Below are 508,206 nucleotides of genomic sequence, written 5' to 3'. Positions count from 1 at the left end.
TGCAGTATTCCACCCAGAGCAATAACGTTTTCCCTAAATGTCACCTCATGTGTGTTTTACCAAACGCCATACATCCTGCTGTGGCCCCACTATTCATAGCACCTTGTCTTGCTATTTTCTTTCTCTTTATTGTGAAAAAGGCTTCCCCCTTTTCTCAACAGAAATGTCCGCATAGTTCTGATGTGGATACGATTGAGGATTTAGAACTTCTGTCTTTGTCTTGACTGCAGTCCAAGGACTGGTTAACGTGACTCTCAGGAGCAAAAGAATAAAATAATCCTATTTTGTGAGGACTGTTTGTTCTGTGAAACCACTTCATCTGGAGCACATTTTGTTGCTTCCTGGACCTCCTTGGTATGTGGTCCTACATGACCGTGAGAAAGGGGCAATGAAATGATAGTTCATTTTGCTCCTCAGTGGTTCTGATGACAGTGCCCTACAACTATAACGTGGTTGCCTTCAGATTGCTGTTGGAGATGCTCTGTTTTTCTGTTCTAAAGAAGATTTTGCCATTTAAAATGAATTAATGAAAAAAATTTTATTCATATTGAGAAAAGTGAATTTCCCATGCAAAATTGAATCTTCATTAACGCTTTTCTTTTTATTTAGACTTCTAACTGTATTGGGTAATGTAAGATATTAAAGGACTTTGCTAGGTAAGAAACTCAACTCTTCTTTTGGCCATAAACAGTACATTATTTTAAATAGTACCTAATGTTTCTCTGCTGTGTGGAGCTTTTACCAGCGGATTACACACACTGAGACAGGGAGAGGAGGCTGTGAATTGTGTTGTGCGTCACACATCTGTTACTGCCTCCTAATGGGGTCTCGTTCTGTCCTGGGCGACTGTGGCTTGTGGTTAGGTGGTTGTATGTGCACCATGTTACGGGTCACAGTGATGCAGACGTGATAACATTGTACAGTTTTGGTTTGTACTACTCTTAATACCGGTCCATTTAACCTGAGATCTTAAATGTCTTGCAGTCTTAAATACATTTCCAGAATGTACTATTACACACATATCACTTATGTTCCCACGTAAACACTGCCTGCACGGTCATCTTGTTTCCCTCAAGCAATATGGTCATGAAAGTGCGTGTGAAAATGTTTTTTAGAGAGTAAATTTCTTTAATTAAATTATAATACAGTTGGATTTTCCCCCTCAATAAGCCCCATACTCATTTTTAGAGCAGTTCTTTGGATTTCAGTTATTCCATTCTGCTATGTTCTTAGAAATAGACAGTTGTTAATGGTTTTTTCCCCCAATATTAAGTACTTTTTTTTTTTTTTTTTTGCCATTCCTGAGAATAACATATTTGAAAATGATACCACTATAACAAAATCTTACAGATTAGAATTTGATGTCCAGAACAGGTTAACTGTGTCAGTCTGAGTAGAAACACTTAAAATGGTGTCTCAGTTTGTACTTCCCCCCACCTCGTTACTTAGAAGCTAGATCTTAGAGAGGTACTGCAAGTAAATTGCTGTTACTACCTGAAAATGATACTGGACAAGAGAAAGTTCTTAATATCTGGACACATAATGTCCTAATTCATTACTGAGTTAAACAGTCCATGAATTTAGGCCTTTTGAGAAGAAAAGAACGAAAGAGAAACCAAGATTTAATCTGTGAATAAAGTGTATATTAGGAATAGAACCAGAGGGGCCCACAGACCCTGTGGGTATACCATTGGAGGTCCCTGTTTTTGTTGAATGAAGCAGATGTAGATCCTGCCGGGGTCCAGAGGAAGAGCAGTCGGCTCCGGGAATAAATAAAGGACCAGGTCCTTTATTCTGTCTGGGTCTCAGTTTATTTGTAAAATGACGGCTTTGCCTTGGATTTTTGATTGTGGAATTTCAAATTAAGTATGGTTAATATTATACTTAAGAGACTTTGTATTAAATTTTTGCAGATTTATGTTTGCATCCATATGATTTATTTAGCAACATGTTTTTTTGGAGAGTGGAGTGATCTCTCCTAAGATAGCCTGAACATAAAGGGCATTAGACCTAGTTTTGTGAATCCTGTTACTGTTAGATAATCCCATGGAAATTCATTATCACAAAACCTAAACCACAGATCTTCATTTCATATTTTCTCTGTGCCAGAGAGCTACTGCGAACTATGGTAGTTAGGAAGAGAAAGTAAAAGATGAAGTTAGGGTTCCAAAGGTTACAATTATGAGGGTGAACAAGATATACTTGTAAGGATATTGAATTCCTGAGGAGCACTAGGGAACGTATCCATGATAGTTTAAAGCAGAGATGGTGGATACTTGGAAATCGTCTGATAGTCTGTTAAGATCTAGTGTAGTCTTCATAGACGTCATAGACTTCAGCCACCACCTGTAGTTTATTTAGATTCCTGTAATCTTGACATTGCTCATGACTCTGTAGCAAGTGGTCAGGAGCCGTTACAGGTTAGTTTAATGGTTCCATTTTGGTGGCATCCCTGCTCACCTGTGGGTTCCAGACCAACTTGTAACAGTGCTTAGAGGGGCAGCTAGCGCTGGTGAGTCAGAGGCGATACCAAACCATGGAACCACATGCAACTAAGGTAACCGCTTCTAGGTTGTGTGATGTGCATGGAACACATAAGATCCAGTATATTGCGTCAACCACTGAGCATTTATTTCATAGCAGTTGGTCACCAGTGTGCTGTTCATAGCCCTGTGTGCGAGATTCAAGTTTTCCATTTTGATTATGTCTGTGCTTCTAAGCTGCTGTCAGCAGGTGGCAGTAGTGTGCAGCCCCAGGCTTCAGTTGCTCTTTTTTGTTTATACAACTGTAAATATACTGTACCTCTTTATCGGAAATTCTTGGGGATTTAGGATCCAGAATTTTCTTTAAAAAAATGTGCCATGGGACTTCCCAGGAAGTCCAGTGGTTAGGACTCAACACTTCCAATGCAGAGGGCACAGGTTTGATCGCTGCTCAGGGGACAAAGATCGTGCATGCAGGGCCGAAAGTACAAAAGACTTTTGGGGTCTCAGAGTTGCTGATGAGGGATTGCAGGTCTGTAATAAAAGTAATGGCAGATCTACTGTTTTCATTCAATGAAACACCTAGTATTTTTTTTCTCTTGTGTTGCTCAGTTGGATAGAGGTAATGGAAAGCTTTCTGTAAAATTTGCCTATTGAAAATGGCAGGGAACAGGCATAAATACAGTGGGAGTTGTAGAACCATCATTGAATTCTGAAGCTTAAGAACAACTGCTTTTATTTTCCTTTTTCCTCAGAAATTGTAGCATGACTGTTCTGCTCAAAAGCCTTTTTTGAGTGGCTCATGTTATGTCCCAGAGCTGTTTATTCATCCAGCACACACACTCAAGTGACTATTATTCTCTCAGGTGCCCTAAGCAAGGTGCTGGGAACACAGTACCTCTCCTCAAAAGATGTCTACCTGGGGAGAAGGGAAAGTGTGATGGAATACCAGAATAAGATGGAGCCATGGGCCTTACTGAACACGACCACCTGTATTAAACAATAAAATTTAATAGACAGGTCAAGTAATTTATACAGACTGCTCTTAGCCCAGCTTTCTGACCCTGACTGTAGGCCAGGCCAGGTCTCTACTGTGCTATTGGCTTCCCAGCTGCCAGCCGTGGTTGTGGCCCCCCAGGTTCCCGAGGGAGCCGCGGGGCAGGGGCAGGTGTCTCACCAGAGATAAGGTCACAGGCAGAGGTGAGTGTGCATCCCGGCTCCACCCCCAGCACCTAGAAAAACCCTGCACAGGGAAGGTGTTCATAAACATTTGTTGAGTGAATTATTGATTGTAAGCACTTTTAAAGTCAAGCACCTAGAATGTGACCTGTGGGAAGGATGACCCACCATCCATGAAATAGCACCTGCTTTGGGTAAGTAGCACCTGCTTTGGGTTCACCTCTGAACGCTGGTCTGCATCTCCAGGAGTCAGTCTGATTGGCCCTGTGTTCATTCTCTGGAGCTGCTGGTTGCCCGTGACCATCCGTCTATGAGGGCTGAGGGAGTTGAGATGTAGGTCTTGGTGGTTCATAGTTATGTTCAAAATAGAAATACTTAGACGTCACTAGTGAAGCGTAAAAGGCAGATTTCTGATCTGTCTCCAGGAGGTTGATTTAGTAGATTCAGAGTGGGTCCCAGAGAGCTGCATTTTTTACACCTGGGTTCAAAACCCAAGACCTACAGTCACAAAGACCTCACTAACATTTCCTTTAGAAGAGATGGAAGAGAAGCCAATACAGGCATTTTTCTTATGAAAATTGTTTTGTACTTGTGTATTGGAACATATGCTTTTCAAAGTTTGAAAGCGTCCCTTTGGGAAGCCAAGAGGAAGCCTACGTTTGTGGAAGGACTCGTTAACTGGAGTCTCCGGTTCACTTAGTCGAGCTCCAGAGAACTGTGAACTATTGCAGACACAGCTTTTACCTATTGCCGTAACCAAGGGGCATGTGGCTCATTTGAGATGGGCCTTTTCTCTGCCTGTTTCCATAACTTTGAGGATATTGTTTCTCAAGAGTGGCCGTGGGGATGAGCTGAATAGTCACTGGCCTCCTTTCTGTGGGGAAGCACATAGAGTGGTGTTGACACCAGCTCAGTAAGGGGTGCAGCTGGGCCCCTTTAGGTCTTGTGGGCAGTGTGCCCCTTCACCCCTGCTGGTCCCTTCTGGTCTACCCCAGTCATCTGGGAGCTGCTGCTGTTGCTAGAACAAGTATTTTGTGAGCAGATACCCGGGCAGGAGTAAAGACAGCTGCGGAACATTCGAAGGTGGGGAGACAGACGGGGCCACAAACAGCCCCCATCCCCCCCTCCCCCACTGCTCTATCCACTCACTGTTTCCATTTCCAGACCTTTTCCTCTCACATCTCTTATACTTTCCCCCATTCTTAAACTCAGAGGTCAGCAAACCCATGTAAATAGGACCAGAGGGTCAATATCTCAGGCAATGTGGAGCATAGTGTGTAGGTACTTAGGAGAAAATTTTCCACACATTTTTTACTGACAAAATTCAAAATATAATTGAGAACAAGATTTCCTAACAGCTACAATGAGGGGGATGGAAGGTTTTGGGGGAGTGCCCACCTTGCTTAGTTGGGTTTCAAAGTCAGTGGTTCACTATCATCAAAGTTGATTGCAAAATTCATCTGTTAGGTTTCATGTATTTTATTTTGGGGGTAAGTGCTCTTAAAAAAAAAATCTGGCTGTGCTGGGTCATAGTTGCAGTATGTGGGATTCAGTTCCCCAACCAGGAGTTGAACCTGGGCCCCCGACATTGGGAATGTGGAGTCACAGCCACTGGACTTCCAGAGAAGTCCCCTAGGCTTTGTGAGCCTCTTAATAGTTTTGGTGCATGTTCTTTTTTTTTTCAACCTTTTAAAAACGTAAAGCCATTCTTAGCCCACAGGGTATATAGACGCAGGCTGTGGACCAGATCCAGGCTGTGGGTTGCTTTATGGCCCTCTCTATGAGCAACTGTAGGGTAGCTGTGTTATTACTTCACTTTTCAGATGGAGAAGCTGATGAACAAAGGCCCAATAACTTAGCGAGCTCAGCACCCAGGAGGTGACAGAACCAGGGTTCCCATGGGCAGCTCCAGACACCACGTCACTCTACTATGGTGTCCAGACGCCGAACCTATCCAACAGAGCTAGTGATTTATGCCCCAGCATCTCAGTTGGAGGAGCAAGGTAGCCTGAAGATAGGGTGTAGGAGTGACCCCACAGACTTAGAGCCCTCCAGGCTCCTCTGTCCATGGAATATTCCAGGCAGGGATACTGCAGTGGGTTGCCATTCCCTTCTCCAAGGGATCTTCCTGACCTGGGGATCGAACCCAGGTCGCCAGCACTGTGGACAGATCCTTTACCATCTGAGCCACCAGGGATGCCCCGGTATGTGGTTTAAGAGTCTGTAAAAGAAGCCATTCCCCTGCAGTGCACTTTCCCCACACCCATGGGGTCTGGAGGTTTAGGGGAGGGTGAGACCCAGGGCCTCAGGCACCATGTGTGACAGGTGGAGGCTGGAGGGAGACCTGGTCTGGTGCCCAGAAGGCTAGAGGGCAGGCTAGCCCAGGATGGGAGGCAGAGATCCCAGTGTGCACCGTGAGCTGTCCCTGAACCTGGCAGGAGCCTCCACTTGTGTCTGCAGCCTGCTGTCAGGTGTCTTCTCATTCTAGAGCAAGGATGGAAGCTTTCAACAGGGAAGATGGACATCAGAATAAAAGGAAGGTGGAAGGAGAAACTGCAGTGGAAGACGAAGAAAACTGGAAGTGATGTTCAAGGAAAGATAAACACACAGTAAACAGAGGCTATGGAAAAGGAATGTAAGACAAGAAAAGAAAAATATTGGAAATATCAAGTAAATAACAAGTTTGAGAAGATTTTCATAAAGTCCTGTAAGAAGATGAAGAAAGGCAAAGAGAAGAAAACTCAAGGTTCAGGAGGTGCAACGTGAAACAGGCAGACTTCCAGAAAGAATAAAATGCAGGGGAGGAAGAAGGAGCAGGTCACCCCGGGTGAAAGGGCCCCCAGCCCACAGAGTGATTACTTCAGGGACTCAGACCAAGACACAATGCTGGGAAAAAATCTGCATGTGAAGAAAAGGTTCTAAAGGGTTCGCCAGAGGCAGAATAAAAAAAAAAAAAAGCTAGGGAGTGCGAGTGTCATCAGGCTTTTTAACAGCAGTGCTGCGAGTTAGAAAACGATACCCCAGTGCCTTTAAGATTCCAACAAAAAAATGATTATTCCAGTTTGGAATTCGTTATCTCAAACTACCAGGATGTGTTCAGATATAAAAGTTCTCAGAGAGTTTACCTCTTAGGTGCATTTGTCAAGGAGTGACTCTTCCCAAAGTGAGGTGACTGAAGGAAAGGGAGACATGGGTCCAGGGACAGGACGGGAGGGAGCATTGAATGGAGGTGGAGGATCAGGACCGGGTGATCTCTGCCGGGAAATTTCGGACCCGCACCCTTCCCTTTGCGATATCGCTGTGGGGCCTGGCGGAGGGAGAGGAGGGAAGGGGCTGGCGCCTCTTAAATTTAAGGCTTCAGGCCACCAGGGTTCTAGGGAACCTCAGTGTTGGCCCCTAACCCACCGCTGTCCCCAGCAGACCACGGGCGCACCAGGTCCACCCGGGTGGGATGGGCAGTCTCCCTCCATCCTGGCGACAGCAGCTGGTCCCCACCACCCCCACTCCCCCCATGGTTGCATACTTAAGAGTCATCTTTTATGGCATCCTACTCCAGTATTCCTGCCTGGAGAAGCCCATGGATAGAGGAGCCCGGCGGGCTAGTTTGTGGGGTCTCAAAAGAGTAGGACAGGAGTGAGCGACTCAGCACACATGCACTTGAGCCTCAGCTGGAGCGTGAATATTAATTCGCTGTTTTTCGTGCGAAGTCAAGGTGCGCCCCTTCCTCACCTGGGTCGTGATTTCGCCCCAGAGAGGAACCAGGTGTGTCCGGGGTTGCTCGTGGGTCCCAGCCGCCCGTCCCCCAACCAGGGCGCACCTGGGGCTGCAGGGGGCGGGGGTGCACAGCAGTCCTCGCGGAGTCCCCGCGGTCACACAGGACTGACTGCAGAGAGACAGATGGATGGGGAAGGAGAGGGACCGGGGCGCGGGGCAAGTCTGCAGTCAGGGACTCCTGTCTCGTGCTCAGTGGGCGGGGGGAGGGCGTACGCCTTTCTCCCGCGGTTCCGCAGACCCCCGAGCCCGAGTCTGGCTGAGCGGTGGACAAAGCGCTGTGTTCGGGGGCCGAGGCTCCAACAGCGTGATCCCGGGTAGAGTCACCATCTGGGAGGCGCTAGGCGGCCGGCGAGGGGGTGGTTTGCGCCGGGGGTGGGGCTGCTTTTGCGCCAAAGAGCCGGCGTGAGGTCCTCGGATGCTGGGGGTCCCGGATGCGCGGGGTGCCCAGATCCGCGGGTCCCTGGATGCTGGGGTCCCGGATGCGCGAGGCTCCTGGATACAACGAATGCTGGGGATCTCAAACGCTGGGGGTCCCGGATGCCCGGGGTCCTGGGTACGCGGAGCACCTTGCTCTGGTGTGGCCCGGATTGGCCACAGAGCTCACTGGTTCCTCAGAGCAGGCCGCGAGGGGCGGGCTGAGCGCGCTGCTGGCACGGTTTCCACACAATCTTTTTAAAACATCTGATTGCTCGTTTTTTAACGGGGTTGCTGACCCAGAAGTGGCAGCGACTCGAGAGGCCTGGATGGAGTACCAGCCACTCTGAGGTCCGCCGGGGAGGCCTTGGTTTGTACCCAGTCGGCAGACAGAGGATCCTCTAGAGGCGACAGGGCATCCGTGCCGTGTCGCTTCTCCCGGGGGTTTCCCACCAGATGGCTCAGGTCAGCCGCACCTGCTGCCCCTTCTGCAAAGTCCATCTTTCTCCGCCTGGTTCCGTTCTGGTCGTGTTTTGTGCCTGTAGACTGCGCCCCCGCCCCCATCACAGGCGGGCCGGCCCCCACTTCCCACCCCAGTACAGAGGAGGGGCTAGCCTTGCAGCCACGCTTGGGCACAGTGGGTGCTGAAGGGCGGCCCTTGTTACTATTATTACAGGATGTCGACTGACAAAATTCATACAAAATTTCAGTTGACAAGCTGCAGAAGGAAAATCATGCCCTTTCCCCAGAACTTGAAAGAAAGAAAGAAAAAAAAATCTGTATTAAAGTACTAGCTGTTGTCTGGGGACCTGTCTAGGTACACTTGAGCTCACTCCTTTGGGTGAAAAAACTGTGTTCTGACAACCTGGTAGCTGGTGAAGCAGCTCCAGGCCCCACAGTTTGGAAGTCTTGTGTTTGTTGGTTGGGCACATTCACACACGCACACACACACACATGACCTGGTGTGCCAGAAGGGACCAGGTTTACCCGCTGGCAACATGGGGGACATTTCCAGTGACACGGGGGAGTATGAGTCAGGAAAGAAGCAGGTCACCTTTGTAACTGAAGTCAGCTTTGTGGTAGATTATGTGGGTCCCTGCTAAGTCGTGTCCAACTCTTTGCTTCCCCACGGACTGTAGCCCAGTAGGCTCTCGGTCCATGACATTTCCCAGGCAAGAATACTGGAGTGTGTTGCCATTTCCTTCTCCAGGGGTCTTCCTGACCCAGGGATAGAACCTGAGTCTTCTGTATTGGCAGCTGGATTCTTTACTACTAGCACCACCAGGACAGATTATAGAAGCTCTCAAATCTAGATATTTGTGAAAAAGCAAACCTTCTGAAATAAGAGGTGTTTATTTAAATCCCCGTTTGTCTTTCTCCTTCTCCCCTAGCCTAGTGATGTGGCCCAGAACTCCACTTTGTTGAACTGAATCTCTGAAATAATCATGTGGTCAAACTTTCAGTCAGCATGCAACCGAAGGCCACAGCCACTCAGTGACCCTGTGGGGAGAGGCTGACGGATGCACTCGGTAACACTCAGGAAACAGGGGAGGAGGCAAAGAAGATTCTAGAGAGCTTTTTAGAGGTGGTAGAAAGTGACTACATTTTGGAATTAGGATGTGTAAGTAATGGCTTTCTGGACAATTCTCATTCTTTTTGGTAAATATTCTGCTTTAGACTTGAAAAAATATTTTGGGCCAGATTATTTTGTGGAAAGAATAAATAATACTAAATTTTTCCCATAAGGGGGAAACATCTTAATACAACAAATATATCTGAAAGTTCATCCTCTTGGAGTATTCACATTCTGCCCACCTGGTCCTTACCTGTATGCGCACATAACTGGTATATAAATACAATTACATTCATACTCCACTTTTGCACCAATAGAGCATAAGTATTTTTTACGTAGTTTCTCTGAGAATTGTTGATTACATAAACTATTTCTGTAGTTTACTATGACTTCTTAAAATTTTTTAAGCATAAGGTCATTGGGAAAAGGCCTCCCTTGTACTTTACTCATTGCTGCTGATTATTTTAAGATTAAGACTCACCTGTAAAATACGTGTCTGTGCCAGTCTTAAAAGAGAACAAAACAAAACCTCAGCCCCCAAACACAAAGGATCTTCTCCCCAGGAATGGTAGAAACAGCACTATTCCCTCACCCACGCTTCTTCACATGGTCAGTATTGATTGGCATCAGCAGTGGACAAGACAACTCAGAGGACACATGGTCACAGAGCAATCAGGGAGCCTGGATACCGGCAGGCACACCTGCACCTTTGGATGACACGTGACCCAGGGGATGAGAAGGCTGCAAACTCAGGGCTGTGGTGCAAGGAGGCTGAAGGAGCTGTCGTCCACCTCGGTGGTGTGGGGAGATGTCTGGAGGGGTTGGACTTGAAATTGGGATGGAGAATGGTTTGGGAAAGACAGAAGACATTCAACTCTCAGAGACTAAGAGGAGCAGTTCCTGAGGAAGGACCTGCACTGGGAGAACAGTGGGTACTGTGGGTGGTCTCCCTCAGTGCAGGTGCAGAGTCCACGCAGGAAAACGGTGCCCCAAAAAGCCAGTAGCAGCTGGAGCTGGATCATGCGGCCTCAAAGCTTTATTTATTTATTTATTTTTTTCGAAGCTTTATTTAAATGGGACTCACAGATGGTTTGTAAGTAGGTGTGTGACTTTAAAATAGAGCTTTAAAATATAAATCTGAATGGTTTTGTTCCAGATGGGCTGAACAGGGCCCAGCCTGCAGGCAGAGAACACAGTTGAATGGCCAGGGAGCAGGTGGCAGAAACAAATGTGAGACTTGCCAGCAGAGAAATGGGCTGAAGAGGGGACACGATTTGGGATAGAGGGAAAGGGAGGTGGTGGTCGTTTTGAGGTTTTGAAGGAGGCCCATCAGGAACAGCGTCCAGCCCTGGCCAACCCTCTGTCAGATTTGGCTGTGTTCTGTCTGGGATCCAGGTGGGGCCCTGAAGACTGGGGGCACCTCCTTGATCACAGATCAGACTAGGTGTGGACAGGCTATCAGAAAACTCTAAAGGGAGGAGAGAAAAGGACAGGGACTCTGGGAATGGCCACATGTAATGGGAAGAGAGAGAAGGACCAACAGGCCATGTCTAGGAGCTAGACCACGGGGCTGCAGGGGTCCATCTCTGCATATCAGCGGAATTTCCTTTGCCTCCACCCTCAAATCCCTACACCAGCTGACATGGGACAGCCTAACTCCAAATGTCAAATGCCAAGCCTAGTGACAGATTCAAAGAATCTCAGGGCTGGAGGGGACCCTGGAGGTGACAGTCAGGTGAGCACCAAGGGAAGCTGCTGCCTGCCAGCTAGGTCATTCCCTGGATCTCTGGGGAACTGGGATGGTTTCTGGCGCTCAGGCCACAGGGGCTCAGAGTCTGCCTGCCTTCAAGCAGTGGCGAAAGAACTGAGCAGTGCCACCAGAGACTGTCTGGCTTGAAACATCTAAAATATTAACTATCCATCCCTTCACAGGAGATTGGAGGAACCCTGGCAGATACAGCTGGCTACCTAGCTAGCTGTGCTCCTATTGTGAACAGTCAGAACTTTCTCTTTTGACCTGGGCAGATTGCGATGCTTTAAAAAAGCACCAGGAATGCTTTTTGGGAATCAGAGTTTTCCATCATGTGACTTGGCCAGATTCCAGGGAATTTATTCATCGACAGAGGAGTTGGATAGAGGACAAGCATAAACACAACCCTCAGACCTCACTTTTGTCCCTGCTCATCTCTTGTCCTTTGAGCCAGCACAATGAAAGTGCTTCAATAAGCAGGGTCAAGTAGGATGGACCAGAGAGAATGTGAAAGCGAGATTACGGCTGTGATTAGAGGCTGAATGCCCTTGGTCACGCGGCGTGAACTAAGACCACCTTTATTATAAACAGCAGCCTGACTCTTGGAGGCATAGAATAGATGACGACTGCATTTTAAACTGTTTTGTTCAAATGAATGAAGCACAGTCATTTTGGAAAACAGGGAGGCAAAATTTTGAAAGAGCTGAAAAGGTTTTCAAATGCTTGTTATTTTTAACATTCCTGAGGGACTTGGGTCACTTGCCTAGGGAATCCCGTGGACAGAGGAGCCTGGTGGGCTATAGTCCACGAGGTCGCAAAGAGTCGGACACGACTGAGTGACTTCACTTTCTTTTCTTTCTTTCTGGGTCACTTTAGTCCCCACGCAGTGTAGGAACTGATGCCCTTTTACTAGTTTAGAAGCATTGGATTGTTTGGCTTTGGATCCATGTGTATGTGAGAGTTGGTCGATTTAGGAAGTGTGTCCACCAAGCTGTTTGGAATTCACTGGAGTGACCTTGGGTGGGAAGGTGTCCTCCCATGGGAGTGCTGGTCTCTTTGGGAAGCAGAGGGACAGATACATCACAACTCTCAGTGCAGTTTGTGTCTTTTGATCAGTAATTCCATTTCTACAAATGTGTCCTAATGAAACAGGGATGTGGAAGAGATTTATGAACAACATACATTATTTAAAATAGTCAAAAACTGGAAATAATTTACAGGTCCAACATATAGATTCTGCTTAAACAAATTATCATATATTTATATGGTAGAAAGTCAAGAAGCCTTTAAAATTATGAATTTGAAGAAAATGTATTAACCTGAAAAAATGTTCATAATATAGTAGGAAAAAATATCAGAATAAATATGATCACTTAGAAAATATCTATAAAAAATAAAAATGTTAGCAAAGATTTATCTCTGGGTGGGATTTTAAATGTCCTGCACATTTTTCTTCCTGCTTTGGTCTTTGTACTTTCAGTATCACGTGTCTTGGTATAGATTTTTTTCCTTTGACTTGAGCTTTATTGGGCTTTTGAAGCTTTGGGTTGGATCTTTGATTAATCCTGGCAAATTCTCAGCTGTGTCTTTTCAAATATTGTCTCTGCTCCTCTCTGTTCCCTGTCCTCCTGGTTACTGATTAGGCATGCCTGGGACCCTCCGTCTCTGTCCTCATGACATGGAACTTCTTTTTCATGCGTCCCATTTCTGTGACTCTCTGAGCAGCATTCTAGTCATCCCTTCAACTGTACCTTTAGTATTTCTTCAGCTGTGTGTTAAATCTATTCATTGTCTTAAATTTCAACTATTATTTTTTAAAATTTCTAGATCTTCTGTTTGGTCATTAGTTTTATAATTTCTTGTTCTCTGCACTTACTATTAACCTTGCCTTTTAATTCTTTAGACATAGTAGGCATAATTCAATTATACTCTGATAAGTCTAGAATCTGAATTCCTTGTAGGTCTATTTCTGCTTTCTGTTGTTTCTGTTTAATCTCACTCATGGAGCCTCATTTCATTTCTTTTTTAAACTTTTATTTATTTATTTATTTGCCACGCAGCTTGTGGGATCTTAGTTCCCTGACCAGGGATTGAACCTGCATCCCCTGCCATGGAAGTGTGGAGCCCTGGGGTGAGGACCTGAAGGAGAGGTGACCAGAGGGGCACAGGAGCCCATGGATGAGGGGTTTAGCCCCAGAGCTGGTGGCACTTTGACCCACTCAGGGGAAACTCGAAGTCTGTCTCAGTAGAGCTGGTTTTACAGAAGGAATCCCCCAGCCTGGCCAGGAGAGAGTGTCTCTGAAACCATACCCTCCCCTGCTCCAACCTGCGTCAGAGGAAGTTCAGACGGTTCGAGCAGAACCCAAGCTGGACCCAGCCCATTTGAAGTGCAGGGGTGGGGATGAGGGGGTGCCCCTTCCAGGTGGCCCTGCCTGTCCTGCCCATCCCTCAATCCATGGGGGACCTGGCAAGACAGAGGCTGGGCGGGACAGTCTCAGGGTGTCCATTCCTGGCCCTTGGGCCTCCTGCGGTCCCACCCCCCTCCATACAGAGGCCACGGATCACTTCTCATCAGGGATAGTGTCTCAAGGCAAAGCTTAGATGGTGAGTGGAGAAAATCTTGAGTCCTGGAACACAGGGGAACAGGGAAGGACTGTTCCAGCTTCAGCTAGGTTTGCCAAATGGGTCAACTCCAAAATGTGAGGGTTCCTGGTGGCTGTTTTGTGTCTCATCCAGACTAAATCATCTGAGTATGGAGGCGGTCTCGGAGACCTGGCTGTGCAGACATGCCAGATGGAGATTCTCCTGTTGTGTTAATGGTTAAAGAGCTAGTTTCTTAACCATGCCTTCAGCGAGGCTGAGAAGGGATGTGCCTTCCAAGCAGGCACTACCAGCCAGCTCCACACAGTCATCCTTTCATCATATTGTCAGTGGGTCACTGTTTATGATATAAAACACAGTCTGCCGTGGAGTGTGGCCGCACATACATCATCAGGAAGGTAAAGTTATTCGTAAAAAATGAACCAGGTGGGACAAGGTACAGTTTTGGGGACAAGGACTGATGAGATGCAGGGGAGGTGCGAGGTGAGGTGTGACAAGCACCAGGCTCAGCATCACCACCGTTCACTAGCTTGTAAACAAGGAGCCACTGGGACCCTGTGCTGTCGTCCAGCCACGGGTGCACAGAACCTGCCTCTGCAGTCAGTGTAGCAACAGTGTGGACACCTTAAGGCCCTGTCCCAACCAGTACCCATGTATGCAACCACGACACTGTCACTCACACCTCCAAAAGCAAACAGGCTACCCACAAAGAATGGTTAGGAGACTTGAGGAGTTTTATTTTGTACTGTTAAAAAAATGTAGGTCATGGATTCATCTGTATAAATAAGTTTTCTGGCAACAGTAGTTAACTTTTAACCTCCCATTCAAAAACTTCACAACTTCAAGCATTTGAACTGCACTTAGAGATTTTCCAACGCTGGCTTCAGTTGTATATGGTACATTTTCACAGTAATTAACTGACTCATAAAGTCGAAGAATTTCTTTTAAAGTTCAAATCTTTACTAGTATGCAAAAGACAAATTTGCACTCTTTTGATCAGTATCCATTTTAATAGGACTATTTGCTTCATTTTTCCTGAAAGATAGTAAATGGGGAAAAATAGGCATATCTGTACAATTCATATCAAAGCACAAAATGCCATTTAAAAAATAAATACCTAAGGCATACTTGTCACACTTTTACTCAGTTTCCTTGGCCATTCAAACTTATCTAAAGGGTCCGCCTCTTGCAGGCTCTCCTGCCTGCCCGCCACATCTCTGCCCCTGGAGGGTGGCTGCTCCTCAGTTGTCATGAAGGGTGTGGTTTGATGTCCTGGGCTTCAGAGACCTGTCAGAAACTCAGTGACTGTATGGAATCTTTTTTTAGTACTGTTTGGCAAATATCCCAAATGAAATTCAACTCTAAGTTAAAGTCTCAAACAGAGATAAGACTAAGAGCTTCTAGACTTGCTGGGCGGTCCAAAGCCTCGGGGGGCATAGGGCTGGAAAACCGTTGACCCCAACCTGAAGTGACACAGACCCTCTGCCTTCCCACAGCAGACACCACAGCCCCCACCGGGCCGCAGCATCTCCGGGAAGGCCTCCGGGCTCCGGGCGCGCAGGCTGCTGGGACAATCTTTGGAGGCCCCCGGCCCCTGTGCCCCCTCCCGTCTCGGATGCGCCCCTCACTACCTCACAGCGCTAGGAACAGCAAGCACTGACACACGGACCCGACCCTCGCTCGCCCCCTCCACCCGCTCCAGCCCCTCCCGCCTCCAGGCCGCCCCCCGCCGGTGAGCGCCCTGGGCCTGGACGCTGGGCCGCTGCTAGATGGCCAAGTCGCCGGCCCTGGCCCGGCCGCCGCTGGACTTACTGGCCTTGCTGGACCGGCCGGGGTCTGCGGGGGGCTCGGGGGGCGCGTGCAGCTCCACGGCCGTCACCGCCCCCTCCCCGTCGCTGTCGCCCGAGCTCCCCGCCGCGCCCTCCGGCAGGGACTGCTGGGGGCCACCCCCGGGGCTCTCGGCTGCAGGCGGCGTCGGCGCGGGCGGGGAGGCCTTCCTGGAAGAAGTCTGCGGCTCGGCCTCACGGTTGGCCCAGTTCTGCGCCCGGGCGCGCAGGCCCTGGTTGCCGCCGCCGCCGGGGGTGCCGGGGGTCCCGGGCAGGGCCGCGGGCGGGGGAGGCTCGGGGTAGCCCGGGGCAGACGCCTGCCCCAGGGAGGAGGCAGAGGGCGCGTAGTAGGGCGGGAACCCGATGGTGACGGCGGGCGGGGCGGAGTTGGGGGGCAGGAGGAGGGGGCTCCCCCCCACCGGCTTTACGGATCCCGCCCTGGAACCAGGGGTGTCCGGGCGGAAGGGGCTGGTCATCCCCTGTTTCAGCTTCTTCCAGCCCAGGTGGTAGATCTCCAGCACGTTGAGGAGCAGGGACACGCAGGCCACGGCCAGCATGAAGAGGATGAAGATGGTCTTCTCCGTGGGCCGTGAGATGAAGCAGTCCACCGTGTTGGGGCAGGGCCAGCGGTCGCAGCGGTATAGCGGCTTCAGCTGGAAGCCGTACAGGAAGTACTGCCCGGCGATGAAGCCCACCTCGAACAGCGTCTTGAAGATGATGTTGAAGACGTAGGTGCGGAGCAGGGCGCCGGCGATGCGCACCTTGCCGCGGTCGTCGCGCACGGGGGCCGGGTCCTGGTGCCCCTCTGGGCCAGCGGCCTTCGGCGGCTCCTCCTCACGCTCCTTCCGCTTCTCTTCCATGCGCACCAGGTGCAGCACGTGGCCCAGGTAGATGAGCGTGGGCGTGGACACGAAAATGATCTGCAGCACCCAGAATCGCACATGCGAGATGGGGAAGGCGCGGTCGTAGCACACGTTCTCGCAGCCGGGCTGCTGCGTGTTGCAGGTGAAGTCCGACTGCTCGTCCCCCCACACCTCTTCGGCCGCGGCCCCCAGCACCAGAATCCTGAAGATGAACAGCACCGTCAGCCAGACCTTGCCGATGACAGTGGAGTGCTCCTGGGCGTTCTCTAGGAGTCTCCCCAGGAAGCTCCAGTCGCCCATCGCTTCAGACTGCTAACCTGCAGGGGAACAGGCTCGTTACTAGGCCTAGGCCGGCCAGGCGAGCCGAGGGCACGGCCCCCGGGCAGCCCTGGGCCCCGATGTGCGTGGGATATGCTGTCATGGGGAGCTGTGCTCACCCTCCCCAGCGGGAACCCTCCAGGGAAGGTTGTGAGTGTCCATGCGGGTATGCAGGAGCAGGTGTGTATGTACATGCACAGGTGTGTGTACATGTCCAGCTGTGCATGTACATGTACACGTGTGTGTGCAGGCACAGGTGTGTGTATACATATACAGGTGTGTATGTACATGTGAAGCACAGGAGTGTGTGTGCATGTACAGCTGCGTGTATGCACACATACAGGTGTGTATGCACACGTGCAAGAGCAGGTCTGTATGTGCATGTACAGATGTGTGTACATGCACAGGTGTGTGCGCATGTACAGCTGTGTGTGTACATGTACAGGTGTGTGTATGTGCATGTACAGGTGTGTATATGCACATGTGCATGTACAGGTGTGTGTATGTGTGCAGCACAGGTGTGTTTGTATGTGCATGTCCAGGTGTGTGCACATGCACAGGTGTATGTTCATGCAAAGTGTACATGTACAGATGTGCATGTGTGTGTATGTGTGCAGACACAGGTGTGTGTATACATGTACAGCTGTGTGTATGTACATGTGAAGTCACAGGTGTATGTATGTGCATATACATGTGTGTGCACACATGTATAGGTCTGTGTGTACATTATGGGGGTGTGTGTGTACATGTATAGGTGTATGTGTATGTGTGCAGGCACAGGTGTGTTTGTATGTACATGTCCAGGTGTGTGTATGTATATGTATGGGTGCAAGTACAGGTGTGTGTGTGTGTGCACCGATGCAGGCACAGTTGTGAGCATGCCTGTGTCTCTCCCTGAGGAGGGTTTGGTAACTGTCCCCAGCACCTGTGGCCCTGAGCAGAGGTCATGCTGCACAGGTGCCAGCAGGAGGGAGGCAACCGCAGGCCACGAGGAGGACTGCCTGAGAGAAGCCCCAGCCCACTCCCGGCCTCCTCGCTCTGCACACAGCTGGGCCGATTCCTAACCTGACAGCTGGTGTCGTTCAGAAAGAAGGGCCTCGTGAGGTCTCGGGTGACTGCCGAAGGCCGGCGGGTGATAGGAGGGTCGATGGGTGGCGGGGAGGACAGAAAAGAACACGTCGTGAAAATGAAACAGAGCAGGACTGGTGTGCGTGCAGACGCAGGGAGGACGGGCCCTGGGCGCGGGGCCCTAGCCTGTCCTTCCCGAAGGAAGGGGCCTGTGTCCCGCGCCTGTTGGGCTGGACTTCGGGCTGCAGTGCTGGGGCGGGGCAGCCGCATGGCCCTGTGTCCTGCGGAAGGACCGGTTGGAGGGAGACCAGCTGGAGAGGTCTCCCAGCCGGGAGGGTACTGGGGGGTCCAACTACGGGGGGAGGGCCAGGGCTGAGCCTGGACGGAGGCAGGGCCCTGGGTGGGGGCCGCGCGTGCTCCAGGGAGCGTATGCTCTGAAATCTTGTTTATCTGTTATCTGTATTACTATTTTCCCCTGAGTCTTCTGGGAAAAGTGACTTCTAGGAAATTCTAACCTTAGGGGTACAGAGTCAAACAGCAGCCCCAGCTTCCCCAGACCAGACCCCGTGGGGCAGCAGGTGCGGGGGAGGGGGTGGCGCACCTTTGAGGGCCCCCCCAGAGGCCGGAGGCCAGAGAATGGCCCGAGGGGCTGGACCCGCGGAGGTGGGGACGCTGGCGGGCTTCGGGGGAGCCGGTGACTAAGGCGTCCACTCCGGGAGAAGCAGCAGAGAAGAGGCCCTTTGATCTCACGACGAGGAGGCCACGGACGCCCTTCCAGTGACCCGGCCGCGGGCCAGGCCCGGGGAGCACGTGGGGCGGGTTGGAGACCCGAGGGTGAGGGGGACCTGTCAACCTGTTCCCCGGAGGAGGATGGGCGGTGGAGGCTCATGTCGCCCGGAGGAGGGAGGGGGCGGGGGCGATGGGGGAGGGGCGGGGCAGCTGCAGGGAGATGAGACTCCTCTCCCGAGTCAAGAGGGCGTCTTTCAGGCAAGGACAGGCCCTGAGCTGCAGAAGAAGAGTTTGCAATGTGGGAACATAGCAGTCGAGCCGGGGTGCCCTGGAGAAGCCGGGAGCTGGGGGTGGAGGAGGCGGGGCTTAAGGAGAACCCGGGCATAACAAGGCTCTCAGAGGGGAGCAAGCCTGCTGGGCAGGGCAAATGAGGACTGAGCAGAGGAGACCCCAGTGGGGAGGGGGAGGGGGGTGGGAGGTAGAGGTGAGGAGGGGAGTGGGTGTCGGGTGGGGGGAGGGGGTGGAGGGTGGGGGTGAGACTGGTGGAGCAGGTCAGAGATCTGGTGAAGGGGAGGCAGGTGGACCACAATGGTCAGTGACCAGAACCTGGGCTCTGACTCCAGGTGAGTTGGGAAGATACTGGGTGGGGGGAGGGGGTTGAACAGCTGTGATACAATCCCATGTCTTCCAGTGGTACTGGTGCTGAGAACTATCTCCAGGGCAAGGGTGAAAGCAGAGGGTCACAGGGTGGAGGGTGAGGGGCGGGGGCAGAGGACGATCAGTTTTATTTAGGAACGTTCAGCCTGAAATGTCTATTAGACACGCATTAGAGGTCAAGTCATCACGGACCTCCTCAGTGCCCTGAGACAGCACTGAGGAAGTCCTCTAAGGACTGGGATGGGGACGGACGGGGGCGGGGGTGGGGGTGGGGAGGGCAGTGCAGAGGGGCTGGAGATCAAGCCAGGTGCTCCAGCATCCAGAGGACCATAAGCTGGCCATCTGAAAATGCCAGTTTTAGTTGAGACTCTAGAATGAACAAGAGCAAAATGTACAATTTGCATTGCACTAGATTCCCTTTTGTAACAGACTGACACTAGAAACACTCCTACTTGGTTTATAAATTGGAGGCAATAGAATGACCAGGCATATTCATTCCGTGTTTTCTTGTGATTTTCTGGAACACCACAAGTAGGATCTGGATACTGACGTACAGGCTAAACCAGAGAGTTCTATGTTTAACTAGTAACGTTTGCCAGGGTTTGCCAGGGTTTGGCATGGGCAGTGGTGGCCCTAATGCTATTTTTTTGCAATCCCTGACTTGGTACAAAGCTAAAAGGACTTGGTAGGCCATGAAAAGTGGGCTTGGTATAGTGAAAAGTGGGCTTATCTGGTTATCTTTTTAGCCATTGGAAAGACTGTTTCTTTCGCTTTTTTTTTTTCATATTTTACATGCCTGTTTCCAGCTCTCACACTTAAGACAGTAATTTCTAGATGCCAAGAAACCTAGACTATGGTATTATGTACCTGCATGCATATTGACACAATGGACATCACCGACTCAATGAACTTCAGTTTAAGCAAACTCCAGGAGATGGTGAAGGACAGGGAAGCCTGGGGTGCTGCAGTCCATGGGGTCACAAAGAGTCAGACATGACTGAGCAACTGAACAACAATGCATGCTATGTCGCTTCAGTCGTGTCCAACTGTTTGTGACCCTATGGACCATAGCCTGCCGGGCTCCTGTGTCCATGGGATTCTCCAGGCAAGAACACTAGAGTGGGTTGCCATGCCCTCCTCCAGGGGATCTTCCCAACCCAGGACTGAGCTTGCATCTCTTATGTCTCCTGCATTGGCAGGCGGATTCTTTACCTCTCAGTTCAGTTCAGTTCAGTCGATCAGTCGTGTCCGACTCTTTGCGACCCCATGAATTGCAGCACGCCAGGCCTCCCTGTCCATCACCAACTCCCGGAGTTCACTCTGACTCACGTCCATCGAGTCAGTGATGCCATCCAGCCATCTCATCCTCTGTCGTCCCCTTCTCCTCCTTTCCCCAATCCCTCCCAGCATCAGAGTCTTTTCCAATGAGTCAACTCTTCACATGAGGTGGCCAAAGTACTGGAGTTTCAGCTTTAGCATCATTTCTTCCCAAGAAATCCCAGGGCTGATCTCCTTCAGAATGGACTGGTTGGATCTCCTTGCAGTCCAAGGGACTCTCGAGTCTTCTCCAACACCACAGTTCAAAAGCATCAATTCTTCGGCGCTCAGCTTTCTTCACAGTCCAACTCTCACATTCATACGTGACCACTGGAAAAACCATAGCCTTGACTAGAAGGACCTTCGTTGGCAAAGGAATGTCTCTGCTTTTCAATATGCTATCTAGGTTGGTCATAACTTTTCGTCCAAGGAGTAAGTGTCTTTTAATTTCATGGCTGCAGTCACCATCTGCGGTGATTTTGGAGCCCCCAAAAATAAAGTCTGACGCTGTTTCCACTGTTTCCCCATCTATTTCCCATGAAGTGATGGGACCAGATGCCATGATCTTAGTTTTCTGAATGTTGAACTTTAAGCCAACTTTTTCACTCTCCTCTTTCACTTTTATCAAGAGGCTTTTTACGTCCTCTTCACTTTACCTCTAGCACCACCTTTATCATACTTATCACACCTTTTTATAATTTTGGTCTGACTCTTTAAAGAGGAAATAGAACTGAAAATAAGTTTCTTAAAATAACAAAAGATTCATTCTTCTTCTGCTCTTTGGAGATGACCCCAACACATAGCTTTGGAATCCCAAGAGCAAGATGGAAGCCAGGCCTGTAAGAGCCTGCACAGAAAAGATCAACCACAGAGACAAGCATGAAAGAGGAAAAAGCCAAACCTCCAAAGTTTCACACTGACTAACGGGACACTTGTTCTCCAGAAGAAAGGGACTGACCACAGCAAGAGGCAGGACACCCAGTGGTAGTGGCTGCAGACACACTTCACGCTTCAAAAGACAAGTCCTCCAGCTTCATTCTTCATATTTGTCACAACAATTTATTTTTATTTCTTGCATATGAAGTTTAGGCAGAACTTGTCAAGTTCCACAAAAATCTGAGACACAGTTTTGATTGGAATTGCATGGAATTCACAGATGAATCAAATTTACCTCTGTACAATCTAGTGCTCCCACTGCTGAGCACTACTGCTCCATAGATGAAGGGCATCTTTATGCCATTAGGATGCTGTCCCAAAAGGTCTTACACACCTTTTGTTAGACTTATTCTGAGATAACTTTGTAGTTGTTCTAATTCTTCATTCTAAATAGTTGTCTTCATTATAATTTCTGAGTAGTTGTTATCGGTACCTAGGAACCTTATTCCGAGAAAGCAATGGTAACCCAGTCCAGTACTCTTGCTTGAAAAATTCCAGGGACAGAGGAGCCTGGAGGGCTGCCATCTATGGGGTTGCACAGAGTCGGACACGACTGAAGTGACTTAGCAGCAGCAGCAGCAGCAGGAACCTTATTTCTGTATATTGATCTTGTATTCAGCAACCTGGCAGAAAGCCCCTCCTAGATGGACCAGTCAGGAGATTCCTTTGGATTTTCTGTGAAAGACGCAGAATCCTATCCTCTTAAGGAGAGATGTGTCTCTTCCTCTTCTAATTTGAATCCCTGTTTTTTCTTTTTCTTGTCTTCTTGCATTGGCTTGGACTTCTGGTACAATGTTGAATGGTGACATTTTCCCTGGTTTCAATCTGAAAATGATGCTTCTGAAGTTTTATCATTGAGTGTGATGTTTCAACTTGTATCAGGTGGAGAAATTTTCCTTCAGTCTTTGCTTTGTTTTCTAAATCATGAATGAATATTGGATTTGGTGGAATACTTTTTTCTCTGCATCTATGGTGACTTTTAGATGGTGAAGCATCTTTTGGGTCATGACTTTAATATATGATCAAATTAAACTGGCTACAACTTTATTTTAGATTATGGTTTGTTCATACTTGAGATTGATCTTATTGTTTTTTTGTACTGTCATTGGATTTTGAAAAGAAAGTTATTTTAAAATTCTCTGTGTAAAAAGCTTGTATAAAAATGTCCAATAGGCTGCACTCACCCTCTGTGATGGCCCACACTCTGTCTCTGGAGTGTGCTTCTCTCTGAATCTGAATAAATCTACTTCTTATCTAAAAAAAAAAAAAAAGAATGTCCCATGAAAGCTCTTGGGCCTAAAGTCTTTTTGTTTATTTTGAGTGGTTGGGAGGACTAGATCACAAATTCAATCTCATTAACTGTTATTAACAGAAGTAGGTTTGCTAAAGACATTTTTGATCATTTATATCTTTTAGAGAATTTTCCATTTCATTCAAGTTTCTAATTTATTGGCATAAAATTATTAATGGTATTTTCTTATGATGCGAAGACTCCATGATATCTGTAGTTAGATTCCTTTGTTTGGTTCCAAATATTGTTTGAGGCTGTTAAAGTATTAGTCTTGCTAGAAGTGTTTCTTTTAATAAAGAATCAATTTTGATATGCTTGAAAAAAGTGAGAGTTTGTTATTTTTTCCAATGTCTTATCATGTATACCGTATTCACAATAAATAGAATACATCTACCAAAAACTCCTAAGGATCTTTTAAATAGATAATGAAGATTTTAGTGTTTACTGATGACTTTGTAAATGACACATATGCAATTTAAGAGTATCCTTGACCTTAGTGTAAAATTATTTCTTATTATATCCAGGGGTTTCCCTTCCTAATTTTAAATGGAAATTTAACTTTTCAATAATCTGAAGCTCTGGCAGGAAATATCACTCTCATCCAGAACTGACTGATTTAGTGGAATTATAAAACACTAACTTTCCAGCTTCTTTATTAGTAATTCTAAAGCATTTCTAGGATTGTATATTTTACTGTCAAATAAAAAATCTCCAGAAACATGAAACTGTTTTAAATTCATATTTTAATTTCATTATCTTATTTATTCATTAAGAATATATGAAAACATTTATAATAGTTCCTGCCATCCATGTATTACTATTATTATTCTCACATCTTCTCTTTCACAGAATTTAATTACTTATGAATATGCAAAAAATCATGCTCCTAAATCTTTATTTGGTGAAGGTAAATATGGGTGACACTTTGATTTTTAGTCAAAGGGAAGGACTCACTAGTCTTTGTTTTTGACCTTCTGTAACATACAAACTTAGTGAGAGCTAATTTTAAGTCAAAAGCAATTTAAACAACTATGTTAAAGAACAAATGTCTTCAAGCTTGTATATTCAGGAATGGCAAAATTAAAAGTACACTTAAGGTTTTAGCCATAGTATTTTTTCTTAAAATACTTGAATAAAATAAATATTCCCTCCAGATAGGAGTATCACATAACAGTTCCACAATTAGAATTCTAATATTAAGCTAGAAAGTTACCAGCTGGTCGTGCTTCAGTTCAGTTGACAGAAAACGTAGATAGTCTGCAGTGAAATTAGAAACATGACTGTCTTCCAAGGCTATTCATGCCACGCTGGGCACCCTCTCCAAGCCCTTCAAACAGTCCCCTGCCCACTGCCTCGTCAGCTCCTCCCGTCCTTTATTAAACCATGTTGCACATTTCTAGAATGAACTCTGCGAAAGACCTAAGAACACCATTAGTGATTTTCACTCACTCAAACATTTTATTTAGACATTTTAGTGATGTGTTCGGAGAAGGCAATGGCACGCCACTAAGCACTCTTGCCTAGAAAATCCCATGGACGGAGGAGCCTGGTAGGCTGCAGTCCATGAGGTCGCTAAGAGTCAGACACGACTGAGCGACTTCACTTTCATTTTTCACTTTCATGCATTGGAGAAGGAAATGGCAACCCACTCCAGTGGGCTGCTGTCTATGGGGTCGCACAGAGTCGGACACGACTGAAGCGACTTAGCAGCAGCAGCAGCAGTAATGATGTGTTACTTTTAATGTACTTCAACATTAGCCCTCACGGTTTTAATAACTGAATAGTGGGAAAAAAAGTTGTCTCCCTCATGGCAGTGCACAACCTTCTGAAGGCTGGTTTGGGCCAAGAGTAAATAACAATCAAGGAAACTATGGGGTGTGACGGCTTCCTGTGTTCTGAGCAGCTCATCATGCCTGAAACACAAGGTCAGCATGTCTCAATAGTACACCAGACAGTGACCTCATGAATGCAGTTAAAAGGTAATTTCCCTATGTAAATCCCAGTGACACCTTTCAGGAATCTTATTCATAATCCATGAAAGGAACATGGAATCGCAGCATCTTAGAGCTGGAAGGACCTTAGAAGTGGCCCTACTGTCATCCTCACTTTACAGATCAGAAAATGGATGCCCAGAGAGGTTCTGTGATTTCCCTGAGGTTGCATAGCATGCAGGGCTGAAGTTGGCACAAGAACTCCTGACTTTCTGCTCTGGGTCCCCGTCCACGTGACCTCATGGGATTAAGCACCAGGCACATGGTCCAGATGACAACAGGTGCCTTTTGAGCTGTTTCTACCACACTTTAAAAGAAATGTGTAGAAACATGGGTTAGAGTATGTTTTAGGCTTTGCTCTTTTCTTCCAGTCCAGAATGTCTAAAATTGTCAAATATTTTTTATTGCTAACAACAGCCAGCTACCTCATCATATAAATTGGAATTGTCATTTTAAAGCAAATTCAGGTATTATCTTTATTCTTGCTTAGTGAACAAAACGCACAGCCTTATAATTATGGCATTTTATTGTTCCATTTATATTACAGACACAAATTACATCTGTCAAAATGTTTTATATGTTCTGCAGAAATAATAATTTATATAGTATAAATAGAATCTGAATTTTCTTATTTGAATCTATTTCTATTAGTACAAAGCAGAACTCTCTTCTCTGTTCTAGAATAAAAGATTCATTATAAAACTAAGAGGAAATGGAGTTTCATGAACAGATGAGCATTCAGGAGCTAATCATGTGATCTGAATGAAAAAAATTAAGTGATTTTTACATTAAGCATCATTTATCAATAGTCTGTTAACAGGAAACTTAAAGCAAGCCACAAACTTCAAATTAAAGAAAATGTAAGAATGCAGAAACCTTACATGAACCGTTAGTGTCACACTTTTGAAGACGCAGAGATCCCAAAAAGCAAGCTGCTGCTGCTGCTGCTGCTAAGTTGCTTCAGTCGTGTCCGACTCTGTGCGACCCCATAGATGGCAGCCCACTGGAGTGGGTTGCCATTTCCTTCTCCATTGCGTGAAAGTGAAGTCGCTCAGTCCTGTCAGACTCTTAGCAACCCCATGGACTGTGGCCCACCAGGCTCCTCCGTCCATGGGATTTTCCAGGCAAGAGTGCTGAGTGGGGTGCCATTGCCTTCTTCGAAAAAGCAAGCATCATAGTACTAATCTAGGTCTCAAGATAAATTTTCCACCAGTGTAGGAATGAAAAGTAACATGAAAATCTATTGCTATTTTATTGCTTTTAAGAATTACATTGAAATTGCAAAAACATAGTGTTTTTAGAGACGTGTATGCTATTTAGGGACGCAGGTATTGGATTTTTTGCCCTCTTTAAGGTAGTAAATATTTATCAAATGCTTATTACATGTGTGGGACTGTGCTACACATGGAGTGACCAAAATAATCCAGATCCAGTCCACCCTCTCAGACAGCAGGAAAGGCATGCTTGTCACACTGCTCAAAAGGTAGCACCACACGTGTTACACAGCCCTGGGCTTGGCCTTGGAGGGTGGGGAGACCTGACACAGTACAGGGAGAAAGAGGGAGTACACTAAGATGGCAACTGAGTTTGGCTGAATTTTTTCCCATACGGACCCTGGGCAACCTCAAAGGCCTTCACACTGTCTAGAATGTTCTGGGAATATTTTAGTACATTACAAAGACTATGTGCTTATTGATATATTTATGTGCTGTACTGAGGTAAAGTCCTAAAGACATGTATGTCCTATTTATTCTGTGTTAGATGTGTGTTCAAGTAATGGTAACAAGTGAGCGGCAAATTAGATTTAAATTCTTGACTCATGTGAGACTGTGTAAAATGGCTGTGACTATAATTATTTTAAAGTTTCAAATGTGCAGGGTAAAAGTTATCTTAGTTAAGAAAATGAACACAAAATGTAAGAACATTCAAAGAAATTATGTCAAAATTCTCTTTCTCGTTAGCCAACAATGAAATCCTGTTACACGCCATTATTATAAGGCAGCTTTAAGCCAGTTAGCATTTGCTGGTTGACACGAACAGCATTGTCTAATCTGTTACAGTTGTAAAGTTTCTGTGAATTACTTTTCACTACAAAACACGTGCACTGCCCTCAACAGATGCTTATCTCGGCAAGAACCAAACTGCTGAACCAGTGGAATCGGCGCCAGATTAGCTGAGGTTTACTTTGAATACACTGACCTTCGGGAAATAAGTCCGTTTTCCACTCTAATCTTTTAATGTCTGATTTGCAATACATTTCCCAGCACCCGGAAGGCCTGCCAGCGAAGTGAAGCACATGTCATAAACCATCATTTTGAATTCTTGGGTGATTAAAAACCAAAGCACCATCCACTCCCCTGCTGTTGGCATATGAACATTTTTAAATGGCACATTTGGGCGAAACCTTGATTAAGCAAACCCTGGCGGACTGCCCTGGTCGCTGAAGTCCGTGTCGCAGCTGCTCTGGACCGAGGGGTCTGCCCACCGGGATGAAAGGGTCTCACCCGGCCGGACAGCGAGCACGTGCCCGCGTCCGCAGCCCCAGAGCGCTGCCCGAAGAGCGCAGACGCGGGACCAGCCCACTCTCCGCAAATTCTGCTGAAACCCGCGGCAACAAACGAGGCCGAGGCGCTCAGAGCCAGTCTGTCTTTAAAAAAACTTTCAGAGAGTTTCTTAAAGGAGCGCAGGCGAGCCAAGACCTTGGGGAAGAGCGGCGCGCGCCCCGCGGGAGTGCCGGCGCCACAGGGGCGCAGCCCAGGGAAAGGTCTGATGCCATCGCCGGCCACCCCCCACACCCCGAAAAAGCCATCGCCGCGCCAAGCTCCAGAGTTCCCCAGGGAGTGCCCAAGTCGCGCCGACCTGCCCGCTGCTCCCAAACTTGCCAGGACCCTGAGGGGCAGCCCGCAGCCCACGCTTACCCGCCGCGCCGACCCGGTCGCTTCTCCCGCGGGCAGGGCTCGGGCCGCTCTGCTGGACACCCCGTCTCCGTGCGCTCGGCTCGACGCGTGCGCCCGGCCACCCGGGCTCCCCGCCCCGGCGCCATCCCCGCGCCCCGCGCTGCGCCCCGCGCCCGGGCCCCGCGCCCCGCCCAGCGCCCCGCCCCATCCCCCGCCCACACCCCACATCCCACACTCGCACCCCCCATCCTACACCGAGCGCCAGGGCCCCGCGCCCCGCCCCGCCCGGCCCCGCGCACATCACACATCACACATCCCACTCTGGCACCCCGCATCCTACACCCGCATCCCGCTTCCCGCCACTAGTTCACACGCCGAACTCCCGCATTCCACACCCGCATCCGCCTGCTTCTCCCCGGCCAAGTTGTGGCTCCACGTCCCCCACCCCCCACCCCGCACCTCCCGCCCGCTTGCTTAGGGCAGTAGGGGTGCGGGTGTGGGACTTGAATGCGGGGTGCAGGTTCCACGCCGGGTGCGTGTTGCCTAGTCGCAGCGGCCCACGCTGTCGCGGGGGCGGTAGTGGTGCCCTGGCCGGGGGCTATAAATAGCGCAGCGAGCCTGGCTCGCGTCAGACACACTTAATTCAGTCCAGGGCACTGGGATTCCTGTTGGTTTTTTTTTTAAGAACAACCGAGTCTCTGGTTGCTTCCAGGGTTGCTTGATTAGCGCTCAGATCTGACGAGCAAGCTGCGCACCCCGCAGAGTTTACCTGTTCAGGTGGGATCTGAACTTGAGGGCAACCCAGGGGGAAAGAAAGCTAAGCTGCTAAAGGCTCGTCTAAAACACCTTCCCTTGTAGAACTCGGACGTGTGTGTGTGTGTGTGTGTGTGTGTGTGTGTGTGTGTATTTAGTAGGTGGTGGTTACCTGGACCTAGGTTTTTTTGGTTGTTAGGGGGGTTTTTTTGTTTTTAGGTTTTGTTTTTAAATTGAGAAATATTACTATAGAAGTCTTCCCTGGTGGCTCATACAGTAAAGAATCTGCCTGCAATGCATAATACCAGAGTTCCATCCCTGGGCCAGAAAGATCCCCTGCAGGAGGGCATGGCAACCCACTCCAGTATTCTTGCCTGGAGAATCCCAAGGACAGAGGAGCCTGGCAGGCAACAATCCATAGGGTCACAAACAGTCAGACACGATTGAATGACCAACACACACACACACACACACAATAGGTCTTCAGGTATTTTCTCACTTTTTAATTCTCTCTGAGAAGTACAAGAATGGTTTTATTTTTTCTTGATCATAGAAGAACTAAAATTTCTTAGTATTTATAGTCTCTTTGCGGGACACTCATTGGTATTCCAAGGCTAAAACGTGTAAATACAACATTGCAATGATTTAAAAACTTTTCATTAAAAATGCAGATTTAAAATGATGTTGTGTCACTCAAATACTTGCACACCATGTCATAGCAACCTGATTCACAATCGCCAAAAGGTAGGGACAACTCCATGAATGGCTTAAAAAATGTGCTTCTATGTAGAATGAAATATTATCCACCCTAAAAAGGGGAGGAGATTCTGACACAGGCTGCCACACAGATGACTCTTGAGGACATGATGTTAAGTGAAGTCAACAGTCACAAAATACTGTATAATTCCACTTATGAAGTATCTAAAGTTGTCAGAAAGTAGGGTGGTGGATGCAGCGGCAGGGCTGGATGGGAGTTAGTGTTTAGTTAGTGTTAGTTTCAGTTTGAGAAGATGAAGTTACGATGGTGGTTGCAGAGCAGTTCGAATGTACTAACACAGAGAACTGAATGATTAAAGTGGCTAAAATGGTAAATTTTATATTATGTAGGTTTTATTACAATGAAAAGTTTCAGGGACATTGTGTAAAGACTACCAAAATTAGGAAACAGTGGTTTCTTTGCACGTATACTCTCTAGGTAGACAACTAAGATGTTAATCATATGGTTTCGGTTTTAGATGTGAAGACTCCCCATTTGGTTTCAAGAGAGATTGTGCTTAGGATAATTTCAGGGGAAAATACATATATATACATATACATACGCATATGCTAACCTGCTGAGAGCTGAATCCTCAAACGATAGACCCCATTTCCACATGCTATTAATATGTGTATCTGAAAAAAGCGTGCAGTGAAGACAGCCCGGAGACCCCAGCTCGTGGTCCCGCGAAGGCATCGCCCTCTCTGGTCTTTCCCGGAGACCGCGAAGATGCGCTCGCCTCTGCTGCCCTCTGGCGGTCAAAGACGGAACTAACCTTCAGGGCCTGTGTTGAACCTGGGTGCATCTGCGCTTTGTATACAAAGAGAAGTTCAACAAATATTCAAATATTCGTTCAATATAGATGCCCTTCCTGGACACGATGACCCAGAGTAAACACAGTGACCCTGCCATAATCGTGTTCAGTAGAATTTAATGGTGTGGCTCAGACGATAAAGGGTCTGTCCGCAATGCGGGAGACCCGGGTTCAATTCCTGGGTCGGGAAGATCACCTGGAGAAGGAAATGGCAATCCACTCCAGCACTCTTGCCTGGAAAATCCCATGATGGAGGAGCCTGATAGGCTACAGTCAGTCCATGGGGTCCCAAAGAGTCGGACACGACTGAGCGACTTACTTCATTTTCACTTTTCTTTAAATAGCCAGATTTAAGGTTCATAAAAAGTTGTTACTTGGTTTTTTCCTTTTAGTTTAAAATTCATTACATACTTATACTAATAGGTGATGCGTGGTATTTTAGTTACTCGTGAGGTATACATATCTTCTACTGTACTTTTGAAAATTAATTTAATTACTATTTTTATAAAACATCTGCTCATTCAAGGCCGTGGATGAGTGCTGGAAGAGGTGTGATGATCCCCACTTTCTCCACTCAAAGAATTTCTAGTGCTGAGCTCTGGGCCCTATCCTGCCCACTGGAGCAATTTGCAGCCTATTCTGACTTGCTGTTGTTGTTTTGTCGCTAAGTCATGTCTGACTCTGTGACCTCATGGACTGTAGCCCTCCAGGCTCCTCTGTCCATGGGATTCTCCAGGTAAGAATACTGGAGCGGTTGGCCACGTCCTCCTCCAGGGGATCTTCCCGAAGCAGGGATTGAAGCCGTGTCTCCTGCATTGGCAGGTGGATTCTTTACCACTGAAAGAACCGGGGAAGCCATGGAAAACAGTATGGAAGTTCTTAAAAAAATTTAAAAAAAAAATAGACTTACCATACAATTCAGCAATCCCACTTTTGGGAATTACCAAAAAAATTGAAAGCAAGGTCTCAAAGAGATGTTTGTCCAGTGGTGTTCACAGCAGTGATAGTCACAGTGGCTTTAAGGCAGAGGGAAGCCAGTGTCCATAGACAGATGAATGGATTAGCAAAATGCAGTCCATGCATACAGTGGAACATAATTCATAATTCAAAATGTGGTCCATGCATATAGTGGAGCATAACTCAGAATTCAAAAGGGAGGAAATTCTGATGCAGGCTGCACGTGGATGAATTTTGAGAACATTACCCTAAGTGAAATAAGCCGGTCACAAAAAGACAAATACTGAGTGATTCCTCGTAAAGGAGGCCCCTAGATTAGTCAGATTCAAGGAGACAGAAGGTAGGATGGGTGAGGGCAGGGAGGGAGGTGGGGAGCTGGTGCTTAAATGGGGGGCAGAGCTTCAGTTTTGCAAGATGGACAGAATTCTGGGGACAGATGGTGGTGGTAATTGCACAACATTTTGAATGTATTAAAACCATTTAACTGCATACTTAGAAATGTTTACAATGGTACATTTTATGTTATGTGTATTTTACCACAATAAAAAAGTGGAAAAAGCCCTCACACTTACTGTATGACCCTAAAAGAAACGTGAACAGAGAGGTTAACAGGGAGGTGATCCCGGCGGCCGAATTCCATCTCCTCAAATTGAAGAGTGTGATTTCTAAAGCAAGTAGAACACAGCTGATAAAACAAGCATGTGGGAGGCCCTGCTTGCTGGGTTATCACCCCAGAGCACAGGCCTCTTCCTGGCGTTTCATGCTTTTCAGAAATAAAGACCGTTTGGGTTGAAAATGATCTTCCCTCCGACAATAACAATGCAACTGCCCACAGCTGCTCGGTGGTTTTTAACTTTTAGTTTTCAAGCTGCTTGATCAGACCTGAGCCTCACAACACAGGTGTGAGGGCAGGGGCACTTCCTCGTGTTCTGGAGAAAGAAGCCGAGTTGCAGGGAAGCGACCTTTACCACTGCTGGTAAACAACTCAGCAGCTAACACTTTGGACTATGAATCTATTCATAGTACTTTTTGTGTAACACCTCAAGACTTGTGAGGCTGATGAGGAGAACTTTGTCGTTTATGAATGAGGAAAGTCCTGTAACACCAGGGAAGGGTCAGGCCGTGGGTTGTGATGCTGGGCTGGTGTTTCTGGGGTCCTCACGCACTTCCATCTCTCACTGTCTGCAGAAGCTTTATCCTCTGTCATTGCCTGGGGAGATGTTATGTTATTTTGTCTATTTGAGAACTGGGGAAACTAAGACAGTGCTGTGAAATGAAAAGATGCTTGCCTGCTCCTTGGAAGGAAAGTTATGACAAACCTAGACAGCATATTAAAAAGCAGAGACATTACTTTGCCAACAAAGGTCTGTCTAGTCAAAGCTATGGTTTTTCCAGTAGTCGTGTATGGATATGAGAGTTGGACTATACAGAAAGCTGAGCACTGAAGAGTTGATGCTTTTGAACTGTGGTGTTGGAGAAGACTCTTGAGAGTTACTTGGACTGCATGAAGATCACACCAGTCTATCCTAAAGGAAATCAGTCCTGAATATTCATTAGAAGAACTGATGCTGAAGCTGAAACACTCCAATACTTTGGCCACGTGATGGGAAGAGCTGACTCATTGGAAAAGACCCTGATGCTGGGAAAGATTGAGGGCAGGAGGAGAGGGGGATGACAGAGGATGAGATGGTTGGATGGCATCATGGACTCAATGGACATGAGTTTGAGCAAACTCTGGGAGATAATGAAGGACAGGCAAGCTTGGTGTGCTACAGTACATGGGGTAGCAAAGAGTTGGACATGACTTAGTAACTGAACAACAAAGACAGTACATGTGTACTAAGTCACTTCAGTTGTGTCCAACTCTTTGAAACCCAAAGGACTGTAGCCTGCCAGGCTCCTCTGTTTATGGGGTTCTCCAGGCAAGAATATTGAGTGATTTGATTCTTCTCTATTTTTATCTTGATGAGTCTGGCTAAAGGCTTGTCAATTTTGTTTATCTTCTCAAAGAACCAGCTTTTATTGATCTTTATTATTGTTTCTTTCATTTCTCTTTCATTTATTTCTGCTCGGATCTTTATTATTTCTTTCCTTCTACTAATTTTTTTTTCTAATCAACAAAACTAGAAATGAAAAAGGAGAGGTTACAACAGACAATGCAGAAATACAAAGGACTATAAGAGACTATTATGAACAACTAAATGGCAATAAAATGGATAACCTGGAAGAAATAGACAGATTCTTAGAAAAGTTCAATCTTCCAAGATGGAACCAGGAAGAAATAGAAATTATGAACAGCCCAATTACAAGCACTGAAATAGAAGCTATGATCAAAAATCTCCCAAAAAACAAAAGCCCAGGACCAGATGGCTTCACAGGAGAATTCTATCAAACATTTAGAGAAGAGCTAATGCCTATCCTAAAACTCTGTCAAAAAATTACAGAGGAAGAAACACTTCCAAACTCATTCTATGAGGCCACCATCACCCTGATATCAAAACCAGACAAAGACAACACAAAAAAGGAAAACTACAGGCCAGTATCACTGAGGAACATAGATGCAAAAATCCTCAACAAAATTTTAGCAAACAGAATTCAGCAACACATCAAAAAGCTCATATACCATGATCAAGTTGGTTTTATTCCACGAATGCAAGGATTCTTCAATATATGCAAATCAGTCAATGTGATATACCATATTAACAAATTGAAAGATAAAAGCCATATGATAATCTTATTAGATGCAGAAAAAGCCTTTGACAAAATTCAGCACCCATCTATGATTAAAACTCTTCTAAAAATGGGCATAGAAGGAACCTACCTCAACATAGTAAAGGCCATATATGATAAACCTATAGCAAACATTATTCTCAATTATGAGAAACTAAAAGCATTCTCTCTAAGATTAGGAGCAAGACAAGGGTGTCTACTCTTACCACTATTATTCAACATAGTTCTGGAAGTCCTAGCTACAGCAATCAGAGAAGAAAAAGAAATAAAAGGAATTCAGATCAGAAAAGAAGTAAAGCTTTCACTGTTTGCAGATGACATGATATTGTACATAGAAATCCCCAAATATAGTATTAGAAAATTACTAGAGCTAACCAGTGAATTTTGCAAAGTTGCAGGATACAAAGTCAATACACAAAAATCACTTGCATTTCTATATACTAACAATGAAAAATCAGAAAGAGAAATTAAGGAATCAATCCCATTTACCATTGCAACAAAAAGAATTAAATATCTAGGAATAAACTTACCTAAGGAGACAAAAGAACTGTACACAGAAAATTATAAGACACTGATGACAGAAATCAAAGGTGACATAAACAGATGGAGAGATATTCCATGTTTCTGGGTAGGAAGAATCAATATTATGAGTTTAGTTCAGTTCAGTCACTCAGTCGTGTCCAACTCTTTGCAACCCCTTGAATCCCAGCACTCCAGGCCTCCCTGTCCATCACCAACTCCCAGAGTTCACCCAGACTCATGTCCATCGAGTCAGTGATGCCATCCAGCCATCTTATCCTCTGTCATCCCCTTCTCCTCCTGCCCTCAATCCCTCCCAGCATCAGAGTCTTTTCCAATGAGTCAACTCTTCGCATGAGGTGGCCAAAGTATTGGAGTTTCAGCTTCAGCCAGAGAAGGCAATGGCACCCCACTCCAGTACTTGCTTGGAAAATCCCATGGACGGAGGAGCCTGCTAGGCTGAAATCCATGGGGTCTCGAAGAGTCGGACACGACTGAGCGACTTCACTTTAACTTTCATGCATTGGAGAAGGAAATGGCAACCCACTCCAGTGTTCTTGCCTGGAGAATCCCAGGGATGGGGGAGCCTGGTGGGCTGCCATCTACGGGGTCGCACAGAGTTGGACACGACTGAAGTGACTTAGCGTAGCATAGCATTCAGCTTCAGCATCATTCCTTCCAAAGAAATCCCAGGGCTGATCTCCTTCAGAATGGACTGGTTGGATCTCCTTGCAGTCCAAGGGACTCTCAAGAGTCTTCTCCAACACCACAGTTCAAAAGCATCAATTCTTCGGTGCTCAGCCTTCTCCACAGTCCAACTCTCACATCCATACATGACCACTGGAAAAACCATAGCCTTGACTAGACGGACCTTTGTTGGCAAAGTAATGTCTCTGCTTTTGAATATGCTATCTAGGTTAGTCATAACTTTCCTTCCAAGGAGTAAAATGACTATATTTCCAAATGCAATCTACAGATTCAATGTGATCCCTATCAAATTACCAATGGCATTTTTCACAGAACTACAACAAAAAATTTCACAATTCATATGAAAGCACAAAAGACCCTGAATAGCCAAAGCAGTCTTGAGAAAGAAGAGTGGAGCTGGAGGAATCAAGCTTCCTGACTTCAGATTATACTACAACGCTACAGTCACCAAGACAGTATGGTACCGGCACAAAAACAGAAATATACACCAGTGGAACAAGATAGAGAGTCCAGAGATGCACCCATGCACCTATGGGTACCCTATTTTTGACAAAGGAGGAGAGAACATACAAAGGGGCAAAGACAGCCTCTTCAGTAAATGGTGCTGGGAAAACTGGACAGCTACATGTAAAAGAATGAAATGAGAATACCTCTAACACCATACACAAAGATAAACTCAAAAAGGATTAAAGGCCTAAATGTAAGACCAGAAACTATAAAACTCTTAGAGGAAAACATAGGCAGAACACTTGATGACATAAATCAAAGCAAGATCCTCTATGACCTACCTCCTAGAGTAATAGAAATAAAAACAAAAGTAGAGTGAGACCTGATTAAACTTAAAAGCTTTCGCACAGCAAAGGAAACTATAAGCAAGGTGAAAAGACAACCCTCGGAATGGGAGAAACTAATAGCAAATGAAACAACTGACAAAGGATTAATTTCCAAAATATACAAGCAGTTCATACAACTCAATACCAGAAAAACAAACAACCTAATTAAAAAGTGGGAAAAAGACCTAAACAGACATCTCTCCAAAGAAGACATACAGATGGCTAACAAACACATGAAAAGATGCTCAACATCGCTCATTATTGCTGCTGCTGCTGCTGCTAAGTCGCTTCAGTCGTGTCCGACTCTGCGACCCCATAGATGGCAGCCCACCAGGCTCCCCCATCCCTGGGATTCTCCAGGCAAGAACACTGGAGTGGGTTGCCATTTCCTTCTCGACCCCACGAACCATAGGCCTCCCTGTCTATCACCAACTCACGAACCATAGGCCTCCCTGTCTATCACCAACTCCCGGAGTTCACCCAGACTCACGTCCATTGAGTCAGTGATGCCATCCAGCCATCTCATCCTCTCTTCTCCTCCTGCCCCCAATCCCTCCCAGCATCAGAGTCTTTTCCAATGAGTCAACTCTTCCCATGAGGTGGCCAAAGTACTGGAGTTTCAGCTTCAGCATCATTCCTTCCAAAGCACACCCAGGGCTGATGTCCTTTAGAATGGACTGGTTGGATCTCCTTGCAGTCCAAAGGACTCTCAAGAGTCTTCTCCAACACCACAGTTCAAAAGCATCAGTTCTTCAGTGCTCAGCTTTCTTTATAGTCCAACTCTCACATCCATACATGACCACAGGAAAAACCATAGCCTTGACTAGACAGACCTTTGTTGGCAAAGTAATGTCTCTGCTTTTTAATATGCCGTCTAGGTTAGTCATAACTTTCCTTCCAAGGAGTAAGCGTCTTTTAATTTCATGGCTGCAATCACCATCTGCAGTGATTTTGGAGCCCAGAAAAATAAAGTCAGCCACTGTTTCCCCATCTATTTGCCATGAAGTGATGGGGCCAGATGCCATGATCTTAGTTTTCTGAATGTTGAGCTTTAAGCTAACTTTTTCACTTGCCTTTTTCACCTTAATCAAGAGGCTCTTTAGTTCTTCTTCACTTTCTGCCATAAGGGTGGTGTCATCGGCATATCTGAGGTTATTGATATTTCTCCTGGCAATCTTGGTTCTAGCTTGTGCTTCTTCCAGCCCAGCGTTTCTCATGGTGTACTCTGCATAGAAGTTATATAGGCAGGGTGACAATATACAGCCTTGACGTACTCCTTTTTCTACTTGGAACCGTGAAACAGATAGCCGACAGGAATTTGCTGGTATTACTCAGGAAACTCAAACAGGGACTCTGTATCAACCTAGAGAGGTGGGATGGGAAGGGAGATGGGGAGGGAGGTTCAAAAAGGAGCGGATATATGTATACTTATGGCTGATTCATGTTGAGGTTTGACAGAAAACAACAAAATTCTATAAAGCAATTATTCTTCAATTAAAAAAAAAAAAAAAGACTACTGGAGTGGGTTGCCATGCCATCCTCCAGGGGATCTTCCTAACCCAGGAATTGAACCTGGTCTCCTGTGTCTTCTGCATTGTAGGCAGATTCTTTACTGTCTGAGCCACCAAGGAAAGAGAATGGCTTTTGCTTCAATCCATCACAGGTGCCTGGAGTCCTCTAGAAGGGGGTGGTTCCCGCTGCTGGAAGCCCTGCAGGGTCAGGTTGGGGGGCAGGAAGGACGCAGTGAAAGGTGCCAGGACTGCACCTGTGGAGAGGTGAGGAGGCCAGCCTTCCACAAGGGAGGAATGAGTTCAGATCCCATCAAGGCTGGATACCAGCTCGGTGTGTCAGTGCATTAAATAAAACCTACTAGGTGCCCCAGCTGATCTTGGACATTTGTCAGAAGGACATCTGAGCCATCTTGTGTAAGGGCAGGAGGTGGGGGGCTTCCTCATCCGCTGGGAGCCTGGGGTCCTCTGAGACCGAGCGTCCAGGGCACAGAGCGAGAGGGGCCAGAAGAGCACTGGCCGCCCTGGGCCCCCTGAGATGGCTCCTGATGCAGCCTCTGCCCTGGGGTGCGTAATGGGGACAGCCGTGTCTGAGGCTCGGCTCCACCGCAGCCTGGCTCTTGATTAACTGGACTTTTTTCACTGATCACCTGTTTCAACTGCTTTCTACTTGTTTCCTTCTTGACTTCTACCGGTTACATTTTCTTCTTCATCACCTTCTCATTTTAATTTTACTTTTGCCTAACGTGTCATTCTTGTTTTCCTCCCCTGACTCCTCGGGGTGGACGGCTCCCCCTCCACACCCCACACCTACACCTGTGATGGGAATGAGCAGAGGTGGGTGGGCAAGCCCCCCTCCCCCCGATAACTCCTGCTTACAGAGTCCCTGCCCTCAGCAGCGATGATCAGACAAGAGCTAAGTATGTTCTTCAGATAACTGAGAGGATGTCTAAGCTCAAATCATAGACCTGACCCTTATTGTCTCCCCATTCATTAAGGTTCGCTTGCCCAAAATAGCACGAAATAGAGAGCATCTACGTAGTCTGTAGTTTTCTTTAAGAGGTCAGATTTTTTTCCCTTAATTAATTTATTTATTTGGCTGCCTTGCATCTTAGTTGCAGCATGGGCTCAGTAGTTGTGGTGCACAGGCTTGTTGTCCCATGGCATGTGGAGCCTTCCCAGACGAGGGATTGAACCCGTGTCCCCTGCACTGGGAGGCGGATTCTCTGTGTCACCAGGGAAATCCCGTGGGATGGTTTTGAAGATGAATCCAGGTGGCCCGGGTATGAAATAGTCTAATACAGTACACAGCTGCCGCCCCCAAGTGGCTCTTATTACTGGTACTTGGAAACTTTTCCAGCAACTTATCATCAATGCTGTGACATTTATATTGTAACTTACAAGAGTATCGGTCCCCAAGAGATGAGGGGGAAAAACAATCTTTCACTGCAGACAGTCTGAGAAACACTGGTCTGCACGTCATGATTCCTGTTCTTGGGGAAAGTTCTCTAGAGTGGCCAGAGGTGCATCTATAGTTAGTAAAGTCCTCAGAAAATTGCTGAAAGAAGCAATTGGGGACTAAATGTCACAGGTCAGTTCTGAGTGAACAGGCAGACACAGGACACCCTATTACATCCTCTTTCTCCTTTCTGTTCCTCCACGGCCCCCTGGGGGCCAGCAGGGCAGAGGCAGAAGGGATGCTGGGCACCTGGCCTGAGCCCCTGCCCTGTGCATGCACACCGAGGCACCCAGACCAGGAGCCCCGTGTCCCCACACACGGGGACAGACTTACTTTTCTGCGTGTTCCAGATTCATTTCACTTGATGCATGGGAACGTGTTTGTAAGTGGCTTGCAGCTGCTGGGAGTATGCAGATGTGTCATTGTCTTCACATCGCCGACCCTCTGGGGAAGAAAAAAAAACTGACACTGCTTTCAAGTGATTCCCGTGTAACGTCCCCGAGGCAGAGAGTGTTGCCACAAGGGTGACAGGAAAGATCATGTGTGCAGGTTTCAGGAAGCAGCACTCTCTTTCCAGAGGCCGGGCTGGCCTTTGGCCAAAGAAGAGAACACACAGGCCGTGTGCACTCTTGCCAGCACTTGTCCCTCGAGAAGAATGAGGCATGTTTAATCCTTTCCTTTCTCTCAATGAGCACAGGCCTGTTGGGGGTAGACGCTCTCCATCCAGCTTGAACGCCATTAACTCAGCAAGTGCCTAGTGCAGGCAACGCCGTCGCAGGGAATCTGAGCTCTGCTGGAAGCGGCGAGGACTGTCTGCTCCCTGTGAAGGATCCGCCACCCATCTGCCAGGAGCCCGGCAAGGCATCCACCAGGCTAGGGGCGAGGCCGCGGGCTGAGCCGGTCACTGCGTCCTGGAAAGTCGCAGTCCAACGTGATGGCCACCAAACAGTCACCTTCCCAGCACACACGCTGAGCTCCGTTGACTCCAATGCACAGCCGATGGTAAATGGTCACGAAGGCAGGTCTTTAGTAAAAGCAAAGCCATGTAAAGTGAAGTTTTGAGAGGCAGGGATCCCTCTGCTTTGTTCCACTAGAATAAAGGCTCGGTCATGATGCTGAGATGTCGTCAGTGGTAGGACACAGCTCTCTGCTTCAGGGATGGTCAAATGCGAAAGAACCAAGGAACTGTTTGTCTTAGAATCTGCAAGTGAGCGCCATTCCCTCCCCAGTGCCATCCTCTCTGACTGAAGGGCTCCGAGGCCTGGCCAGCCCACTGCTGCCTCTATCCTGGGGGCACCGCTCGCCTGCTCCCTCCGGCGCTGTCCCTGGCTGTGAGGAGGTGAGCAGTCCTCTCTCCTGCAAGGAGAGCTGTGTGGGGCCAGCCTGGACGAGTCTAGAACTGTTCCTTCTTCATCCCTGGGGTCAGCTGCTTTTCCTCACCGGCCTCTGGGCTTTCCTGCGCATGAAAGTCCAAGTGCTGAACATCTACCCGTTCAGGTCTCTTCTCCTTCCAACCGGACCACGTGTCCACCCTCTGCTCTGAGCTCTGGTGGAGCAGTGCACGCAGTCTGGACAGTGACCCGGGAGTTGGGACAGAGAAGCTGAGGACTTGAGGGTCCTGGAGGACAAACTGGGAGGATGGGTTGACGCAGGTGCAGAAAGAAGCATGGGGAGGAGAGGCAGGACCTGGGTGCCCTTCATTAGGGTCTGGGGGTAAGGCAGGGCTGGTCAATTCAAACAAAAGACTGGGATTTTGTTCAGTTCCTTAGGGTCTCATCTCAGGGCACACGGGAGGCTTGGGCGGGTCAGGACAGAAAGATCACGGGGGCTCTGCCCCTGCTGTCCAGGGTCTGAGTGCATGAAGGGCTAGGGTCCCCCTACGCCACCACCTCCCACGCCCCCAGCCTCCTGGCCGCTCAGAATGGCGCTGAGGCAGCAAACACGCAGCAGCTCAGCTCTGCCTCACCACCTCAGGCAATAAACAGAAGGACTTTCCTGTCCTGACAAGACAGAGACAAATCACTTTTCAAAAAAGGACGACAACCACAGAGGTGTCCATTTTCTGCTTCTTGTAAAGATGATGGCTCTCTTTGCTGTTCTGGGAGCTTTGTGTACGTTTTCAGAAATGCAAAGGTAGTCATGATGCTTGAGAACAAAAAGCCCATCAAAATGCTTTTTGTGAGTAAAAGCTGTGCTGACTGTCAGGAGCAAACTCTTCCCCTACATGTTTCTGGACTTGTGTGAGTGTCACAGGCGCTTCTGTGTCTGTCTAGGGCAGAAGTGAAGCCCAGGCCGTCACTGCAGGGATGCAGTGCTGCAGTGCTCCACCTCTGGGGGCCCGGGATGTGCGTGAGCTCTCACAACCTGGCCATGGGCATTTCCTCTGCCTTTCATCTCTATCCTGAGAGTACCTCTGTTTGCAATGTTCTCCTGACACAGGCGGCAGAGACCACGGTGAGCACTTCTGAGGTGAGGAAAAGTCCCTCCAGTGTCTGAACATGGGCTTCTTCTCTGGATGACCTGACCGCACTTGAAAAGGAGTGTTCTCTGTGGGGCAGGAAGGCTCCAGGCTCAGACTTGTGTTTGCGTCATGTTTACAGTTAATCTACGGGCTTAGGGAGTTATTTGGGGGCATTATAGCACTAATAAACTGGTTTGGAGACGTTCGTAGTGTTTGAGGTATGTCTGAGCCCAGAACTCTTCTTAGTGCTTATGGTCACCAGCAGTGTCTTGTGTGAAGACAATCCATTGTCTCTTGTGTTGAGAAAAGACATCTTAAAAAATTACAGTAAAATATACATGACATAAAATTCACCGTATTAGCTATTTTGTGTGTGCACTTTGAAGCACACTCACATCACTGTGAGACCATCCCCAGCACCAGCTCCAGAAGCTTTTCATCCTCCCAAGCTGAGACCCTCTGCCCATTAGTTATGCCCCGTCCCCCGGCCCGAGACCATGGAAGCCATCCTTCTATCTCCGTGAATGTGACTAATCTGGGGACCCCAAGGAAGTGGAATCTTACAGCCTTTGTCCTTTTGTGTTTGATTTATTTCACTGAGCATAATGTCAGGTTTCACCCATATGGTAGCCTGTGTCATAATTTCCTTTTTTTTTTTCAGGCTGAGTAATATTTTATTGTGTATGTGAGCCACATTTAAAAAAATCTGTTCATCTGTTGATGGACACCTGTAGTGCTTCTAGTTTTTGGCAAGTGTGAATAAAGCTGCTACGAACACAGGCAAACACATATCTGTTAACACTGAGATCTGTTTCTTTTGGAAAAGGTAGGGCAAATGAGAAAAATTAATGCTTTATTGAGTTCTTGTGAGTCACAATTGCCCAAAACCATTTTTAATGTCTTGTAAATATTAATTGTGTAAATATCACAATTAATAAAGTGCCTGAAAATTTTGAGTGGAATGTTATTAGGTGATTTTCCCATCTATAACAGAATTAAGACCAAATAACACTGAATATTTAGAGCTGCTGTGTTAATATTAGATGATGGTTTAAAAAACATTTTAAATACGAGACTTTCCTGCCCCATAGATGAGTCCTGAATAAGAAATAATCTCAGCAGAGCATTTACGGCCCTGGATGGTAAGATTTCAAAATACTGGACTCCCCAGAAACCGGCCAGCCAGTCGTATCACCAAGTGGTAGAAAGAGGCCTTGATAAGTCATGCAGCATCTCAAAGAAAAGGAAGAATGCCAGGCTGAACACTGTCTCCCTTCCTGGCCAAAGGCTGCATCTTCCTTGGTTTACTTTGTGCTCCTTTTGGCCCCAAAGAAACCATTTCCAGCCCAGTTCTCTCCTGTGGTGCTTGGCGTGCCCATCACCCCCAGCATATTTCTGTTCTGTTTGGACACACCTGCCCTCCACACCATGACTGCTTCTGGAATCATCTGTGTTTATCAGTACCCCCCACCTGCGGGGACCTCGGTGAGTGTGTCCTTGGAGAGGATACCAGATTCGTAAACGCACTCAGGCTGTTCGCCCAGTCTGTCATAATATCCTTACTCTTAAGAAGAAAACGTGGGAACCAGAGACAGCTAAATACATTTACCTGGAAAACTCCAAACTCAAATCCTGCTGGTAAATGAACTGTGGTGGAGCGCAAAGGAAGAGTCTGGAGGCATTCCACGGTCAACACTTATACTGGCTGAAATGGCCTTAGGCGCGTTAAACTGACAGGTGACATGAAGTTGGAAGGAATTGCTTCCAACATATTCATATAAACTGAATATGCGGCCTGCTGCTGCTAAGTTGCTTCAGTTGTGTCCGACTCTGTGCGACCCCATAGACGGCAGCCCACCAGGCTCCCCCGTCCCTAGGATTCTCCAGGCAAGAACACTGGAGTGGGTTGCATTTCTTTCTCCAATGCATGAAAGTGAAAAGTGAAAGTGAAGTCGCTCTGTCGTGCCCGACTCTTAGCAACCCCATGGACTGCAGCCTACCAGGCTCCTCCGTCCATGGGATTTTCCAGGCAAGAGTACTGTAGTGGGGTGCCATTGCCTTCTCCATGGAGGGTCTAATGAAGCCGAGGCATAGGCCAAGGTCAGCAGGTTGGAATCCACTTGGGAAAACGCAAAGCCCTGAGTTAGGCTTGAAAATCCACATGGTGCTTGCTACAAAGGGAAGTGTAGTTTTCAAGGAGATGGAGGTGCCAGGGAGCAGGGAAAGGGGGTTGCTCTTTGTGAAAAACTGGTAACAGTGTGACAGCTAGGCACTAACAAGCCACAATTGCCGCTCTGAACATTCAGTTCAGTTCAGTCACTCAGTCATGTCCAACTCTTTGCCACCCCATGAATCGCAGCACGCCAGGCCTCCCTGTCCATCACAAACTCCCAGAGTCACCCAGACTCACGTCCATCGAGTCAGTGATGCCATCCAGCCATCTCATCCTCTCTTCTCCTCCTGACCCCAATCCCTCCCAGCATCAGAGTCTTTTCCAATGAGTCAACTCTTCGCATGAGGTGGCCAAAGTACTGGAGTTTCAGCTTCAGCATCATTCCTTCCAAAGCACACCCAGGGCTGATCTCCTTTAGAATGGACTGGTTGGATCTCCTTGCAGTCCAAGGGACTCTCAAGAGTCTTCTCCAACACCACAGTTCAAAAGCATCAATTCTTCGGCACTCAGCCTTCTTCACAGTCCAACCCTCACATCCATACATGACCACTTGGAAAACCATAGCCTTAACTAGACGGACCTTTGTTGGCAAAGTAATGTCTCTGCTTTTGAATATGCTATCTAGGTTGGTCATAACTTTTCTTCCAAGGAGTAAGCGTCTTTTAATTTCATGGCTGCAGTCACCATCTGCAGTGATTGCGGAGCCCAGAAAAATAAAGTCTGACACTATTTCCACTGTTTCCCCATCTATTTCCCATGAAGTGATGGGACCAGATGCCATGATCTTTGTTTTCTGAATGTTGAGCTTTAAGCCAACTTTTTCACCCTCCACTTTCACTTTCATCAAGAGGCTTTTGAGTTCCTCTTCACTTTCTGCCCTAAGGGTGGTGTCATCTGCATATCTGGGGTTATTGATATTTCCCCCCGCAATCTTGATTCCAGCTTGTGTTTCTTCCAGTCCAGCGTTTCTCATGATGTACTCTGCATAAAAGTTAAATAAGCAGGGTGACAATATACAGCCTTGACGTACTCCTTTTCCTGTTTGGAACCAGTCTCTTGTTCCATGTCCAGTTCTAACTGTTGCTTCCTGACCTGCATACAAATTTCTCAAGAGGCAGGTCAGGTGGTCTGGTATTCCCATCTCTTTCAGAATTTCCACAGTTTATTGTGATCCACACAGTCAAAGGTTTTGGCATAGTCAATAAAGCAGAAATAGATGTTTTTCTGGAACTCTCTTGCTTTTTCCATGATCCAGCGGATGTTGGCAATTTGATCTCTGGTTCCTCTGCCTTTTCTAAAACCAGCTTGAACATCAGGAAGTTCACGGTTCACATATGGCTGAAGCCTGGCTTGGAGAATCTTGAGCATTACTTTACTAGCGTGTGAGATGAGTGCAATTGTGCGGTAGTTTGAGCATTCTTTGGCATTGCCTTTCTTAGGGATTGGAATGAAAACTGACCTTTTCCAATCCTGTGGCCACTGCTGAGTTTTCCAAATTTGCTGGCATATTGAGTGCAACACTTTTACAGCATCATCTTTCAGGATTTGAAATAGCTGAACTGGAATTCCATCACCTCCACTAGCTTTGTTCGTAGTGGTGCTTTCTATTTAACTAAGATGACCATTATATCTACTACTGCGGGCAGGAATCCCTCAGGAGAAATGGAGTAGCCATCATGGTCAACAAAAGAGTCCAAAATGCAGTACTTGGATGCAATCTTAAAAATGACAGAATGATCTCTGTTCGTTTCCAAGGCAAACCATTCAATATCACAGTCATCCAAGTCTATGCCCCAATCAGTAACGCTGAAGAAGCTGAAGTTGAACGGTTCTATGAAGACCTACAAGACCTCTTAGAACTAACACCCCAAAAAGATGTCCTTTTCATTATAGGGGACTGAAATGCAAAAGTAGGAAGTCAAGAAACACCTAGAGTAACAGGCAAATTTGGCCTTGGAATACGGAATGAAGCAGGGCAAAATAGAGTTTTGCCAAGAAAATGCACTGGTCATAGCAAATACCCTCTTCCAACAACACAAGAGAAGACTCTACACATGGACATCACCAGATGGTCAACACTGAAATCATATTGATTATGTTCTTTGCAGCCAAAGATGGAGAAGCTCTATATAGTAAACAAAAACAAGACCAGGAGCTGACTGTGGCTCAGATCATGAACTCCTTATTGCCAAATTCAGACTTAAATTGAAGAAAGTAGGGAAAACCACTAGACCATTCAGGTATGACCTAAATCAAATCCCTTATGATTATACAGTGGAAGTGAGAAATAGATTTAAGGGCCTAGATCTGATAGAGTGCCTGATGAACTATGGAATGAGGTTCGTGACATTGTACAGGAGACAGGGATCAAGACCATCCCCATGGAAAAGAAATGCAAAAAAGCAAAATGGCTGTCTGGGGAGGCCTTACAAATAGCTGTGAAAAGAAGAGAAGCGAAAAGCAAAGGAGAAAAGGAAAGATATAAGCATGTGAATGCAGAGTTCCAAAGAATAGCAAGAAGAGATAAGAAAGCCTTCTTCAGCAATCAATACAAAGAAATAGAGGAAAACAACAGAATGGGAAAGACTAGAGATCTCTTCAAGAAAATTAGAGACACCAAGGGAATATTTCATGCAAAGATGGGCTTGATAAAGGACAGAAATGGTATGGACCTAACAGAAGCAGAAGATATTAAGAAGAGGTGGCAAGAATGCACAGAAGAACTGTACAAAAAAGATCTTCACGACCCAGATAATCACAATGGTGTGATCACTGACCTAGAGCCAGACATCCTGGAATGTGAAGTCAAGTGGGCCTTAGGAAGCATCACTACGAACAAAGTTAGTGGAGGTGATGGAAAAGGAGGAGCTACACACAGACCTGGAGAGAGTTCTGGGGCGTATTACTGAGTGAGACACCATCACAGAGAAAATGACCTAAGAAAAGCAGACCGACATGGCCGTGTGTGTCTGTGCGGGTTTGTGTGTGAATATCTGCAGTGCAGGACCTCTGGGGCAGGTTTGCATCCACGGGTTAATACGGACATTGAGTAAGGCTGCAGAGGAGACCTGCACCTGGACTTGCTTCCGTATTTAATCTCAAAGCCAATGTACTTCTATATTAATTTCACAATCTCATACATCACATCACTGGCCTTTTTGATTGATCATGAGGAAAGATGGGGCGGCTGTTAAAAAGCAAACTCGAGATCCCACTGCTTTAGCCACAGGCCGCGTCCATCTGTGGCCGGGCTATCTGTGCTCAGAGGACTGGGAAGAGCCCCTGCTGCTGGACCTGGGCGGGGACTAACCGGGGCTCCACGGCAGAGGACAGGGCGAGGCCTGTCTTGTTCCTTCTCTTCCTGGACCTGGTGGATCCGGACACAGGAGCTGTTTCATCGTGATGAATAAACGAGTCAGAGTCTGCTAACGGGAACGCAGACCCATGTGGCTGGAGAATGAAGTCAGGGTTGAACTTGGACATGTTCTTGGTGACGGGAGGTTCCTGAGAGGCAGACAGACTCCTCTGGGTCCAGCAGAGGGCAGGATAGATGCTGGAAGCAGGTGTCCTGGAGGAGGCGTCACCCCAGCCCAGAGGCCTCCCCTTGGGCATGCTGTACCGCCTGGCCCCTGGCACCACTTCTTTCCCGCTTATTTCTCTCCAGTGCACTCATCTTCAGGTATTTGTTGGTATTTTGTTTGCTCCCAGTCCTGTTGCCCAACAGTTCCTGGTGCTCAGTGGGCGCTCTGTAAATCTTGGCTGAGTAGATAAATAATTAGCGACAGGCAGGAACGGAAGGCGGTGTCACCAGAGCGGGCCCCTCAGCCCTGCCGGTGCAGGGTGAAAAGGCTGCCAGCTTCCGGAAGTAACTCCCCAGCTCCAGAATTGCACGCCCCCCACCGCCCCTGCCCTGAGCTGCGCCCCCCACACGGAGGAGGCGTGGCCACCCCAGCTCAGGAGCACTTGGTAACTCGGAAGGAGGTGTGAAGTGACCCTAACAATGTGAATCAAAGCTTTTTTCTTTCGAGATCTTTCTCCAGGTGCAGGGTAACAGAGCCTCTCCTCCCCTTCTTGGTGGTCTCAGCCACTCCACCCCCTGCCCCCCCAAATTGTACTTATTTCAGGCTTTGAGTAAATGGACGCTTTCCCCAAGCTTTGGGAGGGTCATTCCTTCTAGAACCCCATCCATCCACCCCCCAGCCTGGGATCCACCTGATGGAAAACAGAGACAAGTGTAATCACTTAGCGCTTTGCTGCGTGGACACTTTGATGTAAATTATCTTATTGGGTTTCTGTGACCCTCAGATACTGTTCAGCTGGCGCTTTAAGATGAGGAACCAAGTCTGACAAGTGAGTGAGCTCCCTGTACCCACGACAGACCCCTCAGCACCCTACCTCTCCTCAGGCTCTTCCCTGAGGTCAGGGACAGCGTGAGGGACCGCTCAGGCCCTGGCCACCCCCAGATTCCCACCTTCGTCTTCCTGATTCAACCCAGATTTACCTGCCCACAGCTGCCCATGCATGGAAGGGTTGAGGTGTCCTAATAAACCCTGAACAAGAAAGCCTTAGCAGCTGGGCTGTTCCCACTGCCTCTTACGGGCTTGCTGTGGCCAACCTGACACAGGGAACTTGGGTGGACTCTCCACAAATAACACAAAAGTAGAGCTTTTTTTCACCTACAACAAATTAGAAATGAGTGGCTTGAGATATATATTAGGATGATCGTTTTTAGAGTTCAAGCTCTAATTTTCAGGCATGAGGCCAAACCTGTCTATAAACTCTTAAAAGCGGTCAGTAGTCGTCTGTAATTATTTTGACCCAGTCTTTTAATACCCAAGAGTCATAATCTTCATAGCTTGTGAGTGCATCTATTTAAAAAGTCACATGTTCCTGTAACAGGCTGTGTGGAGGGCAGCCTGGAAGGTGGCCAGGGACCATTTCTTACCCCTTCTCTATCATCTGGAGGAAAAGTGACTGCTTTCTGTCCTTCTAAACCCATCTACAAATATGGGCTTCCCAGGTGGCTCAGTGGTAAAGAATCTGCCTGCTAACGGGCAGGAGATGTGGGTTCAATCCCTGGGTCGGGAAGATCCCCAGGAGAAGGAAATGGCCACCCGCTCCAGTATTTTTGCCTGGAGAACCTCACGGACAGAGGAGCCTGGCAGGCTACATTCCAGGGGGTCACAAAGAGTTGGACATGACTCAGAGGCTAAACAGCAACAAAGGAGCGTATGGTTCCTCATAAACACACTTGTAATTACCAATGTGTAAAGCGCTTTCAGGTCCCTGGATGAGATCTCTGACCACCTTGGGTGTTTCTGGCATCCCAGGAGTGCGCTGGGCAGCAGGCCACACACACGGACTGGAAAGTGCTCCCGGAACAGAAGGCAGGTGATAAGACCAATTTGGTTGCACACAAATGGACATGAAACCCCATAGAAAACCCCATAGAAAAGACACCTGATGGAATTTTTCTCATGGCTCAGCCAGCCTTGACTGTAAATAACATTTTAACATCTTTAAATGATTCTTCTAGGAGCCAGCCTGGTCACATGACCCCAGCTTAGCATCCTCCAAGCAGCAAAGCCTGTCCACACCCACACTGTGCGTATTTCTCAGGAACCCACTAGTGGTGAGCATAGGGCAGGAATAACCCTTTTGTCTCCTTCCCCAACTATCTTTCTGGTGACACAGGCTTTTCTGTAACTCGGGCAGAAGGATCCCAGAGTCTCAGACAGACACAGTGGTAACTTACCCATTTAGTGTTATGAAATTTTTCATATACTTTTACAAAACCAGCTATAGATGAAATTAGAAGCTACTATTCTATTCTATTCAAAGGGCTTCCCAGGTGGTGCTAGTGGTAAAGAACCTGCTGGCCAATACAGGAGACATGAGATTCAAGCAGCACATCCCTGGGTTGGAAAGATCCCTGGAGGAGTGGCAACCCTCCACTATTCTTGCCTAGAGAATCCCATGGACAGAGGATCTTGGAGGGCTACAGTCCATGGGGTTGCAAAGAGTTGGACGTGATTGAAGCTACTTAGCACACATTCTGTAATAGATTTTAAATAACCATTATATGAATCAATTATATTTTAATATTTAAATGATATATGAGATGTTACAAAATTATTTTAATTACAAGTATGTAATTTAAACTATTATGTATTATTACAAAATGTTTTTATAAACTATTCTTGGCAACAGTAAAGTATTTACTCTCATTGAAGTATACTGAGTACCATTTTTTTGAAACCATGTCAAGCATCATGAAAATATTAGGATTCTGTCTGTCCTATAGAACTGCTAAATAGTTATCTAAACCCTAGTTTCTACTTTTAAAAAAATGTCTATTAAATCTATTTTCACTTTAAAAGCCTGGATGCTGAAAAGGGAAGTGAACAAACCTTTGAAGTAGATGAAACTCATTTTTAATTGTCAGAATTTAGAGTCTAGTTTTTACACCTCTTTTTTAGAAACAGTTACTGCCCCTTCCCCCGCAGTTTTCCATTTTCTTCTGCACCATTAAATCATACTGTGGCAATAAAATAGTCCCAAGCAATCTCTGTAAGTCAGCATTCTACCCGTGGGAGTGGAAAAGGCACCATGGTAAGGAAGCTCAGGGTGTCTTGAACCACCCCACCATTGGTAGTAACTCATGGTATATAAAGTCTTCATTCCTCATGCAAAATCACATCTAAGCTTTTGAAACGAGGCTGTTTGCTATTAGAAGCCATCGCCAACTATTAGAAGCCCTAGTCTGTTTCATTGAGGGAAGCTGAAATGCGTTCCTGTAGCATACACCACATGTCACACAATGGACAGCCTCTTGGGGGCAGTGTAAACCACTCACACCTGAAAGGCCATAGTTAAATTCAACAAGAGCATCTAATTATACCCCGTTTACATATCATAATCTGAGCCTTTGAAAATAAGAGGAACCTATAATGAATGGTTCCTTGCAGATCAAAAGAACACGTCATATTTTAAATTTTCACTTAAAAAACGTGTAACAGAGTTTGAAGCATTAGGGACCGCGTCCACTGTTGAGGACTGAAACGTCAAAGCAAATAAAAGAACCAAGATTCTCTGTGTTCACCTTTAATGCAGGGGAAATGGCAAAGAGAGCCCTAAGTGGATCAACCAGACCCTGTGCTCTTCAGGCCCTGGCGTTTCTCTCCTTTCCTCAAAGAAACGGAGACAAATGCCATGTCCTTTGCCTAAGTAGGCATGGCCACCAGGGCCAGCTTTGCCCCACGAGGACTGGTTTTAGAGAAAAGTGGCAGAGGCTCTGAGTCTGCCTTCAATGTGACACTTTCAGGGGTGGGGTAGGGGGCACAGCCTCTAGGGGCATCTGGGGTTGCATGTGCGATCTACTGGGGAGGGGGTCAAAGGTGGCCCTGAAGCCGAGCTGTACCCGGGGTGGGGTGGGGGGTACCACCGGCTGACTGTGCCCCACGGCCGAGCACAGATCGCACTCCTCTTCTATCTAAACACGACGACCACTATAGTTACACTGGTTTTTTGGACTTTCCGGAACAAAATCGAATCAGCAAGTAACACAGCTCAGTGACATTGAGCAGGATGCAAATTCCAGACACTGCGATCATGAAGACTGTGAAGACGGTCTTCTCTGTGGGCCTGGACACGAAGCAGTCCACCGTGTTGGGGCAGGGCCAGGCATTGCACTTCACCAGGCGCTGCATGGCGAAGCCATCATACATCACGTAGAAGACATACATGAAGGCAGCCTCGAAGATGACGCGGAAGAAGATGCTGCCCGTGTAGGTCCACCACAGAGAACCCTCGATCCGGACCTTTTGCTTCTTGATCTCTTCAATGTCCTTGAACTCGGTCTTTATCTCTCCCCTGATGAACTTGCGCTTCTTCTCGTGCCTGTAGTAGGCCACGTGCATGGCCACCAGCAGGGCAGGTGTGGACACAAAGATGAGCTGCAGCGCCCAGAGCCGGATGTGCGAGATGGGGAAGTAGTGGTCGTAGCACACGTTCTTGCACCCAGGCTGCAGGGTGTTGCACACGAAGTCGGCCTGCTCGTCCCCCCACACCTCCTTGGCGGCCACCACCAAGATCATGATTCGGAAGATGAAGAGGACGGTCAGCCAGATCTTGCCGATGCTGGTGGAGTGCTTGTTCACACCCCCCAGGATCGTGTGCAGTCCACCCCAGTCCATCGTCTCGTTTGGGCGGCTTGTGCTGGAAAAGAGAGCGACACAGCGCAACACGGGGTAAGCATGTGGGACCAGCTTGGGGAGGCTCAGAGAGGCTGGCCCATGAGCACCAGCCATCTCAAAGGGCCAGTTCTTACACAGCCTCCCTCAACAAGGGGAAACAAGAGCAACCAGGCTTGCCATGGGGTTTGCAGTGCAGCAGGCAGTCGACCGTGGACGCGTTCTCTGTTCTCTAGTAAAGAGGGGTGTACTCACCCCAGTAACGCACCCAGCCTTCAGCACAATGAACTCGTGGGGTGGGGAGGGAGCACCCCAGCAAATGTGCCCACTGACCCAGGGCCCTGGGTGTGCTGACCAAACCCTCAGCAGACACCCCGTTTGGGTCTCCCTGACCCTCCAGCAGCATTCAGCACTCCCAAGTGTTTGCTGGCCTCCAGCTCTGGATGGTACTCTGGGCTCGTGCCTGCTGGGGCCAACCTCGCCTTCAAGGCCAAGAGGCCATGTCTCCACACAGCACCTCCTTCCTTAAGTTATTTCAGTTTTCTGGACATGGGATGCAGTGGCGAAATGACTGTCCCCAAGGGTAAAATTCATGTTTAACATTTCCCAATGGGTTTCACTTCCTTTCCCTGTACAAAAGGGAGCCAGTTAGAAACGGTCCTTCCTCAGGGAAGAGCCAGTGTGTGCCTGGGTTTCTGTGTGCGCTCTGTGTGAGGGCTGGGGTTCTCGTTGTCCTGCTGGGACTGACCAGTCAGTCAGTACTCAGGTTTGAAAACTGTTCAGATGGTGCATTTTTATTGTGGCTATGGTTTTAATTTAGACGTGCTTCTAAAGAGGTGCATCGTAAGAAAATAAATAAAAGCTTAACTCAGTGAGTCCCCAGGGACTGGCCGTTGCAGGCACCCTCACGGTATTGAGGGTCAATGTGGACGCTGGGAGGTGACATGCTGCTCACTGGAGAGGACCTGGGGAGCCCGGGCATTCGCCTCCAGGAGCTGGTGGCCTTCTCATCGCAGGGTATGAACTGTCTTCATTTACGTGCAGTCACACCCGTCTGTCTCAATCAAGCCTCTTATAACAAGGCTCCACCCTCCACACAATCTGATGAGTAATCTGTGTCTACACCTTCCGAACTGGTTCTCAGTGCTTCTTCTTGCTTAAAAGCTTAGTGTTCTCCTTATTCTGAGCAAGTCGGGTCCTGTTTCCCGCTGGACTTCCCGAGTAGCCAGGGTAGGGGGGGTGTGCAGTCTGATCACCCAGCCGCCTATGGGGCACTGCTTGGGGCACCCAGGCCTGGCTGAACCATCCATGGCCACTCCTTCAGAGGAGGCAGCCCAGACACGAGAAAGTCAGGACAGGAGAGCTATGAGCACTGAGACACTTGGGCAGCTTGGCTTGAAAGAGGGAAATGTCACCTGGAAAAGGCTCAGCCCTGACCCTGAACACAGATGGCCTGGAGGCCTTGAGTTCCTCTAAGCTGGCCCGTCCTGGCCGGCAGCGTGACCACCATCCCTGTGAAATCAGACCCTCCACTTCTCGGCCTCATTTACTAAGGGCCAACAGGACACTCTCTGAATTAGCCCGTGTGACTTGTATCAGTGCATCTGGCTAAAGATTCGGGGTGGGTGGATGCCAGCTCAGGACCCGCATTCCTTTAACCAGTCAACCAGTGGCTGATGTTCAGAAAACAAAGTGGAAAGTAAACCCTCCATCCTTGTCCTTTTGTAAAAGCTCTTGGTTGGGCGGCAGCTTCCTGTCCAAAGATCCCTGAGGCAGAGGAGCTAATTAAAGTTTGACCCCATGGGACAGGGTGACAGGAGAGGAGGGCTGGCTTGGTGACCAGGCCGGACAAAAGCATTCTCAACATTCATCCTGGCACTGACCCCTGCCCTTCCTGACCTGTCCACACCACCTGCTCGGTGGGCGGAGGGGCGACCTTGTCGGGGGGTGGGGGGGTTGCTGCTGGGTGAGGCGCAGGTTGTATAAAGGTCACCAGGAGTCCTTCACCCGTTAATTCCTCAACCCTCACTTTTTGGGTGGTGGCCCTTGTCTCCACAGACTCCGCCCCCGACTCAAAGAGGGGATGGGGACGCGGCTGTCACCGCATCTAGAGACGGGGGGCGCGGGGTCAGCTCTCAGGATGCGGGAGGACGGTGAGGCCTGGGCCCCGGCAGGCGGGGGAGCCCCGAAGCACGGCTCCCCGTGTGTAACCGGCGCCCCGAAAGCCGCCCCCACGACTGCGCTTGGAAGCCCAGCTAGGAACTCGAGCTCGGCGAGGGAAAGAGGCCATGCCGGCCGCTGGGCTCCCGCTCGGCCGCGGAAGGTCAGCTTCCTGCAGGTTGAGCTTCCGCTTCAAGCCCGAGACCGCGTTTTCTTTCTGAGCGAAACCTCCGGCGACCGGAGGCTCCGGGTGAAGAGCCCGGCGGCCGCGCCAGCCTTGCCGGAGGAGCCGCGAACACCCCGGGCGAGTCCGCGCACCTGTCCGCTCCCGGCCCTGCTCCCGCTCGACCGCGCGCTGCGCACCAGACTCGGCCCGAGGAGCTCCGGCCACAGGTTCGCGATCGCCTCCCGCCCGGAGCCCAGAGCCGCTGTGGCCACTGGCCCGGGCGCGGGGCCTCGGTGCGCGCCGGGTGCAGCCTGGGGACCCGGGTCCCTCCCCGCGGGGTTCCAGAGCCCCTGGAGGTCCCGGGGTCCCTCTCCGAGGGGCTCCACAGTCCCTGGTGGTCCCAGGCTCCCTCTCTGAGGTCCCTCTCCCCAAGGGGTCCCACAGCCCCCTGCCTTTCTGGGCAGCCGAGAGTGGTCGCCGGCCTTACCGGTGGGAGCGGGGCGCACGGGCGGAACGCGCGGCGGCTGCGAGGGAGTTGCGGGGATCGCGGGGGTCGCGGGGGTGTCTGAGTCCGGAGAGCGCGGCGCGCGGGGCGCTCAGGCCTTCGACACCTGTTGGACCGGCGGCGCCTTTTAACCGCGCCCCGCACCCCGCCTCCTCCCGAGAGGTGTTGAGAAAGTTCGGAGGGGGCGGCTCCTCGGCGTCCGGCCGCCCCCAGCGCCGAGGGGCGGGGCGCGCCGCCGGGGGTCCGCGGCGCTTCCCCCGGCCCGAGCGCGGTGAGGCTGGGGTTCCCAGCGTCTCGGGCGCAGGGTTGGGGGGTGTGTGTGTGTGAAGTGAAAGGTTTGGTGCCGTTGCTGTTACTGTGGTTTCTGCCTGGACGGGTCCTAGAGTGCTGTGGTGGTCAAAGCTCGGATTTAATTAATTAATTACTGCAAAATAGTTGAAGAGAGTGTTCAGGCGCGGAGGGCCGTTACTTCCGAGGCTCTGCGGGCGCGCGGGTGCCCGGGCCGCTTCCCTCCTGGGAATGTGGGTTCGCGGTGGGCGAGGAGGGGCAGCGCTGCGCTTGGCCGAGTGCCTGCTTGTTTCTCCCCCAAACCTCACAGGCAGACTCACAGGCAAACGTCTCCTTGAGTTTCCTGTGTGACTCCATCCCTCAACTATGCGCCGAGGGCCGGGGCTGGCGGTGGTGGGGAGACCCTGCGGGCGCACCCAGGCCTGCGCCCCAGCGAGGGTGCTCGGGGCCCTGCCGGTGTACTCCGCCTCCCACGGCCGAGAAATCGCGAGGACGTTACCCAACTCGGGGTCGGGGGGCCGCCACGAATGAAGTCCCCAGACCCCTGCCCTGCACACTCGCCGGGAAGGGGAGCTCGACTGGGGTTTCTGGAGACGATCCTGGGGAGCCAGCTCCTCTCCCGGAAGCCTGGTCTCGGATTACAGGGTTCATTGTTCCCCTGTGGTTGGGTATTCTGAGGTCCACAGACAGCGGATGGAGAATTAAAATCGCAAGACTGGGCCGGGTCTGGGAACCTGTGTCTAGCATGAGGGGTGGGAGTGGGGGCCAGGATCTGGCTCCAGGATTCCCTCAAAGAGGGCCGCCGCGAGGTGCGGGCGTACTCTCTCCCACCTCCGCTTTACTTGAGTCGTCTTTAAGTTGAGCAGAGATGATTCACCCTGACAGGGCAGATCTGGCCTTACAAATGAGTTTCCCATGAGTGCCAACACTGGCGTAAAGATATTGACTTTTCCTTGTAAAATTTGTACCCCATCGTCACGGGCCAGCTTGGACCTTTCTTGCCTGGAGAACCTGACTTTGTCCCGCGGTCACTACCCGACCTTGCTGCCCAAGGTCTTAGTTCGGCAGGGAGTGTTCACAAACAGAGGAAGTCCAGGAAGGCCCATCTGAAAGATGTGCTGAATCGGCAGGTTGGAAATGACGGCAAAGGCGGGTGGCTGGGGGAGAGCTCGCTGCCCACCCGCAGCCTGGGGCCACCCTTCAGGTGGTCAGGGGCAGCGCTCTATGGGGGGTCTCACATTGGAGTGAAGGAAGGATCTGGCATCTTTGTAGAAAGCCAGCTGATAAAGATGGCTTGCAGATTGAAAGTTGATTCGCTTTCTCCCACTGACAAATTTCTCCTGGCTTTTTGTGTCTATAGCAAGATTGCAGGTTGCTGTTCAGCTTCTCTTTCCTGTTTTCCCTGACTTATTCTCCTGATTTGCATAATGACTGCCGGGTTGTTGGCTAATTGTATATCTAGCCACTCTGCGTTTTGGGTTTTATAGTTAGAATGCCTACAGCTCTTAACTCTTAATTACAACTCAGCACTTGATTTCCTTCTGTTTGTTGTGACTTTTGTTATTTTCTGTGTGGGTGCTTTCTTCCCAACCAGACTTGGATTCCAGTGGAGCAGGAAATCCCCTGGAGGTATTTCTGTGTCCTCCAGAGCAGAGAAGGGGAAGAGGAAGTGATTGAACAGGGTCTCAGGTCTGGACACGTGGAGTCACCATCACATGATCTTAGATGGGTATGCACTTAGCAGATCACACCAGGGGTTAATCATTTTTCTTTATAAATCCTGTAATCATGTTGTGAACAGTACACTCATGTTGCTGCATTATTTTTGGTTAAAAGCATTACTGTGTTATACGTAAACATTGAAAATAAGCCTTCATCCTGTGACCCTGGGTTCAGGTCTTCATTTTGAATATAACAGCCCCCGGAGAAGGCTGCCTACCCCCACCCTGACCTCAGCTCCAGCCTCCCCAGCCTGATGGGCACACCTCTCTGGCCTTGTCTACTGGGCGCCGAACACAAGAGAGGATAGGTTTGGAGTCTGATGGAAGAGCTTGGTGTCTCCGGGGTAGGGCTCAAATGAAGCTGATATGGAGGACTGGCCCTTTCCAGGGATGGCCAGGCCCTTCCTTGCTAAGTCACTTCAGTCGTGTCTGACTCTGCGACCCCATAGACGGCAGCCCACCAGGCTGCCCCGTCCCTAGGATTCTCCAGGCAAGAACACTGGAGTGGGTTGCCACTTCCTTCTCCAATGCATGAAAGTGAAAAGTGAAAGTGAAGTCGCTCAGTCGTGTCTAACCCTCAGCAACCCCATGGACTGCAGCCTACCAGGCTCCTCCGTCCATGGGATTTTCCAGGCAAGAGTACTGGAGTGGGGTGCCATTGCCTTCTCTGAGGCCCTTCCTTACTGAGTAACTATTAATGACTAACTGGTGCGCACCTGTCACTTCACAGTGTCAGCGCTGCGTTGATGAAGCATGCTTTGTAGCAAGCAGTCAAATCCCAGGTGTTCACAATTGAGCTGAACCTTTGTGCAATTGTCGGGCTGTAAAGGGAAATGCTAATGTAAAAAGCTATTTGATATTTTAATTTGACAGTTGTTTTTATCAGTAAACCAAAAAAGTTGCTATTGAGCAAGAAATCAGTGTGAGACAAATACGTATTTCTTAACATATTGTAATGAATGATTGCCTGCCAGCTGCCTGATGGGGCAGCCCCCGGAACTTCCCTTGGGGAGGATGCTCTGAATGCATGTAAAGAACGTGTCAGTGAAATTTCTGACTCACAAATCCTATGTAGGTGATATCAGAAATGCTCCAGACAAGAAGGGACTTGTGAGAGGTGGGCGCCCTGCCTTAACTCTTGGCAGCTTGGGGGTCACTGGATGTCTCTGAGCTATTGGTTATAAGCCATTAGCTACTGGTCTGCATGCACTTTCTTGACTTTGCTGTTGAAATATTAATCATATTAATAATTGACAAAAAGGGAAAATTCAACCCTCAGATGGGCAGATATTAAGAAGCCCTGGAGTCTCTGTGTAATTAGTTAATAATGACTTACATATGATAATATCATTTTAAAGCAGGAATGGCCCTGGTGTGATCCTTTCACAGTCTTGTGGAAAATTATCCCAGGAGAACAGCATCACACTGAGATTTATCCCTGCACCATATTTAGCAACCCACACCCTCACTTGTACACCCTGAAAATTGTTAATGTCAAATAATTTTGGGGAAAAAGACAAACTGTTCCATTCCAAGTAAGTAGAACAGAAAAAGACTTCAGATATGACTATTTAATTGTTTTCTTCACTTTCAAATTAAAGTCATAAAAATTCCAACTTCTGAGTTGTGACTGAAACTGTTAAAGGCCTTTCCGTTTTCCTCATACTATTTTTGGGGGCAAGGGGTGCCCCCCACCACATGGCTTGTGTGATCTTAATTCCCTGACCAGGGATCAAACCCAGGCCCTTGGCAGTGAGAACGCAGAGTCCCAACCACTGGACCAGGAGGGAATTCCCCTCACTCTATTCTTATGTTCATACATAAACTATTTGGGGGAAGTTTGAATTGTTGGATGTGTTGGTGGCAAGGAAGTGGTAAACAAGTTGATTTCCTTGGCCTTACTGGATGGGTACATGCTCCTACTGGCAAATGCATTGTGTAGTTCTTGTTTGCAAACTGTGGAGAAAATACAAAGATGTTTCCAGATGTATTTGTATCAAGAGCTTGTGTTGGTCAGAAGTGAATCAGATCAGATCAGATCAGATCAGTCGCTCAGTTGTGTCCGACTCTTTGCAATCCCATGAATCGCAGCATGCCAGGCCTCCCTGTCCATCACCAACTCCCGGAGTTCACCCAGACTCACGTCCATCGAGTCAGTGATGCCATCCAGCCATCTCATCCTCTGTCGTCCCCTTCTCCTCTTGCCCCCTCCCAGCATCAGAGTCTTTTCCAATGAGTCAACTCTTCGCATGAGGTGGCCAAAGTACTGGAGTTTCAGCTTCAGCATCATTCCCTCCAAAGAAATCCCAGGGCTGATCTCCTTCAGAATGGACTGGTTGGATCTCCTTGCAGTCCAAGGGACTCTCAAGAGTCTTCTCCAACACCACAGTTCAAAAGCATCAATTCTTCGGCACTCAGCCTTCCTCACAGTCCAACTCTCACATCCATACATGACCACAGGAAAAACCATAGCCTTGACTAGATGAACCTTTGTTGGCAAAGTAGTGTCTCTGCTTTTGAATATGCTATCTAGGTTGGTCATAACTTTCCTTCCAAGGAGTAAGCGTCTTTTAATTTCATGGCTGCAGTCACCATCTGCAGTGATTGTGGAGCCCCCAAAAATAAAGTCTGACACTGTTTCCATTGTCTCCCCATCTATTTCCCATGAAGTGATGGGACCAGATGCCATGATCTTCATTTTCTGAATGTTGAGCTTTAAGCCAACTTTTTCACCCTCCACTTTCACTTTCATCAAGAGGCTTTTGAGTTCCTCTTCACTTTCTGCCATAAGGGTGGTGGCATCTGCATATCTGAGTTATTGATATTTCTCCCCGCAATCTTGATTCCAGCTTGTGTTTCTTCCAGTCCAGCGTTTCTCATGATGCATAAAAGTTAAATAAACAGGGTGACAATATACAGCCTTGACGTACTCCTTTTCCTATTTGGAACCAGTCTGTTGTTCCATGTCCAGTTCTAACTGTTGCTTCCTGACCTGCATACAGATTTCTCAAGAGGCAGGTCAGGTGGTCTGGTATTCCCATCTCTTTCAGAATTTTCCACAGTTTATTGTGATCCACACAGTCAAAGGTTTTGGCATAGTCAATAAAGCAGAAATAGATGTTTTTCTGGAACTCGCTTGTTTTTCCATGATCCAGCAGATGTTCGCAATTTGATCTCTGGTTCCTCTGCCTTTTCTAAAACCAGCTTGAACAGCAGGAAGTGAATACAAAGCTGTAACTCCCCAGGCAAACTGGTAGGGAGAACTGACTTCTATTAAATATAAAAATTAAATTCTGTAAGCTCTGGTGAGCTGGTCAAATGGAAACTCTGCACAACTCATAAAGGAACAAAAGAGAGTTGTACATTTTAGTTGTGTTAGGACAATATTGTGTTATATATCATCTTGAAGAGGTCCCTAACTTAGAATAAGTTAGGATCTAGTAAATACACTGGCTTTCCTGGTGGTGCTAGTAGTAAAGAACCCATCTACCAATGCAGGAGACCCAAGAGATGCAGGTTCGATCCCTGGGTCAGGAAGATCCCCTGGAGGAGGGGATGGCAACTATTCTTGTCTGGGAAATCCCATGACCAGAGGAGCCTGGCGGCTGTGGTCCATAGGGTCCCAAAGAGTCAAACACGACTGAAGTGACTTAGCACACAGCACACACACAGCACCCTGGTGGCTCAGTGCAGGCCACCTAGTTCGATCCCTGGGTCAGGAAGAACTCCTAGAGAAGGGCATGGCAACCCACTGCAGTATTCTTGCCTGGGAAATTCCATGGACAGAGGAGCCTGCTGGGCTACAGTCCATGGGGTCTCAAAGAGTTGGATAAAATTGAGCAACTAACACTTTATATGGATTGCTTTAGTAAAAAAAAAAGAGAGAGACATAGGTTTGATAAAGGGCAGCAGAGCAATGAGTCCTGGTGTGAACTGAGTTTGCTGGACCCTGGCAGATTTTTGTGCAATGCTCGTGTGGACTGTTCTGGTTTAAATCTGATACTATCTGGAGTCCACTGTTCCAGGTCAGTCTTGCACCAGGCGGCTATCTGTTCTCTGGTTGAAAGCCCTCTTTGGGAAATGGACATGGAGTCTTTGATATTAGAACTGAGAGCTGGGTTTGTCCATTAGCCACCCACCTAAACCTCTCCTTGAACTGTTTCAGAACCTTTCTACTTTGGGGGAAGAAGTACATAGTGGTGTATTGAGTTCTTTGATTTCATCTCATTTTTGCAAAATCACTTTCATGCATTGGAGAAGGTAATGGCAAACCCATTCCAGTGTTCTTGCCTGGAGAATCCCAGGGACCGCGGAGCCTGGTGGGCTGCTGTCTCTAGGGTCGCACAGAGTCGGACACGACTGAGGTGACTTAGCAGCCCCAGTGCTGGGAAAAAGGCACTTGTAACACCCAGAGTACCCAGTAGATGGCACTAGGAGGACTCGACCAGGGGACACCGGGAGGATCCAGGGCCAAAGAGTATCTTTAAGTCCTAGCATTACTGTGAACAGCTCCTCAACAGACTGGGAAACAAATGTCTTTCTTTCATTCACAATGGAATGAAATAGAATAGGAAAAATCAGAACATGGTGCTCTTAATAAGAGTTAAGTCATGTTTCAGGCAGTGTTTGTTTCATGAGTGTTTTCATCTTCACGTGGGTGCTGGCTCCAGGGTAAAATGTACCTGCTGCTATAGATTTGTCATTCCCAGGGTGACAAGATAGTCCCTGTGGCCTCAGGGGAAGCGGTGTCACAGCAGGAGAGAACCCCGGCCCCGAGCTCGGCCGCCTGCTCTCCTGGGCCTCCTCCAAGCTTGGCTCCCAGGTGCTGCAGACCCTTCTCAGGCTGGCAGCGGACCGCCTCCATTAGACTTGTTTCTCCAGGACTCTTCTTTGGTCTGAGGACGTAGGTTCCAGGGGTGGAGGAGAAGCAGCAGCACCATTTGATTGAATCTTTTACAAACTTAATAAAATTATTTGTCTAAAAAAGGAGCCACGTATAATGGTCTGGTATCCAGCATACTCAGGAGTCATGGGTCAGCTGTTTCAGTGGATCACGTATTTAATGTCAAAAGTGTGGGTTGGACTACTGTGCTGTGGGAAATAGGAGAGATAAATATACAGCCTTTCATTGTTTCTTTGTGGCCTTTGATCCGTGGTGGTGGCGCTTGGACCCCCTCTCCTTAGTGATGCTCCATCTGTTCAGTGGGTGGTAGGTGGAGATGCTGTGGGTCAGCCTGGAGGATCTGAGCATCATCTGGTGGGAAACATCCATCTTTCCTCACAGGCTCCATGACATTGCACACGAGGTTATTAGGTTGCTAGGCTTTGGAACAACATAGTCCCTGCCTACAGTTTACCAAAGGAAAAGATAGACTGTTGCAGAGGTAATGGATCTGAATGACTAACTAGGTTGTGTGACTGACATACAGAACGCACAGACACAAAGGAAGGACTCCCTGGGTATATCCAGTGCGAACGGGTGAGCCACTGACACGTGGCTGGATTTCCTGAACTGTGCTCAGTGCTTTAGATTTACCTCATCACACAACTCCAAGAGGGTATTTCTAGTCCAGCCTAGCACCCGGCTTGCAGGAGAAGCTAGAGAAATTAGAGTCCTCCTGGGTTTAAAGGGATTCGATTTGATAAAGGAGGGAATAAGTGTTGGGGAAGAGACAGCTGTGGGAGACATCTGCCTCCATCCTCGAGGGAAGATGTGGTCCAGACATCCACTGTGGTTGAAACCGCGGGCCCAGGCTCACCTGCCACCAGGCCCCGGCTCTGGACCTGCCAGAGCTGCAGCCCCCTGACCCAGGGCAAACTAGGACAACGGGCTGTCACCGCATGATGGACTTGGCTCCTGACCTCCTGCCTATGTCGGGGAAGATAAGGAGAACCCTTTGAAAGGGAGGAGAAAGCAGATAGCAGTCAGAGAACAAAGCAAAGGAGCTGGCAGGAAAGGGCGGCTGAGGTCTGGTTCCGAGGAATGAAGAAGGACGGCAGGTCCCCAAGAGCGCTTCTCAGCAGCTTTAGTGCGGTTTCATCTATGCAGAGAGTGAGGGCCCGGCCGCCCGCAGGGTATGTGCTGAGTGACCACACCGGACGCCCTCCCAGGGCAGAGACAGGACAGCCAAGACACTCCCCACAAGTGGGACTGGCTGCTTAAGCCGCTGGGAGGACAGACTCATCTTCTGTCCATGGGGCTGCAAAGGGAAGAGTCAGGCCCTCGGGTAGGTGCAGGTTTTATCATCCTGCGTGCCAGGGTCTCAGAGGTATGGGATACAATTGTTTTTGAAATTGTTCCTGCCTGAAATTCCACGTGTCTGTGAGTCTAGCATGAGGCTCCCCATGCAGGGGAGATGGGAATGTAGGACCCCCCACCCTGGGCTGGCTGAACTTGACCCTGGAGTGACCCTGGGACAGGTGCTATGAATGACACTGAGATCTGACTGCTCTGTGGGAAGGTGGAACCAGGCTGGCCATGTAAAAACCAGCTCAAGAGCTTGTTAAACATGCAGATTCCCGGGCTGTGGGGCCGGAGAGGCTGTCCCAGTAGAGGTGGGAACCGTGGTCTGTGATCCACGTTAGTTTGTCCTCATGGTTTTGTGACTGAACTTGGCGTTGTCTTGACAGACGTGCTTCAGAGAAACTCGGATCCTGACCCTACGATGTCCACTCTGCCTGCACAGTGTCTGCCTCCTGTTTGGATCGGAACCATGGCGTCCAAGGCAAAGGCGCAATGGGATAAAGCCCCAGACCCCAGCGTCTGGTGAGGAGGAGCCTGGCAGGTGGCCAGGATCATCTCTGTGGTGTGAGCACTGAACACAGATGTTGGCTCCTGACGACTGCTGGGCGCCCCTGCCCCTGGCCTCCAGAACAGAATCCAGGCCGTTCCAGGTCCTTTCGGGGCTGAAGTTCATCCAGAGAAAACCAATTCCCTTCTTGACTTAGGTCTTCCTCTTTCTGAATGTCAACACTGTCTCGGGTTGTATTCATGTTTTGGGTAGAAACTAATCTCTTAGCTAATGAGGTGAGTAAGGGTAACCGCATACAAAGAAACCTCACTTACAGCTGAGTGCTAACTACATTTTAAACCACCTTAACCCCAAATCCAGGTATGATAGCAGAAAAGCTAGAAATAAATTATTTTCGTGTCTGTCTAATAAATCACACCCAGAAATGATTTAGGTTAACAAGAAGCTTCACATTTCTGAGGTTGATTAATGATGGAGTCTATGAGGTCTGCAATGTCATCTTTACAAAGACTCTTGGCTTTGGTTTCACCGTTAACTTTAGTTCCTCACGGTGGAGAGTTTCCTGTTGTGCTCTTACATCTGAATGGCTCCAAGGCATTCTGTCACTTCTCCTATGTCCCCTCTGACAGTGACCTGAAAAGGCCTTGGGCAGCCGTGTCTGCAGATAGGTGTCCTGGGTGCTGAGGCTGTCTGCAGATAGGTGTCCTGGGTGCTGAGGCAGCCTCGGCTGGGAGGTCTTCTCTGAGACCTTAGTCCCCCTTGGGAGGGTGGGGGATAAGCTTCCCACAGCCCTGGCCCCCAAGCTGGGGAGAGAGGGTTGTGAGCAAGACCCCAGCGGATTGCACACACACCCCCACCGGTGCTCGTGCTCAGTGCTAGTGCTCGTGCTTGGTACTCGGTGCTTGTGCTTATTGCTTGGTGCCTGGTGCTCATGCTCAGTGCTCAGTGCCCAGTGCCAGTGCTTGTGGTGTGAAGGACTGTGTCTTGGGGGTACAGGGAGCAGGGTTGGCTCTGCCCTGCACAGAGCCCCCACCCTAGTGGAGAAGCAAGGACCCTGGAGCACAAAGCCCACAGTGACCCTGTGGTGGGGGTGTCCTGGGAAGGAGGAGGACAGATGGGAGGAGGGAGCTGGCATGATGCCCGGGAGGTGGGGGGTGGAGGGGGGTGAGGGGTGGGGGGTGGAGGGTGAGGGGTGGGGGTGGAGGGGGCTGAGGGAAGGATGAGGAGTGGAGGGGGGTGGGGGCTGGGGGGCTGATGGAGGGGTGGGGTGGCATAAATGGCCCTCAGGAATGCTCCATACGGGAGCACCGAGACACCAGTAAGAGAGACTCTGGAATAATCCCAGTGTCACATCGACTCTTGGTTTATATTGTAGAAAACACGAGGATGGAAGACCATGTACACCACCATGAATATGCAAGCCACAAAGTCCAGCCTGTGAGAAACTCTGGGAGACAAATGACCCAGATTCTGAGGAAAAAAAACTCGCAGGAAAACAGAAGGGGAGGGTAATGAGCAGCATAAAGAGGCGCAGGAACAAGTTGCTGCCCGGGCTTCAGTGACCTCGGGTTGGCTGCTGTTTCAAAAGGGAATTTTCACTTCCAGGAAGGTGCTTGATGTACTTTTCCAATTCTTCTAGCCAAGTAAAACTTAAATCCTGGAAATCAGATAAAAAATAAATGTACTTTACTCCAAAAAAAAAGCAATAGCTGTAAATGCTGGATAGAAGTCCAGGCAGGCCCTGGCCTGTGGTCCTGGGGAGGGCAGGTGACAGCCTGGCTGAGGGTGGGTCAATGTGAAGTGTTCTGGTGGCTCAGCTGGGGCCTGGCCTGGGGTGATGAGGGCAGGGGGGGTGGGTGTGAGGGCAGGGGGGCACTGGCCGGGCAAGTGACAGCCTGAGGGAGGAGGTTGCAGGAGTGGGAGAGGGTTTGGGGTTGGTCAGTGGCTCATGAAAAGTGCACATCACAGAAGAGTTGTCTGCTGTCTCTAGGAATTCCCCAGCCCTGGGAGGGGCCATCTCCCCAGAGTTAGGGAGGCCACAGGCACCAAAACATCAGAAGGAAAAGGTGGGCTTAATACAGGGCCACTGAAAAATCTCAGAACATTTAAAATAATTGAAACGGTAGTGTGTTCTCTGATCACAGTGGAATCAAAGTGTAAATCAACAATTATTAATCAATAAAAAATGGAAAGAAAGAAAACAGAAAAATCTCTGAACACTTGGAAACTAAAACACTCTTCTAAATAAACCATGGGTTGATACAGTGTATTGAATGAAAATTAAAAATTGATTGTATCAAAATTTTGGGGATACAGTACAAGTGTGTTGAGAGGAGATTAATGCAAACAGGAGTGAAGAAGGAAAGACTCAACCATCTATGCTCCCATTTCAATAAATGGAAAAGTGAAAAATAAGCCCAAGGAAAATGAAAGAAAATAATAAAGGAAAGAGCAGAAATCAATTAAACAGAAAAAGAATAGAGCAAATTGAATAAACAAAGAGCCAGAAATATCAATAGAATTGATGAACTAGCAAGACTGACAAAGGGGGAAAGAGAGAGAAGACAAATTACCAGTAACAGGCATCAAGAGGGCACATCAGTATAGACCATAAGGACATGAAAAGGATAACAAGGAGTACTGTAAACAATTCTATACTTATAGACTTGCAAGTTAGATGAACTGGGTCATTCTCTCAAAAAACACTCACCAAATATGAAATAGATTATATGAAGATCCTTTTAACTATTAAGGATTTTGAATGTGTAATCTTAATTACATTTCTTGAGAGTTTCTTAAAACTCTCAAGAAATGTCCAGACCCAGATAGTTTTACTGGGAAATTCCACCAAACGTTTAAAGAAGGATCACACCTGTTCTGCATGACCTCTTTGCGAAGACAGAAGAGGCGAGAACATTCCCAGTTCGTTTTGTATTGCTGGTGTTACCTGGACACCAAACCAGACAATGACAGAAAAAAAAGGGAGGGGGAAGCTACAGACAAGTATCCCCCACAAATGTTGATGTAAAAAGGCTTAATAAAATATTAGCAAATGAATTTTTCATTGAATATATAAAGAGGATCACACACCGTGACCAAAGAGGTTCATTTCAAGGATGCAAGGTTGTTTCTGTATGAAGATAAGGTAATCCATCATGTTAATGGGCTAAAGAAAAAGTCACACAATCATATCATGCAGTGCAAAAGTTTTTTCCACAAAATTCCACACCTATTCATGATACAAACTCTCAGAAAAATAGGAACAGAGGAGAACTCTCTCAACTTGATAGCAAGCATCAACAAAAACCCTACAGTTAACATCATACTTAGTGGTGAAAGAATGAACCTTCCCCCTTGAGATCAGGAGCAAGAATTTCTGCTTTTACCATTCCTATTCAACACAGTGCCTGAGGTTCTAGCCAGGGCTACATGGCAAGAAAAATTAATATAAGATACACAAACCATAATGGAAGAGATAAAACTATCTCGAGGACTTCCCTGGTGGATGAGAATCCACCTGCCAACGCAAGGGACGTGCGTTCCATCCCTGGTCCAGGAAGATCCTACGTGCTGCTGCTGCTGCTGCTGCTGCTGCGTCGCTTCAGTCGTGTCCGACTCTGTGCGACCCCATAGACGGCAGCCCACCAGGCTTCCCCGTCCCTGGGATTCTCCAGGCAAGAACACTGGAGTGGGTTGCCATTTCCTTCTCCAATGCATGAAAGTGAAAAGTGAAAGTGAAGTCACTCAGTTGTGTCCAACTCTTCGTGACTATGTGCTATGGGGCAACAAAGCCTATTCACCAGAACTACGGAAGCCCCGGCACCCAGAGCTTGTGCTCTGCAACAAGAGAAGCCTCTGCAGCAAGAAGCCCGCCCACCACAATGAAGAGTAACCCCTACTCTCCGCAACTAGAGAAGGCCCACGCCCAGCAGCAAAGACTCAGCGCAGCCAAAATAAAAACAAAAACACAAACTACCCCTATTTGCAGATGATATGACTGTCTATACATAAATCCTGGGGAAACTGTAAAACTCCAGAACTGATACATGAATTCAGCAAGATCACAGGATACAGCAAATAAACCAAGAAGTACATTTATTTCTATATACCGGCAATGAACATGTGAACACTGAGATTATAATGCTATTCACGATCACTCAAAGAAAATGAAATACTTAAAAGTAAATCTTTTTACTTTTTACATAAAATAAAATGTTTGTGACTCCTATGCTGAAAACTATGAGATGCTGATGAAAGAAATCAAAGATGATGTAAATAAACAAACATGCTGTGTTTACGGATAAGATTTGACAAAATAAAGATGTCAATTCTCTCCAAATTGATATACAAGTTTAATGTTTTTTAATAAAAAAACACAGCAATAAAAAATGCAGCAAATTTTTTTGTAAATACAGACAAAATTATTATAAAGTTTATATGGAAAGACAAAGGAAATAGAATAGCTGAGAAAGTTTGAAAAAGGAGAATAGAGAGGGAGGAATCGCTCTGGCATTCATGACTTATTTATGTAGCACAAGAATCTGGTCCGTGGTGCTGGTGAGAGAACAGGGGTCAGAGGAACAGAGAACCGAGAAGTAGCCCCACACAAAAAGTGCCCTGTTGATTTTTAACAAAATGCAAAAGCCACTCAATAGGGGAAGAGCACCTTTCATCACGTAATGCTGGGCAGCTGGATGCCGGCAGGCTACAAATGAACCTCATTTGTTAAAAAGTCTCAGACCTTTTATAAAAATTAACAAAAAAATGACCACAGACTTCAATGTAGAGCATAAAACTAGACGGCTTTTAGCAAAATCATAGGAAAAAACTTTGGACTCTAGGACTAGGCAAAGAGTTCTTAGACTTGACACCAAAGCCACAACCCATAAAGTGAAAAGAACTTTCAACTTCATTAAAACGAAAATCTGTTGCTTTTCAGAAGACCCTATTAAAAAGACAAAAAGAAAAGTCACAGAGTGAAAAATATTTACAAACCACTATCTCTGTCCAAGGACTCATATTTACAGTATATCAGTTCAGTTCAGTCGCTCAGTCGTGTCTGACTCTTTGTGACCCCATGAATCGCGGCATGCCAGGCCTCCCTGTCCATCACCAACTCCCGGAGTTCACCCAGACTCATGTCCATCGAGTCAGTGATGCCATCCAGTCATCTCATCCTCTGTCGTCCCCTTCTCCTCCTGTCCCCAATCCCTCTCAGCATCAGAGTCTTTTCCAATGAGTCAGCTCTTTGCATGAGGTGGCCAAAGTACTGGAGTTTCAGCTTTAGCATCATTCCTTCCAAAGAAATCCCAGGGCTGATCTTCAGAATGGACTGGTTGGATCTCCTTGCAGCCAAGGGACTCTCAAGAGTCTTCTCCAACACCACAGTTCAAAAGCATCAATTCTTCGGTGCTCAGCCTTCTTCACAGTCCAAATCTCTCAAAACTTCAACAGTAGAAAAACAACCCAGTTAGAGAATGAGTGAAAGACATGAAGAGGACAGAGAGATGGCAAATAAACACCAAAATGTGGTCAAGTTCAATAGCCATTTAGGAAATGCACATGAAACATGCCTATCACAATGACAAAATGACATGGAAGCTATATTCAGTGTCTTGTAATAACCTATAATGTGAAGCAATCTGATAAAGAATATACATATATTCAGTTTATATATATAAACTGAATCACTTTGCTGTTCACCTGAAGCTAACTAACACATCACTGTAAATTAACTGTTAACTATACTTCAATTAGAAAAATGGTTACTAAAAAAAAGGCTAAATGAAATATAAATGGAACGTAGTGACCACACCAAATGCTAAAGAAGCTCAAGAAAGACCTGGTGACTCAGATGTTGCTGGTGGGGATGTGTAATGATGCAGTTACTCTGGAAAACATCTTGGTGATTTTTAAAAACTGAAATGTGCAACCACCATGCAGTCCAGCCATGGGGACAAGCTCTTGGTGTCAGGCCCGTGTAAACCTCCAGAGAATAACACTGAGGAAAAAAAGTCCAGTCCCAGTCCTTGCACACTGCATGATTCCTTCCATGCAACTTTTGGAATGATGAAATCAGAGAAATGGTGAGCAGATTAGTGGTTTCTAGGAGTGGGTGGGATCGGAAGAGGGGGTTACTGGGTGTGGGTATAAAAGGGCCACGGGCTTCCCCACTGGTTCAGTGGTAAAGAATCCGCCTGCAGTACAGGAGATGCAGGCTCCATTCCTGGGTGGGGAAGATCCCCTGGAGGAGGAAATGGCAACCCACTCCAGCATTCTTGCCTGGGAAATCCCCTGGACAGAGGAGCCTGGCAGGCTACAGTCCACAGGATTGCAAAGAGTCAGACATGACTGAACACTCAGGAAAGGAGCACACCAGTTGTGTCTGACTCTTTGAGACCCCATGGATGTAGCCCACCAGGCTCCTCTGTCCATGGGATTTTCCAGGTAAGAATACTGGTGTGGGTTGCCTTTCCCTTCTCCAGGGGATTTTCCTGACCCAGGGATTGAACTGGGGTCTCCTGCATTGTAGGCAGATTCTTTACCACTGAGCCACCAGGGAAGCCCTATGTCTACATGTGAGTCTATAATTACCTCAAAATAATAAGTTTAATTTAAAAAAGAAAAGAGCATCAATAGGACAATTTGGGAATTATGAACATAGACTGGCTTTTTAGTGTGAAGGTGGCATTGTGTTTTTGTTTTAAAAGTTTAGTCTATGCTCCTTAAAGATCCATACAAAAATATCTCCAGATGAAATCATCTGTCTGGGATTTGCTTTAGAGTCATCCAGGTGGTTGCTGGAGCCAGGTGGGAGGGGATGGCCTCGTGGTGTCATGGTCCCCAAGCAAGGAGCTTTGGGAGCCCGCAGTGAGGGCACCGACCCCAGACACCGTCAGCCTGCTTTGAACCTTGGCTCTGCTGCTTATTAGCTGGGTGAGCTTGGACAAGTTATTTGACCTCTCTGACCGCAGTGGCCTCATCTGTCAAGTGGGGATAACATCTCATAAGGAAGGGTGCAGGAAGGGAAGGAAAGGTCTCCCTCAGAGGAGGGGAGGAGCCAGTGCAGGGTTGGGGCAGTGCCTCAAGGAGAAGCCACTGCGCTGGTGTCAGAGCGTCACAGGCCCTCCGGGCTGGGGGGAGGCGCTGGGAGGTGGGGGGCGGGGGGAGGTAGGCAGTGTAACCACCGCCTCAGACCCTGATGGGTGGCCAGAGACGGCTCTGGGAGCAGGAGCATTGAGGATGGTGAAGGAGCAGAGAAGAGATGGAAAATGGAAGAGGCAGGGGCCGGCTGAGAGCCCCGAGAGGAAATACCTCTCCCACGCGGAGGGGGTGCCACCAGGGCCGTCTCACCCACCTCCCAATGCTCCCCCTTCCTGTCTGTGGGCTTTTCCGGAGACCTGTGCAAACAGCCGTTTATCCAGAAAAACCGTCACCGGGATTACGGATGCCGGCTGGATTTTGCACGTGGAGATTGTAGTTTTGCTTTTATTGGCTGTGCCATGTGGCCTGTGGGATCTTAGCTCCCCAATCCAGGATCTAACCCAAGTCCCCTGCAGCGGAAGCTCAGAGTGCTGACCACTGGACTGCCAGGGAAGTCCTTGTGGCTTTGTTTTTATAGGTTAGATCTTGATTTTTGTGGATCACTACTTAAATATTTATGGATGAGAGAGTATGTCTGAAATTCAGACTCTGAAGGAAATGAGACTTACCGTTTTGTTTTTCTGGGGTCTACTCCAGGGTCTGGAACCCTGGAGACCATCCCTTGCTTTCTAGGTGTCTCTACACTTAGCCCGTGTGCCAACTGCATGCTTTCACAGGGGTGGCCCTAGTGTGCGACATCTGCGGAGTGACCGGTCCTGGGTGGTGCCCCAATGCCCTCACTAAGAGCATCTGTGTCCACCCATGAACCCCAATACCACCTGTGGGCATAGAGCTGGGTGCTTGCTGGTCACCATGGACCGAAGGGGCCCCTCCCCCAACAGAAGGGTGTAACCTCCCCATCCGCCTCCGTCAAGGCTGGGCTGACCCTGAGGACACTTTCCTTGTCCTGGAGCAACTGACCCTAACCCTCCCCTCCTCAAGGGACGTGAAGAGAGAGCAGGAGTCCATGGACTCCAGCCACTCCGGCCTCAAGCCCGCAGCCTCCCCGGCAACTGCTCCAACCCACTGATCAGGTCGCCAGGGATGTGACACCCCAGATGGAACAGAAACCCTGAGCCAGATGGCTTCAGCAACGGACTCATCTTTATTGAGAGTGTATTCTTGCATCAGCTGTTCATAAGGATTGCAAATCACCCATTTGAAAAGCTTCCCCCTTCCATATAGCTCTGGCCATGCCCAGAAAGCAGTGAAAATACATTGTACAGCAAACACTTTCCACCCTAACAGCCACGACAGCTCACGACAATGCAGATATCTACAACAGGACAGAGTAAGTTCAAATATTAGACACTTATGGGATGATTCGAAAACTAACTGTGTTTTTCCAGGTAAAGAAGACCAGTCATTATAAAAATACTTTATATAAATTCAGAACTAAAACATTCAATCCTATAAAAATATCTTCTCCTAATAAAAGTATCGATTTCTAGATGAATGTCCTTTATCGACATCAGTTATGTCCTTAAGTTTTCAGGAAATACCCCCATGTCAGACTGTCCATTGAAACCCACATGTAAAGTCACACCATGGCCTGGTTGTCAAGAACGGACCACATGGTCCCGTCCCGGTTATTCTACAGGAAGTTAACTCAGGTGTCTATGAATTAGGAAAGCCAGTTATGCGGTGCCTTCCACTGTTTAACTGGGAAACCCGGTGATGGCGTTCTGCCCGCCCTCGGAAATCAGCTCGTTCATCTCGTTCTGTTTACTCTCCTTGAGGGCGTGGTTGGGGGGTGCTTTCTGCGTCTGCGCTCGCTTGGACCTCCTGAAACACACTTTGAGCAGCAGGTAGCACAGCTCGGCCACGTTGAGCAGCATGCAGATGACGGATGCGGAGATCATGAAGATGGTGAAGACCGTCTTCTCGGTGGGCCGGGAGATGAAGCAATCCACCAGGTTGGGGCAGGGTTGAATGCCGCACTTCAGCACCCAGGGCAGGTGGTACCCATTGTACAGGAAGTAGAAGACATACATGAAAGCAGCCTCGAAGACGATGCGGAAGAAGATGCTGCTGGTGTAGGTCCACCACAGCGAGCCCTCGATCCGGACCTTCTGCCGCTTGATGTCCTCCAGGTCCTTGAACTCACTCCTCGTCTCGCCCCGCCTGAATCGCCGGGCAGCCTCGTGCCTGTAGTAGGCCACGTGCATGGCCACCAGCAGGGCAGGCGTGGACACGAAGATGAGCTGCAGCGCCCAGAGCCGGATGTGCGAGACGGGGAAGAAGTGGTCGTAGCACACGTTCCTGCACCCGGGCTGCAGGGTGTTGCACACGAAGTCCTCCTGCTCGTCCCCCCAGACCTCCTGGGCGGCCACCACCAGGATCATGACGCGGAAGACAAAGAGGACGGTGACCCACACCTTCCCGATGCTGGTGGAGTGCTTGTTCACGCCCCCGACGAACGTGTGCAGAGTGCCCCAGTCCATGCTGCCGCTTCACCCTGCTCAGGTGAGAACAAAGCGTTGTGAGTGGGGTGGTCCCTCCGTGTAAAACAGCTCTAATGTCACAGACGGGAGCCTTTCTCTTGACATCACCCTCTTGCCTGCGAGTAGGCAGGTCTCTGGTGGCGGGGAATACCCACCCTGAGAACACTCTCAAGTTCTCATAAGGGTTTAGGATCATCTTTTTTAAAAAAAAAGGAATATAATTGCTTTACAATGCTGTGTTAGTTTCTGCTGTACAACAAAGTGAATCAGCTATATGTATACATAAATCCCTTCTCTCCCACCCTCCATTCTACCTGTCTAGTCATCACAGAGCAGAGCTGAGTGCTCCGTGTTATACAATAGCTGCCTGCTAGCTATTAATATCTATTTTACACATGGTAGTGTATAGACATCTGGAGAAGGCGATGGCACCCCACTCCAGTACTTTTGCCTGGAAAATCCCATGGACAGAGGAGCCTGGTAGGCTGCAGTCCATGGGGTCGATAGAGTCGGACACAACTGAGCAACTTCACTTTCACTTTTCACTTTCATGCATTGGAGAAGGAAATGGCAACCCACTCCAGTGTTCTTGCCTGGAGAATCCCAGGGACAGGGAAGCCTGGTGGGCTGCCGTCTCACAGAGTCGGACACGACTCAAGCGACCTAGCAGCAGCAGCAGCAGTATATAGACGTCAATTCTAATCTCCAAGTTCGTCCCTCCCTCTCTTCCTACTCTGTGTCCACAAATCCGTTCTCTACGTCTGTGTCTCTATTGCCGCCCTGGAAATAGGTTCATCTGTACCATTTTTCTAGATTCCACATACATGCATTAACACAGGATATTTTTGTTTTTCTCCTTCTGACTTCATCTTGATTCAGCTGAAGTCGAATTATAAGTTAGGTTGCTGCCTGACACTGACCCAGGAACACAGGCAAACACATTCGTTTATAAGCTCCCTTTTAATTCTCGTTTCACTCTGGTCAAGGGATCACAGGTTTCTCAGTAGATTTTATGCATTAAATGGCTTATCCGAGGGGAAAAAAATCATTCATTTTACCCAGCAAACTAAGAAGGGACTCGAACAACATTATTTGTCATAATCACGTGCTCTCAGGAAGCCTAGTACCATAGCTACTCCAAGACCCTCTTCCAGAAGAGAACCACAGGCTTCTACAAACAGGCTGACTTTGCTCTCCCGTCACTGGAAGTGCCGGTCCATGCTGATGGGCTCCAAGTTCACACCGAGAGCTACAAGTGGAGGGCCAGCCCCTCCTGCAGTGGGGTTCCCCCCGACAACACCCTGATCCAGTATCCTGAGGTAGAGCCTCCACTGTGAACCTGCACAGTTCACATGGTGGATGCCTCCGCACCGCCAAAAGCAGACCTGAGAGCTGGTCAGCATCTACTCAGAACAGAGGAGAATGGACCCTTTGAGAATCTTCTAAAAGGGAAAGACCATCTCCTCAGAAAAAACATGCTCACCAGGTTCTCATGCCCATTTACAGGGAGATGCCCCCAAAAACCTTTTGTCCACCACCCCAGGAGACTTTCTTGCACTTGAATGTGGGTCAGGCTCCTCTCTTTCAGGCTGACTCCCCACAGTCTCTTTAGGGTCCCCCACTCTGTCCACCACCTGCTTCCTTGGCATCATACTGGCTAATACTAGGAGGCAACTGGGGAGGTGGAGGTGGTGCCCAGTTGCACTCAGGTGAGCCCAGGTGAGTCCAAGTGTATCCAGTTGAGCCCAGGTATACCCAGGTGTGTTCAGAAGCCAGCTCTCTCACATCCTATACTGTGAAAGGATGCCCCCATTTTGGTTGGCAGTCTGAGAAATTCGTCTTTTGCCCTTGGTTTGACTTTTAGAGCACATGTTCTTGGGAAGACTCAAGGTCTCAGGAGGCCGTGCCTCCATCCACGTCACCCTGCATGGGACCCTCCTCTACTGTCTGGTGGGGGTGAGATGGGCGCTCACTGGGCAGGGGGATGGAGCACAGAGTGCTGGAAGCATCCTCTTCTGTCTTTTTCTTTGTCCAGAACAGTCAGAGCCAAGTACAGGGAAAGCCCTCCCTCCCTCCCTTCCGTCACCAGGGCCAACCAAACGACAGACCCTAAGCGCTGGTCAGCACTCATTGAGCATCTGCTGGATGCAGACATCAGCCATCACCCTTTAATCCCCGGGCCCAGCAGGGTCCCGGCCAAGGGGGCTCTCACACTGTGAGAAGCTGGCTGTGTGTCCAGGGTGTGCCAACTGCTGCAGCCAGTGTTCTCGTGTCCCTCATGAGGGACACCCGCATGACAAGGTGTTGGGAAGGTTCGAGAGCTCAGGCTGGTGAGGACAGTGGAGCCCAGTTTCCCCAGGCAGCTCTTCACTCATGTTCCCGGAAAGACCTGTACGCAGAGGGGCATCGACCTGGAGGTGGGGCAGAGCTGGAAGGAGCCCCGTGGGTGCTCGCAGCCAGAGGCTTGACTCCTATGTGGATCCAGGACAGGACCCAAAGGCAGATCTGCAGTCAGAAAGCCAGGTTTTTGCTTTTTTGAAAAAAAGAGCTGAGGAAAAACAAGCACACCTCTTTAAAAGCACACTCTTTAAAGTTGCAGTTTCTACTCTTTAAAGTTGCAGTTTCTGGTCCTTAAAGTTTTGATTGGAGTCGGTATGAGTGCCCAGAGGGTGGGGACATGGGGACCTTGGTGGGGAACACTGGTCCCAGGCTCAGACCACTGACCCCATGGGCTGATGAATTTCCAAGTCCACGGTAATGAGTCTTTGATCTAAAAGCCTTGTTGGAGACGATGTGGACTGTAGGATTGACTCAGCTCCTGGTGAAAGTTGTCAGAATAAATCCTCCCAGCCATCATCCTCGCCCTCTGGAAGCACTGGGATACGCCCAGTGGGAGGAAGAAACGTGGTCGTCTGATGTCTGGACATACTTCACGGTGGCCGCTCACCCGGAAAGTCCCTTCTGTCTGTTCACAAGGTGGAGATGTTCTCCGGTTAACCAGAAGACCTCTCCCACAAAAGTGGGGTGGACTCAATGCCCAACCAGCAAGCTTTTGATTGATCAAATAAAGGTCACAGTTTCTCAAACTCTTCGAAGTGTAGAGAATTTAAACTCTCCCACTGGTAAGAAGGCTCTTTCCTCCCTGAGTTCTCTCTTCACAGCTGCCTGAGAAAGGCACAGCCCCCACCCACCCCCCAACCCAAGAGCCAGAGGCCACACTGGTTAGGAGGGATTCAGAGAGGCTGACGTCAAGGGAGAGGTCAGGAGGTCACCCCCCAAGTAAGGACCCCACTTTCTAGAGCAGATTCCTTCACTCCTGCCCCTGGAGCATCTCCTTAAAAAACAGGGACAATTATCCTGGCGGCAGCTTTATTTCTTTCAACTTCTCTGGGGACTTTGACTAAAATCAGCAATTTGCCTTTAAATAAAGAAAGAGTATCTTCCTAGGCTGTCCGCACCCTTCCTGGTGTCTGTCATCCTGGAGGCTTCTGTACTAGGAGCACTAGGGGACTAGCTGGGGGTGTGGACCCAGCAGCTGGGCAGTAGCTGCTGCCCCCAGGCCTCTTCCACGCCAGGACCGAGGGCAGCCCCCCATCCCCTGAAGGAGAGCCAGGGCTGAGCCTGTTGGAAACATTTTGGTTGCAGGAGACCTGCAGGGGAAATTACTTTCCATAATAACTGCCTGCCTCGGAACCACCACAATTAGTATTAAACAAAGTGCCTCTTTCCTTTCAGGCTTCAAGCAGGCTGCAGCCAACGGGAGGAGCTTTTTCAATAAAAAGTACAATATTAACTCTTTCCTTGTGGCCCAGATTGGTTTCTTTCAACTGGCGCCTTCCTGACTCTCCTTTAAGGAAAGAGTAGGTTTGCTTGGCCCCAGTCTCCAGCTGTAGGAAGATGGTGACGCTCAACCTCCTGGAGGCAAAGACCACTGGGCTGTGTGGTGTCTGTATTCACTGGACACATGGCTGCAGCCCAAGTGCTTTGCTCTGAAAATAGGGAACCAGGGACCTGACTTATGAAGAGACAGTGCTAGGAAGAGAGACTGTGCTTCCCTCTTACAATTCAAATAGTTTAGGTCCATTAACATTCCGCCTCAGCAATAGTTTTTTGTTTTAAAACTTATTTATTCACAACTAGTTTGGCTGACAAAGCTGTTCCAGTGTCACTGGTAACAGAAGCTAAACTAAAGGCCCAGGAACGACCGCATCCTTCAGCACCCGCCTCCAGGCGAAGATTTCCTAGGGCAGGACTCCCTCCAATGACTCATCCCCGAGTCTCTGATGGACCTGAGGACAGGACACTCCTCACTGCGTCTGCATCAGCTCTGGATGATGGAAAAGCCTGTGCTGATAAGAGGCAATCAGGCCAATGCAAAACCAGCACCCTGGGCTCCGGTCAAGGACTCACGGCTCTTCGGCCAGAGAGGACTCCAGGTGAGGGTCCCTCTTCCAGGCCATTGTTTTCCTGCACCATCAATTACCGATCACCCATCACCCCGCCTCCAGTGGCACTCAGCATCCCCCAGGAACAGGAACCCAGTGCACCTTTCGAGGGCAATGAGTATGTGACCCAAGAGGGAGAAAGAGTAGCTGTGCACAGCCCTTCGGCTCCTCCCTGGGTGTCCACTGCACGACCCTGGTGTGCCAGTTTTCCTTCATCCCCAGAACTGTTATGGGGGTTGTCTAGCCCCTGCCAGTTTCCTGATGCTGCGTACTTCAAATACACAATAAAATAAAAATAAAATTTTTAGTGTGGATTCTTTTGCTTATCAAAATAATAATAACAAAAAAACAATAATGATAAGAATGCCCAATGCTGAACCTCAAGCCCATTCCCTTCTTTAAGAAAAAGAAGATGGAATTTGAGGAATCAAATATACTCCCTCAGCCCCAGGTCAGCAGCCTGAAAAAAAAAACAACCTTAAACTCTCTCCTTAATCAAAAAGAGTCTTTTCCTTTTGTCTCTAGAAATCTCAAGTCATCCAAGGGGACAATGTGATAGCTGATTTTTAAATTTTAGTACTCAAAAATTCATCAACTGTCCATTCAAAGTAATGACCAGTAAAAATAAAATGGATATCATGTATGAAACGAGATGCCAGTCCAGGTTCAGTGCACGATGCTGGATGCTTGGGGCTGGTGCGCTGGGAAGGCCCAGGGGGATGGTATGGGGAGGTTGGGAGGGAGGAGGGTTCAGGATGGGGAGCATGTGTATATCTGAAATTAAAAAAAAAAAAAAAAATCAAAAAAATAAAAAATAAAATGGATTTAGGACTCATATACTTCTTCAAAATTAACTCAGTAAAAATGAAAAAAAAAAAATCCAGTCTATGGAGTCTAAATATAAAAGTGGATACTTCATAGAATTATATGTACTTCTTAATCCATTTAAGAATTCAAAGAGTTAAAAAAAAAATTTTTTTTTTCCCATTTAGCCGTTTCTGTTCATTCAAGCAAACCTGTGTGCCTTCCAAACATTTAGGTCCAGCTGGAGTTAAATGATCCTGGGAATAAAAACAGAAAAAGCCCTCAGGGACCCAGTTTCATTCTCACGGATCAAGTGTGTCAAACAGAAATCTTAACATGACAATGGAGTCACCTTTGCAGACTTGGAACCCTGGGCTGGAAATTATTTTCCCACAATTTCATTCTAACATTTTAACAAAAGTATACAAACCACTCACAGCTCCTGGGACACTGAGAACTAGCTGGGGAGTGTGGTGAGTCTCCTCACACCCTATTGAAATTGTTCAGTCAGAACCTCTGCTGGTTCTTTTCCTTCTTAAAGCTCTCATAATTCAGAAAAGTCAGAAAAGGAGAATGAAGTGCCCGTTTCCGGTATCAGACTTTGTTTTCATACAGTGGAGCAGCTGAACCGACTGGCATCTTCCGGGTTGGGTCAACGGGGTGACGGCAAGTGGGACCCCCCCAGTTATGTCGCAGGCTCCTCTCTTCATAACCCATCTCCCCTGCCTGGCAGGGTTCCCATGTCACCCCAGAGTCTCCGGACGAGCAGCACACAAGGCTCTGTGAGTCCTGCAATTCTAAGGAGCCTGGCTGGGGCAGGAGTCTCTTCTAGAACACTGGCCAGAGCTGGGGCAAGAAAAGGCTTCTGTGGCATCAAGTCTGCCTGAGAAAGAGAGCAAGGGCGCCTGGATGAATTCAACCAGGCACTCAACTGACAGTGAAATGCCACCTGGGGAGGCGATGCCAGGGTCGCTGGCCCCTGCCTGTGTGGTTGCAGGCCCCCAGCCCCTCGGGGTCCACAGATGTGTCCAGCTCACACTCATCTTACACTCCGTCCGCACTCACCTCACACTCTGTCCACTCTCCAGGAAGGGCGGCCAAACCGGTCACAACCACACACCTGTGCCAGGTGATACCCGGCCCGTCTCCCCCACCAGAGGGAAGAGGTCTTTGGTGCCTCTGCCTTTTAACTGAGATGTGTCACCAGTGACACTTAATTACTGTTGTCCAGTGACTGTTTTCTTGTCACGTGTGGCCCACAGGCGCTCCGGCTGACATCACGGGCCACTCCCGCCAGTTCTCCCTGGGCTTGTTGGTTAGTCCCGCGGCCCCAAACGCGAGCCCGACCTTGCCAGTGACCCGTGAAAGCCAAGACACACCAAACCGCAGCAGAGGAAGTGGGGAAAAGGGGCCCTTGAACACACTCGGCGTGAGGCTTCTATAAAACCTGCTGTGCAAGTCCGGGGGGACCCGGGGAAAAGTCAAACCAGTCCATCCTCGTTCCTGCGAGCAAGCCGGCGGCGGGCGGGAGGATGCGGGGCGCAGGAGGATCTGGCCGACTGTACGCCGGAACAGGGTCGCCGACAGGGGCGCGGAGGGGGGTTGCTGAGGGCCAGGGGACCGCGGGCGCCGACCTACCTGCTCCGGCTTCTGGATGCAATTTCTGCGGCCGAGATGGATGGCGCGCCCCGCTCCCGCCGCTCGCCTACTGCGCGCGCTCTGGGCGCGGGGTCCCAGGGCGGCGCCCCCGCCTCGGTCGCAGCCGGACTGGCAGGAAGGGCCGGGCGCCGCGGGCTCGGCGGTATGGGGCGTCTGCAGGGCCCTCCGCCCGCTCCTCTTGGGGATGGCCCGGCTCCCACCTGCAGCGCCTTTTAACCGCGCCCCACCCCGCCTCTGTCCTGACGCTTCTCTGGCGGGAGGCGAGAGGCCAGCGCGCGGGGATCAGAGAGCGCCCGCCCCGGGGCACACGGGGGTTGGGGGCGCGGGGCTCACGGGGATGCACGGGGGTGCGGGGCTCACGAGGGCGCATGGAGGTGCGGGGCTCACGGGGTGTGGGGCGCACGGGGGTGCGGGGCTCGGGGTGCGGGGCAGGCCTCCTCTTCTTCCTCCATTTGGGGTCGCGGGGCGCGCGGCCTGGCTCAGTCTGGTCCCGGACTAGTGAAGCGGCTCAGGTCTCCCCGCAACACCGGGGACTGGGGGGCCAGAGCCCGCCCTGGGGCAGGGCGGCTTCTCGACTGAGAACCTGGGGGCCTGACTGGGGTCCCCCAGGGACCTCCCGGGCTGGTGGGCCCGCAGCGAGGCTTCCGAGGCCGAACGGGTTGCGCTCAGCGTGAGGGAGGCGGTGTCTTTGCCCGACGCACCCCCGCTTTGCCAGGTGCCTGCAGGGCCCTCTCTCCGAGAGCAGCCTGGAGGCACAGAGACTGTGGGTCTTCATTCATTACTGAGGGCTTGTTAGAATTATACAGGATGCTTGGGGCTGGTGCACTGGGATGATCCAGAGGGATGGTATGGGGAGGGATGTGGGAGAGGGGTTCAGGATGGGGAACACGTGTACACCCGTGGCGGATTCATGTTGATGTATGGCAAAACCAATAAAATATTGTAAAGTGATTAGCCTCCAATTAAAAAAAAAAAGAATTAAAGCGGTTGTTTTACTGGTCACTTCCACCCTTTGCCACCTCCTCCGGAGGAAGCAGAGAGGGCCTTCTCCGCCACCCCCGCACCACCTCCAGCAGGTCACCTTGGAGCCCCAGGGGCGCCCCAGGTAGTGGCCACAGGGTCCAGTGCGGTGGGAATGGTGGAAGCCACTTAGAGACCAGGCTTTACAGGTTCAAACCTGTCCCACTGCAGACAGGGGACATGTCTTGCTTATTTCAATGAACTGGTAACTGAGTCCTACCCTCTTCCCCAAACCAGGGGCTGTCATCTGCACTTCTCCAAGGCAGAGGGTTGGTGGTGAGGCCTGAGATGTCTCTCTGGGGTGGTGGAAGCTGAACCAAGACTCTATATTAAAAACCCTTCTTTCTAAATACTGTATTTGAAGAGAAGGAAGTTCTCTGAAAATTGCTTTGGAGACAGAGAGAGAACACAGTTGGGCCCCTGGAATGTCTTGTAGGTAGGGGTGGAGAGAGATAAAAATCTGTTCCAGGGCTTTTCCAGGAGACAGACCTGCTGCCATCATGCGTTTGTGGCTTTGAAGGTTTGGCGGGTCCTCTATCACCCTCCACCCTCCTCCAACAGGCCCTTTTCCAGTCTCCTTCCCCGCCTCCCCACCAGACAAATGTTCCAGCCAGGCACAGCATTAGTGTAGTAAAATACCTCAACTTTATAAGCAGGCTGTAAACATCTTTGGGGATTATAAGCATTTCAAGACCTTTTCTGGGCTTCCCTGGTGGCTCATCTAGTAAAGAGTCTGCCTGCAATTCAGGAGACTTTCGTTTGATCCCTGGGTCAGGAAGGTCCCCTGGAGAAGGGCATGGCAACCCACTGCAGTATTCTTGCCTGGAGAATCCCGTGGACAGAGAAGTCTGCAGGCTACAGTTCATGGGGTCACAGAGTCAGACACGACTGAGCGACAAGCGGGCAAGACCTTTTCTAATTTCCACAGCACCAGGCAGGGTGCTTCCCACTCAGCAGATGAGGCTCCATCAGGGCTTGCATCTTGATTGATTTGTCTCTCGACACAACAGCTGATCCTAGAAACGGCTTTTGCTCTTGAAGAAGGACTGCTTACGTTCCCACTCCAACATGGGATCCACGCAATGCCGCCTGAGCAGTTTTGCTCTGGAGTGATGGCAGCTGTTCCAGGACCATCGAGGAAAGAACCTTCCAGAGCAGCCACGAGATTGTGTTGCATTTGCTCGGGTGACCAAAATGGGCCAGCTCAATGCCAGACAAAAAGCATCTCTTTCTCCTGTTCTTGTGATCTGTACCAGCCCCATGGTGCTGACTTTTTTCCTGTTATTTGTTTCTTAACGTTTCAATGCTTTCTCCTAAGATCAGGAACAAGGCCGCACCATGTCCATCAACATCCTACTGGAGGTGCCATTTAATGTAACAACACAAGAAGAGGAAATGCAAACTCTTACAGATATGGAAGGAAGTGGAATTAACAAAACTGTCTTATTTTATACATGACAAAAAAGAATCAATAAAAATTCTCTTGGAGCTAATAAACAATTATAGGAAAGTTACAGGATACAGGATTAATATGCAAAAGTCAATTGCTTCCCTATATGTCAGCAATGAACAACTGGAATTTGAAATTGTAAACACTGTAAGCTTGTAATAGCACCAAAAAATTAAATGTGTATTATGTGTGTGTGTTACAGAGAAGGAAATGGCAACCCACTCCAGTATTCTTGCCTGGAAAATCCCATGGACAGAGGAGCCTGACAGGCTATAGTCCACGGGGCTGCAAAGAGTTGGACACGACTTAGCGACTAAACCACCACCGTGTGTGCATTAGCCACTTGCAACCCCATGGACTGTATCCTGCCTCTGTCCATGGGATTCTCCTGGCAAGAATACTCAGTGGGTTGCCATTTCCTTCTCTAGGGGATCTTTCCAACTCAGGGATTGAACCTGGGTGTCCTGCATTACAGGCAGATTCTCTACCATCTGAACCACCAGGAAAGCTACCTCCCCTGCCCCATCCTGGCCTTCAAAAAAAAAAAATTAAATGCTTAAATATAAACCTAACTAATGTGCACTATATGGAAAAAAAAAAAAAACCTCTGGTGAAATAGATAGCACATCTAAATAAACAGAGATAGTTCATGTTTGAACTAGATTTTTAGTGCTGCTGTAAACAAGCTATCAGAAACCAAGTGAACAAAACAACAGAATTTTTTCTCTCACAGTTCTGGAGTCTAGAAGTTCTGTGCAAAGTTAGGGCCAGGCTGTGCTCCCTCTGAAGACTGCAGGAGCCGCTCCCTCATCTGTCGAGCTTCGGGTGGTGGCCTCCCTCCTGTCTCTACCTCCGGTGTCACACGGCCTCCCTGGCTGTCTGTGTCTCCCCTGCGGTCACTGTTCATTCCTCTTGAGAAGGCCATGGTCATGTTGAGCTTCAAGGCCACCCTAATCCAGTGCAGCCTCATCCTCACTAATCACACCTGGAAATCTCTCTTTTCAAAGAAGTTCACATTCACGAGTCCTGGGGCGTAGGACTTCAGCATATCATCTGGGGACCCAATTCAACCCACAGTAGTGTTCTTGCACAGGGTGACTCAACCTTACCAAGATGTCTGCTTCTCGCAACTTGGTCTCTAGATATAGAGCTGTCTCCATCTAAATCTCAGGGAGATATTTGTGGATACATTAACAAGCAAGCTGATTATAAAACTTATACCAGAAAAAGAGCAGTGGGGCAAAAGTCCCAGAATAGACAGCAAAATACTGAAGAAGAACAAAGTTGGAGGATGTTTGCCATCCAGCTTGAAAAGTTACTCTAAAGCTACAGGAATCAGGATAGTGTGGTGCTGGTTAAAGAATGGAAAAACAGATCAATGGAGGAGAACAGAGAGCTGGAGACAGACTCAGGTAAATAAAGTGAACTGAATTTTGATGAAGGAGCAAAGGGAATTCAATGGAGAAAAGATAGTCTTTTCAATAAATGGTTCTGAAACACCTGGACTTTCACATGCAAAAAAAAAAAAAAAAGTGAAAAAGGAAGAAAGAAGAAAGAAGGAAGGAAAAACAAGGAATCTAGACACAGACCTTTCACAGAAATAAATTCAAAATGGATCACAGCTCTAAATGTAAAATACAAAACTGTAAAACTTTAGAAGACAGCCTAAGAGATGAGATCTAAAGGTGACCTTAGGTTTGATAATGACTTTTTAGCTACAACACCAGAAGGATGGTCCATGAAAGAAATCATGGCTAGGCTTATTGTTGTTTAGTCACTAAAGTGTGTCCAACTCTTTGTGAACCCCATGACTGTAGCCTCCCAGGCTCCTCTGTCCATGGGATTCTCCAGGCAAGAATACTGGAGTGGGTTACCATCCCTTCTCCAGGGGCATCTTCCTGACCCAGGGATTGAAGCTGTATCTCCTGCATTAGCAGGCGGATTCTTTACTGCTAAGCAACACGCTAGTAAAGTAATGCTCAAAATTCTCCAAGCCAGGCTTCACCAATATGTGAACCGTGAACTTCTGATGTTCAAGCTGGTTTTAGAAAAGGCAGAGGAACCAGAGATCAAATTGCCAACATCTGCTGGATCATGGAAAAAGCAAGAGAGTTCCAGAAAAACATCTTTTTCTGCTTTATTGACTATGCCAAAACCTTTGACTGTGTGGATCACAATAAACTGTGGAAATTCTGAAAGAGACGGGAGTAGCAGACCACCTGACCTGCCTCTTGAGAAATTTGTATGCAGGTCAGGAAGCAACAGTTAGAACTGGACATGAAACAACAGGCTGGTTCCAAATAGGAAAAGGAGTACGTCAAGGCTGTATATTGTCACCCTGTTTATTTAACTTATATGCAGAGTACATCATGAGAAACGCTGGACTGGAAGAAACACAAGCTGGAATCAAGATTGCCGGGAGAAATATCAATAACCTCAGATATGCAGATGACACCACCCTATGGCAGAAAGTGAAGAGGAACTCAAAAGCCTCTTGATGAAAGTGAAAGTGGAGAGTGAAAAAGTTGGCTTAAAGCTCAACATTCAGAAAACGAAGATCATGGCATCCGGTCCCATCTCTTCATGGGAAATAGATGGGGAAACAGTGGAAGCAGTGTCAGACTTTATTTTTCTGGGCTCCAAAATCACTGCAGATGGTGACTGCAGCCATGAAATTAAAAGATGCTTACTCCTTGGAAGGAAAGTTATGACCAACCTAGATAGCATATTCAAAAGCAGAGACATTACTTTGCCAACAAAGGTTCATCTAGTCAAGGCTATGGTTTTTCCTGTGGTCATGTATGGATGTGAGAGTTGGACTGTGAGGAAGGCTGAGCGCTGAAGAATTGATGCTTTTGAACTGTGGTGTTGGAGAAGACTCTGAGAGTCCCTTGGACTGCAAGGAGATCCAACCAGTCCATTCTGAAGGAGATCAGCCCTGGGTGTTCTTTGGAAGGAATGATGCTAAAGCTGAAACTCCAGTACTTTGGCCACCTCATGCAAAGAGCTGACTCATTGGAAAAGACTGTGATGCTGGGAGGGATTGGGGGCAGGAGGAGAAGGGGACGACAGAGGATGAGATGGCTGGATGGCATCACTGACTTGATGGACATGAGTCTGGGTAAACTCTGGGAGTTTGTGATGGACAGGGAGGCCTGGTATGCTGCGATTCATGGGGTCACAAAGAGTTGGACACGACTGAGCGACTGATCTGATCTGATCGATCTGAAGCAACCAGGGAGGCCCATTGCTAGGTTGGGGCTACGTTAAAATTAAAAATATCTGCTCTGCGAAAGAGCTGTTAAGGGAAGGAAAGGACAGGCCACAGACCTTAACTGCTGCTGCTGCTAAGTCACTTCAGTCGTGTCCAATTTTGTGCAACCCCATAGACAGCAGCCCACCAGGCTCCCCCATCCCTGGGATTCTCCAGGCAAGAACACTAGAGTGGGTTGCCATTTCCTTCTCCAGTGCATGAAAGTGAAAAGTGAAAGTGAAGTCACTCAGTCGTGTCCGACTCTTTGCAACCCCATGGACTGCAGCCTACCAGGCTCCTCCGTCCATGGGATTTTCCAGGCAAGAGTACTGGAGTGGAGTGCCATCGCCTTCTCCGACAGACCTTACCAGACCTCACCAAAGGAGACACACAGACGGCAAATAAGCACATGAAGAGATGTTCCACATTGTATATCACCAGGGAAATGCAAAGGAAAACAGCAGCAAGATCCCACTACACACCTATGAAAACGTCTGAAAATCCATTGAAGTCCAAATGCTGTGCGGCAACAGGAACCCTCGCTCCCTGCTGGTGGGAATTCAAAACTTATAGCCACTTTGGAAGATGGTTTGGCAGTTTCTTACAAGTCTCACCACAGGAATCCAGCAACTGTGCTTGTGGCATTTACCCAAAGGAGCTGGAAACTTATGTCCACATGAACATAAAAACCTGCACACAAATGTTTGTAGCACTTTTATTCATAATGGTCAAAACTTGGAAGCAACCAAGATGTCCTTCAGTAGGTGATGGATAAATAAACTGTGGTGCATCCAAACAATGAAATATTATTTAGATATGAGCTGTGAAGCCATGAAAAGACATGGAGGAAACTTATGTGCACACAACTAAATGAAAGAAGCCGATCTGAAAAGGCCAAACACTGTATGATTCCATCTACATGACATTCTGGGAAAGGCAAAACTATGGAGACAGTAAAAAGATAAGTGGTTTCAGGGTTTGAGGGAGGGAGGGATGAACAGGTGGAGCACAGAGGAATTCCAGGGAGGCTTGCTTTGTATGAGATGATGATGGTGGATACACGTCATTGTCCATGTATCCAAACCCGTAGCAAGTCCAATGCAAGAGTGACCCCCCAGTGTAGACCACGGACTCTGGGCAACGATGACATGTCAATGTGGGTTCGTCCACGGTATTAATAACAAGGGTACCATGTGTTTGGAGGATGTTGAAATTGGGAGAAACTGTGTAGGGGAGAGGTGGTATATGGGAGCCCTCTACACTTTCTGCTCAGCTTTTTTATAAGCCTAAACCTAGAAAAATAAAGTCTGCTCATTAAGAAAATCAATAAAGGAAAGCCCTGGGCTCTTTAGCTTAAGGTCTGGCATTAATTCACAGAAGAGTGTTCATTAACTAATAGCATTTGCTCACAAAAAATTTCAACAAAACATTGAAATGTTGAAACAGCTTGTTCTAATAGACGTGTCTGTATCACACTGATCCCCACAGATTTTCTTTTCCATTTGCTCAGCAAATAGGTGAGGACTCGCCATGTTCCAGTCCTCACACAGGGCCCAGCACGTGTGGAGCGAGGGTGGGGACCCTGCTGTGGCCCCCAACCCTCTCCCCTCTGGCCCCTCGGCCTCCTCTCACCTTCCTGTCTGTCAGAGGTGCCCTGGCCTCCGCACTCAGGATCCCTCCTTTGCAGGATCTGTGTGGTGGCCGCTTGGAAGGTTTCAGTTCAGTTCAGTTCAGTCGCTCAGTCGTGTCCGACTCTTTGCAACCCTATGAATCGCAGCGCGCCAGGCCTCCCTGTCCATCACAAACTCCCGGAGTTCACTCAGACTCACATCCATCGAATCAGTGATGCCATCCAGCCATCTCATCCTCTGTCGTCCCATTCTCCTCCTGCCCCCAATCCCTCCCAGCATCACAGTCTCTTCCAATGAGTCAACTCTTTGCATGAGGTGGCCAAAGTACTGGAGTTTCAGCTTCAGCATCATTCCTTCCAAAGAACACCCAGGGCTGATCTCCTTCAGAATGGACTGGTTGGATCTCCTTGCAGTCCAAGGGACTCTCAAGAGTCTTCTCCAACACCACAGTTCAAAAGCATCAATTCTTCGGCGCTCAGCTTTCTTCACAGTCCAACTCTCACATCCATACATGACCACAGGAAAAACCATAGCCTTGACTAGATGAACCTTTGTTGGCAAAGTAATGTCTCTGCTTTTGAATATGCTATCTAGGTTGGTCATAACTTTCCTTCCAAGGAGTAAGCGTCTTTTAATTTCATGGCTGCAGTCACCATCTGCAGTGATTTTGGAGCCCAGAAAAATGAAGTCTGACACTGTTTCCCCATCTATTTCCCATGAAGAGATGGGACCGGATGCCATGATCTTCGTTTTCTGAATGTTGAGCTTTAAGCCAACTTTTTCACTCTCCACTTTCACTTTCATCAAGAGGCTTTTGAGTTCCTCTTCACTTTCTGCCATAGGGTGGTGTCATCTGCATATCTGAGGTTATTGATATTTCTCCCGGCAATGTTGATTCCAGCTTGTGTTTCTTCCAGTCCAGCATTTCTCATGATGTACTCTGCATATAAGTTAAATAAACAGGGTGACAATATACAGCCTTGACGTACTCCTTTTCCTATTTGGAACCAGTCTCTTGTTCCATATCCAGTTCTAACTGTTGCTTCCTGACCTGCATACAAATTTCTCAAGAGGCAGGTCAGGTGGTCTGGTATTCCCATCTCTTTCAGAATTTCCACAGTTTATTGTGATCCACACAGTCAAAGGTTTTGGCATAGACAATAAAGCAGAAATAGATGTTTTTCTGGAACTCTCTTGCTTTTTCCATGATCCAGCAGATGTTTGCAATTTGATCTCTGGTTCCTCTGCCTTTTCTAAAACCAGCTTGAACATCAGGAAGTTCACGGTTCACATATTGGTGAAGCCTGGCTTGGAGAATTTTGAGCATTACTTTACTAGCATGTGAGATGAGTGCAATTGTGCAGTAGTTTGAGCATTCTTTGGCATTGCCTTTCTTTGGGATTGAAACGAAAACTGACCTTTTCCAGTCCTGTGGCCACTGCTGAGTTTTCCAAATTTGCTGGGATATTGAGTGCAGCACTTTCACAGCATCATCTTACAGGATTTGAAATAGCTCAACTGGAATTCCATCACCTCCACTAGCTTTGTTCATAGTGATGTTTTCTAAGGCCCACTTGACTTCACATTCCAGGATGTCTGGCTCTAGGTCAGTGATCACACCATCGTGATTATCTGGGTCGTGAAGATCTTTTTTGTACAGTTCTTCTGTGTATTCTTGCCACCTCTTCTTAATATCTTCTGATTCTGTTAGGTCCATACCATTTCTGTCCTTTATCGAGCCCATTTTTGCATGAAATGTTCCCTTGGTATCTCTAATTTTCTTGAAGAGATCTCTAGTCTTTCCCATTCTGTTGTTTTCCTCTATTTCTTTGCACTGATCGCTGAGGAAGGCTTTCTTATCTCTTCTAGCTATTCTTTGGAACTCTGCATTCAGATGCTTTTATCTTTCCTTTTCTCCTTTGCTTTTCCCTTCTCTTCTTTTCACAGCTATTTGTAAGGCCTCCCCAGATAGCCATTTTGCTTTTTTTGCATTTCTTTTCCATGGGAATGGTCTTGATCCCTGTCTCCTGTACAATGTCATTCCATATGGAATGATGAACCTCATTCCATAGTTCATCAGGCACTCTATCTATCAGATCTAGGCCCTTAAATCTATTTCTCACTTCCACTGAATAATCATAAGGGATTTGATTTAGGTCATACCTGAATGGTCTAATGGTTTTCCCTACTTTCTTCAATTTGAGTCTGAATTTGGTAATAAGGAGTTCATGATCTGAGCTACAGTCAGCTCCTGGTCTTGTTTTTGTTGACTGTATAGAGCTTCTCCATCTTTGGCTGCAAAGAATATAATCAATCTGATTTCAGTGTTGACCATCTGGTGATGTCCATGTGTAGAGTCTTCTCTTGTGTTGTTGGAAGAGGGTGTTTGTTATGACCAGTGCATTTTCTTGGAAGGTTTAGGGGCTTCTAATAACCTCAGATATGCAGATGACACCACCCTTATGGCAGAAAGTGAAGAGGAACTCAAAAGCCTCTTGATGAAAGTCAAAGAGGAAAGTGAAAAAGTTGGCTTGAAACTCAACATTCAGAAAACGAAGATCATGGCATCCAGTCCCATCACTTCATGGGAAATAGATGGGGAAACAGTGGAAACAGTGTCAGACTTTATTTTTTGGGGTTCCAAAATCACTGCAGATGGTGATTGCAGCCATGAAATTAAAAGACGCTTACTCCTTGGAAGGAAAGTTATGACCAACCTAGATAAGCATATTTAAAAGCAGAGACATTACTTTACCAATAAAGGTCCATCTAGTCAAGGCTATGGTTTTTCCTGTGGTCATGTATGGATGTGAGCGTTGGACTGTGAAGAAAGCTGAGCGCCGAAGAATTGATGCTTTTGAACTGTGGTGTTGGAGAAGACTCTTGAGCGTCCCTTGGACTGCAAGGAGATCCATTTAGTCCATCCTAAAGGAGATCAGTCCTGGGTGTTCATTGGAAGGACTGATGCTAAAGCTGAAACTCCAGTACTTTGGCCACCTCATGTGAAGAGTTGACTCATTGGAAAAGACCCTGATGCTGGGAGGGATTGGGGGCAGGAGGAGAAGGGGATGACAGAGGATGAGATGGCTGGATGGTATCACCGACTTGATGGACATGAGTTTGCGTAAACTCCAGGAGTTGGTGATGGACAGGGAGGCCTGGTGTGCTGCGATTCATGGGGTTGCAAAGAGTCGGACAGGATTGAGCAACAGAACTGAACTGAACTGAACTTTACAGCAAACCAACACAACAGGAAGGGAGCAGACCAACGTCACAGGTCTGGGTTCTCAAAGCATTATTATCTGAGATGCAAAGAGGGTTCAGACAGTTACTCATCTACACCCTGGGGCTGTTTGCAGAACCTGAGGGCACTTCAGCAGCTGCGCTGTCGGAGCCCATGCAGGACTTGGACCCAGAGCTGCAGCTGTTTCACTCCAGAGGCTCCCCCATCAGTTCACAGCTCAGGCCATCCAGGTAGACAACCGTCAGTCTCTCCTGGGAACAAGGCTGTGCCCACTGCTGCTCTGTTTCGTCTTTGATGAAAACCTCTGCACGGCTCCGAGGAGAGTCAGGCATGTTGCCCAGCAGCATCTGGAGGCCTGGCATCTGACTGTCTCACAGCCGATGACTGGTCACGTCCTGGCATTGATGTCCCACTGGGCCTGGAGCCTCTGGGGCCCCAGCCTCCCCAGGCCTCAGCCTCCTCCTGGTGGCCCCAGCCTCCCCAGGACCCCTCATCCCAGGGGTCCAGCCTCCCCTCACTGGCTTCAGGGTATCCCTGGGCCCTCCTCTCCCTGGGGGCAGCACGTTGATCTTGCCTGTGGTTTCTCTGTTCTCACCTGTCTGCCGACGGCATTCAGGTCCTCGTCACCTTTTCATTGGCTGATTCTTCTGTTCACTTTGCCTGTTTGAGGGTTCATGCATGGGGGGGTGCGGGGCCCTGGGGACACTGGGGCCTGGACCCTCTGTCCAGGGCTGTACTTTCTGGTGCCAAGGGGCCTCTGGAGGCTAGCGGCTGTCGGCCCCGGGGCTGGGTGTTCACGTGGGCATCTCAGGGAGAGTTTCCAGCAGCAGAGCTGCTCCTGAGGGGGCCCCACCATGTTCCCACTGTATCCCCACCCCACCCCACCCATCCACCCCCTTGACCTCCCACTGGACCTACCCCACTGGCCACGGGAACACCTGTGGGGGATGGCCCTCTCTGCACTTGGCATCTCTGGGTGGGGCTGTTCCTGCGGTCTGGGTTTCGCTTTCTTCATCTGGGAAACTCACTCCTGCTCTCAGGGCTCAGTTGCTTTTCTTGGTTCTAGGAGTGATTGTCATTTCCCTCTGACTGTTCTGTGTGTTGTTCACACAATTACTCTGCATTGAGATCATTTGGTGATATGGGATGCCGAGAGTTTACTTACCTGTTTTTAGGGGAAAAGACCCCTGAGGACAGAAATATCACTGCCTCTTCTAGTGCCCAGTATCCAGCACTCAGTACCCAGCACCTAGCACCCAGCACCAGCACCCAGCACCAGCCTCTGGCAGGGCAAGTGCCTTGCCCACAGCAGGTTTTCAGAGAATTTTGTTCAGTGAGTGCCCACTTCTCTAACCCGAGTACTAATTTTAGACTCTTCCTTTATTAAGAAAAGTTCTCTGCAGAGTTACCATCTATGGGTGGTATGTTGCTGCAAATTTTCATGCAAATTTTCTTGCATGTAACTAACATCTTGTGTCCTGTGATAGCTGACACCCAGGTCCATGGAGTTCAGTATGGTATAAGGAGTGACCCTGATGTGGTTTTTACCCTGAGCCGGGGGGACGCGGTTCGGCCCCGCAGAGGTGACGCTAACATAAATAGGCAGGTGTGGTTGAAAGGTGGACCTTTGTGGGCCTCAAATGCTGCATGGGCTCAGGTGACATCGAGGCAAAGCCTGGGTCACCCCTGCAGGTGTGACGGCCAACTCCGCTGGCAGCCCCGTGGCCCGCTGGCAGGGAGCCCCACAATGTGATTTCTCAGGGTCCTCAGCAGTGGAGGGGGGCCATGCGCACACACCACCCGCTGTCTTTGCCAATGGATTCTGCAGCGCCTTCACACATGGGAGCTCACTGCAAAACAATTCCCAGATGAGGTCAATGTTTGCCCTTACACAGAAGGAAGCTCAGGGTTCAGAGACAGTCATTCATTTCTTCATTTCATAAGCATTTATTGGATGGCTGAGCCAGACACACAGGCAGGCACTTGCCCAGACAGGGGATGTGTCAGAACCCAGACTCCTCCTGATTCCCGACCTGAGCTCTTCCCACTACCTCATATGCCTGGAATGAAACGCCTGAAGAAATGGGGGTGGCAGGAATTCTCCCTTCTGTGAGGAGTAGAGATGAGATACCGGGAACGGAGGTGACCAGGAGAACGCGGACATGGACCAGACGTCTGTTGCCTTTGCAGGAGCCCCTGGGAGACTCTGGTTGTATGAGCTCAGCCCTTCTTCCAGTTTTTCACAGAATCAGGGCCTCTCTCTTCTTGGTCCAGCTCATCTATGACATTGTTTCATCAGCTCCCTCACTTGAGAGGTGCCCAGAAGGACGGCCACCTGCTCACCCTTCATTTCTGTCCTTTACAACCATCCCCACAGAACTGTCTGGGCAGGGCCCTGGGGGTCCCCAGCCCTGATTCCTCCAGGTATGGTGTTTGTCTCTGACTTGCTCATGTTTGTGGCGGCCTGTGTCCAGCAGTGACCTGGAAACCTGGTCTTTCAGCTGAACCAGCACTTTCTTAGGACTTGCAGATGAGTGTCACCCATGTGTTGTTCAGGCATCGCTTTCACAGGTGTTTGTGTGCAGATAATGCACTAGCAGGTGAATCTTCTCAACTGATTTTAAGCCTCACTACAATCCTTGAGATGCAATGTGATCCCCAGTCTGTGGTCGAGGGTTAAGTGGTGTGACCACAGCTCATAAACGGCAGAGCAGAACATGAGCTCCTATCTCCCGGCCTCGGAGCAGGACCCCAGGCATCACGTGGAAGATTCTTAGTCTGGAGCCCACGCTCTGCCAGCAAAGCCACAAGGATGGACTTCTGGTCCCTAAGCTCCATGTGAACATACACAAAGCTTGTGGTCACATGTGTCTTTCTCAGGAAGACTTTGTAGCTTTAACTAGACTCTCAGAGAGACCCACAGCTGCAGGGGAATGGGTAGCGGGTCGTGACGCCAGGTCTGCATGACTGCTCTTCTTGTCTGCCCACTGAGCTCCTGGGGAAGACCAGCTCTTTCCTGCCTAAGTTTCAGGCCTTTTGAGGTCTTGGAAACGTAGCATCAGGTTTCATTTACCACGTGAGTAATTCCGCCCAAACTCCAGGAGACGGTGGCGGAGCCTGGTGTCCTTCAGTGCTTGGGGTCGCAAAGAGTTGGACATGACTTAGCGACTGAACAACAACTCTGCCCAAACAATCAACTTCTATGAGGTTGGTCATAAATACTTCTAGTGACAACCAGTTTTCCTCTGTCATCTGTGATGCAGTGTGGACCCAGACTCAGGTGAAGGGGATGTAGTAATGTTTGGGGGTAAATGTTGTAGCCATGAAAGATTGTCCCTCTTGGAGGCTTTTTACATCCTCTCCTTGGAAAGCTGACCCTTGATTCTGCTTCCTAAGATGAGCGGCCGCGGTCAGCGTGAAGCCCACCTCTGGTCTCCATCTCTTCCAGTCACCCCGTTCCCCCACCGCCCCACCGTCCTCTGGGTGCTGCTCACGAGACCAGCTCTGACCTCCCTGTCAGGAAAATGAGAGGCGTGTGGCCCAGGGTCACTGCCCCAGCTCTTGATCACAAAGCTGTGCTGGGCAGGCAGCATCTGGGTGCTGATCCCCTGAGGAACACCGGGGAGGTGGCCAGCTCAGGAAGAGTGACAGGTTCGTGGATGGTCCGAGGGTGACTGGGCAGGGGAAGGACCAGCCCCCTATGCAGACCTGCTTGAAGCCTGGCTGTAACGCCGGGCCTGGTGCCTCCACCCCTCACCCCGGGCAAAGCACCTGGGCCTGGCAGCCCCCTGCTTCTCTGGGGTGACACGGACCTGGCTCACATCTCCGGGGCTGTTTGCCCTGCTTTTCTGTAGTATGTGGAGTGACTATGTCAGTGGATATTTGAATTTTAAAAGGAGAAATTAAAAAGAGTAAAAATCTGAATTTTATTTCTAACAAGCCAACGGTGTGGGCCCTGGGGGAGGGCTGGGGAGGTGGCTGAGCTGGTGGGTTTGGATGACCCTGGTGCCTGGCAGGTGCCCATGTGCCTCCCTGCCGCTCCATCTTCCCACCCTAGGACAGAGGCTCTGTTCATGGATGTGAACCCAGAGGCATTTAGTCATTCAGTGACGACTTCCTCTTCAGAGTGGTCTGTGGAAGGAATAGAGCTTTGTCAAGGATGGAAACGTCTTTAGAACTTCTATTAGCGTTATTTCTAAAGTTATACGTCCTGAGTAGCAAACTCGCCAAATCTTGGTGGCTTAAACATCCATTGGTTTTTTATTTCTTGTGATTCTGTAGGTTCTGGGCTTCCCTGATGGCTCAGTGATAAAGAATCTGCCTGCACTGCAGGAGACACCAGAGATGCGGGTTTGAACCCTGGGTCGGGAAGATCCCTCTGGAGAAGGGAATGGCAACTCACACCAGTATTCCTATAGGGAAATCCCATGGATAGAGGACCCTGGTGGGCTATGGTCCATGATGTCACAGAGTCGGACACGACTGAAATGACTGAGCACACTGTGGGTTCCATCCATCTCACGTGGGGTGTCCTGTGCAGCTTGTCCAGTGGGAGCTGAGCTGGGGCCGACCTGCCCAGGCAGCCTCCTCCCCTGTGGGGCTCTCTCCTTGTGGGGTTCATTCTGAGCCCCGTCAGGGCCCCCGGATGCCCAGGCCCGGTTGTTGGTTCTGCTGGACTTGCCTGGTGTGGCCACGGCCCCGCCTTCAGTCTACCGTGGGTCTCTGTCTCCGGAGCCATGCTGTTGCTGGTGGACAGGGCACAGAGCCCGTCTACACAGTCATCCTGTGCTATTTACACCTGAGGACCCCTATCTGAGACCAGGACAGGGGTGAGCCCCACATCCCTTCAGGAGTAAGAGAGGACCCTGAACTCGCCCTTCTGACCTGGGCCCCGTGGCCACGGAAGCAGCTCCCGGAAGAACCTTCACCAGCAACGGACCTAGGTCTTGAAAATGTCTGAAGGTGTCTCTGCATCCAGGCTGCTCGCACAGAAGTGGCTGAGCTGGAGAGGCACCAACTGGTCCAGTGAGGAATTACGTCCCCGCGTGGCTCAGAGACGCCGCCGAGTGGACATGGACGCGAGTGTGGCCCGAGCGGGTGTGCAAGTCCCCAGTCGCGGCCCCAGGTCCCTTCATGAGAACAATGGTCTGGGGATCCCCTCTGGGCCCTGATGCGGTCACCAGCTCCCTGTGGGTAAATTCTGCTCCCCCGTTCTTGTTTCTGGTCAAGCTCTGTTCAGAAAGATGCTGGGAAGAGGGAAGCTTCGAAATGAAAACTTTTTATCTTTAAATTTTTTCTCCCTGAACGAGTCTCCCCAGTTTTTCTTTCATTTCCCTCTCACCTTGTTCTCCCCATTAAACACCGTCACCCCCACCATAGAAGTGAGTCGTTTCCTTAAATCTGATCCATTTATTCAGTTCCTTTTTCTGCGCTTTCACAGCGGGCAGGTCACCTCTCCCTGGGTGACTCTCAGGATTTTCCTTCTTTTTCACGCACAGAGTTTGACATTCATTCTCGTGAAGAGAGTGCTTTCACAGGGCTGAGCTCAGCCTCTCACTTTCACGAGATCAGGGATTTTAAAAACATTTTCTTGGAGCCTCAAAATGTTCTGTGCATTTTTCACAGCAGTGACGTATCTGTAGGATTAAACATTTTGCCCTTTGTTTCTTTCCCTGGAGAGTTTGTTTTTGTTGCTTCAGTTTTTTTTTTTCTGTTTTTTTTTTGTTTTTTTTTTTGAGGTGTAGTTAACATCTAACATCATATAGGTAACAGGCATACAATATAGTGATTCTATATTTGTACATTCTGTGGAATGATCATCCCAGTTAGTCTAACGAACATTGATCAGCATCCATATTACAGAATTTTGTTTTTTTCCTCATGAGGAGCACTTTTAGGGTCTATTCTTAGCAGCTTTCACATATGCATACAGAATTATTACCTACAGCCGCCATGCTGTATGTGGTATTCTAATGATTTATTTATTATATAACTACAAGTTTGCAGCCTTTGACTCCCTTTCGCCCACGCCCCGACCCCTGCCACCTGCTCTAGCCACCATCCGTCTGTATTCTATGTCTATGAGCTCGGTGCCTGTCTGCTGTTTGCAGTGAGGTCACTCAGTGTTTGTCTTTGTCTGACTTACTTCACTGAGCAAAATGCCCTTGGGGTCCACCCGCGTGTTGCAAACAGCAGGATCTCATTCTTTGTGGCTGAACAAATACTGTCCCATTGTGTGGGGAGCACATCTTTATCCATTCAAACACTGATGGACATTTACGTCGTTTCCAGATCTTGGCTGTTGTAAATAATTCTGTGGTGAATGTGAGGGTGAAGATCTTTTCAAGTTACTGCTGTGTTTTCTTCCGATAAATATCCAGAAACGGACTTGGAGAATTTTTTATAAGTGTGCTGACCATTCATTCATTAACTCAGGAACAAGGATTTACCAGGTCATCTCTGTTGGCTCAGATGGTAAAGAATCTGCCTGCAATGCAGGAGACGCAGGTTCGATCCCTGGGTCAGGAAGATCCTGGAGAAGGGAATGGCAACCCACTCCAGTGTTCTTGCCTGGAGAATCCCATGGACAGAGGAGCCTGGCAGGCTACAGTCCTTAGCGTCACAAAGAGTTGGACACAACTGACACTTCCTGTCTCCTGCACACAGGGTTATAGTAGTGACTAGATAGATGAAGCCCATGGAACTCAGTATTTTGTATTCCAAAGTGGTGAGTAACCGTTGCCTGAAATCTTATGGTTTCTCAGTTTTCTGACAATTGTGTAGATGTGGCTGGCAGTTCCTGTCCGTTTTGCTCTAAGTTGGTGTCCTGAGCCACAACCAGGAATGATGAAGTTTTAGACAATGAAAAACAATGGGTCCCTGGGAACCCCAGGCAGGTGTGTGAGGAAGGGTCAGCAGTTTAGTTAAACGACAGTGTTTTAAGTGAATGCTCCGTAACTGCTTCCTCACCACCTCCACTTAGAGCCAGACGTCCTCTCGTTCAGTAGATGGACAGCAGGGTGATGGTGGGTGACGGGACAGAGAGCCAGCAGTGGCAGGAAGAGTTGGGATGAGTGGCCACAGTCACTACGGCCAGTCTACTAGCCCTGCCTGCTTCCTGAGGTTTTTGCCTGACGGTTCCAGCAGAAAATCACCCCAGCCCCCACCCCCTTCTCCTCAGGCACCTTCTCAAGCTGCCGGCTCTGTCGGTTCACAGCGTCCTCGGTGAGTCACAAACCCTTCGGGACGCGAATCCTTGTTCTCTCTCTGCGCCTGTGACCACGTCCGATGCTTGCCGGGGTTCATTCAGCCCAGGATTCCACCAGCCCCTGGGAAATGTATCATCGCATTGTCTGGACACCAAGAATTGCCCTAAGTGATGGCCTTCGGGGATGCTGGTAACCACGGGCTCTCGGGTGGGGCTCAAAGTCTTAAATTTCATTCAGTTGTTCCTATGGGGACAGGATGCTGCTGTGTGAATAAGGAAGATGTGAATTGCCACCACGGAGGAATTTGGGATAATCCCAAATTCATAGGGACAAGAGCTCCGCACAAAGTCTTCCTGGTTTCCCCAAACCCCTTGTTTTAGGGCCCGTAGGTGGGGAAAAGGGGGGAGGGAGAAAATGGCCTGAGCAGTGTAGACAGCTGACCTGCGTGTTTCAGGTCAGAAACCATCCCTTCTTCTTAAGTTTCCCTAAATTCCTAAATGTTGGCTTAAAACTCAACATCCAGAAAACTAACATCATGGCATCCAGTCCCATTACTTCATGGCAAATAGATGGGGAAACAGTGGAAACGGTGTCAGACTTTATTTTTGGGGGCTCCAAAATCACTGCAGATGGTGACTGCAGCCATGAAATTAAAAGACGCTTGTTCCTTGAAAGAAAAGTATGACCAACCTAGATAGCATATTAAAAAGCAGAGACATTACTTTACTAACAAAAGCCCGTCTAGTCAAAGCTATGGTTTTTCCTGTGGTCATGTATGGATGTGAGCGTTGGACTGTGAAGAAAGCTGAGCGCCGAAGAATTGATGCTTTTGAACTGTGGTGTTGGAGAAAACTCTTGAGAGTCCCTTGGACAGCAAGGAGATCCAACCAGTCCATCCTAAAGGAAATCAGTCCTGAATATTCATTGGACAGACTGATGCTGAAGCTGAAACTCCAATACTTTGGCCACCTGATGTGAAGAGGTGACTCATTGGAAAAGACCCAGATGCTGGGAAAGATTGAAGGCAGGAGGAGAAGGGGATGACAGAGGGTGAGATGGTTGGATGGCATCACCGACATGATGGACATGAGTTTGAGTAAACTCCGGGAGTTGGTGATGGACAGGGAGGCCTGGTGTGCTGCAGTCTGTGGGGTCTCGAAGAGTCGGACACAAATGAGCGACTGAACTGAACTGAATTGAAAATTCCTCTCCATCATGAAAACAGGTTAAAGGTGTTTGTCAGAGGTCTTGTGTTTCAAACCCGTTATTAAGTCAGAAGCCATCAGCAGTGACCCCACTCCTCACTCCTTGGGGGCTGTGGTGGGCGGGACTGTGTGCCTGGGAGGTCCTGCTTCCCAGGTCTTTCTCATTTGGGACCAGACCCTTGCCAAGTGTCCTAGTAAATCTACATCCATTATTAAATTTGTAAAATACAGGGTTTAACTGTATTTCACACTGTTTAACTAAATTCTGACCAAAGTACTATTTTGGAAATTTTATCTAAATAATAAGTGTACATAGTTTAAGGTCTCAAGTGGAATTAAAAGGCTTTCAAGGAAATAGTTCAGTCTTCCCCCACCTTTCTACTCACGGCAGCACTGCACCCCGCGGCAAGCAAAGCCCTCATTTCTGACAGTGACCCCCCCACCTCACTCCCACCCCTGCTCTGATCTCTAAACAATGTGCTTCTTCTGCTGTTTCCTGATCTGGGTCTTCTGCCTGCTTCTGTAGTATTTGGAGGGCTGGCTTCTCCTTATACCGGCGGCTCCCACCCAGCACCCACCCCTTCCTCCGTCCTCATAACAAATCCACATCTCATATTTTGGTAAAATAAATGCTGGTTCCACAGGGACTTCCCTGGAAATTCAGTGGTGAAGGCTCCGTGCTTCTACTGCAGGGAGGCAAGGGTTCCATCCCTGACTAAGATCCCACAGGCCTCTCGGCAAAAACAAAAACAACAAGACAACAAAACTGGTTCTTATGTTAACTACAGAGAAAATCACTTCTGGACGGAGTGTGCTGTTTACAGTCCTTCTCCTGCCACCACCCACCCTCAAAGGCACAGGGCCCGCACTTCCTTTCGCCGGGTTCTCTGTGTGTCTATTGTTCAGTTTTCCTTGCTCTTCCACGCGCCTGTCACATGCTCGGAAATAGCCGTTGGAGCGGACGTGGTTCTGACCCCTCTGCTCCATTGGCTGCTTGCTCCCCACCCCCATCTGGACGGTCCCGCAGGCCTGCCTGCTGCCCCTCCTATATTGGGCTCCTGCTTCCTGGAGTCTTGTCTCGTATCTTCTTTGCTTCACCCCCTCATTTTGCTGGAGTGCGTCCTCCAGCAGATTCTTGAGAACAGGGCTGGGGGGCTCCTCAGCCTGACCTGTCGGCTGTCACCCCGTCCTGCTTGCTTTGTTCTCTGTCACGGAACTGGCCTTGAGTGTGGCTGAGGAGCTGAGCTCTCACCTAGGCACGTGTGTGTCAGGACTCCATCCTCTGGGCCGTGACCCCAAGTGTTTGTTGGGGGCGGGGGTGAGGCTGCCTGGGAACGTGGACACTCGGCGCCTCTGGGAGGTAATGCAACAGGAGTCTGGGCTTAAGTGACTATTGATGATCAGAACCTGGAAACCAAGTCTGAATTGGACTGTCCGCTCCACCAGCCAATACCGCAGCATCTCCAAACAGACAGACTAGATCCAGGGCTGTGGGGTGACTAGGACAGGCTTTGGGGGAGAGGTGAGGACAGGCAGGTGGTGAAGAGAAGGGGAGTATGGTTCCAGGTAGTGGTCACGGCTGCAGGTGACGGTGACAGAGACGTGGAGAAGCAGCAGGTGGAGCAGCGGGGGTGGGGGAGGGTGACGATCAGGTTCCCTGCAGGTGCAGGCAGCCCCTCCCCCACTCCCTCTGACCTCAGTCCATCACCCTCCTGAGAAAGGTTGCTGGGCTGAGAGAAGCATCTTCAAAGTGCTATTTGGAGGATTCAGTGATTTATTACAAATGAGCAAAGCCCTTGTGTGTGTGTGTATGTGTGTGTGGTCAGTCTTGTCTGACTCTTTGCGACCCCATGGATTGTACCCGCCCGGCTCCTCTGTCCATGAGGATTCTCTAGGCAAGAATACTAGAGTGGGTTGCCATTTCCTCCTCCAGGGGATCTTCCTGACTCAGGGATCAAACTCACGTCTCTTGTGTCTCCTGCATTAGCAGGCGGGTTCTCTACCACTGCACCACCTGGGAAGCCCAAGCAAAGCCCTTAATAAATACAATTCTTTTCAGTCTAGAAAAATCAACTGTGATTGCAAAAGACCTTTAATGCTGATCTGAGGAACACTGTTTACAGGCAAAGCGGGAATGGAAGGTCCTTCTTCTGGGGGAGTTGCAGGTGGTCCCAGGACAGAGCCGACCTCCTGGCCTCTGTGGCCGGGCCTACCCAGTGGCCAGCAGATCCTGCTGCATTTGCGCTGGGCCCTGTCAGTTCCCAGTAAGAGAGGAGATAGATGGGCTCCAGATTGGAAATTTACAATAAACCAGCCTCCTCTTTGCATTCCCTGAGATAAGAGGTAGATAGGCTCTAGTTGAGGAAGTAATAGCCAACAAAAACAGGTAAATAGCCAATCTTTGTCTCTTGTTAAACACCTCCAGGGGAGTAATCACGGCAAGAACAAAGAAAGGAAAAAATCCTGTCTGATAAAGGAGACACGACACATGCCCAGAAAGGCTCTTTTGAGTCAGAAGTCAGAGGATAATTCCAGGCCATAACAAGTCTTGCTCCTCCCTGAAGCCTTCACTTCAAGATCCATCATGGTGAGGGTGTGCATGTGCATCCCAGGGAAGGGTCCTGAGACAGTGGGGACAGCAAGGTAATTGGCTTGAGGGAAGACACAGACCCAGAAAACTGACCCTTTATATAGGATTTAAACTTCCCAAAGGCACGACTCTCTCTCTGAACTCACCCATGCATCTTTTGGCAAGTACAGTTCTTTCCAATAAACTTCTTTCTTTACTCTGTACCTTCTGCCTCGTTGACTGAGTTCATTCTTGACTAGGCAGACAAGACTAGGGACCCTAGCCCTAACTGCTGGCACCTGCGGTCCAGTGGTTAGGACTCCTGGTCTAAGAGACTAAGACCCTGCTTCTAGCTACCGCTTGCTGTTGCTAGCTGCAAGCTGCCACTTACTGCTGCGTGCCTCCAAAATCACCAGGAGGGAGCCCAGTGGAAAATTTTGAGCTGCAGTGAGAAATCGTGTATGGGCTTGGAAACTGAAGATGTTCCTTTAAAAGAAAAAAATCAGTGCTTTCTAAAGTCAAGTGACAGCATTGACCATTATCTGCTCTTCTCTCCTGCCAGCTCTCAAGTTTTCTTGGGATGTTATCAGGGCAAGGATCAGAACAATGCTTGCTTCTGTTTTGTTTTTAACCTGAATCATGAATGACCAATCGGTAGATGTAGGCCGAGCAAGGAGGCTTCTCTGACGCTGGACTTTTGCAAAAATGTAGAGGCTGGCCGGTGTCCACTGTATTTCCTCGTCTTTCCCCAGGGAAGGTCCTTTCTGCGTTTGGTTGTTGAGGGCTACTGAAGATTGTTTGGGAACTTGACCGCTGTGGCCACATCCTGGCAGAATTTCTTGCCGACTGTTATTTATTATTCTACAAAAATCAAGCAAGCGAAAGCTGTCTCTCTCCAAAACAAACCCCCAAACCCAAACACACACACGTGACCCACAAACACACACACAAAGAAACCCACAAACACCCACAACTCTGCTATGATTGGTGCTGAGGAGGATGTGTCTTAAACGGCAAGCACAGCCTTCACTGGACTGTGGGACCATTGATACATTTCTCTTCTTGAAAGAGGGACTCCAATTAACAATGAACATTTTGGGGGTCCCCTTTTACCCAGTTTAGTGTTCAGGGGTCTGGCGGGGTCGTCCAGGGACTGGCTCCCGTCTTCACTGTGTAGAGCTCACGCCCCCTTCCCCTTTGACCTTGCACCTGCTTCCTGGCGATTCATGACCCTCTGGTCCCCACTGGGGGCTGCTAGGGGCCAGGCCGCATGGTCTTCAGCTTTCTGCCGAGGTTGAGGAGCCTGAGTCCATCAATGGGAGACCACCTGCACTATGAAGACCAGTGGAGAAGCATGAACCTACTGTGGGCAGAGTGGGTCACAACAAGTGGATGACACCTGACATTTATCCAATGTCTGCCATGTTTGGGCTGAAGCCTTGTTCATCTTTGTCTTGTTTAACCCTCAGCAATCCCCTGGTGGCTCAGATGGTAAAGCATCTGCCTACAGTGCAAGAGACCTGAGTTCGATCCTTGGGTCAGGAAGATCCCTGGAGAAAAAATGGCAACCCACTCCAGTACACTTGCCTGGAAAATCCCATGGACTGAGGAGCCTGGTACTGTTGCAAAGAGTTGGACACGACTGAAGCGACTTAGCACAACCTTGTAAAATATATCCTGATTCCTCACTTTACAGATAAAGTGAGGATTAGAGTCTCAACAACCTGCCCAAGATCACATGACCCAAAAGTTAGGGAGCCACTACTTTTTAAAAAAACTTTCAGGGACTACCCTGGTGGTCCAGTGGTTAAGACTTTGCTTTCCAATGCTAGGGGTACAGGTTCGGTTCCTGGTCAGGGAACTAAGGTCCCATATGCTTTGTGGCTGAAAAATCAAAGCATAAAACAGAAGCAACTTCATGCTGATGTTTTTGGCAGAAACCAACACAATACTGTAAAGCAATTATCCTTCAGTGAAAAATAAATAAATTGAAAAAAGAAGCAACATTGTAACAGATTCAATAAAGACTTAAAAGAATGATCCACATCAAAAGTATCTTTTAAAAAATTCCAACTAAGTAGACATTTTTAACCATAATATTGTATAGTCTTCCTGGTGAGACCCACATCTATGGATTCTCCTGTGTTAGCTTCCATTCCATGGATAGTTGGATGAAAAAGGCTGTCATTCTCATTCTCACACATAAGAACTCTAAACTGTGCCTTTAAGAGGGTGTGTGATGGCATTTAGTTACAGTCTTGTATTTAACACAGATCTTTTCCTCTTTTGCACTTTTCTGACCTCTCTGATGACTGTTTTGCTTAGAGAAGCTCTGAGTCAGCAGCATTTCCGGGGACCTGCAGGATGAACTCCGGCTGGAGTGGGAAAAGGAGGACTTGCAAGCCTGCTCCTTGCCTGAGCTCGCCATTCCGCATCAGCACAGCGAGGAGACCAGCACTTCTGCAGGAAACAGCCATCAGGGCTGCTCATCCCAATTCAGGAGCCACTGGCCACAGTGGTTGAGTTACATTTAAATTCGTAAAATAAAATAGAAACCCAGTTCTCAGCCCCACCAACCACACGGCGAGGCCTGATCCCCCACGTGACCGGAGGTGCCGCATGGGCAGCTTTGGTGTGGAATGTCCACCTGACAGAGTCCACTGGATGCCTGCCCATGCCAGCTGCCCCGCACCAGGCCCCACAGCCATGGCCACGGCCACAGCCGCTTACAGAGCCGGGGCAGGCCCAGCTTCCGACGCCTGGAGTTCGTATTCCTAGAGATGAGTCTACACAACTTCATATAAAGGAATGAGACATGGTCTTTTTTTTCAGGGTGGAGAATCAATTAGCAAGATAGACATGAAACTGGGACAACAACAGGTGATTTTTATTAATCGCCATAACCATTTCTTCAATTTATTTATTTCTCGGAATTTTATGTAATGCAAGTTATTTTAGATTTGTGTTTAATGAATGTGATTAATTTCTTACAGAGGATCTGTTTTTTGCTCCATTTTGTGAGCTCTGTGAATCACTGCTTACACTTTAAGTTTCAAAGGTAGATTGTTGCTTTTCTGTATCTAATGTTTTTGCTAAAGGAAAACCTTCCTTCCAGTAGGAACACAGAATGACCAGGTCCGGATGCTGAGAGACTTGGCTCATTAAACACGGGAGGGGTCTGCAGCTGGCAAGCCTGGTCTCTCCACTTTCACGAAGTCTGTGCCCAGGGCCCCCATGTGCTCTGCAGTGACCTGAGGTGGGAACCCCAGAAGGTGCATGGGGGCTGTCTCCAGTTGCGGCGAGTGGGGTACTCTTCACCACACGCGCTCCTCCCTGGTTGAGTTTCACCGAGATGAATCCACACGCTGGCTACGCAGCTTTTTTAAACAATAAAGAGAAGAAAAGTGCGGCCCAGGTTTGTGGGTCACTGATGGGAAGTCAGTGGCAGGGCCGGGCCTGGACCTGCACAGACTCAGAAGGATAGGGAACCAGCTGGACAGGAGGACACGGTCGCCCAGGCCAGGAGGTGAGGGGGCAGGCCCCATTCTGAGCCCCAGACGCCTACCAGTCTAGGTGGCTGCTCGTAGGAGGCAGTGTAGCCATGGAGAAGGAAGTGGGCTGATCCAAGGAGGGGAGGTAGGCGGAGGGTCCTGGGAGAACAGAGGGCTCCTGGAGCATATCTGCCCACTGCAGGCAAGAGGGCACCTCTGTCACCAGCCCCTGTGGCTGTCAGGCTGGGGAGCAGGGGGTACGGGCAGCTGCTGGGCAAGGGAGGCCGGGGGTCACGGGCCTGAGCAGAGTCCTGATGGTTCAGGGGGAGGGTGGAGAGGGAGCCCTCCCTAAGAAAGGGCTGCTGGGAACTCTTAGCTCGGTTCCTTAAGCTGCAGGACTGCGTGTACCTCTCCTCCTGTGACTCTCGGCAACCTGTGGTGGGATGAGAAAAGGGAGAGGATGAATCAGACCAAGGCCGCCTGAGCTCAGGCTGGAGGTGCAGGGAGCAGGACGGGGCAGAGTGGGGCTGGTGCTGCTGAGAGAGCTGCAGAAACGGGGCTTCTCGGGATCTGGGCCGGGGAGATGAGGAAGGGCAGCAGGGCCCCTGAAGGGAGGGGCATGCAGCGGAGCAGTGGACATGCAGGGAGGAGAGGGATGTGGTCAGAGGTGGAGTGTGGACAGTTACGGGAGCTGGGAAGTGTGGGTGATGCAAAGCGGCCCCACTCGCCACGATTAGAGAAAGCTGCGTGCAGCAGCAAAGACCCAGGGAGGGCAGCAAAAAGTAAGTGAACGGTATAGTGTTTGCACACAACCCCTGTATACACCCCTGCACACTGTGAGTCATCTCTGCATTACTTACAAGCTTAATACAATGTACAGGTTTTGTGGACAGTTGCTGGAGCACAGAAAATTCAAGTTTTGCTTTTTGGAAATTTCTGGAATTTGGGGGGGATATTTATGATTCAGTTGGTCGAATTCAATGATGGGGAACCAATAGATATGAGCACCAACTGCATATTAACACCACTGAACTATATACTTAAAAATGGTGAAGATGGTCAATTTTGTTTTGTGTGGATTTTTTTTCACCACACACACAGACCCAAAAAAAAACAAAAACAAAAATTCTCAGAGAGATCTAAGAAGAATATCCCACGATCTTGAGCAGAAAACACAATATGATAAAGGTTTCACTTCTCCCCAGAGGAACACAATGCAAGCCCAACACAGTTTTTCACGGAAGTTGAAAGGCTGGTTCTAAAATGTATATGGGAATGCAAAGCGTCAAGAATAACCAGGATCCTCCTGAGGAAGCCACAATTGTGTAAGACATTATAGATTGCTGTATGTATGCCCTCTCAATTAATCCTTATGGCAAAAGAGTCATTCCCTGTTTTACATATGAGAACACTGAGGTTTGCAGAGGTTAGTGACTCACCCGGGGCACACAGCAGGGGCAGGTGGCACTTGAACACCCTGGTGAGTTCCATATGTCTCACTCACATACACACACACACACACACACAACACACTCACACACAACACACTCACACATACACTCACACACACACGGAGATGGGGGGCACCAGCTCACACCCGTTGGGGCTTGTGTGCTGTGCTTAGTTGCTCAGTCATGTCTGACTCTTTGCAACCCCATGGACTGTATCCCTCCAGGTTCCTCTGTCCATGGGATTCTTCAGGCAAGAATACTAGAGTGAGTTTCCTTGCCCTCCTCCAAGGGATCTCTCTGACCCAGAGATTGAACCCAGATCTCCTGCACTGTAGGCGGATTCTTTAACATCTGAGCCACCAGGGAACCCCTTGAGCCGAAGCAGGTCTGAACCAACCTTGGGGCAGATTTGAGCCTCTAGCCCGGCGTCGGTCCTGGTTCAGTGGGTCTCTGGGGGCTGTCGAGGTCTCAGAGTGATGTGGTCTGCATCCTCCTTGGTCTCTCATCGCTTTTCTGATGAATTTTGTTGTGGTCAAGTTCCTTTAACTGCTTTGCCCTTCAATTTCTGTAAAATGGAAAGAATCATCCCTAACCCCACGGGTGGTTTGAAGATTAAATTAAATAACACTCAGATCACAGTCAGAGAAGGCAATGGCACCCCACTCCAGTACTCTTGCCTGGCAAATCCCATGGATGGAAAAGCCTGGTAGGCTGGAGTCCATGGGGTCGCGAAGAGTCAGACACGACTGAAGTGACTTAGCAGCAGCAGCAGCAGATCACAGTGTCTGAACCTGGAGAAGCATTCAACAAACGTCAAGGACTAGTATCATTTATTATTTAAATGCATCATTTAGAACCACGATTGTGTAAGACATTATAGATGGCTGTACACATGCCCTTTCAGTTAATCCTTTCAACAAAGGAGTCATTTCCTGTTACACATCTGAGAACACTGAGGTTTGCAGAGGTTAGTGACTCACCCCGGGCACACAGTAGCAGCAGGTGCACTTGCAACATGGTAGTGAGTTCTCCTTGGATTCTGTTTCTTTGCCATCTTCTCCTCATATCAAGTGCAGCCCTGTGAGGTGAGCTGCTCTTGCTTCGGCCCATGGAGGCATCCTGCTGTCTTTCCTCCACTCTGTTTTCTCTGCGTGTCAGGACTTACCCTGTATAGCTCTTTATTCTTGCCTTTTAAAATTTAACATTATAATGTTAGCACATTTCAAAATATTTAAAAAATACAGGCATGCCTCATTTTATTGCATTCCACTTTGTTGCACTTTGCAGATATTGTACTTTTTACAGATAAATATTTTAGAAAACTGACAAATAACTATAGGGGAAAAAAACCCCACTGATGGAGACTTATTTCTTCCCCCAGTGCACTGAGTGGGTGACCTTGAGACAGGCAGTCGTGATTTTTGAGACAGTTATTTATTTTTGATCAAGAGAAATATATGATCTTTGGTGGCTCTGCTTGTCTTCCCAGATGGTTCAGAGGTAAAGAACCAGCCTGTCAATACAGGAGATATAAGAGATGTGGGTTTGATCTCTGGGTCAGCAAGATCCCCTGGAGGAGGGCATGGAAACCCACTTTAGTGTTCTTGCTTGATGAATCCCCACGGACAGAGGAGCCTGGTGGGCTACAATCCATGGGGTCACAAGGAGTTAGACACTACTGAAGTGACTTAGCACGCACGTGGGCCTATGAATGTTGGCGTAGGGGCAGGTCATTGTGACCTCCACCCCAGGATGCAGAGCAGTCCTGCACCCACCTACCCTGTAACTCCTCTGCTGTCCCAGCTGGCACCCCACCCTCACCTTAGCAACTGTTCCCCATGACTGGGGTTTTATCTTTGTGAGAGGAAAAGCACAAAGCTTTTCACAATCTGGACTTTGCCCATCACTTTAGCAAATCATTTGTTTTTATCTTAATCTTGTTTTTTTTTGTTCAAAACTTGGTCCAATGTCATTTCTCTGGAAAGCATCCTTTAACTTCTCTCATTGTCATCTGGTTCACATACTTTCTGGCTCAGACAGTAAAGAATCTGCCTGCAATGCAGGAGACCCGGGTTTGATCCCTGGGTCATGAAGATCCCCTGGAGAAGGAAATGGCAGCTCACTCCAGTATTCGTGCCTGGAGAATCCCATGGACTGAGGAGCCTGGTGGGCTACAGTCCATGGGATGGCAGAGAGTCAGATGTGACCGGTGACTGAGTGACTAACACACTTTTCTCTGGGCTTCCATAATTTCTGTGCGTATTTCTGATCTCTCAATTGTTTTTTGGATTTTTGGTGGCACAGCCTGTGTGATCTTAATTCCCCAACCAGGGGTTGAACCCAGTCCCTTTGCAGTGAGAACTCAGAGTCCAAACCACTGGATCGACAGGGAATTCCCTACCATTATCAGTTTTAATCTGTGTTAGATTTCAAGTTTCTTGAGGGCAGAAATTATGCCTATTCCAATTTGTTTCTCAATTGCCTATTAAATATGCATATATATAACATGTAATTACTTATTATTTGATTCACAGATAAGTAACTAAGAGAGATGCTGAAGAGGGTGACCTGGATTCTCCTAAGACTGGGTGTCTGGTTGCTGGAGTTGAGAAAAAACAAAAGGAACAACATGTAGTCACTTTGAAATATAAGAATTTGAGAAAGCTTCTTAGGAAAAAAAATCAGATCCCATATTTGTTAGCTATTGCAACCCCACACACATGCTCAGGTATTCCTGGACAAGTGTTTTAGCAAATATCACTGCATGTGGTGACAGGAGCCAGAGGGGTTGGGTCAGGAGAGAGGCCCATATTTCTAGTTCTAGAGACAGGCTTGGCATCACTGCCAAAGTCAGTGGGACTGGGTAGTGGGGTTCCAGACCCCTGACCTCAGTTTTAGTCAGAGTTCTACTTTTGTTTCAATTTGAAGAAGGATTTCTACTGCTTAAAAAAATAAAAGCTGGGGGCATCGCAACCTTAGACCAAATAGCAATGCATCCCACGTCCAGGCCAATTTGCCAGCTTCCCCAAGACTTGTTTCCACTGGGGCTTTCTTTAATTAGGCCCTTTTTTCTGGCATTTGATGCTATTCACAGTCAGAATCCACTCTTGTCACACTTTCTTGAATTTCTGCCATGTTCTAGAAACTCTAGTTTGTTCGGACAGTTCTCTGGAGGGTCATTCTGGGAAGGTGCTTTCAGCCAAGTCCTGAAACTCCCTCATCAGGCGACAGACACATCATCTCCCTCAGAGTCCTGCAGTGAGAACCCTGCTCCATGGATAATTGTGTTAGCAATCAATAATCCTTTCACTGAGACTGGTCATTTTTACTCATTTATAGTGTTCATTGTGCAGCACAAAATGATGAGACTTCTAAGTAACAGAAATAATACACCTTGATTCAAAATCAGGTTTGGAATTAGTATTATAATTTAGTAGTGTGCTAAGAAATCTCAATAACCTCAGATATGCAGATGACACCACCCTTATGGCAGAAAGTGAAGAGGAACTAAAAAGCCTCTTGATGAAAGTGAAAGAGGAGAGTGAAAAAGTTGGCTTAAAGTTCAACATTCAGAAAACTAAGATCATAGCATCTGGTCCCATCACTTCATGGGAAATAGATGGGGAAACAGTGGAGACAGTGGCTGACTTTTTTTTTCTGGGCTCCAAAATCACTGCAGATGGTGACTGTAGCCATGAAATTAAAAGACGCTTACTCCTTGGGAGGAAAATTATGACCAACCTAGATAGCATATTAAAAAGCAGAGACATTACTTTGCCAACAAAGTTTTGTCTAGTCAAGGCTATGGTTTTTCCAGTGGTCATGTATGGATGCGAGAGTCGGACTGTGAAGAAAGCTGAGCGCCAAAGAATTGATGCTTTTGAATTGTGGTATTGTAGAAGACTCTTAAGAGTCCTTGGACTGCGAGGAGATCCAACCAGTCCATCCTAAAGGAGATCAGTCCTGGGTGTTCATTGGAAGGACTAATGCTAAAGCTGAAACTCCAATACTTTGGCCACCTGATACGAAGAGTTGACTCATTGGAAAAGACCCTGATGCTGGGAGGGATTGGGGGCAGGAGGAGAAGGGGATGACAGAGGGTGAGATGGCTGGATGGCATCACCGACTCGATGGATGTGAGTTTGAGTGAACTCCAGGAGTTGGTGATGGACAGGGAGGCCTGGCGTGCTGCGATTCATGAGGTTGCAGAGTCAGACATGACTGAGCGACTGGACTGGACTGAACTGAAGTGATGATGAACTCATCATGTCTTTAACCACAGTGTCTTATTCCAAACGAGTGGAGTGGCAGGCGATGGCCTCCAGGGGAGGGTGATGATGGGATGGGAGGACCAGACAGGTTTGGGAGCAGCAGCTCCAGATGAGGAGGAAGAGCAGGTTCCATGGGTGCAAGCTGCCAGCAGGCCTCGGGAGAGGCACCCCAGCAGGAAGTCTCCGGATGTGGAGCAGGTCTGAGTGATGACAAGACCCAGGAGGAGACACTGCTGGGAAGCTGGTGACAGAGTGCAGTAAGGTCAGTGGAGCCGAGGTCAGCTCTCCTGCAGCTGGTCGGATGGGTGACGAGGGGGCTGTGCAGGCCAGTGGCTTTCTCCCCCACTGGGGGGAATCTCCCAGGCTGTAATTGTATCCACCAGCCCCACTTCCTTCTTCACGTTGTTCTTCCTGGAGTCCCCCTGCCTCAGTCCTCTTCTGGCCACTCACCTGTCCACTTTTCGTTCCCACATTTTGTGGATTCAATCTCATCTACTACTGTTTCCAGCTGATCTTTATCCTTGGGGAGTTAGACCTTTAAAAATATAACTCTGTGGTCATTTGAATGGGACTTGGGGAGGAGAGGAGATAAAACACCCATTCAATCTGCCATATTCCCCCCCTTTTTTCAATATCATTAGGCTGAAGGAAAGTGATAACACTGAATAGTGAGACAAAATGGGAGACCCCCTAACTTGTGGCAGGGGTGGTGGGTTACTCCTCCTTGTTAGAAGTCACTGATTTCTTGTTTTGAAGACAGATTGTGGAGACTACTTTGGTGGCCTGGAGGTTAGGACCATGTGCTTCCGCTGCTGAGGGCCCAGGTTTGATCCCTGGTCAGGGAACTAAGATCCCAAAAGGGTGTGGCATGGCAAAAAAAAAAAAAAAAACAGACTCTGAAGAACTGAGATGGACAGAACAAATGTCATAAATGAGATGAGACAAGTCAATGAGGACTCTCTAGACAGGAAATGACCTTGATTATAATTCACTTTGATTATAATTCACTCCTTGTCTTGATGGAAACTCACTACTTCCAAAAAAATGATAGTGGGAAGAATCTCTCTTCCTTTTTATTATTACTTAATAGTTCATTTCCCATACTTCCCTTCTGATTAATACAAAAGGTATTACTAAATACTTAGCTTCCTCCTCGGCTACCGCCGGCAGCTGGACTGCACATGGCGTGCTTCTTTTGCAGACGTGGGGGCTCCTGTAGGCTTGAAGGATGACTTTGAGCCACTGCTCAGCTGTTTCCAGGAGATGGATAGTGTGCACTTCGAGGACTTCTCTGAGCTCTGGAGGAGTGTGAAGTTTGGAACCATCTTCTGTGGTAGAATGAGAAATTTAGAAAAGAGCACGTCTGCAAAAGAAGCTTTGGCTTTGGCTTGGCGATATTTTTTACCTCCGTACACCATCCAGATCAGAACTGGTATTTTGTATCTGCTATATGGATTATATAACACCCAACTGTGTCTGAAGGATTGGGATGAAATTTTAAAATTTCAGCAAGATTTGATAAATGTACAACATTTTGAGGCAGCTTGTATTTTTAGGAAGCTATGACTAGACAGAGCATTTCACTTTACAGCAATGCTTAAATTCCCGTCATACAGAATGAAGAAAAAATTCAACAAGCTGAATTACTGAAGAATTTAAGGACCCAAATGATTGATAATGAAACTTATCACTTATGATGTATTAGAGGAAATGATGAATGTTCATGACCATTATCAGAGAATTAAACATGTAATTTCAGCTGACAAGCCCAATCCGGAAAAATCCCTCAACTTGATAAAGGATGATTTTTTAATAATATCAAGAACATAGCTTTGGAACATCAGCAGTGGCACAAAGACAGAAAGAATCCACCCTTAAAACTGAAAGTTAAAGATGGAGAAGAAAAGAGTGAGAGAAATTCACAACAATCAGAGAGATGTGAAAGGGCAGCATCGTTAACGAAAATAAAATCAAAGGTGTTTTCAGTTGTTCAGGCATTGAGATCAAAAAGGCACCATCAGGTCAAAGGTGACTTTTCTGACTCTGATTCTGCACCCAGTCAAGTACAAACCAAAGCAACTAGGAAAAGAAGAAACAAAGAAACGTTGAAACCAGCAGGAAGTGGAAGTGTCTTCCAGAGCCAGAGGTGACACGCATAAGGAAGATAAATCTTTAAGTTTGAGTATGCCTGTGGTTACAGAAGAGGATGAGGGGAACAAAAGTTTTAGTGAAACAAAGTTCACTGCACCTAAGAGGAGAAGAAAACAGAGAACAAAACCCTGGTGTAGAGTACTTAATATTGAGCTCTGTGACAGAAAAGATTTATATAGGTTCATCTCTACCAATATTTTTGGACACCCAATGTGAAGAGCCAACTCATTAGAAACCTTGATGCTGGGAAAGATTGAAGGCAGGAGGAGAAGGGGATGACAGAGGAGATGGTTGGATGGCATCACTGACTCAATGGACATGGATTTGAACAATTTCTGGGAGATGGTTAAGGACAGGGAGGCATGGCGTGCTGCAGTCGATGGGGTTGCAGAGTTAGACACAACTGAGAGACTGAACAGCAACAACTACCATTTTTCTAGATTCTGCATGACCCAGCAATCCTACTCCTGGGCATATACATGGAGGAAACCATGATTCTAAAACATACATGCGTCTCAATGTTTATTGTAGCACTATATACAGTAGCCAGAACATGGAAGCAACCTAAGTGTCCATCAACAGAGGAATGGATAAAAAAGATGTGGCACATATATACACATGGAATATTATTCAGCCATAACAAGGAATGAGATTTTGCCATTTGCAGAGACAGAGATTCTCTGGTGGCTCAGATGGTAAAGAATCTGCCTGCAATGCGGAAGACCTGGGATCAGTCCCTGGGTTGGGAAGATCCCCTGGAAGAGGGCATGGAAACCACTCCAGTATTCTTGCCTGGAGAATCCCCATGGACAGAGAAGTCTGGAGGGCTGCAGTCCATGGGGTCACAAGGAGTTGGACACGAATGAGTGACTAAGCACAGCACAGAGACATGGATGGACCTAGGGACTCACATACAGAGTGAAGTAAGAAAGAGAAAACCAAATATTGTACATTAACACATATGTGTGTAATCATGACTATATTTTGAAGATAGGGTATGAAGCACTTGATAAGATTTGCTTTAGATGTGAAATGAAAGCTTATTGGGCAGAGTTCAAATAGAAAATATTTGTGTTTAACAGTGGGTGAATTAAAATATGTCCAAGTACTGGTTACCTATTATATTAAAGTAAGCTATTTGTATTGCTGACTTGATTATAATAAAATAATAGCACTAAGTTGTAAATTAAAAAAAAATACTCAGCTTCCCTGATAGCTCAGTTGGTAAAGAATCCAACTGCAGTACAGAATACCCCAGTTCGATTCCTGGGTTGGAAAGATCCCCTGGAGAAGGGAAAGGCTACCCACTCCAGTATTCTGGCCTGGAGAATTCCATGGAGTTTTTAGTCCATGGAGTCACAAAGAGTTGGACACAACTGAGCAACTTTCACTTAGGATACCAGAACTAAAATCCCGTGATGCTCAGCCCAGTTTAAGATCAGTTTTGACTGTTCAGAAAAAGTAATCTCATACAGGCAGCCACAGGAGAATTCATTTCACTGAGAATTACAGAAACAATTAACTGTTGTTTCAGCTCCTATCACAGGTCAGCTAAAGGAATGAGCCTGTCCTGAGTGTTCAGTGTGGTGGCCAAATGAGCGTTATTCTTCACGTAGCTGAATATTGCACCAAAATGAAGCTCCGTTCTCTTCAGGAAACGCGGATTGAACTGTTGCAGGTTCTATGTCTGCACTGATGAAACAAAAATGAATGAACGGGTCCCTCAAGCCCTTGAAGTCGAGGGGAACATGGAGACATGATGGTGAGTGGGTGATAGGCTTCTTGTGGCAGCACAGGTGCCCACAATCGCCCTGGTCGAGGCCGTGCACGGGCCCTCCTGCACATCCATCTGCAGAGAGCTGCCGGTCAGATGTTGTCTAGACATGGCGCCACTTCTCTCTGCTTCCTCGGAACACTCTCTCCCTGAGAAGCTCCTGCCGGTGGCTGCTGCTCGTCTCCTGCCCCAGCACCCCCCACCATGCCCTGTGTCTTATCTCTGGGGAAGGGGCTGGGTGCTTTCCCAGGTGGGAGATGAGCTGGGGTGGGGCCAGGGGCTGCTTTTCTCAGCTGGTCTGGACTTTTTCTTTCTCTTTGACACCAAACACACCCGTCAGGGAGAACCAGCCTCTGCTCTGGCCTCCTCATGGTCCAGGCTCCTCTATCTCATCGCCCATCTGCCTGGAGGAGTCTAGGTTGCCTCCCTGCTCCACAGACCAGCCATTGTGGTCCTCTTTCAGCCAGATCTCCTCATTCACGTACTCAGAACTCTGGAGGACAGTGGGGAGCTGCCATCTCGCTGGCGGTCAAGGCCCCCATCCTCACAGGCGGCCGTGCTGTGACCTCCAGTGCTGGCCCTTCCAGTGTATCTCCATATTGCTACAGGGCTTCCCTGGTGGCTCAGACAGTAAAGAATCCGCTTGCAATGCAGGAGACCCGGGTTCGAGACCCGGGTTCGATTCCTGAGTTGGGAAGATCCCCTGGAGGAGGGCATGACACCCACTCCAGTATTCTTGCCTGGAGAATCCCCATGGACAGAGGAGCCTGGTGGACTCAGTCCATAGGTTGCCAAGTGTTGGACACAATTAAGTGACAGCAGCACACATCTTGCTGTTGGATTAGACTGTGGGGTGAACCAAGAGAGAAGGCTCCCACCACATTTTTGCTGGTTGGTGGGGGCAGCCCACTCACATATCCAGTAGTTTTCAGGACAGTTTCCAGGGGCAGGAGGTGGCCTGAGACCTCCTCTAGCAGAGGGAGGACCAAGGAGGGACCTGGAGTGGGGGCTCTGTGTTCCCAGTGGTTCTGAACCAGACAGGACAAAATCACACACATGTCTCTTGTTAGTGCTAAGGGGTGTTCTTGGGTAACCACAAGCATTTCTTCAAACCCTCAAAATAACCCTGCAGGGCTAGGTGGTGGATTCCCATTGTACACACTGGGAAACCAAGGCTCAGAGGTGTCACATTAACTGCCTCAGCCTCAGGCTTGGGAGGCCACTTTCTGAACAGATCTATCAGCCCCAAAGCCCCCATTTACTCTGTGGCACCAGGCTGTCCCCTCCCAGCAGGTTGGGGGTCTCATGCAAGGACCCTCTCTTCAAAAGAGGACCTCAGGCATTTGTCAGGCTGCAGAGCTTCCAATACAGAATGTGGATGTCTCCTCTTTTGTATTCTTATCCACATTTTCTTATTTATATTCTCCTTATATTTGATCCATCAAATGGAAATATCCCTTCAGGAAGAATCCTGCTGTTGTCTGGGTGGACTAGATACCAGTGAGAAGAAAATTTAAAGTTCAGTTCAGTTCAGCTCGGTCATGTCCAACTCTCTGTGAACCCATGAACCACAGCACGCCAGGCCTCCCTGTCCATCATCCACTCCCAGAATCCACCCAAACCCATGTCCATTGAGTCGGTGATGCCATCCAACCATCTTATCCTCTGTCGTCCCCTTCTCCTTCTGCCCTCAATATTTCCCAGCATCAAAGTCTTTTCAAATGAGTCAGCTCTTCCCATCAGGTGGCCAAAGTATTTCAGTTTCAGTCCTTCCAATGAACACCCAGGACTGATCTCCTTTAGGATGGACTGGTTGGATCTCCTTGCAGTCCAAAGGACCCTCAAGAGTCTTCTCCAACAGCACAGTTCAAAAGCATCAATTCTCAGCTTTCTTCACAGTGCAACTCTCACATCCATACATGACCACCGGAAAAACCATAGCCTTAACTAGACGGACCTTTGTTGGCAAAGTAATGTCTCTGCTTTTTAATATGCTGTCTAGGTTAGTTATAACTTTCCTTCCAAGGAGTAAGCATCTTTTAATTTCATGGCTGCAATCACCATCTGCAGTGATTTTGGAGCCCAGAAAAATAAAGTCAGCCACTGTCTCCACTGTTTCCCCATCTATTTGCCATGAAGTGATGGGACAGGATACCATGATCTTAGTTTTCTGAATGTTGAACTTTAAGCCAACTTTTTCACTCTCCTCTTTCACTTTCATCAAGAGGCTTTTTAGATCCTCTTCACTTTCTGCCATACGCGTGCAAAACTGACAGCTGTACTGGAGCATGTCGACCCCAGCTGCTTCATGATGGCTGGTTGTTTCAGCCCTGAGGGTCTGTCCCACACTGGGACTTCTGACACTGACTGATTTTTCTAGCCCCGTTGATGGGCTTTATGGCAGAGAATATTCTCGCATGAGTTTCAGCAGTTAGTACTCACAGGATCTGGTTAGAGAAGATGGTGATTGGGAAGATGCGCATATTGCACAAGGAAGGTGTGTGTGTGTGACTCAGTCAGTGGTGAAACAGCTTCCAATTCCAGGCTGAACCCAGAACTCACCCGGCTAGCGGAACTGCCAGGCTCATACAGGACCCAGCCTTATGCAAAACCCTTGATGTCGTGTACTGCACGTCCTGGGCAATTAGCACAGGCTTCAATATCACCATGGAGAGGAGGTTTCCTGTCTAATAGTTGCTTTTATCAGATCACCTGGGGACTCTGGGAAACAGTGGTAAAAATCTGGTTAGTGCCTGACACGTAGAACAGTGTTAGAAGATGATACAAACCAGATGGTGCTAGTGGTAAAGAACCCGCCTGCCAATGCAGGAGACATAAGAGATGTGGGTTCGATCCCTGGGTGGGGAAGATCCCCTGCAGGAGGAAATGGCAACCCACTCCAATATTAGTGCCTGGAGAGTCCCCATGGGCAGAGGAACCTAGAGGGCTACTGTTCATGGAGTTGCAAAGAGTCAGATACACCTGAAGCCAGAAGCCTGGGGGCCTGAGGAGCCTTGAGAAGCTCCTTCCATTATAACATGGTGGTGATGGAACCCACGGCGTGACCCTGGAACCCACGGTGTTGACCCTGGGCCATCACGGGTGAATTTTGGCAGCTGCTCTCTGTTTGAAAGACCTGACTCACATAATAGAGGATCAATATTTTTAACAATATGAGTATAATTATTTTCATTGTTCTTAGAGACAAACCAGAATCCTCTCAAAAACATGATTGGATGGAGCAGCTCCTTTGTCGGGGGCTGTATGTGAGACAGGGTGTCTGGGGCACGTGGGGCAAGGGTGGCATCTTGCTCAGAGCACTGAGACCCCCAGAGATGAGTTATTTTATCATAGTGATCAGTGATATTGTTTTTCATACATTTACCTTTTATTTTGTATTGGGTAGAAGCTGATTTGGAGAAGGCAATGGCACCCCACTCCAGTACTCTTGCCTGGAAAATCCCATAGATGGAGGAGCCTGGTGGGCTGCAGTCCATTGGGTCACTAAGAGTTGGATATGACTGAGCGACTTCACTTTCACTTTTCACTTTCATGCATTGGAGAAGGAAATGGCAACCCACTCCAGTGTTCTTGCCTGGAGAATCCCAGGGACCGGGGAGCCTGGTGGGCTGCCATCTATGGCGTGGCACAGAGTCAGACACGACTGAAGCAACTTAGCAGCAGCAGCCGATTAACAATATTGTGAGAGTTTCAGGTAAATAGTGAAAGGACTCAGCCACACATACACATGTGTCCATTCTCCCCAAACTCTCCTCCTGTCCAGGCAGCCACTTAACTTGAGAAGAGTTTCCTGTGCTGTGCAGGGAGGTCCTTGTTGGTTCTCCGTGTTAAATATAGCACTGTTACATGTCCGTCGCAAACTCCCTAACTCTCTCTTCCCCTCTTCTTCCCCAGTTCCAGCCATAAGCTTGTTCTATGTGAGTCTTTCTATTTCGTAAGTTCATTTGTACCATCTCTTTTTAGACTTCACATCGAAGGTATGTCATATGATATTTCTCCTTCTCTGTCTGCCTTACTTCAGTCAGTATGACAATCTCTAGGTCCATGCATGTTGCTCAGAGCTGAGTTTTCAAGAAACCCCCGTGGAACAGTGCAGAGGATGGAGGACAGGAGGCTGGAGGACGCTCCTGTGAGGCTCCAGGAGGGCAGGCCCTGGGGCAGAGTGAGGCTGCAGAGGAGGATGCCTGCTGGAAAAAGGTGGGTGACTCATTCCATGTGGAGATCAGGGCAGTGTGGTTCTGCTGCCTGGATGAGCAGTGGGTGGAGGCAACATCCCATCCCACGGGCCACACAAGGAGATGGTGGGTCTGTCTGGGTACTAACTGTGTCGCTTGGATGGGGACAGGTTCGGGAGGAGGTGACAGTGTACCCCAGTAGGGGGGTGCTTTCTGGGTGTGGACCAGAAGCTCCAAAGGAGAGCACGTGGGATGAGGAAGCAGGTATGGGGAGAGAGGAGAGTTAGGAAGGAAGGTGGAAGACCATCCAATAGCTCCATCCTCAGCTTAGAAACAGAAGGAAAACTTCCTATGGGTCTCTCTGCTTCCCCAGAGAGCAGTCATCTCACATTTAAGTGACACCTGGGTTGGGAAGATCCCCTGGAGGAGGGCATGGCAACCCACTCCAGCATTCTTACCTGGAGAATCCCATGGACAGAGGAGCCTGGTGGGTACAGTCCTCGGGGTCACAAAGAGTCGGACATGACTGAAGTGGCTCAGCATGCACTTTTCCTCATGCTTTCTAATGTTTTGTTGTTTTTTAGTCACTCAGTCATGTCCAACTATTTTACAACCTCATGTTTTAAGTTACACGAAATGTATTTTACAAATACATGAGGTATAAATTATAAGTAAAAAGATCAGTTTATTGATTCTGCTGGATTTTAGGCCTTCTTTCCTAAATATTGTAACTAGAAGAGCTCTGGGCACATTATACACAGAATGGACAACACCAAGAGCGAGTGGATGTGGGTGATGATGACCTGTCAGTGTAGGTTCATCAACTGTAACATATGCACCATCTGGTGGGCAACATCGATAATTGGGGGTGGGGGTTGTTGTGTGGGGGGCAGTGGGCACGTGGAAAATCTCTCTACCTTCTGCCTAACTTTGCTGCTAATCTGAAACTGCTCTCAGAATAAAGTCTATTATAAACATGTAAGCCCCAAAATGAGAGGGCCACACCAGCCAAGCTTCATGCCGTGTGCAGCGCTCGCTGCCGCCCTCGATGGTTGGTCTCATTGTGAGTCTGTGCGCCTGCTCCTGCCCCATCTGTCCCCAAGGTCCTGAAAAGGCTTGGTGTCCTGAGCTCGAGGGACCGGGGCACCTCCGCAGACACATGTAAGTGGACACTACATTCCAACCCACAGCCTATCAGAGATGATGGTTCTTCATCTAGGAAGTCATGTGAGTTTCCAAAAACGCCCAAGATGGAGACTGAAGCGGGAAGCTGGGAGGTCAGGTGGGGGGGTGGGCGGGGGGGGGGGGGGGTGGTCCTTGTACTCATTGCCGCCTGAGGGAAGCCTCCTGATTTATGAACCACTGCAGACCATCTGCGGGCTTTGAAATCAGTTTCATGGGTCACACCTAGGATTTTCTAAATAATAAGAATAAAATAGAGATAAAACATCAGAACACATGGCATTTTGCAAGGTATTATTTTGTACAGATTTTGTTTTAGATATTTGTGTGTGTGTGTGTGTGTGTGTGAGAGATGATATAAAACCGATTTCCTCCTGTGAGTCACAGCCAAAAAGAGTGAGGAATATTCAGCTTCAGAAGTTACTGCTGACAGAGTTTGGGTGACCAGGCCCAGAGTGTCAGGTTCTGCCTCTGGTCCAGATGCCAGTTTTATGAAGGCGAATCTTCCTTCCCACCCTACTTTTGTCTTTCAGGGCCTCTGCCCAGATCTGCCCTGAAGTCAGGAAGGAGTGGTGCGAGCACCTCCTTATGAGAGACAGAGGAGTGGAGGGAGCTGAAAGGTCACTGGTGGTCGGTGCCTGGGAACGAGCTAGCTTGCAAGAGCATCTCGTTGTCACTGCCCTTCCTCTTATGTCCGGACAGCTCCCACCCCTACCCCTCAGCCCCCACCCTGTTGCCTGGCTGCAGATTTGGGGATGAAGTTAGTCTTGATGTTGGCTGAGATAGGCTTCTGTGCTGGTCTATTTGTGGCCTAATTACTATAATAACCTGGGCAAGGCGTGATGACAGGTGAGACGTCTTAAATCCAGGTTTATCTCTGTTCTGGTTGACCATTTGACTCCTACCAGGAAGTTATTTCAGTGATTTATTCTCTGCAGTTTCAATACAAGGATTTTGGCCTTTGACTCCTCCATGTGAAAATATCTAAGATTTATTTGATGGTAAAAGATAAAGGCATTTGAAAGAGTGGACACACCATATTATTACCAGATCCTCAGTCTGAGGGAGGTTCACTGAGGTTTATCCCAGTGTGAATTAAAACAAGTAATGTGGTTTGCAAACTCCTTTAAAAAAAAAAAATCAAAAGTCAGAAGTCACCTGAAAATGATTTCTCCTCTGAGTTCTACTGTTAACGATATATCTTTTTAAGCAGTATCACCTTTATAAGTTTTAATGGAAATCCCAGGGGGAGGGGAAAAAAAGAGAGAGAATAAAAGGAAAAGAAAAATACTAGGTGTAGTATCAAGGGTTAAACCTAAAAATAAAAATCACCAGCAAGAGGGCGGGAGAGTCTAGGTGCAAAAAGCAGGAGGAAACAATGCAAGAAAAAGAATGAAAATACTTTTTTCTTTTAAATGATCATTTTTAAGTATCAAAACTGTTCTCCCTTTGTCATGGAGCCCCTGTGAGCCTAGCTTGAGAACTCAGTGGAGTGAAGGCTGAGAAGTCGATCTGGGACATAAGACAGGCGCTTCATTCTGATGCCAGGCTGATAAGAATTGTAAGCCATTCTTCCAAGACTTCCTGTGCACTGAGGAGTTTGTGAAATCCATCAGTAATTTCAGAGACGGAGCAAATCTCAATGACCCTATATTTCCTTTCATAGTCACTCTGCTATGGCTGGTAATGAGGAGGAATTTACTGAGCTACTGACTGACATGTGAAGGTTTAAAATACATCAAAGGATGTTACCCCAAAAAACACCCTACTGAATAGGAAAAAATATTTAGAAATTGTATATCTAGTAAGGGATGGATTAAATGGGGCTTCCCTGATGGTTCAGGCAGTAAAGAATCTCCCTGCAACGCAGGAGATCTGGGTTTGATCCCTGGGTCGGGAAGATCCCCTGGAGAAGGGAATGGCAACCCACTCCAGTATTCCTGCCTGGGAAATCCCATGGACAGAGGAGTCTGGCGGGCTACAGTCCATGGTGTTGCAAAGAGTTGGACATGACTGAGCAACTAACACTTTCTTTCAAGGGCTTAAAAATACAGAATATATAAAGAAGTTCTATGACTCAACAACGAAAGAAAAACCAATTTGAAAATGGGCATAGAACTCAAATAGATGTATCTCCAAAGATATACAGATGCTAAGTAGGTATTATGCGTGAAAAGGTGCTCAACATCACCAGTTGTTAAAGAAACATAAAACCACAATGAACCTAGAGAGTGTCATACTGAGTGAAGTAAGTCAACAGAGAAGGAGAAATAAATATTAAATGACATTCCTTATATGTGGATTCTAAAAAGAAAAGATACAGATGAACTTACTTACAAAACAGAAAGATACTCACAGACTTAGAGAATGAATTTATGATTGCTGGTGGGGAAGATGGTAAATACGAGGAGAGACAGGGAGTTTAGGATGGACATGTACACACTGCTATATTTAAAATGGATAAGCAACAAGGACCTACTTATAGCACAGAGAACTCTGCTCAATGTTATGTGTCAGCCTGGATGGGAGTGGTGTTTAGGGGATAATGAATACATTCACATGTATGGTTGAGTCCCTGTGATGTTCACTTGAAACTATCCATAACATTGTTAATCGGCTATATCTCAATATAAAATAAGAAGTTTTTAAAGACCACAGTGAGACATCACCTCACACCCATAAGGATGGTTATATATTTTTTTTTAGGATGTGGGAAAATTGGAGCCCCCTTGTACACCTCTGGTATGTACCAGAATGTGAAATGATGCAGTCGCTGTGGAAAATTGCCCGGTGACTCTTCAGAAAGTTAAACAAGCTGAACACGTGCTCCAGTGACCCCATGCCCAGTTCATTTCAGTTCAGTTCAGTCACTCAGTTGTGTCTGAGTCTTTGCGACCCCATGAATCACAGCACACCAGGCCTCCCTGGCCATCACCAATTCCCAGAGTTCACTCAGACCCACGTCCATCGAGTCAGTGATGCCATCCAGCCATCTCATCCTCTGTCATCCCCTTCTCCTCTTGCCCCCAATCCCTCCCAGCATCAGAGTCTTTTCCAATGAGTCAACTCTTCGAATGAGGTGGCCAAAGCACTGGAGTTTCAGCTTTAGCATCATTCCTTCCAAAGAAACCCAGGGCTGATCTCCTTCAGAATGGACTGGTTGGATCTCCTTGCAGTCCAAGGGACTCTCAAGAGTCTTCTCCAACACCACAGTTCAAAAGCATCAATTCTTCAGCGCTCAGCTTTCTTCACAGTCCAACTCTCACATCCATACATGACCACTGGAAAAACCACAGCCTTGACTAGACGGACCTTTGTTGGCAAAGTAATGTCTCTGCTTTTGAATATGCTATTTAGATGGGTCATAACTTTTCTTCCAAGGAGTAAGCGTCTTTTAGGGATATACCTTAAAGAATGGAAAACCGGAGCTCTGAAGATGCTTGTACGTGACTGTCCGCAGCAGCATCCTTTGCTATGACAGCAATGGGAACAAGTCTTGTGTCCACTACAGATGCGGGTATACCCCAAGCACTTGCACTGAGAGGAGTATACCCAGGGTACATGCACAGAGTGGAGTATACATGGGGCACGTGCACCGAGCAATGGCAGCTGACCCTGCAGAGGAAGGAAGCTGGAGGACAGGCCCAGTGAGAGCACCCAGACACAAGAAGACTATCCTGCATGAGTCCACTTACACCAACCCTGCAGCGACTGAAAGCACAAGCTGGCTGCCAGGGGCCAGGTGCAGGGAGCTGGGAGTCGGTGTTTCAAGGTCACACAGTCTGTTTGGGGTGATGGAAATGACCCGGAAATGGATAACGGTGCTTGTTGTAAACATTGTGAATGCATTTAAAGCCACTCACTGAATTGTACACCTAAAAATTGTTAAATAGCATCTTTTATGTTATATGTTTATTTACAATGTTAAAAGTTAATAACGTAATTTTTCCAAAACTACTGTATTGTGAACTTTGAATTGTTTTGTGTGTAAGTTAATCTCAATAGAGCTGTTTAAAAAAAATAAAGATGTGAAAGCAAAGAGTAGGTAAAACAAAGGCTGATCTTTGTAACGTGTGGCTGGAGGGGTCCTGAGGTTGGGTGGTGGCTCACAGCCCCCACTGGGTGTGGTGTGTGTCACTGGGGATTCCCTGGTTCCAGCACTTATTTACTTTTAAAGATATTGCTGAGTCAGGCAGAATTTTCTACAGCCGTTTGTGTTTTGCTTGTATTCACTTTCTTACAAAAATGGACAGTTGAGACAAAGAAAACGAAAGGTCCAACTATTTGTCTTCATTTCACTCCAAAGCAAAACAAGAAGAATTTTCAAATTTTTTTTTTTAATAGAAAGCAGCACCATTTCTGTATTTCCTCCTTTTCATAAAGAAGTTCTTAAAATGCCCCAACCACAAGCATTTTCTCTGAGAGCGGGGGGCTCACCTGTGCGGTGTTGGCGTTGGTTGATGCCCTGGCTGGAGGGATGTGGGATGCACCTCCCGGGTCCAGAGCCAGCCTGGTCAGCAGACTCCCCAGCAGGACTCCCCAGGTGTTCGTGATTCTTGGGGCTACAGCAGGGATCTGCATCGCTGACCAGTGACTTCAGTTGCTGCTGAGAGCCTGGCATGAAGGAGTTTGCTTTCTGTCTGGACTGGGCGACTGCAGTGACTTGGTGACTTGGTGGAGAGACACGCGGCTGGGGAACCTTTGGTGACATCTCCCACCTGCCTCCCACCTGCGTCCATGTGCTGGGACCCCTGGTTCCTGGCTGGATCTGGTTAGAACACTGGCCGTGGCCCAAGTCCTGCTGCCCTGGGTGGTGGAACAGGACCACATTGGGTGGGGAGGGGGTTGCTCATGACATTCTCAGGCAGCCGGGAGGGGTGACTGCATAAGGACTCGGGAGAGAACTGCCAGAGGAGGCGGTCTCCAGACCCTGATCTGAAAGCTGACACAGACTTTAATCCAGATGACCTCAGAGCCAACCCACCCCCCAAGCAGGAACTCATCAACAGTGCTCTTCAAGACTTTCTTTGCCTTTTCTAAATGAATCATTCACTAAAGACACAAATCATTCACTAAAGACACAAACCACTAGATGGAACCTTACATATTCAAGTATTACTTAGACTAATGAAAACCCAAAACTTGGGAAAGATTGAGGATGAGATAGTTGGATAATATCACTGACTCAACAGACGTGAATTTGAGCAAACTCTGGGAGGTAGTGGAGGACAGGGGAGCCTGACATGTGGCAGTCCGTGGGGTTGCAGAGTTGGACACGACTGAGCAACTGAACAGCAACAATGAAAATATTTCAACAGGTGAGGGATTCACACTCCTGGGATGCCAGAGCTTTACCTAAAAGGGAGCTACTTCCCTTCACGGTGCTGTCATTTTTCTCATCTTTAAAGGAGCAGATGACAGTTGTCTTCATAGTAATGTTTCTAAATGCTTTCCTTCACTCTTTGTTTTTTTAAGAGAACTGGCCCTCGTAGGACGTTGGACTATTCCCCACCGGTGACATTCTCTCTGGGGAACAGCTTATCCCCTCAGGACAAGGAATCCCAGCAGGAAAGTGCTTCGGGTCACACACAAGGTTGCTTTCATGGCTGCTCGTTGTTTGTGAAGGTTATGTAAGTGGCAACGTCAGAGCTGAGTCCACGATTATTAAAAAAACACACAGAAGTAACAGGCCAAAGACACTCAAACCCTCTGCAGCAACGTCTCTACGGTGCGCATTTTATTCCCAATGCTCAATAAAAATGGTACAAACAAAGAGACAGAAGAAAACCCACCACCTTGGCGTCATCAGACACCTTTTATTACACACTGACTCATCTCCTTCTCTGGTCATCCCTCACACCTCAGCAAACTCAGCTCCTGCCTGCTCATTAACTGTTGACTGCAAAGAAGTGAAATCTACTGCCGCGCTTTCCAAGTAGAAAAACCAAACATTAGGCCCCCTTTTATATAAATGACCACAAAGTACTGAAAACCAGGAAAGTGATGAATCAACACCCACTGTGACACACGGGAAACACAGAACTAGCAAAGCCCACTGGCAGTCAGTAACGTCAGTCAGCGGGTTCTGTTAGTGAGACAGCTGTTTTCTGTCATGTCGTGTTTGGTCGTGTCAACTTTCCTACCTTAGCTCTGGGGTGAATGAAGCTTGGAACCTTGGAAGCAGCCTTGGAGAGGCAGACGCGGTCCTCTAGCACTTCCTGGGGGTGCTAAGGGTGAGAAACAACCCCTAGCAGCAGTACGCCTACCTTGCAGGAGCCCCCCAGGACCGGTCCCAAGTAGGGGAGCCAGCTCCTCCCTCCTGACACCATCCCCACCATGTGGACACAGAACTTTAAGGCACTTGCTCACCTGGCACCACGCCGGTGCTGCTGTTGAGGGCAGCGCGCTGAAGTCCTGGCCGGCGATGACACATTCTTCTGACTTTTCTAACAAGCCTGTCAAACGTGAGTGAGTGAGTGAGTGAAAGTTGCTCAGTCATGTCCGACTCTTTGAGACCCCATGGACTGTCCATGGAATTCTCCAGGCCAGAATACTGGAGTGGGTACCCTTTCCCTTCTCCAGGGGATCTTCCCTACCCAGGGATTGAACCCAGGTCTCCCGCATTGCAGGTGGACTCTTTACCAGCTGAGCCACTACTAACTGGTTTAGGTGCAAAGGACTCTTTTTTTTTCCAAACCCCAAATACAAGCTAGCTACTTGTATTCATGATCCTTAGATCTTAGATCCTGGCATGCATGCTTAGTTGCTCAGTTGTGTCCAACTCTGCAACCTATGGAGCCCACCTGGCTCCTCTGTCCATGGGATTCTCCAGGCAAGAATACAGGAGTGGTTGCCATGTCTTCTTCCATGGGATCTTCCTGACCCAGGGATGGAACCTACGTCTCTTACCTTGGCAGATGTGTTCTTCACCACTAGCGCCACCTGGGAAGCCTCAGGTTTGTGATATGAAGTAGAAAAACACAGGACATAGAAGAGTAGTGGTGTTCAGAGCTCCACTCCCAAAGACGACTGTGTTAACCTCCTGTGAACATTAGACAGGACATCTCCCCTGGCAGAGATGAAGACAGAAGGACAGAAGGAGAGAGATTCTTCCATAAAAATACAGTCATGCTGAAACGTCATTATTACTAAAAATATTAAATTTGTTTTTACTTGAATTTAATAGAAGAAAATTAAACTGAAGGATTTTTGAAATTCAGAACTTAGGGCAAGAAATACTATTTCCTAAAAATCACCCTTGGTTTTTTGTTGTTGTTGTTGTTGCTTTGGTTTTTAAGATATTTATTTATTTGGCTGAGCCGGGTCTTGGTTGTGGCATGTGGGTGCCCCCTGCATTGGGAGCACAGTCTCAACCGCCGGACCACCAGGGAAGTCCCCACTCTTAGTTTAAACGGAGAAGCTGTACGAAGAATTGGAAGGGTGGGTCAGTATTGCTGGTTGTCCAAAGTATGTGCTTCAGGTTTTGAGATTTTGTTGACTCACCTTCAAGAGACTGTGTAGGTCATTTCGTGTCTCCCCTGTCCCATCCCCCCACCATTTTTGTCCGTCCTGTTCTTATCTGTGCAGGGGTGTGGCCTCCACAGCTTGTGGCCCCAGCACTGCTCTGTCTTAGCTCACGAGGGCTCTGGACCCCAGTGCCTCAGCCCTTGGTCTCCTCCCCTCACTGCTCAGCCTCTTCCGTGGCCTTCAGGCGGGCCCAGGGCCCCCTGGGTCTCCTCGCCTGCCTGCTGCTGTCCCTGCATCTGTGAACCATGCCATGGGGAAGTCAGGGATCACACTGCACTGAGGGGGAGGCGCTTGTGTGTTTTGATGTTTCTGCCCCAGGTCTGAAGACTCCGTCCTTTGCCTTAAAGTTTGATAGCTTAACTACATGTTTTGTGTGTTGTATACAGTCGGACATGACTTAGTGACTGAACCACCACCACCAGCGTGGAGATTTCCTGAAATGTGACTCTTTTGACTCAAAGTTCTGTTCCTTTTCTTTCTCTGGACAATGCTCTCGAGTTGCAACTTTTGGATGCAATCTCTGTTACATTTCCTGAGTTTTCCCATCTCCGCCGTGTTGGTTGTCCTCGTTACTCACATCTGCTCGCTTCTTTCTAGTTAGATTTTCTCATCTTTCTCATCCTTAAGGTGATGTCAGACCTCTACATCTTTCTTGGGCATCCACATCCATCAGCGTCCAGCTTTGTCGCTTGTTTTTCTGATCCGTCTGTGAGTTAACAGGTTTTGATCCTCAGTGTGTTTCCTTATGGTGACAAGCTCTATTTTAATCTCTTTCTGTAATTTTTTTCCATTTTGACTGTTTTGTTTACTTCATATTCTTATTAAATGATTTTCTTGAGTGAAACAGTTGTGAGGGACCTACATTTACTTGTTGAGTTGAACGACCGGGATGTGAGCACAGGTGGTGTTTGTATTTGCACCTAGGAGGTTTGGGGGGCAGGCAAGCCCCTCTGCACACACCATCAAAGTGGACGACAAGGTCCTGGAAAAGGAGGACCCTTGAGTTCTCCAAGGAGAACTGCAGAGCTGAGAGAGGCAGGAACCTCCAGGCCCAAACCCACTTGTGCTGACCTGGAGGGCTCATTCAGGACTTGATGTGAAGGAGAATCGACTGCAGTCTAAATTTGCGCCCAGATCCCATGCAGGGAGAAGGATGAGGGGAAGGGACCTAAGAGAGAAAAATTGAACCTTTTCTGGAAGGAGAGTCCATATTATTTTTATAGACAGAAAACTCAGGGATGTCAGTGTGCCTCCCTGCACCTGTCTGGGCTCCTGGTCCTGACAGCCTCCACCAGCTTCCCTGGGGGCTTCTCGTCCTCCCATACCCTGAGTGATGGTGACCATGTCCCAGCTCAGCCTCCCCTCAGCAATGCAGGGGACCCCACCCCAGACACGGGCGGCAGGTCTTGTGCAGCCCCAGGGCGGCTGCCCGTCACTAGATGGACATTGGCCTTAGTGAGGACGCCCCTGAGCCTGCAGCCTTCTCCCTAGCCCAGGCCCACAGGCTGCTTCTCCACTGGGTCCCTGGTCCATTTTACGCAGCTGAGTGGACTGTCAGCTGTGGGAGGGGGACAGCCCTTGGATGCCAAGCCCCAGGGAGCGGGCTGTCTGACAGCCAGGGGGTGGGTGTGGGGCACTGGACGTCCCATCAATATAAGACTCCTCCTGGGCCTTTTCTTGAACAAGGACTCACCTTCCGGGTCTCCTCCTTCTCCACGACAGCAGGGACCAGACCCTAGAATTAGAGCTTTTTAACGTGTTCGGCATAAATCCTGATTACCATCTCCTGAGACAGAAACTCAACAACAAGAACAAACAACCTGATTACTGAGAGGCTGATCCAGGGCCCTTCCACTGGGAGTCATGTTTGCAGTAGGTGGCATGTGCCTGTGCAAGACTGTGTGTACATATATGTATGTGTGTGTGAGTACATATGTGTACATGTGCACACGTGTGTGCATGTGTATGTGTGTGTGGACTGTGCCATTCCGAGGGAAACAAGCAGGCCACAGGTGGAGACAGTCCTGAGCTGGCAGGACAGTGGATTGGCCTGGAGCACACAAAAAAGTTGAAGCAGAGATACTGCTCATGGCAAATACTTCGCCTTGATTTCCACACCTAGAAACCCTGCCAGGAGCCGGCTCGCACTTTCATGTGCCCAGGACAGAGTGTGTGTGTTCTGACCACAGCGGCCTCCCCTGGAGAAGTGAGTGGGAAGCAAATGCTCCCCCGACCCTGGCCACTTTCTTACTGGGTGACTTGGGGCAAATCACTTCACTTCTCTGAGCCTTGGATGTCTCATCTTTAACTGGGGCTAATAATTATAACCACCCCACCCACCTCTCAGAGTTGTGAAAGAGTGTTGCTGAAGGTAAGTCACAATAGCAGTGCCGCTGTTATTATTGTGATTAATCCTAATAACAGCCTTGCTGGCCAGGCAGGGCACTAAGTCACTCTGCAAATGGTCAGCAGCATAGGGCTGGGTCATGCGGTGTCACAACCTGCCTGGGGAAAATAGAACCAGAACCCGGGCTTCTGAAACTGAGTCCAGTGCTGTCCCCTCTGTAATACAGATGACCTTCAACTCACATTTTATTCACGGTGGATAATGTCAATGTAACTGAGAACTATGACGTTAGATCTTTTTTTCTCTCCTAAACTATGATATGAGACTTGAAACAATGTGTTGAATTTCCTGCCCTAATAGTTTTTTTCATCAAAACTGTGTATAGTCCTGTTCTAAATACAGATTCTCACAACTCAGTGATCAGGAAGAGCACAGGAGAAATGCAAAACTCACAAACAAGACTGCCAGTAGTGGGGCATAATCAGCAGTTATCTTATTAGTAATGCTATTAACTTTGCAAACTTCCCTTTGAGAAGTTTTAAATCTTGGAAAAAGTAAAGCCATAATATCTGTCCCCCCTACCACCTCCCTCCCGTCTCCCCTCCCTCCCTCTCCCCCTGCCCCCACCCTCTCTCTGGTTGAATTCTGATCCAGCCCAGGCTGGGTGGACTAAGGGTGAGTGGTCTGCGAGCTGCTTCCTGGCCAGCTGAGGGCACAGTGCCTGGTACACGATGGGCTCTCAGACCTGCTCACTGGATACATCATCAGTGCAGTGGGTCTTATTAGTCCTGCAGGCGTGAGAAGGACGACGACACAGATATGAACTTGAAGGTCAGAGGCCTAGACCCCGTGCAGGCCCTGCCTCTGACCCACGGTGAGGTCCTGGCTGCATCCTGGCTTCACCACTTCGTCTCTCTGGGTATCCACTTCTCTAAAAGGAAAGGGTTGGACTGGATCAGGGATGGGTCACAGGTCTGCAGCTGTGCACCAACCCCAGCCGCAGTCCACCGTGCTGATGGAGGGGCGGCTGAGAAGGCCGGGGAGGTGTGGCGGGGCGCCGTCCAAGGAGGGGTGACATCCCCTGGGGACTGGACACTGGGCTGACACCTGCTTTCCCTGGATCCCATCGCCCCTGAGATCTTGCAGTTTATGAATCTATAACCAACAAGAGTGCTCAAACTTGGTAGAAACTGAATTTTAGAAACAACTCAGACCACGCTGGGTGATTTCTGTGCTTTATGTGGGAAACCTTCCTCCCCTGTGGCCCTACGGTGTAAGAAATAAAGACTCAGACTGTACTTGACGCCGGACCAGGGTTCCGGGTAAAGACAGCTTCTGTGAATTCTCCCGCCATCTCTAGGATGTAAAGGGAGTGCGGTACTATTTGACTCATTTTATAGGGAGAGGATTTGAGTCATAGGTAGAATTATCATCCCTGGATCATGGGTAGGTACAGGTGTATATTTGGGTCACTTAGCTCACCCATATTTTCCCCTCCCAGAAAAACGGGTTTCAGCTAATTCCATGTATGCCCTGCCTCAGCACCACTGGGCGGTTCTCACTGCTCTCCCCTGGACCCTTCATCCTGGCCACAGTGATGATTTGCGGCTGCTCCAGAGAAAGGCCTGGGTTTGTCTCTGTCACCACCTGAGGCTCCACCCCATTGAAACTGGACTCCAGTCAGGAGCTTTGGAGACCAAATCCAACAACAACCTACCTCGTTTGACTTTTTTCCTTTCAAACCACAGCTTGTGAGGGAACATCTACTGAGCACATCATTGATGCTAACTGGCCACTTTGTAGGCCAAAGGGATGCTTGGTCCCTGGGGAGTGACTGTCACTTGGACAAACTGCCCATTAGAATGTGCTAAGGCTTTGTGGTAACATCCCTGGAAACAACAGCATTCACAATATGTTTATATTAGAGTTAGATCTGAGTTTCAACCTTGGTTTGACTCATTCATTCACTCAGTTGTGTCCAACTCTTTGCAACACCATGGACTACAGGCTTCCCTTCTTACCAACTCCTGGAATTTGCTCAAACTATTGTCCATTGGCTCCTTCTTCTCCTTCCTTAATGTGGTAAAGTGTACACAAAACCAAACATCTTAACTGCTTTATAGTTGAAGGGGCAGCTGAGAAGGCCACTGAGTCATGGCCAGGTGCCATGGAGGGGTGACGTCTCTTAAGGACTGGACATGAACCAGACACCTGCCATCACCGGACCCCATTGTCCCTGAGAACTTTCAGTTTATGAATCTATAACCAACAAGCATGTAACCAGCTCAGGGCGTTAAGTGCACTCACACTGTTGTAAAACATCACTTGCTCACCCTCAGCAGCCCTCTCATCAGCTTCTTATCAATTCCAGTCCTTTTCTGCCTCCTTTCTGGACACTCAAGTAATCTCAGTGGAATTTGTTTAAAATTATATTGTTGAATGTACCTAGTAAAATTCTTTGCAATTCTTCACTTTGAAAGCTTCCCCAGAAAGCCCACCAGTGAATTTACTGTAAGTTGCTTCATGGGCTTTTCCCTCAATAGGAGAAGGACCAGACTCTCCCCATATGTAAACCCAGATGTTGGAGGGTGGACTCTATCCACTGTACCCCACGTGCTCAAATAGGAGTCTTTCAGAGAACAAACTGCCCTGGAGGTGACACAAGTCTTCCTGGACAGGACCCTAGGCTGGAAAAGGCAGGACCCTGGGCATGTTCGGTGGCTGGACAGCTGGGGGACCTATTGGTCCCTCCTCTGCACTGATATCTCCTGGCCACACAGGACCATGGAGCTGGCTGATGAACTCACAAACATGTTGCACCTGCTGTGTGCTGGGAACACGTGGACCATACATGCGTCAAGCCATTTGGGTGAATTGTTTTCCAAATGACAAGCTAGTTATTCCAACACCACCAACAGTGTGATCCACTATAATAACTGAATTATCATGTACACCTAATTTTTTTCAAAATTTCCTCCTCTGGTCTGTTGATCTATTTCTACATGTGTGTGCATGAGCACCATCTATTTTATTATGACAGTTTTAATATGTGATTGAAAATATGATTCTTTATTTACATTTTTGATGGAATTTAAATCTAGATTCACATTACAAAAGCTTCCCATTGGGAATACATTAAACTTCCATAGTTTAATGTGAAATGTCTCTGTTTTTGCAAAATTATGTTTTTTCATCTAGCCACTGGCTTCCCAGGTGGCTCAGCTGTAAAGAATCTGCCTGCAATGTGGGAGATGTGGGTTCAATACCTGGGTCGGGAAGATCCCCTGGAGGAGGGCATGGCAATCCACTCCAGTTTTCTTGTCTGGAGAATCCCATGTACAGAGGAACCTGATGGGCTACAGTTCATGGGGTCGCAAAGAGTTGTACATGACTGAGCAGCTAAACAACAAAGTTTTTTCAGCTAGGGCTGTGGAATTGTTGTTGCTGTTCAGTCGCTCAGTTATGTTGGACTCTTTGCAACTTCATGAACTGTAGCACACCAGGCTTCCCTTCCCTTTCCTCACAATCTCCTAGAGCTTGCTCAAACTCAGTCCGTTGAGTCGGTGATGTCATCCAACCATCTCATCCTTTGTCATCCTCTTCTCCTCCTGCCTTCAGTCTTTCCCAGCATCAAGGTCTTTTCTAATGAGTTGGGTCTTTGCATCAGGTAGCCAAAGTATTGGAGTTTCAGCATCAGTCCTTCCAATGAATATTCAGGGTTGATTTCCTTTAGAATTGACTGGTTGGACCTCCTTGCAGTCCAAGGGACTCTCAAGAGTCTTCTCCAACACCATAGTTCAAAAGCATCAATTCTTTGGTGCTCAGCCTTCTTCATGGTCCAGCTCTCACATCTATACATGACTACTGGAAAAACCATAGCTTTGGCTATAAGAACCTTTATCAGCAAAGTAATACAGCTCTCCAGTTATTCAAGTCTTTTTAAGGTTGGTCAAATAGAGATGACTTTTACAATTTAGTGAGAAAACTGACAATCTTAAAATAACTTATTAAAAAATTGATGAGTGTCCATAGGGGAATATCCACAGGACTTTGCAGATTGCTGACTGATCACTTGAGTAGCCACACACACACAGGCAGGCTCACTCATGCTCAAGCATCTCAAGACCACCCCTCACTGCCTCAGGCCCTTGCCTGTCCTGCTTCTTTGACTTTGGGTGCTACCTCTCCCTCCCCAGCCTCCATGCTGTCCCAGGGTGACTTTCTGTCCTTAAAACCTGGCCATTTCACCCCTGCGGTGCTCCCCTTCCCTCCCTGTACACAGTTCATCACTGCTGGGGTCACTTCTATGCTGGCCATGCCTCCACCAGGCGAGCCTTGGGCAGGCATGCTTTCCCCACCCTGACCCTCCGCTGTCTGTGGGCAGGAGGTGGCCAGAGCTTAGTCCCGGCCCGCCGCTGCCCGGATGATTGCTGCCCTGGGTGAGGCCCCAGAAGAGCCGGCTAAGAGGTGGCCAGACCAAGTGGGCTCTGTTTGCTCCCTCCGCCCTCTCTGAGGTGAAGCTTCACGTGGCCCAGGCTTCTGGGCCAGTGTTGTCCTTGGCCGAGCCTGGAGGAACCAGCTGTCCTGGGTGGAGAGACAGAGGGTCTCAGAGCGGACGCCCCACACCCTGCTCTACTCTGAACCGCTCCCTTTGCAAGACTCCGCCTGAAACGAGAAGAGTAAGAGGAGGCCCTGCCCGCCCCTCTCCCCAGGTGCCCAGCAAGAGCCCTTTGTCTCTGCTGGGACTGGCCAAGGCCTCGGTGGGTGGGAGGCACGCCTGTAGGCCCATCCAAATATTAGCTGTGGACGCGTTCCTGCTTTGAAAACAGGAGACGCTGCGCAGGAGCCTCACCTCCCACAGAACACAACCACTTCTGTTTTCCTTTTTCCAGTGGATCGAGGTTGACACCTGCCGTGACCTTCCCTTCACTTTGCCAAAGTTTGGGAGTCACAGTTTTTCTCTACTGGGGCCCAACAGCAGGAGTGAAGCTGGAGAAACAGGAGAACGCCCAGAGGGTCTACAGGGACCCCTGGAAGACTGACAAACCTCGTCATGTCTTGGTGGAGGGGCAGGCTTGCCCTAAACTGATGTTAAATCAGTGCTTTTCCTCCTGCACACCTGGTGTGAAGATGGTTCCAAGACACAGCTGTAGCCTGTAACCAAAATCAATATTTTCTATCTCACTATCTGATCACACAACAAAGCCCAATTTATCAAATTAGAAAAATGCTGCACAACGAGGCAACATTGAGTCATGGCTTAAAAAAAAAAAAAATTACTAGACCCAATTGCGACTCTTTGCAATCTCATGGATTATAGTCCACCAGGCTCCTCTGTCCTTGGAGTTCTCCAGGCAAGAATACTGGAGTGGGCAGCCATTCCCTTCTCCAGGGGACCTTCCCAACCCAGGGATCAAACCCACGTCTCCTGCACTGCTGACAGATTTTTGCCATCTGAGTCACCAGGGAAGCCCCTTCTCTTTCTTTAGGAGACTCAGTTGAAGCTAGATGTGGCCTGTCAGGATGGGTCTTCTCAGTGTAGACTGTAAAGGAAATCGACAAGTATGTCAGGAAAAGTGAGGCTGGCTGACTTCCGAGTGTGTGCAGTGTTCCTTGGACAAGATCCCTGCAGGCTGGCCATGACGGGACCTGAGGCCACAGGGAGGAGTGGGCATGGGGTCCAGTCAGCACCTCCCCACGAGCCCAGGCTCCAACCTTGCAAGTCTACTGTGCGGAGAAACTGTATTTTGTATGGTTTTAAAAACCGCTGTAATCTGAAAACAACTCAAATGACCATTAGCTGATGAACAAATAAAACATGACCCCTCTGCACAGTGGAATATTAGGCCACAAAAAGGAGTGAGGCGCTGACACACAGGGGTGAGCCTTGGAAACGTTATTCTAAGCAGAAGTCAGGAAAGGGCCAGATACCATACAAGTCCGTGGATATGAAGTGTCTCACGTCCAGTAGTCGTGTGCTGGGGACGCACATAGCGCTTGCCTGCCCTCACTCTCTTCTCTCCTTCTTAGCCTGGAGGCTCACTCACTGGGCAGCACAGAGGCAGGGTGAAGCCAGACTCTCCTCTTGTGTTTGGAATTCGACTGCTCCCCCCGCCAGAGTCTCAGCCAGAGTGACCCAGGCTCCGATGACGGGAGAGCGAGAGAATTGTCTTCCTTTGGTGGCTACATTCAACATGGAAGACAGGATGAGTTACCAGGTGAGGTTCATCTTCCCTCTCTCCTAGGAGCTTGCCTTCTGGGAAGCATTTAATTGTCTTGCCACCAAACCAACCGTGAGAAACCGCAAGTAGGGGGGTCACTGTGCTGATTCTACAGACCCTCCAGGTCACGTGTCAAGGGCCCGGCAGGGTGGCCCTGGTTCTGGCCCAGTTTTGCCAGGTCTCAGCCCCCAGGAAGGATTCCACTAGCACCGTCCTCATAAAGCCTCTTTCTCTCTCCTGACGCATCCTGGGTTGCTGCGAACTTCACTGCCATCCGTGCGCGAGGCCAGGATTAGGCTGAGTCAGGGCTCAGCTCCAGAGCAGCGCCTGCACCAGCTGCAGTGGGAAGAGGTGGTTGCAGGACATCAGCGGCTTTCAGTGCAATTTAATCAGGGCTGGAGAGATGGGCTCAGGTACAGGGGTGAGTTCCGGAGCAATGCCGGGGCCCTGAGGAGGCTGCATGTCACCTTTGATCTGGACACCTCCAGCCCCAAAGTCGCTCTTCTATCTCCATCGGGCCTAGAAGCCACAGCTGCTCTCCTGGCTCTGGCCAAGTCACCTTGTAGGGACCTGCAGGAGCACATAGGCACCCGCCTTCCCTCCCCCTCCCAGCTGCAGGCCTGTCCTGGGCTTCCCAGTAAAAGGCTCCCCCCCACCCCCGCCAGGCTTCCCTTGAAGCTCAGTCAGTAGAGAATCTGCCTGCAGTGCAGGAGACCCGGGTTCGATCCCTGGGTTGGGAAGATCCCCTGGAGAAGGAAATGGCAACCCACTCCAGTATCCTTGCCTGGAAAGTCTCATGGACAGAGGAGCCTGGTGGGCTGCAGTCTGTGGGGTTGCAAAGAGTCAGGCACGACTGAGTGACTAACACTTACCCCCACCAGACCTTGGCTGCCGGTCCTCAGAGGGGCTGCCCCTTGCCCAGGCCCCAGCGCCCACAAATTGGACCCAGATCCCTAACCACATCGGGGCTGGAGAAGAAGACTCATATTTGTTTTATGTGAGGATGGGTGCCAGGAACCAGGCCTCGGCCCCACACAGAGGCCCGAGATCAGGAGAGAACGCCTCCCAGATGGGGAGCCAGGGGCTCTGCCTTATGACCACGCTGCCCCGGCCTTGGTCTGGCAGGTGGGCCTCCCTCTGTCTCACTCGGGCTCAACGCCTGTCCTGCACCCAGGCTGGACCCTCTGGGCCTTCACCACAAACTGTGTCTTCAGCCCATCTGTCTCCTGAGACCCTTCCTTCCCCCGAGGGCCCTCCCCGTGAGCCATTGCCCCACAGGCTCCCCCAGACCACTCGGGGTGTGCGTCCCCCAAGCCTATGAGGGCACTGGTTGATCCTGTATAATAATCGAGTCTCTGAGAGGATCACAAAGTCCCGGAGGAAGAACAGGGACCAGGCCTGTGGTCGTCTTGTCTCCCTGACAGTTTGCAGCTCAGGATGGAACAGAAAAAACCCTCGACCACCACCCTCGGGAGGGCCCACTTCCTGTGCTGTGCACCGGGTGTGGTGACAGCCTGCCTTCCACGTGGGCGGCGGGTCAGGACCAGAGCTGAGCTGCGTGCAGAGGTACCAAGGTTGCCCCAAAACGGGGCCAGACGGAACCTCCCTCTCCCCAAGTCCACTGCCCACGAGCTCAGGATCTTGGCCCACGAGGCCTGGCCCTGGGTCTTCCTCTCAGGCCCCCAGCCCCGTGGACACAGACAGGATGGGCACCGTCCTGGGAAGTGGGAGAAAGGATATGTGGCCCTGGTGCAGCTCTGCAACAGAACTGACCACGGTCTGCGCAAACCCGCTACCCTCCCGCCTTCCCCAGCACACACGGTGAGGAAGAAGCATCCCCGAGCTCTGTGGCCCAGCTGTCCTTCCTCCTCTCCAGGGGGTCCCACCATTGCCCAGAGGGCCCGGCCCTGCTCTGCAGATGCAGGAGGAGGCTGAGGGTGGGTTCCGGCAGGAGAGAAGAGGGCATCACCCTCTCCCCAGAGCGTACCCCTAAGAAAAGGAAAAGAAAGCAAGCTGACTGGGGATAGATCGGCATGTCTGTTTCCAACATAAACCCAAATTCACTCCAAGTCCTTTAAATCTGCTCTGTATTCTCAACATAAAGTGTTTTCTCCAGAAAAGATGATGTGGTGTTGCTCTGAAAAGTACAACGGAAACACGCAGAGTCCATTGAGAGCTTGTCCAGTAAGATGCCTGGTGCCTGAGAGACACTGCACCTGCCCCGGACTCTGAGTGCAGAACCGGGGCACAAACAAGGAGCAGACCCCAGCCTCATCCCACCCCAACCCGCACCCACCCCATCCCTAATTAATATCTAGTAGCTTGTGAATATGAGCTACAACAGCCAACTTTCCCCCCTCTGTTTTTATTACTTGTTCATTCTTGCCTTTTCTGGGAAAATTCATGCTTGCAGCAAACATCACCCGTTTTCCAGGCCGCACATCTGGTCAGTGCAGGAGCGGGTTAGGAAAGGCCATGTAGACAGCTCTAAAGCAAAACCTGAAGGGCAGCGACCCTGATGGCCACTCCAGGAAACACCTCCATTCAGGAGGCAGCTTGTGTCCTCCATTCAGGGACGTGGTTGGGAGGCTTGTGTCCACTCAGCTCTGGGCGTGAGCGAGGGTACACAGGTTCTGGAGGTTTTAACAAATGTTCTGCAACCAGACTCAGGCCTGTTAGAACTCACACCACAAACATCAGTGTGCACTTTGTCAGCTATATGTCCATGGAGCCGATGAAAACCACAGAGGCGCCTTCTCAACTGGTCACCTGGGGAAGGCACCACCTCCTCACGCCTGTGGACGTGACAGACATTGGTTCTGAGCTTAGTAACTGTCAGAATAATATTTACTGGGACCCATTTTTACCCGGGTTTGGTCTGTATTCACGCGGGGAGTCAGGAGGTTCCTCTGACTTTTCAGCGGTTTCCAGGCTTAGGTTTAGAAGCATGTTTCATTTGACTTTAAATGTTCTGTGTAGCGCTGCTCTGCTTTGGAGAAACTGGAAGAACTGCTGATTCTGTGTTAGAGTTCTCCAGAAAAGGACTTCCCTTGGGTCCAGGGGTTAAGAATCTGCCTTCCAATGCAGCGGATGTGGGTTCAATTCCTGATCTTGGAACTAAGATCCCACATGCAACACAGCAGCTAAGCCCTGTTCTAGAGCCCTTGGGCCATAGCTAGAGAGCCCACACCCCGTTATAAGTAAATAATAAAATTAAATTAAAAGGGGAAGGCCCAGATATGTTCCAGTGTCTCGTAGTTTATAGTCTATGGGAACTTGAATAGAATCTGTATCCTACTGTTGTGTGAAAATTGTGTAAGTCTTAATTACATTGAATTGGTTCATTGTGCTTTTCAGGTCTACTATATAGCCTTCTTCTTTTCTATATATTCTTCTATTCATTTTTGAGAGTTTAATATTAAACTCCAACTAAAAATCATAATTGATCTAGTTTAAAAAATAGTGTATATTATCATATATAGTGGAACAATATGTAACTTTGTTTTTTATTTTCCGAGTGTCCCGTAAATATGTTATTGTACTTTCATAATTTAAAAAATTAAAAAGAAAGAGGGAAAAAAAGGGAAAGGCGCTTCTCTGGTGGTCCAGTGGCTAAGCCTCTATACTTTCATTTCAGGGGGCATGGGTTTGATCCCTGGTTGGGGAGCTAAGATCCCACATGTCTTGCGGTCAAAAATAAAAAGGGGAAAAAAAAGGAAGGAACATTCAGGATACTGTGTTGCAGAGTTGTGTGTGCTGAAAACTTGCCTGATTTACACTGTATTTTCTACTTGGGTCAGTGCTTTGAAGAATCTATAAATGCTGTGTCATCTGCCTGTCATAAACATGTGTCAAAGGAAGAACTCAGAGCACCAACCAGTTCTCTGATCATGCCCTGGGCACCTCAGACCTGCACACGCCTGCCGTCTGTCCCCCTTCTCTTCCTGCTGCTTCCTGTTTTCGCCACCAAACACGGATGCAGTCAGTCCAGAAAGGGTGGAACTTGTTTTTTTTAATCTCATCTTATTGCTTCATCAACCCTCACAAATCAGTCCAAGGATAAATATGACGAAGAATTTATGGCAAGGCAGCTGTGGCAAGGCACAGATGGCAAGGAAATGCTCAGGTGGCTTAAGGGGACTCCTGGCTGTGGGTGATTCAGCCTCGGCAGACATACCTGCCTGATCCAGGACAGGTAAGTTCACGCCATGGACACAGACAAACCCTCACCCTCTTCTCCCTACCAGGAAGCCCACGCACCTGCCCATGGGCAGATGCGTGTGCTAAGTCACTCAGTCAGGTCCAACTCTTTGTGATACCACGGACTGTAGCCTGCCAGGCTCCTCTGTCCATGGAATTCTCCAGGCAAGAACACTGGAGAGGGTTGACAATCCCTTCTCCAGGGAATTTCCCTGACCCAAGGATCGAACCTGGGTCTCTTGCATCTCCTGCATTGGCAGGTGGCTTCTTTACCACTAGCGCCCCCTGGGCAGATGTGGAGTTTAGCAATTTAAGGTCGTTACAAGGAAGATGTACTGGAAATTAACCCATTGTTTATTTCCCAGTGAAAATGTGCCTACAGCCCTGGTGCACCCAGCATTCGTGTATACTTGGGGTCCTTGGAAATGTGTACCGAGATTTATAAACCTTTCTATCTAGTGAAAACCTGATTCCACTCCCAGTAATCTGTCCTGGGTAAGCAATTAGAGATGTACTTAGCTTTAGGCAGAGAATATTCTATGCAGAATAATTTATAAAGTAAAAATGTTGACCACATCCTGACTCTCCTACAACAGGGAAAACTGCAAGTAAGTTATGGCAACACGACAGACTGCTATTCATTCAAATCTGAACTTTCAGTCTCCTGCAAGCGTGCCCTCCCCATGTACCGTGATGAAGCGTGGAGTTAACGTGTGGGTCTGAGTTCAAACTGGCCACAAGTCCTGGCTCTGGAATGTCCACGTGGCCTTGGAATGCTTGATCATCTGACTTAGTTCCCTTGTATGAAAATAATGAGGCTACCATAGAATTAAGAAAAATAATTCATGAAAAGTAGAGACATACAGGGCTTCCCTTGTGGCTCAGAAGGTAAAGAATCTGCCTGCAATGTGGGAGGCCTGGGTTTGATCCCTGGGTTGGGAAGATTCCCTGGAGAAGGGAATGGTTACCCACTCCAGTACTCTTGCCTGGAGAATTCCATGGACAGAGGAGCCTGGTGGGCTACAGTCCATGGGGTTGCTGTTAGGCATGAATGAGTCACTAACACTTTCACACTTTCATGCTGAGACATACAAGGGCTCAAGAAACATTTCCAGTAAGTTTGGTTACACAGAAGTCACCGGGTGCTTTGAATGATACTGATGCTTGGGTTCCACACCTGGAAACTCTGATGGGTGGTCTGGGGTGTAGACACAGCCTCCAGACTTCTCGAAGCTGCTCAGGGGGTTCTGATCCCAGCTGTGGAGGGGCGCTCGTGTTGGACTAGCCACCTTCATGACCATGACAGAGTGGTCAGGCATAAGGACCAGTGGTTTGAAGGGCAGGTGCAGGCACAGCCTCTTTCACCCGGGAGGATGGGACCCCGGCCAGCTCCACACCGACCAGCCAGCCAGTCACCAAATATAAAGCAAAACAGGTGCTTGAGCAGAAAGTGGCCATCAAATTGGGCCGAAGACAAAGGTGAATGTTCCAGAAGGCAGGGCAGATGGAGGGGGAAGCACTGACTCAGTGTGAGTTTTCCCTCTGTCCTCACCAGTCTGTGCAAGAGGTGGAGGCCCAAGCACCCTGAGCCTGTGCTCAGGGACGGGGCTCAGTGAACCCACAGGCCGTTCCTGACAAATCAGACGGACCACAGCTCAGCCGCGGCTGAAGGCCATGCCCCACAACAGGGACACCTGGAACCCACAGGCCTGAGGCCCTGCCAGAAACTGACTGCCCCCCTCACCCTACGAGCAACCCACGACAGAGGAAGATGACACAACTCAAAGTCTCCACAGCTTATTCACAATCCCCCAGTCATTTCTAGAAAAGCAATAGACAAGCAAAAAAAACCTGGAATGTAGCCCATAATCAAGATGGACCCGACAGAGTTAAGCACCTTCCCACCATGCTGAGCAAGGCAGTTTACTCAGCTGTGTTGAGGGTTTGAGTGGAATGAGTATTTTTCTGGATTCATTGTTGCAGGCACAGTAACAGCAGTGGCCTTAACACCAGGAAGAGTGCCGAGTTCAGGTGGCCTGTGTTCTCCTACATTACATCAGGAAGTTTCCCCAACTCTTAGTCTTAGAGAAGAATTACTGGCCCCGTTTTCAAAGATGTGCTAATATCAGTGTAAGCTTTCCTCACTCCGTCAAGAGCATTTTCTGAGCTGGCCCGCCATGGACTCTGGCTTCCAGACCCCATCCGGTGAGGTGCTCCTCCATTGTTTCTTTCTGGGATCGCGCTGCCCGCATGGCAGGTGTCTGAGCCCTGGAAGTGTCGAACGTCGAACCAGGTCCAGCTGCCTAGGCTTTCATAGGGAATCTAACACGATGTGCCTGCCGCCAATTCTCAAGGGCTCAGTTTACTTGTAGCCCACATGCTTGGGGGATCCCCTTTTTCTTCCTGATAGAAAGTACCATTTTCTTGAAACACAGCTGCCTTTCCAGTTGTATAAGGAGGTCATGATCAAGTCAGAGGAGACCACTGGGGTCTGTTGCACCAGGGATTCTGGAAAGAGCGGGTCAGAAGTCAGCAGGCCAGGAAGCTGGTTCACAACTGACTGGGAGCCAAGGGTTAGAGGGATTGACTAACCAAGGGTTAGTCGAATCCAGGAGGCGGATTCAACTCAGTGTAAAAAAGACCCTCCAAGTCAGGGTCCCCAGGGTCAGATGGGCCCCCAGGGGCCTTGCAGAGATTTCAAGACGGTATCAGGGGTTGGGGGAGCATGGCTGCGGCTGCCCACCTGTGTTACCTGGAATTCCTGCAAAAACACAGATCCCTGGGCCCTGCTGGGGAGGCCCCGAGTCAGCAGGACTCTGAAAGACCCGGAATCCATCTCTTCACAAGAGCCAGGCAGAGCTGAGTCCCTGTGTGGTGGTTTCGGGACACCTGGTTCATCCCTTCCAACCAGGACCGGGCAGGTTGATGCCAGCCTGTGCCAAGCTGGAGAGTGCTTAGCCTGCTCTCACATGCATGTACATGCAAACACACACATGCACACACACAAACAGGTGCACATCAAACACAGGACTTGATTCTGAGCCTTGGCAAGTTCTTGTATCCACATGCGTACACACACGGTGGTGAATCTGGGGGTGGATTTCAGGCTATGGATCTGACATCAGGGACTTAGAGCTGGGAACTGACCCCCACGATGGGCCTGTAGAGCTGCCTGGCAGTCAGTGGGGCACCTGGGGCCAGTGGGTCACCCAGGAAAGGGAACCAAGGACAGAGGAACCAGCCCCATATCCAGGAGCCCAGGTCCCCAGGGGGCACCACATGTGTGAGTGAGGCTCCAAGCACGATTGACAAGGGTTTTTAATTTCTTAGTTGCATTAGGAGCTCACAGACTTTGACACATTGGTTGTGCTTTAGCTCGTGGTAGCTGTTTTTCTTACTGACACAGAGAAAGCCCGGCTGGTGGCCCTGGTTGTTCAAGAGGTATCCTTGCGTGCATGTCCTTCCTGGGTTTTCAGACTGTGGCTTGGATTCCTCACATCTTGTGTTAGCTCTTCTGTTTGAGAAGACGTTTGTGTACTTGTTGCTTTTTAATTTTTTTGGTTGCACTGGGACCTCGTTGAGGTGCACAGGCTTAGTTGCTTTGTTAACACATGGGATCTTAGCTCCTTGACTGGGGATGGAACTCACGTCCCCTGCATTGGAGGGCAGATTCTTAACCACTGGACCTCCAGGGAAGCCCCTGTGGGCACATTTCTCGTTTGTCCTCGGTGGAGAGTTGCTCCAAGCCACCCAGCCAGTTGTTACCAGAAGAGGCCTGAAGTGGACCATCAAGTCCATTTGTTTGTGGGGCCAGTTTTGTTGAGAACCTGCTCTGTGTGAGATACCTCCAGAAACAAGACTTGAATGATCCCTTGGCCCCTGCAGCTGGCTGGGGGTCGGACGAGTGCTGCTGCTCAAGGAGGTCTCAGGGACCGGCAGAGGGCCCAGAGGGCTTCAGGGAGGAGGTGGCCCCTGGACGCTTGTGCAGGGCAGAGCTGCTCCTGAGATGGGAGGCATTACCTTCCTTGCCTCCAGTCTCCGCTGGTACAATAGCCCAGGGGAGACTGGGGTACAAGCAGCCCCCCGCTAGCTGGACCCGTCCTGCAGCCCTGCCCTTGAGGGGCTCTGGGCCCAGTCCACAGACCCGTGTCTACTCACCCACACTGCACATGAATCCAGCCTCTACATGAAGACACTTAGAGCAACAGAGGAAGTGCTTGACATCCACAGTCTCCTCTCTGGGAGACTTGTAGGGTCATCCTCACAAGAGGCCTGAGGTTAGGAGGCAGACTTTGGTCTCCAGCCAGCTTCCGGAAGGAAAGGGGTGGTGGAAGTGAAGTTATTTTGGGAATTATTCAGGTTAAACACCCCACTCCCCCCCAAAAAAGGAAGAAACAAAAAAAAGAAAAAGCATGGTCTATCTAAGGACACAAAATTAAAAGGCAGTTTTTCCAAAAAGGTGAAGGGATCATTATTGGAGAAGGAAATGGCAACCCACTCCAGTGTTCTTGCCTGGAGAATCCCAGGGATGGGGGAGCCTGGTGGGCTGCCATTTATGGGGTCGCACAGAGTCGGACACGACTGAAGTGACTTAGCAGCAGCAGCAGCAGCAGAAGGGATCATTTGAGATCCTCATGGTAAGCGAAAAGACTGTGTCGGTCCAGAGGTGGGACTGGGCAGAAACCCAGCACCCGCCGGGGTGGGGGTGGGGGTGCAGGGAGCGGGGCGGGGGGCCAGGACCAGAGATGTTCTCCAGCCCAGGAGCTGACGGCCAGGAGGAGTGGGGCTGGAGCGGCCGGACTCCAGGGGGAGGTGTGGAATCTGGTGTGTTGGGGGAAGGGCAGTGACCTGGCTCAGAGATCTGAAAAAAGCAGAAACCAAAAAAAAAAAAAGCCAGCCCAAAAGGAAGGAAACAGAGTCTTCCCTCAGCAGAATACAAATGACTGCCCTGTTGAGAAGGAAACAAAAGGTCACCACCTCCAGCTGAGGGACGCCTTGGGACAACTCCCCCAAGTCCCAGGGCTGGACTGGCCGTGAAGCCCTTGAAGGACAGGAGCGTCCTTGAGAGGCTGGGGGTCCCTCCCACCTGTCCAGAGTCACCTGGGCAGGTGAACGTTTGCCGGTGGGGGATGTGTGTTCCTCTCCCACCAAGAGACCCTCCAGGGACCCCAGCCTGGGTCCAGCAAGCACAGAGCAGGCCAGAGCTGAGCCCCAGGGCCCAGCCCAGGAGTGAAAGCTGCAGCTCCTCTGGAGGGCACGGTGTCCTGCGGGCTGTCCGATGGGAGCCCGGCCCTGGCCACAAGAAGGGATGCTGGCAGGGGTGAGCCGCCTGGGAAGGCCCCCTGGGCCAGAGGGAACCAGGGAAGCGGCCCCAGCTGGATGGCCTTGGGCCGGCTCAGGGCAGCTGAGGGTCCCACAGGAGAGCATGGGACCACTGTCCTATCTGCTGTCCTCTCAGGCTAGGAAGCTGGGACAGGTCCAGAGACGAGGACACAGTGAGGGCGAGAGCGGGGCTGAGGAGGCGGCCCCGGGGGAAGGTTGTATGCTCCAGGGCCCCTCCCTGCAGGGTGCTGCTCTGCTTCGCACCCCAGCCTCTGGTCCAGAGCCTCTGTCCTGGGTGCGGCCTCCACAGCCCAGGGTCACCCTCAGGACCCCCTTTCTGAACCATCCCCCATGGCAAGCCCTTCTCCAGGCTGAGGTGACACAGGGCCCGGGTAATAGTTATCTTCGTGTGTTCCCTGTTGAGGCATCTGGGGGTTGCCCGCCACCCTCAGAGGGGGCTTCTCCAACACGCCTGACCCTGGGGCCAACAGCACTGTGGGAAACACCAGCCCAAAGTGTGGGTTTTCACCAAACGGCAGACAGGAAGCTCTGAACAAAGCATCTGCTTTATGACCTGACCATCGTGGTCACTTGATGTCCATCACCAGGACACGTCTTTCCCAGAAAGAGCAGAAGAAAAGATGTCTGTATGCAATCATTTTTATTTGGAATAAGGATCAGAAAAATGAAGGGAACTCCTCAAATGTGTAGGACCACAGGGTCCTCAGCAAGAGATCAGAAAATAATTACAAAAACATTTTGCAGCAGATTAAAATGACTTGAAACTACAACCACCGATCATATGTAAACACGTGGAATCACATGAAAGTAAGCAGTCAAATCTTCGGACGATTTGCTCTCTTGTCTGCTGGGAGTTGGGGGGGATCCATGGTCCACAGACCCCAGCGGCTGTAACCAACCCCTGCCTGGGGAACGTCCCCTCCAGGCACCTGCCGGGGTGAGGACAGCAAGCAGGGCTCCCTCTGCCGGGCTCCCACAGCCCCCCTCCCCACCCCGGTGTCTCAAGGCCTCAGGACTGAGGGCTGGTAGTCCCCGCTCGGGGGCGGCAGTGGTCACCACAGCATCACTGGGGCAGCTGGTGCTTCAGCTGGGCGAGTCTCATGAGGCATCCGTCCCGCCACGCCCTCCTGGCAGCCAAGTGCTCTGCGTCATCCGGAACCTTCACGCACATGGCCTGGGAATGGGGAAAAAAAAAGAGGAGAAAGGGGAAAGAAGCGTGAAGGACAACTAATTAAGCAGAAGGAAAACCACTCCTATTTGTGCACACTCTTGAATCTGCTTTCAGAGACAGAAGAAGCCTGGCAAACCCTCAACTGATGTAACTCCCCAGACCCGGGGGGAGCTGACGGCCAGGGTGAGCCACCAGCTCCCTGGTCACACTGCTCGCAGGGTCCCCTGTGACCCTGACAGGGCCGTGGACGGTCAGCAACAGGAACCTGGAGGTCAAGGCAAAGACCCCAGCTGCAGGCAACACCTTGTTTCACAGGCAGGAGCTCACATACCTGGTGCACCTTCTCAGCTGTAGCCCCAGAGAATTCGGGAACGGGTCCAAAAGTCTTCAGGACACGCTTCATGCCTTCACCGTACCTGTCACAGTAGCTTAACATACCTGGAAGCAGAAGGAAACAAGAATACCCCCGGGTCAGTGAGCTCCGTCTCCACCCAAACCTGGGTGTGTCCACAGGGTCTGGCCCCTGTGGGTGTTGAGGGCCGGCTGATGGGACACGCACCCTGCTCAGCCACACCGGGGTCAGAACTCAGCCTCTCCCAGCAGTAAAGCCCTGAGAAGCGACCCGACTTCCAGGCCCCCACGGTGCCTGGGTTAGCATCTCTCAGGGACCTCGGACGGCCCGGGTCAGCTCTGAGTCCTCAAGTGTCACGTGAGTCCTCTTTGCACCACAAACGTCTCCTTCAACAATGTGCCTATGAGGTCACCTGTGTACCTGTGTATACCACTCAAATGCATCCCCTGAGAACCAAAGATGGCAAGTTCAACAGCATCCATTCCCTACTTGCCTCTTACCCATGGGCTCTAGTTGGCCCTTCACCTCCTGGGCGACAGGTTCTCTACACGGGCTATTTACCCGCGCAGGGCAGGCCCAGCTGTGGCTGCCAGGTTAGGGCCCCACCAGCCCCAGGGGCTGCAGGTGACCCCTGATCACACGCCTCCCAACGCGTCCGCCGACACGGGGCCTCAGTGGAGGACAGAGTCCTAGGTCTGTGGTGGAGAAGCACGTGGAGCAGAGGCTGACCCTGAAGGGGCAAAGGGGACGCCGCCCTCAGGGTAGCGTCAGGTGTACGTGGGGGAGGCTGATTCCAAGAGGAAGCCATTGGCTGCCCGCACACGGGGTGGCCTGCCTGTACCGGCCGCTCCGCACACACACACAGCCCAGCCCGCCCCTGCCCGCCAGGCAGGGAGGCTAGGCCAGTCGGTGCAGGCCTGCGCCCGGGGCAGGTCTCACAGGAGCCCAGCGCAACCCCCCTCCAAACCTGCTGAGCTGCCCTGGCCCTCAGCCAGTGTCTTTCAGAACCAGGGAGACTCAGCAGTGGGTCAGACAGGCTAAAAGGATAACAGGGAACAAACAAACTGCAGGATGTGAAGCAACCCAGAGCAGGGCTCACACCTGCCCCACAGACATTGCATGTGCATGTATGCTAAGTCCTTTCAGTGGTGTCTGATTCTGTGCGACCCCATGGACTGTAGCCCGCCAGGCTCCTCTGTCCACGGGATTCTCCAGGCAAGAATACTGGAGTGGGTTGTCATGCCCTCGTCCAAGGATCACAAACACTGCATGATTCACTTAAAAGTGATCTCCAATGGACACGCCTTAAAAAAAAAAAGATGCATAACTTCTGTGGGGTTAGTTTTTGTGTATCTACATCTGTGTGAAAGCTTAAATTCACTGATTTCAACTGCACTTGGCTCAAATCATTTCCCTTCTCTCTAAGAAGGATGACACCCACTTTGTCTCAGAAGAGAAAGTGGTCCGATGGATGAAAATTCAAACACACTACTTTTCTGACATCAGCACCTGCACTTAAGCTCCAGACGCTCCCTTTTAAATTGAAGGGTTTTGCTGCATTTACCAGAAGCATGGGGGACAGTTCAGAGCTTGGGGAGGCCCCCCACCGACCTCCACCAGTTCTCCTGGATACGCAGCATGTCTGCAACATGGAAAATGCCCCAAACACTTACCTATTTTTGGAAATTAAATATTTACTTCACTGTGCCTTTTTGTAGGTTTATTTAAACCAAAGGTGATACAATCTAGGCATAAACACAGCTTACCCATTTTGAGGGAGCAGTGACACCCAACAGAAAAAGCTGGAAAGACAGAGAGGAGAGAGCAGGCAGGTGTGCTGTAGTTGTGAGCTCACCCACTTTCGGGGAAAACGAGCTGCCCTGCCCCTCCTCCCCCACCATGAGCCTCGGGATGCAATTCAGGTGCCCTGTTTCACCTCCGGCTACTTAATGACTTCGCAACAAGCACTCCTCTCTCGTGGCCCCAGTGAAGTCACCTGAGAATCCCAGGGGCTTTCTTGTACCTTTTTTCCTACTGCCTTTTATAAAACTTGTAGTTTTAAAAGAGCTTTTCATTTCTTCAGAACAGAATAAAATACGGTAAAACTCATACAATTCATAATTTCCCCCCAACTTGCTCGAAAGCCAATTAATATTTCAGCCCTACTAACATAAGAACTGGAGAAGGCAATGGCACCCCACTCCAGTACTCTTGCCTGGAAAATCCCATGGATGGAGGTAGACTGCAGTCCATGGGATCGAGAAGAGTTGGACACGACTGAGCGACTTCACTTTCACTTTTCACTTTCATGCTTTGGAGAAGGAAATGGCAACCCACTCTAGTGTTCTTGCCTGGAGAATCCCAGGGACGGGGGAGCCTGGTGGGCTGCCGTCTACGGGGTCGCACAGAGTCGGACACGACTGAAGTGACTTAGCAGCAGCAGCAGCAACATAAGACCACTTTCTGCAGCAGGCTCTCAGCTCTCGGATAAACGCCCACTGTCTGCTAGGCCAGCAGCCTGCACTCACTCCAGACACGGGAAGTTTGTGGCGAGTTGGAACCCGTGCTGTGAAGGAAAGTCCAGTGAAGGAAAGTTCTCCCCTCCCATTAGGGTCAAAAAGGAGGGTTTTATTTCCAACTGTAGTTTTGGCTACTCTACACCATGAAAGATGAGTGGTATGGGAATTACTCTAGACTAATGATCTCACTGACAATGGGAAGGAAAAAAGCCACTTCACCTTTCATCCCACTCAGCTGCCCACCCCACCCCCACCCCACCCACCTCTTCTTTGCATTCATGCCCTCTGCTTGGTCAACAATATCCACTTCCAAAAACTCACAGAGCGTAGCTTTCTAGAAGATCCTGAGGGACTTTCCTGGCAGTCCAGTGGTTACAAGTCCATGCTTTCACTGCAGGGAGCCCAGGTTTGAGCCCTGGTCAGGGAACTAAGATCTCTCATGCTGCGTGGCACAGGCCCCCTCCCCCTCCAAAAAGAAGACTTTGAACCTAACTGCTTAAGAGCTGTTTATACAGAATAAGAAAAGATGGGGAAAAACAGATTCTCATGAGATTAGCTCATCTCACCGTTTTTGACTCGAGCCCAGTGTCTCCATCCGGCTTATACCACCCCTGTGAAGGTCACGGCTGCTGTACCAGTTTTACAGGTGGGTAAACTGAGGGGCAGTGAACTGACCTGCACGAGGTCATCTAGCTTGCAAGTCTAGCAGGGCCCCGACAGCCAGACCCACCACTCACAGCTGGCACTCCACGGCAGAGTAAGCGCGCTGGCCTCCTCTTTCTCAGGCACTATTTTATTAGATTAAAAACACATCCTAAAATATGTCTACCATTTCCAGATAAACTATAGCTTTTAAGACTAGTAACCAGCCTTAACCTGAGATTCTGGCTTTACGAAAACTACACCCAAAAGGAGGCATTCCCGATACGTTCTGGTGGCATGGTGAGGAATCACGCACATGTCCACGGTCCTGAGCCAGATCTCAGAACTGACTCCCTCTGCTCCCTGGAATGCTCTGAAGTTGAAAGCTACATCTGTCCACCACTATCACGGTCAGCCCATTAGGCTTTCTTATCAGCTGCTTTGTTTGAAAAATTGTCGCGGGCCTCCTTCCTGTCTGAACGCTGTTTGTTCTCGAGTTTCATCAGCTTCTGCTTCTATTTGTTTGAGAATTAACTGTTCTCAGTCTCTCCCTATCAATTTCTTGTGATACCTGAATTATTTTTCTCAAGAAAAAAAAAAGGAAGAAAGAAAAAGAAAAACATGACACATACCTCCAGGCAGCGTCTCCTACATGGTGCTGCTTCTCCTCAGTTTAAGAAAAGGCAAGCCTGTTTACAAACTATGAAAGCAGCAACTGGCACAGACCCCTCGGCAGCCCCTACCTTCCGCGTTGAGGTGCATGGTCTCCAGGGGCCCGATGAACGCATACCGCAGGCCCAGGCCGTCTGACATGACAAGGTCAAGGTCACCCGGAGACACCACACCTTCCTGAGAGGAGAGAATGGGGTCCGGAGGTAAGCTCATAGGGAGGGCAATTCGTTACCATTGCTCTCATCCTCACTTCTCTAAACAGGACCCCAAACACCCCAGAAGCCCTAGAACAGGCTTCGTCAGATGTGGAATCACACAGCGATCATACACGAACGAACCCTGAGAAAAGATCAGCTTGTGAAATGGTTGGACACCAATTCAGTTCCTGTCCCTATGGTCCCCACCTCCAGTGTCCTGGCTTCTCTAGCTCCCACCACAGCTTCAGGGAAGGGGAGGAGGGGGCACAGCGGATGGGGGCACAGGGGGTAGGGTGTCAGAGGAAACAGCCAGAAGTGTCCCCTGACATCTAAGACCTGAGGCCATTGGAGGAGCAGGAAAGCCATCCTCAGGCTCTGCCGGCCTGCAAGCCCGGCCTTGCCCAGCTTTTAACGAGTTTGTAGAAGAGTACTTCTCTGACGAAATGCATCTCAGAGCTGTGTGTTTGCAGAGGTGGGGCTGCCGTTCACAGGGCCTCCACCGCCCATGTGTTCCTTTGGGAAGGCCCAGGGACGCGTGGTGACAACCTGCATGACCGCCAGCACCCCCGGGATGTCCTGGCGCATCCTCCGCCAAGAGCCGATGCCCCCAGCAACCTGGGCTCCCTGCCCCTGGTGCTGGTACCAGGGTGTCAAGCACCTTGTCAGCAGGAAGAGTCCTCCAAGTTTCCTATTAGTCCTAAACCATCCTCGGGCTCACATGACCACTGATGAGAGCAGATCCACTCAGGTCACTCAAATGCTCAGTCTACCGGCCTCCACTCTTGGTGACAACGCTGGGGGGTTAGGGGGGTGTCAGGAGGAAACAGTGCACACGAGGCCTATGGGGCCGCCCAGAACCACCAGAAACGACTGCTAGATGGCAAGGGGCCCCACTTCCCATATCATGTCTCGGCCTGGTCCTCTTCCAGGGCCGCCCTGGCCCCTGGGGATGCTGTGAGAGGCAGCTGGGCGGGGATGGCTGATTCCCAATCCCCCAGCCCTGGTCCCTGGGTCAACATTCCAACAGCCTGGGGTTTTCATTCCAGCACCAAACTGTGAGGGATGTGGACCCGGAGGCCAGCCTGACCTGTGATGTTGTTTGCCTTGGCTCTCTTCTTCCATAACTACGTTCTGCACTTTCAGAGCTGACTTCCAAAGATTTCAAAACACCCACAAAGTGAGCCACCCCAGAGCAGTTAATTCTTGATTTGTTAAGTGTCGTGAGCGGGGACAGTGACCTGACTAGACAAAGGGTCAGAGGGCTTCCCACCACCCAACACTGTCAGGTCTGGAGGACCCAGACCTCCTCCGGGCTCAGGGTCCTTCCCTCCTGCTTCATCCATAGAGGGCAGTCAGGTTTTTATCAGTTGCTATTCATTAGCTGAACAAGTTTAGAAAAGGGAAAAGTCTTCGTGTCTCCTCTTCCTGCTTCTCTCTGCTCCATATGGATTTTCTGAGGTAGGCTTCTTTGTGTATTAGTCACTCAGTTGTGTCTGGCTCTCTTTGCAACCCCATGGACTGCAGCACTCCAGGCTTCCCTGTCCTTCACCATCTCCTGAAGCTCGCTGAAACTCATGTCCATTGAATTGGTGATGCCATCAACCATCTCATTCTCTGTCATCCCCTTCTCCTCCCACCTTCAATCTTTCCCAGCATCAGGGCCTTTTCCAATGAGTCAGTTCTTCGCATCAGGTGGCCAAAGTACTGGAGCTTCAGCTTCAGCATCAGTCCCAATGAATATTCAGGGTTGATTTCTTTTAGGATTGACTGGTGGAAACCTCAGCTCTGCCCTGAAGGTCATTCAATTGATTGGATGAAGTCTGCCCAGATTATTGAGAACAATCTCCTTACTTGAGTCAGCTGACTAGACGCTAATCACACGTATCAAACACCGTCAGCACTGTGTGTGACAGAATGACCAGCCCTCTGCTTGGCCAACCCTCACAGGGGACCCTCAGGCATCCTGGGTCTGGTACTCTGTGCTCAGGGAGAGAAGGCGGGAAGACATCTCTAAAATACCCACCGGGGGACTTGGACTGGACCTGGGGAGACGAGGAAGAAGGGGGAGGTCCTGGGGGTTGTGCACAGTTCAGGGATGCAAAATGTGTTGAGTGAGGCAAGCCTGAAGACTATCTCCTCTACTGATCACCAGCTACAGAAGTAGTCTTCCTTCTAATCAGCCCATTTTCCTACTAAATTCTGTCATTTAATTATTTATTTTGCATGCCCTCTTATTCACTTGCTTTTCTCACGTTTCTCCTGCCATCTTTCCTGGTCTCTCTCCTTTTTTTTTTTTCCTTTTCTAGAAATTACTAATTCCCAGATCTTGATCTTCTTCTACTTTGTTTTGCTCTACTTTTCACCACATGTGGTCCTGAATTTTCAACTTTTTCTTGTGCAAACACTTCTCCACCTCAGCCAGCAGCACCACCACCAGGAACAGACTTGCCCCCCAGGAATTGGGACAAAGTTATATACAAGTTTCCCAGCCCACAACCAGAGCCGTTCAGGCCTCAATCCAGTGTCTTGACCGAGGCAAAAAACGTTTTACTTGGTTATGTGTTAGGCAATGAAATGTTGTATCTGAGGGTGAGAATGAGTGAAGCCTGAGATGGTCCAGAATCACCCCTGTCAGAGGCTCAGGACAAGGGGTCTCAGGGAAAGAGGCCCCTTGAGGCTTAACCCCAGATTCCCAGAGACGGTCAAGCTCGAGCCACATGGGAATGACCTTAATGCAAGACGGTAAAGCCCAACTGGGGGCGCTGGGCCCACCTTTACAAAGTCTAACCCCATAGCCCGTACAGATCCAAGATTCAGAATAAGGCAGTTACAGACAGTGGAGTTTAAACTAAGAACTACCATGGTGACGAGGAGGCCAGCTTTTCTCATGAGGAAGTACCTGGAGCCATGAATTCATTCCCTCCACGCACACACACTTGCGTGTTTCCTCTCTACACTCGTTGCCAGGCAGCACATGTCCGACGTGCACCACGAAACTGGCTCCAGAGCGAGACCGAAAAAGGCCCCCTCTGCCCGTCCCCACCCACAGCTCCTTCCTGGAGGAGGTGGGGCAAGGACAGGACAGGACTTCACAGGAAGGACTGCCCAGTGCTGCCGGCCAGCTCTAGTCACCCCTAGGCTGGCGGTCCATGAGCTGTGCATTTTCTGGGAAGCAGGGCGGGGCCATTCCTTCAGGATGACCGGGCTCCGAGCACGTTGGAGACGAGCTGACTGAACACGCTTAGCTGATGCAACAGGGCACTGGATCACAACCCTCCCGCCCCTGTGTCCAGAGCCTCAGACAGGATCCTGGGTGGGGGGAGGTGATGAGAGACACGAAGAGGACTATTCTGGCTGGCAGGGCCCCTGGGATGTGCAGCCCCAGGTGGGCCCAAGCTCCGGTAAGGTATCCCTTTGGATGGGGCGACCCTGCTGCCTGAGTCGTTCTGGGAGAAGGACCAGAGGAGGAGACTGAACGTGCAAAGAGGCACCGTAAGGCAGAACACCTGAAATGACCTTAAAACATCCCACAACAGGGGAAAGGTTCATTTTTTTCAAAAAGATCAATGAAACAAAATATCACGAGCCGTTAAAAATGAACAAAAACTCAAGGAAAGTATTCTTAACACAGACTAGACAAGAACGCAGAAAAAATAAAAGCACTCTAACTCAGGGTAGGGAACAGAAGTGGTATTTTCCCTGTGAGTATTTTTGAGAATAAAGCCTTCAGTGGAAATAAACCAAAAAATGAAAGGGAAGGAGAGGAAAGACTTAGTGCGGATCCAAGGGACAGTCTTAAAGGAAATCAGTCCTGAATATTCGTTGTAAGGACTGATGCTAATGCTGAAGCTCCAATACTTTGGCCACCTGATGCGAGGAACTGACTCATTGGGAAACACTGAAGACAGGAGGAAAAGGGGACGACAGAGGATGAGATGGTTGAATGGCATCACAGACTCAATGGACATGAACTTGAGCAGACTCCAGGAGAAGGTGAAGGACAGGGAAGCCTGGCGTGCTGCAGTCCATGGAGTTGCAGAGTTGGACACGACTGAGCAACTGAACAACAAAAGGACAGTCCAGAGCTGTTTGGGCCACAGTGGTGTTACCTACTTCTCTCGTGACAAAGCTCTCAGGAAGAAAAACACCGGTGGTAAAGAGGCCAATAGAAACAAAAAGTCTGAACCTTAAAACCATTCACAGCAAAATCCCTTGTTTGGGCAAATACAAGTGCACCGGGGCTCGGTGAGGCCAGGACTGAGGGTCCTTGGGAAGGAAGCTCTTTACACAGAGGTTTGATGGCAACCCACCCCAGTGATCCTGCCTGGGGAATTCCAAGGTCCATGGGGTCGCAGAGAGTCGGACACGACTGAGGGACCAACACTTTCACTTTGAATCAAGCAGTGAAAGCCCCCCCTCCAACAGCAGGCACACACAACCCAGTCTCTGCCCCTCTGACCTCCAGGGCCAGCTCCCGCCTGCACTGGGGGCGGGACGAATAGGCTCCTGTCCAGCTGTTACCTGTGGCCCCCTTCTCTGCCTCCTCTCCTGGGCACTCATTCCCACCCCACCCCCCACCTCCATCAGGGGCCCCCGGCCTGCCTGTCAGCTCACACCAGAGGAGCTGAAACCTCTCACTGCCCGAGCACCTGTGGGAGAGGACAGGCAGTCAGGTGTTAGAGTAACAGCACCTCACTTTGTTTCTTTTTTAGAGCTGTTAGAACACTAGCATAAATGCTTTTGCTTTAAACACTGTAAGAGTAACCCCAGGCATGCCAGACAGGTTTTTTTTTTTTTTTTTAATTGAATGTGTGGTTGGTGTTTTCATTATGTTTATCTGTTAATGGGGCTGGAGTTGTCTCTAAAATAATACATCAGCAGCATGTCTCCTTTGAATAGGGCTTTACTGCTCGCCACTGTGGCTACTCATAAAGTCACCTCCTATAAAACAGTAAACACTGTTATAAAAATGGTCTACTTCTTACAGATCATCGCTGCTGGAAGAGTTCTAATTAACTGATGCGGGATTGAACTCGCGTCTCCTGCACTGCAGGCAGATTGTTTACCGTCTGAGCCACCCAGGAAGCTCAAGTCTGCGCAAAACCACCACTGGCCTTAGAAAAGCTCCTGCAGCCTTCCGGCTCCACAGTTTGTCACATGTGGAGTAACTCAGGTCAGCTATGAGTGGCCTCTGGTTTATCTGATTGGCTCCCAGTGGTCAATGCAAGACACTAAACACTTGCTGAGCGGTGGGTGTGCTTCTGATATAGCTCTGGGGCTTCTTAAAAATGCTGAGACCATGGGGTCCTTCCAGACCTGTCCTGTAACAAAAAGCATCTCCCGTTCCATTGACCTCTGAATGAAAGGCCATTGACAGGAGGCTCTTCCAACTAACAGCTGAGAAAGCAGGTGTCGGTTAATCTGGAGGTTGGTAGGAGTCCCCTGGTGGTCCTGTGGTTAGGACTCTGAACATTCACTGCTGGGGGTCCAGGTTCAATCCCTGGTTGGGGAACTAAGATCCCACAAGCTGTATGGCATAGACAAATAAATAAATAGACAATAAATTTATTTTTTTAAACCCTTAAACTTTTTCTTGAGGGGGAGGAGGGAGCATGTGGCTTGTAGGATCTTAGTTCCCAGACCACGGATGGAAACCAGGCCCTCAGCAGTGGAGCCCTAACCACTGGGAAACCAAGGAATTCCCAATCCCTAAACCTTCAAGTTTAAATTTTAGACAACATAAAATGTAGAGAGTCCTACAGTGGAGGGTGTGGTGGCATGGAGGCAGGAGCCCAGCTCCTTCTTGACTCCTCTGACTTCCCTTCACATCCTTCTACACGAATCTCCCTGCCAAATACACAGACGGGTGTCGCCAAGGTCTGTTCAGCAGCACTTCATTCAAGCCGCTTTTCCCTTCTGGCCACGTGCCAGGTGAGTCAGGCTGAAGCAGCCCTGTTATTTCCAGCACCTTCCTCTGAAGAAACCTTCTAACCAGCCCCACACCCACCACCTGGAGCCGGGCTTTGAACTTGCTTCCTCTTGTCGGGGCTGCAGACTCCCTGATCCAGGGACAGGGAGCGTGTGGCTCAGCCTGGGCCTGTGCTTTCCTTCGCCTCCTCGCTGTCCATTTGTTCCGGTTTTATTCCAGAACAGCTGGGAGGGCCTGCACTTACTGGGCTGCAGGGGACCCACTCAGGGTGGTATTCATGGAAAAAACTCCCTCCGCCACCCCTAGACTCAGTGAAGGTCCTTCTCAGAGGTCGTGTGTGTGAGTAGTAAACTTCCTGGATGAACTTGGACTTGGGGAACTAGGGGCACGCACACTGACCCTGGCTCTGAAAGGAGAGAAGAAAGCCAAGGACCTCATGCCTCCAGGTGATCACAGCCCAAGTGAGAGCAGTGTGAGTGCTCCTCATGCATCTACAGCCTCGGGTCCTCTTGTCCCCAGACTCCCTGGACCGCACCACCTCCCCCAGCCGCCCCCTCTGCCAAGGAGCTGCTGTTCCCCCAAGTCTAAGCACACTCTCAGGACGAGGCCAGGAGCTCACCACCCCGTAGCAGGTCTGGCCCAGGAGCACCAGACTCGCGGTGACCGGAGAAGGGACTTCCTCTCAGGCCTGAGGAGTTGCCCCATCTGGCCGCCACCTTTGGAGGGACCCTTTGTTCACACGACAGAGATGAGGAAAAGCAGGCTGCCATCTTCACCTCCGCTCCTGAAATCAAAGGCTGCACGACGATGCCAAGATGCCAAGCAGGAGGCCAGCGGGATGAGGGAGATGCCATCTGGCGGTTGGGTAAGATGGGGGGAGAAGCGAAAACCTAGTGTTCGTTGTTCAGACATGTTTGTGTTCTAAGTGAAAGTGAACTAAATCGTTTTAAAAAATCAACGTTGGGCTTCCCTGGTGGTTCAGAGGTAAAGAATCTACCTACTGATGCAGGAGACACCTGTTTGATCCCTGGTCTGGGAAGATCTCACATACTGAGGAGCAACTAAGGCCGTGTTCCACAACTACTGGAGCCCGAACACTCGAGAGCCTTTCTCCACAGCAAAGGAAGCCACTGAGATGAGAAGCTCCTGCAGCGCAACTAGAGAAAAGCCTGAGCAGCAACAGAGACCCAGCACAGTCAATAATAGAAAAATTAATGAAAACATTTATTAGACAAAGACCCATCACAGCCAAAAATAGAAAAATAAAACATGTATTTAAAGAAACAGCTGTATTCACATGGTATCAGGTATGTAAGCAATTAGACTTGATTAAAGTTTGCTGCAGGGAAACATTGCACTGTCCTAAACTACACTCAACAGAAACACTTGATGGAGTTTACCACAGAAAGCCTGGTCTGCTCATTTTACCAGGTGACCTTTGAGATGCACCTTAGTAGCTGAAAGCAGTGCTCACAGTGGCTGCATCCATGTCCAGAATAAAGCTGGGCCACAGAGGCCTGGACTCTCTCCAAAGGTCCTGTACGGACCGCAGATACTACGTCCCGAACTGAACACCAGAATGGAAGCCCTGGAAGCCCTGCAGCTCAGGACCCACGGGCAGATATCCATTTGGAGGTTCTGTTTCTCAGAAGCGTGAACAACACCTGAGCTCAGCAATCTGAAGCTCATTACCACCCCCACATTCCAACGAACTGAGAATCCTCAGAGGCTCTGTGATTCACCGCCGCTCACCTCCACGACCCTCTTGCAACAGGACAGGAATTTACGAGCAGTGCAAGCTCAGCCACTGTCTGGGCAACAGTCTATCACCTGAGCGCTTCTTCCCTCATCATGCCCATCAGCTTAAGAGGATGAGCTGAAAAGCACTTTCCCAGCAACAGGATCCATCACCCACAGACCTAACTCTGGGCCCCTAGGCTGCGGTTGTCAGTGTTTCCCGGCCAATTAGCGCTGCTGCTAACTAGGGCTGCTCTGGCCCAATTCTACAGCCGAACGGGCCACAGAAAAAGGACTGAGTGGCTGTGAGCGCCCACCAGCCCTCATGCAGTCGCGGCCGGGGGTGGGACCCTGTGCCCCGGGAGCCCGTTCCTGCCCACCCCGCCCCGACCCCTGGTCGTGTCCCCCACTTGTTCCCCACTACGACAGGCCCGCAGTTGCGGGCCCTACCCTCCCACCCCATCTCCTCTAGAATTTCTCTCTCCTGCTTGGCTGCAAGGATGAAGGGACACCCTCTCTCCAGAGCTGATGAGACGAAAAACAGGAAAACCATAAGGGGGAAGAAAAAAATCAATGAAACCAAAAGCCTTCTCTTCAAGAAACTGACAAACCTCTGTGTGCTAAGTCACTTCAGGCATGTCTGACTCTTTGCAACCCCATGGACTGTAGCCGCCAGGCTCCTCTGTTCATGGGATTTTCCAGACAAGAATACTGGAGTGGGTTGCCATGCTCTCCTCCAGGGGGCCTTCCTGACCCAGGGATCGAACCAGTGTCTCCTGCATTGGCAGGTGGGTTCTTTACCACTAGAACCACCTGGGAAGTCCATATGTAAATATACAGGTATATAAATATATATATATATATATATAAACTCCTCTCTATGTGTGAGACAAGAATAGAACTAACAAGTTTAAAAGCTATCCACTGTTTCTTCCTCAAGCTCTTGAAATAAATGGGGTTCCTTTAAAGGACACAAGTTTACTCAAAAAATAATTTCTTTTTCCTCTTGAAAAACAGTGCCACTGGGGGTGGGGAGCAGTCTGAGACCGTGGGGAAACTCAGCACATCACAGAGAAAATGCTGTGGAAATGACAGGAAAGGGCAAGAATAGAAGTCTTCATCACGTGTGAATATCCTCTGTGACTGATGGTACAGAGGAATTTCTTGAGAGGAAGGGGTGCCTCTGGTCTCTGGAACAGATCGGGCCTGGTTCTCTGCCCACCCCGCCAGGCTCCTGCCCCTCCCATCCCCCCAACCCCACCCCCAGCCCACCTGCCCGCCCCCGCTCAGCCAGGGGCCCCAGACCCGCCACACACCTCCACAAGCCGCCAAGCCTCAGCGATGACCGCATACTGGAGGCGGTTCAGGGCGAAGCCGTCAATCTCCCTCAGGAGCCTGACCGGGGACTGTCCGACCCTCCGCATCAGGGCATAGGTCCTGTCCACAGTGGCGGGGGCCGTCTCTGGGTGTGGGACCAGCTCCACCAGCGGCACGTAATACGGTGGGTTGACCTTGGGAGAGAGATGGCCGGAGAGAGTTAAGAAGACGGCTCTGGCATGCGGGGTGTCACTCACGATCCTGAATGGTCAGGGTGGGTGGGGGGCAGGTTCAACACAGGAATGAGGGGCCCATCCGATGACAAGAAACTGGAGGAATAAAGTCGTTCACAAAGAGGGGAGACAAAGAAAGAATTTGGGCGCAGAACTGCAGGCATTGTAACCAACCCTGAGGTTCCAGCTCACGGGTGCCAGTGGGCCCCCTGCACGTTTACCACTGACTTCCCGGGGCTCTGCCACCAGCTGTCCAACCCTCACAGGCTTCTCCCAACCTTCGCCCAGCCTTCTCTTCCCACATGAGTCACTGCCATTCTACCGCATCGGTGCTATGGGTAGTATCTTCCTCAAACCTGGAACTCCCTTAATGTCTCCATGCTGAGCCTCAAACATTGGCTCCCCCGATCAAATCTCACCCAGGAGTCACACAGGCAACGCCCTAGAGCCTCAGCACCGAGTGTCATCTGAGACAGGAAGAGAGTCTGCCCGCAGTGGGACGGCTTGCCTGACCAGCATTGGTTTTCTTGTGGTTTCTTGGCTTTGGTTTTCTCGGTTTACTTTGAGAAATCCTTCTTGAAGATTCTTAGAGAGAGTTCTCCTACCTCTAAAGAAAATGCTATTTGACAAAAGGCTTGCTAATAACCCTCACCACTAAGCAGATGCACGCTCGCTAAACTCTTTCCCCAAACGATATTGTATTTTAATGTTTTTCCTCCGAGTATGGGTGAAAATGGGTAAAAATCTCACATTTACCAAAAAGTACAAGAGGCATCCATTTTAAAATGATTTCCACAGGAGAGAGAACATATTTCCCCTGGAACAGCCCGGAGGGGCAGCCAGCTGGCCCTCACACCTTGGAGGTTTCCTCTGCTCCCAGCCTGTCCTGGGGGAGCACCTACTTCAAATAAACTATAAATTCTCAGCTGAATCACTGGCCCCCTGACTGGAGTCACTGAGTTCCTACAGAGATATGTGACCTCTGGCCTTTTTAAACATCAGAATTATAAGAACAGAGAGCATGTCTGTCCGTGATGAACTTCTCTTTATGGGAAGACAGGGGTGTTGGGCTTGGGGTCTCTGCAGTGCTGTGAGCCTTGTAGGGGCAGAACACAGGTCAGGACAAACAGGTAAAAGGCGTCTTTCTGTGCATCTGGCTCACTCCTGTCTCAGTCTCACTCGCAGGCTGCCTTGCAGACTTCCTACCCACACTTCCTTTAAGCCCTACTGTCCCCGGGCCGCCCTGGCAGCCAGCTTCCCTCTGCCCACTCAGACCCCTCCAGGAGACATGGCGCCATAGGCACGCTGAGACCACACATGGCCTCCCTGTTCCCCGAGTCATAGTTGTAACTATGCCCTGGTCTCTCCCCCTCAACTGAGCACATGCCCCACCTGTCCTAAATCAACTCAGGTGGTGGGGGCCGACCTCACCACAGCACCCCAGGCCTGTGACAGTGAGTGACTTGAGGCCAGAAGTCTGTAAGATTTGTTCACTCTTTCTCACAACGCATGAGATACAAGATACAATTCAAGGAATTCTGGATAAAATTCTTTTTAAAATGATGATAACGTCCAAGTTGCTAAATATACTAAAAAGCTAAATATACTAAAAATATACTAGATTGTACAAGTTGAATTGTGTGATATATGAATTACATCTCATATGTTAAAAAGCAGTTAAAAAGCACAAGCAGGTTCATCGAGATGAATTGCTCCTGGAAACCCAAACGAGACTCGCTGGGTTTCCTGGCTGGACATACTCACGGGGTGGGCCACCAGGCACTGCTTCACGTGCGCCAAGCCGGCGAACAGCTTGGAGGGCAGGAGGCATGAGCTGGAGCTGCTCAAGATGACGTGGTCGTCGGCGATTTTGTCCAGCTGAGCAAACAGCTTCCGCTTCAGCTCCAGGTTCTCCGGGACACATTCCTAAAAAGGACAACCTCACGTTATCACACAGGGTCACCACACTCAGGCCCAAGCAAAGCATCTCGTGTTTGCGTCCTTCCCAAAATGAACCAATTAGAGAACCACCAGCAACATTCAAGAACAGGTAGAGAATGGACTTGTGAACACAGTGGGGAACTGAGAGAGCAGTACTGACACATATACAGGGTGTGTGCTCGGTCACTTCAGTCATGTCCGACTCTTTGTGACTCTGCAGCCCGCCATGCTCCTCTGTGCATGGGATTCTCCAGGCAAGAATACAGGAGTGGGTTGCCATTTCCTCCTCCAGGGGATCTTCCCGACCCAGGGATAGAACCCACGTCTCCTGCATTACAGGTGGATTCTTTGCCATCTGAGCCACTGGGGAAGCCCCCATTTATATACTACTCTGTGTAAAACAGAGAGCTAGTGGGAAGCTGCTGTGTAACACAGGAAGTTCAGCTCCGTGGTCTGTGATGACCTAGAGGGGTGGGATGGGGGGTGGGAGGGAGGCTCAAGAGAGAGCTGATTCACTTCATTGTACAGCAGACACCAACACAACATTGTAAAGCCATTATACTCCAATTAAAAATAAATTTAAAAAGAACTATATAAAATACAAAAATAAAAATTTTTTAAATATTTAAGAAGAGGAGAAAAATAGCTGTCAAAAAGTACGACAGATCTTGGTAACTCTGGGAACTGTATTTTCTAGTTCTGTGTCAGGCTGAAAATTCTCATAATAAAAAAGCCCTCCAACTGTATGGGGGTGGATTCTACAAACAGAATACACAACAGCACTGCAGGTGAACTGTATGAATATCAACAATAGTCACCACCACTTGTGTGTCCTGATCATCAGATCGACTTATCTTCAAGGAAAAATCTTATCTTCATGAAATGAGCAAACACATGCTACATCCATAATTCCCAAAAGGCTTCTTGAGAGTCCACTTCTTATCAGAAATCCTTTGAAAAAGACCTTTGTTACTAAAACTCTAAAATTATTTTAATAAGGGGGTAACGGAGGAGGGTAGAGAAGCAAATTTGGATTAAATATTGCAGATAATGACTGTTCGGAAATTCAGATTATGCGCAGAGCGGGCAGGGGGTGGGGGGATGGGGGCTGTGGGAAGCCGTTCTCAGATGCCCAAACACAGGCCCACAGGCAGGTCCCTGGGAACTGGATGCTCAGGGCAGCTGCTGCCCTGCTGTGGAGAGACTGGGAACAGAAGGGGATGCTAGCTGGACCTTCAGGTGCACCCTCCCCTCCCAGCACTGCCCCAGGAAATCCCACCAGGAGTCACTCCTACTAACAAGGGTCCCTGAGTTCCCACAGTCCCCGGTGAATTTGGGGTAATAGTTCTTAGTGGGGTCTGATAACAGAATCAACTGTGCTTGTTAACCATGCAAATCCTCAGGCCCCCACTGCAGACGTACTGAGTCAGATTCAGCATGGGGCCGGGGCACCTGCATGCTTATCCGTCACTCTGATGACTTGTGTTCAATGAAGTCTGAGACCCACAGTTCTCAGGTGCAATGGGGGCCAACCGCACTCCCAGTGGTTTGTGGCCAAATACATTCATTCCTGATGGTCTCCCACTCTGAGATCAGGCTCCCCACTGCCCTCCCCACCAGGAACTTGCTGAGGGTGCCCTGGTCCTGTGGAGGCAGAAACTGCACAAACCAGAAGACAACCAGCAGCCTGCAAAAGTCGACGCAAAATGCAGAAGTACTGCCTGTAACTTTACCAAATCACCCCCAAAATAAAATATTTTCAGGTTTAATAATATCTAATAATCTAATAGAGTGAAGTTAGCTGGGTAAATGACATGAATTTCATTTCTATACCATCTACAAGGTTTTAAAAGCTTTCCTCCATGGGTAAGGCGTCAATATTGGGTCTGTTAGTAGTTTTAAAAAATATAGTCACACCACGTGAAATTTTATTCAGAACAAAAGGTCACATAAGCACCACATCTCAAAGACCGGGTGAAAAAAGTAGAGTCATTTAAGAACTGTGAAGCCCATTGTGTTAAACCCCTTATCAAAGGGGAAAAGCTACAGTAGCTGGCGGGCTGTATTGAGTAATTCCTGGATCAGTTAAGTCTGCGAGTTGGGTTGGGTTTAAATGGAGCCTTGTAGTGAAGCCAGAGATGAATCGTGATGCCGATACTGTGCAGGCTAATGAAAGAGCCCTGTGAATGGCCTCATTGTGAGCCTGGCCTGCAGATTCTCCCCTGAAATTCTATGCCTTTCTTTAGATCGTCTGATTATCAAAGAGGCAAGAACACTCGAAGCAGAGGAAATCCAAGCCTGCTACAATTATGTAAGGGTTTTAACAGTGCATTTGCTTGAAGTTTCATTGTTGCCATCGTTGTTAACCCACTTGTGTTCCCTGTGCTGGGCCAGGGTTAAGACGCCTCTGTCTATGTCAAGCCTTGAGTTCATCATCTCGCTGTTGCTCACTGCTTGTCTGAGAACTGGGGTCTGCAGACTGTTACTCGGGACGGTTATCTTTTGGGTGGATTGTGAAGCTGAGAGCGGCTGCTCTCGCTTGGTGACCATGGACAGCTGGGAGGAAGTGACAGCGAACAGCTAGACATACATCCCGCTCCCAGTAGGTGAGAGTGCCTTGGGGCTCACGGAGCCTTTCCAGGGCCCGTCCAGGGAAAGCCACTAGACTTCGAGTGTCAGCAAAAATTCTCTTTCACTACTGAAGGTAACTAGCTTGACTTTGCTTCATTAAACTGACATTTTCTAAGCAACGGCTATTATTTGTGTTTTGTTTGTTTTGAAGTGGGAGAGATGTATCTATAATAAGTGATAATCTCACACACAACCACTAGCTCAGATTCTGAGGACAAGGAAAGTGTAAGGAACTTTCCAAGTATCACAACTGTTATCGGCACATCAGAAGATTACACAGCAGCAGCAGAAAAGACTTAAAAGGACACTGGATGATGGTATTATTACAGGTCTAACTTGTTCTCTTTCATTTACTTATAATTTTTTAAAGTAAACAATTTATATACTTTAGTGTTTTATTCACAAAGAGTTGGATGCGACTGAAGTGACTTAGCACACAGATCAGTAGAATTCACCAAGGACAGCACTCAGACCCTGCAGGGTGGTTTTGGGGAGGGGGCGTGGCCACGAGGTGGGGTTCTGGACTGATCCCCAGGCAAAGGCGGGACTGGTTGAGAGGGCGCTGACTTCTGCAGATGATCCACTCACTGTGCAACCCTGTGCAGCTTCCAAAACAAATACTTTCATGGGGAAAATGAAATTTCATTGATTTTTTTTTAAAGGCAAGTCATGCATCTTAGATAGGCATCCTGTTGCTAGAAAAATCTACATTTGTCAGTGCGAAATATCTGGAAACAGTCTTCAATGTTCTTTCCAGATAGAAAAGAAAAACTAGAACTTCTTTCTTTAGAAAGAAAAACTAAACTAGAAGACTTTGGTGCTTAAGATATTTTACATGCAAAGAAATTCTATTTGCCAATTTTAGCAGGAAAGAGATGGCAAGAAAGGAAATTTGAGCTAAAATCCTACTGTAACCATGGCAGAAAGGAATCCATTCTCAACTTGAGGGTGGACATGATCTACATCACAATTTCCGTCTCTTTGCACTAAATACATCTCTTGCTTCAACCTCTTTAATCATCAGCAATTTCTTGCTTCAACATGTTTCAGTTCAGTTCAGTTGCTCAGTCATGTCCAACTCTGTGACCCCATGGACTGCAGCATGTCATGCTTCCCTATCCATCACCAACTCCCGGAGCTTGCTCAACTCCTGCCCAATGAGTCAGTGATGCCATCCAATCATCTCATCCTCTGTCGTCCCCTTCTCCTCCTGCCTTCAATCTTTCCCAGCGTCAGGGTCTTTTCCAATGAGTCAGTTCTTTGAATTAGGTGGCCAAAGTATTGGAGCTTCAGCATCGGTCCTTTCAGTGAATACTTAGGACTGATTTCCTTTAGGATGGACTGGTTGGATCTCCTTGCAGTCCAAGGGACTCTCAAAAGTCTTCTCCAACACCACAGTTCAAAAGCATCAATTCTTTGGCACTCAGCTTTCTTTATGGTCCAACTCTCACATCCATACCTGAATACTGGGAAATCTGTTTAATCATCAGCAATTTCTTTTTTATTATTATTAACTATTTCTTTATTTCTAAAAATTATTTATCAATTTATTTATTTTTGGCTGCACTAGGTCTTTGTGCTTTGTGGGGGCTTCCTCGAGTTGCATCAAGTGGGGGCTACTCTCTAGGTGCAGTGCACAGGCTTCACACTGAGGTGGCTTCGCTTGTTGTAGAGCATGGGCTCTAGGCGCATGGGCTTCAGAGGTTGCGAGTCATGGGCTCTAGAGGGTGGACTCAGTAGCTGTGGCTCATGGGCTTAGGTGCTCTGCAGCATATGAAATCTTCCTGGACCAGGAACTGAACCCGTGTTCCCTGCATTGGCAGGCCAATTCTTATCCACTGCACCACTAGGGAAGTCCCACTATTTCTTGAAAGAGCACAATTGTTAAAAATCTATCAGATTAATAGACTACTATGACTAGATTTCTCAAGAGGTAGATGTTATAATTACAAAAAAAAATCCCATAAATCTTCTTATTGTAGAACAAATAGCATGTGTTAAACTACAGGTTTTCAATATCACAGATAATAAACTGCACTGTGCTCTAACCAAAGCCTCATATTTTTCATTAAAAATCAAAATACTTTTAAAGCATATTATAAATCCTAAACAATGTTCTATAGTAATCTAGAATAAACTATACTCAGTTAGAGACTTTTCTAAAGTAAAAAGCAGAGCAGGCTGTCCTGAGGAATGTCCTGGGGATTGGGTGTCGAGGTGACCAGGGTGGCTGTGGTCTGCTTCCAGCAGAGGTCTTTCCTCAAGTAACCATAGGGGATGGAGGTGAGAGAAGGGACACAGGTGACAACTGCTGGCCTGATGGTGTGTCTATCCCCAACTCATTCCAACAAGTTTTTTAATACCTTTTAGGATATCATTTATTTACAATTAAGTTAAAATGCTTGACATAAAAAAATATTATAATTTAAAATATTCTAGGACTTCCCTGGTGGTGGCTAAGAGGCTGCCTGCCAATGCAGGAGACACAGGTTTGATTCCTGGTCCACGAAGATCTCACATGCTTCAGAGCAATAAGCCTGTGTGCCACAACTAGTGAGCCCACACGCTACGACTACTGAAGCCCCTGTGCCCAGGGCCTGTGCTCCACAACCAGAGAAGCCACCGCAATGAGAGACCCCTGCACTCGGCCCCCACCGAACTAGACAGCGGCCCCCACTTGGGCAACTGGAGAAAAGCCCATGCAGCAAGTGATGACTCAGCACACCCCAAAGTTAATTAATTAATTAAATTATAAAAATAAAAAGAAATAATTTTTTTAAAGATTTTTTAAAAACATGTAGAAATGTTGAAAAGTTCTAACATACAGGTAAACTGTGGTCCAACATCTGAGTCCTTCAGCATGTGACATAAATACATCTTAATTCGCTGAAGTGGATGCAGACAAAAGCACAAAACCTACCATTACTGAAAACTCACTCTAGGTGGGGGAAGGGAACTGAAATAAAAACCCTTATGCCTGGGGGAGGAAGAGGAATGAATGCTAGCGTTAGTCATTCAGTCATGTCCAACTCTTTGCGACCCCATGGACGGTAGCCCGCCCAGCTCCTCTTTTCAGGGATTTCCCAGGCAAGAATACTGGAATGCGTTGCCATTTTCTTCTCCAGGGGATCTTCCCAACCCAGGGATCGAAACTGGGTCTCTTGCACTGTAGGCAGATTCTTTGCCATCTGAGCCACCAGGGAAGCCTGAACGAGACAAAGGCTTAATCAGAATCCCAAGAGAAGACCCTTCCCAGGCAAGCAAGTGTTAAGTAACTAGTGAGAAAAGAACACTTCTGGGAAGGGACAGAGCAAGAACATGGAAAGAGATTCTCTCTGAGAGCACTGCAAAGGGAAGACTGAAAGCTGAGGGTGGAGAACATAGTGAGGGAGAACACCCTAAACACAGGTGTTGCTTAAGGATTTGAAACTTGTATGCACCAAGGGTGACTACAGAAACTTGCAAACCTTAAAACTTGCCCAACTCCTAACTAGATCAACTCAAATCCTTACAACAAAAGCCTTGTAGGAAGAAAGGTGTGTCAAACCCCAGGCGTAAATCTGCTGTCCTGCTCAAAATGTCCGGATTTCAAAAACAAAAAATTATGAGGCATACAAAAAAGTGCACACCCAAGAGACAGAGGGATCACAGGACCAGATCCTGGTATGATTCAGATACTGGTACAATCTGACATTGAATTTTAAGTAACTGTGATTAAAAATACTAAAGGCTCTGGGGTGAAAAATGTGGACAACATCATATGGGTGATTTCAGCAGAGAAATAGAAACTGGAAGACAATATCAAAGAGAATGCTAAAAATTAAAAACAAAGGAGAGATGAAGAATGCCTTTGACTGACTCATCAGTAGACTCAACACAGTTGGGAAAGAATCAGTGAACTGCAGACCAGTCAATGGAAATTAGCCAAAGTGAAAAACAAAGAGCAAAAAGATTGAGAAGCATATACAGAGCATCCAGGACCTGCAGGAAAATTATCAAATGATCTATCACATGTGTGACTGAAATCCAAACATTTCTAGGGTCAGGGAATGGGGCAGAAGACAACATTCCAGGAAATAATGGCTGAGAATATCCAAAACTAAAGAAAATCCCAAATTACACAAGCATGAAGCTGAGAGAACACAATGCAAGATAAATACCCTTCTTTACCCCCAAATCCACACACATGGTTGTGGATTTGGGGATAAAGAGGTATGTTATGTTCAAACTGCTGAGTAAAGCAGACAAAGAAATACTGAAGGCAGTCAGAGAAAGAATCACATAATATATACAAGAACGAAATTAAGACTTTTTGAGAGATCATAGAAGATGGAAAGTAATGGAGTGACATTTTTAAGTGCTAAAAGAAAAAATACCTGTCAACTCACAGTTCTACAGTCAGTAAAAACATCTTTCAAAAATGAAGAAACAAAAACTTTTCCGAGAAAAACAGTAAGGTTAGGAATTCATTCCAAGCCAACCTGTGAATCTAAGAATAGGAATAAATTTTAAGGGAAAGTCTGCAGGCAGAAGGAAAAAAAACTAACCAGAGAGAAAACTAGATCTATATAAAGAAATGAAGAACACTGGAAATGGAGTAAATGAAGATAAAATAAATGTTTTGTTTTCAATTGCTCTAAAATATAAGTGAACATCCAAAGCAAAAATAACAGCAGTGCATTGTAATGGTTTACATTAATTTGTTTTCAAGTATTGAACCAGCCTTGTATAACTTCGATAGGGGACGACAGAGGATGAGATGGCTGGATGGCATCACTGACTCAATGGACGTGAGTCTGGGTGAACTCCGGGAGTTGGTGATGGACAGGGAGGCCTGGCATGCTGCGATTCATGGGGTTGCAAAAAGTCGGACACGACTGAGTGACTGAACTGAACTGATGTATATTTTTAGATCTGATTTGCTAATATTCTGTTAAGTATTTTTACATCTATGTTAAGCCTTTGTTAGACCTCCTCCTCCTACCCAAAATGTGTTTTATAATGAAGACTGGATATAAAACTCTAACACTCGCTAAGTCACCATTGAAACAACAGGGTTTTATACATGTCTACCAGCCTGAGAGAAACGTCTCTGAAGGAAGTAAAACAAAAGTGGTAAAGAAGAAAATACTCATGAAGGTTCTCAAAGGGAACAGGAGTGTCAAACAGAATTAATATACCAGATTGTGGTCAGAGGTCACACACGGTCACAATGTGATTAGGAAAGACTCCACATTCCCAGTGCAGAGTGTCTGGGTTGGATCCCTGGTCAGGGAACTAGATCCCACATGTCACAACTGAGTTTGCATGCCACAGCTAAAAGATCCCACGTGCTACAACTGAGACCTGGTGTGGTCAAATAAGTAATAAAATAAATATTAAAAAGAAAAAAAGAAAACCTGAACCAAGATTTTAAAATCAGAAATAAAAATTCCAACTTCTAACTTGCTTAATGTGAAAAATCCGAAGATTCGGGCAATTCCAGGTGTCCTTCCTGGGTCTGAGAGCCCACCTGCCCAGTCTCTCTAACTCTGAGAATTGCTGATGTGGGAAAGAGTTCACATGAGATGCAACATTCATCCAATTCCAGGATCGTGAGGGAAAATGCATCACTGAGCCAGAAATCTTACATTCACTTCTGGCTCAGAAACCCAATCTGATATGAGAAGATAAACACTGACCTACCACTGACTGCATGTTTACCCTTGGTCAGTTTGGTTCCCTGGTCATAAATGGGGATACTGAGGGGCTGAAGGGTGAGCCCACTTTGCCGACTTCTTCTGAGCCAGGCGCTGCTTGGGTGCTGATATAAAGGAGCTTGTTTAATTCACAGATGCCCACTCAGCTCTCATGACAATGGAGCAGCTCCATGATCGCCTCATTTTACAGTGGAGGGGGCTGAGGCAGAGAGTCTGGGTAAGGAGCCCCCCTCCAAAGCCAGACTCCTCCACTTCACTGACATGAAGTCCGTAATTCTAAAGGTCTTTGCAAAACATTACAAAACATTTTGATTTATCATTTACAAATTAACTAAAGGAAGAAACTCAAAACACCAAATAGGTCAAGGGTTAGAGAATATTGTGGGTCACCTTCTAAGATGCATTTGTTTTCCTTAGTGTTTCTCACATTGGAAGACATATTACAATCAACAGCATTGTCGATATGGTGTCATACAGTACATTTACAGATAATTCACTCAGAATATTCCCACGTCTGAAGACAAACGTGCTATCAGAATCACAGTGCACGGCTCCAGGCAGAGGCTTGATCAAATGTGCAGAGGTGAGTAAAACAAGTGGTTGCTGCTGCTACTGCTAAGGTGCTTCAGTCGTGTCCAACTCTTTGTGACCCCTTAGATGGCAGCCCACCAGGCTCCCCTGTCCCTGGGATTCTCCAGGCAAGAACACTGGAGTGGGTTCCGTTTCCTTCTCCAATGCATGAAAGTGAAAAGTGAAAGTGAAGTCGCTCAGTCGTGTCTGACTCTTTGCAACCCCATGGACTGCAGCCCACCAGATGGGATTTTCCAGGCAAGAGTCCTGGAGTGGGGTGCCATTGCCTTCTCCAAACAAGCGGTTATTTCCCTTTAAACAGTAACCAAAAGGGCAGGCCCTGCCCAGGGGAACAGCAGGGACCACAATTAACTGATAAAGCAAGGCCAAGGAGACTTCATGCTCTAGACCAGCCACCCAATGAAACACAACATGAGTCACATACGCAATGCTGTTTTCTAGTAGCCACATTAAGAAAGCAGGAAGAAACAGATAAACTTAGTTATACCAATAAATTTTATTTAACTCAATATATCAAAATATTGTCATTTTATTCATTGGAAGGACTGATGCTGAAACCAAAGCTCCAATACTTTGACCACCTGATGCAAAGAGCCAACTCATTGGAAAAGACCCTGATGCTGGGAAAGATGCAGGAGAAGGAGGTGACAGAGGATGAGATGGCTGGATGGCATCACTGACTCAACGGACATGAGTCTGAATAAACTCTGGGAGTTGGTGATGGACAGGGACGCCTGGTGTGCTGCGGTCCATGGTGTCGCAGAGAGTCGGACACGACTGAGCAACTAAAAAACAACAACTCAATATACCCAAATATTGTCTTTTTTTTAAAATTTTTATTTTATTTTTAAACTTTACAAATTGTATTAGTTTTGCCAAATATCAAAATGAATCTGCCACAGGTATACATGTGTTCCCCATCCTGAACCCTCCTCCCTCCTCCCTCCCCATACCATCCTTCTGGGTCGTCCCAGTACACTAGTCCCAAGCATCCAGTATCGTGCATCGAACCTGGACTGGCAACTCATTTCATACATGATATTATACATGTTTCAATGCCATTCTCCCAAATCTTCCCACCCTCTCCCTCTGCAACAGAGTCCATAAGACTGTTCTATACATCAGTGTCTCTTTTGCTGTCTCGTACACAGGGTTATTGTTAGCATCTTTCTAATATTGTCAATTTAATATGTAATCAGTGTTAAAAACTATTGAGATATTTTACATTATTTTCTTCTTTCCTTAGTAAGTCACTGAAATCCAGTGGGGATTTTACACCTGTGTCAGTTTGCAGCACCTGTCTAGTGCTCAAGTCTTGATGGCCCTGTGGCGACCACGACCACACAGGGCAGACAGTTCTGGGCCCAAGGACACCTGTTAACCAAGGAGCCACCAGCATCCATTCTGTCAGAAGTTACAGCCCAAAATCACAGTGTGGATCTCTCAAAGACACTAAAAATATGTGTTGAATGTCACTCTTAAAAAAAAAAAAAGAAACTATTAAAGAAACAGGGACTTCCCTCACAGTCCAGTGGATAAGACTTCTCACTTCCAAGGCAGGGGCACAGGTTTGATTTCTGGTCAGGGAACTAAGATTCCAAATGCTATGCAATATAGCAAAAAAAAAAAAAAAAATTTTTTTAACAAAAATAAATGTGATGGGGACCACATTAAAAGAACAAACAAACAAAACTATTAAAGAAACAAGAGCTCAGGGTGCTGGGAGGGGAGGGAAGCAGGAAGCAGGGTCTGTGAACCACCCCAACCCTGTGGGCAGCAGGGGGTGACTGCATGGGGGGTGGTGGGGGTGGAGAGGATACTGCTTAGAACAGCCCACTAAACAGAATCTAAAGCAAAGAGAACAAAAGCAGGACCCCAAACTGTCCAAAGGAGCAGGATCAGGTGCTGATGGCAAGGAGCAGCCTGGGGGCGGGAGGTGACGGGGGTGAGTGAGGTACCAGGAAACGTCTGGAGAATCAGGGTACAGACACGGTCTCTGTCTAGGGCATCTAGGATGCCCTTCTAGCACCCACACAGCAAGCAATGACCACATCTGCTGCCGGAAACCAGCAACGAGATCAACCCTGACACGTCTGAGCACCACAGAGGGTCCTGGGGCCCAGCCAGGCCTCCCAGGAAGACGTGGGAACCTTTTCCTGGCAGCTGCAGGAGCTGAGATGCATCACGTACTCACACAGGCCATTTAACATAATAACTAAGCGCTTGTTTCCCTCTCGGCAGGCCTGGCAGGTGTCACCGGCCGGCTCTGGGGAGGCCCAGCCACCGCCCCATGCCAAGGTTCTCAGTGCGCAGGAGGCTGAACAAGCTCTGGTTGGGCAGCCCACCTGGGCCTGGGAAAGCTCCCAGAGGAGCTACCAACACCTCATGCAAAGAGTTGACTCACTGGAAAAGACCCTGATGCTGGGAGGGATTGGGGGAAGGAGGAGAAGGGGACGAGAGAGGATGAGATGGCTGGATGGCATCACCGATTCGATGGACATGAGTTTGGGTAAACTCCAGGAGTTGGTGATGGACAGGGAGGCCTGGTGTGCTGCGATTCATGGGGTCGCAAAGAGTCGGACACGACTGAGTGACTGAACTGAACTGAAAGCAACAGGCTGCCAGTTCAGGAGACGCTGGACACGTGGGTTTGATCCCTGAGTCAGGAAGATCCCCTGGAGGAGGAAACGGCAACCCACTCGAGTATTCTTGGCTGGAGAATTCCACAGACATTCCTCTGGCTCCACCAGAGAAGCCTGGAGGGCTTCAGTCCATGGGGGTCACAAAGAGTCAGACACGACTGAGCAACTGAGCACACAAAGCCATAGACATGATTCTTCTAATACTTGCAGGAAACGTACATTCACGCATACTTCATAACCAGAAAGAAAGCCAAAACTGCGCAGCTCAAACTTAGGTATAAAAAAACTTAAGCTGTTGGCATAAGAAACTCTGGTATTTCCTGAGCATTTCAACAGCAGCTGGTATGTGGTATGTGCTTTGTACACCTTTTCATTTAATTCTCAGGATAATCATTTTGTGTATGACCCATGTTTTAGAAAAGAGACCGCTGTTTCCTACAAGCTGAGAACACACTGAAACTTGTGTAACGAGGGAGAGATGCGCCGGGCCGTGGACCCCGCATCTGTCTGTCTCCCAAGTCCAGGTCTTGACCACCACAGACTCAGCTGCTCCCAGAGCACCTGCCAGGGGATCCGTGTGCTTTTTACCACAGAAGTAATACACGTTCATTGCGGAAAATCTAGAAAATATGGCCAAGTAAAAGGACAAACCTCACAAAACTCCACCTCCAAGACACTTGTGTCTTTTCCCAGCATTTCTCCCCGAAAAATCAGATCACCCCACAGATGGACTCCCATTCTACAACTTTCTGGTCACTGCAGCAGAAGTTTCCTTAAGACACACAGTGCTTCATTTTACTCAAGAAGGACATATAGGAAGACTCCCTCCTCCTCGTGCAGAAGCTGCTTGTCCTCAAGGTCGTTCACACCCTCCCCTCATCCCTCCCCGCTCTGAGCTGTGTGTTCAATTTACTTCCAGTCCCACTTACTTCCCAAGGAAGGTGTAAGCTTCTCACAGGCAGAAGTGCCCTGTGGCCTTGCCAGGGTGCCAGCCTTTCCCATCCTTTTCTTGACCAAGGACAGGTGACAACTCGAGCAGACAGGGGTACACTCCATGCCCCAAACCATCTCACCCAGCCAGGAGACTTCGAGCACCTTCTCCTCCTCTCCCCTGCATGAGAGTCAGGCCCCAGAATATTACACAAAATGGGCTTTCCCTCCAGAGAGTCCTTTCCAGCCAGAATCGTCCTTTGTCCCCAGGCACAGCTCTCACGCCTCTAGGACACACGCACTTGGTCCCAGCTGAATGGTCGGACGAAGGATGCGAGAGAAAACGCACCAGGGAGACACCAAGGCAGCTGCAGCTTTACGCTGTTGGCAACGACTGACCATAGCGTTTGCCATATTCTGTGTCTTCTTTAGGCCAGTGGTGAAAAAAATCTACCCCAAATAGGCTAGAAAATACATTACCAAAATCAGTACCATGGGATTCCCCTGGAGACGCAGTGGCTAAGAATTGGCCTTGCAATGCAGGGGATGTGGCTTTGATCCCTGGTCGGGGAATTAAGATCCCACATGCCGAGGGGCAACTAAGCCCAAGGGCTGCAACTAGGGGGTCCACGCGACTCAATTATCGGATCCGTGCGCCTAAACTAGGGGTTCCTGCGCCATCACTAGGGGGTCCGTGAGCCACGACTGGGGGACCGTGAGCCACAACCAGGGGTCCATGAGCCGCAACTTGGGGGTCGGTGTGCCGCGACTGGGGGTCTGTGAGTCACAACTAGGGAGGGTCCCTGCGCCGCGACTAGGGGGTCTGTGAGCCGCGACTAGGGGGTCTGTGAGCCGCAAAGAAAGTCCCGAGTGCCGCAGTTAAGACCCAACACAGCCAAATAAATAAATAAAAAGAAAAACAGGTCTTTTGTGAGGGTGGCAGGACTCAAGACACTTGTTTCTCATTTCTCATTTTTAAAACAATGACTCTCACCTATTCTAACATTTCAGGAATAATATCTCAGGAAAGTACCCCAAACGTATCAGGTTAACTGGGTCTAAGTAACAGGGTAATTCCGTTGTACCACAATGCTCTTAATAAAGGACATCCATTTCCAACTCTTCATCTCTAAAGAAGGGGATTCCCTCCTTAGAGGTTAGGGAGGCAGCAGACAGTTAATAAAAACATCAGCCTACACCCAGGAAAGTGTGGGTGTGGGCCCTGAATCTATAAGGAACAGCAGCTGGATCTCAACCACCGCTTCGGAGAGCCATTCTGTTTCAGGACAGAAACCAGTTGGAGTTTTAAGGCAAGGACAACATGTGTTTCATATTTTCTGGCACTTTCAGCTGTTAACAGCTGGCTTTATGCAGGATCACTGTGTGGAACCCCACTCACGTAAGTAACTGTCACTGGTGACACATTGCCAGAGCCAAACCGAGCCTTCCGAGGGTCACTTCAGGAAAGAGCAAGAGCACCATCTAGAACAAGGTGGTCCTTAAAGGGTTCTAAGTTAGTGTGAAAGTGCCTCCTCCAGGAACGCCTCCATGCCCGACACACACCATCCGTCAGGGCTGTGCTGGTGACCAGGCTTCCATGTGTCAGGCAGGCAGCTCTCCTCTGGGCAGCTGGTCTGAACCCAATCCTAAAAGGGGACAGTCACCAACTTGAAAGAAACCTCCCTGTGTTTTCCCCTAATTGTTCAAACAGATAAGCTAGGCAGCAAGTCTTGGAATATTGACTTTCAAATGAAAATAAACATCAGGGTGGCTCAGAGCAAGCAGATCTGAACCCCGGGTGCCTGTGCCACCAGGAACAGCCAGAGCCAGAGAGCTGGCGGGAAAACAAACACCACCCCAGGCCTCCATGGCTCTCGCTGCGGGACACAGGGCCCTCGAACTTTCACTAGCATGGAGTTTTGCCCCGGGTGGTTTTTATTAATATTAAATTCCCAGATTCTTCATATGCCTTAAAATATATCTCTTAAAAAGGCAGGACTTCATGATGGGCTGTATGATACCTAAGGTTCTTGGTAAACAATGACCACCCACCACCAAGAGCAAAAAGGGAAAATAATATTACAATTGCGAAAGTATTTACTATTTATTGTTGTTGTTCAGTTGCTAAGTCATGTCCGAATCTTTGCAACCCTATGGACTGCAGCACGCTAGCCTTCCCTGTCCTTTACCATCCCCTGGAGCTTGCTCAAACTTATGTCCATTGAGTCAGTTATGCTATCTAACCATCTCATCCTTTGCCGCCCGCTTCTCCTTTTGCCTTCAATCCTTTCCAGTATCAGGGTCTTTTCTAATGAGTTGGCTCTTCCCATCAGGTGGTCAGAGTATTGGAGCCTCAGCAACAGTCCTTCACTGAATATTCAGGGTTAATTTCCTTTAGGATTGACTGGTTTTCATTTCCTTGCAGTCCAGGGAACTCTCAAAAGTCTTCTTCAACAGCACAGTTCAAAAACATCAGTTTCTACGCACTAAGCCTTCTTTATGGTCCCACTCTCACATCTCAAGCACTAAATATGCATGCCATGGCTACTTTTAAATGGACTTACCACGTTTTCAACTGAATAATAAGATTAAAAATAATTTCCTTGGTTGGTATCTATACGTTCCATTAATAGATTTCATAAAATAAAAATGTTTATATTAGACACTTGCTTATTTTGACTTTGAGCATTAATTTAGCAACCTGCAACTCCTAAGGCATAAGGGATAGTTAAGTTCCTAACTATAGGAAGAAAGGTTTAGATACACAGAGATATCTAGATTTCTATCTATATTTATATTATATACAATCAATGTTTTGTCACCATTCCAGGATTTGTTACAATGTCACCCCTTCTTTCCAAAAGAGTGGTACTGTGCTTTTTTTTAAAGAGAGATCTGAGCTTCTATTTTGTAAAGTTTAGGGAGAAGTAGGATTGCTCATGGAGAAGGCAATGGCACCCCACTCCAGTACTCTTGCCTGGAAAATCCCATGGACGGAGGAGCCTGGTAGGCTGCAGTCCATGGGGTCGCACAGAGTCGGACACAACTGAAGCGACTTAGCAGCAGCAGCAGCAGGGTTGCTCATTCAGTTTCATAGTAACTTTAGAACCAAATTACAAATGTCAGTGTTGGGACAAGGACATGTTCGTTGCTACAAATTTGGCTAGTGAAATACCTGTTTTCATTTATCAATTTAATAAGCATCTTAAAGATCAATGTACCCCACACTGGAGATCAATGTACCCCACACTGGTGATCCTGAAATCCTCCGTCTTAATTGGCCACACTTACAAGGGTGAGGGGAATTCACAAGACCAGCAACAAGCCACCAAGGGCCAGACAGGGGTGTAAACCTCGAGGTTCCATTTTCAATGACTGCTACTGCTAAGTCGCTTCAGTCGTGTGTGTGACTCTGTGCGACCAGCATAGATGGCAGCCCACCAGGCTCCCCCGTCCCTGGGATTCTCCAGGCAAGAACACTGGAGTGGGTTGCCATTTCCTCCTCCAATGCATGAAAATGAAAGTTAAAGCGAAATCTCTCAGTCGAGTCCAACTCTTAGTGACCCCATGGACTGCAGCCTACCAGGGTGGTCCATCCATGGGATTTTCCAGGCAAGAGTACTGGAGTGGGGTGCCATTGCCTTCTCCGCCATTTTCAATGAACCTGACCTTAAAAACACAACTCAAAATACAGAAGAATGATACACAGTGATCATCAACCAGGTGTCATTTGTAAAAACACTGAGAATGATCACGTTGATTTTGACTGACCGAATCCCACCTGCGCAGGGGCCTTGCAGAGAAAGCAGGAGATGGACATGGACAGACGGGCTCACCTGGGGCCACAGCCCAGGAGGTGGCGGGGCCAGGCGGTCGCACAGACAAGAATGAGTGCGTGAAGGTGGGTGTCATCCACGAGCGCCTCCCCTAAGCCAGCCCTGCCAGGGCCAGGAGGGAAAGCCCAGCCCACAGCCTCTCCCTGGGAGGAGCTGCACGTCCACGAGCCTGCCTCCGGGGTGCGAGGTGCTGGTTTCCCTCTCCCTGACCCCACGTGGATGGGACTCAGTCCCGCTCGGCGATCCTGCAGTTGCAGCACACGGACGCCAGGGGGAGCAAGAGAGCGCGCGGCAAACGCAGACCCGGAAACTGATGTGGAGACGCGCCCCCAGGAAGAGCCCGGAAAGGCCCACAGGCTAGACGCGCTAATGGAGGACTCCTTTCCCTAAGTCGTGGGGAGGAAAGCACCTCAACAAACTGGAGCAGGGCCAGCAGGCTGGGATCCAGGCCAGTCTACGGCCCCCAGCCAAGAACGGCTTTTAGACTTCTGAAGGGCTGTAAAATATAAAAGAGGCTGTACTCAGCTCTCAAAGCCTGAAACGTTTACTATCTGGCCTTTATTTATTTTTTAAATTTGTGGACCATATATTAGAGTAATGGAGAAGGAAGATGCGACCCACTCCAGTATTCTTGACCAGAAAATCCCTTGGATAGAGGAGCCTGGTGGGCTACAGTCCATGTGGTCGCAGAGTTGGACACGACTGAGCACACACACACTTTAGACTAGGCTTTATTAGAACACAGACTTTCAGAGGCCAAAATACTATGTATAAAGCCTTATTTTTAAAAAAATTTATAATATTTTTTAATTGGAGGATAATTGTTTTACAATAGTGTATTGGCTTCTGCCATACAAGGTGAATCAGCCATAAGTATAATATGTGTCCCCTCCCTCTTGAACTTCCCCTCTACCCCCTAACCCCATCCTACCCCTCTAGATGGTCACAGAGATCTGTGTTGAGCTCCCTGTGTTATATAGCAACTTCCCACTAACTAGCTATTTTACAGAAACAGTGTCAGACTTTATTTTTCTGGGCTCCAAAATCACTGCAGATGGTGACTGCAGCCATGAAATTAAAAGACACTTACTCCTTGGAAGAAAAGTTATGACCAATCTAGATAGCATATTGAAAAGCAGAGACATTACTTTGCCAACAAAGGTCCGTCTAGTCAAAGCTGTGGTTTTTCCAGTGGTCGTGTATGGATGTGAGAGTTGGACTGTGAAGAAGGCTGAGCGCCGAAGAATTGATGCTTTTGAACTGTGGTGTTGGAGAAGACTCTTGAGAGTCCCTTGGACTGCAAGGAGATCCAACCAGTCCATTCTGAAGGAGATCAGCCCTGGGATTTCTTTGGAAGGAATGATGCTAAAAGCTGAAACTCCAGTACTTTGACCTCCTCACCGAAGAGTTGACTCACTGGAAAAGACCCTGATGCTGGGAGAGATTGGGGGCAGGAGGAGAAGAGGATGACAGAGGATGAGATGGCTGGATGGCATCACTGACTCAACGGACGTGAGTCTGAGTGAACTCCGGGAGTTGATGATGGACAGGGAGGCCTGGCGTGCTGCGATTCATGGGGTTGCAAAGAGTCGGACACGACTGAGCAACTGAACTGAACTGAACGTAAATGTACCAATGCTACTCTCTCAATTCATTTGACCTTCTCCTTCTCTGCTGTGTCCAAAGTCTGTTCTTTATGTCTATGTCTCTATTCCTGCCCTGCAAATCGTACATTTTTCTAAATTCCAGATATATGTCCTAATACGTGATATTTGTTCTTCTCTCCATCAATGAGAGAAAAGTATTGACATCTATAATTGTGGATTCATTTCTCAGTTCAAACCAGGCATATAGTTGGGTATTGAACTTCTGTCCCCTCTGACAGACCCTTTTAATTAGCATGTTTTGGCCCATTACATTTAGTGTAATTATTGTAATTATTGATAGGGTTGGATTAAAATCAACTGTCTTGCTTGTTCTTTTCCATTTGTTCTGTTTGTTTTGTGTTTTTCCCCACCCTGCTTTTCAGCTGGCTTATAGATGGAGCATTTCTTATCATTTCATTTCATTTATCTCTATGATTGTTCATTTATACCTCTTAGAAATATTTTTTTGAGAAGTAACAGAAAATCCATTAGGATGGCAAAGACTGGATAATACTATCCAGCAACTTTACCCATATTTACATATTACAGTTCACTCCGAAATGTATTTCTCTCAACTGCACGTGGAATATTCATCAAAATAGACTATATTCTGAGTTATAAAACATGCCTCAACAAAATAAAAGAATTGAAATAACGTCAAGTATGTTTTGAGACTAGAACAGATTTAAACTCAAAATCAACAACAAAGATATATGGAAAACCCTCCCAATTTAAATAAATCAAACAACCCACTTTTAACTCTATTACTATGTGCTAGCAATGAACAAGCAGAAGCTGAAATTTGTGAAGGTACTATTTATGGTAGCATCTAAATCAGGACACGTTTATGTGTAAATCTAACAAAGCACGTGCAGTCCTGGTGAGTCCACATTGTACCACATTACAGAAAAGGCAAAGCTGCAGGGACAAAACCAGACCAGTGGCTTCGGGCCCGGGCCAGACCGAAAAGTGGGAGGAGGGGACTCTGTGGGGTGGCAGAAATGCTCTGAAGCTGGGGAGGGCGGTGACATGACCACATGCATTTGTTGGAGCACACAGACCTGAACATTAAAACTGCCAGCTTTTATTATATGTGAATAATAATCCAATTTTACAAATTAATACACACATGGAAAAGGAAAAATGAAATTCAGGATTCAACATGCACTCCTGGGCACACTCAGTGCTACTGTCCCACTTCTCCCCCGACTCCCACCAAAAGGAAGATCACTCTGAGTCTCAGTGGAAGAAGACCAAAAAAGGCCGACCCTGCAAATGTATAAATTTTAAACCATAGTATTTATTACGAACACTGCTTCCTGTAATTACTAACAATTTCAAAGTCCTTACCAAAATGACTAAGCATTTTCCCAGTTTTAGAGGTAAAGGTTCAGATGCAAATTCTCACATTGACATGGAAAAACACATCTGAGTTGTCTGTGCTGACTATAAGGAAAGTCCATTTAGAGCTCACAATTCCATGACCAAAATTCCCATGGCTCCTACCAGCTAACTACCTGGATCTTAGGTAAAAAGTTGCAGAGATGAAATAAAGCCTCTGTGTCATAGCTAATGACTCTTAATGCTTTGCAACAGTCAATGCTTTAGAAACTTTTCAGAATACACTTATTTCTCCAGCACGCTAGATTTTCTTGCCAGGCCAGATTTGATTTCAAAATTGCACTAAGTGCTAGAAATTCAGGTTCCATTCTCACTCCCTCCCACGTTTCAGCAGAGGAAACCTTCTGACCCAGGTGCCTGCCCACTGGGACTTGGGTGGAAGACAAATCGAACACTCACATTTCTAGGGCGGTGATTCCCGGGGCTCAGTAACTCGCACTACTGGAAGGTTTGTGATTAAAGAAGTGTTTGTGTTAATTCACATGCTCTCCTCCTGCCTTTGGGCAATTCCCTAAAGTAACGATCATTTTCTTTTTATAAACAAAAAAAGTCTCCAAAAAGCCTAGGTGAATTTTTCTACGATGAGAATCTGTCCTTAAACGGGAAAGAGGAAGCCATACAGAGTCGCTCAGAGGAGGCGGCTAGCAGGAGGTCTCTGAGCACTAAGACTGGAGGTGCTGTGAGGGCCCTGGAGAGTAAATGCAGCCCTGAGCCTTGATTCTTTAGGTTCAAGGTCTTTTTTTTTTTTTCCATGTGGCATTTGTTATCTTAGTTCCCAGACCAGGGATCAAACCTGGGCTCCAGGCCATGGAAGCACTGAGTCCCAACCACTGGACCACCAGGGAAGACCCAGAATCTTTTTTTTTTTTTTTTTAATGGGATCAGGAGAGGAAGAAATTTAACACAGACATGTTAATTATTCCTGGGGCATGACTTTGCAAGAGCTGCATGTGTTCATGCCCAATTGCTTAGTCATATCCCACTCTTTTCGACTCTATCCAGGCTCCTCTGTCCAGGGAATTCTCCAGGCAAGAATACTGGAGTGGGTTGCCATTTCCTCCTGGGGGAAGGAGGAAATCATCCTGACCCAGGATTCTGACCCACGTCTGCTGCATTGGCAGGTGGATTCTTTACCACTAAGCCACAGGGCTTCCCTTGCAATGGCTAGTGCTGGAAAATTTATAATAAGCCTCATAAAGACTGCTTTTGGAGAAGGAAATAGCAACCCACTCGGGTGTTCTTGCCTGGAGAATTCCACGGATGGAAGAGCCTGGTAGGCTGCAGTCCTTTGGAGTCAACGAGAGTTGGACACAACTGAGAGACTAACACAAACACACACAAAGATCGCTTTAGAAAAATAACACTGCCAGTTACCGCGTGGATCATACCATATCACTGCAGGGAAGAAAAGAAACAACAGAAGGCTTGAAAATTAGTACTTGAGGCTGGAGATGAAACTTTCCCGCCATCATCACAAACAGATTACAAAGTACAGCAAATGTCTCAGAGGAAAAAGCAAAGGGCACTGAAAACTGTTCAGAAAAGAAGCCAAGTCACTCTAGTGGAGACAGACCCAAGTGGATACCACTGTTCTGGGAAACATGTGGTGACACGTCACATGCTCACCTGTCAGGTCACATCATACACTTCATTGTAAGCATTCACTTCCATCATATAAATATCATGTATCAAATTGATCCCCAAAGGGGTTTCCGACTGTTCTCATTGGAAGCAATGGAGCCTGGCCTGGAATAAGGGTCACGTATGGATGTGAGAGTTGGACTGTGAAGAAAGCTGAGCGCCAAAGAATTGATGCTTTTGAACTGTGGTATTGGAGAAGACTCTTGAGAGTCCCTTGGACTGCAAGGAGATCCAACCAGTCCATTCTGAAGGAGATCAGCCCTGGGATTTCTTTGGAAGGAATGATGCTAAAGCTGAAACTCCAGTACTTTGGCCACCTCATGTGAAGAGTTGACTCATTGGAAAAGACTCTGATGCTGGGAGGGATTGGGGGCAGGAGGAGAAGGGGATGACAGAGGATGAGATGGCTGGATGGCATCACTGATTCGATGGACATGAGTCTGAGTGAACTCCGGGAGTTGGTGATGGACAGGGAGGCCTGGCGCGCTGCGATTCATAGGGTTGCAAAGAGTCGGACACGACTGAGCGACTGAACTGAACTGAACTGAGGTGACCACAACCACCGAGAACAGGAATGGAGGCCTCAGCGGGCCAGGACGAGGGGCTCAGAGCTCAGGGCCGGGTTGGCGTCCACCCTGGGCCCTTCACTGCACGGAACACAGGATGTGGTAGAAAGAGCGGGAAGAGAGGAGGAATTCTACTGTGTGGACTGAAGGAGAGTCAGGCCTGAGGCCTCTGCACCAGAAGCCCCGTTCAGGCCTGGTTTGCTCCCAGTTCTCAGCTCAACCAGCGTCACAGACCAGACGAGACACCAGCAGTGGCGGGACATGGGGTGAGGAGGGGCTCAGGAGCAAGGCCCTGTCAACCCCGGGCAGCTTAAGTGTCATGTTTTGGAAGCCGGGAGACACCTGGTCTTCATGGGGCGGTAGCTGTGTTCAGACCCTGGCGGACTGAAGCCTGTGTGGGCACCGAGCTGCCACCAGTCCACTGGGCCTGGAGTGTCCTCAGCGGTGGGGACGGCCTGATTCTCTGAGTGAAGTCGTTGGAAAAAGTAAATGCAAACGTTGCAAGACACTAAAGGGTTTCTCTTGGGTGATCTCTTATATCTCAGAACAAACAACAACATAGTCTCTCATCCAGTTAGATAAAAATAGGAAAGTGTTAGCTGTCCAGAAGACCTTCTTTTTGCTCAACATTCTAACCCCCCAAGAGAGAACTCCATCCTGGGGAAGGGGTAGTGGGGGAAGGGGGTGGGAGGGGGTTGGCAGACAGTGTTTCTGGTCACGTGAACGCCATCCGTACCTGCGGGCTCACGATCCCCACGCCTTCCCCTGCCTTTGACCCAAGGACCCCGGGGACAGGCCCTGCCAGCAGGGTGGGCGGGTGTCCCCACTCACCTGCACGTGCAGGGCGCCCTCTACTGCCTCCCGCAGGTCAGAGCAGCCGCTGATGAGTGACAGCTGCTCCTCCGCGCCCAGCTCGCCTTTCAGGTACCCCGACAGCTCCAGCATCTTCATCTCCTTCCTGGAAAGCAGTGGAGAGTGAGCCATGAGCATTCAAAACAACTCAAAGTCAGAGGTCTGCTTCACCAATCAGCAGGAAATGTGAAGCAGAGCACAGTGCAGCCCTTAGCAGCGAAAGAGCAGAGGAAAAACCAAGTGCGGTGAGAACGTGGAGCAATGAACCCCAGCACCACTGGCCATAACAGACTTAACAGCTGCAGCCAATGTGGCCAACATCAGGTGCTTTTTCAGAAGATTAAAAACAAGACTATCGTGAGCCAGCGATCCCACTTCTAGGCCTACATCCCGAAGGTAAAAGTGGAGACTCAGATATTTGTACCCCCATTTCCACAGCAGCATTGTTCACAGTGGTCAAAAGATGGGGACAACTCCATGTCCACAGACAGATGAATGGAATACTGTTGTACACAATGGAATGCTGTTGTTCAGTCACTCAGTCATGTCTGACTCTTTGTGACCCCGTGGACATCAGCACGCCAGGCTTCCCTGTCCTTCACCATCTCCTGGAATTTGCTCAAACTTATGCCCGACATTTTATCCTCTGTTGCCCACTTCTCCTCCTGCCTTCAATCTTTCCCAGTATCAGAGTCTTTTCCAATGAGTCAGTTCTTTGCATCAGGTGGCCAGAGTATTGGAGCTTCAGCTTCAGTCCTCCCAGTGAATATTCAGTGTTGATTTTCTTTAGGATTGACTGGTTTGATCTCCTTGCAGTCCAAGAGATTCTCAAGAGTCTTCTCCAACACCACTGTTCAAAAGTATCAATTCTTTGGTGCTCACTTTTCTTTATGGTCCAACTCCCACATCTGTATGTGACTACTGAAAAAGCATAGCTTTGACTACACAGACTTTTGTCGCAGTGACAATGTAATGTTGCTGCTGCTACTGTAATGTTCCTCAGCCTTAAAAGGGAAGGGGATTCTGACACCTGCTACTCCACAGATGAACCTTAAGGACATGATGCTGAGTGAAATAAGCCATCACAAAGGGACAGATTCCATGTGATTCCACTTATATGAGGGACCTGTAGTGACAGAATCCACAGAGACAGAGAGAATGGGGGTTGTGGGAGGGGAGTCGTTCTTCAATGGGGACAATTTTCAGTTTTTCAAGAGGACAAGAGTTGTGTGGATGGATGGTTGTACAACACTATGAATGTACTTAATACTGCCAAAATGGACACAACAGTTATTAAGATAGGGGACTTCTCAGTGCTTAAGACCGAGCTTAACCACTGCCAGGGGTACAGGTTATGGCAACCCACTCCAGTGTTCCTGCCTGGAGGATCCCAGGGACAGGGGAGCCTGGTGGGCTGCCGTCTATGGGGTTGCACAGAGTCGGACACGACTGAAGTGACTTAGCAGCAGCAGCAGGGAACTAAGATTCCAATACCTCGAGGCACAACCTCCTCCCCCGCCCCCCAACAATGCCTGTGGGACATAGAAGCAGAAAGCAGGGCTTCTTGGGCCTCAGTTCAGTGCCTCTGGGGAGAGGGCTGAGAGCAGGCGCCTGGAGATATGGACCAGGCAGGGTGAAGACTCCTGAGCTGGGCCCACATTCCCATCTCGGCCTGGCAGACGGTGCAGTGTGTCCTGCCTGTAACTCAGGACATGTTAAATACACAGACGAGCAAACACACACAGGCTCCAGAACATTCTCTGGATTCCTGTGAAAGTGACTCAGTCACTCTTACATAGTTTTAGGCTGCAGGTTTATCATTAAGCTGTCGGAGTTCTTGACAGCAAGCTGGGTTTGCGCTCAGGGGCGGAGGGTGTCAGCCAAGGTCAGGGAGGCCCTGGGATGGGGCGACGGCTCAAGCATGGCCGGTGATCTGAGGGCCTGGGTCTCAGGTCACTGGGCTGGGGGCTGCAAGAAAGGCCAGGCTGTGGCACAACTGAGTGTGGGAACACTGACTGGGAGGGACAGGCCTGGGTCAAGGGTCTGCAGGTCACCCCTGAGCCCAGGCACCCGTGGGGTCCCTGCTCGTCCTGTCCTCCCCTGGGAAGCTGGCGTTCCTGGGATGCTGGGGCCCACTTGGGTCAGCCAGCTCCCTTGTCCTGTTTCTTCCTTAAAGCTGTGCATTTTAAACTTTTTGTTTTAGCCACAAATAGAGGAAGGGAAACTCTTTTGCTATTGTTACTGTGAGGGGAAAAAAAAAAAACCCACTAGAAAGATGCGCTGAAATACAGATTTCTTATTATCTTCAACCAAAAGCAGCTTCATGGCAAAGAGAAGGAGTCCAAGATCCCTTAGGCGGGTGTGGCCTCTCCTGATACCAGATAGCTGGGTGAAGAAGCCATCACAAGCCATCACACCAAGGAGGACTTGGGGTTAAATTTTTTTTTAAGGAGAACAATCTCTGAGGTTTTTGTCATATACAATACCCAGTTGTGGATGTGCCTGGTGATAGAAGCAAGGTCCGATGCTGTAAAGAGCAATATTGCATAGGAACCTGGAATGTTAGGTCCATGAATCAAGGCAAATTGGAAGTGGTCAAACAGGAGATGGCAAGAGTGAACGTCGACATCCTAGGAATCAGCGAACTAAAATGGACTGGAATGGGTGAATTTAACTCAGATGACCATTATATCTACTACTGTGGGCAGGAATACCTTAGAAGAAATGGAGTAGCCATCATGGTCAAGAAAAGAGTCTGAAACGCAGTACTTGGATGCAATCTCAAAAACGACAGAATGATCTGTTAGTTTCCAAGGAAAACCATTCAATATCACAGTAATCAAGTCTATGCCCCAACCAGTAACACTGAAGAAGCTGAAGTTGAACGGTTCTATGAAGACCTACAAGACCTTTTAGAACTAACACCCCCAAAAGATGTCCTTTTCATTATAGGGAACTGGAATGCAAAAGTAGGAAGTCAAGAAACACCTGGGGTAACAGGCAAATTTGGCCTTGGAATATGGAATGAAACAGGGCAAAGACTAATACAGTTTTGCTAAGAGAATGCACTGGTCATAGCAAACACCCTCTTTCAACCACACAAGAGAAGACTCTACACATGGACATCACAAGATGGTCAACACTGAAATCAGATTGATTATATTCTTTGCACCCAAAGATGGAGAAGCTCTATACAGTCAACAAAAACAAGACTGGGAGCTGACTGTGGTTCAGATCATGAACTCCTTATTGCCAAATTCAGACTGAAATTGAAGAAAGTAGGGAAAACCACTAGACCATTCAGGTATGACCTAAATCAAATCCCTTATGATTATACACTGGAAGTGAGAAATAGATTTAAGGGCCTAGATCTGATAGATAGAGTGCCTGATGAACTATGGAATGAGGTTCGTGACATTGCACAGGAAACAGGGAGCAAGACCACCCCCATGGAAAAAAAATGCAAAAAGCAAAATGGCTGTCTGGGAAGGCCTTACAAATAGCTGTGAAAAGAAGAAAAGCAAAAAGCAAAGGAGAAAAGGAAAGATATAAGCATCTGAATGCAGAGTTCCAAAGAATAGCAAGAAAAGATAAGTGCAAAGAAATAGAGGAAAACAACAGAATGGGAAAGACTAGAGATCTCTTCAAGAAAATTAGAGATACCAAGGGAACATTTCATGCAAAGATGGGCTCGATAAAGGACAGAAATGGTATGGACCTAACAGAAGCAGAAGATATTAAGAAGAGGTGGCAAGAATACACAGAAGAACTGTACAAAAAAGATCTTCATGACCCAGATAATCACGATGGTGTGATCACTGACCTAGAGCCAGACATCCTGGAATGTGAAGTCAAGTGGGCCTTAGAAAACATCACTATGAACAAAGCTAGTGGAGGTGATGGAATTCCAGTTGAGCTATTTCAAATCCTGAAAGATGATGCTGTGAAAGTGCTGCACTCAATATCCCAGCAAATTTGGAAAACTCAGCAGTGGCCACAGGACTAGAAACGGTCAGTTTTCATTCCAATGCCAAAGAATGCTCAAACTACCGCACAACTGCACTCATCTCACACGCTAGTAAAGTAACGCTCAAAATTCTCCAAGACAGGCTTCAGCAATACGTGAACCATGAACTTCCAGATGTTCAAGCTGGTTTTAGAAAAGGCAGAGGAACCAGAGATAACATTGCCAACATCTGCTGGATCATAGAAAAAGGAAGAGAGTTCCAGAAAAACATCTAGTTCTGCTTTATTGACTATGCCAAAGCCTTTGACTGTGTGGATAACAATAAACTGTGGGAAATTCTGAAAGAGATGGGAATATCAGACCACCTGACCTGCCTCTTGAGAAACCTGTATGCAGGTCAGGAAGCAACAGTTAGAACTGGACATGGAACACCAGACTGGTTCCAAATAGGAAAAGGAGTATGTCAAGGCTGTATATTGTCACCCTGCTTATTTAACTTACATGCAGAGTACATCATGAGAAACTCTGGGCTGGATGAAGCACAATCTGGAATCAAGATTGCCGGGAGAAAGATCAATAACCTCAGATATGCAGATGACACCACCCTTATGGCAGAAAGTGAAGAGGAACTCAAAAGCCTCTTGATGAAAGTGAAAGTGGAGAGTGAAAAAGTTGGCTTAAAGCTCAACATTCAGAAAACTAAGGTCATGGCATCTGGTCCCATCACTTCATGGGAAATAGATGGGGAAACAGTGGAAACAGTATCAGACTTTATTTTTTGGGGTTCCAAAATCACTGCAGATGGTGACTGCAGCCATGAAATTAGAAGACGCTTACTCCTTGGAAGGAAAGTTATGACCAACCTAGATAGCATATTCAAAACAGAGACATTACTTCGCCAACAAAGGTCCATCTAGTCAAAGCTATGGTTTTTCCAGTAGTCATGTATGGATGTGAGAGTTGGACTGTGAAGAAAGCTGAGTGCCGAAGAATTGATGCTTTTGAACTGTGGTGTTGGAGAAGACTCTTGAGAGTCCCTTGGACTGCAAGGAGATCCAACCAGTCCATTCTGAAGGAGATCAGTCCTGGGTATTCTTTGGAAGGACTGATGCTAAAGCTGAAACTCCAATACTTTGGCCACCTCATCTGAAGAGTTGACTCATTGGAAAGGACTCTGATGTTGGAGGGATTGGGGGCAGGAGGAGAAGGCGACGACAGAGGATGAGATGGCTGGATGGCATCATCGACTTGATGGACATGAGTTTGAGTGAACTCCGGGAGTTGGTGATGGACAGAAAGGCCTGGTGTGCTGTAATTCATGGGGTTGCGAAGAGTTGGACACGACTGAGCGACTGAACTGAACTGAAATGATTTGGAAGAGTTATAGTATATTAACCAAAAAAAACACAAAACACTAGTTCCACTAGTTCCAATATTTTACACTGAGTATTCTAGAACTTCTGCATCAAACTTTGCAGGGAACAAACATAAATACCTGAGAAAGGTGAGATGCTCAGCCAGCTTCTGGGCCTCATACGCTACCACCTCGTCAGGTGACTGCAGTGCACGAGTTTCACCTCTAGAGGGCAGTGGAGCACCGCCCAGGACTCAAAAGATCAGTTCAGGCCTTCCTGTCCATCACCAACTCCCGGAGTTCACCCAAACTCATGTCCATCGAGTTGGTGATGCCATCCAGCCATCTCATCCTCTGTCGTCCCCTTCTCCTCCTGCCCCCAATCCCTCCCAGCATCAGGGGCTTTTCCAATGAGTCAACTCTTCTCATGAGGTGGCCAAAGTATTGGAGTTTCAGCTTCAGAATCAGTCCTTCCAATGAACACCCAGGACTGATCTCCTTTAGGATGGACTGATTGGATCTCCTTGCAGTCCAAGGGACTCTCAAGGGTCTTCTCCAACACCAGAGTTCAAAAGCATCAATTCTTTGGCGCTCAGCTTTCTTCCCAGTCCAACTCTCACATCCATACACTGTGGAACACTGTGTGGACACTCTTTTTTCATTCATTCATCTCATTTTTATCATTTTTTGAAGTGGGCGGGGGAGAGGCAGAATATCAAGGTTTTTATTAAAAACAGGAGCTCCAGACCTGCTTTTTCATACTGTTCATGGGGTTCTCAAGGCAAGAATACTGAAGTGGTTTGCAATTCCCTTCTCCAGAGGACCACATTTTGTCAGAACTCTCCAATATGACCCATCTATCTTGGGTGGCCTACACGGCATGGCTCATAGTTTCATCCAGCTAGACAAAGCTGTGGTTCATGTGATCAGTTTGGCCAGTAAGCTGAAGCTCCAATACTTTAGTCACCTGAAGAGAAGAACTGACTCATTGGAAAAAACCCTGATGCTGGGAAAGATTGAAGGCAGGAGAAGGGGCCGACAGAGGATGAGATGGTTGGATGGCATCACCAACTCGATGGACATGAGTTTGAACAAGCTTCGGGAGATGGTGATGGACTGGGAGGCCTGGCGTGCTGCAGTCCATGGGGTCGCAGAGTTGGACACAACTGAGTGAACTGAATTGAGACTTCTGCTTGACAGCACAGGGCCCGGTCCCCAGTCTGCTGACGGCTGCACCCCTCAACACACCACTTACTCACGCGGGTGACCGGTCCAGTGCCTCGGACACCTCAACCTGAAAACCTCCCCAGAGGTAGATAAAGGCCAGTGCTCTGCAGGCAGACCATCCCTCCATCTGTGCCACAGGAGACCTGGGGATCTGCGTGCCCAGACCCACTGCCCAGGGAAACCTCACAGGGAGAAGCGACCAGAACTCACATTCCTGTGTCCACACCCTACTTAATCCTGTGTGAGCCTTCACAGCCCTCCCGCCCAGAGAACACATGTGTCCACACGCCTGGAGCCCACAGGACGGGGACGTCGGGGTGACTCCCTGAACCCAAGAGCAGTCACTCCTCACCCTACCAGCCAGAGACAGTCAAAGTACTCTGGCTTCTCCCCAGTTTTAAGTATACAATTAGCATATGTGAGAGTCAGACCATAAAGAAGGCTGAGCACTGAAGAACTGATGCAGCAAGATCCAACCAGTCAATCCTAAAGGAAATCAACCCTGAATATTCACTGGAAGGACTGAGGCTGAAGCTGAAGCTCCAGTACTTTGGCCACCTGATACAAAGAACTGATTCATTGGAAAAGACCCTGATCCTGGGAAAGATTGAAGGCAGGAGGAGAAGGGGACAACAGAGGATGAGATGGTTGTATGGCATCACCTACTCAATGGGCATGAGTTTGAGCAAATTCTAGGAAATGGTGAAGGACAGGGTAGCCTGGCATGCTGTAGTCCATGGGATTGAAAAGAGTCGGACCTGACTTAGTGACTGAACAACAATAACAACTTACACAAATCAGAGAAGGGGAAACCATTCCTATTTGGGAAGAGTCAATAAGTGACATGAAGCAATCATTTGGACTGTCCTAGTGACAGCCAAGGGACAGCATGACCTGTGAACACACAGATATGTCAGGTTCAACGACCCACGGAACCCACGGCCCCTTGGAGTCAGCTTCTGGCGACAGCACTCAGGTCACTTGGGAACTTCTCAGCCCAGGGAGGTCCAGTCACTCACTGCCCTGCACCGCCCTGGTTACATCCCTGCAGACAGGCTCCTGCCCGCTAACTTATTTCTTCTTTACTGGCCTTCATACAGCTGAAAAAAATCTCTCGGCGATGGTTTCCCTGGTGGCACAGTGATAAAGAATCTGCCCGCCAATGAAGGAGACTTGGGTTGGATCCCTGGTGCAGGAAGATCTCACATGCTATGGGACAACTAAGCCCGTGCACCACAACTACTGAGCCTGTGCTCTTGAGCCCGGGAACCACCACTACTGAGCCCGTGCACCTAGAGGGCCCGAAACAAGAGAAGGCACCATGATGAGAAGCCCGCACACCGCAACTAGAGAGCAGCCTCCACTCACAACAACTAGGGAAAAGCCTGTGGTGCAACGAAGACCCAGCACAGCAAAAAATAAAAGTTAATTAATTAAATTAAAAAAAATTTCTCCATGAATGTCTTGTGCATGATTCTTATGGTTACACCCAGATTGCATACATTTTTCAGTGACTGTAGCAAGACTTGGATGGGAGCCATGGGAGGCCACTCTGTGATCTATTAACCTCAGTTATTCTAACCAAAGCTACATGGACAACTAAAAGGCAGCTTCAAACCAGACCAGTCCAGAGGAATCCAGATCAAATCCAGGTTCAAGATGTTGAAGCAAATGCACAGATCTGGGTGGCGAGTTAATCGAGTCAGAGACCCAGCTGTCGGGATAGGAAGTTCAGCTACCGAGGCAACAGAGCCCAGGGCAGCCACCCAGTTTTCAGAGACCACTTCTGCTGGTCTACTAAATCAATGTCCACGTGGAAAAGCAGATCCATTTTCAGTGACTCAAGTTCAGAATGACCATCTCCACATGACAGAGATGGCAGTTGAGACACGAGCAGAGGTCACCCAAAGATGGCGATTTCAGCCAGGGCTCCAGGCAGCTGGCCCTCCGCCCCCACGTGGGGCTGTCACTCAGATGTCACCATGGCCCAGGCTGGGGTCCTGGTCCTGAGAGGCAAGCCCGGCGTGTCACCACGTGGAAATGAAACTGAACACAAGTCATGAGAAACAAAACACTCCCAATCTGAGTCCACATTTCAACTTTGTTTATTTGACCTGTGTTTTTCTTCTTGAAATACAACCACCCTCTCAAATTCTTGAGCCCTAACACAGGCCAAGCATTGAGCATTTGCCCGAGAACAAAAGCCAACCAGTGAAGCATCTGCTAATAGGGTTTTCCAAGGTCAAGTTCCCTTTCTGTTACGAGTTTGAATACTTGAGGTTTTAAGAGACTCGTTTTCCTACTCTGCTAGAAAAAGATTACGTGGACAGCAAAGGGACTCAGCCACACATATACATGTGTCCATTCTCCCCAAACAGCAGTCAATTCAATCTAGTCAGGAAGATACACTGTTTATGCTGCTGCTGCTGCTTCTTTTTAAAAATATTTATTTATTTGGCTGTGCTGGGTCTTAATTGTGGCATTTAAGACCACATCTTAGTTGTGGCATCTAAGATCTTTTAGTTCCCTAATTAAAAAAAAAGAAAAAAGGATGTAGGTGGCCTTATGCAAGTCATAAGACCTAAAATTGAGTGTACCTCCCCCCTATAAGGAGGGTGAGGAGACACGACTCACAGTTGATCCTCCTGCCGGCTTCGCCAGCAAAAACTTGAGCCGAGGTGTCACGAGATACCCTGAAATCCTGCTTCCTGCCAGAGAAGCACAACCAGTTCTGCACATTAAAGTGCAGTCAGCTTACACGTGGTGGGGGGAGAGGGCTGCGTCTAGAAAGAAAGCCACTCATGAGGAAAGACACATAATTCAGGACATTTGCTTTTCCTAAATAAGGCTGCTAACTGATTTTTGGAAGGGGTGTTGCTTGTTTGTTCCTTGGTTCAAAAATCTTAGGCCGATATCCAAAAGCTCCATTTAACTGGCCACCAGTAATACTTAAAATATCAGCTCTTAATTAAACAAAGTAGTAGGAAAATATTATAAGAAAGCCTTTAATCTAGCCTAAGAAAAAGAAAACCTTATTTACAATTTCCCAATGTTCTCCTTGATGCCTGAAAGGACTTTAAAAAGTGGCCAAACTCTTTCATGATACACTTAAATAATAAAGTCTATCAATATAAATACCCCAAGAGATAGGACAAAGAATTTTTCAATTAGGGATCTTAGTTTTCTGTTGGTTACAGGTGCAGTGGAATTGCATCTACAACATGAGGTGAAACTACAACGGAAATGAAAAGTACGTCAGTCAGCAAACCAGAGTCCACTATTGCCCCGTGGCTTGAGACATAAGGGTGACTTTTACATTTTTAAATGTTTGGGAGTACTTTGTGACGTGTGAAAATTATATGAACTCCACACTAGGAAGAAAATTCATGACAAACCTAGACAGCTTATTAAAAAGCAGAGATGTTACTTTGCCAACAAATGTCCATATGTCAAAGCTATGGTTTCTCCAATAGTCATGTACAGATGTGAGAGTTGGACCATAAAGAAGGCTAAGCACCAAAGAGTTGATGCTTTGGACTGTGGTGTTCAAGAAGACTCTTGAGAGTCCCTTGTACAGCAAGGAGATCAAACCAGTCAATCCTAAAGGAAATCAGTCCTGAATAGTCACTGGAAGGACTGATGCTGAAGCTGAAGCTCCAATACTTTGGCCACCTGAAGCTGAAGCTCCAATACTTTGTGAAGAACTGACTCACTGGAAAACACCCTGATGCTGGGAAAGATTGAAGGCAGGAGGAGAAGGCCAACAGAGTATGAGATGGTTGGATGGCATCACTGACTCAATGGACATGAGTCTGAGCAAACTCTGGGAGACCATGAAGGACAGGGAAGCCTGGCATGCTGCAGTCCATGCAGTCGTAAAGAGTCAGACATTACTGAGCGACTGAATAACAATTTTAAAAAGAGAAAACCTAGAAAATAAAAAGGAGTTGTTTCAGTAGAAAATATTTATCAACAAAAAATGAAAGAACTGAAACCAGCAGAAGGCAGGGTTGCCCTGAGGGTACATGTAGGGGAACCTGAGCCTGAGACCCTAGGTCAGGCACGAAGGAGACAATGTCAGACCCCAGTCTGTCCCCAAACAGGTGGGTAGCTGAGAAAACCCCCAGTGGGGCATTCACCAGGACCCGTGCAGGACCTGGGTTTCCACAGATTAGAGCCAATGCATGCGAGCTCAGAGATCACCAAACACACAAGGCAATGAAGGGGAGTGGGTTTTTTCACCCCAAAAGATGCCACTGTGGCACAAGGACTATTCTGATCTAAAGGCAATCAAAACCCAGCAGGTTCAGGAACTTCTCCTAAACTTGCCTTCAACTGCCTACGTTTATACTTCGGGGGTGGGGGGACCCGGGTCAGAAGAGTGTTTCACCCAAGAAACACCACACAGCAGGCCAGGTCTCCTCTCCCTCCTAGGAAAGGCCTCCTCCGCCTCCCCACATCCTGACTGCCCCTCCACCCACCAGGCCTTACAGAAGCTTCAGCCCCTTGCTTCATTGTGGGCCCCCGCTGCTTCACGGGGCTCCCATCCACATAGAATAACATTTGTTTTTCTCCTATTAATCTGCCTTGCTGCTGCTGCTGCTAAGTCACTTCAGTCGTGTCCGACTCTGTGCAACCCACCAGGCTCCCCCGTCCCTGGGATTCTCCAGGCAAGAACACTGGAGTGGGTTGCCATTTCCTTCTCCAATGCATGAAAGTAAAAAGTGAAAGTGAAGTTGCTCAGTCGTGTGCGACCCTCAGCGATCCCATGGACTGCAGCCTTCCAGGCTCCTCCGTCCATGGGATTTTCCAGGCAATCTGCCTTACATCAGTTTAATTCTCAGATCACCCAAAGAACCTAGAAGCAAAGAAAGGACCATTTCTCCACGTCTACAGTGATAAACCTGGTGGCTCAGCAGTAATGCAAGACATGTGGTTTTGATCCCTGGCTCAGGAAGATCCCCTAGAGAAAGAAGTGGCAACCCACTCCAGTGTTCGTGCCTGGAGAATCCCATGGACAGGCGAGCTACAGTCCATGGGGTCCCAGGGTCGGACACAACTTAGTGACTAAACAATAGGGATAAACTACCACAAAATGTGTTAATATTAATATTTTCATCTTCGTATCTATTACTATTGTGATGCTGTGACATACATCTTTGCACTGGTGTTCAAAGAGCTGACACAGAGCTCCTAAAACTCCTTGGAATATCCTGTGCAGGGGAGTGTCTTTTGTTATGTTAATGAGGTGACTTTTGAAAGCACCTCAGGACAGGGCTGGTTGCTTGTATCACCAACCCAGTAATTTCAGGGCCAGCACTTGAAGTCCTGCCCCTGACCTCAGGAGAGGGAGAGGAGCTGGAGGCTGAGTACAATCACCAGTTATTTAATCAACAGTGTCTAAGTGTCAGAGCCACCAAAAAACCCAAAGAGGGAGTTCAGAGAGCCTCCAGGTTGAACAGGTGGATATTCAGGGAGGGGGGACACCAGAGGGCAGGAAAGCTCCCTGCCTCCCACATGTCTCCTGTGTATTTCTTCATCCTGCTGTTGATTGGAAGTGAAACAGGAGGGAAGGGCACAACCTTTAAAACAATGACACAGCCCGAGGACACGACATAAACAGATAAGAACCTAAGATGGCAGGGAAGTTGACTTCCACTAGACCTTGAGCCTTAGTGTGTGAAAGTCAGTCACTCAGTTGTGTCTGCGTCTTTGCAACCCCATGGACTATACAGTCCATGGAATTCTCCTGGCCAGAATACTGGAGTGGGTAGCCTTTCCCTTCTCCAGGGGATCTTCCCAACCCAGGGATCAAACCCGGGTCTCCCACATTGCAGGCAATCACTCTAACACATCAGCATGCTAAGTGACACACCCCCAGGCACCATGACAGTCCCCATTCCTTCCCCAAAAGAGCTGGAATACTCCTCCCACTCATTAGCCTATGAAATTACCCACCCCTATTAAATAAGTAAGGTGTTGCAGTAGTAAAGAATCTGCCTGCAATGCAGGAGACCAGAGTTTGATCCTTGGGTCCAGAAGATCCCCTAGAGAAGGAAATGGCAATGGGCTCCAGTATTCTTGCCTAGAGAATTCCACAGACAGAGGAGCCTGGCGGGCTACAGGCCGTGGGGTTGCAAAGAGTCGGACACGACTGAGCACATGAAAGCTAACAACGCTCTACCCTGGGGTGGCTCTCGCCTTCTGAGATGGCCTGCACTCTGTCTGTGAAGTGTGTTTCTCTCTAAATAAATCCAATTCCCTATTGCTTTGTCTCTCACTGAATTCTCAAGGAGACATAAAGAACATGAGCTTCTTAAGTCTCGAAACCAGGTGTGTGATCTCAGTTAAAAGACCATGGGTTCAAGTCCCAAGCTTGAGTTGCTTGTTTGCAGTAGCCCTAATTCCATTTGTAAAAAACCAGTAATCCACTGGGGAATTGGTCTCCTGAGCCTGGGAGCCACTCTAGCCAGTAAAGCAAACCCAAGAAGGGATGGTAGGAACCACAGCCAGTAGGTTGGGAGCACAGATGACAACTGGACTGAGCTGGAATCTGAAGTGTGAGGGGTGGGGCAACCCTGTGGGATGGAGACCCCTACCTGCCGGACATGACGCTGTCTCAGGGCTGAGCTGAGTTGCAGGACACACACTGGGGTCAGAGAACAGCTTGGTTTGGGAAAGCCCACACATCAGGAGTGGAGACCAGAATCTCAACTTTTAAACATGTGGGTTGAGAATCTTTTGTAAAGAGCCACATTGTAGTATTTTAGGCTTTGCAGCCACATGAGGTCTTGCCTTGTGGGGGTCACTATGAGAATTCATACGGTAAGATCACCAGGCTGAACTTGTCCTGATGTGTAGGACTAGCTCTGTCTTGTTCATCCACATGTCCCTGGTGAGTGGCACGTGCCTGGAAACAGAGATCTGTGCGCCAAGTCCCCCTCCTTCCCTAATGGCACAGAACAAAGCATTGGGGAGTGTTTAGCTTTATGGTGGTTGTTTCATTTTTTGCTTTTTGTTTCTTTCAATTGATGTTTCATCGGTTCTTGTTCAGTCACTCAGTTAGTTGTGTCTGACTCTTCACGACCCCATGGACTGCAGCACATCAGGCTTCCCTGTCCTTGACGATCTCCCAGAGTTTGCTCAAACTCCTGTCCATTGTGTTGGTGATGCCATCCAACCATCTCATCCTCTGTTGTCCCCTTCTCCTCCTGCCTTCAATCTTTCCCGGCATCAGCGTCTTTCCAGTGAGTTGGCTCTTCACATCAGATGGCCAACATATTGGAGCTTCAGCTTCAGCATCAATCCTTCCAGTGAATATTCAGGACTGATTTCCTTTAGGATTGACAGGTTTGATCTCCTTGCTGTCCGAGGCACTTTCAGAAGTTTCCAGCATCACAATTTGAAAGCTGTTTCACCTAGCCACCAGCTACCTGCTACTCTAGTAAGAAGCAACTTTACTTCTCCGGGTTTTGGGTTCTTATCTGCTACACAACAAAGTTGGCCTAAGGTATGTAATTTCTCAAGGCCTAGAGCCTGACATCATGCACTATACATTTGTCTTCTCAAAGAGCCAATGATATACAGCATCTTCTGTTACACAAAATGCACATTCAAATCAATGCGCACAGCTATGCCCCCAACCAGGAGAGTAACTACCTGACAAGGCCTGAGATGATCAGAGATGGCATCATAGCAGGGGCAACCTGTGAATTAGTTTGTCCTTCTGTCTTTGGTCTCCCAGTCTCAGCCTTTTTCCTTTGGTTCTTATTCTTTTTGTTCCTGAGGTGGTCCCTAAAACGCCACCCTCTGTGAGCTCAACGCTCAGCATCTGCTAAGTAGGCACACTCTCACACCTCAGACAACACTTATCCCAGTTAATCCCAGTCCTGCCATACAGAGCAACAGGTAAGAACACACCTGAGGACCTCAGGACCTCTGTGCCCGCAGGGGAGGTGCAGCTCCTGGGCATGTGGCACAGAACCATTCACCAGCTCACTCACTCGGGCCGCAAGTCGAGGGTCTACACTGGATTCCTCCAGCCCCCTCGCACATCTCTACCCCCGGAAGTCTGTCCTCACAGTCTGAGCCCCTGCTGTGGGGTGGATCCACGTCTCACTCAGCCTGGCTTCACCGGCTCCGAGGCTACGACCCCACAGGAGAAGGAGGACCCCAGCCTCGAGGGCTCGAACAGACGGGTTGAGGCCGCAGGGCCTCCGCATGCTCAGGGGACTCACCTGAGGCTGACCAGTGCGTCGGTCACCTGCCGAGGCTCGATGTCAAACAGTTTGACCCTGAAGCCCGCGCTGGCGAACAGCATGGCCCAGCTCCGCCCGATGAGCCCGCTGCAGGGAAAGAAGGCAGAGGCGCAGGTCAGCTGGAAAGTGGAGCCACTCCGTGCCAGCCCAGTGTCAGAGCACACAGCGTCCTGTTACTGAAACACCTGATGGCTTACAACTCCATGTTTTGACAGCAGATATCCACTTAAAATGTTGCTTCCAAAAAAAAATGTTGCTTCCACACAAGAGGTCCTGGGTCCTCACTGCAGTGCCCTTCAGACCCGGGGGGAAGCAGGGAGGGGCAGGGCGTCCACACACCGGGGACCCCCAACTGATCAGTGTTGGCGGAGTTCTGGACCTAGAGAAAAGAGACAGCATCTCCCCCGCCTCCTCAGTTTTTCCTACCACCACCAGCACTCAAGATGATGATGTTAAAACTGTACACATCTTACCTCTATTAATCTGAAAACAATCCCACAAGGGGATGCTATTATATATATCTATATATTTCATTATGTATTTGACTGCACCAGGTATTAGTTGAGGCGTGCAGGATCCGGTTCCCTGACCAAGGGTGGAACCCGGGCCCCTGTATTTTGTTGAAACCCAAGAATGAAATACAAAAACGTTATCAGGTTTTAGCAGTTAATTCACACTTCCAAGTCACCTATAGGGTTGAGAGAGAGAAAGACAAGAGGTACAGGAGGGGAGACAGGAGACAGAAAGGGGACAGAGGGGACAGGAGGGGAGAGGGAGGGGGGAGGGAGAAGGGAAGGGAAGCAGGGCCACCCCAGAAGTGGAGATGGCTGCTTCCTGAGGTGTTAAAGGTGTGAGAGGTTCAGTCAGTCAGTTCAGTCACTCAGTCATGTCCGAGTCTTTGCCACCCTAGGGACTGCACCATGCCAGGCCTCCCCGTCCATCACCAACTCCAAGGGCTTACTCAAACTCATGTCCATCGAGTCGGTGATGCCATCCAACCATCTCATCCTCTGTCGGCCCCTTCTCCTTGTGCCTTCAATCTTTCCCAGGATCAGGGTCTTTTCAAATGAGTCAATTCTCTGCATCAGGTGGCCAAAGTATTGGAGTTTCAGCTTCAACATCAGTCCTTCCAATGAATATTCAGGACTGATTTCCTTTCGGACGGACTGGTTGGATCTCCTTGCAGTCCAGGGGACTCTCAAGAGTCTTCTCCAACACCACAGTTCAAAAGCATCAATTCTTTGGCGCTCAGCTTTCTTCACAGTCCAACTCTCACATCCATGCACGACTACTGGAAAAACCATAGCCTTGGCTAGATGGACCTTTGTTGGCAAAGTAATGTCTCTGCTTTTTAATATGCTGTCTAGGTTGGTCATAGCTTTTCTTCCAAGGAGAAAGCGTTTTTAATTTCATGGCTGCAGTCACCATCTGCAGTGATTTTGGAGACCAAAAAAATTAACGTCCATCACTGTTTCCACTGTTAACCCATCTATTTCCCATGAAGTAATGGGACCAGATGCCATGATTTTAGTTTTTTGAATGTTGAGTTTTAAGCTAACTTTTTCACTCTCCTTTCACTTTCATTAAGAGGATCTTTAATTCCTCTTCACTTTCTGCAATTTCTTGCAGTCAATCAACTTAATTCCTTGTCAGCCTCCCCCGGGGAATTGGAAATAAACTGACTCCCAGAGCAGGGCTCCTTTGCACAACAATCAGAGCTGGAGAAGGGCAGAGTGGACCCTGAACAACAGGAGCTGGACTCCCAGGGCCCACCTAGAAGCAGGCTTTTTAAAATGGTAAATCCTACAAAACTTGGGATCTGCAGTTGGGTACCACTGATGCAGAGGAACCGACAGTAAATTACCCTAGCTTCTCTGGTGGGAATGGACAGGTGGCTGCCCTCCACCTGCCAGTGGTCCAAGGGTCCCCTGTACAGTCAACTCTAGACTCCACTGAACACTGCTGGGTGCCAGCAAGCAGGCCAGTCTCAGCCTGTGGTTGATACACACTTGACCGTGACAAAGGCTGCAAAGCAAGCAAGGTCACCACGCCCAAAACAAAGTGCACTTTCTTCTATATTTTATATCCCTTCAGGAGGCAGCCAGTAGCCCTCGTGCCTGGAAAGTACACGGGCACAGGTAAGACCACTGCTCCCTGCAAGGGAAGCTGACAGAAAGCACCCTGACCCCTTCCTCGAAGGGGCTTCAGGGAGGGGCCCGGACAAGACTTATTCTTGGGACGCGCTGTGACTGGTCAGGCAGGCCAGCCCCTTGGCAGTGCAACCCGACACTGAACCTCCCAGAAGGTGTGCCTGATGACCAACAAGAAGTACCGACCAGTGGGTAGTTCGCTATGCCAGCTTACCAACGGAAAGGTGCACGTGGACGCCTTCTTTAAAAAATGAAAACTGCAGGAGTTTTAAAAGAGGATGGAGCACCAACCAGAAACCGTGGATGGGACTTGAGAGGCTAACCGACACCCAAGTCCCAGAGAACCCGGATGCCCTGAGGATAGGGCGCCCTCGCCATGCAGGAGGCGTGAATCTGGATCCGAATCGCGCAGTGGGTCCCCACCCCTCCCCGGCCAGGCGGGGTCGCCCAGCGACAGCCTCAGGCCCGAGCACACGAGACCCTCCCGCCGCGCCCGCGCCCGCCTGACCCAGATCGCGGCCCCGCCTCTCCTCTGCGCGCCCATCCCTCGGACGGGAAAGGAGAAAACACACCTGTGCGGATCCGCGGCCCGACAGCCCTGCGTCCGCTCGTAGCGCCCACTGCCACCGTCCCCGCCCGGCCCGCATCACCCAACTCCGCCCGCAACCGCATCGCGCAGCAACCGGGTGCCGCGGGGCCCGAACAGAGCTGCGCCCCGCGCCGTAGCCCGGGCCGGCCCAGTCCTGGGGAGGAGCGCTGGGGTCATCGGAGCCGCGCCGCCAACCCCCCGGGCGATGACGACCGCGCCCACCTGCTACCCTCCCGGGCACGCTGGTTCGAGCCCTCACCTGCCGACCACCGCCACCCCGCCGGGCGCCGAGGACCCTGGGGACGCCATGGGCCGCGCGGTGCCCAAGGAGACAGCTGCGGCGCGCGCCACCCGGGCACTGGCTCCGCCCGCCCCGCGGCCGCGACAGGGCCCCGGGGCCTGGCCCGTGGGTGGGGCGCGGGCGGAGCCTCCACCTCTCCACGCCCCGCGGGCGCGCAGGGCTCCGGGCGGGGCTGCGGGGCCGAAGGGCCTGCGGGGCTGTGGGCGGGGCGGGCGGGGAGCTCAGGACTGGGCGGGGTGGGGGCAGCGGCTGAGACCATCGAGCGTGGGGAGCACTCTCCTCCCTCTCCCCGGAGCGTGCACGGAGGAGGTGCCGGGAGCGTCACGTGGATGGGAGCCCGGTGGGAGAGCTACCCCTTCGGACTGTAGTGACTCACTTTGTTTTGGTCAGTTCCCTACTGAACCCCCAAAGTCCGTGCACAAGGAGGGGAACACCTCCAGACCAGGACAAGGCGCGACCGCTAAAGGAACCCCCAAATTTACCCCTGGAATTCCTTTCCCGTGTGAAGTCTTAGCACCACGTCCGGGCGCACGAGCTCAGGCCCCACTGCTGGGTTCACACTGTCGTTGGTTTCGAGGAAGACCCGCCTTTCTCCACAGAGGAGGCGGAGGCCGGGGAGCCCTGGGACGGCAGACAGGAGGGCTGGGGGGCGGGAGAGGGTGTCTGCCACACTGGAAGGCCTGGACCCCCCTCCCAGAGGCCGAGCTGGTCTATCTTCCAGGAGGAGGAAGTGTCCCCGCGCCGCCCCGGGCTCTTTTCGGAAACAGAGCGGAGGAACTGGCCGCACGTGCCTGTGACCACGCTGTCCGCGCAGCACCAGAGGGGGCAACGCCAGCCATCCAGGTCAAGGCAGCGCTCCAGCGGAAACGCGTGACCCTGACCGGCAGGGCCCTTCCTCTGTCTTCCCCAGCCCAAACGGAAAGAGGAATGTCAGAGCCAGAGCAATTTCACAAGGTATGGGTCAGCATTTGAAAAGGCATTCAACTCACTTAAGAAAAAAGTGAAACAGCAAAGATGTCCTCAAGATAAGGCTTTAAATGTTGAAATAACTATGCGTGGGGGCTTAGTTGCTCAGTCCTGTCCGCCTCTTTGTGACCCTATGGACTGTAGCCCACCAGGCTCCTCTGTCCATGGGATTCTCCATACTGGAATGGAGAATACAGAAGACTAGAGTGGGTTTCCATTTCCTTCTCCAAGGGATCTTCCCCACCCAGGGATCCAACCCATGTCTCCTGCATCGCAGGCAGATTCTTTACCAGCTGAGCCACCAGGGAACCCCTCACATAGCTCTTTGGATTTATAATGAAGCCCCAGCTCCTATGCTGCCTTCACCACAAATTACCTGAAAATTTGTCTTCTTTTAAATAGCCCAAGCCCCACTTCCTCTCTGAAGCTGTGACTACTCGACCGGGTGATGGGTGACTGCCCTTTTCCTAAAGCATCTGAACTTACTGCAAGCACCTTTTGGTCCACTGAGTCATTCATTCACTCAAGTTTCTATCATAAGAGCCACTGTGTTCAGGTCAGCTTAATGTTTAGTCTTCAATTAAATTGTAGACTTAAGGTTAAGAACCATATCTCTTTTTCTCCTTACTAAGCACATACTCTTTTTTCTTTTTAATATGTATTTATTTATTTGGCTGTGTCAGGTCTTAGTTGTGTCATGCGGGATCTTTGTTGCAAGGCACACACTCTCTGGTTGTGGCATGCAGGCTCCGTAGTTAGCCCCCGTCACCACCACCTTCTCCTTGCTTTGCCCCATAATGAACCTTGTCTGCTACAAGCTCCAGCCATGTGGAATTGTTTGGCCTCACTTGCCTTCAGTAATACAGGGAGGGCAGATGGGCCTGGGGGATGGGGGGAGCCCCACTGCTCCTAGGGGGTCCTCCTGCTCCGCAGCCACGGAGCACCCTATCTCCCCAACTTGGGCCACATTGGACTCCAACGTAACAGCCATCTCCTGGCTTCTATTCAATCCGTGACTTTTTCCTAGCTCCTTAGATTCCCCAGAAAGAGTCAAATCAGTTCAGTTCAGTTCAGTCACTCAATCGTGTCCAACTCTTTGTGACCCATGGACTGCAGCATGCCAGGCCTCCCTGTCCATCACCAACTCCCAGAGTTTACTCAAACTCATGTCCATCATGTCGGTGATGCCATCCAACCATCTCACCCTCTGTCATCCCCTTCTCCTCCTGACTTCAATCTTTCTCAGCATCAGGGTCTTTTCCAATGAGTCACCTCTTCACATCAGGTGGCCAAAGTATTGGAGTTTCAGCTTCAACATCAGTCCTTCCAATGAACACCCAGGACTGATCTCCTTTAGGATGGACTGGTTGGATCTCCTTGCAGTCCAAGGGACTCTCAAGAGTCTTCTCCAATACCACAGTTCAAAAGGAGTCAAATACTCTTCCTCTATCTCCCAACTCTCAGTTCTCTGAGTGGTCTCTTTCTGTCCACTTTTCCCTCTGTCCACCCACAGTCCTCGTGGCAGGTAGAAGAGCACAAATGGCTTCTCACCCCCACCCCCACCATCCCTCCTCCGCCTCCTTTGAGTCCAGCTCCCATCCTTTACCCCAAGGTTAGTTAGGGAACCAAAGATCTAAACTCTCCTGACAGCTTACTCTGGAAAAAGTGATCTGTGGTGAGGATTAGGGTTAGTTAGCAATTCACCTTTAAAAATCTGATGTCTTAGAGTACTGACTGTAATTCCCAACGTAACATCTTGCTATGAAGACCACAGTTACAGGTCAGCATCAGAAAGGCTCACAGTCAGCTGTTGGGGCTCCAGAGTTGGCCTGCAAGGGCTTCCGTCTCAGATTCTCCATTCCATACTGTGTGATCTGGACCAGTTCATTCATTCCTCAAAACTTAATTTCGTTTTCTTTTTTGCCACACTGTGTGGCTTGTGGGATATTGCTTCCCTGACCAGGGATTGAACCTGTGCCCTCGGCAGTGAGAACATGGAGTCCTATGTTCAGACCACTGGACCACCAGGGAAGTCCAAAACTTAGTTTCTTCCCCAGTGCCCCAGAATGGGCACGATAAGAGCTCACTCTGAAGGTGGTTACTGTATTCATTGATGTAATGCCTTTTAAAACACGGGCAGTGTCGGCTGACGTGTGTCCACACAGTTCTCCATGGCAGGTCTGCTGTGTACTTTCCCCATGGCCCTTGGAGCCTCCTTGCAGAGCTGGGAAGTCATTCTACCCTCACCCCAACAGAGCGCCCAGGACTCCCAGAGGCTGAGGGAGATACTGAGAATCTTGGATCAGAACTTTTCTTTCCAGTTAAGGTGCCCTGAGTTTTATATTTATCCTAAGATTGAATAGTGTTTCTCAAAAGATTTGAAATTTGAATTTCAACTCTGAATTTATAACCTCAGGAACAGTCTCCAGGAACATCCAAAGGAATTGCAAGATCCTTGCAAAAAAAAGTACCTCAAAATTAAAGATTCCTATTTCCATAAATCACATTTATACCCATGGTCCCATGAGGCCTAGGAAAGCTTAAACTATGCTATATTATCCATACTATATAGCACGTGTAATATATTGAAACTGTTATCTTAACAAGGAGTCGACATTTTAGAAGCTAGAATTTCAAAATATACCCTAGATAATTCTTTTTCCTTTTCTCCACCTATTAAGCTGCATTAGTTCATTTTCACCAATAATAGAGGGCTGACTTTATACAGGACCTTGAGCTATTTCACATCCTGAAAGATGATGCTGTGAAAGTGCTGCACTCAATATGTCAGCAAATTTGGAAAACTCAGCAGTGGCCACAGGACTGGAAAAGGTTAGATTTCATTCCGATCCCAAAGAAAGGCAATGCCAAAGAATGCTCAAACTACTGCACAATTGCACTCATCTCACACACTAGTAAAGTAATGCTCAAAATTCTCCAAGCCAGGCTTCAGCAATACGTGAACCGTGAACTTCCTGATGTTCAAGTTGGTTTTAGAAAAGGCAGAGGAACCAGAGATCAAATTGCCAACATCTGCTGGATCATGGAAAAAGCAAGAGAGTTCCAGAAAAACATCTATTTCTGCTTTATTGACTATGCCAAAGCCTTTGACTGTGTGGATCACAATAAACTGTGGGAAATTCTGAAAGAGATGGGAATACCAGACCACCTGATCTGCCTCTTGAGAAATCTGTATGCAGGTCAGGAAGCAACAGTTAGAACTGGACATGGAACAAAAGACTGGTTCCAAATAGGAAAAGGAGTACGTCAAGGCTGTATATTGTCACCCTGCTTATTTAACTTATATGCAGAGTACATCATGAGAAACGCTGGACTGGAAGAAGCACAAGCTGGAATCAAGATTGCTGGGAGAAATATCAATAACTCAGATATGCAGATGACACCACCCTTATGGCAGAAAGTGAAGAGGAACTCAAAAGCCTCTTGATGAAAGTGAAAGTGGAGAGTGAAAAAGTTGGCTCAAAGCTCAACATTCAGAAAACAAATATCATGGCATCTGGTCCCATCACTTCATGGGAAATAGATGGGAAAACAGTGGAAATAGTGTCAGACTTTATTTCTGGGGGCTCCAAAATCACTGCAGATGGTGATTGCAGCCATGAAATTAAAAGACGCTTAATCCTTGGAAGGAAAGTTATGTCCAACCTAGATAGCATGTTCAAAAGCAGAGACATTACTTTGCCAACAAAGGTCCGTCTAGTCAAGGCTATTGTTTTTCCTGTGGTCATGTATGGATGTGAGAGTTGGACTGTGAAGAAGGCTGAGCGCCGAAGAATTGATGCTTTTGAACTGTGGTGTTGGAGAAGACTCTTGAGAGTCCCTTGGACTGCAAGGAGATCCAACCAGTCCATCCTAAAGGAGATCAGCCCCGGGATTTCTTTGGAAGGAATGATGCTAAAGCTGAAACTCCAGTACTTTGGCCACCTCATGAGAAGAGGTGACTCATTGGAAAAGACTCTGATGCTGGAAGGGATTGGGGGCAGGAGGAGAAGGGGACGACAGAAGATGAGATGGCTGGATGGCATCACTGACTTGATGGACATGAGTCTGAGTGAACTCCGGGAGTTGGTGATGGACAGGGAGGCCTGGCATGCTGCGATTCCCGGGGTTGCAAAGAGTCGGACACGACTGAGCGGCTGAACTGAACTGAGAGCAAGTAATGAGCTATTTCACACCTTTGTGTAAGTGAGAAAAAGACACTTCCTCCTCAGGATACTATATTCCCATCTGCTTAAAATTGTCGTGCTACATTGATTTTTTAGAACAAGATAGTTTATTGCCATCTTCTGGGGAATCATTTTTATTATTATTATATTTCCTGCTTATTTAACTTATATACAGAGTACATCATGAGAAATGCTGGGCTGGATGAAGCACAAGCTGGAATCAAGATTGCCAGGAGAAATAGCAATAACCTCAGATATGCAGATGACACCACCCTATGGCAGAAAGTGAAGAACTAAAGAGCCTCTTGGTGAAAGTAAAAGAGGAGAGTGAAAGAGTTGGCTTAAAGCTCAACATTCAGAAAACTAAGATTATGGCATCCGGTCCCATCACTTAATGGCAAATAGATGGGGAAACAGTGGAAACAGTCGCTGACTTTATTTTTGGGGGCTCCAAAATCACTGCAGATGGTGATTGCAGCCATGAAATTAAAAGATGCTTGCTCCTTGGAAGGAAAGTTATGACCAACCTGCTGTTGCTGCTACTGCTAATTCCCTTCAGTTGTGTCTGACTCTGTGCGACCCCATAGACAGCAGCCCACCAGGCTTCCCCATCCCTGGGATTCTCCAGGCAATAACACTGGAGAGGGTTGCCATTTCCTTCTCCTAGACAGCGTATTAAAAAGCAGAGACATTACTTTGTGAACAAAGGTCTAGTCAAGGCTATGGTTTTCTAGTGGTCATATATGGATGTGAGAGTTGGACTATAAAGAAAGCTGAGCACCAAAGAATTGATGCTTTTGAACTGTGGTGTTGGAGAAGACTGTTGAGAGTCCCTTGGACTGCAAGGAGATCCAACCAGTCCATCCTAAAGGAGATCAGTCCTGGGTGTTCATTGGAAGGACTGATGTTGAAGCTGAAGCTCCAATACTTTGGCCACCTGATGTGAAGAGGTGACTCATTGGAAAAGACCCTGATGCTGGGAAAGATTGAAGTCAGGAGGACAAGGGGATGACAGATGATGAGATGGTTGGGGCATCACCGTCTCAATGGACATGGGTTTGGGTGGACTCTGGGAGTTGGTGATGGACAGGGAGGCCTGGTGTGCTGTGGTTCATGTGGTCGCAAAGAGTCATACACGACTGAACGACTGAACTGAACTGACTGAACTGATAAGCACCAAATCTGTGATACCCAATATGCGATGTGTTCCCTCCTTGTGCAGTGCCCAGCCTGTATAATCATATGTGACAGAGGCTGTGAGGAGTAAAATATTGTCTAGGGAAATTCATGTGCTTGATAGTAGCTCTGTCCGGAGAGATTGTAACTCCTTGTCAGAAAGGTAGGATTTCATAACCATTATAATCACTATGACTTGTTTCCAAATGATTTCTGAGTTTACCCAGAGAAGATGTCATTCAAGGATTTTATCTTTGTCTGGGCTCAGGATTCTGGGGGTGGCAGGAGGCTCAGAAAACTGAAGATAAGGGGCTCAATCAATTAGGACCCTCACCCTGAGTGACCCTTGACTTTACTGGGGTTTTAGAGAAAGTCCTTTATCTCCATTCCAAAGGCATTACTGGATAGAGACACATTTGCAATAAAAAAGAGAGATTCCTATTGCGTTTTGGCTCAGTTCAACAATTCTATGTACAAGCCACCTCAAAGAGACAAAAGCCTGGGAATTACCTGGTCGTCCAGTGGTTTGGACTCAGAGCTCCCACTGCCCTGTCCTGGTTCAATCTCTGGTCAGGGAATTAAGATCCCACAAGTTGCATGGCTTAAAACACACACACACACACACACACACACACACACATACACAAAACCATCTTCCCCCAATCGCTCCCACTTCCCCCTGGAATTAAACAAACTCACCCAAAACATGAACCAAATGAATGTGATGACTAACGATGTTTCTGTAAAGTGATATTTGTTCTTCACACGGAGAATTTTGAAGAGCACGCATCAATGCGACAGTAATTCATTTCTCAACATTCTGTACTGTATTGTTATGGGTATTTAGCAGAATTTACTGACCAGGTCACTGATGATTCTTTAGGCCATGTTCTGGGCTTACAAACATCTGTAGTTTATTCCAGTTGATCCTGGTGGTGCGTGAGGTGAGTTTAATGATCTCTGCATCCTGTACAGGTACAGAGTCTATGGGCAGGTCCTCCTGTGATGATGGAAAAGTTCTGCACATGTGTCTCCAGTACACACCTGCTGAATGCAGCCAGTGAGACTAAGGAACTAAACTTTATATTTGATTTAATGCTGCTGACCCATCCTGCTCCATCTTACAGGAATGCCTTATTTCTCAAGACTCTCCTACATTTGAATGAATGAATGAAAGAATGAACAAACGTTACTATTAAACCCTGAACACAACTGACACAGAGCAATGAAAATATTTATGCTGACAATAGAAAGCACTTAATTTCACTATTTCAGGTCATTAAAAATACCCTTGTACAATATTCTAAAGGAGTTTTCGTTATTTGAGCATACTTGTGTTTGTGTGTGTGTGTGTGTGTGTGTGTGTGTGTGATTTTGGATAAGAGAATGAGTGTTTATTTTGGATTGGATAAAAAGTTATAGGTTTTTCTCCAGGCCACGTTCCAGCCTTCACTGATCCTACTTTGGAGCTAGAAAGCTAAATTCCCATCTGTTATTATGAAACTGACTTAATTACGGAGTCATGCAAGTAGAAAAAATCGACATGTTCTACTAGGGAATAAGGCTTTTTATAAGCAAGCTGTTATGCAAGCAGAAAGGGAAAGTCAAGGCAAAGGGAATTTACTTTGCACACATGCTGCACAAGCTGCCCTTTCGGAGCGGGGCCTTGGTGAAGCCTGAGCATCTTGGGTGCATGGTGTATGCAGCTCCAGCAAGGGCTTTCTGAAGAGACCCTTACCCTGGCCCACTTTGCTCCAAGCTCAGCCTGGACCACGGGGGCAGTGATCAGAGGCACCTCAGTTTGCCTTTAACTAGTTTCCATCCATAAATGTTGTCTGAACATTTATTATACTCAGTATAACTGGATGTGAATTATTAAATGTGTTTGAACTCAGATAAACAAGCTTTGTGCATTAGATGAAAGAATGTGCATCTCCGAATATTTTATCGAAGCTGTCTGCAATCCTTTGCAAGTAAATATTTTTATCTGAGTATTTTTTTAACTTCCTCTTTTTTCTCTCTGCCCCATTCCCCTGTGTTAATCAACAATCTCCTTTCATTCTGAACACAGATTTGTTACCTTAAATCTAGGGCACTCTACTGATTTAAAAGTGAGAGATTCATGTGAAGAAAAATCTTATTTTTGAATTTAAATATTTATTAATACTAAGGAACTTTTCCTTAACAATAGTTATGTAGTTATTATATACACACACATATACATATATATACACACACATATATATAGTTAGATGTGTGAGTGTGTGTGTAAGTGGCTTCAGTTGTGTCCAACTCTTTGTGACCCTACAGACTGTAGCCCACCAGGCTCCTCTGTCCATGGGATTCCCCAGGCAAGAATGCTGGAATGGGTTGCCATGTTCTCCTTCAGGAGATCTTGCCGACCCAGGGATTGAACCCACATTTCTTATGTCTCCTGCATTCTGGCAGGTTCCTTACCACTAGCACCACCTGAGAAGCCCCATAGTTACATAGGTAACTATGTAATGTCATGGTTATTGGCAGTTATTATACTCAGTATAACTGGGTGTGAATTATTAAATGTGTTTGAACTCAGATAAATAAGCTTTGTGCGTTAAAGAATGTGCACCTCTGAATATTTTATCGAAGCTGTCTGCAATCCTTTACAAGTAAATATTTTTATCTGAGTATTTTTTTAACTTCTAATTTTCTTTTTATACCACTTATTATTATACCACTTCAGTATTCTCACCTTGAGAACCTTGAGAACAGTTTGAAAAGGCAAAAAGATAGGACACTGAAAGAGGAACTCCCCAGGTCGGTAGGTGCCCAATATGCTACTGGAGATCAGTGGACAAATAACTCCAGAAAGAATGAAGGGATGGAGCCAAAGCAAAAACAACACCCAGTTGTGGATGTGACTGGTGATGGAAGCAAGGTCTGATGCTGTAAAGAGCAATATTGCATAGGAACCTGGAATGTTAGGTCCATGAATCAAGGCAAATTGGAAGTGGTCAAACAGGAGATGGCAAGAGTGAACGTCGACATCCTAGGAATCAGCGAACTAAAATGGTCTAGAATGGGTGAATTTAACTCAGATGACCATTATATCTACTACTGTGGGTAGGAATCCCTTAGAAGAATGGGAGTAGCCATCATGGTCAACAAAAGAGTCCGAAATGCAGTACTTGGATGCAATCTCAAACACAACAGAATGATCTCGGTTCATTTCCAAGGCAAACCATTCAATAGCACAGTAAAAGGTTGCCATTTCCTTCTCCACCACACCCCCCTTTGATGAAAATAATCAATAAACAATTTATAATAGGAATAGAAAAGAGTTTTGTTTAAGCCAAGCTGGAAGACTATAACCTAGGAGACACAGATTCAAGAAGCATCTGTGGGCAGGTGATGGTTATAGGTACAACCTGAAGTGTCTCACACTGCCTTGTATATTACCTCTTGATATCAACCAGTTAATGAGCCTGGTTTCTGTGGTGTGAATGGACAGAGGGTAATTCACAGTCCGATGTCCATTTATTTTAGAACAGATTGAAATTATTGGCAGGTTCAAGTTAATTTGTAACTTCCATGTAAGAAATCTTTTGAGCCTAGCACAAACCGTCCACCCAGAATTTAGGGTCTAACAATCCTCCCCAAAGGCCCTGAGGTTGACTTCTCCGGCCTTGGCTGGTGCCAGTTAGAGAAGCAGTGCTTTCCATGTTAAGAAATATGACTCTCACTGATGTGGCTCTGGAGGGAGGCAGCATAGGACATTCAATGCAGAATATGCAAAATTAGGCCTACTCAATCCTTCTCTTACACATTTCAACCCAAAGAGAACCCGTGGTCAAACGCCCTGTGGAATATAGGTTAGTAATATGTCTTACAAACAGTAAAAGATTTAAAAGAGTACATGGAACTTCAGTGACTGTATTTTCATGACATTGAGTGGTGACTATCCCCTTAATAAGTATTAAAAAGGATGATAAGCTTTATTGGTCGTGTTGTTAACCTCAGGAAAGACTTGGTCTCAGTTATTTATTTAAAAGATGAGAGAAAAAAATTTCGATTTACATTTTCAGGCTAATTGGCTTCTAGCTTTTATGGTTAAATAAATTGCCACGATAATTTTAAATATTTAACAGGCAATCACTGCATTTCATGGTATTTTTCTGGGCAGAAGAGGTGAAAGGTCTTCACAGTGCCTAATAAATTACTTATTAGATAAACTAAGTGTTGCCAAGCTGGAGTGGGAACCCAGTGGTGATAACACCTGTACTTTATTTAAGTACACCCAGTGGTGTACTTAAATAAACTTTTATGAATAAACAGTAACTATAAAACTGTTATGAGGGACTTCCCTGGTGGTCCAGTGGTTAGGAATCCACCTTACAATGCAAGGGTCACAGGTTTGATCCCTGGGCAGGGAGGATCCCACATGCTGCAAAGCAGCTACGCCCGTGTGCCACAGCTGCTAAAGCCTGCACACCTAGAGCCCATGCTCTGCAACAAGAGAAGCCACCACGATGAGAAGCCAGCACCCCACAACTAGAGAGTAGCTTCCTCTTGCTTCAGCTAGAGAAATCCCATGCAGCAATGAAGACCCAGAACAGCCAAAAAATAAATAAATATATAAATCTTAAAAAAAAAAAAAGACCTGTTATGAGCTCTGATACTGGTAGATCCACAGGGCCTCACATACACCAGGTGTTATGGACCAAATCCTGTCCCCCAAATTCAAATGTGGAAGCTCCACCCCCAGGATCCCAGAATGGGACAGTATTTGGAGACAGGGCCTTTAAGGAGGGATTAAGGAGGGCCTAAAAGGAGGCCCTGAGTGCAGGACTTAATCCAATCTGACTGGTGTCCTCATTTTTACTTATTTATATTTTGGCCACACAGTGCGGCCTGTGGGATCTTAGTTCCCTAACCAGGGATCAAACCTGTGCCTCCTGCATTGGAAGCGCAGAGTCTTAACCACTGGACCACCGAGGAATTCCTAGCATTTGACTTAAACACAGCCAACTTGTGTTCTCATCTGGGGCTTTGACCCAGGAGGGAGGCAAATAAAGGACAGGATGATTAGAAATGGTCCACAGGGGCTGGAACGAAACCAGGGCCCAGTGGGAAAGCAGGACATGCCAGAGCCCAGAGCACAGCTGTGTGACCACGCATCCACCCGCAAGAAGGCAGGTCTCATGGTACGGAGCCAGCAGGAACCCACAGCAGCAGACTAAGTGGGGTGGCCAATTTGTTCTGCTTTTCCTGGGATTTTCCTAGCTTGACACTTGAAAATCCCACACAGGTCCTGAGCAGACAGTGAGGGCAAGTCACGGCTTTGGCCACTCACTTCTGGGGGATGGTTTTGGCTGGGTCTTACTGCCTGATCTGCTGTTGTTTGTCCAAACCTTGCTCCTTAGCTTCTCCGACAATTCCGAGTCACCTGATACCTTTCCAAAAAATTCCTTTTCTGCTTCAGTTAGCAACAATTGATTTTTCTTGGCCGCAACAAAGAATCCTGAGTCCTGACCCCTGAAGGGCCTTAGACTTTGTTCACAGGTCAAGGCCAGGAGGGACAGAGGGCTCCAGAAGGTTCTGAGCAGAGAGCGATGTGATCAGATTTTCACTGCAGGATGATCATGTGGAGAACAGACGGAGTGACAGCGAGAGAAGATGGGAGTGAAGAGGCAGTGGGGAGAGTCAGGGGTTAAGGAAACTGGGCAGCATGACACGGCTACCTGGCCTCTGGGTGGGAGGGGACAGACACGAGAATCTGTTCTCTCTGGAGCTTATATTTTAGTAACACAAGTTATGTGACCTTAGCATGTTGTCTGGCGATGTAGGCATGTGCTTAATAAATAGTAGCTTCATGACAACATTTGAAACGAAAGAGATGATCCTGCACACTCTGGCAAGTAACAGTATTGTGCTTAAAGGGTGACCAAGTTGAAACGAACTTGAATCTGTTTCTGATTTAAAACAAAACAAAGACAATTGAGGGAGCTGGAAATTTACAGTCGGGAGATCTAAAGACATAATGAAAATGGAAACACAGCGACTTGGGGGCTCTGCAGTGTTCAGCAATTAATTCACCAAACACGCCATGAGCAGCGGCTTGAGCCAGGCACAGATACTCTCAAGAGCGCCTCCCAGCTGATGAGCTTAGCTGGTGTGTGACTGCGGCAGAAAGCACCAGCTCAGGGACAGGAGCTTACTGTTCACTGCCAGCGAGAGCCTCGACTTCATGCCCCCTCAGCCCACTTGCCTCCTGAGTCCCAAGGGGGTAGCCCAGTGCTGCTGCACAGGCAGTGAGTTTGTGTCACAGCTGCTGCTGCTGCTAAGTCGCTTCAGTCGTGTCCGACTCTGTGCAACCCCATAGACGGCAGCCCATCAGGCTCCACTGTCCCTGGGATTCTCCAGGCAAGAACACTGGAGTGGGTTGCCATTTCCTTCTCCAATGCATTAAAGTGAAAAGTGAAAGTGAAGTCATTCAGTCGTGTCCAACTCTTCGAGGTGGGTGGGCCTCGTCCAATCAGTTGAAAGACCTAAGAGGAAAGACTGACATCTCCAGGGAATGTGGGAGTCCTGCTTCCAGCTGCCTTCAGACTCAGCCACAACATCAGTTCTGCCCTGGGCCTCCAGCTGCTCCCATAACCTCAGAGTGGATTCCTTAAAGTCATTTCTCTCCCACTCAGTCTCTATGGAGACTGTATTTTGAAAGAATTTTGTACAGGAAGGGCTTCCCAGGTGGCAGAGTGAAAAAGGACCCGCCTACAATGCAGGGAGATGCAGGTTTGTTCTCTGGGTTGGGACAATCCCCTGGAGAGGTAAATAGCAACCCATCCCAGTATTCTTGCCTGGACAATCCTATGGACAGAGGAGCCCATGAGGTCGGGAAGAGTCGGACATGACTGAGCACACACACACACGCATGCACTGGAAGACAGATCATTTCCTCCCTCCAGTGCAAAAGGCAGGTTGGGCTCTCTGGCACAGTAGAGATAATGTCTGCCTCCAGGGCAAACGCTGAGCCCCGTGCTGGCCTATAGTTCATCACAAGACTGAGGTTTCCTCCGTTTAGGGTCCTTTAGCTGTGGCACACGGAGAAGGCAATGGCACCCACACCCACATTATGGAGGATAATCTGCTTTATTCAAAGTCTACTGACCTAACTGCCAGGACACCTAAAAAACACCTTCACAGCAACAACTTGACTGGTGTTTGACAAAAAACTGGGTACCATAGTCTAGCTGAAAATTACAGTAACCATCACAATGGTCCAGAACAGAAACAAGACACTCATGGAGAACTGTCTCCCCACATGTACTTGAAGTCTGTTGTTGCTCAGTCGGTCAGTTGTGTCTGACTCTTTGTGACCCCACTGACTGCAGCACACCAGGCTCCTCTGTCCTCCACAATCTCCTGGAGTTGGCTCAAACTCATGTATTGAGACGGTGATGCCATCCAACCATCTCATTCTCCACTGCCCGCTTCTCCTTTTGCCCTCAATCTTTCCCAGCATCAAGATCTTTTCCAATGAGTCGGCTTTTTTCATTAGGTGGCCAAAGTATTGGAGCTTCAGCTTCAGCTTCAGCATCAGTCCTTCCAGTGATTATTCAGGGTTGATTTCCTTTAGGATTGACTGGTTTCATCTCCTTGCAGTCCAATGGACTCTCAAGAGTCTTCTCCAGCACAATTCAAACTTTAAAACTTAAAGTTTAAAAGTCACTAATTACTGGTGTCTTTAGACGCCTCCTTGCCGATTTATTTTAAAATGTAGGAGAAACTTTAATGATGTGAACCAGTTATTAAGTCCACTCCTCATTCTCTTGCTGAGCATCACACTGAGGTGATGGGCATTATGGCCTTGGGCTGACTCAGGCCACCCCCGAGGTGTCCAGGGCAGGAACACACAAGACAGGACCACGAGGTGCGGGAGGCCCCCAAGAGCCTCCCGGGCTCCAGCTGGTTCTGCAAGGAGAACCGCAGGGTGGGGCTGGGGGTGAGTCCAGACAGCCAGCGCGGCCCTGACGCGCTTCCAGGACCCACGGGCTAGTGCCGCAGCCACCGGAGCTTTCCACAGCAACTAGCACCACCCGCCGGTGACCCGGCCTCCGGCTGAGTTCATCAGGATCTAGAAGACTGTGGCTTCCTTGCCTTCCGGTTCCCTGTGCCGGATTCCGCCATCCCCGCCGCCTCGCTAGGACCGCCTCTGTGCGGCCCCTCCTCCTGCCCACTTCCACGGGACCGGCCCCGCCCCGCCATCCAGGCCCCGCCTCAGGCCCCGCCCCTCAGGCCCTCGCCCCCGCCCTCCAGGCCTGTCTCTCTTGCTCTAAAGGCTCGGTCCCGCCCTCTCGCGGAGCACTGTGGGAGCGGCTTCCTTGGTTTCGCGCGTGGCAACGCCGCGGACGCGCCGCTCTCTGAAGAGTCCCGCCAAGGCCGCACCAGCCCCGCCGCGCTTGCGGTCGCCCTCCTCCACTCGCGGCGAGGTAGGGGAGGGCCCAGGGGCGGCGCGGGTACCAGGCGCCCTCTGAGGGGGCCGTGGAGGTGGGACACGGGAGGGGGCTCTGCCCTTCCCCCACCCCGCGCGGCCCTAAACCCCTCACCGCGAGTTCGTGACCGGAAGTTCTGAAATTCCCGGGAAGGCTCGGCGGGTGAGAGAGGCGCGAGCTCGGGCTCCCCTCACAGAGGTGGGCGCCCCCAGGCCGGAGTCGGCCCCCACCTCTGGGCGGCTGGCTGTCTGGTGCCGACCCCGGGGGACCCGGTCGGGACGGGGGCCCCGGGGGGACTTCCCGCGCTGAGTCCAGGAGGCGCCGTCCCGGGAGCTGCCTTTGCACCGGGCCTTGGTGGAGCTCGACCGCCTCACCTGGGCGCCTCACCTTTCCCCACTCGCACTCTCTGCATTTGTTCCCACCGTGTCGGTTTAGCCCGAGTTTCTCATAGATGAACTTTTTTGGTCTGGTTAGCTCAGATGAAAGGATCTCCAGTTGTAAAGCGGCTTGTTTTGCTGACAGACGTGTAAACTAAATTGACTTAAGTGGGGCTTGTAATCAGGAGGTTCTCCTTGAGCACAGTGGTCCTCAACGTGTGCTCCGTGGACCACATTAGCATCAGCAACACCTGATTAGAAACTTTTTTTTTTTTTTCTGATTAGAAACTTGTTAGAACTCCACACTCCAAGGAATGAGGGTGATGACTCCCACCAGTGAATAAGAAACTGGTGAAGGCAGGGAGTGGCAATCTGATTTTAACAAATCCGTAGGTTTCTGGCAAACGCTAACCTTTGCGAACCATTGGTTTCACATTACCTGACCTAGAGCTTGTAAGTTAAAATTTTTTATATATCTTCTATCATAACTTAATGCTTTCTGGAGGTATTTTGGAATGAACATTTATATATGATTGATATTTGCTTTTGTGGATTTTGCACAGAATAGGAGAAAATATTTGCTAATCGTTTCTCTGACAAGGTCTAATATCAAGAATATATAGGGATTTTTTTTTTTTTTTTTGCGTGCCACAAGACTTGGTTTGTGGGACCAGGGAGTGAGGCCCCATGGCAGTGAACGTGCGGGGTCCTAACCACTGGACTGCCAGGGTACTCCTAAGGAATTCTTTTTTTTTTTTTTTTTAATGGATAATTGCTTTACAGAATTTTGTTGTTTTCTGTCAAATATCAATATGAATCAGATCAAAAAACCAATTTTTAAAAATGGGCAAAGCATCTGAAAAGAAAAAAAGTTACAGTTTTCAATAAGCATATGAAAGGTTGCTCAGCATCTTTAATCACTAAGGAAATCAAACCAAAAATTGAATCAAAACCATAAAGATATCACTTTTTGCCTGCTAGAGTGGCTTTAATCAGAATAGGGCCAGTAGCAGGTGTTGGCTGGGACATGGAGAAATTGGAACCTTCATTCACTGCTGGTGGGATGTAAAATGGTGCAGCCACTTTGGAAAAGCCTAGCAGCTCCTCCAAAAGTTAAACATAATGTTGCCAGCAATTCCATTCCTATATATATATATATATATATATACACACACACACTCAATAGAATTGAAAATACACGTCTGTACTAAAGCTAGTACAGATAATTCTGTACAGAATTCTGTAAATTCTGTATTTTTTAAACAATTAAAAAAAAAGAATGTACAGAACTAAAGAATGCACTAAAGAACTAAAGCATGCTCATTGTTTATACTGCAGTAGGTTTTTTTTTGTTTGTTTGTTTTGGGGGCTCTACTATGGGTTTGTGGGATCTTAGTTCATCCTGGAATGCAAAATCAAGTTGGCCTTAGGAAGCATCACTACAAACAAAGCTAGTGGAGGTGATGGAATTCCAGTTGAGCTATTTCAAATCCTAAAAGATGATGCTGTGAAAGTGCTGCACTCAATATGCCAGCAAATTTGGAAAACTCAGCAGTGGCCACAGGACTGGAAAAGGTCAGTTTCATTCCAATCCCAAAGAAAGGCAATGCCAAAGAATGTTCAAAGTGAAAGTGAAAGTCGCTCAGTTGTGTCTTACTCTTTGCGACCCCATGGACTTGGTCCATGGAATTCTCCAGGCCAGAATACTGGAGTGGGTAGCCTTTCCTTTCTCCGGGGGATCTTCCTAACCCAGGGATCGAACCTAGGTCTCCCACTTTGCTGGTGGATTCTTTACCAGCTGAGCCACAGAGGAAGCCCAAGGATACTGGAGTGGGTAGCCTATCCCAACCCAGGAATTGAACTAGGGTCTCCTGCATTGCAGGCGGATTCTAGAATGTTCAAACTACCAAACAGTTGCACTCATCTCACGCGCTAGCAAAGTAATGCTCAAAATTCTCCAAGCCAGGCTTCAGCAATACACGAACCGTGAACTTCCAGATGTGCAATCTGGTTTTAGAAAAGGCAGAGGAACCAGAGATCAAATTGCCAACATCTGCTGGATTGTCGAAAAAGCAAGCGAGTTCCATAAAAACATCTATTTCTGCTTTATTGACTATGCCAAAGCCTTTGACTGTGTGAATCACAACAAACTGTGGAAAATTCTTCAAGAGATGGGAATTCCAGACCACTTGACCTTCCCCCTGAGAAATCTGTATGCAGGTCAAGAAGCAACAGCTAGAACTGGACATGGAGCAACAGACTGGTTCCAAATCAGGAAAGGAGTACATCAAGGCTGTATATTGTCATCCTGCTTATTTAACTTATATGCAGAGTACATCATGAGAAATGCTGCACTGGCTGAAGCACAAGCTGGAATCAAGATTGCCAAGAGAAATATCTGTCACCTCAGATATGTAGATGACACCACCCTTACGGCAGAAAGTGCAGAAGAACTAAAGAGCCTCTTGATGAAAGTGAAAGAGGAGAATGATAAAGTTGGCTTAAAACTCAGCATTCAGAAAACAAAGATCATGGCATCTGGTCCCATCACTTCATGGCAAATAGAAGGGGAAACAATGGAAACAGTGACAGACTTTATTTTTGGGGGCTCCAAAATCACTGCAGATGGTGACTGTAGCCATGAAATTAAAAGACATTGTCTCCTTGGAAGGAAAGTTATGACCAACCTAGACGGCACATTAAAAAGCAGAGACATTACTTTGCCGACAAAGGTCTGTCTAGTCAAAGCTATGGTTTTTCCAGTAGTCATGTATGGATGTGAGAGTTGGACAATAAAGAAAGCTGAGCACCAAAGAACTGATGCTTTTGAGCTGTGGTGTTGGAGAAGACTCTTGAGAGTCTCTTGGACAGCAAGGAGACCCAACCAGTCCATCCTAGAGGAAATCAGTCCTGAATATTCATTGGAAAGACTGATGCTGAAGCTGAAACTCCAATACTTTGGCCACCTGTTGTGAAGAACTGACTTATTGGAAATGACCCTTATGCTGGGAAAGATTGAAGTCAGGAGGAGAAGGGGATGATGGAGTATGAGATGGTTGGATGGCATCACCGACTCAATGGACATGAATTTGAGTAAACTCTGGGAGTTGGTGATGGACAGGGAGGCCTGGCGTGCTGCAGTCCATGGGGTCGCAAAGAGTCAGACACGACTGAGTGACTGAACTCAACTATGGGGCTAGTGGGATCTTAGTTCATCCAACAGGTATTGAACCCAGACCCTCCGCAGTGACAGCACTGAATCCTAACCACTGAAATGCCAGGGAATTCCCTTGTTTTTGTTTTTAGATTCCACAGATAAGTGAGATCATGCAGTTTTTGTCTTTCTCTATCTGGCTTAATTTCGCTCAGCATAGTGCCCTCTAAGCTTCCCAGGTGGTGCATAGTGCCCTCTAAGCTTCCCAGGTGGTGCAGTGGTAAAGAATCTGCCTGCCAATGCAGGAGATGCAGTTTTGATCCCTAGGTCAGGAAGATGCCCTGGAGAAGGAAATGGTAACCCACTCTAGTATTCTTGCCTGGGAAATCCCATGGACAGAGGAGCCCGGTGGGCTCCAGTTCATAGGATTGCAAAAGAATAGGATACTACTTAGTGACTAAACAACAATGCCATATAGATCCATCCATGATCATAATGGCAAAATTTCCTTTGGGGGGCTGAGTAATATTCCATTGTGTATGTGCACATGTGTTTGTGTATCACATTTTCTTTATCCAGTTATCCATCAATGGACACTTAGGTTGTTTCCATATCTTACTTGTTGGTAATGATGCAGCAAACATAGTGGTGCAGATACTTTTTTGAGTTACTGTTTTCATTTGCTTCAGATAAATACCCAGAAGTGGAATTGCTAGATCATTCAGTAACTGTATTTTTAATTTTTTAGGAACCTCCATACTGTTCTCCATAGTGGCTTCATCAGCTTATATTCCTACCAATAGTGCCCAAGGGTTTCCTTTTCTCCACATCCTCATCAATGCTTCTCTCTAGTGTTTTTGACAATAACAATTCCAACCAGTGTGAGGTGCTATCTCCTTGTGTTTTTGATTTTATTTCCCTGATGACTAGTGAGGTTGAGCATCTTTTCATGACTATCTGTATTGTCTGATTTGGAAAAATGTCTATTTAGGTCCTCTGTCCATTTTTTAAAATATTGTATTTATTTTTGGGTCTTTGTTACTGTGTGAGGGCTTTCTCTAGCTGTGGTGAGCTGGGGCTGCTCTTCTTTGTGTTGCGTGGGCTTATTATAGCTTCTTTGTTGCAGAGCACAGGCTCTGAGCTCACCAACTTCAGTAGTTGTGGCACATGGGCTCAGCAGTTGTGGCTCAAAGGCTTTAGAGCACAGGCTCCATGGCATGTGAGATCTTCCCAGACTAGGGCTCGAACCCTTGTCCCCTGCATTGACAGGCGAATTCTTAGCCACTGGATCACCAGGGAAGTCCCCTCTACCTTTTCAATCGAGTTTTTGTTGTTGTTGAGTTACATGAGTTCTTTATATATTTTGGATATTAGCCCCTTATCAGATACATGATTTGCAAATATTTCTCCCAATTACCTTTTCATTTTGTTGATGATTTCATTTGCTGTGCAGAAACTTTTAAGTTTGATTTAGTCCCACTTACCTATTTTTAGTTTTGTTGTCATTTCTTTTGGTGTCAATTCCAAAAAAGATATCATCAAAACCGATGTCAAGGCACTTACCATCTATGTTTACTTCTACAAGTTTTATAGTTTCAAGTCTTATGCTCATTTCGCATTGATTTTTGTATATGGTATAAGGTAGGGGCCCAGATGTATTTTTTTGAATGTGGCTGGCTGTTTTTCCCAACACCATTTATTGAAGAGACTATCCTTTCTCCATTGTTTATTTTTGGGTCCCTTGTCATAAATTAATTGACTTTAAATGCACAGATTTATTGGGGCCTCTCTGTTCTGTTCCATTGACTTGTGTGTCTGTTTTGATACCTAGTTTTAAGAATTTGACACGAAAAACATTTAAGCCATAACATATGTAGACATAAATTTGACCAGAAAGGTTGTTATACTTTATTTCAATTAAGAATTATTTCAAGAATACATTTACAACAGTGATTTTTCATAGGTACAAATGATGCAAAATGTACACCTGGCCCCAGAAACAGATGAAGATGATCTTTATTCTGGCTATAATGACTACAATCCAACCTATGATACCGAGGTAAAAAAAAAAAAATTGTTTCATTGGTTTTTACTTTGGTCTTTGCTAACCAGCTGGTTTGTGAAAATTTTGGATTTGATGGTTCTGCTATATAATGCTTTAGATTAAGTTAAGTTGATTAAAAGCCTAGAAAAGTACTATTACTAAAGACTGTACTAACTTCTACCAATAGTAATAATCGCAGCAGAAGGGAAAAGCATAGAGATGTGAAAAAATGTTATGGAAAAGAATTCGGATCAATTATATTTTTGTATTCTTTTGCATTAGTTATCTGAATATGTATGTTAAAAGACTTAGATCCCTTGAGGTGCCTAAAATCGGTTTTTTTAATGCCCTAAATTTGAAATGTCATGTAGAGTTATTTTTCTTCTTTGAATTGAATTATACAAGTATTTTATAGAAAAACTAGAGAATAAAAGAAAAAATTAAAATCATAGAAACTGTTACCACCCAGAGATAAACATCAACTAAGTTACAGTGCTTAATGCTAAATGTTTCCCTATGCAGAAATATATGTGTGTGTGTGTATATATGTACACTGTATGTCTATATGTTTTTGGAGACAATGGTATCATACTGTGTGTACTGTTTTGTAACCTGCTTTTTTCCTTTTATGAATGTTAACTTATGTCAACAAGCCTATATCTGCTTAATTAGTAGTATAGTAATTGTAGGATGAAATTGTTATTAAGACAATTATTTGATTATTTTAAATCTGTTTACATTGTGAGAGTTACAGTTTCCAAATTGTAAAAGACAAAAACCAAAAGAAGCTGCTTTATAAATTTACCTTGAATTAGTGTGTGAAACAATTTAAGGATGAAGGATGTGAGCATTAAATTTTCTTGCTAGTATGTGAGAATCAAATATTAGCATTCAGAGGACTTTAATTTAGGAACTTACATTCTATTCTCGAGTTTCACATGGCTTTCAGTCATTTTTGAAGTTTTTTCCTCTGGAGAAGAATGATGGTTTGTGAATTTGAGACTTAGAAAGCAAGAAGAGAAAATAGAAACTATTCATTTACTCTGTATGAAATAAAAATCTAGGAGATACTATTTATCATAGAAAATTTGAAAAATACAGAAGATTGGGGAAAAAAATAAAATGACAAATACTGTTACCTGGTGATGACCTGTACTATAGCAGGTCATAGCACCCATGTTTTGCTGTATTCCTTGTCTTTTTATATAGATAGGTGTGTCCCTCCCTATATATTTAATACAAACATCTGTATACAGGGATATGATTATACAGACTAATTTTTAAAAATATGTATTAAAACATGGGCATTTTCCTAAGTTAGTGTTAATTATGAAAGCCATTGAATCTTTCCCTTTCTCCCAGTTATAAAAGTTACATGTATAAAAAATACATATGCCCATTGTTGGAAAACAAAATTGTCCATAATCCCACCACTCAGAAATAACTACTGCTAATGTTTTGTTTGTCTTTCCTTCATGCATATACATAGAATTTTCTTTTAGAATGTTTGGAATTGAACTGACAGTTACTTTTCTGTTTGCTTATCTATTTTTGGCCATGTCATAAACAATATCTCATGATACTAAAAGTTTAAATATAGTTTTAATGGCTGCATAATACTGACTATATACAATTGATTACTTTCTGACTATAGGATAGTTATTTATAGTTTTCTGCCCCTATTAATAACAACAACACAATGAACAATTTTATGCATAAGTAATTTTTTACCTTGTGATCAAACATTTCTTGGGTAGAGTCCCACAAGTGCAAAAATGATCATCATAATCGTTTTTAATAATATCAGATAAACTGCCTAACTCTTCAGGTCATTACAATGTGGTTTCATTATCTATTAGTAACTTGAAGCAAATATTCAGAATATCATACACAAAAGTAAATTACACAGAAAAATAAAAATTTGGTTTACTCATGGTTTCCTTTTAATTAATTGGAATAAGTTAATATATAATTGAATTACTTGAAACAGTTGCTAAGGTGTTCATAGATCATGCAAATTGTTAATCAAATCATGAACAAAGGAAAAGAAATGACAAAAGTTGTGTTAGTTTGGTATTTGTAATTAGAGAATTTGTTGATAGGTTTTAGTTTATCATTTAGTTAGACTTTTTTGAGTTGATTAATTGAATTTTACTAATAATTTGGAATATTAGACTTCTTTTTCCTAAAAGGTGTGCCCAGGGGGCCCTTGGCTTACACTCATATGAAAGTTGCCTGGTTTCTATGGCTGAGTGAGATTTGTGTACTTCATTTTTTTTTTTCTTTTGAAGGGACTCAGCCATACATATACATGTATCCATTCTCCCCCCTCAACCCACCTCCCATCCAGGCTGCCACATAACATTGAGCAGAGTTCCATGTGCTACACAGTAGGGCCTTGTTGGTAATACATTTTAAATATAGCAGTGTTGTACTTACTTCATTTTATGTAGTTGATATGGAAGGTTATAAAGATTATTTGAAGTAAAACTAAAAAATGCTTGTACATAATCATGTTTAAAGTACATTGTATTTTGTTCATGTGTAAAGTACATCCAGGTAATAAAAACACATTGTCTCCAGGGTTTTAAAAAGCTAATTGATACTGACTCTATTTTTTTTTTTTTAAGTGTATTGTTTGTTTTTTAGTAATCGGCAAGTATATTTCTGTGGGAAGTAGACTGGAGTGAGTCAGAGGCGAGTGTGAGAAGTGTGCACTGATGTTTATAGAGGGCTGGACCCAGAGCTTGTGGTGGTGAAGGAGCTAGAGGCAAAGACTGGTTATGCTGACAGTTGGAAAATAGCATTTTGTCCAGGAAACCTGGGAGCCCTGGTAACTTGCCCCTGACTAATGTGACTTTCCTCAGGTTCCTGAGGGAGAACGTGAGCACCGGTCAGGAATCAGCAAAGCACAGTAACGTTTTATGTCAGCTGAGCCTTTGGTTCCAAAGCATGACAGGTTGGACTCAGTGGAGCCTCAGCTGGCTCCAGTCTGAGTCTCAGACTTTACCTCTCCCTGAGATGAAAAACCATTTTCACTTGGGAGATGAGACAAGAGAGTTTGCCCAATTTCTGGGAGAGGATGCAGCTTTTTCTGTCCTCAGCTTCTCAGGTAAGGCTAGTAGCCACAGCCCAGGATATGGAAGAAGAGAGGAGGGAGAAAGGACGGAGTGGGTGATTCTCTGTTCTTGCTGCTCCACTGACTTGGAAGAGAGAGACAAGAAAGACTTGATCTTGGGACCAGGCACGCTGACAGTACCCATTGAACCAGTAGCCAGTTGTGTCCTTGAACTTGACTAGATTGTCAGTGCTCCTCTCCCCAAGGGAGAGAGGGCTTTTGGTATTTCGTGTCCTGTAAAGGGGAAGTTGAGGACAGGAGTCCTTGAGCCCTACGTGGACGTCAGCAGATGTAGAAAGATGGATCCTAGAGGACCCTAAACACCAAACAGTAGTGGTTAAACATTTTTAAAAATTTGTCACCTCACATTGAATGTTAAATTTGCCATTTTGTTTTAGGAATTGGAGAATGACACAGCCTTTCAGCAAGCTGTGAGAACTAGTCATGGCAGAAGACCTCCAGTAAGTGAATTTTTTTTATTATGGTTAAAAAAACAACTAACAAAGCTTACCCTGTTCATTGTTTTTAAACGTACACATTGGGAGTGCTAAATTAATTCCCATTGTTGTGAAACAGACCCCTAGAACTTTCCATTTTCCCAAACTGAGGCTCTATCCTCACTGAACAACAACATCCTCCAGCTGCTGGCCCCACCTTTCTACTCTCTATCTCTAAGTATTTGCCTGTTCTAGGTGCCTCACGTAAGTGGAATCTAACAGTTATTTCACTCAGCATAACGTCTTCAAGGTTCATCCATGGTGTAGCAGGTGTCCGGGTTTCCTTCCTTTCTCAGGCTTAATGACATTTCATTGTCTGGATGGACCACATCTTGTTCTGCACATACTTGGGTTGCTTCCACCTGTTGGCTGTTGTGAGCAGCACTGCTGTGAACTTGGGGACACAAATATCCTGAGGCCCTGTTTTCGAGGTGTATATCTGAAAGTGGGGTTGCTGGATTGTATGGTAGTTCCGCCAGCAGTGCACACAGGCTCCAGTTCCTCTACCCCTCACTAACACTTGTTATTTTCTGTTTTTTGATAGTCACAGTTTTAATGGGTATGAGATGTTTCTCATTGTGGTCTTGATTTGCATTTCTCCGATTATTAGTGATGTTATCTTTTCATATACTTTTTGGTCATTTGTGTATGATCTTTGAAGAAATGTCTGTTCAAGTATTTTGCCCTTTTTTAAGCTGGGTTATTTAATGTTTTGTTGTTGAGTTGTAGGAGTTCTTTATTGGATATATGCTTTGCAGATATTTTCTCCCATTCTGTAGGTGGCTGTTTTTTATTCTGTTGATTGGATCCTCTGACCCACAAAAGGCTTTATGTTTGATGTGCTCCCATTTGTCTGTTTTTGCTTAAGTTGCCTGTGCTTTTTGATGTCATATCCAAGAAATCATTGCTAAGTCCAATGCCATGAAATTTTCCTCTGTTTTTTTTCTAGCAGTTTTATAGTCTTTTAGGTTTTAGGTCTTATGTTTGGGCCTTTAATCTACTTTGAGTTCATTTTTGAATGTTCTGTAAGATTAAGGGTCCAATTTCATTGTTTTGCATGAGGATATCCAGTATTCTCAGTGCCATTCAGGAGACTGACCTTCCCCCTTGTGTGGTCTTGACACCCTTGTTGAAAGTCATTCCTTCCGTTGGTTTCTTATGCAAGCACCACATTGTTTCCAGTGCAGTAGCGTTGTAATATGTTTTGAAATCAGCAGATAGGAGTCCCCCAACTTAGATCTTTTTCAAAATTTTTCGGCTCTCCAGGGTCTCTTAAGATTCCAAATGAGTTTTAGGTTGGATTTTCCCATTTCTTAAAAAAAAAAAAAATGACATTGGGATTTTGGTAGAGATTGCATTGAATCTGTGCGTTGCTTTGAGTAATATAGATATCTTTTTTTAAGTAATTTATTTATATTTGGCTGTGCTGGGTCTTTGTTGCTGCACATGCACTTTCTCTAGTTGCAGTGTGTGGGCTTCTCGTTGTGGTGGCTTCTCTTATGGACTGTGGGCTCTAGGGTATGTGGGCTGCAGTAGTTGTGGCTCATGGGCTTAGTTGCCCTGAGGCATGTGGGTTCTTCCCTGACCAAGGATCGAACCCGTGTCCCCAATTCTTTTTTTTTTTTTAATCCAGAATATATTTTGAAAACTTTTACACTGATACCAAAGCCAGGCAAAGACACTACAAGAAAATTACAAATATCCTTTTTGAATACTGACCTAGAAACCCTGAACAAAATATAAGCAAACCAAAGCAGTATATTATAAGGGTTATACACTATGACCAAGTGGGATTTATTCCTGGAACTTGAGAATGGATCAACAGACAAAAATTAATCAATGTGATATGTCACCTTAATAGAATGAAGGGAAAAAAAGCCCAAATCATCTCAATTGATGCAATAAAAGAACTTGACAAAATTCCACATCCTTTCACAATAAAAACACGTAATGAACTAGAAATAGAAGGAAACTCACCATGATAAATAAGAAAACCCCACTGCTAACAACATATTTGGTGGTAAAAGACCAAAAGCTTTTCCCCTAGAATTAGGAATAATGCCCACTTTTGCCACTTCCAATCAATTATAGGGTGGGTATAGTCTTAACCACTGGACCACCAGGGAAGTTCAATATAGATATCTTAACAATATAAAGTTTTATAGCCTTGAATACAGGATGCCTTTCCATTTATTTCTTTTTCAGTTTCTTATAGCAATGTTTTATAGTTTACAGTATATCTAGTAAGTTAATTTCAAAGAATTTTTATGCTCTTGAGAATATAAATATTATTTATGTAAGACACTGGGATATGTTTAACCAAAACATTATTTTTAAAAAATTTGTCTTTCTAATTTTTAATGTTATGTAAATATTGATCTTTGAAAACACTGGGGGTTAAGTTGCAAATTACACCTCCCTTGGATTAATGACCGTCCACTAATTAATCCTCCACCAGTATATACATGGCTAAAGTGATTGTTTTCAGTGTTATTAGTAAAGTTTTTATATGTCACACAGAGAATAGACTTCTGCCTTCCACAGTGCGTGAACTCTACCGAGTGTCTTTTGTAGTTGAAAATAAACAAGGTTGGCACTAGGTAAAGTGAGAAGTACAGAAAGTTCTATGCCTAGTATTCTGCCCACCCATGGCTCCAGAGCAGTGGTTCTCAGTGCTCACTCGCCCACCTGCCCTGGCACATGTTTGCCTGGAGATATTTTTAGTTCTCATAACTTGGACCAGTGCCTAGCATCTCAGAGGCAGCAGGCCACCCCACAGTAAGTTACCTAAAAGAGGTCAGCAGTGCCAGGTCGACAGGCTGTTAGGGAGTGAATCCCCTGCTGTAGTTGGCGTGTCCTCCCACCTGGCCTCCCTCACTCTGTCAGGGCCTCTTCCCTCCCACCATACTTAACTGTTCTGCAATAATGAAAGGTCTGCATTAAACCACTTCCAGTGGGAAGGACCTTGCCTGTCATATTTGTGGGGTTCCCTCCTCAAAGTTAGAGAGCACAGCAGTCCACAGGACTGTCCTCACTTCTAATTCCAGCTGCAGGCACCTTCAGCATCTGTAATTTTCTGAAAAGGCTCAAAGAACTCACTGAAAGCTATTATACTTAACGGTTTATTTCAGGAGAAGGATACAGGTTAAATCTGCTGAGAGAAGAGAGACCTGGGGCAGAGTCTGGGAGGTCAGACATGGGGGGTCTGGTTGCCCTTTCCCTGTGGAGCCCTGGGTGGCTTTAACCCCCCCGACCCCTCTGTGTGGTGACGGTACTTGTAGAGCCGGCAAGGAGGCCCTCCCATGACTCTGATGTCCAAGGTGTTAATGGGGCTCCATCACACACTGTCCTTGTGGCTGCCCATTAGTCTCTAGCCCCTCGTGGAGGTTCAAGCTAATATATCTGGGAGTTAGACTGTCTGGTGGCCAAAGCCCCCCAGGGAAACAGGGATGTATCAGGCAGGACATTACAGGGGCATACAGATCACCCCCCTGTAGTGAAGGGCAAAGCCAGTACTCTCTTTGGGTAAAGTCAGTTCTTGACTACACATTCCATAAGCTGTATTTGAATTTTAAGGTTACCTTCATTATGGAAAGGAAAACTAGATTAAGTTCTTGCACTTGGCTAATGACAAGACTGTAACCTTTTAGAAGAGGTAAACTGTCTTATTTATTGATCTTTTCTTTGTTTGCTGTGGGTACTCCACAGATCTTTATATCACAACTTAGTGAATAAGTGAAAGCCTTCAGTTTAGTGATTTGGTATATCAACAAGTCACTATATATGATAGTGATTTGGTGTATCAACAAATCACTATATATGATAATGTCTCCAAGCTGGCCCTTCATTGATGTTTAGAAATGACTTCAGAGACCCTCATGTTATAGAAAGGAAACAAGGCTGGGAGTAGAGGTCTCACAGTTACCTGTAACCAGGACAGAGAGTAGGTCGCCACCCCTTTGAATGATATTGTCATCACACCCTATTTACTGTATTAAATGGGAAAAAACTGTGCAACTTTTATAGGAGAGGCACTGGGCAAAGAGTAAAGTGGACACAAATAGAAATTACAAGGCATATTGTAATTTGTGTTGTAAAAAGAGTATAAATTGCTCTGGGACCACAAAGATAAGTTCTTTATTCCTAGTTGGGACAGTCAGGAGATAAATGTACAGTTGAATATTTAAGGATGTGTGCAGTTAAGATCAGCCTTGAGGTATGTGAGGAAAGGCTTTGTGGGTGAGGGTGCGGGGTGAGTAAGGAGCAAGGAGACACAGAATCTAGTCTTTCTAAGAGATCAGTCCAGTGCCAAGAGTAAAAACTGGAAGAACAGATCTAGTCATTAGTGAGTGATTAAACAGAAAAATAGTCTCTTTCCTTCAGTTTGTTCTCACAGAAAAGTTTTGCTGGGACCCACATCCTTCCTTTTCATGTTTTTCCAAGACCTGTTATCTGTCAGTGGTCAAGTTTGTTAATGATTTTGTTCAAATGTTCAGTATTTTTATTGATTTGGGGGGGGTACGCGGGAATTGAAGTTCTATTATTATCAATGAGAAAAATAGATCATACACTATGATAGTGAATTTCTTTGTTTAGGTTTTTGTTTTATATATTTTTATGTTGTCTTTTATTGTTATGAAATGTCCTTCTAGCTAGTAGTGCTTTGTGTCTGTTTCGTCAGTTGTTCGTACATTGCTGTAGCTCCCCAGGTGCTCTTTTGTCTAGTGTTTGCATTGTATGTCGTCCCCATTTTTTCACTTCCAGCTTTCTCAGATCTGTGTATTTGAGATATATTTCTTAGAGAAATATTTTTTATTAGCAACATGAATAGAATTCTGTTTTTTTAATATTGTCAGATAATCTTATTCTTTTAGTGAAGTATTTCATCTACTTACATTTAGTGAAATTGGTTTCATTTGTTGCCTTAGTATTTGCTTTGTTTTTTCCTTCCTTATGTTTTATTTCTCTCCATTCTTACCTTTTTTTGTTTGATTTTTATTACATTTCTCCCTCTGTTATCTTGGGAGTTTACATTCCTTGACCATTCTTTTAGTGTTTTTGTAAAGATTACAGTACTCATCTTTTAACTTATCAAAGTCTAGTATAATTTAATATTTTACTACTTTCTGGACAATGCCAAATTTTTACATAATTTTCAGTTCTAGGATTTCCACTAATCCATTTTCCGTAGTTTTCAGTTCTGTACTGAAATTGTCAATCTTGTCTTTTGATTCACTGAACATGTTGAGCATGCTGGTCAGAGCCTGTGTTTGATATTTCTTTCCATCATATGATTCCCCTTCTGCATGTCTTTCCATTTTGTTTCTCTTGGATTTTGATTAGGGACTCTTGCTCCTATGTGTTTGGTTGTTTTAGACTGAATGCCAGACATTGTAAGTGAGATATTTTAGAGATAATTTAAAGCATGTGTCTGTGCTGTCTGGAATGATAACCACTAGCCATGTTGTGGCTATTTATATCTAAATCATTAAAAAGTAAGTAAAAATTTAAAATCCAGATGTTACTGCCTGAGCCACATTTCAGATGCTCAACAGCCTTATCTGGGCAGGTGTCTTTTATTGGAGAGAATTTACTTTTGTGTATGGCTGCAGAGATGCTTGGAACACTGAATCACCTCAACCCAGTTGAATGTGAAATGTTTCTAAATTGGGCTCAGGTCTTACACAGGCTGATTGACCTTCCAGTCTGAGTAAAGCCTTATGAGGTTACAGTTTAAAGTTTGGAGGAGTCCCAGGGCTGCCCCCCTCAGCAGACCCCCTCTAGGGTTTGTCTGTTCAGCCCAGTGCATCTGTGAAAAGCTCCGTGATCAACTATGACTACAATTTTGTGATCAACATGCTTTGTATCTTTATTTCAGAGATGAGAACATTTATATTCAGAGAGGTAAAGTAAACACAGCAAGTAGAGGGAGAGCTGAGATTCAAACCCAGGGTCCCTGACTCCAGATCCAGTGTCTGTTGTTAGACCCAGTGTCTGGTGGTAATAATCATGCAGAATTAATGGTAGGTGTGTCCATTGGAGACTCCTGTATCCCACTGACCCACAGGTCACTCTAAAGTCCCTTTTCTCCTTTCAGATGAGTTCCAAAATAGACCTTCTCAATACTTAAAATACTCCAGCTCCTTAATATTTAGAATAATTTAAAAGAAATTATTCTAAATGTTATGTAAATATTTCCCTACTGATAAGTCTGTATTTTCCATTTCTTTTCCAGTTTTCTATTATATAACTTGATCTGAATTCTATTAACTATTTTTTTTTTTCCTCCCCAAGATAACTGCTAAAATACCAAGCACAGCAGTTTCTAGACCTGTAGCTACTGGATATGGGGTATGTTTTCTTAAGCTGAAGATATGAAGATACATTTTCTCATATATAAGTTCACTTTAGGCAGTTTTAAATAAGTCTGGCTACCTTTCAGCTCATGATCCAGGTGTATTTTCCATTTTGAATAGTGATGAATATTATAAATTGTTGATAAATAACTTTGGATATTCTAGTCATTTTGATTGTAAATAAAATGTTTTGCTATCTTTTCCTGTCTGTAAACATTGTGTTTGTTGATTGACCTTTCATTTTCTATATCATATAACCAAGTGTCATGTGTATTACATTTGTGTATTTTGTGTGAAGTTAGTCTTATATAAATGTAATGTTTATAATTTCTAAAAATTTACTAAGTAATACATGAAAAAATAAAATTGAAGAAAAATTTCAGAGGCATATATAATCGGGTCTTGCTTTTATTTGAGATCTTTGGAGGAAAGATGCTATATAAAAATCCATAAAATCTTTTGAATCTGGCCCAAATTACAAATAGTTTGGATGTTTTCACTTTTGCTAAATAGTAGAGAAATGGGAGGAAAATGAAGGAATGAGATGAAATAGCATTTCCTAGTCTTTCTGATAATATTTCTTAGGGGTCGTAAAGATGGCTTCAGAACCTAGAGTCCTGGGCACTGGCCTTCCAGTTGTCCCCTTCCTGTGGACAGAGAGAGTGGCCTTAACGTTGTATAACAGTGTATTGTGTGAAACATCCATTTATTAATCAGTCAGAGCAGGTATCACTCATGAATTTGGTTTTGGTGATGTTTCTGAACAGGAGTTAGCGAGCTTTTCTGTGAAGAGCCCGGGAGGTTTAGGCTCTGGGAGACCCAGTTGTGCATCTGTGGAGAGGTAGCCAGAGACAGCATGTAGACGAAGGGAGTGTGGCTCTGTCCCATATAAGGGCCGAGGGATGTAGTTTGCTGATGCCTGTCTTAGAGTTTTATTGTTTGATCCTATATCCTTGGGAGATAAAAGGTTTACTTGCCAGTAGAATGAAGGAAAGAAAGTTATAAAGAAACTTTTATAGCTTGGTTTATAAAATTAAGTGTAGAAGTTTTTTGGAATCATTTTAACTTAGTTTTTTGTTCACTAGTCCAAGACCTCCCTGGCGTCGTCAATGGGAAGACCGATGACAGGGGCTATTCAGGTATCCCCATGTGTGGGTTTGCATCTTGGGCCTTTCTTGTGATTTAGAATATTATTACCAAAGTTTTTTTTTTTTAAGATATTACTTACATAGTGACCCTGATTCTTTAAACTGTGAGCTAATATTTGAACTGCTTGAAATCTTTGGTGGCAGTCTCTGGATTTATCACTATTTACTCAGGTCTCAAGTGAAATCCCACAGGGAAATGGACATAGGCCTTCTAGTTTGTCTGTAGGATGGACTCTGGGACCCGGTTCTCCTGCGCTGTCATTTCCAGTGGCTTCTATGGTTTCTCTCATAGGCCTACAGGAGACCAGCCCAAAGTAGGGAGTAGCCAGCTACTAAGCTATATAAGGTACTACTGAAAACCCAAAAGAGTGTTTTTCTTTTCAAACTGGGAGTAAGTCCAGTTCGACTGAAGAATTGAAATTTTATAGGACAAAGGAAAAGTTCAGACAGGTTGACACGTGAGGAGGCAGAAGTGAGGAACAGTAGGGAGGGATTATAAACCTCTGTTCAAGACTGGGGTTTTATTAAGATGTGTATCATGTGCAGAACTGTAAATAAGAGGTAGATCATATGTAAGAACACTTTTTAAATGATTCTTGTTCTCCTAAGGATGGAGTTACTAGACCCATGACAGCAGTGAGAGCCGCTGGCTTTACCAAGGGAGCTTTGAGAGGTTTGTTACATTATTTCAGCTATTAATTTTTTTTCAAATCTTTTAATTTTTAAACTGTTTTTGTATGTTTAAATATATTATCATTTTAAATAAAACTTAACATGTCATTGATTATTTTAGGATTAGAGTCAGGAAAAGGGTGGTGGGAGTGTTCTGCATCTCGGTTGAGGTGTAGTCACACTGCATGTCATGTCAGATCATGCCACGCTGCGCACTGAAAATTTGTCTGTGAGTTAGAGCTAAAGAATCAAAAGTGAAAATAGTATTTAAATAGATGATAAGTTAAATAATAGTTTTAAAATAAAACTTCTGTGACAAAATTAATGTTTATGATACCAATAATGAAAATTAAAAAGCCAATACCAGGTTATTAATCCCATGATTGACAGTTAAGAATTCATAACAGAGATAGATTACTGTGGGGAGAAATAAGTACTGAGTATGTATTTTTGTTTTTACATGGTAATGCAGTTTTATTTACATGGTTTTATGTATGTTAAAAATCTTACCAGTTACTCAATATAAAGAATACTCATATAAGCATAAAAAAGGTCCATTCCATTTAATAAATAGGTGAATTAGCATGCGCAGGATTTCACATTTCCTCTGATTGTGTGGATGCACACTGAATGTGACCTCTTGACTGCTGTGTCCCAGGCTCTGCGTTTGACCCTCTTGGACAGTCGTGGGGCCCGGCACCACCCCTGGAGGCCAGGAATGAAGACAGGTATGCAAGTCCTGTGCTTCTTTGCTATGGTGGTTGCATGTCTTCTTTGCAAAACTTCTTTGAGAAGTTTTTACTTCTCAACTACATAATCCTTACGTATTTTGAAAGTTTGTGTCAGCAGAATAGTAATCAAAGCATTGTCCTAGCGTCTAGGAAGAGACTCACGTCTAAGAAAGGCAGCCCCATGAATCTGTGCAGTTTTACTGGAGCACATTGAAGGCGTGTCTCATTTTTATGGGTGCCAGTATTGATTCTCTTGAAGGCCAAATGTGGTTGTGTGTGTAATAGATATTCTTATTTTAAAAGCATACTTCAAAGAAAAAAAAATTAAGAAAATATATGTTTGTTATATTGATATTGAGAAATTTAATTTTTTATAGTATTAGTTTCATGCTAGTAGAGAGTAGCTAAAAGCTACGGCGTAAATTCAGCTGTGTAGCATGTACTGATACCTGAGCACTGTGAATCTATACATTTTTCAAATAACAGCAGCCAACGCTCACAGTGTGCTCACTCTTGGCTTTTCTCAAGGACTTCCTGTCCTCATGATTCCAAGAGGGTCATGGGAGTCTGGAACCTTCATGTAGTCGTTCACACCTAGACTCAGAAGATGCCCAGTCTCAGGTCCCCTTTGAGAAGCAAAGGCTTTTCTGGGAGACATCTGCCCGGGGCAGATTGTCTTTGTTTCTCATTGGCCAGAATCTCAGCACAGGTATCTGATGGAACCAGATGATTGGCTGGGGAAGGAGACGCTTCTGTAGCCTGGCTTCAGAACACAGGGTGGCGGGCGAGTGCCTGTGGGGGTGTCCCACAGGGTCTGCACACAGGGTTCATTCTCCTGGTGTCTGGTGGGGATGGGGCAGTTACTGCCACTGTCTTCATGCAGTTCTCTTACAGATTTTTAGCTTTTAATTTTTATATTGACATTTTAGGCTTAAAAGTAACACTCTGTAAGCACTGTTTAAAGACATTTATTAGAATGTTTCAGACAACTTGAAAATAGAATTCTGTACTTAAATTCTGAACTTTCTAACTTTTACAAAGCCACCATCTATTGTATTCATTTACTCAGAATTTTGCAGATCTCTATAAATAAATTTGTTGCCTTAATCCCAGGTTTTACTGAAGAATATGATTTTATAGACCTAATTTGTTCCTGTATTCTTTTTAAAAGTCTGTTTGAAGAGAATTAGGAGAATTGATGTTTATTCTGATGTATTTGTAGTAGAAGTTTGTTTAGGCAGTGATGTACATACAGAGTGTTGTGGTACTTTGTTGGAAGAAAGTGGTAATGAAACAACAGGCTGGTTTAAAATGTGATTGGTTTGGGGATACTTCGTGTGCTACTGATGGAGTCAAGATTTTTTAAACTTCTTTACCTTGTTAGAAGTCTCTGTGGGGAGTTCTCTGTTGTGGTCCAGTGATTAGGACTCCGGGCTTTTATTAACGTAGTCTGGGTTCCATCCTTGGTTATCCCACAAGCCGTGCTCCTTGGCCAAAAAAAACCCAACTCTGGTATCTATTTGGTAGTAAATCATAATAATTTTTCTCTCTTTTATGGGGGCTTCAGTTATTCCACCATTGATAAAATTTTCATTTGCCATAGGATCCACTTCCCTTCAGGAATGGTATTAACAATATAATAACATGGGCCCTAGAGTTACCTTCGGAGAAGGCAATGGCACCCCACTCCAGTACTTTTGCCTGGAAAATCCCATGGACGGAGGAGCCTGGTGGGCTACAGTCCATAGGGTTGCGAAGAGTCAGACACGACTGAGCGACTTCACTTTCAACTTTTCACTTTCATGCATTGGAGAAGGAAATGGCAACTCACTCCAGTGTTCTTGCCTGGAGAATCCCAGGGATGGCGGAGCCTGGTGGGCTGCCGTCTATGGGGTCACACAGAGTCGGACACGACTGACGTGACTTAGCAGCAGCAGAGTTACCTTATTTGTGTTCAAACCTTGGCTCTGTAACTTACCAGCTGTATGATCTCAGGCGTAATACTTAGCTTTCTTTCTTTCTTTTTTTGGGCCTCCCCACACCACTTGTGGGATCTCAGTTCCCCAACCAGAGATTGAACCTGAGCCTCCTGCAATGGAAGCATGCAGAGTCCTAACCACTGGACTGCCAGTACTTAACTTTGTAAACCTCAGTTTCCCTGTCAGTTAAATGAAATAACGATAGTACTTGTATGAAATATTTTTTTGAAGATTAAGTGACATAATTAGGGTAAAGCATTTAGCTCAAAATTAAATTACCCTTATGCTGAAAAAACATTAGCTATTATTTACTATTATTATGAATATATACTGTAGTTATTAAAAAGAGTGATACATTTACTTTTCATTGCCATTTATGTATTTGTCTTATCTGTGACCTACTTTTAAAGTTAATGAGCATATGATGGACTATGTTAAAAGTAAGTTAAATTTCATATATATTATTAGTGGTTGAATGATTCAGAATATGCTTGGTTTTTTCTTTAACAGTCCAGAAGAAAAGATCAGACAATTAGAGAAGAAAGTAAATGAGTTGGTAGAAGAAAGCTGTATTGCTAACAGTTGTGGAGACTTAAAATTGGTAAGTCCATAAACTGGTTAAGATTCAAGATCATGAAGTGTGTGAGTATGTGTCTACTTTTGTGTATGCACCCATACATGCACACATCTAGATAAATATTTTCATTTTGCTGTGGACTGGCCTTGGAGTTTTCACTGAAATAATTATTTTGAGAGCCTACAGTTTTAACTCTGCTTCATAAACTCTGATGTCAAAACAGTTGGCTGATTTTGTAATTTTTCTCATTGGTCATTTAAGGAGGGGAGAAAATTCAGTATCAGTTGACTAAATTTTTCAGCCTGGTGGATTACTGGATTGATGCACAGCCTGCTAAAGGCAGAGCTACTGTGATCCATAAAAAAAGTACTTAGGGCTTTTTTTCTTATTTAAGCCTCACTGCCCTAAAATATTTTGTCATAAGTAAAACTGAAAACTCATGGTTTGCTTTTTGGGAATCCAACTCTTTTTTTTTTAATTAATTTTTTTTCTCTTAGGTGCTTTGTTCACATTACTTTGATCATCACACCACATAGATACAGTTTCTGTGACTTAATTATCAGATTAAGGCATTAATGGGACTGGTCAGTCTCTCCGTGGAAATCAGTTAAAGGTTCTTAATGTTCTGAGTAAGATCTTAGTGAAACTGAGGATCTGTTGTCCTATTAGGTAGCAGTTATCTGTGGCTTATCTGTACTTTGAGCATCCAAGAAACCAAACAAACTCACCTAAATTCCTGTCTCATGAGATTGAATTAAAACACCAAAGATTCAGAAGCTGAAAGGAAAAAAGAAGTAGAGGGGCATGCAGTGAAAGTTTTAGTTGCTCAGTCATGTCGGATTCTTTGCGACCCCATGGACTGTAGCCTGCCAGGCTCCTCTATCCATGGAATTCTCCAGGCAAGAATACTGAAGTGGGTTGCCATTTCCTCCTCCAGGGGATCCTCCCAACCCAGGGATTGAACTCAGGTCTCCTGCATTGTAGGCAGATTCTTTATTGGCTGGGCCACCAGGGAAGCCCTAACGCTGGTAGGTCAGACATGTAGGTAGGCATGGTCAGACCTAAAAGTGGTAGGAGGAGAGGTGATGAGAAACTCAGTGTGGGCAGGTATGCTCCAGGTATTAGTCCCCACCCTGTGCTTCCCCTTCTTTCCCAGAGAAGACACATGGACTTGCCATGAGGGATGAGAGCTCACGGTTAGACAGGAGGGGAGTTTATGGGAGGAACGCTCAGAGCACCCAGGAAGTAAGGGTAATGTAGCTACAGGCGCCTCTGATGCACCAAGAGCTATGTGAGTTTGTGAAGGAGTTGACACCATGTACACTTGGTTTCAGGCCTTGGAAAAGGCAAAAGATGCAGGCAGAAAGGAGAGAGTCCTGGTGAGGCAACGAGAACAAGTTACAAGGCCAGAGAACATCAACTTGGATTTAACTTACTCAGTAAGTACAAAGTGCCTGTTGAATATGGTTATCTTGGTGAGAATTTATAGATTCCAGAAGTCTTTTTTCTTTGTTGTTTTATCTTGTTCCTTAAGCTTTACTGGACTTAAGGTGCCCAGAATTAGGTTAATAATGCTCTTCAGTTAATGGGACCACTCTCATCTTTGGTCTGTATAGTGATCTTCTTTAATTTGGTCATTTTTAATACTGTAGTAAATACTAGTAAACCTTCCAGCTAAGGACTCTTGAAGATTACTAATATTTGGGCTCTATTCAGTGTGCTTACTTTGACAAGATTCCTTTTGTTTTGTTTTGAGGTATAATTGTGATTCAATGCTCTGTTAATTTCAGGTATTCAACTTGATATTTGTATATATTATGAAATGATCACCACAATAAGTCTAGTGAACATCCGTCAACAACATAGTTAGATAATAAGATTTGAACGTGGACTTTTTGGTCTATGTCTTAGAGAGCTTCAAACTAGATTAATAAGACAGTGTTCTGTGAGGATAGTAGGGAAAAAAAAAAACAAAACAGCTAGTTTCTAGCAAAATTTATTCAATTCTGAAAAGACACTTCTTTCATATATATATACTGATGTTTAAAAGGTTGTATTTTCAGTAGGAGAAGTCTTCATATGCTAAACAACTGGAAAAAAGGACATTGAAACTTGGAGGAAGAAGAATTTAGATGCTTACTATTTATAGTTAATATTTTTAGATTCCATGGAATCTTTAGATTTGGGAATAATTTACAATTACCATCTTTTTCCTCTAGGAACATACTTTACTATAGCTCATTTATTTAAATTATAAATTTGCATATAGAGCAGCAATACTCTACAAATCAAGGTTTAAGATATTTCCACATAATGTTTATGTTTTCAAAGAGAATTTGATCCACTATCTTCTTTACTCTTTTTATTACCAGCAATACTAACAATACACATAGACTCTTTGTGGGTCTTCCTGAGATTAAAGGATAGCAAATCCTTTGACTAGAAAGAATACATGGAAAATTAGGTGGAATTTAGAGGATAGCTCCACCTGTCCTAATGTTCTGGTTCATGTTGGAACGCAAGATACTGTCTGTGAATTCATTTCTTAATGGTTTGGGAGTCTTGATAGAGGCAACTAACATTATTATAGTATTTTAATCTCTAGAAAGATAGGCAAAAGGGACCTAAGATGATCATTGTATGTTTCTTTGCAATATTTTTTCCTTAGGTTCTTTTCAACTTGGCCAGTCAGTATTCAGCTAATGAGATGTATGCTGAAGCACTAAACACATATCAAGTTATAGTGAAAAATAAGATGTTTAGCAATGCAGGTAGGTGTGTGTAGTTAGTTTTTCTGATAAGTATAGTTCTTTTGTAGTGTTAATTTACAGTTTCCTCAGTTATGAAATGATCTGTGCTCTAAGCAAGTTAAATTTATGATGGTGTCCTGCTTAAAGGATATGAAAATTCACACAAATACAAATGAAAAAATATAGTTGGTATGAGACATATTGCCTAATAGTAAATGAAGACTGTGTTCTGTATCACAAGTAGAATTAGCCATAGCAACCCCATGGAACATGCTTTCCCTTGTAGAATTTATCCACAAGAGATTGTTGTTTATATTTAGCATTTATACTGTGTACTTTTTAGTCTCATAGAAAAAGTGAAAGAAATCAGATATTATATATTCATTAATATTTTTTTAAATTAGGACGGTTGAAAGTGAATATGGGAAATATTTATTTAAAGCAAAGAAATTATTCCAAAGCCATTAAATTCTACCGAATGGCCTTAGATCAAATTCCAAGTGTCCATAAAGAAATGAGGTAAGTTTGTAAAATTTGTCATTCTTCAGAAACAAAGTCACTCTTCTGACATGTTGCCAGTGGACTGAGTACTTTGTGGTATGTGTACATGAGAGGTGTTATATCTTTCTTATAGCTGTAATATTTTGGTCTGACCCTTGCATGCATTTGTATGATGGAAGCTAAAGGTTAAAGGCATGATATGTGATCAGTTGGAATAAAACTAAGCTAATGGGCCTATATAGGAAATAACTCTCCAAGCCATTAGCACTGTAATGCAACTTACTGCCCACCACAAATCAGACAGCAGCTGTTTAGAACATAGCAGACTCCAGAGTGCGAGACTGGATACTTAATTCCTTATATTCTTACCGGAGCTCAAGAAGGAAATAGTGAAGGAAGGGTTACTGTTGACTCTTAGAAGAGGTGGGCAGGGAATGTGCTGGGGTATTTCCTATTATAATATTTTAAGAGCAGAAACAGTAAGTTATCTTAGTCTGGTAATAACTAGGGGAACATAAGTTTCTAGGATATTTACTGTTCATAATTTCTCCTGGGCACAGTGCAGTTCCCTTGAGAAAGTTAATTTATTTGTAAATGCCACTTTTTGCAAACATTTGTTTTTGAATTATGCAATATATCTCACTATCATCTGCAGTTATCTAACTTACAGAACATAGTGCCCTTCAGGTACTTTTAACCCAGGTGAGACCAAAAATTTAAACATTTTAGAAAAAGATAGTATTATATAGTATAATCCACAGTCAAGAGGTAGTATGGTAATTCAGTTCAGTCGCTCAGTCGTGTCCGACTCTTTGCAACCCCATGAACCACAGCACACCAGGCCTCCCTGTCTATCACCAACTCCCGAAGTCCACCCAAACCCATGTCCATTGAGTCGGAGATGCCATCCAACCATCTCATTCTCTGTCATCCCCTTCTCCTCCTGACTTCAATCTTTCCCAGCATCAGGGTCTTTTCCAATGAGTCAGCTCTTCGCATCAGGTGGCCAAAATATTGGAGTTTCAGCTTCAACATCAGTCCTTCCAATGAACACCCAGGACTGATCTCCTTTAGGATGGACTGGTTGGATCTCCTTGTAGTCCAAGGGATTCTCCAACACCACAGTTCAAAAGCATCAATTCTTCGGCGCTCAGCTTTCTTTATAGTCCAACTCTCACATCCGTACATGACCACTGGAAAAACCATAGCCTTGACTAGATGGACCTTTGTTGACAAAGTAATGTCTCTGCTTTTTAATATGCTGTCTAGGTTGGTCATAACTTTCCTTCCAAGGAGTAAGCGTCTTTTAACTTCATGGTTGCAATGACCATCTGCAGTGATTTTGGAGCCCCCAAAAATAAAGTCAGCCACTGTTTCCCCATCTATTTGCCATGAAGTGATGGGACTGGACGCCATGATCTTAGTTTTCTGATTATTGAGCTTTAAGCCAACTTTTTCACTCTCCTCTTTTGCTTTCATCAAGAGGCTTTTTAGTTCCTCTTCACTTTCTGCCATAAGGGTGGTGTCATCTGCATATCTGAGGTTATTGATATTTCTTAAGTTGCAGGAATAATTACTGAGAACAGGAATTCTCAGGAAAGGTCAGGAAAGGCTTAGTGAAGGAGGTACACTTGAGTTGGTTACTGAAGTGAAGCAGAGATGGCATTCCAGACAAAAGGACACTGAGAAAAGGCTGGGAAACACCATAGTCTGATGGTCAGAGAATTATGAATAAAGGGATTTAGTTGAAATGGGATTATATTAAGGAGTGGTTGGAAATAAGGTAGAATCAGTTCAGTTCAGTTCAATTCAGTCGCTCAGTCGTGTCCGACTCTGCCACCCCATGAATCGCAGCACGCCAGGCCTCCCTGTCCATCACCAACTCCCAGAGTTCACTCAGATTCACGTCCATCGAGTCAGTGATGCCATCCAGCCATCTCATCCTCTGTCATCCCCTTCTCTTCCTGCCCCCAATCCCTCCCAGCATCAGAGTCTTTTCCAGTGAGTCAACTCTTCGCATGAGGTGGCCAAAGTACTGGAGTTTCAGCTTCAGCATCATTCCCTCCAAAGAAATCCCAGGGCTGATCTCCTTCAGAATGGACTGGTTGGATCTCCTTGCAGTCCAAGGGACTCTCAAGAGTCTTCTCCAACACCACAGTTCAAAAGCATCAATTCTTCGGCGCTCAGCCTTCTTCACAGTCCAACTCTCACATCCATACATGACCACAGGAAAGACCATAGCCTTGACTAGATGGACTTTTGTTGGCAAAGTAATGTCTCTGCTTTTGAATATGCTATCTAGATTAGTCATAACTTTCCTTTCAAGGAGTAAGCGTCTTTTAATTTCATGGCTGCAGTCACCATCTGCAGTGATTTTGGAGCCCAGAAAAATAAAGTCTGACACTGTTTCCACTGTTTCCCCATCTGTTTCCCATGAAGTGATGGGACCAGATGCCATGATCTTCGTTTTCTGAATGTTGAGCTTTAAGCCAACTTTTTCACTCTCCACTTTCACTTTCATCAAGAGGCTTTTGAGTTCCTCTTCACTTTCTGCCATAAGGGTGGTGTCATCTGCATATCTGAGGTTATTGATCTTTCTCCTGGCGATCTTGATTCCAGCTTATGCTTCTTCCAGTCCAGCGTTTCTCATGATGTACTCTGCATATAAGTTAAATAAGCAGGGTGACAATATGCAGCCTTGACGTACTCCTTTTCCTGTTTGGAACCACTCTGGTGTTCCATGTTGCTTCCTGACCTGCATACAAATTTCTCAAGAGGCAGATCAGGTGGTCTGGTATTCCGATCTCTTTCAGAATTTCCCACAGTTTATTGTGATCCACACAGTCAAAGGCTTTGGCATAGTCAATAAAGCAGAAATAGATGTTTTTCTGGAACTCTCGCGCTTTTTCCATGATCCAGCGGATGTTGGCAATTTGATCTCTGGTTCCTCTGCCTTTTCTAAAACCAGCTTGAACATCAGGAAGTTCACGGTTCATGTATTGCTGAAGCCTGGCTTGGAGAATTTTGAGCATTACTTTACTAGCATGTGAGATGAGTGCAATTGTGCGGTAGTTTGAGCATTCTTTGGCATTGCCTTTCTTTGGGATTGGAGTGAAAACTGACCTTTTCCAGTCCTGTGGGCACTGCTGAGTTTTCCGGATTTGCTGGCATATTGAGTGCAGCACTTTCACAGCATCATCTTGCAGGATTTGAAATAGCTCAACTGGAATTCCATCACCTCCACTAGCTTTGTTCATAGTGATGCTTCCTAAGGCCCACTTGTCTTCACATTCCAGGATGTCTGGCTCTAGGTCAGTGATCACACCATCGTGATTATCTGGGTCGTGAAGATCTTTTTTGTACAGTTCTTCTGTGTATTCTTGCCATCTCTTCTTAATATCTTCTGCTTCTGTTAGGTCCATACCATTTCTGTCCTTTATCGAGCCCATCTTGAATAGCTGTCATCAAATATAGACAGTGATCAGTGCTGAGGAAGATGCAGAGAAATGAGAGTCCTTATGCACTGGGGATATAAAATAGCACAGACACTTTGGAAAATAATGTTGTTTTTTTAAAAATTTAAATGCAAATTTACTATATGACCAATTCCACTGTTAGGTATATAACCAGGAGAAACGAAAACATATCGTCACAAAGGATTGTACATGAGTGTTTGTAGCAGAATTATTCATAATATCCAAAAAGTAGAAGCAGTCCAAGTATCTATCACATAGTCAATGGATGGAACCTGGTATAGCTGCACTGTAGAATACTATTCAGCAATGAAAAAGGAATGGCATCTTCTTACATGCTGAGATACGGAGGAACCTCAAAAATTATGCTAACTGAATGAAGGCACAGGGTATCACATGCTGTATAACTCCATTCACATGCAATGTCTAGAAAGGCAAGTCTAGTCCAGAGAGACAGAAAGGAAATCAGCGTTTGCCTGGGGCAGGAGGCTAGACTGAGGAGTGATTGCAGGTGGGCACAGGTGTTCTTTCCAGGGAAATGGAAATGACTTAGAGTGTGACTGTGGTTTCACAACTGTGTTAGTACAGCAATAGTTATTGAATCACATACTTAAAGCAAGTGAATTTTATAATGTGTAAAATAAACCTCAGTAAATCTTTAACAAAACAAGAAGTAACATGGCAAAGAAAAGGAGGAAATTATTTGTGGAATAACTTGATTGCCAGCTGGGGAGTTCAAACTTTTAAAAGGAGTCCATGTTTTTTTTCAGGATTAAAATTATGCAGAACATTGGAGTCACATTTATTAAAACTGGGCAGTATTCGGACGCCATCTCTTCTTTTGAGCACATCATGAGTATGGCTCCGAATCTGAAGGCAGGCTTCAATCTGATTCTTAGTTACTTTGCCATTGGAGATCGAGAAAAAATGAAGAAGTCATTCCAAAAACTGATTGCTGTTCCACTAGAAATTGATGAAGATGATAAATACATTTCGCCAAGTGTGAGTATGAAGAAGACTCTTACATAGCCAGCTCCTAATTAGCTGTGCTTCTCTGTCTCCAGAAGTGATGAAGTTGGGATGGATGACTCTTCAGTTTTCTGCCAGTCCTATATTAATGTGTTTTATCATTTTCATGTTATTTAGATTAGGTTGACAATGGAACTATTGAAATAGGGCTGGAGATTATGGTTTAAACAGACTGCACAATTTTACTCAAAAAACAAAATGGAGAATCTTGTGAAAAATTACCATTCCTTAATGTTATCTTATGTAAAGTCAAATCATGTGAAATTGTCCATGTTGATAGATCGTGATGGTATAGTAATGTTGAATTCATAAAAGGAACCTGGTAGATTTTCTTGGTGCATTACAAGGGAATGGCAGTGTGGTGGTTGGCCCCACTGCTCAATATTTATTCTCCTTGTCCTTTGTATTTAAAATAGCACTAATTACAACAGCCTGCTGTATAGGGTTGTGAGGATCGAATGAGGGAGTGCATGTGAAATGCTTAATCCTGGAACATAGTAAATGCTGGGTAGATGTTAAATATCATATATAACTTTCATATTGAGAAAAAATAATGTATGTAGTGAAAGAAATCATCCGTGTCTTCAACAGGAAGTAGAGGTCAATGTAGGGTCATACTAAGTTACTGATGTCATTAAAGCAATTACATGTGACTTAGGATTTCACCCGTTTGTACTGACAACCATGGCTTCCATATTCTTGGTCCTATGCTTTCCAGCCTGACCTTGTGTCAGCTGCTAGAATCTGCATTAGTTCAGTGAAGAGTATGACAGGTCATCAGAAGAAAGAAAGAAAGTTCCGCTTCACACGAGGAAAACAGTTCAGAAAGACTACTCACTCTCCACTGTGTACAGTGGCCTAGTGCTGAGGCTGATTAGCCACTCAGTGCTCAGTGTTTACTTCTGATTCCCTCACTTTTCCCCCAGGATGACCCACATACTAATTTAGTGATTGAAGCTATAAAAAATGATCATCTGAGACAAATGGAACGTGAAAGGTAATATTTTGGGCACTTAATGATTAAATGTGGTCTTAACTTCTCTAAGAGACTTGAATGTGCATTCTGATTATTCCTTTCAAAACTTGTTGTGTTCCATATATTTCTAGAATAGTGCTGTTTAACCATTTCTGTCTTTACTGAATTCTGTTTTCTCCTTCAAAATAATCTTAGTCCTCATGTTAATCCCAGTTATTTTTACTCAGTTTCTGTTTCTCTGTAGTTTGCTTTCCCTCTGCATCTGGTGCAGTATTAGGACTTTGTTCATATTACCTTTGTTTAAACATATCTCTGTGTATTTTTATCCTGCCCAGTTAAATTGCAGCTCCCAAAGACAAAATTCTTTCTCTTTATATGTTTTCTTCCTTTCTCCAGTATGGTACCTAGTCTCTGTCAAGTATGGCTTGAACATTCTAATACTGAGTATTCATTGGGCATCTTAGGAATTATATCGTATGAGAGAGGGCTCAGTTTTTTTAAATCATGGTAAAATACATATAACGTAAAATTTATCTCAACCATGGTAGATAATTCTTCTTTTCAAAGATAGTGTTAAGTATTGGAACATTCACATTGATTTGTGACTGGTGTTCAGAAGCCTTCATCTTCCACACTGCAGCTCAGTACCCACTGCACCGCCCCCTCCAACTCCTGCCTACCCACCAGTCCCTGGCAGCCACCACTCTGCTGTCTGTTATATGAAATCCACTGCTCTGGGGACCTCATCTGAGTGGAATCACAGTATTTGTTCATTTGTGACTGGCTTTTCATCTGTGTTTAGCATGTGACAGGATTTCCTTCATTTTTAAGGCTGAATAATACTCCATTGTATGTATACATGCATGCTAAGTCGCTTTAGTAGTGTCTGACTGTATGTGACCGTCTTGACTGTAGCCCTCAAAGTTCTTCTGTCCATGGGGATTCTCCAGGCAAGAATACTGAAGTGGGTTGCCATGCCCTCCTCCAGGGGATCTTCCTGACCCAGGGATCTAACCCATGTCCCTTAGGTCTCCTGCGTTGGCAGGCAGGTTTTTTACCACTAGAGTCACTGGGGAAGCTCTGTGTATGGAGAGCCCTCAATCCTTAGAAGTTAGTTTAACAGTAAAAATTAAGCTTATCCTTCTGGAAAGATGGAGTAGATGTACTTTTCCATGTTAGTCCCACTAAGTACAAATAAAAACCCTGGGAATTGTATATAAAACAAAATGAGAAGAAATGTAGAGACAAGAGGGCAGATGAGCAAGGGCCCTGGTGACTTGAGGAGCAGCCTGGCAGTGATCCCCTCATGCTTCCCAGACTCGGAGCTGAAGAAATAGGGAGTCAGAAAGCCAGGGGCTGCAAAGGACAAGATGAGGGTCAGAGTAGGCCGTGGGGAATGTGGGCGTCTCCCTTTATCTGCAAGTGATGAGGTGATATCTCTTCTCTGCCTGCTGGAGTGATGTCAAGAAAGACAGCTAAAAACAGAAGATTTCAATAAAATTCAGTCTTTTTATTTTCTACCTATCAGTTTTTTTCCCCCAAATAAAATACAAAAGCATTTGCCTCTTTAAAATACATCACTTCCAAATCCTTAAAATCAAGGTGAAAGTAGTATTGAAGATCTTGAATGAACATTATTTTATTTTTAACTTTTTATTGAAACAGTTGATTTACTCTCTATATATTAATATATATGTATACACTCCCTATTCCCCTTTGTTTTCTATGCCTGTGAGTCTGTTTTGTAAATAAGTTCATTTGTATCATTTTTTTAGATTCCACATATAAACAGCATATTTGACTTAGTATGATCATCTCTAGGTCCATCTGTGTTGCTGCACATGCCGTTATTTCATTCTTTTTTATGGCTGAGTAATATTCCATCATTATATATATATATATATATGTATATATATATATATATATACACACACACACACACACACATATACACACCCCAAAAATGTCAAAATTTCTTTCTTTTCTTTTTTCTTTTTTTGGCTGTGCTGCAGCTTGCAGGAGGTCTCAGTTCCCTGACCCAGGAATTGAACCCAGACCATGGCAGTGAAAACCCAGAACCCTAACCACTAGGTTGCTATGGAACTCCTCAAAATGTCCAAGTTTTGATCAGTAATCACTCACCAAACCAAGAACCAGGAAGATCTCAGTGAAAAAAAAGACAGTCCATAGATGCCAACACTGAAATGACAGAGATGTTAAAATTATTTGATAAATTTTTAAGCAACCATGATAAAAATGCTTCAATGGCCAGTTATGACCATGCTTATAATTAGAGCATACATCTGCACAATCACTTAACAAATGTTCATAGCAGCCATCCAAGAAGGGAAGCAACCCAAATGTCCACAACATGAATGGATAAAAAATATCTGGTCCATCCATACTATGAAATATTATTTAGCCATAAAATGAATGAAATACTGACATATGCTACAGTAAACATGAATCTGACTCCATTTGTATGAAAGGTGAAGATTAGGCAGCTCTGTAGAGACATGTAGCAGTTCAGTTCTAGTATATACCACAGCTTCTTCAGTGGTGGTTTTCACTCCTTTATTTCCCCAGACGGTAGGTCCCAGAGCTTCAGCTGCAGAGTCCTGTGTCTGTCCCCTGAGTCCCTCCCACCCCCTTCCACTCCCTGCTTTTCTTCTTTCATCAGAGGCATCATAGACCAAGAACTGCTGATCCCACAGGTCGTCATGGCCTTCTAATCCCATTTCCCAGTTGTGGTTTTCAACCTGATTTGTAAATAGATTGCTAGCATAGCTGCCTGTAGACAGTGTTTATGCTTCTTGTTATTGTTGTTGTTCAGTCGCTAGGTTGTGTCCAACTCTTTGCGACCCCATATACCGCAGCACCAGGCTTCCCTGTCCTTCACCATCTCCTGGAGCTTGCTCAAACTCGTGTCCATTAAGTCAGTGATGCCATGCAACCATCTCATTCTCTGTCGCCCCCTTTTCCTCCTCTCAGTCTTTCCTGGCATCAGGGTCTTTCCCAGTCAGCTGGTAGCATCAGCTGGCCCAAGTATTGGAGCTTTAGCATCAGTCCTTCCATGAATATTCGGGGTTGATTTCCTTTAGGATTGACTGGTTTGATTTCCTTGCTGTCCATTTCCAAGGGACTCTCAAGAGTCTTCTCCAACACCATAGTTCAAAAGCATCAATTCTTGGTGCTCAGCCTTCTTTATGGTCCTACTCTAGCATCCGTACACAATTACTGTAAAAGCCATAGCTTTGACTAGATGGACCTTTGTCAGCAAAGTGATATCTCTGCTTTTTAATACACTGTCTACGCTTGTTATAGCTTTTCTTCCAAGGAGCAGCTCAGTTCAGCTCAGTTGTGTCCGACTCTCATGGCTCATCCTCTGTCAGCCCCTTCTCCTCCCACCTTCAATCTTTTTCAGCATCAGGGTCTTTTCCAGTGAGTCAGTTCTTCCCATCAGTTGGCCAAAAGTATTGGAGTTTCAGCTTTAGCATCAGTCCTTCCAATGAATAGTAGTGAAGTCTCTCAGTCGTGTCCAACTCTTTGTGACCCCGTGTACTGTAGCCTACCAGGCTTCTCCATCCATGGGATTCTCCAGGCAAGAATACTGGAGTGGGTTACCATTTCCTTCTCCAGGGGATCTTCCCGACCGAGGGATCGAACCCAGGTCTCCCGCATTAGAGGCAGACACTTTAACCTCTGAGCCACCAGGGAAGCCCTTCCAATGAATATTCAGGACTTATTTCCTTTAGGATGGACTGGTTGGATCTCCTTGCTGTCCAAGGGACTCTCAAGAGTCTTCTCCAACAGCACAGCTCAAAAGCATCAATTCTTCAGTGCTCAGCTTTCTTTATAGTCCAACTCTCACATCCATACATGACTACTGGAAAAACCATAGCCTTGACTAGATGGACCTTGGTTGACAAAGTAATGTCTCTGCTTTTTAATATGCTGTCTAGGTTGTTAATAGCTTTTCTTGCAAGAAACAAGTGTCTTTTAATTTCATGGCTGCAGTCACCATCTGCAGTGATTTTGGAGACCAAAAAAATAAAGTCGAGCACTGTTTCCATTGTTTCCCCATCTATTTGCCATGAAATGATGGGACCAGATGCCATGATCTTAGTTTTCTGAATGTTGAGTTTTAAGCCAGCTTTTTCACTCTCCACTTTGACTTTCATCAAGAGGCTCTTTAGTTCTTCTTCATTTTCTGTCATAAGGGTGGTATATCTGCATATCTGAGGTTATTGATATTTCTCCTGGCAATCTTGATTCCAGCCTGTGCTTCATCTAGCTCAGCATTTCTCATGATGTTAGTCTGCATATAAGTTAAATAAGCATGGTGACAATATACAGCCTTGATGTACTCCTTTCCTGATTTGGAACCGGTCTGCTGTTCCATGTCCAGTTCTGTTGCTTCTTGACCTGCATACAGGATTCTCTGGAGGCAGATAAGGTGGTCTAGTATTCCCATGTCTAAGAATTTTCCATGGTTTGTTGTGATCCATACAGTCAACGGCTTTAGCATAGTCATTGAAGCAGAAGTAGATGTTTTTTTGGAATTCTCTTGCTTTTTCTGTGATCCACCAGATGTTGGTGATTTAATCTCTGGTTCATCTGCCTTTTCTAAACCCAACTTGTACATTTGGAAGTTCTGGGTTCATGTACTGCTGAAGCCTAGCTTGAAGGATTTTGAGCATAGTCCTACTGTCACATGAGATGAGTGCAATTGTGCAGTAATTTGAACATTCTTTGGTATTGCCTGTCTTTGGATTTGGAATGAAAACTGACCTTTTCCAGTCCAGTGGCCCCTGCTGAGTTTTCCAAATGTTCTGGCACATTGAGTGGACACTTTAACAGCACCATCTTTTAGGATTTAAAATTGCTCATCTGGAATTCTATCACCTCTGCTACCTTTCTTCACAGTAATGTTTCCTAAGACCCACTTGATTTCACACTCCAGGATGTTTGGCTCTAGGCAAGTGACCACACCATTATGGTTATCCCGGTCATTAATACCTTTTTTGTGTAGTTCTTCTGTGTATTCTCATCACCTCTTCTTAATCTCTTCTGCTTCTGTTAGGTCCTTGCCATTTCTGTCCTTTATTGTGTCCATTTTTGCATGAAATAGTCCCCTAGTATCTCCAGTGTTCTTGAAGAGATCTTTGGTCTTTCCCATTGTATTGTTTTCATCTGTTTCTTTGATTCTTCACTTAAGAAGGCTTTCTTATTTCTCCTTACTAGTCTTTGGAGTGCTGCATTCACATGGGTATATCTTTCCCCTTCTTCTTTGCCTTTCATTTCTCTTCTTTTGTCAGCTATTTGTAAGCCCCCCTCAGACAACCACTTTGCCTTTTTGCATTTCTTTTTCTTGGGGATAGTTTTGGTCACCCGATCCTGTACAATGTTATGAACCTCCATCTATAGTTCTTCAGGCAGTCTTCCTACCAAATCGAATCCCTTGAATCTGTTTGTCGTCTCCACTGTATAATCATAAATGATTTGATTTAGGTCATAAACTAGAGGTTTTCCCTACTTTCTTCAATTTAAGCCTGAATTTTGCAGTAAGGAGCTGATGATCTGAGCCACAGTCGGCTTCTGGTCTTTTTTTGCTGACTGTATATAGGTTCTCCATCTTTGGCTGCAAAGAATTTGACCATCTGGTGATGTCCATGTCTAGACTTGTCTGTTGTGTTGTTGGAAGACCAGTGCATTCTCTTGGCAAAACTCTGTTAGCCTTTGCCCTGCTTCATTTTGTACTCCAAGGCCAACCTTGCCTGTTGCTCTAGGTGTCTCTTGACTTCCTACTTTTGTGTTCCAGTCCCCTATGATGAAAAGGACATCTTTTTTTGGTGTTCGTTTTAGAAGGTCTTGTAGGTCTTCATAGAACCATTCAACTTCGGCTTCTTCAGCATTACTGGTTGGGGCATAGACTTGGATTACTGTGATATTGAATGGTTTGCCTTGGAAACGAGCCGAGATGATTCTGTTGTTTTTGAGATTGCCCCCAAGTACTGCATTTTGGACTCTTTTGTTGACTATGAGGGCTACTCCATTTCTTCTAAAGGATTCTTGCCCACAGTAGTAGATATAATGGTCACTGATTAAATTCACCCATTCCCATCCATTTTAGTTCACTGATTCCTAAGATCTCAGTGTTCACTCTCCCTTCTCCTGCTGGACCATATCCAATTTATCTTGATTCATAGGTGTAACATTCTAGCTTCCTATGCAGCATCAGACTTTACTTTCACTACCAGACACATCCACAGCTGATCAATGTTTCCGCTTTTGCCCAGCTGCTTCATTCTTTCTAGAGCTGTTTCTCTGCTCTTCTCCAGTAGCATAAGTTTATATTTTAAGGAGTAAATTGAAACTTTTTATACCATATTTCTAAATAAATCTGTTTTTGTTTTTTTGATGTAGAAAAGCCATGGCAGAAAAATATATCATGACAGCTGCAAAACTCATTGCTCCTGTTATTGAAACATCCTTTGCTGTAGGTTATGACTGGTAAGAGAGAAATTCACTGTGATTGGATGGACATGGCGTTTTCTTTTATTGATTTAAAACTTTGGTATTAGAAAAATGAATAAATAATTGCAAATAGTGATTTCTGCTTATGAAGCAAATCATATTATATGGTAAATTAGCAAAGGACACTCTAAAAGTTATAACGTTTTTAAAAATTACATATCTATTTATTTGGCTGCACCAGGTCTTAGTTGGGTACAAGGGGTCTTGAGCTTCAGCATGTGAACTCTTAGTTGTAGCATGTAGGGTCTAGTTCCCTGACCAGGTGTCTAACTCATGCCCCCTGCATTGGGAGTGCATTGTCTTAACCACTGTACCACCTGGGAAGTCCCTTAAAATAAACTTTTTTTATGCTTTATTTTATAGGTGTGTTGAAGTTGTGAAAGCCTCTCAGTATGTAGAGCTGGCAAATGATCTGGAAATAAACAAAGCAATTACATACCTGAGACAAAAGGACTTTAATCAGGTAAGTTTTAAAAAAGTGTTTAAATGCACAGGGACCGCCCCTCTCCCCTCCCAGGCCCTGCTGGCTCTGACAGCCTAGTGTTTGGGTACGTCTGAATACAGTCAGCCGTGGGGAGGAGACCCTGGATGGAGCGGGTGAGATGGAGCTCTGCTGGCCTCCCCCCCGCCCCGGTTGTCACTGTCCCTGCTGGGTCTGCTTGGCTTGTGCACTTGCTCTCATTTCATGAATAAAACCAGCCAAAAAAAAGTGTTTAGATGGAATTTCATGTTAACTGATCAAAGTGATATTATTATGAAACTCTTTTCTAGAATACTATTACCTGTCATTATTCTGAAGTAGAGTAATATTTTTATTTCTAAACATAATTTCCTTTAACAATGCTGTGTTTTTAATTTTGACCTGTTACTCCTGTTTCTTTCTTTTTTTGGCCATGTTAGGCAACTTGCAGGGATTTTAGTTCCTGACCAGGAATGGAGCCATGCCTCCAACAGTAGAAGCACAGAGTCCTAATCAGTGGACTGCTAGGGAGGTCCCTATGGTCATCTTTATAGCAGAGAAAGAACTCCATTAGAGCTGCTCATGGACAGGGTGAAGGCCAGTGGTGGTAGATGGACACATTCAGGAAAGCTGAAGCCTGTAGCTTCAGATAGCATCAGCCAGGAAAAGAAACCAAAACACAGATTTACCTGTTTTCCTAATGAGGGCATGAGGAGAAAGGGGAAATAGAGGATGAGATGGTTGGATAACATCTCCAACTGAATGGATATGAGTTTGAGCAAACTGCGGGAGATAGTGAAGGACAGGGAAGCCTGGTGTGCTGCAGTTCATGGGGCCGCAAAGAGTCGGAGATGGCTTAGCATCTGAATAACCACAACAATTCTTCTTGGGGGGGTGGGGGAAACCCCAAACTAACACTTTATTTTCGTTGTTTTTCCATTTACAACTAAATTTTATTAAGTTAACTTTTATCGGTTTCATTTATAAATACATTTATATTATTTTACTTTTAAAAACAAATGTTGGAGACATTCATAAAACATGTAAAAAACATTTTGAAAACTGCCTACTTCAGAGCCAAAAATACCTGAGAATGTTCCTTTTATTAGAATTTAATTATTTAGTCTTTTCAGAATATTATAGTTTAGAATCTTAAAATATGAAATATGTTTTTATTCTGTCCATGTTTTTAAGTCGATGTTGGAGGTTCTAAATACTTTTGTTATTTCTTCTAAGTCTGACATCCCATGTGTCCTGCTTGGTCGGGACATGTCAGACTTGCAGAGGGTTAAGAACATGCTTTAAAGTCTTCTTGCCGCAGAGTGTAGTCACACTTGGATCTGCAGCAGGTTACTTTGTAATGCTCCAGGATCGCTCCTGTCCCACTTTTGAGGCTGCTCAGCTGTGTCTCCTTTCCTGGGGCTGCAATCATGTCTGTCCCTCTCTTCACCTCCATCCACAGGGCCCTCATGTTTTAAGAATGTTTCTCAGCCTTTTCTTTCACTGTGCTTATTTAGGCTCAGTGTTTGTTGAATCTTGGCTTCAAATTCTGTTGCCTCAGTAGCTCTCCAGTGCCCTCAAAAGTATTTTTAGTGAATTATCTGACTTTTCTAATTGTTCTCTGAGAGAAGATGGTCGTCTTCAGGTAAACACTGACTACATCACAGGCTCACAGAACCACTGTCACTGCTCCCTCAGCCAAATCTAATTGGCTGTGGACCCACCAGTTGTGTTCGTAACTTCACTATGTCTTGTTGTTGTTTAGTCGCTCAGTTGTGTCCTGATGGACTGCAGCACGCCAGGCTTCCCTGTCCTTCACCATCTCTTGGAGCTTGCTGAAACTCAGGTTCACTGAGTCAGCGATGCCATCCAACCATCTCATCCTTTGTCTCCCCCTTCTCCTCCTGCCTTCAATCTTTCCCAGCATCAGCATCTTTTCCAATGAGTCAGCTCTTTGCATCAGGTGGCCAAAGTATTGGAGCTTCAGCTTCAGCATCAGTCCTTCCAGTGAATATTCAGGGTTGATTTCCTTTAGGATGGACTGGTTTGATCTCCTTGCAGTCCAAGGGACTCTCAAGAGTCTTCTCCAACACCACAGTTCAAAAGCATCAATTCTTTGGCGCTCAGCCTTCTTCACAGTCCAACTCTCACATCCATACATGACTACAGGAAAAACCATAGCTTTGACTATATGGACTTTTGTTGGCAAAGTAGTGTCTCTGCATTTTAATACACTGTCTAGGTATGTCATAGCTTTTCTTCCAAGGAGCTTTTAATTTCATGGCTGCAGTCACTGTCTGCAGTAATTTTGGAGCCCAAGAAAATAGTCTGTCACTGATTCCATTGCTTCTCCATCTGTTTGCCGTGAAGTGATGGGACCTTTGTGAAATTTTAACTGTTTCTAGTTTGTCCTTTTTCACAAGTCCTGATAATCACTGACCTCCTGACCTGTCACCTGTTCTCCTTAACACACTAGCCACCCCTGGCCTTTCCGGGTCCTCTGTCCCGGTACGCTAATCTTGTTCCCTACTTCAGTCTAAGTGCTGTCATGTTACCAGGGTAACAATTTGAAGATTTTTCATTTCTAGGCTGTGGAGACCTTAAAAATGTTTGAAAAAAAGGACAGTAGAGTGAAGAGTGCAGCTGCGACCAACCTCTCTTTCCTGTATTACTTGGTGAGTTCTGCTTTTCACAAGCACATATTTGAGCCGTGTGTTTTTGTGCTGGTGCCAAGGCGAGGCTCTGGAGGAGCTGGGGGAGCATGACACCAGGGTGAGGTTGGGGGGTGCTGGACTGGCTTTGTGGACAGGAGGGCGAGGGCTGTCCTGGAATGAGGACCTTGGAACTGATCCCAGCTGGGACGTCAGGATGAGAGATGGACTTGGCTGGTTGTCTCTTGGAGGTTTAAACTTTGATAATAGATGCTGTGAACAGGAGGACCATCTTCCCTGGGTTCATATTTGCAGCCTTCATACCCCGTGTGATGGTATTTGGAGCTGGGGACTTAGGTTTAGCCAAGGCTGTGAGGGGATTTGTGCCTTTATTAGAAGAGGAGGAGACCAGAGCCCTGCCCTCTGAGGACACAGCAAGTGGGCACCTGCAGGTCTGGACATGGCTCTTGTTGGACACCAGGCCTGCTGGCCCCTCGATCCTTGCCCTCCAGCCTCCAGAACTGTGAGAGTAACTGTTGTTGTTGAAGGCCCGGCTCTGGTATGAAGACAGCAGCTGTGTGTCCAGGGAGCAAGTGGGGCACAGAGTGCAGGGGTGGGGATCGAGGAGGCCAGAGTGCCAGTCAGATGGAGACAGGAGAGGAGAAGCTTACAGCCTGATGACTCTGATGGGTGGGAGGCATGAAGGGAAGCAGGAGTCTTGAGAGCAGAGAGCCAGTGTGGGAGAACAGAGATCCCAGGCTGGAGGTAGGGGTCCTACAGGGGCAGGGAGGGGAGAGGAAGGGCTTGGCCTTCATGCCATCACTTGACGCCTCAGCTGACCCTGAGGACCTTCCCTGCTGGGATAGGTCTGGGCCATTGTACCTACAGCTACTCCCAGGAGGGGCCCCTGCCTGCCCCAGGGTCATGAACGGGTTGACAGCAAGGCCAGAACCTGGCGTTCCCAGCTGTTCCTGGACCGGTCTCCGCTGCAGCCAGTCCGTTAGATTTAGAAAATCTTCAGTAGACTTTGTGAAGATGGTTTACTTCCTGACCAGATTTTTATCAGGTTGGATGAGTGTGCAGGAGGAGACCAAGAAAAACTTACAAGGAGGAGAACTGAGTGGTCAGCCGAGCAGAGCCACTGCAGCCTCTGAGCAGTGACTCACTGCTCCTGGTTCTGAGGGAGTGTTTGAGGTAGAGTGACCAGTCTGGGGTGTCACGTGGGTGACAGAGTCCAAGGTGTGTGGCTTGTGTCCAGTGTGGGGTCTGTTGCTCTGTAATAAGACTTAGTGCTTGATGTCACCAAGGCCCCCTCACATCCTGCCTGAAGGGCCTGGATTTACCTGGAGCCCCATCACCTGAGGCTGGGAGGTGCTCCCTCTGTCTCACAGCACTGCTTGCTCATCTGCCAGGGTCCCTGAGAGCAGAGGCCCCTGTGCTCATGGAGTCTGTTGTCCTGTTGCGGGGTGGCAGGGAAGAGTTCAGGGAGGGAAGGGTGTGGAGGGGAGGGAGGGGAGGGTGCAGGGGTGGGACGGGGGGAGGAGGCTTCGGTTGGGGGGGAGGGTGTGGAGGCCTTGGTTGTCCTCGAGGCTGCTTTTGAGTCTTGCTCTCCCCACCCTGCTCCTCCCCTCCCTCCCAGGACCCTGAGGTCATCCAGCCACAGCATCAGGCTCAAAGCCATTTCATCAGGCTCAAAGCCATTTCTAGTCTCCACTCGTGGCTCATCGCCTCTGCAGCAGCCCCTCACTGCTTTTCCTGCAACCTAATCCAGTAGACAGTGTTGCATGTTTCAGTGTTTATGGCAGCAGCACCCGGCTGATAGGTACTGATTCATAAATCATAGTGCAGAGTCCCCACAGATTCTCATATGTGCGTGCTCAGAGCAGTGTCACTCACGATAACCATAAGTGGCTGGAAACACCCCAGTGCCCGTCATCTTGGTGGAGAGGTCCCTGGGACGCGGCTGCCCTCACAGATCCGGGCCATGGTCATCAGCAGGAGGAAGAACTGGACTTTGTGGCAGGGAGCGAGTGAGGACAGCCTGGGGCCCAGGGGCGTCTCCACACCAGCCCTGCAGCTGGAGATCAGGAAGGACCTTCACCAGGGAGGGGGAGGGTAGTGCTGCCTCACATCCTGGAGCCCCACAGCCGCTGAACAAGAACCACAGGGGAGGGGAGGTGGGAAGCTGGGTCCCTCCCTCAGCCAAGATGACGAGGCACCAGCAGTTATGTGAGAGGCCTGCACAGGGCAGGTGAAGGACGGCCATGTCCTCATCAGGCAGTGACACAGTGACACTGGTGATGCAGCGGAGGCCGTGGACTGTGGTGACAGGGATCCATGGGCCATGCAGCCAGGGTGGTGATGGGGGCAGTGGTGCCTTGGTAGCTGTGTAGGTGTTGTAGGTGTGGGGAGCTCACACCTTCCATCTGTGGTGACAGGAGATGGAGCCACTGACTTCTGAATGGTGGGGTGTTCAGACCATGACTATGGAGAAGTCATTCATAAGAAACTTCTTGATGATTAAAACCCTTCTATAGGATGAGTCTGGCAAGACTAGGATATGTAAAATGTGTGTTTCTCCTATCTGTAATTTCAGAAAGTCCATTTATCATGTCTGTAATCTCAGAAGAGTCAGAGAAGGTGAGAAGAGCTTCAGGTAATTTGTGCGTTTGGTACTTTATTTAGGAAAATGAATTTGCACAAGCCAGTAGCTATGCAGATTTAGCTGTGAACTCTGACAGATATAATCCGTCGGCTCTTACTAATAAAGGGAATACAGTCTTTGCAAATGGAGACTATGAGAAGGCAGCCGAGTTCTATAAAGAGGCTCTAAGAAATGACTGTTCTTGCACTGAAGCGCTTTATAACATTGGTGAGTAAAATGGGAAAGTTGCCCTTTTTTTTTTCCACCCTCCTGGGTTGGGGCTGGGTGAGAGGAGCCGGCAGGGAGGAATGAGCAGTTTTAGTGGCATAGGCAGACAGTGAAGCTGCATGTGAAGGAAGTGGGGGGGTAGAAGACGGGCGAGTGTAGAGCCCTTGGGGCGGGAGGTCAGTCACCAGGCACTGTTTTAGCTTCTTCATGCATTTAAATGTGTCTCCTAGTCCATTGCTTGAAGGAGCTTTATTAGTTCTTCTGTGAAAGGGAATTTTTCTATGTTTTATGTAGTCATATTTGGCTTTTGAAAACTTTTGGCTCATTTGTTTATTGCTTTACGAAGCCCTTCCCCACCTCAAGATTACAAAATCATTTTCCTCTGTTTTCTTTTCATACTTATATAGCTTTGTTTTTTCTGTTTTTCGAATAAATTATGAATTTATTTGAAAGAGGAAAAAATTCAATAGAGGACTCTGGATTTTTTGTCATACGTGGTCACTTGTCCTGGCACCTTTATGACTTGTCCGTTAGTTGTCCTCAACTTTATATGCCCACTGTGACTGAATTCTGTAACCCAGCTTGTTTCTGAACTGTTTGTTATGTCCTTTCTATCCATTTGTCATTCCTGCCCCACCCTCCATTTTATGAAAGCTTTGGGCATGTTTTGGTGTCTGCCAAACATCAATGGAATTTCCTGTCTTCTCTCCCTTTTTAACAAATTGTGTTCATTTTTATTTTGACTTCTGGATGAATATTTACCTATGTTTAAATATTCATTCTGTTACTTTGAGAAAATTACTACCAGTGCTAGTATTTATAATTTATGTTTTTTCTTTTCCTTCTTCTCAAGGCCTTACCTATAAGAAGCTAAACCGGCTTGATGAAGCTTTGGACTGTTTCCTGAAACTTCATGCAATCCTAAGAAATAGCGCCCAAGTCCTTTACCAGATAGCAAATGTGTATCTTCCTTAAGAATGGTTTCATTAATTCACTCAGCTGGTGACTGAGTACCACTTACTAGATAAGCTTAACCAGTGAAGTAATTGATGTGGATATATTTTAAAATCTAGCTATCAGTTTAATCGGAGAAGGCAATGGCACCCCACTCCAGTACTCTTGCCTGGAAAATCCCATGGACAGAGGAGCCTCATAGGCTCCAGTCCATGAGGTCGCTAAGAGTCGGGCACGACTGAGCGACTTCACTTTCACTTTTCACTTTCATGCATTGGAGAAGGAAATGGCAACCCACTCCAGTGTTCTTGCCTGGAGAATCCCAGGGACAGAGGAGCCTAGTGGGCTGCCATCTATGGGGTCGCACAGAGTTGGACACGACTGAAGCGACTTAGCAGCAGCAGCAGTAGCAGCAGCAGTTTAATATGTGATGAAAATATTATTTGAGTGATCGTGTTTTAAAGGGTCATGTGCGTTATAGGAGGAATTGTTTAGAAGTGGCAGCTATTATTAATCTTTAGAAATAATAATTGAAGTAATTGGGTGTCATGTCAAGTCCACACAGCTGTTCACTGAGCATAAATTAGACCCTTCAGGGAGCTCTGTGGTAGCCCAGTGGTTAGGACTGTGTGCTCTCACTGCCAGGCCCTGGATTTGATTCCTGGCCAGGAAACTAAGATCCTGCAACCTGTGCATCGTGCCAAAAAATCAGAATAATAATGTTTTACATATTGTCTCCTGTTCTGGTAGAGTAGATAAAAATTTTTGGGTAAAAAATTTTAGTTGTAGAGCAGATAGTGTTTGTTATTTCTTTTAGCCTTTTTTTTTTTTTTTTGCCGAGTTCTTTCTCCTGAGATGTCACTGTTATGACCTGCTGGTGTCTTGTTCCTGATCAGTTTGGATCCAGACAAGCAATTGATGTGTTTGAGACTATTTGAATACATTTCCTTATTTTTATGTTTTTCTTGTGATGTCATGTTTGTCATCATTAAAAACAGAAGACTTATTTTTCAGTGAAACTTTGGATTGAAATATTTTCATTAAGGTAGCTAATACAAAATAATTAATAGTCTAAGTATTGGTATGAATAAATTATTTTAATGTATGCAGAGGATTTACAAGGCACAGAGCTACAAAAAGCTGTCTTGGGCTTGTACTGTAATTAGAGAAAAACTCATCGGAAAGTACACAGAAACCATTCTTTTAAAATGTTGCTCATGTTAAGAGAGGGTGAATAATTGAACACAGCATTCACATGTCTTTGTTAAAAACAAATTTTGGATAAGACGTTGAATAAAACAGCACACTGTTAATTCTTGTAGAAATGTGGCGATCTTAGTGGGTAGTAATGAAGCAGAAGGAAAAGCAAGGTGTACACAGGGACAGAAGTGCTGTTTCCAGTGAGACCCCATTTTTCATCCTCATCCCTGAAGAAAACCTGGAGTAAACAGTGTTACATAGCACATTAGTATAGACTAAGAAACATTTTTATTGAAATGTTGGCTTTAGGTTTGCTTCTTGATCAATGAATTTAGAAAAATTTTGTTATCCTTAATTAAAATTGTCTAAGATACGAGTTAATGGAAGATCCCAGTCAAGCTATGGAATGGTTGATGCAGCTGATCAGCGTTGTTCCCACTGACTCCAGGGCCCTGTCTAAACTGGGAGGGCTGTATGACAGCGAGGGGGATAAGTCGCAAGCATTCCAGTACTACTACGAGGTGGGTTTGTGGTCTCGCCTACCTTCTATGAGTTGTTTTAAAGAAGACAGCAGGCCTTTTAAGTTTTAAAAATTAGAAATGCTTATTAGCTTTTAACGGAGAAGGCACTGGCAACCCACTCCAGTACTCTTGCCTGGAAACTCCCACGGACGGAGGAGCCTGCTAGGCTGCAGTCCGTGGGGTCGCTAAGAGTCAGACACGACTGAGCGACTTCCTTTCACTTTCCTGCATTGGAGAAGGAAATGGCAACCCGCTCCAGTGTTCTTGCCTGGAGAATCCCAGGGACGGGGAAGCCTGGTGGGCTGCCGTCTATGGGGTCGCACAGAGTTGGACACGACTGAATCGACTTAGCAGCAGCATTAGCTTTTAAATGAATAGTGATTTAAAATAAAGCATCTGTGGAATATAAAGTTAGTTTTTGATTGATTTTAATAAAAAATAAAAATAAAAAGTTCAAATTCATTTTTCTCCTGAAGGATGATTTCATTGCTTTTGAGTCTATTACATATTTAATTTGACTCAGATTGTGTATCAGTACATCAAAAAGATGTTTATAGGTAACTGAAAAATGTGTCAAGCGAATCTTAAGTTCTCCAAATCTTGTGCAGTTTCAAAGCTTGTACAGTGCTTCTGACAGCTGGTGTGTTTTAATTAAGACATGTCACACTGGGTAAATTACTGTGGCCAGTGGTAAATGCTGCAGACTGAACTGTTGACTAGTTCACTCTCCAGTCGTATAGGTATTTCCCGTCCAACATTGAGGTCATCGAGTGGCTCGGGGCCTATTACATTGACACCCAGTTTTGTGAAAAAGCCATTCAGTACTTTGAAAGAGCTTCTCTTATACAGTAAGTAACTGTTATGATTTTGTGTTTAGTTAAATGCCTGAAATCTGATAGACCTACTGCTCTCCTGAACGGCTGTAGTGAACATTCATGCATCATTTCCATTTTCTGTGTTTCATTTGACTCAGTCTTTATTGTGATAAATATATTTCCTTTTTATGCACAAGTTAAAAAAAATTTCTTTAAGGTACTTTGTGTTTTTCACATCTCAGCAAGCAACTATTATTTCTTTATCAATTGGAAAATTATTTCTTTATCAATTAGAAAACTCTGCCAAGGGCAGAGTTTAATTTCTGAAAGAACCCTAATAGAAATGTTTCACTTGTCTCAATGTATAATTGATATACATTATACAGCTCAGTGTCATATCTTTTTGCCTTTTCATACTGTTTGTGGGGTTCTTAAGGCAAGAACACTGAAGTGGTTTGCCATTGCCTTCTCCATATATTATATATTAAGAATAAAACTTTTAAAGATGGCTTTAAGTTCATATCAGAATGTTCTATACATGTCTGATTCAAAAATAATTGGGTTATACCATGTTCTGCTTTGTATTTGAATTTTAACATTAAATGTGGGGCAAGTGGAGGTGGAGGACAAGGTGGGGAGGGAGTGGTTATGAGGGTAAAATAAATAAGACACAAAGCCATATTGTGCAGCACAGGGAGTATAGCCTGTATTTTAGAACAACTTTAAACGGAGTCATTTGAATCACTATGTTGTATACTTAAAACTAATACTGTAAAGCAACTACATATTTGATTTGGAAAAATAAAGTGAGGAGAGCGTTAAGTTATTCTCTAGTCTTTTATTTTGTCAAATTTTTTTCTTAGAAATTTTTAATAGTGGTCTTTAGAAATCCTGGTCATGTTTATTTTAGAAAAAAAAATTCATTTATTTCTTTTTAAGGGGATAAAAAAAGGATGAGTAGAATTCTTTTTTACTTTCTTTTTAGTTGAAGTCTAATTGTTCAAATACAAGGTCAAAAATTGCCATTAGGTACTGAATTTGCAAGCCTAAAGCTCATTTTCCAAGCCTGAGGTACTAAGCCAAAGAACTGGCAAAGGTTTAATATAGAATGCTGAGAACTTTACCCAGATTGGTGAGCTTTATTCTTACATCTAAATAAGGTGTGAATTAGGTTGAAGGACTCTGAATCTGAATTTCCTGATATAAATACAGCAGATGATGGTGAAGGACATTATATATATGCTGTTTTTAATAACAAAGATGATCTAATCATATATCAAAAAGTAATCAGAAGATAGTATAGGTAATAGGTATAGGTAATAGGCTTTATAAAGTTGTATGACCACAGATTATTTTTGTTTCATCTAATTTCATCTAATTTATTTCTTTTATAGGCCTACACAAGTGAAATGGCAGCTGATGGTAGCTAGTTGTTTTAGAAGAAGTGGTAAATGCTCTTATTCATTTTAATATATGTTGCTTCTTTCTGTCATTTAGGTCATTATGTATGTACATGTGTTTTGACTTTGTGTATTTATTAATATTAACTTTTGATAAGCACACATATTTGAGGCATTATATGAAAGACACAGTGGTTACCACAATAAAGAAAAAAGTTATGTTCCTGTTGGCAGTACAACCTTGCTGTGTACACACATTTTATTACATCAGTTGCCTGAACTCACAGAACGCCCGTCTGTGAAGTGTGTGTGTGAGGTCCTCCGGTCTGAGCTCTGATGTGTAGGTCAGGGGAAGAGAAGCTGCCTCAGCTAACCCGGCAAACCTGAGCTGGACTCTCCTGCTTCACCTCCGTCATTCCTGCCAGACTCTGAGGGTGGCCGCCTTCTTATACACGGAGGCCTACACAGGGCCAAAGCTATTTCCTGAGATTTTCACAAACATCTTTGATCCAAAATTCACTTTTTTTTATTCTTTGCTAATATGTGAAGCTAAATTACTTTATTACAAAATAAAATGCCTTCTATAAACTTATTAATGTTTCAAAATAAAAACTGCAAAACAAGTTATTTTTCATCTTTTCCAGGTGAATAACATTGCAATTAGTCTCTCAAATTATTTTAAGAAGTAGAACTAAGTTTCAGCCATCACTGGTTTACATCTGCTTTTACCCCTTTTTCCAATTTATCTGTGCATTTTCTTCCAGAGGTTGTATTAAGAATGGTTACTTACGCTTGTGGCAAGCATGAAAGTCATTCTTCTAAACCAGTGAAGTGCCAGTATATGGAATTTAAATTAGTCCTTGGCTGAATCCTGTGAATTTCTATAACTGCTTGTTTGTTTTCTCTTTTACTTATAGGTAACTACCAGAAAGCATTAGACACTTATAAAGATATTCACAGAAAATTTCCAGAAAATGTAGAATGTAAGTGGGACTACAGTTTATAACTTGTGAGGGCATACGTCCTCACATTTTATGTCTAAAGATGTAATAATTACCTTTGCTACAGTAGCTGCATAGGTAGATACCAACCTATAACTTGTGGTACATGTATTCAAATATGTGATATAGGATCAGAAAAATTGACTATGCAAGTACCTGGTGGTGCTAGTGGTAAAGAACCTGCCTGCCAATGCAGCAGATGTTAAGAGATGCAGGTTTGGTCTCTGGGTTGGGAAGATCCCTTGGAGGAGGGTGTGGCAACCCACTCCAGTATTCTTGCCTGAAGAATCCCATGAACAGAGGAGCCTGGTGGAGTGCAGTCCATATTGTCACAAAGAGTTAGACTGAAGTGACTTAGCACACATGCACACCTTTTTATAGAATTTAATTGTTGGTGGACTTAAATACATCACTGGGAAATTTCCTGGCAGTCCAGTGGAAAGGACTTCACCTACTCACTGCTGAAGGCCCATGTTCAATCCCTGGTCAGGGAACTAAATTCCGCTAATTCCGTAGCCTGGCCAAAAAAAAGAATTTTTTTTAAAGTGAGGCTTCAGTTAAAAACAAATAAATATACCACTTAATTCTCTTTTATAGCAAAGATATCTATATTTCAAAGCTTTATGAAATTTTAAGACTAGATTTTGGTTTATTATTGATTTTTAAAAGTTTATAAACTCTAGTATTTTATAGAAAAGGCATTTTAAACTATCCATTTAATGTATAACTTTTTGAGGTTGAAAATACACCTTTAGAGTTTATGATAATAGAATGCTAATAATCTTGCTGATACAGCAAATGAAGTTTTATTAGATTATTTTTAAACGTTATATCTTATTTCCTTTTTAAAAAATTGGCTTTGTATAAAATATTTATTTATTTTAATCTTACTGCACAGTGGATTTGATGCAATTTGAAGTAACAATGCAGTGTTACAGTAACAACAAGATCAGGATCCAGAAGAGGACAAAATAACTGTATTCTGTGTGTTTACTCAGTTGTTCAGTTGTGTCTGACTCTCTGTGACCCTCTGGTCTGTAACTTCTCAGATTCCTCTGTCCATGGGACTTTTCAGAGAAGAATACTGTATTCTAGGTTGCATATTCTCAGTAAACTGTATTTGGCCCTGAGTAGCCTTGGGGCTCGGAGAAGGCAGTGGCAACCCACTCCAGTGCTGGTGCCTTGAAAATCCCATGGACAGAGGAGCCTAGTAGGCTGCAGTCCATGGGGTCGCAAAGAGTTGGACACGACTGAGTGACTTCACTTTCACTTTTCATTTTCATGCATTGGAGAAGGAAATGGCAACCCACTCCAGTACTCTTGCCTGGAAAATCCCATGGACGGTGGAGCCTGGTGGGCTGCCGTCTATGAGAGTCGGACACGACTGAAGCAACTTAGCAGCAGCAGCAGCAGCCTTGGGGCTAAAGGAAAAAGAGAAAACACAGTGGTTTGTATGAATGAAATCTTTACTATTTATGAGCAAAATAGGAAGTAGTTCTTTTGGAGGAAGCAGATCTGTTCAGCTCTTGCTGCAGTCGTGTTGAAATGCCTAGGAGGGTGGGCAAGGTCACTGAGAGACATCAGTGCTCCTGCTAACATCCCTGCAACAAGTAGAATACGTGTGTGAAAAGACCATTCTGAGTGTTGTCCTCATGACTGAACACAAAACGGCACGTTTCAGTAAAAACATATCTTTTCTGGGCCAAGTTTTCAGTGGCACAGTCCAATCCAGGGGTTAGATATGCTGCATGTTCCTTCAGTAATATTTTTCTCAGTTTGGCTTTTGTGAAAAGCAGAGTTCAGAATTACGGCCTTGAAAGGAGCCTAGGAGCAAGGGGTTTTGTAATGCTGCTCAGATGTGGGTTCATTAGCTCACAGCAGTTTCCAAACACCAGTCAAAAAAACAGGATACATGGGGATTACTTGTAAAGCCTGTAAAAACCACAAATCTATAGCCCAGCCCACAGAGAGTCTCCTTCAGGTTTGCAGTGGAGCTGGATGTGTGATTTTTTTTCTGTTTCTTTTTTTAACAACTTTTAATATAATTCTTAAGCTTGGCCACACTGGGAAACTGATGCTTTAGACATTAAATCAGAGCAGTGATAGAATAATCATTATAGTATCCCAGCCCAGGTATTGAACCCGCATCTCCCACATTGCAGGCAGATTCTTTACCAGCTGAACCACAAGGGAAGCCCAAGAATGCTGGAGTGGGTAACCTATCCCTTCTCCAGCAGATCTTTCCAACCCAGGAATTGAACCCGGGTCTCCTGCATTGCAAGTGGATTCTTTACCAGCTGAGCTATCAGGGAAGCCCATTATAGTAGTAGTAGTAGTAGTAGTAGTAGTAGTAGTAGTAATAGTGATTCCATTTTGGAAGTGGAAACCCAGCAGTCTGCTAGGCAGAGTTTCCCAGCGTCTGCACCACTGACGTTGGGGATTGCATAATTCTGTTGTGGGGTCGTCCTGTGGATTCTAGAATGTCTAACAGCATCCTTGGCCTCCACCCACAGAGTGCCAGCTGCATACCTTCTGTTGGGTGCTGCCAGGTGTCCCCTGGGGACGCACTTGACATGGGTGGAGGACCACCACAGTAGTCACAGCACCTCTGCATTGTGCAGCAGATCGAGCGCCTCCCAGCAAGGCCGCATTTCTTTCTTTAAAGAGAGTTTAGGATTCCTTATAAAAGTCGAACGATGATCTATGCCACAAGGAATGTCCAGGACACTTGGGCCTGGGTAATTTTCAGAACAGGTGTAGTCAGTAGCCTACCTTGATGCTAGCATAGGAGAAACACTTGCACCCAAGTGCAGCCTCACTTTGAGCAGAGTATTTTTCTGATGAACCCAGAAAAGTCATCAGGTGACTGCAGTGCTGGTACATGGCACTGTTCCTGCCCTATGGACATGGCAGAAAACAAGACAGATGAAAATCCTGGCCTTGTGGAGCTTGGATTCTAGTGGGAAAGAAAAGACAATAAATATATAACATGTCAGGAGTCGTAAATGCATAAAGGAGAAACAGGTGAGGAGCTAAAGGTTTGAATTGTAGATGTCATGGTCTCCCCTGAAGGGCAGCGGGCTGGTGTGCCGAATCGTTCTAAGCCCTCCTTCAAGGAGCCCACTTCTCCGAAGGCCAGGAAGGCAAACTGCAGAGATTTTTCAGGAGAAACAAACACTGTTTGTGAGCATCATTCAGACTGTGTCCCCGAGGATCAAGTGTATTGATTTGTTCTTTGAACACCATGTATAAACACTTCTCTGAAAATGTTTTTCGTAATTTAGGTCTACGTTTCTTGGTCCGTCTCTGCACAGACATTGGATTGAAAGAAGTTCAAGAATATGCAACAAAACTAAAGAGATTGGAAAAAATGAAAGAAATCAGAGAACAGGTATCTCACATGAATAAGCTGAAAACTGCTGTCTGTTGATTATGAAAACGTCAGCCTTTTGTGCTCATCTGAGTGATGTCAGGGCTTCTGTCAATAAAACTAAGTTGAAATTATTTTTGTGCTTTAGCGTGAAAGGAGAGATAACTGAAACTGTAGTTTTAGCATAAATTTCTGTCAAAACCTTGTTCCTAATCAGAGGAAGTGCATTAGATTCAATGTAGTCCTTGGTGGGTGGCTACTAATAGACTAACAATGGTAATTTTCCCGCTACAAATAACCACAGATTAATTTATAGACCTGACTTCAGCTGGAGAGTCCACGCCTGTAGGAACCAAGATGCAGGGACTCGTGGGTAGCAGTGGTGGTTTTTTGTTGGGCTGCTCTGTTGTATAGTAGGACATGGCACTGAGAATAGTGCTGGTGCCGGAAGGGTTGTATGCTTTTGTGTTCCCTGCAGTATTTTTACTTCTGAAAGTGAGTACTCCCTCCTGTGTTTGAGACTAGACTATTTAAAAATTTAATGTTATTTTTGAGTATCTGTCTTTCATAGAAAGAAATATATTCTTTAAGCTTAAACTTTTTCAAGAATTTAATTACCTTAGATAATTAAACCTAAGTTCCATATTTGCTTTCAAAATGTGGTTATCTTGTGTTTGCTTGGAGGGTGTGATCTGTTTTATTCTTTTTAAAATCTGTCCATGGGATTCTCCAGACAAGAACTCTGGAGTCGGTTGCCATCTCCTCCTCCAGGGGATCTTGCTGACCCAGGACTGAACCTGTGTCTCTTACCTCTGCTTCATTAGGAAGCAGCTTCCCTGATAGCTCAGTTGATAAAGAATCCGCCTGCAATGCAGGAGACCCCAGCTCCATTCCTGGGTCCGGAAGATCCCCTGGAGAAGGGACAGGCTACCCACTCCAGTTTCTTCGGTTTCCCTTTCGTCCCAGCTGATGATGAATCCCCCTGCAATGCGGAAGACTGGGTTCGATCCCTGGGTTGGAAAGATCCTCTGGAGAAAGGAAAGGCTACCCATTCCAGTATTCTGGCCTGGAGAATTCCATGGACTCTGTAGTCCACGGGGTTGCAAAGAATCGGACGTGACTGAGGGACTTTCACTTTCACTTTCTTTACCCCTGCACCACCTGGGAAAACCTCATCAAGCTAAAAGAATTTTAACTTGGTCTTACAGAGCAGGGGCCCCACCCTATACCTATCCAGGCCCCAGAGTTAGATCTCTGGAGTCCAGGAGTCTGTGTTTTAAAAACAAGTTCTCCAGGTAATTTTTTAATCCACGATGTTCAAGAAACACTGGTCTAGAGTTATGCTTCTGAAGGGTTACCTTCAAATGATCAAACACCAGCTTAGGATACAAAGTCTGATTTAAAGAGAAAAGTAAACAAAATAAATTAGGTCATGGACTTTAAAAACTGTTTTCAAATGAAGAACGATTTGTGTAGACCTGGTGGTTCAGAAGGTGAAGAATCCACCTGCATTGTAGGAGACACGGGTTCAATTCCTGGGTCGAGAAAATCCCCTGGAGGAGGAAATGGCAACCCATTTCAGTATTCTTGCCAGGGAAATCCCATGGACAGAGGAACCTGGAGGACTACAGTCCATGGGGTCACAAAGAGTCAGACATGACTTAGCGACTAAACCACCACCATAGGACAGGTAAATGGATTCACGTTTATGTGGGTCAGGATAATGGATCTCCCCAAGCCCCTAGATCCTGTATAAGATATTAAAGCTGGAAGTTTGTTTCTGTGGACTGACTTTTCAGAGCTGTGTGTCCTTTTCTGGAACATTTATGGAGAAGATGACTGTTCTCCCTTTGTGCTTTGGGTCGAGTTCCTGGGCCTGGAGGGACCCTGTGCCCTGTTCCTTGGGGGCAGTGACAAATAGCTGGACAGGGTGGGACACTGCAGCCCACAGCAGTGCTGGGTTTTCAGCATTTTGTGTTTCTGCTTCCCTGAACATAAAAACATTAGTTGCAAGAATCTTGTGAAACTTTGCTGTACAACTGGAAAAGAGCAAAACAAAAGAGCTGAAATTGAAGACTATTTTAAATACAACAAGGAAGAGAAAAATGTTAGCCCAAACTAGAGAGAAGTAGAGAATAAAAGGGAATGACTAGGAGGCAAAAGAGGACGGGAGAGAGACAGTTTACACAATGCAGGAAGTTTTCATTGCTCATCCAAAAATGAAGCATACTCATAATTTGTTCAATTTTAGAAATCGAATTTCTAAATTTTTACAATATTCAAAAAGAGAATTCCCCAAGAGGGAGGAGTTATATGCATATATACAGCTGATTTATGTTGTTGTACAGCAGAAACTAATACAACATTGTAAAGCAGTTATATTGTAACATTAATAAATAAAAGAATTCCTGTCTTAATATTTGTCATTCCCATCCCCCCACACCCACCCCAGAGAAATCAGTTTCAAGAAATTCTTTGTTTTGGCCAACTTAAAATACCATGGGACATTCAAAACTAATATAAAATGTAGTTGGTACTTACCCCTAAGTTTCCAATTATTTCCTAAAGCTATTTGAGCAGAAACCATTTTGGCTATATTTCTATATTCCTTTTTCTATATTACGGAAAAAGAGTCCATGTGAAGAACTCTTAAAGGCACAGCTTTAAGTTGACTGTAAAGGAAATTGTAATAAAAGTAGCAAGAATGTTTTGCACATTTTATATATTATTGCATTTACAAAGTTCAAGAAAGAAAACCAGAGGGTAACCCATATAACATTTATCTTTGGTGCAAAGCATGTAGTGGTTTGCACTGGACGACACTGTCCAGGTGAGGCTCTGGTGCCTTTTGTTGAGGCTTGGGGGCCTTGTGGGCTTCCGTCGCCCTGTGCTAGTCCTAGGTTCACCTGTTCAGGAAACAGTCAAATGGGGAAGGTGTTCCAGAAGCTGGTCACCTGGTGGGAGAATAGAAAGAATGCAGGTCACTTCTGCCCAGCCCACAGACACAGTGTGGTCCTCAGAGAGGGTGTGGCTGGACCTCAGGGCCTGGCCCAGAGGCGGGAAGGTGCAGCCATGTTCTAGGGTTTTTTGGAGCTGAAGCCACAAAAAAAGGTCTTCAGTTCTGTTTTCTATTGAATTTGAAGTCAGTCTTCTTAAGGATTCTTGTTAACATCTGTTCCTTGTTCTAAGACAAGGCTCTAACTCTTAGGGAATAAAAGCCCTGTGGTGGACAGAACCCTGGGCTTTTGTCCTTCTTACCCCCAGTCAGCGTTCGGAAACTGTCCACAGTGAAATCAGGTTTGTCCCAGTCTGTCCCATTGCTAGAAAATGGCCACAGACTTGGATGTCAGCAACATCCAGTCACTGGGAGAGTTTGCAGCCCCACCGCCACCCCTGAGTCCTGTGGCCACTCTCAGGGGCAGGCGACAGTGTGGCCGGAGGTCACTACACGGTGGGTCCCTGTGGGGGAGCAGTGTTGTGTGCTCACTGCAGGGAGGATGCCATCTTCCGACACTCCTCTGTTTACATTCTTCTCTCATTTTTCCCCCAAAATGGGAATGGCATCTCTCTCTTTTTTTTTTTTATGTTATTGGAAAGACAAGTGTTATTCTAAAAATATAGATAGATGACTTTTGTAAGTAGTATTCAAATTAAAATGTGTAGAGAAAAATCTGAAAATCATTAAACCATGACTTGGAGATCACTATTATTATCATTTTGGTATTTATATTCCCAAGCATTTTTATAAATATATACAAACATATATTCAATACACATTTTAAAATGGGAACTTTTTTTTTTTTTTTTTTACAAAAGTGAGATTTTTACGAAATACTGCTTATACCCTGCATTTTCCCCCTACTTAGCAGAACAACCTGGGGAGCTTACAGTGTCCCTGAAGGCAGACCCCTGTCATTTTTTGTGGCTGTTCTGTCACATAGCTGTTTCCTTCACATGTCAGTCCTGTATCCGTACCTCACTCCTCCAGATCAGTCCAGATTCCCAGGAACTTGATGAGGTGTCGAAACTCTGAGAAGATGGCAGCGTCTCTCCTCCTGGCATCAGCACAGACCACCTGCTGAGAAAGAAATGAGACAGGCTTCTCAGTCACTGAAATGTGCCTGTGTCCCTGGGCCTGCGTCTGTACCCGCCCTGTTCGCTGTGGGGCTGGGCCCCTCAGTAAGCCGTTACTGTTGTACCTGCTCCATTACTCTTCTTCCAGGAGGTTCCCCCAGTCTGGACCTGTCCCTCCTGCCCGCAGGTGTCCCTCTTCTTTCCCTACTGGGAGGAAGATTATATGGACATTTGTCTTTATGAGTTTAATTATTTTATCATTGTCTAAGTCTTTTAAATATGCTGGTAATTATTCACCTATGGGCTTCTTAGGTGGCACTGCTGCTGCTGCTAAGTCGCTTCAGTCGTGTCCGACTCTGTGTGACCCCAGAGATGGCACCACCAGGCTCCCCCGTCCCTGGGATTCTCCAGGCAAGAACACTGGAGTGTGTTGCCATTTCCTTCTCCAATGCATGAAAGTGAAAAGTGAAAGTGAAGTCGCTCAGTCGTGTCCGACTCCTAGTGACCCCATGGACTGCAGCCCACCAGGCTCCTCGGTCCATGGGAGTTTCCAGGCAAGAGTACTGGAGTGGGGTGCCATTGCCTTCTCCGCAGGTGGCACTAGTGGTAAAGAATTCTCCTGCCAATGCAGGAGACACAGGAGATGCAGGTTGGATCCCTGAGTCGGGAAGATCCCCTGGAGGAGCAAACAGCAGCCCACTCCAGTGTTCTTGCCTGGAGAATCCCATGGACAGAGGAGCTTGGTGGGCTATGGTCCATGGGATCGCAAGGGTTGGACGTGACTGAACATCTAAGCACAGATGAAAACCAAGTTTCTACAATCAGAGTATAGATATAAATATTTTTATTTTGTTACATCATCTTTGGGTTTTATTTTGTCTGTGGAGGCAAAGGGAGAGATGGGGTTCCCAGCGAGGTTTCTTTTTAAAAGAAAATAATTTGAACACGTTTACCGATATTTAGAAGACTGGAGTTTTAGGAGTGTTTCATTGTACAGACTTGAGTCTTGGATCATGGAGAAAAAGTGTTTTCTTCTTCCTAGCAGACTACATTATCAATAACCCCATCCATGACCTGATAATTTATAAATAAATTGGAGAGTTGTCAGGTTTGAGGGTGTAAATAATGTGCCCTTTGAGTTATTTATGGAATTATGTTCATAGTATTAAAGATCTAAATAAGATATCAACCTTTGTTGAGAAATTTTAATTCAGTTGTAAATAGTTGTCCAACACTGTCTGTTTCTATTCACTGAATACTGTTTTCTCTCAACAAACCTTTATACGTACAAGAAACTGACAGTATTGGAGGCAGGTTCAGTATTAATTCAAAGATTCTAACTTGAACAAAACACAGAATAACCATAAGATTCAGAAAGAAACCTAAGAATGTCACAGTTTGGAGATAATTCTTATGACTTATGGGTGCTTTATATCTAGGAAAGTAGACTGTTGGGCAGACCTTAGGTGTTTGTGAGATTTAATAGTGCGTTTACTGTGGAAGGTGAATTCCAAAGCTCTGCTGTCCTTTCCCCCCTGAAACAGTTCTGGTCCAGTGTTGTCACATGGGCTAAAGCAGAAACAACACTCTCTCAAGTCCCCTTCTCCCTCCACCTTTTTAGCTGCTGTGTTTAAGATCTGAGCTTTCACATCTGGAAAGTACTTGGTTTTTAAGTTACTTGCAGAAGCATGGGTGACCCTGCCCTGTTAAGCCCGAGTGCCATCCGTGTGTGTAGTGGGACTGGGGTCTCCAGGTTTCCCACCTCATTTCCAGGACAGCTGGGCCTTCCTCCTGTGGGACCAGCTCCAGGGCAGGTCACGTGAACCCAGCTTGGGAGGCAGGACCAGTCAGGCCTGGGGGCTGCGTTTTAACAATAAATCAACGCTTGGCTATGGTGGTCCCTGCAGGATATTCTTATTTTCGCTGAAACAGGACTTGTGTCCAGCGTGTCCTTGTTAACATGTGGTCTTCTTGCTCTAGCGCATCAAATCTGGCCGGGACAGCAGCGGGTGTCCCCGCGGCCGGAGAGACGGGAGTGCGGGCAGTGGTGAGTGTCCATGACCCTGGAGAGGCCGGGGTGGGCAGATCCTAGTGCACTGGCTTCTGCAAGCCCCTTGAAACAATCCAGAAACGTCCTATTTGTTTTTTTATATACAGCAAACCTCACTTACTTTCACTTTTAGTCACTTACCTCACTTACTTTAAGTTACTTTTCTAAGCATCAGCCTGCTATATTATGAACAGGTGTTTGCAGGTGTTAGTTGTTAAGTAACCAGCCCTGTTTCTGCTGATTGATGAGTAAATGGTCATGTTGGGTAAATCATCGCAAGTGTCCATACCAGTGAGGTTTGCTGTGTCACAGTGTTCAGATGGATGTTGTAAGGGGGTTTCACAGGATGCTGATGGACCTCTGCATGTCAGTGCAGAAGTGGTGCCAGCCTGGGCACTGGGCAGCATGCCTCTGGACCAGCCACGCAAACCCTGCTGCTTTGGGCTGCTCCTGAGTTCCTGCTCTGTGACATCATTACTTAATAAGAAGATTTGTTATGTTTTCCTCCCCCTTTTCCCCGTCAACAGAATCCACCTTCTTTCTCTATTTCAGGGGATAGTAGAAGTTATATTTAGGGGAAGTTGGGTGGTTTTAAGGAAACTAATTAGAAAACCAAGTGCTAAATTGGGATCCAAGTTGTGTCCACACTTAGCCCCGCCATGCACACAGGACTGACTTAATCCTGTTGTCTGCTTGTGGTCCAGGGGGCACGACGCAGGCAGGCCTGGCCTGCAGCTTAGGGAGGCCTTCCTTTCATTCCTTCATTACTGTTGGCTGCACACTGGGTGCCAACGACATGAGACAAGGCCCTTGCCCTCAAGGAAGTCAGGATCGACTTGGAAGGACCCACGAGCCCTGATCTACTGTGGGCACTGCCTGGCGGAGCGGGGCTGTGGCCCAGACAGCCTCTCCTTGAGGGCAGGGCTTTGCTCCCCAGGTGTATGCAGCCACTGCAGGCAGCCAGGCGCCTGGATGCCCCAAGGGGCAGCCCCACTACTCCAGGGGAACTCCAGCTATGTAACACCCCTGGGGATCACCTCAGTATCAGGTGACATCTCATTATTTCAGTGAAATGGGAATGTTTACACTGAGGATAAATTATGGCCCGGGATAGCTTCAGGTCAAGGCAGGTTTTATTCTTGACATGAAGCTGTGTTCCCCCCAGAAACCTGCTATAGCGCCGTTTGGAATTGGGCTTGTAGATGAGGAACATGGGCCTGCATGCACCAACAGTTCTCAGTGGCCGGGAAACTGTGGATCAGCCTGTGCATCCATGAGAAGATCCTAGGAAGGGCCCCAGCAGCCCTCTGCTCCCGCTCCCCTGCTCTTAGGAGGCAAACTCCCGGGCTATGAGCACATTTGAATTGGGTGTCCCTTTAAGGAATAACCCTAGGGGAGCATCAGTTCTTTACTGAAGTTCAGGATCCTACGCTTCCCTCTAGAAGTCCTCGGTTCAGAGTAAGCAATCGGTTCCTCCCAAACCCACCACCAAACTGCCTTCCCAGGTCATCATGGGCTTGTGCAGTGTGGCTGAGGCCCCTAGAAGGCCTCACGTTTAAAGTCCACTTTGGAAGCTCCGGCCCCCCTAGCCAGGTGTCCTGAGAGCTGCTGAAGCTGAGCCAGAGCCCAGAGGGCAGTGTCCAGCCTCAGAGAGTGTCCCCAGGCCCTGGGATTCTGCCTTAGGCTGAGAAGGGCCACAGCTGTACGGAGAGGGGCCTCCTGGGGGCCTCCCCGCTGCTGCTGCTGCTATTTCTTAGCAAATTTTCCCTTCTCTCATCCAGCTCATGTCAGCCCAACACAAACAGGCAGTCCTGGTGCACAAACAGCTTCTGGGAGCTGAAGCTGGGCTTCCCGATGGGCCAGGTGTCAAGGCCTGGCCCTGGGGTGGCACCCGGCTCTCTTGCTTCTCTCTCCCAACACTTGCCTTTTTGTTCCTGGTTTTCTGTCATCGTTGATGGCCCTACCTCCTCCCCAGGCCCCCACACTATCCTGGAGCCTGCCTGTCAGCGCCTCTGCCTCCAGTTCTCTCAAGCCCGGGGCCAGGCTCTCCCTGGCTTTGGGGTCTGAGTCTACCAGGCTGTGGCACCACTTGGATTCCTCCCCACTTCACCTCCTGGGCCCCTCCTACAGCACCATGGGGCCCCCATGGACATGGCCCACCTTAAGCAGCGTCCCCTACCCTCACTTGCTCACTGAGAAACAGCACAGCCTGCGTGTTAAAGGGTGCCCAGTCCTACCACTTCCACTTCTGTCCCGGGAGACCCAGTGATGCGTGTTCACGTCTCAGTGTGGACATCTCTGGCGCTTCTGTCTGGGTGAGAATCACAGTTCACAAAGGGGAAAGGGGTTTCTTCATGAGTCCAGTTGAGGCCAGACCTGAGCTGGTTTAAGTGTAGTGTGTTGAAATAAATGCCATGCCTACAACTGGACTTGTAAAGTGTTGCCTAGGAGAGAGGACCATAGGGAACATATAATCAGAATTATTAGTTTGTACAAAATTACTCTTTTTGAAATGTTTGAGGGCCTTTTAAAATGGTTCTTTTTTGTGCATCAGACTGGTCTCATTGTAGCCTTATTTCTCAATAATTTGTTTTATAAACCTCAGTGCCCTTCCTCACGAGGGGTCCTCAGGTTTTATTGTGTATCAGAGTCACTGGGAAGGCTGGTTAAAACAGATCCAACCCCAGCCTCTCTGAGCTGGCCAGTGATGGGCCTGGGACTTTGTGTTTCTGACCCAGTCCCAGCTGTGGTGGTCCCAGGGCCACACCCGGAAAACCGCTGCTGTGTTTTACAGGAACGACCTTGTGTGGGTGAGAGGTCACTGCTGCCACTTTTCAGACCCATGGCCACCCAGTGAGAGTCTGTGGCCTCCTAGCCCACTGAGGCTGTGAGGCTGCGGTGGCTCCCAGGCTGCACACAGGTGGTGGCCCAGCCCCTCCCCCCAAACTGGGAGACCTTCGCCAGTGTTTGCAGCATCCGGTAGGATGTGAGCCATGTAAAGACTACTCAAGTGATGCTCTGACTATAGTAGAGGTTCCCACCAAGGAATTTCTTAAAAATTTCAGAAGACAAGAATTACATCCCTTGGAAACTGGGTGTCAGATGAAACAACCAGCCTGTTTTTTGGCAGATAACTCTACTGTAAGATTCATAATGCAGTGTGGTGTTCCCCCGGCATGTTCAACACCTGTTGTTTCCGTTTCCAGACAGTGGCCAGAACTGTAGCGCTGGCAGCAAAGGCGAGCGACTGAGTGCCCAGCTTCGAGCACTGCCTGGCACAGACGAGCCTTATGAGAGCAGCAGCAACAAGGAGCCAGGTGAGTGCCCCTGGCCCGTGGGTCTGCCGGGATGGCGGAGGGGCAGACACATCCTCCTGGGGGTCAGTAGGAATTTCTGCAACACAGACAAAGCTTCTCGTAACTTGGGAGGCATTCCTGCTCACTTTGGGTTGCTTACTGTTGACAGTGAGTCTAACCGGTTCTACATTTGCTGTTTTTCCTGTTCCTCTAATGTCACCATCTGCTCTGAAACCCAGACGCCTTCTATGTGGATCCGCTTGGCCCTCAAATAGAAAGACCCAAAACTGCAGCCAAAAAGAGAATGGAAGAGGATGATTTTGCTGATGAAGAGTTAGGAGATGATTTGCTTCCAGAATAGTATAATTTTAATGTGTTATTTATTAAAGGAAAGAAGTCACCTTACAAGATTATACTCATGTTGAACTTTGGATTAAATATCCAAACTTTAATTTTGCACACTGTCCAAACTTTTAATAAGTGTATTCTGTTCTATGAGTTATGGGTTTAGGTTTTGTTTTTAATGGAATAAAAACGTGAAAATAACACTTAGGCCAGCGACTGACTTACCCTTTTGAACACACTGATCCACAGTAGGAAGTAAATCTTCTTCCCTAGTGGTTCAGTGGTAGAGAATCTGCCTGCAAGGCAGGAGACTCAGGTCCAATCCCTGGATCAGGAAGATCCTCTGGAGATGGAACTAGCAACCCACTCCAGTATTCTTGCCTGGAGAATCCATGGACAGAGGAAGGGGTCACAAAGAGTCGGACACAACTGAGTGACTAAACAACAGTAACAATGAAATTTGGACAAGAAGTAAATCTTGCAGCACTACCTGGCACCCACACCCACGTAAGTATCCTAATTACTGAGGTATGTGCTGCTCTTTTCTGTAATTTCTTAGACAGTATTAGTGAAAGCACGGTATTGACTTAACGGTTTGTGGCTTGAAAAATACTGTGCTCAGATATACCCTTGATGAGTTGTTGTTCAAGCAAACTTGCTTGGTGTTTGGGGACTGAGTCTGGAAGTTTTGCCTGGTGGGGGCTCCAGCACTAGTGAAGCAGTTGTGTCTTGAAGGCAGGAAGGTGTAGTGACAGGAAATACCAGATCTTAAGCCTCTCAATCTTTTCTGTAATCGCCTCCTCCTGCAGCCTCATAGCACCAACCACCTGAGCAATGGCAGCCTCAAGGGGCCTTCCCCAGCAGGACTCTGGGTGCGGGGTCAAGGCCAGGACTGCCTGCGTCCTCCGCAGTGCACCTGACTGGTTGGCCGTGTCCTGTGGACTTGCACTGGTGGGCAGTCAGGAGAAGTGGCTTGTCTGTGACACCTCATGAGAGGAGGGCCCATCTGTCTCATTTTGTTTCTGCCGTGTGCACATTTCTGTTAGGTGCAGGAGAGAAACACCTAATTAGAGCACGTTCCCTGCTCCCTAAAAAGGTCGTGACCCAATGGGGCAGGTGTTCAGCAAATACATGAGATGTCTGGTGTGTGGGAGAATCTGAGGACACTGTCATGACCAAGACAACACCACCCAGTCCTCAAAGAGCTTAAATTCTGGCCGGGGAGACAGATAGTGAATGTAGTTTTAGTGGGCTCTAGGGCAGTTGCTCTTCAGTCACTCAGTCATGTCTGACTCTGTGACCCCATGGACTGCAGCATGCCAGGCTTCCCTGTCCATCACCAACTCCTGAAGCTTACTCAAACTCATGTCCATTGAGTCTGTGATGCCATCCAACCATCTTATCCTCTGCCACCCCCTGCCCTCAATCTTTGTCAGCATCAGGGTCTTTTCCAATAAGTCAGTTCTTCGCATCAGGTGGCCAAAATACTGGAGTTTCAGCTTCAGCATCAGTCCTTCCAATGACTGTTTAGGACTGATCTCCTTCAGGATTGACTGGTTGGATCTCCTTGCAGTCCAAGGGACTCTCAAGAGTCTTCTCCAATACCACACTTCAAAAGCATCTGTTCTTCAGCACTCAGCCTTCTTTATGGTCCAGCTCTCATATCCACGCGTGACTACTGGGAACACCACAGCTCTGATGAGGGCAGTCAGAAGATGAAATGAAGGCGCATCAGGAGAGTGTTGATGGTGGAGGAGATGATCTGGGAACCCCTCTGGGAGAGGCGTTTGTATCAGTACCAGGTGATGATTCAAGGGCAGCAGTGCCCTGGGCAGGAGGAGCAGGTGCTAACCCACAAGCAGGAGGATCTGGGGGTGTTGGGGGCAGAGAGCTAGAGTGTCTGGGGCTAGATGTGGTGGGTGCAGTGTGCTCGGGAGCGGGCAAGGAGCCGCTGTCCACCAGGGAGGCAGGAGTAGGTCTTTTCTAGCAACAGCAGAGAGGAAGGTGAGTGATGTGACTTGATTTATCTTCTAGAAAGTGACCCCACTGGTGTCATGGGGATGGGGGAGGGGACCACTCGCAGAGGCCTGGGTGAGAGGTCACTGGGCTGGCCTTGTTCTGGGAGTGAGAGCTGTTGGGATTGGTCCAATTCAGCCCATGTTTAGGAAGTGGAGCGTGCCCGTGCAGGAGACTTGGGTTCAATCCCTGGGTTAGAAGGATCCTCTGGAGAAGGAACTGGCAACCCACTCGTGTTCTTCCCTGGAGAATCCATGGACAGAGGAAGGGGTCGCAAAGAATTGGACACAACTGAGCGCCTAAACACCACCACGTACTTAATGAAATAAACATGTTGACAGTTCAGTGCAGCCCTGACAAGTGAGAGAAAGGCACACCCAAGTCCTGATGAGGGAAGCCCAGAAGGGAGGCTGATGGCCACTTGCTGCTGAGGAGCTGAGCGGCTGCTGGTGTTGCCTTTTATGGAGGTGGGCGTTCCAGGGGGAAGGCCGTTGGTCACCCCAGGCCAGGGCTGCTGCTCTAATTCCTGGGGGAGAACAGCAGAAATTTGTGGGTGTTAGGTCATGGGAGGGCTGGAAGCAGCACGAGTAAGAAGTGTGTAGAGCCCGGGGCATGGAGGTGAAGGGGAGCAAAGATCCGAGGCCAGACATGGAAGCAAGTTATCTTGGGAAAAGAGACCGTGAGTCGGGAAGTGTGATGCACAGGGGTGTGGGTGGAGGCCTCAGGTATGTGGCGTAAACAGCTGTGTGTGGTCAGCCAGCTGTGTGAACTGAACAGAGTAGCTAAAAAGGATCAAGGGACTGGGGTAACTGTTGAACGGTGCGGGGAGGACACCAGGACTTGTTGGGGTGGGAAGGAATGGTGAAGAGGCAAGGTCAGAGGTCAGAGAATTGCAGAAGATGAGGGAAGAAAGTGCTAGTGCCTGAGGTGAGTCACAGGCTGCACTGGGAACCGGTATCCACAATGATCATACCTGGAGGTGGGGGGTGGGGTGTGTGTGCAAGGGGCGAGGCGGGGGAGAGGGATGGGCCTCCACACGCTCCAGTACCTGAGACCTGATGGGGAACGGTGGGTGGAGCCGGGGTAGCTACTTGGAGGCCAGTTTTGAAAGACTCCTCAGGTGTCCAAGGTGGGGAGTGAAGAGCAGGGGTGGGACATCCAGGTGCTGACAGAGGACACGGCAGAGGAAGAGGCGCTGACCTTCACAGGAGGGAAGGAGTTCTGGTCTGCCCTGACCCAGAAGGTGAGTGGAAACAGCTGCCCCCACAGTGGCTCTGGGTGCCTAGATGGAGGGCTGGGCTTTTGAGAACTTCCTTCCCTTTTTCTCACTTGTCTTAAGGTGGGATTTGAACTGTTAACATGTTTATTTCATAAGTATGTTCACTTCATAAGTATGTTCTGATCTGAGGGTACTGACTACTGGATTTTGCATCTGTTAGAATTTCTCAACTTTGTTTAGTATCAAAAAGACTAATTGTATGTTCTATCAAGTGGGCGAGCATGTTCAGTGTTTATGACCTTTCACAAAATGAAAACTGTTGGAAAATAAATATTTTCGTTTCCAAGTAACAAGGGAGGAGAGAGAAGTTGCCGAGTTATCAGACAGTGGAAGGTATTTCGTTGAATAATGCAGAGGGAACAGTCTGGTCTGTACCGCCTTACCTTTCAAAGTATTCCCACACCTTTACCAAATTGGGGGGGGGGGGGAAACAACCCACAAACAATATGCTTGTGCATTGCTATGTTTATTCCCATTTTACCGTAAAGGAAACAACACAATTTATCTACTAGTCAAAAAAGTAACCTCAAAAGGAACGTTTACTCACCAAGCTGTTAATTGCTTAAATTGGCAATTTCTGTGGGCTTTTTAGCAGTAGATAGGGCGATTCCTCTTCAGTTATAGGGTATTCAAGGCATACAAAAGTGTTGTTTTTCTACACAGCATAACTGAAATGTGTTTTCACCAATGATTTACAAGGCAAATACCAAAGCTAGAAACCGTTCAAGGAACCATAAATCGTGTATTTTCTGTACCTTCGGAAACCTTTCAGCTCTTATCATTCTTTTGTTTTTATTGGCGAAGTATAACTGCTGTGAAATGACCGTATTCACCAGGCCGCCACCTAAAAGCATTAAGGTAGATTTATATAACGAGCGAGCGCGTTTGGTTGTTCTTGAAGTAGAATCCCTCCAGGTAAGTATATTGTCTTTATTTACAAAGAATCGGTCTTATTTCACACCACTGCTCGTGCGTAGAGTCCCGGCTTCAGGAGCAGGCGTCCAGACACCCAAAGGTGCGCCCAAAGGTGCCGGTTTCCAGCCACAAAAGGGCAGTCTGGGTCGGGTGTTTGGTGCTCGGTTTTCTGAGCTGCTGGGGGGCGGGGGTGGGTGCAGAGAAGGGCCGTTTCCTGGGCGTTTGGGGGAAGGACAAACGGCCGCTTCCCCACCCGGTTCGGAACACTAAGTCTCCAGTCCCTCAGGAAGGCGTGGTGAGACAGGCTGCCTCCAGGCCCGCGCGCTCCTCTCCAGGTGCCCGTCGTCCCGGGGCTCTTCCCGCGCGGCCGGACCCTCTGACTTCCCTTCCAGCCGAGGCGCCTCCTTCCGCTCGCGCCGCGCCGCGCGGCTCCGCTCGGACGTGTCCGCGCCTCCGCGACCACCGGAGCCACTTCGCGGCAATGCTGGGGCCGCCGGTGAGTGCGCGGCGCGAGCGCTCGACTCAGTCCCGGGCCCGGGCGGCTCGTGGGGTCCGCGCGCCTCGGACACGCGGGGGCCGCCGAGGGGCCCGGGCGCCGTCACAGGCACTCGCAGCCCGCGGCGCAGCAGCCCGGCCGGCACACGCACACGCGCACCGCACACCCGCGCTCCGCGCGGACCCCGGCTCGGGGCGGCGGCGGCGAGGGGCGCGTGGGCCGGCGCGGGGCAGGGCCGCGGGGTCCCCGAGGACGGCGCACGGGTGGGGAGGGCGCGCGGGGCCCGGCGTGGTCCGCACCCATCCTCCGGGCGGGGGCGCGGGGCCCAGGGGTGGGGCGCGGGACGGGGCCCCAGAGGCGGAGGGCGCGGGGCGGGGACCCGGGATGGGGGGCGCGGGAGACCGGGGGTGCGGGCCCCTCCTGCGCGCGGCGCTGAGCGCGGCCTGTCCCGCAGGTCTGGGCGTTGGTGGCCGGTGTCCTGCTGGCGCTGTCGCCGGGCCGGGCGGGGGGCGCCCCGAAGGCGGGCCGGCGGCCAGCACGGGCGCGGGGCTGCGCGGACCGGCCCGAGGAGCTCCTGGAGCAGCTGTACGGGCGACTGGCGGCCGGCGTGCTCGGCGCCTTCCACCACACGCTGCAGCTGGGCCCGCGCGAGCAGGCGCGCAACGCCAGCTGCCCGGCCGGGGGCAGGCCCGCCGACCGCCGCTTCCGGCCGCCCACCAACCTGCGCAGCGTGTCGCCCTGGGCCTACAGGTGAGAGGGGCGCCGGGAGGGCGGGGGGTGCCAGGGGCCCGGACTCGGAGCAGGCCTTCCCGCAGAGGCCCTGCACCTTCCTCTGAGGGGACCGCGTCCTCCGGGGAATTCGTAGTTCTGCCAGACGCCCCAGGGTTTCTTGAGCACCTGCTCTTTGCCAGGTACGTGGTTAAGTGGAATCCACGGGGGACCGAGCCGGGTGGGCTTTTGTTACAGGGCTTTGTACCGTCGGCCCGTGCGGGTCTTGCAGATGTTTTCCGGGTGCCTGTGCCCGTCCAGGGACAGCTGGACATTGGATCTCAGTAACGCATCTTCCGAGTCTTCTAGCCGTGGCCGACGGTAGGGGCGGTGGGGGTCACCAGAGAGTAACTGAGGTGGGAGGAAAGGAGCTGAGCATGCCGTGGTTGGCGGGGTGAGGATGCGCGCGGCGCCGGGCACTTTGGAGGTTGGAAATCTTTCCATAGTTTCTCAAGAGGTCGGTCATCTCGGAGGAAAGGAGCAGCGTGCATACAGGGCCATTGTGGCTGCAGTGTCAGCACACGTGTGACTGTCCCCTTCTTTCCCCGCCATCCCCGTGCCAAGGCCCTCATAGACTGCACAAGGCGGGGGAGCCTTCACTCCGAAGCCTCGAGAAAGGGAAGGGGTGACCCGGAGGAAAGGAGGAGAGTGAGGGACCCAGGCCTGTATATATATGTGCTTGTGCGGGTGTGCATGTGTGTGGTGGGAGCACAGGCCTAGGTTTGACTTTAGCAGGGTTGCAAAGTTGATATTTATCCTTGAGGGTGTTTTTCATTCAAGGAAGCTGTCCTTGAGCAGGGTAAACTGGAAGAGAACATGGATACTCGAACTGGGGCGTAGAGGAGGTGAGGGCAGGACCAGTTGGAACAGCCTTGCTTCAGGAAGTGAAACTGACCAGGCTGAGTGGAGGATGGCTATTGCCGGAGGTAGGGGCTCAGGACAGACATCCACGCTGGGGTTTGTGTGCAGGGAACCCATAAAGAACCCCAGGCTGCTTCCCTGGTCTCAGCCCCACCTTCCCGCCTCCCCTTGCTCCCTGCTTCTGCTCGTTCTGATACTCTTAGGACTCATCCTGGCGTTGGTCTCTGCCTTCCCTCCTCCTCCCACCACGCCCAGGGCCCGAGGGTGGGTTCTTGTCCGGCCCCCCTTCATGTAGCCTCCTGTACACCCTTTGTGTGCCAAGTGTCATCGTGGACAACACACTCCTCTCTGCAGGCGGGTAGCTGCTTCTCAGGCCAGGTGAGGCCCGGTGACCATGGGACCATGAGGGGCGTGTTTGCCACGCATCTGTCTTGCAGTGTCTTCTAGCAGCAGCACGAGGAACAGCTTGTTTGCGAAGACATGAGTTTTCAGAGCTGGGCCTGCTGGTTCTCATCCCTGAGACTGGGGGTTGGGGGCATGAGGGTGTGTGTGTGGAGACCTAGCCCCTGTCTCCCCAGGGGAATCCCCGGCCAGAGAGGGAGGCCTCGGAGGAGAGAGATGATTGTTGAGAACAGCAGCCAGTGTCCTGGGTGCTGCCAAGGAGCAGGAGTTACACCTGTGTGGTTTTCACGGGTCTCGAGGCCGGTGAGAGTGCATCTTATGAGGAAGTGGCAGCCGGCCCTACCTTCTGCAGGGGGTTGGCTTCTGGGCGGGGCCTGGGCTGCCGGTGGCTGGCTGCTGGGGGACCCCTCTCCGCCCCAACCTCGGATTGCCTCCCGACCTCCTGAGTTTCTGTGAAGATTAGAAAAAGTCGTGCACGTGGCAGCCAAGAACCTATTCTAAGCTGTGGATGGCGGGGTGGCTTCTTAGGTGTTCTTGCCTGGCAGGTCTTGAGCAGAATAGTGGCCTTACCTGTGTGGAGTCAGCTCAGACTCAGAGTGGTGTTTAAGGCTAGAACAAAGGGAACTGGATGAAGCCACTACTCGCCAGACCAGAAAGGCACAGAAAAGACCACTTTATGGGAATAAGGTAGGCTTTGAAATAGAAACTTGGACTATAAGGTAGCTTTCAGTGTCTTTAAGGGAGAGACAGGTCATTTGATAAATGGTGTTGGGACTGTGTAACCAGCTTGTAAAAGATGCAATTGGATCTCACCCCTGTATGAAAATGAGTTCCAGATGACTCAAAGACTTAAGTGGGAAGAATAAACCACAAAAACACATAAAGAGCGGTCAATTATATTCATACTCTTCAGTGGAGAAGGCCTGTTTAGTAGTTTCCAGTCCTCTAATGGGCTTCCCTGGTTGCTAGGTGATGGTGAATCTGCCAGCCAGTACCGGAGACCTGGCTTCCATCCTTGGGTCGGCAAGATCCCCTGAAGGAGGGAATGGCAACCCTGTCCAGATTCTTGGCTGGAGAATCCCATGAACAGAGGAGCTTGTTGGGCTGCATGGAGTGGCAAAGAGTTGGACACGACTGAGCAACAAAGGACATTATACAAGAGACCCCCAAAGTCACAAAAGAGGAGATCGATACATTTAATTGCATAATTATCTGCCATTTCTTCTTGGCAAAATTGAAAAAAAAATACAGCGGCAAACTGGAAGAAAATATGGTACAAAATCCATGTGACAAAGAGCTTGTTTTATAAAGAGTGCTTACAAACCAAGAAAAAGATGTGATGAAAGGATGACAGAGGCCGTGGACTGTCCTGGACAGACCTTGCCTTCAGGTGTAGTGTTGTGCCGAGAGACCGTTCCTCGTGGGGCATTCATCAGGCGGGGCTGCAGGTGTGTGAGGGGAAAGGGTCTCCCAACCCAGTGTCGGTGTGACTGGTCCAGCTTCCATGGAAGAGAGTTGGAGAGTAACTATGACAGTTTCAAATCCCTACCTTGTCCTTCGGTGATTTCCTCTCCCCATTGGCAACCAGCCACTAGTTTGCTCTTTGTATCTGTTTTGTTTTATTGCTTCTTTTCTGTTTTTTAAGATGTCACATACAAAAGGGTAACAGTGTTTGTCTTTTTCTGAATATTACCCTCCAGATCTGTCCACAGTTCTGCAAGTGGCAAAATTTCATTCTTTTTCTGTGGCTAATATTCCCTTATATATATTTACCATGTCTTTATCCATTTGCTTGTTGATGGACACCTGGGTTGCTTCCATGTCTTGGCTATTGTAAACAATGTTTTATGAATTTTTGGGTACATGTATCGTTTTTCATTTTTTCTAGATTTATATCCAGGAGTGGAATTGCTGGATCATATGGTATAACAGTTCTAGTTTTTAAAAAATTATTTATTTACTTTTGGTTGTGCTGGGCCTCCGTTGCTGTGCAGGCTTTTTTCTGTAGTTGTAGCGAACAGGGGCTACTCTCCAGTTTCAGTTTGCACTGAAACACAGGTTTCTCATTGTGGTGACTTCTCTTGTTGCAGAGTACAGGCTCCAGGGCACGTCGGCTTCAGTGATTGCGGCCCCCCAGGCTCTAGAACATAGGCTCAGTTGCTGTGGTGCATGAGCTTAGTGGTTGCGAGGCATGTGGGACCTTCCTGGACCAGGGATCAAACTGGTGTCTCTTGTTAGACACCAGTTTACCACCATTGTTTACCACTGAGCTAACAGTGAAGCCCTATTGTTGGTTTTTTGAGGAATGTGCACAATTTTCCATAGAGGATGCACCAATTACACTCCCACCCACAGTGCACAAGGGTTCCTTTTTCTCCACATCCTCACCACCATTTGATTTTTGTGATCTTTTTGATGATAGCCATTCTGACAGGTATGAGGTGATAGCTCTTTGTGGTTTTGATTTGCATTTCCCTGATTAGAAGTGTTGAGCATCTTTTCATGTGCTTATTGGTCATCTATATATCTTCTTTGGAAAAATGGGTATTCAAGTCTTCTGCCCTTTTTTAATTTCTTTTTTTATATTGAGTTGTATGAGTTGTTTGTATGTTTTTGATAGTAATTCTTTATTGGTTTTAACAGTTGCAGGTATCTTCTCCCATTCAGTAGATTGACTTTTCACTTTGTTATTAGTTTTCTTTGCTGTGCAAAAGCTTGTAAATTTATTTATTTTTGCTTTCATTTCCTTTGTCTTAAGAAAAGAATTGAAAAAATATCACTATGATTTATGTCAGTGTTCTGCCTGACCTTTTGTTGTGAATGTATAGAAATGCAACAGATTTCTCTATATTAATTTTGTTGTCTACAAATTTACTGAATTCATTTATGAGCTGTAGCAGTTTTCTGGTGGCATCTTTAGGATTTTCTATGTGTAGTATCATGTCATCTGCAAACAGTGACAGTTTTACTTCCTTTCCAATTTGGATCCCTTTTATTTTTTTTTCTTCTGATTGCTGTGGCTAGGACTTCCAATAGTATGTTGAATAAAAGTAGTGAGAGTGGGCATTCTTGTTTTCTTTCTTTCTGTCTTGAATTTTACTTTTCCACATTTTTTAGAAAATCAACTCTCTGTTTTAGAGGTGAGAGTTCTATTTTTTTTTATTTTTTAATTGAAGTATAGTTAATTTACAATGTAGTGCTCCAGGTGTACCATAAAATGATTCACTTATATGTGTGTGTGTGTGTACACACACATACCCACTTTCCCCTGGTAACCATAAGGTTGTTTTCTACATCTGTGACTTTGTTTCTGTTTTGTAAATAAGATCATTTTACATTTTTATAGATTTCCACATATACGGGGTGTCATATATTTGTCTCTCTCTGTCTTCACTATGATAATCTCTAGGTTCATCCATGTTGCTGCAAATAGCTTTATTTCATTCTCTTTTATGGTTGAGTAATATTCCATTGTATATATGTACCACATCTTTACCCGTTCATCTGTTGATGGACATTTAGGTTTCTTTCATGTTTTAGCTATTGTAAATAGTGCTGCATTGAACATTGGGGTGCGTGTATTATTTCAAATTATGTTTTTTGACAGGATATATGCCCAGGAGTGAGATTGCAGGATCAGACGTTAGCTCTGTTTCCTGCATACTGTTTTCCATAATGGCTGCACCAACTTGCATTCCCTCCAACATCTTCTCTAGCATTTATTGTTGGTTGACTTTTTTATTGATGGCTGTTCTTAGGAGGTGTTACCTCATTGTAGTTTTGATTTGCATTTCTCTAAAAAGTAGTGATGTTGAGAGCATTTTTTAATGTGCTTTTTGCCCATCTGTGTGTCTTCTTTGGAGAAATGTCCATTTAGTTCTTCTGCTCATTTTTTGATTGGGTTGTGGGTTTTTTTTTTTTTTTTTCTTTTTTGATATTGAGCTGCCTGAACTGTTTGTGTATTTTAAAGGTAGAATCCCTGGTTGGTCGCCTCATTTGCAAATATTTTCTCCCATTCAATGGGTTGTCTTTTCATTTTGTTTATGGTTTCCTTTGTTGTGCAAAAACTTTTTAAGTTTAATTTGGTCCCATTTGTTTGTTTTTGTTTTAATGTCCACTACTCTAGGAGGTGGATTCAAAAAGATCTTGCTGCAGTTTATGTCAAAGAGTGTTCTGCCTATGTTTTTCTCTTAAGAATTTTATAGTATCCAGCCTTACATTTAGGTCTTTAATCCATTTTGAGCTTATTTTTGTGTATGAGGTTAGAGAATGTTCTGATTTCATTCTTTTATATGCAGCTGTCCAGTTTTCCCAGCACTTACTGAAGAGACTATCATTTTATCATTGTTTATTCTTGCTTCCTTGTTGTAGATTAATTGATCATAAGTATGTGGGTTTATTTCTGGGCTTTCTATCCTGTCTGAGCTAATATGTCTTTTTTTTTTTGCCAGCACCATACTGTTTTGACTACTGTAGCTTTGTAGTATAGTCTGAAGTCAGGGGGTATGATTCTTCCAGCTCCATTTTTCTCAGTATATGTGGAGGTATGTTCCCTCTATACCCAGGACTGGAGAGTTTCGTTTTTTTTTTTTAAACCATAAATGGATTTTGAATTTTATCCAGAGCTTTTTCCTGCATCTATTGAAATGATCATATGATTTTTATTCTTCAGTTGGTCAGTGTGGTGTATCACACTGATTGATTTATTGATACTGAAAAAATCCTTGCATCCCTGGGATAATCCTACTTGATCATGGTGTGTGGTCCTTTTTAGTGTATTATTGGAATCAGTGTGGTAATATTTTGTTGAGGATTTTTGCATGTGTTCATCAAGTGATGTTGACCTGTAATTTTCTTTTTTGTATGATATCCTTGTCTAGTTGTGGTATCAAGGTGATTCTGGCCTTGTAGAATGAATTCAGATACATTCTTCCCTCAGTTTTTTTTTTTTTAAATAGTCTTCAGAATGATCAACTGTTCTCTAAATGTTGCTGGAATTCACCCATGAAGCCATGTGGTTCTGCACTTTTGTTTGTTGGGTGTTTTTTAAAGTTATTGATTCAATTTGATTACTGGTCTGTTCATATTTTCTGTTTCTTCCTTGTTAAGTCTTGGGAGATTGTACATTTCTGGGAATTTGTCCTTTTCTTCTAGTTTTGCTATTTTATTGATATAGAGTTGTTTGTAATAGTCTTTTATGATCCTTTGTATTTCTGTGGTATCAACTGTAACTTTTCCTTTTTCATTTTTGGTTTTAACCAAAATTTCTTTTGATGACTCTGGATAAAGACTTATCAACTTTATCTTTTCAAAGAGCCAACTCTTAATTTTATTGATCTTTTTATTTTCCTATTTTTTTTTTTTTGTCTCAGTGTCATTTATTTCTGCTCTGATTTTATCTTTCCTTCTACTAACTTTGGGTTTTGTTCTTACTTTTTCTAGTTCATTTAGGTGCAAGGTTAGGTTGTTTGAGATTTTTCTTGTTTCTTGAGTGTGTGTCACTATAAACTTACCTCCTAGAACTATTTATTTTTTTTAATTTTTAAAAAATACTTATTGAAATAGTCTTCATACTTTTTGTTCAAATGCCCTTAGGTATGTTTTTAAGTTAATATTTATGTATTTATTTTTGGCTGTGCTGGCTTTTTGTTGCTACCTGAGGGCTTTCTCCAGCTGCCAGCTCCAGCAAGCAGGGGCTGCTCTCTGGTTGTGGTGTGAGGGCTTCTCATTGCAGTGGCTTTTCTTGTTGTGGATCGTAGGCACGTGGGCTTCAAGAGTTGCAGCTCTTGGGCTCCAGAGCCTGGGCTCATTAATTGTGGCACACGAGCTCCCCAAGGCATGTGGGATCTTCTTGGACCAGGAATTGAACCAGTGTGCCTTGCATTGCAAGGCAGATTCTTCACCAGTTGGACTACCAGGGAAGCTCCTTTTTTTCGTTTTTAATTGAAGTGTAGTTTTTATTACATTTTGATTACATTTGATTACATTACACACAATACAATGTTGTATTGGCTTCTGGTGTATAGTAAAGTGATTCAGATATACATGTATATACGCATGTGTGTGTGTATATATATATGTTTCATATTCTCTTCATTATGTTTTATTATTGATATTGAATATAGTTCCTGTGCTATGGTGTAGGGCCGTGTTTTTTACGCATTGTATATACTGTAGTGTGTATACTAATGCCAAACTCCTAACCTATCCTCCCCCCTTCTCTTTTGGTAACCGCAGGTTTATTTTCTGTGTCTGGGAGTCTGTTTCTGTTCTGTAAATAAATTCATTTGTGTGACATTTTGGATTCCACATTTTAGTGGTATCATATGGTATTTGTTTTTCTGTCTGACTTGACTTAGTATGATTGCCTCTTGGTCCATTTATGTTGCTGCAAACGACATTATTTCACTGTTTTTCGTGGCTGAGTAGTATTCCATTGTATATATGTATCACATCTTCTTTATCCTTCCTCTCTTGATGGTCGTTTATGTTGCTTCCATGTCCTGGCTCTTGTAAATAGTGCTGCAGTGAACACTGGGGTGCACGTGTCTTTTAGAATTGGAGTTTTTGTCTTTTCCAGATATATGCCCAGGAGTGGGCTTGCTGGGTCATATGATAGCTCTATTTTCAGTGTTCTAAGGAACCTCCATACTGTTCCCCACAGTGCTGCACCAGTTTACATTCCCACCAACAGCGTAGGAGGGTTCCATCTTTTCTACATCCTCTCCAGAATTTGTTATTCATATGCTTTTTAATGATGTCCCTTCTCACTGCTCTGAGTGGATTTGATTTCATTTCTCTAGTAATCAGCAGTGTTGAGCACCTCTTATGTACCTTTCGGCCATCTGTATAGCATTTTTGGGAAAATGCCTTTTTAAGGTGTTCTGCCCACTTTTTTAATTTGGTATTTTGGTTTTCTGTTATTGAGTTGTATGAGCTGTTTGTGTGTTTTGGAAATTAAACTCTTATTGGTTGCATTATTTGCAAATATTTTCTCCCAGTCCTTTTGTAGGTAGTCTTTTCATTTAAAAGCTTTTTAAAATGAAAAAGGATTTTAAAAGTAAAGCCTTGTAAGTTTGATTAGGTCCCATTTATTTATTTTTGCTTTTATTTCTGTTGCCTTGGCAGACCAACCTAAGAACACATTGGCAAGATTTATGTCAGATAATGTTTTGCCTGTGTTCTCTTCTTAGAGTTTTATGGTGTCCTGTCTCATTGTTTTAGAACTGTTTTTGCTGCATCCCATCAATTTTGAATCATTGGCCCTTTGTTTTCATTTGTATCTGGGTATTTTAAAATTTCTTCTTTGTTGTTTTTTGGTCGCACTGCGTGGCATGTGGGATCTTGGTTCCCTGACCAGGGATTGAATTCATGTCCTCTGCTTTGGCAGGTGGATTCTTAACCACTGGACCACCGGGGAAGTCCCACCTTGAAATCTTTATTAAGTAGACTGCCTGCCTCCATTTCACCTAGTGCTTCTGGGTTCTTATCTTGTTCCTTGCTTTGGAATGTGTTCCTCTGTTGCCTCATTTTGCCTAGTTAGCTGTTTTTATTTCCATGTATCTGGTAGGTTGGTGTGTGTCCTGTCCTTGGAGAAGTGGCCTCTTGTAGCACACAGGTCCCCTCTGGTCACCAGAGCCGTATGTTGGAGTGAACCCTCTGTGAGCTGCCTGTGTCTTTCTGTTGTGGTGGGCTGACCGCTGTGGGCAGCCTGGGAGGCGTTTTGGGGCCCTGGTACGGTTGGCTCTGGTACTAGGCCTTGTCTTGTGTGGAGGCTGCTGGCCACTGTGGGCTGGTCATAAGGAGTATGGCTACAGGGCCTGGGGGTCCCAGGGACAGTGCTGGCCCATGGTGGGGTTGGCAGGGAGCAATCCCAGGGTGGGGTGCTCTGGGGCCAGTGTTTCTGGATCTTGTGTCAGCTGCTGGGGGACAGGGCTGGGTTCTTGACACAGCTGCTACAGGTTGCAGGGTGTCCCAGGGCCAGTGCTGGCCTGCTGATGAGTGATGCTGGATCCTGGGGGACTTGCTGAGGGGTCCAAGATGTGTAGAGCTCATGGTAGCCTGGGGGTGAGGGGGGGACTGGAGCCTGGGGTGGGGCCTGGGGCAAGTGCTGGCTTAGTGATGGGTGGAGCCAGGTCCCAGATCAATGGTGCCAGGCCTTAGGGACCTGGGCTGATGCCAGCCTGCTGGTGGGAGGGTGGGGCAGTTGGCCGAGGGTCCCAGGCATCTCAGGGCTGGCGTTGGCTGGGCTGTGTCCTGCCATGGCAGACCTCGGTGCTTCCGTGGTCCTGGGGCTGGTGGGGACCCAGGGTTCGGGGGGCTGGGTCCTGGGCTCGCTGGTTGCCAGGCCCTAGGACCCTAGAGCTGGTGTCAGCCCACCAGTTACTGGCACTGGTCCTGAGGGCATGGCCAGGTCCAGGGGTTCTGGGCTTGGTTGCCGGCTCACTGGTGAGTCTAGGGGGGCAGAGGACCCAGGGGTCTTAGGGCAGCCTGTCTGCTGGCAGGTGGGGCTGCGTTTCTGCTCAGTTAGCCGTTTAGTTGAGGAGTCCCAGTACTGGGGCCTCAGGCGGTGGCCAGGGCAGGGCCGGTGACACACTGGAGCAGACCCACGGTGGCATGTGTAGCACCATCATCCATGTGGTGGGAGGAGCTCCAAGGAATGGCCATGCCCGTGACTGTGGCCCCCAGGAGCTCAGTCTCCAGCATCCTGGTAGACAGGGGAGCTGACCTGGGCTTCTCTCAGATTACTGCTCCTGCCCCGGGCCCTCAGGGATGCCCTGATGTAAGCCCTACTGGCCTTTTAAGCCAAACATTCCAGGGGCGCGTCTTCCTGGCACAGGATCCCCAGGCTGGGGAGCCCGGAATGGGCTCAGACCTCTTGTTCCTTGAGTGGGGGAACTTCTGCAATGTAGTTGTCCCCCCGTTTATGGGCTGCTCACCCCCTGCCCCCAGGGGTGCGGGGCTCAGCTGTGCTGTGACTCAGCCCTTCGGCTTGTGTCACCGTTGTTCCTTCTTTACATCTTTAGTTGTAGAAGGTCTTCCCTGGTAGGTTCTGGTCTGTGTTATCAGTAGTTGCTCTGTAAGTATTTGTCATTTTGGTGTGCCTGTGAGAGGACGTGAGATTGGGGTCTTCCTGCTCCACCATCATGGCCGAGCTCCTGGAAAAAGCTGGAGGGGGACAGTGGTGGGCAAAGCATCTGAGTCTTTTTCATTTTAGCATGTGGTTGGTTTACAGTGTTGTGTTAGTCTGTGTACAGCAGAGTGATTCACTTATATGTGTATATACATTTATCGATTCTTTCTCAGATTCTTTTCCTATTTAGGCTATTACAGAATACTGAGTAGGGTTCCCTGTATCATACAGTAGATCCCAGGTCCTTGTTACCTATTTTATATGTAGTAGCATGTACATGTCAACCTCAGTTTCCCAATTTGTCCCCGTACCCTTTCCCTCTGGTAACCATAAGTTTGTTTTCTACATCCATGACTCTACTTTTGTTTTGTAAATAAGTTCATTTCTACCCTTGTTTTGTTTAAGATTCACATATAAGTGATATTATATTTGTCTTTCTCTGACTGACTTCACTCAATATGACAATCTCTAGATCCATCCATGTTGCTGTAAATGGCATTATTTATTCTTTCTTTATGACTGAGCAATATTCCATTGTATATATGTGCCACATCGCCTTTATCCATTCATCTGTTGATGGACATCTAGGTTGCTCCCATGTCCTGGCTGTTGTATATAGTGCCACTATGAACATTGGGCTGCATGTATCTTTTTGAATTATGCTTTTCTCCAGATATGTGCCCAGGAGTGGGATTGCTGAGTCATATGGTATGTCTGTTTTTAGTTTTTTAAGGAATCTCCATACTGTTCACCACAGTGGCTGCACTGTTTACATTCCCACAAACAGTGTAGGAGGGTTCCCTCTTCTTCACACCCTCTCCAGCATTTATTATTTGTAGGTTTTTTTGATGATGGCCATTCTGACCCGTTTGAGATCTCATTGAAGTTTTAACTTGCATTTTGTTAATAATTAGTTATTACTAGACAATAATTCCTGATTCTCCTAATGCTGGGAAAGACTGAAGGCAGGAGGAGAAGGGGATGACAGAGGATGAGATGGTTGGATAGTGTCACCAACTCGATGGACATGAGTTTGAGCAAGCTCCAGGAGTTGGTGATGGACAGGGAAGCCTGGCGTGCTGCAGTCCATGGGGTCACAAAGAGTTTGACATGACTGAGTGACTGAACTGAATTGAATAATTACTGATGTCGAGCATCTTTTAATGTGCTTTTTAAGCTGTCTGTATGGTTTCTTTGGAGAAATGTCTGTGTAGATCTGCTTATTTTTTCATTGGATTGTTCGGTTTTTTGATATTGAGCTATCTATTGTTCAGTCACCAAGTTACGTGTCCGACTCTTTGCAACCCCATAAACTACAGCACGCCAGGCTTCCCTGTGCCTCACCATCTTCCGGAGTTTGCTGAAGTTCATGTCCATTGAATCAGTGATGCCATCCAACCATCTCATCCTCTATCGCCCTCCTCCTCTTGCCCTCAATCTTTTCCCAGCATCAGGGTCTTTTCCAATGAGTCAACTTTTTGCATCAGGTGGCCAAAATATTGGAGCTTCAGCTTCAGCATCAGCCCTTGCAAAGAGTATTCAGGGTTGATTTCCTTTAAGATTGACTTGTTTGATCTCATTGATTCCAAGGAATGCTCAAGAATCTTTTCCAGCACCACAGTTGGAAATAATCATTTCTTCGGTGCTTTGCTGTCTTTATTGTCTAGCTGTCACATCCATACATGACCACTGGAACAACCACAGCTTTGACTATATGGACCTTTGTTGGCAAAGTGGTGTTCTTGCTTTTTAACACAGTGTCCGTGTTTCTCGTAGCTTTCCTGACAAGAAGCGATCGTCTTCTAACTTCAGGGCTGCTGTCTGAAGTGATCTTAGATCTGCAGTGATTTCAGAGCCCAAGCAGAGGAAATCTGTCACTGCTTCCACCTTTTCCCCTTCTGTTTGCCATGAAGTGATGGGACTGGATGCCATGATCTTAGTTTTTTTTAATACTGAGTTTTAAGCCAGGTTTTTCACTCTTCTCTTTCACCTGCATCAAGAGGCTCTTTATAGTTCCTCATCGCTTTCTGCAATTAGAGTGGTATCATCCATATATCTGAAGTTGTTGATATTTCTCCTAGCAATCTTGATTCTAGCTTGTAACTCATCCAGCCCAGCATTTCACATGATGTGCTCTGTGTATAAGTTAAATAAACAGGGTGACAATAAACAGCCTTGTACTCCTTTCTCAATCCTGAACCAGTCAGTTGTTCCATACAGGGTTCTGTTACTTGTCGACCCGCATACAGGTTTCTCAGGACACAGGTAAGATGGTCTGGTATTCCCATCTCTTTAAGAGTTTTCCAGTTTGTTTTGATCCACACAGTCAAAGGCTTTAGCATAGTCAATGAAACAGAGGTAGATGTTTTTCTGGAATTCCCTTGCTTTCTCCATGATCCAGCGAATGTTGGCAATTTGATCTCTGGTTCCTCTGCCTTTTCTAAATGCAGCTTGAACATCTGGAAGTTCTCAGTTCATTAATGCTGAGGCCCAGCTTGGAGGATTTTGAGCATTACCTTACTAGCATGGTAGATGAGTGCAGTTGTCCAGTGGTTTGAACATTAGTACTGCCCTTCTTGGGAATTGGGATGAGGATTGACCTTTTGCAGTCCTGTGGCCACTTCTGGGTTTTCCAAATTTGCTGGCATATTGAGTGCAGCACTTTAACGGCATCATCTTTTAGGATTTTAAATACCTCTTCTGGAATGCCGTCACCTCCACTAGCTTTATTGGCAGCAGTGCTTCCTAAGGCCCACTTGACTTCACACTGCAGAATGTCTGGTTCCGAGTGAGAGGCTACACCATGGTGGTTATTCGGGTCATTACGATCTTTTTTTTGTACGGTTCTTCTGTGTATTCTTTCCATCTCTTGATCACTTCTGCTTCTGTTAGATCTTTACCATTTCAGTCCCTTACTGTGCCTATCTTTGGATGTAATGTTCCTTTGATATTTCCGGCTTTCTTGACGAGATCTCTAGTCTTCCCCTTTCTGTTGTTTTCTTCTATTTCTTTGCGTTGAAGAAGGCCTTCTTGTCTCTCTTTGCTGTTCTCGGGAACTCTGCATTTGGTTGGGTATACCTTTCCCTTTCTCCCTTGCTTTTCGCTTCTCTTCTTTCCTCTATTTGTAAGGCCTCCTCAAAGAACCACTTTGCCTTCTTGCATTTCTTTTTCTTTGCGATGGTTTCGTTCGCTGCCTCCTGTACAGTATCATGGACCTATGCCCATAGTCTTCAGGCATTCTGTTTACTAAATCTAATCCCGTGAATCTATTCCCTATCTCCACTGCATATTCATAGGGGATTTGATTTAAGTTGTACTTGACTGGCCTAGTGGGTTTCCCTAGTGGTTTTGCTATGAGAAGCTTATGATAAGAGTCATAGTCAACTCCAGGTCTTGTTTTTGCTGACTGTAATCAGTCTGATTTTGGTATTGACCATCTGGTGATGTTCATGTGTAGGGTCATCTTTTGTGTTGTTGAAAAAGTGTGTTTGCTATGATCAGTGCATTCTCTTGGCGGAATCCTGTTAGCCTTTGCCCTGCTTCATTTTGTACTCCCAAGGCCAAACTTGCCTGTTACTCCAGGTGTTTTTTGACTCTCTACTTTTGCATTCCATTCTCTTTTTTTGGTGTTAGTTCTAGAAGGTCTTGTAGATCTTCATAGAAGTGTTCAACTTCAGCTGCTTCACCATTAGTGATTGGGGCATAGACTTGGATTACTGTGATGTTGAATGGTTTACCTTGGATACGAACTGAGATCATTCTGTCATTTTCAAGGTTGAACCCAAGTACTGAATTTCGGACTCTTGTGTTGATTATGAGGGCTACTCCATTTCTTCTAAGAGATTCTTGCCCATAGTAGTAGATATAACGGTCATCTGTATTAAATTCACCCATTCTCGTCCATGTTAGTTCGCTGATTCCTAAGATCTCAGTGTTTACTCTTGCCATCTCCTGCTTGACCACGTCCAGTTTACCTTGATTCATAGACCTAACATTCCAGGTTCCTATGCAATACTGTTCTTTACAGTATCGAATTTTACTTTCACCACCAGACACATCCAGAACTGAGCGTCACTTCTGCTTTGGCCCAGCTGCTTCATTCTTTCTGAAGTTATTAGTGGTTGTCCTCCCCTCTTCCCCAGTAGTACATTGGACACCTTCTGACCATCTTTTGGTGTCATACCTTTTTGCCTTTTTACACAGTTCATGGTGTTCTCATGGCTAGTATACTGGAGTGGTTTGCCATTCCCTTCTCCAGTGAACCATGTTTTGTCAGAACTCTCCACCATGACCCATCCATCTTGGGTGGCCCTGCATGGCGTGGCTCAAAGCTTCATTTAGTTACGCAAGCCCCTTCATCACGGCAAGGCTGTGATCCATGAAGGGGAGCTACCTGAGCTGTTTGTATATTTTGGAGATTAATCCCTTGTTTGTTGCATTGTTTGGAAATATCTTCCCCCATTCTGTGGGTTGTTTATTGCTTCCTTTGCTGTGCATAAGCTTTTAAATTTAACTAGGTCCCTTTTGTTTATTTTTGTTATTATTTTCATTACTCTAGAAGGTGGATTCAAAAAGATACTACAAAAAACAAAACAAAAAGATACCGCTATGATTTATGTCAAAGAGTGTTTTTTCCTGTGTTTTCCTCTACAAGTTTTGTAGTATCTGGCCTTACATTTAGGTGTTTAATAATCCATATCTTTGTGTATGGAATTAGAGAATGTTCTAATTTAATTCTTTTACATGCTTTCCCAGCAGTGCTTATTGAACAGACTGTCGTTTCACCATTGTGTATTCTTGCCTCCTTTGTTGTAGATGAGTTGATCATAGGTGTGTGGGTCTATTTCTGGGTTCTCTGCCCTGTTCCATTGAGCTATATGTCTGTTTTTGTGCCAATACCATACTGTTTTGATTACAGTAGCTTTGTAGTATAGTCTGAAGTCAGGGAGTGTGATTATTACAGCTTTGTTTTTCTTTCTCAAGAGTAAGATCTTTTGTATTTCCATGTGAATTTTAAAAATTTCTTGTTCCAGTTCTATGAAAAATGCCATTGGGTAATTTGATAGGGATTGTATTGAATCTCTATATTGCCTTGGGTAGGTAGTACAGTTATCTAAAAAATACTCTTCCAATCCAAGAACATGTTCTGTCTTTCCATCTGTTTGTATCATCTTTTATTTCCTTCATCAGCATCTTATAGTTTTCAGAGTACAGGTTTTTTGCCTCCTTAGGTAGATTTACTCCTAGGTATTTTATTCTTTTTTGATGAGATGGTAAATGGGATTGTTTCTTGAATTTCTCTTTCTAATATTTTGTTTAGTTAGAATATCAGTCAGTTCAGTTGCTCAGTCATGTCTGACTCTTAGCGACCCCCTGGACTGCAGCTTGCCAGGCTTCCCTGTCCATCACCAACTCCTGGAGCTTGCTCAAACTCATGTACATTGAGTTGGTGATGCCATCCAACCATCTCCTTCTCTGTTGTCCCCTTCTCCTGCCTTCAATCTTTCCCAGCATCAGGGTCTTTTCTAATGAGTCAGTTCTTTGCATCATATGACCATAGTATTGGAGCTTTAGCATCAGTCCTTCCAATGAATATTCAGGACTGATTTCCTTTAGGATTGACTGGTTTGATCTTCTTGCAGTCCAAGGGACTCTCAAGAGTCTTCTCCAACACCACAGTTCAAAAGCATCAATTCTTTGGCACTCAGCTTTCTTTATAGTCCAACTATTTCACATCCATACATGACTATTGGAAAAACCATAGCTCTGACTAGATGGAGCTTTGTTGGCAAAGCATGTCTGTTTGTTAATATGCTGTCTAGATTTGTCATAGCTTTTCTTCCAAGGAGCAAGTGTCTTAATTTCATGGCTGCAGTCACCATCTGCAGTGATTTTGGAGCCCCCCAAAATAGTCTGTCACTGTTTCCATTGTTTCCCCATCTAGAGTATAGGAATGTATATTTTGTATCCTGAAAGTCTAAAAATTTTTTGTTTAGTTATTATTTTGTAAAATATTGGTTGTGCTGGGTCTTCATTGCTGCCCAGGCTTTTTCTCTAGTTGTGACGATGGGGCTACTCTGCAGTTGTGGTGTGTGGGCTTCTCATTGCGGTGGCTTCTCTTGTTGCAGAGTGAGGGCTCTGGGGTGCATGGGCTCAGTAGTTGTGGTTCCCGGGCTCTAGAGCACAGACTCAGGAGTTGTGGCCCTGAGGCATGTGGGATATTCCCAACCCAGGGAGTGAACCTGCATCTCTTCCATTGGCAGGCCAATTTATTACCATTGAATCACCTGGGAAGCCCTGTATCCTGACACTTGACCAAATTCACGGAGTCTAGTAGTTTTCTGGTAGTGTCTTTAGGATTTTCTATGTATAGTATCTTGCTTCTGTGTATAGCCTGAGTGTCATTACCTTCAGTCATAGAGCATCTTTCTTGGTAGGTTCTGGTCTGTGTTATCAGTAGCTGCTCTGTAAATGTTTGTCATTTTGGTGTGCCTGTGAGAGGACATGAGTTCGTGGTCTTCCTGCTCCACCATCATGGCCAAGCTCCAAAAAAAGGGGTTGGGCAAAGCATCTGAATTTTACAGTGGAAAGCAGAAAGGGAAATTTACCAGTCATGAGGAAAGAGCAGACACTGGAGAAACGGAGCTTCAGTGGGTCATGACAGCCGCCCATTTCCCAAGAGCCTTGGCTTGGCGGGAACCGTGCGCTCTCACAGGCTGCACGGAGGTCAGAGCCCTGGGACCCAGAGCCTGGGTGTACGGGGCGGGGGCCCAGCCAGGATGCAGGTGCAGAGGCCACTGTTCCCCTGCTGTGCTCCCACCCATGGGCTCTTAGAAAAGCAACATTCAGCCTCCAGAATAGAAAAATATTTTCTCATTCACTTTGTGGCATCCTGTTTATTTCTCTTAAGCTTAGAAACAAATATGACAAAAATAAAATCAGTGTGGTTGCTCAATAGATATTTTTAAGCTACACTGACATATTAAGGAACCTATTATAAGAACACAGGTTTATTAGGGTTTAAAGATACACATTGCTGTATTGACTCCCCAAAGATAAATACCCTCCAACACGCTGTGTAATTTTTACTTGTTTATATTCCTCAATTTTGGGTATAGTCTAAAGATAACTTTCCTTTGGGGTTTATATTTTTAGGCTTTGCTACTTTTCTTTGTTGATTCCTCCTGGATCTTTAAGTCACCACACCTACGTTTATTCTGTAGTAGACAAGCGCATGGATCAAGCAGCAGCTCGGGAATAAACGGAGGGAGAAAGCAGCAGAACAGGGAGGGGGGCGGACCAGCAGGGGAGGCCGAGGACCTGACAGGCGGGGTGGGGGCCGCCATCTGTGGGGCCGGGGGGATGAGCCTGCCTGGGGGACCTGCACGGGCATCCCGGGGTTAGGGGGCGGTGGCAAAGTGGAATTTTCCCACGAGAACTCAGTTGGCTCTGCTCTCTGCACCCCAAACTCTGTGCAGGTAACTGGGGAGCAGGGGTGGAACACCAAAAGCTTTTGGAGGGGGTCACCCCTGTCCCAGCCAGGCCAGCAGGGTGCCCACAGGGGTCATCCTCATTCCCACGAGCCCCTCAGTGGGTGTTTGTTGATGTTGGTTTCAGGAGGTTGAAACAGGTGCTCTCTCCCCCAACCCCCACCCCCGACCCCACGTCAGCCGCCCTCCTCGCAGTGCCCCCTCGTGGAATCCACTGCCCAGGGCTATGCCCTGGACATCATTTTTTCTTCACTGTAAAAGAACTGTAAAATTGTAAATAATATTTTTTTTTTCGTATTTATTTGGCTGTGCGGGGTCTTAGTAGTGGCGTGTGGAGTCTAGTTCGACCAGGAATTGAACCCAGGTCCCCTGCACTGGGAGCATGGAGTCTTAGCCACTGGATCACCAGGGAAGTCCCGGTAAAAGAATATTAAGTGGAGTAGAGAGGTAAAGAGCCTGACGCTGGGGACAGCCCTCCCCTTTCTTAGTCTCCCTGCTTAGCTTTGTCTCTAAGACCTCCCTCCCCTAGTGCAGGGTCAGACCCGTGTTCAGGCACCTAGGGCACGGTGCCCATGGGCAGGAGTGGGGCTCCCAGGGGTGGCCGCTAGGGGGCAGCACCGGCCCACCCGCCCTCAGCCCTTGCGTCTTTGAACCTGGGGAGCCATGTCTCTGTCTCCTTTGCAAGTTCACTGCCGCCTGGGGCTGTTTCACTGTCCTGATGACTTAGAAAGGAAGCTTTCAGCCCTCACCGGGGTCTGTGTCTTGTCTACACATCGTCGCGGGCGCTGAGTCCTTTCTGTTACGAAGGGAAGGGCAGGGAGGGAGGGAGAAGAGGGCCAGGCGGGTGGCCTCCAGCCACAGCATGTGACACATAGGGGTGGGGGCGGGCATCCTCAGACTCCGAGGTAGAGAAAGGACAAGCTCATTGTTGAAACCTGCTTGTTAAATGTTGGCGTGACTCCCTGGCATATTTTTACGGATAAATGACTTTAATAAGTCAAGATCCTGTATCGTTTTTCTTTTTCTCCAAGCTTCTCAGAGCACAGCAGGCTTGGCTCCAGCCACCACTGTTTGAGAGTAAAAATACAAGTGCCATTGGGAGCCTTGTCACAGGGTGAGAGTGTTGTGCCTTAAAGGTTGTCTTCTCCGACTGCTGGGTCTTGCTCTACGTGGTTTCCTTGGGTGCATGACTGTTCCATGACGTAGTCACTTCTCAGATCCTGATGTCCGGATACAGTGTCTGTGCTCTTCAGGCCAACATGGGGCCGGGCAGGCAGAGGGTGGACAAACTCTTGGCATCCATCTTCCAGAGCCGCCTGGTGAGGCTTGGAGGAGGGCGGTGCGTGCGCTGCCCCCAGCTGACGAGGTCAGGGAGACGGTAACCTTCCAGAAGCTCCTCACGAGGGGGTGGCCTGCCCGCTCACCCCAGGGACAGCGCGAGAACATGGCTCCGACCCCAGATTCTGCTGCTTCCCTGGAGCCTCTGTGGCAAGAGTTCTGTTTTCCTTTGAAGAGACCTGCTGGCTGCCCAGAATGCGTGGCATCTGCCCCGAGGGAGGAGACGGCCAGGGACTTCTGGCTTACCTGGCCCCTTCTCTGTCCCTGGGCAGCTCTTGGTCCTCCAGTGTCTCCGGGCTCTTCCCTGACCTCCAGGTGGGCGCGACTGCTGTGGCCTCAGTGGGTTCACCCTTTCCAAGACCCCCGGTGGTGGGGCTGAGCCCCGGGGAGCCTCCGGTCCCCCTGCAGGGATGGGAATGGGGACCAGCCTGGCGGGCAGAGAACCCCATGGGTCTGGCTCAGCTTCAGGATGGCAGCATGGTGGCCTCGGCCTGGGGTGATTGACCCTGGCTGTCCTCACCGGCATGGGGCCAGGTGCTCCCAAGGGGTGGCCTCGGGGTCTGAGTGGGTCAGGCCTGCTGCCCTCCCCACGGCCCTCCCCTGGGATGCACCACCCAGGTTCCTGTCAGGCAGGGCCATGTCGAAGGCCTGTCTGGCTTGGCCTAAGTGCCGGTGCTGAGGTCTTCTGTCCCCTCGTCCCCTTCCCTCCCCCCAGCTGTGGGGCCTTTTCCACAGAGAACCACAGACCCCATCTTGGTGCTTCGTGGCCTCAGACCTGGGCCTGGTGCCCTCCGCTTGGCTGGGCAGGATTGTCTAGGGGGCTTTCAGGCCTGGCCCTGGGCTGAGCTCCAAGCCCTGGGGAGGGCTCAACTGCCTGGCTATGTCTGGCAGTCTCAGCACCACTCTGTCCATGCTGGGTTAGCAGTGGCCTTGAGCTCTAGTTAGACTCCTCGGCTGGGGTGTCCCAGCGGGTGGTGGGGGGCATCCTGAGATGGAAGTGTATCGGAAAACGCTCCCCACCTCCGAGGTGCCTGGGGCTACAGCCCAGCTGGGGGGCTTCTGTCCTGGGCCTCCTGGTGGCTAGAGGGCTGAGCTCCTGGGTGTGGCCTGAAGGGTGAGAAGTCAGGGCTGTCACAGGCCCCACGTCACCATGTGCTTCTGGAAACCAGTTTGGAAGCCTGGTTTCTGCCCCAGTTGCACCCATGCAGGAGACGTTCCGGCTCTTGGGAAGGGAACATGCCCCCTAAACTTCCCCAAGGGCCACTGCTGTTACTAGCTGTTACCTTGATGGCTGGTGGGAGGTCCCCCTGTCCTTCCCCATCACGGTCTAGGCTATTCTGGGCCCTTTTCTGTCTGTGTGAATTTTAGGGTCAGCTTGCCAAGTTTTAAAAGAGATTGACAAGAACTGCACGACTTGACAGATTACTTTGGGCAGAGTCTCTGATACCTTGGAACCTCGGGATTACAGGCATCTTTTTTAAGCAGAAAACATTGGTAAAAATGTAACTTTATCAGTCCTGCCTTCAGGAAGCTGGGGGACCTCCACTTTGCCGAGAACCAGTGGGAGTGACGTGCCCCTCTTGCTGGTTGGTATCCAGGTCAGAATGAAATTGTAGGTTCAGGACCCTCATTCCAGGCCACCCCTTTAAGAAAGTCTGTTGACCTTGGGATCTGAGGGCCCTGGGCTGTTGAGGCCACTTCCTCCAGTGCTTGTGGCGGAGGGCCTTTCCCCACTTCTTCCCGGCTTTGGGGTCTGGGGTCTTGAGACTGACTGCTGTGAAAGAGACGACCCCACAGCCTCTGTTGTTTGTGGACTAGTTTGTGTTTTGCAAAGAGGGAGGGTGGGTTTGTGCACTGACTCGGCAGCTCTGTCCTCGACCTGCTCACCGTCCTCATGAGCTGCTTCAAATTGTTTCCTATGGTCTGGGGCCCGGCGGCTTTTCCTGGCCCTGCCGTCACCCACATTCCTCTGGGCTCGGTTTCCATCCCCTCCTCACGTCCTTTGTTCCTGGATTAAGCCGGCCAGCTGTCGCTGCCTCCGGCCAAGCTTCACATGTGGGTCCCAGCAGAGGAGACCTGGCCCGGTTCCTGTTCCCCTAGGCGGGCGCGCACGCAGAGCAGCTCTGTGGTATGTCCTTGTTGGTGACAGGGACAACCCCTCTGGTGGCTCTTGATGGCAGTGTTCTTCACAAAGTGCTCCAGTCAAGAGTCTTTCTGGGATCTTAAGGCAGGAGGTTGCGGGGGATCCGCTTGAATGTGCATCTGTTCTGTGTCCCGAGGCATCTGGGTCCCTCCCCTCTCCCCGCTGTGGTCCCCACAGGCCCCCTGGTGCTGGGTGCCATGGCATGGATGCGTGGTGCCCCTCCCTTGGCAGCATCTCTGTGTTTTGAGAGAAACCCTGGCCATGAACCCAGATGCTACATGATGGGCGGGGGTCTTGTCCAAGCGCCTTGGCCAGCGCGTCCCCAAGGCCGACTGGTGGGAGAGGGGTGGATATTTTTAGTCGGATGAGGCTTCTGACCCGTCGCTGCATCCAAGCAGCCGTCAGGTCCCCTAGCCAGTGACACGGGGACTGTCACCCGTGTCAAAAGAGAAACCCCAGCCGCGAAAGGGATCTTTGTGCCCCAAGGTCAGACTTAGGTCACAAATGTGGAAGCTGTGCAGGGCCTCTGCCAGGCCAGTTCTGTCCCTCCCGTGGCGGTGTCCACACTGCCTGAGCACCCCCGTGTCGCCCTGAGCCTGTCTGCCACTCACAGCCCTTCGTGGCTCCAAGGGATGGAACTCCAGACTCTGCTCTGGGCTTCAGGGCTCCTGCCACCTCACAGATTTCTTACAGGTCCCTGCCCCACTGCACACACATGTGCACCCACACATGCACGGCCATTCCCCCAGGTGTGCTGCTCCCTGCCCAGCAGTTCTCTGTCCTCACCTCACTGCTAGGCCTCCCTCGGGGCCTGCGCGGAGTGTCCTGACCCCTGGCTGACAGTGTCAGGTTCAGAGGCACATGGTCACTGTGTGTGTGTGTGTGTAGGCACGCGTGCATGTGTACACACTCACAAGTTTGGTAGTTTATCTAACAGGTAAGGACTCTTAACAAAACCACAGTACCATTAATACACCTCAAAGTGAATACTTCCTTAATATCTTCAAATAGTCTGGTTCAGATTTTCTTGTCTCATATTTTTAAAACTTAAAAATTTTTCTCTTATTATTTAATCCTATGCTTTGAAATAATTTCAAAGTAACAGAAAAACCTGTGAAACTAGCACGAGGAAATCCCCATGCCCTCTGCCCAGACATCAGCATCACCGCTCAGCACGATGAGGACGCGTGTGAAGGCGGTGCTGGGTTCCGGGACGGGCAGAGGGTCCTGGCGGTGCCTCTTTACTGCCTGGGGTCCAGCCTTGGGGCAGCTCAGGGCCCTCAGTCTGTGACGGTCCCTCCATCCTTTGTCGTGGCACTTTGTGACACTCTAAAACAATGCTGGAGTGTTGTTTTGTTGAATGTCCCTCTCTAAGGGTTTGATGTTTTTTAAGCAATCATATAATTTCTCATCCAAATGAAAACACTTGTTAATTGGGACTCGGTTCCTTACTGCACCCGACTCATCTGGAGGTGTAAACCAGGTCAGCAATGCTCGGGCACTTAGTCTCTCTGCTCAGGCTCTTAGTTTGTTGAGATATAATCGACAGGTTGTGTTAGTTACAGTTGTACAGTATAATGATTCAATATCTGCATATGTAACAAAATGATCACCATGATAAATCACTATCTCCTAGAGTTTGCTCAAACTCATATCCATTGAGTTGTTGATGGTATCCAACCATCACATCCTCTGTTGCCTCCTCCTCCTCCTCCCTTCAGTCTTTCCCAGCATCAGGGTCTTTTCCAGTGAGTTGGCTTTTCCCATCAGGTGGCCAAAGGATTGGAGCTTCAGCATCAGTCCTTTCAATGAATATTTAGGGTTGATTTCCTTTAGAATGGCTTCCCTGGTAGTTGAGCTGGTAAAGAATCCGCCTCCAATGCAGGAGACCCTGGTTCAATTCCTGGGTTGGGAAGATCTGCGGAGAAGGGACAGGCTACCCACTCCAGTATTCTTGGGCTTCCCTTGTGGCTCAGCAGGTAAAGAATCCACCTGCAATGCAGGAGACCTGGTTTTGATCCCTGGGTTGGGAAGGTCCCCTGGAGAAGGGAAAGGCTTTACCCACACCAGTATTTTTTTTTTAATTAATTTATTTTAATTGGAGGCTAATTACAATATGGTAATGGTTTTTGCCATACATTGGCATGAATCAGCCATGGGTGTGCATGTGTCCCCCATCCTGAACCCCCCTCCCACCTCCCTCCCCATCCTATCCCTCAGGGTTGTCCCAGCACAACAGCCCTGAGACCCCTGTTTCATGCATCAAACCTGGACTGGCGATCTATTTCACATATGGTAATATACATGTTTCAATGCTGTTCTCTCAAATCATCCCACCCTCACCTTCTCCCAGAGTCCAAAAGTCTGTTTTTTATCTCTGTGTCTCTTGCTCTCTCACATATAGGGTCATCTTTACCATTTTTCTAAATTCCATATATATGTGTAAATATACTGTATTGGTGTTTTTCTTTCTGACTTACTTCACTCTGTATAATAGGCTCCAGTTTCATCCACCTCATTAGAACTGATGCATCCTTTTTAATAGCTGAATAATATTGCATTGTGTATATGTACCACGCCTTTCTTATCTATTTGCGGATGGACATCTAGGTTGCTTCCATGTCCTGGCTATTATAAACAGTGCTGCGATGAACATTGGGGTACACGTGTCTCTTTCAGTTCTGGTTTCCTCAGTGTGTATGCCCAGCAGTGGGATTGCTGGGTCATAAGGCAGTTCTATTTCCAGTTTTTTAAGGAATCTCCACACTGTTCTCCATAGTGGCTGTACTAGTTTGCATTCCCACCAACAGTGTAATAGGGTTCCCTTTTCTCCACACCCTCTCCAGCATTTATTGTTTGTAGACTTTTGGATAGCAGCCATTCTGACTGGCGTGGGATGGTACCTCATTGTGGTTTTGACTTGCATTTCTCTGATAATGAGTGATGTTGAGCATCTTTTCATGTGTTTGTTAGCCATCTGTATGTCTTCTTTGGAGAAATGTCTGTTTAGTTCTTTGGACCCATTTTTTGATTGGGTCGTTTATTTTTCTGGTATTGAGCTGCATGAGCTGCTTGTATAGTTTTTAGATTAATTGTCAGTTGCTTCGTTTGCTATTATTTTCTCCCATTCTGAAGGCTGTCTTTTCACCTTGCTTATAGTTTCCTTTGTTGTGCAAAAGCTTTTAAGTTTATTAGGTCCCATTTGTTTATTCTTGCTTTTATTTCCATTACCCTGGGAGGTAGGTCATAGAGGATCCTGCTGTGATTTGTGTCGGAGAGTGTTTTGCCTGTTTTCCTCTAGGCCACTCCAGTATTCTGGCCTGGAGAATTCCACTGGACTCGACTGAGCGACTTTCTCTTTCCTTTAGGATTAACTGGTTTGACCTCCTGGCTGTCCAAGGGACTCCTAAGAGTTTACTGTCTTGGCAACTCTTAAATATGCCACAGCATCGTTAACTAGTCCTCATGCTGTGCTGTGCATCCCCACAGCTTATAACCAGAACTTTGTACCATGGACGCCCTGTACCGTTTTGCCCACCCTCCACTCCCTGCCCTGGCAAACACTGGTCAGTTCTCTGTGTCTATGATTGTGTTTTGTTTAGATGTCACATATAAGTGGGATCACACGGTGTTTATCGTCCTCTCTGACTTCACTTAGCATAATGCCTTCAAGTTCTATCCACGTTGTTGCAAATGGCACGATTTCATTCTTGATCATGGCTGAACGATACTCCATTGCATATATACCGCGTCTTCTCTGTCCATTCATCCACTGGCGGTCACTTAGGTTGTTGCCATGTCTTGGCTGTTGTAAATAATGCTGCAGTGATCATATGTCTTTAAAGGTGGTGTTTGTTTGCATTGGATAAATACCCAGCAGTGAAATTGCTCTATTATATAGTAGTTCTATTGTTACTTTTTTGAGGAATCTCCGTATTATTTTCCACAGTGTCTGCACCAATTTACACTCCCACAAAGTGTACACAAAGGTTCCCTTTTCTCTGTGTCCTCAGCAATAGTTATTTCTTGTCTTTCTGATGACTGCTATTCTTTCAGATATAGGTGACATCTCATTGTGGTTTTAATTTGCATTTGTCTAATAATTAGTGATGGTGGACATCTGTCCATGTGCCTGTTGGACATCTGTATGTCTTCTTTGGGAAAATGTCTGTTTAGGTCTTGTGCCCATTTTTAAATCACATTTTTATTTTTTGGTTTTGAGTTACAGGAGTTCTTTGTGTATCTTGTGTATTATCCCCTTATATATGGTTTGCAAATATTTTCTCCTGTTCAGCGGGCTGCCTTTTCATTTTGCTGGTGGTTTCTCAAGGCTCTTTTTTTTTTTTTTTTCAAGGCTCTTTTAATATTTAATTGCCCTGCCTCTTTTCCCTCTTGGAATGAAACCTGTTGAGTTTCTCTCTACACTTCCATGAATGATCTTATTTAACTACTATTCATGTGCTAATAATGTAAAAATCTCCCTCTTCAGCTAAGATCTCTCCTGGGCTCCAGCCTGTCTTCCACTCTGTACCCCGAGGGACCTAAACTCCAGGAGACTGGGTCACTTCTTCCTTTAACACCCTGCTGCCTTCAGGGTCAGACCCTCCACTGAGGGCTCCAGCTGCACCAGTTCTCCTGGGTGGCCCCTCCTAACTGACGTGGTCCCAAGTCTAGGCTCTGACCTCTGCCCAGAGGCCCTTCCTCTCCTCCACCTGGACCAATCCACCCGGGCTCCGCTTTGCCAGGAAGCCGCTCGTGCTGCCATGGCTGGGTTAACTGTTTCTTTGTACATTTACCCCGGAGAGAGTGAGTCCTTGGACAACAGATGACTGTATTATTTCATCTGTATTCCTACTGCCTGAAACATCCCTGGCACTCAGGTGTTTGTTGAATGTGAGCGGAGATATTATAATACATTTCTTGTCCTTCTAATGCTAAGTTAAGGTGTGAATGACAGGAAGCTGAGGGGTCGAGTCAGACCCACCCTCTCACCATCTGCTGTGCGGCACTGGGTGGGCTTTGGAGCAAGAGGGGACGACAGGTGCAGCCCTCACCTTTCCCTCCCAGGGGAAGGGGAGGAAAAGGTGCATTTATGTCTGAGAGGCCCCAGGTGTTGTAGGAATATGGGGAAAGTCAAGGTTAACTTTGATTAAGGCAATCTGAAAACTCTCTAAGATTCTGACTTGCACTGGACCTTAAGAAATGAGATTAGTATGGGGGAGAGTTCATTAACCTTGAGCAAAGCTCAGCCGTGGCCCCCACCAGGCGTCCCACTACGGGACCGGGCAGTCTGCCCAAGCTCAGGGAGGTGTGCGTCAGGAGCAGGTTGTGGAGGCCTTTGGAGGCAAAATGGAGGAGCTGATGTTCTTCCTGACGTGACCCCCACTCCTGCCTGGAGGCGTTCCGGGGGGTCTGTGCCCTCATTGAAGGATGGGAATGAGGCGGTTCAGGGCTTGGAGAGTTGGAAAGGTAAAGCTCTTGCAAAGGCAGGGCTGACAGTTAAGTGATGAAAAGCTCGTAACATGTTACCAGCCCTGTGTGTGCACACTGGACAGGCTCGGTGTGGATCTGAGGTCCTGGGGCAGACAGGGGTGTTTGCCAGCCGGCCCTGCCGCCCTCCTCCTGCTCAACTCAACAGATTTCTGCCCCCACCCCCTACAGCAATGAGAAGAGAATTGGGGCGGGGGACGGTCCACGCCTGAATTGGCTCTCCCTCTCCATTGCGATGCCTGTCTTGGTCACCTGACCTTATCCCCACATCCATGTGGTGGCCAAGGACTCGGATATGTCCCTCTGGGCAGTGAGGCGCTTGGGGGCAGGTGCGTGGTCCCTGAGTTTAAGCACCCCCCTCCTTCCCTGGGGCCACAGATCACCCCACACAGACCGTCCTAGCTCTTTCCTGCTAAGTGGCTTGTACTCAGCGTCATCAGGTGGACTTGTTGCTGCCAAGATGCCATTTCTGGGTCTTCCTGCTCAGTCATCTGCTCCATCAGTGTCTAAAGATGCTGAACCCAAAGGAGGAAGCGAGCCATGGACCTTCCCTCAAGTCAGGGGCCATGGCTGCCCCCAGGCTGTGGGCAGTTAGCCTGGCTGACATGGTCTCCTGCCTCCAACGCTGACAGCCGGTCAGGTTCCACCTCCCCACCCTGTCAACTGTCACGTGTCTTCCCGCACCTGTGCTTCCATAACTGGTTGTGTGAAGGTCCTTCTTAGCTGGACACTTCTTAATTCAGCTGCTGCCCGGAAGTCCCAGGCACTGCAGGCCAGGGAAGACCAGTCCAGAGAGGTCCCCTTGGGCTGATCTCGTTTGGTTCATTTCTGTCCTGTGCTCCCGTGGGGCTAGCATTCCGGGGCCTTCCCAGGTGTGACCGGCATACAGTGTGTCCCCCATGAGGTCAAAGGTCACAGCTGTGACTCTTGAGACTAAAGGGTCACAAGGGATAGGCTCTAGAAGAGGGCAGAGGAACAGTGATGAGAGTCTGGGGTCATGGCAACCTTGTGACGTGGGGGATGTTAGGGAGGAGTGCTGGTCCCCACTAGTGACTTCCGGGTTTCAGGGAGGTGTGGTCAGAGTCCGCCGGCGGCTGTAGGCCCGCCGTGGGCCGCTGACGCTTTGGATTTGGCATCTGACCAGGAAGTAGGGTGACATGGAGGAACATGGAGTGGTCAGGTTTAGGGTCTCCTTCACTTTCCAAGTCCTGGCCTGCCCGCCCCCTCTCCGTGTCACTCAGCCCCTTCACGTGGGCAGGGCGGTGGGTGGACCTTGATGGACAGAGGGACCTGGGTCTGGGCCTCCTGAACGGGTCTGGCGGTTCGGGGTGGGAGGCCACAGGACCCTTGGAGGAGCTGCAGGCTCCAGGCTGAGGAGGGGCATCTCCCTTTTCGGGGTGTGCGGTAGACTCCGGGCGTGGTTCAGGGAGCGTGGCCCGGGCCCCAGCGCCGCCCTCTCCCCGCAGGATCTCCTACGACCCGGGCCGCTTCCCGCGGTACCTGCCCGAGGCCTACTGCCTGTGCCGGGGCTGCCTGACCGGGCCACGCGGGGAGGAGGACGTGCGCCTGCGCAGCGCCCCAGTGCTCGTGCCTGCGGTGGTCCTGCGCCGCACCCCGGGCTGCGCAGGCGGTCGCGCCGTCTACGTCGAGGAGTATGTCACTGTGCCCGTGGGCTGCACCTGCGTGCCCGGGCCGGACAAGGATGCGGACGCCGCCAACTCCAGCCTGGACAAGTCGGCCCGGCCCTGACCGCCCACCCGGGACCCCGGGCCCGAGGAAACGTGCCCAGCGGTGGACAGGACCGGACTGGATCCTGTGGTGGGCTGCCCCGGACTTCCTCGAGCAGGAGCGCAGGGCGGCCGGAAGGTGATGGGGACTGGGAAGGGTGGCCTGCCTCGCCCCCCAGGACCACGGGAGGGGTGAGCCTCAGAGGACAGACCGATGCTTGCAGTCTTTTTTAAAAAGTAGAGTGTAATCCGTTTATTCAGCTATTTTTTCAATAGGGGCAGGAACAAAGTATTTTCATATTAGCCATTTTGAGCAAGTATATTGTTTTTACCTGACCTGTAAACATTTTATAAACATTGTTTTCACTTCCTCAGCAGGAATTTTTAGAAGCTCAGGTAGGCTAACTCTTCGGTTGGTCACCAGTGGACATGGCTGGACAGGACCTGCCCTCCCTATGGGCAGCTCAGCTCACCCCAGTCTTTATTCATGAGGATATAAATCACCACAGGTTTATACAGGTAGAAAGTTTTTCACTTTTCAAAGTCAGGGGCCAGTTTGTGGACAAGAGGCAGTGAGGTCAGAGCGTGGTATGTAAGGTCTGTGCCAATTCCCAGGTATCTGGCTAGTTTTAAGGGCTTCAGGAGCTATTAAGTGGGCAGACTTACAGTTTCCAGAATGCAGGAATGGAGCCTCTTCTAGCACTGCAGCTAAACCCCAGAACTATCTGTAAACGTGAGACCTTCTTAACTCGATTTATGTAACACCTACAGGTAGGTGAAGGGCATGCTGGCTGTGGTTTTCTCTCTGGACTCAGCTTTGATGGTCTCAACTAGTTCTTAGAGCAAACGATGTTTATTAAGGTCTTAATTTTATGGCTGAAGTTTTTAAGAGCAACTGTGAAGTCAGCCTCTGTTTATGTGCTCTCTTCCCCACTTACCATCAGCCTTGGCTTGATCTGAATGGAAGCTTTACTGAGAACTTCCAGTTTGTATTATATATTGACAGAGGTTGTACATGAAAAACATTGCTGAGCAAAATTCATATTTTCCAAATAAAAATTCAGAACTGAAACCTGTGGGTAGTTCTCTACAGCTTGGGGTGAATGTTACTTCCGTGCTCAACCTCTGGAAATAACAACATACGGTAAGCCTAGTGGTGGTATATCTGGAATACACCACTAGATATTATCTGAACCTTTCAGAAGGGTTCAGGTCAACAACAAAGAAATACACAAAAAGAAAAACTGCCTTCAAACCTTGGGTAATTATTTCAGTTGCCACTATTGTATAACATTTTCCAGCCACTCTGCAAATATAAATAGTGCAAACATCAGAGCACTGGACAAAGGAGAGTAAATGTATTGCATGTGAAAAATAAAGCAGTTCCATTAACTGTGTTCGTCAGGTTAGCTCACCTTAGTTGTTAACAGGCAGCACATACCCAATGGAAGAATCGACTTTCCCCACCAAGATCCAGAAAGGTAACCTTTATTTGCACCTTCTCTCTGAATGGAAACATTTAACAAATATTTACTGGGCATGTGCCCTCCCTCTTCTGGACACAAACTGCATCCTCAACTACAAACTCCCTGGCTGTTAGAGCCAGGGGCTGAGGTCTTGGCTGGTCACTACGTACAGCTCTTTACCTGTGTTAAGTGAGGAGAGCAGACTGCTGCTGCTGCTAAGTCATTTCAGGTGTGTCAGACTCTGTGCGACCCCATAGACTGCAGCCCACCAGGCTCCCCCGTCCCTGGGATTCTCCAGGCAAGAACACTGGAATGGGTTGCCATTTCCTTCTCCAGTGCATGAAAGTGAAATGGAAGTCGCTCAGTCGTGTCCGACTCCCAGCGACCCCATGGACTGCAGCATACCAGGCTCCTCCGTCTGTGGGATTTTCCAGGCAAGAGTACTGGAGTGGGGTGCCATTGCCTTCTCCACTAGATGGGGTCTAAAAGTTCTTCCAGATATAATTCTACAGACTCAAGTTGGCAAAAGCACCCTGAGCTCCAGGGACATCCTAAGGAAATCATAATGTCTTTACCTCGAAAATGAGGACAGGGGAGGTGGTAGTTTTTCAGAGAGGAAACGTCACTTGGGTCCTTCCTGTACTGGGAGCTGCACTGACAGATTACAGTCCAGCCTGGAGTTGTAATTCACGAAACAGCGAAACTCATTTCCCAGGGTTCGAGTGTGTTCTGGAATAAACTTGCACATCTTCACTCCAAGCAGCTTTGCTGCCGCGTCCTCCATGACAGCACCTGAGGAGAACCACCAGACAAGCCTCAGAGCCACGCTGGCCGGGGCAAGGAGCTGCCAGTTCCACTCAGCAATAGGGGGAAGGTCACTGCTTTCTATCCTTTTACTTCCTCCAACATTTTTGCCAAGTTCCTACTATTTTTCCCTTTATCAAGAATTTTTCTGCCTCTATAAAGCTGAGATACTTAGAAATTGTAAAAATTACTTATATTCTACAAAGTAACAAAAGATAATTTTACTAAAAACTTTTTCCAACTTGGACTCAGCAGCCCCTTTCTGAGTAATATCTAATTGTGCAAACACATTTGTACCAGCTTCTGGCTGATGACTGCACGTCTCCCTCCAGCCCGTCCTCTGCACCAGGGGGAGCGAGGGGCTGCAGGCCTGAAAGTAGGGGGACCTACAGCTCATGTTTTCATTTTGAAACGCCAGGATAATCCCCCTCCCTCACCGGTGAGAACATCTTCTGTTCTGGTAAACCATCTAACATCTTGCTCTGACCTCTGACATCCACTTTAACCCCAGAGGTTGCATATTTCTTTATCAGCTAGAGAGGCTGAGCCAGACACGTTACTAGTACTGACACTGCTGAGTACAGATAGCACTCCCGGTGCCCTCACCTCGCGCCAAACCCCACTTCCTGGGCGTCGTGCCACAGAATTCTCAACAGGCCCCAAGAGGCAGCAGCACCTCAGCCCCAGGGTGCAGGGAGATAAGTGGAATGAGGTCACAGGGTGTGTGGTCGGCCAGCACAAACCTGTGCACAGCAGGATCTTTCCCCGGGTCAGGAGCTTGATGGTTTCTGACATTTTCCTAAGACATTCCTCCGAGAGATAGGGGGGATCTGCCACGACGATGTCAAAGCTGTGTGTGGCGATCCTCTCAGGTAAGTCCACAGGGTTCTTGTAGTCATAGTAGACAAAGTCCTCTCCGTATATGGCAAACCTGTGGTCGTACTCGAAGATGCAGACGGAGACATCGTCTCTGTGCCGCTCTCTCAGCTTCTGGTAGACACTGGGGGCGCTCACACATGCTATTCTGGAACAGAGAGACCCAGCTCATGAATGAGCTTTGTGATAGCATACAGCAGCAAATAACCACTTCACTGAAAAAGTATAGCCCATGTCAGATTTTCTTCACACTACAAACTAAAGTAATAACAGCAGTGAATTTTGGGAGGAATCTGGTGTTTACAGATCTACAAACTCATAATTTTTGAGTATGAAATGTATGTTTCATGGTAAAAAAATGTGAAACATTAGGTACAAGAGTTACGCAGCCCATGACCTGAATTTACCTGTTATTTTCCTGTTGGTCTCTTTTAACATTTATTTCAAATACTTTTAAGCCTCAAACTAAATATTTTCAAGTTATTTGGTAATATTCATATATTTAATATATAAAGAAAAAGCCTTAGGACTTTCAGATAAAGATGCAGAGGGAACACATTCATTTAGATTTGCTTCTTCAAAGCAATTAATCATGAGAAGGAAACCTCCAACAGCAAGACAATGAGGGAAGACAAAGGAAACATGCTCAGGAAGCTGACAGGCAAGGGTGTGGTCTGGGTGGCTTCTGACTCTGCAGGCCCAAGGGAGCCAAATCCCAAATTGGCAGCCAGGAAAGCTGAGAGGGAGCCTCGCCAACACCAAAGCACCCGCAGCTCAGGAAGCTGAAAACCAGGTAGCTCAAGAAGTAGGGGTGAAGGGGCGGCAGGGGGACTGTTTTTGGAAGGTCTATCGAAGAGGAAAAGACCCAGGATTCTCATCTCTGCACCAAGCCTCCACACTGTGGGAGAAAATGGGAAGGATGTTGTCCGGATGGGGGTAGGGGCACAGCTAGTGGTGAAGGGCCGTGTGGAATGGCAAGGATCACATTAAACCCACCAGATGTTGGGAGCCCTGACCTCCTGGAATGAGGTCAACGAGATGCGTGACTCCCAGGAAGGAAGGTGGCTCGCTCTGGGGCTCTTATCAGCCCACAAGAAAAAGCCTGGATTTACTGACCGGGCATTCCTGGGAAAACAGCTGATCCACACCAGCTAACTGCAGACACCAAGCAGAGAAAGCCTGCCCATGTATCAGAGCTTCCAGCCTTAGCGTGCCCATCTCAACTAGGAGCACACAGCAGAGGGTCAGCAGACCACTCAGGAGAGTCAGTGCGTACTAAAGCCAAAATATTAATAAAACATGAGAGGCATGCTGGAGTCAGAGACTGTGAAGAGAAGAAGTCCTGTAATGTGATGTCCTCAGAAGGATGAACAAGATACCTTGATAAATATCCAGAGACCTAAGAAATTACAGGTGATAAAGTACAGGACAGCAGAAATGGCAAAGTCAGTGGAAAGTTTCAAAGATAAAGTTGAGGAATTTTCCCAGAAGGTCAGGTAAGAAAGACAAAACATGTGAAAGGGACAGAAAGAAAAATGAATCAGGTAAAGAAGAACAGAAGAAAAAAAAAGGACAATTTTCCCAAACTGGAGGACCCGAGTTATGAGAACAGAAAGGTTTCCACCCCTTTCGACAAATGAAAGCACCATGCCAGGACACACAACACGGCATTAGGAGAAAACCCTAAGCCAGCAGGGGGCAGGGGTGCAAAAAACAGGTTTCTCATAAGAAATCAGAATGGCATTGTACTTCTCAATAACTAACACATCAAGAGAATGGGTAGAATAAAAATATTTTGAGACAGGTTTTTAAAATTTCCCTCTAGTGAAAAGTGTTGAAGGATGTACCCAACCAAGATAAAGCTGTGAACTAAGGACTGGGATACTGGATACAGGAAGGTCAGAACAAGAAAGATAAGAGGACACTCGGTAGATGGTGGAGGGAAATACCAAGACCAGAGCCGGACGTACACCAGCCCAGACAGAAGAGGTGGCAAAGCCAGGGGGGTGGGGGGAGTATTTTTTCCAAGGAGTTGAAATATGTCTAAGTTCGTTGGTTAAGAGATTTACACCACTGGGAGAATTTGAGGGTTAGTGATATGGACGTATAAACCCTATTTAACCAAGACAGGATATAACTAACACCAATTCTACACAATCACTTCCAGGAAACAAACATAGTAACACTTCCCAGGTCATTTTATGAAGCTACTAATATGAAACCCAAACCAAGGGAATAAAACAGGAAATTTCAAACTAATTATCACTCATGAAAGTTGCTGAGTTGTAGCCGACTCTTCGTGACCCCATGGACTTCTCCATGGGGATTCCAGGCCAGAGTACTGGAGTGGGCAGCCATTCCCTTCTCCAGGGGATGTTCCCAACTGAGGGATCAAACCCAGGTCTCCCCCACTGCAGGCGGATTCTTACCAGCTGAGCCACCAGGGAAGTATGTAGAAGCAAGAGCCTCAAAAAATATTACCAATGAGTCCAACCATAAAAATGGATATAACTACTGGGAGCACGGACAGGAAGCACACCTGTGTGCAGTGGAGGATGAAGAAGCTAAATCCTTAGTCTCTTAAGGTGAAATGTCTGTAAGTGACAAATGAACAAGTGCCAATATAAACAGGTTTAGAATTGTAGAAGAGCTGAAAGGCAAGGGGGGGACAAGGGGAAAATTAACAATGGATTATGTTGGGGGCCAGAGTGACGTACTCCGCCCGTGGCAAAGGTCATGAGGAAGGAGGCTCGACATACGCAAAGGCGGGATCGAGCCTCAGGAGTCCCCCTGGAACTCCTCGAGCATCTACCCCCATAACCAGAGCCTGCCTACTTTACTACTTTGTGCTCACCTACACCTCTGACTTTACAGGGGGCTGTCCCCCACCACCTCTTTCAGAGAAGGAGTTAACTTAGAGCTCCAGTTAATAATAATTCCTGGACGTGATAAGAGTGTTTTAACCTACAAACTCCTCTGAAGGTTCTCTAGCTTGCCTGACAGGCTTGTCCGGCCACATGTGATTGCTCACAGCCTCCCAACTGTGAGAGGCAGGAGATGCTTTAAACCTTCTAAAAACAGGTTCCTTAGAAAAGTTAGAAACTATTAGTATAAGTATAATGGGCTGATTAGAAACTGTATTGGTGAAGGGTTTTTCATTTGTTGAGCCAATGTTTGTTGCTAAGTCTCCACATCCCCTGCCCTTACACACATTAATGAATATACAGAAGACTACGTTAGACCTTAGGCTAAGTAAATTCTTTCCTTAACTAAAACCCATTACACCCTCACCCTATAGGAATGTAACTTTACTTGGGTGGCGTCTGTTTTAAGAATAATCACCCCTGGAGAAATAAGTGTCCTGGCTGACTGACCGCTGTCACAAGGAGAGGGTCGTAAATTGTCAGCAGGCCCCCCCCTGGCCAGAAGATGATGTAACACCCCTAAGACCTCTGTATACATTTGTGTGAAGCACCTGACTTTAATAAAAGTCAGGACTGCTGTCCCCACGTGACTTTAGTATAACATCTCAGTGTATAAAAACAGACTCTGGAAAATAAAGAATTAGGATCAGTTTCTCAAAATACTGGTCTCCCCATGTCGCTCGCTCTCTCACTCTGGTTGAGTCTCCATCTGGAGCTCGGAACCCCCCATGCTTACTAATTATGCCTGGGCTTCTAAGATCCAACCGGGGAGGCCTCAGTGTCTCCTCTCCTTCGGGAGAATGGAAGGACGCCTGCGGCCTACGTAAGTGATGCAAACTTCTTGTCTTGAAGTTTTATTGGTCTCCCGCGTAAACCAAGCTACTCAGCCTCTTTTCTCCACTGAATTTTCCTACTGAGCTATCCTCATCCTATTACTCTTTATATCTTTGATAAAATATTTAAATAAATAGGTCGCCGACGCCATCCCCGCTTTGAATACCCTGGATCAGCCGGGGCAGGACCTCGGCAGGATTATTTTGTTCAACAAGTCTTTCAGGACCATTTGACTTCACATGCACACAAAGTTCTGACAGAAATAAATACCAAACTAACAAAACCTATAATTCTCAAAATTTCAGAAAGATCAAACATTAAGATTTTTTTCTTTTAAAGCAATTCTAGGGGAATAAAGGAGAAGGCAATGGCAACCCACTCCAGCACTCTTCCCTGGCAAATCCCATGGACGGAGGAGCCTGGTAGGCTGTAGTCCATGGGGTCGCTAGGAGTCGGGACACAACTGAAGTGACTTAGCAGCAGCAGCAGGGGAATAAAAGGAATAGAAAAATGTTAAGGAACAGATGAAGATGACTTACATGGAACAGGGTTTTGAGTGTGCCCCTAGCGGCGACAGGAAAGCATTCTTTATTCCTTGTGGTCTTCAAATCATCAACCACAGGTTTTGCAGATTACAGGTGAACCTTCTTACAAACCATCTCTCATCCAGGAAGGACATTTAAAGTATTACTTTAGATTAAAAGGCAAAAGAGAAGAGAACCCAGTATCTCACCTGCCGCCCTCCCCGGCAGCTGCCACTGCATCCTCAGCAAGGCGCATGGCCGTCTCCGGGCTGTACCAGAACTGGCTCAGCTGCTGTGACAGGAACGAGTGAATTGTATTAGACCTGGCATACACGTGTCCTTTTAATTCGTATCTATTTACCAAAACGAATTCTGTCAACAGCCAGTGTCAGTGCTGGGCCATGCAGTATATTCTGCACTTCCTTTTGGTATGGCACCTCCTATTCTTCTAGAGTTAATAAACAAACCACTGTTGCATTTGCTTGGGTTCTCCGAAACTATCCCTAATTCTCCCAACATCATCCTGTAGCTCCTGAAAAGTGGTGCATGGGAAGTCAATGTTGTGAGACTTACCATGTCTTACACATTTAACATTTTATCCTCACATTTCATTGGTAACTCAGCTGGGCATAGAATCCTAGACTGAATGAAATTTTCACTCTAAATATTGAAGGCAGTGCTTCACTTTTTTTCTAGTTTCTAATAAAGCTATTGAAAAGTGCAATGTGACCCGTCCTGAGACACTGGAGGTGACATGCTTTTCTCCAGAAGGTTCTAAGATCTTCTTTGTCACCTACATCTAAAAGTTTCACTCATGCCTCCTGGGAGATTTCTTCATTTTTGTGAACAAAACAAGTGCCAAAAATATACAAATAGTTAATTCAGGTAGTGAGATTATGACTTGTTTTTTTATTCATGTTTACCTATTTCCTACACCAACCATAGATTACTTTCAGAATCGGAAAGTACATAGTATTTAAGCAAGCAAAAGGAAAAGAGAAAGACTACCTTAAGGTGGACTCAGGTTTCTAATATTTACTATTCAAAGCATCAAGCTAAAGACGAAAACATGACGAAAGAAAACTAGAGGCATCTGAGTAGGTGGAACATCCAGAGTAAATAAAAAGAAACATTTCTGTCCCAATTTCAAACAGATGATGAATTTTATATAATTTTATATAAAATAATATAAACTTTATATAACTTAGATCTACACTTGACACAAAATGTCAAAGACTGCACACACACACCTCCCAGCTGCAAAGTGATGAAGAGAGGCAGATCGATGATTAAGGTAGTCAAAGAAATTTCAAGCCTCATCTATTTCTCAACTATGCTTCAAAAAAGGTAGATTTCTACGTTACAGTTTAGGTTAGCTTTCCTCAACTCACTTTTAAAAATTCCTATTTTTATTTGGCTCATAAAAATACAATTAAAATACATACTGTGCACCAGGAACTATTAATATCTTCTTTAAAACCCCTTTCATCAATTTTTCACATGTTTAACACCAGTTGCCCCCTTACTGCAATGATCCCTTCCCATAAGGAATGCTGTGCTCCAGTAAAAACTGACAGAATGAATCTGTCTACAAGAAGTACAGTCTGTTGGACACGCTCTCTTCCCCTATCTGAAACGTCCCCTCCTCTGACCACCAAGCAGTCCGGGTCAGAATGAGGAAAATCTGCACTCCCAGTGTCTTAGCTACTGAACAGGCTATCAGCTTCCTAGTGACAAGCGAGACAAACTGGGCTGTTAGGTGGGGTAAAGACCAACAGTGGACTAGGTACAGAACACACTCCACACTGCCAACACGTCCGGATGGATGCGGAGCATGGTCACTTACCCAGTTCTCTTCTATTATCCCGATGTTGTACTTGTCGTCACCACAGAGGTCAGAGTGGTGGTGCTGCTGCTCAGCATAAAACTCCTGCAGAGCTGCAAGGGCGTATGAAGAAAGCTGGGGGGGCCCCTCGTCTTCGGAGTCACTCATCTCACACCTGCAGGGAATGAGTCAAGTGATGTTAGTGTGTTTTTCCTTTCCATCAAACAATTAAAAAAATTAACTCACAGCAATGATCCAAACTGGAAGTGAGTTGTATCAGGAAAACAGGTATTTAAAATTTCTGAGACCAGGAACCTCCCTGGTGGTTCAGTGGCCAAGACCCCACACTCCCAGTGCAGGGCCCGGGTTCTATCCCTGGTCAGGGAACGAGATGCCACGTGCCATAAACAAAGACCGGGCGCAGCCAAGCACATGCATACATATGTCTGCAGAGATCTTCCACTAACTAAAGCTGAACAAATAAATGCATGCTTACTCTCTCCATGTATACAGTTTTCACAATAAGACTTTTCACATTTTTATGACTCCTTGCAGAATGAAATCTGTAAAGATGTTTTGCTTTCTTCTGGTACCCCAGTGGTCACATGCAGATAATTCACAGTAGACTCTGAATCAGAGCTTTTTATGTGTGAATGTCATTGTTGAGGTGACCTAAGGCTCCTAGGTGTTACAATGGGACAAGTGAAGGATTGGTAAAGGAGGGGTAGAGGAAGAGATAGGAAAATTAAGAGATGAGAGAGGATGCAAATTACCATCACAATGAGATACAACCATACACCTACCAGACTGACTACAATGGAAAAGACAGGTAACACCGAATGTTTTGGGGGGTGTAGAATAATAGAAACGGCCTACTTTGCTGCTGAAATGTAAACTGATGAAAACATTTTGGATAACAATATTACCTTACCTCTGCTTCAAACTCAGAAATTCTGCATCATATAACTATATGAAACTCTTGTGATTCACATAAATAGACATGGAGAATACGTTCAAAGTGGAAATGTGTACTGGCAACAACTAAAACTGCTGAAATGTCCACTCACTGGACATTACATAATATAACAGACTGCTGTGTATTCCTACAGTAGGGTACTATATCACATGGAAAACATTTCCTTTTCTCCTCTGCTGGCTTGCCACCTGTAACTGTTATGTAGTTACTTGAAGGATTACAGGTTTATAGGCTATCTATCATGGCACGCGATCAAATAGCATTACACCACTTCTGTGTTATACAAAAACCTTACGATTTGTATATAACTTCCATTTCTCTCCTCCAAGCCTTTATGTTACTATTGTCCAACGTCTTATTTTTACATTTGATATAAACACACCACAGGCAAATTTGGCCTTGGAGTAATGAAGCAGGGCAAAGGCTAACAGAGTTTTGTGAAGAGAATGCACTGGTCATAGCAAACACCCTCTTCCAACAACACAAGAGAAGACTCTACACATGGACATCACCAGATGGTCAATACTGAAATCAGACTGATTATATGCAACCAAAGATGGAGAAGCTCTATACAGTCAGCAAAAACAAGACCGGGAGCTGACTGTGGCTCAGATCATGAACTCCTTATTGCCAAATTCAGACTTAAATTGAAGAAAGTAGGGAAAACCACTAGATATTCAGGTATGACCTAAATCAAATCCCTTACGATTATACAGTGGAGGTGACAGATTCACAGGATTAGATCTGATAGAGTGCCTGAAGAACTATGGATGAAGATTTGTGACACTGTACCGGAGGCAGGGGTCAAGATCATCCCAGGGAAAAGAAATGTAAAAAGGCAAAATGGTTGTCTGAGGAGGCCTTACAAACAGCTGAGAAAAGACAAGCGAAAGACAAAGGACAAAAGGATATATCCATTTGAATGCAGAGTTCCAAAGAATAGCAAGGAGAGATAAGAAAGCCTTCCTCAGCAATCAATGCAAAGAAATAGAGGAAAACAACAGAATGGGAAAGACTAGAGATCTCTTCAAGAAAATCAGAGATACCAAGGAAGTTTTCATGCGAAGATGGGCACAATAAAGGACAGACATAGTATGGACCTAAAAGCAGCAGAAGATATTAAGAAGAGGTGGCAAGAATACACAGAACTGTACAAAAAAGATCTTCAAGACCCAGATAATCATGATGGTGTGATCACTCACCTAGAGCCAGACATCGTGGAATGTGAAGTCAAGTGGGCCTTAGGAAGCATCACTACAAACAAAACTAGTGGAGGTGATGGAATTCCAGTTGAGCTCTTTGAAATCCTAAAAGATGATGCTGTGAAAGTGCGGCACTCAGTATGCCAGCACATTTGGAACTCAGCAGTGGCCACAGGACTGGAAAAGGTCAGTTTTCATTCCAATCCCAAAGAAAGGCAATGCCAAAGAATGCTCAGACTACCGCACAATTGCACTCATCTCACACGCTGGTAAAGTAATGCTCAAAATTCTCCAAGCCAGGCTTCAACAGTACGTGAACCGTGAACTTCCAGATGTTCAAGCTGGATTTAGAAAAGGCAGAGGAACCAGAGATCAAATTGCCAACATCCGTTGGATCATGGAAAAAGCAAGAGAGTTCCAGAAAAACATCTAGTTCTGCTTTATTGACTATGCCAAAGCCTTTGACTGTGTGGATCACAACAAACTGGACAATTCTGAAAGAGATGGGAATACCAGACCACCTGACCTGCCTCTTGAGAAATCTGTATGCAGGTCAGGAAGCAACAGTTAGAACTGGACATGGAACAACAAAGTGTTTCCAAATCAGTTCAAGGCTGTCTATTGTCACCCTGCTTATTTAACTTATGTGCAGAGTACATCATGAGAAACGCTGGGCTGAAAGAAGCACAAGCTGGAATCAAGATTGCTGGGAGAAATACCAATAACCTCAGATATGCAGATGACATCACACTTATGGGAGAAAGCGAAGAACTAAAGAGCCTCTTAATGAAAGTGAAAGAGAGTCAAAAAGTTGGCTTAAAACTCAACATTCAGAAAACTAGGATCATGGCATCTGGTCCTGTCAGTTCATGGCAAATAGATGGGGAAACAGTGGAAACAGTTATAGACTTTATTTTGGGGGGCTCCAAAATCACTGCAGATGGTGACTGCAGCCATGAAATTAAAAGACACTTGTTTCTTGGAAGAAAAGTTATGACCAACCTAGACAGCATATCAAAAGCAGAGACGTTACTTTGCCAACAAAGGTCCGTCTAGTCAAGGCTATGGTTGTTCCAATAGTCATGTCATGCGTGGATGTGAGAGTTGGACTATAAAGAGAGCTGAGCACCAAAGAATTGATGCTTTTGAACTGTGGTGTTGGAGAAGACTCTTGAGAGTCCCTTCGATAGCAAGGAGATCCAACCAGTCCATACTAAAGGAGATCAGTCCTGAATATTCAAGGACTGATGCTGAAGCTGAAACTCCAATACTTTGGCCACCTGATACGAAGAACTGACTCATTGGAAAAGACCCTGATGCTGGGAAAGATTGAAGGCGGGAGAAGGGGACGACAGAGGATGAGACGGCTGGATGGCATCACCGACTCTATGGACATGAGTTTGAGTGAACTCCGGGAGTTGGTGATGGACAGGGAGGCCTGGCGTGCTGCAGTCCATGGGGTTGCAAAGAGTCAGACACGATTGAGCGACTGAACTTAACTGAAATACAGCACACTGTTAAAAAATCTTTTAAAAAAACCTACATCGTAACCACTTACATTGCACTTCATTTTGTATTGATTAATACTGCCATCACCTGTCATTCTCCGTGTGCTTGAATGAACATTTCTTGTACCGCAGTTCTCTGGAGCTCCTCCTCTGTACTCACTCTGCCCTGCTTGCTTCCCATGAGGCTTCCCCAGAATCTATCAGTATTTCCTCAACTCAGAGCGGTCCCTGGGTTCCCTTCCCTGCGTAGCGGCCTGAAAAGTCTTTCGGGCAGTAAGACGAAGTAACCATCAGGTTCAGTCTGTTCATTTCCCTTTTTCAGGGACCACTGACCTTTGTGGCCTGGTGCCCGTTATCTTCAAAGACATTTTTCCCCACATATTTTACCTGTTTTTTTTTTTTCAGTTCTATCAGATGGGAGGGGAAATTTAGTCTTGTTACTCCTAGTGGAAGTTCATGACAGTGTTAAAAAAAAAAAACCTACAGCCATATATACTAACAAGAATCAATCTTAAGAATATGTTAAATCACAAAGTTACAGAATACATATAGTATCAATAATTCTATTTAAGTGAAGTTCAGAAACATGGGGATAAAAGCAAGTTAATGAAAAACCAAAGATTAAAGATAGTGGTTACCACCGGGAGTGAGGAATACATAATTTAAAAAATGTTTACTATATTATCTGCAGAGACCCATGGACTTAATTCTGTAACCAAAAAGTGTCTGAAATGGCTTCTAAACAGTTTGGGCCTTCCCCAAGTAATAATCTTTTTCAAAGAACTTAGAATAAATCTCATGAAAGGACTCATCTATTTTTCTACCCACACTTTTCACACTACAATGATTTCCATTAAGATATGAATTCAATGTAGGAAAATATAAGATTTTTTAAAAACAGAAAAGAATGTATCCAAGTACATGTATAGCTCATAGTAGAAGTCAGTAGTGCTCTGTGAAATGTTTTAGCAAAAAATACACACGTGTGTGTATAGGGTCGTGCATCACGACACAACTTCCTGCTGCAGGCTGTAGTCTTAAATGTTTGCAGTGTTTCACAGTGAACGATCTATAATTTCTGCACAGACTCATCTCAAGATGGAGAGGTTCTAATACTTTATACAAACAGCTCTTACCTGAAGCAGATACCTGGTATTTTTTATACTGATTGTGAAAAAGCATTTCTGCTCTTATTTATTTAGACATTAGGAAAACAATACTGGATTCAGAGCAAGAACTGGAGCTGAACTACCTAAGTGTAAATCATGGCTTTGCCACTTATTAACTACATAGCTTTAAGCAAGTATTTAACTCTTCTATGCCTTAATTTTCTCATTTATGAAATGGAGATAATGTTAAAACTTATTTAATAGAGTTGTTCTGAATTAGATGAGTTACTATCTACAAACCACCTAATCGTCCTTGGCACACAACAGGAACAAAAATATTACCTTCAGTACTGTTCAAGTTGCAGCATCTCACTGACAGTACGGAATCTGTGGTGACCACTAGTTTAATACCTTCATGTGACTACTTGGCAGCAGAGGGACCACAAGAAATCAATAATTAAAGCAACACTACGAAGAGTGACAGGAAATGACGAGCATGGTGAACGCTGTGTGCAGGGAGCACGACTGGCTCTGGCTTGTCACTTGTCACCTTCACAGATTAAGATGGACTGATGCTGAATGCTCTGGCCACTGGATGTGAAGAGCTGACTCATCGGAAAAGACCCTGATGCTGCAAAAGATTGAGGGACGACAGAGGATGAGATGGTTGGATGGCATCACCGAGTCAATGGACATGAGTTTGAGCAAACTCTGGGAGACAGTGAGGGACAGGGAAGCCTGGCACGCTGCAGTCCACGGGGTCACAAAGAGCTGGACACAAGTGAACAAGCTATCACTGGATCACTTTTAGACAAAATGCAGATTAACAGATCTATCATCTCAGAGCACAAAATAAAGTGGTCAGAGAGATGAGACTGTTCAGAAGGTAGACATCATCAAGGTGGGATCTAAAGGTGGGAAGGAATGGTTAGAGTGTGTACAAAGTTATTAGAAGGATCTGGGAAGACTATCTCCATACTGAGAGAATTGTACTGGCACAATCTATCTGATGGAACTGCTTTGGATCATTAGTCTATTCAAAGGCTTTCAACTCCCAGGAGAAGACTTAAAATGTTAATTTCAGTCAGTTTGGGCCCTTAACTCAGCAGTGGCTTCCTATCCCTTCTCCTTATTTTTGCCTCAGGAAGGTTTTATGCTCAGGGGTTAACTTATACAGCTAAGTGAGGACAATGACACAGCGAGGTCAATGCCACTGAAAGTTTGCTGTTGCCAGTTCTAGAAATCCAAGTCACAGCACAGCGGGAAGCACCACATAAGACTGGTCACATGCAGAAACAAGGAGGCAGAAAGAAAACGGGGACAGTGTTTTTACTGCTCAGACAGTGGGCGGAAGGGGAAAACATCCTATGAGGGTAGAGAGGACTTTCACGTGCACCTGAGAGCTAAGCTATGGGGAAGATGCAAGCCCCTCCAGCCCTGAGACGAACGGACGCCAGGCAGACAGCCGTGCTGGAGTCTCAGAACGCAACTCCAACAGCTCCAGGAGCAGCGTGTATGTAACCAGTGGGGCAAAGCGGGCAATAAAGACCCCTTTCTTCAAATACTGGGAACCTGGATTTTGATTGCTGATGGTACTTCTGATCATGGAGGCAGAGGCAGGCAGCCATTGCTGCAGCACTCCACCCCCCCACCCCCAGTAGAGGCAACTCTGCGGGGATTTAAAGCGCTACGACCACCCCGCCCCCTTCACGGGCCACATATTTAAGGACCAGACCATTATAAACAGCAACCGCATACGTGGAGGGATTTAGAAGGTGCATGTACATGCCCGGGAAAAGGTGTGGGCTTAGAAAGACCTCAAGCTTCCTCAGGCTGATGTTTAGCACAAAAACAGACTATAATAATAGCAATGACAACAACAGAATGACAGAAAAAGCAAATCTTGGAGAAGGGGGAAAATCTGATTTCCAGCACTTTGAACAAAATCATACTGTGAACAAAGTATGAACAAAATCATACTTTATAAACAAAGTATGAACAAAAGCACTTTGAACAAAGCATACAAAGAGACAGCAAAGCATGGCCCGTTGAAAAGAAAAAAGCCATGTCTGAAAAAGGCCACACAGCACTCCTGCTAGACAAAGACCCCAACTGTCCTAAATACGCTAAAAGACCTAAAAAGTACGGACAAAGTTAAGAAAACAATGCATGAACATAATGCAAATATCAACAGAGATGGGATACACCTTCAAGTGAACCATGCTCACTGTCCCAGAAGAAAAGATAAAGGGAAAGATTATTAGCTTTTGTGCAGGGCTGAGAAAGTCTAAGAACACTGCAAACCGAGCTGCAAGGTACAAAGAGGCTTCATACTGGTCTTGTATTTCAGGATTCAGAATCATGAAAAAAAAATTTAATGCTTTCAAAACAAGTTTTTTATAAATGATGAATATAAAATCTATCAGGTGTTTTTGCAAAAGTAAATCCCTGACTTGTTTCCCCTCCCCACAAGATACAGAGTAAGAATTTGGACAGAGTTCTACATGAAACCTAAATATGAAATTCTCATTTATCAGTTGATCCTTAAGGGCTCCAACACTTAATATTTTTAGTAAAGGTCCATTAAAATTAAGGAATCAACAAACCACTGGGCAGTTGCTTTCAACTGTCATTTATGATGCTCACTGAAAATGCTGAAGGAAAAGAACAGTCAATGTGGGACTGCATGTGACAGATATTCAAAGGGCATGGATCTACAAAATCACAAACGATTTAGAGAACACTGCCGGAGAAGCAAACGCTGACTTCAAAAAGCAATCCAAGGAAATCTACGTACATCGTAGCCTCTGGCATCTGGTCAAAAGTGATTCTTCTTTATAGAGACATCATTTTGTCCAATCTGTTAACCAGATCAAATCAACCTTAACACATGTCTCATCTGACACGGACTATTCCAGTCAGTTCTACATGAGGCAGATGGGTTGTTTACTGACACTGTGGTGAAACTGTCATGACACGGGACTCATGCATCAAACATGCCACGAGACTGGCTCATCAGCTTTCTGGGAAGCAACTGAATGCTTCCAGGTCACCCTTCTTGTCATCACAGACTCCATACACATCTATAAACAGACAGAGTCTGTGGATGGGATCAGCTTTGCAAGGGTACCAAGCATCCCAGGGTGGCTTCTGTTTGTAAAGTACAGGGAGGAGATATTGACCATACTTTAGAATTTGTAAAATAGAAAGGACAGCCCTTAAAACAAGCAAGATCTCTTTCTTGTGTTCTCACATAGCTTAACAGAAAACATTTGTTCACCATGAAAGAGAAGTGATTAAAAAATGTAACCAAAGAATCTTGAAAACTTGCTCCGCATAGTAGTGTCTGTTTCTTCTAAGGCAAGTGGAGAAGATCACTGCCTGCATCTGATGATCACGTCCCCGTGCCCCAGGTGCCCTGATGCAGCAGTGCGACGAGAAATCACACAGATGGCCTCGGGACACAGGTTCCTGCCTGCTCCAGGACGGGGCTGGGACATTTCCAGAGGGGGTCCAGTGATCAGTATGTCCAAAGAACTGCTGAAAGGACCAACACCCTTGTAACAGATAAGCAGTCTTAACATAGCATCAGACAGCTAGTGGGTATTTTAATGTCACTACTAGGCACCCCTGAGCGACTGCAGACCACCAAAGGCCGCCCAGAAGCAGAGTGTGTTTGGAGTTAAAGCAGTCTCTGTGCACGTCACAGGGACAGGGGTCGCCAGAGACACTGATGCTAACGTACAGACTCCACGAGATCACAAACAGCAGGGAAGCCAGGCCCTCCAAGACCAAACACGTGAGCTCAGCTAACAGAACAATGACTTAAAGTATACTGTACTTATAAACTCTAAAGTTTTATAATTCACCTTAAAAACAAGAAAGATGAGGGCAGGGAAGCTGAAGAGTTATAGAACCCACAACTCAAATCAGAAGCGAATGATTTTAATCAATGATTCAGAAATGCACGATCATATAACCAACTTGTTATAAGACAGGGTTGTTTAATAGGAAAAAAACAAGGAAATGTTTTCTTCCACAAAGTTTCCAAAATCACATCTTCTTGTATCACTCATGACCCTCTGACTCTCCCTACTGACTTAAATGGTATTTCTTCACACAAATACTTTTCATGAACAGGTTATTTCCTTAATAAGTTACTTCTTGCTTCAGTTCTTTTACTTCAAAATAAAAGTATAATTTACTTATTGGTCTCTACCGATATTCCTTAATTAAAAACTTTTCTTAAAATACAAAGTTGACAGCCTTAACTTTTGGCACATGTATGTGTGCATACGTGATGGAAGACTGCAAGCCTTTCCAGCATCACCCATACAATAACAGCTCTAGATGCTACACACCAGGCATTCACCTGCTTTAGAGCTACACATGGGAACAGGAGTTTTTTAAGAAGCTGCTACAGTCTGGGAGGGAAAGAGAATGCCCACTGACTGGGCACCAGACCCTGGCAAGGGCTGCCCAAAGGTCCCACATTTGTGCTAGAAGCTGCTGAGAAATGGAGCAGAACTGCTAAGGGGGTGGACTTAGTGCTCTGATGAGGGGCACTGTTCACAATCATTAGTAACAGGAGAGCGAAGCCACAGGGCTGAACCATGGAATGCAAATACCCTCATCATGGAATATGACACCTGGGGCAGGTTTATGTACAGAACGACACGCACGCGATGACAGGGCACCTGACGCTTACACGTCCCACGAACACTGCCTTTCAAAGTCAAGTCTCTGGGGACTCACGGGCTTTCCATTCCATGAGCACCACTTCTAGAGCTCCCTGCAGCGCTGGATCAAGAGGTGATGAGATCACCTCCATCTCAGTCACAAGCTGGTTTACTCCCCAAAAGGTGTCCTTCTAACTTCACATTTTTGCCAAGATCAGCTCTAATGAATCAAATGCACCACTACTGCAAGGATTCTGTCTTGTTCAGTTAGTCAAATATATGTTAATCCTTGCTAAGTGGAAGGCCCAGCTTCTACTGTGGGGAGAAGTGCGGACGTGATGAAAGTACATGTATCCAAGTGCCTTCTGAGAGGTCGTCCAAATGCTTACTAGCTTCCAGGGACACCCACAAGACACATCTTTTCTTTTCCTTCAGGATCTCTCTAAAGGTTACTACTCTAGACAGGGAATCCTAAAAATGTCTGAGCAAGGTGATTATTCTGCTAACAAACATACTGCCATTCTCCCATCTCCTCTCATTGTCAGAGTAAAAGAAAGCTTAGAGGTCTCAGGAATCTTGGAGAGAAAGCCTTGACTATCTTTTCTCTTTGTCCTCTTCTTAGAAAATGAAAATTACCATAAATTATGATTTTAAGTAATATGGAGGAGAAAAGTACAGTAGGTCCAGGAGAAAGCTCTGACTCTGCCAGCTTTGGGTCAAGCTGAATATATGACGACAGTTCAGTTTTCTTTGAACAGCTTTATGCATCTTAGGTAAACTTAATATGCTCCAGTGAGGAAAATACCTATCAAGAAAACTACCCCCTTTTGGGACTTCCCCAGTGGTCCAGTGGCTAAGACTCCCCTGCTCCCAATGCAGGGGGCCCAGGTCTGATCCTTGGCTGGGGAACTAGATCCCACGTGTTGTAGTTAAGAGATCCCATGCTGCAGCTAAATATGACACAAGATCCCAAACACAGCAACTGAGCCCTGACACAGCCAAACATGAACAAAGACTGCGCTCAAGGCTAAAATGATTCTTAAAAATTGTATTGAAAATTACAAAAAAAACTTTATCCCTTTCTGTAGGTTTGGAAATAATGTTTGTAGATAATGTAATTTCTTCAACTCACTCAAGCTACTCTGACCAAAGACCCCAAAAATATGAAACCTTTCACCCCCAGAAAACTGGATCATACACTCCAAGGCAGCACATGTATAAACGTGAAATTGTCACGCTGAGTAGCTGCCTGTGCATTTTCAGAGCCTCAGTGGAAGATGTGAGGTATTTCCAGGGTGCCCACCTGTCTCCCAGAGACCACACCAGTTCACCTGAGGTGATGGGGGGCCACCAACATTTGCTCAGAATGGTGTTCCTTCACAACGCTTACAATCTCCTGGGAGCATCCCTACCTAACGACCTAGTGTGTGTTCATTCAAGGTAAAGCAAAGGCGGGTGGCTTTCTCTTTCCCTTTTTAGAAAGCTCTGTCAAGGGCTGCTGCTGCTGCTGCTAAGTCACTTCAGTCATGTCCGACTCTGTGTGACTCCACAGACGGCAGCCCACCAGACTCCGCCGTCCCTGGGATTCTCCAGGCAAGAACACTGCAGTGGCTTGCCATTTCCTTCTCCAATGCATGAAAGTGAAAAGTGAAAGTGAAGTCGCTCAAGTCGTGTCCGACCCTCAGCGACCTCATGGACTGCAGCCTACGGGGTGCCACTGCCTTCTCCGCTGTCAAGAGCAGAAAGTCTAAATTATCTCCCAGGCCTGCCATCACGTTCACGAGCCAGAGAAAGAGCCACAGATTACTCGCGGGAGTGCGGGAAGACACCACACACACCTTGGCAGATGCCAACAGCAAGTGCTCAGATAAAAAAGAAGCAACACCACTTTAGCAAATATTAAAATCCAACGTCTCCTGCGAGAGACTGCAGGTACAGTCGGTTCCTGATTCCAGCTGCACCACGACACTGCCTGGAACAGCTGAAGGGCAAGGAAAAGTGCGCGAGTCCACATACTTTCCTGTGTACACATATGAATGCGTACGGATGTTTCCACAGCTGCATTTGTGGATTGACAATGGCTTTCAATTTGCAACCTGAAATCTGTTAGCTAATTACTTAGAAATAAAAACATGAAAACAAAAAAGTTGGCTTTAACTTCAAAGCAAATAATTCCGAACAGCAGATTAAGAAAACTACTTTCATAGCTGAAAAAGAAAAAAAAAAAAATTGTGTGGAGGGTGGATCTCTAAATTGTCCATATTTCCAGCATCCGGGCCTCTACAGGGACGCGGGCGGACGGGGCCGACGAGGGGCGGCAGGTTGCCCCGTGCCCCTCCACAGAACGACGCCGCCCGCGACCCCGGTGTCCACACGCACACCGTCCACCGCCACGGGCTGCCACCACAACCGCCCCGCCTCCCGGAACACGCCCAGGCGGCCCCCCTCCAGACACCACCCCCCTCCCCTCCACGCCTTGGAGACGGCCGTTACTCCACACGCTGAGACCCCGGCTGAAGCGCGGCTCCACGCGCCCGGGCCCGGCCCCGCGGCCGACCTGAGCACACCCGAGACGGCAGCGCCTCCCAACCCCTTCCGCCCGGCCCCGAGTACCAGAGCCGCTACCCTGACCGTGTCGGGAGACGCGGACGAGCGGAGTCGGCGCGGGCTCCTCACTCCACTCGCCGCTCGAATCCACGCGTGCTCCGTAGCCCGCGGGGCCTGGTCGGGCAGCCAGCTGCGTTTGCGCGTGCGCACTGCGGCCCGCCAGGCCGGAAGCGTGCGCGGGGGCGCGTCCGCGCAAGCACAGCAGTCCCGCGGGGCGGGGTAGGAGGGGGCCGGGTCGTGGGCGGGGCTGCGGGCTGGCCCGGTCCGCGGGCTGGCCCGGTCCGCGCACGCGCAGACGAGCGCTCCCGGGAGGCCCTTGGGCACCGCGCCAAGTGCAGGGCCGCCTCGCGCCGGGAGCTGCGCGGCTGAGCACGTGTCCGCGAGGACCGGGGCAGCAGAGACGCTGCAGGTTTTAAGGCGCACCAAGAGACCTGGCGTTTGCACTTCACTGTACGTTTCACAAGCAGCAAGGCCCCGTCTGTTCCGCCTCCTCCGTCTAATGGGGAGATAGACATAGCCACCGCTGCGTTAGAGAAGGCCTTTAAATAAAACCCCGCACACCCTCCGCGGTGCGTCTGTCGGAGCCACGGTAGACCCCCGCCTAACACCGAGGGTTCCCGCGACCCGAAGACGCGGTCCCCGTTCTGAGACCGCCTACGAGCTGGGCAAACCCTCCCCTCATGAAGCAGCAGCGCTGTGTGCAACGACTCACGGGCGGGAGCACGGCCTCCGCGGAGCCGGGTCAGAGCCGACGCCTGCGCGCGGACTGGAGGTGCTTGCAGACCCCGAGCGGTGTCATGACTGTTCTCCCGCAGGGCCACCAATCCATGCAGCATCCCTGCCCGCTTTCTCCTCATCCTCCTTACCAATCCCGTCATCTTCCCACGTTACCTTCTATTGAATACTTTTAATCCTTTCTGGTATAAGGTGAGGATATAAATTAAAAACAGGTTTGCTATTCTGGGAATACCGTAATTTCCACTTTAAATACGGCCCCCAAACTTACGGCAAACCATGCTTTCATTTTTTGTTTGGATGACAAGTCCACTACGCTGCGTACGTCAAAACCAGCTATAATTTAGGAAAGCAGCAGGAAAGAAAACATGTATCAAGCTAAAAGAACAATAAATATGCACTGAGAGACAATAACTGACTTTTATGGCAGTATATATTTTTTTACAGAGGTAGTAGTGTTCCATACATAGGACACACTGCCTTGGCTTATTCAGCAGAAAGGCTTATTTATGTTAAAGCAAGTTATTTTTGGATTAAAACAGATCTATAATATTTTAAGCTTTCAAAGTTTCAACTGCTTTCACCGTATGTGAGACAATAGTTATCTGCCATTTAATGTGTATTACTTTTTTTTATTAAAGTGACCACAGTTGTCAGAAGTTCAAATAGTTACAACTCTTTCAGCTGAAACGTTTGCATTGTAATTTAATAGGTTTTGCAAATCATAGAAAAAATTTAAGATACCAAGAGGCAATTTTATTATCATTGAAACAAAGGGGAAACTGCAGGAATTCCCTGGCAGCCCCGTGGTCAGTATGCAGCGCTTTTACTGCCAAGGCCCTGGCTTCAATCTGTAGTCAGGGAACTGAGATCCCACAAGCCATGTGGCCAATAAATAAATAACTAAAGGGAAACTACTCGTCAAGTAAACTGGACTAGAAAGATACATTCAAATCAATCTCAGTTCAGGAATTACTCCTTTTGTGTGGCCTGACTGTGAAGAAGGCTGAGCGCCAAAGAATTGATGCTTTTGAACTGTGGTGTTGGAGAAGACTCTTGAGAGTCCCTTGGACTGCAAGGAGATCCAACCAGTCCATTCTGAAGGAGATCAGCCCTGGGATTTCTCTGGAAGGAATGATGCTAAAGCTGAAACTCCGGTACTTTGGCCACCTCATGCGAAGAGTTGATTCATTGGAAAAGACTCTGATGCTGGGAGGGATTGGGGGCAGGAGGAGAAGGGGACGACAGAGGATGAGATGGCTGGATGGCATCACTGACCCGATGGACTTGAGTCTCAGTGAACTCCGGGAGTTGGTGATGGACAGGGAGGCCTGGTGTGCTGCAATTCATGGAGTCGCAAAGAGTCGGACACAACTGAGCGACTGATCTGATCTGATGACTGAGCGACTTCACTTTCACTTTTCACTTTCATGCATTGGAGAAAGAAATGGCAAACCCACTCCACTGTTCTTGCCTGGAGAATCCCAGGGACGGGGGAGCCTGGTGGGCTGCCGTCTCTGGGGTCGCACAAAGTCGGACACGACTGAAGTGACTTAGCAGCAGCAGCAGCAGCATGATCCAACTAGTCCATTCTAAAGATCAGTCCTGGGTGTTCTTTGGACGGACTGATGCTAAAGCTGAAACTCCAATACTTTGGCCACCTCATGCAAAGAGTTGACTCATTGGAAAAGACTGATGCTGGGAGGGACTGGGGACAGGAGGAGAAGGGGACGACAGGATGAGATGGCTGGATGGTATCACCCACTCGATGGACGTGAGTTTGAGTGAACTCCAGGAGTTGGTGATGGACAGGGAGGCCTGGTGTGTTGCAATTCATGGGGTTGCAAAGAGTCGGACATCACTGAGTGACCGAACTGACTGACTGACTGATGATACACATGACAGACCCGTAATCAATGAAAACCCTGAGAAGCTTAGCCCGACACTGAGTTTGTGTCTCCACCCTGTACTCTGCCAGTCCCAACAGCTTCACCAGGTCAGTCCTGAGAAAGTACCAACAGGGGCAGTGCAGTTACGAGCAGTTGTGCAAATAAAACTGCGGCCTGAGAGACAGGGCTTACTCAGGGGAATATCTGAAGACTGACCTGGCAAAGCAATCAAGAGTGAACACTACCAAAACTTAAAACTACTAACTACTACAGGAATAAAAGTATTTAGCACGTCCCTGCTTAAACTCTCTCTGTGGGACTTCCTGGGCAGTCCAGAGGTCAAGACTGTGCTTCCAAAGCAGGGGTGAGGGGCCAATCCCACATGTTCCATGGCAAGACCACAATATATAAAACAAAACAAAACAAACCCCTCTCTTTCCTTCAGGTTTTTTTTTTTCCTCCCATTTATCAGCTCTGAGAAGCGTCAATGACTTAATCACAGTTCATTCTCTTGCTAGATGTTAAAAATAATTTACACTGAAAGAGTTCAGCAGGATGTTGACTTATGTGCTAGAAATGACAGTGCTTGCTGCCACTGGTATTGTATGGTGTTCCCAAGCAAAAGATTTTCTCCTTGCTATCACCAAATACGCCCTTTGCTTCCATTTAAGTTTTAAAACAACTGCCACTTGAGATTACAGAGAATGCACAGGACCCAATCTGGGATCCTATGTTTAAGAAACATACAAAAATGTTTCATAATCTAATAATTCACCAAAGTCATCATTCATAAACCACACACTATAAACACACTGTACTTTAAGAGAGCACTAGGATTTTAAAGATGGTATCCAAGAAACACCACCAGACTTTTACATCCGCGGCCTCTAAGACCATCTACAGCTCCCTCCAATACCAGGTGATGTACCTGGGTTAAGGTCCCCCCTTAGGAATGAAAGAACTCCACTTAATTCCTAAACAGCTTAATGTTTCTTTATCCATCCTTGGAGTAGAGTTAAATCTCAATATAACCTAAAAAATCAACAAACAGTCAAAGCAATATCAAGTTTAAAATAAAAACTTTACCTTTCACTGAATATGCCTACAAGATTTAGGATTAGGTAAAAAAGAAAGTCTGCCTAACACACAGCAGATGGTACTTTTCCATTTTTCCTGAAAAGTCAAGAACAATGACCCAACTACACTTACTACAAATATGCCTCCACTTCAGTGATTTAACTAATAACTCTGAAATCCTAAGAGGGTGAGCTGAGATAAAAACACATCTGCTCAATACAACAGAATATAAATGAAATTCTGATTTTCTCTCTGAATCCTGGACTAATCCTGTATTAATATTAGGGTTGGGTATTCTCCCAGAAGGTAATGCAATTCCCTATTTTTAACTGTGAAGATATGTCCTTGTGTTTTTTATTTAAAATTATTTTGACTGTAACGTCCCCAGGGTCAGTCATCCTCTGCTTGGCTGGTCAATGAAGGAGCACCATTTCATAAATTTCATATGGTAGTCTAGCTAAACTCCCATGAACAAATCACACATGATCAAAACAAAAATGTAATAAAAATATTTAGTGAAGACATTTTAACTCCCATTTATGAATTAAAAAATACAAATAAAATTTTATCAATTTGATATTCAGCTTGTAACTGGCTCAATACACGGCCTTGATTTAAGTCCTAGAATCATACTATAGCATCTTTTGAAAAATTAAATGCAACTTTATATCTTTATTAATAATGTTAATAGAGGTAAATATTTAAACAGTATACTTATCCCTGGGTCTCTTAAAAAAACTGGAAAGTCAGTATAAGTTTAAAATTTTAATATTTATAAATTTAAAAAATTTTACACATGCTGAATGGTAGCAGTGCTAACATTTTGTGACCATTAAACCAGAAATGAAGCCAAAAAGCTCACTACCTGGAGCTTTCTCCTTTGTACAGAGAACGAAATCACAATACCAGTATTTGCAATCTGTCACCATCTTACGTGGTAGAAGACACCACACCAGGCAGGCCGGCGTGAGACACTGTGGGCACACCCCTCTCAGGTAATAGAGCGCAGACGCACTGCTGAATGTCAAGCTGGGACAGTCAGCCATCAGTACATTCTGACAGCTCCTAACAGCTGAGAGCCTAAGAACACAGACTGAAAAGAAAACCCAAGGCCAAAAGCTCTCCAATGCTGGGAACTCTGGGACCAGGTGAAGGGCAGATCACAGAGGGCAAGCGGGACAAAGATGGTTTGGGGTGAGAGCCGCAGGGGCCGACATGCGGCCCACATTTCGCCCCCACCGTGCATCCACCTTTACAAAGACTCATGTGCACAGAGCTGAAGGCAAGAAACAGATCACGTCATCCGTCCTCTGCAGGACACAGTGGATGCCCATCGTTAGGCTTTCATCTTTACCTGAACCAAATACAGTCTTTGGCTAAATGGCATGGATTCCCAGTATAATTGATCAGGAATACGTCACATTTCTTACATCTAAGTTAAAATGTTTAAAGTTCAATTTGAACTACAGCACTTCAAACTAATTTCAGCTCAGCAATATACCTAAGTTGGATATTTTAAAATTTTAGAATTATCAATTTTTAAAGAATTCTTAGATGCAGTGTTTTCAGAACATAGTTATTACCAAGTCAGAGAATGTCCACTTACATTTAAAAATAATTTAAAACATTATTATTATTATATCCTCAAATCACCTATGCTGTTTTACAGAGAAATTTACAGAAAATTATAATATTAAGAACTCAAGATCCAAATTGGTTCCTTATTTTCTGGTTATGAAAAACCCCTAAGAAGTACTGAGGTTTCTTCTTCTGAACAGTTAATATTTTATTCAGGAACTTATAACAAGAATCATTGTCAGAGACAGCTAATTACTAAGATCTAAGGACAACACCTCTAACAGCAGAGGTGACAAACAGAAACAGGTAAAATTATGAAAATAACATTTTAAGGGTGCAACAGACCCTGCAGATGCTCAAACTTGAAATCCTTGAAATTGACAACTCATTTCCTTCAGTACTTGAGGGATTTTTACAAGTATTAACAGACATGGAGAATATGGTCATATCAGAAATACAAAGACTTGACATTTTTGGTAGAAGAGAAAATCCAGCCCAAGACAGTAAGGGAAGTTAAGTAATGCTGACTGGGGGAAAGATGTTTGGTTTTGAAATGCAAGCTGTGAAGGAAAAAAAATAAAAGTAGTAACCACTTCCTCTGAACAGAGTTATGTAATGTAGTTAGAAACACTGTCTTCAAGGAAATAAGGCTAAATTGTTAAAACTAGTTTGAAAAAAACTGTGAAGTTAGGAAATATGCCATGATCTCCCAGCCCACGAAGACCCAAATTACTGTGCTGAAAAGACGCTGTCAGGCATGCCCCAGGCAGCCAGCCACCCAGGACTGCACACAGGACCTGCACGCTGACCAGTCCTTCCCACAGAGTCCGCGGGGGCTGCGCCTCCAGAGACAGAAGGGCCAAGGAAAAGAAAATGGAGAAAGAAAGAGCTGACAGCAGAGGTGAAAGGACACTGTCCGTGAACCAGATAAAGTATAAACACACTCATGTAGGAACTCAAATACACAACGGTGTCCCTTGAATGTATAAAAAAGGGGCACAAATAATGTTTTTGCTTTTAAAACTCCTTTGACAAGTCAGTTTTAATAGTAAAAATCAATTTACTAGAATTAAGCCAGTGTTCTTCTTGACACCCACTCAGCCAAGACCATTATAACAGAACCCTCCAAAACTGGGAAGCCAACACACATAGCAAAGTAAAACACAGCACCCAAACTGAACAGGTATCCAACCAGGAAAACACACACACAAACTCCCGGAAAGAGCCTGGCTCCAACCACCCAGGCTTGGTGGTGGCCCATCCTTCCAGTCTGCCACTAACCCACAGTCTTAGGATACTTTCAGTACCATTTGGTCCAAGCTGAAGAAACTCTCATTTCAGCTGAATGGTTCCTAATGAAAACACAGTATCGTGACAGAATATGGGCAAATTTAGCAAAGACATCTCTGTCCAGATGCCCTGTTGTTTACCAAGGCAGTCCTTTTCACTTATCTTTCTTTTAAATAACAACTTGAGTACAGTCTTGTCACAGAGCCGACTGGCCCAGTCGGCTGCATCTTGGCGCCCTTAGGCAGAGGGACAGAGATGTATTTAGATCACAACTGCTGGTCCCGAGGGCACTGGGACACTCAAACACCAGAACAACACAAATAAAAACAGAGTGACTCCTGTTGCCTCTGACTTCAAGTTCTCTAAGGGAAGGAAAGAGAACCCTAAAAGTAAATGCACTGTCCCAAGTATCTCAGGAAGGTGGTCACACGTGTACTTCTGGAAGAGGACACCAGCTTCCCCAGACATCTTCTGAGACGTTTCTGCTCCACCTCAGTTGTTAACCAGCCATGATCAAATAAGAGAACATTCCACAAAAAGCTGAGGCTTTGCTCTGTGTCCAGCAGTGGCTGCACAGGCTGGGGGCCCGTAACTGACCGGAGCACAGGGCCCTGCACCACACGCATCCTCTGTGACCATGCTGTGGGTCCTGACCCACAAGGGCCGGGGTCACACGCCTGCTGGTCATAAGTTCGCTTTCCTTTCTGTGATCTGAGCTGGCACACAGAGCTCAGGAGAGTATGACAGCAGTACACAAATCCTGATTAGAAAAATCAAAGGAGATCTAAGGTGAACTTTTTAATCTCTTAAGTTCACATGGCTCCTGTGAAATGAGGGTAATTACTGCTCTGACATCCCCACGTTTTACGTGTATGAACCAGCAATTCACATTCTTAAAAAGAGTTATTGCTTAAGCAAGCCATTCAGAGCAGAGTAACAGCCACGGACCACGAGGGTGGACAGAAACAGAAACGTACTCAGAAAGTTAGACTAGGTATGAATGAGCCTTTCATTTCACCCACAAAACCACGAAAACACAATCAAACGGGCCCTGGTGTTTAGCAGCCAACACCCTAAACCAACTCTGAAGCGTCAAGACTTGATTTCTTACTAAAACAATCTGCTTCTTTTTGTAATTTCTTCTCAAAATTAAGGCAATGAAATGGCTACAGTTCCTAAAGTTATTTTTATGGAACAAAAATAGACACACATTTTCCTCCTCTGGTTCAGGCATCAGAGCAGGTTCACAGGACCTGCAGTGGTCAGGCTGCCATGACCCAGCAGACAGGGGGCAATGGGAGGCCACAGACACCCACCCTGGTACCCTTCTCTGGTTGGAGCACTTGCCCCTCCCAAAGAAGGACCAGACTGGGCCGGGGATGGGGGGGCGCACATCGCTGGAAGCGTTCAGTGTCTCCCGCACTGACTGAAAGCTGCGGGATGGCAGAGGAGAGGAGCTTGTTAAAATGAAGAATCCAGGGTCCAACAAACAAACTCTAAGGGTCCATGGTTGGGCCCCGGGGTCCACCCTTTCAACCAACTCCTCGGTGATGTGCCGTCAACGGCCAGTGGCCGAGCAGACATCCAGTTGTCTGTAATGACAAGACTGGACGCTGGCGGCCACCTGATGCTCTGTCAAAGAGGGAAAAGGCACTGGGGATGTACTTCCTGGTGCCCACGTGTGTTTGCACACATACTGAGTTTCATTTGACAAAGTACAAGCCCTACGCCACAAGGCGGCTGACGCCTACAGCAGAAGCCGATTCGAGATGACTCTCCCCGCATCACACCCCGAGCTGGCAGGCTCTCCAGAGTCCGAGCGGCCGTGGGATTGATGAACAGGACAAGACTCTAGTCAACTCTCAGCAATTCAGTGCACTTCGCAGGAAGGGTCTGGTACAGCATAAAGCTTTGTTGTTTATTTTACACAAAGGAGACCACCAACATTTGCCATAAACTCTTCTAAACTCTTCAGGAAGGCCATCTTCTGCTTCCGGTCCAGCGCAGGGGGTGTGCTGCTCGCAGTCAGCTTGTTGAAGGCATCAGCTAGCCTCTGGTAAATGACTGGGTCTTGCTGACTCGACAGCAGTGTTTCCACTAGTTCCGAGTACTCTGCCTGTTGAAAAGAGAAGGGTGCAGAGCATCCCTAAGGTAAGTACAGAAGAGCATGACCGTCCTCAGATGCTACACAAAATACCAATCAGTGGGCTGCAGGGCCCAAAAGGCAGGCCAGCAGCTCTTCTGATCCTTGACACTTCCTGCTCTGAGCTTTTCCACTGCTAACTCACTGCTGTGTAACAAGCCTGTGAGGCAGACACAGCTGACACCCCTGCTTCACAGACAAAAGCTCTCCACAAAGAGAGGCAAGGACATACCCAAGACCAGAGGGCTTTGAGCAAGAAAGAGCCCAAGAACCCGCGTCCAGAGCCCAAAGGATCACCTACCTTGTGCCGCTATCTCTCCCTGCTGTTTCAAAGCACTTTTTTTTTTTTGCATTTTACGATATTCTTGGTGGGTAGATTTATGGTAGAGTCCTGGGCCCTAAGTCTTCAAGCTGACTCCCAGGTTTCCTGGAGGTGAATGCAGAAATCCTACCCGCAGAGCAACGACACAGCACTTGCATCAAGTGCAGACAGGAGCGGGGCGGGGGGTGGGGAGGGGCATGGCCCGGCCTCCCCTGCAGCAGAAGGGAGGTGTGCTCCGTGCTCAGTGGCGTGGGGCAGTAGTGGGCGTGGTTTCCCTGCCTGTGACGCCCTCCACAATAAAGCCTGGCACGGCCAACAGGGTGCGGGTTAAGGGAACGCAGGCAGGGCAGCTTTCTAAAATAAGCACCATGAAAAAAGCGGGTGTTACTCCTCCTGAGTTTCTCGGGGCATCGTGAACCCAAGTGGGGAAGCCAGATGCTAAACCCATCTGGACAAGAGGGGTGAGGCACACACCCCACCCCACCCCCCAGCATGGAGCTGGCCTAACTGCCCCCAGGAAGGCAGGCCTGTGCACAGGGACTGAGTGTACACACACACACACACACACACACACACAAGTACATGCACGCACACACACACATCACTTCCCTAGTCACAGGAATGGCAGTGGCTCTAGGGCCAGACCAGCCAAGCCTGACGCCCTGCCCTCTTTTCTACGACATGTGCCTGTGTTTTCTAAAATGCCACCAAGATGTAATGGTTTATGTCCAGGGGTGGAGGGAAGGTGGCAGAGGGAAGGAAGCAGGTAATGGAGGAGCACCCCTCCCCTAAGCTGGGCACCACATGTGGCAGAGGTGAGAAGAGTCCCTGAGCCCTCTGGAGCCAGGTGCTGCAGGAAGGTGGTCTTTAAGTAGCATGTGAGGCTCTTCAAAACCTACCCTGGGTCCTAGGCCCAGCAAATGCACAGCCTCTGTACCTACCCTGCACCCACAGGCACCCCCTCCACTGGGAAGGGGGACAGGGAGCTGTGGAAGATGGGCATGCCCGCCCCGTCAAGGGGCCACTGCACATGCCCTCCAGGCTCCAACCGCCCACAGCTGTCCACCCTGTCCTAGGAGACGACACACTGCGGCTTTCCATGCTTCCTGAGCGCAGACTCCTCGGGGTCCCCAAGCAAAACTGGGTATCTTGTTTCCTTGCACATCTGTGAGTTCCTCAAGGACAGAGACCGTGTCTTCCAGCACAAGTGTTCAGAACAAGTTTTAGGGTAGCCATCAAGCAAAGGATGGTAATGACAGTGGAGAAGGGAAAGTAACTACTTATGAACAGCTTGTCAGATAAACATGGAGAACGCCCGAGCTACAGAGAACAAGGCTTCCAGGAAGGAGCAGACACACGGAGGCCCAGTCCCTGAGAACAAGCGGCCCGTCCGTCCAACACCCCCACCCCGGCCACATGAGCCAGGAGAGGCCCAGGGACACGCCAGTACCTGGTGCAGGCACACCAGCGTGTAGAAGGCCTCGCCGGCCGCGGTGGTCATCTCCGTGCTGTGCTTCTGCAAAACCAGCATATCAAACACCAGCTGAAAGACACAGGAACACCTCTCAATAAAGACACGGACGACCGTACCACCCTTCAGTGCCTCCCCATTCCAAGAGGGAAAAAGAAGGTGGTAGTTATTCTTGTTTATTAAGTAACTCTAAAAAGAAATGGTTTTCTAAAAACCCAAGGACAAACGTGAAGATGTTATTGCTTGCTGTGGTAAATGAAGTTATCTGATTATTGAATTCCTGGTACAGTCACCACATGGAATTTCAAGAACACAAAGCAACACAGGAGTGGTATCCAAGGATGCTAGGAAGCTGAGCTCCAGAAACCACAGTGGAAAGAAAGACAGCCTTGTCAGGGATAAAGCTGTCGGCACCGGCTGGTGGGAAGGCCCAGCACCTCACCTTAAGGAAGTGCCTCGTGGCCAGGAAGAGGGGCGCGTCGGTCTCCTGGGCTTTTGCACACTGCTCAGCTAATGGAGTCAAGGCTTCCAGGCACAGCTGGCAAACCTCCGAACTCATTCTGATCACCACGGTCAAAGAACAATGAGCACAGAGAGCTGTGACTCAGAACACAACACTTAGAGTGTCAGCCAGTGGACGGCTGTTCTAGAAGTGAGCGCACTGAAGTGAGTACGTGGGAATCTGCTGTGGGAGATGAGAGACGAGGATCCGCACTGTGGCCCAGCCTGCCCGCACGGGTCTGGGGCCCAGGACTGGGGGTTTCCATGTGCCCTGACTGCAATGCACACAACCGAGCAGGACCAAGATCAGAGGCCAGCAACAGGGCCCGTCCACTGACTGGGCTCCGTCAGACAGGACTCTGGGACCAGGGACCAGAGACCCTGGGATCTGCAAAAGGAGGCCAAGGTGAGGCAAAGTCACAAAGAAACACAGCATCATTGTACCTAAGAGACGCTGCTTTTCAAGAAATAAGACTGAACAACAAGACGAAAAACACAACTCCTGAAAATGCTTCTTCAAGCACCCTCTTTCCCCAGTGCCAAGTGCTCATGACACGCATTTAAAGGATATGATGTCATTCCTAGTTCCAGCGAGTACATCAGACTTTTAAAAAGATCTTCAGGAAGCTGTGGTATTTTCTCAGGAAAAATCTCACAGATAAATGTGATTAATTTGTAGTACTGATTACACAGAGTTGGAAACTGAAAAAGAAATATTAAATATTTAGATGTTCAATGATACCTGTTTTCATTAGTGGAACAAAACATTAAGCATCAAGCTTCTAACCGTTTGTTTTAAACACATACAGGATACAGAAAACACAAAGACACAAGATGGTAAAAAAAAGTTACAATAAAGCAAGTATGTTAGGAACTAATAGATCTTGTGCTGGGAACTAACAACCCTCACCCTGACCCTCAACTGTACACACCCCTCAGGGTCTCTCTCTGTCCCCATTCTGTGTACACACACTCCTCAGGGTCTGCCTCCCGTTCTGTGTACACACGCTTCTCAGGGTCTCCCCCCACTCTGTGTAGCACATGCTCCTCGAGGTCTGCCTCCCCATTCTGTGTACACACACTCTTCAGGGTCTGCCCCACATTCCGTGTAGCACATGCTCCTCAGGGTCTCCCCCCATTGTGTGTATACACTCCCCTCAGGGTCTGCCCCACATTCTGTGTATGCACACGCCCCTCAGGGCCTCCCCCACCATTCTGTGTGCACACACGCCTCTCAGGGTCTGCCCCCCGATTGTGTGTACACACATGCTGCTCAGGGTCGGCCCCACCCCACCTTCTGTGTAGCACACGCTCCTCAGGTTCTGCCCTTCCCCCCATTCTGTGTAGCACCCAGCCCCCTCTTCCTCTTCCTCCTACTCCTGGATGGTTCTGGGGTGGGCGGGAGAGAAGGGGTGTGAGGCCTTGTCACCAGCACACCCTCAACATAGACTGGTGAGAGGAGACAAGGCCCAGTGCAGTGAGACACAGGGAGCATGACCAGCTGAGTGAGCCCTGCTCTCTCCATCTGCTTGTCCAGGAGCGGCTGGGATGTACCCTGTTGCCCAGCCCCTCAGCCTGGGCATGTGCTGGGAAAGTACCAGAGGACACACCTACACATACAACCACACACACAACCTACTGTATCTGCTGTACACAAGCGGCCAGCAGATACTAGCACTCGGTCTCTAAAAGACCCAGTCTTTCCCTGGCACCGAGGGACCAATGGGCACAGGGCTGGGGCAGGCACAGGTGTGAAGGACACAGCATAGTAACACGCAGGCTGTTTTCAGGCACATTTCACAGGTACTAGCCCCTTAATTAAATCAGACACGCACTTGTGTTCCGGTATCCTGAACCTTCATGTTCAAGAACGCATGGTTTCAACGTTCCCATTCCTCTCTTCACGTACCTTCAAGAGGTCCTGTGACATCAAGGGCAGGATCAGGTTCACTCCATATAACACAACGTCGGCTGCCGACACAGATCTGCTCGCTGCTGGCCCAGGCTCCTGGCCTCTGAACACTTCATCTGCAATGTGACAACAAAGCGGTCTTACAGCTGCAACATCAACAGACGGATATGCTCTCCCACCTGACAGTGAAAGTGGAGTCACGCCCCAGGACAAAACAAATCCACGGGAGGATGACACAGACACCCGGGTCCTCCTTTCCTGCTTCGCTCTAAGGGTCTGAGCACTGGGTGCAGGTATTCTGTGTTGACATTATCGTTCTACAGCGATGAAAGTAAAACTAATGCTTCATCAACGTTTTTTGAAAAGTAAAGTTGACTCCACTGACACAATATTGTGTCATATTGTGGAGTATATTATTTCCATAGCAGTAGTCATTTTTCTCCTAGGTATGTGGGATTTTTCTAAGCTGAAAAGGAATGGAGAAAAACACTGGAATATTACACAAAATAGAGGTTTTTTTTAAAAGTTGCTAATATGACAAATAATTATTATTCTTAATCCAAAAATGAGGCATAAATTACTAAGACTCTTAAGACCTAAATGGATGAAGGACCAAAACCCATAATAAACATCTAAGAAACTGTATTTCAAATGTTCAATATTAGGAAAACAGGTGGGTTAACATGCAACCATGAGAAAGTCATGAGATGTGTTAATGACAAGGGAAAAGCTAACAATGAAAAAGGCAGAATATAAAATTATATTTGGACTATGACCATAAAAAAATTGTACAAAATAACCCAAAGAGAAATTAACAAAAAGCAATTGAAACAGCTGACTCTGGATTAAGTCAAAGGATGGGTGATTTTTCCGTCTCTATATTTCACATCTTTTCTACTATGAGCATATTACACTCACAACAAGGAGGAAAAAAAAAATGGGGTTAAAAAAAAAACCCTACCTCTACTTAAAAATCATGTTTTCAGTGTAATTCTGTCCTTCTCTCCAGAGGCTCAGCTCCAGCTGGGAGGACCCTACCATCCACAGCCGGGCATTGCTGAATCTCGGCCCCACTGGCAGGAAGCCTGGGCCGCTCGTGGGGCTCCCTGCGCCCCACACCTGCTCAAGGGACAGGCTCTGGGCCTGGACTGTGGCACTTGGCTCTGCAGCCGCCGGCTCCCCCAGGAACGTCGCTCAGAGGCTCACTTTCAAATGTGCTTTGATATCTCACCCAGTGTTGTTAATTTTATTTCATAATATTAAAATATTTTCTATCTTATCTCACCTATTATCTTTATTTTTAAAATAATCACTTAAAAACATTCAATTTTACCATCTGTTTTATCAGCTAATGCTGCTGCTTTATCATTGTGTACTTTAACTGTCTTCATTTTTTTCCTTCTAGATTTCAACTCTACCCACCTTTATTCTTTTTAACTTTATTTAGTACTTTCAATCCTGAGCATTTTGGCCTCAATTTCTTTTCTAACGGGTTATTATGATTTTAATCCTTTTTTTATTCTGAAAACCTGCCCATCCACAGTGACCCATAACCTCTTTTCCATGGCTCACTCCTGGCGGGGGGGGCCTTGGGTCTTCTGTCCCCTCCGAATGCCCTTCACACAAAGCTCTCTGTCCCTCCCAATCTCAGTTCTCAACTCCAGTCGGGGCTCAGGGCTCACGTACTATGGTCCACACTCCCCTCAGAAGTCCACACACTAATGGGCACAGTGCTCGAACCTTAGCAAGTCGTGTCATACACACCCTTCGAGGGAAAGGTCAGGACAGCGTGAGGTGTTACAGGGTCACCTGATCTAGGAAAGGTGACGCAGTGCCAGCCTGAAGGAATCAGGAACCCCAAGACCAACACCCGCGTGAGCAGCCAGGCCTGGAGACAGTGGGCAGTGAAGGCCCGTCATCTCAGGGCCCTGACACAGGGCAGACTGCCAGAAACCACTGGCGAGTGGACAGGAAAGTGACCAGTGCAAAGAACAGTGTCCAGTGTCAGGTGTGCTGAGCCCAGGGTGTGGGAGGTTTCTGAGGAGACAGCAGTACCCATGAGGTCGAATCACCCAGACGCACTGGCCTGTGACAGCGGAGGTGACAAGACCGTAAGTGACGAGAACAGGTATCAGGAGTACCTTGCAGCTCATCGTTAACCCACCTGACTGGACAGGCACTGACTATCACACCCCCTCTACAGTGAGGGAGGCCCAGCACAGCTAACAGACTTCCCCCAGGTCCTGCTGGTGGGGAGGCCCCAGTGTAGGGTTTCACAGAGTGGTGTGCCAGCACCCAACTTCAGTGGCTCCCAAGACGCACTGACCAAGGGCTCAGGTTCCCTAGGCATACCTCAGAGGACACAGAGGAGAGAGTCAATAAAACTAACTCTGAAGACAATGGCTCTGGAATCCCATGTGGGGATGTGAGCACCAGCCCTGCTAGCTGTGAACCTCTGCGCAAGTGGCACAGCCTCTCTGTGCTGTGTCCTCCTCCCTCACGTGAGTGAGCAGTGGTGCCAGCCTCAAGCTGCTAGATAGGAGCATGCCTGGCACCAACCGGAACCTTGTGAAGGGCAGACACCAGCACTGACGTCCCTGGAAGAGGAGAGCCTGGCACACGGGGCGCTGGGCCTCCACCCCGCCCCCACAGCCACAGAGACCAACTCTGCCTACCGTGTGAACGGAGCTTCCCGGGGAGGCCACACCAAAGCCTCACACACATTACCTGTGTCACTGAAATCTATGAACTCTTTGGACAGAAGGTTGGTCAGAAGCTCCATGATGAGGAGAAGGTCCTGGTACTGCTCCTCCTCGGCCGTGACATCAATTCTCTGCCGCCCCAAGTTATTCTTTGAATACACTTGCAGCAGAGTGAGGCAGGCTTCATACAAGTTCATGGCTTTGGACTGGAAAAAAGCAGGCAGAAGTTATGCTACTGGGGAGAACCTGGCTGGGAAACAAACATAAATATCAAAGAATATTTAAATTTGGATATAATAAATTTACTCTAAATTCTGACAGTTGCTCTAACACTTGTTTTAAACTATATTAAAGCATTAAAAAAAATGGAAAAGCATAAGATTACAGTTGCATTTAAAGTACTAGTAGTATTCTAACATAAAATTTGACACTTTGTGTGCATTTGATATTACACATGAGAAGACAATATGATTTTGGCAACAGAACTGCTTTACTACTTCAACTTCTTGTATGACAAGCTTTATTTTGAAAATGGTTTAACTTGCAGAAGCACAGAGTACCAAAGATTAGAATAAACAGCCCTAGCCTAACCACTGAACAACGTACCTGTGATGACACTTAACACCATTTACAGAATGAAACCTCACTTTTGAGCAGTTTCCTTTGATCTAATGGAGAAGGAAATGGCAACCCACTCCAGTATTCTTGCTTGGAGAATCCCACGGACAGTGGAGCCTGGCAGGCTACAGCCCGTGGGGTGGCAGAGTCAGACATGACTGAGCGACTAAACCACCACTTTGATCTAACAGCAACAACAACAAAACACAAATCGGGAACATCTTTGCTGACTGAATATAAAAGAACTTAGTCTGTCTAAACATTCATCTGATAACAAAACAAAGACACAAATCACCATCTCAGATTCTAAGTCCTAGAGTTCCACCACAGAGAACTTGGTTACAATTTTTTACCATAATCCAACTGTTTTATCAGATAGTCTTCATTTGAATAAGGAGTAAAACACTAGTCAAAAGAAATGACTGATCATTAACATTTTCAGGGCAAGAATTTACATTCATTCAATGAACCATCCTCTGAACTCTGAATTTTTGAAAATAGTTTTTTTGAACGATGCTTTGGGGGCACAAGAATATTATTTCAAATAACGTTCACTCAGTGTGAAGTATCTGTTACCCTGTTACACAGCTCTCAGGAGCTCTGATCTGGAAGGGACCAAAGACTCACCTCTCCAAGATAGCATATCTGCTTATGCGCAACTTCAACAAAAACTTCTATAATGAGGTTGACTGTCTCTGGCGTGTTTTTGTAAACTTCCATCAACCCAATGCAATTGGTAAGGAAGTCCATAAGAAAGTTAAAAAGGATGGCCACGTTGTCCACCTGGGTGGCTTCAGCAATGCCGCACAGGGCCTCCAGCGTGGCCGTGATCTCCTGCTTCACCTCCTCCTGCTGGCATGTCTGTGGGAAGTTCTCCTGGTTTATCACTCTCAAGAACCGCTGCTGAAGTGGCTGAAGAACCTAGAAAATAAAGCATGGGTTTTCTAAACATATGACTCCCAAGTTTTTTCAATTTGGACAAATATTCACTTTCCATAACATTTCTAATTGTTGGAGGCAAAAGCGCAGAAAACAAAGGTGATCCTAACTTCTGTCAAACAAATCACCCAGCAGCACATGGAAAGGTGCTCACATGATGAGGCAACAGGAAAACCAAGTCAAAACTCTGTGAAATACCTCACACCTGTCAGAGTGGCCATCCTCAGAAAGACAAGAAACAAGTGCCGGTGAGGATGTGGAGGAAAGGGAACCTCCATGCACTGTCAGTGGGAACTCGAGTTGGTGCAGCCACTATGGAAACAGTATGGTGGTTCCTCAAAAAATTAAAATTAGAATTAGCACATGATCCAGTCATTCCACCTTGGGTATTTATCTGAAAAAAAGAAACACTAATTCAAAAAGATACATGCACCCGATGTTCACAGCAGCACCATTTACAACAGCCAAGATGAGGCAGCAATCATCTTTGGCAGCAACCGTCTGTCCACTGACAGACAAATAGGGAAAGAAGGTGACGTACATACACACAGTGGAATATTACTTGGCCATAAGAACAAGGAAATCATGCCATTCATTTATGGAGGGAGGAACAAAGGCACAAACTTCCCGTTACAGGATGAGGAAGCACTGGGAAGGGTCTGGGAGGGGTCACCCTGGAGATTGTGAATATGTGACCCTGCGTGCAGAGTCTGGGAGGAGGTCATCCTGGAGACGGTGGACATGTGACCCCAGGTACAGGGTCTGGAGGGAGTCACCCTGGAGACTATGGACATGTGACTTCAGGTGCAGGGTCTGGGAGGGGTCACCCTGGAGACTGTGGAGGTATGACCCTGTGTGCAGAGTCTGGGAGGAGGTCACCCTGGAGATTGTGGGCATGTGTCCCCAGGTACAGGGTCACATGTTCAGGCCCCTCTTGTATACCATACGTGATGCGACTACAGTTAACCGCTGCTGTAGGAGATGTGGGAAGGTTAAGAGAGGCAATCTCAGGAGTTGTCATCACAAGAAAATAAATGTTCTTTAATTGCTTCTTCTTTTTCGGTACCCATGAGATGATGGATGCTAACTAAACTTACTGCAGCACTGCACTTCACAACATATGTAAGTTAAACCACTATGCCACAAACCTTAAAGTTATACAGTGATCTATGTCAATCACATCCCAGTAAAACTGAAATAAAGAAGTTACTGTTTATGAAAAAGCATGTAAGTGCATGCGATCATCTTCCTTCCTTCAGTAATTTGAGAAGAAAAAGAAAAAAACATGACTTCCTCAATGCCATTCACAGAATTCTGTTACTATTCTCATCTCTTTTCCATTAGGGGGAAAAAAAAAGATCCTTTATAAAGGTCCAGAGTGTAGATATTTTAGACTTCATAGGACACACTATCTCTGGTCCAACTACTCAATTATGATTTCACTGCAGTGTAGAAGTAGCCAAGGAGAAGATGTAACTGATTAAGCGTGACTGTATTTCAATAAAACTTTATTTATAAACTCAGACAGCAGCCAGATTTGGCCTGCGGGCTGCAGTTGCCAACCTCTGTTATGGGTGAAGACCAATAAGCTCTGAGTCTGTCTCTTTCCTTACCAACTCCTCTTGGCACAGACCATAACTCCAGATACTGAGGCCCGCTGTGGGTACAAGTAAATATGAGTAATCACGAAGAGGATGTCTTAATACTATTTAAAGCTGCACGTACGACAATAAATTTAAATAGAAACGGGACTGGGCTGGTTTTTGATCCAGTTCTAAAGTCCATTGCCTATTTCTGTTCTTATGCCCTTTCTCAAGCACTGAGAGCATCCAATCACAGAGATGACAGACTGCTAATTCTCAGTGCCAGTTGAAACCTTCTTATATAAGACAGTGTGTCCAGGGTGGCTGCTATGGGTTGAACTGCATTCATGCTGTGTTCAGTCATGTGTCCAACTCTTTGCAGTCTCATAAACTGTAGCCCACCAGGTTCCTCTGTTCATGGAATGGACCAGGCAAGAATACTGGGGTGGGTTGCCATTTCCTCCTCCAGGGGATTGTTCCAACCCAGGGATCAAACATAGGTCTCCTACATCAGCAGCTGGATTCTTTACCACTGCACCACCTGGGAAGCCCATGGGTTGAATTACATCCCCCCAAATGGAAATGCTGACGTCTGAACCCCTAGCACCTCAGAACACGACCTTATTTGGAAACAGGGCTATTTCAGAACCCCCACAGGTGACATGGCTTCCCTGGGGACACTGAGACACCAGGGCTTCCCTGGTAGCACAGCTGGAAAAGAATCCACCTGCAATGCGGGAGACCTGGGTTTGATCCCTGGGTTGGGAAGATCCCTTGGAGAAGGGAATGGCTACCCACTCCGGTATTCTGGCCTGGAGAATTCCATGGACTGTATAGTCCATGGGGTTGTAAAGAGTCAGACACAACTGAGCAAATTTCACTTTCACTTCATGGGTGATGCAGAGATGCCATGCAGATAAGGGGGGCCATTACCTCTGTCCAGTACTGCTGCTTGGTTTCTGTGTCCATGTGTGCAAACCCTCCCAAGACAAGCGCCTTCATCAGCGTCCTCTGCACAGGGCTGGACAAGAAATTCAGAGGTGGGCTTCGGCTTGCAAACTGCTTGGCTAAGTTCCACCAGTTTTCACACTGAATGACTAAGTTTGCCCTGCAGGGAGAAACGACAGGCGTAAAATGCATTACTTACTTACCCTGCATGGACACTCAGTAACAAAAGTGGAAAACAACTGGATTTAACTACTTTTTAAAGTCCAGCATAGTAAACTTGGTACAGACTTGGAAGTCTTGTATTCAAAGCCAATTAGCCATTTGTCAAGGTAAAATTCATTTAATCTCTCTTAATTACCAGTTTCCTCATCTGTAAAATAAAGATAATGGGAATAACAGCTCTGAACCTCAGGAATGAAACTGATAAGACATGCAGATGCCACACGTGCAGTGTCAGGAGCAGCACCTGGTAAACCATGAGAATGCAACAAACAGCAGCCAACAACAGGAGTAATCACAACCATGGACCCACGGAGTAAGAAAACTGAAAACATTCCCAGAATTTGTTGTAGAACACACTACAAATTTTATTCTGTGAAATTAAAATAATTGTTAAATTACCAGTTTTTCTCATCTTTAAAATGGGGTAATACTAATGGGATACCTGAAAATTCAGTAGACCACTCTACTCCTAATGTGGGAGAGACCTCTCTGCATTTGTTCCAACGGTTTGATACATTTACTAAAGCAGCGGTGCCCAGCCATTTTGGCACCAGGGACCAGTTTCGTGGAAGACCATTTTCCCACGGACAGGGGCGTGGTGTAGGGGTGGTTTGGGGATGATTCAAGCGCATCTCACTTGTGCTCCTGCCCCCTTGCCTGACAGGAGGCGGAGCTCAGGCAGCGGTGCCAACGATGTGGAATGGCTGTAAATACAGATGAAGCCCGCTCACCTCCTGCTGGGAGGTCAGGTTCCCAACAGGACATGGACAGTACCCGTCCATGGCCCGAGAGCTGGGACCCCCATTTTAAACACTGCTCCAAAACCGCAGGGTCTCCCTGGACCTCGGGACCGGGCGACTGTCCGTCAGTGGGAAAGCCTCTCCTGACCTGACAGGTGGGTCAGCGTCTGCTCACCTCTCCCTTCTCTCCACCAGCGTGACAAGCAGCTGAACCGTGTCGTCCGCGAGGCCCTGCTCGCTGCTGCACACTGAGAGGTTGCTGAGGACCTTCTGTAAGAGGTAGCCAACAATCCACTGAGAGCCCTCTGTGTCTGCTCCAAATGCTGTGCTGAATGGCACGCTTATCTTCAGAGAGAAAACAAATATTTTAAGGTCAGAAAGACCTGCTGAAAAGAAAGGAAGAAAAACCCACAGAGAAATCAAACTGAAATTAGCACTAAACCTGAAGTACCTTGCACCAATTTTCTATAGGTATTCATTTCCTGAAGTCCAGAAAGGACACCCTTAACCCACAGATGTTCCCCACTGTGGCTTTTCTGTTAGCTTTAACTATTCTCATACCAGGAACATAGGCACGTACTTACATTAAATGCAGAGAACATAAATTAATCCATTCCTAAATAGTACTCTGAACTTCACAGAGCTTAAAGTATGCAGAATCACATGATACACTCTAGGAAAAGTTAATTAAACAGCACGCTGTCCACACAGTGTGGAAGACGCTTGGCTATTACTCACATGCTGATAAGAAAATCACCAAGAAAACTGTTTTCATTTCTCTAACTCCCATCTTCATAAATGCAAACCCAGTCAAGCGGTGCCACATTCTGACCTGATCGTACAGCTTCTCATCCACCAGGAGGTAAGTCTTTGCCCAGCGCTTTAGAAACCAGACAATGTCTTTGCCCATCTGAGGGCTTAGCAGGTGTGTGAGGTCAGCCCTTATTGCCCGAGACTCAACTTCTGAAACTCTGAGGATGGCAGACAATAGCCTGTGGGCACAAAAAGGAGGTCATGTGTTTCTTTCTTTCTTTTCTGGCTGTCTAACCATATTTTTCCCCCTAAAAGCCCTTTTCTGTTTCTCAACTCTCTGATACTGTCTTCAAGAGGGTTGGAGACTCATCTGTGTCTCTGTCTTATTGCTGACCTTTCAGGAAGCAGGAAGAAAGAAAACAAAGAGTCATGGCTAGAGACACCTTCTGCTGGGACAGAGCACACGTGAATCTACCATGTACAGATTTAAGATGGAGAAGTGCATGAAGTTAGCCACGCAGAGTAAATGCAACTTAAAACTCCCACTGTTGGCACTGCTCTCTTTTCACATGCTGGCTATTTTATGGTGTGCACAGGCACAGCTAAGTGACCCATCTGAATATTGAGTCTTGTCTCTAAATCTGACAGTCTTATTTACTTTCTAAAAAACTTGATTAGTAATGGAATTTTTCAATAAAAATGTTGCACGTATGGTCCTTTCTGAACACTACAGAGTTCATACCCTGTGCAGTATTAACATAGCAGGATATGCGGTTAAGTAAAAAAAAAGTCTTTGTTCTGCGTTTGGGAGGGGACACAAGCGATGTCCATTTAACTTGACTTTGGCTAAAAGGCAAAGCAGTGAAGGACTGAAGGGGAGGAACTCATCCTGACACCCCTTCAGCAGCTTCAGTGCAGAGGTAAGACCGCTCCTCTTGGGACAGAAACCCCCTCGCTACATGGAAGCTCATGGACAGTTTTAGCTCCTGACCAAATCAGCTACTGAGAAGCACCTCCTGCCATGACTGCTCCCTGCTGCCCAGCTCCTTCCAGGCCTGTGACACCACCCCAACCCCCCACACCACAAGGTCCTGCCCCCAGAACCTCTTACATCTCACTGTATACACACGTATATATATATGTATACGTATATACAATGCTCTGCCAACAGTGCTAAGAGTTAAGAGAGTATATGAACAAAAAATAACCCAACAATTTCACAACTCATTTTAAATTGGCATATCAAATTTTTTCCATTAATTATTTAAATGATATAATTTGCAGCTTCACAGAATCTGAACTAAGTAATTACAGTGGCCACTTGAATGTATGCATTGGAATTTAATAATCATAGAATTCTGACACCACCATCATTCATTTGAAAAATAAACAAATTGTTCTTTTAACAGTTGGAAACTTTATACTCTTTCTCTCCTTAAATTTTTATTTCTATTTCATTCCCCATAAAATATTATCCTAACACAATAAATGTTTATACTCACTTTATTGATCATACCGTATACTTCTCTGAAACAAGTATATAAAGATATTAAAATACAATTCTTAAAAATTTCCCATGATAAGACTGTGCTAAAGATGTCCTCTGGATTAAGTTATCATTACAATACTTATTAATACACAACCAAGCAAAATGTAATGCCAATTTAAATAAATTAAACACATTTATTAAAAAAAATTCTGTACAATACAGCCAAAATCTCCTAACTATACATGTTACATAAACTTTAAAGATTGTGAATCACTATATTGTACAGCTGTAATTCATATAATATTGGAGGCCAATTATACTGCAATTTAAAAAACATACACAAAGATGTATGTATCTGACTAAGATAAGTGTGGGTTTTCTTTTTCTAAATTAGCCCATATTATGTTTAATTTGATTCCTGCTTTTCATTTCAATGGATATAAGCACTGAGAACACACATTCCAGTAAGTAAATGGAAGGTATTTCTAAAACAGCAGGGCACCCGGTACCTCTGAGGTAAAGCCCACATTCGTGGCATCAGGTGACGTCTCGTGACATGACAGCAGCCGTGAGGTCTGCCCGTGGCCCTGTCTGCTTCCCGCAGCTCCTACACTGGCCAACAATTCCCCGGCTTCCTGCTTCTCCCTCTTGCGAATGAGGAGCTGGAAGACGGGAGCCTCTGTCTGCTTTGGTCTAGACCAGTGTCTGGTGCATAGTAAGGATTCAGTAATTGTCAAGTGATCAATTCTTCAAGAAATGTGAACTACTTTTTTAGTAAACAAGGCCCGATTCTCTCCTACCATTCAATTTCACATTAATCCTTTGGACTGAAAAACAATAGCAATTCTTTGTTGTTCCACCCCCACCTCAACCCTCCATAGTCTGTGCTCTCAGATACCAAAATGTTTTGCTCCCACACTGATACCCAAGAGTGGTTAAGAATCGAAAAAGCACTGAAAACACGAGGACAGCATTCCTGAGGGTGCTGCCCAGACAGAGACAAAGGCACGGAAAATAACGGGACAGCACCATGGCTGTGAACACTCCCTGTGAACCAAACCAATTCAAACCAGTCGCTCGCCTAAGGCCTACAGCAACTCCAAAGGGAAGAAAGAAGACTCTTCCAGTAAAGCATGGGTATTTTATTCCCAACGAGAGAATGCAACAATAAAGGAGATAAATTCCCAAACATTTTCCTGACGTCTGCTTAACAGTTTAATGTTTTAAAAATCGTATTTTTCATTGCACAGGTTTAAGTGGTATCTATATATTTTGCATTAAAATAAAAAGAATGAGGGGGCAGCATCTTGAGTTACTGATCTTGCAACTGACAGAAGCAGTATTATTTCATTATTCTCTGTTCCTGCCACCTAAATTTAAAGATGCTGAAACTTAAACTGCTGTTTTCAAATCTGCTTTCAAGAGAATATTTAGTTGAGGTTCATCCTGCCTTAACCTCACCATCAAGAATTAGTGGAAGATCTGCCACTGCCTTTAGAAAGATCACAGTGAATTTTCTCTCTGGAGGCTGCTGCCATCTTGTAACAGGGCTCCCAAGGGTCAGATACTCAGGACAAACACTTCTGCTTTGTAAGAGGCAGGAACGCCCCTGGAAAGACGTTCCAGCTTCCTGAACAGCAAGGATGTGCTCACGTCCACCTGGTTTCTAAGAACTCCCCAGTCCTGGCGCTTTCACTCAGGTGCCTGAGCCTGCATTAGCACTGCTTTCTGGTGGGCAAGGGATGTGTGTGTGAGAATCAGCCTGGACGCCCCCAGAGCTTCGCTGCACCCAGAGTAACCTCACGCTGTTTTCCTCAGCCCTGGACACGCTGTCCGTCCCCAGCAGAGTGACGCTGCTTAAATGCATGGAGTACCTGCATCCTTGCTTGTTTCAAGGCTTCTCCAAGTTTGATCTTCTTTCATGTGTCAGCTTTACAACAACCTGTCTGTCACTCAAGTCATCTACCCATCAACTCAGAATTTATAAAACAGAATAAATTACAAGAGCACAGCTATAGAGGTCATATTACCTAATCACAGAATCTGTTCTGTTGTACCCTGGGATGGAAGAAGCCTTTTCTCCTGGAGATCCCAAAATTTGAAGTGTTGTATTAATGTCAACTTCAGATGAATGCTTAATGGAATATTCCATTATTTCTGGAGGTATTAGCGGAGTCTCTCCCTGAGTATCATCAGCTAAGAGGTAGCCTTCAGTTTAAAAAAAATTAAAAATGAACACTTAACAATCTACATTTATCAAATTGCACTATAAATGCGTTCAGTTTTGATTTATATACATCATATAAACTGATGTAAAAGTAAATGATAAACGTTAATGTTAATTTCAAGCTTGATGAGAAGAAACTTTCTAAGATAATTAATCCTCAAAAATATAGGAAAGGACAAATGTTTTATTCACCAATTTTATAATTCATATATTGACATGTAGGCTTTTTACTCTATGACCTTTAAATAATTTCTGGTAATATATTCTGCAAAATTAACATGAATTCTATTACCTCAATAAAAAGTCAATATTTGGGAATGCCTTTCCAAACAGTAAGGTCTTTTCCCCTTTGATTATTTAAAATACAGAAACACTGACAACATGGTTACAGAAAACCCTAAAGAAAAGTCAGACTGCCAGGACCAGCACTCTGGCTCCAAATGTTAGCATGGCCAGGGCCAGTCTCCAGGTCTCAGGCTTCACAGATAGGACGGGGTGATAATTAACAGCCATAGTATTAATAATAGCAACAAGGAAAACAGTGAGACCTAGTGACAGCACTAACGAGGGGCCGCACTGAGCTCCACACAGAACATGTGGTTCGGGACAGGTAAGGAACGTGCTCCTGCTCTGGGACACAGGGCAGCTGTGTCCAGGTCTCAAGTTCAACCCTACGTGAGAACTGCTGCTATTAACACAGGCCGAGAAACAAGCAACTGACCTGTAACTAGAATAAGCCAGTGGATGTCCTCGTACAGGTCGTCCAGCGTCTTGCTGTCGGCGGAGCCTGAGGTGGGCGAGGCGAGGAGCTGCTGCTGCTGCTGCCGCTGGAGCTGCCCGTGGAGCCGTGTGACTCTCTCCTCTAACAGACTACAAGAGGGAAGACACCAATGCCTTCATGAGGCTGAGAGAGCAAAGACCAGAGCGACTTATCACTCCCATTTACTGACAGCGTGGATTCAGATGTTAGCACAGAGCACATATACAGAAATATTTATTATATACACAATGTTCTCATGGCGCTATAAGAATTGTGATTTATTGTTTACGACATAGTATTAAAACATCACTTTACAAACAATCAAGGTTTACAACAGGCATTTGAAAACCAGTTATTCCAAGTGTTTATTGATATGGGTCCAGTGTTTCTCATACCACGTTTTCCATAATCTGTCTGTCATCTATGCTGTGGTGCCTGGGCTCCAAATGTACAAGCCAAGGAACGCCACCACGAGTGCGTTTCTGTCCACTTGTTCCATGTGCTGTGCCCGGGGCGGGGGTGTTTACAGTCTTTAAACACTTAAAGCTCTCCGGGGCATGTGACTACAGGGTGTTTGCTCCATGGGGTGTCTTTGGACCGTGTGTACCTTGTCAGGAGAGGGATACAGTGCTCTGCAGCAATGCGTCCTAGCATTCCTACACTGGCTAGCTGATCAGAAAACTGGTCTCGGTCGTCCTCCTGGAGTTCACTGATCTCTTCTTCCTCTCGAGAGGCCACTCCGTTGGCAGTCTGTTATTGACAAAAGAAATAAAGACTGAGCTGATCTTAGGACCCAGCCTGTTCCTATGCTGAGGAACAGAACCTCAGGACCTTCAAGAAGGAGCACCTTCAAGTGCAGCTGCTGGGGACGCCCGCCTGCCCACCCAGTTACTAAAGGGGGGAAATTAGAAGAGAAAGAAGTGAGGGGTCTGACCACTCCCGCCGATCACAGGTAACATGGCCAGTGCACACCTACACCCCACCCCCCACATGGAGTGGAGTTCCTGTCGTCTCTGAGGAGCTCTGACATCATTAAGAGCCATCACCCCTTGGGTGTCACTGGACAATCAGCAAGACACAGCAGGTGACTGAGAACTAAAGAGAAGTGGAGAACCAGAAGCCACAGCCCATGAAACACAAACCTGCATAGATGCCTGCTCTCCATCTGGCACTCTCAGCAAGCCCTTGGAAAGAGCTCAGCCTAAATTTCTAGTATCATGTGTGATGGGACAAACAGACCAACGAGAGCCCACGAGGAAACAGATTTTTAACTACAACCTGGCTTAAAACTCACCAGATTCCTTGTGCCATCGGGCGCAGCGAGATGGCACTGAATGTAGGAATTGAACACCTGGACTGCGTGCTGGGTGAAAAAGCCTTTATGGAAGTGCTTGTCATCTTGTACTAGCGTCAGCCAGGATTCCAGCAGCCTGTCGTACGCCTCCATGTATACCATGTCGTCTTTGTCCAGCTAGGAGGAAGGGGCATTCACAAGACAGACACCAGTGAGATGGAGTCACCGCAGACAGGTCCATGGGTTGGCCTTCAACAAAGTTCCCAATCAGCAAACAATGATCGAGCTAATTGATCCCATCTTCAAATTAACTGATCAATTTGAACACTGCAGTAAATATGTATAGGCTTTTTACTAGATTTTCTAAAAACTTTCTAACTTAATCTAAATTCTTAGGCAAATAGGAATTAATGTTCATTTCTGTAAAAGACTAACTTTTCAGCACTTTGTAGATCATGTATTTTTCAAGCAAAGATAACTGACATTTTTCTCTGTCAAGAAGAGAACTGTTAGGGCTTGTACATACTCCATGACATTGTATTAGAAACTGGAAAGGCAAGGATGGGCCTCAGAGAAGCCCGAGGAGGGCCCTGAGGAGACTGAAGCACGAGTGAGAACGCGTGGGAAGGCCAGCAGATGGCGAGCAGACAGACCTGGGTGTGGGGGGTGGGTGTCAGGCTTGGATAGCAAGTCCCCAGCATGGACAGGCTGGGTCCTAAGATCACTTCAGAGCAGAGGGTTTCTCGGTGAGGAAGAGTCCACACTGAGTGACTCCGGGCAGCTCTGCGAGCGCAGCATCTGACACTTCACTCTTCTCACGTGCCAGTAAGAAACCACGCCTGAATTTTGCCATTAATTAGTAGGACTGTATACAATTCAGTCTTTGCATTGATTTGTTCATCTACAAATTCACCAGATCACCGATCAGTCAAATCCAGAATACTTATGTGTCAAGCACTATGTTCAAAAACATAAATAACAGAGCATTCAGAGACTTTTACATTAAGTCCAATGAAAAAAAGGGAGAAGAGAACAAATAATCGCAGAAGACACACTAAAGGTCACAAGAGATAAATGCACATCCCAGGGTTGGTATTTGCTGTGATAATGGTGTCTCTCAGGTTTGGTCTACAGCTTGTCTTCTAGCCTCAAGCTACAAGAGCTCTGGAACCTCCATCAGAGGACAACCTCAGACTGTTATCCCAGCAATCTGCCAATGACTCAAAGAAGGAAGTAATGGAAGATCTCTTTCAAGAATTCCAAATTAAGCCAGACGTCAAATGCCACCTCCAGACAGGAGAAGGTAAGCACCTGAGGAACTGCATCCAGCAATAGTGTTTTATGTTTTTAGCTTTTATTAACCTAGGGAATACAGAGAAAAATGGTCATTTTATGGATCAAAGGAAGCTTTAATTTTTTGAAAAAATACTTAAAAGTAATCTGTGAAAACTTCACAAAAGAATAAAGTGAAAATAAAAAAAAATCTTCATTAGATAACTTTATAAAGAATTTTAAAACAGCAAACCCAGAGCTTCCCTGGTGGTCTAGTTGTTAAGAATCTGCCTGCCAATGCAGGGGACAGAGTTCATTCCCTGGTCTGGCAAGATCCCACATGCCTCAGAGCAACTAAGCCCGGAAGCCCACGCAACTGGAGCCCCTGCTCTGCAACGAGCGGCCCAAGCATCTCAACGAGAGAAAGTTCACGAGCAGCAATGAAGACCCAGGGCAGCCAAAAATAAATCAATAAATTAACAAATACTTTTTAAAAATAGCAAACCCAAATTTTATTCCTATTTGTCTGGTCGTGAAGATGTTTTTACTGAAAACAAGCAACATTATTTGAGTGCAACTAACTAGGACATACTCATGTTGTAAACAGTCAACTCATAGTATCTGTGGTATTTACGTCCTGTAAAGTTGACCCAACACTGAATCAGCAAACACTCTGGTCACTGCATTTACACTGTGCAAAGGTGGACAAACGCATACATCACTTTGTTTCACGTGTGTTTTTGTGCACAGACACCTTACTTCACATACAGTGCTGATTCACGGCCAGCAGCCTGTTCAACAAAGCTCACCTAACACACACATCTTCTCCCTAAGGCACGCCCCAGCCTCACTGCACTTGGGCACAACACCTGGAAGCCATCTGAAACAGCAAGACCATCGAATTGTAAGTACATCAGTATTTTTTGACAAAAATTTGGGGAACCCCGTTTCACACAAAAATGCAGCACTGGAGATGGTGAGGACAGCTGTTTGTACTGAGAACGAGTATGCTGGGTGGATCATGGTTTTTGTAACTCTCTTGCACACGTATGCCCATGAATGACCAAGAAAATTCACACTAGTGCTGATTTTGGGGGTCACAAAAGAGTTCTCAGCAAGAAAGTGAATCTGCAAATATGGAATCCACATTCAACAAGGACCAACTGCACTTGTAAAGTCTAACTCCAGGAGGTCCCAGCGTCCTCCTCATGCTGGTTCTTCCTGCTCACGCACCATCAGAAGGTGTGTTTTCAAACCTTGACAGCTCGTAATTTTGTTGAAGGACAGCCATGTTCTTGGTTCCATAAGGGCAGTAATATATATTCGCTTAATTCCTAAATACCAATAAAAATGATCAATTCAGCCAATTTTTCCATTATATCAGTTATTTCCTTTCACACTGCTTTCACCATCAATGCAATTATAAACCCTATTAAATAAATTCTTTTGCACAAACATCAAAAAAGATGAAGGACTACTGTCAGTAATCTTTAGGAAACTTTAAACTCACAAAATACTGGGTGACGCTTTTCCATGGAATAACTGACTGGATGGGAATGCCATATTTTCTTTTTGTTCTTGGAAATAGACTGTTGGCTCATAAATTGTTGAGCTTGGGAAAACTGATCGCCTAAAACTGTCTCAGATTTCACTTACACATCAGTTTTACCAACATTATTAGAGCTCAGAGAGCTGCTGTCTCTACATTCATCTTCTGCTTAGCATTGTGAAACATCTTATTCTGAAAATTTCTCTCTTTGATACTCTGGGCAGAAAGTGAAAAATTCTGAATTTCAAATAGCATCCAATGAAATGCTAACAACAACGACATAAAAAAGATGGCATCTCAAGACCTCTTGAAAGATTGTACCATATTTTAGAAAATGCAATCAGGAAACTGAAGTCATAAAGAGTAGTTATTTATTCTATTTGTGATGATTCATTTCACTGTTTCACTAACCTGGTAGGTGATTCTATCATTCTTCCATTTTCTTATTCTTTTAGCTTCTTTTTTATTATAGATGGGAATTGATGAGTAATGGTGAACTACTTCCTAAGATTAAGAAATAGCAAAACGCTTCAAAATATAAGGGAAATCAGATCACTAAAATTCCACAATGCATTTTGGGCTTATGCTAAGATAATTACAAATGTTCTTTTTGTTCTAAGGTCTATAATAAAGAATAAAAATAATGAAAACTGATGGTTAAACAGAACTGTTCAAAAAGAAATCCAAATGCTAGACTCTGGTGGAATAGTGAGGGTTAAAGAGTCAAATAAAACCTATTCAGACATCATCTGTTGCCATGGGATTGAGGATCAATGTCATTCACGACATGAAGCTTTGCAGGAGATCATTTTCCATCTTTATTTTTACCGAATATTTGGAGCATGCCTCTGAGGAGCAGGTGTGCTTCCCCTTTTTCCCGCAAGAGCCTTCTAAGGACCTGGTATCTCCAGCCCCTTCTAAAAAGTCAGGCTTGTAGGTACAGACACTATAGCCTGATTGTTGAGACTGCTCATTTTCTCTAGGCTTGACTTTCTACTTTCCTCTTTCATCTAATTGCCTTCTGCAAGTTCTAAAAGATTATCTCACTCTAAATGTTTTTTTTAATAAGCCATCAGAAATTTTGTATGAAACAAAGAGAGTTATGAAAAAATACAATAACCTCTGTTATAGTTTTAATGACCAAGTTCTTTCTCTCTAGGACACATCCACTGTTAAAGGCTGCCTAATTCATGAAAGGGCAGCTGTGAAGGGAAACCTTACAGAGAACAAGACACCATTTGAGGAGTTATCTGAAAATGGAGCTGATTAAAGAATGTCTGTCTAACTTGTGATTTGTGCATGAGCGTATTTGCTGCAGCATTACTGAAAACAGTCACTGAATCATTCCTCTAAGGTTTTGCATTAAAAACGATTTCTAACTCCAATTAATGACATGAGATGCTGATTATATAAAGGTATTACATAGATCTGGATGTGAATCAACAGATGCCAAGAAAGTGATAAATGATGGAATGTTGGAGAATTTTAATTTCATGTACTATCTGAATTACTTTTACCAATGACCATATACCATTTTCACATTAAAACTGTATTCTGAAATAACAGTAAGAACAAAATTGTAAGAAATAGGCATGTTTCATTCTAATAAATGTATTATTAGGAAAAAAAAAAAGTGTCTTCATATTTGGATCAAGGAAAAAAGGAAACCTGAATACTCCCATAACTAACCATTCAGATTTTTTTAGCTTAAATTCTTCCCCCAAAGAAAATACCAACTTAGTAAACTTACAGGTGAGATCTACTAAACTAGCAAAAAACAAAAATAAAACAACCAATCTTACAGAGACTGATCCAGAGAAGAGGAAACAAGAATGAGAAAGACATAACTCAGGAAGTGATGTTACCTTGACACCAAACAAACCCAGCCATTCACAAAAGGCCATGACACATGGCTGAGCTGGGTTCAACTCAGAAATGCAAGGGCAACTTTAACAAAAGAAAAATCCATAAAACCAACTGATCACACTAACAGATCAAGTAGAAACACAATTAATGATATTCAATACTCAACCATGTTTTAAAATCTATTAGTGGGACTTCCCTGGTAGTTCGGTGGTTAAGAATCCACCTTCCAATGCCGAGGATACAGGTTCCATCCCTGGTCAAGGAACTAAGACCTCCCCTGCCGCAGGGCAACTATGCCCGCACGCGGCAACTACTGAGGCTGCACTCTGCAACGAGAGGCCCCCATGTGGTAGAGAAAGCCCACGCGCCACAGTGAAGACCCAATTTAAAAATTTACAAACAAACAAAAAACCTATTACTCATTCTGATAAAGGAGAGCTCAAAAGCGGTTAGCAAACATTACTCCTAATGACGAACCAGAAAAGATGTCTTCTATTACCATTTGATTCAACACTGCACCATAATAAATGAACCATACACTAAGCGTCAGAAATACAAATGGTGAAGACTGAAAAAAGGAAGACTGCCATTATTCAGATGACACGACTGTCCGCAGAGGAAAATCACTAGAATCAATAAGAATTCTGAAAGGTCAGTAAATATCAGATCAACATACAAATGCCAACTTCAATTCTCCATGCCAGCAGCAATCTCAAAAATGAGACTTACAGAAGATACTATTTATTACAGCAACAAGAATGGAAGGCACTAAAGGAAAACTTATTCCTTACTGAAAGGTAATAAATTACACCTTAATATAGAGAAATACCACATTTATGGGCAGAATTAATACAGTAGAGATGTCCACTTTTCACTAAAGAATCATTATAATTCCAAGCACAATCCAACTTGAAAAACTGACACAATTTTTACAGAAAATAAAAAAGCTAACACAGTCAAAATTCCTCCTGAAAATCCAGGGTGCAGTGGGAACTGATATCACCTTAAAACAAAACACAGGTGCAAAAACAGACTAATTGACCAATGGAAGTGGTCAGAGCTCAAGCAAGATCAACTAGCATGTGAACACTAGATATATGACAGTAACAGTCTTACAAATCATTAGGAAAGGAAGGGCTATTTGATGCATGTTGCTGGCAGTAGAGGAAAACAGCAACAAAACAAAAAGACAATCTAACAAATGGGGAAAAAATATTTGTAAACCATATATTTGATAGGAGGTTAATATCCAAAATATATAAGAAACTCTTGCAATCCAACAGCAAAAAAATAAATAAATAAATAAACCAGATGAAAGAAACAGCTTAAGAATCTGATTAAGGCTGGGAGATTAAGATGGTGGAAGAGAAGGACTCGAAGCTCATCTCCCCCCATAAATTCATTTAAACTACATCTATATAAGGTGCTCCCCCCTGGGGTCCCCCTTCATCAGCTGGGGGAGCAGCACAGACCGCAGCTGGCAGAATAGAGAGATGTGCACACAGGGTCCTGGCCACCACCTGCTGTCTCATCTTCGTGCAGACAGACCTGGGGTGAGCACAGGCCAAAGAGGCTGGAGTGTGGTCGGAGCCACAGTCAGGGGTGTGGGGTGTGTGCGTGGCCCTGAGCCCATGTTCACCTCGGGAGCCCCCCATCAGTGCAGAGCAGCCTCAGAAACTAATGAGCGGGCTCTGCGGCAGGACATGAGAGGGAAACAATGCATTAATGAAGTCAGAAGGAGAAAGTAAAAAAAAAAAAAAAAAATTATAATAATCCCTTTTAAAAATCACATACAAAAAAATAAAATACTTATGAATAAACCTGACCAAAGAGGTGAAAGACTGATATGTTGACAACTATAAAAAGATGATAAAAGACATCTGAAAAAGACAAATGTGTTCCTAGCCACAGTATTCACAATAGCCAAGACATGGAAGCAACCTAAATGTCCATCGACAGATGAATGGATCAAGATGTGGTACAGATGTACAATGGAATATTACTCAGCCAGTAATATTCTCAGTTAGGCTGAGGGCTCACACGTGGGCATTTTGTTATTGTTTATTTTTCATCTGTATTGTATATGCTATAACACAATCGTGGATGCTGGTTCTCAGGACTCAAGAAAGACACATAAAGCGGCCAGGTAAGTGCTGGATCTGCTTTGAGCAGCAGCAGAGCAGCTGGCCATGGGCCTTCGACACAAATCTCTAACCCAGAGCCAACTAAGGATGGAGCAGGGGGATCAACAAGACAGTCTCCGCCCAGAGAAACATGTGCGGCCTGTCAATACACTTCACAAAGCATGTGCTTTGCAGACATCATTTGTTAAGTCTTAACACAGTTTATCTTGCCAAAATAAACAGATTGGTAACATATCTTAAGAGGAAGAGCATCCTCTGAGCCCATGTCTCAGGAGGAAGAAGCAATGTTCCGCATTGTTCCTCAGCACATATGTGATGCACGCTTACCATGTTTAATCTGAAATTCTGACACAGAGAAGTACAAAAAAACCTGTAAAAGCCTTAGTTAGAAGCTGTTTACTCTTGGAAGAGCGTTCCACAGTCCCTCGCACAAAGCCCTGATGTGAGGCAAACCAGGATCACATCGGACACTCAGCCCCCTCCCTGAAGCAGATCTAAAATAAGCACTGCAAATTTCCCAGAGCCTTCTGTTCCACTTGGAAACCAGCACAAGTGACTCATCAGGCAAAGTGTGAGAAATTTGGCTGATGACAATTGGCAGCTAAATCTTTCAGTCTAATCAAAGAACTGAAACCCGGCCCAGCACTTTCTCCTAATGCGTTGGCCCTGCTCCACTACCCCTCTGGCCAGCACCCAGCAGTCAAGCCAGAGCACGTGCCCAGAGCTGACGAAGGGACCAAGCTGGACACTGCTTGTGCCCAGGGGCCCTTGGGCCCACTGCCAGAAGAGCTCTAGAGAGGCCCTGGAGCTTAGGGGGGTACTTGACCCCACTCACTTCGTCTGGGAACAGAGGGTGGAGAACGTAATTAAAAGATGATACCAGCACTGACACGTCAACACCCATATTTAACTTGCGAGTGTACAGAGGAGTGAACTTGCAGCTCTCCAGCCTCAGGAAAACAGTCTGCTTTTGTATCTGGTAACTATTTGAACCCATTCATGGGTCACAGCCTTGTCATAGTAAAGGGGCTTGCATAACCCAATGAAGCCATGAGCCATGCCATGCAGAGCCACCCAAGATGGACAGGTCACCGTGGAGAGTTCTGACAAGACGTGGTCCGCTGGAGGAGGGAATGGCAAACCACTCCAGTATTCTTGCTGCAAGAACCCTATGAACAGTATGAAAAGGCAAAAAGATATGACACCAGAGATGATCTCCCCCTGGTCAGAAGGTGTCCAATGTGCTACAGGGGAAGTGGGGAGGACAACTACTAATAGCTCCAGAAAGAATGAAGAGGCTGTGCCAAAGTGGAAATGGCACTCAGCTGCGGATGTCTGGTAGAGAAAGTAAAGTCCAGTGCTGTAAAGAACAGTATCACATAGGAACCTGGAATGTTAGGTTCAGGAATCAAGGTAAACTGGATGTGATCAAGCAGGAGATGGCAAGAGTAAACATCAACATCTTAGAATCAGTGAACTAAAATGGATGGGAATGAGTGAATTTAATTCAGATGACCACTGTATCTACTACTGTGGGCAAAAATCCCTTAGAAGAAATGGAGTAGTCCTCACAGTCAAACAGAAGAGTCTGAAATGCAGTACTTGTGTGCAATCTCAAAAAATGACAGAATGATCTCGGCTTGTTTCCAAGGCAAACCATTCAATATCACAGTAATTCAAGCTTATGCCCTAAACACTATCCTGTATGATTGTACAGTAGAAGTGACAAATAGATTCAAGGGATTAGATCTGATACAGTGCCTGAAAAACTATGGACAGAGGTTTGTGACATTGTATAGGAGGCAGTGATCAAGACCATCCCCAAGAAAAAGAAATGCAAAAAGGCAAAATAGTTGTCTGAGGAGGCCTTATGAATTTCTGAAAGAAGAGAAGTGAAAGGCAAAGAGGATAAACCCAACTGAATGCTGAGTTCCAGAGAATAGCAAGGAGAGATAAAGCCTTCTTAAGTGAACACGCAAAGAAATAGAGGAAAACAACAGAATGGGAAAGACTAGAGATCTCCTCAAGAAAACTGGAGATACCAAGGGAACATTTCATGCAAAGATGGGCTCAATAAAGGACAGAAATGGTATGGACCTAATAGAAGCAGAAGATATTAAGAAGACATGGCAAGAATACACAGAACTACACAAAAAAGATCTTAATGACCCAGATAACCTCAATGGTGTGATCACTCACCTAGAGACAGAATCCTGGAGTATTAAGTCAAGTGGGCCTTAGGAAGCATCACTACGAACAAAGCTAGTGGAGGTGATGGAATTCCAGTTGAACTATTTTAAATCCTAAAAGTTGATGCTGTTCAGAGTGCTACACTCAGTATGCCAGAAAATTTGCAAAACTCACCAGTGGCCACAGGACTGGAAAAGGTCAGTTTTCATTCCAATCTCAAAGAAAGGCAAGCCAAAGAATGTTCAAATTCCATACAACTGCACTCATTTCACATGATAGCAAGATTGTGCTCAAAATTCTCCAAGCAAGCAGTACATGAACCAAGAACTTCCACACGTACAAGCTGGATTTAGAAAAGACAAAAGAACCAGTGGCAAAATTGCCAACATCCACTGGATCATAGAAAAAGAAAAGAAATTCCAAAAAACATGTACTTTTGCTTCACTGACTTCACTAAAGCCTTTGACTGTGTAGATCACAACAAACTATGAAAAATTCTTAAAGAGATAGAATACCCGACCACCTTACCTGCCTCTTGAGAAATCTGTATATAGGTCAAGAAGCAAGTTAGAGCTGGACATGGAACAACAGACTGGTTCCAAATTGGGAAAGGAGTACGTCAAGGTTGTATACTGTCACCCTGCTTATTTAAATTATATATGCAGGGTACATTGTGCAAAATGTCCAGCTGAATGAATCACAAGCTGGAATCAAGACTGTCCAGAGAAATACCAACAACCTCAGATATGCAGATGATACCACCCTACTCGCAGAAAATGAAGAGAAACTAAACAGCCTTTTGTTAAGTGTGAAAGAGGAGAGTGAAAAAGCTGGCTTAAAACTCAACATTCAAAAAACTAAGATCATGGCATCTGGTCCCATCACTTCATGGCAAATAGAAGGGGCAAAGATAGAAACAGTGACAGACTATTTTCTTGGGCTCCAAAATCACTGTGGACAATGACTGCAGCCATGAAATTAAAAGACGCTTGCTCCTTGGAAGAAAAGCTATGACCAACCTAGACAGCATATTAAAAAGCAGAGACATCACTTTGCCAACAAAGGTCCGTCTAGTCAAAGCTACGGTTTTTTCCAGTACTCATGTACAGACGTGAGAGTTGGACCATAAAGAAGGCTGAGCACCAAAAAATCAATGTTTTCAAATTTGGGTGTTGGAGAAGACTCTTGAGAGTCCCCTGGAATGCAAGGAGATCCAACCAGTCCATCCTAAAGAAAATCAGTCCTGAATGTTCATTGGAAGGACTGATGCTGAAGCTCCAATACTTTGGCCACCTGACACTAGGAACTGACTCACTGGAAAAGACCCTGATGCTGGGAAAGACTGAGGGTAGGAGGAGAAGGGGACGACAGAGGATGAGATGGCTAGATGGCATCACTGCCTCAATGGACGTGAGTTTTTAAGCAAACTCTGGGAGATAGTGAAGGACAGGGAAGCCTGGCACGCTGCCATCCTTGGGGGTCAAAAAATCTCTGAAACACAACTTAGCAACTGAACAACAAGAACCACCATTTGGACACATAGAAATAGTGGTTAATTTTGTTTATGAAAACACTGCCAAATGAAGTTTGGGGAAGAAAAGTTTCAGTATGTGAATCTGGTCTCCTTTTAACATGCATGTGAATTTCAGATTAAAATCTAGCATAACTGTACAATTCCAACTATATGACATTTAAAGGCCACACTTTGGAGAAAAGGAAAAGATCCCTGGTTGTCAGGGAGGGGGGGGCTAGGGGCAGTAAGACTCCTCTGTGTGAAACCATTATGGCGGATGCACTTATCACATACATCCACACCCACGACCCATACAACAGAGTGAACCCCGACAAAGACGTGGGCTCGGGGTGCTGGTGACAGTCAGGGTAGGTTCATCAAGTGTCCCACATGCACCCTCTGGTAGGATGTTGATGGTGGGGGAGGCTGTGTGTTGGGAGTTGGGGGGAGGAGTGGGAATTCTGTATTTTCACTCCACTTTGCTATGAATCTAAAACCCCACTATAAAAATAAAGTATGCATGAGTGCCTTATGTCAGATACTGTAAAAGTATACCAGATAAAACACGGTGCCAATGTGGTTCTAACACTTGACTGCTATGCTGCAGACAACTCCTGCAGACCTTTTTCTACAAACAGCAAAAAACCAACGTGACAACTCCAAATCATTTTCACAGAACTGGGAAGCTCTCTCTTTGCCCGGGAGTATTGTCTTTATATATAAACATGAGTTACCTGACTCAGTTAAGAAAAGCATTATGATCCACAGACATAAAAACTACAGTAAGTGGCTGTGAGCCATCAGCTCTCACATGGAGCTGCACCACTAATGAAAAGCCTGCTTAACTCCTGTTTCCTGTAAACAGCTAGGGGCTGCTCTTCTGCTCTCAGGAGGACTTGGGAAGGCGAGCACGCAGAACCGTCGAGGTCACAGAGGGTGGAAAGGAGCCAACAGCGCAGCCCGGTACCCTGGCAGCGCTCGTTAGCAAACACGATACAAAATCATTTGGCAGAAGTAACTTGTGCAATATAAACCGTGCTTATGACAACAGGGGGAACTCCAGGTAGGTGGAAGGGGGAAAGGCCCCAGCGATATACTGTAATATCTGCATGGCTGGCACACAGCTGTTCATCTTATTCTTCACAATGTTTATACACACACACACACACACACATATATAAAGTTTTTACTTGACATGAACAAAATACTTCACAATAAGTTTAAATTTTATAGGCACTGCCATAACCTACAAGTCCAATGACAGATAAGACATATGTAATACATGTATCAGATAATATACAGTGTAAAATAGCAAGCAAGGACATACAAAAGATTAAAGAGGGAAAGAACTGAAACAGTTTGTGCTGTTGTTCATCTGCTATACTCTTTCTGGTATGCATGCATGCTAAGTCACTTCAGTTGTGTCTCTGTGACTATATTCTTTGTGACTCTACGGACTGCAGTCCGCCAGGCTCCTCTGTCCATGGGATTCTCCCGGGAAGAATGCTGGAGTGGGCTGCCATTTCTGCCTCCAGGGGCTCTTCCCGACCCCAGCGCCTCTTACGTCTCAGGCATTGGTAGCCGGGTTCTTTAGGTTCTTCACTACCAGCACCACCTGGAAAGCCCCTTTCCAAGTGCAGCATCATATGAAGCAAAAATCGCAACATAGAGAAAAAAACACAGAAATGTTACAAATAAAAAGTCATGATCTCTCCATTTTAAAGAGAATTTAGGGACTTCCCTGGTGGTCCAGTGGCTAAGACTCTATGCTCCCAATGCAGGGGGCCCGGGTTCAGTCCCTGGTTGGGGAACCAGATCCCTCAAGCTGCAACTAAAACTTCTCATGCTGCAACTGAAGATCCTGTGGGCGGCAACTAGTCCAGGTGCAGCCAAATAAATAAATAAAAAAAAGAATTTAGAGAAGTCTCTGAATGTCAAATGCAATAGAAATTAATTCATTCTCTTGTTTTTCTAGCCAGTCCTTACAGCACAGAATTAATTTGACTCAGAGCACCCATGCATATGACAGTATTCCCGGCCTCTGAATAAGTAGTCTCAACTATAACTTTTCAGAGAATTTTTAATGTTACACTCTTAGATTAACTTTTTCCTTTTGGAAACATATATGACTTTCCAAATTCTTAATGCTAAAGAATGTATTTTTCAAACACAGTGCCTGGTGAAATACAGATGACGGATAAACATTCACAGAACTGGACTGACCCAGCAGCCCTCCTAAGGGCCAGCATCGCTGGGACTCGCCCACCTGCCCTGAGGTGGCCGGGCCTCCTTACTCAAGTGTTCCCTTATGAAACCCTGGCCATTAGATCTAGTTGTTTCCAACAGTAGTCTTTTAAGCAGTACAACCCTTGCCAAGTTGGTTGCTATGAGTCATGGAAAGCATTAGACAAATCTTTTCCCTCTGCTTTTTTCGATGGATAACCAACTGTTTCTAACACCATTTTTTAAACATCATAAACAGGTTAAAAGAAATCAATTTGTTAAAAGAAAGGAAGAGAGAACAAGAAACACCCAATCTCTCCAAGTGCAGCCAGGCCCTCTGAGTTCCAATACTTCTATGTCAAACCTTGGCAGAAACAATGTTTTCCAAGTTGTTAGTTCCCTAGGCAAAATAAATAAATGCTCAAATTCAAAATCTGCAAACCAAAAATGTTATGCATCTTTCGGCAATTCCTCTATAAAATGGTTAGAAGATTCCTCAACCCACAGACAGATACTAAAAAGCAGCTGCGTTTCTAAACGTGCTTATTCTACTGTTTAACCCCCAGGGTTTAGAAAAGAAAACAAGACAAGGGGGAAGGGGTAGGGGAAGGGGGGACTCAGGATGTGAAGCCCTAGTGACTCAGAATCTGTGATCACTTGAAAAAGATTTGAGTAAAGCTTCCTTTAACTCTCCCTGTACTTCCATACTTAGAACATCATTTTCCTTGCCCAGAAATTCAGATCTCACACGTGAGGCCTGTAAATGTCTATTCCTCCATGACCCACTTTCCAACACACAAATGTTTTCCTGGCCTGGCTCCTTCCCCATCAAACCACGGGGCGCCCACAGTACGGACACAGCCACACCTGGGTTCTTCACGCTCTGACACCTCCAAAAAGGGACACTATACACTTCCACGCATGTTGCCAGACCTCCCAACAAAACAGCCGTTAGGACTTAACTTGAAATTCTGTCAAATGTTCACAAATATTCTTCTTACCCTTACAATCTTTGAAACGGATTTACATTTCATAAAAAAAAAAATTAGTTTCAACAATAACTACTTTGCAGGGAAAAAAATCAATTACTTCCCAAGATTAATGGAGTTATTCACAGTAATCATTACACATGCAGCTTTGTTGTCAAAAAGTTTAGCACATGTTTTCTAGATTAAATATAAAACTTGGAAGATAAGCATTTAAAATCTGTACCAAGAAACATCTCTGAGTACTGGAACTAGTCTTCATTTTAATGTAAATTAAAATTTACTAAGGTATATTATTAAACCATAGCACCAAAAATATTTTCAAAAGCATAGTCTAATCAAAATAAACAGTGTTACAATTATTTGAACCAAATTATATTTATGCAATTTTCAGGTAAGCCCAAGATTTTTAAATTCTCAAGAAACACTTAAAATTATATATAGTCACAACCATACCATAAAGCTCACAGCACCCTTTAAACTTAATCAAATAGCTTAATATTAAAACAGGCTTTCAGCATAATATTTAATATAAACATTTCACTCCATTTCCTATATTCATGTACTAAATTATCTCAACTTAAAATCTTTAGACCAGGGCTAAAGTGGCTCAGTGGTAAAGAATCTGCCTGCCAATGCAAGAGACACGAGTTTGATCTCTGATGAGGGAAATTCCACATGCCGAAGAGCAACTAAGTCTGTGCACCACAACTCCTGAGCCTGTGGTCTAGGGCCCAGGATCCAAACAAAAGAAGCCATCACAATGAGAAGCCCAAGCACCACAACTAGAGAGTGGCCCCCACCTGCCACAAGTAGAGAAAGGCCCATGTAGCCAAAAATAAATAAATAAAATTATAAAAAATAAACAAAAGTAATTAAAAATAATTACTTAGACCAATAAGGGAAGCCTGGCATGCTGCAGTCCATGGGGTTGCAAAGAGTTGGACACGACTGAGCAACTGAACTGAAAGTGATTTTAATCACAAATGTTTTAAAAGCCATGTTTCCAAGCACAGATCGCCAAATAATTTGCACATATAAACAAGAACACATGCCTTTAAAACGATGACTCACTGTGAGCAGTGCTCAGAAGCACAGCAGCCCTCACTGTGAGATGGACGGAGAGATGGATGCCGTGTGATAAGAGGAGCCACTTACCACTTCTTCCAGTGCAGCGCTGCGCCCGAAAGAGCAGGTGAGGTGCGTGAGGCAGTTGACGAAGGACGAGAACAGCTCTCGGGGGATGGCAGTCAGCACGTTGCGAGGGAACACGGTGATCAGGTTGCTGATGATGCTGGAGATGCCCACAGCCTCAGAGTCTTCTATCTCAATCCTACAACCCAAGGTGTGGGCACCGGCGTTAAGTGGAGCAGGGGGAACTGGTTTCCCCCTACTCGTTCCAAAGGCACATCTCTGTGTGCTCACTTCACATATAACTCTACTTCAGAGGGTTAAGGGGATTCACTGGTTTCTCTTCCCTCCACCAAGAACCATGCAGGAGAGCCAGGGCCGCTCCCAGCTGGGACACCTACCCATTGATGGTGCCCAACAGGCCCTCGATGAAGTGGGCGAGGTAGTCCACCTGAGCGCCCTCATCAGGGAAGACAGGCCCGTGCAGGGACGCCAACTGTGCAAGGCACTGCAGCGAGTCCTGGGCCATGTCAGAATCCTCTCTGATCTTTCGATGTACCTGTTGGAAAGATGAGCTAATCCATAAAAATAAATTCCTCTTTTATACGGGTCACGTTTCTATCATGCCAAATGAAGGGAGAGAAAAATTCACTGCAGCTGATTATTTCTTGAAAACTGATTCCGAAGTTAAATTTGAAAATTGTGCCTCAGTGCACTGCTTGTTACAGGCCATGATTTTAAACGTATCAGTTAGTCTTCAGTGGAGGGCTACCTACATTGTGAAAACTGAACTGTCTCCAGCCTATTGTGACAAAGAGAGAAACAGATGCTGGCCAGTCAGGCACACTGCTCCTTCTAAAAACAGCAAGGACGACAGTCGTCTGTATTATGCTAACTATGCCTCACCCAGGCTCCTGCTAAAGTTAGCGAAGTTCAGGCAGGAGCGTACAGATGGCGCTCCAGTGGATGCAGACAGTCACACTCAGAAAACCAGCGCACCCCTCCATCCCTAGGAGCACGCTCGTTCAAACAACACATAAACAGTCTTCCATTAACTCTGAGACTGCCTACAAGTTGTCCGAATCTCATTTTATGCTACATCATTGCAATTAATAAATTTTTTAAAAAATTTACTTAGATTATATTTAAGTTCACTTTGAACCTCATCTAGATTTTATTTCAGTTCTGCAATACTGCTCTGAAACACCTGGCATACAGCATTCCGATGAAGGTCATTAATGTTCTCAGACTTAATAACCAGAACAACCCATGAAAATGGTTCAGAGAACTCACAGGAAACTTGTCTTAATCGACCACACTTACTACGGCCATCTTCTACTTTCCACAAGCATTTCAGTTTTCCAGCCCCCTTTCCCCTACACAAACCTCTCTGCTTTCTGAATGTCAAAATGTATACATTTATACATGGTTTTCAGATTATTTCACTCTGATTCTACAAATCACGTATAAGTTGTGTGAAGGTAGAATGTTTCCCAAGTATGCACTGGTGCAGGGCTGGGACACGGAGCACCTACACACCCCCAGTTCTCAGATGGATTCCACTAGTCTTCAATTCCTGAGCTTCTTAAGGTTCTAAGAAAGTTAAAATATTAGAAACTCGCTACAAGTCACAAAATTAATTTATCTACTGACATGTTACCTTCTCTGGTTTAGAAAAGGGGTTGGCAACCCACAGCCCACGGGCCAGACCTGGCTTTCTGCCTGCTTCTGTGTGACCTGTGAGGTAAGAACGTTGTTTACCTTTGTACGCGGCTGGGAAAAACAAAACTGAAGAATGATACAGTATTTTAGGACATGTGAAAATTACACAGAACTCATGACTTAACAGCTGTCAGGGAGTTTTTGCTGTCTGATTGTCTTCAGAGGGTGGAGTAGAAGCTGCCTTGGAGAACTCACGACCTGCGAAGCCCAGCAGCTCACCTGGCCAGGTGCTCCCTGGTCCATAGCAACACAGTGTTTTTCGAAGTATCCTGAGTTTTATATAAAGTTGATTAAAAGTACAATGCACAAGTGCACGTATACACTCTACTTCAAGAACTTCTGAACACAACTATTCTTAAGCGCCTTATCTGAAGGCTGTAGCTACATTTCTCTCACTGTGTTTTTTAACCTTATCAACATTTAAATGTGACAGACAACACAGTCTGGGGCCCCAGAGGGCTGCTTCATCAGCCAAGTGGTCGCTGGATCCTGGTCTAGCCCTGAGGAAGCAAAAGAAATAGCCAATGTGGACCATGTCATTAAACAAAATAAATAAAATAAAATAAACCATCCTCAGAGCCTGACTTCATTGTTCGGGCTTATCTTTCCTGAAACATGAACCACATAAAGCACATGATAAATCAACGACTGATTCTTACAGAAGATGTAGATTCCTGCCCTTCTTCCATCACACAGGAGCTCTGTGTAAACAGGAGTTCACCATATCTGAACTACATTACACAACTTAAAACCCGAACCCAACACCTGAATAGGGGAAAGCAGAGGGATAAAGAAAGGCTGCTGCTGCTGCTGCTGCTAAGTCGCTTCAGTCGTGTCCAACTCTGTGTGACTCCAGAGACGGCAGCCCACCAGGCTCCCCCGTCCCTGGGATTCTCCAGGCAAGAACGCTGGAGTGGGTTGCCATTTCCTTCTCCAATGCATGAAAGTGAAAAGTGAAAGGGAAGTCGCTCAGTCGTGTCCTACTCTTAGCGACCCCATGGACTGCAGCCCACCAGGCTCCTCCGTTCCATGGGATTTTCCAGGCAAGAGTACTGGAGTGGAGTGCCACTGCCTTCTCCTAAAGAGGTAGGGGAGTGGAGAAGCAAGACAGGAAATACAGAGTAAAGAAAGGCTCATGAGTAAGATGCTGGGCTCTGCGGAGACACGGGGAATCAAAGATGTCTGTGGACCTCTAGTCGAGTGCCTGGTGGAGCACGGGACCAGAAGGCTCTGGGACTGAACACAGACAAGGAGTGGGGCGAGATGGGTGAGGAGCAGAAGACAAGTACAAGAAGATGGCACACGGCTGCGAAGCCGAGAGCTGAGAAGGGACCACCAGTATCCACACAGCAAGCAGTGTGAAGAAGAGACCACATGGAAGATCAGAAAGGAAAAACTAAGGAAAGGGGCTTTTCCAACACCTAAGGGAAAGGAGAAAATGGGATCAGTCGTCAACCTGCAAGGGCCAGAAGGCCATCCAGCCTCGTGAACCCAGAAGGGCCACATCCAGGTCTTGAGGCCGTGACACAGTACATACAAGTGCAGCAATTCAAACCTAGAGAAGAGTAACAATCTGTGGAAAAAGGCTGCAAAGAGGCAATAAATTCACAGAATTGAAACTTAAAAAGTAAACTTAAAAAAAAAAATGAAACAAGATTAGTCACTGACATTTTTCTAACAAATGGCAAAATTTAAATTGTTCATGAAGTGCATACATGAAAGTAACAGGCCACAGAACACAAAACTGTTAAAATAACAAAGCAAAAGGGTTAACTCTCAAGGCTGAGTGACTGCCCATGGTGGCTCCCAGCTGACAGGGGCAGCTGCTGCGCGTCTAGACAGCTGTTCAGACCAGGAGCCACTTGCAGCACTGCCGGAAAGTTTTCTACCTTTTCATAAACTGTTTTCAGTCAAATGAATAATACAGAGAATTGAACTTGGATCCACATCAAAACAATTTCTGTCCGAGGAGGCAGGCAACAGAGTGTTAAAGTGTAGTTACAATCACCTTTGATACTAATACTGTTTTTACCCATTACTTCTTGGATTTACAGAATAAAATGCAAGGTAATACTCAGTTTGAACATTTCTACAGAAAAATATTTTTATGTACACCAAGGGATGAATAACCTTGTTCTTGCTATTTTTTTTTAATATATATCTAATGCCAACAATATTTTAAATGCTGTATAAATAGGCAAGCAGTTGTAAGGCTGGTGACTAGCATTTTTAAAACAAATGAAAAGGTAAACTATAATTAATGGTTGGGATTTAGCAAAATAGCTTATCATTTTTTAAAATGGTCTTTGTTTGCACTTTTGTCCCAGTTGCTATAACTAACGTGGATGTTTGCAATGTATCTGCAGACCAGCATCCAACATACACACACTCACACACACACTCTCCCACACTCTATCAGAGACACACAAACATATTTTCCCCAGCTTCTGCCTATTACACAAGGGGCCCTCTTGGGCAAAGATGAGAACAGGTTCCTAACTTCTTCATTATTTAGCAAACAATAAGCAGGACTATTTAAAGCAGAGGTACAGCTGAAGTGAACTGCTACTCAAGAACACTGACTCAGCCCACGGCTGGCAACAAAGCGTACTGCTCCAGAGAGCTCTTCTCATGTGGCCCAGGGTCCCCAGGACTTCCTTGATTCTGCCAGGTCATAGGTCAACACTCCTCTCAGCACGGGGCAGCGAGGGCAGTGCCTGCCTTCTCCACCCCCACTGCCCAACCCCCACCTCCAACACACAAACGTTCTACATGTCAGTAATGTGATGGCAAAGCTGCAACCAACCAGACAAGGAGCAGAGGTGAGGGCTGGGCCAGGAGGCCAGACATCAGTGTCATCTGCAAAAATGTCAATTATGCCACTCTTCTCACTAAAGGTTTAATTTGTTTTTAAAAATGTAGCTATTTGCTCACTGAAATGCTTTTTATGTTACTATGTAGTGGTCTGATATTGCTATTTTTAGGTGAATTAATAATTTATATTTTAAAGTTCTCAAGTTTGAATTTTTAATACGGAAAATATAAATACTATTAGCTATAACCCACATAAACAAAAGCTCTTTGGGGTTCTCCATAATTTTTAAGTGTAAAGAGGTCCCAAGACCAAACACCTTGAGCCCTATGACATTAAACCCATCCTAATTATATAACATTCTTATAAACCAGCAAAAACATGTCTATATAATCTTTAAGCAGTATACTGATTAGAAGAGAAGGCTTCGGAGGAGAAAAGCAATCTGTCCTGCTTCGCTTAAGAGAAATATAGAAACTGGCCTTCCCATGGCACCTTTCTGTGGCCTCCCTGTGGGCGGGGGTAGGGGGGCAGGACTTACGGTAAAGAACAGCTCCATGACCCTGCTGTCCAGGAGGGCCTCCCGCCAGGACTCCGTTGGCTTCAGGAGCACGTTCTGTGAGGACTCAAACATGGCTATATAATGTCTGCCCAGTTATCTGGGGTCAAGGTCAACCACAATAACATTCCGACTTTGTCTAAAATGTAAGCCTAAATATAACAGAGCCATCCAGAAAGAATGTAATGGAAACAGTTTAAGCCTCTTCACACATGCTACACAATTCCTGCCTGAAGCTAAGGAATAAAAGGCATTAAGTGCTGGAAAAAAAAGAATGCTACAGGAATGCAGATAACAGTTCCATTATAATTACATGTCATGCTGCAGGGATAGGCGATCTGAGTGGTGGCAACAGAAGGAAACCAATGCAAAACAGATGCCAAAACACAGGCAAAAAAAAAAAGAAAGAAAGAAAAATCAACTCCTGCATTCTTATCCCATCACTTCCCTCCAGGATCTTACAGCAGCTAAAATCACTTATACAAAATGCAAGTCTCATACAGTCTCCTTGGAAAAACAGCATTTTCCCCAAAGAAATACATTTTCTGGGAAACAAAAAAAGAGAACAGGAAGAGCAAATACATGTGGTGCTGAAGGAGAACAAGTCCCACACATCAGAGCATTCGACTGCACACAAAGAAGTTATCTGTTTGCACAAACTCTATCTCAGACTAAAAACCAATGTTTATAGTGTTCAGGCGTTCACTGTTAGCTGCTTCACACAGAATCCTGTCCTCGCCACACAGTCACCATGACACACCTGCAGGTGTCTCTGAACAGAACTCACTTGGAGACATGGACAAAGCCACTGAGGATTTGAGAAAGGAGAAGGCTGTGTGGACACAGAGACAGCACTGCACCCCATCTGCAGGAGCCAAGTGCCCACAAACATGTATCAATTAGGTCACGTGCTCATCGCCCAGTGAGAAACTTCAACAGGTTATCCAAAACTACAGGTGGCAAAAATTAGACATAAATTCAAATGTTATATTTCCATTAAAGCCCAAATCATTAACAGAGAACATTACAGGTAATTCTCTCGAAATGTTTTAGAAGATTTTTGCTTAATAAATATCTAATCTTACTCTATGTCTTAAGAGCAAGGAGGGGCACTGAGAGCTCCTTCAGAAAAGAAGCCATTGTTTGCTTCTGAAAAGTCACCCCAGAAATGGTCTGCCTTCACGTGACTGCTAAATGAAAGTGAAACTCAAACCAGGTTCCATTCAGCTCACTTTCCCTTTCCTCTGTCTGCCCTCTCGTGGAGTCAGGAGCAGCGGGGCTCTGTACATGGTGGGGAAGACACCACCTCCTCCACGACCTCGTCCTCTCACAAGGCTCCCATTTGGGGTACGGCTCCACCAGAAGGGAACACAATGACTGAGCACTAGGTCTCCCCACGAGCTGTCTACAATCGGGGCTTGATCGCCCTTTAGAGAAACACACTGATGTGTCTGTGGTGGACTCATCTGACGTCTAGGACGTGCCTCACAATAATCTGGGGCTGGAAGAGCACACATGAAATAAAGCTTACAGCTGTTGAAGCTGCGTGTTCTATTTCTGTGCATCTTTGGAATTTTCCACAATAAAAGGTTGGGGCATAAAACAAGGAGGCTCGAACACATGAAATAAAGCACCTGCATAAGCCTATAAAGTTTTTGTATTTTACTAAAAATACTTCACTTACTCTTTCCAAGTTAATTTCCTTAACTTGCAATGTCCCATTTTACTAACTAAAAGCAATTTGGGGGTATTTAAATTGTTCAATAATGAAAAATATTTATTAAATACTTACACTGAGTACTATGTTGAGCAAAGATGCACAAAAACATTAAACAATTTCAGTTTATTTTTTAAGGAGTCACAATCTGACATTAAAATGGTAATAAACTGTTATCTGTTGGATATCCAAATCTAATACTCAAAATAAATGTGTATAATCACTACATACTTTCAATTAGGAAACTAACAGAACTTAATATGCTATATGCTCACTAAGGTGTCAAGATTCTACTTCACATCAGAGGAGTTGTGCGACAGACTCACTGAGCCTTGACAGAATGGTCAGGCCACTTGCCCTGGGTTTCATTCATGCAGCCGCCCAGGCAGAGCGAACGCCCTCGGCTCTCAGGTGAGGAGTAATGGAGGCCCCTGGAAGGCCCAGCACAGAGCCAGGGCGCTGGGGGCGGAAGCAAAGAGGGCATTTACGGACTCTGCTAGCCCTGGACACATGGAAAAGCTCATTTCAGCCTGCCAGTTATAAAACAGCAAGGGCTTCATCCAGGTCCTTTGGTAAGTGAGAGGTGATAACGTCAAAAATAGGTATTACAAAAGGAAACAAGATCTAGACCAAGGCACTTATTCAAGTCTCTTTCCTATCTTTCATTCAATTACAAACAGCATATGCTCCATAAATACTTGTAGATAGCAGTTACTCATATTAAGAGGAAACAGGTAAAAGTTTGAGAGAGGGCTTTTTTCCAGATATGAAATGGAATTAATTACATGCAATGGCTCACCTAAACATCAGGTGCAAAATAATCCTCAAATCTTTTACTTTCAGTGTTAGTTGCTCTTGATCTTGGCTGGTTTTAAACACACTTGATTCCTATGCCCAGTCTCTATGGGAAAATGTCCTTAAAAAGTTGACAACCAGGCTAGTTTTAGAATCATCATTCCTTACATGCTCTCCACAGCACAAGAAGACCTCAGACTTTAATATCTGACACCATCAGAAAATATGTTTCCCCAACAAGTATTTTAAAGTTCCAGATGAGTTTTGTTTTCTAACTCCAAACCTGGAAAGGCTCTTTATCTCTGGCATGATGCTTGCCTTCTGCTGAGAAAGCTCACTGGTAACATGCCTGGCCAAGAGGCATGCTGACTGTTCCCCGAGGATTCACTCTAGACCCTGCATACTAACCCACCTTCTCTCTACTGCTCAGCTGAGCACCACCACATAACACCAGGTGTTCACAGTAAGAGTGAACATGTGCTCCAGTTTGTACAACAGGACACAATTGTATGACTCAGTTATAAATAACATCTCTACTAAAATAACATAATTATCCTCAGACACATTTTCATATGAACTTAAAACATAAAAACAAAAAAATAAAACAAATTTTTAAACACGCTGTTCTAACAAGAAACACATGTTCTTAGCACACTGTCCTGTGAAATGGCTGGAGTTGCTGCCTATGAAAGGAGAGAATAGGGACCCCTATGCTGCCTGAAATACTGCTATTGACAATGTGTGCTCACACCACGGTTCAACTAAAAAGCCAGTTAGAAGCTTATCACAGCGTGAACACAACCAGTCACCCGCAGATCTGGACTGTAACTGCAGATTCAAAATAATGTAGAGAATTAAGGTAATTCAACTTTTGATTTGGTATTACCAGTTACTTATGTCTGTATCTATGTATAAGTGACCCCGAAATACACTTCTCCCAGATAATTCTTAATGTAGAATACTTTAAAAACAAAAGGAGAAGACCATCACTAAAGTTCAGAAATCTAGCGCTTTTCCTCTTAAGAAAATAATTTTAAATGATTTAAAATTTAAATGAAGCAGTATTTCTCCTTCTTTTCCAGTTTTGTGCCTTTCTTTATTTTTCCTCTTCTGTGACCATCACATCCCTTCTTTCCATGATTCCAAAATCTTTTTCAAGTTCTTGTTTAATAACTTATGATTCTCTTTAAACCTAGTCTATGATACACAAATGGTAATTACGCTTTTCTTTTCCTGATAGACAAAAGTAAGTTTTCCCAAAAGACTATTACATGAAGCAAAAGTCTCTAACAGTTTTAGCAAAACAACAGGTTCCTATTTAAAAGTTGCAAGTCTCAGTTTACAGCACTACTTTAACAGCTGTGTCATAATATCAACATTATATTGCTTTATCTTTTTATCTAAATACATTATCAATAAAGAGAAGTCTGACAATGAAGTGATCATTTACTAAATGATCTTTTATTATATACCTATCAGATTTTAGGAGATAGTAACACTAAATAGCAATCCTTTACCAAAATTCAAATCAGATTTTAAACCAAAAATTTTCTGGGGCTATGGCTTTACATATTTTTTTAAAATAAATACTAAACTCAAGTAATTCATATTTTGTATCAGAACCATTCATTTGTGATCAAATAAAATTCAACCCACATGACAGCCACAGGGAGCTGCTTTCAGCTTTTAATAATCCCACATTTATAAAAGAAAAAATCTGTCATCATGTCAATGTCACTTCACCTTCCCGTGTTTTCACCTTCGCAAACAGGAGCTACAGTACAAGGAGTCCCGTGTCCCTGGACACACACTACAAGCCCCTCTCCAAGCAAGGCTGCAATGCTGAAGTGGAAAACCAGTGTCTTCCAAGCTCCGCGCTCTCAGTCCCCTGGAAATTGGTCACAGCTGGAAGCTAACTGCACACACGGTGTAGAATTAACTCTCCGGCTCCTGGCTTTCCTCCCGAGGAGAGTTTACAGAGCTCTAAAGCTCTCCTCGGGTGAAGCTGGCCCGTCCAAGCAACCAGAGGCACCAGCACCTGGCCTGCTCTGGGACCGCCGGCCAGAGCCTCACACACGGAACAGCCAGGAGCACAGGCTGCCCATACCAGCCACAACTGTCAGCGGATAAACCAGCCAAGTCTTCTGTCTCAACCACACAGCGTGACCCGTAAGTACAAGCTCTTAACACAAAGGGAAGGTCACCTTGGAAACACACATGCAAATGAGGTCCTGTTCATCTGCGGACCCCGTGGACCCCTTTTGCACAGAAGCACCACGCGGTGGGGACCAACAGCAAAGCAACAACTCCACAGCTTACACCACAGCGACAAGTTACCCTCCAACAAATGTGGAAAGCCTAGAGTCTCAGCGGCCTGGCCTTGCAAGCACCTCACAGCACAGGGAGCCCTCGCGGCAACCTTATGCACATCTTACAGAAGGAATACCTTAACTCTCCCATCTCCCCACACTCTATGTCCCACCTCATTAGTAAAATGAAAAATTTCAGAAGCAAGGGGAAGCCCAGTTTTTCTCCTGACATATTTAATCTCTGTTGGTGCTACTTTTTCTAACAACAAAAACTGCTATTTCTGGCACAGCACAGAACCATGGAGCCCAGTTTCACACAGCACTTAGTCCAAGGAACCAAAGTTCTTTGAAATAAAGGAGAACTGACCTCACCTGAAAGTCTTCCAAAGCCTTGCCTCCAAATAGCAACGCTGGCTTTACTGGAAATCCTAGAGTAGGGGAAGCTTCTGTACCCCGTTACTATCTTATGATCCAGTTAGCTTCCCCAAGAGCTTGAGCTGAAAAATTTTACCAAAACCAAATCGGATCCACAAAAATAGAATACCAATAAAAGGCAGTGTAACCAAACTAAAAAAAGAATGACTACTTATGCCAACATACCACACATACCTGCCAAGCATTCTTATTACAAAACGACATTGTCATCTCTGATGAGCGTTGCCAACCCCCGAGCTTTTATGGACGCTAGGTGAGCTGACGGCTAAACAGTGTCAGCAGCACAGAAAGACACCCGAGTCCTGAGCGACGACTGCTGAGCTGCCCGCTCAGTGAGCAGGACACACGCACGTGTCGGGCATCTGTCACCGCACGCTGGACACTGCATGGAGCTGACCACCCAGCAGCAGGACACAGCCGCGCTTCCCTGTGCTCCCAGACAAGCAGCAGACAGGCACTGCTCAACACGCTAACGAAAGGAACGTGATACCTGAGAAGTGGGCCAGTGGGAGAAAAGCACACACAACGTGCACGTCAAAAGCCACAGCAAAGCAAACGTGGCATGGCCAGGGTGCGCGACGGAGGGACAGTCAGGAGGCAGAGAACTCCACGTGCAGAGGCCCAGGGCAGAAGGAGGCGGGGCCCACGGGGGCAGCCCATGCTTTTCAATGGGGGTGGAGGTAAGACAGAGGACCCAGGACAAGGATGCTCCCTTTAGACAATAATAATCTACAAAAACAAAAGCAGGTGGATTTCACCTCAGATCTTTAAAGACAGAGCCCAGAGTGGCTGTCTGTGACATCTGCCAAACTGCAGGAGCTACAGGCCTGGAGTGAGGACACCTCCATAAACCACTTCTGTGCATATGAAACCTACATGTAAATCCTTAAAAAAAAACAAAAAACAAAAACAGAAGACATGTACACAAAAAATCCAAAACAATCCACTAAAAATACTACTTGAGCTAATAAGCAGGTTCAACAACGTTACATGGTACAAGAATCAACATACAAAATCTTCTATTTCTATATACCAGCAATAAACACAAAAATAATTTTAAAATCAGCTGTTTGTAATTGAATTAAAAAAATTAAATACTCGGAAGAAATTTAACAAAAAAAGTATAAACTTCTACTCTGAAAACTATTAAAAGAGAGTTGAAAGAAAAAAACAAAGATCTAAAAAGTGGCAAGACATCCCATGTTCATGGATTGGAAAACTTATTATTTTGCCACTTGTTAGCATGGCAACTCTCCTCAAACTGATCTACAGATTTAACATAATTCCTATCAAAATCCAAGCAGGCTTTTTTGAAGAAATTGATAAACTGACCCTAAACTCCAAATGGTTACAAAAAAAGACACAAAAAAGACAAAATAATCTTGAAATACACTATTACATTTACAGTCAGGTGATTTTACACATGGAGACCAAAGCAATTCAACTGGGAAAAAAAGTACCTTTACAATAAACTAAGCAGGAACAACAGGATATTACATGTAAAATCCCATTATACCTTATATTAATATCTCCACAAAACTTAAAATGGATGGATAATAGACCTCATGCACGACAGACCTACACACAAGGGCCAAAATTATAAAACTCTTAGAACAAAATAAAGGATTGAATCTTTGTGATCTTTAGAACAAAGAACTGACACAACTCAACGTACTATAAATCTACAATAATCAAGACAATATGGTTTTGGAGAAAGAACAAATAGATCAATGGCACAGAACAGAGAAACCAGAAATAGACCTACAGACACGTAGTCAAATGATCTTTGAAGAAGGAGAAGACTAATACAATGAAGCAAAAAAAGTCTTCCACAAAGGCTTAATTTACTGGACGTTCATATACCAAAAAAACAGAATCAAGACATAGACCATATTCTTTTCACAAAAGTCAACCAAACTGGATCATAGTCATAAATGTGAAAATGGAAAACTGCAAGGGACTTCCTGGTGGTCCAGAGGTTAAGACTCCGTGCTTTCCACGTAGAGGACACAAGTTCAACCCCGGTCAGGGAACTACAGTCTCACATGCCATGTGGCGCAGCTGAGAAAAAAAAAAAAAAGAATCTTATAAAACTCCTAAAAGACAATATAGGAGAAAGTCTAGATGATCTTGGGTTTGGCTGAATAACAAAGCATGATCCACGTAAGAAAGAACTGATATGCTGGACTTCACTAAGATTAAACATCCCTGATCTGTTCAACTCAATATACTAATTGAGTTAAATGTGATCATTAGATCTTTTACAAGGTATAACACTAACCATTCAACTCCTGCTCAGTTTCCTAAACAACAGATTTCCAAGTAATGGCCAAAATTAGAAATTATGTCAGAACTGGGTTCCTTGCAACTAATTTTCTTAATCAGCACTGACAATACAGTAACAGCTAAGATGTTCAAGCTGGATTTAGAAAAGGCAGAAGAACCAGAGATCAAACTGCCAACATCTGCTGGATCATCAAACAAGCAAGAGAGTTCCAGAAAAATATCTACTACTGCTTTACTGACTACGCCAAAGCCTTTGACTGTGTCGATCACAACAAACTGTAGAAAATTCTTAAAATGATGGGAATACCAGACCAGCTGATCTGCCTCCTGAGAAATCTGTATGCAGGTCAATAAACAGCAGTTAGAACTGAACATGGAACAACAGACTGGTTCCTAATCAGGAAAAGAGTACATTCAGGCTGTATATTATCACCCTTCTTATTTAACTTATATGCAGAGTACATCATGAGAAATGCTGGGCTGGATGAAGCACAAGCTGGAATCAAGACTGCTGGGAGAAATATTAGTAACCTCAGACATGCAGATGACACCACATTTATGGCAGAAAGCTAAGAAGAACTAAAGAGCCTCTTGATGAAAGTGAGAGAGAGTGAAAAAGTTGGCTTAAAACTCAACATGCAGAAATTCAAGTCATGGCATCCAGTCCCATCACTTCATGGCAAATAGAAGGGGAAACAATGGAAACAGTGACAGATTTTATTTTTGGGGAGCTCCAAAATCACTGCAGATGGTGACTGCAGGCATGAAATTAAAAGATGCTTGCTCCTTGGAAGAAAAGCTATAACAAACCTAGACAGCACATTAAAACGCAGAGACATTACTTTGTCAACAAAGGTCTGTTTAGTCAAAGCTATGGTTTTTCCAGTAGTCATGTATGGATGTGAGAGTTGGACTATAAAGAAAGCTGAGCACCAAAGAACTGATGCTTTTGAACTGTGGTGTTGGAGAAGACTCTTTAGAGTTCCTTGGACTGCAAGGAGATCCAACCAGTCCATCCTAAAGGAAATCAGTCCTGAATATTCATTGGAAAGACTGATGCTAAAGCTGAAGCTCTAGTACTTTGGCCACCTGATGTGAAGAACTGACTCATTTGAAAAGACCCTGATGCTGGGCAAGATTGAAAGTGGGAGGAGAAGGGGACAAGAGAGGATGAGATGGTTGGATGGCATCACCGACTCAATGGACATGAGTTTCAGTAAGCTCTGGGAGTTGGTGATGGACAGGGAAGCCTGGTGTGCTGCAGCCCATGATGTTGCAAACAGTTGGACATGACTGAGCGACTGAACTGAACTGAGTTTCATTCCACTGCCATAGTCTTTGTCCTACATTTGAGCTAATCCACTCAAAGGAAGAAATGCTTGAGTGCAGTTCTTGAGCCAGCAAACAGCTGTACAGGAACATACACAGGCAGAGAGACACACTTTTGTGCATCGTGACACAGGATCCCGTCCTGCAAGATTGAGACTCACTTTTCTTGACACAAGAAGCGCTTGCCTTCAGCAGTCCTGCTTATCATTTTTAGATGACAGGTCTTCCAAAGCCCTCATTACAACTTTATAAAAACATTTTGTATGTGTGTATCTTTAGACAAATTCTGTTTCCAAACTCCCAGAGCACTATTTCCCTGTACAAAACAGTTGTTCTTCAGTCAAGTGAATTTTCCCATAAAACAGATTTTAAAGTTGGCTACAATATACACAGCATAACTTTCCTTGATTTTCCCACATCATTAATGTTTTGATAGTTCCATGTGGCCTGTTACTTTTTCAATCTGTCCCAAAGTTTTTTTCATATCTTTTGTCCCCTCCACCAGATCTTCCCTGGTGGCTCAGATGGTAAAGCGTCTGCCTATAATTAGGGTAGATCCGGGTTCAAACCCTGGGTTGGAAAGATTCCCTGAAGGAAATGGCAACCCACTTTAGTATTCTTGCCTGGAAAATCCCATGAACAGAGGAGCCTGGCGGGCTATAGTCCATGGAGTCGCAAAGAGTCAGACAAAACTGAGCAACTTCACCTTCTTTCTTTTCCCCTCGATCCCCAACAAAAACTGGAGCAAAACTTAAGACTGCAAAACACAAAGGGGGAATGTTTTTCAAAGCAAACCTAAGATAATATGTGCCCCCTAACAATCAAAAGGAATATACTGGAGATATAAAGCTGATTATTAGCATAAAGAGGACTCGAGACTAGGGTGGAAAGGATTAACCTCCTGTGAGCTCTGCCCCGCTCACTGTGACCCCCTCTGGGCAAGAGGTCTGGGGACTCATTCCCCTTCCCAGCATCTGACAGCTCACGTTCTGTCACATAAATGGAGCAGCCCCCCACCCCCCGCCCCGCCCCGCCCAACCCCGAGTTTACAGCCCAGGGGATGAATGAGTTCCTATCCGTGCAGAGTCCCCAGTGCATCCTCATGTCTGAAATGGCTGCTTCTCTATGTCCTTCTGCTGATCGTCTGCTCTTTTCTCCTAAACAGACCCCCATCCTCCAAGAAGGGACTAACACACACAGAACAGGTTCAGTGAAACACTGTGTAACTTCCTGTACTGTAAGGAATAGATCAGATCAAGGAAAACAGAGCACAGCACAGACAGCCAGCTGATCAAGCAGACTCCTAAGAGCTCAGCAAACATGTGCTAGCTCCCAAGAGTGCTGTAAATGCATCCTCTTGTTCAGTTCACTCATAGTCCATGTCCCCATTCTACAGGTGGACACAGTGAGACTCAAAGGAGTAACAGGCCTGAGATCAGCTGAAACTCGAGCCTGGATATGTGACTCAACTAGGACGCATATTACTGCTTTCAGCCTATCAAGTGAGCAAATGTTCTAGAAAAGCAAATCAAACTCTAAACTAAGGAACAGCAGCAGTTCATTTAGAACAGTTCTAACAGCAGTTCTAACACAAGTATCTCTACTTATGTAAATAATTAAAAAGCAGATACTTTGTATTTATAATATAGTCCATTTAAACCCTGTACTACTAATAATGTGCTGTTCTTAGTCCTGTCTGACTCTTTTCAACCCCATGGACTGTAGCCTGCCAGGCTCCTCTGTCCATGGAATTCTCCAGGCAAGAATACTGGAGTGGGTTGCCGTGTCCTCCACCAGGGGATCTTCCCAACCCAGGAACCGGGGTCTCCTGCACTGCAGGTGGATTCTTTACCAGCTGAGCTACTGAAATTTTCATGTTTTTATATTGGGAACACTTTTTGATGAGTAAATATATTACTACCTTATTATCCACACTTTAACAACACTGTAATCAACAAAGACCAAATGGAGAACTCCCAACTAGCCTTAAGGAAAGTCAGCCACAATCTGAATGGAATCACAGATTACAAGAGAAAATGACTGGGTTTCTTGATAAAACTCCCTCCCCAACTAAGGCGAGCAGCTATCCCTTGGTTAGCAACAGCCTGGTGATGTACCACGATTCCATGTATTCAACCCTCTTCTACAAAGTTATAAATGAAACTTTAAATGTCCTAAGTATTCCACTGCACTGTGGTAATATAAAGTAAAATTCCATTTCTAAAAGGTTTTTCTTTTCTTTCAAAACCCCGATTTCTTGACCTACAGAGACACAGTGCCCTCAGCTACAAAAGTCAGGCAGGGCCACGGCCACATGTCAGCCTGAGGAGGCTGGAAGGATATGGTTTGGAGGCAGGAAGTTCCAGCTGAGGACGTGGTTGGCCAGGGCGAGGTAGCGCTGGAACACGGACGACATCTGGGCGCTAAGGTGCTCCTGCAGGCTGAAATTCCGAAGCACCTCCACCGTCAGCAGGAAGATCTGGCGGAGGTCTTCCTCCTGTAGTCAATTAACCACACGTGCTCTGGTCAAATGCTTATACAAAATACATTCCCTTTTAGAACTATAGAAGCAAACGAACAGAAACCTTAAAATTTCCAATGGAAAGCATGACTTCTTTAAGGACACCTTCCATTTTTAGGCCTGCCTGGAAGTTACATTGCAGAATGCTCTTAAGTGATGCCATCTGAAGACACCACCGTCAGTTACAGGCCACTCTCCAGAGAAGCAGGTCTGAGGTGAGGGCCAATGGCTTCAGCATGAGCCCTCTGACTAAAACCAGTGTCTTCACATAACTCACTTCGGAGCCAAACAATACACATGAAACAAAGAGCCCACGCCATCTACAGTAACATTGAAATACACAGCCCTTTCTGGCACACTGCCAGGGCTACTTTTAAAGCCAGCAGAGTCACACCAACTGAATTAGTTCTATCTAAACACAATATGAACAAAATTAATAAGCTGAGGATTTTAATAGTAGCATTTCCGTTTTAAGACTAAAATTAAACAAACAACCTTAAATCATCAACTATGTTTACCAAACCTATCGCTTTACTGTATCCTATGAAATCACAACACAAATTTTCATGTACAGGCTATCATTCAACTAGATAAAAGAAATGTTCTCACTCCACTAGGAACAAATTGAGTAAAAAGTGAATGATCTAATGATTAAAACATAAGAACAAAAATAACAGTACCTGGAAAACTCTTTTGCAGTTGCCATGGAACTCCATACTAAGTCCAATATTGCTCGTTTTACTTGAACTTGAGAATTCACTCAACAGTGCAGTGAGAATTGAACAGGCCAAAGTTTGCTGTAAGTATTCAATAACAGATGATCGTGAGTCACTGTTTTCCCATGCTTGGTTTCTATACAATATCTGTTCAACATAATGAAACGCTTTTATCTCTGGAGCACCCATCATATCTTCTGCCACAAGAAAACCACACAGAACAGGGTAAAGATGAGCTTGCTGCTCCCGGTGGCCTTGGAATTGTAGGTACATCAGCTCACCCCAGTTATGGGAGACTCTGAGCCTGACACTCAGGACGCCCTCCTACTGCTCCTCAACCACAGTATAAATAGTATTTTAAGATGATTGATATTTAATGCATTATTTCTTTTGATTCGCACAATCCATATCCCCATTTGACATTTGAAAGAAGAGTCAAAGGGCAGGTCATCAAGGCCAACTGAGATCTGAACCCAGGTTCGTCTGACTCTAAGTTCTGATGACTGTAACCTGTATTTCCAAAGAGAAGAAAAGTGAAACAGATTTTACAGTCTCCAAAATATTAACCAGGTAGTACTGCTGAGTTTTTACAACTGAAAACAAAGATTTTCCTTCTCGGTGGCTGTATCAACAGGCCCAACTATCAGCTCACTGCTTTTACTCACAGTGTCAAGGTACCATGGCAGGGACGATACCACTTACTCTGGCCAGTTTCCAGAGGTCACACAGAAATATGCACACTACCTCTGAACAACCCAAAGATTAAAGTCAGGACGATACTATTTATGCAGCTTATACAACAGCTGAGAACAGTGCTACCCGCCCACCAACTGCAGCATCTCTGCTCAGAAATGCCTCTGATGTCCGTACCTTGACCTTACAGATGCTTGTCTCGGCAATCTTAGCAAATACACATAAAATTAAATTCCTAAAGATTACCACGCATTGATATTTGTTGAAGATGAAAGATGGTTACACAGGTGACCAATAAACTATTTGTAGTGTATTTGTATACTTTTGTAGTATTGGTATATTTTTGCACGTGTCTAAAATTTTCCTCAAAGAAAATGTAAAAAAGAAATAAACTCCCACTGGCCTCTAAGTCTTAACTGATAAGTATGATGTATAATTAACAATTATGATAGCACCCTGACCCAGAGATTCAAGCAGCTTGTCAGACTTTTCCACACCAGAAAGCCCTAACAACATGGATTACATGTGAATATCCTCAGGAATCCTGGGGTGCGCAGACCTGACTGCCTTTGACAGCAAGCCTTCTGACTATAGATACATAGCTTAAACACACACACACATTCACTTTGTAACTGTACTTCAAAATACACATATGTTGTAACATTAAAATATCCCCTTTACCCAATCTTCAAGAAGAGTGTGTAAGTTGGACTGCCTTTGCAGGGACCCAGGCACAGGGGGAGAAACGAGCATTCAGAGCTTCTCTCAGAGCAACAGCTGACCACACTCCATTCATCTCACAGTTGAAAGGGGCACAGATATGCACCAAGTGCAACCATCTTCCCATTTAGCTAACAAAACTGTGGTTGAAAAACTGGCTTACTTTTAAAATAGTGATTAATGATCGAAGTGCCAGCAATCACAAGTTCACAGATACACTTAAGTGGCGTTGGGATCAATAATGAATGTAGTTTTTAAACATGGCTAGGTTCTGGTAGGGAAAGTGGGTAGTAGTATTAAATACAAATTAATGAAATTCAAAAGGAAAAGTTAATTTACAAGGATCTAACATGATGGATTACAAGATCCTATGATTCTGAAAACAATTTTTCCCCATACTTTTCACTTTTCTCTTGCTGCTGCTGCTGCTGCTGCTAAGTCGCTTCAGTCGTGTCCGACTCTGTGCGACCCCATAGACGGCAGCCCACCAGGATCCCCCGTCCCTGGGATTCTCCAGGCAAGAACGCTGGAGTGGGTTGCCATTTCCTTCTCCAATGCTTGAAAGTGAAGTCGCTCAGTCGTATCAGACTATAGCGACCCCATGGACTGCAGCCTACCAGGCTCCTCCGTCCATGGGATTTTCTAGGCAAAAGTACTGGAGTGGGGTGCCATTGCCTTCTCCAACTTTTCTCTTACCCCTTCTAAATAAGACTTCAGTACACAGAAAGAGTACTATTAAGTGAACTTGCTCAGTCGTGTCCGACTCTTTGCGACCCCATAGACTGTAGCCTACCAGGCTCCTCCATCCATGGGATTTTCCAGGCAAGAGTACTGGAGTGGGTTGCCATTTCCTTCAGTACACAGAAAGAATACTATGAACAGATACCTAAATGTACAAGAAAACGTGTCTTATTGAAAAACAGAAACTAATTTTGGAATCTCAGGTGAAATAATCAATCTACTGAAAACAGGACTGATGCACAACTTATTCAAAAGCATGCAAACTGAATAGAACCCAGAAACATTCGTTAAATATAAACTTATCATCCTTACAAATTATCTATAATAGTTTTGCACAAGTAATCTACAACTTGCCACAAACTGTTTTTAGTGCCAGATTATTTTGTTGTTCAGCTAAGTCCTGTCCAACTCTTTGCAACTCCATGGACTGCAGCACGCCAGGCTTCCCTATCCTTCACTATTTCCTGAAGTTTGTTCAAACTCACTGTCCATTGATTCGGTGATGCCATCCAACCATTTCATCCTCTGCTGCCCACTTCTCCTTTTGTCCTCAATCTTTCCCAGCATCAGGGTATTTTCCAACTAAGTAGGTTGGCTCTTCAAATCAGGTGGCCAAAGTATTGGAGCTTCAGCTTCAGCATCAGTCCTTCCAGTGAATATTTAGGGATGATTTCCTTTAGGATTGAGTGGTTTAATCTCCTTGATGTCCAAGGGATTCTCAAGAGTCTTCTCTAGCACCACAGTTCAGAAGTATCAACTCTCCGGGGCTCAGCCTTCTTTACAGTCCTACTGTCACATCCATGCATGACTCCTAGAAAAATCATAGCCTTAACTGTATGGACCTTTGTTGGCAAAATGATGTCTCTGCTTTTTAATATGCAGTCTAGGTTTGTCACTGTTTTTCTTCCAAGGAGCAAGGGTCTTTTAATTTCATAGCTGCAGTCTTCATCCACAGTGACTTTGGAGCCCAAGAAAATAAAATCTGTCACCATTTCCACTTCTTCCCCAAACTATATTCACCTCAAAACAGCATAAACTACAACCATATATTAATTTTTAGTAACATAACTCACTTTATTGTTTGAGTACATGATGACTGAGCATGTACTCACAATAAAGATTTTTACATGAAATAAGCACTTCTGGGAGTGCAAGCACGGGTCTGTGGTGAGCAAGTGAAGGAGAAAGCAGGAGCACAGACAGGGGAGGAGCTTCCTGAGGCCATTCCCGCCAAGAAGGACGCATGCTTAAAAGTCAGTCTCCTTTACCTACAAGCCTCAGCAGACACACAGGGAGTCCCCAGTGGGATGGGATTGCTTTTGCAACATCCCAGCACAATGCAGACTTTCACACCAATAAAGTACAAAATTCACCCATAAAGGGAAGTGTATTCTTAACACTGGATTGGACAAAAAGTTCATGTTACAGGAAAACGGGAATGAATTTTTTGGCCAACTCAATACATAAGTAAGAACAAACTACATTCTTATTGTAGACTTAGTTCGTTGACCATAAGAATATTTTGTTTTTAAATTAATTTTTCTTCCTACAAAAATAATCATTGAGAGGTTACTATTGTAATGTGTTTACTGCTTTCCAATTTTTAAGTGCAGTTATACATTTTTTATTATAATACATTACCAATATCCCAGTGTATTGTTTTATATTCTACCTTTTCCACTTTACAATTATGATACAAAAGGACAAACTTTCAAAAACAAGTGGGTCCCTAGCAAATTCTCCATTCAAGGACTTAAGAAATACCTGAAAATAAATTATGCAACATGGTCAGCGGTGCTACCAGAAATCAAATACCCTGGCTTTAATCTACCTAAAACCACCAGCTCTTTAAGAACCAAAGTTAAGTGAGATATTGTATCATTAAAAGATAACTGAGCAGTTTTATTCGCTCCTTAATGTGGAAGCCCTGCAAGGCTTTGAGATCAGCATCATTAGTGATAATACTGTGGCCCAGAGGTGCCAGTTAACAGAAATCCCTGGAGAATGATCAACGTGAAGCATGGACTGTACACAGAAAAAGCGAGGTGCTCTGCACAGACCAGGAGGGCGCTCCTCCTGTTCACAGAGGACACAGACACTTCCTGGTGTCTAAGACGAGTCACTGGTCTCCAGACGGTCTACCAACCAGATAGCACCAACAAACACAAAGCACCATGTGAACAGGGCAGGGCACTCAGGAGGCGGCCAGAAGAGCCTCAGAGAAGGGGAAGCTCCTTCTCGGGAAAGAGAAGTGGAGGAAGGGGGGGCACCCCAAGTTCTCCCCTCTGCCGGCTCCAGGGGTCCCCCGAGGGCATAACCCCTCAACCACCACAGCTCAATGCCTTCCAGGGCTAGGTCTTATTTCTGTTCTAAAGGCAGTCAGGGCTAGGTCTTATTGCTGTATGAGAGACAGTGACTCCAATACTTCAGGGGCCAGAAACAAAATCTGTGGTCACTACAGTGGGAACCCCACTGAAACCAGATCAGAGGCTCACACTGAAGTTAGCAACTGGGATGAAGCCATTATAAAGGACCGTCAGTACAAAGAGGTGAACACAGCAATGCTTCATTTATCCAAAATCATAAGGACTAAGTATCTGTTGAATCTTCCAAATGCAGCAAGCAAATGCTTTTAATGAAACTTACTTCATGTAAAATTTTCCAAAACAATCATTTCTAAGGCAATTATACATGGTGTAGTGACAAAGCAAGCACCAGGAATCCACTAAAACACACAAGGCGAGTTCCCAGCCCACGACACTGGGGGCAGAGCCCAGCCCTGCCGGACAGACGTGTGCCACGGCTGTGCCCAGGCACCGTCTGTGCCTGTCACTCGCTGCTGCTGGCAGTGTGACCAGCACTAACAAGCAGCCCCAAGCGACAGCTTTCATTTCCAGTAACAACTCAGAAGCCAAATAATAATATTCATTACAACTATACCCCAAATCAATTCCAAATGAAAACCCTCCACGGGACTCTCCCAGTGGGCCAGGACAAGAACCTTAAACCCTACTGTTTCATATAGAGAGGTCAGAAAAGCTGGGCCCTGACGGGCTGAGACTCCTCACGTCTAGTGACTGAACCCAAGCACTTCATCTGTCTGGCCTCAACTCTCAGCCACAAAAGGGCTACACCTTGTCACCACAGAGGTCACGTGACTGCCCTGAGGTTCAGACTGAATGATAGGGGAAAATGCTACATAAATGCAGCATGTATGACAGGATCAAGTCAAAAGGCAACAGCATCCTCATCATCATAAAAATAGCTTGTGTTGGCTTCTTTAGTCCTACTTCCTGACCGTTAACTACAATCCACCAAATTAAAATCACAAGGTAAGTTACCAATTTAAAAAAGAAAATCAAAACTAAAGCATCGCTAGTGCAACAGAGTGCTTGCTCACCTAGGTTAATAAGCCAACCTGTGCCTGACACAACATTAACACAAGGGAAGGAGGAAAATGAGTGTGTTCCCAAGTTTTTTTTTAAGCTACTGATGAATTTCAAAGATAAAACTTACTATGTAAAACAAGTAGAAGACAGTCAATGAGGTTTGGAGGTAATGAAAGAGTCTAAAATGTTTTCTTTCACTGAAGTACTAAAACTCACAAGTCAATTCACCAGCTGACAACTGAAGTAACTGCAGCCTTCACATTAGAAGTCTTAAAGCAGAATTCTCATTTCCAGTAAAAGACACTAATTTCACAGAAGTGGAAAGAACATCCTTCAGGGACAACGTGCCTCACTCTCCAGCTTACTGTCACCAGAACAAGATACTCGTACACTAACCAGCTGATAAAATACAATACTCTTGTTCAGAGAGAACTGTCTCTTATAATAGCCTGGCTCTTGCCCCCAGAGCTTTATTACCAAGAATAAACTTTATGAAAGGTTGCCATACATAAAGCAGACCTCCAGCTGCTCCTCTAAGCAAACATCAATGAGACTTGTGATAAGAGAGATTAAGTTGCTATCACGTCCAACGGCAGCCGGGAATTTCTCACCCTCTTCTCTCTAGCATGGCAAAGAGGAAGAAAGGAGGCTTAAACCACACATTCAGCAGCTTTCAGAGTGACTTACACAGGCTGACTGCTTTCAAAGGAAATAAAACAAACATGAAATAGGTTAAAAACTTAGCTTGAATGTTAATTAAAATACAACATTTTGCCACTTTCCTTGGGAAGCCAGGCCTCCTATGAACTCCTCCAAGGGGTGATCCCCTGCCCTCGGGACAAAGCAGCCCAGGGGGAGGCCTGTGCACACCAGGAGGGGACGGCACAGGACAGAGACCTGCACACACACCGCCCGCAAAGACAGCACAACACACAGACAACTGTGCGGTCTGAACAGGAAACTGTGTAACTCACAAAATACAGAGAACAAAGACCACAGGGCACTTCTTAAAGTGTTTAAAGGAAACATGCTGGTAACATACTCTTAAAATACACAATTAGTTTTCATTCATGGATAAGAGCATAAATACTTTCTTCTGGTTTCAACACTTAAAATGCCACTGGATAGAAAAAGATGATAGCATGTCCTAAGATCCTGTAAAGAAAGGGGTGTGAGGCCACGAGGGACACAGCATTTGCCAAGTGCTCTTAATGCTGTCTTTCCCATACTGGTCAATCACCACCCAGAGAAGTTAATTTCTCAAGTAAGGGAGGTAGTTTACCACCACTGATACATGGCAGAGCTAGGACGGGAACCTAAGTGTGAACCCAAAGTCAAAATCCATGCTGTAGCATATGATCCTGCCCCTAAACGCATTCACACTTGCAACTTCACTAGCACGATGCTGGACCAGAAGCTACACTCAGAAAGCAAGGGGGAGAGGCAGAACTGAGTTAGCTAATAGTCAGTTAGCCAAACTGACTAATTTCCAGTCAATTAGGGACGCCAGGAAGCATCGTTCTTAAAAGGGTAGTCAGTCAACTAACCTACGAACCCTTTCTTTCATCCAGAGAAAACCAGTTACCGCTTCAAGTATCTCTAAAATCACCTTTATACCAAAAGTTTCTAGCCTTTTGGTCAACCCTTTCTTTCATCCAGAGAAAACCAGTTACCGCTTCAAGTATCTCTAAAATCACCTTTATACCAAAAGTTTCTAGCCACTATCATCAGTTTTCCGATTTCATCATTTTGCTTTCCTCTCAAAGTTTTAAACCTCTTCCCCATTGCTATTCATGTCTCCAAGACTAGGAAAATCTTATGCAAACTCTTGAAGCACTCGCACAAATCCTTAGCAGCTGAGAAGACAGGAAGAGAGACTAAAACGTTTCCTGGTCTGCAGCCTCATCTTTAAACCTGCTGAAGGAACAGGAACGGCTCCAGGCACACATCTTGAACTTGAACTTGCCATATAAATGCAGGAATGCTTTCCAAGTTCAACATTTTCAGTGTGGTCACCAAAACAAATTCATCTAGCAATATTGAAATTAAGTTCTACATCCCACTACTGACTTTCTGCTACTGTAAAAGTCCTGTTAGGAGAAATTTAACTTTAAAAAACTCCTCCTGTTTTGGAGTAGTTTCTGAGAATATTAAATTTACTCATTCCTCTCAAAGGGAATGTACTGTGAATAGCACAAAATCTTCTCTAACTAAACAGCTACATCTGTTTCAAGCATTCTCAGAACATCAGTTATTTCAGTGGCTCTAAGAAACCAATCACCATTTGCAGTGGGCCTACTTTCTGGGGTGGATCAGGGTCAGTTACCCAGGGGGAGAGAGAGGAGGGCACAATTCCCAATTTCTGACATGTGCACATTCCTGAAGCAAGGGCTCCGGGCCTTTGCCTTCAGCATCTGGAGGCTACCGTGGTGAACGAGAACAGAGTAGAAATTCCACCTCGACACTGACACCTCAGCTGACAGGATCACCAAGGACAATCAACAACAATCCCAGAGGCACTGCTAAGTTCCTCAGTTCACCTCCTGGTCAGTCACAGTGAGCTGGAATCCTGTCCTGCACACAAGTCACCTGAGACAGAGAGTCGCTAAGTAAAATCAAAGTTACAAAGAGGAACCTGTTCAGAGTTGGGGCTGGGATGGTATTTCCAAGGGGCAGCCTCAGGTCCAACCTTTTCCCTATGAGTTCTGGCCAGACAGGCTGCCACATGACTTCCCCATGACCATCAGTGAGGCCCTCGCTGGACTGCCCACACGGCCAAAAGTGAGGCAGGAGAGGCTAACAAAATCCATGCAACTGTGGGACGCTGGACACACAACGAATGCACGCCCTGAGGTGCCAGTGCCTCAACAGCAAAGCTCTTCACCAGAAGTGGGAGACTCCATCAACCTATAGAGGGTTTTGAGAGCATATTCCCAGGTATCTTTACCTTGGAAACTGTTAACGGAATCTTATCTGTAGACTATTTTCAACAGAGCTCTTCACTACATAAAGTCAAAACAACTCATAAAGTATAATGATTCAAACATGCACATCTTTGAAGTTGGTAGCTTTATATAAACAATTAAACTAGAATACTACAATTAAGTGGAAGGAACATAGAATAGGATCTTTAGACTATAAAATCTCTAGACTACAGGGTCCAATTCAGTTGTCTTTTGCAATATGTATGTGGCTATACTGAATTCAAATAAAATTTAATTAAAATAAAATAAAAAATTCAGCTCCTCAGTCACACAAGCCACATTTCAAATACTCAGAAGCTGCATGTGCCACAGGCTGGAGAGTGAAGACAGAACATCTGCATCAACACAGCGACTTCTACCGACAGCATGGCTCCTGGAAGAAACCAGCACAATGCAGCACACAGCACACCAAACACACAGTCAACCTCCAGCACTCTGTATCCTGACTGTGTGGCTGTTCATTGGCACACAGAATGTCACAACTCGGTGGGTGAATAATGCATGGAATTTACTCCTCAATAAAGCTGATATGAAAAACTCCGAAGGAAAAATAAGAAATACCTAGGGCAGATACAGGAAATCCCTTCAGTGGAGACCTCACTGGGTCAGTCCCAGCAGGAGTGGGAAGTGAGCATGCACACACGCATGTGAGTCTGTGTGTGTGTGTCAGAAGTGGCAGAAGACATCCAGACACTGTGGAAGGGAAGGGACAGAGCCATGGTCCTCATTTCATACCACAAGTCACGTAACACACCCTGCTCACTGGGGGACCACTAGGCACCATCCATATAGAGACGTAAGGGGCAGAGCCTCAAAGACACCTTCCAAATGATTAAGGAAAAGGAACTAGGAAAGTGAAAAGATGACCCAAAACACTGAAAGGTTTAACACCTGAGAATCAGCTGAGCCAGGTACTGCCAACCCCAACTGGACACAAACTAAATCTCCCCCAGCTGATAAAGTCAGCAGCTCCAGCCAAGAACCACAGCTGACCACAGCCCACCACTCTCTAGACTGACTGGTTCTCATAGGCAACAGGAGACGGAAAGGTAAAAACTGGCCAGGCTCCCCAGAAAACTCAGGCGTGCAGTTACACCCGCTAGTCATAGCATGCCTTCACCTACTAGTACTGCAACACTTAATTTTCATGTCAGATATCATTTTCATATTTACTTCACACATTTCCAAATCCTTGTGAAAGGTTTATTAAAAATGGGATAAATGTTCAATAGAAGGGTAATGGTTAAGAATATTATGGTATATTAGCTTGTAATATTGGACACCATTAAATAGGATTATGAAAACTATACAAGGTTTATGAACTTATGATTATGAATCCTGGTAACACACAAAAACAGAATCAAATGAAAAAGCAAAGTACACTCTACCCACAATATGTACACATATAGAAGAAGGACTAGAAGAAAACATGAACAAACAGAAATTGCTTGATTTATCAGACTGTGCCTTTTTTTTTTTTTTAATGTAGATACCCATTACTGTTGCTGTAACAGTATTAGTGTAATACAAAATAAAACTTAAATATTTACAAATAGCACACTTACCACAGTGGGGTTGCCACTACTTATCAACTGGCTGACTTCATGAAAAATGCTTTTGCAGTCAATTGATTTATCTAATGATCCTCGTTTTACAATTACTGCTACTGCTAATAGAATCTGTTCCCGAACATACTTTTGGAGGCTGTAAAACATAAAAATCATTGTGAAAACTTTTACACAAATCCAATATAAAAATACTCCCAGATTCCTCACTGTGACTGCAGCTGCTGGCAGCACGGCTCACATAAGGTGGCGTGCTCCTGGTCACACACTGGTCTACTGCAGAGTCCGGAGCTCGAATCCACACTCCAGCAGTGACGGTTATATGACCCTGGGCAAGCCCCTTCACACTCAGAGCCTCAGTCTCCTTATGAAATGGGGGTAAGAGTAACAGGGTTGTCACAACAAGGATTGCCCACTCTCAGCTTCGCAGCCCATGCACACTAAGCGCCATGGCAACTCTGGGCAACCCTGCCAGAGAGACATGCTGTGGCCTCGTCTCCATCTCCATCACCGCTAATATGGAAAGCTAACGTGCTAGCTAGCCAAGACACAGCACTATGAAAACATACACACTCTTAAAAACCTATTTGTACAGACAGGAACACGAAAACAGTCTTTGTATCTAAGTTCTGTTCCTCAGTGTGGTGGCAGAAACACCTGTCTCAGATGAAGCCTCCTACAAAGCCCGTTGAGCCACAGGGGCATACAGACTTAACTGTCTTTTCACAACCGTTTCTTAAAAGAAAGGCTTGGAAAACCTAACTCTGAACTTCATAACCCAGCCTCTAGAACTTCACACAGATTCAACAACCACGTGCCCCTGGGACAAAACCCAAACTCCCCAACGGGGCTTGTGGCAGTAGGACCCGCCCCAGCCTCCCCAACCCCTTGCCATCCAGCACAAGAACTAACAGCGCTTGCTCTACTCTGAAAGGTGTCCCCGTGTGGACATAAAAGGTAGAGTCCCCACTTTTAAGGCCATTCCTGGGCCTCCCTCCATCTCAGCCCCTCCACTCACTCTCACAACTGCAGGGCCAGCCCCCTAAACACCTCTCTCTGCACCCAGCTGGTCATCCAGAGGAGGGCTCCCCACACCACACACAACACGAAGTGTCTATTTCTGCGGGGGTTAACTGTGTCTCCCTGGTTGGTTGCCATGCCGAACACGCTGCTGTGGTCCCATGGAAAAAGCACACTGCCTGCCACACAACAGGCATTTACCAGACATTCATCCAAATGAACAAACATATCTTGCTCTGTCAAGAATGAAGAGAAAAACATTCCTTCAAAATAGACCTGAAGGATTCATTAAGCAAATAAAAGCAAAGACCCTACTGTGTGCAAGAATGTGAGGTGACCAAGGGGAATGTTTGTACTTCTGGGGGACACAACAGTTTGAAACAATGACTGCCACTAGAAAGCTACACAGAGCTGGTTTTAAAGCTCACTGCTGGGACTCTTTACGACCCCATGGACTGTATGCCACCAGGCTCGTCTGTCCATGGAAAAATTCCAGGCAAAAATACTGGAGTGGGTAGCCTTTCCCTTCTCCAGGGGATCCTCCCAACCCAGGGATCAAACCCGTGTCTCCTGCACTGCAGGCAGATTCTTCACCATCTGAGCCACCAGGGAAGCCCAAATCACTAGAGAACAATAATACCTAACATTTATTAAGTGCTTACGATCTGTCTTTATATAAACTAACTTCACAAAATAATACATCTAATCCTTACAATCTTTTGAGTAAAGTACAACTATTCACTCTATTTAATAATCAGACAACTAATACACAAAGACGTTAATTTGCCCAAGGGCACGGAGTTAGTAAGGGGCTCAAGGGGTACTCGTAGTCCCGTTCTCAATCACTATGCTATATGCCTCTAAAAAGTGTACCCTGCATTTCACTCATAGACTGGAGGAAACAATAGAAAAGAAAGGAAAACGGTGGTGCCTGCAGTGGGAGATATACAACAGCACGTATGTATTAGTCTACAGTCCCTAACCTGTAGCTCTCTACCCATGTGGCACACCAAAAGCTTTAACTTGACCCTGATCCACTCAGCACATTCTACAAGATTAAAACGTCTGTGACATGCAAGTCCAAAAGAGGCAGAACTGATTTAGATTAAACGAGACACAACAACTAAATACAACATATAATCTGTGGTTGAATCCTGAATCCAAGAGTAACCTACAAAAGATAAAAGGGATATAAGCAGCACTATTCAGACAACTGGGAAGGTCAGAATTATAGTGAATAATGTAAATACAGAGTTATATCAAGAGCACTGAGATGATCTAAGGAGAGTTGCACTGCGGGGTTTAGGGGTGGGAGTCACTGAATCGCTGGCTGAGCCTCTGCTAGGGAAAAGGCACGTGGCGTGGTCACAGCACTCCTCTTTCCACTTGGCTGAACACTTTTTTCCCCAAAAAGTAAATGTGGGAGACAATATATAAGTGAACTATTTCCATGTGGAACCCGACAATCAACTCTAAAATAGCCCCTGAACTCACTGGAATTATTATGGTGAGATGATTTTGGATAACACAAGAGATGACATGCACACACAACTGAAATCTGCCAAGCTGAAAGGCGGGGTGAGTGGGCATGTACGGGCAGGGAGGTGGAGACCCGTGATAAATGAGCAGCTCCAGGTTGGGGTGGGGGCCGTCTGTGTGTGTATATGGCGTGAGGGGGTGGACTGTGACATATGAGAGACTTCAGGGCAAGTTGACAGCAACATCCAAAAGGGTTCATTAAACAACAAATTTAAAGGAAGAAAAACAGCATGAAGGAGAAGAGAAAGGTCTGTAATAGGAGCGAGTTTTCCTTATGCTGTTAAAACTGAAACAAATAAGCCACACCCTCACTTGGAGACAAGCACCTTTGCTCATCCCTGGAACATGTTATCCTTCCAACCTGTGATACTAACAGGCTGAGTCACACTTGGGATTTTTCTCTTGTGCATTCTTCTACATGAAGCACTTACTAGCACTTTACTGAGTGCTAAGTACTGTGAACTCAGAGACTGCTAGTGAACCGAGCAGGAACAAACCCACACAGAACACGCAGAAATATCTTTTAGGCTGTGTGCATCTCTGTCACCAAGACCAGCATCCTTAATCACCAGCAGTTCTCATTATGTAACAGTTCTTCATTGAGTGTGAAAATAAATATCTGTGCAAAAAAGTGTTCAACTGCACAAACTGCACACAATGTATGATGCCTCTCCTTAGGAGACTTGGTATTGAGGGGACTTAAAAAAAAAAAAAAGATATACAGTAAATTAATTTCTCCCAAAACCTGTATGGCCAGTAGTTTTCCTCATTTGTTTCTAAACCATACAGGCAATGAATTCACACAATCTTTAAAATTTTTAAACAATACAATGTGTATAATATAAAAAGAAAACTCACTCTCACCCTATTCCTCAGACCTGACCCCTCTCCACAGGAAACTTAAAAAGAATGCGGTGCTTTCGGCTCTACAACCTTCTCAACACTGCCATCTCTATGTACATGTTAATGGTGCCTGACTTCTCCCAACCCTCATGGCTACTCACCTATGTCTTATAATATACACCAAGAACCAAAAGAAGCACAAGTATAAAGGATTTTCGACCGAGTCAAAGATCAACTTTTATTTATAAATAAAATTCTGGAACTAAACAACAAAAAGCCCTAACATCCAAGCACAATCTATTCAAAGAAATGAAACCCAGCGTCACAAGCTTATAGTAAAAACATCTCCCATCATTAAGTTCCAAAACAACCTATAATCACATGTACGTAAATTTTTAAGATATGAACCCACACAGAGTTTAACCATAAACATCAGTGACTGAAAAGCAAAGGAAAACCCAGCCTAAGGATGAGCTGAGAGCAGGTACTCACTGAGGCCTCTGCAGGACGTAGGTCAGGAGGAAGGTGCGCAGGGACTCAATACTGGCCTTCTCCAGCAGAATCCACTCTCGGACCACAGCCTCCATGATGGCTGTGGCAGCTTGGAAGAGGACATAGTCCACTTTACTCGTTTCTGGGGAGGAAACCAGACACCATCTTTAAACAGCAGCCCACCTTCCCCTGCGCATTCTGCGTTTATTAATTTTAAAGAGAACTTTCAGACAAGGAAGGAGATGGTTACCTGTTCCTTTTTTATCCAGTGACCTTGCTCTAGCACCACAAAGAGGTTAGTTCCTCTCAGAAGACACCTCAGGCAGGTGGCAGCTAGTCACCGATCACAATTGTCACAAACTTTCCTCACCTCTCTTCAACTGTTACTTCCAAAGCATGAAGAACTAAAAAATAACACAGCTTTAACAAAAATAAAATAAAAATAGAAAGCAATCAGAAAACGTTCTAAGAGATTCTCACCCTGTGCAAAACAGAACTTTATATCTGCAGAGAATCTGACAAATGAGCCTCTGAACATTACTATCTGTGATGAGCCACGCTGTCAAGATATCTCAAGTTTGTTACGTAATTAAGCTTTGAGCAGGATGGCCCATCTCCAATAGCAAGTTCAGAAATGAGCACAATCACATTCAGGTTCTTTTCCTCAAAATGTTTAAAAAATAAAAAGGTCACATTTACACAAGGTGAGAAGTTCTTGTGAATTTTCTGATTGCAGTAGTGATCAAACTGAGTAAAATCCCAAAGCTACACTCAGAAAGATCCAGCTTTAATGAGCAAGTTACAGCATCTGCACTGAACCCGCTTCTGAGGGGAAACCAGACACCATCTTTAAACAGCAGCTCATCTTCCCCTGCGCATTCTGCGCTTATTCATTTTAAACAGAACTTTTAGACAAGGAAGGAGATGGTTACCTGTTCTTTTTTTACCCAGTGAACTAAAACTGAATCAGGAGAGTTAAAAAAAAAAAAAATAGAAAATTAACATACTGAAGAAACGCTTTACATTAATTTTCTATTTTTTTCTTTTATTCACCAACACCGCTATTATTGGTTTCCAAAGCAGCAGCATCAAAAGGGAGAGACAGTCAAAATGAAGTCAAGAAAAAGTAGAAATTTTCTGAAGCTCTACAAAATAACCATCATGTGCAACCCATACAGAGTCTGATCCAACTCCGGGTTTCTGCCAAGATCACTGCACAGGAGCGCCTGAGGCCCAAGAGACACTTGTAGGCACAGAACAGTACCTACAATGACTTCTCAGAAGAGCATGAAGACACGGGCAGGCACATCATTTTCTCCGCTTTTCAAGTGCAGACCATTTACAAATATTACACGTGATCTCGACACAATTTTCTATAGAAGTGTTCAAAGAAAGGTATGCCTACGTCAATTCCTATCATACTAGGCTACAGTGAGGGGGTTTTGAAAATATCAAAACTAGTAAGAGGAATCAATCTGGACCTTTTTTTTTTTTATTAGTCCATGCCATTTTAACATGAATTCTAATCGAAATGGTAATCAGAACTCACAAAATTTTAGAAAACTTAAAATACAAGGAATAAAGCAATAGTGTCCAAAAATGTAAACCTATCCTAAAAAGATGCATTTAAAGTTCTAGTAGGAAAAAAAAAAGTGTTTTAGTCAAAGAGGATTTGCAACAGAAACCAGTGCTATTTATTTAGCTCACTAAGGAGAAATACGGTACTGCCTCATAAAAGTAATTCAAATCATTTACTATAAACCTCTTCTTAAAACGATGGTTATTTGCCTATCTGCACTTTTCACTGCAATGTAAAGTTTTTAAGGACCTGCAATCCTTAACCACGGATTTGAACAGGGAAGCAATATTGTAGGGACTCACAGAATTTTAGAAACAGAACCCTGCAGAGATCCCCTAATCTGATACCTGCATGTCACAGCTGAAGAAGCTGTCGCACCGAGAGACAGAGGAGACTGAGGCCCGCGTGAATGGCCCTGTCTGTTGGGTGATGTGTGCCTGCCCTGAAAGCAGGTGCCAGGAGGCCCGGCAGGCACTCCTGCTTCTCATGACCACTGAACATGCTCCTGTCTAACTGTGCTTACAGTCTAGCCTTTTTCTTCCCTGTCCCCTTGTTTGCAACTGTAAGGAGACAATTACAGATAAATGAAATACAGAAGTTTTCAAGAGAACTCTTTTCCTTAGGTAGCTGTTTGGTATCAAATGAAGATCTCTGTACTACTATTCCTGTAAGAAAATGTCTCTAAGAAAGGAGGAATCTGGAAAAAAAAAAAAAAAGAAAGAAAGTCAGATTCCAGATTTAAAAGTAGTTTTCCTAACTTAATAAAAAGTTCCTTCTCATAAACACTGCCGTTGGCCTTCCTAAACTGCACTTAAACCTAACAGAAACATGCAGAAGACGGCAGCCAGAACTCTGCAAGCCTGCCAGCAGCAGGTGAGGCCTTCGCACACACAGGAGCCTCCGTCTTGCTCTCCGCTGAGATGCTCAAAACTGCAAGGTCCCTGTGCAGAGCTCCCGGCTCAGCAGGAATCACTAGCACTCTCAAGGGTGACTTCCCACTGACTAGGACACTGTCTGAAAAATGACAAGTTAATTTAAGCCACCTTAGCAGGAAGCTTTTACTTCCTACCACAGTAACTCTCTCCAATAACAATTACATAAATAAAATTCAGGTGCATCTTGTCGGCCATCTGAAACCAGACACAGACAGGAAGACTAAAGAGAGAGCGAAACTGAGGGCCGGGAGCACCAGCACTGCCTTCCGGCATCCAGAAAGTGCACTGCCCTCCCCGCTGGGGCTGCTGCCCAAAGCAAAGGCCACGTAAGCCTCATGGTGACACACGCACACTAACAGTAGTAAGGCTCGGATTTGCTCTCTCTCAGATGTCTCTGATATGAAAAACGAGAGAAATCTTCTCCTGGAGAGCTCCAAAAGTGCGTGAGCCACTCAGGTCTGGGGGAGATTTCTTCAACAAGAGCAGAACGCACAGGTTTCCCGAAGGAACATCTGACCCTACAAAACTAGTAAATTCCTAAGTGCCAAAGACTTCTGAGGCAAAAAAGTCAGAAAGTGCCCTTCTAACAAAACGCAGAAGCATGCAACATGCACACAAGTGCACACACACAGAAAAGAGCAAAGAAATTAAAGCTACAATGAAAACAAAAGCTTAAGACGAGAAAGAAATGAGGAAAAATAAGAAATAACAAAACTTAAGAAGAGAGAAAGAAGAATTTTAAAAGGCCAGAAAAAGGAAGCATCCAAGAGAAAGCCTCCCCTTCATCAGAACCTATCACCCAGACACTCCACACAAGTGACCTATATCCCGAAACAAGAACGTGAAAACCCTGGATTGCGATCGACTGCCACGTGCGTGAGAAGTCTTCTCAGAGGAACTAACGTTTCTGGGCTGGTGGCAACTGGGTAAGGAGTTAAGCTTTCCGTGAAGTTCAGACGTCAACATTAATGTAACACCGGGCTTTGCAGTACATTAATGATTATGCTTGTAACACATGCACCCAACTTTTAAATAGTTATGTCTCAAAACCCAAAATGCTTTCAGTAGCGTGGCCAGAACTAGCAATACTATTCTTTCGAAATTTCTGTCAGGAAAACAAAAGTATTCTAAAACAAGCTCAAGTCATAACAAAGCAATAGTTCTTCATAAAATATACATACTCTAAAAAGGAAAGAGTGGTAAACAAATACACTCTAATAACATACTTATCACTGAGGCCGGTATTTCCCAGCCAGTACAGAATGATAACCGAGTCATGGCCGGAAGTCGGATGAGACACCACGGGGACCTGCTAACACAGTTAGGCCGAAACCTCGAAAGCCAGGCTTGGATCACCTGAGCTTTTCTCCCTCCACTGACACTGACAGCTTCAAGGCCCTAAGGATGAAGAAGCAAGGCTCCCTTCAACTCTTAATGATCTTCAGTTTTGCTTCTTTTAATTTAATACTGAGTTAAATATTCTCCACATGGTAACAAGTTTTCTTAGTGTCAGAAACAAATTCAACCAAGTATAAAAATTGACTACTCAAAAAAAAACAAAAAAAAACAAAACCTGCCTCATTTAGAATTAAAGGTGAGTATTAGACTGCTTCTCTAACTTAAGCTCTAACTCCTGGAGGGGACAGAGCCGCCTTTACCACAGCTGCCAGCTCCGCACAGAGCGCTTTTCAAAGGCTGTCTGACATGTGGTCACGTGGCAATGACCTTCACCTGACCTCTCGCCAAGTGCTTTCCCTTGTTGCTATATCTGCGCCTCACTACAACTTAACACGGTCAAGTCCATTTAAGGAAATGGCATCATTATGCCCATTTCACAGATGGAAAAGGCTCCGAGGGGCAATGAGACTTCCTAAGCTGCTTCCGGGCTGCAGGTACCCCGGCGCCCAGCCCTTCCACTGAAGGCCCTGACCCGGAAAGTACTGCGCACAGAGACCGACTGTGGGCTATTTCCCAGAGTGCTGGGGGCTAGCGGATTAGCCTTCCTAAAGCACAAGAACACAAGGTAGATTTTTCAGCTCCTAACACTCAACTAACCAATTCTGTAGTCATGGACACCTCAAACAGGCTTCCTTTCAGAGCCCCCAATAGGGATTACAAAAAATGATTCCAAATAAGAAAAAGAGCCAACAAAAATCAGGTCATAAAATAACTAAACAATGAAATCTCTCTTATAATAATTGAAAAATATCTAAGCGGCAAAGAGAATGCCATTTTTGAACAAGTTATAACTGCTGTTATTACTTTTAAAGGAAAGAGATCACTCTCTACGTATGTCAGATATAAGGTACAAACAAAACATTTTTTACAAGAGTAAAAAACTCAGTGTTTCATTTTATGACATACAATGAAGAACTCACACAGAACTGACTAATATTCACTACATGTGCTGAGTACAAACTATTATATATGGTTTTTAAAAAACTGAAAAAAACAACTAAAAGAAACTGTAGAAATCTCCAAAAATAATCTTAACTTTAAAACACTGGGATGAATTACAGTGCATTTCCTGTAAGTGATATCATACTTGAAAACAATAGAAAAAACATTAGATTTTCCTCCCACCATTATAAGCCTTGATATTATGGCCAATAATAAAACAACTTATTGAGTGCGAAACTTAGAGAAGGAAAATCCAAAGCAAAACCAAAGTTTTCTCTCTGGCCTTATGGAATATCTTTAAAGTCACTCCAGTGGAGTGACTAATGGAAAATTTAACTGTACAAACCTGCTTATTTTTAAATGAATTCAAACATCTAAAGTTCAAGATAGAAAAATTAGGTATTTTTAAAGTAAACACACTTACCCAAAATATGCTTGCAAACTGCAAACGGTGATTTTGACTTCCTAAATGATAAGAATATATGCTCAGCATGCTGGCGCTGCTCAGTGTTAACCATGGAAGGTGGTGCCTTGAGAGTTAAACACAAACACAGAGCACACTTGTTTAATAAGGAGGCTTCAACAACAGCAATCCTTTTACCCACAACAAGAGAAAATATTTTTACTTTTGGAGACAACAGGAGGACAAATTCTTGCTTAGGAACTACAGTATTAAACATTATAATAAACACCTAAAATACATCTTCAAGAAAACAGAAGAAACTCCTGGCAAGGTTTCGATCAAGTTGCCTAACATTTTAGAAAGGTAGATACTTATTTTACATTTTTTGGTAAACTTTTTAAAAAACATAGCTAATAGTATCTTTTATTCCCAAATATACCATTCCATTTAAAGTGATGAAGTTCAAATCACTTCTAATAGGCACAGGTGAAACTGAATCCAAAGTTACTAAAACTTGATTTCTAAAAATGATCTTTTAAGATAGTCTGCTCAGGTCTTCAAGTTCCATTTTGTTCTAACAATATTTCTTTCAAAGACAGTATCTTCTGAACCAGCCTGACCTAAAACATACATTCCCATTCCACGGTTCGGTTATCTCTGACTTCACTGAGACCCATCTGAAGCTTAGAAGGAGAGACTGGCTTGTACAGCATACAGATTAAAATATCATATTCCTCAATTAGGGGAGTGGGGGAGGTGGCAAGAAAATAAACCTCTGTTGCTATAACCAATATACATCGGGGAAATCACTTCAAGTGTATTCAAAGACCTAGGAAGATGAAAAACATTTTGCCAGATACATTAAATCAATACTCAATATAAAGTCTATCAACTATGCAACATTAGTCACTCTATTTTCAGTTAAAATAGTTTTTAAAAATCCAAGAAAAGTCAACTAACTTTGATTCTCTTGCCTAAAGGAATTCTAATTAGCTAAAGCTAGTTCAGACTACTATTCCTAATGATATAGCACCCTCTACAGCTCTCCAGGTAAAAATGAAAACATTTCCACTAAAAAACTATGGTAATTAGAGAACAAGGATTATGCTGTACAGCAAAGGGAATTACAGTCCTTATCTTGTAATAACCTACAATGGAGTATAATCTACAAAAACACTGACTATACTGTACACCTAAACCAACACTGTAAATCATCTATGTATCAGTCTTTTTAAAAGAACTGTGTTACATTCAGTTCTGTTTTGTTTTTCCCCCTAATTTTGGCTGCACCAGGTTTCAATTGCAGCACTCAGGATGTTCAGTTACAGCAGGTGAACTCTTAGTTGCAGCACGCAGGATCTTAGTTTCAACCAGGGATCAAACTCGCATCCCCTAAATTGGAACCACAGAGTCTTAGCCACTGAACCATCAGGGAAGTCCCCTTGAATATTTTTAAAAGCTTTATTAATAAAATATTGTGAACAGCTAACTATGCTAAACATAAATTTTTTTCATTTGCAAATTCTTCATTCCACCATTTTCCCTAATTCAAGGAGTTCACTGTGCTTTCACAAGACCCTTCATCTGCTGACTATGACCCGAATACACAGCATGCTGAACACTACCACCACCTGCTCTACTGTTTACGAACACAAGTTCTACAAACAAAACAGCTCCCAAAGTTAATGATCCTGGGACAGCCTAATATCATACACTTAACAAGATACAAGTCTGAATACAATTTTAATATAACGTAAAAAATGAATTCCATTTTTAAGTTCAAATGATGAAGTATAAACTAAAAGCTTGTATTAACCACCTGGTTGAACATTATCACACAAACAATAAAATCATCAAGTCAATATGTTAAGGTACAAGATGGTATTCACTTTAATTTCTCAAAACTAAGCTTTCAAATTCTTTCTCCTTGAAAATGAGTTTTTAACGGTTTCCAAATAACAAGTTATTATAAAGTCGTGAGAAACTGCTTTGTCTTAAAAAAAAAAAAAAAAATCCCCAGTGCCGGAAGATTCAATAGGCTGGGAGTCAAAACCAAACACACGCATCTCCCCAAGACCCCCAGGCAGCTCTGACCTAGAACGCCCTCCTCTTCAGAAGGTCACCCTTCACAGCTGCTTCAGTCCCGTCCCTCTTTACCAGCCTCTCCTGACCTTCCCCTAGATGGAGCACAAGAGACGTCTCTACCCGACCTGGCACCACCAACACGTGTGAGCCCCCAGTACCCACACGTGGGAAGCCTCCATCACCCGACTCATCACAAGGTACTGCAGGTATTCGCTGCCCTCTTTCCTTTCTCTACTGTTTCTGTGACACCAGAGCCCTCCTTTCACTCATCTCTAAATTCCGAGAGCCAAGCCCATGCACAAGGGAGAGGTGGGAACAGCACTGACACTTTCTGAGTGTGGAGCAGGCAGCACAGTTTCACTAGACAGGTAGACAGGGATATAGTCTTTCTGCTTACAACAGGTCAACTCTCTTAAAAATCCCTTACAGCCATCAGAAAGACCTGGTTTCTAATTATTTATCTGTGCAGCACAGCAGTTGGGAAGCCTTGGGCAAGGACCCCTCTCTGGTCCCCCCATCTAATGATGCTAAGGAATACACCTTATAATTGCTAAGAGAACTGTGGTTAAAAACATGCTTATGGATCTCCCAAAATCAACCTACAGTAATTAAACCTTTTTGAGACTTAAACTGGAATTGTATTATCTCAGAATATGACAAGGTGACCCAGACACATCGAAGAAAAGACAAACAGTCAAAATAATTTGGAAAAGGGGAGCTTTAGAGACTTATGCTAAATGAAATAAGTCAGACAGAGAAAAGCAAATACGTTATGGTCTCACTTAAACGTGGAACAAAAAACAAGAACAAAATGCAAAACCCTAAGCATAAGATACAGAAAACAGAAATTGGTGGCTATCAGAAGCAGAAGCGGGGAGTGGTCAAAATGAATGAAAGTGGTTAAAAGGTACAAACTTTCAGTTCCAAAACAACTAAGCCCTGGGGGTGTAAAGCACTGCCTGGAGACTCCAACAACCATTCTGTTGGCTGTTTAGTCACTAAGCCAGTGTGACTCTGTAATTCTAAAGTCTGCAGCCGCCAGGCTCCTATTCCATGGGATTTCTCAAACAGGAATACTGGAGTGGATTGCCATTTCCTTCTCCAAGGGATCTTCCCGACCCAGGGATCATGCCCAGGTCTCCTGCATTAGTAGGAGATTCTTTACCGCTGAGCCACCTGGGAAGCCCACAATTAATTATACTGAACTGCTTATCTGAATATTGCTGAGAGAACAGATCTTAAAAGTTCTCATCACACACACACACACACACACACACAAATTATAAAAATATTTGGCGATGGATGTCAACCAGACTTATTATGGTGGTCATTTATCAATATATACAAATCATTATGTCATACATTTGAAACTAATATAACTTGGGTGGGGTTTTTTTGGCTATTTTTGTTTGTTTTGTCTTTGGCCTCGTGACATGCAGGATCTTAGTTCCTGACCAGGGATCAAACCCTCACCCGATGCACTAGAAGCACAGAGTCTTAACCACTGGACTGCCAGGGAAATCCCTGAAACTAACATAGTGTTAAATGTCAATTACACCTCAGACAAAAAGTAAATCACACTTGAGGCTCAAAAAAATAGCCATTTAAAAACATGCAGAAAAAGAATGATAAGAAGGGAGTCGTATCCAACCACATATAAATACTTAAAATAATAATTTAAGTGTCAACCCTTCAGTTCAGTTCAGTTGCTCAGTCGTGTCCGACTCTTTGTGACCCCATGAATTGCAGCACGCCAGGCCTCCCTGTCCATCACCAACTCCCGGAGTTCACTCAGACTCACGTCCATCTAGTCAGTGATACCATCCAGCCATCTCATCCTCTGTCGTCCCCTTCTCCTCCTGCCCCCAATCCCTCTCAGCATCAGAGTCTTTCCAATGAGTCAACTCTTCCCAGGAGGTGGCCAAAGTATTGGAGTTTATCAGTCCTTCCAAAGAACACCCAGGACCAACTTCCTTTAGAATGGACTGGTTGGATCTCCTTGCAGTCCAAGGGACTCTCAAGAGTCTTCTCCAACACCACAGTTCAAAAGCATCAATTTTTCGGTGCTCAGCTTTCTTCAAATCCAACTCTCACATCCATACATGACCATTGGAAAAACCATGGCCTTGACTAGATGGACCTTTGTTGGCAAAGTAATGTCTCTGCTTTTGAATATGCTGTCTAGGTTGGTCATAACTTTCCTTCCAAGGAGTAAGCGTCTTTTAATTTCATGGCTGCAGTCACCATCTGCAGTGATTTTGGAGCCCCAAAAAATAAAGTCTGACACTGTTTCCACCTCCAACACTTAAGGCATAATAATAATTTAAAACACAGTAAAAGAGCAGGAAAAAACAAACAATGGAATAGAGAGAATTCCCAGAAACTCATGAGATGTAACAAATTAGTGAAGACTAAACTTTACAATAAAAGGCACTAGAACGTTGGCTATTTATAAGCAAAAATGTAAGATTAGCTCTCTACCCATTTATACACATAGTAATAAATTCTAGGTGAAAAATGAAAAGCAAAACTTTAAAAAAACTTTTAACAAGACACAGGAAAATACCAGGGTAAGGCAAGACTTTTTAAATAAATAAAAGGCACAATTTTTTAAAACAATTCAATTATATTAAAATAACTTCCTAAACATTAACCATAAGTAAAAGATGATTAGAAGACAATAACTGCACTGCATGTAATTAACAAAGGATTAATCATAAAAACCCCACAAAAGAAAGGACAACACGGAGCATGACCGGCAGCTCCTCCTCTTCAGTCCCAGAGCTCAGGCACTGTCATTGGTGCTTCCTGTTACATGCGGCCAAATCCAATCTCAGCAGAAAAATAGCCAATGGACAGACAACTCACAGAGTAGAAGGAAAACTGCTCAATAAACAAGGGGACGTACTCAATCTCAATGGGAACCTCAGAAATGCATGGTGAAACAATGAGCTGTCTCTGAATGGTTGACAGAAGTCTAGTACAAAAACAAGAGCCTGGAGAGCTCAGGGTACAGCAGACCGTTATAAACTGCTGGTAATCTAAAATGGGCCATTCACTTGAAATTCACAATTCTGTAGAGTAAGTCCATGGTCTTGAACAGCAAGGTGTGCACCAGTCCACTTCTAGGCATTTATTCCTAGAGAACCTCTCCCCTACACTGAGACATTCCTATAGGACTATTTATTAACAACAATGACATTCCCACCAATGGGGAATACATACAGTACCACCATAGAATGGTTTGTAAGAGCTATGTTTACCAAGGAGATAAACTCTGAAAGTTATTCTGAAGAAGCAAATGATGAGACATATACAGTATATCATTTATGTAAAAACAATTTTAACTCAATATACTATATTATTTACCTTTGTAGGCAAAATGTACAAACACGGAAAGGAAACAACTTTAAAATCGTGGTTATCTTTGTGGATGAAGAAGCAGGGTCTGAAGAATGGTATCTCAAGGAAATCCAAAGGGGCCTGAATCACATATGTGATTTTTTTAAGACTGTAAGCAAAATGGCTGTTAACATGTTACCCAAGGAGACAGGTACAGGGGTATGATTTATATTGTTCTATGTGCTTTCCCACTTATTTAACATGTCCTTTTTTTAAATGAGTGGGCATTCAATCCTGATAGTAATGATGACCAGATACCTTGAACAACTCTTTTGCTAAAACCAAATTAAAATAGTGAATAAAACATTTCTTTAAAATTGTAATATACTGCTGCGCTTACAGGAAATCAAGGAATCCCCAGAAGTGAGAAAGGAAGCAAAAGCAGGGATCCAAAGATGACATGACAGCATGTTCTCATGGATCCACCCTGGAGACACGTACCAACCCTGAGTGACCTCAAGCTCCATCTGGATAGCTGCCCAAGGTGTAGCAGACAGGAGAGACAGCCAGGGCCCTCCTGAGACAGGGACACACTCCACAGAAAGCTAGCATCCTCCGGACAAGGGTAAACTTTAAAAAATAAATGGGGAGGAGGAGGAAGGAAAAGAGGGAGAAGCTTGCCAGTCTGGCCCCCAGTGGTGGATGAAGGAGGGAAAATGACTCCAGACAGCTGACAACCAGAAGCAGGTCCACAGACAGGTTTCTTGTTCCATTTCAACAGGACCCACGAGGTCCAGAAACTTTTACCTAAGAAACATGAAGTAGTCCTGTGCTCAGCCATTAGAGTAACACACTGAATACCAGCTTTGGAGCTTACCATAAACACTTCCAGAGCTGATACTGGAATTCTAAACATATGAAGACACAAGCCTCCCTAAGTTTGCAGAACAGCAAATCAAAGGATCAAACTAGCAACACTCACAGATACTGGAAATGCCAGAAATGTAATATAAAATGTTTGAAATAAAAATTTAAAACGTATGAAGCAGATGTCATAAAAAATAAAAACCTTTGTACATCAAATGATATTAACGGAGATAATGGCAATTCAGAGAATGGGAGAAATTTAGAAAATTATTGAATATTACAAGTCACATATCTATAAGGGATTAATAGCCAGAATCTATAAAGAACTGTTACAACATCAGCTAAAAATAAAAAACAATTTTAAAATGGGCAAAGGAAGGGACCTCTCTGTCCGTCCAGTGGTTAACACTCCTTGCTCCTTATGCGGGTTTGATCCCTGCTTGGGGAACAAAGATCTTGCACTCCACACAGCATGGCCAAAAAAGGGAGGGGAGGGGGGGCAAAAAAACTTGAATACATGTTTCTCCAAAGAAGATAATACACAAATGGCCAAAAGGCACTTGATAAAGTCTCAAGATCACTAATCTGGGAAACATGTCAACATTGCAATGATATAGCACTTCATGAAACACAACAAAGCAAAAATAAAAAAAAAGAGAAAATGTTGGCAAGGATGTAAAGAAACTGGAGCCCTTGTCCACTGCTGGAGCGAATGTAAAATTGTGCCAGGTTAAAACAATACAGAGCCACCATGGAAGACAGCAGCAGTTTCTCAAAAAATTACATACACTATACAAGACAGCATTCCACCTCCAGGTATACATTCAAAAGAACTGAAAGCATGACTCAGAAAGATTGTATACCAATGTTTCATAGCAGCACTATTCAAAATGGCCAAAAGGGAGAAACAACCAAGTGTCCACTGACGGACGAATGGATAAATAATATATCCACAGGATGGGATATACTCAGTTTTATAAAAGAATGAAATTCTGGCACATAACGTGGATGAATCTCAAAAACCTTATGCTAAGTGAAATAAGACAGCCACAAAAAGACAAATATTTTATCATTCCACACATATGAAGTACCTAAAATAGTTGAATTCATGGAGAAAGAAAGTAGAATAGTGGGTACCAGGAGCTGGGGGACGGGGAGAATGTGGAGTTACTGTTTATAGTGGAACCAGTTTCACTTTGGGAAGATGAAAAATTCTGGACATACTGATGATGGTTGCACAACAATGTGAAAGTACTCAAAATGGAAAAATTTATGTTATATTTTACCATATTTTTTTAAAAAATACAAGAAGGAAGATAACACAACAGAGCCTTCCCAGGTGGTGCTAATGGTAAAGAACTCGCCTGCCAATGCAGAAGACTGAGACACAGGTTTGATCCCTGGGTCGGGAAGATCCCCTGGAGAAGGACATGGAAACCCACTCCAGTATTCTTGCCTGGAGAATCCCATGGACAGGGGAGCCTGGCGGGCTACTGTCCATGGGGTCACAGAGTCAGACACAACTGAAGCTACTTAGCATGAACATGCACAAGACAACAGGACTCTGAGGAGCAGTAAGAAAAACTTGAATATTCATAGACATAGACCTTGTGTGGATGGTAGTTACAAGGCTATATACACAACTGCCTGAACTCCTCAAAATGGACACCCAAGATTTGTGAATTTTACTGTAAGTTAATACACCACAAACAAAATGTTTTAAAAACTCAATGGGCAAAATAAAAGGTAGACTAGATACATTGAGAAGAAAATGAACACAGATATGAAAATTTATTTAGAATGAAGAAAGACACAAATATTAAGAGTCTTAGAGGACAAAATGAAGGTCAGTTCTCTGCCCTCCTGGGAGCCCCAGGAGCTGGCCCACAGGCACCAAGCCCGCAGCCTCCTCGCCCCTTCCTGGCCCCAGTGCCTCCTCTCCCCACCAAAGCCACAGCCCCCACAGGCTGCTTGCCGGTGCAGTCACAGTCCTCTCCAGTTCTTCGGTCTCCCTTCCTGCCCTGGACATATTGCGGGAGAAGGACAACATTATCGTTTTTTTTTTTTTTTAAAAAGGCAGAAACATATTTAACAAATTAAGATCAATGACTAAATTTTTAGCAAAGTAGGAATGGATGGAGATTTCCTTAACCTGATAGAAAGATCTTAAAAAAAAAAAAAAAAAAACTACAGCAAACATCAACTAATGTTGAAACAAAAAAGCTATTCCCTTTGAACTGTCAGTAAACCATCAAGGTCCACTGGACTCAATTTTGGAGATTTCTTTTTAAAGCAGTTTTAAATTTGCAAGGCTTGATATTTCATGATTTTTACTTAGAGGTCTTCCAAAGAATAAAGGCAAATTCTATTTTTAAAAAACAAAATAAAACTCACTGTAATTTGAAGTCATTTATGTATCCACTGGACTCTTTTCTAAGATACAGAAGATGATCTTGGTGATCATATTTTTTCTATATCTTGAAAAATTTTGTTATTTCATCATTCTAAAGATTATTTCATCAGAACTCATCAATTATTTCAAATTATGCTAAGAAACTAAAATAATAACAAAATTTTTTTAAAAAGTGATTTTAAAGCCTCCTAGAAAAATAATACAATAGTAAAATAAAAATAAATCAGCACCATTACATTATCCTCAATTTTTTTTACTACATTGCTCAGAGTATAATATGATCTTTCTAGAAGGTCAAAATGAAACCTGCGAACACCATCTTTAAGCTTCATTGAATAGTGTTGAGAATAAAGAATTTTTCATTTTCTTACCATAATGACAAAGAGAAAAAAATTGATAAGGAAAGGCATTTCACAACTGAAATATAAATCAGAAGATGAATGCAAAAAGACATACAGCAGCATACTAAGCCCACACTGTCTGAAACAGCAGTGACTGGCCACATTTGCTGAAATTAAATGAAACTTCAAGAGGAAGGGGACATACATATACCTCTGATCCATGATGATGTAGGGCAGAAATTTTAAAACAATTATCCTCCAGTTAAAAATAATTTTAAAAATAGATGAAACAGAAAATTCAGTTCCCTGGCTGCACTAGCCACATTTCAAGTGCTTAACTTAACACCCCATGTGGCTGGTGGCTACCACACTGGACCACACAGAACATTCCTATCACAGCAGAGAGTTCTAAGGAACAACTCCACTAATGATGATAAAACTGATCATATAAGTGTAATCTCAGCCCTTGTCTTGAGATGGTGATACTCAAAATCAGTTGTTCTCAGCTAGGGCCACTGTGTGCCCCAAGGGGCGGCTAGCAATGTCTGGAGACACTTCTGGTTGCCACAACTGGGAGGGGGTGCTGCTGGCAACAAGTGTAGAAAAGGCAGGGATGCTGCTACAGGTCCTACAGTGCACAGCCCAGCCCGAAACACCAGGAGGGACAGGCTGAAAAACCCTGCCCCAGGTGGATTTTCTCAGACTCAAGAACCAATGAGCGAACATACCTCCAAGGACGAAAAGGCAATTCAGAATCCTCATCCATTACACAGAACTACTTCATTACACAATATTCTGTCACAAGAACCTGAACCAACATGTTTTGCTAAAAGGATATGTGACAGTGTCTTCTCTCCTATGATGTCTGTGTAAGAAAATCTGCTTGATACAGTTCATAAAATGATTCTACAGCAAGAAAAAGAATCAGAATAATAATCTAAAACAAAATAAAGATGGCTTCCCAGGTGGCTCAGTGGTAAAGAATCCACCTGCCAATACAGGAGACATGGGTTCAATTCCTGGGTGGGGAAGATCCCCTGGAGGAGGAAATGGCAGCCCACTCCAGTACTCTTGCCTGGGAAACACCATGGACAGAGGAGCCTGGCAGGGGTCACAAAAGAGCAGAAGTATTTACAGAGCAGAAGATGAAACCAAAGAGATACAGTCACACTTTACACCGGAGCTGCCCAAAATGGTAGCCACTGCCCCCATACAACTGTTTTAAAGTAAAAAACTCGGAGAAGGCAATGGCACCCCACTCCGGTACTTTTGCCTGGAGAATCCCATGGACTGAGGAGCCTGGTAGGACCCCTGCAGTCCATGGGGTCGCTAGAGTCACGATTGAGCGACTTCACTTTCACTTTTCACTTTCATGCACTGGAGAAGGAAATGGCAACCCACTCCAGTGTTCTTGCCTGGAGAATCCCAGGGACAGGGAAGCCTGGTGGGCTGCCGTTATGGGGTCGCACAGAGTCGGACACGACTGAAGCGACTTAGCAGCAGCAGCAGCCAACTTCCCAAGAAGGTATTTTTTAGCTTAACGGTAATTTTCATTTTATTTTTAGATAATCAAATGCATAGCTAAGTTATGTTACCTTTACGAGTTTAAGGTAAACTCTTTTAAAGAAAGAGTTGAACTCTTTCCTAATTGAAAGAGTTGAACTCTTTCCTAACTCTAACCTAATACGTTAGAGTTGAATCTTTGATAACTTTGTCTTTATCATAGACTCTGTACATATGTTAAAATTAACTCTTTATCAGATGTGTGTGTCACCGGCTGAATGACAGATGAAACATACTTATGGTCATGAATGATATGCTTTGTAAAAAAGGTTTCAAGCTATTAGGAAGCATATTGTGTATTTTAAAATCTTGTGTAATATTCTGTGATACTTTTATAGAACAATTCTGGCTTCAGGAACGTCTAGAAGCACTATTTCTTGAAATAAAAGGAGTTTAAACTTAAAAATAATAATAATAAAGTAAAAAACTCAGTTCCTCCTTTGCACCAGTCATCTTTCAAGGGCTCAACAACCACCTGTGGTTACTGGCTACCTCACTGGAGAGTGCAGATATAGAGGATACTTGAAGAGAAGACACTTGAAGAAATTTGATTAATTCAGAAAATATTTACTAAGTGCTTCCTATGAGATTACCTAGAGTCACATGATTTCACACAATGTTATTTGACAGATTAATGTACAAAATAACAGCTATCACTTCTAGAGCACTTACTATGTACCAGGCACTGTATTAAACACGTTTCAAGTAAATGAAATCACTTAATCTATATATTAACTCCCTGGAAATAATATATTTTCCTATTTTGGAGATGAGGAAACAGGCACAGAGGTTAAGTGACTTGCCAAGTGTCACACATCTGGTCATGGGTGGAGCCAAGAAGAATCCAAACAGTTTGGCTCCAGAACCGCTATGTTTTCCTGCTGCTCAGTTCCTAAGAGTCATTACTTATGCTGCCTGGTCTAGCAATAGGGTGATTTTCTAGCATCTTATCTATGTCACTGTCATACTACTATTGTTTTTCAATTAGCTCTCTAATCCCTGCCACAAAGTCACAAAATATAGATAGACCAGCAGAAATGGGGTCAAAGAATTTTATATTTGGACATTTCTATATTTCATAAAATAGATATATCTTATACTTTTATACTTATATATATGGACTAAAATAAGATTTCTGTATATATATATAAGTATATATATATATAAATATATATAAGTATAAATATTGTTTATATATATATAAATATATATATAAGTATATATATATATACTTATATACTTATATATATGGACTAAAATAAAATTTCTAAGATAAAAACTCAGAAATTCTTAGCTTATACAAGCTGTTCAAGCTCCCCAGCTTCCCTCAAATACACATGCACTCTCTTTTACCAAAAGAGTAATCTTGGCATTAAAAATTTTTTGGAAGAGTATTAACACATCCCTCTTCCACCCTAGCTTTGTGCAGAGTCTCATCCTCTCTTTGTAGAACAACGTCGAAAGCCTCCTAACTGGTCTTTGGACTTAACCTCTTGCTTCTCTCAGGCTGATCTTCACACTACTGTCACCCAGAGAAACCACAGAACTGGCACGGAATACTGCAGGGCGACCTTATATCACCCACCCTGCCTATCCCCCTGGGTCCATCTCCCCTCCCCACCTACTCATTCCCTTCCTTCAACAAATATTACTGAGCAAATATTAAGTGCAAACGAGGTTCCTGAGCTAATACATATTAGCATCCAGCCAGTGAGACCAACATTCGTTCATTAATCACACAAACAAATGTAAAATCCCAGGTGGTGCAGATGTATCTAAGTTCAGGACAGGTGAGTCTCACCTTTCTGGGAAGTTAAGGAGGGCATTCCTGACACCTGAAGGATCAGGTAAGAGTGAGGAAAAGTGTTTCAGGCAGAGGGAGCAGGAACAAAAGGCTCTCAGACAGGACCAAGGACGGGATGGGAGATGGAAGGATGGAGAGAGCTGCTGTGCTGATTCAGAGAAAAGCGATGGGAGACGGGTCCTCGGAAACTGGAAAGATAGAAACTTAACCAGAGTCTTACAAAGAGAAAACATAGTGAAACTTCAAACCCAGGTACTCTGTTTGGAACCCTCCCCTACAACATACTTCCATCCACAAATTACAATCAAACATCTACTCTGTGCTAGGCAATGTGCTAGATGCTTCAGACACAAGTCAGTCAATGATAAGCAAAAACAAACAGAATCTGTGTTTCCCAGGAGCTCACAATCCAGCAGAGGAGTCAATCACATAATCCACAAGTAGCCATAAAACTGGAGGTGTCATCAATGTTACTAAAGCAAACGGTGATATGAAATGAGCATTTAGTCTAGTCCAGAGTGCTCAGACTTGTTTCTGCCAAAGTAAACAACTACACTGAGATCTGAAATGCCAAACAGCCACTAGATACAAATGGGAGAAGGCTGTTGCAAGCCAGGGGCGCACCTGCTTGGGAGGCTCAGGGAGGAGGGAGCTAATCCAATGTGATGGAGAGGTGCCGGTCTACAGAGCCCCAGGCCAGCTTCCCGAGTGTGTGACCAGGGTGGTAGCATCAGGCCCAGCTCTCTCCAAAGGGCCTTGACCTTAATGTGACACTCTGTGGTGGCCATCCTCAAATTCTTAACCATTTTATTCTTGAACCTGTATTTGAACTCCAACAGGACAATGAGAGTGCACAGGAGCAGTGAGGACAGGCACTCATGAACATGCCTCTAGGAGGCCTGGGCACCCGGCCAAGGCAGCTGGAGTGGGAGCTGGGTCCAAGCGGCAGCAGCAGAAGGGCCCCACCAGCCTGCTGGTCCTGTCCCTAAGGTACCTGACAGATGTGAAATGCTTCAGACTGAACCTAATGGCAGGAACTCTGTCAAGACTTAAATCTTTTAAGAAAAAACATTCTGCAAGAATCATCAGCTCTAAACATACTGCAACTTATACTTGTAAATAAGTACTTTCAGTCCTCTGTATCCACAGATTCAGCTACAGATCAAAAATATTTAGGACAAAATCCCAGAAAGTTCCAAAAAGCAAAACTTGAATTTGGGACTTCCCTGGCAGTTTAGTGGTTAAGACAGCATTTCCACTGCAGGGGCTGAGGGTTCAATCCTGGTGGGAGAACTAGATCCCACAGTCTACAACTAAGACATGGTGAAGCCAAATAAATATATTTTTTTTAAGGTCTCTATTCTCCTGTTTTCTCACCATGTACAACATCATGCCTAGCACACGTGTACTGAAGACACTGTGTAGAATGAGTGAATGGCCAGAGACTGAATTCCAGAGCCAAATCATCTGTGTGACCATGGGCACACCAGTTACCATCTCTGAACCTCGGATTTTCTCATTTACAAAGTTTAAGAATAACTCTTCTCCCATCCACTTCACAGGGCTGATTTAAGAATCAAATAAAATGAAGTGTTCCTACGGAGCGCAGAGGTGCTGCTATGGCTTCCAGTGGGGCCGGGGTGACCGCTGCGGGCTCAGCAAATGAAGCTCCCAAAATTCCAGACAACGTGGGGGACTGGCTTCCGGGTGTCTACCGCTTCGCCACCGACAGGAATGACTTCCGGAGGAACCTGATTCTCAATTTGGGACTCTTTGCTGCTGGAGTTTGGCTGGCCAGAAATCTGAGTGACACTGACCTAATGGCACCTCAGCCTGGGGTCTAGCCTGTGAAGACACATGGAACCCCTGTGCTGTACTAGACCCCTTCAAAAACAGTCTCCAATCTGTGACCATCACAAGACTTGCCCTGATGGCGGCTGAAGTTTGATTCAGATGGCACCTTCCCTTCCCTTCCCTGCCTGACTTCCTTTTCTTTGCTGAGTCCACTCAGGAAACAGGCAGGCTTCAGCTAAAGTGTTGTCTTCTGTTCTGTAAAATGCTATACATAGTTCCTAAGTTTCTGCAAGGGATGATCTTTGCTCTTGTTCTGAGAATTAATCTAATGGTATTTTAACAAATAAAGCGCGTACACACACACACACACACACACACACACACAAAGAATCAAATAAAATGGTGGACTTCCCTGGTGGTCCAGAGTTGAGAATCTGCCTGGCAATGCAGGAGACACGGGTTCAACCCCTGATCCCAGAGGATACCACATGCTGTGGAGCAACTAAGACCGTGCTCCACAACTTCTGAGCTTGTGCCCTAGGGCCCATGCTCCACAGGAGAAACCGCCAGTTCACTACAACTAGGGAGTAAGCCCACACCCAACAACGAAGTCCCACAGCAGCCAAAAAAAGAATCAAATAAAATGGAAAGAACTGTTCTACAGCACTACATTTTAGCCAATGCTTTTAAAATGTTAACCAAATTCCACAATAAAAACCATGAAAACCATTCATGAACCCCTCTCATTAAAGTTGCATTTAGATTCATTAAAATCTATTTCAGTTTTAAAACAAATTTATATTATCACTGCACACACTCATTAAGGACAATCACAATAAACTGTGGAAAATTCTGAAAGAAATGGGAATACCAGACCACCTGACTTGCCTCTCGAGAAACCTATATGCAGGTCAGGAAGCAACAGTTAGAACTGGACATGGAACAACAGACTGGTTCCAAATAGGAAAAGGAGTATGTCAAGGCTGTATATTGTCACCCTGCTTATTTAACTTCTATGCAGAGTACATCATGTGAAACGCTGGGCTGGCAGAAGCACAAGCTGGAATCAAGACTGCCGGGAGAAATATCAATAACCTCAGATATGCAGATGATACCATCCTTACGGCAGAAAGTGAAGAAGAACTAAAGAGCCTCTTGATGAAAGTGAAAGAGGAGAGTGAAAAAGTTGGCTTAAAGCTTAACATTCAGAAAACTAAGATCATGGCATCCGGTCCCATCACTTCATGGCAAATAGATGGGAAAACAGTGGAAACAGTGGCTGACTTTATTTTTCTGGGCTCCAAAATTACTGCAGATGGTGACTGCAGCCATGAAATTAAAAGACGCTTACTCCTTGGAAGGAAAGTTATGATCAACCTAGACAGCATATTAAAAAGCAGAGACGTTACTTTGTCAACAAAGGTCCATCTAGTCAAGGCTATGGTTTTTCCAGTAGTCATGTATGGATGTGAGAGTCGGACTATAAAGAAAGCTGAGCACCGAAGAATTGATGCTTCTGAACTGTGGTGTTGGAGAAGACTCTTGAGAGTCCCTTGGACTGCAAGGAGATCCAACCAGTCCATCCTGAAGGAGGTTAAGTCCTGGGTGTTCAGGACTTATCTCCTGAACACTGGAAGGACTGATGCTGAAGCTGAAACTCCAATACACTGGCCACCTGATAAGAAGAGCTGACTCATTTGAAAAGACCCTGATGCTGGGAAAGATTGAGGGCAGGAGAAGGGGACGACAGAGGATGAGATGGTTGGATGGCATCACCAACTCAATGGACATGAGTTTGGGTAGGCTCTGAGAGTTGGCATTGTACAAGGGAGGCCTGGTGTGCTGCAGTTCATGGGTCGCAGAGTCAGACGCGACTGAACTGAACAGTAAGTAACTGAAAGAGGTTTGACAATCTTCAGTTAAGTTGCTCAATTGTGTCCAACTCTTTGTGACCCCATGGACTTCAGCATGCCAGGTAACCCCAAATAATTATTTCACCTGCTTTCTATTCCCACTACCCCAAAGGCTAAAAACCACGGGTTGGTAACAGATGAACCTGCGTTGGATTTCCCACTCTCTACCACTTTCTTTGAAAATTTAGGTAAATTACTTAACATCTACATATTTCAGTCCCTTAGTCCATAAAATGAAAATGAAAGTAGTAACTACCTCACAGTTACTGATGATCAAATAAGGTAATACATGTGAAGTGGTTGGCATAGTGCCTCACACACAGTAAGCAGTGGGTAAAATGTCAATTGTCACTCTTAAGATGGACTGCAGCTTCCATCTGGGAAACCATGCAGTCTCTCTTAAGCATCCACACTATCAAACAGTAAGTGAACTTTCCAAAAAGAAATTTTCTATTTTAATAACACTTTTTTCAATACTCTTCTCTGGAAAGATTTCAAGTATGTAAACAGAATCCAATACAACACACAGGAGAGGTGGTGAGGCAGAGCAGAAAGAGACCCAGCTTTAGCGCCACAGATGGGAATTGTACACCTAATTCAGCCACTAAGTAATTATGTAACCTGGCTACTTAAGCTCTCTCTCAACCTTGTAAAGGGGTTGCAAGGATTAACAAAGTATGTAAAGCATCAAGCACAGTGTCTGGAGGGTGATATGCACTCAGTTACTAGTATTTACTAGACTCTTCTCCCCTACTCCCTTACAGGTGATAAGAATAGCTTTGCAGGGAAGAGAAAAGGTCCTACCAAGCACAAATACTAACCAGTACTAAGATCAACAATGAAGGACAACTATTTTATATTAATCTCCATGAGAACTAAAGCAGTGTTGGGGTGGGGGGGGTCACATACTCCTTCTAAAGTCTAATGAAAACGAGGCCTTTACCTTACAGAAAATTTCCAGATATCTCAGGAAACGCTCTAAGTCAGAAATTTTAAGAACATGGTATTTAAGGGGAATAATAGCTAGTTTTTTCCTGGACTTAAGTTGCAAGAGTCTGAAAACGTTCCCTAAGTCACTTTTTGTGATAAAAACGATTCACCTAACTTCGTTCATATTGCGGCAAGTAAACCCAGCTTTAATTAAACTTCTCAGCTTCATAAGCTAAATTTCATAAGCTATCTGGTCTTGGGTGTGAAAACAAAACTTGATAAAAGGAACTAAAAACTATATGAGAATTAGTTCAAATGTCTTAAAATGTGATGTAACCCGAACACCGAACCAAAAGGGGGTAAAAGGTGCAAAAAGGTACCGAAGACTGCTGCATCCAATTCTTAGGAAGGCTATTTGTCAATTCAAGGAATCAAGTCTCTAACTTCCAAAGAAATCTACAAACACGGAAGTCGTGGTTTACAAAAACAAAACTGAGCCAGCAAATAGTTTACTGAGTAACTAAACATGGTTTATCCTTGCTTCTACTCTAAGTGGAATGCCTTACTCTTTGACTCGGCCTCACCTTCTCGAGTAGGTAATAACCTACTGACTAAATTGTTCTGTTCATTGTACTGCAGCAGGAAAAAGTCCAGGAGAGCTGCACACCCAACTCTCCACAACGCACGACCCGCACGGAGCTCGGTCCCAGACAAAGTTCTGTCCCAATGACCTTGGTCCTAGGATATTCCTCCCTCCCTCCCGCCGTTCCTTCCTTGTGCGGGCGGCTGCGGCTGCCCAGCCGCGGTCGCAGGTGGGAGAAAGCGCTCGGGGACCCAAAGGCACGAGCGGAACCACAGCTGCAGACGGCACCCGGGCCATGCCAGCCCTCCATCGGCACCCGCTCCCCAGCGGCGCGCATAGCCCCGACCTAGCGCCCGCCTCCCCCCGACCCCAAGCGGAGGGCCGGGGCTCACGAAGCATTTCTCCGGCCCCACTCGGTGGAGCGGCTGGGGCGCCGCACAGCCAGGGAGCGGACAGTCCGGCCAGGGGCGCAGAGACAGGAGCGCAGGCGGAGGAGAGTCCTGCGCCACGCCACCGCCGCCTGCTCCAGCTCTGGGCTCCCGGGAGGCCCCAGCCGGTCGCCAGTCCGGCGGGGGCCAAGGCCGAGCACGGCAGCGCCGCCAGAGACCGCGGGCGCGGGGCGCGGGGGCGCGAGCACTCACCATCAGAACTTTGGCCGCGTTCTCCAGCTGAGCGATCACTTCTGGGGGCCCCAGCGCCGCCGCCATCATGGTCTCTCTTCAATGACGCGCCATGCGGTGCATTTTGGGAGCGGGCGCCCGACCGGCCAATCGCGAGATTCCTCGGGCTCGCGCGCTCCCGCCGAGCCGTCGCGGCCGCCGACGTCGACGCGGGGTCGCGGGGTCAGGGCTGCGGGCCGGCGGGCAAGGGCTGCGGGCGCTCCCTCGGGGTTCGTCCGCCCGCTTGCTCGCTCGCTCGCCGCCGGGCCGGGGGCGCCTCCGGCCCTGCCGTGTCCTCTGCGGACGCGTCCCTCTCGGGCAGGGCGGCTTGCGTCCCGCGAGATCGCGTGCTCCGCACTCGCGTGCCCCCGTGCGGGGCCGACTTCCTGGCGGAGCCGGCGGGCAGGTCCGGCAGAGGGGCTCGGAGTCCAGCTTCCCCACCCGGGCCTGAGAGCGCCCTGTCCGCGCTCGCGCCGGCCCTCACTGCTGAGACCAGGCTCTGTTCTGAGCGACACCTGCATACCTGCTACTAGCTTCCACCTCTTGGTGCCGGTCTGCTTCTTGGGGTACACAGAAAGTCACTTTCGTTTCAGTGTAAGTTCCCTCTGTTGACAACTTCATTTCTTCTTCCAGTTGTAAATAAGCCATAGTTGCGGGTTTTCCCTTTTTTATGTCCCTGCAATAGAATTGCATTGTTAGCTTCTTTGAGAAACGAGTTATTATATTTGGCATCTCTACAACATGAAGTTGAGGAAGTGAGTGAATTAACAAGGTTTTTATGCTTAAGAAACAAAGGAAGTACCTCTTATTTCGTTACAAAAGGGTAAAGTGAGTGCAGTTAATGGCTTTTTAAAAAAATTGTGTGAAATTGGTTCACATAGTGCCTCACATGTAGAAGGCATTCAATAAATATTTCACTAAGTACAAATGTCTGGACTTAAATGATTTTACGACTGCTCCATGGTGTGAAGCGATACATATTCATTAGAAACTGTACTTCAAATTTTTATCTCTTCCTGGGCAGCATGTGCGGTCAGATACTCACGTGGTGCACAATCAGTAAGGTGAACAACTGATATCTTAGAAACACTGTTTTTCACTTTCAGTACCGTGTTCACTAAATTAAATGAGACAGTCAACACTTTATTATAAAACAGACTCGCTATTAGATTATTTTGCCCAGCTGGAGGCTAATATAAGTGTTCTGACCACCTTTAATGTAGGTGAGGCTAAGCTGTGAGGTTTGGTAGGTTGGATGTATTAAATGCATTTTCAGCTTATGATGTTTTCAACTTATGATGGGTTTATTGGGACTTAACTCCGTCATAAGCCAAGGAAGATCTGTATAGCAATCTGCAAGATTACAAAGCGTCTCCTTTGTAGCGTCCTGCTACAGAGTTATTACTGCAGATCAAAGATACATCTTCAAAAGTGTAGACAAATGAGTATTTTATGACATTAAATGTTTGAGGCATATAATGCTTCAGATTGTGCCCTGTGTTCCAGAGCATTTGTTTTGTGCAGCTACACAAGAACTTTGCATCGAGATGCTCTTTGAGAACGAAGAAGAAAAGGTATCTCTGGTTCCTCTGCCTTTTCTAAAACCAGCTTGAACATCAGGAAGTTCACGGTTCACATAATGGTGAAGCCTGGCTTGGAGAATCTTGAGCATTACTTTACTAGCATGTGAGATGAGTGCAATTGTGCAGTAGTTTGAGCTTTCTTTGGCATTGGGTATGCCTTTAACACCTGTGATGTCCTGGGCTCCAAAAGTGATTAGTTGAATATATTATATACTTTTCCTTGGAAACAGGTTTAGTTTGGGAGATTTGGGGTGGTTTTTTGGTCTGTGTGTGTGTGTGTGTGTGAAGCCATAAACATCTTGTCAACACAAACATGCTGATTGAAATACTTTAGAGCCACAGTTCTCAGAGTGTAGGCTAGGGACACTTACTAAGTCCCAGAACACAAAGGAGTTCCCTAAGATCCTATCAGAGGATCTTGGTCAAAACTATTTTCAGATGGCTATAGTCCTATAGCCATGGATGGATGGCATTACCAAGTCAATGGACATGAACTTGGGCAAACTCCAGGAGATAGTGAGGGACAGGGTGGCCTGGCATGCTGCAGTCCATGGGGTCACAAAGAGTCGGACATGACTGAGCAACTGAACAATAGTCCTATCAGTAACTACTCTGAATTGATTCAACTCCCCAGTCAAGACACAGATTAGCTAAAAGGATTAAAAACACAGGATCCAACTATATGTTCCTTCTTATTACTTCTATTCAACATACTAATGGATGTCCTAGCCAAAGCAATTAGATAAGATAAATAAAAGGCATCCAAATCAAAAAGGAAGAAGAATTATCTCTACACAGATGATGTGACCTTATATATAGAAAATCCTAAAGAGTCCACAAAAATCTGTTAGAACTAATCAATGAATTCAGCAAAGTTACAAAATATAAAATCAATTTTAAAATGTCAGCTGCATTTTTATATACTAACAATGAGCCATCAGGAAAGGAAATTAAGAAAACAGTTTCAGGGAATTCCCTGGTGGTCCCATGGTTAAGAACCCACCTTCCACTGCAGGGGACTCAGGTTCCATCCCCGAAGAACAAAGACCCCATGTGCCTCATAGCAATTAAGCCTTTAACCCAGCAAGCCTCAAACACAGCCTGCATGCCACAACAGAGAGCCTGCGTCCCACGTGCTGCAGCTAAGACCCAATGCAGCCAAATAAATACTTGTTTAAAAAAGAAATTTTATCCAAGTCAAAACTACAATGAAGACTTACAGGGAACATAAATTATGTGACAGAGTGAGAGATTATTCTATTTTACTCGAGAGACTCAAGAACAAATCTCTCTTTAAAAAGGCATTTCTAAACCCAAATTAAATGCCCACACTTAATAAAAATAATTCTATATCAACAGAGGACACCTGATCCAGAAAGTGTTAAGGGATCTTATGACCCAAAGTTCTGAAAACTTTGAAGGCAGCAGTATAAAACCGAATTATTATATCAAATTTATAGGAGCTTAATATATTTCTCCAGAAATAAAAACATAAGACCAAAAGGGAACCGTGTCTTTAAAATATTTCCTTGGTACAGAAAGCATATTTCTGCACATATGATATGTCTGAAATGTTACTATTTGGAGTTCTTAAATATTAAATACTTGATTAACATACCACAGTTCTGATGTCTTTCAAAGTAACTGTAAACAGCAGTGCTCTATCCCTCCTGTTCTCACAACATATCATCTTGAAATTTACTTCTAAACCAGTTTAACCAAGTACAATATCCCATCTTCCTTATAAAGTTGAATGTTATAAGGCATCCATCCCATTAAAGTTTTTGAGACTGGGATGAAGACCTCTTTTCCAAAGAGGTCTCTGGAATTCCCCCAACAACCCAGCAACCTAAAGGCATGAGTTGCATCTGATTTCCAAAGGCTTTACCCAAGCCCCCTGCTGCTGGGGAGCCTCCAGGTACTCAGCCGGCCAGAGGCTCAGTCCAAGGGGCGACCACCTAAGGGGCTACTGTGCCATCGCAGCGCATGATGTCATGGTGTGGAAAGGCCATTCGAGGGTAGGGGCTTCCTCACCTGGAAAACAGAAATTGTAGATGTGTCAGGGGTAAGACTGGGAAGATGCCATGGAGAAGGTGGCAAAGGGCTGCTGCAGTTTGTCAGGGTTCAGAGCCTGGAGCTCTGGCAGAGCAGAGGGCAGGGGTCTAGGCGGGGCAGAGGGGAGCCTCAGCCTGGGACCAAGTTCCTCTTAAGCAGGCCTGATCAGGCTCTTCAAATGATGCCACAGGACTGACATTTCAAGATGTCCTCTGCTCATGGAGAAGAATCAGAGCCAAAGCTGCTGGCAGTGGACAGAGGACTGCCCAGCTGGGCTTCTGCCGCAAGTTCTTGGGAGTGGGGCCTGGAGGGGGCCTCCCGTCCCAAGGAGTTGGCTTGTCTGAGAATAGCAACTAGGACTCGGTTCCTGCCCCAGTCGCAGGGGCCCGAGCCCTGTGACCAGGAACTGACAGTGACACCTGCCTGAGTTCTGACAGAAAAGAGGCTGGTGGAGGTGGTTGCTAATAGACACCCCAGGAGTCCATCACTAGCCCCCAGAGATGATCTGGGGGGTTGTCAGTAGAGCTCTGCTTTGTTCTGAATGTTTTAAGACAACAAGAGATTGGCAAAAGTAGGGCTTGATTTATAAATGTCCTGAAGCCGTTCCTGTCCCTGTTAGTGGTGTTTGTCCTCTGACCTGTGGGCAGCCCTGGGCCTGTGCAGAGGTGTCCTACCATCCCCACCCAGCTGTCATCTCACTTTGAGCCCTGAGGGCATCCTCCAACAAGATACAGATGTCATAAACAATGGCATTTGGATCCTCTAATCTGAACATTCTGGGCCATTATTGATGGCAACTTTGCCAAATGTTCCAAAATAGTCTGATCCTTTTAAAGCCTCTAATAAGCTGGGCAAGAGGAGGACTCACAGCAAAGATGATGTTTGTCCAGTGCAGACACCGTGGCTTCTGACTTCTCTTGTTTTGTGTCTGTGTTTTCCTCATTCTTTATCCTCCTCCATTCTTCCTGGGAGGGTGGGCTGTTACCACAGGGTCTTCTGGACTGTCCCTCTACCTGCCGGACCAAGCCCTGTGTCATCAGTGCAGACCTGATGCACCCAGCAGCCACAGGGGTGAGGGCCTGCCTCACAGACGCCCAGAGAGCAGCCACTCCTCACCCGCCCGCTCAGACAGCCCAGCCAGGAGCCTGCCCAGTGGGGCCTTCAATACTTATTAAGAGCATGAAGGCTCTAAACAAGACTTCAAGAACCAACCTGCTGCTGTGGCAAACGCACCAACCAGGAAGAGTGTCCTCTGACATGTCTAGAGAGAAGGAAAAGGGTATTTGGCAACTACTGATTTGCCTGCTTTTTTGACAGCCTCGGCTAGCTTGGTCCCATTGTCCCCAAGACCAGTCGCCCCACTGCACCTGGCCTCTGCCCCGCAACTGCTGCCCTCCCGCCAGCAGCCTTCCTGCCTCCTACTGCGACTGCAGTCCTGTGCAGGCCTTCAACACAGGGCTAGCCCACACCCTCTCAAAGACTGCCCCGTGGGGCCCTGTCGGCTCTCCTGACTCGGGCCTTGCATGTTTACCTAAAAGGAAGAAAGGGTCCTGGGTCCTGGTTTAAGTAAAACTGTTCTTTCTGTAGCCTTAAAATAATTTTCTTTCCAAGTTCGATGAAAATGACGACTATGGAACTTATTCACAGAATCAGCTAATTCTGTCTGTTTTATATAGTTTGTCCTGCAAAAAATCTGTGATAAATTTATGAAGAGACTAGGACTTCCCTAAAAATCCTGCCTGCTGCAACAAAGATCCGGCACAGCCAAGTAAATAAATAAATACTTTTTAAGAATTTCTGTAGACTCCTAAGGCTTTTTAAATATTCAAGCTTCCACTTTAAGGATTTAATATGTGCCACATGGTACTGTTATACACACTGAACACAGTGCTGCCCAATGTATTTTTGACTCAATATGTAGTGAACAAATAGTAGGTGCCCATAATGATTCAAGACCAGAGTAAGCCACACTATTCTGGGATCCTTTGACAGTCCTGTTTTTAAATTGGGGGGAGGAGAGCAGAGGAAGGAGACATACTGTAGATTTGCCTTAACAGAATAGAAATCTGCACAATATTTATCGCTTCTAAGTGACTCAGTAGGTTCAACAGCACCTTCCTAGAATATAGAGATATAAAAAGAAAGAACACACTGCATGAATAAAAAGAAAGTCCCACTGTAGAGCACAGGGAACTATATAGTCTCCTGGGATAAACCATAATGGAGAAGAATATTATATATATAATATTCTATACTGTATTTTGATTTAGGTCATACCTGAATGGTCTAGTGGTTTTCCCTACTTTCCTCAATTTAAGTCTGAATTTGGTAATGAGGAGTTCATGCTCTGAGCCACAGTCACCTCCCAGTCTTGTTTTTGTTGACTGTATAGAGCTTCTCCATCTTTGGCTGCAAAGAATATACTCAATCTGATTTCGGTGTTGACCATCTGGTGATGTCCATGTGTAGAGTCTTCTCTTGTGTTGTTGGAAGAGGGTGTTTGCTATGACCAGTGCATTTTCTTGGCAAAACTCTATTAGTCTTTGCCCTGCTTCATTCTGTATTCTAAGCCCAAATTTGCCCGTTACTCCAGGTGTTCCTTGACTTCCTACTTTTGCATTCTAGTCCCCTATAATGAAAAGGACATCTCTTTTGAGTGTTAGTTCTAAAAGGTCTTGTAGGTCTTCATAGAACCGTTCAACTTCAGCTTCTTCAGCGTTATTGGTTGGGGCATAGACTTGGATTACTGTGATACTGAATGATTTGCCTTGGAAACGAACAGAGATCATTCTGTCATTTTTGAGATTGCATCCAAGTACTGCATTATGGACTCTCTTGTTGACCATGATGGCTACTCCATTTCTTCTGAGGGATTCCTGCCCGCAGTAGTAGATATAATGGTTATCTGAGTTAAATTCACCCATTCCAGTCCATTTGAGTTCGCTGATTCCTACAATGTCGACATTCATTCTTGCCATCTTGTTTGACCACTTCCAATTTACCTTGATTCATGGACCTGACATTCCAGGTTCCTATGCAATATTGCTCTTTACAGCATCGGACCTTGCTTCTATCACCAGTCACACCCACAGCTGGGTATTCTTTTTGCTTTGGCTCCATCCCTTCATTCTTTCTGGAGTTATTTCTCCACTGATCTCCAGTAGCATATTGGGCCCCTACTGACCTGGGGAGTTTCTCTTTCAGTATCCTATCATTTTGCCTTTTCATACTGTTCATGGGGTTCTCAAGGCAAGAATACTGAAGTGGTTTGCCATTCCCTTCTCCAGTGGACCTCATTCTGTCAGATCTCTCCACCATGACCCGCCCTTGTTGGGTGGCCCCACAGGCATGACTTAGTTTCACTGAGTTAGACAAGGCTATGGCCCTAGTGTGATTAGATTGACTAGTTTCCTGTGAGTATGGTTTCAGTGTGTCTGCCCTCTGATGCCCTCTTTGAACACCTACCGCCTTACTTGGGTTTCTCTTACCTTGGGCGTGGGGTATCTCTTCAAGGCTGCTCCAGCAAAGTGCAGCCGCTGCTCCTTACATTGGACGAGGGGTATCTCCTCACCGCCGCCCTTCCTGACCTTCAACGTGGGATAGCTCCTCTAGGCCCTCCTGTGCCCGTGCAGCCACCGCTCCTTGGCATGGGGTTGGTCCTCCCCATTATACAGTGGAAGTGAGAAATAGATTTAAGGGCCTAGATCTGATAGATAGAGTGCCTGATGAACTATGGAATGAGGTTCGTGACATTGTACAGGAGACAGGGATCAAGACCATCCCCATGGAAAAGAAATGCAAAAAAGCAAAATGGCTGTCTGGGGAGGCCTTACAAATAGCTGTGAAAAGAAGAGAAGTGAAAAGCAAAGGAGAAAAGGAAGATATAAGCATCTGAATGCAGAGTTCCAAACAATAGCAAGAAGAGATAAGAAAGCCTTCCTCAGCAATCAATACACAGAAATAGAGGAAAACAACAGAATGGCAAAGACTAGAGATCTCTTCAAGAAAATTAGAGATACCAAGGGAACATTTCATGCAAAGATGGGCTCGATAAAGGACAGCAATGGTATGGACCTAACAGAAGCAGAAGATATTAAGAAGAAGTGGCAAGAATACACAGAAGAACTGTACAAAAAAGATCTTCACGACCCAGATAATCACGATGGTGTGATCAATGACCTAGAGCCAGACATCCTGGAATGTCAAGTCAAGTGGGCCTTAGAAAGCATCACTATGAACAAAGCTAGTGGAGGTGATGGAATTCCAGTTGAGCTATTTCAAATCTTGAAAGATGATGCTGTGAAAGTGCTACACTCAATATGTCAGCACATTTGGAAAACTCAGCAGTGGCCACAGGACTGGAAAAGGTCAGTTTTCATTCCAATCCCAAAGAAAGGCAATGCCAAAGAATGCTCAAACTACCGCACAATTGCACTCATCTCACACGCTAGTAAGGTAATGCTCAAAATTCTCCAAGCCAGGCTTCAGCAATATGTGAACCGTGAACTTTCTGATGTTCAAGCTGGTTTTAGAAAAGGCAGAGGAACCAGAGACCAAATTGCCAACATCCGCTGGATCATGGAAAAAGCAAGAGAGTTCCAGAAAAACATCTATTTCTGCTTTATTGACTATGCCAAAGCCTTTGATTGTGTGGATCACAAGAAACTGTGGAAAATTCTGAAAGAGATGGGAATACCAGACCACCTGACCTGCCTCTTGAGAAATCTGTATGCAGGTCAGGAAGCCACAGTTAGAACTGGACATGGAACAACAGACTGGTTCCAAATAGGAAAAGGAGTACGTCAAGGCTGTATATGGTCACCCTGCTTATTTAACTTATATGCAGAGTACATCATGGAAAATGCTGGGCTGGCAGAAGCACAAGCTGGAATCAAGATTGCTGGGAGAAATATCAATAACCTCCGATATGCAGATGACACCACCCTTATGGCAGAAAGTGTAGAGGAACTCAAAAGCCTCTTGATGAAAGTGAAAGTGGAGAGTGAAAATGTTGGCTTAAAGCTCAACATTCAGAAAACAAACATCATGGCATCTGGTCCCATCACTTCATGGGAAATAGATGGGGGAACAGTGGAAAGAGTGTCAGACTTTGTATTTTGGGGCTCCAAAATCACTGCAGATGGTGACTGCAGCCATGAAATTAAAAGACGCTTACTCCTTGGAAGGAAAGTTATGACCAACCTAGACAGCATATTCAAAAGCAGAGACATTACTTTGCCAACAAAGGTGCGTCTAGTCAAGGCTATGGTTTTTCCTGTGGTCATGTATGGATGTGAGAGTTGGACTGTGAAGAAGGCTGAGCGCCAAAGAATTGATGCTTTTGAACTGTGGTGTTGGAGAAGACTCTTGAGAGTCCCTTGGATTGCAAGGAGATCCAACCAGTCCATTCTGAAGGAGATCAGCCCTGGGATTTCTTTGGAAGGAATGATGCTAAAGCTGAAACTCCAGTACTTTGGCCACCTCATTCGAAGAGTTGACTCATTGCAAAAGACTCTGATGCTGGGAGGGATTGGGGGCAGGAGGAGAAGGGGACGACAGAGGATGAGATGGCTGGATGGCATCACTGACTCGATGGACGTGAGTCTCAGTGAACTCCGGGAGTTGGTGATGGACAGGGAGGCCTGGCGTGCTGCGATTTATGGGGTCGAAAAGAGTCGGACACAACTGAGCGACTGAACTGAACTGAACTGAACTGATACAGTATTTTAGTATTTATATATATATAGGGACTTCCCTGGTGGTCCAGTGGTTAAGACCCTACACTTCCACTGCAAGGGGAATTGGGTTCGATCCCTGATCAGGGAACTAAATACCCACAAGCCTTGTGGTGTGGCCCAAAAAATGAAAAAAAAAAAAATGTGTATGTGTAAGTCTCTTTGCCATACAGCAGAAATTAGCACAAAACTGTCACTCAACTAGACTTCAACTATAAAATGTGAAAGCAAAACACTGCAGTTTGTGGGTGGTTTAGTAAGAATTCCTCCCTACTTTCCTCTCACTAGAAAGGACCCACCAGGACATTCTGTGAGTGCAGATCTTAGAGCGCAGATCTTACCTGCAAAAGCACATCACCAGCTCCCTCTGCTGTCTGTTGGTTAGACTTGGAACTCAGAGAATCTGTGGTACTTTCTGGACTAAAATACTGTACAGAATTCAGGATAAGTTAAGACTGGATTAGGCATGGGTGGGTCTATTCTGAATGTATTACATATTCCAGAGTAAAGGAAAGCAAACCACCAAACACATTTGCAGATGGGATTCCTACATATATTTTCATTATAATAGTGTCTGTTTTTGCTTCAGCTGTGACCATGTAACCTCTTGCTGTGAAGAAGTAAGATTTGCAACGTTTACAAGTGTATTTAGTATAAATTACTCAGTCTGAAGAGAAACATGCAAAGCAAATTGGCTTAAGAAAATTCAGATAATCTCATGAAGTTATTTGTGGAAGAGAAGAGCAGAGCAGCCAATGCCCATGGAGAGAGTTCTGAAGCCTCTGGGTGTGAACCCCATTGACCCAAACAGCTAAGCACCTCAACAGAAAATTCCCAAGCTGCTCGAGATGGCACCTGGGGCCACCTCTGCCTTGAACTGAAGCTTTCATCTCCAGTTCATCAGCTCTTTAAGGTCAAAATTCTGGGGGGGGGCCGGGGGCACGGGAACAGACAACTGATTAGGAAGAAACCCTGCAGCTGTATTTAGGTTAATTTTATTTTCTTTTCCTGGCCTTAAAGTATTTTTCATTCCAAGTATTAAAGCCTTCTTGAAATCTCCAAGATGGAAAGTGATTATAGAAATAATGTGGTTCACTGGCGATAACATTCACATAGTTGTAGTAAGAAGGAAAGTTATGACCAACCTAGACAGCATATTAAAAAGCAGAGACATTACTTTGCCAACAAGTTCCGTCTAATCAAGGCTATGGTTTTTCCAGTAGTCATGTATGGATGTGAGAGTTGGACCATAAAGAAAGCTTAGTGCCGAAGAATTGATACTTTTGAACTGTGGCATTGGAAAAGACTCTTGAGAGTCTCTTGGACTGCAAGGAGATCCAACCAGTCCATTCTAAAGGAGATCAGTCCTGAGTGTTCATTAGAAGGACTGATGTTGAAGCTGAACCTCCAGTACTTTGGCTACCTGATACGAAGAACTGACTCATTGGAAAAGACCCTGATGCTGGGAAAGATTGAAGGTGGGAGGAGAAGGGGACAACAGAGGATGAGATGGTTGGACGGCATCACCAACTCAATGGACACGAGTTTCGGTAAACTCCAGGAGTTGGTGATGGACAGGGAGGCCTGGCGTGCTGCAGTCCATGGGATCACAAAGAGTTGGACACGACTGAGCAACTGAACTGAGTAACATGCTAATTATCAACTTTACCAAAAGTCTGACAGTGCGTATCAGGAAGACAGGAGTGGGAAGGACAGGCCTGGGCATGGGGAAAGAGGGCCTAAAAGGAACTAAATTCTCATCTTCTGTAACAACAGGAAGTAGTGTACATCATGCCAAGATGAAAAACTCAAAAAAGATACTGCTTTACAATATAATCAGGATACGAGTCCTCTGTCAGATCTGTGCACAGATAATATTCACCCATTTTCATAATGGTGACTTTTTTTATTATTTTGAAAAAGATCTTTAATTGCTTTGTGAAAGTTGCTCAGTTGTGTCCAACTCTTTGCAACCCCAAAGACTATACAGTCCAGGGAATTCTCTAGGCCAGAATACTAGAGTGGGTAGCCTTTCCCTTCTCCAGGGGATCTTCCTGATCCAGGAATCAAACTGGGGTCTCCTGTATTGCAGGCGGATTCTTTACAAACTGAGGTATCAGAGAAGCCCTTATTTGCTTTAAATAGCAATAAAAATTATATATTATACATCACATGTATCTGGGCTCAATCACTAAGTCATTCCAACTCTTTTGTGACTCCTTGGACTGTAGCCCATCAGGCTCCTCCGTCCATGTAATTTTCCAGGCAAGAATACAGTATTGGGTTGCCATTTCCTACTCCATGTAATGGTGACTTTTAAAGAGTGGAAATTTTTAATTTTTATGAAGCCAAATGTATTTTCCTTTACTTTTAGTGCGTTCAGTGTTCTGTTCTATTCTATCCTATTCTTCCTCATGATGGTAAAGAAAATTTTCTATGCTTTCATCTAGCTTTTTAGGTGAAGCATTTATATTAAATCTATGATCCCTGTTGAAGTATACTGAATTAATCATTGGCTTGTGTTTTCCATTTACTGTTTTTTTATATCCTCCTCCCAAATCCAATCCCAAACTGTCCTCCAAGCACCCATCTCCTCTAAGGCAGGTAAATTACCTCTTCCAGCAAAGGTTGTCTCCTACACCCTGTGACCGAGGGAGGATCTGAGCGAGCAGCCCACCCCCCACACCTGGGGCACAGCTGTCCTTTGGGTCCCCAACAGCTCCCAGGAGCCCCCACCCTCCTCCTGTTTGTTGGATCCGTTTCTTGGAGCCCGTGTCTGCCTCCAGCTTTCTGGGAAAGTATATGGGAAGAAAATATTCTGAATTCTTGAATGTCTGAAATGTCTTTATTCTACCCTCATACTCAACTAATGACTTGTCTGGATTGAAAACAATTGTGTGCTCAGTCGCTCAGTCATGTCCAGCGCTTTGTGACTCCATGGACTCCAGCCCATCAGGTTCCTCTGACTGTGGGATATTCCACTGGAGTGGGTTGCCATTTCCTTCTTTTCACACAATTTGAAGGCCTTGTTCTGTCATCCTCTAGTGTTGAGAATTGGTGTTACCTTCAAAGCCATTCTCATTCTTTTTATTTTTTGGTTCTGATTCTTGATCCTTTGTATATGAACTGTTTTCTATCTCTGAAGATATTTTCTCTTTTATTTATCTTTGTTCCAAACATTCTTGAATTTTCTGATGACGTACATTTATTTGTATGGGTCTATTTTTACCCATTAGTTCTGTGCACTTCAGTTCAGTTCAGTCGCTCAGTCGTGTCCAACTCTTTGTGACCCCATGAATTGCAGCACGCCAGGCCTCCCTGTCCATCAACAACTCCCGGAGTTCACTCAAACTCACGTCCATCGAGTCGGTGATGCCATCCAGCCATCTCATCCTCTGTCGTCCCCTTCTCCTCCTGCCCCCAATCCCTCCCAGAATCAGAGTCTTTTCCAATAAGTCAACTCTTCGCATGAAGTGGCCAAAGTATTGGCATTAGTATTGGTAAATATTAGCATCAGTCCTTCCAAAGAACACCCAGGACCAATCTCCTTTAGAATGGACTGGTTGGATCTCCTTGCACAGGTCCTTTCTATCTAAAAATATACCCATGGGACTTCCCAGAGATCCAGTGCTCCCAATGCAGGGAGCCTGGGTTCAATCCCTGGTTGGGGAACTAGATCCCACATACCACAACTAAGAGCTCACATGCCATGACTAAAAGATCCCACACACTTCAGCTGAGACCCCAGCACAGCCAAAAAAAAAAAAAGTCCATTAGTCATATAATGGAATTGCCCAGAAAAAATAACAGAAGACACGAGAGAGGCTAGGGATCAGGAGATGGCAAGAGATGGACAGAGACTCTTTAAAAAAATAATAATAGTGTAATTTTGGGATTTCCCAGGCAGTCCAGTGGTCAAGAGTCTGGCTTCTACTGCAGGGGGGCACAGGGAGGCAGGCTGCTCTCAGTCCTGTATCTACAAGCTACTATGATCCTTTTGAAGACACTAGTCACCAGCTTAAGGCGGCCAGAAACTGGTGATTTTAGGAGGGTCCATGTTTGGAGCAGCAAGCAGGAAAGGAAAAGGGTGAGATGCTGCCGACTGGAAGGCAGTGCTGCACTCTGGATGGTCAGAGGACCTGCTTCTTCACTGCCCAAGTGTGAATGACACAGGAGAAATAGATGAAGCCCAACTGCTCGCATTAGTCCCCTGTTTCTGCCAGATGTCAGTGCAAGGATTAATGCAGAGCCAGAGGACCCTTCTCAGACCCCAGCTATCCAACATGGATCCTGGCTACATGTGGCAATGAGCTTGAGACTGGTGTGACTGAGGAAGTGAGCTGTGAATCTTCATTAGTTAAAAATGAAATTGATACCCACTTCAAGACAGATTTTTCTTCTAGAACTCCTGGACACTCTACAAAACAGAAGACCTTGAAAGGTGGGAAGGCAGGAAAGCTGGGCCTCAGGACTACACAGCACTAAGTTCTCTCAGTATTCTCTGTGCCTCCACGTTCCAGATTTGGAGCTGAAGCCCGCAACCTGGAAATGTCAACAAGCCCAACCCCCCGGCACTCCCGCCAGAGGAGAGGGGCAAATGGGCAATAACTGCTCCACTCCAGCCAATCAGACCAGAAAACTCTGCTCCCCCACGCCAGCAGAGCTCCCCAAAGTCCCTGCTGGGGTGCTGGGATCTCCATGCCACTTGGCTGGTGATGCCTCCCCAACATGGGAGCCTAAGAGAAAAGCTGGGCCCATGTAAGTGGAACCCTGTCTCCACAAGGACAGGGTCCAAGATGGCCTGGTGGAGTGGGGACTGCCCAGTGGTGACCATGTGACTGCACCTTTCAAAAGAACAATTCAGAATCAAATGTTTACAGCTTCTGGAGCTCTCAATACCACTGACCATTCTGAAACAAAGATAGGGTATTACCCCTGTACTGTCAGTGTGTCTGTCTTGGGCAGGGCAATCAGCTCCCACTCAGGATCTATCTGACAGCCCACCGACCCCACTCAGCAATCTAACGCCAAACACCCGTCACCACCTTCGGGAAGAAAGCTGATCGCAGAACCACACCCAGATTTGGACCCTGTGCTGTGACCTGAAACCCAATCTCCAAATCCCAGACCAAACCAAGACAAGAGCTCCTCTCCCTCGCAATGGCAGCCCCCGCTGTATTTGAATCATGGGGAAAGCACACGAGACAAACAAGAACTTACAAATTTCAATAGAATTTGACACCTAGGGATTTGGATTCAAACTTTTAATAATAAATTGTGCCAGTAGAAGCTTTTCAAAGGCAATGATATATCAATAAATAATAGTTAAATTGAGTTCCTGAGAAAGAACCTACCACATGAAGGCTGTCAGAGTGTAAATAACAACACGGCATTACTGCAAAACTAGAGAAACACTGACAGTCATGACACAGCACAGCAGACTCAGAACCTGCCACTCATACACATGTAAACCAGTACACAGGAATCTTCTTCTTCAGTTTAGACATCCATAGACATGTGAGTGTTGCTGCCTAGAGATACACTAAGTAATGGATACATTATGCTAAAAACCTCAAGGAAAAATATGTGAATATAACAAAAAATATGATGCATCAGGTTTTTAAAAAGCAAAAAAGAAATTTAACTTTTTATTCAAATATAAACCACTTTAAATAGGAATCATACTAATTTGAAATAGGAATATTTTGTGTGTTTATCTATATAGTTATATATACATCTATACTCCTAAGAAAATATGTATGGCTTAATTATCTTTTTTTTCCCCTCCAATATCACTTTGAATAGTCCTTGCTGTTTCACAAAGATTAGAAAAATGTGCTTTTAAAACTGAGTTAAGTTGGATCCTTCAAAGCACACTAAAAGCACTGCAGAGAGAACTCTCCACAGGTCTGCAGGGTGGGGCTCTGGCTCCCTGTGTCGGCTGGGCCACAGGACAGCATCCTGACTGGCGAGACAGACAGAGGTCCATGGCTAACTTACTTTTTTTGGCAGAGCTAAGTGAATCCCTTTTGATGTACACAAGTTTAGTGTAGGACAAATGTCTTTGCCCCCTCAAAGAATCCAAGCACACCCACGACACATACAGTCACATCATCTCTCAGATACACGTGCATTTCTGCAATGAGAGAGGAGGGGGGTGCAGTCACAGCGAGGAAGTCACTCACGACGCGGCATCAGCACACTGTCCAGAACAACTCATCCAAGGACACTCAGTAAAAACGTATTCACAGAACCTGCTGTGAATGGCAAGACACGGTCACGTTATATTAATAATAGAAAAACCCTGTTCGTGCTCTCTCCATACCTGATGTCTGAAGTCACACCCGCATGATCAACTGCTCACACTTCCTATGATGCTATAATATGCAAAAAGCTAACAGAACAAAACAACAAAAGCAGCTTTTAACATATATCACAATTTTGAAATGTGGGAAAAATATAAAACAAAAACCGTTGTGTGAATAAAATGGTATCAGTAACATCAGGACATCAGGACAGTGTTTTTTTTTTTTTTTTTAAACATTATTGCACAGAGATTTCTTATCACATGTTCTTCAATCTTTATGTCTTTCCCTAACGTGAGTAAGTGCTGTGGATAAAATACAAACGTAGAAAATAACAGCAGCATGATTTGTCAAAATTAATCCCTATAATTTAATAATAAAAATGGCTATAAACAAAATAAGTGCTCTTTCTACTGTACTGATTTAAAAAATATTGTTTTAATGTCATGAAGGTCCTCAAAGCTAATTCCAGGCTGCGCTGACACCTCCTGCCATCCACCAGAACCTGGAGATGCAGACCTCAGAGGTGAGTCCTCTTTCAGAAGTTTTTCCGCTTTGGTTTTGGGTGCAGACTAGACTTTGAGGGGCAACCGGCCAACTGACCTGACAGGCTGACCTCCCCGTCCACCAGTCTACACGTACACGGGCTGGCAGCCCCCGGCCTGCGCCCCCAGGGCTGGACCCACCGAAGCTGGCTGCTCAGCCTCAGTCACGGCTTCAGCCACTGCAGGCTTGGGGCATCGGAACGGGTGACCATTGTCATCGAAGAACCTCCGGAAGGTGAACTCGTAAAAGGCGTGCTCAGGGTGCCGGCTGCCCGCAGGGCCCAGTGCGTCCCAGGCTTTAGAGCTGTCCTCACTGCCGTCCTGCCAGGGGCCCTCCTCATCCACTGGGTCAAAGTTGGATGTATCCATGGGGTGGCTGATGGTGGGTACATATGGGGCCGGTTGCCTCCGGATGTCGCTGGAGAAGTCGATGGCGCCCAGGAACGGGTGGGCCTTCAGATCATCGGCCCCGTTTCGGCCTAACCGGTGCTCAGCTGCACAGCACAGCTTGGCGATGAGGTCCCGGGCCTCGGGGCTCAGCTCCACCTGCGCGGGGATGTGCAGCGTGCTCTCCCAGTTAATCACCTGCGGGGACAACACACCCAGTGTTCCTTCCTCCTCACTCTCGAGGCCAAAGAGGGCCTTTATGGGGCAGGGTGTTAAACAACATGATTGTTTCTCAACATCACTAATCATTAGGGGAATGCAAATCGAAACCACAATGAGGTATCACCTCACACAAGTCAGAATGACCATCATCAAAAAGCCAACGAATCATAAAGGCTGAAGAGGGTGTATGGAGAAAAGGGAACCCTCCTACATTGTTGGTGGAGATGTAAACTGGTGCACCACTCTGGAGAACAGTATAGAGGTTCCTTAAAAAACTAAAATTAGAGTTAGCATATGACCAAGAAATCCCACTCCTGGGAATAAATACAGACAAAACTCTAATTCACAAAGATACATGCACCCCTGTGTTCACAGCAGCACTATTTACAATAGCCAAGAAGCAAACTAAATGTCCATCAACAGATGAACCGATAAAAGATGTAGTCTAGGGGGTGGGGCGCAAAAAAAAAAAAAAGATGTAGTCTATATATACAATGGAATCCTGCTGCTGCTGCTACTGCTAAGTCGCTTCAGTCGTGTCCGACTCTGTGCGACCCCATAGACGGCAGCCCACCAGGCTCCCCCGTCCCTGGGATTCTCCAGGCAAGAACACTGGAGTGGGTTGCCATTTCCTTCTCCAATGCAGGCAAGTGAAAAGTGAAAGTGAAGTCACTCAGTCATATCCGACTCTTAGCGACCCCATGGACTGCAGCCCACCAGGCTCCTCTGTCCATGGGATTTTCCAGGCAAGAGTACTGGAGTGGGGTGCCATTGCCTTCTCTGACAATGGAATCCTACTCAGCCATAAAAAGAACAAAATAATGCCATTTGCAACAACATAGATGAACTTAGAGACTGTCATACTAAGAGAAGTAGGAAGACAAATACCATATGATATAGCTTATAGTGCAATCTAAAATACAAAATGAACTTATTTACGAGACAGAAATAGATTCACACACATAGAAAACAAAGTTATGGCTAGCAAAGGGGAGAGGGAGGGAAGAGGAACAAATTAGAGGAGTATGGGATTAACAGATACACAATACCTTACATAAAACAGATAACAACGGCTGACTGGATAGCATAGAGAATTATATTCAATATCACACAATAACCTATAATGGAAAAGAATCTGAAAATATAATCTGAATCACTTTGCTCTATACCTGAAACTAATACTGTAAATCAATTATACTTCAATAAAAATAACTTTAATTTTAAAAAGATTTTGGTAGTTTCACAATAGGAGAACCAAACAGACATAGGAGGATCTGAGGCAGCTACAAATGGCCAGTGTGGTTTCAGCAGGAGCCCACAGTCTGAGGCACAGGGTAAGGGAGCCACCCCCATACAGCAGTGATCAGCAACACAAACCAGCCATCCGGATGCTCTGCTAAGGGCTTATTTGCTCCTGGAGTCAGAACAAAGTAAGGTCAATGTAACTGGGAGTTGTGTAGAGGTGCAAGGGCTGGTGTAGGCTTCCCCAGTGGCCTATCAATAAAGAATCTGCCTGCAATGCAGGACACACAGGTCTGATCCCTGGGTTGGGAAGATCCCCTGGAGGAGGACATGGCAACCCACTCCAGTATTCTTGCCTGGGAAATCCCATGGACAGAGGAGCCTGGTGGGCTACAGTCCCTGGGGTCACAAAGAGTCGGACACAACAGTGCACATGCACAACACAGATATAAAACTCAAAAAAAAAAAAACCATAAAGCAAAAATCATGTGGGACATCCCTGGTGGTCCAGTGGCTAAGACTGTGCTCCCAATGGAGAGGGCCCAGGTTCAATCCCTGGTCAGGGAACTAGATCCCACATGCTGTAACTGAAACCCACTGCAGCAAATAAATAACATATATATATTAAAAAAAAAAAAAATCTTCGTGACGTTCAATTTGGCAATGATTTCCTGGATATGATACCTAAAATCACAGGCAATAAAAGAGAAAAACACATAAAAGTCTTCATCAAAATTTAAAACTTTTGTACATCAAAGGACCCTATCAACAGAGTGAAAAGACAAACTTATAGAAAGGGAGAATTTATTTGCAAAGTATACATCTGATAAGGAATTAACAAGCAGAATACATAAAAAACTACAACTAAACAACAAAAACCCAAACAACCTAATTAAAAAAGGGCAAAGGATTTGAACAGACATTTCTCCAAAGAAGGTATCTACATATGCCCACATATGAAAAGAAATTCAACATTATTTGAACATCAGGAAAATGCAAATCAAAATCACAATGAGACTGATACCACCTCACACCCACTAGGATAGCTACTATTAAAAAGTAATAGTAATAAATGTTGGCTAAGATATGGAGAAATAGGAGCTTCAGTATACTGTTGGTGGGAATGTAAAATGGTACAGTCATATGGAAACAGTATGGAGGTTCCTCAAGAAGTTTCAACACAGACTGATCCTATGACCCAGCAATTCCACTCCTGGGTATATATCCAAAGGAACTGAACGGAACTGAACGCAGGGAGCAAACAGATACTTACACACATACTTATGTGCATAGCAGCACTACTCACAAGAGCCCAAAAGGTGCAAACAACCAAAATGTTAATTGCCAGATGATGGATAAAGAAAATGGAATGTTATTTGCATACAGTGGAGTATTTATTATTCAATATTACATACAATATAGTAGTAGCCTTAGAAAGGAAGGACATTCTGACACAGGTTCCAACAGGTATGAACCTTGAGGACATTATGCTGATGAAGTCAGTCAGTCACAAAAGTAAAAATACTGTATGATAACATATGAAGCCCCTAAGAATAGGCAATTCATAGAGACAGAAAGTAGAAGACAGGAGCAAAGGGGAGGGAAGAATGGAGTTATCTTTTAGTGGGTGAAGTTCTGCTTGGGATGGTGAAAATGGCTGGAAATAAGTAGTAGTGAATGTACTTAATGCCATTGACTATACTATTAAGTGTAGTTAAAATGGTAAAATTCATCACAATTTTTAAAACTGGGTGATTATCATGCTGGCAAATTACTAACTAGAAAAAAAATTAGTAACCAGTTCAGCAATTCAATTAGGATATAGATAATACCAAGTTCCAATTTCATTTTTACTGGAAAGAAACGGGGCCTTAATTGAGGATTTTTTGAAGAGGCCATCATAGTAACTATTCGGGTGTGTGAATAAGTCCTAGAATAGTCAGTGTTACAAGAGCACTGTTCTGAGACGATCCAAAGGTTTCATCAGATTCTCTACTCAATCTTTCTTAAGGAATCAAATTAATTGCTCCGAGAGTAAAAGGCCACCATTCTAAAACTGACTATTGAGTATTATTACTTGACAGGATTAGTTGAAACACTGCAAAAGTGCGTAAGTGGCTGGGCCCACAGCTCTTATATTATGCCGACAGTACAGACATAACGTCCAAACCAACCAACTCATCTCAAGGCCACGCAGTTCAGACCGGGCCCTGCCCGCCGGCCCAGACCTGCGGCCACGGTGCCTCCCTCGCGTCCAGGTTCATAGGTACATCACAGCTCAGCTCTGACCTTGAGCCTTTACTCACTCAAATTAAAAAACCTAACAGGAAGTAACAAAAATACCTGAAAACTCCTCACTTCATACAGCTGACACTCCTGCACTACCCGGAACAAAAGGCCCAGTGTCAGCCTGAGACCCCAGGGCTCCTCAGAGGCCCCCGCGCCCCGTTACCTTCAGCTGGGTCTCCGTGGGCGTCGGCGCCAGGAATGGCGGCTGCCCCACTAGCATCTCAAAGAGAATCACGCCGACACTCCACCAGTCGCAGAGCTGGGTGTAACCTGAAAGACAGCGGGGCTCAGTTCATACCCGCGCCGCGGCATGGCTCTGGTCACCGAGGACGGGCCCCACCGCACAGGCGGGAAAGAGCTGCCGCGTGTCACGGAGCTCGCACGTCACGCCCCGCCTCCCGCCTCCACGGCGCACGCGTGACGTCACTGCTTCCTGCATAAGGGCCCGGAACAGACCGCTGGAAAAAACGCTGCCGAAGGTCACAGGCTCCACGTGGCAGGAGTGTGGGCACGAGTGTTTTCTGATTTTACAGCATTAGTTTATGATAAACACAGGATGCTCTTATAATAACAGATCTTTTAAATTTAAAAAGTTACTGTTATTGTTAATAACAATACTAAACCAGGAATTTAAGTTCGTAAAGGACACAGACACAAATTAAAATCATAGAAACTAGGGACTTCCCCGGCGGTCTGGTGGTTAGGGCTGTGCGCCTGGCACAGGCTGGACCCCTAGTCAGAGAGCTAAGATTACACAGACTGCGATGCAGCCAAAAAAAAAAAAAATGTAGAAGCTAAATAGCAGAAACGCTGTGACCGGAGGTCAGGTGAGGCCAGTGCCAAGACTCCCCGAGGAGCTTTTGGGAGAAGAGGGGAGGAAACTGTGGCAAAGGTAATGGCTGCCCCTGCCCTGAGGGGAGGGAGCAGCTCCCTGTGAGGGAGCCAGGCTCCTCACTGCTTGCAGGATGGCCTCGTAGGGGTATCAGAAAAGGCTGATCTTTGATTCTGTCCCACATCCCAGTCCAAGCCCCGCTCTGGTCCCCCTGTCACTGAATTCTTGCTAAATGTGACCTGTGGCCCCTATCTGCCTGGCCCTGGAGGCTCTGCTGGGCTGCTGCCCATGGCAGGGTTGAGGGAGACCAGTGAACCCCCTTACAGACCAGCATCCACCCCTACTTTGAAGGACAGAGAAGGCGGCCTATACTGGGCAGTGAGGTCAATATGCCCAACAACCTCTGGACATATACTGCCCTTATACTTGAGTCCCTGAGAGACTGGCAACCTGCCCTGAGGCACACAGCTCACAGAACGGTGAGGACACAGCCTGCTGGCTCCAACAGTGGAAACCGCAGGTGAGGACAGACAGTCTGGCCCTATTCGGGTTTCTTACAGGGAATCAGATCCATACACACTGCCGCTCTGCTGGGGACCCCCAAAACTGACCATCAGAGGTGCCTCTGATGCTGGTCAAGCACTTGCTGGAGGGGCTGGAGCACCCCATCCCTGAGGCTTACCTTGAAGGGACCTCTGGACCAGTGGAAGAACTAGAGAAGTCTAGAACTAGAACAGGGAAGGTCTGCATTCTCACACCCACTGACCAGGGAAGATGGTGGGCCCCAGTGAGGACCCCGAACCCAGTCCTGACCCTCAAACAATTCCTCTGGGCTCTAGGGAGCAAGCCTACCATGCAGCCAGCTCATCACTTCCAGCCTAAGGAGGAGCAAGTGGAGACGCCGGGCCAGCTCCCAAGCAGAGGAGGATACACTGAAGGTTTGTCTGCTGACAGAACCCCACTCTTGGGCTCCCGTGGGGAGACATATGGGGACACTGAGACCCTGACAGTGGGAGCTGGGACCCTCGGAGATCACCCAGCTTGGATGCAGAGCCAAAGCACATACCTTTCCGGAGGAGCACTTCCGGGGCGATGTAGTTTGGGGTCCCAACCAGGGAGTGAGCCAGACACCGCTGGTGCTGCCTCCGCGCCCTCTGCTCCAGGGTCTTGAGCCGGTCTCCACACCGGCAATTAGACACATCGTCCCAGAGGTCGCTGGGCTCCATGCTGTCCTGCCGGGAGTGACTCCCTGTCACCCAGAAAGCAGGGTGGGGAGAGAAGAGAACAGAAAACAAAATCAATTTTCAATCTTTAACAATGCAATAAACCTAAAGCTTCAAAAGGAAAAATAACCTGACCCAGCTCCTGACACAGTCAGAGAGTCCCCCTGGCAGCTCCCAGAATGGCTGTGGTCCCAGGCCTCAGACCCAAGCATGAAGTACACACACGCCTCAGGACAGGAGCCACGGCAGGGACTGTGCCCTGTGCTGGGGGCTGTGAGCTGGTGCATAGGGCTGGCAAGACAGGCTCATGGACAGCTCACGGACAGTGAGGTGGCATTCCCAGCGCCTTTCAGGCCCATCTCAAAGGCTAACACCACCTGTTTGTCAGACATGTTTTGAGACAGGCATGGAAAAGTTTGAGGATTTCAAATATATGGACACAGATGATTTCAATGCCAAATTAAAAAAAAATGAATCAAATAATTTAGAACTAGTTTTGAGTTAAAAAAACATAAGTCTGAGCTGTAGTAATAAAATAACTAGTTCAAGAATTCAAGTCAGGGCTTCCCTGGTGGTCCAGTGGTTAAGAATCCACCTGCCAATGCAGGGGACACAAGCTTGAACCCTAGCCAGGAAGATCCCACATGCTTCGGAGCGACTAAGCCTGTGCTCTAGAGACCTTGCTCTACGAGAGAGGCCACCACAAGGAGAAGCCCGTGCACTGCAAGGAAGGGTCGCCCCCACTCCTGGCAACTAGAGAAAAACCCTACAGCAACGAAGACCCACAACAGTCAAAAATAAGTCACTTCTCACTTTTATGAGTAGTGAAACTACAGGAGATGCAGTTAAGCTGGACCCACAACCAGGTTGGCACCTGTAGGGAGACTCAGGGGGCTGTAACAGAGGGCTCCCCTGGAGGCTGGTTTTAACAGGGCACAGTGACGGTTCCTCAGCCAGGCCCCAAGATACCCTATGGCCTACTGTCCTTGAAACATTTTAGTAAAACTTGAAGCCACTAACTTAAAAACAAACACCTTACACATCATAGTACTTCTTCATGGAGAAAAGGGTATCACACCAAATTATGAAATCACACGGGGACAGGTGCACCCACCCAGGATGGGGTGAGGAGGGGAGGCCGGAGGCAGTACCTTTCTGGTAGTATTTGGAGTTGTGGGTCCACCTGAACCCAGTGCAGAGGCCAAAGTCTGTCAGCTTGATGTGGCCGTCAAGGTCTATGAGGATGTTGTCGGGCTTGATGTCCCGGTGGATGAAGCCCATCCTGTGAACGCTCTCGACGGCCAGCGTCAGCTCAGCAATGTAGAAGCGCGCCAGGTGCTCGGGGAACACCTCCATGCGGATGAGCAGGCTCATCATGTCCCCGCCCGGGATGTAGTCCATCACAAAGTACAGGCTGTCCTTGTCCTGGAAGGAGTAGTAGAGCTTGACTACCCATTCATTGTCCGCCTCCGCCAGGATGTCCCGCTCTGCCTTGACGTGGGCCACCTGGTTGCGGTTCAGGACGTCCTTCTTTCTAAGGGTCTTCATGGCATACAGCGCGTGCGTGTCCACCTTGCAGGCCAGGCACACCTCCCCAAAGGCGCCAACGCCCAGGGTCTTCACCTTCACAAACATGGACTTGTCCATCTTGGCCCGCTTGAGCCTATTGTAATTGGACTCCTTCTGGTAAAGAATCTTCCTCATCTGCTCCTGCTCGGCCTCACAGAGCCCGGCCTGTGCAGGAGGAAACAGGACAGGGTCACACTGGACAGGCCCCATGGGGGCAGGAGGGACAGGACAGGGTCACACTGGATGGGTCCCATGGGGATGGGAGGCCCCAGAGTGGAGGGCACACCATGATCTGTGGAAAGGAGGGTGCAGAAGAACCGGGCCAACGCTACAAGTGAGAAAATGATGGTTTTCTACATCCACAGCCACAGATCTAGAATCAAAAGGGGAGATGTAAAAATAAGGAGTTCTTTCTCCACGTTGACTTTTAGGCTCTAAAAACTAAAGATAACTTGTATTACTAAAAATTTGTGCAAAGGGGGACCATAAAATTCCTGGAACTCTAAGAGCAATGTAATAATTTAATGACAGTTCAGGGGAAAATGGGAAAACAGAAAAGTCAATGAAAATGGAACAGCATTTTCAATGGAATCCGACCTTATTTTTAGAACTTTTTAGAATCTGAAATTACCATAGCATTTCTATAAATAATTTCATTAATAATGTTCCCAAACAGCTTAGTGTCAACTAGCATCTACTTCAAACGTTATTTAGTAACTATAGACTTCATTAAGAATGAACTGAATCACTAACAGCTATACTTCTCTTTAAAATTCCCACAATGTCAGTGTGTAAAACCTCAACTTTTACTTTCTCCTCTTTCAAAGTTTCTTTACCAGTTGGAGACCCTTAATGGATTTGCTCCCCGGAAAGGACAGGCCTTAACAAGCAACGCGTTCGTTCACCGGGGGCATATCCGCACCGTCCTCCCCACCCCGAGCCGGGACAGGGGACACGGTGCATGGAGGGGCTTCTCCCACTGGGACCCCTACACCAGGTGTGCCCTGCGCCCACCTTCGCCATCTCCTGCTCCAGCTGCAGCCGGCGCGCCACCTTCTGCTGGTGGGTCTTGAGCACGTTCTCCACGTGCTGCTCCATGAAGAACTTGAAGGCTGACGGCGAGTAGCTCTTGATGCGCGACTCGCGCCTGTCTTCGTCGCGGCCGCCCCTGCGCACGGGCACCGGGGATGTCTGGATCTGCTTTCTGTCCCGGCCCGCCCTGTCGGCTTTGGTGGCCCCGGGGCTCGTGGGGCTGCCGTCGGGGGACTCGGCGGCACGGCCGCCCCGGAGGCCCTGTTGCAGCCCGGCGCACAGCCCGTCCACGTCGAGCGGCTCGGCGCGAGCCTGTGGCCGCAGCAGGTGCCGCGGATAAGGCGGGGGCCGGCCCCGCGCCTCGGCGCCCCCTGCGAGCTCCTCCGCGGGCTCAGGGCCTTCGGGTGTGGGCGCCGGCGCCCAAGCGGGGTGCGAGGGCCCCACGGCCGTCTGGGGTTCAGGCCGCAACACGCGCACGCTCCGCACCGGGTGCAGGATGCGCGCGGCCGTGACGGCCGTCACGGCATTGGGCGGGGCCGCGGCGCCGCTGAACGAACCGGTGCGGCTGGGGCCCGGCTTGGGCAGCGAGTCACGCCGGGCCAGGCCGGCGCCCGGCCAGGCCGGCGCACCCGGCTCGAAACGCTCGGCGCCCAGACCGGTGCGCGCGGGGGCGGCCAGGCCAGGCGGGGCGCTGTCGCCGGCGAAAGCGGCGCCCCGGGGGCCCCCCGCGTGTCCCTGGTGCGGCGGCTTAGGGTGCGGGGCCGAAGCGTAGGCTGCGCCGGGGCCCGGGAAGGGGAAGCCGGGGGGTGGCACCGGCACGGCTGCGCCCTTGGCGGCCAGCCCCGCGTACGCGCCGGCCTCCGGGGTCGCCTTGCTTTGGAAGGAGGGGCTGCGCTGGACGCCATAGCCCAGGGGTTCCGCGGGCACCAGCAACGGGGCTCTGTAGTGCGCGCCCCCGGGGCCCGCGAGGCCCATGCGGGCGGCCTCCCCGGCGGCCGCGTAGCCCTTGGGCGGGTGCGGACGACAAGGAGGCCCGACGCCGGCGAAGAGGAAGTCCGGGTAAGGGCGAGGCGCTTCCTCCAGGGCGGCGGGGCCCTCGAAAGCCGGCCCGGCCACCTGCGTGAAGGGCGGGAAAGGCTCGCCCGGTGCTTCGAAGCTCGGCCTCCGTGGCCCGGGGGCCGGCGCCAGGCCCTTCCCTGCGGGCAGAGACGGAGGCGGCGTTAGAGGGCCGTGGGCAGAAGGCCCCGCGTCGCCAGTCGGGTACCCTCCTCCCCGCGCCGCAGGAGCCCCGGCAGAGCCCCCCAGGGGAAGATGAAGCACCAGCGCCAGGGCTGCCCGCAGGGCTGGGGCTGGGGGATGAGCTGCCACACAGACCCCGAGATCCCAAGGGTCTGGACGTGGTGGCAGCAAGGCAATGCTTAAGGGCGTTCCTCAATCAAGAGAAGCGAAACGTGATGGGCAAATGTCCGTGTTCTCACTGTTTTCACTCCGTTTCTCAGTCAGTGCCTGAGACAGGTGGTTAAATTCACCCACAGTGAAAATACATTTTTCTGTTGTTCTTTTAATTGTGTCAATTTTGAGGATATGTAGTAGATAAATACATTTTTGAAATGTTATGCCTTCAAAAAGAAGAAAAGGGAAACCTGTGTTCTCAAGGAAGATACAATGTATTTAATACAAAGCCCTTGCAAGTTCCTCACTCAGCAGATGAACTGGGTTTATCCAAGGTCTCCAGGGAAAACTCCTTCTGGTCAATATCCTGAATCCCTTATTGCCCCCCAGGGGCCTCAGGTCCCCCAAATGGCTCCATCTGCTCTACCCAGGAAGAGAAACACCCACTGACTAGCAGGCAGGGGTGCTGAGGCGACTGGCCCTCCCCAGGGGCATGGGGTGCGGTGGAGGTGGGGGAAGGTTCCCTCCCTCCCCCGGGGTATGGTGGGGGTGGCTTTCCCACACCTGTGCCTGAGGCACCGTACTCTGGAGCCACCTGCCACCGTGCAGCTGGCTCTCCGAGCCCACAGAGTGGGAAACAAGTGTGTTTTAGAATCAATGAAATAAGCCTCCCCTTAAGACTCCCCCACAAGTCCAGAAGAAAGAATCTGCTGAGTGGCCTAATTTTCATTCTGAATTTTCCCTTTCATAAACAGAACAACTCCACAAACCCCCAGGAAGGAAGGACCCAACTAAGTGTCAATCTGCCTCCACCCTGGGAGATAGGATGTTGGGCAGGGCAGGTTCAGTCCCCGTGCCCCCACTCCTGTGAGGGAGGGGGGGCAGCATGATGGCCATGAGGCCCTCTCCCCACAGCCGCCTCTCCATAGCCCCCAGCGTGCTCACCTGGGGAGGTCTGCTTGACGACCCGCACGATCTGCTCCTTGCCTGGCTCCAGGTAGCCCATCTTACTGATGAACTCCAGGGCGGCCTCGATGCTGCGACTGCCAGTCTGCTTGAGGGCCCTGCCCGCCATCTCCTGGAGAGGGGAGCACAGAGACATTAGCTGGGGGCCTGGGCACGGGTCACGTGAAGCTTCCAGGGACAGCCTTTCTGTCCTGCACCCGCCTCCGAGCCAGTGGAGCAAGAACTGCTGGGGACTTGTCTTGGGGCTGATGAACCTCACACACACTTAGTTCAGTCACTCAGTCGTGTCTGACTCTTTGTGAGCCCATGGACTGCAGCATGCCAGGCTTCCCTGTCCTTTACCAACTCCCGAAACTTGCTCAAACTCATGCCCATCGAGTCAGTGATGCCATCCAACCATCTCATCCTCTGTCGTTTCCTTCTCCTCCTACCTTCAATCTTTCCCAGCATCAGGGTCTTTTCCAGTGAGTCAGTTCTTCCAATCAGGTGGCCAAAGTACTGGAGTTTCAGCTTCAGCATCAGTTCTTCCAATGAATATTCAGGACTGATTTCCTTTAGGAATGACTGGTTGGATCCCCTTGCAGTCCAAAGAACTCTCAAAGAGTCTTCTCCAACACCACAGTTCAAAAGCATCAATTCTTCGGTGCTCAGCTTTCTTTCTAAGTCCAATTCTCACATCCATACATGACTACTGGAAAAACCATAGCTTTGACTAGAGATACCTTTGTTGGCAAAGTAATGTCTCTGCTTTTTAATATGCTGTCTAGGTTGGTCACAGTTTTTCTTCCAAGCAGCAAGCATCTTTTAATTTCATACCTGCAGTCACCATCTGCAGTGATTTTGGAGCCCCAAAAAATAAAGTCTGACACTCTTTCCACTGTTTTCCCATCTATTTGCCATGAAGTGATGGGACCCAGTGCCATGATCTTAGTTTTCTGAATGTTGAGTTTTAAGCCATCTTTTTCATTCTCCTCTTTGACTTTCATCAAGAGGCTCTTTAGTTCTTCGCTTTCTGCCATAAGGGTGGTGTCATCTGCATTTCTGAGGTTATTGATATTTCTCCCAGCAATCTTGATTCCAGCTTGTGCTTCATCCAGTCTGGCATTTCACAAGATGTACTACTCTGCATGTAAGTTAAATAAGCAGAGTCACAATATACAGCCTTGATGTACTCCTTTCCCAGTTTGGAACCAGTCTGTTGTTGCATGTCCAGTTCTAACTGTTGCTTCTTGACCTGCATACAGATTTCTCAGAAGGCAGGTCAAGTGGTCTGGTATTCCCATCTCTTTCAGAATTTCCCACAGTTTGTTGTGATCCACACAGTCAAAGGCTTTGGCATAGTCAATAAAGAAGTAGATGTTTTTCTGGAACTCTCTTGCTTTTTTGATGATCCGACGGATGTTGGCAATTTGATCTCTGGTTCTTCTGCCTCTCACACGCTGACCCCACCCAGATCTTTGATCTGTTTCCTCTTCCTCACACACACTGACCCCACCTAGATCTTGATGGTGGGCCTGGAAGACTTTGTGTTCTGCTCCTCCTGAGAAAACTTCTGTGACTGGACGGAGACATTCCTGTCTGGTCTGTGGAAGTCAGAGAACCAGACTTCCCCCACACTAGGGAGGGAGGCAGGGGAAGGGCTACAGTGGGTGAGAGAGCATGGGCCCCCGGGACAGGCCCAGCAGGACAGCTCCCCCCACTTCCAGAACAGTCCCGGAAGGACAGGTGCCCCCTCACCCCCCAGCACTGCTAGCAGGATAAGTTTCTGGGGAAGAGGGCCAGAGGAGGGAGAGGAACCAGGGACTGTCCTCAGCCCAGATGAGGGCACACAGCTGGCTCTTCAAGGACAGCAGGATGTGGGCAGACAGTGGAGAAAAGGTATTCTTGGCTGGCAGTCAGTCAGAGCAGGGTGGGGGGAACCACAGACCAGTCAACTGTCCTGAACCTTCTATTCTCTTCACATATCCCTGTGTCCAGAAATGAGCATGACAACACCTGCAGTCTCATGTGCAAAGGCTCAGCTCCGCCCCTAGAATCTTGGTGGCCTGCAGTGTGCTCCAGGGAGCAGGATCAGGCCAATGCCAGCCCCCAGACTCATCTGCAGTTCCAACATGTGAGCAAACAGCCTGGATGCTCAACCCCAGCAACACAGCTGGACAGCCCAGAGGATCATAATAAGTAATAAACTATGGTTGTTCTTCAGCTGCTAAAACTTCTGGGATGGTTTGTTACATAGCAGCAGACAATGGGTAACTACTTTTACTGCAGGTATAACCTGAAAAATATGTCCACCTATTAATTTACCTCAACTCTGAATGGTTGGGTTTGCTAAATTCATTAAGATCAGTTTTATGGAAAGTTAAATTTACAGATATTTAATATAACCACGAACAAAGATTTAACAAAACACCAAGAAATATTTCACCAGAAAATGAGAACATTATCGCAATATTGATTACTGGTGTGATGAGTGAAACTTAAGAACCTTAAAAATGTATTTTTATTCCAGTATATCCCATAGATTATTCCAGTTGTCCTGTTAAGAGCCTGATAATAAAGCACCAACTTTGCTTCTATTTGTCATAATCTGGCTGCACAGTCAGCAGGAAGTACTGCTTTCTACATCGTCATGCAACTTCACAGTCCCTCAAATAAGTTTGGTTGGATTCATATTTAACTACAAAACTATTCTTATATCTCCATGATTTGTTTTTAAAGAAGCACTATACTCTTCTATACGGTTGTTATGGTAACTTAGGCCCAACCTCTTTTGAAGAAAAACATCTATTTTTTTCAGTAATGAATTCATGTGGAATTTGAATTCATTCTTGTTGGGAACTCTGGTTTTCTTAACACAGATTCGGTCTGTCTCAGCCCACAGTGCTGGAGGAAGAACTGGGAGGCGACAGGCCAGTGTGTGAGTAGCAGGACCCCAGGCCCAGGGCACACATGTGGACAGCAGGGGATGGGGAGACAGGCCCCGTGGGGGGACCACCTGACCGGCGGGGACAAGTCTGCACCAGAGGACGGGGGCAGCCGGCAGAGCAGAAGCACCACTGCAGGTTTCATCACTGGTGACAAGCCGGCATCCGCTTCTGGGACTCAGCGGGCTGAGTGTGAGGGAAGACTCTCCTGGGCAGACAACTACTGCCATCCAGTCCTGCCATTCGGACGTCTCCCTGCAAAAAGCACACAGGCCTCCTCACCAAGCATCCTTGTAGCAGACCTTCGAGCTCCAGTCCACACTTTTTAAATGAGCAGCTGCTGTGTCTCGTGTGTGTTCACAGTAGCCCCTGTGCAGCCATGGTCCCACTGCGCAGGGGAGGGTCAGCCCACAGGCGACCAGGGGCAGGGATGTCAGGATGCAGATACCGATGCTTCCTTCCCTCCATCAAGACAGGCTTCCAGAGACTGCGCACGTGTGGAGGCTCCCGCTGCATGTCAGCACGTGTGTCCTTTTCTCACTCTATGGATACATGTGATACATGTGCTCTGCTGTGTGTGACCTGGCTGCACGGATGCTCCTTGTCACAGGGAAGCTCTGATCTCCGGCTGGTCCTGTGCCCGCAGGTGGCGGACTGAGCCCTGGACAGTAACTGGTCATCCACAGCAAAGCATGGATGTTTTCTCTGAGAAAACAACCGAGTGACCCCACGTGGGGCAGTCTGTACACCAGAAGGCTCGGCCCTAGGCCAAGAATTTCCAAAATGTGAGCCCCTGCTGGAAAGTCTGCATGGACAGGCTGTTGGCAAGTTTGTAAAGAACTCGGCAGGATGCCAGCGGAGTGAAGGCGTCCAGAGGGCTCTGTACCTAAGCCCTGTCCTGCCTGCCAGTCACCCCGAGAAATGAGCACTGCGAGCCAAGTGTCAAAGATGGAAAAGGCAAGACTAAGATAGATGACCGCAGCCATGAAATTAAAAGATGCTTGCTCTCTGGAAGGAAAGCTATAACAAACCTAGACAGTGTACTAAAAACCAGAGACATCACTTTGCCAACAAAGGTCCATATAAGTCAGTTATCTATGGTTTTTCCAGTAATTATGTACATATGTGAGAGCTGGACCATAAAGAAGGCCAGATGGCAAAGAATTGATGCCTTTGAATTGTACTGGAGAAGACTCTTGAGAGTCCCTTGGACAGCAAGGAGATCCAATCAGTCAATTCTAAAGGAAATCAACCCTGAATATTCATTGGAAGGACTGATGCTGAAGCTGAAGCTCCGATACTCTGGCCACCTGATTCGAAGAACTGACTCATTGGAAAAGACCCTGATGCTGGGAAAGGAGAAGGAGGAGAAGAAGGAGGAGAAGGAGAACAGGGCAGCAGAGGATTAGATAGTTGGATGTTATCACCGACTCAATGAACATAAGTCTGAGCAAACTCTGGGAGATAGTGAAGGACAGAGAAGCCTGGTGTGCTGCAGTCCACGTGGTAGCAGAGACACGACTTAGCGACTTAACAACAAGAAGGCCGATGAGCAATTTACTCAAAATCACAACGATGACAAGGATGGGGTGGAGGGAGAGGAGCTCGGAGAACTTGTGTCTGTTATAGAGCAACTGATGCCAGCACTGTCACGGTCCCCTCTCCGCTCTGGGTGCTGGGGAGGAGTCCCCACCTGCAGGTTCTCACCACCCACCTGCCCGCCACCTGGGCCAGTTACAGCAGCTGTGGTGGCAGGTAAAGCTGCGCTGCTCTGGGTCACCACGTCAGTCCCACCTGGATGGGATTAGTTGCTCTGACTTGAAGCCAAAGGATGTTCTCATTTCTTATACTGAGCAATGTGCTCAAGGGAACACTTATTACCTTATAAAAGCAAAAATTAGGGTGTGCTATGATTCTAAAATCTATGCAAAGAGGCTGATTTTCTGTAGACAAACAAGCTCTAAAGCAGGCAGGAAAGGTAATGAAAGGTTGTGACACAAGCCCTGACCTTGGTAAAGGCCATACCAATCCTGTCTCACAGATGCCCCTGCAAGTTGTGTTGGAATGTTCTGTTTATTTACTCTTTGAAATGTCCCTTTCCTTGTCCTTCCACTAAATGTAAACAGATCATTTTAAAGTTAAATAAGGAAGTGGGATTAAAATGCTAAATAATTTAGAGGAAAAAACAGATAAGAGAAAACAACTATTTTTTTGTCCTCACCACAAGGAATCTTAACCACTGAACTTCCAGGGAAGGTAGGGTCTGTGACACAGCCGCCCGTCGCTGATGGATGGAGAGGCCTGCCAACCTTCGGAGCCCAATGAGCAGCCTGCAGCACACGGATGCTGGGGCACCAGCCAGAGGAAGGAGGCTGGTAGGTAGAGCGCTGCCCAGCGCCCCCATGTGGGATACATGGGGCTCCAGCACTGCGGTGTGAGCGCCCTGCTCCCTTGGCCAGCACTGCCGTGAAGTGTGCTTCTGAAGGAAAAACGATTCGCTGGACACTTCCTCAAGTCACCTGGCCAGGAAGGCTTTCCGGCAGCGTGAGAGGCTGAGATCCCTGGCGACAACGCACTTCCACCCCTGGGGCAGAGAGGCATGAGCCCGGCAGTAACACGAACGCTGCCGGCTCCAGGGACCCAGCATGACTGCTCTGAGCCCGAAGGTCCCATTGGAGCGGCAGACGAGACATTACCAGACCAATGAAGGAAGAGTGTAGTACTCCAAAAAAAAAAAAGAATGTCTGCTGAGTGGCTTTACAGATTCAATCAAATGAAATCTCCTTTCTCAGAAATTCACAAATAACACTTAATATTCTTTTTCTAGCTGAAAAACCTAAACTAAACAAAGATCCAATCTGTTTTATGACAACTTAGTTTTGGAGAAAGGGTAGTGAAAATGTAATTTTCGGTTTCAAAATCAGGGCTTCTCTCTCCATTTCTGAGGAATGTGGAGCCTCCAGGAGTTACAGGTGGCCTGTCATCCTCCAGGCAGGAAAGGCTAGCAGTCCATCTACAGTACACGGCAGTTTTGTCTTCACTCTCACAATTTCATAAGAACAACACTTAACCTTATTTACGTGTGATCTGACTCTGCACTGTTATCAGAGCCCACAAAACCGATTATTCCACTCATTCAAGGATCCTGCTCTGGTAGTTGGAAAAACACTTCACTAAAAATGCCTGAGCGCTGTCAGCAGGCGACACCTTCCCATCAGAAGATAACTCCCTTCTTCACAGGAGCCACTAGGGGCTTGGGGAAGAGTCACCCCTCAAGTAGCCTCCCTCCTCTGGACCGCCTCATTCATGCAGCACCTGCCCACTCCCAGGCTAGTGCATATGTACACAGACACATCAGAAAGGTCTCTGAGGGACTTCTCTGATGGTCCAATTGTTAAGAGTCTGTCTTGCAGTGCAAAGGACACTGGTTCGAACCCTGGTCCAGGAAGATCCCACAGGCAGCAGAGCAACTAAGCCCATGTGCCACATACACTTGAGCCCATGCGCCAGAGCCCCTGAGCCACAACTGTCGTACCCATGTGTCACAACTACTGAAACCCGCATGCTCTAGAGAAACCACCGCATGAGATGCCCATGCACCCACAACGAAGAGTCGCCCTGGCTCGCCGCAACTAGAGAAAGCCTGTACATGGCAACAAACACCAAGCACGGCCAGAAATAAATAAGTAAATAAAAATTATTTTAGGAAAAAGGTCTCTGAAACCTTAGACACTCCCTCAGCTCATGACAGGTGTCTGTAGAACCGTGTAGCATCCAACAAGAAGGCAAGCAGTCAGTGTTCTGTAGCAGCCTGGATAGGTGGGGAGTTTGGGGGAGAATGGATACATGTACACATATGGCTGAGTCCCTTTGCTGTCCACCTGAAACTATCACAACGTTATTAACCAGCTATATCCCAATACAAAATGTTTTTGGTTTTAAAAATAAATAAATTTTACAAGTGAGTCACTGTCCTGATACCATCACCCAGGTGCCCGAGTAGGACAGTCTGCTCCACACCAACTCTCCCAGGAAGCTACTGCGTGCCTCTGTTTTGTTTTCAACTATTTGTTTTTACGTGTTTTGCTGCGCCGGTTCTTGAGCTGTGGCACTGGGATCTTTCAGTTGCGGCATGTGTCTCTGTTTGCGGCCTGTGAACTCCTAGCGGCTGCACACAGGGCTCAGTGCCCCTGGAGGGACGGAACCCAAGCCCCTGCACTGGGAACGGGGAGTCTCAGCCCCGGGCCTCCAGGGAGGTCCCACAGTCCCTGCGTGGCTGCCTGTCGCGGGTGCGCCCGCTGTGTTCTGGGGATGGGTCAGGAGGTTCAGCCTCCCAGTCGGAGGCGGGTCCCACCTGAGTACCTCTTGGGGCCGGCGGGCGCCCCCTGCGGGCGTAGAAGAATCGCACGTTTAGAAAAACAAAAGCGTGCAGTTTTGCTTGAATTTTTGAATATTTTAAATCTTTCAAAAAACTAAGCTTGGTTGCTTTCTCATCGGCTTATCTGTCTAGGGGTCCAGGGCCGCGGGTTTCTCGTGAGTGGTGCCCTCGCTCCGACCCCGCCTCTCCGTCACGACGGCTCCGCCTGGACCTGCGGGCAGGGAGGCCCTTGGTCCACAGGCCGATGACCCGCGCAGTCCCAGGGGACTCCGGGCAGCGCTCCCACCTGCCCACCGCCCTCCCGCTGTCTCCTCAGCGAATGCACAGGCAGCGCGCCCGGCGCCCCTCACACGGCCGGGCGGGGTGTGGGGTCGCCGCTCTGAGGGCGCGGCCCGACTCGGCCTCACACCCCTGGTCTTCGACTCAAGAGGAGCCACCTCACCGGGTGACCCTCAGCCCTGCCCCACACCCGACAGCGGAGACTCCGCGCGCAGGCAGCTTGCATCCCCTTCGGTGCCGCCTCCAGAGTCCGGAGTCCAGAGTCACCGACCTGACAGAAGACCCGGGCCTCGCTGTGTCCACAAGGGGACCTTCCCGGAGAAAAATACAAAGCTCTGATTTCAGAGGGGCAGCGACCTCTTCTGGGACACATCATTCTGACCACGTATTAAAAAATAAGTGATAAAACACTTGTGATAAGTGATAAAACATCAAGTCACCTCTTGACTCTTCAGCTGGGTACTTTGCCAATGGCTGCCCTTTGGTATTCCTCCCACCTGGGCATCCTTTTTTCTTCTTTCTTAATTGAAGTATCCTTGATTTATAATGTCATCAGTTTCAGGTGTACAGCGAAGTGATTCAATTATACATATACCTCTATTCTTTTTCAGATTTTCTCACATAGGTTATCACAGGATATTGAGTAGAGTTCCTTGTACTATAAGTACAAGGTAAGTCCTTGTTGGTTACCTATTTTACATATTAGTGTGTATATATTACAAACTATTTATCCCTCCCCTCCACATTTCACCTTTGGTAACCATAAGGTTGTTTTTGATATCTGTAAGACTATTTTGTAAATAAATTCATTTGTATCTTTTTAAAAATTCAGATTCCACATATAACTACTGATTATCTCTGACTTGCTTCACTTAATTTGACAATCTTGAAGTTGCATCCATGTTGCTGCAAATGGCATTATTTCATTGTTTATGGCAGACACATATGCCACTGTATGTGTATACACACACCACATCTTCTTTATCCATTCATTCACTGACGTACATTTAGGTTGCTGCCGTGTCTCGGCTATTGTAAACAATGCTGCTCTGAACACAGAGGTGCATATACCTTTCTGAACTAGAGTTTTTATATTTTCTGGATTTATGCCCAAGAGTGGGATTGCTGGGTCAAGCAGTAACTCTATGTTTAGTTTTTTAAGAAACCTCGATACTGTTCTCCACAGTGGCTTCACCAGTTTACATTCCCACCAACAGTGTAGGAGGGTTCTGTTTTCTCCACACCCTCTCTAGCATTTATTTGTAGACTTTCTGATAATTTGTAGAAAGGTCTACTTTCTGTAGACCTCTGTGAGGGGGTACCTCACTGTAGGTTTGATTTGCATTTCTCTATTAATTAGTGATGTTGAACATCCTTTCATGTCCCTTAGGAATCTTTTTTAAAATTCTTTTCTCCCGTTTTGGCCGCACCTCACAGCATGTTGGATCTTGGTTCCCCAACTAGCGATTAAAGCCAAACCTCCTGCATTGGAAGTGGGGAGTCTAAACCACTGGACCACCAGGGAAGTCCCCAGATAATAACTTTTGAACCAGATTTCTCTGAAAGGAAATGTACCCTCTAACCAGGCCAGGAAAAAGTCTGAGTTGGCAGAGTCGTTTTAAGTCATAAAGTAACACTATACACCAAACTGATGGATTATTTCAGGAGCATTAAAATGGCAGTCCTTTCTGCTAGCAATTAACATAAATTAAATGCTGATGGGAACTTAAGGGTACCCCAATACTTCATTTTACTATATTTGTGTTTTAATGTATTAGAAACAGTACCCACTTCATTATTTCCTGCACTGCAATTATCACTAATGGATTTTACCACAATGAGATCCCTCCTAAATTCTGGATCATTTGCATGATTTGTTTCTTTATATCACAACTGCAACAACAGCTCTTTTGTTTGTAAGTGACTTACAGGAGGAGGTTTTCAGCTCTGCAGTCAGGCTGAGTCTCTGTACTCTCATCCACTATTTCCCCGGGATGGCTGGCTCCTTCTAACCATCACAACCATCTCACCTGTCTGTCAGGGGGCAGCAGCTGGCAGCTGACCTTGCTTCACATGCTCACAGACAGAACGGTCGAGCCTCTGCTGTCACTTGCACTAACCACTCTGCACCCGTTGCTCACAGCCCTGGGCTGGAGGGGAGCAGCTCTCAACACAACAAAGCTCATCACCCACAGGAGAGTTCCCGCATGGCCCAGAGGCTCCAGGAAGCCTGCAAGCAGCACCACTAGTCTCACAAACAGATCGTCTGAGGAATGTAGGTTCTCTGGTAAGAAACTACAAGAGGGTTGACAGAGCTTTTAGAAGTAAAAGGGGGAGTTCTTTTCTCCCAGGTCCTGGGACTCTGAGGCCAGGAGTGCATAATTAGGTTATTTCTAAGGAACTGAAGGTGCTCAAGCCCTCCTGAGGTGCCTTGAGCATGAACCCTGCTCAGTCCCCAAGGAGCAGAAGTGCCCAGCTTGTGTCCTCGTTCACCCAGCTCTGACTTCCACACAACAGGTGCTGGTAAAGCGCCTGCCTTCAGAAGCCGTTTCATGAGGCAAGGGCATTTTTATTGGTTACGTGTCACTGATACCCCATGCACAGCTCAGCATTGCTAAGTGCATGGTTCCCGTGTGTGTTTACGTGTATTTGGTGCCTCCTCCCTGATAGCTCAGTTGGTAAAGAATCCGCCTGCAATGCAGGAGACCCCAGTTCAATTCCTGGGTCAGGAAGATTCCCTGGAGAAGGGACAGGCTACTCCAGTATTCTTGGGCTTCCCTTGTGGCTCAGCTGGTAAAGAATCTGCCTGCAATGTGGGAGACCTGGGTTCGATTACTGGGCTGGGAAGATCCCCTGGAGAAGGGAAAGGCTATCCACAGTATTCTGGCCTAGAGAATTCCATGGGCTGTACAGTCCATGGGGTCACAAAGAGTCGGACATGACTGAGCGACTTTGACTTTCACACCACTAACTGGGGACGCCATACTGTGTTGCACCATTCTGATGATTTTTAAAGCTTTTTATTCTAGTCTTTCTCCTTTCTTTAATATAGTTACATCTCCTCTAACAGCATACGTGCTATCTTTTAAAACAGGAGGAAAAAGAGTCAAAGAGCCACTTCATGCTAATCAACCTTCCCCCTAAATTAAAAAATGCACAAAACAAAAACAAGTTAAAGGAAGCCTGTCTCTTTCCCATAACAGCCCAGAATAAGCCAAAGAAACCTTAAAAAGGGCTATGTGGGAAAGCTTGCCAGTCCTCCCAGGGGCACCCTTTGGGGAGAGCTCAGATCTCTGGATCATGCCGGAGAGGGAAAGTGGCTCACAGGATGGTTCTGGGGAGAAAGGGGCTTGTAGCCCAGACACCCCTCTCCAGGGACATCTGCAGGGCTCCTCTGTACCCCAAGTGGGCTATCCTTGGGCCAGCCCGAAGGCAGCCTCTGGGGCCTGTACCCACCTGGTCACAGCCCGCATCCACCAGCTCCTGCAGCATCTGTCGGTTCACTTCTGTGGCGGCCGAGGTGCCTGACTCGTTAGCAAAGGGGAGCAAGGAGTATCTGATCTCCCGCAGGGCTTTCTGGTATGGCCCGAACTTCGGGGCACTCCTCATCTGCTGCTGCCGGGCAGTGTCCTTGCCCCCCAAGACCTTGCCACCTAGGACCTTGGCGTCCAGGGCGGCGTCACTGCCCGGCCCCACAGGCGGCTGCTTCAGCCCCTCCCGGATCTCCTGCAGCCGCTGCCGGCTGTTCCCCGAGTATGTGGTGGCGGGGAAGGTCTTCGGCCGCATGGTAGGCCCAGGCTCCTCTGACCATAAATACAACCTTCTTAAAGCGTTTTATTGTTTAAAAGACAGGACCAACAGTATCAGTTAGCTGTAAACACGCTTTCACAACAGTTTTCTTTTGAAAGTGTCCTTTCCTTCCATCTTTGTAGTTCCTGCAGAGAACCAAACATTTTCCAGGGTCTTCATTTTGAAGATCATCTCCACCTGAAAAGGAAAATCAGAAGGTGTTCATTGGTGTTTCCCACATGATGTTAGCAGTACTTTTTGGTGGTTTAGTCTCAAAGTTGTATCCAACTCTTGCAACCCCATGGACTGTAGCCTGCCAGGCTCCTCTGTCAATGGAATTTTCCAGGCAAGAATACTGGAGTGGGTTGCCATTTCCTTCACCAGGGGATCTTCCTGACCCAGGAATAGAACCTGGGTCTCCTGCATTGCAGGCAGATTAACTGAGCTATGAGGGAAGCCCCTTAGCAGCATTGCTGGTGTTTCCCACATAATGTTAGCAGTATTTTTTAGGAATGAACAAACTCAACAACAACAAAAAAACGAACCTCCTAATCAAAAAATGGGCAGAAGACCTAAACAGACATTTCTCTAAAGAAGACATACAGATGGTCAACAGGCACATGGCAAGATGCTCAACATCACTAATTATTAGAGAAATGCAAATCAAAACCACAATGAGGTATCACCTCACACTGGTCAGAATGGCCAACATCAAAATGTCTACAAATAACAAAAAGGAGAAAAGGAAAGATATAAGCATCTGAATGCAGAGTTCCAAAGAATAGCAAGAAGAGATAAGAAAGCCTTACTCAGTGATCAGTGCAAAGAAATAGAGGAAAACAACAGAATGGCAAAGACTAGAGATCTCTTCAAGAAAATTAGAGATACCAAGGGAACATTTCATGCAAAGATGGGCTCGATAAAGGACAGAAATGGTATGGCCCTAACAGAAGCAGAAGATATTAAGAAGAGGTGGCAAGAATACACAGAAGAACTATACAAAAAAAGATCTTCACGACCCAGATAATCACGATGGTGCGATCAGTCACCTAGAGCCAGACATCCTGGAATGTGAAATCAAGTGGGCCTTAGAAAGCATCACTACAAACAAGGCTAGTGGAGGTGATGGAATTCCAGTTGAGTTATTCCAAATCCTGAAAGATGATGCTGTGAAAGTGCTGCACTCAATATGCCAGCACATTTGGAAAACTCAGCAGTGGACACAGAACTGGAAAAGGTCAGTTTTCATTCCAATCCCAAAGAAAGGCAATGCCAAAGAATGCTCAAACTACCGCACAATTGCACTCATCTCACACGCTAGTAAAGTAATGCTCAAAATTCTCCAAGCCAGGCTTCAGCAATATGTGAACCGTGAACTTCCAGATGTTCAAGCTGGTTTTAGAAAAGGCAGAGGAACCAGAGATCAAATTGCCAACATTTGTTGGATCATCGAAAAAACAAGAGAGTTCCAGAAAAGCATCTATTTCTGCTTTATTGACTATGCCAAAGCCTTTGTGTGGATCACAATAAACTGCGGGAAATTCTGAAAGAGATAGGAATACCAGACCACCTGACCTGCCTCTTAAGAAATTTGTATGCAGGTCAGAAAGCAACAGTTAGAACTGGACATGGAACAACAGACTGGTTCCAAATACGAAAAGGAGTTCGTCAAGGCTGTATACTGTCACTCTGCTTATTTAACTTCTATGCAGAGTACATTACGAGAAACGCTGAGCTGGAAGAAGCACAAGCTGGACTCAAGACTGCCGGGAGAAATATCAATAACCTCAGATATGCAGATAACACCACCCTTATGGCAGAAAGTGAAGAGGAACTCAAAAGCCTCTTGATCAAAGCAAAAGAGGAGAGTGAAAAAGTTGGCTTAAAGCTCAACATTCAGAAAACGAAGATCATGGCATCCAGTCCCATCACTTCATGGGAAATAGATGGGGAAACAGTGGAAACAGTGGCTGACTTTATGTTTGGGGGCTCCAAAATCACTGCAGGTGGTGATTGCAGCCGTGAAATTAAAAAACACTTACTCCTTGGAAGGAAAGTTATGACCAACCTAGATAACATATTCAAAAGCAGAGACATTACTTTGCCAACAAAGGTCCGTCTAGTCAAGGCTATGGTTTTTCCTGTGGTCATGTATGGATGTGAGAGTTGGACTGTGAAGAAAGCTGAGTACCGAAGAATTGATGCTTTTGAACTGTGGTGTTGGAGAAGACTCTTGAGAGTCCCTTGGACTGCAAGGAGATCCAACCAGTCCATTCTGAAGATCAGCCCTGGGATTTCTTTGGAAGGAATGATGCTAAAGCTGAAACTCCAATACTTTGGCCACCTCATGCGAAGAATTGACTCATTGGAGAAGACTCTGATGCTGAGAGGGATTGGGGGCAGGAGGAGAAGGGGACGACAGAGGATGAGATGGCTGGATGGCATCACCGACTCGATGGATGTGAGTTTGAGTCAACTCCGGGAGTTGGTGATGGACAGGGAGGCCTGGCATGCTGCAATTCCTGGAGTCGCAAAGACTCGGACACGACTGAGCGACTGAACTGACAGAGGATGTAGAGAAAAGGGAACGCTCTTACTCTGTTGATGGGAATGTAAATTGATACAGCCCCTGTGCAGAACTGTACAGAGGTTCCCAGGAAAACTAAAAATACAGTTACCACATGATCCAGCTATCCCACTCCTGGGCACATATCTGGAGAAAACTCTACTTCAAAATGATACATGCACCCCTATGTTCATAGCAGCTCTATTTATTAATACAATAGCCAGAATATGGCAGTAACCTAAATGTCCATCGACTGATGAATGGATAAAGATGTGGTACATATACTCAATGAAATACTACTCAGCCATTAAAAAGAATGAAATGCCATTTGCAGCAACATGGATGGACTTAAAGAGATTATCATACTAAGTGGAGTAAGTCAAACAGAAAGACTAATACCATATGACATCACTTATATGTGAAATCTAAAATATGATGCAAAAGAGCCTATCTATGAAGCAGAAACAGACTCACAGGCATACAGAACAGACTTATGGTTGCCACGGGGAAAGCTGGGAGGGGGACTGTCGGATTAGGAGTTTGAAGTTAGCAGATACAGACTATTATATATAGAATGGATAAACAAGATCCTAATGTATAGCACAGGGAACTATATTCAATATTCTACAATAAGCCACAATGGAAATGAATATGAAAAATAGTGTATCAGTTCAGTTCAGTCACTCAATTAACTCTTTGCGACCCCATGAATTGCAGCACGCCAGGCCTCCCTGTCCATCACCAACTCCTGGAGTTCACTCAAACTCATGTCCATCGAGTCCGTGATGCCATCCAGCCATCTCATCCTCTGTCATCCCCTTCTCCTCCTGCCCCCAATCCCTCCCAGCATCAGAGTCTTCTCCAATCAGTCAACTCTTCGCATGAGGTGGCCAAAGTACTGGAGTTTCAGCTTTAGCATCATTCCTTCCAAAGAACACCCAGGACTGATCTCCTTTAGAATGGACTGGTTGGATCTCCTTGCAGTCCATGGACTCTCAGGAGTCTTCTCCAACACCACAGTTCAAAAGCATCAATTCTCCGGCGCTCAGCTTTCTTATGTGCATAATTGAGTCACTTTACTGAAGAGTCGAAATTAACACAACACTGTAAATCAGCTGTGCTTCAATGTCAAAAAATGAGTTTTTGATGACAATGTTTAAAAAGTTAAAGTATCTTTCTTTTTAAAGAGAGAAAAGCTCAGACGGGGGAAAGCTGATACCATTAGACTCTGTGTGAACACGTGCCTGCAGCCTGATGCAGGCTGCACAGCTCTGAGGACCCGGTTCTTCCTCCAGCTGGAGCGTGGCAAGCCTGCACTGTGTCCAGGGACAACCCCCTCCCACCTGCTCACCACGTGAAGCTCAGGGCTCCCAGCTGTAAACCTCTCCAGAGCAGAAGGCCCCTCACCCACCCAACCTCGGAAACCCTGCTGTTCACCCCCAGCCTCCCCACCCACCCAGGCCCCAGCACCTGAACTGTGAGAACTGAGGGTGGAAGCCGCTGCCCACTGCCTGGGTCTGTGCCCTCTCCTGGGCTGGAGCTGAAACCTGCCCCCCAGGGGGTGTCGGGAGAGCACTCAGCAGGGGCTGTGCCCCTTCTCCAAGGCTTCAGATGCAATATTTCTGATCTTCACACAAAACCACTGTAAGAAGCTGCACAACTGCACTATACTGCTCAGCCAGAAAAAGTACTAAAGCTCTGACACAAGCTGGTATTCAGTCACTAAGTCATGTTGGAGTCTTTGCAACCCCATGGACTATAACCCACCAGGCTCCTCTGTCCGTGGGATTTTTCAGGCAAGCATACTGAAGTGGGTCATCACTTCCTTCTCCATAGGATCTTCCCAACCCAGGGATCGAACCCGTGTCTCCTGGATTGCAGGTGGGTTCTTTACCGCTGAGCCACCAGGGAAGCCAACAGGCTACAATGTGGATGAACCTTGAGGATATTATGCTGCGTGAAGGAAGCCAGACACAGAAGAAAAACACTATGTGACTCTAATGAGGCAAATCCAGAGACAAGTGGACTGCAGTCACCAGGGCTGGGCTGAGAAGGTTATTACCTAATGGGTACAGAGCTTCTGTTTGGGACACTAAAAAAGTCTGGACTGTGGCAGTGACAGTGTGCATGTATTTACTGCCACTGAACTGTACACTCAGGAATGGTTAAAATGATAAGCATTACGCCAACTCATCTAATGTTCATACCCAGCGGGCCAGGGTCTGACCATGCTCCCCCTCCAAACACAGCTGTGCTGGGAAAAGCCGGACCTCAGCCCTGGTGCTGACACAGTGCACCTCGCTCACAGATGGAGGTCTGAACGCCTGGAACCCCCTACCCCACACGGAAACACAACAGGGAGCAGCTCCCCAAGGCCACACACCCCCAGATACTTTTGAGTGCCTGTGGGTCCCACAAACATTCCGATTATAAAGCCAAGCAGTGCAGGAGAGACCGGACATATTTGCATTTACACATGAGCTAAGAAACACCAGGGGGAGGGGGGTGCCCCTGAACGGAATCCAGGTCAGACGTAGCGGTGTCTGTCCTTTCTTTTCCTCCCCCTCAACATTTCATTATGAAGATTTTCAAACATACAGAGAAGGTGACAGAGTTATTCAGTGACAGCCCCTCAACCTGCACCTGGCAAAGCTCCTTGTGCAGAGGGGGCGGGAGGACCCCGCTCCACGCTCTCATCCTCTTCCCACCGTGCTCCCCCAGGCACGCCTGGCTTCCTCGGTGATGGTGCCAGACACCTACCAGCAGGCCTGTCCTGCCTGAATCACTAGGGAAGGATGAAACTTTCCTTCAGTCCCACAAAGAATCCAAGTATTTTCTCAGCTTGAGACCTTGTATTTTAGACTTTAGTTTGATGACAGTTGATTTCATGGCAAAATTATGAACTTCTGAAAGCATTTTTCATGAGAATACTCATCAGTCAAATTACGATTGCAGCTGGAAATGAGCCCCTCTGACACACTACAGTATCATTTTAATAAGTGCTCTCATCCAGAATTTCAAAAGGCCCTAAGGGCGCTATGACCTAGGGTCTCAAGGGTCTTAAAAAAATGAGGGTGGGCCTCCCTGGTGGCTCAGTGGTAAAGAATCTGCCTGCCAATGCACAAGACATGGGTTCGATCCCTGGTCTGGGAAGATCCCACATGCCATGAAGCAACTAAACTGGTGTGCCAGAACTATTGAGCCTGTGCTCTAGAGCCCGGGAACCGCAACTACTGAGTCCATGTGCTGTAACTACTGAGACCCTGTGCCTAGAGCTTGTGCTCCGCGACAAGAGAAGCCACCCGCACACCTCAACGACAGTAGCCCCTGCTCCCCACAACTAGAGAGAAAATCTGCACAGTGCCAAAAACCCATCACAGCCAAAAATAAATCAATAAAATTATACAGGCTTCCCAGGGGCGCTAGTGGTAAAGAACCGGTCTGCCAATGCAGGAGACATAAGGGACGCGGGTTCAATCCCTGGGTCAGGAAGATCCCCTGGAAGAGGGCATGGCAACCCACTCCAGTATTCCTGCCTGGAGAATCCCATGGACAGAGGAGCCTGGTGGGTACAGTTCATGGAGTCGCAAAGAGTTGCACATAGCTGAAACAACTTAGCATACATTCCTGGTGGCGCAGTGGTTTGAATTCTTTGTTTTCACTACTGAGGCCAGAGAACTAAGATCCCACAAGCCACGGTGCACCAAAAAAAAGGTGGGGTGGGTAGCAAACAAAGCAGTCTAATGTTGGGAATTTCTTGGGTATCATCAACGGACTTAAATTTATCTCAGAAGAAACTATAAGACACTGGAATTTAAAAATTGCAATACAACTCACAAAACAAAACTCATTTTCAAATCTGGGGCTGAGACGATGGCTAAGGCCTATCCTGAGTACAGGCGGCTCCACTAAAAACAATATGACACCAGTATTCTAAGCAAACCTTAATGTGGCCCTATCAAACTCAATTCTATCCTTCAACCAATCCTGGAAAACGTTATCAGATGTTCAAGAATTTTTATTCTAATTCCTTCAAGTGCTTCACAACTTCACTGGCTGCCAAGCACACATTCAGCACCGACCAGGGAACCAATGAAACCCACGTCCTGTGGGACCCACACTAATGACATACGGCATTTTTTTTTAAACAGTGTTTCTTGGACCTAAAATTCGAGTTATTATTTAAATCGTATCTTTACTATAATTAACTAGCAAAGCTGAAATGAGATCAGGCAGCCGGGCCAGGCCTCCAGCCAGGTCCTGAACACCAGAATCATAAACCACCATGCTGATGGCCGACTCCAGGGCTGCCCCAGCCAGGAAACCCCATGCCAGGGCCACCCCTCACCTGGAGGGTCCCTGAAAACATCCTTCCAATCAAGGGCACAATCACAAGGTTTCAGAGGGCACAGAGGTCTTCCACATGTGCCAAATGCTGTGCTAGACGGTATGTCAGGTTACCCAGGCAGGATAGAGCCTCACCTCCAAATAAGTTTCTACCCAGGAAAAAGAAACCACCACATGCCTTATTGGCTTTATACACGACATCGGTATGATATATATACACAGATATCCGCGTGTGTGTATACCCACACAGACACACACATTATGAATAACAGCATAAAAACCATCGAGCTATAGAAGTCTGTACCCAAGACCACCATGCAGAATGAGCAGGTCGGGGATAAATGTGCAGTCTGTTCTGTGCAGCACTCCTCACAGCAAGCAACCCAGCAAGTGAATCTCCTGTGTTCTTTCCACACCCCAACAGGGCTTCCACTCTGAGAAGCCTTGCCTCCTTCCAACACCCTCCTTTCCCAGAGTCAGACACTTCCTGGCCAGGGCTCTGACCACCTGAGCCACTGCTGTGGACAGAGGTGATGGTCACTGTCCCCGGAATCCCAGTGATCAGGCCTATTCAAAGACCTCTCAGAGAAAGGGTCGTGTCACCAAAGCTGGAAAGGGGAAAGGGCTGACATTGGACGGAGGAAGTGTGAAGCTATTCCTGGAGCCTGGGACTTCCTGTGAAAAGGCTAAAACACAGAAGAGAAAGACAGGGAGATAACTGTGGGTGTGTGTGTGGGGGGGGTACCCTCTGGGTCAATTTAATGAAAACACAGGAGCGGCACTCCTGTGAAGCAGGACAGGACTGAGTTAATGAGTAAGGAAAAAGGCAGTCCTCAGCACTCCAGCTCAAGATCACCGCCTGGAGTCACGACCCTAAACGAAGACCCACTCCACTGAAAAGCCAACTTACATCCTCAGAAAGGTTCTCACCATCCTAACTGCATTTAGAGCCTACAGGATCTGCCTGGCACCACAAAATCAGAACGGTTAATAATAAATGCAAACCAATGCTACAAAATATGAGTTTTCACTTATCCTGCAGAAAAATTCCTATGAACATCAAATATTGGCACACAGACAAAAATTAATTAAGTAAAAAAAAACACCTGTCACTACTAGGTTGACAGATGGCAAGAGATACAAAGTTTTCCTAGAGTGAATGGCAAACATTGAACAATGTCAGAGTCAAATTCCCACCCTAATTTTAGCATTGTAACTGTTCTCTCTCTGTCCAAGGGTATCAACCTTTGTTGGCTTTAAAGCAACCAACAGGGAATTGAGCAGCAAAGCAGGCTACCTACCTTCAGGCCCCAGCAGCCTCCACAGGTGCTGCTGTGATAAAACCCAACCCCATCTCCACAAAGAGCGGCAGCCACCCGCACACAATGGGGCTGGGGACCCTGGACTGCCGAGGATGGACTGGTCTTTAAAAATGATGAGATTCAGAGAGTTTTTTTAGAGCAGATTTACAGTCAAAGCAAAGTAAATGCAGTGAATTGATCTTTCTTCAAACCCATCATTCTTTTAAAAATCAGTGAAGAACGTTATTTAGAAATTTCACATTATGACCATGAAATAAAATACAAAAGCAGCTTTTCAACAACTAATCTGTTTTTTCCAATACAAATCAGAACACCTCCCCCCAAAGTTCCCCAAATCTTTCCTGTGAGTTTACCGAGTATTTATCAGCTTCAACACCTCTCCCCACCCCCAGCCCACACATGCAGTGAGGTTTAGGAGACCAGGGCTGGCTATTTACAACAAGATATTCAAAATAACAAGGCATCTTATTGTAAAAACACCCCCCCCCCCCACCCAAAGGAAAGTCCCTCCCACCAACCCGGGGATTTGCTAAGGAAAGAAACAAATATGTACAGCTAAGTCAAAACTACTTCAAGTCAGATGAAGAGCTGCAAGAACTCTCTCCAGTTTAAAAATTCCGAGATTCTAGTAATTCATCTTAATAATTTTTCATGACAGTTCTGCTCAGATATGTTATTCAATAAACTGCTTGACTTTTTGAGATTTATTAAATGTTCAGCAATTTTAATTTCAAAGGAATGCTGGTATATTCACTAAACAGTGACCAAATTTAATGAGGCTGAATAACACAGTGTCTTGTTAATTATAATTTAAAACAGACTTTCTTAAATAGTCTGTGCATTCTTATTTTGAAGATTTTCCTCTTACTGCCTTGTTAATACATTTGCTAAAGAAAACAAACAAACAAAAAACTGAAAAGATACAAAGTAGCTTAGTCTCTAGATTGAGCGCTCAAAAAAGGTGATCCATCGCAGCGAACGGAGCTTAAATTCAACTGAAAATATGGACCAAAGTCTCCTTAGCACAATTTTCCTAATAATGCGCCAGGAGTTACTTTCTCCATTACTAAGGGAAGGTTGTCAACTCCTGGGTTAAAATTTAAACTGAACACCTGTGTGAACAACACACATTTTGTGACTTTCCATTCAAGTTTCTTAGTAAAATGTGGCCAAACTTTCCTCTGAAAACGTACGTATTTGCTGACCACTTTGGGAAGAGAGCTGACTGGCCACTGACTCTACCTGCCAGGCGCTGGACCCCGCGAGGCCCCGGGCGGGGGCTCCAGCCGGGATTCCAGCCCGGCGAGACCCCGGCCCCGCCGCCCGCGGACCGCACGCCCAGCGCACCGGTCGGGCCCGGCCGACGCCCGCGGGCCGGGCAGGTGTGCCACCCAGGCCCCGCCTGCCACCGCCGGCGCCCCAAGACCGCGAGCCGGGTCGGAACCCGGCCCAGAGCCGGGCGCGGGGGGCCCGGCTCCGGACCGGGTCGGAGTGGGGGAATTGTTGGGGGAGGGGGCGGCCCGGGGTCGCGGCCCGGCCGGAGCGGAGCGAAGTCTCGGCGGGGGACCACCGCCTGCAGGGCCGAGGGGCGGGGGCCTCGCCCGACGGCGCGGACAACCCCCCCGGCCGAGCGCGCGGCCCCGCCCGCCGCCCCGTCCCGGGTCCGGACCCCACCGCCCCGCTCACCTCGCGCCGTCTACGCCGTCCGCGGCCGCCTGGCCCGCGACTCCAGGGCCTCGCGGGGGACGCCGGGCCCGGGGGCGGCCAGCGGGCGGGGACACGGGGCGCCGGCGGGCTGGCGGGCGGGCGGCCCCATCTTCCGGCGCGAGCGCCGCGGCCCAGCGCGCAGCCCGAGCGGGACATTCGCTACATTGTTGGCATTCCTGGGCCTTCACGTGACCGTCGCGTCAGCGCCACCCCGCCCCGCTCCCCGAGGCGGCGGCGGCGGCCCCGCCTCGGCCCCGCCCCTCTCCGGCCCCGCCCCTACAGCCGACCCAGTCCCGCCCCCCGCGGCGGCGGACCCGCCTCACAGCCAGCCCGGTCCCGCCCCCAGCCAATCCGGTCCCGCCCACGCCGGCCCCGCCTCCCGCGCGTCAGGCTCCGGACTATCCGCTAGGCCCCGCCGGCCCCGCCCCGCCCTCCCGCTCAGCTCTCGGGGGGAGCCCAGATCCCGGCACCTGCGCCCCGCCCAGCCCCTCACCTGGACGCGGGCCTCCGCCCTCACCTGCGCTCTGCCCGGGCCGGCCCCCTCCTCGCTTCGTGTGCGGGGAAAAGTTCCTTCCCTTGCTCTGACCTCGACGACAGAGACAGGACTAACTAAAACAAATAGGCTGTAAATAAAATGGACTTTACAATTTATGAGTGAAACACCTAATCAAATTTTGGAATTGTTTGCAATAGTGAAAAATCAGGAAGAACCTAAAAGTCCAGCCGTGGGGAACAGTGGGGAAATAAAATATGTAAAATAGCTGTGAAACGTGAGTGTAGATAGACTTCAAAAATCATTGCAGAGGGGAGAAAAGCGAGATGCAGAACTATATATACAATACAACAGCGTGTTTATAAATAAACAAAATGTCACAAAACCTATACTGATCAAGTAGTGTATACTCGTACCAACAAGGTACGTTCACGCGGAAATCATGACAGCTGTGGCCGGACAGCAGGGAGGCTGGAAACTGGACTCAGGAGGAAACTGGGGGCGTCATCTTTCTCTCCAGTCTTTGCTTCTTTATTTGGAACAAACTGTCCGAATTTTAAAATTTGTTGCTTCTCAGTGATTAGGCTCAATAATGTATGCTGTGTTATTATTCTTTGTGCCTTTTTAAAAAACATCCTTTAAAATTTTTCACATATACAGGAAACAAATTGGAAATAAATTTCCAGATAGAGTCTCACTTGAGGAAACTGATATAGAGTATAGGAGAATAGTTGTGTTTATTGACACAGAGTCAATCATTCTCTTGGGTTTTTTGTTTTTTTTTTTTGAGGACCTACCATGAACTATCTGAGAAAGCACTGGCAACCCACTCCAGTGTTCTTGCCTGGAAAATCCCATGGTCGGAGGAGCCTGGTAGGCTGCCATCTATGGGGTCGCACAGAGTTGGACATGACTGAAGCGACTTAGCAGCAGCAGCAGCCATGAACCATGGATTAAACCAAACACTGTTGGTACCATAGTGAGCACAACTACTTCATTTACCCACTGGCAGAACTTACACTCTCCTAGATGCATTCAAGAAACTTAAGTGACAGAACAGCATACAGGATCTAATTTGGTTAAATGATATATGTATTTACATTTAAGCTATATACACAAAATATACATTATATATCATATAAAATATGTAACAGTATATATGTGTGTGTGTATACATGTATATACATGTACATATGTGTGTGTGATTTTAAGTCCAGAAAATTATGCTGCCAAATATTGAAAATGATAGTCTCTGGACATAACGGTTCTGGGTGACTTTTGTCTTATAATTCCTGATAACTCTACATAGGACAAGTTTAAAAAAACCTGTTTAAATAATCATCCACGTAATGCATCCAGTTGAGAAGGGGAGAGAAGAGAAAGGAAGCACAAGTTCTTCTGAGCACAAGGTCTGTGGCAGTGGCAATCTCGCTGGATAGAAATTTGATTAACATACGTATATACTGTATGTGTACACCAGGGGTTAATCCTCTGGCTTAAAACTCAACATTCAAAAAACTAAGATCATGACATCCAGTCCCATCACTTCATGGCAAATAGATGGGGAAACAATGGAAACAGTGACAGACTTTATTTTCTTGGGTTCCAAAATCACTGCAGATGGTGATTGCAGGCATGAAATTAAAAGACACTTGCTCCTTGGAAGAAAACCTATGACCAACCTAGACAGCGTATTAAAAAGCAGAGACTTTACTTTGCCAACAAAGGTCCATCTAGTCAAAGCTATGGCTTTTCTAGTAGTCATGTATGGATGTGAGAATTGGACTGTGAAGAAAGCTGAGTGCCTAAGAATTGATGCTTTTGAACTATGGTGTTGGAGAAGACTCTTGAGAGTCCCTTGGACTACAAGGAGATCCAACCTGTCCATCCTAAAGGAAGTCAGTCCTGAATATTCATTAGAAGGACTGATGCTGAAGCTGAAACTCCAATACTTTGGCCACCTGATGTGAAGAACTGACTCATTGGAAAAGACCCTGATGCTGGGAAAGATTGAAGGCAGGAGGAGAAAGGGATGACAGAGGATGAGATGGTTGGATGGCATCACCAACTCAACGGACATGAGTTTGAGCAAGCTCCAGGAAATGGTGAAGGACAGGGAAGCCCAGCGTACAGCAGTCCATGGGGTCACAGTCAGACACAACTGAGCAACTGAACAACAACTGTTATTAACCCCATTTTATAGAAGACCCTAAAGCACAGAAATCCCAACTAACTCACCAGAGATGAAGAGCTGGGAGTCCAGCCTTGGTGGATCTGACCAAGATCCAGAGCTTGGAAACACTGAATTATAAGGTGTATTCAGATAATCTCAAACAGTCATGACCTTGTCACTTTGTCCAAGGGGGCAGGATTGGTCCCTGTGGAGTGAGCAGGGGGGCCCCTGGGCCCAGGGTGTTTAAGGGGTCCCCCCGAGGCCGCTGTGCAATGTGCCCCCCTCCCCCACCCTTTCTCACCTGTGAATGCAAGCAACCTGATTATGACTTAGCCTCTTATACCTTAGTGGCTGGAAAGCAGGCTCTGGTCTCAACACAATTTTTGGAAAGAAAAGTCCTCTTTGTTTGTTATCTGTGGCGGACACACAACAAATCTGCCTAAGAATGTTCTCTGTGGGGAGTAGTGAAAAAGCAGAGGGTCAGATTTCGAAAGGCCTAGACAAGCAGAAAGAAGATGGGCTACACTGATTTAATTTGTTTCATACCCATGTAGTCTGTCTCCTTAATTAGATTATAAAATTCTGTAAGAAAAGGGACCATTTTCTCTCCCTAAAACTACAAATGGGGAACTTAACTGCCGGTTTGAATGTACTGAATGAAATTTTAAAGGCTGTTTTAACGTCTGAAACATAAAAATTTTTAATATCACCTTTTTCTCAGTATCAAGCACTCCCTGTCAGCCAGGGCGATCTCTTGGTCCACTATTCTGTGGAGGTCTCTATTCTGCAAACCTGTAGGTACTTGTAGAAAGAGTTAGCAATACCAGGTTTATTAGTGGGGGTATCTATTTTAATGATAAACTGTTTTTTTTTACTTTTTTTATTATAAAATATACATAATATAAAACTTACAAATTTTTCATCATCCAAGATTGACATTCTGTCCTTTTTAAATACTAACTCTCCATTTCCCTCCCCCACTTGTTTGTTCTTTTGAGGGACTTTTTTGTTGTTTTCCTCCGGTAATTTTCTGACATTTTTTTTATTTTTTGGTTATGAGGCACAGCTTTTGGGATCTTAGTTCCCTGACCAGGGATCAAAGCCATTCCTCCTACAGTGGAAGTGCCAAGTCCTAACCACTGGACTACCAGGGAAGTCCCTAAAGTTCAATTCTTACATGTATTTTACAATATTAAAGTCATGAGTGAGTAAATTTTCTCCTATTTTAATTTATTTCTAGTTGTTTTGAGCCATTTTGGAAAACAGAGCTTCCTGGAAATTTTGGTAAAAACCTCCAGGGTGTTCGTTCTTAGGGGAAGGCCCAGAGACACAGCAGGGCTGGCCACCTTGCCAGTCTCTGCAGACCTGCCTCTCCAGCAGCATCCAACACAGAACCCTGCTTCATCCTCCGGAGAGCCGCTCTGCTTCTCAGATGAGTAATGAAGTATGTGGTTGCATAAGTCAGAATTGCTCAATAATTTAAGATGTGTTCCCAGAAGACCTCAAAGAAACACTGTCAAGATAAAAATCACATTCTGCATTTAAAAAATTCTTATGTTGACACTTTACATTATTAAGAGACAATTGCTAAAACAAGTTTTCTTTTCTTACCACATCCTCCATTCATTTACCTTTCATGCTGAGTGAGCTGTGACAGCAACACTGGCGATCCACTTACTTCTCTCATTGCATTTATAGTTGGCTGCAACTTCTGTTTCCTTTGCAGACATAGGCAGAATGTTTTTGTGTCTGTAATTGAAAGAAAAATCCCACCATGAAAGTCTGGAAGCTCCTAGATGTTTTAAAACTTTCCTTTCAGATCTTAATCTAATCATTTGCAGTAAATATTGGTAAAACTTGCTTTAGGGAGGAAGAACAAAGAACATAAGGCTCCAACTCTTGTCTCAATGAAATCAATTTCTGTAACAAAATTAACACTAAATTTTTTCTGACAGATGATGTTGACCTTTTTCTTTACATTTTATTTATTTATTATTGGTTGCTCTGGGTCTTCATTGGCACACTGGGATTTTCTCTAGTTGCAGCGGAGCAGGAGCTACTCTCTTGCAGACCTAGAGCATGGGCTCCATGGTTGTGGCGCACAGGCTTAGTTGTCCCACAGCATGTGGGATCTTCCTGGACCAGGGATCCAACCTGTTCCCCCTGCATTGGCAGTTGGATTCTCAACCACTGGACAACCAGGAAAGTCCAAACCTAACATTTTCAAAGGAAAACAGCTGAGCCAATCTAAATTGACAAGAAATTTTTAATTGTGTAATTGCAAAAGGGACATTTTCACAGTCTATTTTTAACTTTTAGTTTACAGTTAACTACTAAATGTCATTGGGGCCTCCCTTGGCCCAGTGGTAAAGAATCCAACTGCCAATGCAGGAGATGCAGGAGACGTGGACTCAAGTCCTGGGTTGGGAAGATTCTCTGGAGAAGGAAATGGCAACCCACTCCAGTATTCTTGCCTGGGAAATCCCATGGACAGAGGAACCTGGTGGGCTACGGTCCATGGGGTTGCAAGGAGTTGGACACAGCAACTAAGCAACCACAAAAACAACTAAATGTCATTATGGTTGTTACTGAACATTTGCTTCTAAGACCATCGTGTTTTGCTTTATCAAAGAGATCTGAAAAGAAAACTGTGTGTTCTCTTCAGATGCTGGGTAAGTGGGTTTTGATCCTGAAAACCATGATGAGGTTATGATAAGGTGATTTCACATGCAGAAGTGGAAGACAGCCTATGGAAGACTGATAGGCTGCCCCACTTGAAAGAGCAAAGGGAAACCTATAAAAGTCAGGAAGCAGTCATGAAGATTGTATCTGACGGCTGGTAACCCCAGGGCAAGAAGAGTTTCTGGGCTTGAGGGTTGGAACTTGAAAAATATTCCAGAGCTACTAGACTTCAGAAAGTCAGAGGTGAAAGGAGGAATTAGAGTTCAAGGTACAGGTCTCAGAAGAAGGAGAGAGCAGAAACAAAGGTCTCGGCAGACAGGAATTTAAGGCAGGTGGAGAACCGGCTCAGGCAATCTGGTGCTGTTGAGTCAACCCTGGTGAGTGGTGGTCGAGGGAGGGGGTGGGAAACGGGCTGGAGATATATTTGGGAGCTCTCGCAGGAGGTGAGGTTGGAGGTGAGACGGCTGCAGGGCAGTGGAAGGCATCTTGGTGCCCTTGGTTCACAGGACAAAAGGGTGGAGCATGGTCTACATCTACAATGAAAGATGACTTCATGGCAAAACAAGATCTTAAGTCTGCCCACCCTGTCTCTCTTTTATTTTGCATACATGAGACTTCTTGCTGTATTCGTGGGTCACAAAAGTTATGATCTGCATCACAAAATCCAAATTTTCATTTTCACTCTTCCAACCACTTGCTGGACATTTTCCCTTTGGTCTCTTGATGAGCTTTGAAAGTCAAAAGGAGAAATACTTAGTGAGAACTTAGGACAGGCCAGGTGTGTCACCCTCTCCAGCAGCACTTAATTTGTTCAATATCATTGGAAACCCAGATACTCTCAGCTCTGGGGACACGACAATGACAGCAAACATCACTGTGGTGCTGTGCTCAGTCCGACTCTTTTCCACCCCATGGGCTGCAGCCCACCAAGAATACTGGAGCAGGTTGCCACTTCCTATTCCAGGAGATCTTCCCAACGTGGACCCAAGGATCAAACCCATGTCTCTTAAGTCTCCTGCATTGGCAGGCGGATTCTTTACCACTAGTGCCACCTGGGAATCCCCCCAAAGGAAAGACACTACAGCTCCTTGAGCTCTTATCGTAGAAGGAGTATGACCTGGTTGGTCTAGGAAATGTGGGAAGCACTTTAGCTGAGATGCCAAAGTGGAGAAGAAATTAACAAGAAGAAATGGGAAAGTGTCGGAGAGCCAGTGAGCTGCATATACAAAAGCCCTGTGTGGGGAGGAACAGGACCCAGCACCTCAAATTCCCAGAGAATGGAATGCAGAGATGCAGGGAGAGATGGGAGGTGAGGAGGAAGAGGAGGGCACCTGGGGCCTTTAAGGGCACTTTAAGGATTTAAGTCTTAATACTCAGAACAGTGGGAGTCATGGCGGTGGGGGGTGGGGGGAAGTAGAGGAATGGCAGGGTCCCGATCAGCTGTGGAGTGGCTGGGAGCTGGGAGGAAGGAGGGGGATGGGCCAGAAGGTTACTAGCTGTAGAGGGAGGTGATGGGCTTAAGCCAAGATGGTAACAATGGACGAGGGAAAAGTGGCCAAAATGGGGAAATAATAGTGGTAACACTTTGAGATCTCAGTGGATTTGTTTCTGGAGGTATCTTCTGAGCTGGAGCAAAGTGGATGGACGGAGACCTTAGGAAGACCACGGTGAACACCAATCTGTAGCCAAGGTGCTCTAAGTCGACCGCAGATGCTATGGGTGAGGCGTGGAGGAAGGGGCCTGACGCTGAGGAAATGCACCGTCCACGGTGAGTCTGCACAGGAAACAGATCAGCTGCAGGGGCCCGAGAGAAAATACGGCTTCTCAGAAACAGAAGGAAGAGTGCTTCAAGGAGGGCGGGATCAACCACGGTGCAAGCTGCTAGGAAGCAAGTAAAAGGAAACACCCGCTGGACTGAAGCCCTGCAGCCACCGGAGCCTGGAGCCCACTGGGTGGAGGAGGTGGGAGGCGTTGTGGCCAAGAACCAAGAAAGCTCTGGGACCTGCCGCTGGAAAGGGGAGGGCAGGGACAGTGCAGCAGCTGGAGGAGGAGGAGGCCACTGCTGTCGGAAGGTAAACAGCACAGGTTGTGGCCTGAAGAAGCCTCCACTCATTCCATGACGGGAAGCTAGGTCAGAAGACGCCCCCTGCACCTCTGGAAGCTCTCAGCCTGCACCCAGCAGGAAAACAGGGTCCTGGGTCCCACAGCCCCAGAGAGCCATGCAGAAGGATGGGAAGCAGACTCTCCCTGGAGGCTCCAGGACGAAGGCCATCCTGCCAACGCCTGGGTTTTAGCTGCTGAGGTTGCACTTGGATTTCTGGCCTCCACAACTGGAGGTCAGTAAACCTGTGATGCTTCAGCTGCTGGTGGGGGCGTCGCGGCAGCAGGAAAGAAACCATCACACACCCCGCTGGGGCCTGGCTCTGTGGTGGCGTCTCCCAGAAGCCATCCTGGAGGATCTCCGCTGGGAATGACCCCTTTCCTTTCCTGTGAACTCCCAGCAGCATCAGCTGAGGAGTGGTCATTCGAAGACTCGTCCTGTTTCTCCGGTGAGTCTGGCTCTCTGAGGGCCCGGGGTCTAGATAGGTACAGCAGCTACCATACTATCTGGCCCGCAGCCTGGTACACAGAAGTCACCCACTAATTTTTTTACATAATAAACAAGCATGTGGCGTCCCCGTGGAGATGGCAAAAACGAAATAACCACAGTAAGGGGGCCCTCCTCACCTGATTGCCCTCAAGTTGAAATAGAATCTCTCTGAAATTAGAAGCCATTCCTTTGTCAGTGGCCCCAAAATCACTGGAATATTTTCTGTTAACAGAAAATATTATTCTTGTCATGTAAGTAGTTTTAATTAGTTCTATTTCATGGGCTTTCCTCAGAAGAGGACCTTGGAACTTTAAGGAATTAATAATAAATAAGAACGAATAGAGAGACACTATCTCTTGTAAATGGCTGCTGACAACCAAGGAATTCTTTTTCTCAGCACTGCTGATAATAATAAGCTACATTCACACCAAACAGGACTTGGCTTATTATGAAGGACTACGTCTGCATTTTAATGTGTTTCTTCCAGGGTGGAATGATGATGGAGGGAAGAAGATGATGGTGAATGGAAGTTTTATTTAGATCTAGAAAGAGAAAAAAAAGCTCTTAAACAAAGGTTTCCCCCAGATCAGGGGGCAGGTGCACACCCATCTATTCAACACACAACTGAAAGTGTGGAGAGGTGAAGCGTCGTGACGATCCCTGTGATGAATGTATAACGACTCTAGTACTGAACAAAGCTGCAGAAATCTGGAGACACTTTAGATGAAATCTGGCCAGGAAGGGAAGAAGTGGCAGGAGACAGAGGGAGAAGCCAAGAAGCACGGCCGGTGGGGCGGAGGCTGGGAGGGGGAATTCTGTGAGCGGCTGCAGGCTGGGAACACGGAACGCCGTGGAACACGCTCTCCAAACACAGGCTGCTGGACACAGCCCCCACCACATACTGCACACATTTATCAGTCTCTTCTCCAGACTACTTTTTAATCACTAAGTACAAGAAAAACAGTGCAGGATCGCAAAGCCCAGATCCTTTTCATCAGCGGGCCCAAGACATCCGGCCTGGTCCTCACCGGAGGAGACTGTTTCTCCATGCCCCACCTATGGTCTCTTAGGAGGCCACATCTGGCCCCTTCGGGGCTGCAGGTCCACGTCACTGATAACCACTGGGTACTTGTGCATGCATGCGTTGGAGAAGGAAATGGCAGCCCACTCCAGTATTCGTGCCTGGGGAGTCCCAGGGACAGAGGAGCCTGGTGACACAGCAGCAGCAGCAGCAGTTGTGCTTTATTTAGAGGGAAGCCGGGAGCGGAAAAACCCTTCAGGTTCACAAGACTGAATCTGCTTCGGTGGAATTTCAGGAATCATAAATATTTTTTTGTTCACTCGTCCACCATATGTGTGTTGAATTCCAGGCACAGTGCTGGGTGTTGAGGTCATGACGGTGAGCAAACCAGACCAGACGGAATCCTGTCGTCATGGAATTTATAGCCTCCAGGAGGCACACTTCCCACCGAATCGCCTGGGGCTGGCCTTCCCCAGGAAGGGGCCCCTGCACGCTGAGGGACGATGGTAGCCAGTCGGGCACAGAGTGGGCACAGAGCCCCAGGCCTGAGGGGCAGGGTGTCTGGGAAGAGTTCACTGCTCACAGCCCTCCTCTTGGCGGCACTGACAGGGCCCCCACTGAGGATGAGTAAGGGCGGGGACTTGTCCCAAGGTGCTTCTGCAGAGCAGAGCTGTAGTAACTGAGCTGCGTGTTTAGCTGGAGGGGCTAGGGGCATGTGATGGCCTAGGTCCCTCTCACGTCTCCCGTGAGCCTCAGCACCAGACCCAGCGGCCACAACAATGTTTTCATTTTCTTAAAATCAAAAGAAAAGTGTGAATGTACTAACATTGAGTGTATAACAGCCAGTCCAGTCTGGATTATACACAGGTATAGACAGCATTTTAATTTTCATGGAGGAAGGGGACCATGAAGGCAGCACTCATCACACAGCCCTGGAAGTACTGGTGGAGGAGGGCAGGGGTGGCTGGGCCCCGGGACTGGTAAGGCCTGTGGCTCAGCTACCAAGAGCAGCGGGATCACTGAGAAGGTCCACATGGAGTGGGGACATCAGATGGCGGGGCTCGGGGAGAGGCGGTCAGCCAGCAGGGTGGCTCTGAGGCCAGACACGTAATCATGTGGATTGCGGCCCACCCTAAGGATCTCATTGCAACTTGACTTCCTCCATGAAGATCCTCTCTCCAAATGGGGCCACAGCCCAAGGTCTTGGAGGTGGGGCTCCAGCGGGAGTTCTGGAGGATGGAGACTCACCCGGTCTGGGGCCAGGGCCCATCGAGCCCACCACCTGTTCTTCCGTGGTCCATGAGATAAGAACACTGTTGGCATTTGCAAATGATGAGGGAAAATCAGAAAAAAGTATTTCATGACTCATGAGAATCACATGCAATCTGTGTCTCAGTGCCTGTGAGCAAAGTTTTTGGTGGACGTGACACGCATCCACTCGCACGCTGTCTGTGTTGCTCTCACCCTGAAGCAGCTGCAGTCTCAGGAAGTCTGATGGGGGGCGGCAGGGGAGCGGGCTATTGAGAAGGCATGGACCCAGCTCAGCCTCAGGTTAGGCTGGAGGGACATGGACAGAGACATGGATTGCTCCCCCTCAACCAAACAGGTACCTGCAAGGAGCCACCAGGTGAGGCCCCAGCATGAGGGAGACTCGCCTAGATGGTCACAGAGTCAAAACACTTTCTCAAAGTGTTTTTTTAAGAAAACACTTTGCTGATGAAACAAAACCCATCTGGAAACCAAACGTAGGCGGATTTGCTCACTGGAGCAGCAGGTGCAGGGAGGCCAGGGAAGAAGGAGGCAGCAGACAGCCAGAGTCCCCCTGACCAGTTGTGGGCACCCCTTCCACTTGTGGCCTGTGGCTCCTTGGGCTCTGTCGTCACTCTGGGGTGCCCATTCCCACCCGAGTGGAGCTGAGGGCAGGTGGGAAGAGCCTTCCCCGAGCCCCGGGGACGCGAGGCCCCTAGGATGCAGGCAAGGTGGGCATGCAGAGGACCTGCAGGTACTGGTGTGGGAGCGGGGTGATGGGCAGGTACAGGTGTACCTGGCAGATTGGCGGGCCCGGGCAGCCATGCACAGATAACAGAGCAGTGGACCAGGGTCAGGTGCCCTGACCCACTACTAGCGGGTCCCCTCCCGTGATCCCTTCACCCTTGGCCTGCTGCAACCCCACCCTCAGGCAGCTCGGGACAGACAGACCTTCCTTGCACTGCTCTGCCACAGATTCCAGGCTTCTGTCTGAGACTTGTCTTCTGGCCCCGCTTCTAAGGCTCCTGGAAAAGGCGGGGCGGATGGGTGGGTAGATGGAGGCTGTGGAAGGAGAGGCCTTACAGCACTGCCACCCACAGGGCTGGACCCTCTCAGCCTGAGCCCCATCCTCTGTGCCTGGAACAGGGACTGGCTAACATTAAAGTTAACTTCTGTCAAAAGGGTGATTTTGGGTGCCCAGGAATGCTATGTGTAGGCTGTATTTCGATTTATTTTCCATATGGCTTTGATCCTTAATTCTTTTTCCTACTCACTGCTCTGAAAGTTCCATCCTCCTGATCTTAAATCAGCTCCCTATCCTGCCACGTCCTCCAGGAAGCCTTCCCTCATCTCGGCTTGCAAGCACACAATGTCTGGTCCAAGAGGCAGCCAAAGGTACTGGAGAGACCCAACCAGTCTTTGGAGCCAGCTCATCTGGTTACTTGTGAGATTGTGACCAGGTTTCTCATAACTTTTCAGAGCCCTGGTTTCTGCCTTCACAGAGCAGGGATTCATGTCTGTCCCACATGAATCATGAGGACCCAGTGAGAGAGACAGTGAAGTTTCCAGCATATGGTAGGTGTTCCTCGAAACTTTTATCTCAGGAAAAATTCTGAAGAGCTGGAGCTCACCAAATATCAAGAGGGAAAAGAAAGTTTTATTTAGACGCAACGGTAAAGCTCATAATCTTTCTGTCAGTTTTCCACCTAATGATTAATGTCAAATCTGGGGAGGGAAATGAATTTCTACGGAAGATAACAGCACCATCTGCTCCCAGGTACAGCCTGTAGCTGTGTGTTCCTAGGAATCAAGATCAGAAAATCTAAAGAAGTCATTTATGATGATTCTGTGACCAGCATCCTGGAGATAGTGAATTTTGTTTTGTAGAATGATCTAGCCATATTAAATTTTATGGGCTAGACATACTAAAAAAAAGTAGAAGAATTTGGGGACTTTGAATGGAATTTCCCTAACCTCAGGAAGGAACACCATAGGGCGAACACCATGAAGGCCAGCCGTAGAGTTAATTCTAAGCCATTTTAAGGCCTGACGAGTATTTTATTTGGCAAGAGCAGAGTGGTGTGTCATGGGGTGGGGGAGTCTCTGAAATTCAGGGTTCTGGTACAGGGATAGTCCTAGTTTTCTTTGAATGATGTTATACACGGAGAAGAACGTGGGATGTACAGGTTAGAGCTGGAAATATGCAGATGGCTTTGCTGACATGCATAGGTATTATGTCATGACTCCACCTTTGAGTTTGTATTTACACTCATTGCATAATTAGCTGAACTGATCAAAGTTGAGCACTGTCATTTTTCTCACACACACACACACACACACGAGGTGGCTCAGTCTCAAGAGCAGCCGCTGGTTCAGAGGGTTAGGACTGAGAGGCCACACCCCGTTGGCCTGTGTCAGTGAAAGACTCAGGAAGTTGCAACGAGGGGTAAAGAGTGACAGTCCAGTGATTTCAGCTCCTTTCCCGAGTGCAGTGGTTCCTCCCCCTAGGAGGAAGGCACAGGGAATTTGCCATCTCCCTTCCAGGAAGCGGCTCTCCTGTCTAAGAAGCTGATCTCAAGGGCCACAGGAGCCGGCCGGGCACAGCCCTGAGAATCCCCTGGCAGCACTGGGCGTGATTGTGCAGTGAAGTCATGGCATGGAAGTGCGCAGGCAGGCACAGTGGGCCAAACACTAACGCTCGGACTGCGGTCGTGTGAAAAACAAGTGCTCGCGTCTGCTCAGCTGAGAACACATTTCATGCGTGAATTTCACGTGTGAAGTCGACTGCTGAACGCTGAACACAGTCCGGGGGCCACACATCACTGTGTTGTTTAAAAGGCCCAGGATCCCACAGTCACGTACCATTCCGTTTCCTCTGGTGCACTGCTGACCATGGCAGGACAGGCCTGCGCGCCAGCTGAGCACGTCTGTGCCAAGGGGCTCAAGGAGAGCGGACAGAAGGGCCAATGAGAGACCCCTGCACGGGAGAAGAATCCTAATTCGAGGCGATTCATGGAGCAGTGTCACCATGGAAGTTCAAAGCAATGGCCCAGCAGAGGGAGGCTGAGTGTTCAGGGGGCGTCACAGCTGGGATCTGAGGCTCACACACGGGCCCCTGTGGAGAGCACAGATGGGGTACCAGGGGCAGGGGGTGGGGCGCCCCATGGGAGGCTGTGTGGTTTAAACACAGGCCTGGGGGCTTAGAAACATAATTCCAATATCGTTACCAAGAATTAGGCTCAGAGAGCTTACCATTTCACCCCTCAAATCTGGAAGGCAGAATTAAATATTTTTTCTTACTGTATTCTAACAAAGATATCTGCTCCTACTGAACTGTTGTTTCCATGTAAAAAACAAACACACACGCAAAAAATGGTTTGTGTGACTTTGCACAGTTGACTGACATTTAGTTTGAAGACAATTTATTCTTAAACATGTACTCAATAGGACAAAAGGCATTAACCAGTGGATACTGGTTTTAAAATAGGATCAGTCCTTTATGCTTTACTTCACAGCCTTTTCTTGGTGGAAGTGGGGTAGATGAGCAGAAATTGGTGAAATTTAACATACTCAAACAACCAAAATACCCACTGATGAATGCATTTCACAGAGAGGAAAGAAGGCTCAGAGACCTCAGTTTGCCCCGATCTCCTGGTTACTACGCAGCTAAACCAGGTTTCCATGCAGATGTGGTGCCCAGTGCACTGTACCCAGAGCGTGCTGGCCAGCAAGGGCCTGTCTTCTCAGTGTCTTTAAGAGGCCTAACAGGGCTCTCCTCCCCGCCCTTCTCTCAATAAACAGTCGTCTTCCTACTGAGCTTGAAACAGCTTCCAGGTGGGTTTTACAGCCAGCAAAGCCAGGCTGTCCCATGCATTTCTGAACAGCGGGCCAGGTTGAGCTTCACGGAAGACTGTGTGGTCCATTCTCGGTGCATCTGCTCTTGTTCCGGTGCCACTGAAAAGCCTGAGGCTCTCACCAAAGTGAGGACTCTGAAGATGATTATTTTTAGGAGCAAAGGCTGTCTCCATGATGATGAAATGCCAGCATGTCCCCAGGCCCGGGGGTGGAGGGCCCTGGACCACTGACGGAGGGCAGGAGCCGGTTCTTTAGCCAGCACCGTCGCCACCTGCACTTTGCCATCCCCCCTCCTGCCAGCTCCTCTGAGTTCCCAGTAATTGTTGAAGTCCCACTGGCACAGCCCTGAGAGTGGGGTTGTGTGTAGGGGATGGGTTTCCAACCCTTACATGTTTCAGAAATAAATAACATCTCTCAATCTGGCTAAGCAAGATTTTTTTTCTTCTTCACCTTTTCTGAGCCAAGAGCCTCTGTAATAATCTGGGGAAGCCAGTGGACTTCTCAGAATATTTTCTAGGGCATAAAATAAAATACATATGATTCCAAAGCAAACTAGTTTTATTGAAATACAGTAATCAAATATTATAGCCATCTGGCGATATAGTAATATGTGTTTTTTTATTCATGCATTAAAATCTATTGGCAGACCTAACAACTTCCCTAGTTTTGAGGCAGTGGTGACCATAAGTGGTCTTTCAACTATAGGGGCTTCCCTGGTGGCTCAGTGGTAAAGAATCCGTCTGTCATTGCAGGAGACACGGGTTCCATCCCTGATCTGAGAAGACCCCTCATGCTGTGGAGCAGTTAACTTAGCCTGTGCACCGCAACTACTGAGCCTGGGCTCTAGAGCCTGGGAGCTGCAATGACTGAACTACTGAAGCCTGAGCACCCCAGAGCCCGTGCTCCATAACAAGAGAAGCCACTGCAGTGACGAGCCTGCGTGCTGTAACTGGAGAGGAGCCCCTGCTCACCGAAACTAGACTGAAATTGAAGAAAGTAGGGAAAACCACTAGACCATTCAGGTATGATCTAAATTAAATCCCTTATGACTCTACAGTGGAAGTGACAAATAGATTCAAGAAATTAGATCTGATAGACAGAGTGCCTGAAGAACTATGGATGGAGGTTTGTGACATTATACAGGAGGCAGGGATCAAGACCATCCCCAAGAAGAAGAAATGCAAAAAAGGCAAAATGGTTGTCTGAGGAGGCCTTACAAAAAACTGAGAAAAGAAGAGAAGTGAAAGGCAAAGGAGAAAAGGAAAGATATACCCATTTCAATGCAGAGTTCCAAAGAATAGCAAAGAGAGATAAGAACCTTCCTCAGTGATCAATGCAAAGAATGGGAGGAAAGCAATAGAATGGGAAAGACTAGCGATCTCTTCAAGAAAATTAGAGATACCATGGGAACATTTCATGTAAAGATGGGCACAATAAACAGTAGAAATGGTATAGACCTAATAGCAGCAGAAGATATTAAGAAGAGGTGGCAAGAATACACAGAAGAACTATACAAAAAAGATCTTAATGACCTAGATAACCTCGATGGTGTGATCACTCACCTAGAGCCAGACATCCTGGAATGCGAAGTCAGTGGGCCTTAGGAAGCATCACTACGAACAAAGGTAGTGGAGGTGATGGAATTTCAGCTGAGCTATTTGAAATCCTAAAAGATGATGCTGTGAAAGTGCTGCACTCAATATGCCAGCAAGTTTGGAAAACTCAGCAGTAGCCACAGGACTGGAAAAGGTCAGTTTTCACTGCAGTCCCTAAGAAAGGCAATGCCAAAGAATGTTCAAACTACTGCACAATTGCACTCATCTCACACACTAGCAAAGTAATATTCAAAATTCTCCAAGCTAGGCTTCAATAGTACTTGAACCGTGAAGTTCCAAATGTTCAAGCTGGATTTAGAAAAGGCAGAGGAACCAGAGATCAAATTGCCAACATCTCTTGGGTCATAGAAAAAGCAAGAGAATTCCAGAAAAACATCTACTTCTGCTTCATTGACTACACTAAAGCCTTTGACTGTGTGGATCACAACAAACTGTGGAAAATTCTTAAAACAATGGAAATACCAGACCACCTTACCTGCCTCCTGAGAAATCTGTATGCAGGTCAAGAAGCAACAGTTAGAACTGGACATGGAACAACAGACTGGTCCCAAATTGGGAAAGAGTATGGCAAGGCTGTACACTGTCATCTTGCTTGTTTAGCTTATATGCAGAGTACATCATGAGAAATGCCAGACTGGATGAAGCACAAGCTGGAATCAAGACTGCAGGGAGAAATATCAATAACCTCAGATATACAGATGACACCACCCTTATGGCAGAAAACAAAGAGGAACTAAAGAGCCTCTTGATGAAAGTGAAAAAGTAGAGTGAAAAAGATGGCTTAAAACTCACATTCTAAAAACTAAGATCATGGCACTCGGTCCCATCACTTCATGGCAAATAGATGGGGAAACAATGGAAACAGTGACAGACTTTATTTTCTTGGGCTCCAAAATCACTGCAGATGGTGACTGCAGCCATGAAAAAGACACTTGCTGCTTAGAAGAAAAGCTATGACCAACCTAGACAGCATATTAAAAAGCAGAGACATTACTTGGCCACAAAGGTCTGTCTAGTCAAAGCTATGGTTTTTCCAATAGTCTTGTATGGATGTGAGAGTTGGACCATAAAGAAAGCTGAGCACCAAAGAATTGATGCTTTTGAACTGTGGTGTTGGAGAAGACTCTTGAGAGTCCCTTGGACAGCACAAAGATCAAACCAGTCAATCCTAAAGGAAATCAGTCCTGAGTATTCATTGGAAGGACTGATGCTGAAGCTGAAACCCCAATACTTTGGCCACCTGATGTGAAGAACTGATTCATTAGAAAAGACCCTGATGCTGGGAAAGATAGAAGACAGGAGGAGAAGGGGACTAAGGAGGATGAGATGGTTGGACGGCATCACTGACTTGATGGAATGAGTTTGAGTAAACTCTGGGAGTTGATGAGGGACAGGGAGGACTGGCGTGCTGCAGTCCGTGGGGTAGCAAAGAGTTGGACATGACTGAGTGCCTGAACTGAACTGAACTGCAACTAGAGAAAGTCCGTGCAGCAACGAAGACCCAGCACAGCTTAAAATAAATAAATTTATTTTTTAAAACAGAATAACTAAAAAATCATCATGTGATATGAAAATGTCTGATTCCTACTGGAGACAGAGATACAGGTCTGCTAACCTGTCTGTGCTGTGCTGCCCACACTCATCACAGAAGAAATACTAAGTTTCAGTTGTAAGTTGGAGAAGATAAAAACACAACTCTTCCCCATCCAAGTTCACAAGCCTCTTGAATTTGATCCACAAACTCTGGGATCTGTGACAACCAGGTGAAAGCCCTACACAAGGGGCCAGCCTGGAAGAGGCATCATTAATGTAGAATTAAATGTCAAGTCTGATCATAATATAGGCTTCCCTGGTGGCTCAGAGACAAAGAACCCACCTGCAATGCAGGAGCCACAGGAGATGCAGGTTCAATCCCTGGGTCAGGAAGATCCCCTGGAGAAGGGAATGGCAACCCACTCCAGTGTTCTTGCCTAGAGAATCCCATGGACAGAGGAGCCTAATGGGCTACAGTCCGTAGGGTCTTAAAGAATCAGACAGGACTGAAGTGACTTAGCATGCATGAACACAATATACGGCCCGGTTAGACTTCCTTCCATGTAGAATGAACATCCTTGAGTAATCAGTAAATGTCTTGGAAAATCTGGGAGAAAAGGACATGTCCCCCTATCAAAAGAAGGCTGTGATGAAGGCTAACCAGGATTTAAAGGAAGTCTAAAAGCCTTATGTGAATTGCAGTGAATACTCAGGAAAGAATTTTTAAAGTACTGATGGCAAACGGCTGAACTTCTGGTAAGGCACCCACGTGGAATTTCCTAAACTGCCTAGATATCAAGGAATCTGTCCCCTGCTGCTACAACTGGCCTGAGTTGATCTGGTCACGTGAGGCCCTGCTGTTCCTTTTAGGGGGTGATGGCTGCCACAGAATTCTCAAGGGGTTGGGGTTAGCTCCATGTCCCTCCCCCCAGCTCATTCCTGGGTCAAAAGGAAAGCGAGTCTCAGGCTGAATCCAGATACAAACAGGCATTTACGAGACACTTATTAGCAAAGTAGGCTCAGAATAGTACATACAACCTGCTCTGGAGGCTCAAAGAAGTTCCAGCTCTCGGTCCTCTGCCCGTAAGCACCTCCTTCCCCACCACCCCCAGATGCAACATTCCTGAGAGATGAAGGCTGAGCCCCCATGAGGCCTCCACAGCCCAGGCCTGGTCCTAGGGACACAGGCCACAGGCCTTCAAATTTCCACGCCTGCCCTGGCAACTGGACCAATCTCTACTTAAATACCTTTAATTTCACCATTTTGGGCATTTATCATGCTAAATAACAAGATACCACTTTACCCACAAAACCCCATTTTAGATAGGGTTATGAGAGAAGTCAGGGCTATTGACAGAGATGGGGGAACAGAAGGCTGGAAAGCCCCCCGCGCACCCCCCACAAAGGGTGTGCCTTCCTGAGGCAGTGCTGGGGGCTGGCTCCTAGGCTTACACAGGCTCCGCCCAAACATCTCATCATGAAGATTTTCAAACACACAGAAAACTCAGAACTATACAAGGAACTCGGAGAAGGCAATGGCACTCCACTCCAGTACACTTGCCTGGAAAATCCCATGGATGGAGGAGCCTGGTAGGCTGCAGTCCATGGGGTCACTAAGAGTCGGATACGACTGAGCGACTTCACTTTCACTTTTCCAAGCAAGTCTTCAACAGTACATGAACTGTGAAATTCTGTATGTTCAAGCTGGATTTAGAAAAGGCAGAGGAACCAGAGATCAAATTTCCATCATCCATTGGATCATAGAAAAACCAAGAGAATTCCAGAACTATACCTACTTCTGCTTTATTGACCATGTAAAAGCCTTTGACAGTGTGAATCATGCATTGGATTTCATGTATTGGAGAAGGAAATGGCAATCCACTCCAGTGTTCTTGCCTTGGAGAATCCCAGGGACGGGGGAGCCTGGTGGGCTGTCATCTATGGGGTCGCACAGAGTCGGACGTGACTGAAGTGACTTAGCAGATACAAGGAACACCAACATAGCAGCATCTAGTCAAGCATTCTCTGACTCCAGCCTGCGTTGGAGTCACTTCAAAGGCTTAACGCACAGGGCAGGGCCTCCTCTAGTTCTGATTCAGTGGGTCTGGCCTGAGAACATGCACTTCTAGCAAGTTTCCAGGTGAGGGTGATGCTGGGGGTTCCCCGGCACAGCACTTAGAGAAGTGCAGACCTCCGTTTTCCCATGAACGTTTTACTACACTTACTTTGTGACACATCTGTGCGCACCTGTGTCTGACTCTCCCTACATCTCACTTCTGATACATTTCAGGGCAGGTTGCAGGACTCAGCCTGTCACCCCTAAACATACCAACAGACACAACTAGATCCAGATATTCCAATATGGATTTCTTTGAAGTCAAATTTATAGTAAAATGTGGACTGTGCATTCTTTTTTAAGTTTATAGAAATATAATTTACATACAGTAAAATTTCCTCTTTTCAGTATAGAGTTCTATGAGTTTTTTTTTTTTTTTTTTTGGCCATGTGACTTGTGGGATCTCGGTTTCCCAATCACGGCCCTTGGCAGTGAAGGCACCAAGTCCTAACCACTAGGCCACCAGAGAATTCTTCTCTGTAAGTGACTTCAGGCAAATATCTAAGCTGGGTACCACAGTTAAGATATAGAACTTTTCCTATGATATAAAATGTTCATCAAGCCCCTTTGTAGTAAATTCAAGCCCTGGGTGACCACTGATTAGTTTTTGTTTTTGCTTTCTTGAAATTTTATTGAGGTATATTTGATTTACAATGTTGTGTTAATTTCTGCTGTACGGCAAAATGACTCAGTTATACGTGTATATATATGTTCTTTGTAATGTAAGTTGGTGGAGCCACTGTGGAGAACAGTATGGAGGCTCCTTAAAAAACTAAGAACAGAACCACCATATGATCTAGCAATCCCACTCCTGGGCATATATCTGGAGAAAACTCTAATTCAAAAAGATATCTGCACCTCTCATGTTCATAGCAGCACTATTTACAATAGCCAAAAGGCAAGGCAGCAGCCTAAATGTCCATTGACAGGGGAATGGATAAAGAGGTGGTATGCCGTGTGCTCAGTGGCTCAGTTGTGTCTGACTCTTTGTGACCTCATGGACTGCAGCCCGCCAGACTATGGGGATTCTATAGGCAAGAATACTGGAGTGGGTTGCCATGCCCTCTTCCAGGGGATCTTCCCAACTCAGGGATTGAACCCAGGTCTCTCAAATTGCAAGTGGATTCTTTATCACTGAGCCACCAGGAAAGCCCCAAAGATGTAGTATGTATATATAATGGAATACTACTTAGCCATAAAAAGAATGAAATAATGCCTTTCAGAGTAACAGATGAACCTAAAGATTATCATACCGTGTGAAGTCAGACAAGTTTCATATATTGCTTATATGTGGAATCTAAAAATAATTAATGCAAATGAACTTATCTACGAAAAAGAAATAGATTCATAGACATAGAAAACAAATTTACCTTTCCAAAGGGGAAAGGCAAGGAGGGATAAACTGAGTTTGGAATTAACAAATATACACTACCATATATAAAACAGATAACCAACAAGGACCTACTGTATAACACAGGGAGTTATATTTAGTATCTTATAATGAACAATAAGTGGGCTTCCCTAGTGGCTCAGTGGTAAAGTACCTACCTGACAGTGTAGGAGACATGGGTTCGATCCCTAGATGAGGGCATGGCAACTCATTCCAGTATTCTTGCCTGGAGAAACCCATGGACTGGTGGGCCTGGTGGGCTATAGTCCATGGGGTACCAGAAGAGTCAGACACGACTTGGTGACTAAACAACAACAAATAGCCTATAATGGAAAAGAATCTAAAGAAAAACACACATGTATTATTTGTATAACTGAATCACTTTGCTGTACACCCGAAAGTAACACAACATTGTAAATCAACTGTATGTCAATAAATGTTAAAAAATAAAACCTAATAATAGTCAGACCTGTTACTTTTTTTTTTTTTTTGGCCAACCTGTGTGGCTTGTGGGGTCTTAGTTCCCAGAGCAGGGATCAAACCTAGGGTCCCTGAAGTGGAAGCACAGAGTCCCAACCACTGGACCACCAGAGAATTCCCCAGACTAGCCACATTTTAAATGTTCAAAAGTCACATGTGGCTGCTATACAGGACATCACAGGTGTAGGAGCAACTGTTAACCAGGACCCCTCTATGGCTGAGAGGGAAAAGGGTAGAACTGTGGAGAATAATAATGGTAAAAAAAAATTGTAGAGCAGGTTTTGTTTTGCAGAGACTTCTCAAGCATTATCTCAAGCAGTCCTTGGAGCATCCCCGGGAGATAATTATCTTCACCATCAACATTTTGCAAGATAATCCAGGCTCTGAGGGTAAAAGTGGGTGAGCAAGTGATGGAGCTGGCTCGCCCCCTCTAAGGCATCTCATCTCCACACAACCTCCTGCTAAGCAGAGACCCTACAATCTAGGAGCTACAGAAGAACGCAAAGCTCCTTTCATGAAGAACATGAGGGCTACCACCGCAACCAATCTGGAAAATGACACACCAAGAAGGAATGCTCACATTTAAAGTGGTGAAAGGCCAGGTTCTTTCAAACTTTAATGCTCATAAGACTTTCTAGATGGGCTTATTTAAAGTGAAGATTCCTGGGCCCCAAACCCAGACATGCTTATTAGCATTATCTTACTAGGGCTTCCCTGGTGGCTCAGTGGTGAAGAATCCGCCTGCCAATTCCCTGATCTGGGAAGATCCCACATGCCAAGGAGCAGCAAGGCCTGTGGGCCACAATTATTGAGTCTGTGCTCTAGAGCCTCAGAGCCACAGTTACTGAGCCCACGTGCTGCAACGATGGAAGCCTGAGCGCCCTAGAACCCATGCTCCACAAGAGAAGCCATCACAGTGAGAAGCTGGAGAACCACGAGAGAGTAGTCCCTGCTCTCCCCAACTGGAGAAAGCCTGAGCACCATCGAAAACCCAGCACAGCCAAAAATAAATAGGTAAATGTTTTTAAAAAAGAGTTCTACTGGGAAATTTCATGGTAGTCCAGTAATTAGGACTCTGTGCTTTTACTTGCTGAGGTGCTGAGGGCGTGGGTTCAATCCCTGGCCAGGGAAATAAGATCCTGCAAGCCATGCAGTACAGCCAAAAAAAGAGAAAGAGTCCTCCTGAAGAGCTGAAATTCATATCAGAAAGTTATTTGACTGCAGGAAATTCCAGAATACCAGACAGTGGTAGGTTCACGGAGGAATGCTGCAGTTATCAAACACTCCGGTGCAGAAGAGGATATAATGATGGGTTAAGGTGATTGCTATGTACTGGGTAAAAAAGGAGGTAGTGCATTTTTCTGTAGTGTATGTTGATGAAATGTTTAGAAGAAGATTATCAAATAAATGTAATAACGTCATTCCATATTTTCACATATTTAATATATGTGTATATACACAAAATGAATGAAAAACACCAAAATATTCACAGTGGTTATTACTATATCTGACACGGTTATGGATAATTTTTTAAAATTCTTCTTTCACTTTGATATTTTCTTCTGAATTTTGTATAATTATTATTGTGATTTTAATAAAAAAATAAAACATTTCAGGAAATAAGCAATCATAAAGAATGGTCTTGAAAGATCAGTGCAACCAGTGATCACTCCTCTGTGTAGACGAGGTCTGAGGAGAAGGTGCTTTCTCATTTGGGTGATACGTGAACATGACTCATCCTCAGTGTACTTGCAAGTTGAGTGTAGAGCTGAAAATGTGGGATCTGGCCGCTCCTTCAAGGTGGGGAGCTCCTCAGAGGAGTTTGTGTCCTGGGCACCAAGCCACCCGGGCATTCTGCATCTCATGCCAGGTAACCAGAGAGGGCGGTGCCGAGACCTCAGGTCTGGTGACATGCCAGGCTGCTGGCACCTGAGGAAGGGAGAGGGCACCTCCAGATGACCTGACATCAAAACCCAGGGAGCCTCGTGCATCACAGGGCCAAGCTGCTCTGAATCCTAAGGGCAGACTCCTGAGCTGTGCTGACAAGGACGCCAAGGGAAGGCGCCTTGAACCGACCTTGCTGGACCCACTTGCATCCCTGGGCTCCCAGCCGGCTGCAGGGTCTCCACACCTGAAAGAAGAAGAGTGGGATTTACTTCACCAGGTTTTTGTGAGCCTTCCACGCAATAATTCATGTGAAGCGCTGAGCACTCCCAGATGAGTAAAATGGAGAAAGCTTTGCCAGAAATCCCAGCCCTGTGGTTTCCTAAGCACCAGTAGCTAAGAGCAGGGAGGGCCAAGCACTGGGCCCGGGCCCTCGGGGCTTGTCCCCACCGGCATCTCTCCCGGAAGGTCACCTGCAGGTCCCAGCATCAACTCCAGTTCTAGCTTTTCTCCTTCTTCTTGGTGTCACCCCTCCTCCTGGGGAGGTTTCGTGGGAAGATGAGCATCCAAGATGATGCGGACGGGACCTCAGGGGCCTTTGGTCCCCTGCCATCTGCAGCAGGTAGCACAGCTTGGGGAACAAGCACAAGCCCTTCTCCTCCCACAGCTGCGGAACTCGGGGACCACGGGAACCTAAGACCTCAGGACAAAACAGGTGGAAAAAGAATGGGGAGGAGTATTGTGAAAATGGTTAAGCCATGTCAACCACTGCAAAACTGCAGAAAAACTCTGATGAAAAAGCAGAGCAACTATTTGTTCTGTTCTGTCTAGTGGGAAGGTGCCTGTCCCTCAACAGAACACAAATGAAACGTCAAAGAAGGAAAAAAACACTGCACAACACTCGGATGCTTCTGAAGGAGGCCCCTCCTGCTGCAGCGTCACCCATGCGACCCAAGAATTCACACTGCTGGGAAGCCTCGTTCTGGGATCTTCCCCACTGACCTGCGGGCAGCCTGCGCCCCTCCCCAGCCTGCCTCCAGCGGGGCTCCAGCTGCAGCTTCACTAGTCTTGCTCTCGCTGCCACAATCAGGTGTTTCAAGAAGGTGGTCTGAGTGCCCTTAGCAGACAGCGTCTGTCTAACTTTGGAATCAGAGAAACAACCAGCTTCACATGCGTTGGGAAGTGTTCCCCTTTCCCGCAGCATCTATGTCAAGTTGGTCTTCTCTCTCCCTTAAACGGATGGGAGAATACAGCTGTGGAGTCACACAGGCCGAGTTGTCCACATGTAATAGGGCATTCCTTCTCCTGTAAAGAGGCCTTTAAGTCCTTCTGAGTGAGTGTCCAACCACTCACTCACACAGTGACTGAACTAGAAATGCTTGGGGCTGCAGTGAAGGTCTCCAACCCAACAGCATCAGAACAGCAATTGCAGGTGCTGCTGTTGCTAAGTCGCTTCAGTCGTGTCTGACTCTGTGCAACCCCACAGATGGCAGCCCACCAGGCTCCCCCGTCCCTGGGATTCTCCAGGCAAGAACAGGTGACATGGGCAGTCTTATAAATGACTTGAGGATTGGCTGAAAACAGCTACAATTTTAGCACTGTGTAACAGTTTAAAACCCAGATGTCTGGCCAAGAACCATATGAAAAGATGCTCAACATCACTAATCACTAGGTAAGTGAAAATCTGAACCATAATGAGATATTGCTTTAATACTGGAAGGCCACTACTAACCAAAGTCAGACGGAATAAATGTGACCTGTGGACCATCTGGGTGCTCTCCCGCTTCCTCCAGCTCACTGGTATCTCCCAGAAAAGCTTCCACGTGTGTCTGGAGCCCCAGGTTTTACAACAGCCTGGCTCTGGTGGCCAATGGGGCTTATACTCACCCTCCCGCAGGGCTGTATATACTTCTTTTAGAAGTTGCTGCCTGAGGGTCTGGCTAAATGGAAAGATATTCTATGCTCATGGATAAGAAGAATTAATATTGTTAAGATGTCCATACTACCCAAAACAATTTACAGATTAAAAGCAATTCCTACAAAAATTCCAGCAGCACTTTTCACAGAAATAGACAAAAAACAGTCCTAAAATTTGTTTGGAACCACAAAAGAACCCCAAGAGCCAAGCAATCTTGAGAAAGAAGGATGAAGCTAGGGGCATCATACTCCCTGAGTCGCCTATCTGCGACAAATTCCACTTGGTCATAATGCATGATTTTTTTATACATTGTTGAATTTTATGTGCTAATATGTGGTAAGTATTTTATATCTATGTTTACGAGAAATATCAGTCTGTTGTTTTTCTTTCTTGTAATGTCTCTGTCTGGTTTGGGTATTAGAGTAACACTGGCCTTACAGAATGAGTTAAGAAGTATTCTCTCTTCTATTTTCTGAAAGAGATTGTATAGTATTTGTACACTTTCTTCCTTAAGTGTTTGATAGAATTCACCAGTGAACCCACTTTTGCTTTCTGTTTTAGGTTATTAGTTATTGATTCAATTCCTTGTAATAGAAAAAGGTCTATTCAGATCATCTATTTCTTCTTGTGAGTTTTTTCAGAGATTTACTTTTTAAGCATTATTTTTGCATTTCTAGAACTTAATATAACAGATCACATCAGTCGCTCAGTCGTGTCCGACTCTTTGCGACCCCATGAATCGCAGCACACCAGGCCTCCCTGTCCACAACCAACTCCCGGAGTTCACCCAGACTCATGTCCATCAAGTCAGCGATGCCATCCAGCCATCTCATCCTCTGTCGTCCCCTTCTCCTCTTGCCCCCAATCCCTCCCAGCATCAGAGTCTTTTCCAATGAGTCAACTCTTCGCATGAGGTGGCCAAAGTACTGGAGTTTCAGCTTCAGCATCAAAGAAATCCCAGGGCTGATCTCCTTCAGAATGGACTGGTTGGATCTCCTTGCAGTCCAAGGGACTCTCAAGAATCTTCTCCAACACCATAGTTCAAAAGCATCAATTCTTTGGCGCTCAGCCTTCTTCACAGTCCAACTCTCACATCCATACATGACCACAGGAAAAACCATAGCCTTGACTAGACGAACCTTTGTTGGCAAAGTAATATCTCTGCTTTTGAATATGCTATCTAGGTTGGTCATAACTTTCCTTCCAAGGAGTAAGCATCTTTTAATTTCACGGCTGCAGTCACCATCTGTAGTGATTTTGGAGCCCAGAAAAATAAAGTCTGACACTGTTTCCACTGGTTCCCCATCTATTTCCCATGAAGTGATGGGACTGGAAGCCATGATCTTCATTTTCTGAATGTTGAGCTTTAAGCCAACTTTTTCACTCTCCTCTTTCACTTTGATCAAAAGGCTTTTGAGTTCCTCTTCACTTTCTGCCATAAGAGTGGTGTCATCTGCATATCTGAGGTGATTGATATTTCTCCCGGCAGTCTTGATTCCAGCTTGTGTTTCTTCCAGTCCAGTGTTTCTCATGATGTACTCTGCATATAAGTTAAATAAGCAGGCTGACAATATACAGCCTTGATGTACTCCTTTTCCTATTTGGAACCAGTCTGTTGTTCCATGTCCAGTTCTAACTGTTGCTTCCTGACCTGCATACAAACTTCCCAAGAGGCAGATCAGGTGGTCTGGTATTCCCATCTCTTTCAGAATTTTCCACAGTTTCTTGTGATCCACACAGTCAAAGGCTTTGGCATAGTCAACAAAGCAAAAATAGATGCTTTTCTGGAACTCTCTTGCTTTTTCCATGATCCAGCAGATGTTGGCAATTTGATCTCTGGTTCCTCTGCCTTTTCTAAAACCAGCTTGAACATCGGGAAGTTCACAGTTCACATATTGCTGAAGCCTGGCTTGGAGAATTTTGAGCATTACTTTACTAGCGTGTGAGATGAGTGCAATTGTGCGATAGTTTGAGCATTCTTTGGCATTGCCTTTCTTTGGGATTGGAATGAAAACTGACCTTTTCCAGTCCTGTGGCCACTGCTGAGTTTTCCAAATGTGCTGGCATATTGAGTGCAGCACTTTCACAGCATCATCTTTCAGGATTTGGAATAACTCAACTGGAATTCCGTCACCTCCACTAGCTTTGTTCGTAGTGATGCTTTCTAAGGCCCACTTGACTTCACATTCCAGGATGTCTGGCTGTAGGTCAGTGATCACACCATCGTGATTATCTGGATCATGAAGATCTTTTTTGTACAGTTCTTCTGTGTATTCTTGCCATCTCTTCTTAATATCTTCTGCTTCTGTTAGGGCCATACCATTTCTGTCCTTTATCGAGCCCATCTTTGCATGAAATGTTCCTTTGGTATCTCTGATTTTCTTGAAGAGATCCCTAGTCTTTCCCATTCTGTTGTTTTCCTCTATTTCTTTGCATTGATCACTGAAGAAGGCTTTCCTATCTCTTCTTGCTATTCTTTGGAACTCTGCATTCAGATATTTGTATCTTTCCTTTTCTCCTTTGCTTTTCGCTTCTCTTCTTTTCACAGCTATTTGTAAGGCCTCCCCAGACAGCCATTTTGCTTTTTTGCATTTCTTTTCCATGGGGATGGTCTTGATTCCTGTCTCCTGTACAATGTCACGAACCTCATTCCATAGTTCATCAGGCACTCTATCTATCAGATCTAGGCCCTTAAATCTATTTCTCTCTTCCACTGTATAATCATAAGGGATTTGATTTAGGTCACACCTGAATGGTCTAGTGGTTTTCCCTACTTTCTTCAATTTCAGTCTGAATTTGGCAATAAGGAGTTCATGGTCTGAGCCACAGTCAGCTCCTGGTCTTGTTTTTGCTGACTGTATAGAGCTTCTCCACCTGTAGCTGCAAAGAATATAATCAATCTGATTTCGGTGTTGACCATCTGGTGATGTCCATGTATAGAGTCTTCTCTTGTGTTGTTGGAAGAGGGTGTTTGTTATGACCAGTGCATTTTCTTGGCAAAACTCTATTAGTCTTTACCCTGCTTCATTCCGTATTCCAAGGCCAAATTTGCGTGTTACTCCAGGTGTTTCTTGACTTCCTACTTTTGCATTCCAGTCCCCTATAATGAAAAGGACATCTCTTTTGGGTGTTAGTTCTAAAAGGTCTTGTAGGTCTTCATAGAACCATTCAACTTCAGCTTCTTCAGCGTTACTGATTGGGGCATAGACTTGGATTACTGTGATATTGAACGGTTTGCCTTGGAAACGAACAGAGATCATTCTGTCGTTTTTGAGATTACATCCAAGTACTGCATTTCGGACTCTTTTGTTGACCATGATGGCCACTCCATTTCTTCTGAGGGATTCCTGCCTGCAGTAGTAGATATAATGGTCATCTGAGTTAAATTCACCCATTCCAGTCCATTTCAGTTCGCTGATTCCTAGAATGTCGACATTCACTCTTGCCATCTCTTGTTTGACCACTTCCAATTTGCCTTGATCATGGACCTGACATTCCAGGTTCCTATGCAATATTTGCTCTTTACAGCATCGGGCCTTGCTTCTATCACCAGTCACATCCACAGCTGGGTATTCTTTTTGCTTTGGCTCCATCCCTTCATTCTTTCTGGAGTTATTTCTCCGCTGATCTCCAGGAGCGTATTGGGCACCTACTGACCTGGGGAGTTCCTCTTTCAGTATCCTATCATTTTGCCTTTTCATACCATTCATGGGGTTCTCAAGGCGAGAATACTGAAGTGGTTTGCCATTCCCTTCTCCAGTGGACCACAGTCTGTCAGATCTCTCCACCATGACCCGCCTGTCTTGGGTTGCCCCACATGTTATAATATTAGAGTTTATGTATCCTTTCTCTTTCTCTTTAGAATTTACTCAAATGAATGTTACACTTCTAGGTGTATACCCCAAAGAATTGAAAGCAGGGACTGAAATGGGTGTTTGAACACCAATGTTCATAGCAGCATTGTTCACCATAGTCAAAATGGAAACAACTAAGTGTCTGTTGACAGATGAATAGATATATATACTATGGAGTATTATTCTGCCCCCAAAAGGAATGATGTACTGGTACTTGCCACCATAGGGATGAACCTTGAAAATATTATGCCCAGTGAAATAAGCCAGACATAAAAGAGCAAATATTGTATGATTCCACTTATATGAGGGACCTATAATTGGCAACTTCATAGG

The 508,206-nt window shown here is 46.3% G+C and overlaps 11 protein-coding genes and 2 pseudogenes across 25 annotated transcripts; 6 read left to right on the top strand and 7 right to left on the bottom strand.

Annotated features, from left to right (window-relative positions):
- Positions 1-14,522: 14,522 nt before the first annotated feature.
- Positions 14,523-16,763, bottom strand: GJA3 (gap junction protein alpha 3). The gene has a single exon (XM_027557088.1). The coding sequence runs from the start codon at positions 16,761-16,763 to the stop codon at positions 15,540-15,542; it is 1,224 nt and encodes a 407-aa protein (XP_027412889.1). The 3' UTR covers positions 14,523-15,539.
- Positions 16,764-49,422: 32,659 nt separating this feature from the next.
- On the bottom strand, positions 49,423-54,512 carry GJB2 (gap junction protein beta 2). The gene is made up of 2 exons (XM_027557623.1): positions 54,345-54,512; positions 49,423-51,556 (listed from the first exon to the last, which is right to left on the bottom strand). The coding sequence occupies exon 2, from the start codon at positions 51,532-51,534 to the stop codon at positions 50,854-50,856; it is 681 nt and encodes a 226-aa protein (XP_027413424.1). The 5' UTR covers positions 51,535-51,556; positions 54,345-54,512; the 3' UTR covers positions 49,423-50,853.
- On the top strand, positions 52,223-63,535 carry LOC113902407 (translation initiation factor IF-2-like). The gene is made up of 2 exons (XM_027557624.1): positions 52,223-54,084; positions 63,002-63,535. Exons 1-2 carry the CDS (start codon positions 53,615-53,617, stop codon positions 63,027-63,029), a joined length of 498 nt encoding a protein of 165 aa, XP_027413425.1. The 5' UTR covers positions 52,223-53,614; the 3' UTR covers positions 63,030-63,535.
- A 7,817-nt stretch (positions 63,536-71,352) lies between these two features.
- On the bottom strand, positions 71,353-79,924 carry GJB6 (gap junction protein beta 6). 3 transcript variants are annotated; one of them, XM_027557622.1, is made up of 3 exons: positions 79,025-79,197; positions 78,172-78,216; positions 71,353-72,724 (listed from the first exon to the last, which is right to left on the bottom strand). In XM_027557622.1, the coding sequence occupies exon 3, from the start codon at positions 72,708-72,710 to the stop codon at positions 71,925-71,927; it is 786 nt and encodes a 261-aa protein (XP_027413423.1). In that variant the 5' UTR covers positions 72,711-72,724; positions 78,172-78,216; positions 79,025-79,197; the 3' UTR covers positions 71,353-71,924. The 3 variants fall into 3 exon arrangements, with proteins under 3 accessions (XP_027413423.1, XP_027413421.1, XP_027413422.1); XM_027557620.1 differs by lacking the exons at positions 78,172-78,216; positions 79,025-79,197 and adding an exon at positions 79,598-79,924; XM_027557621.1 differs by lacking the exon at positions 78,172-78,216 and having other exon boundaries at positions 79,025-79,196.
- Positions 79,925-105,344: 25,420 nt separating this feature from the next.
- Positions 105,345-112,778, top strand: LOC113902100 (annotated as a pseudogene).
- Positions 112,779-145,975: 33,197 nt separating this feature from the next.
- Positions 145,976-202,417, bottom strand: CRYL1 (crystallin lambda 1). Its single transcript, XM_027557619.1, has 8 exons — positions 202,302-202,417; positions 199,283-199,390; positions 184,477-184,603; positions 161,886-162,047; positions 159,888-160,082; positions 150,780-150,885; positions 146,855-146,961; positions 145,976-146,526 (listed from the first exon to the last, which is right to left on the bottom strand). Exons 1-8 carry the CDS (start codon positions 202,349-202,351, stop codon positions 146,416-146,418), a joined length of 966 nt encoding a protein of 321 aa, XP_027413420.1. The 5' UTR covers positions 202,352-202,417; the 3' UTR covers positions 145,976-146,415.
- Positions 202,350-209,973, top strand: LOC113902099 (translation initiation factor IF-2-like). Its single transcript, XM_027557071.1, has 2 exons — positions 202,350-203,297; positions 209,648-209,973. Exons 1-2 carry the CDS (start codon positions 202,350-202,352, stop codon positions 209,840-209,842), a joined length of 1,143 nt encoding a protein of 380 aa, XP_027412872.1. The 3' UTR covers positions 209,843-209,973.
- A 7,039-nt stretch (positions 209,974-217,012) lies between these two features.
- Positions 217,013-278,277, top strand: IFT88 (intraflagellar transport 88). Of its 4 annotated transcripts, XM_027557608.1 has the most exons (27): positions 217,057-217,143; positions 217,809-217,976; positions 222,641-222,736; positions 226,238-226,300; positions 232,631-232,687; positions 233,778-233,831; positions 234,450-234,513; positions 235,171-235,240; positions 237,733-237,823; positions 239,134-239,238; positions 240,468-240,570; positions 240,954-241,068; positions 245,294-245,525; positions 246,479-246,549; positions 252,955-253,041; positions 253,429-253,528; positions 256,114-256,200; positions 258,862-259,048; positions 259,902-260,010; positions 261,573-261,723; positions 262,456-262,571; positions 263,933-263,985; positions 264,856-264,921; positions 268,224-268,330; positions 274,364-274,430; positions 277,640-277,750; positions 277,969-278,277. In XM_027557608.1, the coding sequence occupies exons 3-27, from the start codon at positions 222,647-222,649 to the stop codon at positions 278,088-278,090; spliced, it is 2,478 nt and encodes an 825-aa protein (XP_027413409.1). In that variant the 5' UTR covers positions 217,057-217,143; positions 217,809-217,976; positions 222,641-222,646; the 3' UTR covers positions 278,091-278,277. The 4 variants fall into 4 exon arrangements, with proteins under 4 accessions (XP_027413412.1, XP_027413410.1, XP_027413411.1 ...); XM_027557611.1 differs by lacking the exon at positions 217,809-217,976 and having other exon boundaries at positions 217,013-217,143; XM_027557609.1 differs by lacking the exons at positions 217,809-217,976; positions 232,631-232,687 and having other exon boundaries at positions 217,035-217,143.
- A 4,402-nt stretch (positions 278,278-282,679) lies between these two features.
- Positions 282,680-313,204, top strand: IL17D (interleukin 17D). The gene is made up of 3 exons (XM_027557618.1): positions 282,680-282,780; positions 283,235-283,530; positions 311,872-313,204. The coding sequence occupies exons 1-3, from the start codon at positions 282,766-282,768 to the stop codon at positions 312,152-312,154; spliced, it is 594 nt and encodes a 197-aa protein (XP_027413419.1). The 5' UTR covers positions 282,680-282,765; the 3' UTR covers positions 312,155-313,204.
- A 173-nt stretch (positions 313,205-313,377) lies between these two features.
- EEF1AKMT1 (EEF1A lysine methyltransferase 1) lies at positions 313,378-333,627 on the bottom strand. Of its 5 annotated transcripts, none has more exons than XM_027557612.1 (5): positions 333,491-333,626; positions 321,407-321,560; positions 319,770-319,852; positions 315,146-315,426; positions 313,378-314,390 (listed from the first exon to the last, which is right to left on the bottom strand). In XM_027557612.1, exons 2-5 carry the CDS (start codon positions 321,551-321,553, stop codon positions 314,221-314,223), a joined length of 681 nt encoding a protein of 226 aa, XP_027413413.1. In that variant the 5' UTR covers positions 321,554-321,560; positions 333,491-333,626; the 3' UTR covers positions 313,378-314,220. The 5 variants fall into 5 exon arrangements, with proteins under 5 accessions (XP_027413413.1, XP_027413418.1, XP_027413414.1 ...); XM_027557617.1 differs by having other exon boundaries at positions 313,605-314,390; positions 319,770-319,849; positions 333,491-333,627; XM_027557613.1 differs by having other exon boundaries at positions 313,605-314,390; positions 333,473-333,626.
- A 4,038-nt stretch (positions 333,628-337,665) lies between these two features.
- On the bottom strand, positions 337,666-430,401 carry XPO4 (exportin 4). 4 transcript variants are annotated; one of them, XM_027557601.1, is made up of 23 exons: positions 430,314-430,401; positions 412,059-412,164; positions 406,721-406,862; positions 402,827-402,965; positions 392,699-392,815; positions 391,841-391,994; positions 380,609-380,721; positions 375,935-376,092; positions 375,561-375,735; positions 360,660-360,836; positions 359,973-360,115; positions 359,327-359,475; positions 358,409-358,586; positions 354,969-355,128; positions 354,312-354,481; positions 353,160-353,334; positions 350,332-350,625; positions 349,112-349,292; positions 346,382-346,500; positions 345,044-345,174; positions 344,414-344,531; positions 343,951-344,043; positions 337,666-342,151 (listed from the first exon to the last, which is right to left on the bottom strand). In XM_027557601.1, the coding sequence occupies exons 1-23, from the start codon at positions 430,380-430,382 to the stop codon at positions 341,954-341,956; spliced, it is 3,459 nt and encodes a 1,152-aa protein (XP_027413402.1). In that variant the 5' UTR covers positions 430,383-430,401; the 3' UTR covers positions 337,666-341,953. The 4 variants fall into 4 exon arrangements, with proteins under 4 accessions (XP_027413402.1, XP_027413403.1, XP_027413404.1 ...); XM_027557602.1 differs by lacking the exon at positions 430,314-430,401 and adding an exon at positions 406,971-407,124 and having other exon boundaries at positions 412,059-412,144; XM_027557603.1 differs by lacking the exon at positions 430,314-430,401 and adding an exon at positions 406,971-407,140 and having other exon boundaries at positions 412,059-412,126.
- LOC113902399 lies at positions 426,047-426,599 on the top strand (annotated as a pseudogene). Its single transcript, XR_003513809.1, has one exon. The product of XR_003513809.1 is annotated as a mitochondrial import receptor subunit TOM6 homolog pseudogene (transcript).
- Positions 430,402-444,953: 14,552 nt separating the features above from the next.
- LATS2 (large tumor suppressor kinase 2) lies at positions 444,954-479,206 on the bottom strand. Of its 2 annotated transcripts, XM_027557605.1 has the most exons (8): positions 479,000-479,206; positions 468,746-469,276; positions 457,688-457,820; positions 455,333-456,546; positions 453,901-454,483; positions 452,593-452,775; positions 450,858-450,964; positions 444,954-447,139 (listed from the first exon to the last, which is right to left on the bottom strand). In XM_027557605.1, exons 2-8 carry the CDS (start codon positions 469,073-469,075, stop codon positions 446,642-446,644), a joined length of 3,048 nt encoding a protein of 1,015 aa, XP_027413406.1. In that variant the 5' UTR covers positions 469,076-469,276; positions 479,000-479,206; the 3' UTR covers positions 444,954-446,641. The 2 variants fall into 2 exon arrangements, with proteins under 2 accessions (XP_027413406.1, XP_027413407.1); XM_027557606.1 differs by lacking the exons at positions 468,746-469,276; positions 479,000-479,206 and adding an exon at positions 458,140-458,162.
- Between the last annotated feature and the right edge of the window lie 29,000 nt (positions 479,207-508,206).

This window comes from Bos indicus x Bos taurus, chromosome 12 (assembly GCF_003369695.1).
Source record: "Bos indicus x Bos taurus breed Angus x Brahman F1 hybrid chromosome 12, Bos_hybrid_MaternalHap_v2.0, whole genome shotgun sequence".
Lineage (NCBI taxonomy): Eukaryota > Metazoa > Chordata > Mammalia > Artiodactyla > Bovidae > Bos > Bos indicus x Bos taurus.
The sequence above is the reverse complement of the archived record's forward strand: the minus strand, read 5'-3'. Positions and strand labels throughout refer to the sequence as shown.

Coding starts and splice junctions, on each gene's coding strand:
- IL17D (XM_027557618.1), top strand. Junction 283,531..311,871: donor GTGTCGCCCTGGGCCTACAG/GTGAGAGGGGCG, acceptor CTCTCCCCGCAG/GATCTCCTACGACCCGGGCC.
- LATS2 (XM_027557605.1), bottom strand. CDS start 469,075: ATGCGGCCGAAGACCTTCCCCGCCACCACATACTCGGGGAACAGCCGG. Junction 456,547..457,687: donor CGTCAAGCAGACCTCCCCAG/GTGAGCACGCTG, acceptor CTCTGCCCGCAG/GGAAGGGCCTGGCGCCGGCC. Junction 452,776..453,900: donor CTCCAAATACTACCAGAAAG/GTACTGCCTCCG, acceptor TCTGGGTGACAG/GGAGTCACTCCCGGCAGGAC.
- LOC113902099 (XM_027557071.1), top strand. CDS start 202,350: ATGGGCCGCGCGGTGCCCAAGGAGACAGCTGCGGCGCGCGCCACCCGG. Junction 203,298..209,647: donor AGCCAGAGCAATTTCACAAG/GTATGGGTCAGC, acceptor CATCCTGTACAG/GTACAGAGTCTATGGGCAGG.
- EEF1AKMT1 (XM_027557612.1), bottom strand. CDS start 321,553: ATGAGTGACTCCGAAGACGAGGGGCCCCCCCAGCTTTCTTCATACGCC. Junction 319,853..321,406: donor GGATAATAGAAGAGAACTGG/GTAAGTGACCAT, acceptor TTCCTGTCACAG/CAGCTGAGCCAGTTCTGGTA. Junction 315,427..319,769: donor GCTGCCGGGGAGGGCGGCAG/GTGAGATACTGG, acceptor TCTCTGTTCCAG/AATAGCATGTGTGAGCGCCC.
- XPO4 (XM_027557601.1), bottom strand. CDS start 430,382: ATGATGGCGGCGGCGCTGGGGCCCCCAGAAGTGATCGCTCAGCTGGAG. Junction 402,966..406,720: donor TACGTCCTGCAGAGGCCTCA/GTGAGTACCTGC, acceptor TATGTTTTACAG/CCTCCAAAAGTATGTTCGGG. Junction 375,736..375,934: donor CTGTTGGGCACCATCAATGG/GTAGGTGTCCCA, acceptor CTTGGGTTGTAG/GATTGAGATAGAAGACTCTG.
- GJB2 (XM_027557623.1), bottom strand. CDS start 51,534: ATGGACTGGGGTGGACTGCACACGATCCTGGGGGGTGTGAACAAGCAC.
- GJA3 (XM_027557088.1), bottom strand. CDS start 16,763: ATGGGCGACTGGAGCTTCCTGGGGAGACTCCTAGAGAACGCCCAGGAG.
- LOC113902407 (XM_027557624.1), top strand. CDS start 53,615: ATGGGGACGCGGCTGTCACCGCATCTAGAGACGGGGGGCGCGGGGTCA. Junction 54,085..63,001: donor CCGAGGAGCTCCGGCCACAG/GTTCGCGATCGC, acceptor TTGTCTTGACAG/ACGTGCTTCAGAGAAACTCG.
- GJB6 (XM_027557620.1), bottom strand. CDS start 72,710: ATGGACTGGGGCACTCTGCACACGTTCGTCGGGGGCGTGAACAAGCAC.
- CRYL1 (XM_027557619.1), bottom strand. CDS start 202,351: ATGGCGTCCCCAGGGTCCTCGGCGCCCGGCGGGGTGGCGGTGGTCGGC. Junction 150,886..159,887: donor AGGCTTGGCGGCTTGTGGAG/GTGTGTGGCGGG, acceptor CTCTCCTCTCAG/GAAGGTGTGGTGTCTCCGGG. Junction 146,962..150,779: donor CATGCACCTCAACGCGGAAG/GTAGGGGCTGCC, acceptor TTCTGCTTCCAG/GTATGTTAAGCTACTGTGAC.
- IFT88 (XM_027557611.1), top strand. CDS start 222,647: ATGATGCAAAATGTACACCTGGCCCCAGAAACAGATGAAGATGATCTT. Junction 233,832..234,449: donor CGATGACAGGGGCTATTCAG/GTATCCCCATGT, acceptor TGTTCTCCTAAG/GATGGAGTTACTAGACCCAT. Junction 239,239..240,467: donor ACTTGGATTTAACTTACTCA/GTAAGTACAAAG, acceptor TTTTTTCCTTAG/GTTCTTTTCAACTTGGCCAG.